This window comes from Nycticebus coucang, chromosome 17 (genome assembly GCF_027406575.1).
Source record: "Nycticebus coucang isolate mNycCou1 chromosome 17, mNycCou1.pri, whole genome shotgun sequence".
NCBI lineage: Eukaryota > Metazoa > Chordata > Mammalia > Primates > Lorisidae > Nycticebus > Nycticebus coucang.
The window spans coordinates 14944375-15521090 of record NC_069796.1 but is presented as its reverse complement, the minus strand read 5'-3'; the positions used below and the strand labels follow the sequence as shown (position 1 = coordinate 15521090).

The 576716-nt window shown below is 39.2% G+C and overlaps 6 protein-coding genes and 1 long non-coding RNA gene across 14 annotated transcripts; 1 reads left to right on the top strand and 6 right to left on the bottom strand.

The window, feature by feature from the left end:
* Nucleotides 1–19954: 19954 nt before the first annotated feature.
* LOC128568781 (uncharacterized) lies at nt 19955–23629 on the bottom strand. The gene is made up of 3 exons (XR_008375227.1): nt 23045–23629; nt 21731–21773; nt 19955–20572 (listed from the first exon to the last, which is right to left on the bottom strand). It is a non-coding gene; the product is annotated as an uncharacterized LOC128568781 (long non-coding RNA).
* An 81764-nt stretch (nt 23630–105393) lies between these two features.
* On the bottom strand, nt 105394–296433 carry COMMD10 (COMM domain containing 10). Of its 5 annotated transcripts, none has more exons than XM_053566644.1 (7): nt 296313–296433; nt 294284–294374; nt 289917–290027; nt 288428–288583; nt 267672–267782; nt 107028–107087; nt 105394–106223 (listed from the first exon to the last, which is right to left on the bottom strand). In XM_053566644.1, the coding sequence occupies exons 1-7, from the start codon at nt 296351–296353 to the stop codon at nt 106185–106187; spliced, it is 609 nt and encodes a 202-aa protein (XP_053422619.1). In that variant the 5' UTR covers nt 296354–296433; the 3' UTR covers nt 105394–106184. The 5 variants fall into 5 exon arrangements, with proteins under 5 accessions (XP_053422619.1, XP_053422618.1, XP_053422622.1 ...); XM_053566643.1 differs by having other exon boundaries at nt 296218–296382; XM_053566647.1 differs by lacking the exon at nt 296313–296433 and adding an exon at nt 295547–295622.
* A 16160-nt stretch (nt 296434–312593) lies between these two features.
* ARL14EPL (ADP ribosylation factor like GTPase 14 effector protein like) lies at nt 312594–340607 on the bottom strand. The gene is made up of 6 exons (XM_053567144.1): nt 340593–340607; nt 339369–339754; nt 338619–338736; nt 321444–321548; nt 318672–318811; nt 312594–315463 (listed from the first exon to the last, which is right to left on the bottom strand). Exons 3-6 carry the CDS (start codon nt 338724–338726, stop codon nt 315241–315243), a joined length of 576 nt encoding a protein of 191 aa, XP_053423119.1. The 5' UTR covers nt 338727–338736; nt 339369–339754; nt 340593–340607; the 3' UTR covers nt 312594–315240.
* A 13401-nt stretch (nt 340608–354008) lies between these two features.
* On the bottom strand, nt 354009–441242 carry LVRN (laeverin). The gene is made up of 20 exons (XM_053567146.1): nt 440548–441242; nt 411083–411225; nt 409894–410033; nt 406479–406605; nt 399089–399243; nt 397281–397394; nt 392711–392854; nt 392123–392188; nt 391962–392027; nt 391376–391548; nt 389764–389840; nt 389219–389358; nt 386974–387029; nt 382460–382613; nt 380655–380749; nt 378834–378941; nt 377751–377918; nt 377401–377538; nt 365429–365504; nt 354009–355567 (listed from the first exon to the last, which is right to left on the bottom strand). The coding sequence occupies exons 1-20, from the start codon at nt 441240–441242 to the stop codon at nt 355427–355429; spliced, it is 2976 nt and encodes a 991-aa protein (XP_053423121.1). The 3' UTR covers nt 354009–355426.
* Nucleotides 441243–443121: 1879 nt separating this feature from the next.
* On the bottom strand, nt 443122–444832 carry LOC128569063 (putative tRNA (cytidine(32)/guanosine(34)-2'-O)-methyltransferase). Its single transcript, XM_053567143.1, has one exon. The coding sequence runs from the start codon at nt 444549–444551 to the stop codon at nt 443559–443561; it is 993 nt and encodes a 330-aa protein (XP_053423118.1). The 5' UTR covers nt 444552–444832; the 3' UTR covers nt 443122–443558.
* A 44154-nt stretch (nt 444833–488986) lies between these two features.
* AP3S1 (adaptor related protein complex 3 subunit sigma 1) lies at nt 488987–560825 on the bottom strand. 4 transcript variants are annotated; one of them, XR_008375164.1, is made up of 8 exons: nt 560617–560825; nt 545697–545788; nt 541017–541128; nt 507332–507403; nt 499261–499368; nt 495755–495795; nt 490957–491004; nt 489578–489712 (listed from the first exon to the last, which is right to left on the bottom strand). XR_008375164.1 is itself a non-coding variant. In XM_053566117.1 (7 exons), exons 1-7 carry the CDS (start codon nt 560683–560685, stop codon nt 489584–489586), a joined length of 630 nt encoding a protein of 209 aa, XP_053422092.1. In that variant the 5' UTR covers nt 560686–560825; the 3' UTR covers nt 488987–489583. The 4 variants fall into 4 exon arrangements, 3 of the variants coding, with proteins under 3 accessions (XP_053422092.1, XP_053422090.1, XP_053422091.1); XM_053566117.1 differs by lacking the exon at nt 495755–495795 and having other exon boundaries at nt 488987–489712; XM_053566116.1 differs by lacking the exon at nt 490957–491004 and having other exon boundaries at nt 489577–489712.
* A 196-nt stretch (nt 560826–561021) lies between these two features.
* ATG12 (autophagy related 12) lies at nt 561022–572455 on the top strand. The gene is made up of 2 exons (XM_053566113.1): nt 561022–561332; nt 572394–572455. The coding sequence occupies exons 1-2, from the start codon at nt 561170–561172 to the stop codon at nt 572453–572455; spliced, it is 225 nt and encodes a 74-aa protein (XP_053422088.1). The 5' UTR covers nt 561022–561169.
* Nucleotides 572456–576716: the final 4261 nt, after the last annotated feature.

Sequence of the window (576716 nt, the reverse complement as noted above, 5' to 3'; positions counted from 1 at the left end):
CTCCCCCCCACCTGGTGTCCCACCTCCTCCCTCCCTGCCTCGTGTCCCACCTCCTCCCTCTCTGCCAAGTGTCCCATCTCCTCCCCCCCCCCGCTCGGTGTCCCACCTCCTCCCCCCCTGCCCCGTGTCCCACCTCCTCCCCTGCTACCTGGTGTCCCACCTCCTCCCTCCCTGCCTTGTGTCCCACCTCCTCCCTCTCTGCCAAGTGTCCCATCTCCTCCCCCCCCTGCTCGGTGTCCCACCTCCTCCCCCCCTGCCCCGTGTCCCACCTCCTCCCCTGCTACCGGGTGTCTCATCTCCTCCCCCCCTGCCTGGCGTCCCATCTCCTTTCTCCCTGAAATCTGTAGATCCATCAAGAGGCCCAGTGGGTCTGCTGTGAAGACAGGCGCTACAGGTGGTGGATGGCATGAGAAGGCGCCTCTGCCCCAGTGTGGGCGTGTAGTGGGCCCGTCTCCCTGGCCTCTTCATATCTCTGTGACAGCACTCGTATTCCCTTGGCACAGCTTTGTCTCCACCATTACATGCCACCTTGGAGGACTGTAAGTCAGGCTGTACAAACAAGGAGTGGATGCCAGAGCCCACGCTGGTCCAGCGGGCTCTCCTGAGAGAGTGACCAAAGGATAACCAATGGCTGGCACTGGCGGACATCAGACGAGGGCTCTGGAAAAGCCAGGTGCTAATTCTGGATATCCCGCGCTCCTTGCCTGGCCTGGCGCCTTCCTGCGCTTTCTGAATAGCCACGCAGTGAAGGGCCTTCTCCGTTTCATTCTTCCTCACAGTAGCTAGCAGAGCAAAAACCCTAAGTCCACTTCTTAACCTAAGAGAAGGGTAAACTGAGAATGCCTTCAGAAAAGCAAGCCTTGGAAGAGACTATTTTAGACAAAGTAGTCTTTGGGGAGGGTTAAGTGAGCTCCTCGAGAAAGCAGAAAATGCTAGCAGATGCTTCTGGCCTATCCCAGGGTCACCCCTAGTTCCACCAAGGCTCTCCAATCAGGGGGCGTCAGAGGGCTGAGGGAATCATTTGACATGGGCTGACACCTCAGCGTGAGTATTCCACTCCGTTCACAGTCAGCAGGGGACATTCACCAAGCAGTCTGGCCACAGCCTTGCCCGGCAGCCTCCAAGAGGTGACATTGCCAGGCAGAGCTGGCTGCCATGGCAACAGGGTGCCTTGCCTTGCCTGGAAGGCCCAGAAGGAAGGTTCCTCCTTCTCCCCCCAGAGGAAGGCTCTGGCTCCTGGCTACTGCTCTCCGAGATGACAGGTGCGGGTGGGGGTGGAGATTAAATCAAATGTGGTCAGAGGCAAAAGTATGGTGAAGCTAATAAGGCTCAAATTTCAAAGCCCACACTTGTACTAGGCCCTTCCAGTATCCAAATGTAGAAATTATACCTAATTTCTACTGTTATTTTATATACTTTTCATAAAGCAAGCCCTCAAAATTATGTAAGCATTGAGCCCACATAACTTGGATCTCTCCCTGAACGTAGTACAAACAGACAAAAGAGACAAAATTAGGAAACTCAGAGATCAGGGTTCTCTAAACAAAATTAAATACTAAAAATGACTTTTACCTTTGAAATAGAATGAATATAACCTGGGTGTGTTGGGACCCTACCTCTTATTTCTGCCTCATAGGGGATGTCCATCACTACCTAATGGGGGCCGAGGTTGAACACAGAAATAGGCCTGATGGTCCCCAGGGCGTAGAGAATTGTCTCCCGTCTGGAATGGGCTCCTTTCAGCAGTCTGAAGGGGAAGGGCCGGATGCTGCTGCAAGGTGATCAGGAAACAGGTGCTTCCTCTTTGGAAAAACCACAGCCCTCATCTTCCCCAGAAGAAGCCCACTCTGAACTCAACGGGTGGTTTTATGAGGAGTCTAGAAGGTATCCTGAGGCAGACGCAGCAGATGAGCCAGAAGATAGTGCTTTATTTAACTGACATTGTTCCTTCCCCTATGCAAGGCTGGGGTCCGAGAACAAAGCCTTAGAGTTCAGGCCTTCTGGGGAGGCCCCACACTCACAACGCTTTGTTCTCACCCAGACAGCTGCTAGGTTGGGCAGGGCCTCTATGAGAATGAGAAAAATAGCTCCCCCTCTAGATGGCGCTCTACGTGCCTGACACCTTGGTAAGTGGAGCGCACGCTAGATTCTAGCCCTGGGTTCTATTCTGTCTCCCCCTTCTGGTCTGCACCCGTGTGCAGCCTGACAAGAAGGCCCTGAGCCCACCTCCAGCTCGCCTCCATGGCTCTGCTCCACCCCTTCTCTTGTAGCCCCTCTCTACACTCTGATTCCTCCAGCTTCTTGCCCCCAGTCTGTTTGGATATAACCCTTCCATGGGAGACAAGCAGGCAGGGTGGTTTCCTTGTCCTCTGCTTGCTTTTGCTGGCTGCGAAGTGGAGAGAGGCGGGCCCTGTCCCTTGCATGGTGGGGATTCACTTTAGTTTCTCCACCGATGGCTTGGGCTCCCTCACTTCTACCTAAGAGCAAACAATCTCATCCAGTAAAAACTCGTTTTTCTTCTGGAGACATTACACTCTGATTTCACACAAAGTGTGCTTATTTTTTCTATTAACAATAGCTTGGCCCTGCTTTTAGAGAAACAATAATCCCAGCATTATTATCTCAAAGGAAATAGTCCCATCTCCAAACAGATTCATTCTGATATGAAATCCCTTGCAGCTGAATAAAGATGGAGGCGAGGTCTCAGTACATGACACCACAAATGTCAGAAGAATAAGCCCCTCTGTGCACCGCGATTCACTTTGTTCTATGGCTTCCCTGGAACCGTTACTTTCCCTGCTATTTAATATGTGCAGTATTTATTATGGAGTGTGAAAGCAATAAGGCAGTTATCCATTAGCTATTGCAACAATGACACTACATAAACCCAGACACATGCTGCGTGCACTTATTTCCCCCTTATGCACCTGCAGGTCATCTGGGGTTCAGCCGATCCAGGTTGGACTCAGGCGGGGTCCAGGTCTCCTCCACATCCCGCTCCCCCTCTGTGGACCAGCGGCTTCCTGAGGCATGTTGTTCTCACGGCAAGAAGTGGGAGGACAAGAAAACAAGCTCAATCAAGAAAACACCTTTCAAGCCTCTACTTCCGTCATATCTGCTAATATCTCAATGACCAGAGCAAGTCACGTGACCAAGCCCAAAGCAAATGAAGTCACCAAACCCAGTATCCATGGAGCAGAAAAATACAGAAGGTGCCAAAAATGTATATGCATTTTAAGAAAGGAAAACAAAACAAGGTATTAAAATTGTAATACTGAGTCACATTTGACTCCTGCAATTGCAAGGGATATAATATACAAGGTAACAAACATGATCAATACATATTGAGTATTACGATTTTAACATAGTATTAAAATGTGTATATATATTTTTGCACCCTCTGTATATTCTGCCTCTCACAGAAGGAACTTTCAAGTTACATGGCCAGTGGTACATAGGGCCAGGGTGGGGGTGGGGGAAGTAAAGAACTGAGAATAATAAAACCACCTACCGGGCAGCACCTGTGGCTCAGTGAGTAGGGCGCCGCCCCATATACCGACAGTGGGGGGTTCAAACCCGGCCCCGGCCAAACTGCAACAAAAACATAGCCAGGCGTTGTGGCGGGCGCCTGTAGTCCCAGCTACTCAGGAGGCTGAGGCAGGAGAATTGCTTAAGCCCAAGAGTTGGAGGTTGCTGTGAGCCGTGACACCATGGCACTCTACCAAGGGTGACAAAGTGAGACTCTGTCTCTAAAAAAATGAAAAATAAATAAAACCACCTACCATAGGGAGGAAGGAGAAAGGAAAATGTGGCAAAAGAAATAATATTTTTAGGAACCTGCTTTGTACCAGATACTCTTCAATGTGATGCAGGCTCAAAATTTTATTTAATCCTCCCACAGATCTGTGTTGTACATGGAAATTGACATCCGGATGACAAACTGAGCCTGCAAGGGTCTAATGGACTCCAGGCCATGCCACTACATTTACAGCCTAAGATGGGAAACTCTGGAGCTGTTTCTTGATCTTTCATAGCAACAGATGTATACTGAGCCGGAAAAGAGGTAAATTGTGAAATTTCAAATGTAGTCCCCTTCCAATGGGCCTGAAGCAGGGACATATGCTGGAAGTAATGATCTGAGTCCAGCGACCTGCATTCATCACCATTACACCCTGGGGTCCCAGCTCACTTATTCCCAAAGCTCTTTCAGGCATTTAAACCAGTCTTGGGCTGTGTGAGTCACTATGTTCTGATCTGACACCCGTTATAATGGGAGGATCGGGAGCCATTTTCAAGATCTCTCTAACAAGTTTGGGTTTTTACGTTTTTAACCACTTTCCTGCATTTGACTTATTATGTGTTATTGTAGAATGCACGTGTAGGAGAAAGATTGTTGTCAGGCAATTTCCCAGATATGGTGTGACTCTCTTAGCACTGAGGTTTAGACTGACTGGGATGCTGTGAGGAAGAACAAAACAGGACCCAGGCTGTATAAATCAGGCATTAGGTTAGTTGGTGCTGAATAAATATTTGTCGAAAGAATGAATTCATCAACACGGATTTTCCACCTGCACCGAGCAGCTGTCCTGTGTATGGGCTTTGTGGTCCACTCGGGCCTGGAAGGATGATTAGGATTCTTCTAAATACTAACACTTCTCCGTTCAGAGAAAAACACAACCTCTGAGGTTTATTCCTACCTGCTCTCTCTCCCTTCTCCTTTTAGATGTCTCGTGGCTGCCTGATGACTCCCCTAGATTCACTGATGATTTGGACTCATGTATTATAATATTGCTCCCAGCCCCATCCTGGGGACCCTGGATACTGCCCTGCAGTTCCCACCCCCCCTCAGCACCAGCAGGCTTGGTCTGCACCACACTCACGCACCCTGTGGCGTAGACTGTAGCCCTCAGATATCTCCTTGAGCCTTATTTTCAAATAGTGGGTCAGAGCCACTGGTGACTATGGCATTAAAACTTAGTTGCGGCATTTTTAAAAAATAAAATAGAAAAGTAAATATCCAAGAGCATTGCACGTATTGAGGGTTTTTTTCACGTGTATAATTGTTTAAATTATACACGTATGTATCAAGAACTATACAAGGCTAGGGTGTCAGATTTTTTTTTTCCCAGAGAGTTAAGGTCAAACAATTTGAAAAATACTTCCCTTGACTTTTCATGTGCAGAACGTTCCATGTTTCCAACATGTACATCTGCTCATGCTCCACTTTTCACACACCCAACGTTATAGCTCTTTTGGTTCCATGTGGGCCCATCAGCACAGCAGTAGAAACCTCAAGAACATGGGTATCGGCACATTACCAATCTCCGACCTCACCCCAGGCCCTCTGATACACACACATGCACCCACAATACTTTGCAGCACACACACACACTGTCTGACATGGGTGGTGTGGGTGAACGAATGGATATTGAGATAGAAGGGGGATTTTACATCTAAGCTCACGTGGAACAAAACAGCGCATCCCTTAATGACCAGAACCTTGGAAATCCAAGATTTTAAAAGGGGTAGGAATCTGGAAATTTGAATTAATCTCATGAGATTAATTCAGGATGCAGAAAGATTTCAGCTGTCATCCGGATTAGAAAATGATAACCCAGAAAGGAAAGCCCAGTATTAAAAACGCAAGCCATAATCTAAAATTCGATTTAACATAGATCGCCAGGTTCAACATTAAGATCTTGGTGTGTTAAGATGTAGCAGGGATTTTCATTCTCGGCAGTACTAATATTTGCGGGTGGATAATTCCTTATTTGGGGGGTGTCAGTGCTGGGCGTTGAAGGATGTTCACCACATCCCTGAGGTCCACCAACTGGATGCCAGTCGCACCCTCCCCCACCTTGTGATAACCATCTAATGTCTCCAGACATTGCCAAATGTCCCCAGCAGGAAAGTTCACCCCAGTTGAGAACCACTGAGATATAGCAAGGACACCAAAAGCAGTGTCCTAAAGGGCCTCATTGTCGCTGAGTTCCTCTCCAGCCATGGCCTCCCTTAGCCCATACGGCAGCCCTGTGAGGTGAGGCAGGCCCCACTGGTGCTGTCTGATTACTGAGTGTGCTTGGGAGCTCAGCCTCAGCTTTTCAACTCTGAAGTATAGCGTCTGTGTCTTCAGGTTGTTGAACCGGTTACAAAATGACCCCCCCCCATCCTCAGCCCTCTGGTAGTGCCAAGTCAGGAATCAAAACACCAGGAGACAAGGTTCTGAGAATGCTTTAGCGTTTGTGCTGTGTCTGGGAGGGGGCGTAATGCAACAAGTTTACGCATTTTTGATTTGCGTTGAATCACGAGAACGTCCACTGTGAGGGTTATTTATCTCCTCATGTACAGGCAGCTAAGGCCCTGAGAAAAGAAATAACTTCTGCACATGGAGCAGCTGTCAGTGGTGGCCCATGCTCTGGGCCCTAAGATTCCTGACCCCAGCCAACCAAGTGCCAGTCTGTCTGCCTCCCAATCCCAAATTCTGGGAGCAAGTCCCTGTCAGGCTCTCAGGATGACAGCATTTCTTTTCTCCTTCCTTCCTTCCTTCCTTCCTTCCTTCCTTCCTTCCTTCCTTCCTTCCTTCCTTCCTTCCTTCCTTCCTTCCTTCCTTCCTTCCTTCCTTCCTTCCTTCCTTCCTTCCTTCCTTCCTTCCTTCCTTCCTTCCTTCCTTCCTTCCTTCCTTCCTTCCTTCCTTCCTTCCTTCCTTCCTTCCTTCCTTCCTTCCTTCCTTCCTTCCTTCCTTCCTTCCTTCCTTCCTTCCTTCCTTCCTTCCTTCCTTCCTTCCTTCCTTCCTTCCTTCCTTCCTTCCTTCTCCCTTCCTTCCTTCCTTCCTTCCTTCCTTCCTTCCTTCCTTCCTTCCTTCCTTCCTTCCTTCCTTCCTATTTTGAGACAGAGTCTCACTATGTCGCCCTCGGTATAGTGCCGTGGCATCATAGCTCACAGCAACCTCAAACTCTTGGACTTAAGCAATTCTCTTGCCTCAGCCTCCTGAGTAGCTGGGACTCCAGGCACCCACCACAATGCTGGGCTATTTTTTGGTTGCAGTTGTTTAGTTGGCCCCAGCCTGGTTTGAATGCGCCACCCTCGGGACGTATATGGCTGACGCCATAACCACTATGCTATGGGCACCGAGCTGAGATGACAGCATTTCTAAATCCCAGGGGCACCATTCACACAGAACACAGAAATCCCCTGGCACCAAGACCCAGCGAACGAACAGGGCTTCAGAGACCACCCCATGGGCAGGCAGCAAATCTCAGAGAAGTTGGAAGGAACTGGGCAGGCGTCTCAAAAGGGTCTACTGACACGATCACAGGCAAGTCACGAAACTTCTTGGACTTTCAGCTCCCTCAGCTCAATTTGCTAGTTTTAAAACCTGGCCCCTGATTCTTTGACTTATCTCTCAGTGAGAAGTACAGGTCTTTGTGCCTTCCCCTTGAATCTGGGCTGTGGGACAGCATGAGCTGTAGAATATGGCGCAGACGCTGCTACACGAGTGTCCAGACCCAGGTCTTTAAGAACTCCGAAATTTTTACTTTACCGTCCTTGAAATGCTCACTCTTGGGAGCCAGCCGCCATGCTGTGAGGACCCGAGTGGCCCCGGGAGAAGCTCCAGTGGACAGCAGCACCAACTTGCCAGCCAGGTGAGTGAACCATCTTGGATAGCAACTTGGTTGTCTATCGTAATGACAAATGTCATCTTTCAGCCCCCAAATGACCTCAGCTTACTCCTAATGAAGCAGAGATGAGCTTCTCAGGAAGCACTTAGCAAACTCCTAACCCACAAGGTAAATAAATGATTGTCTACGTTTTCAAGTACTGTGTCACACAACAACAACCAGAAATACTCATATTCTTGGCCTTCATCATGGAAGTATTACAGCTGTCTAAATCAGAGAGAGGGCGTGAAAAGTGAAAGTTCTCAGTAAACCAGAGACAGCCCGACAGCTTTATTTTGTATTATTCCAGGGTAAACAGGCAGCAAAGCCATGGTTCTCCCAGCCAAGTCAGCAGCTGGCCTGCGTTCAGGGGGGAGGAGGTGCTTGCTAAAGGCAGAGCCCAGAGGAGCCCAATTGGAGAAGAGGACGATAAAGGTGACCGGGTGAGGTTGTCTGAGACCCTTCCTCCAGACAGATACATGGAGACTATTGATTTTATTTTAAAGGTTCTAGGGGAAAACAAATGTCAGTGTCTAGCAGTAAATTTGAATTATTCCATATTCTCTATCAGGAAATTCTAAACCAAGTCCCTCTGGTTTCCTATTTGGTCTGTGTCTTTAGGTTATGCTGTCAGATATATTAGGGGACAAAAGTAGAAAGTCTACAGATCAAACAATTTAGGAGAGTTGGGTAGAAATGAGCTGCCAAACAAAGTTGTGGAGTGCAGAATGGGGCAACAGCCAGGGCGGGGCCAGGGGACCCACCAGGCACCTGTCGGTGCGCCCTTGGCCGAGATGCATCTGGCTCAGGAGTGTTTCCAAAATTCTCAATCACTGCAAAGGGCTGTAACTTGGTTGTCATTTTAAAAATATTTTCCCCATTTTTTGATACATGTTTTATAAACTGAGTAGAAATCTGGCAGATCCAGGCCCAGTTTGGTGATGGAAATTCACAAATTACTTTGCACACCAGGATGCAAACACCACCAAAGGATCTTTCTGAACCAAGTTCCATGCCTGGTCGTTCTCCTGCAGGAGTTTCCTCCTCTGCAACACAGAGCTAGCTCTGAACTTGGTGGAAATTGGCTTTGACCTTGCTGCTTCACTGGATCTGCCAAAAAGCTGATGGGAGGCACACTGGAGCTGAATGTGTCTTGGAAACTAAAGACAGTGTAGGCGCTGGTGATACGGTCAGCGTATCAACACTGTATAAAGTCAAGACACACTTCAAGTCACCAAAAATCAGAGAGAAAATGAGTCCCAAGGACATGATCCAAGCCCCAAATCCAGGGGTGCTAAAGCCAGGCCTGCTCCTGGGCACTGTGGTGGCTGTGAATGAATACACTCTGCTTTATCTGGAGACAATTTGTGCTGGCTCTTTTGTCACTTGCAACCAAGAGTCTCACTTGACCATACTAGGTAGAGAAAATGTCCTGAGGTGGCCGAGTCAGGAAAAGCACGTGATTGCTCCTACTGTTGGCATAAGTATTACAAAGACCTCCATCCCCGTGGGAGCTCTTGTCTTCTCTTCCAGCCACCCAGCAGCCTTCTTTCAGGCAAAAAAAGGACACTGGGAGACAACTCCTGACCCTTCTGACCATCCCTCTCTCTGCAGAGCCTCAAGGCATCAATTCCTCTCTCGCTCTCTCTGCCCCTCTCTCAATCTCTCCTTTCTCTGATTAGTTTTCACCACACTAGTGCAAGTTTGTGAAACAGGCTCAGGACGTCAAGGCCAATCAGTCAAAAGAAGGAATTAAAATTTTGGACAACGTAGAGCCAACCCACAAGAACTAGCATCAAATGGCTCAATCTGTCCCCAGGTGGATTCACTTTACTCCTAAGACCACAGCCCATGAGGGGCAGGAGAAGACCCTCCACTCAGAAGCTATTTGAGTACAATCATCATTCCCTGTGTTTTTTTGAACAGTCTCATTTTCGAATATGCTATCCTGTGACCACAGCATATATTCCGGTTTGGGATTCTAAAAAGATGGCTGCCTTCAGCTCCCAGGTGTACACAGGGCCTGTCTGCACTGCCCTTTCCCAGCACGGGGCTGCGGGCGGGGCTGGGGCCGGGCCTCCAGTTCTCCCTGACACAGGGGTCTCAGGCAATAGACCCTCAGGCATTGATTACCAAAGTGTGACATTTCAGATGATTTTCCAGTGCTACACTTGTTAAATTTCAATTGTCATGTCCTAATTTAAGGACTTCTTTAAAAAGATAAAATTAGTAAGTAATTTCATGGGTGGTATTGCCTTACATGAGACCAAAATGCTTTACAAACAAGTCTATCTAAATGAAAATATTAAATAGATAATAGCTCGGTTGTCTATGGTAATGACCAAAAAAGTCATAAAGATGACAGGGAAAGAAGGGAAATTTGGTTAACTCTGTCCCCAGTTATCACTCTTAGGTCTTCGAAGGTGTCTTCTTTGACCCCACCTCACACCCACCTGCTAGCTGAGCCCAGAATGTCACCGCTGGCTTTGTAAAAATAGTGATGAGGCCATTGGGTTTGGGATAACTTCCCAAACTATGCTAAGAAGAACAATTAGTCATCTTATAAATGTGCCACAATGCTGTGTAAGTGTTATGTGATTCTAATACACACTTCACGTGTAGACTTCACAGTAGAGCATGTACTAAAAGGTCACTCTGTTCACAACCTTATTTTGACCACAGTCCAAGATGTGTTTCACTTCTATTAAAAGGAATGGCAGAACTAGGAGCCATGGTGGGGAGGGTCAAGACGGGTCAGTCCACGTCCAAGCCACACCTCCCATTGCAGCCACATTCTCTAGCCCTGGCCCGGACACCCTCAGTTCCTCCTGTACAATGACTCTCTACCCCCAAGTGAGACATCAATCTCAAAGCCAGGCAAAAGGGACTCTTAGACATAGAAGTACATTTTAGAAAAATAATACTTAGACTCTTAGAACCAGTTGTAACCCTGAAGTAACACCAGAAGTAACATCACAGGCTGTACTTTAAAGTCAAGGAACCTGGATTCAAATTTCACTGTCTCCCTGTTGGCTATACGATGTGATGTGAGTTTACTTATTTACGTCTTTGGCCGTTGTTTCCTCATTTTCAAAAGTAGATTGTCACATCAATCTGCTAGAGTTCTTGTGATGCTTCAGACAGATTACTGTATGTGGAGCATTTGGCTCGCAGTTAACAAATCCTGACTGTTCATTCCCTAGCTTCCTCTCCTTCCTCCTTCAAATGCACCAGCCAGCAGGAGGCTGCCAGGAAGGGGCCGGCAGAGGCTTAGCTGTGGTTTTGCAGGCAGAGCGCGGCCGCCATGCTCTTCACCTCTGCCCTCCAGGCCTTGGAGACAGGAACACTTTGTGGAGCTCTCAGGGCAGCCAGGCAGGAGGAATAGACCTCCCAGACACACACTGGGTCAGACAAGGGCAGAGAAAGTTGGGCTGAGACAGGCTTCCTGGCCAGAGGATGTATTTCAGATTTTCCCTCCTATGGACGCTCTCTCCAACTCACAGGCCTGTTTGGCAACTGGACTGCAAGTGATGGGCTTTGGCAGGTCGTGTGGCTTGGATGCCATCCCAGACTCCAAGCCGTCTCGATGGTCGACTACAGCTACCGCGCAGGGCAAGAAAGGAAACATTGATATGCTTTGTCTTCTATTATTATTAGAAAATGAATCTATGCCTAGACTAAGAAAGGGGTAGAAAACAGAGAAGTTACCAATCATCTTGCCTCCTGGAGACGATCGCTGTAACTGAGTCTTATCTGTAAACATTTTCTTTCTCCCTTGTTAAAAATGGAATTTCTCTGCCACTCATTTCTTATTAAACAGCTTCTTTTGATACAACAAGACTTTTGGCGAGCGATTTCTACAAGGAATGTTCCGAGACGATCCAAGGTTCTGCATGAGCCCTGGTTACGGAGGTGAAGGTGGAGCCTCTCTGGCGAGGACTGCTGGGCACATCCACACAGGTCACATGCCCAGATGTCCCCTTCAGTGGCCAGTGCTGGGGAGGGCAGTCACATGCTATTGGGAGCCAAACCAGCTGGCCCTTCTTTGGACTCAGAAACTCAGCAGAGAGGAGAAATGGGGTTTGCTGCATCCAGATTTCCGCAACCACAGGATAGGCAGAGAGAGACAGGTGTAGAGAAGGACTAAAAAGCTCAAGTATTTCTCACCTCTCAGCTGCCTGCCATTTCTCTGTACTCTGGGCATTTTCCCAGACTGCAAGGCCTCTCAAGGGCAAATCATTCTGCTCATCTCTGCATTTCAAAAGGGGGTGGGTGGGGATGGTTGTAATTACTCCATATTACTAGGAATTAAAATGATATTCAATTAGTACATTGTGCATTTAAATGACTTCTTTATGATGCGTAATTGATAAAGTTTTGTGTACATGGCTTTGCTGAGTCACTTTAAAAGTTTCAAGGCCTCAGATGACAACTAAACTTGGCACTTGGCTTCCTTCCTTGCCACCTGCTCTTTTGGGCCTATTCCACCAAAAAGGTGGTAGTTGTTGCAACTCCCGGGTTTCTGACTTTCAAAGCAAAGAAGGCTGCATCTCAGTTACTGAGAAGCCAGGGGAGTCCTTGTATTCTAGCTGCCAACTCAGAAGGGAAAGACGGAATAAACAGCAGGTGTGAAGGCTGGAGGCATCCTCCAGGAGCTAACGGAGCGCGCCGAAGTTGCTCCACAGCAAGGTGATGGGAGAACTCCCGGCACAGCCTGTGCCTTCAGGGAGACTGAACACCTGGGTAGTAGGTTCACTTGTCTTCCTGTCTTGGAAGCTCATGGGCTGCCTTCATCAATCACAAGTTTGCAGCCCAGGCAGCTGAGCAGGCAGAAAAATTGGACCTGGGGCAAGTTCGTCTTTGGGAGTAGTATTCATTTACAAGGGCTGTCAGAATGAAGTGCCGCAGATGGGGTGACTTACACAACAGAACACTTTTCTCTCACAATTCTGGAGGCTGGAAGTCTGAGATGAAGGCTTTAGCAGGGCTGGTTTCTTCTCCGGCCTTCTCCTTGGCTTGTGGGCGGCCGTCTTCTCCCTGAGTGGTACCCGGCCTCCCCCGTGTCTCAGTGTCCTAGTCTCCCTTTCCTATAAGACCCCAGTCACATTACATTAGGAGCCACCCTAGGACCTTAACTTTAACTTAATGACCTCTTTAAAGACTCTATCTCCAAATATAGTCACATTCCAAAGTACTGGTGTTTAGAACTTCAACATTCAAATTTTAGAAAAGATACAATTCAGTCCCTAACAAGGGCCCTCTCTGCAGCGGTGTAATTTTCACTCATTCTGAAAAAGTCTCACCCAGGCTCCTCTCAGCACCACTTTGTCCAGAATCCAAAAGCAGTTGGATGCAAGTGGGAAGAGAGCTGAGGGAGGTTAGATTCAGTACATGATCTCCAAGGCATCGCTCTATCCTCCTTCATCCCCACTCCACATGTAAACGACTTATTTATGATGCTCCAGGCCACTTTTCACTATCAGACCTAGAAACTGGTCTCAATTAACTGGGTTTAATTTAACAAGTATTCTAAAAGCACTGACTGTATTAGACAAGGCATCAGGGGCTGGTCCCTGTCACGGTCACTGAGGAGGAATGTACCCAGGCACTTCTTTGACCACAGGTGGCTGATCTGAATCTCACAGCTGATATTTTCCCATACAAGCATGGCTGACTGGCTAAAAGCCATTTGCCTGACCAGAGACAGGCAATTTTTTTGACTGGTGGAAAAGTTTTCCTAAATGACAATCTGATCCCACCCCCAATATAAACAGGAAACAAGGAGAGAGGCTGGTCACTGGTCATGGCAAGAGGAAGAAGACTCAGGAAAGGACTTTCTGAGCCCCCTGCCCAAGGTCTTTGAGTCACCATGGGCCCAGGAACACCTTCCAAGTCCAGTCACCCTGAGCTGCCTCTACCCTGAGGTTGGCATTCTGATGTTTCCCAACGTCTGCAATATTATTGTTTTAACCTATGATCGATATAAAAATGTTCAATGAGTTATGTAGAAGTCGTCAAAATCTGGTGTGTGTCCCTTACAGACATCTCAGTTTGGACTGGCCAGACTTCCAGCGCTCAACAGCCCAGGAGTTGCCCTTTGGGACTGCATGACTCCGGGGTCTCTCCCGAGGGAAGCCTTCAGGTACACAAGGACACAGTTAAAATCATCAACTAGATCACTCACGTCCTAAGCTCATCTTTTTGTTTATTGCCTAGAGTGATTTCTTTCTCTAGAATCCCAACTTTCATCGTCCAAAGCACAAGGATATATTTACCTGGGAGCTTATAGAGCAAACTTCCCTTTTGGATTTGGAAATAAGGGAACAAATGGAATAATTTTCCACCTTAGGAAAGTGTAAGCCAAGTGACGCAGCATCCTGTGAAGCTGGCCAGCTTGTGCTGTGGAGGTAGGGAAACGCTCCAGGCTCACAAGTGTCCAGCCTGGTGCCAGGCAGAGTCACAAATATTATGTTTAACTGTCAAGACAGCTACTGCAGGATGGGGCATCATTATCCACCTGAACCTTTCTGGTGAGGAAGCTGAGACTGGGAAGTGAGGGAACTTGCAGAGGCCATTCACTCAGCAACTGGTAGAACCAAGATTCAAATCTGGGTCCTTCTAACTCCAAAATCGGTGGTTTTCATAACATCCTAAGGTTCCAGGGACTTAGGCTTAAAAATAACTGCTCTAGAAAATAAAACCTAAGGTGACGTGGGAAGTGTTGTTATAAATGTTTTAGCAGATTATTCAGATCCCAGCCTCAAGGGCTTTGCACATGAAGACTCCCATGGCTGAGCAAGCAGACAGGCCCTGCGCTGGAAGAGACTGCTTCCTTCAGGATCCTGCTCTGCTAAGAAGCTGGAGGGCAAGTTGATGTGGACCTTGCCAGCCATGGTGTTAAATAGAAAGTAAAAACACCTGTCCTTTTGGTGGGTGGAGAAAGATGAATAAGACGATGTCTGTTACTCACACAGAGCGTCATGGAATGATGGAGCGCAAGCTTTACCTACAAACTCTCTGGTCCGCCCTTAGTATGCTAGGCTGCCTGCAGAAGAATCATTCTCTCCCTCCAATCTCTGGAATTGCTTTTCCCTCAGACCCAGCCCAGGCCTCCTGATCTCCAGCATGCAATAAAAGACTCACCTGTGTAAGTCTGAGTTTAATTACACTCGTCAGGCAAGGGATTTGGGGAGCTTTAATTTAAGGCTGGTGTTGAAATCTTTTAAATTATTTTAAATTTTTGGAGGCACCCAGGTGTAACACACATCTCTTATAAATTACAGAGCAAATGCTGTGGAGGTTGGGTGTACAGAAGGGCTAAGGATTGGAACAGATTCCCAAAGGATGAAATATATTTCTGGCAACAAGGAAGAGCTCAGTGCACACCTATCATTACTGTTAATGGGGCTGGAGTGTTTGGCTTGCTCGGGAGGTGCTGCACAATGCAAATTTGGCTCTTGGAATACAATTCAGTTCTTACCGCTCCCTGCCTGCTCAGTAGCACTGAGCCCTGGTGAAATGTGTGTCAAGTTCTTCAAAACAATTATTGCCGCTGGAGGAAAAATGATCAGTGAGGTACTCTGAAGTTAACACCTCCTCAGAGCTGGAAATGGAAATGGAAATGAATTCGGGAAATGTTTGCATTCTGTTTAATATGAATCCACAGACATCTCGGCTGCTGTGTGCAAAATGAGAGATGGGATGCATTTTAACAGATAATAATGAACTGAGGAAGGAGCTTGCAAGGTGTAGAGCAATGGACTGGTGGCCACACTCCAAGTTTTGGCCATGGTTTTGCTGTGTGACGTTGGATGAGCTACTTAACCTTTCTGAGATCCTTCTGTGAGCCTGAGTTCAAAGGTGTTTGGACCAATAATTTATGTTAAAATATAAACAACCATTCAAGATCCCGGCAAGAGTGGCTTGAAGTCCCATCAGATGTGTTTGAAATCCACCAAATGGACACAGGAGCAAGGCATGTGAATGAAGACTTTTGTAGAAGGGCAAGTGACTTTTATTCCCAGCCCACAGTGGATGGTAGAGGCCTCCACCAAGAACATTCCACTTACCATGGAAGTAGAACTAGAAAATTCTGACATAGACCACAAGGCATGGACTAGGATGTTAAATGGGAATTATTAAGTATCAGTGAACAAGGAAGCCAAGGAAGCCCCCATCCAAAGGGAAGTGCTAGAGCACTGTGCCAGCCACTGTGAAGGTTTGTCCTCTGCCACTGTCTGCCTGGAGGGTGTAAAAGGATGAGGGTTGAGGGCTCTCGTGACTTTCTTTGGAGAGTGTTGGGCATGTGCTCTGAGGTGCGCTCTCCCTGCACTGGGGCTGGGAAGGAGGGGTGACTGCCCTCCATTTGATGCAGCTGAGAGGGGCTTCAAAGGAATCACTTGAAGTTGGACCTGTGGCCCTGGAATACGTGGGATCAAACTCATACCTGCAGGAGGGAACAGGCCACAGGCCTATGAAGCAGCCTGGGAGGCAGGGTCAAGAGAGCAGGCTGAGGGCTCATTACACATCTACAACGGTAGATGTGGGGGCATGGGAAGGGATCTGGCTTAGCCAAATCTTGGCATTTGGGGGGTGTTTTGAGACAGAGTCTTACTTTTTCACCCTTGGTATAATGCCGTGGTGTCATAGCTCACAGCAACCTCAAACTCCTGGGCTCAAGAGGTTCTCTTGCCTCAGCCTCCTAGTAGCTGGGAGTACAGGCGCCCACCACAAAGCCTGGCCATTTTTAGAGACGGGGGAGTGGGAGTCGGGTGGTGGGTGGTCTCACTATTGCTCAGGCTGGTCTCAAACTCCTGAGCTCAGGCAATCCACTTGTCTTGGCCTCCCAGGATTACAGGTGTGAGCCACTGTGCCCAGCTGGCTTAGCAAAATCTTTTTTTTTTTTTTTTTTGAGACAGAGTCTCAAGCTGTTGCCCTGTGTAGAGAGCTGTGGCATCATAGCTCACAGCAACCTCCAACTCCTGAGCTCAAATGATTCTCCTGCCTCCGCCTCCCAAGTAGCTGAGACTACAGGTGCCTGCCACAATGCTTGACTATTTTTTGGTTGCAGCCTTCATTGTTGTGTGTTGGCCCGGGCTGGATTTGAACCCGCCAGCTCAGGTGTACGTGGCTGGCTCCTTAGCCACTTGAGCCACAGGTGCCAAGCCAGCAAAATCTTAAACATGACTCACATGGACCATTGGGAGGGGAAATGGGACCCAGGAGGACCAAGGGGACTGCTGAGTGTTCAGCGACTGGAGGGGTGAAGGTGATGTCCATTACAGTGAAAGTTCCTCAGGAAGAGAATGTCCTCCATAGAGACCAACCATAAAGTCTCTGTTGGAAATGGGACCAACCAAATAGGTAGCGATGAAATGCAGCAACATTTCCTACTCCTTCCCCACTCCCCAACCATCTCAAAGCCCTGCTGGAGCCAGCAGCAGCCTGATAAAGGGGGAGGAGGAGGGGAGGGCAAGGCAGGGTGAGAACCAGGAAGAAGCCAGCCATTCTTCCTACCCTATTGCTCAGGCCCAAGCTGGGAGGAGGAAGAAGACTTAACTTTTGGATTAAGTTTCAAGTTTTAATTATTAGGGCAGACTAGATATTTTCATTATTGAAATAAAACTATTCTTATAACTTAAAGTGACCAGAGAACTTTTCATTATCTAAGAATGCCAAGAAAAGCCCTGGGATTTGCCTGATCATTCATCCCATGAGTGAGGAAAAATGGTCCACATGAGAAAGAATAAAACTGCTTTCTGCCTGTGCTCCACCAAGTTCAGGCCAATCAAGGTGCCAGTTACAGACTCTTCAGGAACTGCAGTGTGTTAGCAATGACTGAGATACCCTCTGGAGTAAGTCTGACTTGGCCAAAGCAGTGAGTCGACTCACTAATCCAGCTGAACACTTGAGACAGCCCGTGATGGCAATGAGAAAGGTTTGGAGAAGTGTGGTCTCTTCCCTGTCCTTGACCACTGAGTTGGTGTTCCAGAACAAATACACTTCTAAAAGTGTATTTATTTCCTTTTATCAGTTATATACTAAAGCTCAGAGAGGTTAAGGCATTTGCAAAGTCCACTGTTCTTTGAGTTGCAAATGACAAAGCTAAGCCAGAAACAGAAAATAGGAAGGTCAGAATGAAGGGAGGGACAGAGAGAAGAAAAAAGAAAAAACGTGAAGAGGGGGGACATTGATTAACTCATATGTTTGAAAAGTCCAAGAATCTAAATTTTGTCTCACTCATTCAAAACCAACATTTCTTTGTAATCCTGAATCATGAGTTGCTCAAATTAGAGCTTTGAAAAACTGGCAACTGTATCCAGGTGCTCAATTAATGTCTCCAAAGTGTCTTTCTTCATTCCCTGGCGACGTATTTGCCTTTCTAATAGGTGACAAAAAATGGCCATCGGAAGCTTTATAGTCCAGACACTGGGCAGCCCCAGAAAAAATGACTGAGCCGCCTCTCAGTAATCCCGAAGAAGTCACAGACTGAATTTCACTGGCCTAGTTTAAGTTGCATTGTCCAGGGCTGAACTAATCACCATGACTCCTAATGTCCCCAGGGCTAGAGGAAAGATCAGCTTCAAGGGAATTGAAGATTGTGAGCAGGAAAGAGCTGTTGCTCCTTAAAGATAGGAAGGGTGGTGGCAGATGAATAGCAACAACAAATGTCCATTCTGGACAAAGGACCAGTAAGGAAATGGCAAAGCCGGGTTTAGGAATTACAACTTTTAGTTTAAGTAATTTCATTCATAGATACCTTTTAAAATTTTTATTAGCCAGTATAAATATGATAAATTTGGGATTCAAACACTAAATTTATCTTGCACTCCTAGATAAAGAGCTTGCTAAAAATAAACTCGTGTAAACAATATCATTTCATACACAAGACAGCAAATGGAACCATCAGCCTCATTTTATTAGTATTATTCAAAAAAATCATGTGTGCTCTAATTTACTCTGACACTAGAGAAAGCTCTAATTTGATAAACTCCTGATTCAGGATTACAAAGTAACGTTGCTTTCAAATGAGTGAGACAAAATTTAGAACAAGCTGGCAACAGACTCAAATGTATTCTTCAATGCTCTCTGGAGTTCTGACAGCCTATCACAATTAATCCAAAAGTGAAGAGCTTAATATGGCTTGTGGAAGTGACGAAGATATTAATTTGTCAGACAAGAGATCAAGAGCATTAATAGAATGTCTAGTGTGAAGTTTGAGGGTTTTCTTTTGTTTATTTACTCATACATAAGAAAAGATTTATTTTTCCCCCCCAGGGAAATGGCAACAAGACTTTTAAAAATCTGTAACCCTGCTCCACAAAACTTTGAAGCTTCAATGACACATGAGTTGGTTCATCCTGGAGGTTGGCCAGTCCCGGGTGGAATCACCTCATCACTGTCTTACCTGAAGGGCAAAAGCACAGCGGGGGAGGCAGGTGGACTCTGACATAAATGGAGGGATTGTGTAGTGGTATGAAACTCAGGACTGGACGTCCACACGCTGCTTTGCCAGGCCCTGGGAGGGAGGGAGAGGGACTTGGGAGCTGGAGGCCCCGGAAAACACTGGCTGAGGGCGATTTGTGCCATCTTGAGTTGGGCAGGGTTACTAGTCTAATGATAGGGCTAGGACTAGGTCCAAGTTTACCAATTACTAGTGCTAGCTCTAGAGGTCTGGCCTAGGACCAAGCATTCAATGAAGGCCTCTTTCAAGTCTGATAAACTTCCTTCTACCCAGCCTTCCACCAGTCTGTCCATCCATCCATTCACCCAACAAATTCCTCCAAGCTCCCACTGTGCGAATGAGACACAATCTCTGACACGTTGATGCACACAGCATCGGGAAGCATCCATGGGACAAATCATTTCAAGAGCGCTGAGTATTGTTTGTGCATCACAAGGGCTTGACCTAGTCTCTGGGGTCCCGCTTTCAGGAAACATGACTGCCCCAGGTGTGAATCTCTGAGAGTGTCACAGCCAACGTGGGCCAACAGCCGGAAGGATGAGGCTGCTCAGGGCGCCATGCACAGAAGGAAGGCTTTGTGCTAGCTCAGTGTGGAAACTCTAAGTTGGGGACTTGCGGGCTTTCAGATGGATTTCCTATCATTTATCTTCTTATCAAAAGGTTTAATCACTTTCCTCTCTCCTGACCGTACGGGAATAATGAGCTTATTCTACCCCACCAATACAGTGCACAATAGGAACCGTTCAGGGACTATTTGGTCCTCTAAAATGAATGTTTTTATTGTATAAACATCATTGAAACCACAGTTAAAGGAATGTTTAAAGAAGAAAAATCCATCTTGGTAATCCCACACACAGCTCCTTTGTCAATGAATGTTGCCCACTGGTCTTTATGTGAAGACCAGGATGAATTCGAGGCGAAAATTAGTTGTCATCTCATTTCCCCAAGAAGCTGAAGATATTCTGACAGGTAATGGACCTGTGGTTTTTGGAAAAGAAAGCCTACTCCCTCATGATTTTCAACTTCTCTGTCCAGAGTAAAAAAGTACTTAAAAACAGAAAACTAACTGCTGTGGTTTCTGAACAGGGTTCAGAGTTGCTGGAGTCTTGTTCTGGAAACAGTTAAAAATTACATTACATTCCTTGAGGGCAAGGTTTATATCATATACCTTGATGCTCAATTAGCTCACCCCCCTAAACAAAGCTTCTTTATATGAAGTCAGACATATTGAATAACGAAGGCAGCGTGAAACCCGAGACCTTCTGAGCGGCAGTGTCGCTCGGCTGGCCCTGCAAAGAATGGTTGAGTCTTCCAGAGTGATCCGGGCTTACCCAGATTCCTTTTTCTGCCCTGTCTCCCACGTCAAAGTCAGGGTCCTCATCCATCAAAAGGGGAGAGTTCTCCACCATCAAAAAGGGAGAGTTCTTTGCAATTCATCCGTCATTTTGTCCTGTGGAAAGATTCAGCACTGACACTGTTGCTTAGTCTGTGTTAAAGTTTTTATTTAATTGTCCAATAAAGTGGATTTAGACACTTGCAAGTAAAGAGGCAGTGGCAGGTGGGGGGGATGAGATGGGCCCTCAAAGCACCCCACAGCCGTGCTACTCAAAGTGTGGCTCCTGGGCTGGTGGTGTGTGTGGCCCCTGGGAGCTTTTCAGGAAGGCAGCAACCCGGGACCCCGTGCAGCAGTAGGGGATGGGAGCTGCCTGCAACAAGACCCACAGGGGTACTGACCTTGCTGGCCAGGGAACACTTTGAGCACGCACCCCTTCCCTAGCACTATTCAGGGAATACACAGCCTAGAGTCATCCTCCCGGTGGGGGGGTGGGGGGGTGGTTAGGGCTGAAGAGGCAGTTTGGTGGGTTCACTGCATTGCTGGCAGAGGAGACCCCCCGCCAGTGGTTCCCTAGCTCCAACCTCCCCTGCAGCCCTGCCCCTGCTCCTCCTCCCCCTGCAGAGTCTCCAGTGCCAGTTATCAGGCCTGTGGGACCCCCGTTAGTTATCACAGCATGGCCACGTACCAGAAAAATCTTCACTGTGCAAACCTGAAGCCATGCCAGATAAAATAGTATTGGTAAAGTCTCGTGTATATACAAAACCGGAATTAATGTCAGTTCTCCAATTTTTTTTTTTAAATCCATCAAAAAAATCTCATAATTCCAAGACTGGCAGAGATCTTTGGAAATGGTTTGCCCTTTTTCCACATATGAGGCCACAGAAACGCCGCCGTCCTTTCTCAGGATCTGCAGTCTGCGAACCTTATTATTGTTCACACCTACCAAAGAGTTTGTTAGTATCTGGGAGACTACATTGTTGTTATTTTAACCCTTACCGATATAATTTATTGTCTTTCAAAAGTCTCTGAGAGCAACATCATCCAAAAAGCCCCCGAGCAGGAATGCTCATGCTAAGGTTGGTTTAAAAGTTCCCCAAAATCAAAATCTTAGCTAGGGAAGTGAGATGTGCCAAATGCCCCAACAAAGCCTGTCCACACACTCTGATGTACTGTTAATGTGGAGAAAGGCTCTGCAAAATATTAAAAATAACCTGAAGAAAATAAAAAGCAGCTTTAAAGCAAAACAACAACAAAAAAACACATAGTACTTACAGATTTACGTTCTCCTGGAATACATCCGACTTCACATTTATTGCTATGGAAAAATTAGTCTTGAATTATGCAGTATCTTCAGAAAAGCATCCGTTGCATAAAATGTGTTCACCACATCTATGAGAATATTTTATTCTTCTCATAACTGAAGCCAGAAATATAGCTTGCTGTGTCCAATGGGACTTCTTCACTTGGTTATGGAACCCATCCCCCACCCCCAGCCCACCCCCACGCCCCGGGCAAGGCCTCGCATTCTTCCTTTGTCTCCCAGGGCCCCACACATCATGTTGTATGCGGTGGACACCCTAATTCCATGACAATTACGCCATTACCAACAAGAAAGCTGGCTGTTAACTCATTTTTCTTTTTTCATCCAAGCTGATAATTTTTTTTTTTTTTTTAAGAGACAGTGTCTTGCTCTGTCACCCAGGCTGGAGTACAGTAGCACGGTCATAACTCACTGCAGCCTGGAACTCCTGGGCTCAAGCAATCCCCCCACCTCATCCTTCCAAGTAGCTGGGATGACAGACATGCACCACCACACCTAGATAATTTTTAAACATTTTTTGTAGAGATAGAGTCTCCCTATGTTGTCCAGGCTGGTCTTGAGTTCCTAGTCTCAAGTGATTCTCCTGTCCTGGCCTCACAAAGTGCTGGGATTATAGGTGTGAACCATCACACGTGGCCTTAATCCAGGCTGACCACACTTTTCGAGCACTGGTATTGAATAGAGCTCTTGTCTGCTCTGCTTAATAGGTGTTTGATTTACTGGTTCTTCAGTTTCCCATCGGTACAAAGAGATTTGCTCTCTGCCTGACAGTCACTGATGAAAGGAGTTGCATGAAGAACACAGAGACATTGGAACCATGATGCCCTTCAGAAGAGAGGAGGGGCAGGGGCCTCAGCCATGTCTGCAGCAGAAGGGGGTCGGAGGAGATGGGGCTTAGAGGCTGCTGGTTCATCCAGCCCTCGCCCTGGGGCATGGGGGCTATCATAGGGTGGAGCACATCCACATTCTTTTCCCTTTTGCATGATCTATGGCAAGACCTCCTTGGCAGAGGGAGATGTGGGGCCATGTCCTGGAAGAGAGGCCGGGTCGGCTCTGGGCTCTCTGTGAAGTGGCAGGTTGAAACCATGGGTGGCTGAGCTCTGAGTATTAGCAGGTAAGGACCAAGTGAGGTGGAGCCTTGGGGACTCTCCTACCTGACGGGGCAGCTTGCAAAGAACTGTGGAAGATTATCAGAGATAGAATGCCGGAGCCCAAGGAGGGTGGGTCTCTCATCCCCTCTCTGCAAACTCCTCGTGGGCCCTTACCTCGTGGGAAATATCACCGAAGCCAAGGAAGAAGCTCTCAGCTGAACTTTTTGAAATTGCTGTTGTTGGAGAAAAATGGTTGACTATTGGCAATTTCATGTGGTTTAACCTAAAATTACCCAGTGGGAAGGCCTGAAAGAGAAGATGGAAGGTCTGCAATTAGTCTGTGGTGGGAGGTGGCAGTGAGTGGAGCTGCTCAGCCAGGGGCAGGGACTGGGCTCTCTGTCCCCCGTGGGAAGGCAGTGGGGAGGGAGCTTCAGAAATGGAGCCACCTCTCTGAGTGGTGCCAGTGTATGACAGAGGGGATTATTCCCATGAGCTGCCTCCACACCAATGGGGCCCTGTCACCCTGCCTTGTCATGCTTTGTTTTCAGGTATATTCTGGGGGCAAGGACAATGTCTGAGCCTCCTTGTCTTATATCCCTAGTACCAGGCCTGAGATGCGTCACCCTCAGCAGAGGCTCCATAGATGGTGACTAAATTGAAGCAGAAGCCTGTTTTTATTGACAAAATGTCGATAAAAAGGAAAACCTTCTACTGTGCAATCCAATAATACAACCATTCCTGGAAAAACCAGTATCTTACAATCTCCAAGAGTAAGGGACTAGAATACAGTATCTCTTAAAATTATTTAACCATAAAATGTGTTGTTTTTATGGAGCTTCTCCCTGGACTGGTGTTCCCCAGAATGGATGTTGGTCATTCAGACAAGAGTTGGTCTGAAATATCTATGCACTGTCTATGAACAAGAAACTAATAGTGTAAAATAGATTTCTACTTTTTAATATTAAAATACTTAGCAGGGGAAAGGGCACTATTTCCAAAGAACTGGGAAGTATTTCAGGAGCACCAAGTATGTATGAATAATTGATATAATATTAATAATAAATGAATTATTCATTAGACTAGGTTCCCTAAAGATATGAACAAGGCAAGACTAGATCAGCCTCATTGAAGTATCTGAAAGTAATGTGACCGCCTTGCTTCAGATAGAGTCAAGTTTCTCAATAATTCCAACTAGTTTCACCATTTTATTCCGCACATTAAAGATTTTAATCTATTCCTTTAATTCACTAATTCATTTGAGACTACGTGAAGGATATACTGTGCTTGGTGTCGTGAGGTTGCACAGATGGATTAGGCAGGGAATTTGCCTCGAGATTTCCAGAAGAAGAGATGCCAAACCAGGTAGGGTAGACTGAAAGAATGTTCTATGAAGTCCAAAGTGATTAAATGGTATCTGAAAGACACAGCTAAGTCCCAGAGGCTTCTGAGAGGGGAAGGCTGCTTCCAGCTGTGCGGTGTGAGATGATTTCAGGAAGGGAGTTCTACCTGGGAGCCAGGCCAGGAAGGGCTTTGCAGGCGGCGTGATGGGTGGGAGGAAAGAGCGTCCTTCAGTGGGCACCATGGTTTCTGTTTGGGCCCTTGAACACAATATTTCTCCAGTTGAATAGCCAAGTTATGGTTTGGGACTTGATTCTGTAGGGGACAAGGAGCCACCAACTGTACAATAAAGGACTGTGACAGTGGGTGTGTGGGAGGTGCAACTGCCAATGGCAAACTCAGAGAACAGGGGGTTATGAGAGGCTTTAATGGACCAGGTGTGGTGGCTCACGCCTGTAATCCTAGTGCTCTGGGAGGCCAAAGTGGGTGGATTGCTTAAGCTCAGGAATTCGAGACCAGCCTGAGCAAAAGTGAGAGCCTGTCTCTACTAAAAATAGAAAAACTGAGGCAAGAGGATCAATTGAGCCCAAGAGTTGGAAGTTGCTGTGAGCTATGATGCCACACCATTCTACCCAGGGTGAGAGCTTGAGATTCTGTCTCAAAAAAAAAAAAAAATTGTTAAAAATAAATAATAATAAGAGGCTTTAATGGAGAGTTCTGTGTTAAAAGAAAAAAACCCAGATATTTTGAAAATATGAAGTCCTCAGCTCGGCTCTGTCTGTCTGCCTTGCTATTACCATATTCCACCAATACATATCTGAGGGTGACCAAGGGGGTTCCCGCAATGTGTGCCAAGTGATTTGCCGAATGAATGAGAATGGACAGAGCCCTTTGGGGTCATGCTATTTAAAATAGTGAGGAACAAAATGAATGAGGCCGGCCATTCAGTGTGAGGACACTGGGAAATGTCTTGACAATATCGCGTCGGCCTCACACTGGGGCACCATTAATGGCATATGGCTCTGAAAAGACACTACATGTGAATGGCAAAGGAGCAAGAGCAGAATAAAACAACACAGTGCTCGGGCTGTTGACAGATTACAGCCCCACGACCACCAGGATCAGAACCCAACCATGTGTTTTCATTTAATTTTTATATCAGGCCTGGGCATTATATTATTCCCATAATATAGATAAGGAAACTTATGTTCAGAATAGTTAAAAAAAAAAAAAGTAAAAGATACAACTTCATAAACCAAGGGCAATTTGAACACAACCCCCTTTGACCCCAAACCTAGGGCTCTACAGAAGTCACACCTTTGCCTAATAAACTCCAACTCCCTGCCTTTTATCTGTGAAATAAGGTTGGCAGGTCCTAAGCCTGCTGACTTAACAGGGCCATTCTGAAGCTCAGACGTGGAGGTGTTGACTAACCTGACTCTCGTTCAGGGGATGCAGCACTGCAGGGGCTGTGCAAGGCACAGACTCTTCCAAAAAACAGCAGAGTTGGCACAGCTGGGCCATCAAGGGAGGGACATGTGTTTAAGGGGGTGGTCAAAAGAAGTGGCCTCGAGATGTATTCATGATCTATGTATATATGACTTAAAAAAAAGAAGTGGCCCTGAGAGCAGCTGGAAGAGTTAAGAACAAACTCCTTGGGCCCTCCAACTTTGCCTAAGGCCAACTCTGGTCCCAGCTAAGTGGCAATGGAACCCCCTCCTTCTGTCCTTGAGGTTTTGAGCTATAAACCCCGCAGGCAAGAGCTGTGCTGCAGAAACCCTCAGTCCCCCACAGTGTGCTCCCCTGGCTGGCCTGGCCCCAGCCCCTGGCCAGGTGCTGGTGCTGATAGACAGGCCCGAGCCAAGGCCACCAGCAGCAAGACTGTCAAGGGATTTGGTCTGGGTCCATGAAGCTTGTCCTGCCACTGAGAGAGAAATGTATTCAAATGTAGCCAGGAAGCCTTCCTTTCTCCACTAGCACAGGGGGCCGCGGCTCCCCACCAGCTGCACGATAAATCAGTTCAAAGACACCAGCTTCGAGACCATAAGGGGCCCTTATTATCACAGGCCAAGCGCAAAGTCAGTGCTGCAGCATTTATTTTCCTGGTCGTAAATCTCGGTTGATTGGAGCTCGTCCTTGGGCTTTGCTGAGCCCTAATAGCAGGAGCAGTGCTCGAAGCCAGAAGCCACGGGCATGGTTCTCAGCCTTTGCGTCCTGTACCCAGCCCAAGATCCTGCGGCCAGCAAAGAAGGTGCCACTGACCTAGCAAACAACAGACTCTGGGTTTGAATTTCTAGTATGAAGAAATATTGGAGGCAGGGGGGAAAGAGGAAGGGAAGAAAGGAGAGGGGAAGGAAAGAAATTACCTAAATTTCTGAGAATAAGGCCTTTCCTGTTTAACCTAGTGGGTGGAGTATTGTTCTTTGGGGTTTTGGGTCAACCAGAAATTTTTCCTGGGCTCCAAACTCCCAGTAGGCCTTTGGCTGAATGTGAGCTGGTCCATGAACTTTCTGCAACTGTCGGGGACATGTCTGCATCTTGTGTGTACCAATGAGGATTTCCTTTGAGACCCTATAGGTTCATACCTTTCTTATTTCTTGAGGGAACTGTGATTTAAAAATAGTTGTGCGCTGTGCTCTAAGATAAACTACTCTGTTCTTCCTCTCTGAGAAGGGGGGCTCTTTGCTTACAGACTTCCATGAGCTCTTTTCACCTGCTCATAGCTAATAGAACTCATAGCTGCATATGAGTTCTATAGCCTGGTTCTGGAATCAGTATTTCTCTTTTCAGACATTGGCAGCACTTTCTCCCTGACTCTTGCAAGGACACTATGCCTCGCCCTTCCCGGCCAGTCTTCCTTATAAAGCTGGGTTCTAAAAGACTGGAAACGACACTCTGATACCCCCTGGAGTAAGCACCAACCAGATGTCTGCAGGGGCCTTCTGGGGACAGAGTGCAATCTTCAAGGAGACTCAGGAGGCTCTTTGCTTTCTGAGGCCTTGCAAATTGGAGGAGCCGCTGACTAGCCTCAGGAAAAGAATGTAACAGCTTGCACAGAGCTGAGGGTGCTACATAATCCTGTCTTAAAAGAAAGAATACCCCCTAGAGGTAAACAAGAGCTATCAGAAGGCCTCAGAGCACAGCAGCCACCCTAGCCAGGGAGACGTGACAACAGCAGAACCATAAAGAGCCAGCTGAAAACAATGCAAGGATGTGTCTAGATGCAAAATATTTCCAGCGCAAAAAAGAAAAAAAAAAAAAGCCAATTTCAGAAGCCAGGGGAATTCAGGCAATAGAAGTGCCTCTCCTCCAGTCTCCTTCTGGAAGAGGTGTCCTAGGGGTCCTGAAAGCTGGTAGTGCACCCTAGAGAGGCAGGGGGGGACTGAATGCCTGGCGCCAGTGAGAGCCCAGGAAGTCTGCAGCAGCCAAGCTGTGCTGCTGCTGAATGTGGGAACACGGCCCTGGCACTGCTGTGCCATTTGGGAAAGCTTTGTGTCCATGGGGTGCCCGTGGTGCTTGTGTGTGAGAGAGAACACCAAACCTTCCAGATCCACTCCTCTGAGCAGCTCAGAGCATCTCCGCTGCTGTCGCCTGCTTCTTCAGAGAGAGAGGGGACGGTGCGGAAAACAACTTTTCCCGACAGCTCCCCTATCTCTTTTTTAGCAGTGTGCTCTGCTCCCAGCTCTGTTTCTCAGCGGGGTGGGGACGGGGCAGCAGTGGGCACCCCTGATCTTGGAGACCCACTGTTATCACCTCTTCAGCCTTTAGCAAGCTCGAGTGGGGCTGAAGCAAACGTGCAGCAACCTCAGCCCCAGGGGCCTGGTGCCAGGGCAGAGGGTGCACCCAGGGTCTTTAGACAGGCCAGTCCTTCGTGGGAAGCAGGAAATCCATGTTTGTAAGTGGAATGTGTCATTTATAATGATTGGTTCAAATTTTTTAAAAGAGTTGTCTTGTAGGACAGACTTGGCCAGGGCTCCGTTCTCTGTTCCCCTGCCCTGCAGGGAGGAGCCCCCCCTGGGGTCCTGGCTGCACACCCCCAGCCGGCTGCCTTCCCTCCTTGCCCACGGGAGCAACATGCCCTCACAGGATACAGCTTCTGCCACTATGCAGAACTGCTAGCTTTAGGAATTCTTTTTTGCTTATATTTGTTTTTTCGTCACTTTGTCACCCTGGGTAAAGTACTGTGGCATTATAGCGCACAGCAACCCCAAACTCTTGGACTCAAGTGATCCTCTTGCCTCGGCCTCCCAAGTAGCTGGGACTACAGGCACCCACCACAACACCAAGCTATTTTTAGACATGGGGTCTTTCTCTTGCTCAGGCTGGTCTCAAACTCCTGAGCTCAGGCAATCCACCCACCTTGGCCTTCCAGACTATCAGGATTACAGGAGGGAGCCATCGCTTTTGGACTAGCTTTAGGAATTCTTGAGGCCAAAAAAAACAAGTCCTTTTCCTCTAATACACAGAATCCACGGAGGCATAGATCCACTGATCCCAGCAATAGTTCTGGCCCCTCCATGATCACTGTTTCTGGTCTGGAACAAGGTACCACATCCTCATCAGCTGTAGAATCTGAGACAAGAAATGATGGGATGACTCCCACTTTTGCCTTCCATCAGCCATGATGGAAGGATAATAGTCTTTAGGTGTTCAAAGTTGCTATAAAAATAAATAATTACAATAGCTTCATCATAGCATAATAAAATAATAGTTATTGGTATAATCATAAAATCTTAATACTCTCTCCATGTCTTTGTGAAGTACAAGAGACATCCACCGTTTTCCCTATTTCATCGTACTGGTTGAAATCAAGGAATGAAAAGGTCAAGGCTGCTTGAAGCACCCACCTGCAGTCAGGCTTAGGATTTCGACCTTAAGGGTCTCCTCTTAATTTCACTAGATGAAATTTCTTCTAATCCCCCATAGCTTGCAGACATTCCTTCTTCATTCTGTGGCAGGAAAGGACTTTCCTTCTCCCTCCTTCCCTTCCTTTCTTCCTCCATTCATCCCTTCTTAGGAAATTAGAGCAAATATTCAAAGGCTCCATCATCAGAATAACCTATTAAAGTTTTACTCCTGACAGGAGATCAATACGAATTAGCAAGATGACTTCACAAAGCGGCCAAGGAAAAAAAACTTTCCCTTTGCCCTCAGCAGGTTTGCTGAAAAATCAACCAAAGGCAGATTAATAAAAGAAATGGCATACAAATTTATTAATGTGTACATCAAGAGAATTACAGTGATTACCCAATATCCCAATGTGGTATAGATGCTTATACACTTCTTAAAGGAAAGGGAGATGGAGAAATATGGATGATTTTAGGGGTATAGTAAATGATCTTAGGAGAATTTAATGGGCTTGATGATCATATAATGGCCTGAGACAAAGTCTATCGGGCTTACAGAGCAGACAATGGTTTATGACAAAATATCTCTGTTTGTGGCAGACTTTCGTCTTTCTTCTTGCATGTAAGTTCAGTTAATAAAAACTCAGAGAAGGCACCAGAGGTAATTGTTTCTTTTTTTGACAGGTTTGGATCTCAGGCAGATAAAAAAACTTTAGAGAACAACTTTATTCTGCACTTTGAGAGATAGAAGAAGCAAGGAGAAGGTCAGAGAGCCCTTACGACTTCTTCAGTTCAGTAAGTCAAAGTGACATATTTTGGGGTATGGATTTCTGAGCTAATAGATGACTTACTATGACTAAGATGAGCCTGATACTCCCTTCTCCAACGACATGCTTATGGCCTCACTGACCTGGTTCTTGGATATTCAATCTCCTCCTGCCCCTAGTCCTTTGGGCCCCATGAGTACTCATAACTGTTGAATGGATAGACTTCCTTTCCAGCAACAGACTGACAATATCTACATCTCCTTCCAGGTATTACAAACAAAAACAAGGAGTTACCCACTTTCATATGTTTCTTTGTGAAGTATCTATAATACAGAGCTGAACCAGATACAACTAGGAGAGTTCTTTCAACTTCCTTTTAAATACATTTCTCTCTACATTTCTATTTCATAAGAAAAAATGGGAAAAATCAGTCATTGATAATTACTTTATATATTCTTTTTTTTTTTTTTTTGTAGAGAAAGAGTCTCACTTTGTCGCCCTTGGTAGAGTGCCGTGGCATCACCCAGCTCACAGCAATCTTCAACTTCTGGGCTTAGGCGATTCTCTTGCCTCAGCCTCCCAAGTTGCTGGGACTACAGGCACTGGCCACAATGCCCGGCTACTTTATGTTGTTGTTGTTACAGTTTGGCCAGGGCTGGGTTTGAACCTGCCAGCCTCTGTATATGGGGCCGGCCCCTACCCACTGAGTTACAGGTGCCGTCCTACTTTCTTTTTTTTTTTTTTTTTTTTTTTCTTTTTTTTTTTTATTGTTGGGGATTCATTGAGGGTACAATAAGCCAGTTACACTGATTGCAATTGTTAGGTAAAGTCCCTCTTGCAATCATGTCTTGCCCCCATAAAGTGTGACACACACTAAGGCCCCACCCCCCTCCCTCCATCCCTCTTTCTGCACCCCCCCATAACCTTAATTCTCATTAATTGTCCTCATATCAAGATTGAGTACATAGGATTCATGCTTCTCCATTCTTGTGATGCTTTACTAAGAATAATGTCTTCCACTTCCATCCAGGTTAATACGAAGGATGTAAAGTCTCCATTTTTTTTTAATGGCTGAATAGTATTCCATGGTATACATATACCACAGCTTGTTAATCCATTCCTGGGTTGGTGGGCATTTAGGCTGTTTCCACATTTTGGCGATTGTAAATTGAGCTGCAATAAACAGTCTAGTACAAGTGTCCTTATGATAAAAGGATTTTTTTCCTTCTGGGTAGATGCCCAGTAATGGGATTGCAGGATCGAATGGGAGGTCTAGGTTGAGTGCTTTGAGGTTTCTCCATACTTCCTTCCAGAAAGGTTGTACTAGTTTGCAGTCCCACCAGCAGTGTAAAAGTGTTCCCTTCTCTCCACATCCACGCCAGCATCTGCAGTTTTGAGATTTTGTGATGTGGGCCATTCTCTCTGGGGTTAGATGGTATCTCAGGGATGTTTTGATTTGCATTTCTCTAATATATAGAGATGATGAACATTTTTTCATGTGTTTGTTAGCCATTCGTCTGTCGTCTTTAGAGAAAGTTCTATTCATGTCTCTTGCCCATTGATATAAGGGATTGTTGGCTTTTTTCATGTGGATTAATTTGAGTTCTCTATAGATCCTGGTTATCAAGCTTTTGTCTGATTGAAAATATGCAAATATCCTTTCCCATTGTGTGGGTTGTCTCTTTGCTTTGGTTATCGTCACCTTAGCTGTACAGAAGCTTTTCAGTTTAATGAAGTCCCATTTGTTTATTTTTGTTGTTGTTGCAATTGCCATGGCAGTCTTCTTCATGAAGTCTTCCCCCAGGCCAATATCTTCCAGTGTTTTTCCTATGCTTTCTTTGAGGATTTTTATTGTTTCGTGCCTTAAATTTAAGTCCTTTATCCATCTTGAATCAATTTTTGTGAGTGGGGAAAGGTGTGGGTCCAGTTTCAGTCTTTTACACGCAGACATCCAGTTCTCCCAACACCATTTATTGAATAGGGAGTCTTTCCCCCAAGGTAAGTTCTTGTTTGGTTTATCGAAGATTAGGTGGTTGTAAGATGTTAGTTTCATTTCTTGGTGTTCAATTCGATTCCAAGAGTCTATGTCTCTGTTTTTGTGCCAGTACCATGCTGTCTTGAGCACTATGGCTTTGTAGTACAGACTAAAATCTGGTATGCTGATGCCCCCAGCTTTATTTTTGTTACTAAGAACTGCCTTAGCTATACGGGGTTTTTTCCGGTTCCATACAAAACGCAGAATCATTTTTTCCAAATCTTGAAAGTACGATGTAGGTACTTTGATAGGAATGGCATTGAATAGGTAGATTGCTTTGGGAAGTATAGACATTTTAACAATGTTGATTCTTCCAAGCCATGAGCATGGTATGTTCTTCCATTTGTTAATATCCTCTGCTATTTCCTTTCTGAGGAGTTCATAGTTTTCTTTATAGAGGTCCTTCACCTCCTTCGTTAGGTATATTCCTAGGTATTTCATTTTCTTTGAAACTATGGTGAAGGGAGTTGTGTCCTTAATTAGCTTCTCCTCTTGACTGTTATTGGTGTATACAAAGGCTACTGACTTGTGGACATTGATTTTATATCCTGAAACATTACTGTATTTTTTGATGACTTCTAGGAGTCTTGTGGTTGAGTCTTTGGGGTTCTCTAAGTATAAGATCATGTCGTCAGCAAAGAGGGAGAGTTTGACCTCCTCTGCTCCCATTTGGATTCCCTTTATTCCTTGTCTTGCCTAATTGTATTGGCTAGAACTTCCAGCACTATGTTGAATAGTAAAGGTGACAGAGGACAACCTTGTCTGGTTCCAGTTCTAAGAGGAAAAGCTTTCAGTTTTACTCCATTCAGTAAAATATTGGCTGTGGGTTTGTCATAGATAGCTTCAATCAGTTTTAGAAATGTGCCACCTATGCCTATACTCTTCAGTGTTCTAATTAGAAAAGGATGCTGGATTTTATCAAATGCTTTTTCTGCATCTATTGAGAGGATCATGTGATCTTTATTTTTGCCTCTGTTAATATGGTGGATAACGTTTATAGACTTGCGTATGTTGAACCAGCCTTGCATCCCTGGGATGAAGCCTGCTTGATCATGATGAATGACTTTTTTGATGATAAGCTGTAATCTATTGGCTAGGATTTTGTTGAGAATTTTTCCATCTATATTCATGAGTGAGATTGGTCTGAAATTCTCCTTTTTGTTTGGGTCTTTTCCTGGTTTTGGTATCAGGGTGATGTTTGCTTCATAGAATGTGTTGGGGAAGATTCCTTCTTCCTCAATTTTTTGGAATAATTTCTGCAGTACAGGAATAAGCTCTTCCTTGAAGGTTTGATAGAATTCTGGAGTGAAGCCATCTGGACCAGGGCATTTTTTAGTTGGAAGCTTTTTTATTGTTTCTTTGATCTCAGTGCTTGAAATTGGTCTGTTCAGGAGGTCTATTTCTTCCTGGCCAAGTCTAGGGAGAGGGTGTGATTCCAAATATTGATCCATTTCCTTCACATTGTCAAATTTCTGGGCATACAGTTTCTGGTAGTATTCAGAGATGATCTCTTGTATCTCTGTGGGATCAGTTGTTATTTCCCCTTTATCATTTCTGATTGAGGTTACTAGAGATTTTACTTTTCTATTTCTAGTTAGTCTGGCCAATGGTTTATCTATTTTATTTATTTTTTCAAAAAACCAACTCCTTGTTTCATTAATTTTCTGAATGATTCTTTTGTTTTCAATTTCATTGATCTCTGATTTGATTTTGGAGATTTCTTTTCTTCTACTGAGTTTAGGCTTAGATTGTTCTTCTTTTTCCAATTCCATAAGGTCTCTTGTGAGATTGTTGATGTGCTCTCTGTCTGTTTTTCGAATGTAGGCATCTAAAGCGATGAATTTTCCTCTCAAAACTGCTTTTGCAGTATCCCACAGGTTTTGGTAGCTTGTGTCTTCATTGTTGTTATGCTTAAGGAAGTTAGTGATTTCCTGTTTGATTTCTTCCTGCACCCATCTGTTATTCAACAGAAGATTGTTTAATTTCCATGCCTTTGGATGGGGTCGAGCATTTTTGTTAGAGTTGAGTTCCACCTTTAGTGCCTTATGGTCTGAAAAGATACAAGGTAAAATTTCAATTCTTTTGATTCTGTTGATATTTGTTTTGTGTCCCAGGATATGATCAATTTTGGAGAATGTTCCATGGGGTGATGAGAAGAATGTATATTCTTTATCTTTGGGGTGGAGTGTTCTATATGCGTCTATCAAGCATAATTGTTCTAGGGTCTCATTTAAATCTCTTATATCTTTGTTTAATTTCTGTTTAGAGGATCTGTCCAGCTCTGTAAGAGGTGTGTTAAAGTCCCCTGTTATGATGGTATTATCAGATATCATATTGCTCAGACTGAGTAAGGTCTGTTTCAAGAATCTGGGAGCATTTAAATTTGGTGCATAGATATTTAGAATTGAAATGTCTTCTTGTTGTAGTTTTCCCTTGACCAATATAAAGTGACCATCTTTGTCTTTTTTGACTTTAGTTGCTTTAAATCCACATGTATCTGAAAATAAGATTGCAACTCCTCTTTTCTTCTGAATTCCATTTGCCTGAAAAATTGTCTTCCAACCCTTGACTCGGAGCTTTAATTTGTCTTTTGAAGCCAGGTGTGTTTCCTGCAGACAGCAAATGGATGGCTTGTGTTTTTTAATCCAGTCAGCCAATCTATGTCTCTTCAGTGGGGAATTCAAACCATTAACATTTATGGAGATAATTGATAAGTGTGGTAGTATTCTATTCGTCTTATTTGGTGAGAGTCCATTGCTTAGTTTTATCTTTTGCATCAGTGTGGAGGTTAGGTTCTGTCCTTTGATTTCTGAGTTCTTACTTTGCTGCTGATCCATTGTGGTGGTCAGTGTGCAGAACAGGTTGAAGTATTCCCTGTAGAGCTGGTCTTGTTGTGGTGAATTTTCTCAATGTTTGTATATCCGTAAATGATTTGATTTCTCCATCAATTTTGAAGCTTAGCTTAGCAGGGTACAGAATTCTGGGCTGAAAATTGTTCTGTTTAAGTAGATTAAAGGTAGATGACCATTGTCTTCTTGCTTGGAAAGTTTCATTAGAGAAGTCTGAGGTCACTCTGATGGATTTGCCCCTGTAGGTCAACTGGCGCTTACTCCTGGCAGCTTGCAGAATCTTTTCTTTTGTCTTAACTTTGGACAGGTTCATCACAATGTGTCTTGGAGAAGCTCGGTTAGAGTTGAGGCGACCTGGGGTCCGATATCCCTCTGAAAGCAGTGTGTCAGAATCTTTGGTGATATTTGGGAAATTTTCTTTTATAATATTCTCTAGTATGGCTTCCATTCCTCTGGGGCATTCTTCTTCCCCTTCTGGAATTCCTATAACTCGTATGTTGGAACGTTTCATAAAGTCCCATAATTCTGACAGTGAACGTTCTGCTTTCTCTCTCTTCTTTTCTGCCTCTTTTACTATCTGAGTTATCTCAAAAACTTTGTCTTCTACCTCTGAAATTCTTTCTTCTGCATGGTCTAACCTGTTGCTGATACTTTCCATTGCATCTTTAAGTTCCCTGATTGACTGTTTCATTTCCTTCAGCTCTGCTATATCCTTTTTATATTCTTCATATCGTTCATCTCTGATTTGATTCTGTTTTTGGATTTCCTTTTGGTTATTTTCCACTTTATTAGCAGTTTCCTTCATTGTTTCCATCATTTCTTTCATTGTTTTCAACATGTGTATTCTAAATTCCCTTTCTGTCATTCCTAACATTTCTGTATAGGTGGAATCCTCTGCAGTAGCTACCTCATGGTCCCTTGGCGGGGTTGTTCTGGACTGGTTCTTCATGTTGCCTGGAGTTTTCTGCTGATTCTTCCTCATGAGTGATTTCTTTTATCTGTTTCCTTGCCCTAATTTTCCTTTCACTTCCTCTTGCTCTTTAAGTTCTCGTGCCTGTGGACTAAGGGTTACAGGACCAGAAAGGTGAGAAGGTTGAAGAGCAAAAAAGGGATGAAAGAAAGGAGGACCGAGTGATAAGAAAAAAAAGAAAGATAGAGAAAGGAGAGGGGGTAGGGACAAGGAATATTGACAAAAAGAAGAGAGGCACAGAAAGAGGGAGACAGGGCAATATAGGTGTACAGTAGGGTACTTTGACACAACCTTAAAAAACCCCACCTTCTGGGGGTTGGGTGCCCAGTTGGGTGGTTCCCCTGAGGTCAGCAGCTCTTTGCTAACCTGGTCAGACACAGTACCCCACCTCCACCAAGTAGAGAGGAAAAACAAAAATGCTATAACTCAAACCAAAACAAGCAAACAGAAAACTTTATGGCGATAAAATTGGGTGAAAAACCAAGTGATAGCGGTAGAAACACTAGCAAAAATGAAGTTGTAGTTATTAAAAAAGGCAGCAATGGGAAATTATAATTAAACTAGAAAAATTGAGAAAGAAAAAGGGATCTGTATGGAAAAGATTGAAATTAAGAAACAAAAGAACATCAACAACGTCAAAATAAACAAACAAAAAAACCCAACCAAACAAAAAAAAAAAAAAAAAGAAAAAAAATACACAACCAAAAACAAAGCAGTTTGTATATGTTGTTGAATATTGTCTGGGCAACACGTGGTCTTTTGGGGTATGGGATGTTAGTCACAGTTCCAATACGACTGGAGGCTGCTGATTTCTCAAACCCCAGCAGGTAGACACCCTAAATCTCTCTTCAGCCCACTTAAAAGGCACTTTGAACTTGTAAACTTGCTGAGCAGAAGCTTTCCCAGCTTTCTCGCTGGAATCGCTGCTGAAGTGGCTATCCACTTACTCAGTGTGCCAAAACCAGTCTCACTCTGCCCCTGAGGGTTAGGGCTGCAAGGCGGCTCAGACCCCACCCTTAGGCTACTTGGTTGCTGGGTTACCAGCTCCCACCCGTTTCTAGCTCTGTGACCCTGAGGGCGGAGCTTGCCGGGGCAGATCACTGACAATGGATCCGTGTGACCCACCACCAAACACTATTAGCTCCGTCTGGCTCAGCGGCTCAGACTGGGGCCCTAGACAACGGCCAAAGTTCTCCGCACTCCCACTCAGGCCTTCCCCAAGGCAGTTCAACTCAGTGCCAAGTCCAAGGACATCAAAAGAGTTCACAGGTAAGGCCTTTCTGGTTTGCAGTCTCGCTGCTACTGAACTTACAGTTGTGGGCGGGTTTAGACGGGTTGAACACACGCGACCACTTGCCGGTTTTCCACTGTTTTAGTCCTCCTCTTGGGGTCCAGAAGTCTCTCGCTGACTCCCTGTATCCTCATAGGAGTGATGATAGGCAGTTCCCACCAGCCAGAGATGCCTGGAGTCCTATCTCCCCAGACTCACGGTGCCCAGATGCAAGGAAGCTGTTACTCGGCTGCCATCTTGCTCCGCCCCTCGGTGCCGTCCTACTTTCTATATTCTTATGTATTCTAACTTTACTTTTGAGCACAAAAATGTTGTTCATGGCCTTTCTTTCTCAATCAGTTTTTTTAGCCATCAATTAGTAACTGATCATCTCTACCCTAATCTCTAAAATATATTTAAAAGGAGTTTTAGAAATACATGTATATGGAACCTGAAATTTGTTGTACAACATAATGACTATAGTTAATAACAATGTGTGGTTCAATGGAGAAACAGCAGGCTTTCAAATTCAGCATCTTTTTGATAAGGTTTAAAGAAAATTAGTCTGGTAGTTGTACCTAGAACAACTAGGCAGTTGTTCATTGAACACTCAGGGGCCTGAAAGGGTAGCCAATATCATGCATGTAAGTCCTGGATTGGGCAACTGCTGTAACCTGAATGCTGGTGTCCCCCTAAGTTTCATATGTTGAAATTATAACTCCCAATGTAATGATATTATGAAGTGGGGCCATTAGAAGATAATTAGGTCATGCAGGTGGAGTCCTCATGAATGAGATTAGTGCCCTTATAAAAGCAGCCCCAAGAGAGTTCCCTCACCTTTTCTACCATGTGTGGACATAGTGAGAAGATAGCTATCTATGAACCAAAAAGTGGGCCTTCACTGGACACCAAATCTTCAAGTGTCTTGATCTTGTACTTTCCAGAACTATGAAAAATATATATGTTCTATGGTTTACAAGCCATCCAGTCTATAGTACAGGCAGTCCTGGGTTATGAATGAGATATGTTCTATAAGTTTGTTCTTAAGTTAAATTTGTGTGTAAGCTGGAATAGGTACATTTACCTATTACTTGCAATAACACCCTTTCATAAGTGCAAGTCATATGTAAGCCAGATATTTGTAACTCAGGGATTGCCTGTATTCTGTTACAACAGTCTGAACAGACTAAGAAAGCAACTAACTAATATCTGTTAAGAATAAAGAAATCTACAAATCAACAAGAAAATAACAAATACCCTCCTTGAAAAAATTGGCAAAGTATAATGTTAAGCATGTTGCCAAAAAGAAAAAAAGAGAAAGCATACAACTTCTCTTTATCTTATATACACATGCAATTTAAAAATACAAGTTGGCAAGATTAAATAAAAAGATAAAAGCCAATGTTAATTTGTAAAGAGGAACCCTCATATACTGCTGGTAAGTATATGAATTGGCATAGGTCTGTATTTGGTATAAACTGCAAACCTTCAACCCAGCAAGTAAGTCCACCTTTCAGAACTTATCCTAAAGAGAGAATTAAGAGTCTGTGCAAAGATTTTGTGCAAGGATATTCATTATATTAGGCTTATGATGTTCAAACGCTAAAATAACTTTTAAGATTTGGAGGTCAAAAGCACTGGATAAGAAATATGTTTATTGACAAAAGGTTATTTGCAATATTTTAAGATGTTTTGAAAAGGGCATAGAGCAGGTACCATAACACTATGTGCAGTATGATCCCATTTGATAAAAGTGAAATGAACAAACAAAACTATATCAACATAAATAGAGATGCATATAAATAAATGCAGCAGAACCTCTGTGAGTAGACCACCCAAGGGACTGTCACAAACCGGTCAACATAAGGAATTAGGCCTACTGTACTGATATGTACATGTGGTGCATGTCCATTCTATGAAAATTAGGTCAACTTAAGGAGGTTGTCAATGAAGGGAGTTGGTCAATTATGGAGATTCTACCATAAATATAGACATTATATATATCTATATGTATTTCTCTCTCTGTATGCATATAAATACATATAATATATGCACATATATAAATAAATATTTATATACATCACTTAAGGAAGGAGGTATGCTCTGAGAAATGTATTTTTGTTGTTGTTGTTCAAACATCATAGAGTGTACAGTTGATCCTTGATCAAGGGAATTCAGGTTAGGGGTACTGACCCCCATGCAATCAAAAATTCATGAATAACTTTTGATTTTCCCCCCAAAAAACTTAACTACTAATAGACTACTGTTGGCCAGAAGTCTTACTAATTACATAAACAGGAGATGAACAGCATATTTTGTAAGTTATATTATGTTGTTACAATAAGGTAATCTAGAGAAGAAATATTATTCAGAAAATCATAAGGAAGAGAAAATATATTTTTATTCTATTAAATGAAAGTGTATCATCATGAAGATCTTCATCCTTCCTTCTCATATTGAGTAGGTTGAAGAGGAGAAAGAGAAGGGAAGGGTTGGTTTTGCTGAAGTGGGAGGGGAGGCAGGAGAAATTTGTTGAAAAACATCCATCAAACTCAAGTTTGTTCACGGGTCATATTCAGGTGGTTTAGCCTACTACACCCAGGCCATATGGTATAGCCTGCCGCTCCTGGGCTGCAAACTTGCACAGGAGGTTACTGTACTGAATACCATAGGCAACCGTATCTGTGTGTTTGAGCAGATTTACACACAGACAAGGGGCAGTTAGAACACAGCATTATAATCTTAGGAGACCACCAGAGCCTTCGTGGCCATCACTGACCTAAATGTCATTATGCAGCTTATGACTACACATAGATGCCTGTACACTTGGAAGTTGTATGTCTCCAAGTAGTAGGATTATGAGTGATGCCTATTTCCTTCTTCTGTTTACATTTATTTTATATCAATTGTACAACTTCTTTTTATAATGAGCATATGACTTTTTTCCTTTAATTTGGGTTTCTGTTAGGAACCCCTGGGATTAGGGTGAGCAGGTTTGATGATAATTTACCAATATCAAAGGACAAGGGAATTCTAAAAGGAGCACCCCAGTGTTTACAGTCTGGAACTCAGGCTTGGTGTGGCCTGGCAGGAAAAAGATACTTTGTTTCCTAGACATGTTGCATTTCCTAGTGTGTACTTCAAAAAGCAACCCTTAGGGAGGTGAAAAGAAGAGAAAACAGAACATTTAAGCTTCAAACCAGGGACCTAACAAGGGGAATAGTGGCAACAAGGCATAAAATCCAGCACTAAAAGCAAAGCTGTTTTCCACACAATACACTGCATAGCAAACCATCCACAAGGACACCCATGTATCTGTGGCTATCTAAACTAGTGGCTTCCACCTTCTGAAAAGTTGAGAAACAAATTCATGTTACTAAAGAAGGTATGATTGTTCTAGAATCTACCCCAATGGAGTAGAGACATTTCAATTCAGCTCAATATGTTTGCTGAGTTCTAGAATGCAAGATACCCACCCTTTCCTAGAAATGACAAATATAAACGATGACAATATCTAACTCTATGAAACGTTTCTTTATATCAAATCATTCACTCTTTACAATAGTATTATCCTGTACAGTCATCCCTGGGTTTCTGGGAGGGACTGAGTACAGGTCCCCAAGTCCACAGATACTCAAGTCCCACATAGTATTTGCATATAACCTACAGACAGCCTCTTGTAACTTTAAATCCTCTGTAGATTACTGCTAATACTAATACATTGGGAATGCTAGGTAAATAGTTATTATACTGTATCGTTTAGGGAATCATGACAAGGAAAAAGTCACAACCATCCCTTTTTTCTTTTCCAAATACTTTTTGATTTGCAGCTGGATGAACCTACGGATGGATGTAGACCCCACAGATATAGAAAATCTACTATAATCACAGTGAGTCATCTTATACCCATTCTACAAATGAGGGAATTGAAGTTTAGGGAGATGATCAGGATTTTACTTAAACATACTGACTTTCTTCTCTCTAGGTAACTTTTTGGACCATTTTAAAAACAAAACTCATTTCAAAGACAGCCATTTACTCCAAATATGTACTGAAGCTTTCAATCTTTAAGCAAAGAAAGAGTTCGATCATGCATATCTTATTATTTTGCCTCATTACACAATCAAATTAAAGTTGCTGATACATTGAAGTATAAACCCAGTGTTTTGTTTTGTTTTGTTGTTTTGTTAATCCCACAATGGAGTTTCTGGTCTACTAATCAACCTTAAACCCAGCCTTTCCTCTTCCCGAGGGCTCTCTCAGGAAGGAGGAAACACTCTCTGCTGGAGGAAGCCCACCTGGCCAGCTCTGGGGGATGGGGCATCTGCGCAGACCCAAGATCCCTGCTCTTCTTGCTCTCACTACTAGGTCTGCACTGCCCCATCCCAGTCCCTCACTGATGAGAAACTGTGCCCCAGAGGAAGAGAGGCTGGGAACTTCCCTCCCTAGTTCACTCTCAGAAGGGGTGTGGCCGGCTTCCTCAGCCTCCTCTGCTGCCTCTTCCTCCTGCTTTGAAGCACCCTGATGATTTGAAACTTGAGGCTGTGATCTTCAAAATGAGCCCACACCAGGATAGCCCTGCCAAGGGTGCAGAATATACTCCCAGTTTCCTTTTATGTTGAAAAACAAACTTGGGAGGACAAAAGAGTCTTTTGGGAAGGGAGGTTCCCTGGTGTGGTTGGGCATAATGCATTGCTTTGAGCACAGGGAAGACTCCAAGCTGGAGAGGGCCCTGCTTGGTTTCAAGAAAACCATTAACAGGCTGGGATTTGCTTGCTTGTTTCTTTTTTCTTTTTTTTTTTTTTGGCAGTTCCTCAGATGTCCTATTTGTTTTTTTTTTGGGGGGGGGTGGAGTTTCTATGTCTTTTAATCGAATATAATGTTTTGAGTAGGTAATACATTTTGCATAGCTTAAAAACCAAAATAATATAAAAAATGAAAACATGGAGGAATCTTTCTCGCACCCATCCCCTCATCTTTGCATTCTCTCCCTTCCTTATAGGAAACCATTTTTATTAGTTTCTTTTGTGGCATTCCATTTTTGTTATGTAATATACTTATTTTCCCCTTTTCTTCTTGAATAGACAATCTCAATAGGGGTGATGTCACCCCCAAGGGGATGATAATTAGCTTTTGGATGTGAAAAATTCTCACCCTTTTTTTGTATAAATCACAGATATACATTGTATATATAGTATATAAACATATATGCATGGTATTAAAATTTTATAGGAGGGTGGAGATAAAGAAAAAATGTCTTAAAAAGGCTTCTTAGGGAAGTGATAATGAAAAAAAAAAGTTGAGAAATATTGCTATAAAAGTAGCACACTATATGCACCGTTTTGAACCTTGCTTTTTTCACTTTACGATACAGCAAAACCTCCATAGCTGACCACCTCCCTGCATTAACCACCTCCTTATGTTGAGCTGATTTTCATAGACCAGACAGGCACCACATGTACATATCAGTACGGTGGGCCTAATTCCTTGTGTTGATCATCTCTGTAAGTTGACCAGTTTGTTACAGTCCCTTGGGTGGTCAACTTACAGAGGATCTAAGGTATATTCTAGAGATCTTTCCATATAAATTCATACAGATTTAGCTCATGCATAACAAGTATTCCATTCTGTAGATGTACCATTATTTATTTGACCAGCTCCTTATTAGTGAGTACTTGTGTTGATTCTAATCTTTGGCTATTACAATATCACAGTGAATAGACTTATACATATACTGAATACATGCTCAGGTGTACCTGCGTACAGATCCCCAGAAATGGGGTTGCTAGGTCCAAGGGCAAATTCCTCTAAAATGCAGAAAGACCTTGCCAGAGTTGCCTCTGTTTTGCACTCCTTTGTCTCTCATCCAATAAATAAGAAACAGCTCAGACACCTCTTAAAATGGCATTGTCTGAGTCTTCCTGAAGGCCATGTTAGTCATTGCTGGGCTAGGGGCAAGGTGGTCACTGGGCTTCTGGGGTCTTCTATGGCCTGTGCTGTGACTGGGGTTTTGTGGCCCTGAAGAAGGGCAGGTGGGCCCTTGGCTAAGCAGAGAGGGGACCCTTTGTGGCAGTGCCTCTGGCAGGAAAGGGGACCCTGCATCTTGGATGAGGAGCTTTCAGGCTATTAGAAAGGGTATTACTTGAGAAGACCCCAGGCCATGGTGTGAGACTTTGCCTGCCATCCCATAATCTGGAACTTCCAACTTTGGAGGTAGCAGCCCTCTAGAGGAGCTGAATGTAACCCATCCTTGACTTTCTGAGGCCTGGGAGCAGAGAGCTGGGCCAGGGAGGTTACTACCACATGGAATATTCAGGCTGCCACAGAGCTCCACTCCTGGCACCATTTCCTTCTCACTAGCCTCCCACTGCTGCGGCTGTGCAGGAAAGGAGTCATGTCTGCAGCAGCCTCACCCTCCCCAGAAACCTGCTGGACTGGATGGCACAGGGAGGCAGGGCCACAGCAGGTGGGTGCCCTCGGTGCAACCCCCCCAACCTGGGTGACAATTAACTACCAGCTCTCAAGACATTTGTGCTTACCACCTAAACTGACTCTGCAAAGGTTTTATTTGGTGCTTTATTTATTTAAAACAATGTAATGACATTTGTTTTCAACAGAAATCTGCTGTAGTCACAAGTTTGAAAGGGGACCAAATGAAACCTCTGAGCTAGCACGGGGCTGCTTGGGGTTCTGCGCCTCCTCCCGGACAGTCACCTCAGCAGGAAGGGTGCTCATTTTCCTTTCCCTGGTGCTTCTTAACTGAGGTCAAATAAATCACAAAATACAGAAATTTTATGCTGCACTTCAATCATGTTGAAGCTATTGCTGGGCAGGATTGTGACTCAGAACTTACTCAAGACAGCCTCTCCTTTCGTGTCTTCCATTCAGCAACCTGCATTTGCATCTTTCCTGCCTAGTTCTGTGAGCAACTCTCGACTCCTATCCTGCTCTAAGGAAGCTCTTTGGTTGAATGAATGAATTTAAATACACAAACATCTGCCATAAACACGATTTCAGAAATGGCACGGTTCCTCCCCTTGCCGCTGCAGCCTCTTAGAGTGCAATACAGCTCTGTGCTCTCAAGAAACATGCTAGAAGTGTCAGACTACATAAATTGCGAATCATAAGTCATAGTTCCATTTGCTCTGCCACGGTGAAAAAATTGCAAATTTGTCATCAAGAAAAGAAAAAGAGTGATGAGTCGGTTGGTGTAACTCAGCTGCTGTGACACCACCGTCACCCACACCCACCCAGCGGGTGCTCTGCCCTGCACACCGCCTGTCTGACCAGCACCCACACAGCTCGTCTTCTCTGAGTGCACACCGTCTTCACTTCCTGCCATTGATCAATATTTCAGGCAGGTTCCATAGTCCTGACACTCACGGTGGCAACAGTGGGAATAGATGTCAAAACTGAAATCTTCTTTTTCTCCCTGTGGTTGTTACTCTCCAGCACTCTAACAGCTGCTCGTACTTGCCCTGCTTTCTCTCCCTGTCCTCACTATCCTTTTTCTTTCTCATCACCATATTTTCTCCCACCTGCCCTGGAATTCCAAAGACAGATGGGACGGAAACCAGCAGGATCCCAGGCTTAAGAGAAATAATCAGGGGTGGCGCCTGTGGCTCAAGGAGTAGGGCGCCAGTCCCACATGCCGGAGGTGGTGGGTTCAAACCCAGCCCCGGCCAAAAAAAAAAAAAAAAAACGAATGAGAAATAATCAGGTTCTTTTTCAAAATGACCCTTAGTCCTTGTGCGGGGCACCCCCAATACTCGTGAAGTGTCACACTTTGTCTATGACAAAAAATTCCACAGCCTCCTCAAGCCCATTCCTAGATACCCATCCTAGAAAATGTGCTCTGAAGGGTGGACTAGGTGCTGGCATCGGTGCACAGCTTCCCAAGGGGAGTGTTTCCAAGATGACCATAGTGATACTCAGCAATGAGGAAGGAAGCACTTTGTCTAGGATGAGTTCATGAACTTAATTGTATGAGGGGCACGTGAATCTTGAACTTCCATTTCCACAGTCTGCCGCTGTCTGGCCTAACTGGCCAACCCACACTGCCAGGTGCCGAGCACTGCCAGACAGGCCTGGGCCTGGCAGTGATTTACCTCTTACTGGGTTGCAGTTAGAAGGCTGTTTCGGGCTACTGACTCTCAGAAGGCCAGAACAGGCTTTATGTCACCTCTTCATGGTGCCACCTAGAAGGTCTTAATATTGCCTCTGGGCAGTGATAGTGTGAGATGACATTTTGAGATGCAGAGTGCAGGACAGTTTTCCAGGCGACCTTGGGACAATTTAGTTCTCTCCCCTTTCTCACCTGTAGTTCTCAGGAATAACTGTAGAGTGTGCTGGGAATGTAAAATCCAGAGATTCCCGTGTGCTCCATTCTAGTCACCCCTAGAAACAGGTTGACCATTAACTTTTTAACCCAGAGCATAACACCAGTGTGGACTGCTTTCCCAAGTCCCCCAGCTGTGATGCAAGTGGGACACTCAGCACTTCTGAGCCTTGGGAACTGACCCTCAGGGAATCTCAGCTTGTTCTTATTGTTCCTTGCTATCTGTAAGTAATAAACCTACGTCATCAAACTTGCTGTGTGGGGAAGTGTTTTGTCTTACTGGACTCAGATGAGTTGGTAGCCAATGCACAGTGAACTTGCTTGGAAGAAAGGATGATCATCTGATGTTCTGTATCTTGGAAAATGTGTTAATAGTGTTACCTGACAAAACCCAATTGTCAGGTAACACTATTAACACATTTTCCACCCTTGAAGAAATCGGTCTGGGTGAGTATTTTATGAAGAGGAACCCCCCCCCCCCCGGGCAATTGAAGCAGCTTCAAAAATACACTACTGGGACCTGATCAAACTAAAAAGCTTCTGCACAGCCAAGAACACAGTAAGTAAAGCAAGCAGACAGCCCTCAGAATGGGAGAAGATATTTGCAGGTTATGTCTCCGACAAAGGTTTAATAACCAGAATCCACAGAGAACTCAAACGTATAAGCAAGAGAAGAACAAGTGATCCCATCGCAGGCTGGGCAAGGGACTTGAAGAGAAACTTCTCTGAAGAAGACAGGCACACAGCCTACAGACATATGAAAAAATGCTCATCATCTTTACTCATCAGAGAAATGCAAATCAAAACTACCTTGAGATACCATCTAACTCCAGTAAGATTAGCCCATATCACAAAATCCCAAGACCAGAGATGTTGGCGTGGATGTGGAGAAAAGGGAACACTTCTACACTGCTGGTGGGAATGCAAATTAATACATTCCTTTTGGAAAGATGTTTGGAGAACACTTAGAGATCTAAAAATAGACCTGCCATTCAATTCTATAATTCCTCTACTAGGTATATACCCAGAAGACCAAAAATCACATTACAACAAAGATATTTGCACCAGAATGTTTATTGCAGCCCAATTCACAATTCCTAAGTCATAGAAAAAGCCCAAGTGCCCATCGATCCACGAATGGATTAATAAATTGTGGTATATGTACACGATGGAATATTATGCAGCCTTAAAGAAAGATGGTGACTTTACCTCGTTCATGCTTACATGGATGGAGCTGGAACATATTCTTCTTAGTAAAGTATCTCAAGAATGGAAGAAAAAGTATTGAATGTACTCAGCCCTACTATGAAACTAATTTTTGGCTTTCATATGAAAGCTATAACCCAGTTATAACCTAAGCATTTGGGGAATGGGGAGAGGAAGGGGAGGTAGGGGGGAGGATGGGAGGAGGGAGAGTGATAGGTGGGATTACACCTGCAGTGCATCTTACAAGGGTACATGTGAAACTTAGTAAATGTAGAATATAACTGTCTTAACACAATAACTAAGAAATGCCAGGAAGGCTATATTAACCAGTGTGATGAAAATGTGTCAAACTGTTTATAAAACCAATGTATGGTGCCCCATGATTGCATTAATGTACATAGCTATGATTTAAAATTAATAAAAAAAGAAAAAAGTATATAGTGTTACCCGAAATCTCAATCAGTTTCCTAATGGAGGAAAACTAGATTGACTTGGAAAGAATAGAAATCTTATTTATTCTTCAGCCATTCAATTATTGGTTTTATAAACATGTATCAGTCTGCAAGGTGCCATGTGGTGGAATGGAAAGATAGACGAGATGAGCCCCTGACATCTTAAAGCTTAAAGGAGCAGCTATAACAACAGCAGTAATAATAATTGCAGAATAGTAACTGCAGCTAACGTCGCTGGGCATTGCTGGTCACTGTTCTGCACACTCAGCCTGGATTTGCTTATTCGATTTGGACAGAAGTCCCATGTGGTAGTTTCTCATTATTTTTCATCTTGCAGATGAGGAAACTGATGCACAGAGAAGCTACATCATTTACCCAAGGTCACATAAATAAAGTGTAAGCCAAGGTTTGCACCTAGAAAATCTGCCTCCAGAGTCCACATACTTAACCACTATCTTGCAAAGGTCTATGTCCCTTAAACTTTAAGGTGGTTCTCAACCTTCCTAATGCCATGACCCTTTAATACAGTTCCTCATGTTGTGGTGACCCCCAACCATAAAATTATTGTTGTTGCTACTTCATAACTGTAATTTTTGCTACTGTTATAAATTGTAATGTAAATACCTGATATTAGGCGACCCCTGTGAAAGGGTCGCTCGATCCCCAAAGGGGTTGCGAGCCACAGGTTGAGAACCACTGCAATGATCCAGCAATGAATGAGCGCCTCCAGCTAGGCTCAAATGGATAGCTATGGGAATCCAGAGGAGAAGGTGGTCAGCTTTGGGGTAGGGAACCGGCCAGTGCAGTCTCAGCCAAGGCTTCATGGAGGATGAGGTGTTTGTGTTCACCTTTGAGAACAGGCAGGTTTGGGAAACTGGAACTGTCAGAAGAACTTCCCAGGTCAAGACGATGTGGTCTCAAAACCAACAAAGAAGCATGGGGCTTGCATAGGAACAGTGAAATGTCCAGCAGAAAGAGTTTGAGGGAACTTGTGAGGTAGGATTGAAAATGAATGGAGAGGGGAGTTTGCACGTTTTATATTGTAAAGTTAATCTTCCAAGCATTATAGGTTGGGTCTGCCTCCCTCACAGAGAAGCACAGAGATGGCAGGTTGTAAGGACCTCTGGGGTGCTAGGAAAAGTGGGGTGGGAGCTGGGGGTGGCCCACAGTATGACAAACTCTGGCAGTCACCCCTTTGCTGTGGCTTCAAAGCTCTCCCAGGGAAAACTAAGTTTTTATTGTCATAGTCAGAACAGACTCAAGCCCATGACTCTGAGTGGTTCAGTTCCCTTTTAAAGGTGAAGTGTCATCAAGTTGTAAAGAGAAATGACTCGATCTTAGCAGACGGCCACTCAAGCTGACTGGGACAGTCTGAGCTCTGCTCTATCATTTTGCCCTGAGTCTCAGTGAATGTGTGCCCTGATGGGGACAGCTGGAAACTTCTTTCCTCAAGTTGAATGGCTTGTCTCATTTCTGAAAATACCATTCTTACAACTGTGTGGCCTTGGATGCTCCATTCAGGGCTGTCCCAGCCCCTGGGTTACAAGCAGAGCGATGCCCAAGAGCTGGCACCTTGCAAACCTGGACAACACAGGTGGAGAGGTGGTGCCGGAACCGAGCCTGCAGCTGTGGCCTTGACAACAGTGGGACGTGTCACACCAGATGAAGTTTTCAGTGGTCCTGAAACAGAGGAGGCCTGGCCAGAAAGCAGAGTGAGGAGCAGGCTACAGAAGGACGATCCTCAGACCGCTGGTTTACACAGCCTCTGAGTTGTTCATTTGATTGAATATCAAACTTAGGGGAACAGATGGTAATAAGATAAAAATCAAATGATGCCGCCTCCTCTGGCTTCTCCTTCCTTGTCCTCAAGAGAGTTCCAAGGTTTTTTTTGTTTTGTTTTGCTTTTGTTTTTTGATAAAGGAAACTAGACAAAGCAGAACACAGAAGCCTTTGGCACACTGAGGGTAAGGGAGGGGAGTATGCTGTCTTTGCAGAGGGGCAGCTGGCATTCTCCTCTGTTCTGTTTGGATCGGCACGAAGGGAAGGAATCATACAGCAAAGAGCCACAGGGCTTCCATTCCTGGGCACAAGACCATCCAGGGCAAGTCCATTGGCCTTTTGCTCTCAGCTGAAATCTATTGCAGGGCCGGGTATGATGACACGGGGGAGGCAGCACGCTCTGAGATACGAATCCATAATAAATTCTCCATCCACGCTGGGGAAAATAAAGCCGTTTCTTACACGTTCGTTTGTCAGACATCTTGGGCTTACCGAGGTGAGAGAGCGAGAAAAAAATAACAGACCTCAAAATAGCACAGCATTGCGTGGGAAGGATGATAAAATTATGGCACTTTGAATGGTGACAGACTCTGAGGCTTCATTTTATCACTCTATAAAAGTGCATCTTGGGAGGTTCACTGTTTCCATTCCTTTTCTTTCTCCCTGTCCCCATGTTTTCCTCACATGAATATGTACATTGTGGAATGTTTTACTTCGCCTTTGGCTGTTTCTTCCTCATCCCTCCCGCCTCTCATCGCGCAGCCTTGCTGCTCAGTGCTGGCTCCGTGTGTGCCCCTGTGCCACGTGGAAACGTTCTCCAGCGCTGCATTGCAAGGAGCCAGGGGACCTGCTGGCAGCCCCTGGCTCGCCTCTGGGCCACATCATTCAGAGACCAAGTAGGCTGCTGCTCCTTAGAAGGGAAATGCATCTCCTCAATCCGGGATGCAGACTCCTGGTATTTCTCCCCACCACCAGTTCATAGAAGCCAGGCAGGAAAAATCTGCCCAGCTGCGAGGCAACTGCAGCACACCCTGTCACTTCCAGCCCGTGGCGGTCTGAAGCGGCATCTGTATCTTTACCATGCAGCCTTGTTCTGAATAGTTTGTTCTGCCGGTTACAGTCATGTGCACACAGCCTACCCCTACCACATCCACATCCACTGCGATCCTGACCTGAGTGGCCGAGGGGTGACAGGGCATGGCAGGTATCCCAGTCCCTTGCCTTGGAAATGGGACCGTATGGGTTACCACCGCACTCATTTGCATGTAAACGCTCTTAGAAGAAGTGTGATGGTAGAGCCTGCACATAACAAGGACTCCAGAGCTGTTATCTGGTGGGTCAGGCAGAGCTGGATCAGAAAAGCACAAGATGTGATGTCCAACCAGGACCCTTCAGCCTGCACGGGTCAGGCCTCTGCAAGGCGGCGGCAGAACCACAGTGGTGATGCTTTGCAGGCTTCGCCTCTGCACCTGCTGTTGAAGTCACCTAAAGTCACCATGTGTCAGCCAGCACATCAGTTAAGAAGCAACTGGCACCCACAAAGATGAACTGAGACACGCATGACAACCGGGACCCGCAAAGATGAACTGAGACATGCATGACAACCGGGACCTGCAAAGATGAACTGAGACATGCATGACAACTGGGACCCGCAAAGATGAACTGAGACACGCATGACAACCGGGACCCACAAAGATGAACTGAGACATGCATGACAACCGGGACCCGCAATGATGAACTGAGACACGCATGACAACAGGGACCCGCAAAGATGAACTGAGACAAGCATGACAACCGGGACCCTCAAAGATGAACTGAGACACGCATGACAACCGGGACCCGCAAATATGAACTGAGACACGCATGACAACCGGGACCCGCAAAGATGAACTGAGACATGCATGACAACGGGGACCCGCAAAGATGAACTGAGACACGCATGAAAAGCGGGACCCGCAAAGAAGAACTGAGACACGCATGACAACTGGGACCCGCAAAGAAGAACTGAGACACGCATGACAACTGGGACCTGCAAAGATGAACTGACACGCATGACAACGGGGACCTGCAAAGATGAACTGAGACACGGATGACAACCGGGACCCTCAAAGATGAACTGAGACACGGATGACAACCGGGACCCTCAAAGATGAACTGAGACACGCATGACAACGGGGACCTGCAAAGATGAACTGAGACACGCATGACAACGGGGACCCGCAAAGATGAACTGAGACATGCATGACAACCGGGACCCGCAAAGATGAACTGAGACATGCATGACAACTGGGACCCGCAAAGATGAACTGAGACACAGATGACAACTGGGACCCTCAAAGATGAACTGATACACGGATGACAACCAGGACCCGCAAAGATGAATTGAGACACTCATGACAACTGTCACCCTCAAAGATGAACTGAGACACGCCTGACAACTGGGACCCGCAAAGATGAACTGTGACACGCATGACAACTGGGACCCGCAAGGATGAACTGAGACACGCATGACAACTGGCACCCTCAAAGATGAACTGAGATATGCATGACAACTGGGACCCGCAAAGATGAACTGTGACACGCATGACAACTGGGACCCGCAAGGATGAACTGAGACACGCATGACAACTGGGACCCGGCGGGACAACTAGAACTTGTTTCCATCTGTCACCGTCTCATTGCCACAGAAGACCTGCAGGAGAAGCTGGTACCCACTGCCACAGAGTGCCCTAGCCACCTGCCGTAGGACTCAGGTAAGCTGCAAGAAAAGACCTGGTGGGAGCCCACACCACCAAGGTGGGCAGGCAGATCAGCACCCGGGTGCTTGGCGCCCTGTACCCACATGGAAACTGCGGGTCCTGCTTCACCTTCCAAACTGCATTCAGAATGTCTCGTGTGGCCAGCGCTCACCAGGAACCAAATAGGGTAGGGAATTTGGGGGACCATAGCTCTGATTCAGCAAAGTTTATGCAGTGCAAACACTGTGATACTTATTAAGAGAGCTGTGACCTTCCACCTCCACCTCCCTCACCCCACCTGTTGAAGAAATACTGATCCAAATATGATTCATTCCCTTCAACAGCCATTCTGAGACTGTCAGGCCCCGGAAGCAGGAATTATGTGTGTTTTGTTCAATGCTGTGTCCCTGTGCTCCATACATTTTGGTTGAATGAGTCAATGCCAGAGACAATCAGAACAAACTCTGATCTTTGCTCCAGACATCAGCCTGCTCTGCCTTTCACATCAGTCTATGGTTTAAGGAACACTTACTTAAGAGCACCTATTTTGGCCCAAACACTGGGCTAGCTTCTCAGATGAATGCAAAGAAGTTAGAAAAGCCACTCATGTCTATAAGTATATCCATCTTGCATAAGAGGTGATTCATCTAGAGCTAATTAACATCACGGCGTTATATTTGGTAAGTGGCAGAGGGTGGGGATAAGTGGTACAGGAATTCCAAGGGAGGAGAGATCCTTCCAGGTGGCTTCAGGGAAGGCTTCCCAGAGAAGGTGTGCCTCCAGCCAGCTCCTGCAGACAGGGAGAAAGAGAAAGACACCAGAAGTCAGAGTTCAAAAGGCCCCAGGGGGACAGCAGGAAGGCCTATGCTGGCTAGCTTTGGAACTTTGCACAGAGGCTGAAAGGACAAAGTCACAGTTCACAGATAAGGATGACACCAGGACAGCCTGAGCTCTCCCAGCATTGTGAACGGAAATGAGCGTGTGTACATCTTCAGTAGTGATTAAACATAGCTGACATCACTAAGCATGTACCATACGCCGGTGCTATTACATCCATCACTTAATCCCAAACTAACCATCAGAGAGTTATCATCCCCATAGATGGATGAGGAACTTGAGGCTCAGAAAGATCAAGTTCCGGGCCCAAGGTCACAGCTTCTGATCCCAGCATCTGAATCTGTGCTAGCCAGAGTCATGCCTGCACCTACAGCTCCATCCCTCGCTCCCTGTTGCAGATATGAGTCTCCTGTTAATGACCTTTCCTCCTTACCTTGCTTGAGAAGGAATGGCCTAGTCAGGGCTGCGGTACAAAAGTCTAGTGACAAAAATGCTGCTGCAGATGCGAAGCAATTGGTCATATGTTCAACTCATGAGAGCCTTCCCTCTTTTAATTTCAATTTGGATTAGGAAGGAAACACCCTAGAATTTAAACCAGCTAAATTATAAGAGAATTCTGCCTAAAACAGTGGTTTTCTCTACCCTAGAGAGCCTGGAGTATTTATTTTGAAGAGAGCACTCAGTACCTTTTTACTTTTTATGTTTCAGAGTTTTCCCTTGTAGATTACAGTTTTCTATTGTGAAAAAGGTTTTCAGTTTATAAGGTTGAAACATATTTGTTAATGCCGGTAATGAAAGTGTGCATGCACACAGAATTCGTCCCCTAAATGTCCAGCTTGTGATTGACCCCCAGACAGGTCAGAGCCTCATCCTGTCCCTGGTGGGGGAGCGCACCCCACCCGCTGAGAACCGCTACAGCAAGGAGAGGCCCAGCTGAGGCGATGAAACTAGAATGGGAAAGGAGCTCAGGCTAGTAAATGTGTCAATTTATTTGGATTCCCTGCAATTTAGAAGCTGATTTCAAAGAAAAATTGCTTCAGGCTTCAGACTCCTTCTGTTGTTGCCAACTGTGGCCCATTTTTCCAGCTGACTGACCACCATCTAAGAAGGGTCCCTGGTAGTCAGGCAGGACTTGATCGCTGCCCCTAGCAGAAGTCAGAAGCATAATTACAGCTAATGGAGGCAGGTTGGGGCAGGCCAGCCCCTGAGTCACCACCACCTGCTTCCCTAGGGATGAGGCCCTGGCTTGCACACAGCTGTTTGTTGTGAATCCCAAGTCAACAGCTGACATAATTCATTAAAACTTCATAGCCCTCCACTGTGGTCCCCACACCTCGCACACATCCTAGAGCTGGGCTCATGTCCCTGCTTCCCCTCTCCCTCCACAATCTCCAAGGTTAAATATGCCCCCTTGAGGCCTCCACCCAGAAGGAGGAAGTCCGCCCCCAACACGCATAAATCATAGCATGGTCCTTTTCTTAGCAGCCTAAATCTGAGTGTGTCTCGTTTAAAATCCATCTCTTTCCCGTTGCCAGCCTGAGACTGGGGATAAGGGGTTATCAGACAGCTCTATGGTAATAAGGAACACATTAATCTCAACCTAGTTTCCAGGGAGATTTTTCTTTTGGTTCAGAAGGGCAGTTATTTAAAAAGGGTTGTTTGGAGGGGGAACCATTAATACGTTGTCCCCTCAACAAACCCTTTAAGAGCCTATTAACAGAGCCTCAGTTGTTCAGAGGGGTGATTCCTCTGCAAAGCTTATCTCAGGGCAATTGTGGGGTGCCTGACTCCTGCTGAAAGAGAGCCTGTTCTGAGGAAACAGGCGCTCTAGGGACGCTCTGAGATGGTGCCTCGGCCAGCGGGGTTATTCTAGGCCAAGGTGAAATGCGGGAGGCCAGAAGCAGAGCAAGCGGGCAGCAGCCGGTGGGGCCCAGAGGACGAGGGTGGTGGACCCTCACAACCTCACTCCTCTGCTGCCACCAGCCCTGGGGTTCCTGGCCTGCACTTTCTCCTTTTGTGAAGAGCCTAGTCTAGACAATGGAGATAACCTTTCCAGACCAAGACATTTGCATGCCATTCTCACAGAAAGGTCACCCAGAAAACTCCATGGTCAAAGAGCATCCTTCCAAAAAACAAATGTGACAATTAAAACAAAGCACCCTTCTCATTTGACGGTGGTAAGGAAGCAGCTGGGTTTCAGGGCAGCTTGGCTGGCCCAGGCCTGTGGCATTTGTTACCTGGGGGAAACAATAGCAGCTCTGTAGGCACTTTTGCCTAAAAGGCCAGGAGCTGTGCGCCTGCTTCTCGGGTTTAGGCCGACAAAAAAGGAGCATCAGCAGACTTCCCACCAAGGCTGCAGGCCAGTGTCACGTTGTCCGTGGTCCCCAGGATCCCCCCTCCCGGCCCCTGCAGTGTGTGAGCATGGGAAGACATTCTGTTTTGATTCCAGAACGGGACTTGAAGTTGCAGCGCAGGGCAGGCCCAGAAACTGCGAGTGTGTCTTTTTCATTCCACTCGGTAACAGCCGACGACTCAGCGTGGCTGTGCCCTTGAATTGAAGATGTGTGTTGGACTGCTATTTCTTACCTTCTCCCTGATTTTCCAGTCCCCTGTGGAACCAGGTCTTCTGTGGAAATGACTTCCCGTGCCCACATGTGCTGGTCATCTTGGCGGATGTTCAGTGCCTGCTCAGACCACACTTTACTGGCAGGAAAGGTGGCCCACATAAAGACCTTGCAGTATAGATGTTCTGATTTTGGCCCAATCCTTCCCATCCACGCCCCACCCAATCGGCTGATTGAGCCAGGGATTAGAGGCCTAACCCACAAAGAACCTACTGAAACTTTTCCATTGACCCACAACCCACATGTTTAAAAAGAAATAAAAGGAGGATGAAGAATGGAACCAGTTAAATTCTCTCTCATGTGAACCAAGAATCAGAGAAGAATTTCCTATTGACAGCAGCAAACTTAGAACCCAAGAGGCCAAAATTAAGGGCGAGCTGGGGCAGTGGGCAAGCACAGAGGGTGGGTGGTTGGGCGTGAGAGAGAGAGGCCGTGGCACACAACCTGTTTCATCTCAGTGGGGGAGCAAGTGGGTGAGGACCCCCAAGCATCTGTGGCAATAGCTGTACAGCCACCACCCCTGCCCCCCTAAATCCTTGTGCTCGAGTTCCAGGTCCTGTTCCTGGCCCTAGGATTCTCGGGAGCCCATGGCCTTCCTCATTGCTCCACACACCCGGTGACATCCATTCCCCTTTACTTAACCCAGGTCAAAGAGGTCCGCGTTCCTTCTCTGAAAAAAAGCCTGGAAAAACAATAACGAACATCATGGGGAGCCGTGTTTCCCAGGGCCCAACAAGAAGCAGTGATTACATTAAGAATACATTTAGGCACCTGTGGCTCAAGGAGTAGGGCGCCGGTCCCATATGCCGGAGGTGTAAAACCTAGCCCCGGCCAAAAACCAAAAAAAAAAAAAAAAGAATACATTTAATTGTTGCCATTCTATTTGATTAAAGGAAGGAAGACAAAAGCCCTGATTTATGAGGCAATCACCAGAGCCAGACAGGAGAATCCAGGCAGCCAGAGGCAGTGCCATTTCTACAGATTGAGTAACCTGATTGCCTCCTAGGGAGAAAGACAGGTGTCTGATCCCTCCTGCCAGAACAGCTGCCTGTTTGAGAACTTGAGAAACTGAAGTAATGCCAGGCAGCTCTCAGGTTTCTCTCTGGGCAGGGCTGGCAACACCAGACACAACAGCAGACCTGGCCGGGGAAAAGGTCAAAATCCTGCTCCATCTCATTCCGTCAGCCTCTCAGAGCTTGATGGAAAATAAGAGGGTCCAGGAACATTAGATAGATTCATGTTCTAGGCTGGGTGTCAGTCACTTAGGTATTTTATCTTTTTCCTGTTTGATTTACATTGGATGTGTCCTAGGCTAGGGAGATACACAGTATTTTTATAAATATCAAGAAGTTTCTATGTCATATTCTTCACAACTTATTTGAGGAGGCTAGTTAGAATAAAGAGCAGGCCATATAGCGTGAAAAGACCTCAACTAACTGGAATTTAACGTTCAAATGTTTCAGTTAACCAGATATTTTACTTTCTACTTTCATAAACACAAAAGATAAAATGACCCAAAGAAATCAATTTAAAAAATGTCAAACTAGATTATGTCTTATAAGATGCACACAGAGATTTCTAGGGTGATGACCTTAAAGTATTATAGCCTTGAATAATGCAAAAATATCTGTTATGCTCATTAAACTCTACTTACTAAGGCATGGAAGTGACCACAAAAAGTTTGGAAAGATGTGCAGGTGTCTGTTTTGCTTTCATGGCAGCAGAGAATTGGATATTTAAATGCCCACCCGTGAGATTCTAATCACCATTCCTTAACACTACACAATAGACTGAATATCACATTTTCTTCTGAGAAGGATTATGAGGAGAGATTTGCCCAAGTGCTCTTGAGCCAGACAAGGGCCTCAAGGACTCAATGGCATGAATGAGTCATTGGACTCAAGCAACTCATGGATTTGGAAGAGGGAGTCAAGAAACAGGGGTTCAAATCCCAGCCCTGTCATTCAAGGAATGACCTTGGAAAAGCCCCCACGTCTTAGTTTTCTCAGCTATAAAATGAATAAAATGATGAGATTGCATTGTATTCCAAAGATTAGCTCATTTCCAAAATTCCGCACCACTATTTGAAGAGATAATTCAGAGGCTGCTTGTCATCATGTCTAACCCTGACCTCCAGGCCACGTGTAGACGTGGATCTCTTTGACTGAATCCCATGCTTTTTATTCTAATTTTGCCTTTTGAGGGAAACTTCACCTGGCGTAATATTCCTGCTTGGATAATTCTAGCTCTCAAAGTCCTTTTCTGGCTGCAGAAAGATCTTGGAGTTTCCATGAGATTAAAAAAGCCTAGATTTGGGCGGCACCTGTGGCTCAGTGAGTAGGGCGCCGGCTCCATATACCGAGGGTTGCGGGTTCAAACCCAGCCCCGGCCAAACTGCAACAAAAAAATAGCCGGGCGTTGTGGTGGGCGCCTGTAGTCCCAGCTGCTCGGGAGGCTGAGGCAAGAGAATCGCGTAAGCCCAAGAGTTAGAGGTTGCTGTGAGCCATGTGACGCCACGGCACTCTACCCGAGGGCGGTACAGTGAGACTCTGTCTCTACAAAAAAAAAAAAAAAAAAAAAAAAAAAAAGCCTAGATTTGCCATTTACAAATATATTCCACCCCCAGAGGGGTCTCGTGGCCAGACCTGAAATTGTGTAGCCAAACGACTCCTTTCTATCCTCCCAGGCCCTTAATCTCAGGCCAAACCCAAGAGTGCTTCCAAATCCACCTGGAGGTGAGGAAGTGGGAGGCTAGCTTCGGGGAAATGATGAAAAGCTTCCTTCCTCCTGGGGCTGAGTGAGCTCCCTCTTCGGGACTCCCATGGCCATAGAGGCCAAGGTTCTGGGACCACAAACAACAGGTCTGATTCCAAACTCACCCGTTGCAACAGATGCAGGTCATGTAATGAAAGTGCAAGAGAGCAGTGTGTCTAACGATTACACTCTGAGACTCTAGAGCAGTGGTTCTCAACCTTCCTAATGCCACCCAATGCTGCGACCCTTTAATACAGTTCCTCGTGTTGTGGTGACCCCCAACCATAACATTATTTCTGTTGCTACTTCATAACTATAATTTTGCTACTGTTATGAATTGTAATGTAAAATCTGATATGCAGGATATATTTTCATTGTTACAAAGGGGTCGTGACCCACAGGTTAAGAACCGCTGCTCTAGAGTCACAGAACTTAAATAAGTGACTTTATCTGCTTAAGTTTGTGTCTCCTCATTTTTGAAATGGGTCTAGTAAAAGTCTTACTCTGTAAGGTTGATGTACAAATTCAATGAGATCATTTATGCCAAGTTCTAGGATGCAGAAAGTATAGTTCTTACTTAACGTTGTGTCACAGGATCCTGAAACCCATTCTTTGTGCCCTCAAAACTTCTCCTGAAGAAAAGGTAATACTGGAGCTAAATGTAATATGACCTATAGATCTCATCTGTAAGAGAGAGGGATAGAGGCTGCAGAAACTTCTAGTTCAGGGCGGGCATAAACCAGTTCACTGGTGTGAGCCAGAGCTCTGATTTTTGCACCTGTGATTTCACTTTGCTCCAAAGCCCCAAAGTACTACCTCTGCCATTTGTAGATAGAGGTGAGAAATGAAATCATTTTTGCCACCCTCCTTAAAGCCCTAATCACTTTGATCACATCCGTGAAACATAAAATAACTTTCAGTTGAGGTCTGGGCATTCAAAGGCACCCGAGCTTAAACAGAAAAGAAGAGGTGGTATAATTTCACAGAAGGAACAGCCAGCCAGTGGATGAACCAGTGGGATCAAAGATGCAGTCATGGTTCACACAACTTGGCTTTGTCACTTGCCAGCTGCAGAGCTGTGGGCAAATTGTCCAATGAGAGGCGAGCCCACATTTCCCTTTTTATGAAGGGGAGAAGCAAAAAAACCTATGGTGAAGGCCTTCCTAGGGTCATGGCAGAAACAGTATTCTGCAGTTAAGTACTTGTTGCTACAGGCTGAGTATCCCTTATTCAAAATACTCAGGACCAGTTGGGTTTCAGATTGCAGATATTTTCCAGGTCTTGAAGTATTTGCATTATGCTGGTTGAGCATCCCTAATCCAAAATTCAGAAACCTGAAATGCTTCAATGAGCATTTCCTTTGAGTGTCACGTTAGCTTTCCAAAAGTTACAGATTTGGGAGCATTTCAAATTTCAGATTTTTGGACTAGTGAATCTCCACCTGTACCAAGTGCACTGAGCTTCTCTCCCAGACCCCTGATGTCTGATTAGGTGCGCATGTTAACTGTCTGGTATGGCCCCATCAGTGGTAACCGCAAGCAGGCCTCTCCTCCTCCCCTTGGACCATTTCCAACTTGCACCGTGGGCAGTACCGGAGAACTCCAAATCCAACCCCAGCATTTCCCAGTCACCTGCATGTCATCAGTCTAGGAATGAGTTGGAACCAACAGAGCAGGAACACTTTCACTTGCCTCCCATTGGTCATCTCTTGCCCCTAGAGAGAGCTCACACCCAGCTGGAATCTAGTGGAAAGGGCTTAGTGGGGATTCCAGCTCCAACAGCATACAGAAAAAGCCTCTTTCCCTCCCTCCCTTGACTACCTTTAGGTCCTCCCATAGGACTTCCTCTGATGTCTTTTGAGTCTTGGTCACAGCCCTTCCCACCTTGACTCACTGTTTACTTAATGTTTTCTTACTATGAAACTTTTAGTCATTAGTACCATGGATTATGATCTTACACTACCTGAGTTTAAATGCTGCTCTTCCACTTACTATCTACAGGACTTTAGGTAAATTATTTGACCCCTCTATGGTTCAGTTTCTACATCTGTAAAATGGGGGTAATAACTGCGCCTTGGTGATAGGGTTCCTGTGAGGGTTAAATTGGTTTGTGCAGGTAAAGCATGCAGCATGGTGTCTGGAACACGGTGGGTGCTCATGTGTTCACTACACGATTCTTGCTTTCTTATGCCTCAGTGATATCTCATAATGAGCAGGGCTCCTCTGAGGTTTCACCTCTCAGGAGAGAGAGGACAGAGACTGCCCAGTCAGCTCTTCCCTCGGGACACTGGGTTAATCCATCATCTGGTAACACACAGCTGGACTCTCTTTCTGCCTGTTTATTGTGATCCCTGAGTGACTCTGTCCTTCCTGTTCTAGTGACAGTTCCTCTTTTTCCGGAACTATGTGTTTACTCACATTTCTGTGTAACCTTCTCCACTTTAAAACAGAGAGAAATACAAAACTGTATTTTACAAACAGATTTAAAAACTTAGTTATAAAAAAATCTGAATACCCAAATGTATCAACCCACCACCATGAACCATGCTCAACCCTATACCATGACCCAAGAAAAAGGACATCTCTGCTATGTCCCTAAAGTTCCCCAAAGGCATCAGGGACATAGGAGACCACTGTTTAAGCCACAACAGAGGATTTGAATTAAGAGTTCTCTAAGATAAATTTGTCTTTTTTGCCATTTGAGTAAAACTTACAGCAATAATATTCCAAAGCATCACACAAACCCTCTCCCTACACAGACCCCACTCCTCAGGGCCTACATGGCTCCTTGGCAGCAAAGTCTATCTTCACGTAAAACACCACTGCAAGACATGGGCGGAGAGAGGTGCCTGGGCCAAGACCATGTTCCTGTCCCCCACAGGTGACGGCGTAAGCGCTCCTCATGCTTTTCCCAGCCCGTGTGGGTTAAGATACTCCAGACATTTCCCAGAAATTACCCATCAGCTTCCCAGTACAACAAAAGGCCGTAAATTGGCACTTTCTTTTCTCTCTCCACCCAAACTGTTCATGCAGAAAAAAAAAAAAATTAAGTCTACAAGTTGAAAAAAGCTTTTTTTTTTCTTTAAAAGCAGCTACCCACATTAAAGGAAGTCTGTTTAATTCCAGATCTACAGCTAGAAGATCAAAAATAGGAATAATTAAAGCCTGAGATGTAACTGTTAAGAAAGGCATTTTTGTATCCTCTTTGCCAGCTCCTTAAACAGGTAAACCACACATTTAATGAAAGCATGAAGATCTGAAAATCCCAAAGGGAATTATTTTTATGTTTAAGATGTAATGAATTCAGTCGTCCGAGACCACGAAGTTTGTGAAGCTTTCTGAACTGTCAGCTGAATAATTATCTAGCAAAGCCCAAGTGGAGGTGACTCCCTGTGATTCAGCTTCTTTCCTGTTTTGACACAGAAGGTTACTAACCTCTGGAACAAAATTTGGCAAAGTCAGGGAATGTCAGTTTTATGCAAACAGTATTTCCTTTTTGTGGCCTTTCCTTTTATCCTATGATATTTGATTTTTAAAAGTCCTGCAGATATACTAGATTCTACTCAAAGGCCCTTTCCAAATGCCCCCGTGAGCATGTAGAACTTGTAGAACTTAAAAGAAAAAGGGAAAGAAAAAAGAACAAAACAAACTTCCCTTTTCTTGCGTGGCCGGAGCCAAATGAACTTTATGTCAAATTCCAAGAACAGTCAGTCTGACAATTTATATTCCAAAGAGAAGGTGAGACAGGCACATTAAGGGTCTTATGCAAAATAAGAAGTCTGAAATAAAAATCTCATTACTGCCAAACCTGTTGGTTTTTAATATGATTATACTTTTAAATTTTGGCTTTAAACCCTGTCTGAGGGTTTGGATGTTATAGCTTTAATGTCTCCACTTGAGAGGTTGTGGCTGTGGTTTCCTTTCTACCTAAGAGTAATCCGGACAGCTGAATAATGGGCTGAGCCTTTTGCAGCATGGACATGTTCATCATATTTTGCAACTAACTTATTCAGCCTCCTTCCCCACAGGATGCAAAGCACTTTCAAGCAAAGACAATGCAAGGCATTATCCTAACCTGACAGAAGGGAAAGCCCAGCAGTGAACTTGGGATCAGATGTAAAACACAAGGTGGAGCAGAGACTGGCTTGCAGGTGTGCCCAAAGAATCCTTCCTGACTGTCAGACGAGGCCATTGACTATATCTGACCAGGCAGAAGACGTGGGATTTACAGAACACAGCACAAAAACTCAGTTCATTGAGTGTAAAAAAGGGAAATTAACAGCCCACCTCTTCCAGAGCTTGCCAGCCTCCCCCAAGATTAGTCAGACAGGATGTTTTGTTCTCTGCTCTAAAAACAGAAAACTGCCTACTACTATTGCTACTGCTGCTGTCAGTGGCATCTGCCACATGTCAAAATGAGCCGGGAGTAGGCAGGTGATTTCCTGCTTTGCTCTCAGGGTAGGGTGGAGTTGGGAGAAGAACAATGAACAGGAATGGTATCTAGGTGTCCTATCCCCAGCTAAAGTCACCTTCGCTGTACAGTCTCCATTGCCTATGTAGAAACAGGTGGTTTGCAGAAATGGATAAATCACCCAACCCATCGTAACTATTCCTGATAGGACCTTATTTCAGCCTGGGCTGTGCTTTAGGGACTGGAACCCAGCATGTTCACCATCAACAGTCATTGGACAGGCTGGGTGTGGTGGCTCACGCCTGCAGTCCTAGCACTCTGAGAAGCTGGAAGGACTGCTTGAGCTCAGGAGTTCAAGACCAGCCTGAGCAAGAGTGAGACCCCTGTCTCTTCTAAAAATAGAAAAATTAGCTGGGTGTGGGAGGGCATGCCTGTAGTCTCGGCTACTGAGGAGGCTGAGGCAAGAGGATCGCTTGAACCCAAGAGTTTGAGGTTGCTGTGAGCTAGGCTGACGCATCTCACTTAAGCCTGGGTAACAGAGCAAGGCTGTGACTCAAAAACAGAAACAAACAAAAGTCATTAGACAAACTAGCAAATGAAGAAACAAGCATAAAGAAGCAATTTCTCAGCCACGTGTTGGTATAATAGTTTCCTCCTGGAAATCAGCAGTTGAATTGTTAGAGTGCTCTATTTTACCCTGACATTTCTGCAGGTCCCCCAGCCCTGGAAAGCACATTTCTTTGTAGCTTCCTTCCACCTCAAGACAAGTTTCTTGGGAAATTTCTCTATCCTGACACCTGTACTTGAAAGTCTGGGACAGGCATTCATCTCCTCTCTTTATTCTTGGTGTTCCAAGCACCCTAAACATCAAAGTCTCTTTGACTGTTTCTGCCCCCAAATTTCAAAGCTCTCATGAAAACTGACTCCCGAGGAGACTGACTCCAGAGGAAGTCTCCTGTCCTGATGTCTTGGAGTTCCCAGATCAGACAGGATGATGAGGCCCTGATTAGCCTGTAAGGACAATTTCCGAGGTGGGGCAGACATACATACCCCCATCAGAGCTGGCAGGCTGCATCCTGCATGCTGGCTTGCCTTTGTAAGGAGGGAAATGCCCACTCAGTGCATGAGAGACTGGCGACGCTGAGGCGGTTTCTCAGCACAACCAGAGAGTGAAGGCTCTTTTACCGGCTCGTAGTTTTCTATAGCATTAACTCCATGGCTCCCGTGATCACAGCACTGTTACCAAATCATACTGCAGGTGATCTGGCTTTCCCTGAAGACCAGCTGAGAGCTGTCTCCAACCCACTGGTCTACTTTCTTTCTTTCTAGAAACTGGAAAAATTGTATGACATGCTTAAACTGACCAGTGAATATCTGGTCATTTGGAGGTACACATTTCAGTTCAGCAAAACCTATCAGATCAAATCAAAACAAAAAAACAATAGCTCAGCATCATCAGGTAAGGGACTAAAATAATAAGTATTTGATTCTGACAGGTAAATGAATTTTTTTTTATATTTTGACAAACCTGAGAAAAAGTAAACTCATAGATAGCCTTGATAGAAAGTTGTAGGTCAAATATGATGCAGAATGATTTCACTCAGACAGATTCCATCTGAATCCTAGATACACTGATACCTAAGTAATTCTTCATTAGGTTTCCTTAATTCTTTAGAAAAAACTTTAAAATTCAATTTCTCCTTTTCTTTCTTTCTTTCTTTTTTTTTTTTTTTTGAGACAAGAGTCTCAAGCTGTCACCTGGGTAGAGTGCATCACAGCTCACAGCAACCTCCAACTCCGGGGCTTAAGCAATTCTCTTGCCTTCACCTCCTAAATAGCTGGGACTACAGGCACCCGCCACAACGCCTGGCTATTTTTTGGTTGTAGTTGGCATTGTTTGGCAGGCCTGGGCTGGGTTTGAACCAGCCAGCTCCCGTGTATGTGGTTGGCACCCTAGCTGCTTGAGCCACAGGTGCTGAGCATATTCCATTTTTTCCATATAGATCTCACACATTTTTTATTAAGTTTATTCCTAGGTAGCTTGGAGTTTTATAAATGTCATCTCCTTTTTTTTTCTCATGACATTTCATAATTGCTTATTAATGAAGTATAGTATCTGGCCAACTTGCTGGATTCCCTTATTAGTTCAAATGATTTTTCAGTTGATTTGTATGGATTTTCTAAGTGAACAATGATCTTGTCTGCAAGTAAAAACAGAGTCATCTCTGTCTTTTCATTATTGAGGTTTTATTTCTTTTTATTGATTTATCCCATGAGCTAAGATGTTAAATAAATAGTGTCAGTATCTTATTTTCTTTGTTGCTGATCTCACTACTGAGATTGAGGTTTGGGTAGGGTTTCTTTTCTTCATTAAAATGAATCTGTTTTCATTTTGATTTCTATTTTAAGTTTTTCTTCAATTATAAATGAGTCCTAATTGAATTCATTAAAATTTCTCCTAAATCCATGAAGATAATGTTATGATTTTTCCCTCTTCATTCTTGATCAAATGAATTACACTGATAGACTTCCTAAGTTGAACTATGCTGCCATTCTAAGGATAAGCCCTATTTAATTAAGACGTACTATTCTGTTAAAAGATTTAATCTGCTAATGTTTTATTTGGGATTTGTGTACCTTTGTTTGTAAATGTGATTGAGCTATATTTTCCTTTTCTTATGCTATCCTTGTTTAGTCTTGGTACATGGTTATACAATACTCATAGATGAATTAAGAAGCCTCTGATTTTATTCTATGTCTGAAAGAAGCCATATAGCCCCAAATTATCTGTCCTCAGAGCTTTATGACTAACTTTGACCAACTTTAAATGATGCTATGATTTCTCTTTTTAGTGAACGTTGGAATTTATATTTACCTAGAAAATGATTCATTTTTTTGTTTGTTTGTTTTAGAGACAGTCTCACTTTGTCGCCCTCAGTAGAGTGCCATGGCGTCACACAGCTCACAGCAACCTCCAACTCCTGGGCTTAGGCGATTCTCTTGCCTCAGCCTCCTGAGTAGTGGGACTACAGGTGCCCGCCACAATGCCCAGCTATTTTTTTGTTGCAGTTTGGCCAGGGCCGGGTTTGAACCCGCCACCCTTGTTATATGGGGCTGGCGCCCTACTCACTGAGCCACAGGCACCGCCCAAAAATGATCTATTTTTTAATCTAGGTTCTCAAATTTATTGTAATGAAGTTGAACACTGTATATTTTAAATCTCCCACCAGGATATTGGTCTCCTTTATTATTTCTATGTTGTTTCGTGAATTTCCTTCTTTATCATAATTGTAGCCTTGGTCAATTTTTCTTTTTTGCTTTTATTCCATTAACCCCTGCATTTTCATGTTTATTCTTTCCTTCTACTTTTTTATGGTTTACCTTATTATGTTTCATCTAGTTTCTGATCCATCTGTTTAGTTTATTCTTAAAAATGTTTTTAATTGTCTAATTTAAAGATTTAAAGCTATAAAATGTCCTCTAAGTATAATTTAGTGCACATTGTCTAAGTTCTTTTTAAAGCTGTGCTCACGTTTTCATTTATTCCCAAGTTGCTCGTAATTTTAGTAAGTTTTCTCCTTTAACTTACTGAAAGTTGTTTAGAAATTAGTGTTAAAATTTCCTGGTAGATATATATAGAGTATAGTAAAAATTCCTACAAATTAATCCTGAAAAGACATACAACCCATTATAAAATGAAACTAAATTTAAACAAGCACATCACAAAAGAAATTATTTAAATGGCCAATAAACTTGCAAAATGGTGTTGAACATTACTAGTCATCAGAGAAATGCAAATCAAAACCATACTGAGATACACAGTCTGACAGTTAAATTCACGAACTCGTTCTAGAAAAAGTGCTATGGACCTCATTGCTAAATATCACTACAGTTACCTTCAAAGCATTCCTTATGGGAAGCTACGCACTGATGCCAGTGTCTAGTCTACCCTTCAAAGCAATTTTGGAATTCTTTTTTTGGAATGGCCATCAGACTGTCATTGTATTACTCTTGAGGTCCTAAATGTCATCAAAATGTCTTCCTTTCAATATTTCCTTTATCTTTGGATAAAGAAAAAAGTTATCGGGGGCCAGATCAAGTGAGTAGGGAGAGTGTTTCATTCTAGTTATTTGTTTACTGGCTAAAATCTCCCTCACGGATAGTGCCAGGTAGAGTGGTGCTTTGTTGTGATGCGAGAGTCATGAGTTGTTGGTGAAAATTTCACTTCATTTTTTTCTAATTTTTTCATGCAGCCTTTTCAGCACTTCCAAATAGTAAACTCAATTTGAATGGATGCAACTTTTTGGGTCATGGATCACTGGATGACTTCCATCGTGCACTTTGAAGCTTTGTTTCAGGTTGTACTAGTATACCCAGGTTTCGTCACCAGCTATAACACAGCCCAAAACATCATCTTGCCTCTCTAGAAGGTCTTGGCAAACATCGACTCTCCTTTGCTTTTGTTCATCGGCGAGCTCCCTCAGGACCATTTTTGTACACACCTTTTTCATGCCAATATTTTCAGTTAAGGCTTCCTGTTTCTCTATCAATGTTTCCTTGGTCTGCTACGCTTCTCATCGTTAATTATTCTGATGCACGATTTGATGACGTTGTGTAATCTTTTCATCAGTTCTGCTTGTTACTGGCTGCCCTGACCTCTTTCATCAGTGATGCTTTCTCTCCCCTCAGAGAAATATTTAATCCATTTGTACACTGCCATATTCTTCAGGGCATTATCCCCATAAACTTGGACTAACATGTCCCTGATTTCACTTCCACTCTTGCCAAGTTTAACAAGAAATTTAATAGTTGTGCCTTGCTCTAATTCAAGGTCTAACATTCTCAGGACAGCACGCAAAAACATCCAACAACAATAATAGATGCCACTCAGCAAGACACAGCCACACATTGACACCACGATGGCTGTGAGACGCTGACCAAGGTTATGAAACCTTACCAAGTTGTATACCAAGTGCTGCCAAAAAAAACGCACGGTGGCAATTAAATAGACTTAATTGTCAGACCTTATATGTCTTACATTCTCTCTCTCACCATTATGACATATGATGTAATGATACGTGGATAAGGAAGAAGCCTAAATTTTATCAAATAATCACACAACTTTAACTCCTTTACATATATTACAATTACTCATGATTGATTGTATTTCTACAGTCTTCCCTTCTGTTTTCCATATAACCTAGTTTTTAAAAAAATTATTAGTTTTCCCTGTTTGTTTGGTTTTAAATGCTTTGAATTTGTTTCCCTAGTAGGCTGGACATTATACGTCCTATTTTTATTATTTTTTTTTTCTGGTGACCATCCTTAAATATTTACACACATTTAAGCACATATTTTTCTAGCAATATCTAGTACTAGTCAGTATCTCTATTCTTTGCCTGAAAAGTTGTCTATCGATTTGACACAATTCTAAATTAGGCTGCTTCCATGTTTTCCAAATCTTCCCCATCCCAAAGCCATGGGATGTTCAAGATATGTTGAAATCATTGGGACTTTAGTTCTGGTTTAGTTCTATTAATTATCTTTTATATTATATTATCAAGAACTTTTTAGATTTAACTTCTAATTTCACAGTTTTATCTATTTACCACTTTCTTTTTACCTATTTACTACTCTGTTGGTTTCATCATTCTCCTTGCTAGAAATGCTTGAGTATATCTGCTCAGAGAAGGTCTGCATGTGGTTACCTGCATATCAGTGATCTTATTTTGCCCTTCACCTTTAATGCTAGATTGGCTCAGCCCAAATAGTAGTTTTCTTCCAGCTGTTCTCTTTTCTGCAGTAGCTGTCCTCTTCTGCTGTTGAAACCAATGAATTCCCCTAAATCACTGTCATTCTGTTCTACTGCTGCTTTTCTTTAGATCTTGTTTCAACAAATATTTTTTTGAGTCCCTAATATGTGCTGGCCACATGCCTAGGCACTAGGGATATAGGGATAATTAAGACACAGGCCTGTACTCAGTAGGCTGGGCTCACTCCTCACTACTACCCCTGTTCCTCCTGTGTTTCTCCAGTGACCACGTCTCTCCAAGGGGCCGCCTTGCTCAAGGGAAGCCGATGGTGAGGCCGAGCAACAGCCAATGGTGTGGTCTGACATGAAACAAGCACAACTACTGAGCTGTGCTCAGTTCTCATTCTCACACATCTGAATGGGGAAGTGCCCAAAGAATAAAGCTGTGAAAAATAATGCTGCCTGTTCTTTGGCCATCTGCCCACTGAGGGCTGAGCTCAGGGCATCTGGTCTCTTCTGATAAACGCTCTGACCCAGCTCTGACTGACAAACCACAACTTCCTCACTATCACTTTCTGAGCAGTGATATTTGGTAGTGGGAAGACTAGCTTCTTGGCAAAGTAACTCCCTGAGAAAAGAAAATAGGGCTGAGAAAGGAGGGAGCATTTATGAACTGGGGAGATTTTTCAAATGCACATTTTGGGGCCTTACTCCTCCAAAATGAGATTTGACCTCTTGGGGGAGCCCTCAATAGATACGTTTTTAAAAAGTGCTTTGGGAAATTATCATATGTAGTTTATGCATGACCAACCTGCCACTTCCTTTTTTTTTTTTTGAGACAGAGTCTTACTATGTCGCCCTCAGTAGAGTGCTGCAGTATCACAGCTCACAGCAACCTCAACTTGAGCGTAAGCAATTCTCTTGCCTCAGCCTCTCAAGTAGCTAGGACTACAGGCACCCGCCACAAGGCCCGGCTATTTTTTGGTTGCATTTATCATGATTGTTGTTTAAAGGCCTGGGCCAGGTTCGAACCCACCTGCCTTGGTGTAGGTGGCCAGTGCCCTAACCACTCAGCTACAGACGCCAAGCCCAACCTGCCACTTCCAAGTGGACAACCAGTGATGTTATCTAGCCCTTTCTTCTATGGCCCACAGAAGAAAGAAGACTAATTTGTCTAAGGCTACAGAGCTGGTTGACAGCAGTGCAAGAATGAGACTTGAAGACATTTTTACACCTAGACCAGTGCTTCTTTTGACATCATTTATATTTCCCTTTAACTCTTGCTTTTCTAGCAACGACCACCGCCACCGTCATCATCATCATCATCCTGTCATCATCTTCACTAGATGCTCTATTGGACACATGACATAAAATTATCTCTCAAGTTTGTAATAATCCTACAAGGCATGTATTATCTCCATTTCTCATTCCCAGTCCATGTTCCCAATCTTTACATACTACGTATCCTGAGACTAAGGATCTGTCATCAGCAAGTTCCCCTGCATCTTTTGTTCTTTTTCGTAAGGTCTCTTCATGGCTTGCCTTAATGGCAATTTGGCAGTCCCTTGCAAATATCCCTTCATCTGTAACCTCTTCAGTGAGGCATTCATGCTCCATAACGCTTCTCTTTATATTGGAGGCCCTGAAAGTGGGGTAGATGACTCATTGTACTTTCAATTCCATTCTCTTATGTCCTCCTTCAAAACCCCCAGATCCTTTTAATTTCATGCCCCCAATTTTACATCTGCCATCCACACTTGCCATTGTCACCTCCCATACTACTCCCCTTCATTTATTAATAACTTTAGCACCTACTGCTCCACCCCCATTCCTATTACCACTCTTGGTACCTTCAAGAAACTTGTAGAACAGTGATTCATTCAATATCTTGAACTCTGAGTTTCCTGTCCTCCTCCCCTTCAACCATTGATCTCTACTTCATCTCAGCCCCATTCTCACGCCTGTGTCCCTAACCCTATCATTACCAACTAATGTACCAACTCCAAAACCTGTATTTCAATACACCCTGTTCTAGGAAATCAATCAATTAGCCCTATATCTGTATCTCTTTATAGAAACACAAAAAATACACTATATATACACAAAACACACACACATATATACTTATACATATGTAGTATATGTTCTTCCCCTTATGTCCCCATTTGCCTTCCTATTCTGCTTAATTCTGTGGCTCAGCATTGTAACTACTGCTTAGTAAATTCTCTTATTTACTTTGCCTTTTTCTTTCTGTCAAACTCATCTGGCAAAAGTTCATTCAAGATTAAACCCATATTCATGTATCTTGTGACTATACCTCAAAGTTGTGGCAGAAACACATTACTGAGGTACATTGCTGCACACCCCAAAGAGGCACCAGCACCCTGGCAGTTTTACGCCACTTCTTTTAACGTGCCCACTTTTCCACTCTGTGACAAGATTTTTTCACATCTTCCCCTCTTGTCTCATTAAAATTTATACATGGTGATCTTAAAAGCCATACCTGAGACATAGGCCTACCTGAAGGTAGTCTTTATGGGAAATGATCCCAGGGATCCAGAGAGAAGACCTAAACAGTGAAACAAGAAAAGTGGAAAGGCAAAGATACGTGGCTGAGTTGGCTGCTCCCATGAAAAACTAATGATCTATCTATCCCATGGGACATTCTGAGGCCCCCGGTAGGATACAACTCAGATTTCTCTGCCCAGAGAATGAAATGGTTGAGCATTTATCCATAGGCTCCTGTCTCCCAATGGTCAGAGGTGGCCCCTCAGCACTAACTCTTCCAGGCTGGCTGTGGATGAGTGCCCAGTGGATGCTGTGGGCATTCAGCACAGCAGCTTGGGAGAAGTCCTAGGGCAGATACTACCTCATTGCTGCTGAGCAAAGCTGTTTTGAAGCCTATACAGAACTGGTCACTCCAACGGTCAGTAGAGTAGGAAGTGACAGGATTTGAAATGGCCCTTGCAATTCTCATATTTGTCATGGATCATTTAAGCCCAACCTGAGTCTTTTTCAAAGCTGGAGCCTCTGCCAAGACTTAGTGCAAGAACATGAGTGACACAAGCTCTGAGTCCCCTGTCCCAGCTAATCTGAAGGCCCCTTTAAAATCCGTCCAGTAAACGCAACTTTCTCCTTCCTCACGTCACCGTCTCCTCTCTGTCCATCCTCACGAATCTGAATCTGACACTCAAGCAGGTCACCTTTCTGCAGGGTTGGGGCAGGTGGCCGGATGACTCGGGCTGGGGCTGTCCTGGGACCAGCGGGAACCGCGGTTCCCTCCTCTCTGTCCAGCCGCCACCCCGTGACAGCACGGGCAGGGGTGGGGCATGCAGGGAGGACCCCAAATTCCAGACATGGGCTCTGGGTAGGGGTTCACAGGAAGGCCTAGTTGGTGGGGCACCAGGACCACCTGCGCAGTGGGCACGCTGCCAGAGGGGCAGCCGGGTAGCCTGGAGACAGGAAGATTCACAGGGCGCCAGCCTCATTTCCCGCGGCCGTCCCCACCCTCCGGGCTATCCCCCTAGCTTCTCGTGTGAGCGCCTCTGCCCCCACTCAGCCTCCTTTCCTGTGTCTCTTTTACTCCGCTTGTTGGTCCCCAGTGCCAGTGCCCTCCCAGATGACAATCAGAATGCCACGAGGGCTACTGGTCAGCGTGTGCCACCCTGGCAGGCCTAGCACCAGGAGCACCCCTCAAAAGGCTAAGAGCACAGGCTCCCTGCGCAGGCGCGCCGGACTGCCTGCCTGGATTCCCGCCAGTTCTGCTACTTAGAGTAGGCTGTGAGACCAGACACATGGCTTACCTTCTCTCTGCCTCGGTTTCTCCTCCATGAAACAGGGACGGCGCCGTGATGATGCTACTTTCTTTCTAGGGTGGTGGGGATGAACCATGTGCCGAGTCCCTTGACAGGTGCAGAGCTGATGTGTGCTCTGAATTGTTCCATTTACTTCTTGGAACAAGGTAGGAATTGTCACATTTTGTAGATGGGGAAGTTGAGGCTCCAAACTGCATAGGCACTTGCCAGATGGAATACCTGGAGCAGGACTGAGATCTGAAACCCAGACTTGGTGACTCTAAAGGCCCATGCTCTTTCTGGTCTCTCAAAGTCAGAAGCACAGAAAGACAAGTAGACAGAAGGAAAGAGCCCTTGACATGCCTAGGCTGGCCCTGGTCCCCTGTCAGAAGCAGGGATTCCAAGTAGTGTTGCTTTACTTTTACTTCTACTCAGAACCTTGGAACCAGACCAGGGTCTGGAGCCAAAACTCTTCCTGCAGAAGGAGAGTTCTGACTCAAATTAGATAGATACAAGAATAGACACAGGTAGCCTTTCCCAGCTCTTTTCTTCTCCCCTCCCCACAATTAGGGCCTCCTGGCACCCTGGCCACCTGCTGAGAACCCACAGGCTCTGTGGGAGAAAGATGGGGTACTATGGGGCTGCTACTAAGGTAGGAGTTGCAATATAGCTTCAGATTCACATCAAAGTCCTTCCCTCAGCACTTTTGAGGTTCTGTTTCTGGATAGAAACCAAGTGGAGAACAGAGAGGAGTTTCACTGTGTGAAGTTTAACCAACCACATTCTTTAAGCTCTCCCGGTCACGGCCTTCCTCTTCAGCTTACTTCTTGCAGTTCTGTGCCAAGCATTCAATTAACCACCCTTCTGCTCTCTCCCCAGTCAAATGGGTACCAGGTGCACTGTGTAGACCTCAGACAAAGTGGAGAAGAAAAACTTCACTTAGATAAATCAGCAGAGAAAACACAATTAGACAAAGCAAACAGAGCTGAAGAGGCAGTGGATAAACCAAGTGCCCGAGAGCCCACCTGCAACACATTTCCAGGAGCCCCTCGGAAACCGTCTCCTTCTAATGGGGGCCATATGGGCACCCCACCCAGCACAGGTACACTCTACACATAGCAAATCAGGACAGCCACCATGCCAGGGGCTGGGGAAGTGGACAGAGGCGAATTTGTTTGTGTTCCACCCTGGAGTCTCCAGGAAGGATGTTGGGCCTGTAGCTGCTGTAAAAACACAAGAGCTCAGTGCCAAGAAGTAACCAGAAAATTGGCCCACCTCCTTCCTTATCTTGCGATCTAGACCTCCAGCCAGAGCAGGGAGTCGCAATCACTGGAAGAGGGAGCTGTAAAGGCCAGGTCTGTAATGACTTTCCATGGGAGGCCAGCTCAGGTCCCCGGGCTGGAACTGAGAAATAACAGCTGTGACCTGGGGGCTCCCTGCTGGCCTGCTTGGAGGGTTAGGCAGTGCAGGAGGAGACCCAGAGTCTGAGGCGGTTTGGTCCTGCCCCTTCCTGGGAGCAGCAGCTGAGACACAGTACTCCTTTATCCTCCACGAACATCACAGATACCAAGATGAGATTTCCAGAGCCGTTTCTTAACCTTTTGGGATCAGACAAATAAAACCTCAAACTCCAGTTCCACCCTTTACAAACTGTGCTATGTTGAGCAATTTGCTAAACCTCTCTGGGATTATTTCCTCATTTGCAACCTGGAGATAATGTGCATATGGTACACCTAAAGCTGTGGGGAAGGTTAGGGGAGACATGCAGATGTGTGGTGCAGGACACATACCTGGAACACAGTGGGTGCTCAATAATGGCACAGCTTCATGCTGAGCTCATTAGAAAGACCAGAACACCTATAGAAAATGGGAGGTGAAAAAGAAAGGAAATTATTATGAAGAATGATCTGCAGCCAAGAGGTGTGAGGAGATAAAAGACCTACAGTTGGAAAAAACATAGCAAGTGTCAATAGAACTACAACATCCACACCCTCTTACAAAAAGAGGAACAGAGCTGCTAGCTTATTAGCAGGGGAAAGGTTCTATTTTAAAAACCAAACCAGCCCAAAGAGGACATTAGTTGTATTACATCCATAGGGAGAAGGGATTACTCAGCTTTTCCCCCCAGCACCCTTCCCTTCCCTGGCTGCAGAAAATCTGAGGAGGCTTATCCTGCTCAGAAGCTTGGATGTGGGGCAGTGCAAGGTGGGGTAAGAGCCCCCAGCTGCCTGGACATCAAGGTTGCCTCTTACCTCTTGTGGCCAAACCCACTGTTATCCCTTGAAATCCGATGGTGCTTAGCTGAGTGACAAACTGTCAGGCTGGGAATTGAGGAGGGAGGACCCTGGGCTCAGCCTGCCATCCCCTCTGACTTTTGAATGTGGGACTGAGGTTTCATTTTCTCCCTCCCCAGAGCTCCAACATCTTTCAGTCAAGAGAAAAATTTCTCCCTCTCCTCATTCATTTCCACTTAGGCTATTTAGTGGCTGAATGGTATTCCCCCAAAAGGTATGTCTACTTGGGACCTCAGAAGGTGACTTTATTTAGAGTAAGAAGTTTGTTCCAGATGGAACTCATGTAAGGATTTAGGGTGGGCCCTACATCCCATGATAAGCATCCTCATAAGAGACAGAAAACACAGGCTAGAAACTTGGATGCCACCTGAGCCATCTCTAGTCCCCTGTGGTGGCAGCAGTGGTCTGAGTTGCCTATTTTTAGGTCCCAGAGCAGTGTATTTGTGGGTCCTAGAAGGCAAATTTGGGGGCCTATAAGAGGCTTGTTCAGAAGCTAACAGTGGGAGGAGCAGGGTGGATGTACGGACAGGTTCTCAGGCCCCAAGCCAGCTGGTCTGATATGGGTGATGGCAGTAACAGAGGTGAAGCAACCCGCTGGGACAAAAAGGGTTTGTATTAGCATTGCAGATACCTGCGGTGGGCTGGGCAGTCCCAGTCCTCAGGCCAAACATAGCAGGGTAGTGGGTATGGTCCTAGATGAGCTTAAGAGAGCTTCCTCTTCCCTGTTTCTCCCCAGCTGGGTGGCAGCTACATCTGTGTTACCTCATACTCAGCCTGAGGGTGGGGTGCAGCCAGCATTAAATGCTCAAAATGGTGCTTTGGGCCTGTGATCTACAAGGGCAGGGCTCCTCCCAGACAAGCAGCAGGGGCAAGAAGCTGCGGGGAGTGCAGCCCACTTGCATCTCAGTCTCACAGGAGCCACAGAAGGGTGGTAGGTGTGGTATGTGTTACCTTAGGTATGTGTTGGAAAGCCTAGTTTCCTAGGGACAGCGGCTATAACCTAGTTGGCCTGAACTCAGCTCAAGGGCAGAATGCATTCCAGCATTAAACTCTCAAAGTTGTGCTGGCTGTGGGCCTGTGACCAGAAAGTAGGGGACCTGCTCAGGCAAGCAGCATGGGCAAGGAGCTCTAGCAGCTGCAGGCAGTGCAGTCCACTTAAGTCTTGATCCCACACCAGCCAGTTGCAGGGCAGTGGGTATTGTCCTAAATATTCCTAGAATAGCCTGTGTCCTCCTTGGTCAGATGAGGGCTGCAGCCATATTGGCCCAAACTTGGCCTGAGGATGGGGCAGAGCCCAGTGCTAAACTCTCAAAATAGCATTTTGAGGCTACAACTAGAGAGGGTGGGGCTCCTTGCAGACTGGCCACATAGGCAAGAAGTTGTGGAGAGTGATATCCACTCCTGTCACAGTCTCAACAGTAGCCTCAATAGGGTGACGGGGACTTTCTTAGTGTTACATTGCAGCCACAGGTCTCCCCTGTCTCTTCTTGGGGCAGCACAGTGGCAGCGGCCCTTGTCTATAGGTCCCCAGTACCTAGGCTCTCAGAATGGCACCAGCTGAAGGTGCTCTAGGTTCAGATGTCTGAGATTCTATGTAGGTTCCTTTCTGGAGCAATATCTCTGTACAATCTTTACGCAGCTCCCTATGTTAGGTCCAAGGCCCAAGTGAGTCAAAGGGTTCTCCCATAGCCAAGACTGTAAACACTTATTTCAGAGTATGAAGCTTGGGGACATCTCTTACTGTTTACCCACGTCCATGAGCTTCTGCTGGCTCTCAGACAATCTTTGGCCAGGCATGCTGCCTTGAACATCCTATTTACTTACTTTGGTGCTTCTCATCACTTTTCTGGTAAATCCTAACATTCTCTCCTAGATGATCTGTTTGAAATATATCTACTTATTATTCTTCTTAAAACTTTTTTTTGTTTTTGAGACAGGATCTTGCTTTGTCAACATAAAATATAGGTTTAGTGGCACAGTCATAGTTCTCTGCAGCCCCAAACTCCTTGGTTCTTATGATCCTCCTGCCTCAGCCTTCCAATTAGTTAGGACTATAGACACACCTCACCATACCCAGTTATTTTTATTTATTTTTTATAGCAATGGGGTCTTACTATGTTGCCCAGGCTGATCTCAAATTCCTAACCTCAAGCAATCTTCCTGCCTCATCCTTATGATTTTCTTATTTACATTTTCCTTTCTCTAGCTTACATTAAGAATACAGTGTACAATACATATACAAAATACTTGTTAATTGATTATTTGTTACCAATAAGGCTTCCAGTTAACAGTAGGGTATTAGTAGTTAAGTTTAAGGAGAGTCAAAAGTTCTATGTAGATTTTTTACTGCACTGGGATTGGTCCCCATAATCTTCAAGTTGTTCAGTGGTCAACTGCACTCATATCTAACACTTACTAAGAGCATATATTTTTTATTTATTAACTCATAATTTTTCTATGTTTGAAATAGATTTTACAGGTTATGAAGCTACTTTATAGAGTTTATAAGAGTGAAACATTTTATAGATTAAAAAATTTAGCGAAGAAATTAAATAATGTGATCAAAATGATACAACTAGTAAGAAGTGGGGCTGTATTTAAACTCAGACAGTCTGATTCAAACCTCTGCTTATAAGAACTATACCATATTAAACTACTATATGGATGTATTTAATTTACTAAACAAAACTTCATACTAATGAATAATTGTCCACAGTTTGTGGCTATTATTAAAAAGCTTTGAAAAAGTTTGATCTATGGGTGGTGCCTGTGGCTCAAAGGGGAAGGGCACCGGCCCCATATGCCAGAGGTGGCGGGTTCAAACCCAGCCCTAGCCAAAAAAAACTGCAAAAAAAAAAGTTTGATATACATCTTTATGTACTTTTTACTTTTATTTATCTCTTCAGAGAAAATTCCAACAGAGAGAACTGCCACATCAACGGTGTGTATGTGCGCTAGCGTGTGTGTGTGCTTAAAATTATAAATTTTGGTACATACTGCCAATCTAACCTTCAAAAATATTTACCAATTCACAGTCCCTTCATGAGTTTCTAAAGTGCCCATGCACTGACATTCTCTTTAGCACAATGAATTTTGTCAATATTTTCTTTCTCTGATGCTCTGAGCATTGAAACACCAGGTTCTCATTATTTGCATTTCTTTTCAAACTGTGTTTATTGAACTGTTACTGTCTAATGAGCTATCTGGATTCCCATTTGCTGCATTTCCTCTGTTGAGCCTTGGCTTTGACTCTGCTTTTTTCTCTTCATCAGTTTGTCCCAAAGAGAGTTCGGCTTTTTAGTTATGCTTCTTTCAGAACAGAAGCAGCCTTCAGGATACAAGATCATTCAGAATCTCTCCTAAATTTCAAGTTCTGTTAGGATGTGGTTACCTGAGTGACTAAGAAACTAATTTCAGAGCTGCTATTCTTTCCCCTTTTTATGCTCCAGAATCTGCTCATTTCCCCTCTCCTTTCTAATCAATGAGGCTTCTAACAAAGCAGCTGCCGGATTGGCAGCATCCCAACAGTTTTTCCAAGGCTATATAATCTCAACTTAGAGTATGTGGGCTTTTAAACCTGTTACTCTGTTAAAAGTGACTCACATACTCCATCTATAAGCTGTAGTCAAAAACTTCAGTCTGGCAACCAGAACAGAATTTTCAATATAATACTAATGCATTAAAGAATGTTCCTTTCCTTTGGGTATAGAAAGACAAAGAATTCTTTTTTGCCCTGCCTCCATGAAGAATCAAGGGAAGAGTTATTTTCAACTCTGCTTATTTTCTCAGGATAGATAACAAACATGCATTTGCTTGATTAAAGAGTAAAAACTACTTAAAGATTAATGTTTCATATTATCTAATTGCTTTTGAGAATAATCATTCCAACTCAAAGAATCATCAATAATTTGTAAAACTGTCTATCTCACAACACACTGATATTTCTATGACAATTAAATTTAAATTGCATTTATTTGTTAAATAAGTAATACTAGATATAGTGCAAAATTTTAAAAATTTTTATATGCAATGAAACTTTCCTTTTCACTCTTGTCCTCCAGGCAAAATTCTCTCCAGAGGCAACTGATACTTCTTGTGAATACATTCAAAGACATTTTGTGCATATGTTAGCAAATATATGTAAATGTATTCTCCCCCTCACAATCTTGCTTATTTCGGTTAACAATATTGAATGGATCTCATTCCATATTGGTGCATAAAGGATGTTCTCATATATTTTTGTTTTGTTTTAAAACCATGTGCAGTTGAAAAGAATGTGTATTCTGCAGCTGTTGGATGGAATGTTATGTAAATGTCTGTTAGGTGCATGTGGTGCATGATGTATTTTAAGGCTGATGTTTGTTGATTTTCTGTCTAGATGATCTCTCCACTGTTAAAAGTGCTGTGTTGAAGTCTTCTGCTATTATTGTACTGCAGTTTATTTCTCCCTTAGATCTAATGATATTTGCCTTACATGTTTGGGTACTCTGACGTTGAGTGCCTATATGTTTAGCATTGTTATCATCCTCCTGTTGAATTGACTTCCTTATTATTATATAATGACTGCTTTTGTCATTTTAAAAGATATTTTTTTTAATATAAAGTCTTATCTGAGTAGACTGTTCCTGCTCCATTTTGGTTTTCACATGTATGAAATTTCTTTTTTCATTACTTCACTTTCAGTTTGTCTTTAACAGTGAGATGAGTCTCTCATAGGCAGCATATAGTTAAGTTTTTTGTTGTTAAGAGATTGTGTCTCCCTATATTGCCCAGGTCAGAGCAAATTGGCTATCACAGGTGTGATCATAGGGCCCTACAACCTCAAACTCCTGACCTCAAGTGATCCTCCCACCTTAGCCTCAGGAGTAGCTAGGACTACAGACACACACACCTACACCCAGCTGGGTTTTGCTTTTAATCTATCCACCACTATCTTGTATTTAAAAAATTTAATATATTTATATTCAAGATTATTGACAGGTAAGAATTTAATCCTGACATTTTCTTAATCGTTTTGTTTGTTTTATAGATCATTTCTTCCTTTCTTCTTCTCTTGTTTACCTCTGTAGTTTAGTGATTTTCTGTGGTGCTAAGCTTTATTTTCCTTCCATTTACCATTTTTGTATCTGTTCCATTACTTTCTTTGTAATTAGGGGCTAAAATAGTTGTGTGGTTACTATTTTAACTATTAGTTAAAAATAGACTATTAGTTAAAAATAGACTATTTTAAACTGATAAAAAATTTTGATTGCATAAAAAGTACACAACAAACCCCCTTGGCCATTTGTATTTTGGGTGCCTTAATTTAAATCTTTACCTTTTGTGTATTTCTTAGCTACTGATTATAGCATTATTATTGATGTTCTTAAACTTTTTTACTTTAGACTTTCATATTAGAGGACTGAAAGATTTACCTAGTGCCATTACAGCACTGGAGTATTCTGAGTACGATTATGGATTTATGAAAGTGATATGCTTTCATGTGTTTTTATGATAGTAATTGTCATCCTTTCATTTCTACTTGTAGTGCTCTGTTAAGCATTTCTTGTAGGCCAGTCTAATAATGAATTTTCTTAGTTTTTGCTTGTTGGGGAAGTTCTTTATTTCTCTTCCATTTCTGAAGTATAGCTTTCCCAGATACAGTATTTTGGTTGACAGGTTCCTCCCTACCCCCAGTATTTTGAATATATTATCCCATTCTCTCCCAGTCTACAAAGTTTCTGCTGAGAAATTTGCTGATAGTCTAATGGAGATCCCCTTATATGTGATTTGATGTTTTTCTCTTGTAGCTTTTAGAATTCTCTGTGGCTTTTGACAGTTTGATTATATGCCTTGGTGGTAATTTGGGGGAGGAGGGGGTTGAATCACATTGAGGACCTTTGAGCTTCCTGGATCCAGATGTCCATATCTCTGCCAAGACTTGAAAACTTTCTAATTATTATTTCATTATGTAAGTCTTCTGAGCCTTTCTCCATTGTTCTTTTTTTTTTTTTAACATTTTTATTTATTTATTTATTTTTATAGAGACAGAGTCTTATTTTGTCACCCTCAGTAGAATGCTGTGGCATCACATAGCTCACAGCAACTTCCCAATTCCTGGGCTTAGGCGATCCTCTTGTCTCAGCCTCCCGAGTAGCTGGGACTACAGGTGCCTGCTACAATGCCCGGCTATTTTTTTTGTTGCAGTTTGGCTGAGGCCGAGTTTGAACCCGCCACCCTCGGTATATGGGGCTGGTGCCCTGCTCACTGAGCCACAGGAACTGCCTTTTTTTTTTTTTTTTTTTTTTTTTGAGACAGAGTCTCACAATGTCATCCTCAATAAAGTGCAGTGGCATCATAGCTCACAGCAACTTCAAATTCTTAGGCTCAGTTGATACTCTTGCCTCAGCCTCCTGAGTAGCTGGGACTACAGGCACCCAACACTACACCTGGCTAGCTTTTCTATTTTTAGTAGAGATGAGGTCTTGCTCTTGTTCAGGCTGGTCTGGAACCTGTAAGCTAAGCAATCCACCCACCTTAGCCTCTGAGAGTGCTAGGATTGTAGATGTGAGACACTGCGCTTGGCCCCCTTTCTCCATTTCTTTTCCCTTTCTCTTTCTCCCCATAATTCAAACATTTATTCACTAATGATGTCCTGTAAGTTCTCTAGGTGTTCTTCATTCTTTTTTCTTTTTATCCCCCCTCCTTCTTTTTGAGTGGGTTATTTCAAAAGACCAGTCTTCAAGTTCAGAAATTCTTTCTTCTTGATCTAGTCCATTGTTGAAGTTCTCAATTGTATTTTTTATTTCATTAATGGTATTCTTTAGCTCCAAGATTTCTGTCTGGTTCATTAAGATATCTATAACTTTTTTGAATTTCCCATTAATATTATGAACTGGTTCCCTCATTTCTGTGAATTGTTTATCTGTATACTTTTCTATCTTGCTAAGTTTCCTTAGGATCATTATTTTGAATTCCTTTTGAGGCATTTAATAAATATACATTTCTTTGGGGACTTACTGGAGATTTATTGTGTTCCTTAGGAGATATCATGCTTCCTTAATTTTCATGTTTATTGGGTCCCTACATTGGTATCTGCATATGTAGGTTACTTTTTTCAAATTTATGGAGTAGCTTTTGTAGGAAAAGATCTTTATTTGGGAAATGGATCCTAGAGTGTCAGTTAGGAATGGTGTATTGACTTTGGTTCTAGGTGGACTCAGTAGTGTGGTCTCTGTATAGATTCTTTCTGTGATTGTCTCTGTGACCTGCTGTGGGAGTTTGTAATAGTGGTAGTACAGCTTTGCTGGAAGCAGAGGTGCTAAGCTGATTGTTGGGCTAGGTATGTGTGAGTGTGGTGGGCCAGCGGGCTGTATTGTGGGCTGAGAAAGGACTGCCTCTGAGCTGGCTGTTGGGCTGGGCATGGGTATGTGTCAGCCTGGAAACTGTAGGGCTCTATTTAGTGGAGCAAATCTACCTCTGGGTTGAACTGAGGGTGGGTTAGCAGCTGCATGTGACGCCCTCTGGTAAGGCAGAACCACTTTCTAGGCAGCTGTTTTGGGCAGACAGTCGTGTGGGGCTTCTCCACTGTGCAGATCTGCTCATTGTCCTGGAGTATAGATCAGCTCATGGGTTTGGACATCAGGATCTTAGTCATTTCTTCAGGTGTAAATTAGTGAATTAGTGCTGTAGTCCCTTGGGAATATAGTGAAATGATGGCAGAATCTCAGGGATGGGTGGTCTAATTGCTGCTATCCCAAGGACAGTACATACTAGAACTGTGGTTTCAGTTTCAAGACAGTGCCATGCCATAGCAGCTTATAACCAAGGGGTGTGGCATGTCAAAAAAAATATCCAGGGCAATTCAGCCATTTGGAATACCAGCAACTGTCCACACTTGACTCAAGGTAAGGACTTGGGAATCATCCTGGCAATTACTGCTGGCATCTGTGGTGGCAGATGGGGATGGCCAATGGGTCTTTTGCTTACCTTCTTACCATAGCAAGAAGTACCTCCCAGCAGAAGAGACAGTGGCAGAGGCAAGATGCCTTGCTTTCTTCTCTATTATGCTATCCTGGGCTTCCATGCTCTACAAGGATTTTCCTACTCCCCTGGTGCTCTCTTGGTGTACTTTCTCAGTAGCCCCAATTGAAATATAGCTGTTTATTTGTTGTTTTTGTCCTTTTTGATGGGTAGGGACAAACACCAGGCAACTCTAATCAGCTATCTTGCTGCTGTCACCTTGTCCTCATATATTTTAACAGCTACTTGGCATTCCACTGTGTAAAATGTACTATAATTTTTAAGCCAATCCTCTATTTATAGACATTTGTGCTATTACAAAACAAAAATCACGTCATTTCACGTATGTGTAAGAATATCAAGGCCATGTTCCTAGAAGTATAATTATTGCTGCAAATTATGTATGTAGATATTTAAAAAATACTTTGGAGATTGTGTTACTTTATATTCAGAAGAACGCCTGTTAACTCTAGCATTTTTGGAGGCTGAGATAAGAGATTGCTTGAGATCAGGGCTTGAGAACAGCTGGAGTAAGAGTGAGACCCCATCTCTACTATAGATAGAAAAAATTAGGCAAGTGTGGTGGCATTCACCTGTAATCCCAGCTGAGGCAGGGATTCACCTGAGGTGGCATTCACCTGTAATCCCAGCCCCTTAGGGGGCTGAGGCAGGAAGATTGCCTGAGCCCAAGAGTGTGAGTTTTAGCAAGCTAAGATGACACCACTGCACCCTAGCTGGAGCAACAGAGCAAAACTATGTTTTAAAAACACACACAAAAAAACAAAATAATAGTAGCATGAGTGGCTATTTCTCAATACTCTCCCCTGCTATATTGGTAAATAATAAACTGGCTTTCAGAGGTGAGGGGCACAGGACTTGATCTATGGCATTTACCAGTTTCCACGTTATAAATACCTTTATTATGACTGATTTTAAGCTATCAACATGAAGTTATTATATGGGGAGTTGAAAAAAGAGGTCCACAACCAGCTATTACACTGTCCTTGCCTATATAGTGTGTTAGAAACCAGATTAATCTTCATTAACCTGACAGGTGAAAAATAATATTATGCTTGAGACTGAGTATCTTTTCATATATTTAAAACATTTCCTTTCCAGAAGCTGTTATTTTTTTATTATCATTTTGGTTAGGGATCCATTTGTTGTTATTTGCAGAATCACTTTATATAATAAGATTGTGTTTTTCTTATATGATTAAAGTAGAAGGTATTTCCCTTGGTTTATTTATATTTTCACTTTACTTATAATAATTTTTGCCATGAAGGAATTTTTGCTTTCATATAGTTACATTTACATTCTTTTCTTTATATTCTTTATTACAGTTAGGTCTTCTCTAAGATTAATAAAACAATAATTCTCATATTTTATCCTTTTGTACTTTTATCATTTCATTTTTTTTTTACACAAAAATCTCTGAAAAATTTACCCCCTCTTTGTTTTATTTTGGGGGCACATTCTCTAAGTCAAATAGATCAAGTTGGTTGAGAATCAAGTCTCCTATATACTTACTAAACTTTATGGTCTACTAGTTCTGTCAATTGAAATCTTCAACTATATCTTTGAGTTTGTCTTTTTTCTTTTCCATTGTATCAGTTTTTACATCATGCCTTTTGAAAATCTGTATTTGGGTAAAAACATATGTTAAGTCTTTATTTTTGTTGATATTTTGACCTCTTTATTATTATGTAGTGTTTCCTTTATTTCTGGAAATATTTATTTGAAACCTACTTTGTTACATATTAATGTAGCCACCCTAAATTTCTTTTAGTTAGTGTTTATATAGGATATATTTTCTCTTCATTACTTTTTTTTTTTTGCAGTTTTTGGCTGGGGCTGGGTTTGAACCCACCACCTCTGGCATATGGGGCTGGCGCCCTACCCTTTGGGCCACAGGTGCCACCCCCTTCTTTACTTTTAATCTGTATCTGTCTTTACATTTGAAATGTGCTTCTTGTAAATTACTGCAAAATTGGTTTTCATTTTTTATGTTATAATCTCTGTCTTTTAATTGGAATGATTAGACCATTTATATTTAATGTAATTATCAATGACTGAGTTTGTATCTATTATATCTCTATTTTCTATTCATCATATTTGCTCTTTGTTTCTTCATCCTTTCTCATGTGTATTAATTGAACACTTTCAGTATACTATTTTATCTCTATTATTATGTATTAGTAATATCTCTATATTCATTAATAGTTGCTCTAAACTTTACCATATATACCTATTATTGATCAATTTTCACATAATATTGTACATTTGTACAATATTTGTACAATATTATGTGGAAATAATACTAAGGTTAGAGAATTATAATACTTAATAAGGTTAATTATAATACTTAATAAGGTTAGAGAATTATAGAACAGTATACTTCTATTTACTGCTTCCCATCTTTTGTGCTATTGTTTTCATGTTTATTACTTACCTATATTGCAAGCCCCACCAAACAGTTACTATTTTTATCTTAAATGGTCAATTACATTTACATGACAGTAAAAATTAGAAAGAGTATGTTTGTATTTATACACATATTCACCGATACCAGGTCTCTTCATTATTTTGTGAGTGTTTGTGATTTCAAATTTCTATCAGAACCATTTTGCTTCAGCCTAAAAAGCTTTCTTTAACATTGATTTCATACAGATCAGGTAGCAATGAATTTCCTTAGCTTTTCTTTGTCTGAAAGTCTTTATTGTGCCTTCATCTTTTAGTGATGTTTTCATTGGGCTTAGAATTCTAGGCTGACAGCTCTCTCACTCCTCCTTCCACACACTTTAAAGGTGTAATTTAAGTGTGTTCTCAAGAAGTCTGCTGTCATATTTATCTTTCTCTCTCTGAATATAATGTGTATTTTTGCACCGGATGCTTTTTATCTTCACTTGTTCCTCTCTAATGCACTTTCTTTATAAGATTTAAGTTTTTGACCTATATAATTTTCCTTCTCTCTGAAAAACTTTTTAAAGCATTTCTTGCAAAACAAGTATATGAGCAGTAAATTTCCCCTATTTTTATTTGCCTAAGGAAGTCTTTATTTCTCCTTCACTGTTTGTTATGGTCTAAATGTTTGAGTCTCCTCAAAGTTCATAAGTTGAAACCCTAATCCCAATGTGATATTTGGAGGTGATGACTTTGGGAGGTCATGAGGATAAAGCCCTTATGAATGGGATGAGTACCCTTACAAGAAGAAGCTGGAGAGCTAGTTAGCTGTCTTACTGCCATCTGAGAATACAAGACATTCACCATTTGCAACCTAGAAGAGGGCCTTCACCAGAAACTGACCATGCTAGCATTTCACTGCTGGACTTTCAGTCTCCAGAGCTGTGAAAAACAAATTTTGATGTTTGTAAGCCAACTAGTCTATGGTAATTTGTTATATCAGCACACAATGATAAAGACTTTTTTTTTTTTTTTAAGACAGAGTCTAACTCTGTGTTTTGGGGTTGAGTGCCATGGTGTCATAGCTGACAGCAACACCTAACTCCTAGGCTCAAGAGACCCACTTGCCTCAGCCTCCCTAGTAGCTAGGACTATAGGTGCCCACCACAATGCCTGGCTAGTTTTTCTATTTTCAGTAGAGATGGGGGGTCTCACTCTTACTCAAGCTGGTCTCAAACTCCTGAGCTCAGGCAATCCACCTGCCTCAGCCTCCCAGAATGCTAGGATCACAGGCATGAGCCATTGCGCCTTGCCTGATCAAGACATTTTTGAAGGATAATTTCACAGAGTACAGAAATCTAGGCTTTTTTTTTTTTTAATACCTTCATAGCATTTAAATATTACACCTTACTCTCTTCTTGCCTGCATGACTTCTGAGAAGTCAAATGTAATTTTTATTTTTGCTTATCTATACATAAGGTTTTTACGTCTTCTGGCTTTCAATAAGTTTTCTTTATCTTTTATTTCAGCAGTTCAAATATGATTATACCTAGGTGTAGTTTCTTTGTTTAATTTTTGCATTTATCCTGCCTGCTGTTCTCTAAGCTTCCAGGATCTGTACTTTGGTATCAGACATTAATTTGAAAAAGTCCTCAGTCATTATTGCTTCGAATATTTCTTCCATTCTTTTCCTTCTATTCAGTTAGTTGCATTATGCATGTGCTACACAAGAAGATTTAGCTACATTACGTAGTTGAAGTTGTCTCATAGTTCTTGGATATTCTGTTCCAATTTTTTCAGTCTTTTTCAGTTTTAAAACTTTCCATTGACATATCCACAAGCTCAAAGATAACTGTGTCCAGTCAACTAATGAGCCCACAAAAGGCATTCTTCTCTATTACAGTGTTTTTGATTTATGGCATTTTTAATTCTTTCTTAGAATTTCCATCTCTCTGCTTACATTAGCCATCTGTTCTTGTATATTGTCTACTTTTCCCAATACAGCCCTTGGCACATTAATCATATTTGTTTTCAATTCCAAGCCTGATTATTTCAACATTAAGTCTGGTTCTGATGCTGGCTCTGTCTCTTCAAACTGATTTTTTGCCTTATACTATGCCTTGCAATTTTTTTTTTTTTTTAAATTGATTTTTATTTATTCATTTTATTTTTTTTTAATGAAATTCTATTGTTTATTTATATTTTTGTTGTTGTTGCAGTTTGGCCAGGGCTGGGTCCGAACCCGCCACCCTTGGTATATGGGGCCGGCGCCCTATTCACTGAGCCACAGGCGCTGCCCCTGCCTTGTAATTTTTTGTTGAAAGCCAGACATACTGTATTGGTTAAAAGAAACTCTGGTTAATAGGACTTTAGTTATGTGGTGATAAGGCATGAGGAAGCAAGAAGCATTCTTTAGCCCCGTGATTTGGGTCTCAGTCTTTAAGCAAGCCTGGGCTGTGGGCTATGAGCATCCTAGGGGCTTTTCAGTGTTTTTCTCTAGGCTGGCTAGAACAAGCTGGAGTTGGGTATTTTCCCCCTCTGGGTTACCTTGGCTCTAATAAAACCCCAATAGGTTAGGCTCTGAAAAATGGTTTCTCCATATCAAGAATAGAATGCTTTGGCATATTTCAAGATGATTACTTTGCCCCTCCCACTGCCGGAAGCATGAGGCGATTTTTCTTCAAAATTCACTGTGAGGTTCTGGGAAAACTCATGAATTAAAACTTACAAAAGTGAATTTTGTGACTCATTTGTTGAGTCCACTCACTTTTATGACTGGTACCCCTTAGAGTTTTTAACTCTGATACTTGTCCACATTGAGCCTCCAGTGATTTGTTATATGCAATTTAGTTTTTCCTACCCTGGTACTAATTCCCCCAGAGGTTTCTGCTCTGGTAAGTTGTGATTCTGTGTTTGCCTGCCTGTCTCTCCAGTATGGGAGACAGTGGTCTGTCCTAGGCCTCATGACTTTGACAGATCTGAGAACACTTGTTGGTTTTTCCAAACTTTCCAGTAGGTTTAAAGTTTACTTTGTATGTGTTAGGTTGGAAGGGTGACTTCCAAGCTCTTGACATGCTGCACCAGAATTATCAACTGGATACTTTTAAGATTTGTCTCTTTATCAATGGTTTTCAGCAATTTGATTTTGATGTACCTGATGTATTTTTTAATGTTTCTTAGATTTGGGGTTCATTGAGTTTCTTGGGTCTGTAGGTTTAAAGTTTCCGTCATATTAAAAATTTTTTGACCGTTACTTTTTCAACTGTTTTTTCTGATCCCTTGCACTTACTCTCTTTTGAGATCGCATTTACATTTACGTTTAACTGCTAAAGATTGCTCCACACTCACTGATGCTCTGCTCATTTGTGCAAGTCTGTTTTCTCTTTTTCATTTTGGGTAACTTATATTTCTATAACTTCAAGTTCACTGATCTTTTTCTTTTCTGCTTCAATCTGCTCTTAAAATCAGTGTATGTTTCATTTCACCTATTGCATTTTTCATTGCTTGAAGCTCCATTTGATTCTTCTTTATTTCTTCTATTTCCCTCCTTAGTATGCCCATTTTTTAAATTACTTGAACAAACAGAACATATTTATAGTAGGTGTTTTAACATCTTTTCCTGATAATTCTATCACATCTTCTATTTTCAGATTTACCTATAGTAATGGATGTTTCTTCCAACTATGGATTTTTCTAATTCTTTTTATGTATAATGTTTTTTATTGGGTGCTCATATGTGTGAATTTAACATTATAGAGTATTCTATTTGTTGTATTCCTTTAAATAGTGTTGAAGATTTTCTGGCAGATAGTTACTGTCACATGAATTTGGTCCTTTTCAGGTGTTTTTTAAAAAACTCTACATAAAAGGAAGTAGAAGAGGTCTTGTTTTACAGATAACAAAACAACACTAAACATTCTCCTCCCTGTCCTTTTTCACTTTGAACAGAGATGCTCCAAGAAGTGATATTATTACAAAGAACTCTGACGATATCTTCGCATATTCCCTTGCCTATCCAAGACATATATCAACAACCTAACATGCTACTCTTATCTGATCTGTGACCAGTTCTGGGCAGGAGTGGAGCAGGACTTTGGGAAGAGAATTCATTGTCACAGAGACCCCAGCAGCAATTTTTAGAGTTATTTTTTTTCCCAATAAATATTAACAGTACAGAGCTAAATCCTGATAGCACACTCAGTCCTGATTTCTTTTCTACTAAAGACAGAGAAATTAGGAAAACAATTCTTTTTTTGAGATAAAATAGTAGAATGGAAATAGATTATTCATAATCACTTTAAATGTTGGTATCAGCAGAGCTGGAAAAATCCTCTGGCTAAATCCCCTGATAAAAATTTGCTAATTTTGAGGGGATTACATCAAATGAATAATTTTGGATGGGCAGATAATGGAAGTAGCCATTCTGAGAGTTGAACTACTCCAGGGAAAGAAACTTGATTTTCAAGACTCTAAAAATAATTGCAAGTAGAATTTGGTATTTTTAAAGCAATACAATTGGGACTGTTTCTCATGATAAAATTTATACTTATATAATCTCTGCAAGGCAGTAGTGTTAATATTTTATTCAGATACAAATATATAGTTTAACTATTACTGTCTGGAAACCATTAGATAGTAATCTCTCCATTTACCATATCAAAAAAGGACCCCGGCCTGCTTGGATCTGGTTGATGTAACAATCCCCATAAAAGATTTTCTTTCACATTTTCAACATAGTGGTAAAGCTCTGAGAATGATATTAATATATTGAACAGAGGAAAGTGATGTGTGGGGTCAGTTTCAAACTATGAGAAGCATAAAACTTTCCCAATTCTCTTGCTTATAACTTTCTGCCTGGTCAGCACCAACTGCAAAGATACAAAGTTGGCAGAAGTTATAGGCAGGAAAACCTTAGAGCTATGAACAGTACATATGCAAGGACTGAGAGAGTCCAGGGAGAAAAGAGGGTGAGAAAGAAGGGCTTTGTGAAAAACATCAAGCCAGAAAGCGTCTCAGGACTGGCTTTTAGAGCAAGCCCAGGCTGTGAAGTACGTTGCCTAAGTAAGCATTTCCAAATCCTGGCAGTGTCCCTCCTAAACTGATTTCATTGGGCTAGGTAAACAGAATTATCCTCAGTGTAGTAGATTCCCCAGTGAGGGAAATTTTATGTTCCGTGCACCCGCATCTCCCAACGAGACACACCTCCGGCCAGGGCTCACCTGCACAGTGAAGTTCTCATCTCACTGAACTCCTTGCAGAGCATCTGGCCTCTCACAGGGTGCTCATAGGCAGGCACATTTTCTCTGGACCCACGTGTTTCTTGCATTCCAACACAGAGATGTACACACTTCCCAAATCAATTGATCTGCATGGGCTCCTTCCAAATGACAGCCAACAAAACGTGGCTTCACTTAGTTCATAAAGCTCTTGCCACTCCACCTCCTTCCTTGGCTCATATGTGACCCATCTGTTGATTAAAAAATTAACGAAATGCTGTGTCACATAGGCCTATACTTTCATTGTAGGAGTCAAGCTAAAAGTCGTGCTTTGGGAGAAGTTTCAGAAGAGTATGTGAAACATGTTCTGTTGGCTCTCTCCCACCTAATAAAGGATTCCAGGCCTTGGCTCCCTGGAAAACATCTGATCAGAAATAGCAGAATGTCCTGCTAAGTAAACCAACATGATAAAGGAAGATCATTAGCATAATTAAGCTGCAGATGTTGGAAAGGAGTGATCAGAGGCTTACACATGAGGGTGTAAGACCAAATCAGAGAAACAAGTGATGCTTTGAGGTTAAGACAGGGAACATTTGGCTTTGCCTTAAAAGTCTGGGAAGCAGTGGTTTACCTTGAGGGGAGTCAAATTCCAAATTCAACACTTTTGATAGATTGCTAGTTAGCACTGGCAGGGGAGTTTCTCAGGAACACCAAATGGACTCCTTTAGACTACTAGGTAAGAGAGAACCACATTTTGGATATTTTTTTAAACGATTTCCCAAGATAGCAGTTTGCATCACCACCCCTCCTACCCAACTTGGAGACGTGACACTGTGTAATAGCCAGGGTTTGCACTGAGGATAATCAAAACTGCTTTTTATTCCTGAGTTTGCTAAGAAAGGACAACATGACACTTATCTTCTCTGAGCCTCAGTGGTTCTCTGGTTGGTATTTCCCTGGTTCCTTCCAGGTCTATGTTGTTTTCAGTTTTTCCTCCCGAATGTCCCCCTAGCTTGTCCTCTAGTAGCCAACCATTTACTTGACGTCCAGTTGGGACTAACTCTGGTGTATGTCTTGCTGCTGGGATGAATGCTGCTTCTCCCAGTTAGAATTGGTTGATTTTATTGAACAAATGAGTGGTCACATGCATGTACAAATTCTGACTCCTTCTTACATGCTGGTCCTCTCAGTGGGGTTTTAAAGTTAACTTCAATCATGCTTAGCTAATCAGCACTTATTCAAGACTTTCTATGTGTCAGGCATCAAAGCAGGCAGGTGCTTGTAGCGATCAAAAATACACAAGATTTCTGCCCACAAAAAAAGTTAACTCCTTCCTTTACCCTGTGACTTCACACCAGCATTTGGTGAGTGCATCAGTTTTGGTCCAATTAGGAGAGAGGAACCACACAGTGATTTAAATAAGGGAAGCTTAATGTAAAACATTATTAAGACATCATAAAATAGTAAAGTAAGATGAACTTTATGTAGGGCTGAGGGAGAGTGCCCAGGGAGGGCTGAACTTGGAAGGGGATTCCTCCTTAAGGATAAGGCTCATACCTGGCTGGAGAAGGTCCAGTTGCTGTCCACAGGATAGAAATTTGCTGACTTGCCCACTCCACAGTAATCTTCTAGGAAATAAGTGAATCACACAGGTCCAAAACAAATGCCACTGTGGTGTCCATGTTGGGAGGGCAAATCTTAGGGTAGACTGCAAGTCAGGCAGAGGTAGTGGGCCAGGGTATAGGCAAGCCCAGAGGCTGGAGGTACTGCTCTGGACAAGAGGCCTAGAGTACCCAGTGTCTGTGCTGTGCTGGGAGTGCCAGGGAAAGTGAATACAGTCACCAAGGGACTGTGTGCTCTGGGCATGGATGGGGCAGAGCACCACCAGATGCTCTACCTCTCACCACAGCAACTGACGGTGCAGCTGCTGGAACTTGCAAGAAGGAAATCCCCACCTCTTGCATTGTTCCTCCACAGCCTCTACTGACCAAGCTTAGTATGGTGCTCACATAAAGGAGAAGAGTGTGGAGGGATTCCAACAATTATTGCAAAGTAAGTACTGAAGGGAAATTTGGGAGCCAAGAGGCAAAAATTGATAATTGGCACAGTGAGGGATCAAGAAATTGAGGGCCAGAAATTCTCAGATCCTATCTGAGTTCAGCTGTGGGACTTAGGTACCTGACTGACGTGTCTTAGCCTTAGTTTGTTCACTTATGATATGGAAATGATGCTTGTCCAATTTACTAAAGAAAAAACCATGAAGATCAAATACAATCAAGCATATGAAAGGGCTCTGTAAACTGTAAAGTGCTACATCTTTCCAATGAGCCACTGCTCTGGTAGCTGTATTCAGTATGACTCTCACTGCCCCGGTAGCTGTATTCAGTATGACTCTCACTGCCCCAACAAGCTAGGTAATGTTCAGGCTAGTACTAAGGCCACCGAGATGAGACTCAGCCTTATTCTGAATCCACGGTGACTAGCACACTACTCAGAACAAAACATGTCATCAGTCTTTGTTATCAGAAGTGCACTGTTTTACTTATTTATTGATAGGTAGTCTCATTAACTAAGGAGCCGTAGGTAATGCTGTATCTGACCAATCAAGGACCCATACAGCTCCTTAGGGGTGGCCCACACTAAATTTCCCTTACCTTCCTGCCTGCCAGAATGATACTGGAGAAATTGCCCCCTGATGAACTTTTACCTGGGGATCTCAGGTGATAGAGATACTGGAGATATTGATACACAAGTGGAAAAAGAGAATTCCCACAGTACCTCACTTGCAGGCATGTTGAATAAGTAGTAGGTAAATAAATGTGTAACTGAACGGTGTCTGAGCAAACAGAGCTGCCCAGCCAGGGCCTCACCCAGCATCCTATTTGAGTATGATAATCCTAAGGCTACGAAAACACATTTGCCTTATATACAAGGCCTTTAAATACACACATACACATACGTATCCTTGTCCATTTCCCCCCATTCCTCTTTTCCTTTTTCTTTTGTAATAAATGAAGAAATCTGAGCATATATGCAAAACAATGGGATTGACTGATTGCTGAGTTGGTTGTGTTTTTGCAGCAGAAACCTCACAGTAGGACATACTGGGTTCTGTCTGGGCATGTAGGGCCCTGCTACCAGAGATCTGAAGAACCTCTCTCTGCATAAAGGGTTAAGTCCCTGGTGGTCGTGTCCTCCCACTCTGCCTGTCCTTGGGGCTGCTAAGGACTCCTGCAGGGATGAAGATGGGAACAAGCTGTGGCTAGAAGGGGCAAGAATCTGAGGATGCACTGATTGGTCTGGGGGAGGAACCTCCTGCCAGCTGGCTCTTACCCCACAATGGTAGTCCTAAAGGAGAAGCAGAAAGAAGCAAACAAGTTTAATTACTCTGAAACATATCCTGGGACATTTCAAAGACTTAAAATGTTAATGTTCTTTAATGTTAAATGTAATTAATTAGAATTTTTTTTTTTCATACTGCTTGTAACACATTTTGTGGATGAAGTTCAGCCAAAAAACACTTAAATTGATTCTGGCATTGTAGTAGTTAATCGTTTGAGGTAGAAACAACTTGGCATTGCAGAATCACTTTGCTCTGCCTTTGATACACACTGGGATGGATTAAATGCTTTGGGTTAAAATAACATATAGAAGAAGACATTCATTCATTCATTCCCCTACCCCAAGCACATCCTGTGGGTTTCATAGGATGTAAATCAGTCCTACTAACACATGACCAAATACATTTACAAAAGGAGGCACAAAGGTAGCTCTGAAGTGGCTTGGACATCTGCTACCAGAGCACACAAGGTAACTTGATCTGTCACTTAACATCTTGTCCTCTCTTTTGCTTGGTTTCCTACTCAGCTGTGTTGCACTGTAAACACTAAGTTTAGAAAGAGAGAAGCAATGTTTTCTATCATTCTTCTCCTTCCACAAATGAAGCAATGGCCAAAAGACAGAATCATGTCAGGCTATCAAGGGCACATTCCACAGCTTCTTACTTTCCTAGGGAGTTGGATGGAGAGGTTGGAGTTCAAGTTCTCACTCAGAATTAAAGAAGGTGAATTTCGACTTCTCTAAGAATTGCGAGTAAAGCCTCTCACTAGCCTGCTGTGGCTCGCTGAGCCTTTGAAACTGACCCAGCAACATCTCCCCTCTACTTTTACAGAAGTGGAAAGTTTTGCTTATTTATTTACTTATTTATTTTTCATTGAATCATAACTGTAAACATTGATATGATCATGGGGCATCATACACTCGCTTCATAGACCATTTGACACATTTTTATCACAATGGTTAACATAGCCTTTCCGGCGTTATCTCAGTTACTGTGCCAAAACATTTACATTCTACATTTACCAAGTTTTGCAAATACACCTGTAAGATGCACCACAGGTATGATCCCACCGATCCCCCTCCCTCTACCCACCACCCCCCATCCCCTCCCTTTCCCACTTCCCCCTATTGTTAGGTTGTAACTGGGTTATAGCTTTCATGTGAGAGCCCCAAATTAGTTTCATAGTAGGGCTGAGTACATTGGGTACTTTTTCTTCCATTCTTGAGATACTCTACTAAGAAGAATATGTCCCAGCTCCATCCATGTAAACATGAAAGAGGTAAAGTCTCCATCTTTCTTTAAGGCTGCATAGTATTCCATGGTGTACATATACCACAATTTATTAATCCATTCGTGGATCGATGGGCACTTGGGCTTTTCCCATGACTTAGCAATTATGAATTGGGCTGCAATAAACATTCTGGTACAAATATCTTTGTTGTGATTTTTGGTCTTCTGGGTATATGCCCAGCAGAGGAATTACAGGATTGAATGGCAGATCTATTTTTAGATCTCTGAGTGTTCTCCATATATCTTTCCAAAAGGAATGTATTAATTTGCATTCCCACTAGCAGTGCAGAAGTGTTCCCTTTTCTCCACATCCACGCCAACATCTCTGGTCTTGAGATTTTGTGATATAGGCTAGTCTCACTGGAGTCAGATGATATCTCAAAGTAGTTTTGATTTGCATTTCTCTGATGATTAAAGATGATGAGCATTTTTTCATATGTCTGAAGGCCATGCGCCTGTCTTCTTCAGAGAAGTTTCTCTTCAAATCCCTTGCCCAGCCTGTGATGGGATCCCTTGACTCTCATTGGATTAAAGATTTAAACTTAAGACATGAAACTATAAAAATACTAGAGGAGAATGCAGGGAAAACCCTTGAAGAAATTGGTCTGGGTGAGTATTTCATGAGGAGAACCCCCCGGGCAATTGAAGCAGCTTCAAAAATACACTACTGGGACTTGATCAAACTAAAAAGCTTCTGCACAGCTAAGGACACTGTAAGTAAAGCAAACAAACAGCCCTCAGAATGGGAGAAGATATTTGCAGGGTATATCTCTGACAAAGGTTTAATAACCAGAATCCACAGAGAACTCAAAAGCATTAGCAAGGAAAAAAACAAGTTTTGCTTATTTAGAATGGAGGGTTAGAAGTGTCAAGCTAGTCTTCTGTGGAAGGAGTCAGAGTCATTGATTTCAAAACTTTCTTCTCTTACTCAATGCCCACTTGAGAGGTGAAAGGTCTGAATGACACCTTTGATATTTTTGTCCATAGCACTCTGTACATGTTTATCACTGAAAAATAAAACAGATCTGCTAAGAAGAGCTATAAGTGATAGAGGCTGAAATTGCGATCATATTAATGGCACTTGAGTAGAGAACATCCAAATGGCCAAGTCTTGTCCTGAAATTCACCTCACCCAAGAGAGCTGCATAGAGGAAGATGGATAGCAAATGAGAAACACAGTAACACAGGAAGACACTTTATTACTACCATTCACATCTTGGCAATGCTGGGTTAGGGCACATGGTTCACTCCTACAACCTGAGAACATCCTCTACCCTGCACCAGCCTCTCTATCCCACATGCCTCAGCTTCCCCTAAAATTTTGGACTATGTCTACTCCCTGCCGGATAGGTTGCATGAAACTAAAGCAATGACAATTTGCTGAGGCAGGGAAAAACAGCCAGACCCTGAGGGATCCATGGCATTAGCAATTACAATACATGGTGTCAGACTCTTTGTCCGAGCTTTGGTGCTTCTTATTGCAAAGTATGTTCTATCTTTCACTTATGTGACCTAAAGTAACTAGAGTAGTAAAAAGAAAGCCATCGAGTTTGGAAGCATCAGCTTTCTGGACTTGCAAATTACACAGTGTGGGCCCTCCTCACATGACAGGCTTGCACTCTGGGGGTGGCCACTTTTGCTAGATAATGCTATTATCCTCCCTCACATGTTTGGGTCAGCATTCTTGCAAAATTCTGCATGGCATTCTCAGATGTGATGATAGGTGCCCTAAGCTGATGGACCAGTAGAGTGTGACCACCATCTGTAAGGTTATCCCTTCAGGGTCTCAATGAGCATTTGCCCAAAGGTACTGATTTTATGGTGCTGTGGTTCGCCTATGGTGGCTCCCATGAACCACTCCTCCCCATCTTTGATTTTCCTTGTTCATTTTCCTGGGGTAAATGCCAGTCCCCTAAATGCATTTCCTATAAATTAATTTCTATTTTTGGACCCCCTTTCTTTAGTTTTTATACCTTCAGTTAAATTTTTAATGACTATAATCTCAAAAATTCTTATATTTTGCTTCATATTTTATGCAGTGGGATCAGGGTTATGAGAGTCTGTTTGAAAAGAAAAGAGCCATGACAAATCAAATTTTCTTTCCATAGAATCAATTTTTGAGGTGTAAAAAATTCTCCCATAATTAAAATAACTCCTTATTTCAATAGCTTTCTAAGACTACATATGTACTTGAGGGTTTACTAAAGGAAGCCACCTCATTTTCACCAAATGAGGACCCTATTTCTCTAATAGAGTTTCAAACAGAACACTTTTTATGAGAAGGTAAACGTTTTTTGGTGAAGAACGCTTCTGCATCTCCACCTAATTCCCTATTGTCCCTCTTTCCAGCTCTCCCCACCCCCATCCTCCAGGGGAGAATAATTTGCCATTCTGTTTGGTCAATGAAAAGTGCTGGTTGGTTCTGCTTACTGACAGGCAGAGCAACTACAGAAAGGCTGCATCCACCTGGGGTGCTCCTCTCCACAGGGAAATTTCAAATTAAAATGTCACTGAACAGCCTTCTGCATGGCCTTCAGCATCCTGCCTGCATTCTGCATTATCTATGTGAACTTTTTCAGATTTTTGTCCAGTCAGTACTATTGTGATAATTTGGAACAATCTACGCCATGTAAAGGGAAATTTCTTTTTGAAACTGTCAGAATTGTCTCCCATCAGTGAGGAAAGCCCTTGTGCAGGCAGTGTGGCTATGTGGGTCTACGTATGCCTGTCTTTAATCAAGACACAGTCTTTTAGCAGGAAATTAAAATCTTCTGGGTAATGAACTCACAAAATCTATACAACTGACATATATCTCAATATAAGAATACTGCTGATGTCTCTCTGGAGCACTTCATTTGACCCTGTCATATAAATCACCTCTGAATTTGGTAAGAATATAATTGTTTTTCAGTCTTTGCATCACTGGTACTCAGAAGTATGTCTAGGTCAACTTCATGATTACCATAAATCTCTTCACAACAATGAGAGAACTTGCGTCTAGCTCTCTGGATGACAAAAGTCTGGGTCACTAGCTGGCTGTAAGGCTTTTATTCTCTTCATGTACCTCCTGGTCAATGCATAAATGGATTGGTGACTTCAGGCGATCCTCCCAAGAAGAGATGTGGCTATTCCCAATGGAATCACCAAAGTACATGGCTAAAGCAGTTGGAAAACCACTCTTACACAACTTGAGGTTTACAATGATTTTGTTTTAAGAGTTCAGATGGTATTGTGCAAATAAAGGGAAGCACAAGGAGAAAAACTAAGTACACCATTAATCCATTCAGCCAGTATTTCTTAAGTCCCCCTGTTCACAGAACTACTTACATCAGCATGCAATAAAGTGAGAGGCTGGAGCGCAAAGCAGTCCGGGACTCTTGAGTCAATGTTTCTCTAATCGTTTGGAAAATTACTGTGTTCTTCTGCCAAAGTATAATCACATTCCTGGATGGGGAGGGATGCAAGGGCAGCCTTTTTCTGGGGACAGCTTTTTGCTTTGTCCCTTTAGGAAGTAGCCTGGTTGAACTTGTGGGAAGAATCTGAAATGTGGACTAGATATAGAGCACAAAGGAAACTTAGAACTCTCAGAAGCAAGGAGACAAGAGAAAAGACCCTGTAAAATCACTGAGCTCCATGCCTCACAGCAAACCCACTGTTCTTTAAGCAATTTAGGTAGAATGTATTGTGCCCTTTAAAACTCAATTTCAAAAATAAATATGTATATAATTTTTGTCATTAAAACAAAAAAACACAAATCAGAAAAAAGAATAAATGCAACTATTAAATTTGCTATCAACTACTTTCCCCTGCTTTTCTTTACCTACATTTCATTGAAGAAAAATTGTTTTTGAATAATCTCAAGTCATCTAAAAAAATAAGATTCGTAGATTCTCATTAAAATATGCTAAAAATGGCTGAACTCTGGTTTTACTAAAGGAACATTATTGTATATTCATTCTCTCTAAACCAGTAGCAACCTCTTTCTTATAGATTTATAGATTGGACCTGTTTCATCTTTCTTGTCTTTGCAGACAATCTCTTTTGAAACATAAACTAATAACTTTCCATTTCAAATATAATAAAGCAGGCTATGAAAACAGCCATCACTTAGATTTAAATTGTAGGCCTCCATATCAGCTAGTACCATGTTACACTTGAGAGATAAGCAAAAGAACGTTTCAAAAAGATTTCAAGAAGGCATATATGTGGGGAGGGGAGAGTGATTATAAAAAATCCTCAAAATTCTCCAAAATTATAAATTCCATTAAGCTTTACCATAAAATCCCTTAAATTAATGTGTTCCTAATTTTAGCATTAAATAAGGCTGGTCTATTGAGTAGAACTATTTGCATAATGATGGGAAAAAAATCAGTCTTAGGGAAGCAAAATTGATCTGAAACTTAAATTCTAATTCCTGAGCTGCTTCTGAATAATGAGCCTGAACAGGTCAAAACCGTCCCAGGTCTCATCTTCAAAAGTAGAAAAGGAATTATTGAAAGACTTTGGGGGATAAATTTACAACATATACCTATGGTTTCTGAAACTTTTCTTTCAAAGTAGCTGCACTGGGGAGACAGGTGAATATATGTTCCTAGTAGCTCATAGAATTTCGCTTAAAGTTCTAGGCTGCATTTGTTTCCCATTTTCTCTTTAACATTCATGTGTATTTTAAATTATATGCTATAAAATATTCATCTCTCTTTAAAAATGTTTTAAATTACTAGCCAATTAAAATCATGTTGCTACCACATTAGTTGGGCTACAGGTTAACCTGTTGCTTCTACTGACCCCAAACAGAATTGCCAAAACAAGATCTTTTATTTCTCATGTAGCAGTCTGGATGTCTTCAGGTGAATGAGGACCAAAGATCCTATTCTAGACAAGAGAAAACACCCCCAGAAAACGGGAAAATAAAAAAATAAGCTGAGCAAGGTGGAACAAAGAGAAGTCAGCGAGTTTACCTTTAAACCAGCCACTGCTTATCTGAGCAGTTTCCTGGAAGCCTGGTTTGTAGAGAATACAGCTTACAATCACCCCTGCTGGGTCTGTTAACTCTCTGAAGAAACAATGGCCAAAGAAGATGCTGTGTGCAAGGCCTAGTAAGAAACATTAACTAGGCTGTCCCCTGCCTAATCAATAGCCACAGCAAATACCCATTGTGGAGATTTGTATTTGGCCAGGGCAGAGATCAAGGGAACAGCTCAAGCCCCGAAATATGGGTAGAAGGGCTTATATCCCTTATCACAAAGGAAGATGCCTCTGGGGTGGTGATGAGAGGAAAATTCCTCTTTCCCACTGATTCTTCAGAGGAGACTGACACCAGTGGTGTTTTACTACACAGTGAACTAGCAGGGATTAACTCTCCCATAGAAATCTGTGTGTGTGACCACAGACAGGAGGTTGCCCACACACAAGGCTCAGATTCTGGATTTCTCAAGGCTGCTCAGACCCTTAAAATTAATGATTATAGAAACAATAGGAGCTGAAATGCTCGCTCAGAGCAACTGCTTATGTCTCTGTTCCCTTCCTCAGCTTACCCTCTGGGCTAATGAGCAAATAGCCTTCAATAAAGCCGAGTGGAACAAACACTCGGGGCCACTGATAGGAATGTCACAAACAGGTGGTGGTCCCCTAAAATCCCACCATTGAAAATTCTATTCTGTCTTGTCTCTCTGTCTCTCATCATTTCTAACTTTATATTTCTTCAGTTGACCACGCCAGATCCACAGGTCTTAATGGACCCTGCCCCCAGGTCGGGACCCCAGCAGATTATCAAGGACAGGTAGCCAGTAGTGCCCCATGAGGATATTTAGGAACCCAAGCTTTTTTCATCTTGTTGTTCCCTACCTCTCAAGGCATTATTTGTTTTTGTCTACTCAGTCAAAGCTTACACAACTCCAACTCTGTTTCAGTCACAGAAAGGGTTTAAGAAAGTAGAGATACATATCATTTTAACTCACAATTCATTGATTAAGACTTAGTTATATGGCTGCAGTAGCTGCAAAAGAGGACAGAAAATGTAACTTGTACTTGGATGGCCAGGTGCCTGACAAAAATTACAGTGATATTAGAAAAATACATACTACGTCCATCGTAGGACTTTCTGTTTTCCCCACTAACTGCCACACTCCTCTAGGGATGCCCCAGTTTAGGAAGCACAGTACAAAGCAGGGCTCTGCATGTATTTTTCTGTAAAGGGTCAGGTAGTAAATATTTCAGGCTTGTGGATCTTATGGTCTCTCTTTCAACTAATTAACTCTAATTGTTCTAATACAAAACAAAGAGTGTGGCTGTTGTTTTAGTTATCTGTTGCTGCATTAAAAATTACTACAGAGAGGTTTACAGTAACACACAGTTATCACCTCACAATTACGGTGGTTCACATATTCAAGCATGGCTTCGCTGGACCCTTTGTTTAGACTCTTACAAGGCTACAAATCAAGGAGTCAGTTGGCGTGTTCTCATCTGAAAGTTTGACTAGAAAAAACATCTACTTCCCAACTCAACTGGATTGTATTCCCAACTCATCTGGATATATTGCAGAATATATTTCCTTGAGGCTGTAGGGCTAAGAACTTCAACTCCTTGCTGGCTGTTGCTGTCCACTCAGCTCCTTGAGGTCAGCCACAGTTCCTTGACATGTGGCCCTGTCCATAGCCTCTTTCATGTAGTGGCAGATTGCTTCCCCTGAGTGAAAATGGGAAAAAGTCTCTAGAGCAGCAATTCTCAACCTGTGGGTTGTGACCCACAGGAATTGTACTAAAGGGCCACGGCTTTAGGAAGGTTCTAGAGTGAGTTTGGTAGCAAGACAGCTAGCTGTGTTTCAATAACATATTATTTATGAAAACAAGTAGCAGGCCACAGCCATCATTTGTTGTGCCTTGGTATAATAAATAAAATGTAGAAGACATTAATTAGGGCAAGAAGAAATCAAAATTCCTTGAGTCAAATTATAGAAAAAGTTAGATTTCTGAGAGCCAGAAGAATCATGTGGAAAAGGGACTCAAAGAAAAAGAATTTTTTCATTCTGATCTTACCATATACCCATAACCTCATTTTGTTACCAACAATAACAATAAAAAAAGTGAGACTGGGATTACATTAGAATCCAGTAATTATAAGATGAAGATGTCATTAGAATTATAAATATACTCAAAGTGAAGGGGCTTCATAGCAAGCTTTCTGCAATTTTGACTTTATTTAGATTATAATTATTCCTATTAAAAAGACAAGAAAAGCAAATTTTAGCAAATTAAGTAATCTGTTCAATATGTATACATCAAGTAGTAGAACTTGGTATGCTCTTGCGTTTTCTAATGGGCCAGATCATTAAATTTTATTTGATGAGTAATGGGATCCTTTAAAGGGTTTTAAGCAGAGAGAAGGTATAGTAGGATTAATGTTTAAAAATAAATAGCTATGCATGAAGACTAGACTAGAGGAGGGCTAAATTGGAAGCAGTATAGTCCAAGGCAAAGATGGTTAGCTTGGACAGAGCAGTCCCTGGAGATATATTTCAATGTATTTTGCTGTTAGAAATGATAAAATTTGGTGAGAGGATGGCTCCTTGTCTACTTCTAATTGCAGCACACACCCCTATGACACTTGTTTACTTCACTTAGTGATCTAAAGTATAGTGATCTTCTTTTGGTCCCCAAAATATGCTAAGCCTTTTTCAACCTCTGGATATATTGCATGGGCTATTTGGTCTGGAATGCCTATCACTCTATTCTTCTATTGTGTCATCCTAAGTCATCCTATTTGAGGACTCAGCACAAAAAGACTCCTCAGCGAATTATTCTTTGATGCCCCAATATAAGTTGGATTTCATCTTCAGTTTTCTTATAATGGAATTCAATTATATTTTGTCCTATACTTATCAATTTATCCTATACTTATTTGCTTTTTTTATTGACTAACACATTACATTTCAAGAGGGCAAAAACTATGTTTATTTTGTTCATCACTGTGAACATGGTGCCTAGCATACACAGTTCCTGACACCATGGCCATGCAGTGAGTATTTGTTGAGGAAATAAAGGTGTGACTTCAAAGCCCTTCCACTTAAATATCATGCTATTGCCTCTCACATTTATTAACTTTTGAAGAGATTTCCTTTTTAATGTTTTTGGAATTATCAACATGACATATCCCAATTGATAAGCGATGTTCCCATCTCCAACTCACTCTCACTCGACACTGTTCCCAAACCCTGATCCCAGGTTAAAAAGAACGTTGAGGGTGAAATGTAAGCAGGAAGAAGGGGCTGATGAAGATGGCTCGAGCATGTGAATTCTCACGCATATTTGGTGGGAATACAAGGTGATATGATTCTTTGGGGAAACAGCTTATCAATACATATCGAAAGTCTGAAATAAATGTAAATAAAACTTAAGAAGTTCACAAGATGTGTGTATACTGTATTTGTGTTATGTAAGATGTTTGACAACGTATAAACTACAATGTTTATAGTATTAGGTAGGTTCTTCCAGGGAATGAGATGGCAAAATAGAGCTACTTTATATTTTTAAATGAGCAACTATTCTTTTCATAATAAAAAATTCTATTAAAGAATAGAAAATAAATCCCCATACTCTTGACACAGTAACTCAGCATCTAGGAATCTATATAAATAAAATCAGAGATGTGGTCTAGGGTTTATGTATAATAGTATTTACTAGGCCAGGAGCAATGACTCACGCCTGTAATCCTAGCACTCTGGGAGGCTGAGGCGGGCAGATGCTCGAGCCCAGGAGTTTGAGACCAGCCTGAGCAAGAGCAAAACCCCATCTCTAAAAACTAGCAGGTGCCTATACTCCCAGCTAGTTGGGAGTCTGAGGTCAAAGGACTGCTTGAGTTTAGGAGTTCAAGACCAGCCTCAGCAACAGCAAAACACCATCTCTAAAAACTCACTGGGCATTGTGGCGGGTGCCTATAGTCCCAGCTAGTTGGGAGTCTGAGGCCAGAGGATTGCTTGAGCCCAAAAGTTTGAGGTTGCTATGAGCTATGACATTATAGCACTCTACTGGGGCAAGAAAGTGAGACTCTGTCTCAAAAAAAAAAAAAACAAAACCAAAAAAACCCAACTAAACAGTATTTACTAGTGAGTTCCTTATCATGTTCAAAATTAGAAATAATCTAAATGTCCAATAACAGAGGTATAATCAAAATAAAGCTCTCAAATGATGAACTAGTTAATATATATTCAAATAATATTTTGGCAATCTTTAAAGATATAAAAATGCTCATGTTACAAATGCCACATAAAGCAAAGTATGAAACCACATTTATGTTATTACCTCAATTTGTTAGAAAAGAAAAAAAAATAGAAAGATACTCGAATAGATTAAAAACTGCCATAAAATATACCCAAAGATCATTAATGGCTATTTGTGGATAATGGGACCCTGTAAGTATAGATTAGTTCTTTATGATTTTTGTTATTTCCTAATGAAAAATAATCATATAATTATTTATTATTCAGAGAATAAGTGTAGGTATAAAACTAGTACATTGGTCCCTTTTCGTAACAAGTAATTCTGTTTCTATCCATTCCTCAGGTCAAGCACTCACAGAAGACATACCACATACTTAACTGCCAAGATGGTAGGTTCCAGTCCCTACTAATCCCCCCACCAATCTTACTTTATGAAAAAGTAACATGTATTTAATATTTTCCAGAAATGTCACATTTTCTTTTGACTTGTGCACCATAACAATGGTAATGTCTAAAGGAATAAAGTTACCTTCAACTAAATATATTTCAGGAATAATTATGTTTGTAGTTGGGATTATACCTTTTATTTGCCCCTTCTTCAGTGTCCTTGAGTCAGAATTTGTTGAACTAGGAGAGAATACACTTATCGTGTTTTCGCATAGGTTTAGATATACTCTTAGTATAAAACCAGCTCTTTTAGAGAGCATAAAACAAATTACTTTTAGAAAACTTCATCTTTTTTTTTAAGGAAAACTTCATTTCTAACCATCATAATTTAACTTAGATACCTACATTAAGAATTTATTTTGGGCCAGGCATGGTGGCTCACGCCTGTAATCCTAGCACTCTGGGAGGCCAAGGAGGTGGATTGCTTGAGCTCAGGAGTTCGAGACCAGCCTGAGCAAGAGTGGGATCCCATCTCTACTAAAAATAGAAAAAACTAGCCGGGCATGGTGGTGTACGCCAGTACTCCCAGCTATTTGGAAGGCTGAGACAAGAGGATGGTTCAAGCCCAAGAGTTTGAGGTTGCTATGAGCTATGATGCCACAGCACTCTACCCAGGACAACAGAGTGAGACTCTTGTCTCAAAAAAAAAAAAAAAAAAAAAAAAATTCATTTTGTCCTTTAAACCAAAGAAAACTTCTACTTATATACATGGCCACTGTCAAGAAGTGCCAAATTCAACTTGGGATGATTTATATTTATATGTTCATAATGAAAAGTCTGAAGAGGGTGGCGCCTATGACTCAAAGGAGTAGGGCACCAGCCCCATATGCTGGAGGTGGCAGGTTCAAACCCAGCCCCGGCCATAAACTGCAAAAAAAAAAAAAAAAAAAAGAAAAGTCTGACCAATATTCTTGGTCAAGAATATTGACCAAATGTTTACAGTACTTCTGGAATCTCAGACACTTACCTCCGGGAACTGGCAAACAGGGCATAAAAAAGTAAGAGAGATCCTACAAGCTACATATAGAAACAAATCCCATTGTATTACAAACATGCCTTCCAGATAGTTTACCAACAGAAGTTTGAATCTAAAAAATTTTAAATCAATCAATTATGGGCAACAAATATAATATTTTCTTTCTGAAATAATCTAAACTTTCAATTCTCTTAAGCAACAACACACAAATACATATATGGACAAAATGGGCATAAATTCCATATACTGAACATGTCAGAGACATTTAGCACTAATATTACCCAGATACCTCAAATGAGAAATGTGCTTCAATTTCAATGGCTTTGCTTGATCATATTTCTGAAATAAAATTTCAGAAATTTGAAGAATGAAGAATCTTTGAAGAATGAAAACGAAGAATCGATTGATTCACAATCCCTCTCTTATCTTTCTCTCTCTCTCTCTCTCTGGAAACAATGTAGATATTTTATTCATAAAAAATTCAATTTTTTTATAGGCAACCATATTCACATTTACTTACATTCATAGCATAAAATATACTATGAAACACATAAAGTAAAAGAATACTGTACACTTAAGTCCAACTAACCCTAAAAAACCACATTTTATTGGCTGAAATCAATTAACATATTTACAGAAAGTGTAAAAGTTACCAATTTAAATAAAGGTGCCCATTTAGAACTGATTACAATTATTTTTATTCATGATCTGAATCTGTCTCCTACACTATGAATCACTATTAATTTGAAGTATAAAGAATAACACATAAAACCATTAATTAATCAATCATTGGACTTACAGAAAAAATTAACAGAGAAGCTCACCCTGGAACTAAGTGATACATTGTTACTATTAACTTTAATTTAAATTTATTTCCTATATTATTTCCCAGGCAAAATATCACATTCAAGGAAAAATATCATAACATATTTGATTGCATATGGCTATTTTCTTAATTTTATTAACGTAATTACCAAAGCTCTGTATTCTGCTAGGTACACGTTACACTTTGTATCCATGGATCCTCCTTGATATATAAAGTTGTCATCAAGCATGTAAAAATAAGCAGGTTAGGTAATAAAGCAACAGTATGACAGCAAAAACAGTATGATGTTCACTTTTGTTCCCTGTAAAGCAAAAGTTTTCTTAACAATTGCTGTTGCCTCACAGAACTGGAGAAAGTATATTAGAACCTCAGTACTGCTAACAATGATCTCCCTTGGCTGATATTTGTCTAAGACATGATAAGCCATATAATTTACAGAAAGAAAAGCCACTGAATCCTTCAGAAAACACAACCTGGCAATCTATCTTCAATGCAAAATAATGAAGTGGCAGGAGTGTGATGGAAAAACCAGTCTTCAAAAACATCATGTAAGGGAATCCAGCTGTGCTTGTATGGTCTCTAGCTATTTACAAAGACAAAAAAAGAAAAAAAGGCAGAAAGTTAGTGAAGGGAACAAGATCCACATGAAGTGTTTAGAAACATGCAAATGGAAGGGAAGAATGGCGCTGTGACCATGCACATTAAATCCATTCAAATAGCAATAAAAATACCACTTAGAATATTTTTCTTTTTATGTGAAAAATTAGAATTCATGCTTACAATTTAAGTTTTCAAATTTGTAAAGAAAGAGGATTACTTAATATTGCTGTTTTAAATTAAAGCTATTTCATTTTAAATTATCACTACATGATAAGATTTTAAAGTTAGGGTGCAGAGGACAGAACATTTTCCAGGATTATAAAATCAGTATTTAGAAAGAAATATGAAATGTACTCAAAGATAAATCTTCTAAAGGCAGTTTCCCTTCATGTTTGCACCCAGAAATTAAAGTACTTAACATTATTTATATTTAAAGTGTATCTCATGGGTTATTACTTAATGCTTTACATTAAAGCAACACTCCTATTGCTTTAATTAAAATCCTTCCCATTTTCTTCCTGATTTAGTTTTCAGATTCCCTTCATTTTGGCTCTGCTTCCTACTGTGGAACACAAGGTGCTGAGAAGGGAAGTCTAAAGAACTTAGTTCCATAACAGGACATTTAAAAATAAGAAGGAGTAGGGCGCCGGTCCCATAAGCCGGAGGTGGTGGGTTCAAACCCAGCCTTGGCCAAAAACCAAAAAAAAAAAAAAAAAAAAAGAATTCATAAAATGAAGGGAACAATATGAAAACCCCACAGGTCAGAAAATTATTTTAAAAATTAGACCTTGTTGTAGAAATCAAACAACTCCTTGTGACTGAATTCCACAAGAACTTTCTCCAGGTTCTGTAAAGAAGAAAAACAAAAGAGAATTTTGTTGCATGTAATTTACATTTTTTTCTTCTCAGCAAGCTTCAGAATATGCCATAATACGTATTATTTCCTGAGTGATTAAAAAAAAAATACTCCCCTGCTCTACTCAACCCCACAATCTCCAGAACTCACAAATGCACTTAATAACACTCTACTTTAGCAAAAGGTTTCAACCCTACAGGGACATCTGTTCTTTAAGTTGACTCTACAAAGGTTAATAAAATATATGCCAGCAAAAGAACAATTTCATTATCTATTTTTTTCAAGATAGAGAGATAATACATGAGATTATATTTCATCTTTCTCAGCAGTCCATTTGAAATCAAGTAAATACCATTACACACAGACACTGGAGGCAGCATATCTGATTGAACTTACCCAGCCATTAATGCCTCACATCATAGCTATTGCCTCCGAGCGCTAATCTAGCAGTTATGATCTTAACATGCTGAGACTGTTACCTTCTTTAATGTACAGACTCAGCAAAAGTTCACAAGTCACACAACAGTATTAAAGCCAGGACTTAAAATACTCCCTTCCCTTCATTTCACATGCATTAAAGAAACCTTCATGTGCTATAGATGCCAAATAATATTCTGTATGTATGTCTGATGGTGTAGTGAAGGGTGACATTAAACTAAACCCAGCCCAACTCAACCCTACCCACTTTAGGGTGATTCTGTATACTGAGGAAACAATTCAAACAGTCAAGATTGTTCACAGGTGTTGATTTTATTCAAGGTCCCTTTGGAGAAGTGAAAGCTGCTGAGGACAGAATGCCAATAATGTGCTACCTGCTCTGATCTCACTGCCGTGCTTACACGACATAAAAAGGACACCGTGCACTAGATTAGTGGGAGACTGCTGCCAACAGCCCTTGATTTAATGCACTTAACTGCCATGGTCATTTCCAACATGCTATTAATTCTAGTTCTCAGATTCTACATTCACTTTGTTTTATGTGTTTTAATGATTTCCATTTCCCTTAATAAGCCAACTGTTTTTTTAAATCTGAGAATATTTTGGGGGTACAGATGTCTTGGTTACATGAATTGCTTCTGTACTGCTTGAGTCCAAGTTAGAAGTCTGTCCATCACCCAGATAGTGTACACTGTACCCATTAGGTATTATTTCACCCATCCTCCCCCACCTATTTTATTTCTGTTGATTTTACTTCCATCTCTGCACATGTGTGCTGATCAGTTAGTTGCATTTAATAGTGAGTTTGTGTGGTGCTTGTTTTTCCATTTTGTATTACTTTTCACTTAGGAGAATGGTCTCCAGTTCTATCTGGATTACTGTAAAAGGTATTAATTCATTTTTTATGGCTGATTAGTACTCCATGGTATACATATACCACATTTTATTAATCCACTCATGAACTAATGGACACATCAAAGCCAACATTTTTACCCTAAGTTCTAGGAGAGTCAATGGGACTATGTTCAGAAACAGCATCTCCCTCTTCATAAAGCTAAGCACACAGGATCAAATCTCACACTTCTTCATTTACTCTCACACACATAAGTACTTTGGCTTTAAAATGAATGAAAAAGCATATCTGCTTTAAAGCTTCTTCCTTTAGGAACTGTCACAGGAAAATAATCTCAATGCTGGGAATCACTTCAAGTTCAAGTGGGTCCTCGGCTTCATGCAAAAAAGAATTCATGAGCAAGCTGAAAGTATAAGTAAGTTTTATTTAGAAAGTACAGAAAATCTACTCCACAGAGTAGAAGTGAGTTCTCCCTGTGGAGGAGACCAGGATTCTGGCAAAAGAAGCTAACTGGATGAAATTGAGATTAGAAACACCAGAGCAGAAGACATGCAGAAGAAGGGAAGGACCCGAAGTACAGTTTCAGATACAATTAGCTTAATAGGTCTGTAAAGGTTCCCTGAAAACATAATGAAATAAATCTGAAAAGCCAGAAAAGAGATTTAGGTAAGAGGTAATAAATATTATCAGCGACTCCCAAATGCATGACACTTAAAACAAGTTTTCTTTGCCCAGGAAAAGAATGTAGAATTAGAAGACAGTAGCCTACAGGTAAGTCCTGAGGAACTCCAACACGGAGGGTAGGCAGGTGTTCCATTAATGCTGAGCATCACCTGTTTCACAAATGTCTTCTATACGGTATTCTGAAATGTACAGTGGACATTACATGAACCAAAATAAATCAGTTAGTTAGTATAGAGGCAATAAAACTGGGTGGCTCATTTTTAAATGTACCTTCAATCTTCCCTCTTCCTGTAAATCACTGACATCACTAATATTGTTTACTGAATAACACACACTGGAAGATTTACCCTCTTTCTTCCCCCTTATGTATATGAGATTACAATCAGGGATCCACTTAGGAAATTCATTACATCTATTTTCTAGGCTTATCTCATGCATTAATACCAAACTCACATTGAAAAATGAAAGCACAAAGATTAATATTCTGCCAATTTCTTAGCAGAAAGATGTATTTGTTCACCCATTCCTCTTTATTTTTAATTTGTAATCCCTTCTACAAGCACCTGGATGATGTTGCACATACCATTAGAAAAATTCTCATGGAAACAGAATTTAGTAAGGTCTTCAGAAAGGTCTGACTTGATGAAAGCTGACATGAAAAATATCCTCTGCATGCCCATTAGTTAGGAGTTAGGAACACATATACATTTTTCAAGAAAGAAATGCATTAACTTTCTTACAAATTATCCAAGCAGAAATAGCCTCTAAATAATACAGATATAAAGTAGATAAGAATTAAAACTAAATTGACATTCCTTAGCTTTTAAATTTGAACTGGGTATCAGAATTAGAAAATAGAATGATTCTTTAACCTAGAAAAGCAGAAGGTAGAACATTCTAGTACAAGAAATACTGCTAATCTCTTGTACAAGTTAAATCTAAAAATACACTGCTAGGAACTTAAAGAGGAACTTTTCTTTTTAGTTACAGAAATGAAATGCTGAGATAAAATTTAAATATTTCAAGTCCTACTGAATGAGTTTATAAAACAAAAATCATTAGGTACCATTTACTAAATAAATATATCTATCTATAGATAATATTCTATATAACTATATATAATTATAAATATATTCTATATCTCTATTATTTGTTAACTATCTTTACTATTATTGCTGCAAGAACTATAGATACAATGTCCGCTCCCACTATGGACTGAAAAAATAATGTCTACCCACATGCGCAACTATTAGTCATTTCTGTCATCCATAACATTCAGTCATCCAATGAGCACGTGAAGAACACCAGGTACTATGCAAGGAAGGTGCTCAAGATACAAAGACGAGTAAGCCACAGGAAGGAATACACTCCTGACCAAAGAAAGGTCCTTCTCTATGTTAGCAGGTTCCCTCTACAATGAAGCTCCCAAATATGAGAGGAATGTACACAGGGCAATGAAAGAAAAAGGGATCCTCTTCCCATTCTTGGATCAATGGAATCAATCTGGGCAACCAAAGGGGTAATAGATGTCACAAGCAGCCCTGATTCAAAGGGTGCCAGCTTGAGAAGGTGCCAGCAAAGCATCACAAGCAGAGGGAACGAAAAAATTCCTTCCTCGTTTCTTTGAGACAACTCGACTACAATGATCTCCCAAGCTTCTTTTCAATTCTATGATTCAAGGATACTAAAAAGTACACCTATATTTCCAAATTAAACTAGTGAACTGGCATAGTTACGAAATGTCAGTAAGAACAAGCCTTAGAAAAAACCTGGCTCAATCCTCTTATTTAATTGAGAAGGACACCAGTGTCCACAAAGGTAAAATAACTTATATAGGATATAGAAATGGGATGAGTCATTTTTCTTTTAACTGCATTACTTAAGAGTGTTACAGCACTTTCAGCTGCATATCAAGATCATACATAGAACCCCTCATCATAAATTTTAATAATTACTTCCATTCAGTAACTCATTCTACACAGAAGTATTTAAAAGCCACGCTGAGGGTAAATATTTTGATAAATACAGCTGATGAGATGTCAAACTGTGTTAAGCAGTAAATGTAAGGCAAAGCTAAAATCTTTAATTTCTCAAATATGTTTTGAAAAAAATATAATTAAATCTCTCTGGCTTGGCCACAGTAATCAAAAACAACAACTACAACTACAACAACAAAAACTAGCCACTATGAAAAATTCATAAACACTAATATAATCTCATTGCAAAGATTAAAATTCTTATTTCAAACAACTAAGAAAAATATTAGCTGCATGAATATACTATACAACATAGAAACAGGGTATGAAAAATGATCACGTCCATCAGAATTTCAGCTGATTTCTCTTGCTGCCTCAGGCCCCCTGATTCCAAAGGCTCTTCATTAAAATATCACCTAGTCCAGCAGGTTCTAATCTAATCCAGACAGGCCTGGCCCTGCTCATCGACAGCAGTGGGCAAACTGAAAATTGTGTATTACATCACAAGTCTGGTAAGTTACAGGACAACTGAAACAAATACACGGAACAGAAGCCACAAAGGGCATCGTCCCAAGGTTCAATCAACCAAATTATAGATTTTTGAAAAATATTTGAAAAGAACAGTTTGACAAAATGCTTATCTATTTAAGACAATAAGCAGCATACAAACAGTAAAAGCAAATTCCAAGATTATTATCATGGAATTCAAGACTTCCAAAGTCTGGCTCGTGACTTCGCTGTGGACTTCCCTTCTAGCACCTTCTGACTGTGCCATTGGGCAGCAGTTCTGAGGTGTCCTGCCAGTGCCCCTGGGCTCTTTGTTCTGTCTCCTGCGTCCTCCCAGCGCCGCTCCCACTGCACGTACAGATGCTCTTGCACACACATAACACGCATATATACCAGCCATTTATTTTATCTGGCTAGATCCTTTAGTACACAGTTAATCGGACATCCTATCATTTTTCCCTTAAGAAAAAAACATAGTATATGGAGAACATCAAAATATTGTCTGAATTATGAGAGTGTTTTCCTATTATACTGTAGTATTTGACTCTAATGATAACAGTAGCCTTGTAGGTCTCACAACTATTGTTCACTCAGAAAAGATAAGGGCTAAATACTGTGGTACAGTAAAAGTTTGAAAAATGGCTCTTACATTTGAGGATCCATGCCTCAAGCTAGTTAAAGCAGAAGATTTGGGCTTTTATACATATTTGGCTCAAATATATAATAGTTTTGGCTGTCAAAATGACAATAAACCATTTATGGCCAGAAATATTTATTCAGTATAAAAATTGTATAAGAGTGTGCATTAAATATTTTCACCAAATGTTAATCAGATATATCTGTTTGGCTGTTAGGACGTTTTACCTGTTATCTGTGTATTCCCTTTTAATTCTGACTGGAGTATTACTCTGCTCCTGGGTTTAGATAAAATACAGGTTCAGCGGTCATCACTGCCATGTTACTTTGCTCTTAGAAATACCACGCGCTATGCATGAGCAGATCACAAACTTTGAGCCAATCAAAATACACTTCCTACAGTATTCATTCACTGCAATTTATTATGTGTGTGCTGAATGTCATTATGATTTTCATCTTCAGTACTGAAATATTTAGTTATGGTTGCTGAATATAATCAGTAAGATAAGAGGTTATGAATATGAGAACATGAAGATTCTTAAACAGTGAGAAATTATGTTAAGAAGAATACTGACAGCTAAAATAAATGGAGATTTTTCTGTACTAAATACTATGGGGGATGCTCTATTTTTCCAGAAATTATAATTTATTCTAATTACAAATACTTATCCGATTACTTACACATTATCATTTGGAATAGATGCATTACTTAACTTCTTAAAACATGTGTTAATATCTTAGCTGAGGGACTGTGGGTAAATTAAAAACATCAACTCAAAATCCTGTTATGTTTCTGGCGTGTAATTTTAAAGACTATGAGCTCAACACCCAAAATTAGATTTCTCCTTTCTGCACAAAATCACTTTATTGTATTCGTAAGATAGAATTTAAATGATATGTGTGTACTTTCGGGAGCTACCAAGTATTTGGCATCCTAAATTAAAGGAACTAGTGGAATTCACAGTGTAAGAAAAAGGTAATTAAAAACATATGTTGTTTAATATTTTTGTACCTCGTGCTGTCACATCAGTCAATCTTCAAGGAAAAGAGGACCAATGTATGCACCTAAATAAGTGTTAATTTCAGAATTTAGTTAAATTAACATCTCTTATCAACACTAATTGGAAGCTATGTTTCAGCAAAATAAAAGGGCAAATTCAGCATCTGCTTATCAAATAATGGGCAGCTGAAGAGCCATTGTTAACTGCAGCATAATAATAGAAAACACCAATTTTACCCCAACACTTGCAAACCCAAATTCTTAAAGACAGCCAGGTACAATAACTAATTTGATAGGGTATGTGCTTAATTTAAGGCAGTAACTGTCCAGAGGAAATATTTCACCTGTAATGGTGTTGTTTGAAATATATGACGGATAAAACTGAGCTCCTTTTCCTATCTACATGGTAACCTAATTATCTGATATTATTGCAAAATCTTCTTGGAATCATCAAGAATAATTTATGTTCTAAAAACCAACTGGTTTAAACAAATTTCTATATTTCTATAACCCTTAGCATGTCTAGTACTCAAAAATAAGTTTTTCATTTTATGTTTGAAATACGGTATCGGTGACATACTACTATGAATTCAACATACCAACAGGAGATAGTTTGGTTTGTACTATGATACTTGAGTAAAAGATGGAATATGGTTTTACTTTTAACTTAGTAAAAATTACGACACGGAAGAATTTAACTTTTTCTGTGACAGCTTTATGGAAATATTCACATAACCACACAATTCACACATTTAAATGTGTAATTAAATGATGTTTAGCATATTCATAGAGTTGCACAACCAGAACCACATTTAAATTTAGAATGGAAGAGTATGCATCATTCCAAAAGAAACCCCATACCCTTCAGTTATCATCCACCAACCTTTCTGGCCCACTCCTCACCCTCCTTCCCAGCCCCACACAACCCATAATCTACTTTTGTCCTTATACATTTGCCTATTAAGGAAACCATACAGATTTTAAATGGAAACATGGAACCATAATACAATGTGGTCTTTTGCAATCAGTTTAATTCATTGAGCATAATGTTTTATTTTGTTTTGAGACAGAATCTTACTCTGTCACACCGGGTAGAGTGTCCTGGTGACACAGCCCCTCACAACAACATCAAACTCTTGGGCGGTCCTCTTGCCTCACCCTCCCAAGTAGCTGGGACCACAGGCATCAACCACGATGCCTGGCTAGTTTTGTTTTGTTTTTTTCTATTTTTGCTCTTGGACACCAGAGCTCAAGCAATCCACCTGCCTGGACCTCCAGAGTGCTAGGAATAATCCTAGCATAATGTTTTTAAGGTTTACTCCTGTTGTAGCATGTATCATACATCTCTGAAAATGTATTTCAATTTAAGCAACTGAATTGTTATGGTTATATTTTAAAACTTAGAATTAAAAAAAAATCACGACAGGTTTAAATGTAATAGTATGTTTATGATAAACAATGCACTAACACATTTTGATTTTCCCTTGACAATTAGGAAACTATTTCTGGATCATGTTTCATATGCTTTTATATATTTTATTTATCTGAAATTAATTTCTTTCCTTTTTTTCCCTGGTAACCTCTTACTCATACCTAAGATTCTTGAAATGTTATCTCCTCTGTGAAACTTCACCTGCTTTCCTGCATCTTCTTGTCCACCAATTGCCTACTTTAGTGCTCTATAACACCAGTGAGAAGACCTCTGTTAGTACTTATCATGATACTTTACCATGGAGGCCTCTAAAACATCGTATGTTTCTTAAGGTCAAGGGCAGTACCGTGTGTGTGTGTGTGTGTGTGTGTATGTATGTTTTAGACAGGGTCTCATTCTGTTGCCCAGGCTAGAGTGCTATGGCATCATCATAGCTCAATGCAACTTCAAATTTCTAGGTTGGAGTGAGCTTTCTGCCTCAGCCTCCTGAATAGTCATGACTATAGTTACAGGCCACCATGCCTAGCTAATTTTTATACTTTTTGTAGAGAAGGGGTCTCACAATATTGCTCAGGCTGGTCTCAAAGGTTCCTCCTACCTCTGTATTCCAAAGTCATGGGACTATATATATATTACATGTATAGATATAGATATATGTGTGTGTGTGTATTTTAAATCCCAGTACCTAAGATAGAGCATGAACATAAGTTTTTTAATATACAGTTCTTAAATGAAATTTGCTAAATTTTAGACACATTTTAGTTTTATTAGGCAGTCTTGAGAATTTTTAATAGCCATTTCTGAAATTTATTATCATTTCAATGATGAAAGAAAAAATAAAGAACACAAAGTTAGAAATAATTTGAACAATAATAGCAAATTACTTATCAGTTATGTGCCAAATACTATTGTACTATATACCTATTAATGAATTTAATTCTTTTTTTTTTTTTTTTTTTTTTTTTTTTTATTGTTGGGGATTCATTGAGGGTACAATAAGTCAGTTACACTGATTGCAATTGTTAGGTAAAGTCCCTCTTGCAATCATGTCTTGCCCCCATAAAGTGTGACACACACTAAGGCCCCACCCTCCTCCCTCCATCCCTCTTTCTGCTTCCCCCCCCCATAAACTTAATTGTCATTAATTGTCCTCATATCAAGATTGAGTACATAGGATTCATGCTTCTCCATTCCTGTGATGCTTTACTAAGAATAATGTCTTCCACTTCCATCCAGGTTAATACGAAGGATGTAAAGTCTCCATTTTTTTTAATAGCTGAATAGTATTCCATGGTATACATATACCACAGCTTGTTAATCCATTCCTGGGTTGGTGGGCATTTAGGCTGTTTCCACATTTTGGCAATGGTAAATTGAGCTGCCATAAACAGTCTAGTACAAGTGTCCTTATGATAAAAGGATTTTTTTCCTTCTGGGTAGATGCCCAGTAATGGGATTGCAGGATCGAATGGGAGGTCTAGGTTGAGTGCTTTGAGGTTTCTCCATACTTCCTTCCAGAAAGGTTGTACTAGTTTGCAGTCCCACCAGCAGTGTAAAAGTGTTCCCTTCTCTCCACATCCACGCCAGCATCTGCAGTTTTGAGATTTTGTGATGTGGGCCATTCTCACTGGGGTTAGATGATATCTGAGGGTTGTTTTGATTTGCATTTCTCTAATATATAGAGATGATGAACATTTTTTCATATGTTTGTTAGCCATTCGTCTGTCATCTTTAGAGAAAGTTCTATTCATGTCTCTTGCCCATTGATATAAGGGATTGTTGGCTTTTTTCATGTGGATTAATTTGAGTTCTCTATAGATCCTGGTTATCAAGCTTTTGTCTGATTGAAAATATGCAAATATCCTTTCCCATTGTGTAGGTTGTCTCTTTGCTTTGGTTATTGTGTCCTTAGCTGTACAGAAGCTTTTCAGTTTAATGAAGTCCCATTTGTTTATTTTTGATGTTGTTGCAATTGCCATGGCAGTCTTCTTCATGAAGTCTTCCCCCAGGCCAATATCTTCCAGTGTTTTTCCTATGCTTTCTTTGAGGATTTTTATTGTTTCATGCCTTAAATTTAAGTCCTTTATCCATCTTGAATCAATTTTTGTGAGTGGGGAAAGGTGTGGGTCCAGTTTCAGTCTTTTACATGTAGACATCCAGTTCTCCCAACACCATTTATTGAATAGGGAGTCTTTCCCCCAAGGTAAGTTCTTGTTTGGTTTATCAAAGATTAGGTGGTTGTAAGATGTTAGTTTCATTTCTTGGTGTTCAATTCGATTCCAAGTGTCTATGTCTCTGTTTTTGTGCCAGTACCATGCTGTCTTGAGCACTATGGCTTTGTAGTACAGACTAAAATCTGGTATGCTGACGCCCCCAGCTTTATTTTTGTTACTAAGAACTGCCTTAGCTATACGGGGTTTTTTCCGGTTCCATACAAAACGCAGAATCATTTTTTCCAAATCTTGAAAGTACGATGTAGGTACTTTGATAGGAATGGCATTGAATAGGTAGATAGCTTTGGGAAGTATAGACATTTTAACAATGTTGATTCTTCCCATCCATGAGCATGGTATGTTCTTCCATTTGTTAATATCCTCTGCTATTTCCTTTCTGAGGATTTCATAGTTTTCTTTATAGAGGTCCTTCACCTCCTTCGTTAGGTATATTCCTAGGTATTTCATTTTCTTTGAAACTATGGTGAAGGGAGTTGTGTCCTTAATTAGCTTCTCATCTTGACTGTTATTGGTGTATACAAAGGCTACTGACTTGTGGACATTGATTTTATATCCTGAAACATTACTGTATTTTTTGATGACTTCTAGGAGTCTTGTGGTTGAGTCTTTGGGGTTCTCTAAGTATAAGATCATGTCGTCAGCAAAGAGGGAGAGTTTGACCTCCTCTGCTCCCATTTGGATTCCCTTTATTTCCTTGTCTTGCCTAATTGTATTGGCTAGAACTTCCAGCACTACGTTGAATAGTAAAGGTGACAGAGGACAACCTTGTCTGGTTCCAGTTCTAAGAGGAAAAGCTTTCAGTTTTACTCCATTCAGTAAAATATTGGCTGTGGGTTTGTCATAGATAGCTTCAATCAGTTTTAGAAATGTGCCACCTATGCCTATACTCTTCAGAGTTCTAATTAGAAAAGGATGCTGGATTTTATCAAATGCTTTTTCTGCATCTATTGAGAGGATCATGTGATCTTTATTTTTGCCTCTGTTAATATGGTGGATAACGTTTATAGACTTGCGTATGTTAAACCAGCCTTGCATCCCTGGGATGAAGCCTACTTGATCATGATGAATGACTTTTTTGATGATAAGCTGTAATCTATTGGCTAGGATTTTGTTGAGAATTTTTGCGTCTATGTTCATGAGTGAGATTGGTCTGAAATTCTCCTTTTTGTTTGGGTCTTTTCCTGGTTTTGGTATCAGGGTGATGTTTGCTTCATAGAATGTGTTGGGGAAGATTCCTTCTTCCTCAGTTTTTTGGAATAATTTCTGCAGTACAGGAATAAGCTCTTCCTTGAAGGTTTGATAGAATTCTGGAGTGAAGCCATCTGGACCAGGGCATTTTTTAGTTGGAAGCTTTTTTATTGTTTCTTTGATCTCAGTGCTTGAAATTGGTCTGTTCAGGAGGTCTATTTCTTCCTGGCTAAGTCTAGGGAGAGGGTGTGATTCCAGATATTGATCCATTTCCTTCACATTGTCAAATTTCTGGGCATAGAGTTTCTGGTAGTATTCAGAGATGATCTCTTGTATCTCTGTGGGATCAGTTGTTATTTCCCCTTTATCGTTTCTGATTGAGGTTATTAGAGATTTTACTTTTCTATTTCTAGTTAGTCTGGCTAATGGTTTATCTATTTTATTTATTTTTTCAAAAAACCAACTCCTTGTTTCATTAATTTTCTGAATGATTCTTTTGTTTTCAATTTCATTGATCTCTGATTTGATTTTGGATATTTCTTTTCTTCTACTGAGTTTAGGCTTAGATTGTTCTTCTTTTTCCAATTCCATAAGATCTCTTGTGAGATTGTTGATGTGCTCTCTTTCTGTTTTTCGAATGTAGGCATCTAAAGCGATGAATTTTCCTCTCAAAACTGCTTTTGCAGTATCCCACAGGTTTTGGTAGCTTGTGTCTTCATTGTTGTTATTCTCAAGGAAGTTAATGATTTCCTGTTTTATTTCTTCCTTCACCCATCTGTTATTCAACAGAAGATTGTTTAATTTCCATGCCTTTGGGTGGGCTTGAGCATTTTTGTTAGAGTTGAGTTCCACCTTTAGTGCCTTATGGTCTGAAAAGATACAAGGTAAAATTTCAATTCTTCTGATTCTGTTGATATTTGTTTTGTGTCCCAGGATATGATCAATTTTGGAGAATGTTCCATGGGGTGATGAGAAGAATGTATATTCTTTATCTTTGGGGTGGAGTGTTCTATATGCATCTATCAAGCATAGTTGTTCTAGGGTCTCATTTAAATCTCTTACATCTTTGTTTAATTTCTGTTTAGAGGATCTGTCCAGCTCTGTAAGAGGTGTGTTAAAGTCCCCTGTTATGATGGTATTATCAGATATCATATTGCTCAGACTGAGTAAGGTCTGCTTCAGGAATCTGGGAGCATTTAAATTGGGTGCATAAATATTTAGAATTGAAATGTCTTCTTGTTGTAGTTTTCCCTTGACCAATATAAAGTGACCATCTTTGTCTTTTTTGACTTTAGTTGCTTTAAATCCACATGTATCTGAAAATAAGATTGCAACTCCTCTTTTCTTCTGAATTCCGTTTGCCTGAAAAATTGTCTTCCAACCCTTGACTCGGAGCTTTAATTTGTCTTTTGAGGCCAGGTGTGTTTCTTGCAGACAGCAAATGGATGGCTTGTGTTTTTTAATCCAGTCAGCCAATCTATGTCTCTTCAGTGGGGAATTCAAGCCATTAACATTTATTGAGATAATTGATAAGTGTGGTAGTATTCTATTCGTCTTATTTGGTGAGAGTCCATTGCTTAATTTTATCTTTTGCATCAGTGTGGAGGTTAGGTTTTGTCCTTTGATTTCTGAGTTCTTACTTTGCTGCTGATCCATTGTGGTGGTCAGTGTGCAGAACAGGTTGAAGTATTTCCTGTAGAGCTGGTCTTGTTGTGGCGAATTTCCTCAATGTTTGTATATCCGTAAATGATTTGATTTCTCCGTCAATTCTGAAGCTTAGCTTAGCAGGGTACAGAATTCTGGGCTGAAAATTGTTCTGTTTAAGTAGATTAAAGGTAGATGACCATTGTCTTCTTGCTTGGAAAGTTTCATTAGAGAAGTCTGCGGTAACTCTGATGGATTTGCCCCTGTAGGTCAACTGGCGCTTACTCCTGGCAGCTTGCAGAATCTTTTCTTTTGTCTTGACTTTGGACAGGTTCATCACAATGTGTCTTGGAGAAGCTCGGTTAGAGTTGAGGCGACCTGGGGTCCGATATCCCTCTGAAAGCAGTGTGTCAGACTCTTTGGTGATGTTTGGGAAATTTTCTTTTATAATATTCTCTAGTATGGCTTCCATTCCTCTGGGGCATTCTTCTTCCCCTTCTGGAATTCCTATAACTCGTATGTTGGAGCGCTTCATAAAGTCCCATAATTCTGACAGTGAACGTTCTGCTTTCTCTCTCTTCTTTTCTGCCTCTTTTACTGTCTGAGTTATCTCAAGAACTTTGTCTTCTACCTCTGAAATTCTTTCTTCTGCATGGTCTAACCTGTTGCTGATACTTTCCATTGTATCTTTAAGTTCCCTAATTGACTGTTTCAGTTCCTTCAGGTCTGCTATATCCTTTTTATATTCTTCATATCGTTCATCTCTTATTTGATTCTGTTTTTGGATTTCCTTTTGGTTATTTTCCACTTTATTAGCAATTTCCTTCATTGTTTCCATCATTTCTTTCATTGTTTTCAACATGTGTATTCTAAATTCCCTTTCTGTCATTCCTAACATTTCTATACTGGTGGAATCATCTGCAGTAGCTACCTCATGGTCCCTTGGTGGGGTTGTTCTAGACTGGTTCTTCATGTTGCCTGGAGTTTTCTGCTGATTCTTCCTCATGAGTGATTTCTTTTATCTGTTTCCTTGCCCTAATTTTCCTTTCACTTCCTCTTGCTCTTTAAGTTCTTATGCCTGTGGACTAAGGGTTATAGGACCAGAAGGGTGAGAAGGTTGAAGAGCAAAAAAAGGGGATGAAAGAAAGGAGGACCGAGTGATAAGAAAAAAAGAAAGATAGAGAAAGGAGAGGGGGTGGGTATAAGGAATATTGACAAAAAGAAGAGAGGCACAGAAAGAGGGAGACAGGGCAATATAGGTGTACAGTAGGGTACTTTGACACAACCTTAAAAAAACCCCACCTTCTGGGGGTGCCCAGTTGCGTGGTTCCCTTGAAGTCAGCAGCTCTTGGCTAACCTGATCAGACCCAGTACCCCACCTCCACCAAGTAGAGAGGAAAGACAAAAATGCTATAAATCAAACCAAAAGAAGCAAACAGAAAACTTTACGGGGATAAAATTGGGTGAAAAACCAAATTATATCGGTAGAAACACTAGCAAAAATGAAGTTGAAGTTATTAAAAAAGGCAGCAATGGGAAATTATAATTAAACTAGGAAAATTGAGAAAGAAAAAGGGATCTGTGTGGAAAAGATTGAAATTAAAAAAACAAAAGAACATCAGCAACGTCAAAATAAACAAACAAAAAAAACAACCAAACCAAAAAAAAAAAGAAGAAAAAAATACACAACCAAAAACAAAGCAGTTTGTATATGTTATTGAATATTGTCTGGGCAACACGTGGTCTTCTGGGGTATGAGATGTTAGTCACAGTTCTGATACGACTGGAGGCTGCTGATTTCTCAAACCCCAGCAGGTAGACACCCTAAATCTCTCTTCAGCCTACTTAAAAGGCACTTTGAACTTGTAAACTTGCTGAGCAGAAGCTTTCCCAGCTTTCTCGCTGGAATCGCTGCTGAAGTGGCTATGCACTTACTCAGTGTGCCAAAACCGATCTCACTCTGCCCCTGAGGGTTAGGGCTGCAAGGCGGCTCAGACCCCACCCTTAGGCTACTTGGTTGCTGGGTTACCAGCTCCCACCCGTTTCTAGCTCTGCGACCCTGAGGGCAGAGCTTGCCGGGGCAGATCACTGACAATGGATCCGTGTGACCCACCACCAAACACTATCAGCTCCGTCTGGCTCAGCGGCTCAGACTGGGGCCCTAGACAACGGCCAAAGTTCTCCGCACTCCCGCTCAGGCCTTCCCCAAGGCAGTTCAACTCAGTGCCAAGTCCAAGGACATCAAAACAGTTCACAGGTAAGGCCTTTCTGGTTTGCAGTCTCGCTGCTACTGAACTTACAGTTGTGGGCGGGTTTAGACGGATTGAACACACGCGACCACTTGCCGGCTTTCCACTGTTTTAGTCCTCCTCTTGGGGTCCAGAAGTCTCTCGCTGACTCCCTGTATTTTCATAGGAGTGATGATAGGCAGTTCCCACCAGCCAGAGATGCCTGGAGTCCTATCTCCCCAGACTCACGGTGCCCAGATGCAAGGAAGCTGTTACTCGGCTGCCATCTTGCTCCGCCGATCAATGAATTTAATTCTTATACTAATCTCAAGAAATGTTATTATTTCCATTAATGATAAGGATTCTGAAGCACAGGGAGACTGGATAACCTGACAAAGTTCTCACAGGCAGTAAGTGGCAGAGCCAGAATTCTAATCAGGCAGTGAGGCCCCAGAAACCTAAGCTCTTACCTGGGTCTCTGACTCATTTTAGATTTTAGAGGCACTACGGTAAAGAAGAAAGAGTCTGTCTGGAACAGAACAGAGAACCAAGAGATGAATCCAGCTACTTACCGTTACTTGATCTTTGACAAGCCAATTAAAAACATTCAGTGGGGAAAGGATTCCCTATTTAACAAATGGTGCTGCGTGAACTGGCTGGCGATCTGTAAAAGAGTAAAACTGGACCCACACCTTTCACCATTAACTAAGATAGACTCTCACTGGATAAAAAATTTAAACTTAAGACATGAAACTATAAAAATACTTGAAGTAAGTGCAGGGAAAACCCTTGAAGGAATCGGCCTGGGTGAATATTTTATGAGGAGCACTCCCCAGGCAATTGAAGCAATATCAAAAATACATAACTGGGACCTAATCAAACTAAAAAGCTTCTGCACAGGCAAGAACATAGTAAGTAAAGCAAGCAGACAGCCCTCAGAATGGGAGAAAGTATTTGCAGGTTATACCTCTGATAAAGGTTTAATAACCAGAATCCACAGAGAACTCAAACGTATTAGCAAGCAAAGAACAAGTGATCCCATCTCAGGGTGGGCAAAGGACTTGAAGAGAAACTTCTCTGAAGAAGACAGACTCACGATCTACAAACACATGAAAAAAGGCTCATCATCCTTAATCATCAGAGAAATTCAAATCAAAACTATGAGATATCACCTAACCCCAGTAAGAGTAGCCCACATAACAAAATCCCAAAACCAGAGATGTTGGTGTGGATGTGGAGAAAAGGGCACACTTCTACACTGCTGGGGGGAATGCACACTAATATGTTCCTTCTGGAAGGATGTTTGGAGAATACTTAGAGATCTAAAAATAAACCTGCCATTCGATCCTATAATTCCTTTACTAGGTAACCCAGAAGACCAAAAATCACAATATAACAAAGATATCTGTACCAGAATGTTTATTGCAGCCCAATTCATAATTGCCAAGTCATGGAAGAAGCCCAAGTGCCCATCGACCCACGAATGAACTAGCAAATTGTGGTACATGTATACCATGGAATATTATGCAGCCTTAAAGAAAGATGGAGACTTTACCTCTTTCATGTTTACATGGACGGAGCTGGAACATATTCTTCTTAGCAAAGTATCTCAAGAATGGGGAAAAAAGCATCCAATGTACTCAGCCCTACTATGAAGCTAATTTATAGCTTTCATATGAAGGCTATAACCCAACTATAGCACAAGAATATGGGGAGAGGGCCAAGGGAGGGGAAGGGAGGGGGGAGGTTAGGGTAGAGGGAGGGTAATGGGTGGGACCACACCTACGGTGCATCTTAGAATGGGTACAGGCGAAACCTACTAAATGCAGAATACAAATGTCTATATACAATAACTAAGAAAATGCCATGAAGGCTATGCTGAACAGTTTAATGAGAATATTTCAGATTGTATATGAAACCAGCACATTGTACCCCTTGATTGCACTAAGGTACATAGCTATGATCTAACAATTAAAAAAAATTATTATATCAAATAATAGTATCAAAATTTTATCTAGTCAGTTAGCTTAAATGTTTTATAGGAAACCCTTAAGCCATTATTTCACCTCACATTAAATAATATTGCTCCATAGATGCATTTTGTTTTTGAAAAATCATTGACTTTTTCTTGAAAAAAAAAATGAGTTTTTGTTTTTTTTTATAACCACTCAGCCCTCAATTTTATAGTTTATAACTTAAATCTGACATGAAAGTAAAAATTACTAATAACCACTTTGGGACTTAAAAGATTGAGCCTGTTCCCATATTGGATTCCAGTCATCTGTAGAATATGTAGTATGAGGAGACTTTGAAAAGTTAGTGGAAAATGGAATTAAAAGATACAAATAAAAAGTATTAACTTTATTTCTCAACATAAACTCTTACCAAATTCAAGATACTTTTATAACTGATGATACTTGTAATAGCCATTTAGTCCATCCCCAAAGAACTGAGGGTCCTGGAAACTTAACCATATCAATGAAGTCATATATATATATATATATATATATATATATATATATATATATATATATATATATATATATATATAAAATTGACTGAATATCCTTTACAGAAGTTTTTAAGGTTAGGAAACAAAAAGTCAGAAGGAGCCAAATCAGGACTGTCAGGTGGATGCCTAATGATTTCCCATTGAAACTCTCACAAAACTGCCCTTGTTAAATGAGAGGACTGAGAAGGAGCATTGCCATGGTGGAGAACTCTCTGGGGAAGCTTTCCTAGGCATTTCTCTGCTAAAGCTTTGGTAAACTTTCTCTAAACACTTCCATAATAAGCAGATGTTATCATTCTTTGGCCCGGAGAAAGTCAACAAGGAAAATGCCTTGAATATTCAAAAAAACTGTCACCATGACCTTGGCTCTTGACAAGTCCACTTTGCTTTCACTGGACCACTTCCACCTCTTGGTACCCATTGCTTTGACTGTGCTTTGTGTTCAGGATCACATAAGTAAAGCCACATTTACTCTTACTCAACTCTTTGAAGAAATGCTTCAGGATCTTGATCTCACCTGTTTAAAATTTCCACTGAAAGCTCTCTTCTTGTCCTCAGCTGATCGGGATGCAAAAGTTTTGGCACCCATCAAGTGGAAAGTTTGCTCAACTTTAATTTTTCAGTCAGAATTGTGCAAGCTAAACTATAGACATCTCAGTTGGTTCAGTTCACATCATTGTTTCTGCTATTAATCTAGTAATCTCATGTTTCTGCTATTAATTGCCAGTCCTCTTAAACTAGGACACAGATAAGACTAATTTTTTCCTTGCAAATAAATGTGAATGGTTTGCTTTAGAGGGCTTCATCTTCAACATCATTTCATCCTTTCTAAAAAGAATTATCCATTTGTAAACTGCTGACTTCTTTGGAACACAGTTCCCATAAAAGTTTCATAAAGCATTCTTCCACTCAAGCTTCACCATAAATTTGATGTTTATTCCTGCTTCAATTTTTGCAGAATTCATGTTGCTCTGATTAAGGGCTCTTTTCAAACAGATGTCTTGCACTTCTTAGTGTCTCAAACTAGATCCTGTTCAGACATGTTATAACAAGTTAGTGCAAGTATATTTTGGTGCAAAAAACTTTTGAAATCTATGCAATGTTTTTTTATAATACATATTTTCCATGACCTTTTTGAAGATCCCTTGCAATCTATGTCTTAATTCTTTATTCCATTTATCTGTGATTTTAAAGCAGCAATATGTGACCTATGATCAGAAAGTGATATGTTTGATAGATATTCTCACCATTCTGTCATTATTTTTCCTTGTCAAGGATAAGAAATGCCTTTGAAACCTTTGCTTATTTTCCAACACTACAAAAGAAGTCTTTAAAACAATTCCAAGTTCAAAATTATTACTGAGAACTTCTAAATAGGATATTTAAAAGTTTGTTTTATTAGCTTGACCTAGGTCACAAAACTCATTAATAAGTAGAATACAGAGACATTTAGCCTCTTTAATCATTAACAGATACAAAACATTAAATTGTGAAGCTTTGTTATGCTATGAGTTATTCCAGGCAAAGACCGTGTATCAGAAGCAACAGCTGAATAATGCAGTTATAATGTTTCTGATCACCAAGCCTTTGACTTCTTACTTCTAAGCAGTAAGTATGTAGATAACTGGCATTTTTAAAATGGCACTCAAATTTTTTATTGACTTCATATGAATACATGACTCATTAAAGTACTTGGAACTACTGAGGGAGAGGAAAAGAAGAAAAAAAAAGAACAAGAAAAGAAAAGAAAATGGTGACTAATTTTCACATAAATTGATTTTAATTTTGACAAAAGTATATTATTTAAACATTAATTTTTAACTCAACATGTTAATATGTTGTTTAGGATATTGTACCCTCATTTATAAGTGACATATGTTTGCAATTTCTCCTTTATAATAATATATCTTCTCCAACTTCATTTTTTTTTCTTCTCCAACTTTAATATCAGGTGTACCCAGATCAAGTAGAATGATTTTGATGTATTTCTTCTTTTTCTATTGTCTATAAGATTTAGCATGATCTGTTTTTTGAAATGATCTTTTACTTTTATTTATAAATATTAGTTGTCTATTTTTTGATACTTAAAAAAAAATAAGAAGTTAAATGATGACTCCATACTGAATCTCAGAGTCAAAGCATTCTATAATAGACATACTCTCATTTGACAATGTGAGTGTTCCTTTCTTTGCATTATTATTATTACTGCTTAATATTTCGATGAAACAATTGATTCCTTTTCTGAATGTATTTATGTTTATTCGTTCTTTACAAGGTTTTTGTTTCTAATTCTTATCTTAAACATTGTTATTGTTATTAAATTTTAAGCCTTTTTAATTTTGTGAAGGCAAAAAAATGGAAACCTAATTAACACATGTATATGTAAAAATAAAAAAAAAGTACTTGGAACTAACTATATCATCATTCAAAAAATGCAGTTATTGTTAATAAGAAATAAAACTTGAGGACACAATTTAGTTTTTGAAGAGTATCAATCTTAGAAGTGCATGAGTTTTCTCTTACATGACATAGGTCATTACTAATGTAGATATATATAAATATGAGCTGTTAAGTAATGTATTTAGTTTTTCACAAAGATATGATCTAACAGACTCTGCAGCTGTCACCAATCTTCCCTGTAAAACAGCAATACTAGATAGTAGTGAAGAGGGCCTGAAATTTCAACCTGGAGATGAGCAATTATAGTGTTCAGTACAGCTGACTTTCATTCACTTGCTTATAGACAACAGGTCTTCTTAACTGACAATGGTGAACATGATGAGGAGAAGGGATTATTGTTGGGTCACTTTTGTTAACCAGGACTAATAGTTTCAGACTTTTGTCTACAATAGAGGTTTACAAACTTCCTTCTGTAAAGTACCTAAGAGTGATTATTTTAAGCTTGCAGACAATACAACTCTACAAAAGCAGCCATAGACAATACATGAAAGAAAGCTTGTCTATTGGAAAATAAACCTATGTTTACATTACAGTCAGGTCTGGCCAGTGAACTATAGTCTGCCAACCCTTAGCCTTCATTCACTTGACTTCCTTACTCTGTGTTCACCGCTCTAATCAACTTATCTTCCTTATTCCCTGTCACTCCACCAAAAATACTTTTTCTGATATCAGTAACATGTACCATCTTGTCATTGAATCTAAAATAAAAACTTACCAATCCTTGTCTCAGTTGACTTCTTGGGAGCCGTTGACTTTCCAATAGTTCCTTCCTTCTTAAAACTCTCTTTTTCTTTAGAGTCCATGACAGCATTTTTCTAGTTTTTAACCTTTTAAGGCAGTCTCTTAATTATTGGTGTGCCTTAGGGATGTATTTTTTTATCTTCTTGTCACATTCACCTTAGGGTGTACTTTGTGTTCCTATAGCTGAATTTCTGTTTTTTTCCCTTCCTAAGGACTGTCAAGTATTATTCTATAGCCCAGATCTCTAACTTGAATACTGAATTTGTGTATATAATGGCCTCCTAGTCTTTTCCAGTTAGTTATCAAAAGATACTTCCAAATCACATGGCTTAACTGGACTCATAATTCCCACCTACTTCTGTCAACCCCATCCTATCTCAGTAAACGGCTCTACCCAGTTTTCAGTTGCCCAAGTTAGATACCTAAGCTTCATCTTTGATTCCCAACTACTTTTATCTTACCCATTTCTCTTATTGAAAGAAGCATGGAGTTTGTGGATCCTGCCTCCTAAGTTGCTCTTAAATCCATGTATTTCTGTTAATTCTCTACTACTTCTACCCTAGTTCAGGCCACCCATCTCTGATTTTGACTCCTGTTATACTGATCTACTTTTCCCTCTCATGTTCTCTTTCGCTGGTTGGAATATCCCCCTACCCTGCTTCATTGCCAATACTATATCTTTCAGGTCTCAGATTAAATATCACTTCTACTAGGAATCTTCTATTGATTCCAGAATCTGCATTTAGTGTTTACTCTTCATTCTCTAACCTTTGCCAGTTTTTTTTTTGTTTGTTTGTTTTGAGACAGAATCTCACTCTATAGCCCTCAGTGGAATGCTGTGTTGTCATAGCTACAGCAACCTTAAACTCTTGGACTCAAGTTGATCCTCTTGCCTCAGCCTCCCAGGTGGCTGGGACCACAGGTGCCCATCACAGTACCTGGCTAGTTTTTCTACTTTTAGTAGAGATAGGGTCTTGCTCTTCCTCAGGCTGGTCTCAAACTCCTGAGTTCAAGTGATCCACCTTCCTCAGTTTCCTGAAGTGCTAGGCGTATAGGTGTGGGCCGCTGAGCCCATCTGTACTTTGCCTATTATAGCACTTGTATTGTTTTATAATCTTTGCTTGTTGTCTCTGTTGGATTCTTAAGCATAAGGAAAGCCAAGGTCATATGCATTGTCTTTATCACTGCGATAACTCCAGAAGCCTATCATGTTGCTTATAAATACACGTGAGAAAAAAGAAATGAAATTAGTCTCAATATCCATTAAATACATAATGTTCTATACGTATTAAAGCACCAGAACATATTGTATCTTACGGATATAATAAAGTGATGTTGTGAGCTTAATTTGCAGGGTCAGTTAAAAAAGTATATAATCAGAAAGTTATTAAATAAATGAACGACATAAAAATGTCATGCTTTTCATAGGTGTTTTACATGGAACATTAGACCCCAAAGCACCAACCCACACACTGCTAATGGCCAGACATGCTCTGCTATATGTTAATGCACATACACATAATCACTGAGCTTATAAGTAATATAAGTATCCCCTATTTTTATTAAGTTCTGGATTTTAGAGGGTAAACTGAATTTGATTTACACAATATATTAAAGCTACCTTTTAGAGATTTTTTTGATTATCAGAAATTAATTCTAGAGGTACATTTTGCAGAAACAAAATAAGAGCCATCTCCTTTCCAGCTGATCTTATTAAAAAAAAAAACCTTGTTTTTATTCTTTAATGCAGGTTATTTTTAGTATGGATCAATACTATATCTGAGTTTATTCTTTAAAAGGTAGTTTTAAAAATACATTGTCAGTTTGCATGTATTTTATTAAAAGCGGAATACAATTTTAGTAATGAGAATCATAAAAACATCCATTGGCATTAATCTGATAAACTTAAATATATTCTACAATTCTCTATAACTTCATATGTAGAATAAATTAAAGGGCAGTAATTACATTATATACCTCAGTTCTCCTAGATTTATCACTTTGAAAATGTATGGTATGGTAAAAATGCATAGCATTACATATTTTTTGCTGGCAATTGAGAATTTCTAATGTCATTGAAAAGTATATTTATTCTAAAGAACCTGAAGGGAAAACATCCTAAATGTGATTAAGGTGAAAAGTATTTAAACTAAAAAGTAGTTCCACGTCTTCAGCCTTATAGTTCTTAAAATACAAGTTTAGCACCTTAATTGTTTTTAGTAGGGTACATGTACTGCTGAATATACATTTATCTTCCTTGCAGGCTCTGTGCTAAATACAGAAACATTTTCACTAAGCTTGGCAGAGTAGGTATTATTATTGCTATAAGTGGTCTCTCTGGCTCCAGAACCTTTATTCTTTTTCTTTAAAAAAAAAATATTTTTTATTGTTAAATCATAGCTGTGTACATTAGTGCAATCAAGGGGTACAATGTGCTGGTTTCATATACAATCTGAAATATTCTCGTCAAACTGTTCAGCGTAGCGTTCATGGCATTTTCTTAGTTATTGTATGTAGACATTTGTATTCTGTAGGTTTTACAGAATAGGTAGGTTTTACCTATATCCATTCTAAGATGCACCATAGGTGTGGCCCCACAATGGAGCTTTGATAGGAATTGCATTAAAATTATATATTGCTTTGAGTAGTACAGACATTTTAACAATGTTGATTCTTCCCAGCCATGAGCATATGTTTTTCCATTTGTTAACATCTTCAGCTATTTCTTTACTTAAAGTTTCATAGTTCTCTTCATAGAGATCTTTCACTATGAAGTTGGATTTGTTAGATAAACTCCCAAATATTTCATCTTGTTTGGCACTACCGTGAAAGGAATAGAGTCCTTGACTATTTTTTCAGCTTGGCTATTGTTGTTATATACAAAGGCTACAGATTTATGGGTGTTGATTTTGTAGCCTGAGACATTACTGTATTCCTTGATCACTTCTAAAAGTTTTGTAGTAGAATCACTAGTGTTTTCCAGATATACGATCATGTCATCTGCAAAGAGTGAAAGTTTGATCTCCTCCGACCCTGTGTGGATACCCTTGATCACCTTTTCTTCCAATTGCAATGGCTAAAACTTTCATTACAATGTTAAAGAGCAATGGAAACAATGGGCAACCCTGCCTGGTTCCTGATCTAAGTGGAAATGATTTCAATTTTACACCATTCAATACGATGTTGGCTGTGGGTTTGCTATAGATGGCCTCTATTAGTTCAAGAAATGTCCCTTCTATACCAATTTTCTTAAGTGTTCTGATCATGAAGGGATGCTGGATATTGTCAAAAGCTTTTTCTGCATCAATTGAGAGAATCATATGGTCCTTCTTTTTTACTTTGTTTATGTGCTGAATACAGAACCATTTTCACTAAGGTTGGCAGAGTAGAAAATCTAAATATAGATTTACGTATGTTGAACCAGCCTTGAGAGCCTGGGATAAATCCCACTTGGTGATGGTGTATAATTTTTTTGATGTGTTGTTGGATTCTGTTTGTTAGGATCTTATTGAGTATTTTAGCATCAATATTCATTAGTGAGATTGGTCTATAATTTTCTTTTCTTGTTGGGTCTTTCCCTGGTTTAGGGATCAAGGTGATGTTTGCTTCACAGAATGTGTTGGGTAGTATTCCTTCTTTTTCTATACTTTGGAAGATGTTTAGTAATATAGGTACTAGTTCTTCTTTAAAGGTTTGGTAGAATTCTGACGTAAAGCCATCTGGTCCTGGGCTTTTCTTTTTAGGGAGATTTTGTATAGTTGATGCTATTTCAGAACTTGATCTAGGCCTGTTCAACATTTCCACTTCGTTCTGGCTAAGTCTTGGTAGGTGGCGTACTTCCAAGTATTGGTCGATTTCTTTCAGATTTTCATATTTCTGAGAGTAAAGTTTCTTGTAATATTTGTTAAGGATTTTTTGAATTTCTGAGGGGTCTGTTGTTATTTCATCATTACCATTTCTGATTGATGAAATTAGAGATTTTACTCTTTTTTTCCTGGTTAGGTTGGCCAAAGGTTTATCTAGTTCATTGATCTTTTCAAAAAACCAACTTTTGGATTTATTGATCTGTTGTATAATTCTTTTGTTTTCAATTTCATATAATTCTGCTCTGATTTTGGTTCTTTTCTTCTGCTGGGTTTGGGGTTGGAGTATTCTTCCTTCTCTAGTTGCTTGAGATGTCCCATTAAGTTATTAACTTTCTCTCTTTCCATTTTCTTGAGGAAGGCTTGCAGTGCTATAAATTTCCCTCTTAGACAGCCTTTGCAATATCCCAGAGGTTCTGATAGTTCGTGTCTTCATTGTTGTTTTGTTCCAAAAATTTGGTGATTTCCTTCTTAATCTCGTCTATAACCCCTCTATCCTTCAGCATAAGGCTATTTAGCGTCCATGTTTTTGTGTGGGTATGCAGATTCCTGTTGTTATTGAGTTCAACTTTTATTCCATGATGATCTGAGAAGATACAAGAAATAATTTTCTATTTTTTTAAATTTGCTGAGGTTAGATTTGTGGCCTAGGATGTGGTCGATATTGGAGTATGTTCCGTGGGCTGATGAGAAGAATGTGTATTTAGTTTTGCTGGGATGAAATGTTCTGTAGATGTCTGTTAAGTCCAGATGTTGAATGGCTAAGTTTAAATCTAAAATTTCTTTGCTTAGCTTCTTTTTGGAGCATCTATCCAGCACTGCTAAAGGGGTGTTAAAATCTCTAACTACTATGGAACTGGAGGAAATTGAGTTGCTCATGTCTGTTAAGAGTTTCTCTTATAAATTGAAGTGCATTCTGGTTGGGTGCATAAATATTAATAATTGAAATCTCATCATATAGTGAGTATTACCTTTAACAAATATGAAGTGTCCATCCTTATCCTTCCTTATTTTGGTTGGTTTAAAGCCCACTGCATCTGCGAATAGGATTGCAATCCCTGCTCTTTGGTGCTTTCCATTTGCCTGGAGTATAGATGACCATCCCTTCACCTTGAGTCTACATTTGTCTTTTAATGTAAGGTGAGATTCTTGTATGCAGCAGATATCTGGCTTGAGTTTTTGTAAACAGTCAGCCAACCTGTGCCTCTTTAGAGGACAATTTAAACCATTCACATTTATTGAGAATATTGATAAGCCTTTCGAGAGTCTGGTGGACATTTTTAATCCTTTTGTGGCTGTGGAAGTTGGAATTTGATCAAAATTTTCTGGGTGGGTTTACTTTTGTGGTGGAGGATTACGCTGGTCTTTATGGAGGATAGGTCTGAGAATATCCTGGAGAGCTGGTTTAGTTATGGCAAATTTCTTCAACATGTGAATATCATTAAAGTATTTAATTTCTCCATCATAAATGAAACTCAGTTTAGCTGGCTACAGGATCCTGGGTTGAAAGTTATTTCGTTTTGGGAGATTAAAAGTCGATAACCATCCTCTTCTAGCTTGAAGGGTTTCAGCAGAGAGAGCAGCAGTTATTCTAATGTTCTTCTCCTTGTAGGTAATAGTTTTCTTTCATCTGGCTGCTTTCAGAATTTTCTCCTTCATATTAACTTTAGTGAAACTCATTATGATGTGTCTGGGGGATGTCTTATTTGGGTTGAGTCGTGCTGGAGTTCTGAAACTGTCTGCTACCTGAATTTCAGAATCTCTTGGCATGTTTGTAAAGTTCTCTTTCATAATCTCATGGAGAAGAGATTCTGTGCCTTGTGAAGCCACTTCATCGCTTTCGGGGATCCCTGTAAGACGAATATTAGTTTTCTTCAAATTATCCCAGAGCTCTTGAGAGAGTGATCTGTTTTTGCCCTCCATTTCTCTTGTTCTTTGAGAGTTTGGGAGCATTCGAAAGCTTTGTCCTCAATGTCAGAAATCCTTTCTTTTGCTTGCTCCATTCTGTTACTGAGGGATTGTACTGTGTTTCTGAGATATTTGAGGGCTGCAACTTCTTGTCTCAATGTGTCAAAATCTTTGGTCATTTGGTCTTTGAATTCGTTGAATTCTTGAGACGTCTTTTGCGTTACTGCTTGGAATTCTAATTTGATCTTTTTTTCTATCCAGATTCTGAATTCGATTTCTGACATCTCAGCTATTTGTTTGTGCATGGAATCTTGTGCTATGTCTGCCCCACTGTTCCTTGAGGGAGTTGATCTACTCTGATTATTCATATTTCTGTTGATTTCACCTCATGATTGTTTTTCACCATTGCCTCTGGCTGTCCTCCGAGCTGGGGAGGTTTCTCTCCAAGATCAGACCCCAGAGGGATCACTCTTGTTGCTGGCTCTCTATAGGGAGTGACGCTGTGTAGCTCCTCTGGGGCTGCCCCAGCCAGGGAGTTCTGGTTGTGGGAGCAGCTCCGGAGTGTGACACACCCAGATCCAACAACAGGGTGGGGGGTGGTGCACACGGTTCTGGGAGTGTCTGGCGCCCAGTGACTTTGGTCAAAGAGCCCAAAGCTCCAGCATTCTCTGGCCAGGAGGAGGGCTCCGCGCAGAGGCAGGGAGGGCTCCGGAGGGCATGCAGCTACCAGAGTCCCTGGCCAGACGAGTAGGCTGGTGTGGAGGCAAGGAGGGTACAGGAGGGAGGATGCGGGGTTGCGCAGTTCCCGGAGTTCCTGGTCAGGGCGTGTGGAGGCCCAGCAGGCATGGGTCGCAGGTGGTGGTGCAGCTCTTACCAGGGTCTAGGCAGGTGCCAATTGCAGGTCATGGATCGCAGCGCAGCTCTCCCAGAGGTCCATTGGGCACAGATTGTGGGTCGCGGCACAGCCCCTCTGGGGGTCCTACGGGCACCGATCACTTGTCACAGCGCAGCTCTTACCAGTATCGTGCACTGGCCCTTCGGCTGAGAGTTGCCTGACTAGCCACTAGGCGACTGCGTTACCATCGAGCAGAGCAGAAACTCACATAATAAAATTTTAAACTTGTAGAAGCAGCCAAAGACTAAGTTGCAAATTAGAACTCTTCCAAGTAGACATAAGCGTCTTTTAACTTGTCCAGGCTAATGAGAAATGAATATTACTGGTAAGAGAGATGACTGATGCCTTCTTAGAAGATGATCTTCCACACTGGTGGCTTAGGAGTAAAAACCATATTACTGGTCATGCTCCCAATGTTTTCTTGGTTTAGAATGATAGTCGAGTTCATAAAGAACACTTGTATTTTATAGTGGGAATTAGATTTGAGATAGGTTCTAAAGTATACAAAATGCATTATGCAGAATTAGTAATATAGTTCCTTATTTGAGAATGTTTACCAAGATAATTATAAAGAGGTAGTATCCCTTTACATTACCTTTTCTTTCTATTCCCTGTAACACTACCTCATCTAATCACTTGTTTTTCAAAAATTAGAATGCTTAAATTCCAAGCCAGGTGTGGGAGCAAGGCAGGGGAATCACTTAGGGCCAGAAGTTTGAGACCAGCCTTGGCAACTTAGCAAGACCCTGACTCTACAAAAATACTTACAAACTTACAAATGAGCTATGCCTGGTGGTGTGCAACTGTCGTCCCAATTATGTGAGAGGCAGAAGCAGGATGCTTGAGCCCAGGAGTTCAAGGGTATAGTGAGCTATGATTAGGCCACTAATCAAAATGCTACTTTCTATTAATAATAATCTCCATTATCAAAAGTAAAGTTCTACCTCTTTTGTCCAGAAGTTAAAGCTTTTTATAACCTGGTCCAGTCCAATTTTTCTGTTTCAATTATGAAATTAAATGAAAATTACAGAAATAAACTAATGTAATAGTCATGTAACCAAATACCCAGACACAGTATGTAACTTTTTGCCTTTGAAATGAATAAATAAGGCATCTAGTTAAAGTATGTCATTCCCCCATCTCTTTTCCTTTAGTAGAAGGATAAAGACTTGCTGTGTCTTCATCTATTTTGCATTGCTATAAAGGAATAGCTGAAGCTGAGTAATTTATAAAGAAAAAAGGTTTATTTGGCTCATGGATCTGCAGACTGGACAAGAAACATGGCACAAGCATCTGCCTGTGCGAGGGCCTCAGACGGGAACAGGTGAGAGGAAGGACACAGAGGGACAAAAGGGAGGGAGGTGCCAGGTTCTTTTCAACAATCAGTTCTCCTGCAAATTAAGGAACTAAGGTGTGAGAACTCACTTATAACTCAGCAGCAAGGGCGCCAGCCACCTACACCGGAGCTAGCAGGTTCGAATCCAGCCTGGGCCTGCCAAACAAAAGGAACAACTACAACCAAAAATTAGCTGGGTGTTGTGGTGGGCACCTGTAGTCCCAGCTACATGGGAGGCTGAGGCAAGAGAATCACTTAAGCCCAAGATTTTGAGGTTGCTGTGAGCTGTGATGCCACAGCACTCTACCCAGGGCAACAGCTTGAGACTCTGTCTCAAAATAAAAAAAAAAAAATAGATAGATTGATAGATAGATAGAGAGAGAGAGATAAATAACATGAGGAAGGAAGCAAACCATCTGTCAGGGATCCACTGTCCATGATCCAAACCCCTCCCACCAGGCTCCATCTCTAACAGTGGAGACCAGATTTCAACATGAGATCTGGGGAGGACAAACATCTAGATGATGTCAAGATTAGAAGAATGATTTTTTAAGATGCTATCTATTAACTGTAGATAAGAAAGCTGAAAATAAGTCAGAAAATAAACAATAAAATTGGCAATTAATACATCTTTTATCTTCCTTTCAAGTTTGTGACAGAAGTAAAATTAGACCTACTTTTTGAAGATAGAATTTAAATATACAGACATGGGATAAAAAGTAAACACCAATTTTCTCATCCCTATCTGGTATTCTTCTAACAAAAGTTAGAGAAGTAAGCCTGGTAAGTCATAGATCAGAAAAAGTGGAAGACAATTACTTTCTTTAACCGAGAAAGCTTACAACCTAAGGAACCCAAATAATTGGCAAAAATCAATGCTTAGTACATTTATGAAAAAGTTGATGGAAATAGGAGGCTTAGGAGGTTAAAATACCTAATATGAATCAGCATGGTATTTTTAGAAAAAGATAAGGGAAACTCCTAAAAATTAAAATATGTAATTATATAAAAATTATAAAAATGAACACAAAAATGCCTGAAAAAAGATACCAGGTAAAAACATGGCTTAGACTAATGCAATTTTTCTAACTCAAACTAGGAAGATTTTTTTGTTTTACTTAACTGCCTAAAATCTAAAACTCAATATAACCTATGAAGTAAAATATAAAAGTCCTAAGGAGATATCACAGACTGTATAGTGACCTCAGTCTAACACGGTTCACAAATTGGGTCAGGAAATCACAGGTTGGTGGGTGCCCAAGATTTCTAAGTGTTATTAACTTTCCCTTCACAGGCTTCGCAGAAAATCTTTCTCTAGAAATACTGTGCTCAGAGAAAATTATTTCAGTACTTTGAAATATGATATTCACGTGTAGCGCTATTCATGTGACAATAAAAATGAACTTTTGTTGTGAGTGCAATTCTCTGCAGTTGTACTTTAAATATTGATGTCATAGAAAGAGATTTAAATTAAAGTGTTAAGAAAAGTAATTTCTATAGAAGGTTGGTTTATTTCTATTTCATCAACTCAGACCTATTAGTTCAGCTACAGACAATGTCCTCTAAGATTAGATATAAAACCACATTGAAATCTGTAAAATAATTTATATTTTTATATAACATTTTTATAAGAAAGAAATGCTAGTCCCTAGCCCCTTGGCCAGATTTCAATTTGGATAACTCCATCCCATTGAAATATACCAATGTAACAATTCAATCTTTTAAAAATCTATAATTTGGATCTGTAATTTATTAATACCTCCAAAAATTTATATAAAGTTTCTAATTTTAAATGAAAACACACACATTATTTGCAAGAAACTGTAAGTATAAAGATTTTTCTTTTCCATATAGTCAAATTAACTGTGGCCACTGCATTTTTCTCAAAACAATGCTTTTGTTTCCATTGCCCTCTTCAGTGAGAACATATTCCTCTGATTTCCCCTTGGCAAAATCCTGCCTATCCTTTAAGGTCAGCTAACACACTTCTTCCAGAAGTCTTCCCCACCTCCTAATTAAATGCATCTCTCCTTCTGAGCTCCCATGTCTTCCATGTTTGAGTTAGCAGTGCAGCACCTAACCTGCATTGAGAAAATATATATATATTATCACTTTTCCAGTAGCATTAAAACATCTTCAGGGTAAGATCTTGTCTTCTTTTTAGTATAGCACAATGGTTAAAAGTGTGATCTCTGATCAAACTGCTGTGTTTTAAGGCAGTCTTCCCCAGTGACTAGGTGTGTAACCTGGAATAAATTATGAAATGTTCCATGCTTCAGTTGCCTCATCTGTAACATGGGAAACAGTAGCTCCTACCTGACAGGGATATGAGGATTAAATATGTGCAGAATCACTTAGGTCAGTGGCCTGGTCTGCTACTTAGGAATTACTTAGTGACTGCAAGCGTTTGCAATCATTATCATCATCATCATTTTCTATGTTCCACATGTATCTAGCCTGGGGCTTTGAATATAAATAAATGCTTGTTAACTTGATTTTTTTTTTTTGAATTTTCAAATTCAATGGAAAATAATGAGTAGGGATAACAAAAACTCTCTCAAATGTAATGTTTTAAATAAGCATTAAGTAGATAAATTTTAGTACACAATGTTATATAAATGTCCCAATAAATTACTTTTTGGAAGGGGTGTAACACCACTGCCTGGATACAACCTAAATATAATTCCGAAATTATATTCTATTCTCATACCAATAGGTTCTCTGACAGGCCCTTTATTTATATAGCCAAGGTCAATTTCAGTAGTACTACCCTGTTTCCCTGTCTTATTTTCTAACCCTAACCCTAATAAGACAGTGTCTTATTTTAAGGTGTGCTGCCAAAGATGCACTAGGTCTTATTTTCAGGGGACGTCTTATCTTTCCTGTAAGTAGGTCTTATTTTCGAAGGATATCTTATTTTCGGGGAAACAGGGTATCAGAACTTCATGAAAAATCCTGACTTTGGGGGACAGTGAAAGAGAGCCAATGTATGGAATATTATGCTCTAGGCAGAAAGCATGTGTTAAGTTGGGTCTCCTTTCTCACGTAACATTGTTTCATATTGAAACTGCAATTTCTAGTTATTTTTAGATGTAATGTTTCTTGAAAACAAAAAACTTTTTAAGAAACAGATGAAAACAAAATGAAATGTCAGCAACTCTGAATATGGGCAGTACCTGAGATTTTCAGGACATGAACTTATTTATGGTAAGCTATGACTGTATGTTATTTACATAAATGGACTTATTTTAAAAATCAAATGATTGTCTTAGACTGAAAGAACTGACCACACTTTTACATTTAGATGACACCAATTTTTCAAGGATTTCAAGACATTCGACAGAAATTTTATCTTTCTCCATCAAGATCCTAACTAGGAAAAATGTATGTTAAGAAAGAAAGAGAGAAATTAGCAATCTGGGGCAGTGCTTAGCCCTACACGCTGGGTCCGCTACGACCACAAGCCTCAGAACTGCAGGCTCCTGCTTTCCAGTTCAGCCCTCACTTATCCTTTACGTGGTATTGCAGTTAATGCTCTCTCATCTTCTACTACGATCTGATAAGAATACATCCACATCACTCATGCTTTCCAAAAAATACGGACTATCACTACCACCTGCAATATGAAAATCCTTCAAATACATGTAGAACTACTCAGTGTTATCCTAGCAAGATTAGCAAAACCTTAAAAGGAAATAGCAATTGTCACATTAAGATTTTCAGATTCAGAATCTCCCTGGGTACACCTCTGATTTCTGATTGCATCCAGCTTTTCTGTTCAATAAACAGTTTTGAACATTATAATCAACTTCTCTTTAATCAAAACTAGTCATATTGGCAAATTAGACAGTACTGAGAAATGTAATGCACTATGGTTGTTTTCTTGTTAAAGTATGTTTTTAATCAGTTTTGGATGCAGGTGTACTTTTAAAAGAAAAGCACTACATTTCTATGGGCTACTGACGTCTCTGAAGTAGGAACATTCTGGCTTTGCTACAAAAAAGGAGAAGGGAAAAATGAAATCAAATGTTTTGAGTTTCCACAAGACGGTACACGTACAAAAGCAGTAGTACAAAAGCAGTCTCACTGGTTTATTAATAATTTCCAACATTCACAAAGAGAACATGTTGTTTCACTTGTTTCTATTTTTGAATACTCTAATGACAAACATATAATACTCACTCCATAAATAAACCTGAAAATCTCTTCTTATTCTCTTCTAAATATCTATTAGCAAACTATTTCAACATAAAATTATGAAAAATATGACAAATTCAAGCCTGGGCTCTAGTTTTAAGTTGAATTTATTTCCGAATAGTGTAAATGATTGAAATGAAGTTAGAAACCAATCTCTGTCTATTCCGTCACACACTTAATTCACTAGTGCAGAGTAGGTATTGCTTGTCATGACCATTAACGTAACAGCTAACTTTCTCTTTTTACCAAATCTTGTCTGGAGCAAGACAGTGAATCCCCATTAAAGTACATCAAGGTTTACGTCTTTATTATACATAAATTAAAATTTACCAAATGGAAATACTGACATGTCATGCTATTTTTGAGAATAACATGCCTATTTTTAAAAATGGGTCAATATTGAGAATTGATTATATCAAAACAATCTATTTGTTATCATAACATAAAAACACCACCTTAAGCAAAGAAAGTTCTTCTTAAACAGGATGACTAAAAGTAAATACTGCCCAAGAAATTTCTCCAAAGTCAATAGTTTCAATTTGTTTTCTTGGGAAAAAAATAATGAAGTCATGATGGAGGCCAGTACTAAATAAATGGCCTCTATAAATTCATTATACACATTTTTCTCCTTTTAAAATCTGTTGATAAGCCTCCATTAATATGGTTTCACAATCTTTCTAATTTATCTTAAATTCAATATGTGTACTTCTATATTTTACTTTAAAAGGGAATAGATCATAATGGCAAATGAGGACACATTTACTTTTTCCCCTTCCCTTCAAATGCCACATAGACATATTTTTTAAAAGAAGAAATATTAATAGCGCAAGAAAATAAGAAAGAATTTCATTGCCGACTAGAAAAATCTGATAAAGTTCTATAAACTAAAAAATCTGAAGAGATTTGATTATTGGCAAAATCAGAAGAGAGAAAGCTGCAGCTACAACAAGCAAATGAGGGTGTGCTATAGAGGCCTAGAGAAATTAAAGCTCATGATCTATCAATAAATAACCAAGCAGAGCATATCTTCCCGAATGTGATTTCCGACAGTGGACAATAGGATTAGAGAAACAGAACGAGGGGGCAGAAAACTGAAAGGCGAGGGAGTTCCGAATCCAGAGGTCAAATGCCTGCACCAAGTCACATCCTGTCCAACCATACTCCTCCTGCTGCCCTGTGGTCATTCTTCTGCAATGATAATTCACATACAGAAGTAAAGAGGGATTTTCATCTGGATTGAGGAGTAAATACTCTCCACCGCTGACCAGCACTGCTCCATCTTTTGAAGAAAAATTAGCCAGAAAGTCATCAAACATAACAAATTAAAGAAGTAACATTCAGTAGAGTAAAAGAAACAGAAAAATATTTAAATGACGGTCATTCTTGGTGAGATTTGAAAAGATAGCACATTAACAAAAACGAAAAAGCTATATAAAAATGAGAGCTACAAAATTAAAAACATGACTAACAAAATAATGATGAAACAAAACCTAAAAAACTGACCAGAAATTTAAAGAATCCAGCTAAAAATCAAATTATTGAGCTAGAAGGTCAGGACAAAAGATTATTCACAACTTCAGGTTCTTCAGGTAGATTTAGAAGTTTTCGTAGCTACCTAATCTAATGAAAGGATAACACTGAGAGAACTACATGGAAAAATTAACCACGGAAAGAAAAGAAGAAAATTTCCCTTAGCTAAAGCCAGATTCAGGCTTTCAGACAATAGTTGAGGGATACATGCCTGAGGCAGAACATTAAAAATAATAACACAACAATCACATCCTAATTTAATATCAGAACTCTAAAATCTTCCAGAAAAAAAGAGAGATGGCAGAGGGTGAAATAGTTTATCTACAATGGTATCAAATCACATTGTTATAAAAGTCCTTTCTAGCAATATCAAATAAAAGTCAATAGAATAGTATCTTCAAAGATCTAAATTCTAGACTTTGTTAGAAAAGAGTAAGAGAAAGAGCTTTTGGATGTCCTCAAAATATTCCTTTTTTTCAGTTATACAAAGGGATGCCTGTGAATGGAGAAGAGAGTCGATGTATGTGTTCTTCTCCAAATACACCCACATTTGTAGATCCACACTGCTGTGTAAACCTCATTCACCATTAATTACATCATTCCTGGAGCTGCTGAATCCCCTTTAAAACGAATTAGACAAAATTATTATATATGGCCCTGAATGTCCTATGTGAAATAGAACCAAATATCAAAATTAAGAATATAAAATTGTGGGCGGCGCCTGTGGCTCAAGGAGTAGGGCGCCGGTCCCATATGCCAGAGGTGGTGGGTTCAAACCCAGCCCCAGCCAAAAAAAAAAAAAAAAAAAAAAAGAATATAAAATTGTGATTCAAAAACTTCAGTATTCATTCTTAGAAAATTACTTCCCCCCAAATTCAGATGATCACAAAATCTTCCCTTTGGAGCTACATTACATGAAAGCTGTCCATAGATGAGAATCCTAAAGTTTTCTGTTGCTGTTCCAACTAAAATTGACTCAAACCCACCACAACATTCTTCCTTTTAAATAGTACATAGTTTGATATATTTTTTCTTTCTGAAAAATTTACCTGATTTTGAAAAAGAACCTGAAGTCCCAAACTAGTACCATGATTTCAATAAGACGAGCCCTTGCTAATAAACTTCTGAAGGTCTAAATGAGCCTTGCACTTACCATGTACTCACATACGTAGTATTACTCATAAAGAGCAAACCAACGGTCAAAAGTTGTTTTGTCTTACTGTTTTGCTAAATGCCTTCCTGTACATTTTCCTTCCATAAATTTCAGATGAAAATAAATAAATGTTTTTATAGTACAGAGCATCTAGAAGTGGGTAATACAGAAGTTGAAAATATTGTCAACAGAAAAACAGAAGAGGACAGTAGACAACAAGCTATATATTTAAAATACCGATAAATACTCTTTGCAACACTCGTTTGTACAGGTTGAGTGTCCCTAACCTGAAAACATAAAATCCAAATGCCCCCAAATCTGAAACTTTTTGAATTTTTTGATACCACACAGTGAAAACTCCACACCTGACCTCTCATGATTGGTCAAAATGCAGGTGCACAAACACACAATTTAGTCAGAATGCCTCCTCATCTCTAGGGCATTTTTTGGACCCTCAACTGCTTCTGATTTTTTTCACCTAAAAAACATTTAAGTGTAGTATATACAGTAACTTCATAATCAACACACAGAATTGCAGGTGGAGACTGAAACCTGCCATTTGTTGTTGCTGTTGTTAGCCAGCTGACATTTAACAGGATTTTCATGAGACTACTGTGCTGCTTAATTACTCTGAACATACTATTTTTTCATTGGTATGTCCTATTTTTACTACTAAGCACTTATGTGTAAATAAGTATAAGAAAATGGTTGCTTATTGATAGCCATAAATTCAGTCAGGAACGATGGTGATGCCAAATAATCAGAGACTGTTAATACAGATGGCTGAGATAGTGATGCCTTTTGCCTTCTGATAGTTAAATGTATATAAACTTGGTTTCATGCACAAAATTATTAAAAATATTGTATAAACTACCTTCAACCTGTGTATATAAAACATAAGTAAATTTTCTGTTTAGACTTCCATGCCATCCCCAAGATATCTCATTATGTACTAAGTATATCCAAATATTCCAAAATCCAAAAAAATCCACAATCCCAAACACTTTTGTGTCTTGTTTGAAATATCAGAAAGAGGGGAGAAAAATGCTGAGCCTTTGATTTATTTAAACATAAATCCAAGGACCATTTAACCAAGATTCTTCGTATCTTAATCGTCATATACATGCATAGATAAAGGTAATTTTTATATCATCCAAAGTACAAAACATTAAAGCCATTAAAGTACAAAAAACATTACAAATCAATACTCAAATTATATTTCAGCATAATCATGTCAATGCTACTGACTTTCAGAAACAGAAAAATAATAATCTTCATCTACTCAATAACCCCCAATGAACAGATGTTGCCACTCGTCTCCAAGGTCAGTCTCATTCAGTGATTCATTTTTGACATTACAATAGTATTGTTAACTTGCATTACATTTTAGATTCTCTTCTTCTGATCATGTATCTATTCTAGAAGCCAGGCACAGCATTTTAATAAGGTAAAATATTATGAACTTGCACTCCTGGGATATTTTTCAAATGCTTTTGGAAAATTTATAGAAGGTAATTTCAGTCTTGCATATTTGGGCTAATTTATTTAGTTGAGAGTGAATACAAAAATAGCCTAATATGCATATCCATAAAAATTTAAGGAAATGAGAAAAATGAAGAGTGGATCTAACTGCAATGTTTCTGAAGACTACATTCAATTTACATTACTAAATGTTTTAAAGACAAGAAATATGTTCTTGTCTTTCATTTAATATTTCTCAATGCTTTAATAAAGCTTTCTATATCTCTTATAGGCAAAAAGATCCAATTCAAAAGAGTTAATAAATACGAATTTACAGCTTGCATATATGTAACTGGTGTTGTATTAAATATTGGTGTTAGTTTATGCTATTATTAAACTTATACTAAGACTATGAAATGTAAAGACTATGGAACTGTTCCTAAATTATATCCCATCAATACATAAGCATTTGAAAATGTCTTCAGAAGAAAAAGTCATTTCTGGTAGATTCTTGATACTGGGTTACAAAAGTAAGATATTCTTGAAAACAGAATCTGCTTCAATTTCTAAGAAGTCTTTATAATGGGGAACAAATACTTAATGAACAATAAAACAAGATGAGAACATAACGAAGTCTACCATCTGAAATGAGACCTACAGAAAACAATGGGCATGCATAATAATGAAAACAGATTTCATCTGTCTTCTTGCCACTACTTGGTAGCATTAACTAGGAGCTCTGTGTACACGGGTGCCCTTGGAGACTGGCAAGCTTCAGTGTACGCAGGAACTTAAGTGAGCAGGTAAAAAAAACAAGCTGTCAGCCTGCAATTCCCAAAGCCAGGGTAATGTAGGCTTAGTTGTGGAGTAACAAAAGATGCAACAGAAACCTCACCCCTTCCCATATGGCTCACTACCTTTCTTCTAAGATCAGACTGATTTCCAATCTGGGGTTGTCCATAGAAATGGGGTAGGGGAGTCAATAGTTCAGATACAGATTTTTACTATTTCCCCTCTTTACAGCTCCAAATCTTCTTTCTGCCCTTCTTCATATCTGTAGAGTCTCAGTACTGAGATTCTCCAGGGTCCAATGCCCCTCACCCCCCACGACCTTCTTCCAGCTCATTTTCTCAGTTTAGTTCACTTCATCTTTCCTTCTCCCAGTAATTTCTTAAAAACTTAGAAGTGCCAGTGAGTCTCTCTACTTCTCTCTGCTGATGGATCTGTTCCTTTACCTGCTTCTGTGCTTTCATTTCAGTAACGTCTCAATGCTTTAATAAAGCTTTTTTTTTTTTAACCATTTCAGTTATTTTTATTTGGGCAAGTATGTGTGTATTCTGTAACTTATTTCACTGCAAACAAACAGTAAGGTGAAGTCACCAAGCACGCTCAGTCCTCCCTTCTAAATCCTCAGATGACTTCCATTTAGTACCTTCAATTATGCATAAAAATTTTATCTGCTAACCTATAGAACAGCTTTCTAAGATCTAACCAAATAAATAAAAACTCCAAAGCATTTCAATTTAACACAAATTGTGCATGTATTAGAAACCACTGGTTATTTTCATAACTGAAGGAGAACATATTATTATTACTATACCCAATGCATAATTTTAAAAAACCTAATTCATCTGGTGAATCTTAAAGAGATTCAGTTTTTGCTTTGGGTTCAAAGGTTTCTTTATAAGTTAGAAGATAAAAAATGTAATTTTTCTGGGCAGCGCCTGTGGCTCAAAGGGGTAGGGCGCCGGCCCGATATACCGGAGGTGGTGGGTTCAAACCCAGCCCTGGCCAAAAACTGTAAAAAAAAAAAAAAAAAAAAGTAATTTTTCCAATTATCACAGCAAATTAAATTAGCTGCAAGATAATGAAAAGCAGATGTTTGAAAGTAAGAATTTAGATTTTTTTCAAAGAAGGCAATGAATAAAAATGATCAACATAAGAGGGACTTTACCAAACAATTGTAATCAGTGTAACTGGCTTATTGTACCCTCAATGAATCCCCAACAATAAAAAAAAAGAAGAAAAAAAAATGATCAGCATTAATAGTATGTGGAAGTTTGAGGGAATATAAATTATCATTATTTATAAATCAAAATTTAAAAATTAATAATATAAACTTTAAAAATTCTGGAAACAGATATTAACTTTATGACAAACATACCACTGACCACACATGACTCTTAAGTGACTTATGTGCATCATAGCTAACTGGAATCATTATATTCACTTATTATTTTATTGTCACTGTCTCATTGTCGGTTATATTTCATAAAATCAGATGGGAACCTAATCTCTTGCCAAGAATTCCTCCCAGAACAGAATTTTAATAAGAAGCATAAGCCCTATAAAGGCAGCTTGAAATCTGTACTATATTAAATACTCTATATTTAAGATTTTAATTGGCTATAGAAAGAGAAAGACATTTATAAAATTATAAAGTAGTTTATTTAACATAAATCCACTGATTATCATAATGTGCCAGCATTATCTTTTAGAATTCAAATTTTATGTAGACGAAAAGGGTTAGGGGTTAAGTGTAGGAGAAGTGACCTTGACTTGTCTCTTCTGATACCTTAAATTCTCCAGTCAATTTCATATTCCAACTACTTCACTTATTAATACTTTAATATTGTATTACCATTACAAATAAGAGTTACTATTTATTTACTATCATAGTTACTTCAAAATCCTTTTGATGCAACAATGTGTTTAGAATTAAAATCCTTTGCTGAAACAAATGAGTGCTACAAAACCAAACTTTGCAGTTTGCCATGGCCAGGCTATTTGATTTGTCCAGATGTCTGACAGATGAGAGATCTAAATACTAATCCACAATAATCACGGGAATAATGTCTGAGAACCTACCTGCTATCATAAAACAACAAAATAAAAAATTATTCAATAGAAAGTAAACATTTATTTGTAACTATTTACTTACTTAAAATAGCCCCAACCACAGTGGTCTTAAATATACCAAGGTAAAGAAAATAAGTGGTGAAAATCTTGATTTTAAGGAAGGAATATGACCAGAAATCATACTCTAATGTTGGACTAATAAATATTACAGTAAATATTTTTTATTTCACTTAAAAAACTAAAAGTGGGCTGGGCCCAGTGGCTCATGTCTGTAATCTTAGTACTTTGGGAGGTCAAAGCGCAAGGGTCGCTTGGGCTCAGGAGTTTCAGACTAACTTGAGCAAAAGCAAGACTCCGTCTCTATTAAAAATAGAAAAACAGGTAATAGAACTGTGTAATGGGTGCCTGTAATCCTAGCTACTCAGGAGAATTGCTTGCATCAGGAGTTTGAGGTTAGCCATGGCATTCTAGCCCAGGCAACAGAGGGAGACTCTTTGATAACAAATAAATAAATAAATAAATAAATAAATATACAAATATACAATACATAAATAAAACTAGAAGTGGTTAAATAAGATAATATCAATGGCATTTAATGAAGCTTCAAATTATTACAATGAGTATTGCTATTAATTACTCCTTGATTTTAGAAATCTCCAGGATGTTCAAACAAGTTGTCAATAAGTTAATTTTGTTTTATTTCAAATAAAATGCATGCTGAGAAATTACTTTTTCTTCCCCTTGTAGTCTTCCATTTCAATTTTGTTTTGGTCCACTTCAGGATCCAAGAAGTAGTGACATACATGGATTATCTCAAACGAAAGATTTTTGGTTTTCATTTTAATGCTATTTTTTAAGTTGGTAGAAAAGTAAAGAAAAACAAGATTATTTGCACATCCAGGCTATAGTAATTCTCAACTTTGGCACTAAAAGAACCAGCAGAGACTTCTCTTAAAAATTTTCTATGTAGAGGGTCACTCCAGAGATTGTGGAAGTCTACATCATCAGTTGTTGCAGCAGCTCTGTTGTAGCAGGTGTGCATGGTACCCCTCTTGTGCATTTAAATAGATGATGTGGCCTAGGAATAGTTACACGTATCATGGTTTAGTTTCAAATTCATGTCTCTAATCTCTTTGTCTTTTACTTTCTTTGTACAACATTTTTGAAAATGTTTATATCTTTCTCACAAACTGATTTTGCTTTAATATTTTCTAAACTCTTACTTATTCTTTAATTACTAAGCTTGTACGAATATCACAAAAATAACTACTGGTCTTGCGTCACTACCACAGACGATTTACTAACCTTCAGATTACATACACATATTAATAAAATATGAAATTAGACAATTAAGTTTGCAAACTCATACTAGAAAAAGTGCTACATACCTCATTGCTGAATATCATTTTTTTTTTTTTATTGTTGGGGATTCATTGAGGGTACAATAAGCCAGGTTACACTGATTGCAATTGTTAGGTAAAGTTCCTCTTGCAATCATGTCTTGCCCCCATAAAGTGTGACACACACCAAGGTCCCAACCCCCTCCCTCCTTCCCTCTTTCTGTTCCCCACCCATAACCATAATTGTCATTAATTGTCCTCATATCAAAATTGAGTACATAGGATTCATGCTTCTCCATTCTTGTGATGCTTTACTAAGAATAATGTCTTCCACGTCCATCCAGGTTAATACGAAGGATGTAAAGTCTCCATTTTTTTTAATGGTTGAATAGTATTCCATGGTATACATATACCACAGCTTGTTAATCCATTCCTGGGTTGGTGGGCATTTAGGCTGTTTCCACACTTTGGCGATTGTAAATTGAGCTGCAATAAACAGTATAGTACAAGCGTCCTTATGATAAAAGGATTTTTTTCCTTCTGGGTAGATGCCCAGTAATGGGATTGGAGGATCAAATGGGAGGTCTAGCTTGAGTGCTTTGAGGTTTCTCCATACTTCCTTCCAGAAAGGTTGTACTAGTTTGCAGTCCCACTAGCAGTGTAAAAGTGTTCCCTTCTCTCCACATCCACGCCAGCATCTGCAGAGATTTTGTGGTGTGGGCCACTCTCACCGGGGTTAGATGATATCTCAGGGTTGTTTTGATTTGCATTTCTCTAATATATAGAGATGATGAACATTTTTTCATGTGTTTGTTAGCCATTCGTCTGTCATCTTTAGAGAAAGTTCTATTCATGTCTCTTGCCCATTGATATATGGGATTGTTGGCTTTTTTCATGTGGATTAATTTGAGTTCTCTATAGATCCTAGTTATCAAGCTTTTGTCTGATTGAAAATATGCAAATATCCTTTCCCATTGTGTAGGTTGTCTCTTTGCTTTGGTTATTGTCTCCTTAGCTGTACAGAAGCTTTTCAGTTTAATGAAGTCCCATTTGTTTATTTTTGTTGTTGTTGCAATTGCCATGGCAGTCTTCTTCATGAAGTCTTTCCCCAGGCCAATATCTTCCAGTGTTTTTCCTATGCTTTCTTGGAGGATTTTTATTGTTTCATGCCTTAAATTTAAGTCCTTTATCCATCTTGAATCAATTTTGTGAGTGGGGAAAGGTGTGGGTCCAGTTTCAGTCTTTTACATGTAGACATCCAGTACTCCCAACACCATTTATTGAATAGGGAGTCTTTCCCCCAAGGTATGTTCTTGTTTGGTTTATCGAAGATTAGGTGGTTGTAAAATGTTAGTTTCATTTCTTGGTTTTCAATTCGATTCCAAGTGTCTATGTCTCTGTTTTTGTGCCAGTACCATGCTGTCTTGAGCACTATGGCTTTGTAGTACAGACTAAAATCTGGTATGCTGATGCCCCCAGCTTTATTTTTGTTACAGAGAACTGCCTTAGCTATACGGGGTTTTTTCCGGTTCCATACAAAACGCAGAATCATTTTTTCCAAATCTTGAAAGTACGATGTTGGTATTTTGATAGGAATGGCATTGAATAGGTAGATTGCTTTGGGAAGTATAGACATTTTAACAATGTTGATTCTTCCCATCCATGAGCATGGTATGTTCTTCCATTTGTTAATATCCTCTGCTATTTCCTTTCTGAGGATTTCATAGTTTTCTTTATAGAGGTCCTTCACCTCCTTCCTTAGGTATATTCCTAGGTATTTCATTTTCTTTGAAACTATGGTGAAGGGAGTTGTGTCCTTAATTAGCTTCTCATCTTGACTGTTATTGGTGTACACAAAGGCTACTGACTTGTGGACATTGATTTTATATCCTGAAACATGACTGTATTTTTTGATGACTTCTAGGAGTCTTGTGGTTGAGTCTTCGGGGTTCTCTAAGTGTAAGATCATGTCATCAGCAAAGAGGGAGAGTTTGACCTCCTCTGCTCCCATTTGGATTCCCTTTATTTCCTTGTCTTGCCTAATTGTATTAGCTAGAACTTCAGCACTACGTTGAATAGTAAAGGTGACAGAGGACAACCTTGTCTGGTTCCAATTCTAAGAGGAAAAGCTTTCAGTTTTACTCCATTCAGTAAAATATTGGCTGTGGGTTTGTCATAGATAGCTTCAATCAGTTTTAGAAATGTGCCACCTATGCCTATACTCTTCAGTGTTCTAATTAGAAAAGGATGCTGGATTTTATCAAATGCTTTTTCTGCATCTATTGAGAGGATCATGTGATCTTTATTTTTGCCTCTGTTAATGTGGTGGATAATGTTTATAGACTTGCGTATGTTAAACCAGCCTTGCATCCCTGGGATGAAGCCTACTTGGTCATGATGAATGACTTTTTTGATGATAAGCTGTAATCTATTGGCTAGGATTTTGTTGAGAATTTTCGCATCTATATTCATGAGTGAGATTGGTCTGAAATTCTCCTTTTTGTTTGGGTCTTTTCCTGGTTTTGGTATCAGGGTGATGTTTGCTTCATAGAATGTGTTGGGGAAGATTCCTTCTTCCTCAATTTTTTGGAATAATTTCTGCAGTACAGGAATAAGCTCTTCCTTGAAGGTTTGATAGAATTCTGGAGTGAAGCCATCTGGACCAGGGCATTTTTTGGTTGGAAGATTTTTTATTGTTTCTTTGATCTCAGTGCTTGAAATTGGTCTCTTCAGGAGCTCTATTTCTTCCCGGCTGAGTCTAGGGAGAGGGTGTGATTCCAAATATTGATCCATTTCTTTCACATTGTCAAATTTCTGGGCATAGAGTTTCTGGTAGTATTCAGAGATGATCTCTTGTATCTCTGTGGGATCAGTTGTTATTTCCCCTTTATCATTTCTGATTGAGGTTACTAGAGATTTTACTTTTCTATTCCTCGTTAGTCTGGCCAATGGTTTATCTATTTTATTTATTTTTTCAAAAAACCAACTTCTTGTTTCATTAATTTTCTGAATGATTCTTTTGTTTTCAATTTCATTGATCTCTGATTTGATGTTGGAGATTCCTTTTCTTCTACTGAGTTTAGGCTTAGATTGTTCTTCTTTTTCCAATTCCATAAGATCTCTTGTGAGATTGTTGATGTGCTCTCTTTCTGTTTTTCGAATGTAGGCATCTAAAGCGATGAATTTTCCTCTCAAAACTGCTTTTGCAGTATCCCACAGGTTTTAGTAGTTTGTGTCTTCATTGTTGTTATACTCAAGGAAGTTAATGATTTCCTGTTTTATGTCTTCCTTCACCCATCTGTTATTCAACAGAAGATTGTTTAGTTTCCATCCCTTTGGGTGGGGTTGAGCGTTTTTGTTAGAGTTGAGTTCCACCTTTAGTGCCTTATGGTCTGAGAAGATACAAGGTAAAATTTCAATTCTTTTGATTCTGTTGATATTTGTTTTGTGTCCCAGGATATGATCAATTTTGGAGAATGTTCCATGGGGTGATGAGAAGAATGTATATTCTTTACCTCTGGGATGGAGTGTTCTATATGCGTCTATCAAGCACAGTTGTTCTAGGGTCTCATTTAAATCTCTTATATTCTTATTTAATTTCTGTTTAGAGGATCTGTCCAGCTCTGTAAGAGGAGTGTTAAGGTCCCCTGTTATTATGGTATTATCAGATATCATATTGCTCAGACTGAGTAAGGTCTGTTTCAAGAATCTGGGAGCATTTAAATTGGGTGCATAGATATTTAGAATTGAAATGTCTTCTTGTTGTATTTTTCCCTTGACCAATATAAAGTGACCATCTTTGTCTTTTTTGACTTTAGTTGCTTTAAATCCACATGTATCTGAAAATAAGATTGCAACTCCTCTTTTCTTCTGAATTCCATTTGCCTGAAAAATTGTCTTCCAACCCTTGACTCGGAGCTTTAATTTGTCTTTTGAAGCCAGGTGTGTTTCTTGCAGATAGCAAATGGATGGCTTGTGTTTTTTAATCCAGTCAGCCAATCTATGTCTTTTCAGTGGGGAATTCAAGCCATTAACATTTATTGAGATAATTGATAAGTGTGGTAGTATTCTATTCGTCTTATTTTGTGAGAGTCTATTGCTTAGTTTTATCTTTTGCATCAGTGTGGAGGTTAGGTTCTGTCCTTTAATTTCTGAGTTCTTACTTTGCTGTTGATCCATTGTGGTGGTCAGTGTGCAGAACAGGTTGAAGTATTTCCTGTAGAGCTGGTCTTGTTGTGGCGAATTTCCTCCATGTTTGTATATCCGTAAATGATTTGATTTCTCCGTCAATTTTGAAGCTTAGCTTAGCAGGGTACAGAATTCTGGGCTGGAAATTGTTCTGTTTAAGTAGATTAAAGGTAGATGACCATTGTCTCCTTGCTTGGAAAGTTTCATTAGAGAAGTCTGCGGTCACTCTGATGGATTTACCCCTGTAGGTCAACTGGCGCTTACTCCTGGCAGCTTGCAGAATCTTTTCTTTGGTCTTAACTTTGGACAGGTTCAGCACAATGTGTCTTGGAGAAGCTCGGTTAGAGTTGAGGCGACCTGGGGTCCGATAGCCCTCTGAAAGCAGTGTGTCAGAATCTTTGGTGATATTTGGGAAATTTTCTTTTATAATATTCTCTAGTATGGCTTCCATTCCTCTGGGGCATTCTTCATCCCCTTCTGGAATTCCTATAACTCGTATGTTGGAACACTTCATAAAGTCCCATAATTCTGACAGTGAACGTTCTGCTTTCTCTCTCTTCTTTTCTGCCTCTTTTACTATCTGAGTTATCTCAAAAACTTTGTCTTCTACCTCTGAAATTCTTTCTTCTGCATGGTCTAACCTGTTGCTGATACTTTCCATTGCATCTTTAAATTCCCTAACTGACTGTTTCAGTTCCTTCAGCTCTGCTATATCCTTTTTATATTCTTCATATCGTTCATCTCTTATATGATTCTGTTTTTGGATTTCCTTTTGGTTATTTTCCACTTTATTAGCAGTTTCCTTCATTGTTTCCATCATTTCTTTCATTGTTTTCAACATGTGTATTCTAAATTCCCTTTCTGTCATTCCTAACATCTGTTTATAGGTGGAATCCTCTGCAGTAGCTACCTCATGGTCCCTTGGCGGGGTTGTTCTGGACTGGTTCTTCATGTTGCCTGGAGTTTTCTGCTGATTCTTCCTCATGAGTGATTTCTTTTATCTGTTTCCTTGCCCTAATTTTCCTTTCACTTCCTCTTGCTCTTTAAGTTCTCGTGCCTGTGTACTAAGGGTTACAGGACCAGAAGGGTGAGAAGGTTGAAGAGCAAAAAAGGGATGAAAGAAAGGAGGACCAAGTGAGAAGAAAAATAGAGAAAGGAGAGGGGGTGGGTAAAAGGAATATTGACAAAAAGAAGAGAGGCACGGAAAGAGGGAGACAGAGCAATATAGGTGTACAGTAGAGTACTTTGATACAACCTTAAAAAAAACCCACCTTCTGGAGGTGCCCAGTTGGGTGGTTCCCTTGAGGTCAGCAGCTCTTTGCTAACCTGATCAGACACAGTACCCCACCTCCACCAAGTAGAGAGGAAAGACAAAAATGCTATAAATCAAACCAAAACAAGCAAACAGAAAACTTTAAGGGATAAAATTGGGTGGAAAACCAAATAATAGCGGTAGAAACACTAACAAAAATGAAGTTCTAATTATTGAAACAGGCAGCAATGGGAAATTATAATTCAACTAGAAAAATTGAGAAAGAAAAAGGATCTGTATGGAAAAGGTTGAACTTAAAAAACAAAACAACAATCAACATCATAAAAATAAACAAAAAAAACAACCAAACCAAAAAAAAGAAAAAAAAAAAAACCACAACCAAAAACAAAGCAGTATGTATATGTCATTGAATATTGTCTGGGCAACACGTGGTCTTCTGGGGTATGAGATGTTAATCACAGTTCTGATACAACTGGAGGCTGCTAGTTTCTCAAACCCCAGCAGGTAGACACCCTAAATCTCTCTTCAGCCCACTTAAAAGGCACTTTGAACTTGTTCACTTGCTGAGCAGAAGCTTTCCCAGGGAAGTGCTTGTCGCTGGAATCACTGCTGAAGTGGCTATCCACTTACCCTGTGTGCCAAAACTGGTCTCCCTCTGCCCCCGAGGGTTAGGGCTGCAAGGTGGCTCAAACCCCGTCCTTAGGCTACTTGGTTGCTGGGTTACCAGCTTCCACCCAATTCTAGCTCTGCGACCCTGAGGGCGGAGCTTGCCGGGCAGATAGCTCACAATGGCTGCCTGTTACCCAGAGCCAAACACTATTAGCTCCGTCTGGCTCAGTGGCTCAGACTGGGGCCCTAGACAAAGGCCAAAGTTCTCCGCACTCCCGCTCAGGCTCTCCCCAAGGCAGTTCAGCTGAGTGCCAAGTCCAAAGACACCAAAACAGTTCACAGGTAAAGTCTTTCTGGTTTGCAGTCTCGCTGCTACTGAACTTACAGTTGCGGGCGGGTTTAGACGGATTGAACACACGCCACCACTTGCCGGTTTTCCACTGTTTTAGTCCTCCTCTTGGGGTCCAGAAGTCTCTCGCTGACTCCCTGTATCCTCTCAGGGGTGATGATAGGCAGATCCCACCAGCCAGAGATGCCTGGAGTCCTATCTCCCCAGACTCATGGTGCCCAGATGCAAGGAAGCTGTTACTCGGCTGCCATCTTGCTCTGCCAACCCATTGCTGAATATCATTATGGTCACCTTCAAAGTACTCTCTTGGGCCATCTGGTAACTGTGTAATGACAGCTCTGAGGGCCATTCCAGAAAAAGAATTCCAAAATTGCTTTGAAGAATGGACTAGGCACAGGCATTTGTGCATAGCTTCCCAAGAAGGAGTACCTCAAAGGTGATGGTAGTGACATTCAGCAACAGAGTATATAGTACTTTTTCTAGGATGAGTTCATGAACTTAACTGTCCAAGCTCATACATTACACTTCAGAAGTTACCCTGAATACATTAATTTTAACCATATCAGACTTTTGTTTTTGTTTTTTACTCTATATCCAAACTTAAAACTTTTAATTCTGGCTTAAGGGCATTAAAGTTGCATCTCATTTGGAATCAATTTCTCTGATAACTACGTAATCACCTTCAAAAACTAATGACTACATAGTTGAGGTTACTGGGAAACTATATGCTTAAATAATTCCCAGAAACCTATCCATTCCTTGGTTGCTCAAAATCTAATTAATACTACTATATTCTTTATATCGTTTTCCTTTTGACCTTAAAGATTAAAGAACAAGTTCATAGGTTTTATTTTTGAGGCAGGAAAAAACTCTAACATTAAAAGGATAATTAATTAAGAACCAAAAATAACTCATTCCTTTCCTTTTTCCCTCCCTTCCTTCCTTTTTCTTTCTTCCCTTTGTTCTTTCTTTCCTTGCTAAAGATCTCAAATTAAGTTGTCCAAGATATGAACAGACAAATCAAAGTCTGAGTTGAGAGAAGATTTCTCCTAATTTTTGTAAAGCAACACACTACAAACCTACATTTCATTTACAATATGCCATTCCTATAGAAAGCAGGTAATACAAATGTGCTCATTCCAAAATAACACTTGCAATCAGTCTGAAATGAGGACTACTGAATCCACATACAAGAAGCTTTCTGATGGGGAAAGAGTTGGAGCACATTTACTGGAGTTAGTGCCAAAAGTCAACACAAACCACAAACTTATGTATTGGTAAATGGGACAATTTTTTTTAAAAAGTATCTGCCCAGTTATTTAATAACAACAATAAGCCCTCCCAACCTCTACCACCCTCATCCCTCCCCGCCCCCTTCCCCCCCAAAAAAACCCCCAAAAATAAACTGGGCAATTTTCTTTCTTATGTCATCATGGTTATTCTAAATGTTATAAAAATTTTATATAAATAAGAAATTACATAAATATGTAACATAAGGAACTATTTAGTGAATGATTTAAGAATTTAACATAGAGAAATAAAATGATTATATTTTGGAAAACCCAATAATTTACTGAATATCTATCATATGCTTAACTAATGAGAGACCCTGGTACTTCCTAAATTATAATTTATTAAAGTTTAGAGAATAACTTCTACCTTATAGATGAAATATTTTTCTCAAATTGAAATTGGGAAAATTTCCAAATAAAACCTTTCTGGGTAGAGTATCAATGAGTTAAGTTTCTAACTTAGTAGTCTAAATAATATACTTAATATTATTTGACTCTAAAAAGGGTGATATGAAGTCTAGTATGTATAAATCAGGAAATGGATAATATGATACCAGGGTATGAAGAATATCAGAACATATATGTATTTACCTAATTCTTTTCTATTTTCTGAGCTTTTATGTATACATGAGGACACTGTATATAAATGATCCATGTAAATTACATATACAATATAGATGGTACATAGTCTAAATTTGTATTTATAGGTTATATAATAATGGGAGGCTAGAATAAAATAAAAATTTTCAGAAAGTAACAATGGAGACTATTTCCTGGCCCTGGAATGAAGTCATTTATTTAAAAGGGCACAGAAAAAAGGAACAATGAAGAGCAACTTAGAAATAAATCACATTAAAATTGAGAATTTAACCTTATCCAAAGACACCTTAAGAGTTAAAAGGTAAGCCATGGAGTAGGAAAAGATAACTACAACACATACTTTCAACAAAAGACTTATATAATTTCTACAAAATCGGAAGAAGAAAAGAAATAACGGTCACAGTAGAACTAAATGAAATGGAAAATAAACACATACAAAAGACAAACAAAAAGTTGGTTCTTTGAAAAGATAAACAAAATTAACAGACCTCTTAATATATTTACCATGAATAGAGAAACAGGACCAAAAATAAGCTCAATCAGAGATGAAAATGGAGATATTACAACTGATACCACAGAAATACAAAACATCATCTGTCAATTGTATGACAATCTCTAGGCACATAAATTAGAAAATGCAGAGGAAATGGACAAGTTCCTGGAAAACACACAATCACTCCAGACTCAATCAGGAAGAAACAGAACTCCAGAACAGATCAATAACAAGTAGCAAGATCAAAACAGTAACAAAAATCTTCCAACAAAAAAGGTCCTAGACAATATGGATTCACAGCCAAATTCTATCAGACCTACAAAGAAGAGCTTTTACCCATACTATAGAAATTAATCTGTAACACTGAAACAAAGAAAAATCTCCCAACTCATTCTTATGAAGACAGTATCACCTTGATACAAAATCCAGGAAACGACACAACAAAAAAAGAAAACTACAAACCAATAACCTTATGAATACAGAAGCAAAAATCTTCAATGAAATACTAGCAAACCAAATTCAACAGCACATTAAAAAAAAATAATCCACCATGACCAACTGGGCTTGGATGCAAGGATGGTTTAACAAATGTAAATCAATAAATGTGATTCACCACATAAACAAAAGCAAAAACAAATTCATAGGATCATCTCAATAGATGCAGAAAAAGCATTTGACAAAATCTAGTTCCTTTTCATGATAAAAACCTGAAACAAACTAGGCAGAAAGACAATATCTCAAAATTATAAAAGCCACATATGATAAACCTACAGCCAACATCATGTTGAATAGGGAAAAGTTAAAAACATTCTCACTAAGAACTGGAACAAGACAAGGTTGCCCACTGTTGCCATTTCTACTCAACATAGTGGAAGTTCTAGCCAGAGCAATTAGGCAAAAGATAGAAATAAATATGGTGGGCGCCTGTAGTCCCAGCTACTCGGGAGGCTGAGGCAAGAGAATCGCTTAAGCCCAGGAGTTGGAGATTGCTGTGAGCTGTGTGATGCCATGGCACTCTACCGAGGGCCATAAAGTGAAACTCTGTCTCTACAAAAAAAAAAAAAAAAAGATAGAAATAAATAAAGAGTATCCAAATTGTAAAAGACGAAGTCCAACTACCCCTTTTTGTTGACAATATGATCTTGTATCTAGAAAACCTGGAGACTCTACCAAGAGACTCCTGGAATTAATAAATAATTTTAGCAACCTGTCAGGTTATAAAACCAATGTATACAAATCAGGGGCATTTCTATATGCGAATAATAGTAAAGCTGCAAGTCAAATCAAAGACTCAATACCATTCACAATAGCTACAAAGAAAATAAAATACCCAGGAATATAGATAACAAAGGAAGTGAAAGATCTCTACAAGGAGAACTATAAAAGACTGAGGAAAGAAATCACAGATGACATAAACAACTGGAAAAGCATATCAAATATCCATAGCTACCTAAAGTGATATACAGAACCAATGCAATCTCCATCAAAATACCCGTGCCTTCTTCCACAGGTATAGTGTAAATAACTATATGGTTTGTTTGGAACCACAAAAAAAGTCAGAATAGTCAAAGTAATCTTAGGCATAAAGAACAAATTTGGAGTCATCACATTAACAGCCTTCAAGCTATACTATAAGGCAATAGTAACCAAAACAAAAAGATATTGGTATAAAAATAGAGACGCAGAGCAATACAAAAGAATAGAGAACCCAGATATAAAACCATCTAACTACAGCCAACTGATCTTTGACAAAGCAGACTATAATATCCACTAGGGAAAAGAAACTCTACTCAATAAATGATTCTGGGAAACTTTGATAGGCACATATAGAAGATTGAAACAGGACTGCTATCTCTCACGACTCACAAAAAATTAATTCTAATGAATAAAAGACTTTTCTAGAATTCTTATGAAATCATAAGAATCATAAGAATTCTAGCAAAATCATAGAATCATAAGAATTCTAGAAAAAATCATAGGAAAAACTCTTCTAGATGCCTAGAATTTCTAACACCTCTATGGAAGTTATAGCAACAATAAAAATAGATATATGAGATTTGATTAAATCAAAAAGCTTCTGCACAGCTAAGGAAATAATCAACAAAGTGAATAGACAACCCACAGAATGGGAGAAAATTTTCATTAACTATACATTCAATAAAGGGCTAATATCCAGAATCTACACAGAACTTAAGGAAATCAGCAAGAAAAAACCAAGTAGCCCAACTACAAAGTGGGTGAAAGACATGAACAGAAATTTTTTAAAAGAAGGTAGACAAATGGCAACAAAAATATTTGTTAAGAAAAAAATGGTCAACATCACCAATCAGAAAAATGCAAATTAAAACTAGAAACTAAAACTCCCTGTTAGAATTTATTAAATTCTTTTATTCTTCTTTTATTAAAAAGTCACAAAACAATAGATGCTAGCGTGGATGCCAAGAGAAAGGAATAATTATTCACTGTTGGTAGAATTATCAATTAGTACAACCTCTATGAAAAACAGAATGAAGATTCCTCAAAGAACTAAAAGTATACCTACCACTTGATCAAGTAATCCCTCCACTGAATATCTACCCAAAGAAAAAGAAGTCATTTTATCAAAAAGACACCTGCACTCAAATGTTTATGGCAGCACAATTCACAATGCAAACACATGGAATCAACATAAGTACCCATCAGTTCATGAGAAGATTAACCAAACTGTGGTCAATATATACCATGGAATACTTTTGGACATAAAAAAGGATGAATCAATGTTTTTTGCAAGAATTTGGAGAGAACTAGAGACTATTATACTAAGTGAAGTAGCTCAAGAATGGAAAAACAAATGCCATATGTACTCTATTAAATTGGAATGAATCAATGGGTGTATGTGTGCACAGAGGAACTAAAGGTCACTGGAAATCAAGCAGGAGGAAAGGAGGGGATAAAAACCCACCTAAGAGATACAGTGAACACTATTTGGGTTCACTGTTTGGGTTCACTATTTGGCTGTCACAGGCACACTGACAGCCACGACTCAAACTCACAAAAGTAATCCATGTAACAAGAAGAGCTGTACTCCTTTAATATTCTAGAAAAATCAAATAAAATATTTGGACAAAAATCAATACTAAAAGGAGACAACTTGATGAATAAATATACAAAATACTTGAAAAGGCATTTTTCAGAATAGTCAATAAACACGTTAAAGGTTGCTCAACTCATTAGCAGTTAGAAAAGGGTTAACTAAAAGCTCAACGTGATACCTTTATACTAACTTATCAGAATGACTGCAATTAAAAACACTGCTAATACCAAAGGTGGGGAAGATGTGTACCAACCACAACTCTCATACACATCTGGTAGGAAGCAAATTGATAGGACCACAATAGAAAACTGTTTGGCATTATCTGCTGAGGCTGAACCTGTGATCCAGCAATTCCTATCTAAGTAAGTACTTAACAGAAATGTATACATATGCAACAACCATATTACCAACTCAAACTTCCATCATTAAAAGTGATTAAATACACTATGTTATGATCCTATAAAAGAATATTTACTACTAGGAACATAACGTATTACTACACACTATGGAGCAAAAGAATCCAGAGATAAAAGAGTACATTCCGACTGACACTACTTATTCAGAAGGTATGAAAGAGCAAAACTAATCTATCATATTAGAATAGTTGAGAGAGCAGCTAACATTAGAAAGCAGAAAAGGGATCCTGGTTAGTTAAAAGGGTTTCTGGGGATGCCAAAAATGTTTTCTACCTTCAGTGAGAGACGGTTATTTGGATGTGTTCATTTTATGATAACTCGCTGAACTATATATAAGTTATACTGCACAGAAAATCAAAACCTCAAAGTACTCCAGGCTTTAAGAATTCTAGAAGACTTCTTGGTAACTAGAAAAGAGGTTTGATATTAACAGGAGATGTGAAGAGTAATGAATAAAACAGAAAAATTGTAATCAGTGATGCTAACAAGTCTGAAAGATCAGGGTCTCTACTGGTGACCTAGTGGGCAAAAGAACAGTGAGAAAGGAAATGAACAAAGGCTAAAATTTTCACTAGCATTGTGACTTGGAAGGAGTGGTGGTCTGGTAGGACACCTCCTACAAAAGCCAAGTGGAAGTGGAGGCAGAGATAATGAAGGTAGAGAAACTCTCAGCAGCCTCAGAGTAATGTAGTGAGATTTCTCATAGAAAGACAGAGAACGCCACTGGACAGCTAGGGCAGCTTTCCCAGCTAACAACACTCTTAAATCTGACATTTGAAAGATTGCCTGTTTTAAAAACAAACAAAAAATGTACTAGATAGTACTGAAAGGAAAACACTTTCAATTTTATAATAATTTATAATTATTACTAACACAAGGTCACATAGACTGAAAAAAAAAATACCCATACTTCACATATAAATTCTGATGGTAGCAATAATCTAATGCACACGGCTTATGCAAATACACTGGAAATAAAGTAAAATTTCGTGTTCAAATGGAGAAACCACTGAAGTGTCCAGTAATTGTGCACTTAAATAAGGCAATTTGGCTGAAACTGCATTCATCTGTAAATAATTTATATACAGATCTAGTTATAAACTACCTAAAATAGTATGAATTCTAAAAAATACCCAATTGGGTAATTTATCTCTAAGTTTAAAGAGTGCGGATTTTAAAAGAGTCTGAGAGTACCCTTTATGAAGAGATCGTTTATAGTATAAATGGTTGACAGAGCACAGGCAACAGCTGACGCGGAGCCTCAGGAGTGCTAGGGGAAAAGGGCACCAGCTCCACTAACCAACCTCTTAGCAGAAGTGAGTCAGAGCAGTTTCCGCGGGGCCTGAGACTTCCGCTTTCACTGGAAAACCCTCACCGGTCTCTGTTTATATCCTACCAATGAACTTTTTCAAATGTACACGTATTTGTAAGAGGACATACAAATCAATCCTTTCTCTAATATAATATCAGATCTATGCCTTTTATACATAGTTTTACCATTATTTTTAATTTGTGAAGTGTGCCAGCAACTACTTTTAAACAAACAAACAACAAAAAGAACACTGCTGCATTTAAGAAGAGAAAGGGTGGGCTACTAGTAAGAAGTTAAGCAGTCAAAAAACATGAATTGAACAGAGAACGATAATACTTTTTAACTCATTGAAGAGTGTTTTTGGTTCTTCAGTATTCATTACTATAAAAGACATAATTATCTTGGCTATTAATTGTGGGACTGTTACTTGCTTATTGGATTTTGAGTTCAACTGAATCACTTGCTTTCTTGGACAGCTGCAAAATGGTCACTCTAGCATTTCAGATATTTTGCTTTCCTATTATAATCCTGAGTTAGATTTCTGTTTCTTGGCTCTCACATGTTCATCTATTATAATTTTTCCCTTCATTTAATTGGCATATATCCTCAGTGCTCTTCCACAGAAAAGGCACATGGAGACCCACTTTCAGAGTTCTTGCACACTTGAACTATCTTGGTTTGCTTTTACATTTAATGGATAGTTTGGGTGGGTATACAGAGTTCCAGTTTCAAAATCATTCTCCCATGGAACCCTAAAGACATTTCCTCCATTGCATCCTAAAATTCAGGATAGCTGGTGAGAAATGGAATACCAATTTAATTCATATTCTTTTTTTGGTAACTTCTTTGGAATATCTTAGGATTTTCTTCTTTACCTTTGGTAGAGGAAAACTTTATAAAAATGTATTTGGATACAATTATTTTACTTATTTATTCCCCTTTATACTTGTTCTGTCCTTCCACCTAAAGATTAATAGCTTTCTCCAGGCCTAGTAATTTAAAAAAATTATTTCTTTAATTTCCTTCTATAATACACATAAATTATTTTGCCCATTCATTAGTTTTGTTTTGTTTTTTGAGACAGAGTCTCACTTTGTTACTCCTGGTAGAGTGCCATGGTATAACAATAGCTCACAGCAACCTCAAACTCTTGGGTTCAGTGATTCTTTTGCCTCAGCCTCCCAAGTAGCTGGGACTACAGGTGACTTCTACAATGCCTGGTTAGTTTTTTTTGTTTTAGACTAATTCTTACTTTGTCACCCTCAGTAGAGTGCTATGGCAATATAGCTCACAGCAACCTCAAACTCTTGGGATCAAGCAATACTCTTGCCTCAGCCTCCTAAGTAACTGGGACTATAGGTGCCCGCCACAAGGCCTGGCTATTTTTAGAGATGGGTTCTCACTCTGGCACAGGCTGGTCTCAAACTCCTGAGCTCAAGCAATCCACCCTCCTCGACCTCTCAAGAGTGCTAGGATTGCAGGCATGAGCCACCATACCTGACACCACTTATTACTTTTGAATATTGTTTTACCTGTTTTATTTCCCATATTATTTTCTTAAAAATGAGAATGTTATATAGCTTGTTGGACAATGATGCATGCTATTGAAAAAGAAAAAGTAAGCCCTGACCAAAAACCGAAAAAAAAAAAAAAAAAAGAAAAAGAAAAAGTAGAGGAGAAAAGCTAGATGACCCTGAGTACTGTGATGATTTTTTAATACATCACCAAAAAGCACAATTTGTGGAAGAAATATTGACAAACTGAACTGCATTAAAATTAAAACTTTCTGCTCTTTGAAAGATAATGTCAAGAGAATTAATATACAAATCCTAGACAATAGACAAATAATTGCAAAATACGCATCTGAGAAAGAGACTGCTGAAACCAGACAAAGAATTCTCAAAAGTAAATGATCAAACAATCCATTTAAAAAATGGGCCAAAGACCTTAATATACGCCTCACCAAAAAAGATATACAGATGGTGTATCTTTTCAAAGGTATTTGTAAGAGGATATACAAATCAATCATTTGTCTAATATCACTTCTTTTCATGAAAAGATGCTACACATTGTATATCATCAGGGTAATACAAATTAAAACGAGAAACCACCATATAACCTATCAGAATGGCTGAAATCTAGAACAGTAACTCCAAAATCGGGTGTGGATATAGAACAGGAACCTGCATTCAATGCATGTGGGAATGCAAAATTGTAAGTCCACTTTGGACAATGATTTGGCAGTTTCTACTACACCAAACTTTTATTCTAAAATGTACATAAATGTTGAAGACAAAAATTCAAGATTTATAAGCTGAAATATCTTTGAAAATATTTAGTCAAGATTTGTAAGCTGAAATACTCTTGAAAATATTTAGATTATATGAGCAAGAATTGCCTTTAATCTGCTTTTTATTATATGGTTAATTTATGAAAGGCTCATAAATACAGTAAACCCATTTTTCATTTTTTTTTTTTTAAGAGACAGAATCTAACTTTATCGCCCTCAGTAGAGTACTGTGGCATCACAGTTCATAGCAACCTCCAACTCCTGGGCTAGGTGATTCTCTTGCCTCAGCCTCCCAAGTAGCTGGGACTACAGGCGCCCGCTACAATGCCCAGCTATTTTTTTGTTGCAGTTTGGCCAGGGCCAGGTTCGAACCAGCCACCCTCAGTATATGGGGCCAGTGTCCTACCCACTGAGCCACAGGCATTTTGCATTTTTTAAAAGTTAACAATGTTGTTAAATCTTACATACCCTGATTTGTACTAACACCATCAACCCCTACTTAGAATAATTAGAATATAGGAGAAACTTTGGGAAAGATATTAAATGATAGTTAAGTTAGGGGTCAGAATACAATATCATTGTTTCAAAGCAATATTCTTAGTTCTGATCAAGATACATTTTACAAAACTAAAACCAGTCTGCTCCCAGAATGTTACATCTCCTGTTCTGAATAAATTTATGTTATCTGGAAATCAATATGGTTTCTGTTACACACAAAGTCTGAAAACAGTAACAGTTCCAACAGGATGCCAAACAGTAGAACTTTTTAAACAGTAACAGTTCCAACAGGATGCTATACCCCTGAACTTTTTAAACCAATATGAAAGCCCATTTCCTGGAAGAAATGATGCTTTTGAGCAAGATATTTCTTAAAATACCATTTCCAGAACTGTTTGCAACCATCATGATAAAACATTATCAGGAAATTTTCAGTCAGTTTATTCACAGCATTGATGAGAGATAAAATGCTCATATTCACTGGACTGTATGACAAGAGGAAAATTTCTTCATGATTAATAGATTTAAAAGACAGTAATTTTCAATAAAGCTAGGTTGGGCGACTTTCAACTCTTTGCTGATTCTATTATATATCATCCTGACTACTTTTAATTGGTTTAATACAATTTTAAATGTTTCCTTAAATGTTACATCTGTTAACTAGCTTAAATTCCCATTAAGTTTTATTCCATAAACTTCAAGCTTCTGTTTTGAGAACCTCATATGCAAGTACCCTCTATGCTGTAACAGGATTGGTAGTTTATTCCAACATTAATTTTACCATTGGTTTTGAAAATAAAGAAAAGCATAGGCTCCCCAGGAGTTCACATTCAGCTGAACAAAGTTCTAATTAAGCCACACAAAACCATTTCTGTTGGCTGCAATAAGAACAACCCAAGCTCGGACGCCTTAGATGGGACAAAGTCCCTGGGAATGAGTTCAGCAAATCACAGAATCAGGCCCATGGAGTCTGACATATTACTACTGGGTAACACATAAACCACTAATTACTTCTGTCATTTACAAATACGATCCGTTTAATGTCTTCAGTTGTTTAACCATTAGGATGATCTTAAACTGCTTTGAAGACTATGATTTTAGCTTTCCAAGCATTTATTTTTCTCTAAGCTTAAAGTGATTCTAGCATCCTAGTAGCTAGATTTTGTAGCAACAAGTTAATGTTTTTTGAAGTTAATGTGATCAATAATGTTCTTAACTATTGCCTGTTTAAGCAGACTACGAAACAGGGAAGCTTGTTTTTCAAAGTCAATCACAAATAAATATGAAATCAATTTTAAATTATGACTTGCTACCAGAATGGCTATACTAAAAAAAACTCTATACACAAGAATAACAATACATTTTATAAACTGTTAATCAACAATCCTTGCAAGATTTGTTGTCATTAGTACAGTAACAAATATTTTTTAAAAATGAGTTCTATTTCTCCCATCCAAACTCTCATATCCCTTCTAAAAGCCTTTTATTATAAATTTATTTCACCAATTTATAAGTCATCAGAATCACCATAATCAATGGATACTGCAAAAAAAGGGGAGATTAGAGGATTTAAAAAAAAAATTTTTTTAACTCATATGTTGCTGGAGCTAAAAGCAGGTCACATGGGTAGCAGAGCACTTAAATAAGCTTTATTTCTATTTAAGCCATACATTTCAAAACCAGGAGGACAACAAAAAGCTGACCATTGAAACATTTGGATTTATGTTGGAGTGCCCTTTGTTGGTATTACCAACTTACAAGGAACTTAGAAGACTCATGAAGGGCTAGTCAAAACAATGGAAACAATAGCAGCTGTCATCCAAATCTTTGTGCAAACCAATCCAAGAGCCCTGTCACAACTATCTAAATACACAGTGCATAAAGTGATGGGTCTCTATGACAGCCTTTCATAAGTTAATTCTACCAACATGAGCAGCGCAGCAGTGTGCCACATTAGGTGCCCTGTTCTCACAGGGTTTCTGCCTCTACACAACACAAGAACTGCACAAGGTTTGCTTCATTGAAATGATTCCTAAGGCAGGAACTTTGACTCTTCTCTAAATAACGACTTCAGTGGTACTACCTACTAAAACCAGTTCCACATGCTTTTCACTCCTCTAGAAGAGAGCAGAGTCCAGAATGGCCAGTGGTGTTAACAGAGCCAGAGAGCTGACCTATGAGAAGATCACAGTAGCCTAAATTTTGCTCTGCTCTAGTTTGCTTCATAAAAATGTACATAAGGAAGGACAGGTAGAAAATAAGAGGTCGCTGTATGAGGACATGGCAAGTCCTCTTTTAGGTTTAATAAAGGAAAAGTAGATTGGCAAGTGAATAAGGCATACAAATATAAGAACATTAAGTATATGCAAGTGAATGCAGAAAAACAGAAGAGGTAATAGGAAAAAGATGGGAAAATAAGGAAAGAGAAAAGAGGAGTTAGGAGGGCTAAAGAAAACAAAATTGAAAACAGAGAAAAGGATGAAGGCAAAATAAGAATGAGGGGGAGAACAGCACATTCTCCCCCTCTGAAATCTGTCTATCCCAAGCATAAAGATAAATTGAAATACTTTAATTACAAATTAGCTTTTCCTGAGGAAACTATTCATAGATATAATCACTATAGTTGTGATAGCTAGAATATTTAAAATTTTTCTAGCCAAACATTTAGGGGGTCATCATGCTCCAAAACTAGCTGGCCTGAAGCAGCTGTTAGGAATCCTTCTCTCCAACTGCTCCTTAAGCCAGCCGAGTCGCATGGAGATCTTCATACAGAACTTGAGAAGTTCCAGTTTAAGAGTTTCTCCCCCTTCCACCTCCTAGGCAAGAAATCAAAGAAATCAGGAGAGAGGACTGAGAAAGAAGAATCACTGGTAAGAAATAAGGCATACAGCACCAGTAAATCTGGGTTTTATGTAGTCCAACTCAAGTAATTCAACATAAAGAGAAAATGTTGGTTATAATTTTAAGAGCCAACATGTTGATTTCAAATCTGTAGCTATTTGTTCTAATATGATAAGTAATCACTTTATGCATAGTGAAATATTTATAAACTGCTGATTCTTCAGAATGTAGATTAAAAAGTAATCCACACTATTAATTTTTCTCTCAATGTTTAACCTGAGATAGTCACTTTGTGTTAAAAACAGACCTTTTACATTATTTACTTAAATTCCTTAGGTTGAGAATGAGGAATGTGAGGTCCAGTCAGGTAAGTGACTCACCCAACGTCCCTGGGTTGGAAAAGAGTAAAGCAGAAGTTTCCATACTAGGCCACCTCAACTACTACTTGAAATTAATCAGAAATGATACAGAAAGACATTAGTCAAAGAAACCAGAAGATGAAGTTGAGTATAATAGTCTTCTCTTCCTTGTAACAGTGAAAAATAATCATAGGTAGACTTTTCAAAATATACATGGTTTCTACCACTAAAAATAAAGCTGAAGACACCTGGGAGTAGGTTAGAGCCTGGAACAAAATCAAAACAGATGATTTCAACCTGAAAATCCATTAACAGCAAACTGCAGATTCCCACATATTTTTAATTTTGTAAGACATCATAAACTTTACAAATACTTTTCCAAAGTAAAAGACTTTACTTGTTATTGCCACAACCTTTATTAACAGTGCCACATACCACATTTAGGGAAGAAATAAAATACAAGATGTATAGTTCTTAACATGGTAAAACTCTCTCTCCCCTCATACTCTGCTTTAATTTAGTTAGTCCCTAAGTAAGCTTGGGTAAATTTAATCTCCCAGAGCAATCCTCAACCATGTGAGAAGATTCTTCCTAGATACTGTTTAACTGAAAACAAATACACCCCCCACCCCCCCCAAAAAAACAAACCCAGACCTATGGCACCTGATGTCAAATGGCTCTGACTTATCTCCTAGGGCAACCCTAACATCTGGAGACGTACACCAACAGTGAAGATGATAATAGCTATGAAAGTGAATGCTGAGAGTTGCTGCAAGATTCTGACCATATCCAATAATAGACAACAGTTAACTGTCAGAAGATTTAGGGGAAAAAAGTCATTTAAAAGTTTTAAGTTTTATTCAGGTACACAAATACATATCTGTAGTCGATCTGTATAGTTATATGGTAGACAAATTGCCCTGGGCTGCTCGGTCCTGGTTCTGCCTCTTACTACTATGTGGTTTTGGGAAGTCCAACCACTTCAACAAATATTTATTGAAAGTCTCTACACCAGACACTGTGCAGGTCATTTTAACAGTTATCTTAGTAAATCCTCTCAGTACATTTATAAGGGTTTTGACACTTTTATTATTATCTTGCAGGTGAGGGGACTGGGATTTATATTGAGTTCTTTTCTCAAGGTTAAACAGCTAATGTCCTGATACCAAAGTCTGTATTCTTTTGAACAATAGCCAGTTTCTGGAACTGTATTCCCAACAGGTACTTCTGGGCCAACAGTAGCGAAAGACAACACAGAAAGAAGCAGATAAGGTCCTGGCCCTCCTAACTCGGCTTCAACAGACAAGTTGCCTTGTTTTCATTTTTATCTTTTATTGCAATAAAATATGCATATAAATTTACCATTTATCATTCTTAAATGTACAGTTCAGTGGTAATAAATACATTTATGTTCTTTTTATTTTCCTTCACCCCCTTTCCAGCTTCTGTACCCACCAGCCTACTCTATCTTCAGACCACATTTAGGGAAGAAATGAAATACAAGATGTATAGTTCTTAACACAGTAAAACTCTCTCTCCCCTCATACTCATGAGATGCCCTGGTTAAGCTGCCACATGTGGGTGAGAACATGTGATATTTGTGTTTTTGTGCTTGGCTGATTTCACCTGGCATAATGGTCTCTAGTTCCATCCATGTTGCTGCAAATGACAGGACTTCACGCTTTTTTGACGGCTCTTTAATATTTCACTCATTTTCTTTAACCACTCATGTATTGTGGGGCACTTAGGTTGGTTCCACGTTTTGTCCATCGTGAATAGTGCTTCAATAAACAAGACAGTGCAGATATTTCTTGGATATAATGATTTCCTTTCTTTTGGATATATACCCAGTAGTGAAATTTCTGGATCTTATGGTAGTTCTATTTTAAGTTTTTTAAGGAACCTTCATGTTCCCCACAGTGGTTGTGCTAATTTACTTTCCCACCTACAGTGTATGAGGATTCTCTTTTCTCCACAACCTTGCTGTCTTTTTGATACAAGCCACTTTAACTGCGGTGAAATGACGCTACACTGTGGTTTGATTGGCCCTTCTGTGATTAGTGATCATTTGCATATTTTCTGTTGACAATTTGTTCAGACATTTTGACCATCTTTTAATTTGAGTACTTGTTTTTTGCTACTTAGTTATATGAACTCTTTATACATTCTGGTTATCAATCCCTTGTCAGATGAATAGTTTGCAAATATTTCCTTCTATTTTGTGGGTTGACTCTTAACTCTGTTGACTGTTTCTTTTGCTGTGCAGAAGTTAATAATCTCAACTGTCTATTTTTGCTTTAGATGCCTGTGCTTTTGAGTGTTCTCCATTGTGGGGAACAATATGACGGTTCTTTAAAAAACTAAATTAGAATTACTGTAAGATCTAGCAATTCCACTACTGGGCATATAATCAAAAGAAAGAAACTCATTATATCCAGGAGATAGCTGCACTCTAATGTCTGCTGCAGGAGTATTCACAATGGACAAAATAGGGAATCAATCTAGGTGCCCAACGAAAAAAATCTTTACCCAGATCAAGATCCTAGAGCATTTCCCTGCTGTTTTCTTCTAGAAGTTTCACAGTTTATGGTTTTAGACTTATCTTTAATCCAGTATGATTACGTTTTTTGTGGACGACGAGAGATTGGGGTCTAATTTCCTTCTTCTACATGCGGTTTGCCAGTTTTCCTAGCACCATTTATTGAAGATGCTAGAGTGGGAGAACAGGAGATGGGGCTGAGGCTGGATGCAGGGGCTGGCAGGTGGGTGCAGGTGTCATAGGCTAACTAAGGGGGGTGGATAACCACAGACAAGGACCAGCTTCAACTGGCTGGTCACCTATCTAAGGTACCTTACGAGAACTTTGGCTAATTATAATATCATTTTTACATTGTAGTTTAAAAATTTCTCTGTCTTTAAAATTGCCATGACAGTTCTAAAACAACAATATAAAAATGGCAGGGAACCCAATTCAGGGAATTACTACACAAATTCTAAGTAAAAAACGAATCCTTTAGCCTTGAATATTCCTTTCCTTAATTAGCAAGACTTCCAAAGACTGAAACCCATATCCTTTCTGGGTTTTTTCAGAGCCTGTCCACTCTCTTTTCTTAGAAGTGTACTTTCATTTTCAATCTTAATTTTCAACAATAAAAAACTGTTACTTTTGCATCCTGAAATTTTTTTCCTGATCATCACTAAGAATGTGGGAAAAAACTTCACTTTGTTACTTGGAGGACACTACCAAAGAGACTACCTTTTCCGCATTGTACCTTTGTGGTGCCTTTGTTGAAAATTAGTTGGCTGTAATGTACAGATTTATATCTGGGCCACTTCTTCTGGTCCACTGGTCTGTGTGTCTGCTTTTATGCCAAACCATGCTGATTTGGTTACTATAGCTTTGTAGTATATTTTGAAGTCAGATAGTATGATGGTATCTCCAGCTTTGTTCTTTTTGCGTAAGATGGCTATGGCTATTTGAGTTTTTTTGTGGCTACATATAAATTTTAGGATTTTTTTTTTTTCCTATTTCTGTGAAGACTGCCATTGGCATTTTGACAGGAATTGCACTGAAGCTGGAAATTGCTTTGGGTAGTACCATAATCATAACAATGTTATTTCTTTCAGTCCATAAGCATGAGATGTCTTTCCATTCGTTTCTGTCCTCTTCTATTCCTTTCATCCGACTTTCACAGTTTTTCCTCCTTAGGCCTTTTGCTTCTTTGGTTATATTGACCCCTAGGTATTTGATATTTTTGGTAGCTGCTGTAAAAGGAATTTGATTTCTTGACTTGTTTTTCAGATCACAAGTGTGTTCAACATTGGCATACATAAATGCTACTGATTTTTGTATGCTGATTTTGTCTCCTACAACGTTACTGAATTTTTTTATCAGTTCTAACAGTTTTTTTGGTGGAGTCTTTGGGTTTTTCTAAGATCATGTCAACTGTGAACAAGGATAATTTGATTTCTTCCTTTCTAATTTAGATGCCCTTTATTTCTTGCTTTTGCCTAACTGCTCAGATCAGGACTTCCAGGATTATGTTGAATTAATAGAGGTAAGAATGGGCATCCTTCTCTGGTTCTAGTCTTTAGAGGAAAGGCCTTTGATTTTTTTCCTATTTAGTACCAATGCTAGCTGTGGGTTTCTCATATACAGCCTTCATTGTTTTAAGTATGTTCCTTGTATCTATTTTCATGAGGAATTTTATCATAAAGAGATGTTGAATTTTATCAAATGCTCTTCTGACATCTATTGAAATAATCATATGGTTTTTGTTCTTGATTTCATTATTATGATGTATCATGTTTATTGATTTCTATATGTATAACCATCCTTGTATCCCTAGGATGAATCACACTTGATCATGGTAAATGATCTTCTTAACATGTTATTGAATTTGGTTTGCCAGTATTTTTCTAAGGACTTTTGTATCAGTGATCTAGTCTGTAGTTTTCTTTTTTATTGTTTGTCTTGTTCTGGTATCAGGGCAATGCTGGCCTTGTAGAATGAGTTTAAATGTATTTTTTGAAGAGTCTAAGTAGAACTTGTATTAGTTCTTCTGTGTTAGTTATTTTATAACATACAAACAGCTTTTTGGGTAATATTTTTCTGTAGCATAAAATTCCTAACCTCACAATATTATGTTTACTATAATAAAGGAATAAAAATGATATTCAGAGACTAAAAGAGCAGCAAAGAGTAATTCTCATTGGAAAGCTTCAAAAAAGAAATGCATTTGAGAAGCAGATAAAATTTTGACTTAGTTGAGGGAATCCACCTGGGGACACATTAATAAAAGGGCTTGAATTTTCAAATGCTAATTAAAATGTTTATTTTAAAATGTTTCTTTTAATCTTTCCATGTTTGTTCATTAAATAATATCCCAGAAAGGAATTAAGGGCACAGCCTGAAGTGATCGTGATGTCCAAGAGTAATACTAGCGTAACAAAGTCATATTTTAAAATTACAATACCTACTACAATATGAATACAGAAAAGTACAATTTGTAATCACTATATTCTGCAGTATGGTCCCATAAATGGGGGACTTTAGTTCTTTCAGTTCTTTTTAAGACCACCAAACTATAGTTAGAAGAAGGCCAAGGTCATATTGACTCAATTTGCACTAGAAACATGTTCAGGGAAAACCCAGTTAACAAAAACAAAAACTTCAAATTTCACTATTCTAAAGTGAATTAGAGAATGGCTTCTATTCACTGCCAGAAAATACTACCCATAGATGTGAAAATTTTGATATCTGAATTTCTGAAATCATGATCTTGAGAAAAAGGTTAAAAATAATAAGACATATAAATTCCTATTTGTCAGATAAAGAATGATTCTCCAAATATCTGGGTGTTTAAACAATTAAATGATAAATATAATTTGGCCAGAAATAAGCTAAATGACATTAAAAAAACACGTTATCAAAAACTGTAATATCAAAAATTCAAGTGGGTAGTTGTAGTCAATAAATTTATTAACAAGGTATCCTGGATTAAAATGATTCTAAGTCAAGTAGAAAACATTTAGTCAAAGTGATTTGTGCTAATATCTACCACCCGTAGGTTATGGAATCCATTTGACCTTATTTAAAACATCTGAGAAGCTCCAAGAGCTGGCAAAACTACCTAAGAGTATGGACTTACACGGAGTAAACTGCGTTTATTCTGTTTTTGAATCACTCTAAGCCAGCCTCAGAAATAACCTTAAAAAAGAGAAGCCAGAGATGAAATACATCTATCCCCTAAGATTAAAAATTCAATTGGGGGTGGCTCAAGGAGTAGGGCACCAGTCCCATATGCCGGAGGTGGCAGGTTCAAACCCAGCCCCGGCCAAAAACCACAAAAAAAAAAAAAAAAAAAAAAAAATTCAATTGGAAGCTATTATCTGAAATCATTAAGTCACTGGAACACTGGAAGGAAGATAATTATCAAAAAAGCTTTATGTCTACGTATCATATGTAGTTGTACTGATTCAAGGTGTGCTTCCCAAGTACAAAAACTGTTGATGGCACAGGGAAATGGATAGCATTGTTTGTCGTAACACTTTTCTTAAAATATATGGTAGAGGTAGGGACTGATAAAAGAAGAGACTGCTTTTCCTTTTCTTTTCTTTTTCTTAATAACTTGTCCACATCATTGGATTATCAAAAGATTTCTTCCCAGTAGACACATCTACAGGATGTACTCCCTGTTTACTACGAGAACTAAATATAGTAACAAACTGTCTACCATCATGAAGTATAATAAAAATTTATGTTTTATTCATTCAATTCAGTAATGATTAAAATCTTTGATGTACTGATAACAATATAAGGTCCTGATGACAGGGCAAAGAAGCCAGTCTAGAATCAGACAAATACATTTATTAAAATAAATTAAAATACAATAATGTATGTCATGAGACATGCAAGAAGGATGAAGGGACAGTGTAGAAATGCGTAAGGAAGGATAAAGAAGAGGAGACTGCTTCCTAGTTAAAACTGAATCTTTAAAGTAAGATATTTAAAAAGCCTACTAGACCATTCCATTTAAGTAATGGAGAACAAAATAACAAAAACATAACGTACAAGGCTGCTTTGCTACATGACCTCCTCACACAAAGCTAAAGAGATTGCTATACTTTTTAAGGATGATACATGGAAAAATACAATTCAGAATACCTGGACATTAAAAAAACTGTATTTAAAATACTGCAAAATAGAGTGAATAAAGTTTTATGATATGAGGCAAAGAAAGAATAGTGAATAAAATCTAACAAAATTTATATTCAATGGATTGAATAGGTAGTAAGTTATTCTTGAAATTATTTTGTGTCTCGAGTTTGAAATGATAATATAATTAATTGATGTTTACACTGGGATAAAAAGATACTTTAAATAGGTATCTTTTCAATTACTAGTTAAAAAAAATTTAAATAACCAAAGATCTCAATTAACCCAGGCTATGTTACTTTATGTTGTCATTTAAAATTTTACATCACAAAAATAGTTCTTTTCACTTGACAAATAAACGGTGCTTGTATTCTGTTGCATGAACAATTCTACACTCGATTATATACCGCCATATTTTGCTCTCCAGTTGTTTCATATATGAATCATTTATCACCCAAATTAGATGATAAATTTCCTTAGGGCAAGATCATACTGCCTTATCCTTTTGTATCCTTTACCAGAAGCTAATCCTGTTCAGCTATAGAACTGTTCAATAAATGCTTGTTGAATTGAACAGAACCCTTAATCACTGCTGTTTCTTTTCTCTGATGTATAGTTAAATAGATTTAATGTTGTGGTGCTGTCATTTTTTATACTTTATCCTGGTTTTGTGCCCACCTTACCACAAGAAGACAAATTCAATCAATGTTGCTCCTGCTAGGATTATCGACAATGACAATCAATGCCAGTTAAAGTGGTGAGTTTTATTACACATGACTACCTGTCACCTAGAGATTCAATCCAAAATGCCTGCATCGGACTTAGTCATTACTGTATTAGTCTTCCCTTAACTTGAAACAAATGACCAATCTTAAATACAAGTTCAGTGCTTCTTTCACTCTGTAAGTGAGAATAAAAAAGATAGTGTAAAGGAAAATAATAAAAATAAATTTCTGAAATACATATGCCGTCTACACCTTGACTTTTTTATGTCTAAATGTGTTTTATGTCAGATTTTTCTAACATAAAACACCTCTACTCTAAATTATAATGCCAACAGGCAGATATGTATTTTCTACTATTTTAGAAGAAGATATAATAATCTACCTCAATCAAAGCTACGAGTAAAAATTCAAAAATATAATTCTCACAATAAGTTTCCAAATACAAGAATGTGTCTCGATACTTATTTACTGAAATGAAGTAATTTTTTTTACCAATGCTAAAAGATTAAATTGGATTAAGAAATAGTTAAAGCTTGTTTATAATCAAGGTTAAATTATTGCATGAAACTAATAAGGAATAGTTGCAGTGATTCTAAAAGGTCTTATTTTATAAGCTAGAGAGAAAAAGGACCAGAATCCAGACTTGTCATTTACAATCCTGTAATTCATGAAAAAAAACACAATTTATGCAACCATACAAGTACTCATTTAAAAATCACAGGACCCTATTATCTCTTGAGGTTTAATCAAAACTTTGAAAAGGAAAAAAAAAAAAAAAAACAGTGGCCCACAGACAGAAACTTGTACAAACCTACTTCATTATTGAAAAAAAATTTTCAAACATTAAAAAAAAATCTGTAATTCAAGGCCAGGTATGGTGGTTCACACCTATAATCCTATTATTTTGAGAGACTAAGGTGGAAGGATCATTTGAGACCAGTCTGGACAGCACAGTAAAAGCCTGTCTCTACAAAAAAAAAATTTTTCTTTAATTACCTGAGTGGGAGTCAGAGCAAGATGGTAGCCAAGTAACAGCTTCCCTTGCAACTGGGCACCGTGAATCTGGAGAGATAAGACTCCAGGCATCTCTGGCTGTTGGGATCTGCCTATAATCATCCCTTTGAGGATACAGGGGGTCAGCAAGGGACTTCTGGACCCCAAGAGGAGGACAAAAACAGTGGAAATCTGGCAAGTGGTTGCGTGTGTTTGATGGGTCTAATCCCGCCGGCAGCTGTAAGTATAGCAGCAGTGCGACTCTAAACCAGAAAAGCCTTACCTGTGAACTGTTTCAGTGTTCTTGGACTTGGCACTCAGTTGAACTGCCTTGGGGAGAGCTTGAGCAGGAGTGCAGAGAACACTGGGCATTGTCAAGGGCCCCAGACTGAACCGCTGAGCCCGACAGAGCTCATAGGGTTCAGCTGTGGGCCACAGGAAGGCATTGTGAGAGAACTGACCCAGCAAGCTCCGCCCTCAGGGTCCCAGAGCAAGGATCAGGCAGAAGCTAGTAACCTAGTGACTGAGCAGCCGAAAGGTAGGGACTGAGCTGCCTTACAGCCTTAATCATCAGGGGCAGAGTGAGACAGGTGCTGGCACACTGGGTAAGTGGATAGCCACTTCAGCAGTGATCCCAGCGACAAGCATTTTCCTGGGAAAGCTTCTGCTTAGCCAAGTTTAGAAGTTTAAAGTGCCTTTTAAGAGGGCTGAAGAGAGATTTAGGGTCTCCACCTTGCAGGAATTGAGAAATCAGTGGATGCTGCCAGTAGTATCAGCATTGTGAGTAACATCTCATACTCCCAGAAGACCACCTGTTGCCCAGACAACATTCAACAAGATATATATATACTGATTTGTTTTTGGTTGTTAGTTTTTTGTTTATTTTGCTGTTGCTTTGTTTTTTAATTTCAACCTTTTCTGTACAGATTTTTTCTTTTCTTTTTTTTTCTTTCTTTTCCTTCTCCATTTTTCTAGTTTAAATACAATTTGCCATTGCTGCCTTTTTCGATAATTAGAACTTCATTTTTGCTAGTGTTTATACCCCTATTATTTGTTTTTTCACCAAATTTTATCCTGTAAAGTTTTCGGTTTGCTTGTTTTGGTTTGATATATAGCATTTTTGTCTTTCTTCTCTACTTGGTGGAGGTGGGGTACTGAGTCCAATCAGGTTAGCAAAGAACTGCTGACTCAAGGGAACCACCCAACCGGGCACCCCCAGTGGTTGGGTTTTTTTAAGGTTGTGTCAAAGTACCCTACTGAACACCTATATTGTGCTGTCTCCTTCTTTCTGTGCCTCTCTTCTCTCTGTCGAGATTCCCTTTTACCCACCCCCTCTCCTTTCTCTATTTTCCTTTCTTTTTCTTTCTTTTATCCTTTCTTGCTCTTCAACCTTCTCATCCTTCTGGTCCTGTACCAAAAGGACTCACTGAAACCTTACTCCACAGGCATGGGACTTAAAGAGCAAGAGGAAGTGAAAGGAAAATTAGGGCAAGGAAACAAATACAAAAAATCACTCATCAGAAAGAATCAGCAGAAAACTGCTGGCAACATAAAGAACCAGTCCAAACCAACCCCTTCAAAGGACCATGAGGTAGCTACTACAGAGGATTCCACCTACAAAGAAATGTTAGGAATGACAGAAAGGGAATTTAGAATACAGATAATGAAAACAATGAAGAAAATGATAGAAACAATGAAGGAAACTTCTCACAAACTGGAAAATAACCAAAAGGAAATCCAAAAACAGAATCAAATAAGAAATTAACAATATGAAGAATATAGAAAGCATATAGCAGAGCTGAAGGAACTGAAACAGTCAATTAGGGAACTTAAAGATGCAATGGAAAGTATCAGCAACAGGTTAGACCATGCAGAAGAAAGAATTTCAGAGGTAGAAGACAAAGTCCTTGAGATAACTCAGATAGTTAAAGAGGCAAAAAAGAAGAGAGAGAAAGCAGAACGTTCACTGTCAGAATTATGGGACTTTATGATGTGTTCTAATATATGAGTTATAGGAATCCCAGAAGGGGAAGAAGAATGCCCCAGAGGAATGGAAGCCATACTAAACATTATAAACGAAAATTTCCCAAATATCATCAAAGACTCTGACACACTGCTTTCAGAGGGATATCGGACCCCAGGTCGCCTCAACTCTAACCAAGCTTCTCCGAGACACATTGTTATGAACCTGTCCAAACTCAAGACAAAAGAAAAGATTCTGCAAGCTGCCAGGAGTAAGCGCCAGTTGACCTACACGAGCAAATCCGTAAGAGTGACTGCAGACTTCTCTAATGAAATTTCCCAAGCAAGAAAATAATGGCCACCTACCTTTAATCTGCTTAAACAGAACAATCTCCAGCCCAGAATTCTATGCCCTGCTAAGCTAAGCTTTAAAATTGATGGAGAAATCAAATAATTTATGGATATACAAACCTTGAGAATATTTGCCACAACCAGACCAGCTCAATAGGAAATACTTCAACCTATTCTACACACTGACCATCACAATGGATCAGCAGCAAAGTAACAACTCAGAAATTAAAGGAACCTAACTTCCACACTGATGCAAAAGATAAAACTAAGCAATGGACTCTCACAAAATAAGATGAATAGAATACTACCACACTTATCAATTATCTCAATAAATATTAATGGCATGAATTCCCCACTGAAGAGACATAGATTGGCTGGCTGGATTAAAAAACACAAGCCATCCATTTGCTATCTGCAAGAAACACACCTGGCTTCAAAAGACAAATTAAAACTCCAAGTCAAGGGTTCAAAGACAATCTTTCAAGCAAATGGAATTCAGAAGAAAAGAGGAGTTGCAATCTTATTTTCAGATACATGTGGATTTAAAGCAACTAAAGTCAAAAAAGACAAAGATGGTCACTTTATATTGGTCAAGGGAAAAATACAACAAGAAGATGTTTCAATTCTAAATATGCACCCAATTTAAATGCTCCCAGATTCTTAAAACAGACCTTACTCAGTCTGAGCAATATGATATCTGATAATACCATCATAACAGGGGACTTTAACACTCCTCTTACAGAGCTGGACAGATCTTCTAATCAAAAATCAGACAAAGATATAAGAGATATAAATGAGACCCTAGAACAACTGTGCTTGATAGACGCATATAGAACACTCCATCCCCAAAATAAATATATACATTCTTCTCATAACCCCATGGAACATTCTCCAAAATTGATCATATCCTGGGACACAAAACAAATATCAACAAAATAAAAAGAACTGAAATTTTATCTTGTATCTTCTCAGACCATAAGGCACTAAATGTGGAACTCATCTCTAACAAAAACGTTCGACCCCACACAAAGGCATGGAAATTAAACAACCTTTTGTTGAATGACAGATAAGTGCAGGAAGAAATAAAACAGGAAATCATTAACTTCCTTGAGCATAACAACAATGAAGACACAAGCTACCAAAACCTGTGGGATACTGCAAAAGCAGTTTTGAGAGGAACATTTATCACTTTAGATGCCTATATTTGAAAAAGAGAGTGTGTCAATAAACTCAAAAGCCATCTCATGGAATTGGAAAAAGAAGAGCAATCTAAGCCTAAACCCAGTAAAAGAAAAGAAATACCCAGAATCAAATCAGAGATCAATGAAATTGAAAACAAAAGAATCATTCAGAAAATTAATGAAACAAGGAGTTTGTTTTTGAATAAATAAAATAGATAAACCATTGGCCAGACTAACTAAAAATACAGAAGTAAAATCTCTAGTAACCTCAATCAGAAAAGATAAAGGGGAAATAACAACTGATCCCACAGAGATACAAGAGATCATCTCTGAATACTATCAGAAACTCTATGCCCAGAAATTTGACAATGTGAAGGAAATGGATCAATATCTGGAATCACACCCTCTCCCTAGACTTACCCAGGAAGACACAGAGCTTCTGAACGGACCAATTTCAAGCACTGAGATTAAAGAAACAATAAAAAAGCTTCCAACCAAAAAATGCCCTACTCCAGATGGCTTCAGACCAGAATTCTATCAAACCTTCAAGGAAGAGCTTATTCTTGTACTGCAGAAATTATTCCAAAAAATTGAGGAGGAAAGAATCGTCCCCAACACACTCTATGAAGCAAACATCACCCAGATACCAAAACCAGGAAAAGACCCAAACAAAAAGGAGAATTTCAGACCAATTTCACTCATGAATATAGATGCGAAAATTCTCAACAAAATCCTAGCCAACAGATTACAGCTTATCATCAAAAAAGTCATACATCATGATCAAGTAGGTTTCATCCCAGGGATGCAAGGCTGGTTTAACATACACAAGTCCATAAACGTTATCCACCATATTAACAGAGGCAAAAATAAAGATCATAGGATCCTCTCAATAGATGCAGAAAAAGCATTTGATAAAATCCAGCATCCTTTTCTAATTAGAACACTGAAGATTATAGGCATAGGTGGCACTTTTCTGAAACTGATTAAAACTATCTATCACAAACCCACAGTTAATATTTTACTGAATGGAGTAAAACTGAAAGCTTTTCCTCTTAGAACTGGAACCAGACAAGGTTGTCCTCTGTCACCCTTACTATTCAACATAGTGCTGGAAGTTCCAATACAATTAGGCAAGACAAGGAAATAAAGGGCATCCAAATGGGAGCAGAGAAGGTCAAACTCTCCCTCTTTGCTGATGACATGATCTTATACTTAGAGAATCCCAAAGACTCAACCAGAAGACTCTTAGAAGTCATCAAAAAATACAGTAATGTTTCAGGATATAAAATCAATGTCCCCAAGTCAGTAGCCTTTGTATACGCCAATAACAGTCAAGATGAGAAGCTAATTAAGGACACAACTCCCTTCACCATAGTTCCAAAGAAAATGAAATACCTAGGAATATACCTAACAAAGGAGGTGAAGGACCTCTATAAAGAAAATTATGAAATCCTCAGAAAGGAAATAGCAGAGGATATTAACAAATGGAAGAACATATCATGCTCATGGATGAGAAAAATCAACATTTTTAAAATGTATATACTTTCTAAAGCAATCTACCTATTCAATGCCATTCCTATTAAAATACCAACATTGTACTTTCAAGATTTGGAAAAAATGATTCTGCATTTTGTACAGAACGAGAAGAAACCCTGTATAGCTAAGGCAGTTCTTAGTAATAAAAATAAAGCTGGGGGCATCACCATACCAGATTTTAGGCTGTACTACAAAGCCATAGTGCTCAAGACAGCATGGTACTGGCACAAAAATAGAGACATAGACACTTGGAATCGAATAGAAAACCAGGAAATGAAACTAACATCTTACAACCACCTAATCTTTGATAAACCAAACAAGAATATACCTCGGGGGAAAGACTCCCTATTCAATGAATGGTGTTGGACGAACTTGATATCCACATGTAAAAGACTGAAACTGGACCCACACCTTGACCCACTCATAAAAATTGATTCGAGATGGATAAAGGACTTAAACTTAAGGCATGAAACAATAAAAATCCTCATAGAAAGCATAGGAAAAACGCTGGAAGATATTGGTCTGGGGAAAGACTTCATGAAGAAGACTGCCATAGCAATTGCAACAACAACAAAAATAAACAAATGGGACTTCATTAAAATGAAAAGCTTCTGTACAGCTAAGGAAACAACAATCAAAGCAAATAATCAACCTACACAATGGGAAAGGACATTTTCTTATTTTGAATCAGACAAAAGCTTGGTAACTAGGATCCAAAGAGAACTCAAATTACTCCATATGAAAAAAGCCAACAATCCCATATATCAATGGGCAAGAGACATGAATAGAACCTTGAAGACAGACGAAAGGCTAACAAACACATGAAAAAATGTTCATCATCCCTATCTATTAGAGAAATGCAAATCAAAACCACCCTGAGATACCATCTAACCCCAGCGAGAATGGCCCACATCACAAAATCTCAAAACTGCAGATGCTGGCGTGGATGTGGAGAGAAGGGAACACTTTTACACTACTGGTGGGACTGCAAACTAGTACAACCTTTTTGGAAGGAAGTATGGAGAAACCTCAAAGCACTCAAGCTAGACCTCCCATTTGATCCTGCAATCCCATTACTGGGCATCTACTCAGAAGGGAAAAAATCCTTTTATCATAAGGACACTTGTACTACACTGTTTATTGCAGCTCAATTTACAATCGCCAAAATGTGGAAACAGCCTAAATGCCCACCAACCCAGGAATGGATTAACAAGCTGTGATACATGTATACCATGGAATACTATTCAGCCATTAAAAAAATGGAGACTTTACATCTTTTGTATTAACCTGGTTGGAAATGGAAGACATTATTCTTAGTAAAGCATCACAAGAATGGAGAAGCATGAATCCTATGTACTCTATTTTGATATGAGGGCAATTAATGACAATTAATGTCATGGTGGGGGTGGAGGAAGGGGAGAACAGAGAGAGAAAGAAGGAGAGAGGGGTAGGGGAAGGAAGAGCAGAGAGAGGGAAGGAGGGCAGGAGTGGGGCCTTGGTATGTGCCACACCTTTTGAGGGCAAGTCAGGATTGCAAGAGGGACTTTACCTAACAAATGCAATCAGTGTAACCTGGCTTATTGTACCCTCAATGAATCCCCAACAATAAAAAAAAAAAAGATACAATAATAAACAAAACAGATAAAAAATAAATTACCTGAGTGTGGTGCGCATGTATAGTCCCAGCTACATGGGAGGCTGCAGCAGGCGGATCACTTGATATGATCATGCCACTGCACTCCAACCTGAGCAACAATAAGACTGCCTCAAAATCAAAACAAAAACCTCAAAACCCACAAAACCTATCATTTATTTTTTGTAATAAAAATAATTGTAATACATGAAAGTAATAAATAATTTCCTTACTTTGCTTAAATTAATTCAAATTAATATTAATATCTAGTTTTATGTGATTGTGCATAATTAACAATGTAAACAAAACATTATTTTTTTTAATTTAAAAATTTTTAAACTTGGGCGGCACCTGTGGCTCAGTTGGTAAGGTGCCGGCCCCATATACCAAGGGTGGCAGGTTCAAACCCGGCCCCGGCTGAACTGCAACCAAAAAATAGCTGGGCGTTGTGGCAGGCGCCTGTAGTCCCAGCTACTCGGGAGGCTGAGGCAAGAGAATCGCTTAAGCCCAGGAGTTGGAGGTTGCTGTGAGCTGTGTGATGCCATGACACTCTACCAAGGGCCATAAAGTGAGACTCTGTCTCTACAAAAAGAAAAAAAAATTTTTAAACTCCAGCCTTGAAAATAAAATGGTGGTAACTATCAAAATGGTGATTTCCTGGCTGACATTATACTATATTTCATTCTCTTTAATCAGTTTTTTTAAAAGTAAATTAGAAACATATTTTTCAATAAAACCACTACAATGACTGTTAAAATATTTGGTAGAAAAACTCCTATCTCTAAACAAAATTGAGATTTATTTTTTTCTAATTTAGGGAAAGCATGGATGAGGCCAAAGTAAACATTTCAGAAAGAGCCATAAAAAGAATAAATAAATAAATAAAAGAAAAAGAAAGAGCCATGGTGACAGTATCTGTATTCACATTTATGACTACAAGGAAAAAACCCTTCCTAATATTGTTTCCTACAAAAGATTTTAAGCTCTATTGAAATGTAAGCATGTGTGCATTATTCTGATGACATTTTATTCCCTTTCTCGCCTTGTTGACATTTATAACATGACCTAGTTCAGCTGAAATTACCATAGTGAAAAAGTAGCTCCAGTGTGATAAGTGATTTTACCTAGACATGATGTCTGGTTCCCACTGGTATACACACACACTGACATCTCTGGGTGAGAGAACTAATTCTTTCTACTTGTCTTTTTCATGATAAAAGACACTGATAGTGACTTTTTAAAATTCCTTGCTTCTAAGCTGAGAAACGAAAAAGCTGAGAATGCTCAGCATCACCAATCAAGTCAGAAAAGTAGGCCCTATAATCACATAGGAAAAAAAATATCCTGAAGCCAATACCTTGGGAAATGAAGATAACAGGAATGAAATCACCTAAGAGGGTGGCCTTAGTTATTTCTGGCCATCTTCCGTAACCCCTGCAGGTAATAGTAGAGGTAACAGTAGACCAGCAGCTGGGAGGCATATGAGACAAAATATAAATGTGTAATACCACGGTCAGTGGTATTCTATCTTAAAGTGGCAGGAAGTATGAACTGAATAAAAATTTTTTGCAGGCTGTATCAGATTAAAGATGTAAGGAAAAGGGAACAAAGATCTGTGAAAGCCAAAAGGAGGAAATAAAAAAATACCTAAAATGAATTGGTAGAGAACAAAGAGGATGGGTAATCATAATTAATTTATAAGACAGTTATTAGAATTTGATATGGATAATTATATTTGCTCAAAGGAACCCAAGCCATGTTGATTGAGAATGGGAATGTTACATTAAGGAGGAAATAGGTAAGAGGCTTAGTTTTCTTTTCTTCCCCTTTTTTTTTGAGACAGAGTCTTACTATGTCACCCTTAGTAGAGTGCTATAGCATCACAGCTCACAGCAACCTCTAACTCTTGGGCTTAAGTGATTCTCTTGCCTCAGCCTCCCAAGTAGCTGGACTACAGGTGCCTGCCACAATGCCTGGCTATTTTTTTGTTGCAGTTGTCATGGTTGTTTGGCAGGCCCAGGCTGGGTTCAAACCCGCCAGCTCTGGTGTATGTGGCTGGCACTCTAGCCACTAAGCAACAGGGGCCGAGCCTAGAGGCTTAGTTTTCTAACTTCATTGGTGTCTTTTAATTCTAGGTTTCCTAAGAGCACTACCAAGTACAATTCCAAAGTATTTTCCAAGTAAAAGTCTACATATCTGAAGCAATGACAAATAAACAGTGAGTTTAAATGCACTACTAAAAACACAATCACACAAAATTAACATATCTGAGTAAAGTCATAAAATATAAATTTGTTGTTCCTTAAAAAAAAGAGAGAGAAGTACAAACTGTAAACATGAACTCAAGAACTTGGAAGAGTTGAGGTCCAAGTTTATGTCTAAAACTCTACTTAAATTTTATTCAAAGTTTAGAAGTCCTTTTAAAAAATATACTATTTCAGGGGTGGCACCTATGGCTCAATGGGTAGGGTGTGGACTCCATATTCCGAGGGTGGCAGGTTCAAACCTGGCCCTGGCCAAACTGCAAAAATAAATAGCCAGGCCAACGTTGTGGTGGGCACCTATAGTCCCAGCTACTCGGGAGGCTGAGGTGGGAGAATTGCCTAAGCCCAGGAGTTGGAGGTTGCTGTGAACTGTGATGCCACAGCACTGTACTGAGGGCAATAAGAGACTCTGTCCCTTAAAAAAAAAAAAAAAAAGTAATATTTCAAATCAATAGGGATGAAGTTCAACTTCTGGTCATGTCGAAGTAGTGAAGTGGTCACATAAAACCTCAGAAATGACAATGATAAAATAATAGATTAAACCAACCAACCAACCAAATTACTCAAAGTTATTTTAAAGCTTTCAAAATCAGGTATAAGGCTGAAAAGAGTTTAATTTTGAAAACTGAAAGAGGGAGAGGTAAGAATTGATAGGTCATGGCTTACTGACCCCAGGCTCCACAGCTATAGATAGAAAAATCTGAAGAGGAAAAAAGTCATACTGGGTAAAGGTGCTAAGAATTAGAATCTAGAGCTGGAAAAGCAGCTAAAAATGTGAAGGAGAAATCTTGACATCAAACCAGATTCAGAAAATGTGAAGGGGAAATCTTGACAGCAAGCCAGCCTCAGACCCAAATACAGAGCTACACAAATTCCCAACTGACAGTAAAATTATACACAAGCAAGAGAAAGCTATGAAGTCTAAGGAAAAAGCAGGAAGAGGAAAATACCAGATTTTTGAATTTATGATTCTTTTATTAACTGAATACATTGATCAGTCATTTGCGGCTTGAGTGGGAGAAAGATGAATCTGTACAGTCTTGATTTGTCAGACTACAGCACTCAGAGCGCCAGCATAGCCACTGTTGACAATAAGGGAAACCTGGGAAGCAAAGAAACCATAGAGAGGGCAAGCACCATCTTTGCCAAGATCTTTGGGCTGACTGCCAAACTGTGCATGTACTAGGGAGATCCATAAGGGTTCAGGCTAAAATGCAGCAATGGGAAGGTATAAGCTGTATATTTCACAGGAGACTAAAGTTTACAGTTTTAACCATAGCAAGTTAAATGCCTACTAGAGCAAAAAGCCAAGGTCCTCAAAAGAATATGACAGAAGCTAGAGTCACTTCACTATATATCCCATAATGTCCAGTTTTCAACCAGAAATTCCTAGACATGCAAAGAAACAGAGAAATGTTCATAGACTTAGGAAAAAAACACATACAGTAAAAATGACTCTGAATGGGGCTCAAACGCTGAATTTAGCAAAAAGAGTAATTCAAAGACACTGTTATGAATATGCTCAAAGAAGTGAAGGAAAATACACTATCAGTGAACAAACCCAGAAAAAATCTCAAGAGAAAGAATAGTGCCTGAATTATTCTATCTGCTAAACTAAAAATGGAAATTCTATATCTAAAAAATATAACAGCTAAACTAAAACTTTGACCAAATGGGCATAGCAACAAATGGGAGATGGCAGAAGCAGCAATAAAATTGAAGATGGATTAATAGAAATCACCTGGTCTAAAAACAAAAGAGAAAAAGAATAAGTAAAATAATCAGAACATAAAAGACCTGTAAAAGGATGGGAAAGAATCCAACATATGTATAATTGGAATTTTTAGCAGGACAGGTGACGGAGGAAAAAAAAAATTCATAGACGCAATGGAGGAAAATTCCCCAAATATGACAGAAAACAGTAAGTTACAAGTCCAGGAAATTCAATAAAATCTAACCAGTATAAATACAAGGAAAAATTCTCCTAGAAAAAAAAACAGTAAAACTGCTGAAAGCCAAATCTTCAAAGTGGCTAGGGAAAAATGGCACACTTTCTATAAAAGTAAGAAAGAAAAGACTGACAGTTGAATTTTCATCAGGACCTATAGGAGTCAAAGGAATTAGAACATATTCACCATGCAGAAACTGAAAGTTCTATTGCCAGGAAGGCCATCCTTCAATGATAAAAGTAAAATAAGGACATATTAAGAAAAATAAAAACTGAGAGAGTATGTTACCAGTAGATCTGAATTACAAGAAATGCTAAAAGAAATTATCTTTAGTCTGAGAAAAATATGTCACTAGATGGCAACTCAGAACTACAGGAAAGATGGGTATGGGTAAATACAGAGTATATAATTTTCTTTTTTTTTTTTAACTTAAAACATTACATATACATAAGTAAAAGTATAACACTATATGAACTTTATTTTAAAAATAATGTATTACTATTGATTTATCCACTGTAACAAATGTGTCACACTAACGCAAAGTGTTAATAATAGTAGAAACTCTGGGGAGGTGGGAAAGGATAGATGGTTAATTCTGTACATGCTGTTCAATTTTTTTGTAAACCTAAAATTGCTCTGAAAGTTAAGTCTATAAAAATTTAATTACTAATATAAAGTAATAGTAATTGTATCATAATTCCAATTTTTGAAGAATTACTTGATATAATGGCAACCAAGCATTAAACAAAATCTTCAAAACGAGTTCAGCTTAAGGAGGTGGTCAAGGTAGGGACATGATCAACTTTGGAGGTTCTATTATACTATGAAACTGTTTCTAAAAGAATATCAGATTTCTCTTATATTTCTACTGAAAGTACAAGAACAAACCTTCCAGTCCATAGGGGTCCTCAAACTATGGCCCACGGCCACATGAGGTGGTGTGATTGTATTTGTTCCCATTTTGTTTTTTTACTTCAAAATAAGATATGTGCAGTGTGCACAGGAATTTGTTCATAGTTTGTTTTTTTTTTAACTATAGTCTGGTCCTCCAACAGTCTAAGGGACAGTAAACTGGCCCCCTGTTTAAAAAGTTTGAGGACCTCTGTTATGTGATCAGTTTTTCCTTTGTTTAATATATATACATAATTGAGAAGTATGTAAAATAATCTTCTGAATCAACAAATACACAACAGGTAATATTACTAATCAAAACTGAAAAAATTTAAACTGTTTTCTTGAGGTGAAGTCTTCTAATCAGTTTGATACCTATTCTTTTTCCAATAATAAAATTTTTTTGTAATGATTAAAAATATAAATCAAGGGAAAAAATTTTCTTAATGTTACAAATCTTTTATATGCAAAACACCATAATCCACAATATTGAATATTGAGTTCTCTGAGGAGATAACCTCAGAGAACTCAATATTAATCTGTCTAACTGAAGAAAAGTATCAGTGTGGTAACAGTTTACAGTCTGGACTGTTTTATTTCAGAACAACTACCCTCTTGATATCAAATCTATAAATGATAAGACTTTTCCATTTCCAGAAAGGGCAACTTCAAAAACAGCTCTTCTAGTCTGACCTCAAAATTAAGAAGGAAAAAAAAATTTATTTTCCTTCCAAGCACTCATTATATTGTCCAATATTTATCTCAAAATTTTCTTCACAAAGGAAACCTTTATTAAAAAAAATAGACTCTACACTGAGTATAAAGAGATACAAAACAATAAAATGGTGAGTATAAACAAATGAGAATAAGGGAAAATGCATTTATTTTTAAATTAAGTGCAACACTTACATAAATAAAATATTTAATATAATCTTCATGAATTTTTAAAAATTCTTCCATTTTATAAAGGTTGAATGTAGCAAGATATGACTTAATATTATTTTCCATCAACTCCCTCAACTAAATGAATTGGACCATAATGCATCATTACAATCTGTAACACTTACAATAGTGAGGTATTTCCTTTAATATAAATGAACTCTCTCTGTATACTTACATCTTTCTAAAATGCTGATTACACAGTATAATTTTTCATTTCTTTTTTCATATACCATAATACACAAATTTGATATCTATTTGCAGAATTAAGAACTATTTAAGAATGAGGCTAATACTTTTAACATTTAACATGAGAGATAGCAAACTTCTGTTGTCATATATCCTTACAATAAATAGCTTATAAAAATAAAGTAAACCAGGGTGGTGCCTGTAGCTCAAAGGGGTAGGGCGCCGGCCCCATATGCTGGAGGTGATGGGTTCAAACCCAGCCCCGGCCAAAAACTGCAAAAAATAAATAAATAAAAATTAAAAATTAAAAAAAAATAATAAAGTAAACCAACATAAAAAATATATTAAGAATTACTTTTTCGAGAAAACAGTACAAACTATTAAGAAAAATGAAGATCCTTCTCCAATCCCCAGCTCACTAACTGGTAAGAATGGAGGTATAAAAAAAAATCTGCTTCACTTAGTTTTTACTTAGGATTATAAAATAGATCATCTTACTCTGAAATGTTATGATAAAAACTTGCTACACATGGCTTTGATTATAAAAAGAATAAACACTGGCATATATTCCATGTACTATTGCTATTGAATCCTGGGGTCATAAGGCCATAATTTAACCACAGAAAAATGGGGAAATAAAAATGGTTACAAAGGTAAGGATCAGAGATTCACAGATTTAAATGCAATTCAATTTAACAAATTCTGATCACTTATTATTGCCTCGTTTTGAAGGTCAGACAGATAATCTTGAACAAGCTACTATGTTTTTCAGCTTCCTCATCAAAAGAGCAATGTTACTCCTTATTTCTTAATCTGGTGAAGATCAAATGAAGTAGACAGCCAGTGAATGACTGTTAATTCTAGTATTTTTATTTATTAACAAAACTAACCTGCTTCCTTTCTTTGGTGTAATTCAGGAGCCCATGTTCTTACCTGCTGTCTGTACTAAACTGTAACTCCATAAGAGCACGGACTATTAAGGTCTCTTATTTCCAGAGCTTTACACAATGTCTGGCTTATTGTAGTAACTTCTTAAATAACGGCCAAAACGAAGAATGGGAAACATTGCTAAAGGTTGAGACAGTGCTATAGAAAAAAGTATTGATGATTTTTCCCCCGTTTCTTATACTCCAATGCCTTAAAACCAATTGAGAAAGCCTGATGAATAGGAGAGAACACCTGCGAATCTTTAGCAGTGGTTCTCAACATTCCTAATGCCATGATGTACTTTCATTGTTACAAATACATTGATGTATTTTCATTGTTACAAAGGGGTCATGACCCATAGGTTGAGAACTGCTGTCAGCCTCCTGAAGGACCAAAAAGAAGGGTCCAGGAAGTTAAATGATCTCTAGAGGACCCTACTCGTGTTCTTCTCTAATACAGGAAATTATTCAGTTCAGTGGTTCACTGCTTAGATATACACAGATTCATCTAAACTGTTAGTAATAAAACATAATGAAATTCCTATCAACTCAAAACACAGCTATCAGAAATTTTTAACACCTAAAAACTAAATATTCACATACTTATTTCAAGACCATGAGAGTAAAAAAATCTAAATATTCTAGATTAAATATAAGACACATGGTAATGTAATTTTTATAATTATTAATAGAGAAATTTTCCCAACTCAGTTGAAGAGCACAGACCTTTGAGAAGTCCTTCAGATTCTCCCTAGGCTCAACAGTCTTACTCTTTAAACTTGAAAAGCCCAAGAAAAAGCAACAGAAGATAAAGCTGGATTGTATATTTGTAGTTGTTTTTCACACAGTATTTCTTTTCTTTCTTTCTTTCTTTTTTTTTTTTTTGAGATAGAATCTCACTCTGTTGCCCAGTCTAAAGTGCTGTAATATCACAGCTCACAGCAACCTAAATTCCTGCGCTCAAGCGACACTCCTGCTTTAGCCTCCCAAGTACCTGGGACTACAGGCGTATACCACAATGTCCAGCTAATTTTTGTATTTTTTGTAGACAGGGTGTTGCTCCTGTTCAGGCTGGTCTTGAACTCCTGAGCTCATGTGATCCCCCCACCTTGGTATCCCAGAGTAGGATTATAGGTGTGAGCCATCACACCCAGCCTCTCATACTGTATTTCTATTTATAATTTTTAGGTGAAGGGAGAAAAAAGAGCTGAATGTTTCATGCCTACCAGCACAATAGTGTGGGTTGTCCTTGCATCTTAAAGGAGGTTAGACTGAATGCTCTACATTGATTGCAATATATTTCTGACTTAAAAATTTGCCAAAGATGTTTGGTTATTGCAGTTTGTCTTCCATAGAGTAAATATAAATTTTATTTTTATTTTACCAATTCTGTTTTAAGGAGAATTCCCCAAGAATATTCTCCCTCTAAATTTATGAGCAAAAACATCCATTTCTGTGTTTTTAAGTGATAGAAATCAATAATAAATGTATACATGAGTTAGCCTATCTTTTAAACATAGAAACTGCTATTTCTCCTGTAAGGCTACTCAATGGAACAAGCAGATTAGAAAGTACAAATTTTGCACAATAAACAATCATTATCCCCCCCGCCCCCGCCTCCAATAAAGTAGACATGAAGCTCCTGGTAGCTGATATCCTTAAGCGAAGATATTTCAGCAACGAACTAGTTATTTCAGAAAACAAATTTTAGAATTAAGTATGGGGGAATTATAGGATTATGCCCGACTGGTAGCAACCCTCAGGAGAAGCTCCTGAGCACAGGAAGAAAAATTAAACAGACTCGGACTCAAGAAAAATTAAACAGACTCGGACTCTATGAAGCCAAAAGTGGGGAGTGAGCCAAGAAAGAAGTTCGGCAAGCTGTAGCCCCAAGGAAGAGCATTCAAGAAAACAAATTACAGGTACAAAAGCTATCAACTAGAGGATGAGAAACCCCTCCCCCAAGCAGGAGGCCTGCTGCAGGCAATCTGCAAATGAGCAGGGAACAAAAGACCTCTCATTTTACCTTGCTGGAAAGAGCCGCTAAACTCCCCATGTCTTTCTCCAGGGAGGTCCCACTTATAAACGGAGACACCACCCCACCAGGCATAAAATTGAACAGATATTTTCCCCCACAAGTCCAAACTCCCAGTCCACCCTTTCCCCTTTGCATGGCGGTCTGAAGTTCTGCCCCCTGCAGAGCACAGTGTGTTTGGTCTTGTCCTGAGAGATCTGGGCATAGTTTGGACCACTAACCATCAGGATGGAATCTGTGACTAAGGAGGAATAAAGAGGGTATGAGAGGAAAGGGACACTCGGCGGGAAAACGAGCAGTCCCCTGATTATGACTATGCCTGGCCAGTGGTGGTGTTGACCCTCAGTACGGGTTGTGTCTGGCAGGATGGGGTGCAGAGCCCCTGGCTCTGACGGTACCCACAGCAGGAGAGTGGTTGTCCCGTGTGGACTGAGTTCAGCAGACAGGGCTGGTTCCCAGCTGCTACTGGGCCTGCGAGCAGAGGCTTACTAGGTGTGGACTGAGACCTGAGAGCAAGGGCGTGGTCCCCTGATTCCAACAGAACCCTTGAGCAGTGGCTTACTGGGTCTGAACCAAGACCTGAGGGCCATGGCAAGGTCGCCTGTCTCTAGTGGGGCTAGTGAGCAGAGGCTTACCAGGTGAGGACTGAGACCTGCTGGCAGAGTGTGGTGCCCTGACTCTAACAGAGCCTGCAAAAAGAGGCTTGCCAAGAAATGGACTGAGACTGGCAGGTGGGGGTGGGCTTCCCTGATTCCAACTGATATAGCAAGCAGAGGCTAGCTGGGTGTGGACTGAGACTGGTAGGTGGGTGGGAGGGTAGCCCCTGGCTCCACTGGGCCTGTGAGCAGAGAATTGGACAACATTGTGGACTGAGTCTGGCAGGCATGAGTGTGGATCCCTGGCTCCAATTGTGCTGTGGGAGACCTGTGAATCCCTCTATGTTGAGCAGGGTTTGCACTGCCTGAGACAATTTAATTGGAACCTGTGTTTGGGGCTGTCCACTCAGGGACATTCTGAGGCTGACCTTCAAAGTTCTATACCATAAAAGAACTGAAGAGTGGGGTCTGGGCGCTGCAGCTGTTTGTATCTCTTCACAGTTGAGATTTAAACCTAATACTGTGGTTTCTTAGGATAGGGTAGAGGTTGGGTGATATCAAAACATGGCTAGTCCTCAGCGTCTCCAGCCAAAACGCCAAAACTTTGTAAGGTTGTAGGAGATAAGCCTCAATTACAAAGCTTAGCACTTTGGTAAGGGGCTATGTCTACTACCTGGGAACCCCAATCCAATCTCTGACTACCAGTTCTAATAACCAAAATGGAAAATAAACATGGTGCAGACCCAACAGAAGAACTCTGGCAACATGAATAACCAGAGTTGATCAACACCACCCCCCTCCGCAAGAAATGACAAAGGAGGTACAACTGAAGATGCCATGCATAGACAAATAGCAGCAATGTCAGAAATCAAATTCAGAATATGAATTGCAAATAAGATACATACAATGGAAGAAAACACAGAAATTGAATTCCAAAGAGTAGTTCTAAAGTTGTCTCAAAAAATTAATGAATTCAAAGCCAAACTCACCAAAGATACAGATATAATGAGAAAAGATAGCAGAGCTCAAAGAAATGAAAAAGTTAGTTGAGTAGCTCCAAAATGCAATAGAATGCTTCGGTAATAGAGTTGACCAGGCAGAAGAAAGGATCTCTGAAACTGAAGACAAAGCTTTTGAATGTTCCCAAACACTCAAAGAGGCAGACAAATGGAGAGCAAAAACTGATCATCTCCTGATCAGAGGTGTGGGATCACTCCAAAGGATCAAATATTCATCTTACAGGAATTCCAGCAGAGGATGGTCCTAAAGGTACAGATGCTCTACTCCAAGAGATTTTGGAGGAGAATTTCCCAAACATTGCAAGAGATACAGAACATCAGATTGCAGACAGCTTCAGAACCCCAGCAAGACTCAATCCAAATAAAGCATCTCCTAGACACACTGTGATTAACTTTGCCAAAGGTAAAACAAAGGAGAAAATTCTGCAAGCAGCCAGACATAAGACAAGCATCACCTACAAAGGGAGAAGTTATCAGAATGACTGCAGATCATTGAAATGGTTCGAGCCAGAAGATGGTCATTGAGGGTGGAGACAAGATGGCTGACTGAAACCAGCTTTCCACAGAGGCTCCCGTCCAGAAGGAGAGTTAAATGACAGAAATTTACCAAGTAACCTGGTGGACTGGAGCTGCACCAAGAGAGAAGGTTGAAGAATGCACATCTACCCCGCTGAGGTGAGCTGCGACCCAGGGATACAAAAGGTACAAAATCATCACCAAGCGGATAGGAGTCCCCTCCTGCATGACAATGGCTCAGAGTGACCCACAAACCAATGAGCAGAGTGAAAAGGTATTCCCACTACACTCCATAGGAGAGCCCCTCTAAAAACTGGACCTACCTCCCCTACTAGGGTACCACAGCATTCTCCTGTCAGGCATAAAACTGTATAAAACTCTATATATACTCTACTTGCAATGCTGAGCTCCCAGCACTGCCCTCGACTCTCACTCTAAGGTCTGGAGGCCTGTCCCCCAGGAGTACAGATTCTTGGGTAATTTCTCGAAGGGTGTGGACAGGGCCTTGACTGCAGCTGGTCAGTGCTGATTCTGCGGCACGGGAGTAAGGAGAGGATGGTCGGCTGACAGGGAAACACACCGGAGCGGCGGTTCCCCGAGGCACAGAGCAGCAGCCATTTTGGTCAACACTAGGGCTCACTCCCAGATATTCCGAAGCCACACCCCCTGTCTCCCCAGGCAACCAGAGGTGGTGGGGAATCTTCTCAGGTGGAAACCAACGCAGAACAGATCTGGCATGGAAATGCAGGCCCTGTGAGTAAAGGGTTTGCCTGAGGTGGTACTGGCCTGGGTGGCGCGCGGGGACTAGAAAACGCCCGCACAGAGCCCGGATATTCCCAGGGTGGGGCTGACCCAGAGGACCGCTCTCCTGAGCCTAAAACGCAACCCGCCCTCAGGGGCTCATCAGCCTATAGACAAAGGAAGGGAGGAGGCTAGAACTGACAGCTAAAAGAATACAAACCTGCAGGAGCAAAGACAGGGCCTGAGGTGCAGGATCTGGGAATTCAAAACAGCTTCTCTTCTGCAGGGGAATTTGTCTGGGACAGAAACAAATTCCCACAAAGTTGTTCAGTTCTGTTCTGTCAGTAACATCAATAGGGGGCGGGGCTGCAACTGAGTGAATATCCCTGAGCCTCCATCAAGCGCCCAAGGCTGTCAGGCCTCACCTCCCCCTACTGCACAGAGGCAGAGCGCAGCGACCTGGCTGAGCAGATATAGATTTCCTTGTGATTCAGGCAGGTACAAACCCCTGGAGTATCTATTCACTAGAGGCAACTGGGTCACAACCCTGCAGGGCTATCAGTGACAGGGTGTGAAAGAGGTGAAAGGTGGGGAAGGAGGCATCAACCTTCCTAATCTATTTCCTGGGTGGGTCCTCCTGACTTCACAAAGCACCGGAGCCACTGATATCTGAGTTGTCACCAGACCTTTGTGATCTAGTTGCCAGAGACTTTTTCAACTCTCCCACCTGAAACAGGTGCTGACTGAGACAATTGATTTGGACATTTTGAACTGAGCCAATTGTCCAAGGACTATTCAAGTGGTGCCCTGGGTGTGTGGTTGTAGGAAGGTTTGATTTTCCTTTTCCAATTGTTTCCTGTGGGGGACAGGGTGACTTAATTGCTGGTATTTCTCCACAGCTGAGACTTCAACCCAAAATAACTGTTTCACTAGGGTAGGACAGAGAACAGCTGAAAACCAGACAGAACGACTTAGCCCCACCACACCAAACAGATTCCCAGATTCTCAGGCCGTACCACTGTACAGGTCCTTGACAAAGCTCCAGGGGAAAAAATCAAACAGTGTAAAATAATCAGGGGGCGGAATCAGCAGAAAAACTCTGTTAACATGAATAACCAGAATAGATCAACCCCCCACCCCAAGGAAAGATATGGCAGATGTAACTGAAGATCCCATTCATAAACAGCTGGCTGAGATGTCAGAAATAGAATTCAGAATTTGGATTGCAAACAAGATTAATAGAATTGAGGAAAATTTGGAATTAGAAATTCAAGGAGCAATTAAAAAGTCAGAATTAGAAATTTGAGGAGAAATTTAAAAGTTGTCTCAAGAACTTAACGAATTTAAACACAAAACCACCAAAGATTTTGATGCACTGAAGCAAGAATTTGCAGCCCTCAGAGATTTGAAAAATACAGTAGAATCCCTCAATAACAGAGTCAAGTAAGCAGAAGAAAGGATTTCTGACAATGAAGACAAAGTCTTTGAACTCTCCCAAACAGTCAAAGATGAAGAGAAATGGAGAGCAAAAATGGATCATTCTCTCAGAGAGCTCTGGGATAATTCAAAGAAGGCTAATATCCACCTCATTGGAATACCTGAAAGTGATGAGGTGGCCTTGCAAGGCACTGAGGCCCTTCTCCATGAAATTATAAAAGAGAATTTTCCAAACATGACAAGAGACTCTGAAATTCAGATAGCAGACAGTTTGAGAACAACAGCACAACTCAATCCAAATAAGACACACTCCAGTTATACCATAATTAGCTTCACTAAAGTTAATATGAAGGAGAAAATTCTGAAAACAGCCAGATGTAAGAAATCCATTATCTACAAAGGGAAGAATATTAGAAAGATTGCAGATCTCTCTGCTGAAACTTTTCAAGCCAGAAGAGGGTGGTCATTGAGTTTTAATCTCATAAAGCAAAATAACTTTCAACCAACCCCAAATCCTGTATCCAGCTAAACTGAGTTTCATTTATGATGGAGAAATTAAATACTTTAATTAAATTCATATGTTGAAGAAAATTTTCATAACCAAAACAGCTCTTCAGGATATTCTCAGACCTATGCTCCATAATGACCAGCCCAATCCTATACCACAAAAGTAAACTCACTCAGAAACTTTTGAACAAATTCCAACTTCCACAGTGGCAAAAGGATTAAAAATCTCCACTGGACTATCGAAAACTCGATACCCAAAATTTTACCAGACTTATCAAGATTCTCCATTAATGTGAACGGCTTAAACTGTCCTCTGAAGAGGCACAGGTTGGCTAACTGGATACAAAAACTCAGGCCAGATATTTGTTGCATACAAGAGTCACATCTTACCTTAAAAGACAAACACAGACTCAGGGTGAAAGGATGGTCATTCATCAGGCAAATGGTAATAAGAAAAAACAGGTGTTGCGATTTTATTTGCAGACAGAATAGGCTTTAAACCAACAAAAGTAAGGAAGGATAAGAATGGTTACTTCATATTTGTTAAGGGTAATACTCAATATGATGAGATTTCAATTATTAATATTTATGCACCCAACCAGACTGCACCTCAATTTATAAGAAAAACTCTAACAGACATGAGGAACTTGATTTCCTTAAGCTCCATAATAGTCGGAGATTTCAACACTCCTTTGGCAGTGTTGGATAGATCCTCCAATAAGAAGCTGAGCAAAAAAATTTTAGATTTAAACCTAACCATCAAACATTTGAATTTAGCAGACATCTGCAGAACATTTCATCCCAACAGAACTGAATACACATACTTCTCAAAAGCCCACAGAACTTACTCCAAAATTGATCACATCTTAGGTCACAAGTCTAACCTCAGTAAATTTCAAGGAATAGAAATTATTCCTTGCATCTTCTCGGACTACCACAGAATAAAAGGTGAACTCAGTAACAACAGGAATCTGCATACGCATACAAAAAACATGGAAGTTAAAAACCTTATGCTGAATGATAGCTGGGTCAGAGATGAGATTAAGAAGGAAATTGCCAAATTTTTGGAACAAAACAACAATGAATACACGAATTATAAGAACCTATGGGATAACGCAAAGGCAGTCCTAGGAGGGAAATTTATAGCACTGCAAGCCTTCCTCAAGAGAACAGAAAGAGAGGAAGTTAACAACTTAATGGGACATCTCAAGCAACTGGAAAAGAAAGAATATTCCAACCTCAAACCCAGTAGAAGAAAAGAAATAATCAATTTTAGAGCAGAATTAAATAAAATGGAAAACAAAAGAATTATACAACAGATGAATAAATCAAAAAGTAGGTTATTTGAAAAGGTCAATAAAACAGATAAACCTTAGCCTAACCTAACCAGGAAGAAAAGAGTAAAATCTCTAATCTCATCAATCAGAAACGACAAAGATGAAATAACAGCAGACTCCTCAGAAATTAAAAAAATCAGTGGTGAATATTACAAGAAACTTTATTCTTAGTAATACGAAAATATGAAGGAAATTGACAAATACTTGGAAGCATGTCACCTTCCAAGACTTAGCCAGAATCAAGTGGAAATGTTGAACAGGGCAATATCAAGTTCTGAAATAGCATCAACCATACAAAATCTCCCTAAAAAGAAAAGCCCGGGACCAGATGGCTTCATGTCAGAATTCTACCATACCTTTAAAAAGGAATTAGTACCTATATTACTCAACCTGTTCCAAAATGTAGAAAAAGAAGGAAGACTACCCAACACGTTCTATGAAGCAAACATCACCCTGATCCCCAAACCAGGGAAAGACCCAACAAGAAAAGAAAACTATAGACCAATATCACTAATGAATATAGATGCAAAAATATTCAACAAGATTCTAACAAACAGAATCCAGCAACACATCAAACAAATTATACATCATGACCAAATCGGTTTTATCCCAGGGTCTCAAGGCTGGTTTAATATATGTAAATCTATAAGTATAATTCAACACATAAACAAATTAAAAAACAAAGACCATATGATTCTCTCAATTGCAGAAAAAGCTTTTGATTATATCCAGCATCTGTTCATGATCAGAACACTTAAGAAAATTGGTATCGAAGGGACATTTCTTAAACTAATAGAGGTCATCTACAGCAAACCCACAGCCAATATCGTATTGAATGGAGTTAAATTGAAATTATTTCCACTCAGATCAGGAACCAGACAAGGCTGCCCATTGTCTCCATTGCACTTTAACATTGTAATGAAAGTTTTAGCCATCACAATTAGGGAAGAAAAGGCGATCAAGGATATCCAGATAGGGTCAGAAGAAATCAAACTTTCGCTCTTCGCAGATGATATGATTGTATGTCTGGAAAACACTGGGGATTCTACTATAAAACTCTTAGAAGTAATCAAGGAATACAGCAGTGTCTCAGGTTACAAAATTCACATTCATAAATCAGTAGCCTTTATAAATACCAACAATAGTCAAGCTGAAAAAACAGTTAAGGACTCTATTCCATTCACAGTAGTGACAAAGAAGATGAAATATCTGGGAGTTTAACAAAAAATAGCTGAAAATGTTAACAAATGGAAAAACATACCATGCTCATGGCTGGGAAGAATCAACATTGTTAAAATGTCCATACTACCCAAAGCAATATGTACCTTCAACGCAATCCCTATTAAAGTTCCACTGTCATACTTAAAAGATCTTGAAAAAACAATACTTCATTTTATATGGAATCAGAAAAAAACTCGAATAGCCAAGACATTACTCAGAAATAAAAACAAAGCAGAGGAATCACGCTACCAGACCTCAGACTATACTACAAATCAATATTGATCAAAACAGCATGGTACTGGCACAAAAACAGAGAAGTAGATATCTGGAACAGAATAGAGAACCAAGAGATGAATCCAGGTACTTACCGTTATTTGATCTTTGACAAGCCAATTAAAAACATGCCCTATTTAACAAATGGTGCTGGGTGAACTGGCTAGCAACCTGTAGAAGACTGAAACTGGATCCACACCTTTCACCATTAACTAAGACAGACTCTCACTGGATTAAAGATTTAAACTTAAGACATGAAACTATAAAAATAGTAGAAGAGAGTGCAGGGTAAACCCTTGAAGAAATCAGTCTGGGCGAGTTATTTTATGAGGTGGACCCCTCGGGCAATTGAAGCAGCTTCAAAAATACACTACTGGGACCTGATGAAACTAAAAAGCTTCTGCACAGCCAAGAACACAGTAAGTAAAGCAAGCAGACAGCCCTCAGAATGGGAGAAGGTATTTGCAGGTTATGTCTCCGACAAAGATTTAATAAACAGAATCCACAGAGAACTCAAACGTATAAGTAAGAAAAGAACAAGGGATCCCATCACAGGCTAGGCAAGGGGCTTGAAGAGAAACTTTTCGGAAGAAGACAGGTGCACAGCCTACAGACATATGAAAAAATGCTCATCATCTTTAATCATCAGAGAAATGCAAATCAAAACTACTTTGAGATATCATCTAACTCCAGTAAGATTACAAAATCCCAAGAGCAGAGATGTTGGCGTGGACAGGGAGAAAAGGGAACTCTTCTACACTGCTGGTGGGAGTTCAAATTAATACATTCCTTTTGGAATGATGTTTGGAGAACACTTACAGATCTAAAAATAGATCTGCCATTCAATCCTATAATTCCTCTACTAGGTATATACCCAGAAGACTAAAAATCACATTATAGCAAAGCTATATGACCCAGAACGCTTATTGCAGCCCAATTCATAATTGCTAAGTAATGGAAAAAGCCCATGTGCCCATCGATCCAGGAATGGATAATAAATTGTGGTATGTATACACCATGGAATATTATGCAGCCTTAAAGAATGATGGAGACTTTACCTCTTTCATGTTTACATGGATAGAGCTGGAACATATTCTTCTTAGTAAAGTATCTCAAGAATGGAATAAAAAGTACCCAATGTACTCAGCCCTACTATGAAACTAATTTAGGGCTTACACATGAAAGCTATATCCCAGTTTAATCTAAGAATAGCCAGAAGGAGGAGAGGGAGGGTAGGGAGGGGGGAGGATGGGCAGAGGGAGGTTGATTGGTGGGATTACACCTGCGGTGCATCTTACAAGGGTACATGTGAAACTTAGTAAATGTAGAATATAAATGTCTTAACACAAAAAGTAAGAAAATGCCAGGAAGGCTATATTAACCAGCATGATGAAAATGTGTCAAACGGTCTATAAAACCAGTGTATGGTGCCCCATGTTTACATTAATGTACACAGCTATGATTTAATAAAAAATAAATAAATAAAAAGAAGATGGTCATTGACCTTTAATCTCCTAAAACAAAACAACTTCCAGCCCAGGATCCTGTATCCAGGTAACCTGAGTTTCTTTTGTGATGGAGAAATCAAATACTTTAATGACATAGACATGTTGAAGAAATTTGCCATAACTAATCTAGCTCTCTAGGAAATTCTCAGATCCATCCTCCACAATGGTCAGCACAATGCTCTACCTCCAAAGTAAACTCACTCAGAAAGTTTTTAACAAAACCCAACTTCCACAGTGCTGAAAGGATTAAAAATGTCCACTGGGTATCTGAAAATCATGACACCCAAAACACAACCAGCCTAACAATTCTCTCAATTAATATGAATGATTTAAATTGTCCTAAAAAGAGGCACAGCCTGGTTGACTGGATACATAAATTCAAATCAGATATCTGCTCTATTCAAGAATCTCACTTTACCTTAAAGTAGGGGTCCTCAAACTTTTTAAATATGGGGCCAGTTCACTGTCTCTCAGACCGTTTTTATAGTTTAAAAAAAAAAAAACTCTTAACAAATTTCTATGCACACCGCACATATCTTATCTTGAAGTAAACAAACAAAATGAGAAAAAATACAATCACACTGGCACATGTGGCCTGCAGGCCATAGTTTGAGGACCCCTGCCTTAAAGGATAAAACTAGATTCAGGATGGACTTGAACAGGCAAAAGGAAACCAGAAAAAAGCAGGGGTTGCAATTTTAGTACAGATACAATTGGCTTTAAACCAACAAAGATAAAGATAGATAAGGAAGGTTACTACATATTTGTCAAGGGTAACACCCAACATGAAGAGATTTCAATAATGAACATTTATGCACCTTACCAGAATGCTCCTCAATTCATAAAGCAGACCCTAATGGATATGAACAATTTGATATCTTCCTGCACTATTATAGTTGGAGATTTTAACACACCTTTGACAGTTTTGGATAGATCCTCCATGAAGAAACTAAACAAAGAAATATTAGACTTAAACCTGACTCTAGAACAAATGGACTTTACAGACCACTACAGAACATTTCACCCTAATTAAAGTGAATATACATTTTTCTTATCAGCCCATGGAAATCCTCCAAAATTGATCATATACTGAGACATAAGTCTAACCTCAGCAAATTTAAAAGTATAGAAATTATTTCTTATATCTTCTCGGACCACCATGGAATAAAAATGAACTCAACAGAAACAGGAATCTTCATACTAAAACAAAGTCATGGAAACTAAATAATCTTAGGCTGAATGATAGCTGGGTCAAAGACAAGATTAAGAAGGAAATCACCAGGCGGCGCCTGTGGCTCAGTCGGTAAGGCGTCGGCCCCATATACTAAGGGTGGCTGGTTCAAACCCGGCCCCGGCCAAAACTCCAACCAAAAAAATAGCTGGGCGTTGTGGCAGGTGCCTGTAGTCCCAGCTACTCGGGAGGCCGGGGCAAGAGAATCACTTAAGCCCAGGAGTTGGAGTGCTGTGAGCTGTGTGAGGCCACGGCACTCTACCAAGGGCCATAAAGTGAGACTCTGTCTCTACAAAAAAAAAAAGAAGGAAATCACCAAATTTGGGGAATAAAATGATAACGAAGACACAAATGATCAAAACTTATGGCATACTGCAAAGGCAGTCCTAAAAGGGAAATTTATAGTATTGGAAGCCTTCATCAAGAAAATAGGAAGAGAGAAAGCCAACAACTTAATGGATTATCTCACGCAACTGGAAAAGGAAGAACATTCCAACCCTAAACCCAGGAGAAGAAAAGAAATAACCAAAATTAGGGCAGAATTAAATGAAATTGAAAAGAAAAGAATCATTCAGAAGATCAACGAAACAAAAAGTTGTTTTTTTCAAAAGATTAACAAAATTGATAGGGCGGTGTCTATGGCTCAAAGGGGTAGGACACCGGCCCCATATGCCAGAGGTGGTGGGTTCAAACCCAGCCCTGGCCAAAAATTGCAAAAAACATAAAATAATAAAATAAAATAAATTGATAAACCTTTGGCCAACCTAACCAGAAATAGAAAAGTAAAATCTCTCATACTGTCTATCAGAAATGATAAAGGAGAAATAACAACAGACACTTCAGAAACTCAAAAAATCCTCAAAGATTACTACAAAAATCTCTATTCCCAGAAATATGAAAATCTGAAGGAAATGAACCAATACCTGAAAGCACACCACCTTCCTAGACTCAACCAGAAAGGATTAGAAATCTTGAATAGATCTATGTCAATCACTGAAACAACAACAACAATACAAAATCTCCCAAAAAAAAAAAGTCCGGGACCAGACGGCTTCACATCCGAATTCTATCAAACGTTTCAAGAGGAACTACCCTGTTTCCCTGAAAATAAGACAGTGTTTAGTATTTATTGTGATGGCCGCTTTGTGAACAAGTGGTTCCCACACAGAAGCAGCTATTCTACCAAGAAACCAGCAGATCATGCCCTGGGCCCCCCAGTACTTGGTCTTTATTTTATTTTGCCGTGTGAAAGAAGAAACAGAAAACAGAAAACATGACCCTTTCTCAAACTGGCTCACTTGCACTTTGGGACAAACCCTGGACAGCCACACCAGAGAGAGGCCTTAGACCGGCCCCAGAGCTAAAAGCACCAGAGAAAATCAAATGCTTCTTACTCCATGTAACCTAACTTTTCTAGCATGCTATGGCCCCACCACCTACCGTAGTACCCACATCATTACCACTGCTTTCTCTTAGTTTATTTTCTTTTGATTGATATGACACTATATAAAATTTTCATTTGAGAAAAAAATAAAAAAGTGTCTTATTTTAAGGTGTGCTCCCAAAGATGCACTAGGTCTTATTTTCAGGGGACATCTTATCTTTCCTGTACGTAGGTCTTATTTTCGGAGGATGTCTTATTTGGGGGGAAACAGGGTAGTACCTATATTATACAACATTTTCCAAAGCATCAGGGTGATACCCAAACCAGGAAAAGATCCAACAAAGAAAGAAAATTATGGACCAATATCATTAATAAATATTGATGCAAAAATATTCAATAAGATCTTAGTAAATAGCATTCGACAACACATCAAAAAAATTATACACCATGATCAAGTTGGTTTTATTCCAGCATTACAAGGTTGGTTCAAAATATACAAATCTATAAATATAATACATCACATGAATAAAATAAAAGACCATATAATTTTCTCAATTGACACAGAAAAAGCCTTTGATAATATCCAGCATCCTTTCATGATCAGAACACTTAAGAAAATAGGCATAGAAGGGACATTTCTTAAATTGATAGAGGCCATCTACAGCAAACCCACAGCCCGTATCATATTGAATGGTTCCAATATCATATTGAAAACATTTCCACTCAGATCAGGAATGAGGCAAGGATGCCCACATAGTAATGGAAATCTTAGCCATCACAATCAGGCAAGAGAACATGATCAGGGGTATCCAAAAGGATCAGAGGAGATCAAACTCTCACTCTTAGCTGATGGTATGATCCTATACCTGGAAAATCCCAGGGACTCAACTTCAAAACTCTTAGAAGTGATCAAGGAATACAGCAGTGTCTCAGGATACAAAATCAATACTTACCAGTCAGTAGCTTTTATGTATGCCAACAACAGTCAAGCTGAAAATATAGTCAAGGACTCTATTCCTTTTACACTAGTGCCAAAGAAGATGAACTATCTGGGAATTTACCTAACAAAGGATCCGAAAGATCTCTATAAAGAGAACTATGAAACTCTGAGTAAAGAAATAGCTGAAAATGTTAACAAATGGAAACATACCATGCTCATGGCTGGGAAGACTCAACATTGTTAAAATGTCCATACTACCCAAAGCAATCTACAGATTTAATGCAATCCCTATTAAAGCACCATTGTCATACTTTAAAGAACTTGAAAAAATAGTGCTTTGTTTTATATGGAATCAGAAAAAACCTCAAACAGCAAATACATTACTCAGAGATAAGAACAAATCAGAAGATATCACATTACTAGACTTTAGGCTATACTATAAATCTATAGTGATCAAAACAGCATGGCAATGACACAAAAAGAGAGTAGTAGATTTATGGAAAAGAATAGAGAACCAAGAGATGAACCCAGCTAGTAATCATCATTTGATTTGCAACAAGCCTATCAAAAATATTCAGCGGGGGAAAGACTCCCTATTTAACAAATGGTGCTGGGCAAACTGGCTGGCAACCTGTATAAGACTGAAACTAGACCCACACCTTGCACCATTAACAAAAATTGATTCTCACTGGATAAAAGATTTAAACTTAAGACATGAAACTATAAAAATACTAGAAGAGAGTGAAGGGAAAACACTTGAAGAAACTGCCCTGGGGGAATATTTTATGAGGAGGACTCCCCCACCCCCCACCGGGCAATTGAAGCAACACCAAAAATACATTATTGGGATCTGATCAAACTAAAAAGCTTTTGCACAGCCAAGAGCACAGTAAGTAAAGCAAACAGACAACCTTCAGAATGGGAGACTTTGCAGGTTATGTTTTCGAGAAAGGTCTGATAACTAGAATCTATAGTGAACTCAAAGTAATCAATAAGGAAAGAATAAATAACCCCATTTCTATGTGGGCAAGAGACTTGAACAGACACTTCTCTGATGAAGACAGGCGCATGGCCTCAAACACATGAAGAAATGCTCATCATCCTTAATCATCAGAGAAATGCAAATCAAAACCACTTTGAGATATCTTCTAACTCCAGTAAGATTAGCCCACATCACAAAATCCCAAAACCATAGATGTTGGTGTGGCTGCAGAGAGAAGGGAACACTTCTACACTGCTGGTGGGAATGCAAGCTAATACAACCTTTTTTGGAAAGAAGTTTGGAGAACACTCAAGGAACTAAAAGTAGACCTACTGTTAGATCCTGCAATTCCTCTACTAGGTATATACCCAGATGATCAAAAATTATTTTACAACAAAGACATTTGCACCAGAATGTTTATTACAGCCCAATTCAAAATCGGCAAGACATGGAAACAGCCCAAGTGCCCATCGACCCATGAAAGGATTAACAAATTGTGGTATGTGTACACCATGGAATACTATGCAGCCATAAAAAAGATGGAGACTTCACATCTTTTATGTTTACCATCAACATCTTTTATGTTTACCATCTGGATGGAGCTGGATGGAGCTGGAACATATTCTTCTTAGTAAAGTATCTCAATAATGGGGGAAAAAAATATCCAATGTACTCAATACTACTATGAAAATAATATATAATCACCTACACACTCATATGAATAGCAAAACATAACTATAGTCCAGAAAGTAGAAGGGAAGAAGAGAGAGTGGAAAGGGGAGAGGGGATATGGGAGGACAGAGGGTATTTGGGAGACCTCACCTGATCGGCATGATGTAATGGTACATTTCAAAACTATTAAGAAGTGAGTATAATTGTGATGGATGTGTTATTTAGTTCAATGTAAGCATTTCACATTGTATATTGAAGCAGTACCCTGAACCCCATAAATCCATCAATGTACACAGTTATGATTTAATAAAAAATAATTAAAAATAGAATTCTGTATGATAAATTTTATTCAACTGTCTTTCTAAACGGCTTCCTTACTTTACCAAAGAAGGAAAAAGACCGAGTGAAGGTAGAATTCAAAATGTTTTAGTAAAATAAAATAAACACCAAGAATGATTGATATGAGGGCGGCACCTGTGGCTCAATGAGTAGGGCGCCGGTCCCATATGCCGGAGGTGGCGGGTTCAAACCTAGCCCCGGCAAAAAAAAAAAAAAAAAAAAAAAGAATGATATGCATCAAATATATAACTGAGGAGTATAAAAAAAAGTAGAAATCAAATAGATGCTAAAATACATCTAAACTAAATTAAAAATACTCAAGTATTTTTAGTATCTATGACATGAAGGTGAAAAAAACTTTTAACAGCTTAATTTCATAAAAGGAGTCATCTTGATCTCACTTTTTATTATTTTATATTTTGCCAAAGTGTGAAATAGCATATTACTTAGAAAATAACCTACAGATATACATAGAGATACACACACAGATACACATACAGACATATATACATAGATGTGCATGAGGCAATTTCAACAAATCCTGTAATTGAAAGGAAGACTGGAAAAGTTAGCTAATGAAACAATGCTGGAATCTTTTCCTCCAAGTAAAGAATGATAACTATATTGCTTTTAGATGCCAGTAAAAATTCAGTAACACCTGACGCTACTATAGATAGTATGGCTAATTAAGATTTAATGTACTTTTCTGCTTCAACAATTAAATGGGGAGGGACTACAGGGAATTGCTTTATATTACTAGGAAAATGATATAATGGTCAGAAAAGTGAAAATAAATTCCAGGAAAAATTATTTGCTTTCATTTGCTTAAGGTACATTTTCACATAAGAAAATTCTCTTTCATTTGGAATTTAAAATTTATGTTGTAGATTTTAGTGTTTTCAGAGTAAGAAGATTCTGGACAAGCCAGATGTCAAGACCATCTAGGAAATCTACATTTACTGGAATAAACAGAAAAGGTACTAGAGCTTGGCAGCCATTTTCTTACAGTTTGATTTAGCAGCATTGGAGATGGCAAGTTCTATCACGCACCTTTAACTACCAAATTCACAGAACAAACAGAAGGTTTACCATGGGAGGCAGAGAACGATCAGACTACATCTTCTAGTTAACTCTTCCAGTAAAACAGCATGTGTTGTCTAAAATTGCTATGGGAACCTGGGAGCTCAGCAGAAAAATTGAGCTTTTGTTGAATATCTTCTTTAATATCCTATGCCACAACCTCCACAGTAAACAAAAGGTTTATGTGCAAACATCTATTCTAACTACAATCAAACATTAACATTAAAATGAAGCATAATGACATTAAAGTTTATAATTTAATTATGGGACTGAATTCATATTAAGCTTGTAAGTAGTTTCAATGCATGCTTTTTTGTTTGCATATTCTATTGATTTTAACATATTCTGTAAATTAAAATGAATAAAAGGACAGATAGATTTGTATTCCAGTTCTCTTCTGCTTGTAACATAAAACACAAAGGATTATGCTTTTAGATATTTCTTTCTCAAAAATGGCAGCTTTTGGGGCGGTGCCTGTGGTTCAAAAGAGTAGGGTGCCGGCCCCCTATACCAGAGGTAACGGGTTCAAACCCGGCCCCTGCCAAAAAACAACAATAAAAAACCTCAGTTAAAAAATGGCAGCTTTCCTCTAAACATTCAGCACCATCAGCCATCAAAACTAAAACTACTAAAGAAGGTAGTAAGAGAAGGGGAGGTGGACACCTCAATGAACATGAAATTGGAAACAATAACTTAAGCCTCATTGTAATATTTCCTTCTATGAAACATTTATATTACCTTTCAGAAATGTAGGATTTGATTGAGAATTTGATTTAGGTTCTTCTAAATCTTCTCTCTCATTTACAGGTTGTGTAACTTTGGCGTAAATCAAAAACATTCCTGGCCTTTGTTTCACAGACTTAACACCGAGCCACAACTTCTTATTTTCTTCAACTAATGCTACAGTGCAGTCAGTATTCATTCATGGCAATAAACTGATTGAAATAGTAGCAGATACTTGATCAGAGAAGACATAAAAATGGCAAGTAAATATACAAAAAGATATCCTACATCTTATGTCAGCAGGGAAGTGCAAATTACAACAAAAATGAGAAACCACTACATAATTATTAAAATTGCTAAAATCCAGAACACTAACAACACCAAACGCTGGTGAGGATATGAAGAAACAAGAACTCCCATTCATTGCTAGTGGAAATGCAAAATGGAACCACCACTTGGGAAGACAATTTGGCCATTTCTTATAAAACTAAACATATTCTTAACATACAATCCAGCAACTGTGCTCCTAGGTACTGACCCAAAGGAGCTAAAAACTTAAATACCCACAAAAAACCTGCACATGGAAGGTATAGTGACCTTACTTATACTTATCAAAGCTTGAAAGGAATCAAGATGACTTATAGGAGGAAAATAGATAAATAAACTGCAGTACATTATAGAATCTGTGTATTAGTCAATGCTAAAAAGAACTGAGCTATCTAGAAATGAAAAGGCATAGAGGAACATTAAATTTATATTACTTAAGTAGAAGAAGCCAATGTGAAAAGACTACAAATGTATGATTCCAACTAGAAGATATTCTGGAAAAGTAAAACAGGAGAACAGAGGATTTTTAGGGAAATGAAAATACTCTATAAAACAATGTAGATACATGCAACCTGTGAAATGTACAAGAGTGAACTCTCATATAAACTATGGTCCTGGTTGATAGTGATGTGTCTTTGTAGGTTCATCTTTGTAGACACATCACTTTGACAAATACACCACCCTGGTGGTGGATGTGGATAAGAGGGTGCACTATGCAATGTAAAGTCCATTAAGAAAATAAATAAAGTATGGTCATCCTATTTAAAAATGATTTCTACAACAACCAATTATGTCAATATACTATTAGGAATTCTTTCTAATATTAGACAAAATTAAAAGATTGGCTTCTAAAGGTGAACATCTATTAAAAGCATCTCTAAAACACAACAAGAGGAAAACCAAAATGTATTTAAAACTTTAACTGTTCCTTTTAGCTTCTCTTCTGTCTCTTCAGCTATGCCTAATATTAAGTCTTTCATCTTAAGGGCAGCAATGAACATTTCTGGGGATAACATAAAGCTATAAGCTAATAAAAGTTTTGTGTAGATATGTGTATACACGGTACAGAAAATAATCAAAATAATCAAGATTGTGTATTGGGGGAAAAAAGGAGAGGAGAGATGCCGTTTTTCAACTTTGGTCGTCAAGCCTTCCAGGTAACCACAAGGACTGCATCCACAGTGCTGGGCTGAACTGACCTGTGAATCAGGGCTTCACGCTTCAGTTCTCCCTCTCCTACTGACTCAATATATCATCCAGGCAGGGATGTAATCTCTCTCTGCTTCATATCTGAACTGGACTCTAGCTGACTGTTCACATGGAGAACCATACAACCATACCGTAATCTGCATTTTGTTGCATTTTCTGAGAGGTAGAGAAAATGGCAGAGTCCTTCCATGAATTTGATATTTTAATAAAAGTAAAATTTTGTTTTCAATTCTGCTTATAATTGTTATTGCCAAAAATACAGAGAAAGTACTTTAAATTCATGTAATTATTATGTGAAATATAAGACATTTTGGAAAGTAAAACTCTTGTACTAAGTGTTAGTTTCTTAGTAAGTCTTCAAAGCACAGTGCCATCAGATGGATGGGGAATGAATTCAATGAACTTTATGGTCTCTTCCCAAACTAAAGATTCTGTAACTATAAACTAGACTATACAAAATGTAAAAGACAAACCCACACTAAAAAATGCCAAGAATGTATACTGCAAAAAAAAATACTAAAAAAGGATATTTGACTGAAACATTGTATTTTCTTGATTGTATACTTCTGATTTAAGTTACTGAAAATCTATAAAGAGAAAATACTTACCAAGTTGCTACTTTTATGGAAACACATAACTAAAGATAGGAATATAGATACAGCAATGCTACTAAGCTTTATTTAATAAATCATGTCATATTAAAACAATATCCATTTATTTAAGTTTTTGTTCTATGTCTTGTTAAACTTGAAATCAGTAATATGATATTCTTTATATATGAAGATAAAAATTAATCATTTAAAATGTTAATACTATATTAACTAAGTATTTTCCCAATGATCACATTAGACTGACAAGCTACTTGCATAAACATACTTAGTATTTCTGTGACTGAAAGCATGAAGGATGTCTGAATGTAAGCATGCACTGTCTATAGCCCTAAACAGTAAAATTTTATTAGAAGTAAACCAGTACAATTCCATAACCTCTTCAATGTCATGTGATAATCACCTACACTCCCTAAAGCAGGAATAGCAGTGCTAACAGATTATCCATTAACTTTTTAATACTATAAAGTCCTATTATAGTTCAGGGTATCTAGATTTTCCCTCATCAACTTATTGTAACAGTTGAAAGTGGCAAATAACTTTTCCAAATATATACCAATATAATTACTCTAAACTCTCTCAATATGAACAGCCCTTAAAATATTCATCTGTATTGTCTATTTTTTTTTTTTTTTTTTTTTTGAGACAGAGTCTCACTTTGCCGCTCTGGATAGTGTCCATGGTGCCATGGTGTCACAGCTCACAGCAACCTCAAACTCTTGGACTTAAGTGATTCTCTTGCCTCAGTCACCCAAGTGGCTAGGATTACAGGTGCACCACAGTATCAGCTTTTTTTTTTTAAGAGAGAGGTCTCACTCTGGCTCAGGCTGGTCTCAAACTCCTGAGCTCAGGCAATCCACCTGCCTCAGCCCCACAAAGTGCTAGGATTACAGGTGTGAGCCACTGCACCCAGCCCCATATTGTCCATTATTAATAAAACTTGCCCACCCTCTAGTGGCTGTGTATGTTTATCCTTGAATATCTGCATAATTGTCATTGACATCAGTTTTCATAATGAATAGTCTCAAATTCAGAAGAATTCTTAACTGCTTACTATAATAACATTTCCTAGTATTGAGTCAGTTACCCACTACTCTAAAAGGCTGGAAGACATGACAGGAGTTTTAAAGAAAAATGTTAAATATTAGAATACAAAAGCAAAATGAAGAATCTTGAAATTTCATTTGCAACTTAATTAGTCCAAGTCAAGCTACTCCCAAAGAAAGCCACATGATCATGATATAACTTTATAAAGCAGTCAGCAGCCTCTGTAAACATACTTCCTTCTGCTAGATTATACTTTAATTCTGCCATTTTATTAAACAGATTCTGACCCTTATTTACTGAACTGCCTGCCTCTCATAAAAAGAACTAGATGGAAATAAAAAACACAGCAAAAAAGAGGCAAGTCTCACTGAAGAATGAGCTATGTTACAAAAATATATTTTCTTCAGGTTGAGAAAAAACTTGAAGCCCATTTCCCCACAGGACCAAAGTTATAGTTATAAACAGTATTAAGACTTCTAGACTAGTTATATAAAATTTAATATGAGCCTTAATTTAATGTGTTCTTAGTTGAACAACAGAACACTGCTGAATTCTTTCTTTTTTTTTTGAGACAGTTTCACTTTGTAGCCCTTAGTAATGGTGTTGTAGCTCAGCGTCTCAAACTCTTGGGCTCAAGTAATTCTCTTGCTTCAGCCTCTCCCAAGTAGCTGGGACTACAGGTGCCTGCCACAATGCCCAGCTATTTTTAGAGATAGGGTCTCACTCTTGCTCAGGCTGGTCTTGAACTGCTGAGCTCAAGCAATCCACCCGCCTTGGCCTCCCAAGTGCTAGGATTACAGGTATGAGCCACTGTGTCGGCTTTGAATTCTTTTTTTTTTTTGGTATATTAATATGCTTTATTGAAACTAAGTCAAACATGCTACACTTCAAAGAGGTGCCTTCCCTCCCATGATAACAGATGGCCTTCTGTCATTGTGAGTGTGTGTATGCAAGCATAACTTTACAGAACTTAAGTTTATTCACCCAGTCATTTATTTATTCCATAAATAGTAATCTCTTACTTTGGTTTTTTTTTTTTCCTTTGAATTCTTAATTCTAGGTAATTGGGGGTCACTGGGAACAGGAGTAGAAAAGGGCAGTGATTACTATTACTGTGACTAGTAGGAGTAATAATAACAGCTATCAAATAAAGGCTTTACATAGTTTGCTTCATTTTCATAATTACTTTATGAAATAGGAATTGTTATTTACATTCTACAAGTTAAAAACTGAACTTTGAAAAATTAAGCGACTTGCCTAAGGTCATACAGATGAAAAGTGGCAGAGTCCCTGCACCCAAGTCCACTTAACTTTCACAGTCCACTGGGTGGCGCCTATGGCTCAACAGAGTAGGGTGCCAGCCCCATATGCCAGAGGTGGTGAGTTCAAACCCAGTCCCGGTCAAAAACTGCAAAAAAAAAAAAGAGGACACCTACACTTGTCTGACTGGCATCTTTGCTTTTGTTGAAATACATCTCTACTTCATTTAATGTGATTCTGATAGGGTCATCAATCATGTACCCTCTTTCCCCAACACATTTTTCCCTTAGAGATTACTAATTGCCTCTGAGGAAAACATCAGTAACTCATAATGGTATAAAATCTGGAGCTAAGGAATGAAATGACAGCACATACTTAGTCCATAGAGAGATCCTGTCAGAGAACAAAGCCAATACCCAGGAAAGCAGAACCAAAAGGTGCCCAGACAGAACCCCTGGATCCTTGAACCCCTGTATCCTGCCATTGTTGAGGCTACAGATTCACTTTTCCATAAATCTTGTAGGTAAGTTGCTGGAAAGTCTTCTTTTTACATTAATAAAGCACTGTGAAAATGTCATTTCACTCCCTCCTGGCCTGTGTGGTTTCCATTTGAGAAGTCTGCTGCTAGCTGAATTGGAGTTCTTTTGTGTGTTATTTATTTCTGTTCTATTGCATTGTTTTAGGATCCTCTCTTTGTCCTTGACCTTTAAGCGTTTTATTATTATATGCCTTAAGATAGTTTTATTTGGGTCAAATCTGTTTGGTGTTCACTGACCTTCCTGTGCCTGGGTATTTCTATCTTTAGCAAGTTTTAGAAACGTTTTACTATCTTTTTTCTGTTTTATTTCTTTGAATAAGTATTTTACCTCTTGTTCTCCTTCAGCTCTCTTTGAATACCAATAATTTTTAGATTTGGTCTTTGAGGTAATTTTCCATATATTTTAGGTGATCTTAGTTGCTTTTCATTCTTTTTTCTCCTCTGAGTAATTTTAAATAGCTTGCCTTCAAACTCACTGATTCCTTCCTCAGCTTGATATATTCTGTTGTTGAGAAATCTCCAGTAAAGTTTTCAGTATTTCTCAGTTCTAAGATTTCTGTTTGATGTGTTTTTATTTTAATCTCTAATATTTCTCTGATAAATTTCTGAATGCTTTTCTGTATTATCTTGGTGATCACTGAGTTTCCTTAAACCTGCTCTTTTGTATTCTTGGTCGTGGAGATCACATGCCCATCTTTTAGGGCAGTCCCTGGTTTTTTGCTTAGTCCATGGGGGGAGGTCATGGTTCCCTGTTTGTGGTTGTTTCTTGTGGATGTCTATTTGTGTCTTTTCATTTACTTATTCTAGTCTTCTCTATCTGGCTTTTTAGATTTTTATTGGTTATGTTTGCTCATTTAAAACCTGTCCCCATTGCTTTCTATTCCCTTTCTAAGAATATTTTATACAGCAAAGCTATCTTTTCACTTGAAGAGGTAGTATTTTCCCAAACAAACAAAAGCTAAGACAATCACTACCACCAGATCTGTCTGATAAGAAATGCTAAAGGAAATTCTTCACTCTGAAAGAAAAAAAACTTTACGATGCAAAATTTAAGTACAAAGACAACCCCAGAATCCTCTAATATAGTAACTTTGGTATATAATCTACTCACAATTCTACTGTTAAGCCTAAAAGACAAATCTATCAAAAATGATAAAAGCTACAACAACCTGTTAAGAGATAGGCAATATAAAAATATATGAATTAAAACAAAAAGTCAAAATGTTGAAAGGATGGAGTTAAAGTGCAGAGATTGTTTTTTTTTCTTGGTTTTCACTCTATATAGACCATGATATAATTTTTTATGTGATCTAAGGTAAACTGTCATCTCTTTAAAATATCTTGTTAAATTTATGATGTTTTTGTATGCTTCACGGTAACCACAATGCAAAAACCTACAAGGCCAGACAATTAAGTTCACAAACTTGTCCTAGAAAAAAATGCTACATAACTCATTGCTGAATATCACTACAGTCACCTTTAAAATGCTTCCCTGGGGAAGCTATGCACTAATGTCAATACCTAGTTCACCCTTAAAAGCAATTTTGGAACTCTTTTCTGAAATGGTTATCAGATCTGTCACTGTATGTGGTCTGATAATTAAGCTTGTGAACACATCCTTCCAATGACCATAGTCTTATTCAGCAATGAAGTATGTAGCACTTTTTCTGGGAGTAGGTTGTGAACTTAATTGTCCTACCTCATACAATAGATACATTAAAAAAATCAACTAATTAAACCTTACAACAAGAGAAAATAACTTAACCACATAAGGTGATAGTGAACAGAAGGAAGAGAGAAGCTACAAAACCACCAGAAAGCAAGCAACAAAATGGCAACACTAAGTCCTTAGTTATCAATAAAAACACTGGTTAAAAATACTCAATTCTAATTAAAAGGTAGACAGTGACTGGATAAAGACCCAAGACCTAACTATGTGCTGCCTACAAGAAATCCACCTCACCTATAAAGACATACACAGGCTGGAAGTGAAGGAATGGAAAAAATATTCCATATAGAAACCAAAAAAGAACAGGAAAACTTATGCCTATATTATGTAAAACATATTATAAGTCAAAGACTATAAAAACACAAAAACGAGGTCACTAAATCATGATGAAAAGGTCAGTACAGGAAGAGATTATGACAACTATAAATATCTATGCTCCCAACACTAGAGCTCCCAAGTTAATAAAGCACACATTAATATAATCTAAAGAGAGAAAAAGAAACACAATATAATAACAGCAGAGGACTTAACTTCCCATTTTCAGTAAGGGACAGATCACCTAGACAGAAAATCAACACAGAAACATTAGCTATAATCTACACACTAGACAAATTAGGCCAAACTGACATTTACAGAACCTTTCACACAACTGTGAAAGAACACACACTTTTTATTAACACATGAAACATTCTCTATTATAGACCATATTTTGGTCAACACAAATCTAAACAAATGTCTGTTCACAAAAGTAGAAATCATATCAAGTAATTTTTCTGACCACAATGGAATAAAACAACCTCAAGGAACTAGAAAAGAATAGCCAAACCCCAAATTAGTAGAAGAGAAGAAATAATAAAGATCAGAGCAGAAAAAAAATGAATTTATAATTAAAAAGCAATACAGAGCATCAACAAAACAAAAAGTTGGTTTTACAAAAAGATAAAAATGAACAAACTTTAGTTAGACTAAGTAAAAAAGAAAGAAGACCCAAATAAAATCAGAAATGAAAAAAGAGACATAGAAATACAAAAAAATCATTAGAGATTATCAACACCTACTGCTAACGAATTGACAAACCTGGAAGAAATGAATAAATTCTAGGACATATACAACCTGACAATGTTGAACTATAAAGAAACAGAAAACCAGCTGGGCTCAGTGGTTCAGGCACATAATACAAGCATTCTAGGAGGCCAAGGTGAGAGGATTCCTTAAGCAAGAGCCAGACTCTACCTCTACAAAAACCAGAAAAAGCAGCCAGGTATTGTGGTGTGTGCCTGTAATCCCAGGTATCAAGAAGCTGAGGCAAGGGGATCCCTTGAGCCCAAAAGTTTGAGGTTGCAGTGAACTACAATGACACCCACTACACTCTACCCAAGATGACAGAGCAAGGCTCTATCTCAAAAAAAAAGAAAGAAAAGAAATGCTCAACAAACAATGAATAATAAGATCTGAGCTTTAATAAAACGTCTCCCATTAAAGAAAGCAGATGATGGCCTCACTGCTGAATTCCACCAGACATTTAAAGAAAAACAAATACCAATTGTACTCAAACTCTTAAAAAACAATTGAAGAGGGCGGCGCCTGTGGCTCAGTCGGTAAGGCGCCGGCCCTATATACCGAGGGTGACGGGTTCAAACCCGGCCCCGGCCAAACTGCAACCAAAAAATAGCCGGGCGTTGTGGCGGGCGCCTGTAGTCCCAGCTGCTTGGGAGGCTGAGGCAAGAGAATCGCTTAAGCCCAGGAGTTGGAGGTTGCTGTGAGCTGTGTGAGGCCACAGCACACTCTACCGAGGGCCATAAAGTGAGACTCTGTCTCTACAGAAAAAAAAAAAAAAAAACAATTGAAGAGAGAATACCGCCAAACTCGTTATATGAGGCTAGTATTATTTTGATAATAAAACTAGAAAAAGAGACAACAAAAAAGAATACTATAGGCCAATATCAATCAGTTCATCAATGATGAATATAGATACAAAAATCCTCAACAAAATACAAACAAAATTCAACAACACATTAACAGACAATTACATTATGATCAAGTGGGATTCACTCTAAGTATGCAAGGAGGGTTCAATATATGCAAATAAACTGATACATCACATTAACAAAACCAGTAACAGAAAGTATCTGAGTTCAATAGACAGTGAAAAAGTATTCAATAAACTTCCATATCCTTTAATGATAAAAATTCTCAACTAGGTATAGAAGAAACATACCTCCTCATAATAAATAGGCTATATATGACAAACCCACAGTCAGCATCATACTGAACAGAGAAATACTGAAAGCCTTTACTGTAAGATCCAGGACAAGAAGAAAAAAAAATATAGGGTATCCAAATTAGAAAAGAAAAAGTCTAAAATTAGCCTTGTTTGCAGAAAAGCCTTATTTCCATGTCTGGAAAAACCTGAAGACTCTACCACAAAACTGTTGAACAGATAAACAAATAAAATAGCAGAATACAAAATCAACATACGAAAATTGGTGGCTTTTTTACATGCATATGCCAATAGTGAACAATCTGAAAAAGAAATCAAGAAAGCAATCCTGGGGACTTTACTTCTTTCATGATTAGATGGACGGAGCTGGAACATATACTTCTTAATAAAGTATCTCAAGAATGCAGGAAAAAGTATCCAATGTAACACAGCCCTACTATGAAACTAATTTATGGCTTTCATATGAAAGCTATAACCCAGTTATAACCTAAGAATAGTGGGTAGGGGGAAAGGGAAGGGGGGGAGGGGGGTGATTGGTGGAATTACACCTGTGGTGTATCTTACAAGGGTATATGTGAAACTTAGTAAATGTAGAATGTAAATGTCTTAACACAATAACTAAGAAAATGCCAGGAAGGCTATGTTAACCAGTGTGATGAAAATGTGTCAAACGGTCTATAAACCAGAATATGGTGCCCCATGATCGCATTAATGTACACGGCTATGATTTAATAGAAAAAAAAAAAAGAAAACAGGTCACAACAGCACTAACATCAGGCAGAATTAGAAGCAAGTTACTGAGGCCGGAACTTGGCCTGAGGATCAGCAGAAAACTTGCCTTCCACTTGAGACATAAAATAATGTGATTTTTTTGTGGTGGTAAAAATCTTGTAGATGATGGATAAATATATTTTATTAATATTGAAAAAAAAACCAGTGTATGGTGCCCCATGATCGCATTAATGTACACAGCTATTATTTAATAAAAAAAAAGAAAGCAATCCCATTTACAACAGCCACAGAGAACACAAAATACCTTAGAATCAATTTAACCAAAGATGTGAAAGATCTATAATAAGGAAAACTATATGATGCTGATGAAAGAAATTGAAGACAACACACAGAAAATGGAAAGATATCCCATGGATCTTTCCATGGTCATGGATTAGAAGAATTAATGTTGTTAAAATGACAACAGTACTCAAAACAATTTACAGATGCAATTCAGTCTCTATCAAAATACCAATGAAATTCTTCACAGAAATAGAAAAAAAGATACTTAAATTTATAAGGAACCACAACAAAACCCCAAAGAGCCAAAGCCATCCTGAGCAAAAAGAACAAAGCTAGAGCCAACACACACCTGACTTCAAAACAAGTACATGTACTACTATGCTATTCATAACCAAATCAGCATGGTATTGGCATAAAAATAGGCACACAGACCAACGGAACAGAACAGAGGACACGAATATAAATCCACACATTTATAGCCAACTTACCATGAGGAGAGGACAGTCTCTTCAATAAATTCTCCTAGGAAAACTGGATAACCACATGCAGAAGAATGAAAGGTGGCCCCCATTTCTCACTGTATATGAAGGAGAGGCTTTAGGGAAGTGAAGGAAATAGCTCTAAGAGACCAAAGTCAGCAAAACAGATTTGTTCCCCAGGAAACTGGTTCTCCCTAAGCAGTATTACATCATATCTTCTATATGGTGCACTTATTTAAAAGAAGAAAAAAGTTAATCCACTATTTTAAATTGTTCAAAAGAATTTCAAATTTTTAGTAGACATTTAAAAGTTAATAATTTCTTTAAAGAAAAATTAAAACGGGACATTAACAAATGTAAAGGACAATTGCTGGCTCTGATTTGAAGTGGCTACTAGCCGGGGGGAACTCAGAATGGTTAGAAAAAGGTTTCTGTAAACACAACCATAGGCAAGTAAAAGAGACATCAGTTACCCAACTAAACTTTAGAGTTAATGACTCACTTTCTTTCATACTTTGTATCTAACTAACAAATTCTCCTGTCTTTACTTTCAAAGTATTCCAGAATCCCCCTTTCACAACTTCTACACCACCAATCTGGTCTACACCACTATCATCTCTTGACTGAATTACTGTAATAACCTGCCAACTGCTTATCCATTAGTTATACCATTGCTCCCTGCAATCTATTTTCTGTACAGTAACCATAGTGATTCTTAGAGACTATAATTCAGATCATGTATCTCTTCTGCTCAAAATCCTCTACTCAGGGTAAAATCCAAAGTCTTTATCAAGGTCTATAAGGCAGTACAGGACTCATGAACCCACACTCCTATTATTACTCACTCTTTATCATCTCAAGCTCTCTTTCTACACATACTTCTTGCTATTTTGAGAATATTGCAAGCACACTTCCATCTCAGAGCCTTGCACTTGTTCCTGTTTACGGGGTTGTTTTTCCTCAAGATAGGCACAACTCTTTTAGGTTTCCAGGTATAAATCATCTTATCAGAGAGAAAGGCCCGCCCTGATGACCCAGTCTAAAATAGTACTCTGTTATTATCACTGTCTCCATATACCAATGTTTTCCTTCAGAGCACCTACGAAGAGCATACACTTACTCTGTCTGTTTACGTCCTTCTTCTACCTAGTAGAATGAATGTTCTAAGAGGACAGGGACTTTTCTTTGATTACTACTATATCCCTAACACCTAAGAGTGCCTGGCACATGGTATGCTTTCGATAGATATTTGCTGAATGAAGAAATGAACGATTGAATCCATATTACTAATGTTCTGTCTTTGTGCTGGAGGAAAAAAAGTTACAAAATGCATCAACAAAGAAGCTATTATCTAGTGCTTTGGCTTCTTGGTTAGCACCTGAAATTCCGTTTGTCTTTCTTCCTTTTTTTTTTTTTTTTTGCAGTTTTAGCCGGGGCCGGGCTTGAACCTGCCACCCCTGGTATATGGGGCCGGCACCCTACTCCCTGAGCCACAGGCATTGCCCAATTCTGTTTGTATTTCTATAACATATCTGAAGAAGGCAGATGATTTATGAAACTATAACTCCTCTACTGAAAACTAAGAACTGACCAGAACTTTTGGAATGACTTCTGACTGTAGTCAGAGAGATGGAAATTGAAAACTACCAAAAGTGAAGGGCAAACACCAAGTATTTTGCCCTGTAGACAGGATGAAAATTAAACTTTTTCTACAAGCTATTTATAACGTGAAGGCTGAAAATAACCACTACTTCCTTGAATATAAATATATTTATACTAACTATATAAATTAAATTGTATGATCCAGTCCACCAAAGCAAAGTAGGCATTTAAATTGTTAAAAGTCAGGAAATTCCTAAGTTTATACTCCCACTCTAATATTAACTTGCTTAACTTGGCTTATATAAATTTTAAAGGTATAACAGGAAAACTGAAAATTACTATGCTCAAAGAAATGATGTTGAAATATGATTGCTAGAGGAAGCATAACTTAGGAATTTCCTGATTTCTAAGAAATGGAGTTTAATGCCAAGGTAGTCACATTGATTTTTTAATTTGTAAACTACTTTAAAATGGAATGGGGACCAAGAGGCAGCCATTAGATGAATTAAGATTATGTGACTTTGTCTTGACCTTAACATTTACTACCTAAAATGTTTTCATCATATATTATAAATATGCATACAAATCACAGGGTTACACGTATTAATTTACATTATTATAATCCTAAATGAATACTATACTACCATAATTTTAGGTAGTTTAAATTTTACAAACTTTACAAGAACCAAAGTCAAAGATCTGATTATATTATATAAAATTATTAAAGATGTCCTCTCATATTAAATCTAGCCTTGTATTACTCCAATTTTTACAATAACAACACTGAAATATCATTAATTTTTTTAAAAAGTTATAAAGCATGGAGAGTTTAAGCTTCACATAAGCTCATTATTGCAGATGAGTAACAGATTAGTAAATATTTTTTAAATTTTAACCTACATATATGCACAGACGGGACTCCAGGGCCCTGTGCCCCTCTTCTCCAGAGTTCTAGCCTAGTGATGGGCCTTGGTGTGTCATACAGACACACCACACGTATGACTTGGCAACACAAAACACTGTAAATGATATTTTTCAAATGGGAACTCAGCACTGTTTTCCAAGATATCAGACTTAACTCTGTAGGCTTGAATATTTCCTATTTAGAGCAGACACCACAAGGCAATGGTCAGTCTGAGCAAATGCTCCAAATCTGAGGGTATTCTCATGCTTTTTTTTTTTTTTTAATTTGGAACTAAAAAAAGAATTATGTTTATTGAGGGCAAGCGGATGCAAACAATGTAAAAAACAAAAGCTCATCTGGCATTTAATTAACTTTTTCTTCTCTGCTTGACAAATGGGAGTTGGACTTTATTTGTATATATTCTAAGGATCCTGATCTGCCCATGAAATCCTTCTATAGGGAGAAACTGTGGGGCAGATGTTTGAAGCAATGCTTTGAGAGAACACTTTTCAGGGCAGAGTAATTGCTCGGTGCTGCCTACTTCTTTCCCTTTTGCTTCACCTGTACTACAAAATAGTCGATTGCACTCGATGGTGAGGCCTGCAATCAGGGAAAAGCAGCTCTGGAAGCCCACTTTGCCATCTTGGCACTGGTCCAGGTCCTTCATTATTTTGTCTAAGGCCAGAGGGTCTTTTTGATTTTCCAAAAATCCCGGAAACTCCTTTTCCGTGAGCACGCTGAGGTCCTCCTTTTGTTAAGTAGCCTTTATCCCCGGCAAATTTGTGAAATGTGAACATCATGGTTTCCTTGGCGTGCTCCATCTGAGATGGCATTTTGGTGAGATCTGGACCGAGAGGTGCGGCGGATGCTAGCTGGCTGGGGCACGGGGTGGCGAACCTCTCATGCTTTTATAGAACTAAAAAAGCTAAAGGTCCCCGCTAATTTGAGGTAGCACATTTATGGAAGAAAAAGTATCCAATGTACTCAGCCCTTCTATGAAACTAATTTATGGCTTTCACATGAAAGCTATAACCCAGTTATAACCTAAGAATAGGGGGAAGGGGGAGAAGGGGGGAAGGGGGAGAGGGAGGGAAGGAAGAGTGGAGGCTGGGTGGAGGGAGGATGATTGGTGGGATTACACCTGCGGTGCATCTTACAAGGGTACATGTGAAACTTAGTAAATGTAGAATATAAATGTCTTAACACAATAAGTAAGAAAATGCCAGGAAGGCTGTATTAACCACTGTGATGAAAATGTGTCAAACAGTCTATAAAACCAGTGTATGGTGCCCCATGATCGCATTAATATACACAGCTATGATTTAATAATAAAATAAATAAATAAATAAAAAAGAAGAAGAGGTGAAAGAGGCAACATCAATATTCCTACAAAAACAACTAGCATCATGATGGTATATTTTCCTTTAATCTCTTTCACTGTCCTTCTACCTACCTCTTATTGTCCCTGAGGCAGGGAAAATCATATCTTTCTTATTCCTTTCAAAATCCAAAGCTTTTCTCTACTTTCCTCCCCATCTCCATTTAGTCTTAGATGTTAACTTAAATCAAATTTTTTTCCTCTATAAAAATACCAGCTGGTAAACCAATATGGGATGTTTCCTTAACATTTTACAGACTTCTCAATATGTAAAACATGAAGTTGCTGGGCTGAGATACATATTTTTCCAGCCTTAGATATTCTTCATGAGTTCTAGACATACCACTAAACAAAATCTCTTATTTTCAGCACCAACCACCAGCAGCTGAGTTTAAATATGATAATTCACAAACAAAGCACAGCATTTTGATGTATTTGCATGAGATAGTGCAAATAAAACTTTGCTAAAATTTTCCCCAGGTGCTTGCCTACACAGAATTACAATTATCTTTGGAAAACAGGCATGTTTGGCTACTTACAGAGTCTTAAACTCGGAATTAGAAGATCTGGGTTCAAGTCCTGAAAATTTGCAAACAATGACAAAATAGCACTGTATATTTTTATAAAAAAACTACTAAGCTTTGTACCTTTATGATTCAAAACCTATTTCTCCCTAAACAATTATGACCCGTAACAACTTTGTGGAACAACCATTATTTCTACCATTTTACCAAGAAATAGACTCAAGTCCATAGATCTCTAAGTAACAGAGTAAAGGACTAAAAACCATGGAAGTATTTAAATGTGTATTAAGTATTTTAACTCTTTCAGCCATACAGCATCCAGGTATGCCACAAGTCATGCAGGATAGTTCCCAATTAACTTAGGATGACATTCTGAGTGAGTTTGCCACCATCGCTGAAATATCACAATACATGTCCTCAAAATGAGATTTGACCAAGATAAGGGTAAGGGAGACTACATCTCAGAGGCAGATACAGGATAAACAAGTATTATGAACTGAATGCTTCTGTACTCCAAAATTTATATGCTGAAGCCTTAATATCAGTGTGGTTATATTTGGAGATAGGGCCTCTAAGAAGGTAATTAAGCTTAATAGATGTCATGGGGTGGGGAGGGTCTGATTTGATAGGATTAGTGCCCTTGTAAGAGACACCAAAGATGCTCAGCGCCCACAGCACAGTGGTTATGGTGCCGGCCACATACACTGGGGCTAGTGAGTTGGAACCCAGCCTGGGCCAGCTAAAATAACAATGACAACTGCCACAAAAAAAAATATCTGGGCGTTGTGGCAGGCACCTGTAGTCCTAGCTACTTGGGAGGCTGAAGCAAGAGACGCTGAAGCCCAAGAGTTTAAGGTTGCTGTGACTCTGTCTCAAAAAAAAAAAAAAAAAGACACCAAAGAGCTCACTTTCTCCCCTCACAGGCACATACTAAGGAAAGACCAGTGTGAGGACAGAGTAAGACGCTAATCACCTACAAGTGAAGAAGACAGTCCTCACCAGAAACAGAATTCCTAGCACTTTTTGAACTTTCCAGCCCTCAGAACTGTTAGAAATAAGTATCTATTTTTCAAGCCACTCACTCTGTAGTATTTGCTATGGCAGCATTAGCAAACTAATACACCAAGTACATAAGATGTTTAAGAGTAGCTAATTTACAATAAGTACAATTAACAAAAACATGATAAGGTCAGCAGTACTCCTTGTCAGAGCTGTGCTTGAAGTCAAGAACCAAAACCGGGAGAACTAGCTAAAGAGGATATTTTATTTTATCATTATTATTATTATTATTTTTTGAGACAGTCTTACTATGATGTCACTTGGTACAGTGCTGTGTTGTCACAGCTCACAGCAACCTCAAACTCTTGGGCTTAACTGATTCTCTTGACTTAGACTCTCAAGTAGCTGGGACTACAGGTGTCTGCCACAGTGCCCGGCTATTTTTTGGTTGTAACTGCCATTGTTGTTTTAGTTGGCCCAGGCCGGGTTCGAACCCTCCAGCCCCCATGTATATGGCCAACACCTTAACCACTGAGCTACAGGCGCCAGGCCACAGAGGGTATTTTAAATGGCCTCAAGTATTCTTCTCATTATTGGTACTCTGTCAACAATGGAACCAGATTATTTAGACTTTTCTGATTTAAATTCCCTTTCTTCATGCATTGCCAACTCTAATCCTAGGCTCAGAGGCCACCATTGGGCTTCAATAGCACAAGCCTACTTCAGCAACTTCAAAGAGACACACACTTTCTTTAGCCATGCTAAAAAATTAGAAAAGCTGTAAGTATAGACTGAGATTAATACTAGCTTTATTAGTACCTTTTTAATTTGGTCATGATTCATTCCATGTAGAACATACAATACAATTCTCTGAGCAAAAAGCATTTTCTTCACTTCCAGGTCTTTAGGGGGTGCTTTACTTTAGCCTCCAAGGACTTCAAATTCTAAGACTTGGACCGTAACCCCATAGTTAATGCTACTTTACCAAGAGGACATTATAGCCAATTAAGTGGCTATATGTAAAATACCATATTTGACAGGTACAACACAATCTCCCTGAGAAAAATACAAACTTTTCCCCTCAAAATTATGAAGCTAATTCCAGATCCACACTTTTTACTACTTCACATATTATTATGAGTCAATAAATGAAGTACCCTAGAAATCCCTTGAAATAAAGATATATGTGGTCTGGATAGCACCTGTGGCTCAAAGGAGTAAGGCGCTGGCCTCATATACAGGAGGTGGCGGGTTCAAACCCAGCCCCTGCCAAAAAAAAAAAAAAAAAAAGATATATGTGGTCATTCATAAACCACAAGTTAGCTTTTATAATTTGTGTTTTAAAAGTTAGACAGGTACTATTTTTGCTTAAAATTTGTACTTTATTAGCAGTAATAGCATAAACATTTGACAAGATAGTCATGTGAGAACTTACTCTAAGTTGATGAAAATTTCGTTATAGAACTATCCAAAGCTTTGTACAAATAGCTGTCAATTTCCTGCACTTATTTGTTGGTGAGGTAAAACTTAACTAATAATTCAAAATAGAGGATAATTAGAGTTTGGTTATACACTTAATTGGTTAAAGTTATAAAAAGTACTTCAATCACCCCTTTGTAGCCAAACCCATAACTTTAACAAGGAAAGAAAATAAATTATGTTTATTTACTCATATATAAGATATAAACAAAAATATATATACACATTTCATTCAAATGAAAATTGTGTGGGTTTTTCTTTGCCTATCATTTAATTTTTAAAAACTAAAATAGAAACATTATTTTATCTTTTTTAAGAAAGCACAGAAAGTATTCTAAACAAAAATGATTTTAAGAGTAAAATACACTTTGGTGCTTCATATTATAAAAATCGAAGAGTATAGCCAGGCATTTTGGCAGGCGCTATAGTCCCAGCTATTTGGGAGGCTGAGGCAAAAGAATCACTTACTCCCAAGAGTTTGAGGTTGCTGTGAGCTGTGACGCTACAGCACTCTACCGAGGGTGACATAATGAGACTCTGTCTCAAAAAAAAAAAATAAAAAAACAAAGAGTATAATCTCTTATTAATTCAAGATTATCATGCCATAAAATAAATCCAACCATAGACTATGTACTATTCACAAAATCATCAGGACAATTTCCTTGTGTTTGTTTTTAAGTTTATCTTTTTTTTTTTTTTACCTATAAGATCTTTCTAAGAAGAAAAGCTAGTATTTTAAAATTAATTTTATGAAGATGTTTTAAAAACATCTAAGAAGATTTAGACAGTACAACAAGTATGTTTTATCTTTTCATATTGGAAGTATTTGTATGCATCTATTTAATCACTGTATTATGTAAGAAACGCTCACTAAGGTAAAATAATTATTATTTCCCTTTACCTTATTCGTTAAGATGAGACTCCCTTCTTCTTATTTGAACCTCTAGAGAAGTGGCAAGGAGCCCTTAAGGAGGTAGAGGTTTCTGGAAATTGAGGGGGAAGAATGAGGAGGGAAAATCATTAACAATGCCTGCCTCTCTCACTCCATTTACCCAACAACACTTAATCTATTTTTGTCGATATATACATGTAATGGGACTCTGACTATCTGATATATTTTTTAAAGGGCACTGTATCAAAAATAGTTCACAAATTACTGCTCCAAAGTAGATCCTATAAAAATTCCTCTATATGATAATCAAATACTGATGGAGACATTTACCAGTATCTCTCTAAAAGACTTCTATTTCTCAACTTAATCTCACAAAACTGACAGAACAATGTACAAACTGTCCTTTCAGACAGCAAGGCACACACCTTTGTAACTCATTATAGTGTTGTGCTACATATAATTTAAAGTCTTCAATCAAAATTAGTTCTAAATTAGCAAGTTCAATTATGGGGAATGATGAATGTACATAATCCATCCAGCTAGGCTGGGGCTTGGTTACTCTTCACTCCCACAACATACATTTTTTTCTTGCAGCATAGAAATTTATCAAAAGCTACTGGGTTGTATCACAACCTAGCCTGGTGACTTAGTAGCTAACAGTTACTACAGGTACAGTCCATGCCTAATTAAAATTTTATACACACTATACATACAGTCTATCTATGTCGATTTATGTTAATAGATATCACTAAATGAAAGCTGATTTGCATATGTTTTGTCTAGTTGAATTACTAGAAAGCTCTAAGTGTTTAAAGCAATTTGAAAAAGGTCCTCTAAAATAAATAAATCAAAAAAACTTTGTTGCTCATCAACCTGAAGGAAAGTATCTGGGCCTATTCCAACTGTCTACACCAAGAAACATTTCCTTTGGCTGATTTTATCCAACTGCCAGGGCAACAATTCTTGTCATTGCATTTCAGAACGAGCCAGGGAGTTTAGTGATTAGATATATTCTGCTTCAGAACCATAAGATTATTAATGTTATAATGTTGGGGCAATTTTTTTTCATAAAACTCCTATATGAAAATAAGAATTAAAATGTTTCAGAGGAGGAGAGATTAAAGATGGCGGCCGAGTAACAGCTTCCTTGCAACTGGGAACAGCGAGTCCGGGGAGACAAGACTCCAGGCATCTCTGGCCGGTGGGATCTGCCTATAATCATCCCTTTGAGGATAGAGGGAGCCTACAAGGGACTTCTGGACCCAAGAGGAGGACAAAAACAGTGAAAAACTGGCAAGTGGTTGCGTGTGTTCGATCGACCTAATCACGCTGGCAACTGTAAGTACAAGCAGCAGTGAGACTACAAACCAGAAAGGCCTTACCTGTGAACTGTTTCGGTGTTCTTGGACTTGGCACTCAGTTGAACTGCCTAGGGGAGAGCTTGAGCAGGAGTGTGGAGAACTTTGGGCATTGTCTGGGGCCCCAGACTGAGCCACTGAGCTGGGCGCAGGAAGCCATTGTGAAAGAACTGCCCCGGCAAGCTCCGCCCTCAGGGACTCAGAGCAAGGATTGGGCGGGTCAAAGTAATCTACTGACTGAGCAGCCTAAAGGTGGGGACTGAGCTGCCTTACAGCCTTAATCCTTAGGGGCAGAGTGAGACGGTTTTGGCACATGGGAGCCTTGGGCTATTGCCCTGGGTAGAGTGCCGGAACTTCACAGCTCATAGCAACCTCAAACTCCTGGGCTAGGCACCGCCCAGACCTCCATATGCCTGTGCAGCGACCCCCGACCCGTGACCCGTACCCACCAGGCCTCTGCATTCCCTGACCAGGAACTGCGGGAGCCCCGCAACCCTGTGTCCTCCCTCCTGTGTCCTCCCAGCTTCCACACTAGCCCGTTCATCTGGACAGGGACTCTGGTAGCCACGTGCCCTTTGGAGCCCTTCCTGCCTCTGTGCAGAGCTCTTCTCCTGGCCAGAGACTGCTGGAGCCTTGGGCTCTCTGTGCCAAAGTCACTGGGCGCCTGGCACTCCCAGAACCGTGTGCACCACCCCCAGCCCTGTTGCTGGAACCGGGTGTGTCACAAACCGGAGCTGCTTCCACAACCATAACTCCCTAGCTAGAGCAGCCCCAGAGGAGCTACCCAGGGTCACTCCCTACAAAGATCCAGCAACAATAGAGTGATCCCGCTGGGGTCTAATCTTGGAGAGACACCTCCCCAACTCTGAGGATGGCCAGAGGCAACGGTGAAAAACAACCATGAGGTGAAATCAACAGAAAAACTCTGGAAATATGAATAATCAGAGTATATCAACTCCCCCAAGGATCAATGGGGCAGAAACAGCACAAGACCCCATGCACAAATAGCTGAGATGTCAGAAATTGAATTCAGGATCTGGATAGCAAATAAGATCAAATTAGAATTCCAAAAGTTATCTCAAGAATTCAATGGATTAAAAGACAAAATGACCAAAGATTTCGACACACTGAGACAAGAAGTTGCATCACTCAAAGATCTGAGAAACACAGTAGAATCCCTCAGTAGCAGAAGAAAGGATTTCTGACATTGAAGACAAAGCTTTCGAATGCTCCCAAACTCTCAAAGAAGAATAGAAACGGAGAGCAAAAACAGACCACTCTCTCAGAGAGCTCTCGGATAATTTGAAGAAAACCAATGTTCATCTTAGAGGGATCCCCGAAAGTGACGAAGTGGCTGCTCACAAGGCACAGAATCTCTTGTCCATGAGATTATAGAGGAGAACTTTCCAGACATGCCAAGAGATTCTGAAATTCAGATAGCAGACAGTTTCAGAACTCCAGCACGACGCAACCCAAATAAGACATCCCCCAGAAACATCATAATCAATTTCACTAAAGTTAATATGAAGGAGAAAATTCTGAAAGCTGCCAGACAAAAGAAAACCATTACCTACAAGGGGAAGAATATCAGAATAACTGCAGATCTCTCTGCTGAAACCTTTCAAGATAGAAGAGGATGGTCATCGACTTTCAATCTCCTAAAACAAAGTAACTTTCAACCTAGGATCCTGTACCCAGCTAAACTGAGCTTCATTTATGACAGAGAAATGAAATACTTCAACGACATTCACATGTTGAAGAAATTTGCCACAACTAAACCAGCTCTCAAGGACATTCTCAGACCTATCCTCCATAAAGACCAGCGTAATTCTCCACCACAAAAGTAAACGCACCCAAAAAATTTTTCATCAAATTCCAACTTCTACAGTCGCAAAAGGATTAAAAATGTCCACTGGTCTCTCAAAAGGCTTATCAATACTCTCAATTAATGTGAATGGTTTAAATTGTCCTCTAAAGAGGCATAGGTTGGCGGACTGGATACAAAAACTCAAGCCAGATATCTGCTGCATCCAAGAATTGCATCTTACATTAAAAGACAGATATAGACTCAAGGTGAAGGGATGGTCATCTATATTACAGGCAAATGGAAAGCAGAAAAAAGCAGGCGTTGCAATCCTGTTCGCAGATACAATAGGCTTTAAACCAACCAAAATAATTAAGGATAAGGATGGATACTTCATATTTGTTAAAGGTAATACTCAATATGATGAGATCTCAATTATTACTATTTATGCACCCAACCACAACGCACCTCAATTTATAAGAGAAAAACTAACACACATGAGCAATTCGATTTCCTCCACTTCCATAGTAGTTGGAGATTTTAACACCCCTTTAGCAGTCCTGGATAGATCCTCCAAAAAAGCTAAGCAAAGAAATTTTAGGTTTAAACTCAACCATTCAACATCTGGACTTAACAGACATCTACAGAACATTTCATCCCAAAAAAACTGAATACACATTCTTCTCATCAGCCCACGGAACATACTCCAAAATCGACCACATCCTAGGCCACAAATCTAACCTCAGCAAATTTAAAAAAATAGAAATTATTCCTTGCATCTTCTCAGACCATCATGGAATAAAAGTTGAACTAAATAACAACAGGAACCTGCATACCCATACAAAAACATGGAAGCTAAACAACCTTATGCTGAAGGATACATGGGTTATAGACAAGATTAAGAACGAAATCACCATATTTTTGGAACAAAACAATGATCAAAACATGAATTACCAGAACCTCTGGGATACTGCTGAAAATTTATAGCACTGCAAGCCTTCCTCAAGAAAACAGAAAGAGAGGAAGTCAATAACTTAATGGAACATCTCAAGCAACTGGAGAAAGAAGAACACTTCAACCCCCAAATGCAGCAGAAGACAAGAAATAACCACAATCAGAGCAAAATTAAATGAAATTGAAAACAAAAGAATTAAACAACAGATCAATAAATCCAAAAGTTGGTTTTTTGAAAAGATCAATAAAATAAATAAACCTCTGGCCAACCTAACCAGGAAAAAAAGAGTAAAATCTCTAATTTCAATGATCAGAAATGGTAATGATGAAATAACAACAGACCCCTCAGAAATTCAAAAAATCCTTAACGAATACTACAAGAAACTCTACTCTCACAAATTTGAAAATCTGAAAGAAATCGACCAATACCTGGAAGCATGCCACCTACCAAGACTTAGCCAGAACGAAGTGGAAATGTTGAACAGGCCTATATCAAGTTCTGAAATAGCATCAACTATACAAAATCTCCCTAAAAAGAAAAGCCCAGGACCAGATGGCTTTACGTCAGAATTCTACCAAACATTTAAAGAAGAACTAGTACCTATAATACTAAACCTCTTCCAAAATATAGAAAAAGAAGGAATATTACCCAACGAAGCAAACATCACCTTGATCCCCAAACCAGGGAAAGACCCAACAAGAAAAGAAAATTATAGACCAATATCACTAATGAATATAGATGCTAAAATACTCAATAAGATCCTAACAAACAGAATCCAACAACACATCAAAAAAATTATACACCATGACCAAGTCGGATTTATCCCAGGGTCTCAAGTCTGGTTCAATATACGTAAATCTATAAATGTAATTCAACACATAAACAAACTTAAAAATAAAGACCATATGATTCTCTCAATTAATGCAGAAAAAGCTTTTGATAATATCCAGCATCCCTTCATGATCAGAGCACTTAAGAAAATTGGTATAGAAGGGACATTTCTTAAACTAACAGAGGCCATCTACAGCAAACCCACAGCCAATATCGTACTGAATGCAGTTAAATTGAAATCATTTCCACTTAGATCAGGAACCAGGCAAGGTTGCCCATTGTCTCCATTGCTCTTTAACATTGTAATGGAAGTTTTAGCCATTGCAATTAGGGAAGAAAAGGAGATCAAGGGTATCCACATAGGGTCAGAAGAGATCAAACTTTCACTCTTCGCAGATGATATGATCGTATATCTGGAAAACACTAGGGATTCTACTACAAAACTTTTAGAAGTGATCAAGGAATATAGCCATGTCTCAGGCTACAAAATCAACACCCATAAATAGGTAGCCTTTATATATACCAACAATAACCAAGCCGAACAAACAGTCAAGGACTCTATTCCTTTCACAGTAGTGCCAAAGAAGATGAAATATTTGGGAGTATACCTAACAAAGGACATGGAAGAGCTCTACAAAGAGAACTATGAAACTCTAAGAAAAGAAATAGCCAAAGATGTTAACAGATAGAAAAATATACCATGCTCATGGCTGGGAAGAATCAACATTGTTAAAATGTCCATACTGCCCAAAGCTATATGTAATTTTAATGCAATTCCTATTAAAGCTCCATTGTCATACTTTAAAGATCTTGAAAAAATAATACCTCGTTTTATATGGAATCAGAAAAAACCTTGAAAAGCCAAAACATTACTGAGCAATAAAAACAAAGCAGGAGGAATCACGCTACCAGATCTGAGACTGTACTATAAATCCATAGTGATCAAAACAGCATAGTACTGGCACAAAAACAGAGAAGTAGATGTCTGGAACAGAATAGAGAACCAAGAGATGGATCCAGCTACTTACCGTTATCTGATCTTTGACAAGCCAATTAAAAACATTCAGTGGGGAAAAGATTCCCTATTTAACAAATGGTGCTGGGTAAACTGGCTGGCAACCTGTAGAAGATTGAAACTGGACCCACACCTTTCACCATTAACTAAGATAGACTCTCACTGGATAAAAGATTTAAACGTAAGACATGAAACTATAAAAATACTTGAAGAAAGTGCAGGGAAAACTCTTGTAGAAATCTGCCTGGGTGAATATTTTATGAGGAGGACTCCCGAGGCAATTGAAGCAGTATCAAAAATACACTACTGGGACCTGATCAAACTAAAAAGCTTCTGCACAGCCAAGAACATAGTGAGTAAAGCAAGCAGACAGTCCTCAGAATGGGAGAAAATATTTGCAGGTTATACCTCCGATAAAGGTCTAATAACCAGAATCCACAGAGAACTCAAATTTATTAGCAAGAAAAGAACACGTTACCCCATTTCAGGGTGGGCAAGGGACTTGAAGAGAAACTTCTCTAAAGAAGACCAACGGAAGATCTATAAACACATGAAAAAAAACTCATCATCCTTAATCATCAGAGAAATGCAAATCAAAACTACTCTGAGATATCACCTAACCCCAGTAAGGGTAGCCCACATAACAAAATCCCAAAACCAGAAATGTTGGCATGGATGTGGAGGAAAGGGCACACTTCTACACTGCTGGTGGGAATGCCCACTAATATGTTCCTTCTGGAAGGATGTTTGGAGAATACTTAGAGACCTAAAAATAGACCTGCCATTTGATCCTATAATTCCTTGACTAGGTTTATACCCAGAAGACCAAAAGTCACAATATAACAAAGACATCTGTACCAGAATGTTTATTGCAGCCCAATTCATAATTGCTAAGTCATGGAAGAAGCCCAAGTGCCCATCGACCCACGAATGGACTAGCAAATTGTGGTACATGTTTACCATGGAATACTATGCAGCCTTAAAGAAAGATGGAGACTTTACCTCTTTCATGTTTAAATGGATGGAGCTGGAACATATTCTTCTTAGCAAAGTATCTCAGGAATGGAAGAAAAAGTATCCAATGTACTCAGCCCTACTATGAAGCTAAATTATAGCTTTCACATGAAGACTATAACCCAACTATAGCACAAGACTATGGGGAAAGGGTCAAGGAAGGGGAAGGGAGGGGGGAGGTTTTGGTGGAGGCAGGGTAATGGGTGGGGCCACATCTATAGAGCATCTTAGAATGGGTACAGGCGATTGCACTAATGTACACAGCTATGATTTAACAATAAAAAAAAGAGGAAAAAAAATGTTTCAGAGAAAGCAAGAAAGAAATGCTTAAAAAGCACTGTCCTAATAAAGCTGTCCTCATCTTAAATTGCAGCCAAAAAAAAAAAACAAACAAAAAAACCCAGCTGTACTAGTTATCTTAATATCTGGCTCTGATTATCACTCATTAACTGTGACTAACTATGCTAGTCACTTGCCATCATAGCTACAGTAGCCTCTTATCTCCAAAATGGAAATAGGAATATGCATAGTACACACCATACCTACTCAGATGCATTAATAGCAATATTTGAAAATACTTTAGAGAAATAAAAATCATAATTGATAATTAGAAATTATAGTTATTAAGTATAAAAAACAAGACTGGGAATAGTACATCTAATAGTTTGCTAACATGATTACGTAAAACAGTGGGTTCATTACCACAGTATTTTGTCCCATGCTTGATTCATTTTACCACAACAATAAAATTTAAAATTTTTTAATTTCTCTCTCAATTTATTTTTCTTTCTTAAATGACTCAAACATTATATAAAACTCCCTTATTCCATATTTTCAAATAATTTAAAATCAATACGCATTTATTAAATTCCAAATCTGGACAAGGAACTATGTCATGTCACTTTACTAAGAAGTTCGAAATGTGGCTTGCCAAAGCCTGTCCTTTCTTCATTTTCTTCTCTTGCATTTATATTAAACTTATATTGACCTCTGAACAACACTGGTTTGAACTATGTTGGTCTACTTATAAGCAGGTTTTTCTTAATAAAGGTTACACTTTATTAAAGCAGGAGACTGTGCTTGCCTTCCCCTCCCCCGAACCCCCACCCACCCAGAGATAGCAAGACCAACCTCTTCTCCTCTTCCTCCTGGGTCTCTTCAGTGTGAAGGCAACAAGGATGAAGTCACTGATGATGATCTAGTCCAACTTAGTGAACAATAAATATATTTTCTCTTCCTTATGATTTTCTTAATTACATTTCATTTTCTCATTTTATTTTATTGTAAGAATATGGAATATAATACACATAATATACAAATTCTGTGTCCATCAACTGTTTGTTACCACTAAGGCTTTTTGCTCAACAGCAGGCTACTGGCAGTTAAGTTTTGGGGGACTTATATGTGGATTTTCGACTGGGGGGAGTCAATGCCCCTGGTGCCTGTGTTGTTCAAGGGTAAACTGTACTTGCAACTTCACTTGAGATTCCTTTTACCCACAACTACTTATAAGGAAAAAGAAGAAAGGAAAGTAGATGTATTCAGGTCCTATTATGGATCTGGCATTACAACATCATACGTAACACTACTTCAATCAGTTCTCACAACTACCCCAGGAAATAAGTATTCACATCTTTATCTTAGAGAAGAGAAAGAACCACAGCAGGGAAAAAATTTAAACCAGGGTGCGGAATCCAACACCCATCATCTTTCTATTCAATTGGTAGTTCCTAGACATTTAGATTGTACAGGCTAGTACAACACACACACACACACACACAACTGATGAACTTGATGGGACTGTTAGAACATTTTGTTTTCTAAGAAAGGACCTGTTTTTTTCAAAGCCCCACAACTTATCTTTTTTTTTTTTTTATAAAATAAAATGATATTAACAGGAAAAAAACCAGAAAGACATAATATCAAAAGAAGAAACAAGCCTTCCAAACAAAGCCTTTTACTAATATTTCCACTGCAGAGGGGCCCACGTTCTCCAACTGGCAAGTGAGAATAACTGCACTCACTCACACTCTTCCCCAGAAGAGAAAAGCAGAACACAGAACCTGACGTTCCTCCTCACAGTCTTCCTAATTTCAGTACAAAGGTTATGAGAATGCATGCTGCCTTGATGAAAGCCAAGGCTATTTTTTGAAAGTTTTTGATGTCAAGGTTCTGAGGACAAAGAATATTATAGACACTTTAAAAATAAGTTAAAGAAGCTTCTGCTATCAAAGGATACGTTCATTTTCAATACACATATTATTTTATCTTTTTACAAACAACAGTTCTTCCTTATGTTTTTCCTTCAAATAAAATCTTTAAATCCGATGCAATCAAAACAGCTGTTAAAGAGTAAAGATCTATTACCTCATCCCTAAGGGACTCATCCGTTTTCTGGTGCTTTCCTGCCTTTACAGCTTTATCTATCACATTTAATTAAAAAGAGCAAGGATCTTTTCTTCCTCATGTTTTGGTGCAGCATCTGATATTAGGATGCTAAGTTACTATTTGAGGATCAATATTAGTTCATTGCCAATGCCAGAACAAATGTTAAATATCAATATATGAATTTGAGCAAAATGTTTAAAATTTACATTTAAAAAATCATAGTTTGTTATCAAAGGAGTAACCAACAGCATAGTCATAACAATTCTGAAATAGTGACACATATCTGAACATTCACTAGTCTCTCCCATATCTCTGTTTCTAGTTTCATCTACTTAACAAGCTGAGAAGGGGATCAAGGGTCCAGGGAAAGAAAATAATCTGCTGTTTGGTGTACAGTGGACACCAGCCTCTAAAATTCATTATCATTTATGAATTTTCAGTGTATTAAGCACTACATTAGGTACTTTACATCTCCAATCCCTGGTCCATCACTATTTCATCCTAAATTATCCTTAAATATCTTAAGGATAAAGCAGACTCACTAGATACTTAAAGTTTCTAAATGATCACTTGGAAAGAAAGTTTACAATTTTATGAAATAACATTCAGGTAAACATTCTTGACAATTTATATCTTTTAAAGATTAAACAATATTCTGATTAATCAATGCTACTTTATATGGTACAGTTAATAATATCATGATTGATCTGCTACTATACTTCACTGGTTCAGTATACTGACTAATCTTTGCATGGTATAGTTATCTACCTTTTTCAAAGATTTAAAAATTTAAAATAAATACCTGCTTTTGTCATTGACTACCTTTAAGGTTATGTAACATTACTGGAACAATCTATTCAAATTGCAACCTGAAAGGTTATTAAATAAAGCCACAAAGGACGTGAATTAAGCATTTTGCTGGTGAATACATTTAAGTTTTGATCTTTCTGAAATCAGGCATTGTGTATACTCTTCCCCCTTTACCCAGACCATTCATTCCTTTTTCCCTCACTTATTAAGGCCTAATTTAAATTTATTTTCCACTGTGGATCCTTTCCTATGGATCTAGACAAGATCAATCTGTGCCTCTGCACACTCACACTGCACTCTGAATCTTCCATAACCCATTATGACTCATAAGCATCTAATGTTTAGGGCAGCATTTTAACACTTATAATATTTCCCAATTAACTGCATTGCATTTAAGCCTTTTTCTCTCACATCACTGTGAGTCTGACCAAAGCAAGAACTTTAACATCTACTTACATCCATTTATGGCCTACCACAGACTTTGGATAAAGAGGACTAGAAGGAATGCTACAATTATTTGCAAATGTGTGTTCAGGGAAGGCCTCTCTCTGACAAGATGATATACTTAAGCAGGATGAAAGAGGTATACCAATCTAAGTGGATTTGTAGGGAAGAATCACTCTACAAGAGTAAAGCAAAACATACACAGGCCATGAGACAGGAGCATTTTGGAGTGTCAGAAAAACAAGGCATCTTCTACACCAGGATAGATGAGGGGCAAGGTACAACATGAAGTCAAACAGGCAGTGTGGGTTTAGATCACATAAGCTCTTACAGGCTATAGTGAAGGCCTGTGGGTTTTACTTTGAGTTATAAGGAAAGCCTTTAAAATATACAGAGAAAAGAAAAAACATAATCTGAATTATATTTACAAATTATGACGTGAGAAAAATACATTATAGGGGACAAAGGTGGAAGCAAGGAAACTAGAGGCACAGATGACAGATTTGTGACAAATGTAAATGATTAGCCACAGGAGAAATAAAATTTCCTGGACTTAATTAATGAACATGGTGACCTGGACCCTTTATTCCCTGTGACAAGACTATAAAAGATGTTAGCACCTATTACTTGTCAAGAACAACAAAATTGTTTGTCAACAAATTAGTCTGGATCACAGGAAAAAAACAATGCAGGGCAAATGGCCCTTTTTTACAATGGTCTTTATAAAATGTACATTAATCTTTAAATGACTAAAGCAAATTAATCCTAAACTAAATAACCTGGCAAAATCACCAACAAAAATTTTAAAAATTTGTTTGAAGGCATTAGAAAGGTAAAAACAAGAATAAAACAAAGCAATGATTTCTGGGCCAGGATCTAAAAGAAATGACAGCCCAAGAAGGTAAACTCAGACCTCACAAGCACTCCTCCCCTTCTTCACCAAAGTATGTATCAAATGGCCAATTAAAAGGGGGAGGGGCAAAGATAAGCCATCTGACTAGCAATAAAGAGAATAAATATTAAAACCACAATGAAATACCATTAGGTATCATTAGGTACTATCAGAACAATCACTTTTTTTTGCAGTTTCTGGCCAGGCTTAAACCCGCCACCTCCAGTATATGGGGCTGGCGCCCTACTCCTTTGAGCCACAGGTGCTGCCCCAACAATCACAATTTTTATACATTGTTGGTGGAAGTGTAGACTATATAACCACTATGAAATTAAAGATACATGTATATATACACATACATACACACATATGCATACAATATTGGAAAATTGCAAATATGATCCCAATTCTTCACTCCTTGCTACAGACATGACCTTTGAAGTGTGACTTTGCCACATAGGCCATCAACAATTAGAATCTACTGTCCTTTTGATTGACTTAGGCTAAAAGAATAAGACGGAAATAACACTATGTCAGTTCTGCACCTTGACCTCAAGTCAATACCAGGCATTGACTTCTCCTCAGCAACCAAAGTCCCAGGTGGCATCCTCTTCCAATGGAAGGTTCTTACACCTGCACTGAAAATCTGTTCTTTAGTGTAACCACCTTCATCAATGATCTTGGCTAAATCTTCTGCATAACTTGCCACAGCTTCTATATCAGCACTTGCTGCTTCACCCTGCACTTTTAATGTTACGGAAATGGATTCTTTCCTTAAATCTCATGAACCAACCTCTGCTAACTTCTAACTTTTCTTCTATAGCTTCCTCACCTCTCTCAGTCTTCATAGAATTAAAGAGAGCTAGGGCATTGCTCTGGATTAGGCTTTGACTTAAAGGAATATTGTGGATAATTTGATCTTCTATGTGGACCACTAAAGCTTTTTCCATATCAGCAGTATGGCTATTTCTCTCTCTTATTTCTGTGTTCACTGCAATTTCCTTCAAGACCTTTTCCTTTGCATCCAAAATCTGGCTGTTTGGCACATGAGGCCTAGTCTATCTCAGCTTTCAGCATGCCTTCCTCACTAAGCGTAATCATTTCTAGCTTTTGATTTAAAGTGAGAGCCATGCAACTCTTCCATTCACTTGAACACTTAGAGGCCACTGTAAGATTATTAATTGGCCTAATTTCTACACCATTGTGTCTCAGTGAGGGAAAAAGGAGGCTCAAGGAGGACAGGGAAAGAGACCAGGGAATAGCTGACCAACAGAGCACTCAGAACACACATACCTATTAAGTTTGATGTCTTACACAGATGGCTGTGGTGTACAGTGCCCCAAAACAATTACTCTAGTAACATCAAAGATTACTGATGACACATCACCATAAAAGATATAATAACAATGTAAAAGTCTGAGAAATTATGAACATTACCACAATTTGACACACAGACATAAAGTGAGCTCATATTGTTGGGGAAATGGCACTAACAAACTTGATCAATGCAGGGTTGCCACAAACGTTCAATTTGCAAAAAATACGCTATCTGTGAAGCACAATAAAGTGAAGTGCAATGCAATGTACCTGTACGATGAAACAGTCAGCCTTGAAAAGGAAGGAAGGAAATTCTGACCTATGCTACAAAAATAACTTGCCGATAGTATTTTTAACATCTTCCTTTTTGCTTATTTTCAATTGGGAGCATTGCATACTACACAATTTTGACTGATGAAGTGATGATCTTAAATAATTCCCTCATGAGGTTCAGTTTTCAGAAACTTCATTCCCAGAACATGACTGTTACTGGAAATAGTTTTTAAACAAAATATCAAAGTCACTTATACTTACACTTAGTGAGTAAGACTACACTAAGCAAATTTCATGAACCAGTGTTAGAAGATCCAAACATCTTACTGCATGTTGCTCAAAAGTGTTACAGGTAAAATTTTTATAGGACTTAAATAGTATGAATATTTAAGAACCAAGTCAGTGGTTGCATTTTTGTAGACATAAAGCAGGTTTCTCTGATAAAAAGTTCAAAATCTGAGGCTCCCGTCCAGAAGGAGAGTTAAAGGACAAAAATTCAGCAAGTAACCTGGTGGATTTGAGCTGCACTAAGAGAGAAGGTAGAAGAACGCACATCAACCCCTCTGAGGCGAGCTGCGACCACAAGGATACAAACAAAAGGTATAAAATCCATCACAAAGCGCACAGGAGGCCCCTCCCCTATGGGGCTTGAAGTGCCCCACAAACAATCGGGCAGAGTTCAAAGGTCCTCCCACTACACTCCATGGGAGAGACCCTCTAAAAACTGGACCTACCTCCAATACTAGGGTGCCACGGCGTCCTCCTGCCAGGCACAAAACTGTATAAAACTGTATATAGTCTCTACCTGGAATTCTGAGCTGCTAGTGCTCCCCTCCACTCACACTGAGGTCTGGAGGCCAGTCCCCCAGGAGTTCAGAGTCTCGGGTGATTTCTTGATGGGTGTGGACGGTGCCTGGACTGCAGCTGGTCAGCGCCAGCTCCAGGGCACGGGAGTAAGGGGAGGACGGTCGGCGGAGAGGGGACCGCACCGGAGCGGCGGTTCCCTGAGGCACAGTGCAACAGCCGTCTTTTGGCGACAATGCAGCCAGGCATGAAACTGTGTAAAACTGTGTGTGTTCTCTGTCCACAACCCTGGGCTCCCAGTGCTCCCCTCTGCTCTCGTTCCAAGGTCTGGAGGCCTGTCCCCCAGGAGTCCGGACTCTTGGGTGATTGCTCGAGGAGTATGGACAGTGCCGGGGCTGCAGCCAGTCGGTGCAGACTCTGGGGCGTGGGAGTGGAGAGAGGACGGTTTGCTGGAAGGGAGCTGCCCCAGAGCAGCGGTTCCCTGAGGCATAAAACAGCAGCCATCTTTTGCTAGCAATACGGCTCACTACTGAATATTCTGAATCCACACCCCCTGTCTCCCTGGGCAACCAGAGACCGTGAGTATAGGATTTGCCTGAGGCAACACCAACTTGCAAACCAGGGAAACTCCCAGGGCAGGGCTGACCCAGAGGTCCGCTTTACTGAACCTAAGACACACCTGGCCCTTAGGGGATCATCAGCCTATAGACTATACAAGAGCAAAGACAAGCTGATTTGGAACTCAATTCAGCTTCTCTTCTGCAGGGGAACCTCGAAGTTGTTCTGTTCTGTTCTGTTCTGTCAGTAACATTAATCAGGGGCAAGACTGGACCTGAGTGAAAACCACCCAACCTTCACCAAGCGCCCGAGGTTGTCAGGCCTCACCTCCTCCTGCTAAAGAGAGACAGAGCGCAGCGGCCTGGCAGACTTCCTTGTGATTCAGGCAGCTGCAAACTCCTGGAGTACCGGTTCACTACAGGCAACTGGGTCAGCCAACTGCAGGGCTATCAGTGACTGGTTGTGACAGTGGTGCAAGGTGGGGAAGGAGGCAGCAACCTTCCCAGACCGATCTATTGGCTGGGTGGCTCCTCCTGACTCCAAGCAGCACTGGAGCAAGCCACTCCAGAGTAGTCACCAGACCCCTGTGATCCAATTCCCAGAGACCTCTTAAACTCTCTCACCTGAGACAGGTGCAGACTGAGACAATTGATTTGGACCTTTTGAACTGAACCAATAGCCTGAGGACAAATCAGGTGGTGCCCTGGGTGCATGGTGGTAGGAAGGTTTGATTTTCCTTTTCCAATTGCTTGCCTGTAGGGGGCGGGGTGACTTAATTGCTGATATTTCTCCACAGCTGAGACTTCAATCCAGAGTATCTGTTTCACTAGGGTGGAACAGAAACCAGCTGAAAACAAGACAGAACCACTTAGCCCTAACACACCAGACAGGGCCCCAGTTTCTCAGGCCACAACACTGTACAGGCCCTTGACAAAGTCCCAGGGGAAAAAAAATCAAAGGGAGTAAAACAACAATGGGGCGGAATCAGCAGAAAAACTCTGGTAACATGAATAACCAGAATAGATCAATCCTCCCAAGGAAACATACGGCAGATGTAACTGAAGATCCTATTCATAAACAACTGGCTGAGATGTCAGAAATTGAATTCAGAATTTGGATTGCAGACAAGATTAATGAAGTGGAATTAGGAATTCACGGAGGAATTCAAAAGTTGTCTCAAGAATTTAACGAATTTAAGGACAAAACCACCAAAGACTTAGACACACTGAAGCAAGAATTTGCAGCCCTCAAAGATATGAAAAATACAGTAGAATCCCTCAGTAACAGAATGGAGCAAGCAGAAGAAGGGATTTCTCACATTGAAGATAAAGCCTTTGAAGAACGCTCCCAAACTCTCAAAGAGGAAGAGAAATGGAGAGCAAAAACGGATCATTCTCTCAGAGAGCTCTGGGATAATTCGAAGAAGGTCAATATCCGAATCATTGGAGTTCCTGAAACAGATGAAGTGGCCTGGCTGGGAACAGAGATCCTTCTGCATGAAATTATGAAAGAGAATTTTCCAGACATGCCTAGAGATTCTGAAATTCAGATAGCAGACAGCTTCAGAACTCTAGCACGACTCAACCGCAATAAGACATCCCCCAGGCATATCATAATTAACTTCACTAAAGTTAATATGAAGGAGAAAATTCTCAAAGTTGCCAGGAGAAAGAAAACCATTACCTTCAAAGGGAAGAATATTAGAATGACTGCAGATCTCTCTGCTGAAACTTTTCAAGCCAGAATAGGGTGGTCACCGACTTTTAATCTCCTAAAGCAAAATAACTTTCAACCCCGGATCTTGTATCCAGCTAAACTGAGTTTCATTTATGATGGAGAAATTAAATACTTTAATGACATTCATACGGTGAAGAAATTTGCCACAACTGAAGCAGCTCTTCAGGATATTCTCAGACCTATCCTCCTTAATCACCAACCCAATCCTATACTACAAAAGTAAACTCACTCAGAAACTTCGGATCAAACTCCAATTTCCACACTGGCGAAAGGATTAAAAATGTCCAGGGAACTTTTGAAAAACTCGATACCCAAAATTTCACCAGACTTATCAATATTCTCTATTAATGTGAGCGGCTTAAACTGTCCTCTAAAGAGGCATAGGTTAGCTGACTGGATACAAAAACTCAGGCCAGATATTTGTTGCATACAAGAGTCACAGCTTAACTTAAAACACAAATATAGACTCAGGGTGAATGGATGGTCATCCATATTTCAGGCAAATGGTAATCAGAAAAAAGCAGGTGTTGCAATTTTATTTGCAGATACAATAGGCTTTAAACCAACAAAAGTAAGGAAGGACAAGAATAGTCACTTCATATTTGTTAAGCGTAATACTCAATATGATGAGATCTCAATTATTAATATCTATGCACCCAACCAGAATGCACCTCAATTTATAAGAGAAACTCTAACAGACATGAGTAACTTGATTGCCTCCAGCTCCATAATAGTTGGAGATTTCAACACTCCTTTGGCAGTGTGGATCGATCCTCCAACAAGAAGCTGAGCAAAGAAATCTTAGATTTAAACCTAACCATCCAACATTTGCATTTAGCAGACATCTGCAGAACATTTCATCCCAACAAAACTGAATACACATACTTCTCATCAGGCCACGGAACTTACTCCAAAATCGATCACATCTTAGATCACAAGTCTAACCTCAGTAAATTTAAAAGAATAGAAATTCTTCCATGCATCTTCTCGGACCACCATGGAATAAAATTTGAGCTGAGTAACAACAGGAATCTGCATACTCATACAAAAACATGGAAGTTAAATAACCTTATGCTGAATGATAGCTGGGTCAGAGATGAGATTAAGAAAGAAATTCCCAATTTTTTGGAACAAAACGACAATGAAGACACGAACTATCAGAACCTCGGGGACACGGCAAAGGCAGTTCTAAGAGGGAACTTTGTACCACTGCAAGCCTTCCTCAAGAGAACGGAAAGAGAGGAAGTTAACAACTTAATGGGAAATCTCAAGCAACTGGAAAAGAAAGAACATTCCAACCCCAAACCCAGTAGAAGAAAAGAAATAACCAAAATTAGAGCAGAATTAAATGAAATTGAAAACAAAACAATAATACAACAGATCAATAAATCAAAAAGCTGGTTTTTCGAAAAGGTCAAAAAAATAGATAAACCTTTGGCCAACCTAATCTGGAAAAAAAGAGTAAAATCTCCAATCTCATCATTCAGAAACGACAAAGACGAAATAACAACAGACTCCTCAGAAATCCAAAAAATCCTTAATGAATATTACAAGAAACTTTATTCTCAGAAATATGAAAATCTGAAGGAAATTGACTGATACTTGGAAGTACGTCACCTTCCTAGACTTAACCAGAATCAATATTGGAAATATTGAACAGGCCCATATCAAGTTCAGAAATAGCATCAACCATACAAAACCTCCCTAAAAAGAAAAGCCCGGGACCAGATGGTTTCACGTCCAGAATTCTACCAAACCTTTAAAGAAGAATTAGTACCTATATTACTCAACCTGTTCCAAAAGGTAGAAAAAGAAGGAAGACTACCCAACATGTTCTATGAAGAAAACATCACCCTGATCCCCAAACCAAGAAAAGAAAATTATAGACCCATATCACTAATGAATATAGATGCAAAAATATTCAACAAGATCCTAACAAACAGAATCCAGCAACACATCAAACAAATTATACATCATGACCAAGTCAGTTTTATCCCAGGGTCTCAAGGCTGGTTCAATATACGTAAATCTATAAATGTAATCCAGCACATAAACAAATTAAAAAACAAAGACCGTATGATTCTCTCAATCGATGCAGAAAAAGCTTTTGATAATATCCAGCATCCCTTCATGATCAGAACACTTAAGAAAATCGGTATAAAAGGGACATTTCTTAAACTGACAGAGACCATCTACAGCAAACCCACAGCCAATATCATATTGAATGGAGTTAAATTGGAATCATTTCCACTCAGATCAGAAACTAGACAAGGCTGCCCATTGTCTCCATTGCTTTTTAACACTGTAATGGAAGTTTTAGCCACCGCAATTAGGGAAGAAAAGGTGATCAAGGGTATCCATATAGGGTAGAAGAGATCAAACTTTCGCTCTTCGCAGATGATATGACTGTATATCTGGAAAACACTAGGGAACTCTACTACAAAACTCTTAGAAGTGATCAAGGAATACAGCAGCGTCTCAGGTTACAAAATCAACATTCATAAGTCAGTAGCCTTTATATATACCAACAATAGTCAAGTTGAAAAAACAGTTAAGGACTCTATCCCATTCACAGTAGTGCCAAAGAAAATGAAATATTTGGGAATTTATCTAACAAAGGACATGAAAGATCTCTATAAAGAGAACTATGAAACTCTAAGAAAAGAAATAGCTGAAAATGTTAACAAATGGAAAAACATACCATGCTCATGGCTGGGAAGAATCAACATTGTTAAAACGTCCATACTATCCAAAGTAATATATAATTTCAATGCAATCCCTATTAAAGCTCCACTGTCATACTTAAAAGATCTTAAAAAAAAAATACTTCATTTTATATGGAATCAGAAAAAACCTCGAATAGCCAAGACATTACTCAGAAATAAAAACAAAGCAGGAGGAATTACGCTACTAGACCTCAGACTATACTACAAATTGATAGTGATCAAAATAGCATGGTATTGGCACAAAAACAGAGAAGTAGATGTCTGGAACAGAATAGAGAACCAAGAGATGAATCCAGCTACTTACCATTATTTAATCTTTGACAAGCCAATTAAAAATATTCAGTGGGGAAAAGATTCCCTATTTAACAAATGGTGCTGGATGAACTGGCTGGCAACCTGCAGAAGACTGAAACTGGACCCACACCTTTCACCATTAACTAAGATAGACTCTCACTGGATTAAAGATTTGAACTGAAGACATGAAACTATAAAAATACTAGAGGAGAGTGCAGGGAAAACCCTTGAAGAAATCGGTCTGGGCGAGTATTTTATGAGGAGGACCCCTCGGGCAATTGAAGCAGCTTCAAAAATACACTACTGGGACTTGATCAAACTAAAAAGCTTCTGCACAGCCAAGAACACAGAAAGTAAAGCAAGCAAACAGACCTTAGAATGGGAGAAGGTTATGTTTCCGACAAAGGTGTGATAACCAGAATCCACAGAGAACTCAAACGCATAGCAAGAATAGAACAAGGGATCCCATCGCAGGTTGGGCAAGGGATTTGAAGAGAAACTTCTCTGAAGAAGACAGGTGCGTGGCCTTCAGACATATGAAAAAATGCTCATCATCTTTAATCATCAGAGAAATGCAAATCAAAACTACTTTGAGATATCATCTAACTCCAGTGAGACTAGCCTATATCACAAAATCCCAAGACCAGAGATGTTGGCGCGGATGTGGAGAAAAGGGAACACTTTTGCACTGCTGGTGGGAATGCAAATTAATACATTCCTTTTGGAAAGAGATATGGAGAAGATCTAAAAATAGATCTGCCATTCAATCCTGTAACCCCTCTACTGGGCATATACCCAGAAGACCAAAAATCACATCATAACAAAGATATTTGTACCAGAATGTTTATTGCAGCCCTATTCATAATTGCTAAGTCATGGAAAAAGCCCAAGTGCCCATTGATCCACAAATGGATTAATAAATTGTGGTATATGTACACCATGGAATATTATACAGCCTTAAAGAAAGATGGTGACTTTATCTCTTTCATGTTTACATGGATGGAGCTGGAACATAGTAGTAAAGTATCTCAAGAATGGAAGAAAAAGTACCCAATGTATTCAGCCCTACTATGAAACTAATTTAGGGTTTTCACATGAAAGCTATAACCCAGTTACAACCTAAGAATAGGGGGAAGGGGCAAAGGGAGGGGAGGAAGGGGGGAGGTGGGTAGAGGGAAGGCAGTGCCTCTTACAAGGGTATATGTGAAATGTGGTAAATGTGGAATGTAAGTGTCTTGGCACAGTAACTGAGAGAATGCCAGGAAGGCTATGTTAACCAGTGTGATGAAAGTGTGTCAAACGGTCTGTGAAGCTAGTGAATGATGCCCCATGATCATATCAAATGTACACAGCTATGATTCAATAAAAAATAAAAAAAAGTTCAAAATCTGACAATACTTCATTTAATTTTTCATATGTCCATCAATGTGGATTGGGATATCTATAATCTCCCTAATTTCTATACAATATGCACTTCTCCCATAGTAATGAAATGATTTGTACACTTCTGTTTTTATTTTCAAATTAAGGAAGTATAATTCATATCTCTTTCTAAAGTTTTATATTCATCAAACATTTAAAATTACAGTCTCATATTTTTATACACAAGGACTATACTTTCTATTAAGCAGACAGCTTTATATATAATATTTTTAATTGTAGAGCCTTATTAACCATATCTACTTAGATCAGTCACAATAACAGGCCCAATTTTTTACTCCAACCTCAATTAAAAAAGTTAAAATTTGCTATCCTAGCAGAAAATAACCAAATACATCCTAAGTTCAAACACCACTACTTCTAATCCACCAGGAATATTCAACAAGGGCGGCGCCTGTGGCTCAGTGGGTAGGGTGCCGGCCCCATATACGAGGGGTAGCAGGTTCGAACCCGGCCCTAGCCAAACTACAACAAAAAATAGCTGGGCATTGTGGCAGGCAGTCCCAGCTACTCGGGAGGCTGAGGCAAGAGAGTCGCCTAAGCCCAGTAGTTGGAGGTTGCTGTGAGCTGTGACACTATGTCACTCTACTGAGGGTGATAAAGTGAGACTCTGTCTCAAAAAAAAAAAAAGAATATTTAACAAATCAGTACCTAAGAGAACCATACAATTACCAAAACACTGAGTTCAAGTCCACATGCAAACCAGATTATAATTTAAAACCCAGTAAGTTAAAAAGATAGCAACATAAAAACAAGAGAACATCCACAAATTAAAAAGAAAGTCTACTGTATTTCAATTTCCTCACATAAAGATTTTAATAGAAAATATTGACAAATTAGAGGCCTTTATTATTGTGTTTCTAAGTGAGTCATTTCCTCCACAATGTTCTGATAGAACCTATTCTTTGATTTTATATTTCTAAGTATAAAAAGTTTTCTTTAAATGTTCAAGACATTGCATATATTCTAGTACTCTTAAAATGGGCATTATTTCTAAAGAAGTTGACAGCTTTGAGCAATTCATCCAAATTCCTTCAAAAAGTAATAGAACTGGAACCAGGCACAGTGGCACATGTAGTCTCAGCTACTCAAGAGGCAGAAGGATCACAGAGTTCAGGAGTTTGAGACCAGTCTGAGCAGGACAGTGAGATTCTATGACCACCACCAACCCTGCTGTCTTAAAAAATAAAAATAAAAAAGTAACAGAATTGGATCTGATTTTTTGCCTCAGGCCTTACTGAGTATTCTTTCCTGTTTTTTTAATTTAGTATTCTTTTCTGATTTGAGTTGAGTAAGTTCTTAATGAAAAGGTTACTAGAACCAACGAACAAAATTCAGCAAATCCTTTGAACAGACCTAATATTGCCTTAAATATTGCCATCAAATACCAATTTATTTATTCTAAAGATATTAAAGATACTATTAAAAAAACTAGAGGGGACAGCTTGGCGCTCATACTCAGTGGTTAGGGCACCAACCACATACACCAGCACTGGCGGGTTCGAACCTGGCCCGGGCCTGCTAAACAACGACAACAACAACAACAAAAAGTAGCAGGGCCTTGTGGTGGGTGCCTGTATTCCCAGCTCCTTGGGAGGCTGAGGCAAGAGAATTGCTCAAAAGGTTGAGGTTACTGTGAGCTGTGATGCCACTGCACTCGAAAGCAACACACTAAGACTCTATCTCAAAAAAAGAAAAAAATAGAGGGGAAATGGCAGACTGGAGGAAGCTTGCCAGCACCCCACTGCCAAGGAGAGAAGAGAAAGGCATAGCTGCCCACACATGGATAGCTCTTCTCTGAAGCAGCATTGGGAAATGACAGAGAAGCAACATAGGACTCAGTGTGGAGAAAACGGTGACAGGGTGATACATATAACAACATCAGAGGACGTGGGGGTGAGGAAGAAACTAGACCACTGGAATCCAGCCCTCACCCTGCTGGCACAGGAAGAACCCAACTGCAAGACAACTCCCACCACCCCCATAGACCTCCTACCTGGTTGGACTGAGGACCTTCCTGGAGCCTGTGCAGATCCATGGCACCAGACAACAGAAGTGCTGGGGATCAGGGAACAGCTACTAAAGCCATCCTGAACTCTCGGGTGCACTGCGCCAGGTCTACAGCAGGCACAAGAGGGAGTGGGCTTATGGCTTTCCTGACATGTACCCCAGAACTTGAAGCCAAGCACTTTGCCCCGAGAGCACAAAGGGATCTTGGCACAAGAACTGACCAGAGTGCAGCAGGCTCTGACCTCAGAGGCTTTGGACAATGACTTCAACAGGTCCTGGGTAGGGAGAGCTACCCCCTCTGCCCGTTGGACCAGGCACCTGTACAAACCCTGTGCTTGCAGAGCAGCCTGCTGCTGACTTGGCCTTGAATCCACCTCCTAAGGCCTCAGCTGCCTCCTGCCTGCTTGGCCTTGGCCCTCATCTCCAGGTCAGATCAGCCTGCCCTCTGAACAGCCCCACTTCTGGATCAGAGGCCCTGCTTCGATTCTGGTTCTACCCCAGTCCCTGCTTAGATGCTCTCATGCAGGCGCACAGAAGGCTCTGACCCAAGAGGTGTTGGGTGGCCAATTTCAGCAGGCGCTGAGTGGCACATGGAGAGCCCCGAGATCCCTGGGCCACTGAGCAGCCTCTCCCAGCCTGACCTGGCATCCACAGGACCCCTGTGCCGGAGAAGCAGCCTGTAATTTGCTTACCCCAAGTCCACCCCCCAGGTCCCATTTGCTTCCTGCCTGAACTTGTCCTACAGGTCAGATCAACCCCACCATCTTACACAGCCTTGGCTCTGGCTCATAGGCTCCACTCTGAAGCTGTTTCTGGTTCCTCCCGGTCACAACTCTGAGGCTCTCACACCAAGTGTGAGGCTCTACCTCTGTGCCTCCAGCAACCCCACCAGTACCAAGACAGCACCCCTGAGTTTCCAGCACTGCACATAGACCCCAGGATACCACCCCAGAACCTTCACCACCAAAGCAGAATCAAAATGTCTATAGAAAAAGACATGACATAAGGAATGAATCTTCTTCATTATATTCTGAAATTTAAATAAAATAGAAGGAATTATGTTATGTCTTCTACTTTCATAGCTAGTTTTACTTTTGTCAAGCTCAAATAATGGCCTTACAGAGAGCTGGGCATTTTAATTCTCCAGCCCTAACCTAGAAAGACCTCTTAAAGGAATGAAGATTCAATGAACTAACCCATTCTGTAACAGACACTTTTACATTTGCTATCATATTTAATTGTCAGAAAACAACTTCATGAGGTAGCTATTATTATCCCCATTTTCAGATCAGAATTTAAACCTCAATCAGATAAGTAAGTAACCTGCCTGAGCTCCTCCCACTACGTCCTAAGTGGCAGACAGTCATTCCAGAGCGTGTGCTCTTCTTACTACCAGGGCCACCCTGAATCCACCTTATCCTCTTACCTGTCAAACTATATTACAGAGTTGTTTTTGAGCTGGATGGTAGAGATCACTTAATTTAAACCCTTTATTTTGTACATGAATGCACTATGATCAGGAGGTAAAAATGCTTTGTCTCAGGACAACCAGCTATTTAGCAACAAAGTCTAATCCCTCTCTAAGAGCTCTCTACCTTATTATTAACATGAAAAAAAAGAAACCACAAGTGCTAATCTTCAGCTAGACCTTTTTGAATATAATAAATCAAATGTTACAGTTCTTCTAAAAAATTTTAGGACCCTAATTTGTTAAGACAATTGATTTCTATAACTTCTACTAATGAATGTAATATGTTTTAATGTTCTAAAATGAAGAAAAATTAATGGATAATTAATGATACTAATAAAAATAATATAAATATAGGCAAACCCCTACTGTCTGAAGTACATAAGTAAAGCCTACAAGAGTAGATACCATAGGAAACGGTCATGTCTGAATCAGTTAAATTAACTTGGCTGAAAACAACAGAATCTGACTTGGGAGAGTAAAAAAGAATTATGCATGCATTAGAATTCTTCAAATTAGATACTCACTAAGTCAACATGCTCACATTTTACCTCTGGTCAATTTAAAAATTAGCACCTGCCACCTATACTATCTTATCCTCTCCTTTTTTCTGTAGGACACCAGATGTTTGTTTATCTGCAAAATTTTCATAAGTATATACTTATCTAACAATATTGAATACCAGTAAGTTTATATTTAAGAACATTTTGCTCTCCTAACAGGCTCTGATGCTTTAAATTGATATAAGATTACTAACAGGTAGGAGACTTTCTCATGAACACAGTAATACTTTTAAATTCTAAGAAATAAGAGAGAACCTGAGAATTCTGGAGGCATCAATAAGGAAAACACAAGAACAACAAAACACAAACAATATATGTCAGTTAATAGGGTAACTTGACATTTATGTGAATTTTACTATGAAATCACCTGTTATGAATTCACCTGAAAATTTTGCAACAAGAAATACAATATGCAACAATTAAGTCCACAATTCTCCCCAAGTAAATGGAAGCCCTGGAGTGAGCATGGGACAGAAAATGTGAATCTGCTGTCTCCTCGATCAACATACAACAAGGTCTCATGTGTTCCCAGGGTTTCTTGTGTGCCAAAGATGATTCTAATATTAAAAGATACACCCATGTAGTCTACATTCTTAACTAAAGAAATAGCAAAATATTCCAAAAAACTGCTGAAGAACAACAGTCTGGCTTCATGGACCTTATTTAGAAAAGCTATGCTAGGATCCCTCTCAAGAACAGGGTATTCTCTATGAGATTATCACCTCTGCCCTGAAATTAGACCCTGAATCCCATCCCTTCAAAAACATTCCACCATATGTTTCAAAAAAAAAAAAAGTCGTTTATCTTTTAAAAATTAATGTGCATATAGAATAAGGACTTTTGTTTTGTGGCAGAGGGTGGCAGAGTTAAGGATTAGGGAAAACTGTGTAAGACTACTAAGGGCCGTTTTTGTATGTAAATTTGGTCCAACTTGCTATATAAATCAGTCAGTTATAAACATGATCTATAAACTATAAATTATAGAAGTTATAAACTAAGTCTTACCTAAGCTATTTGAAAAGATTTTTTTATATCAAAGCTTCAAAATTACCTGAAGCTACTAGCAACCCAAAGTTTCCTAAAAGGTATACTGGAGGTGAAAAGCACCCAGGTGAAGAGCACTCTCCGAAAACAGGTCACATCTGCCCTCTGTCAGTTAACATGGTAGAGACATGGTGGCCAGCAAGTCATTGCTGTTAACTTTTCAGACACTTTTATGCAAGTCATTGCTGTTAACTTTTGAAATAATTATAATAAGATCACTAACAATAAGCTACCAAGTATAAATTTTAAGCTATACATTCAAATGAATGTTTTCTACATCCCATCAGAGAGAATTAGGTTAAAAAAAATTAGAAACCAGTATTTTACAGTTTCTACTTCTTTCCATTTCTGAGTAAAATTCTGCTTCCCAAGTCTAACTCAACATCCTGGCAATGAAAGAAAATGATAGTGTTTATAGTCTAAACTGCAGCTAACCATCAAGGCAGTTTGAGGCGAGGTGGACTGGCTAGAAACTCCAGGTCCCCATAGATTCTACCTGGCTGCTCCAAGGACCTAAGAGATCAATCAGTATCTCAGCTGACCTCCTGTCTACCTGTACTTTGGTTAAGTAGTTATTTTCCTTTATTTTTTTATTTTTATTTATTTATTTTTTTGAGACAGACCTCAAGCTGTTGCCCGGGGTAGAGTGCCATTGCATCACAGCTCACAGCAACCTCCAACTCCTGGCCTCAAGCCTCCCAAGTAGCTGGGATTACATGCACCCGCCACAACACCCGGCTATTTTTTGATTGCAACCATCATTGTTGTTTGGTGGGCCAGGGCTGGATTCAAACCCGCCAGTTAGGTGTATGTGGCTGATGCCTTAGCCGCTTGAGCCACAGGCGCTGAGCCACTAAGTAGTTATTTTCTAAATAAATCTAGTATAGACGCTACTTTATTCACCCCAATTCTCCAATTCTCTAGTACAGTAAGTATTCTAATGGAAGAAAGCCCGGCCAGAAAAAAAGCAAGAACAATTTTCAGCCTAAACCTTTACCAAGGCCATTCTCTGACTCCTCAAACTTCACAAATGGAAATAAATCAGCTACCCTCAGGAGTTTTATGGCTATCAAAAGAAAATGTTTTGCATTTTGTGAGAATAGTTTACCAGACAAGCCAAGGACCTCACTTAAAACTGGGAGTAAAGTAATTCCTGTGAAAGCACAGGGGCTATATAATTAAACTGTAAATTATTTTCAGCCCTTTGAAGCCTATAAAAGAAGTGATACACTACTTATTAATTTCAAAGGTCAAATAAGACAAAACACAAAAGCACACAGAATACCAGCTAGCACCATGAATGTTGGGTATTATCATTATCTTCTCAATCATTTGAATGTGGTAGTATCGGGAAGAGTGGCTACTGTTTGTTCATTGCTTCTCCTCAGACACAGCCTTGCCCAGTCCATCTACTCAGGCTGACTAGAATTCAAGGCAGCAGCCCTTACTCACAGGAGAAACAATGAGGTGCTCAGCCATTCAAAAATTTTATACCAGCCTGAGCAAAAGCAAGACCCTGCCTCTACTAAAAATAGAAAAATTAGCCAGGCATTATGGCAGGTGCCTGTAGTTCCAGCTACATGGAAGGCTGAGACAGGATGATCATTTGAGCCCAGAAGTTTGAGGAGGCCATGAGCTAGACTGACAACATGGCACTCTAGCCCAGGTGACAGAATGAGATGTTATCTTGGGAAAAAAATTTATATAATACTGTGAAAAAATCAGATGTCCCTTCAGCCTCCAATTGAGGCCTGCCTTCCACTAATTGGGGCAAGGCAATTTATGAGTTTACTTTTTCACATGAAGCTTTTTCATGAAAAGTTTACCTTTCTTTAGGAATTACTATTAATAAGGCCCATTTTAACTTATATTTTTAAACTTGTTCTGTATCTTAACCTATTTATTCTCTCTCCATTTTCAAAGATTACCACTCTGAAAAAACATCCAGCCAAAATACACGTGATTAGGTAGCACTATTTTATTCATAAAGGATATGTATATCATCAAAAAGCGCAAATATGCTATTATGTGGCAGCAGTCTTATTATTAAATAGTCATTACCATGCTAATCTAAAATATCTGAGTAGGTGACTATTATGTAACAATATCTACCTGCACAGCTAAGCCATCTATGAATTATTATGCTTACCTCTATGGCAAAAAAAAATTGATAAATTTAAATAGCTCGATAAAACTACTTTTGATACATGCATATAATTTTCATATTTTCTTTTACTTTATTATTGAATGTGGGGGTGGCGCCTGTGGCTCAGTGAGTAGGGCACTGGCCCCATATGCCGAGGGTGGCAGGTTTGGACCCAGCCCCGGCCAAACTGCAACAGAAAAATAGCCGGGCGTTGTGGCGCGCACCTGTAGTCCCAGCTGCTCGGGAGGCTGAGGCAAGAGAATCGCGTAAGCCCAAGAGTTAGAGGTTGCTGTGAGCCATGTGACGCCACGGTACTCTACCTGAGGGCAGTACAGTGAGACTCTGTCTCTACAAAAAAAAAAAAAAAAAAGAATTGAATGTGGTCAACATACACCATGATCAGTCAAAAAGTAGGAAAATTACCCAAATAAAAATGAAATGAAATGGGATGAAATTCTGGCCATCATTCACATGAGGCAGAGGAATTGTGGTTTATCATTTCAAAATTAGACCACACCATAACCAGCAGCATGTTTTCATTAGACATTTATTCTCTTATTTTACTCTCAACAAAAAAGAGTGATTACTGTATGCCTGCCTGAGTGGAGTGTTTTGACTCAATATTTTTAAGAGTTTTGAACCCTGTAGCTGAAAGCTACTAAGTAAATACAAAGTTATAATTGAAGATGATAATATAAAAGCAAAAATGGTTTAATATAATAGAAAACTACATTTATAGATGGCATACTGCCACACTACCGTTGTGTATTTCTTGAGAGCTCATACTCTATAAAAGGTCACTGTGAGTGAAAAAAAAATTCCATGGAGAGTTCAAGTAGCCTACAATACAATATTAGTAATTAAGGAAGTGGTTTTCTTCCTCTATACTCATCTGGGAATCATTTCTACTAATTAGGAGTAAAGAAACAGTGATTTGTTAAAAATGATGGCTATATACAACTCAGTTTCAATTCTAATAGCTAGGTTACAAAGCAGAATAGTGTACCACACAATAATTTTGTTTTTCAAAGAGCAAACTATTATATAAGCCACCAAGGCAGTATCAAACTATTTTCCTAGATAATATATTCCAAGATAACATATTCCTAAAAAATATCTTCCAGGGTAATACATGTTTCTAACACAATAGTAAACTATAGCACTGCAAATTCAAATTCAATTAACATAAACATCAGATGCCTACCATGTAAAAGCCACCGAAAGCAGGCATTCCACAGACATTATTTCATTTCTCTGTGAGTAACACTATGAGGCAAGTGTTACTAGCCACATTTTCAAATTGGGAAATTTGCCAAAGAAAGATTCAGATTCTTGCTCCCTGTAGTCTAACAATTTAAATACAGTCTTCACACTTTAAGTCCAATGTTCTACCATGTCAGACTAGGTTCTGGTCTGGCTGTGCCAATAACCAACTGACAAATGATTTAACTTTCCGGGCCTATGTTTTCTCATCAGCCAACTCAGAGGGTTGATGTATTTCTAAGGGTGTGTGGATATGTGTGTGGGGGGGTGGTGGTGCATGCATGAACACACATGTGTCTCTTTATAAAATTTATCATTTTAATCATTTTAAAGTGTACAGTGCAGTGGCTTCCACCATGATCATGACGTTGTGTAACGATCACCACTATCTAACTCTGGAACATTTTCATCATCCCAAAAGAAACCTATACCCAGTAAGGGCTCACTCTCTTTTCTTCCCTGCTCCTAGGCCCTGGTAACTGCTAATCGGTTTTCTATTTCATGGGTTTGCCTAACCTAGATATTTTATATCAGTGGAATTACACAGTGTGTGACATCTATGTCTGGCTTCTTTTACTTAGCATAATGTTTTCAAGGTTTATCCACAATATAGCACATACTGGAACTTCATTCCCTTTGACTCAATAATACTCCATTTTATGTATATGCCATAAATTGTTTATCCATTGATACATATGTGGGTTTTCTATGGTCTAAATGTATTCCCCAAAATTCATATGTTAAAATTTAATTGCCAACAGAATAGTATTTAGAGGTGGGGACATCAAGAGATGAGTGGGTTTGCTCTTTTCTGTTCTTCTTCCAGGTGCGAATATGGCAAGAAGGCCCTCCCCAAACACCAAATGCTGGCACCTAACCTTGGACTTCTGAACCTCCTCATAAATTACCCAGTCTCAGATATTTTGTTATAGCAGCACAAATAAACTGAGACTGGGCAGTTTCCACCTTTTGGCTACTATGACTAGTACGTCTATAAATATTCCAGTACATACTCATGTTTGAGTCCTTGTTTTTAATTCTTTTGGGTATACACTTAGGCATGGAATTGCAGAGTCTTGTGGTAATTCTATGTTTAAATTTCTGAGGAACCATGAAACTGTCTTCCACAACAGACGCACCATTTTACATTCCCACCAGCAATGCGTGAGGGTCTCAATTTCTCCACATCCTCACCAACATATTTTCCTATTTTAAAAAAAGAAATATGAAATGCTACCTAATTGAGGCTTTAGTTCTCATTTCCTTAATGACTAATGACGCTGAGTATCTCTGCATATGCTTCTTGGCCATTTGTATATCTTCTTTGAAAAAAAGACTATTCAAGTCCTTTGCACATTTTTAAATTGGGTTGTCTTTTTGTTGTTGAGTTGTAAGAGTTTTTCTTATATTCTAGATACAAATCTCTTATCAGATATATGATTTAAAAATATCTTCTCTCATTTTGTAGGTTGTTTTTTCACTTTCTTGGTAATGTTCTTTGAGATACAAAAGTTTTGAATTTTGATGAAGTCCAAAGTTTTCAATCTCATATTAGAAATCTATTACCAAATCCATCTAAGATCTATTTTAGCCAGAAAATTCCATAACCCTTTGCTAATTCCATAAATATAGTTGTACCTGGACAATTCTGGCCTTTTATTATTGAGAATTACAGAGGGGTCATATTGAAGTATTTGTTATAATGCCATCACCAAGGAAGGAGCAACATTTTAAATTTGGGCAAAATTATTCTTTTAAAATGGATAAATGGAACTCAAGATAAAATGGAATGTGTCTGAAAGAAAATGCATTTCTACTTTATTATAAAGAAGAGACGAACAGGTAGTAAGATAAAGAAGGAGAAAGTGAGGGAGCAAAATCTCTTGGTCTGAGAATCTCATGAATTAATAAACACTCACACACAATGTCAAAAGACCATTCCAAACTAAATGCTCAAACATGTTAATCCCTGGAAAAGGCAGTTTACCCAATAATAAAAATCTAATACTCTGGCAATTATTAGAATTCTCTCTAACAAGATTTACATTAGCAGCATTTCTAAAATCTACTTCCATCACTTTAATCAACATGTTAACACATACTAGATGGTTTAAATAGAAGTTTTAAAAGCAAATGTATGCTGAAGAATTACTTGAAGAAATAAAAAATATTTATCAAAAAAGAAGTAAGAAAATGGGACACACAACAAAATACTACAGTCATTTAAAATGATGCTGCTGAGTATAAGGTCATTTACTGGCAATGAAAGACGTGCACAATATGATGCTCTGTGGGGAAATGAAGCCAATTACTATAGATTTAGAAAGAAATATACCAATTAAATGTTTCTCAAAACATTGTGATTATCTGTAGGTAGGATTGTAAGTGAGTTGCATTTTCTTACATTTTCTGATTCTTCTACACTGTAAATCATTTGTGTAATTTTAGAAAAATATACAAGAATTTTTAAAAAGATAAAACCAAGACGCCTCAAAAATGAAATTTATGGGCGGTGCCTGTGGCTCAGTCGGTAAGGCATCGGCCCCATATACCGAGGGTGGCGGGTTCAAACCCGGCCCCGGCCAAACTGCAACCAAAAAATAGCTGGGCATTGTGGCGGGTGCCTGTGGTCCCAGCTACTCGGGAGGCTGAGGCAGGAGAATCGCTTGGGCCCAGGAGTTGGAGGTTGCTGTGAGCTGTGTGAGGCCACGGCACTCTACCGAGGGCCAGAAAGTGAGACTCTGTCTCTACAAAAAAAAAATGAAATTTATAAACAAGAATTTCTCTCTACACATTCATTTACTCTTACATTTCATTTTCACCCAGTACATGAATTTGTCAGTTATGTTTTAGTTAACTAACCACAATAATCACAAGAAATACAGATTCACTGATGACGTAAAAGGACAGTTATTGACTGTAAGAAAAATGTATATAAATTCTAGACAACGCAACCAGTTTTTTAGCTCATTTTTAGTTCACTTAGGAAACAAAACTTTTATGAAATAAGCAAGTAGTTAGGGTTTATAAAAATTATATTAATTCTGTCTCTTCTCTTTGTTGGTATCTAATCAGTAAGATAAAGGAAAAAACAGCTTCCTCCTTTGTTCCACTATGGCCCTAATGCTGATATATTCCCACTGTCTTAAGAATATCATTCTCCTGGATGTACAGTAACTAAAATCGACTGCTCTGTGCACTGAGCAGCTGCCTTCAGACCCTCAAACACAACACGCAGATACAAAACAAAAATGTAGAACTGATGATGTTGAACTGACACAAAATATAAACAAGAAAACACTCAAACCAGACTCATAAATAATCATTATGAACCTTGAGATGGCCAAATACCCAAATAAGAAGTCTAGTGATGCAAGATTTGAAGATCGAATTAAGCTCCTAAAGCATAAGCATTAGTTTTGTGATATATGGCAAAATATTTTTGAAAAGGTTGCAGAGTTTTGGATCATAAGTATTAAAGATAATTGGAAACTTTAAAAAACAAAAACAAAGAGAAGATCTGATATATCAACTTACTATAAAAATCTTCACTTCTCTCAATACTATGAAAACAGCCAATACCCAATAATTTGTTCTGAAAAGTGAAATATATTGTACAGTAAAGGTTACTCCTCCTCTTCATGTAAGTGTGATTTCTGCTAAATAATTTTTATATTAAAAAAAGGTATCTGGAAAAAAACACATAGTTAGCATAATCCATTAAAGATATATTTAAGCTTTCATATGGTACCTCACACTGTAAACATGCTTAAAATCTCATGTAAACAATGCCCCAGAAAAGAAAGTGTTTGCCAACTCCTATTTTGTTAAATCATTAGGATTGTATTAAATATTCAACAATGCAATTTACTCATATGAAAACTTAATCTAGCCACCTTTGTCTTAAATGTAAAATTTATAATGCTACCCCAAAATCAGAATACTAGATTCAGAAAAGCAATTCCGAAAATCACAATTGATGTTCAAAAGCTAATATAATTTAACTGTTATACAAAATTCTCACATTTTGATTTAACTCTGACTAGAGGATCACTGGTACAATGGACTCGTTAGGAAATACTCTACTATTTCCAGCAGATCCTAGGTGTGTAATCAACCAAGGAAGCAACAGATCAAGGAGAGGCCATACGCCGCATATGGAGAACTCCCAGGATGTAGAACGAGTCTTCATATACTTAGATCACTTCAGTTTCCAAACTAATACAAGGGTAAAAGTACTATCTTTCATGCTCATGACTGAAATTCAAAACCTCAATGATTTCAAAATCTCAATTTCCAGTGAGTAATTTTCAGCCTATGATCAGACAATCTCCACCTGAACATCTGCGGTACTGCATATACTCAATATACTCAAAAGATAAACCTGTACCCGTTTTATGGATTCTTTCCTCTCTCCTCTGCCGGCCACAGTCTCTAACTCCTTGCTGATGGTTTCCATGTACTTGCTCTTTAGTAATGCCCACTGAACTTATGTTTATTGGCTTAAATAATGTGAGGTCTGACAATTAACTTCATGAACTTGCCACTTTGTGCTTATGTTGGCAACACAGTACAAACAAACTAGGTAAGGTTTCATAACCTTGGTGCGTCAGTGTCTCACAGCTGTGTTCATGCTGACGTGTGGCAGTGCCTTGCTGAGTGGCGTTCATTATCATTGTTACATGTTTTTGTGCCATCACAAGAATGTGGGAGCTTAAATTAGAGCAATAAACATTCATAAATTTCTTGTTAAACTTGGCAACAGTAGAAGTGAAATCAAGGACGTGGTAGTCCAAGTTTATGGAGATAATACCATGAAGAAAACAGCAGCATACAAATGGATTAAATGTTTTTCTGATGGGAGAAAAAGCATCATTGATGAAGAGAGGTCAGGGCGGCCAGTGACAAGCAGAACCGACAAAACACTGTAAAAACTGACTGAATTAGCTGAAACACATTCTTCTTAGTAAAGAATCTCAAGAATGGGAAAAAAAGTATCCAATGTACCAATATTAATATGAAACCAATATATAAACAACTACACACTCATGTGAAAGAAAAAACACAAATATAGGTAAATTGTGGTATACATATGTGTATATATAAATATGTACATATGATACACATATATGTTATATAAATACACAAACACTGGAATATTCTCTAGCTTTAAAAAAGGGGCTATTGCCATTTCAACAACATGAAAGAAACTATGGAGGGAAAAAAATACTGCATCATCTCACATGCAGAACATAAGAAAACCAGCCTCACATAAAGAAACAGAGAGGAGAATGGTGGTTACCGGGAAGGGAGAGGTAGGAAATAGGGTAAAGCAGGTCACAGAGTACAAACGTAAGAGTTCTGGAGGATAAATAAGCCAGAGGTCTAATGCACAGCATGAGGACTACAGTTAACGGTATTATACTGTATACTGAAAATTTCCTAACAAAATATATTTTAGGTGCTTTAATCACAAAAAAAGGTAATTATGGAAGGTGATGGGTAGGTTAATTTTGCTTAACTGAAGTAATCATTTTACTATGTATATTTATACCAAAACAGCATGGTGCACACCGTAAATATATACCATAAACAAGCCATCCAGAAATGGCAGATATGTGAGAGGTTGCCTTTTTTGATATTTAACTTATATCTTAACAGTTGGATTATCTTTTTTGTATGTATAACTAAGGATGAGAAAGTATCCTTTGTGTCATTTATGCTAGCGAACATGGGATATAATATGAGATACCTAAAAAAAATACAACATTTGGAAAATTCAGACCTGTTCATGGTAACAGCTCAGAAAAATCTGAAGGTCCTTCCAAATCAGTCAACATAAATACTATCTTCAAGAAGATCAAAATATTTTAAATTTCTATAACACCATTCATGATTTGAATAGCAAATATATTTTTCCCTGAGAAATTTGTCCTAAATAGAGCTAATATGTTTTCTTTTTCAATGATATAGTCTATTTGTCCATAACACATACACATTAATATTACGTAACCCTTATAATAAGATTTGTTAATAAATGCAAACTCTTTTGAACTGATATCATATATGACTTTACTTACTACATAAAGTAAACACTGTTTCTCATTGACTAAAAGGATAAAATTGTTTCAATTTACTCAAATAAAAAGAAAAGAAGTAAATTAAATTTGCAATCCATATAACTACAATCTTATAAAAGAAAAACACACCAACAAAATCTTGCATTTTGGAATAGCTTTCAACACATTGAAACATACACATTTAGTAGGACCAACTGCTAGTTATTATATAAGCAAAACGATATAGTTTTCAACTGATGAATATGGGACAGACCTCAAGTAAAATTGCCTGGTTTCAAATCCTAGGTGTGCTGTTTACTAGTTATATGACCTGGGAAAATTATTTAACCACTCTTCTATTTTTCCATCTATTTATAAAATAAGGATAAGCATACCTGAAAGAGAAGTTCTAAAAATTAAAAAGGTAATACCAAGTCTAGTTCAGAGCAAATTCTAAAAAATTCCTTTTCCGCTCTTTTCTCACACTAAATAGAACTGTCACATGTTTTGGAAATAAGAATGAAGATCTGTAACTCAGAAAACTACTCTTAAAAGTTCTAAATTCACTGACCTTATACGTAGCTTCTACAATCTGACTACAATTTAATTTATCATTAACATAAATGGAAGTTCTCTTGTCAAGGTGATTTTATCCTACTTGAATGAAACACAGGGATTCTTTCTCAAAAGATATACGAATAAAATTTAGAATCCTTGTATTAACAAAACATGATTATTGTGAACAGCAATTTTATAGGAAAAATGCACTAAGAGCAAAATTTAAGCATTTCAGTGTTTTTAAGATTCAAAATTATCAGCATTTGTTACCTATGACGTTGCTATTCTCCATAAATAAAGAAAATTCAACTGACTATAATTGGCCTGGAACTAGTTACACTATAACTTAATGGAGCCATTCAATTATTTTGAGAAGTATTTCATTTTCTTTTATCATAATGAAGTTAATACAAGTGACAGAATGCAACAAAAGGTCAATAGTGTAGAGGCTTTTTACTAAATTTCATTTTGCAAATGATCATATATACAAACTAAAAGCTGAATCATGATGATTTCATGTATTTGTCCTATACATTATCTGATTAATAGGCCTTAATTTTGTTTATGGGAACAAAAGAACTCTATTGTTATATACAGATTAGAAATGTAAACACTTAGCATTTCCCACAACTACTGACTTCACAAATTATTTCAAATAACACTGTGACTGCCAGAAAAAGTTAGGCAAGCAAAGCACTCTACTGCCCCCTAATGAAATACACTTAAAAAAAAAGAAAAACCAAGAAAACAGGAAAATAATCTTACTTTGCTAAATGCAGTAGACAAACACTAAGATAATTAAATGAAAACAACTAGAGTAAATATCAAAATACTGTAGGAAAGCTACAGTCACCCAGTTTTCTTGATAAAATTAGTAGCAAAACAGGAAAGCCTTGAGACAAAAATGTTCTAAGAGAAAGGAGACCACAGTCAAACAATGTTATCTAGTGTGATAGCAATTAAAACTTCACTGCAGGCTACGTTTTTCATGTGTATGTTGGAAGTGGAAAAGAAGAACAAGAGCTCCTTAGAAACCACACTCTTGGTGAATTACAGTTAAGTTTTCAGTTCAATAATTCAAAAGTAAACACCATCAAAATATTCTCCCATAATTTAGAATGACTCTAATCTTCTCAGAAGTATTTTAATGCATATGTGTGTGTGGGGGGGGGTAGGTGTGTATATATATAATGAGATAACCATCCTATAAAATACACATTTAAAAGAATTTTACCTCATGCTTTCTGTTTTGAGCTAACACCAATTTGATATGTAAGACACCTTTGTGCTTTATGGTACTTTATATTATAAACTGAGCAGTGGTAACTTTTAATCTTCCCTTTAATAATAGCTCTCCCTTCCTTTAACAAACTTAGTTTTAAAGCATACTTCATATTCCTACTCTTTTTACTTAATATTCTAACCTGTCGAGAATTTCTTAAATCTCATTTTAGAACAGCAAATATTTGGCTGAAAAGTGGCTTATGCTCATTAATAATAGCAGTTACATAAAAATTAGCATCAAATTAATATTAAGAGTAAAAAGAATAGATTACCAAATCATAGAAACAGGGAGAATGTAAACAAAATAAAAAGCAATAAATGCAGGCAGCAGTTCCCCGAAGCAGGGAGTCCTCCGAGTTAACTCTGCCTTTAGACCAGGGCACATCCCATCACTGGGGAGCATGTTTCAGTCCAGGCTGACGGTGCTGGTGCTTCATTACGTGTCCACTGTTCAGGAGACACAGGAAGTAGGGCTGGGTATGGTGGCTCACACCTGTAATCCTAACACTCCGAGAGGCGGAGGTGGATGGATTGTTTGACCTCACGAGTTCAAGACCAGCCTAAGCAAGAGCAAGACCTCATCTCTAAAAATAGCTGGACATTGTGGCAGGCGCCGATAGTCCCAGCTTATCACTTAAGCCCAAGAGTTTGAGATTGTTGTGAGCTGTGACGTCACAGCACTTTACAAGGACAAGAAAGGGAGACTTTGTCTCAAAAAAAAATAATAAATAAAAAGGAATAGGGACCAAATCCCCCCAATGTCACAGGAGAGAAAGGCAATACAGAGACAGAAGTCACTTCAGTCTTTATACAAGACGAAAAGGAAATGTCCTTTACATTTGTCTGTTAATGAAACTAATCTAATGAAACTGTCTGTTAATGAAAATAATGCTCTAGTTCTGCAAATTAAAAGGCTAACAATATGTATTAGTGTATGTATTTAAAATCTCAAAATAGTAACAAATAAAAACATGGATTCAAGCCCACATCTCCTTTTTTTTTTTTTGCAGTTTCTGGCCGGGGCTGGGTTTAAAGCTACCACCTCTGGCATATGGGGCTGGCACCCTATTCCTCTCAGCCACAGGCACCTCCCTCAAGCCCATATATCAAATGAGCTGGATTTCACATCTATTTGACTTCCTGAATAATGTAAATTAAAACATGGCTATATTACCAGAGCACTACCCTTTCATTCCTACTGCCTAAAAATACTATATAACAGATACACAGGTGCATATTTTAAAGCTGTAGAGAAGCTAGGGGTTCTTAAGAAACCCAAAGTCAAGCACTGCCAAACTTGTGATGCTTAAAGCATACTCATATCCAATACAGTAGAACCTCCCTAGTTGCCACCTCCCTACATTGACCACCTCCTTAAGTTGACCTAATTTTCATAGACTGGACATGCACCATATGTACATATCAATACAGTAGGCCCAGTTCCTATACTGACTACCTCCATATGTTGACGAATTTGTTACAGTCCCTTGGGCGGTCTGCTTACAAAACTTTTACTGTATATGATCAGAACAGTATTATTCCAACCTATAAAATACTTTTAGCTACTCAGACTTAACACACAGTAGTCATAAGAAAAAAACACAGAAGACATATACCTACCTAGATTATACACATATGCACATATTATATTTTTTCTCTCAAGGAGTAAGTCTAGGAGTCTGTCTACATTACTGAGTTACAGATCCTTAACCTACAGGAATGCCTTCCCCAATTCCTGGGGACTTTCTATGATCTCCTTCTCCTACTTTCTGATAAATATACACACAAGCACACACACAGAGTGTCCCTAAATTCACCATACATGGGGAAAGTGGGAGATTTTAACTAAATTTACCTTTATTTGCAAAACATTCATTATAAAATTTTACAAAGAGATGGCCAACACGTAGAGTATTCTGTAAATATTCTATAAAATGTATGAATACACAGAGGGTGCAAAAAATGTACACACATTAAGAGAGGAAAAACTGTATTAAGATTGTAATATTTAGTATATAACGATAACAAAACATGAATACAAGTCACATTGAGCCCCTCTTATATGGGCATAATTGCAGAAGTCAAGCACGACTTGACTATTACAGATTTACACAAATTTTTCCTTCTGAAAATATTTACACAATATTTTTGGCACCCTCTGCATACATAAAATGTAATCAAGAAAAAAGGGAGGGAGAATGTAAGGAATGGGAGGTAATCATTTCATCAGGAAATAAATTAAGAACTCCGGCTTAAAACAAAGGGATTTACTTATACTAGCACAAAAAAAAGTTTTATTAATGATGATAGTAGCAGATAGCATTTATTGAACATTTAAACCATAACACTAAGCATTGGACTAACCACTTTCCCTACTCTAGGTATTTAATCTTCATAAAAATCCTGTGAGATAGATACTACTACTCCTATTTTACAGACGAAGAAACGGAGACTTAAAGATTAAATAGATGACACCACTACTAAACTTCAGAGCATACAATAATGCGTTTATATGCAGGGATATATTCCAAAACCTCCAATGGATGCCTAAAACCACAGATAATACCAAACCCTATATATACTATGTTTTTTCTTATACATGCATACCTAAAACAAAGTTTAATTTATACATTAGGCACAGTAAGAGATTAACAAAAATAACTAATACTGAAATAGAACGATTATAATATGCTATAATAAGAGTTATGAGAATGTGATCTCTCTTTCTCTCTCTCACACACTCCCACACATACATAGACAGTATACTACACTGTACTCATCTCTTTGGAATGGCAGTTGAGCGAAATATTGTACATAATATACCCGTCAGTTTGACTCTCAACCACTAAGTTTACATTACTTTGCAGTGAAAATGCATGAAATAAAATACTTTTGAGATGCTATAATAAACTAAAAATTATATACAAAATACAAGTCAATTCTATAGAATTTTGTTGTTGTGTAACCTGGACTAGGCACTGGTCTAAGTTCTTGCAGAAGACATGTAAGTGACATAATAAATAACAGTGAAAACGCTAATAAAAAAGTAATAATATTTCCATTCCTTAATGCTCATTATAAATACTAACATTTCTTCCATTTTTCTCTTATCACATTCATCCATTGTAATCTCTCCTTCCTCAGATATCCCATAAAACCTCATTTTTACTTTTGTGTTAAAATGAGATAAAGTTTTATCTATTGAGGGGAAATAAGTCGCTCCCTCTTTTCTATATTAAAAATATAATCAATTACAACACAAAAGATGATAAACAGCTCTCAATAAGTCTGAAATGTGTTATTTCTCTGTATGTCATAGTAAGAAAAAACTATTCCATACCACATCTTTGACCTTTGATAATCACGTTCAAGCTGTTCTGAAATTAATGCTAAAGGAGAAGTCACCATATAGTATAAAACTAACCAAAAATTCTATTTTGCAAGATCTAGGATTTAAATACATACCCATACAATACACACAAATACAATTCAGGTCATCATCGTATTAGTGTAGGCATTTGGTTACACAACAAACAATATTCCCTCTATTGTATGTATGCAGCTTAAAACACAAAATATCCAGGAATATCCAGAAATATCTAAAATATCAAAATCATAATGTTATATTGTCTCCAACAATTTTTTTCATTGCGTAATTTAAAGGAAGACATTATGAAATGTCTGGTAAGAAAGGCACCTTGCAAGATAAGCTATTTCTTCAAATAAATAACAGTGATATTTAAATCCATCATCAAAATCTTTCCCAAATAAAAACCTATGAATTTATTAATCATTTTAAAATTTTAACTGAAATATTAAATCCAGAGAGCAAAGACCCTGCTAACAATAAAGTGGGAAGCCAAACAGACAAAATGCATCATGGCAGCAACATACCATCTCTTACCTTTGAATCTTCACTGCTCACTCCTAGTTGTAACACAGCTTGAGGAGATTTCAGTTTTGCTTGAGCAGAGTGAGCCATTTGAAGGTTAAGCTGCCATCCAACAGTCTCCAGCTATAAAAGACAAGTGCACATTGGAATCAGATGGTACAGAAGGAAGAAAACAGTCAACTTTAAGCAAATCTCCACTCAACAGGAATGAACAGAGATAGCCTGGGCTTCATGGAAAGTCAGCTCCAAGCCTCCTCTAACCTGCACACTCTGCAAATTCTCCCTGCGGGCTCATGAGATTGGCCTCTTGCCATGCCTGTCAAATTCAACAGCATAAGTGATCTTTAAATACACTCTATTCTAAAAATAAAAATTCTAAGATTAGGCAATGAAATATACTAAAAAAGCCAACAGATTTTTACATAGTAAATTACTATTTTAAAACAGTAATTTTTAAAACCAATGAGTTTTTAATTACAAATTTTAACTAGTAAATAGCATAAATTGGTGAAAAGCATTTTAATGACCTCCTGTTATCTTTCAAAAATCTTTGCATTAGGTAGTATACAGATAAGACTTGCTTTTTTTTTTTTTCCCCCCAATTTATGGGGAAACTGAAGCACTTACATGGTAAGTGGTTCACACTTTTAGTCACAGTTAGCAAGACTGGAATAGGGCCAGGCAAAGAATTAATAATCTGCTAGTCAGCATTTGCTATCCAAACTACTCTTACTTTGGTTCCCAGTTATGACAGAAGTGTAGTACTAATTAGAATTTCCTTTGAATTTATTAATTAACACAATTTAATCAGGTAAGACAAAAATAGTAAAGAAAGATGAAAGCAGTGTAATTGTTTTAAGCATTAAACAGTACAAATATGGCTTTACTGATCTTGACAGCTTATTGGTGCTTCCAACATTAGGAGTATGAATCTAAAGTTTTAGATTTAATTCCTATAAATCTCGAGTATCAATATTTAGGGATATTATATGAATTACAACTGTCATATGCCTCTGACAGCCTAACCCTAATAACGGATTTAGTAAAACTACCTTCGCTGTACTGGGCAAGAAGTGCAGCCTCACAACAATTTTTACTTGACCAGAATGCTAATAACTTAACTTGAAAGACTGTTCAACAACTATAATCACAGCAGTGACTCAAAGCCAAGTTGGAAAGAGAGCAATGAAAGTATTATCTATTCGAGAGAGGATGTGATGAGAAAATAAAGATACAGTTCTATTCTTTCTGACACTGACCCTTTTAGAGATTATGGGTAAAAGGGGGTAAGATACTGTAGAGGCATAATCCATAACATCTAATAAGTAAGAAATTAACAGTGCATGTTAAATAAGGATCCTTGAAATATTCATCTTTATTTAACACTGAGTACAGTAAGCGTAGTATCTGATACCATCCTGCCACTATTTTCAAAAGACCCTCCAATAAAAAAGGAATAAATATGTCATAGCCATACTCATATATCCAAAGTATTCTGACACATGTCCTGTCTTCATTGAAAAGCACCGTCTAGATAGAAACTTCACAGCACTGCACTGACATTACTTAAACAATCTTATCTATGTGTCTTAGGCACTTAACGTTAAGTGATGAAGACAAATATTAAGTGACCAAATGAAAACACATACACCACTGTGCTGAAGCTATTGACATTAATGTGCACTTAGGCACTGCTTGAAGATGGTGTAAGGAAATTAAAAAAGAGCCCTGAACTCAAAGATTATGCTTTGATTCATGCTCAAACTATCACTCACTAGCTATGTAACCCTGGCTAAGTTACAATCTTTCAAGATCTCAGTTTCTTCATATAATGTGGAGATAAAGCTACCTGAACTACCTTCTTTTCTGAGTTATTGATAATATCAAATAAGAAAATACATATTCAAAGGGTTTTGTTAACTGCAAAGTATTACAAATATTTCTTTCTATAGTATCTTTCAAATATTTTTCAAATATTTTCCAAAATTCATGACCCATTCAGACCCTTATCATCCATCTCTTCCCAGACTGCCATTAACAGTCTTCTAAGAGGGCCACCTATGTCCCATTGAACCCAATCCCATCATTTCATTCCCTTTCTAAAAATTCTCCAACAGCTCCTTACTACCCACAAAATAAAATCCAAGCTATTATTAGCATTCAAACCACTCAGGATGTGATACCTAATTACCTTTCTAGTCCTATGTTCTAATACAACTTACTAGTTATCTACAATTTAGCCATGTAGAACCAAATGTCATTCCTAGAATAAACTATGCTCTTTCAGTGTCTATTCTTTTGCTTCAATATCACCTCCTGGTTTCCCTCCCTCTTGTAGTTTGGCACTTGGTTCCCTCTGCACCAACGTATCCTGCTCTATTAACATTTAGAACAATATATAGTAAATAATCTGCCTACACATCTATCTCCTCAGAGTAAACTGTAATCGCCATTAGGAGAAGGCAGGAGTTCTACTCACCCTTATATCCCTGTGACCTGTAACAGTCTCTGACAGAGTCAACACTAAAAGATTCTTCTCAAACAAGTGATCTATCACAAAATACATGGGAGCTTTCAAGAGGGAGTATTTACATGAAAATGAATATCAGAAAGGAGAAGGAAAGAGAGTTATATTCCCACCTGAATATGGCTTCATAGAACGCAAGATTGCAATCTATAGAACAAACATGTGTTCAGTTCATTACACACATGCACACACGCGAGAAGTTTTGGTACCTACAGACCAAAGCATGTCCAGAAATCCATTTTATAATGTGTAAACATTATGCTTGCTTTAATTCAGTTGACTGAATAGCAGTAAAGAGTGTGGGCTGTGACGTTCCATATAGTAGCAGCTCCGTAAGTTAACCACCCAAGGGACTACAACAAAGTGGTCAACATACGGAGGTGGTCAACATGAGGAAGTAGGACTACTGAACCCACAATGTGCATGTCCTTTGCTTTCTTGTGCAGCTTTTGTTATATAATATCTTATGAAATCAGACAGAATCAAAACAGTACAATCATATATAATCACACAAAACCAATATATTTATTGTTTTCTCGTGGTTTAATCATTCTTTCTGGAAAAAGAGTCAATCTTGATCTGTTTCTTATTCTTACTACAGATGTAAGTGGAGAAAGCACTCTCAACTCTAACTACACCACTCACCATACCTGGGCATTTTTCCACAGCAAATGACTTCAACTGCATTATCAGATGCCTGACATCCTCTTCTATTAGGTTCTTTGCAATTTCTGTGTCATCCTCACTTGCTTCTTCCACTTCATCAGCTACTTCATGCATTTTTACACTGGTCTATACTTCAGTCAGTATCACTTGGAGAATTACTTCTAGGTCAGGTTCATTACAGGTTGCCACCTCATCATCTACTGCAACAAAACCTCCAAAATCTACTCCTTCAAATTCTGCCACAGGAGATGGGACTGTTTGATGCGGCCAAAATATCATGCTCTTGAGTTGTGACAAATCCAATTTTCTTATAATGCTTTTCTATCATTTCTGCCTGAACTTCATTCCAAGCAGAAGGCTCCAGAGGACAGCACCCACAGCATTAACTGCTGCAACAGATGAAGTTGCTTCCACAGGTGGACCACAGGTTTGTGTTTTTGTAATGATCCAATGCAGGAGGTGGGCTCAGTAGTGCATTTTACATGTTTTGACGATGCTTTGGTCAAGAGGTTGGATTTTTGAGGTTGTTTTTGGAGGCAGAAATGTCAGTGCCATGTTTGTGACTTGTGAGAGGCCAGGAAAGTTGTCTATTCCCAGGAGACGAAACTCTTTTCTTCTTCTGCATTTCTTAGTTGAGATCCCTTACCCAGTCCTGAAATACAGCACCAGTCATCCATGAGCATTTGTTTGATTTCCAAGTGATGGGGAGGTCTTCAGGCTTCAGATTCTTGAACATGAGTAGCTCTGCCAATTTACCAATAACCAAGGACTTTAGTTTCTCTCCAGCTGAGCTAGCACAAAGCAGAACTGTGAAACGTTCTTTGGAAAGTTTTCTGCTCTTACACTTGTCACCTCTCATGGCAAGGCTCCTGTCAGGCATCCCTTTGAAAAAGAGTCCACACTTGTCATTGTTAAGGATATTCTCCATCATCTTTGAAGCCTCTGGTGAAGTCCACAAGAACTCTTTGATGAACTGTTCCACAACTTCTACTGGAATTTCATTGGATTCACCACATAAGACTTTCTGGGAGATTTTGTTTCACAGTTTAGATGTTTTGAGCCAACCACTTGATGCTTAGAAATCTGCCACCCTGAAATCCTGTGTGAATTTTTTAGCAACTTCTTGGCCCAGAGATTCCAGCATTAACTGCCCTCATTTGTTTGAACCAGTTTAGGTGGCTTCATTGACTTCATTAAGAAAAGCTTTCCTTCTTCTTTTTTTTTTTTGAGAGTCTCACTCTATTGCCGTGCCGTGGCTCACAGCAACCTCAAACTCCTAGGTTCAAGTGATACCTTGCCTCAGCCTCCCAAGTAAGTAGACTACAGGCGCATCCCACAATACCCAGCTAGTTTTTCTATTTTTAGTGGAGACAGGGTCTCACTTTTGCTCATGCTGGTCTCCAACTCTTGAGCTCAGGCAATCCACCTGCTTCTGCCTCCCAAAGTACTAGGATTATAGGCATGAGCTACCATGCTCAGCCAAAGCTTTCCTCCTTTTCTGTTGCTGGTCCCTTCTTTCCTCACCATACCTCTCCAAGTACTCATGTTTATGCTTTTGGATGTTGCTAACTATTGTCCAAAATGTTCTGCTGTCTTTGACTGTTGCTTTCCAGAAAATGTAGAAGATCCTAACCTTTCCCTTCAATGAGGTTTTTCCTTTGGGCCATATGTCTCAATTAATTGTAAAATGTTTCAGTAATTGTAGGATGCACAATTGAGATTGAGACCAGTCCTTCCTGTTGAAAATATCTTCCATAACATATGATAAACAATAGGACATTAGGTCAAATCCAACATATGGTAATAATAAAACATGAAAAAAAAAAACTTATGCTAAAGAAAAAATAATATAACTAAAGGGAAAACCCACACCCTCTCCCCCTTCGTTTAGAATGGACTCAACTGGTGAAGATACAGAGGTTAAATTAATTTTGCATATCACAGTCCAAATGGTCAAGATACAACTTACAAAGGTGGTCAGTCCTCCACTGAGTATATATGGTGCATGTTTGGTCTGTGAAAATTAGATCAACTTAAGGAGGTGGTCAATGTAGGGAGGAGGTCAACTACGCTGTATTAGCTGACCTTAAGCAAATTAAATATTCATCTTTTTTTTTATTAAATCATAGCTGTGTACAATAATGCAATCATGAGGTACAATATGCTGGTTCCATATACAGTCTGAAATATTTTCACAGAACTGGTTAACATAGACTTCATGGCATTTTCTTAATTATTGTGTTCAAACCCTTATACTCTACACTTAATAAATTTTACCTGCACCCTTCCAAGATGCACCCTAGGTGTGGACCCACCAATCACCCTCCCTCCATCCTACCTCCCCCTCCCTTCCCCCCTTCCCCATATTCTTGTACTGAGATTGGGTTCTAGCCTTCGTATGAAAGCCATAAACTAGTTTCATATTAGGGCTGAGTACATTGGGTACTTTTTCTTCCATTCTTTGGATACCTTGCTAAGAAGAATATTTTCCGGCCCCATCCATGTAAACATGAAAGAGATATAGTCTCCATTTTTCTTTACGGCTCCATGGTGTACAAATAGCACAATTTATTAATCCATTCATGAGTCGATGGGCACTTGGGTTTTTTCCATGACTTAGCAATTATGAATTGGGCTGCAATAAACATTCTGGTACAAATATCTTTGTTATAGTGCTATTTTTGTTCTTCTGGATATATACCTAGTAGAGGAATTATAGGATCGAATGGCAGATCTACTTTTAGATCTCTAAGTGTTCTCCAAACATCTTTCCAAAAGCCCCAATATCCTCAACTATGAAACAGACACAATAAAACCCACCCCATAAAGCTCTGTAAGGCATTAAAAGCTATATTTTCATATATTAAATTAGTGGCACCTCCTTTCCTGACTTCTCCCATTCAGTATTTTTTTCTAATCTGTCTATTCTTTCCCCCAATAGATATCTGTGTATATACATTTATAATAAGAATATCAGTGATCCTTCTTTGTTCACATTATATGTTATCTTTTTAAGAACACAACTGAGAATCTGTATCTTCAGTGCAAGAAACAATGGGAAAAGATATTTGCAGGTTATGTCTCTGACAAAGGTTTAATTACCAGAATCCACAGAGAACAACTCAACGTATTAGCAAGAAAAGAACAAGTGATCTCATCTCAGTGTGGGCAATGGACTTGAAGAGAAACTTCTCTGAAGAAGACAGGTGCACAGACTACAGACACATGAAAAAACACTCATCATCCTTAATCATCAAAGAAATGCAAATCTTTACCTCTTTCATTTTACATGGATGGAGCTGGAACATATTCTTCTTAGTGAAGTATTGCAAGAATGGAAGAAAAAGTATCCAATGTACTCAGCCCTTCTATGAAACTAATTTATAGCTTTCATATGAAAGCTATAACCCAATTATAACCTAAGAATATGGGGAAAGGAGAAAGGAAGGGGAGAGGAGGGGGAGGATGGGCGGAGGGAGGGTAATTGGTGGGACCACACCTGCGGTGCATCTTATAAGGGTACATGCGAAACTTACTAAATGTAGAATATAAACGTCTTAACACAATAACCAGGAAAATTCCCGAAAGGCTATTGTTAACCAGTGTGATGAAAATATGTCAAACAGTCTATTAAAAAAAAAAAAAACTCACTGAGATATCATCTAACTCCAATAAAATTAGCCCACATCACAAAATCCCAAAACCACAGATGTTGGCGTGGATGTGGAGAAAAGGGAACACTTCTGCACTGCTGGTGGGAATGCATCTTTTGGAAAGATGTTTGGAGATCGCTTGGGGATCTAAAAATAGACCTGCCATTCGATCCTACAATTCGTCTACTGGGTATATATCCAGAAGACCAAAAATCACTTTATAACAAAGATATTTACACCAGAACGTTTATTGCAGCCCAATTCATAATGGCTAAGTCATGGAAGAAGCCCAAGTGCCCATCGATCCACGAATGGATTAAAAAATTGTGGTGTATGTACACCATGGAATATTACCCAGCCTTAAAGAAAGATGGAGACTTTACCTCTTTCATGTTAACAAGGATGGAGCTGGAACATATTCTTCTTAGCAGAGTATCTCAGGAATGGAAGAAAAAGCATCCAATGTACTCAGCCCTACCATGAAACCAATTTATAGCTTTCATATGAAAGCTATACCCAACTATAGCCCAAAAAGAGGGGGAGGGAGGAATGGGAGGGGAGGGAAGGGGGGAGGATGGGTGAAGGGAGGGTAATTGGTGGGACCACACCTACGGTTCATTCTACAAGGGTACATGTTAAATCTACTAAGTGTAGAATATAAATGTCTTAACACAATAACTAAGAAAATGCGATGATGGCTATGTTAACCAGTTTGATGAAAGTATTTCAAATTGTATATAAAACCAGCACATTGTACTCCAAATTGCATTAATGTACACAGCTATGATTTAATAAAAAAAAGAAACTATCAAGTATTTTCATTTAAAACTATAATCAAGAGCTATGTATGTTAAACTTATATTCATATTAGAAAATTATTACAATATAACAAATCATTTGATAAGAGATAATGTTACTAATTGGGGATAGGTACAGAATGGGTAGTCTGCAAACCTGATGTTAATCATGACTTTGTTACTCATTCACAAAACTACTTAGCCATACGGCTAGAAGAAATAACAAATCAGAGTCATCATTGGGCTGCGCCTGTGGCTCAGTCGGTAGGGCGCCGGCCCCATATACCAAGGGTGGTGGGTTCAAACCCGGCCAAACTGCAACCAAAAAATAGCCGGGCGTTGTGGCGGGCGCCTGTAGTCCCAGCTACTCGGGAGGCTGAGGCAAGAGAATCGCTTAAGCCCAGGAGTTGGAGGTTGCTGTGAGCTGTGTGAAGCCACGGCACTCTACTGAGGGCCATAAAGTGAGACTCTGTCTCTACAAAAAAAAAAAAAAAAACAAATCAGAGTCATCATTTAAGTCATTTGGGTCACAGACCATTTGATAACTAAATGAAAAGTACAGAATATTACTTCAGAAAAATGCACACACAATTCATAACAGCATCCAATTTTGAAAGACTAATGCACTACCTACTCCCCAAGTTGAACCAAGTTAAGAACTCCCAGATTAGAACTTTTCTGATCTCAGCTAACAGTGAGAATAACTGATATAAGAAATGTCCAGAAGACAGAGAAGCGGGGTCAACAAATTCATAAAGTGTGTTCTCAGTCCCTAGATGACAGAAAACTAGTAAGTGCATATGTATGTATGTGTGTCACTACTTGTTCTGCTTTATTTCCTTAAGGCTATCACAATATAGAAAATATTTAGTCTGTTTCCTTTTTCTTAGTGCCATCTCCAGAGCACTTAGAATAATGCCCAGAATATAGTAGGCATTCTATATCTATCTCTTAAATTGAATTGAATAAATCAAAGAATATACACAAGGAAAGGTAATTTTTAAAAGAGTCATGACTAAAAAGTATTTATGGGCTGAAATTTTTAATTGCTAGAACCGTTTCTATTGAATTTTGTGATTTAAAAATATTTGTCCTTTGTCCATATAACAGAGCAATAAATTTTTTTTTAAAAAAACTCTTAAATTTGTATGTTTATTTGTGCATAAACATCCATACAAACTTTCACAGAAGATCACTTAAATAGTAGTCTAACAAAAAAATCATAAACTAGATGATAAGAAACAACGGAAGAATTAAAATTGAGGAATATCCTATAATATAAATGGCATGTATACTTCCGAAATATCGATATCCCAAAGTCTACACTTTCAGGGATCATTCCTATTGTTCACTACCAGAGACGTTTCTAATGGCAAATTTGAAATATCAATGTCCTAAAAGACAAAGATAAGCCAAGGAAAAGAAGTCATTCCTTACTTTGCTTAGAACGTATTATTAATATCAATTGCAAGGTATATAATAGGCATTGATGATATAATTATGAACAAAACACAGTTCCTCTGCCAAGGTGAAAGTCTCACAGTATACCTCTGAGACTCGTAACTGAGAAACAAGTAAGATAGTAATTAGTATTTTAATTACATTGAAGCAACAAAATCTAGCACAGAGTTTTGTCTTAAGTGAACCAAATGACATTCACTTCTATTTAAAATAAAGTCCTGTATAAGTATTCATACATTAATGCCAAGGAATTATTTAAATGTCACTTATTTTATTATTTCATATTCAAATTTAAGTCTGAGGGCCTTTATATCTTTATTAACATCCTAGGTTTAAACTGATGTCAAAATATAATAAAATGAAAAAATAAGCCATTAATGTTCTTAAAAGTTTTCAACCCATGACAAAACTATTAATATAATAGTTCTCAGGCATCTCACTCACATTACTTCTTACCTCAGAATATTACTAAAATGTCATTTTAGTAATAAAATGACATTTTAAAATATTACTTCATCCTCCCTCTAATTTTCATGTAACAACTTCAAAATAATCTCAATTTGTCATAATTGCTTGTAAACTACAATATTAAGCACACCCAAAATTAGTCAAAATCATAATATTAACTCTTTAAAACTGAAAATGTAAAGTTATCACCTGAACTACAACTCTCTAAAAACAGTAACATTGAAGGTTTTTAGGTCATGTCCCACAGTAAGAAATACTTTGTGTGTGTCAAACTTTCACACATACACAAAAGCTTCATGAAACATTTTTCACACACAGCAGTGTTTTCTGATAATCCCTATTACGTTTCTTTTTAAAAATAGTATTTCAGAACCTTCTAAATGTATTTCATTACCCACTAAACCACTAATACTTAAATCATCTATAGTTTGAAAAACACTGCTCAAAAATAAGTAAGATTTAGGCACTCTGTGTAATAAAAATTTATTTTTATTATAGTAAATCATTAAAACATAATCTTAAAGACAAAACTACCAAAATTGAGAATACCATAAGTTCTGTTGTTACAATCCATCATTCATTTTATATCTAGCAAATAACATAAGCAAAAATTCTATATATGTATGGCTTATTACAAAATACTATGAAAATATCTACACACCCAAACTCAAAAACATAGAGGAAATGGACTAATTCCTGGAAACACACAACCTCTCAAGACTCACTCAGAAAGAATCAGAACTCTCAAACAGACTAATAATGAACAAGATCAGAGTAGTAAAGACAAAAATCAAAAAAATAAAACCCCCTCCCATTAAAAAAAAAAAAAGAAACCCAGACCAGATGGATTCATGGATTCACCTGTGAATTCTACCAGACCCACAAAGAGTTGGTGTTCATATTACACAAGTAATTCCAAAACAAGCAGCAAATCCTCCACAACCTGCGAAGCCAATACCACCTGATACCAAAGCCAACACAACAAAACAGAAAACTGCAGACCAATATCCTCAATAAAATACTGGCAAACTGAATTCGACATCACATCTAAGAAATAATTCACCATGACCAAGTGGACTTCATTCCAAGGACACAAGAATGGTAACATATGTAAATTAACAAACGTGATGCACCACATAAAGAGAAGCAAAAATAAAGACCATATGATCATCACAATACATGCAGAAAAAGCATTTGACAAAATCCAGCATTCTTTCACACTAAAACCCTCAACAAACTAGACATAGAAGGAACATAACTCAAAATTATAAAAGCCACATATGACAAACCCAGAGCCAACATCATACTAAATGGGGAAAAGGTAAAAGCATTCTCACTAAGAACTGGAACAAGACAAGGGTCTCCACTGTCACCACTTCTACTCAACACAGTGCTAGAAGTCCTAGCCAGAGCAATGAGGCAAGAGAAAGAAATGAAGGGCATCTAAATCAGGGAAAAGGAGGGTACACTATTGTTTTTCTCTGACAACATGATCTTCTATCTAGAAATCCCAAGACTCCACCAAAAGATTCCTGTAATTGGAAAAGAAAGTCAGCCTGGTACACTCAGGCTATAAAATCAGTGTACCATTTCTATATCCTAAACTGAGGGTCAAATCAAAGACTCAATACCATTTACAATGACTACAGAGAAAGTAAAATACTTCGGAACATACATAGGAATATACCAAGGAGGTGAAAGACCTCTACAAGGAAAACTATGAAACACTGATGAAAGAAATCGCAGATGACACAAACAAATAGGAAACAACACAGTCTTGGATTAGTAGAATTGATACTGATAAAATGTCCATACTGCTCAAAGTGATTTAAAGATTCAATACAATACACATCAAAATACCAATGTTATAGTTCACAGACCTAGAAAAAATAATTCTATAATTCATCTGAAATAAAAAAAGAGCCTCAATAGCCAAAGCATCACCTTACCAGGCTTCAAATTATACTACAAGGTCACAGTCATTGAAACAGCATGGTATTGGCACAAAAACAGAGACACAGACAAATGCAAAAGAAAAGAGAACCCAGACATCAAACCATCTACCTCCAATCAGCTGATCTTCACAGGGCAGATAAAAACATGCATTGGAGGAACGAAACCCTATTCAATAATTGTTGCTAGAAAAATTAGATAGTCAGAAGCAGAAGAATGAAACAGAATCCCTATCTCTCACCACTTAACAAAAATTAATTGAAAAGGAATAAAAGACTTAAATATAAAGCATGAAACCAAAAGAAAAAAAGACTCTAGAAGAAAATCTAGGTGAAAGTGTTCTAGACATCAGCCTCAGCAAAGAATTTATGACTAAGATCCCAAAGGCAATTAGAGCAGTCGCAAAAAACATAAATGGGACTTGATTAAATTATAAGCTTCTGCACAGCCAAGGAAATAATGAGCAGAGCAAATAGACAGCCTACAGAATGGGAGAAAAAAATTGCAAACTCTACATCAGATAAAGGGCTAATATCCAGAATCTGCAAAGAACCTAAACAAATCAGCAAGAAAAAAAAATTTTAAGTGCAACAAAAAACATGAACAAAGGCTTTTCAAAAGAAGACAGGCAAATGGCCAACAAACATGAAAAAATGCTCGTCAGTAATTATCAGGGAAATATAAATTTAAACCACAATGAGATACCACCTTACCCCTGTCAGAAGGTCTAATTATTTAAAAGTCCAAAAATAACAGATGCTGGCATGGATGCAGGGAGAAAAGAGCACTTACCCACTGCTGGCAGGACTGCCTATCAGTACAACCACTATGGAAACAGTATGGAGATTCCTCAAAGAACTAGCAAGTGACCTACCATCCAATCCAGAAATCCCACTACGGAGTATCTACCCAAGGACAAGAGGTCATTTTTATCAATGACTTCAATTTTTATCACTTTTGTAATGTTTATTATAGCATAATTCACAATTGCAAAAATGTGGCATTGACCTAAGTAGCCATCAATTCCTGAGTGGATTAAAAGAATGTAGGGTATTTATACCATGGAGTTATAGTCAGCTATAAAAAAAAGTGACTTAAGTCCTTTTGCAGAAATTTGGATAGAACCTAGAGACCATTATCCTAAGTCAAGTATCTCAGAAATGTCAGGAATGGATAAGAAACACATGGGCTCTCCAATAATTTAGACTAATCAATGGGCACACTTAGGTGCAGAGAGAGGTAAAAGTCATTGGAAATCAAGAATGAGGAGGAGAAGGAAGGCAGGGGTAAAAACCTACTGAACAGGTACAATAAATATTATTCAAGTAACAGGTACACTAGTATCCCTGACTTAAGCATTATAAAAACAGAGATAAGAAGTAGTGGAAAGAATTTGTAATTTAAAATAGCAGTCCCCAACCTTTTTGGCACCAAGGACCAGTTTCATGGAAAGCAATTTTTCCACTGATAGGGTCAGATCTGACAGGAGGTGGAGCTCTGGTAGTGATGCAAAAGGCAAGGAGCAGCTGTACGTACAGAGGAACTTCGCTGGCTCACCTGCCACTGACCGCTGCTGTGTAGCCTGGTTCCTAACACCCCACGGATCAGTACCAGTTCAGCATCTAGGGGTTAGGGATTGCAAATTTAAAATAATGTGACCAAGAAAGATTTCACTGAGAAGGCAGCAATTGAATAAAAACCTAGAGACGATGAGAACAAAACCAGAGTGAGACTATTCCGGTCAGAGGGAACAGCAAGCACATAGGCCTTGAATCAGGCTGCTATGAGGAGAAGAGAGGAGCCAGACTAGAAGAAAGTGATCAGGAGGCAGACTAGTGACAGACAAATGAGTAACACTTTATAGGCAGTGTAGGCCAGTGTAAGAACCTGGACAGGATTAGTATCCCTACGCTGATGAGAATAAACTAAAAGGAGGCAAGGGGAGAAACAAGAGACGAGCTGGGAAATGGCTACGATAATCCATGGGAGAAAGTGGAAGTGCTAAGAAATTGTGAGATTTTCTCAATATATTTTAAGGAGATCAGAATTTGCTGTTGCACTGGATAAAGGATGTGACTGAAAAGAGCATCAAGAATAACTGCAGCAGTGCAAGATCAGCTTGAGCAAGAACAAGACCCTATCACTACTGAAGATAGAAAAACTTAGCCAGGAGTGGTGGTGCACCTGTAGTCCCAGCTACTCGAGAAGCTGAGACAGGAGGATTGCTTGAACTCAAAAGTTTGAGGTTTGAGTGAACTACAACACCACTGCACTTTAGCCTAGGGCAACAGAGAGAGACCCTGTCTTAAAAAAGAGAGAGAGAGAAAGAAAAAAAAATAGGAAGAACTAACTGTAAAGGCTTTTGGCCTGTGGAAATGAAGAAACAAATTAATAAATACAGGAATTGCCATCAATTGTGCTAAAAAATCTACAAGAACAGTTTTAAAGGAAATAATAGACAGTTTACTCTACTTTTCATGTGTTAGTTTAAGATGCCTATTAGACGTCCAATGAAGTTATCAAGCAGGTAGGCCCAGGATAGAAAAAATTATAATTTTAAGTCTGAAGGAAGCCTATGTATTATCACCTAGGACATGCAGATAGACAGAAAAAAAGAAAAAGGACCGGAGATTAACTTCTGGCATACTGCAAAATGTAGAGATTATGAAAATGAAAATTTAGCAAATGTGACTAAAAGAATTTCTCAGAAAGGAGAAAAATCATTAAAGTGTGGGCCTGACTTTTACACTATCTTAGACACTGGAGACATAAAAATGAATAAACCTACAAACTCAGCCCAAAAACCTTCAAGTCCAGTCGCAAACACAAACATGTAAGAAAATGATTCTGGATATATGCAACAAATCCTAAATAATATAATAGAAGCTACTGAAACTGGCAGAAAATTTTAGGAAGATTATGGCAAATAAGACTAACATGAAAAAACCCATAGTATTTCAATATACTAGAAACAAAATGGAAAATATCAAAAACGCAATTCCATTTATACTAGCAAAACACAGGGATAAATTTAACAAAATCTATACAAATGTTGGTCATTAAAAAACTAGAAATATTACCAGAATAAATAAAATAAGTCATCAGTAAATCAAGGGATATACCATGCTCATGAATTTAAAGGCTCAACTGGTATAATGTAAGATGTCTGTTCTCCCTAAAGTGATCTACAAATTTAGGGCAATACCATTTAAATTCCCAGTAGGCATTTTTAAAATAGAAACTAACAAGATCATTCTAAAATTTAAATAGAAATGCAGATGACCCAAAGAGCTAACGCAATTAAAAAAAAAAGAAATTGGAGGAGTCAAGACATTCAGCATTGGCAAAAGGAAACATATATAGCCCTACCAGTTACCTTCTTACAAAGGTACTAAGGGAAACAATGCTGGAACAACTGTAAATCTGTATAGAAAAAAATGAATATTGCCTACCTCACACCAAACAAAAATTAAGTCAAAAGGCATCACAGACATAAATGTGAACAACTATCACATTTATGTGACAACACATAACTAACACAACTATCTAACTTCTATACCAAAGAAAATCTCTTTGATTTTAGGATAGACAGGGATTTTACTAATAGATAAAACAGGCTATTAAATTCATAACCCATAAAAAAAATAGAATTCATCAAAATTAAAAAATTCTGTCCTTCAAAAGTCATTATTGAGAAAAAGAAAAGGCATACCATAGACTGATAAAATATTCGCAGTGCATATATCTGATGAAAAATGACTTGTATACAAAATATATTAAGAATTCTTACCACTCAGTAATAATCAAAGAAATATATGCCATAATGGCAAAAATGTGAAAGGTCATTCACAAAAGAAGACATACTTGTGGCCAGGAAAACACATAAAAAGATGTTCAACATCCTCAGTTATAAGGAAAATGAAAATGAAAAACAAAAATCATGACATATGCTATACAGCCATTAGAATGAATAAAATGAAAAAGACTGGCAACACCAAGTGCTAGCCAGGATGTAGAACTGTAGGTTAGAAGGTACAATGGTATACGGACTTTTGAAAATTATTTGGCAGTTTCTTACAAAGTTAAACTTACAACTACCCTACAACTCAGGCAATTCACTCATAAGTATTTACTGAAGAGAAATGAAAATACAAAGCCATATAAAAAATATACATACATGTTCATAGCAGATTTATTCATAATAGTCAAAACCTAGAAGCAGCCCAAATTCCTATCAACAGGTGAATGAATAAACAAATCCATATAGCAGTATAGTACTCTCTAATAACAAAGAACTACAAGTATGTGTAACACAATGGATGAGTCTTATCAGTGGATGAAACCAGATACAAAAAGTGTAACTGCATGATTCCATTTATATAAAATTCTAGAAAATGCCATCGATAGTGAAGGCGGCTGCCTGAAGCCAGACTGGGGAAGGCAGGGATGCAAAGAGGCGAGATGAAACTCTCAAGAGTAATGAGAATGTGTTGTATCTTGATTATAATGGTGAGCTCCTAGGCGCATACTAAAACTCATGGAATTCTACAATCGAAAAGGACACTCATACTCTGCAAATTATAACTTTAAAAGATTAATTTTTAAGATGCAATATACTAAATGCTGAACTAAAAGAATGTATAAAGGAAATAAGAGAACACCTTCAGCTGCCTATTGTCACTCTCTCTGCACCTTCTATTCCTTGGCAAGAACAGGACACAATAAGCCACGGAGGACCAACCACACTACTACTTGGCTCCCACAGAAATAACCCTCTAGTGGGACATCTGTAAGTACAAAAACAATGTTAGGGTCTCAGATCTGAATATATAATTTTATATTATAGATGCAAAAAACTTTTGAACTTATCTGAGAGTTACCCAGCATCCAAGTGACTGCCTACACTGCACAAATATCCAATAGGGCTATCTCTTAGGCAGTCAACAGAAGACATGAGGGATCTGCTGCTCTGCAAAAGTCCAGAAGTGACTAAGTCAGTGCCCTCCTTTTGACATTCTATGCTAATAATTTTGCTACTACATTAAATCATAATAAAATGTTTTATTACAAACAACATAACTTAGGGATACTTCCTAGCCAATATCCTCAAGTTTGGACACCACATATGTACCATAAGTCTTACTGCCAGGGTGACAAGGAACTTAATCATACCTCTTGACCTTCATGAGACTGGTCTTCATATCCAACTTTTTTTTGATTGTTTGTTTTTTCATATCCAACTTTTGAGGAGTTGAGGGGAAACATCAATGAATTATCTTTCATATTGTCACCTTTGCATACCAAGAATATATGAAAATATAGTAATAGCACAAGTTTGAGGACATGAAGTGTCATTCAACTAATGCTCTCACAGTTGGCAGAATCTGAAAATGTACGTTAACACAATTTAGCAAGTGCACATTTTTGAATACTATGACATCAGAGTAATTTTGCTAACAGCACATTGGCATTCACAAAATCTTTACTCAATCTGTTAATGGTCTGGTTTCGGCCAATTACTTAAGAAGCACAGAGTATATTTCTGTTTCAAATAAGACTGATTAAGGGTCTCTTAGATCTAAAGCTCTTTAAATTGATTGCTCCATCCACAGCTAAGTCCATTACCTTTTTTTTTCTGGAGCATTTCCATCTGTTTCAAGCTAAAGCAATTCTTTCTATACACCCACTTTAAAAAAGGAAAATTAAGTGACTGGAATCAAGCATCCCATCAAAATTCCAAAGTCATAAAATAAACCACAAAAAAGCTTAAAGCAAAACCAAAATGAAAACACAAAATAACATTAGGGAATTACAAAATACAATTTATATCTTCTTCTCTTGGCTGTTCTTTTCTTTACTAATAAATAGAAATATCTCTCTTTATAAGAAAACTGAAGAGACTGAACTCTTTACAATTGTAAAGCAGGGATATTGTGCATTTATTAATTAAACAACTACTTATTGAGTCTCCACTATCTCCCAAGGGCCATTATTGTAGTGAAAATAGAGCAATGAGCCAAATACGCAAAAATTCCTACCCTTGTGGAGCTTGTATTCTAGCAACAGAGACAGAAAATAAAACAGTAAACAGGTAAAGTACATAGTGAACCAGATAAAAATAAATATCATGGAGCAAAATGAGGTAAAAAAAAAAGTTAGATGGGGGTGGGGGTACTTTTAACTGTGATGATCAAATTAAAAGCTCACAGATAAAAGTCATATTTAAACAAAGATCTGGCTGGGTGCAGGGGCTCACACCTGTAATCCTAGCCATTCAGGAGGCAAAAACAGGAGGATCTCTTGAAGCCAGCAGTTAAAGACCAGTGTGGGCAACATAGCAAGACTTCACCTTTAAAATACAAAATATTGAATGAAATACAATAAAGATCTGAAGAAGCTAAGAAAGCCAGCCCTTTAAACATCCAAGACAAAAACTTTTGAGATAAAGAGATTAGAGATATTCAGAATGAGCCAGATGGAAGATTTAAGAAGTGAAAATCAAGATATGTAGTGGGCCAAGGGGGAAATAACTCGTGTAGGCCCTTAGAGAGTTGTAAGAATACTGACTTCTATCATAAGCAATATAGAAAGACTTTAGTGGATTTGAAACGAAGGAAAGAAAAAACAAGACTTACAGTTTAAAAGATCACTTTCAGGGTTCCTAATCTAGTAACAGCTGAAAAGTACTTTATATCACACTACTTACCAAGAAAAAAATTATAATCTCTAAAAAAAATTTTAAAAAACAATTTGAAAGCACTGAAGAATGACTCAAAGTAAGCAAAAGTTAAAGAGAATTCAACTCTTAAAAGAAGGGAATCACCACAATACACAAAGAAGGACTGTAAATGGCACATTAAATAATAGATTTTAATGAATAAATTGCTCTGGAAAGCAAAAAAAAAAAAAAACAAAACAAAACAAAAATAGAAGGAACTCACACAAGATGAGACATTCACATGTATATGACTTTCCCAATCCATGTCGTGTGCAAAGGCTAAAACTCAAATACAAAGCCTCAGACTTTTTGAATTGAAGGGTCAGCAATTCCATATTTACCACGAAGAAATGCAAACATATATCCATAAAATAACTTATACACAAATGTTCATACCAATTTTGCACATAATAACCAGAAACTGGAAACAACCCAGATGTCCACAAACAGAAATATGGCTAAAAACGTTATGATATTGTCCTATAATGCAATACCACTCAGCAATAAAAGAATTATTGATACATACAATAATATCAATGATCTAAAAAATTATACTGAGGTATATTAGTCAGTACAAATGATATGAATGCATTTATACTAAATCCAAAAGCAGACAAAAGTTAACTTAGGGTGACAGAAATCAAAAAGTGAGGATGAAGGTAGAGGAAACGACAAAAACTGGGCACTTCCCAGATGATTAAATTTTTCTATATTGTGTCTTATACATTTCATTATAGAATATATCTTTTGTTTAGTTGTGTATTTCATGTAAATGGGGGTATATAATTTCTGAAACCAAACTGAACACCTAAACTCTGAAGGTAAATTATATTTCAATAAAAAGTAGTTAAAAAAAAAAAAAAAGTCTCATTCTGTTGCCCAGGCGAGAGTGGCCATCAGTTTTTAAACATAGGGTTCTCAAGAACTGTAAGATAAAAAATTCACAAGGACAGCCTATCCTCAGGACACGTGCAAATGCACAGCAGTCCTTTGCTGGCAGGGCACAGCTGCTGTCAATGATAGCAGCTCCAGGCAGGCAGATGGAGGCTTTGAGGAGCCCAAGCTTCAGCTCCCTTTGTCTTGGGGACAGTCTCCCCAGTGTGTTACATCACCCTTTCCTTGGTGTACAGGACTCTGTATGGACCAGATTGCCGGGGACTCTGCTGCTCTGCTGGCTCCAACCAGCCTATTGCTGCTGCAGCCTTCAGGGTGACATGGGATGTCAGTGGGGCTCTCAGTGCATGAAGATACAGGGGTCCCTGAGGCATGATGCAGTCTGGTGGGGGCTGGGCTATCTGCCTTACCTCTCTCCCTTTGGTGCCTCTTGTATTTCTTGTCACTTGTCCACTGAATTCCAGGCTTTTCTCTTAGACGTTCTTTTTTTTTTTTTTTTTTTTTTTTTTTTGGCCAGGGCTGGGTTTGAACCCGCCACCTCCGGCATATGGGACCGGCGCCCTACTCCTTGAGCCACAGGCACCGCCCACTCTTAGACGTTCTACTTGAAGTGTGATTATCTACTCATTATTTCAGTTGTTCTTTGTGGAGGAGTCGAGTACCCCATGCTCTAGTCAGCCATCTTGAAAAACTTCCCCCAAAGCCCATCTTATAGTGTTGAATACCACACTTACCACATGTTATTAGCCCAAGAGAAGATCAAAATACTAAGTACATCAAAACTGCACTGATTTCACGTCACCATAAAATCAACAAATTATACACTGAACCATCTTAATTCAGGGACTATCAATTTTCAATTTTTTTTTTTTTTTTTTTTTTTTTTTTGTGGTTTTTGGCCGGGGCTGTGTTTGAACCCGCCACCTCCGGCATATGGGACCGGTGCCCTACTCCTTGAGCCACAGGCACCGCCCTCAATTTTCAATTTTATGATGGCATAAAAGCAATACATATTCAGTAGAAATCATACTTCAAATTTTGATCTTTTCCTGTGCTAGTGATATGCAGTTCAATACTCTCTGGTGATACTGGGACATGAGGGAGAGCTGCACACTCAGTCAGCTACATAATCACAAGGGTAAATGAACAACGCTCTACGGTCCACTGGGTTGTCGGCATTTTTTGGATATCGTGTGTTGTGTTTTCACATCCTATATCAAGAAAATGTCCATTTTTGACTCAGAATATTTTTAATAATGTTGAATTTGTCAGAATATAATTCCATCATGTTGTGCCATCCTATTCTACGACCCTTTTCCTTTGTTGAAAAACTAAGGGTTAGACCCACAGTTTTCTTTAGGATCTATAACTTGTCGAAGGCTGGCAGCTTGTCCTCCAAATAGTATCTGTTTACTGGCATGCTCACAAAGCTCCAGACTATTTAAACTTTTATTTAAACTTTCATCATGGAATTCCATCATAGTTCCATGTAAGTCAAATGGAACTCCACCTGACTCCACCTGACTTACCTGACTCCACCTCTCAACAAAGTATCACATTAAAAACTCTTCATATATAATACTTATGCTGTATGTTACTGAAAAATATCTTTGCAGTAGAATATGCTATACCTTGTGGGGAGCAAGAATCCTCTGCCTGAACTTCTCGACTGTTTCTTGACCCATGGAAGACCAAGCATTCACAAAGGCTTCTGCTTTGTCTTGTGTAAGGTGGATGTTTTCTAACTGCTGCTGCAAAGCTGCTGGCTTCACATTGTGATACACTGCCTATTAATGAGAAAAAAAATGCATGTATCTTTCATATGCACACAGAAACCACACATTGTAATCAACACAAAATTATTTTTAAATTATTTAAATCAAAAGAATATTTCACATTCCTATTCCAGACATTTGTGGTTATTTTACAAATAATGAAATATAAAACAAAGAACTAGAAGGTTCAGAATAAAATGGCCTAAATTGTTCAGGCTAAATTTTTTTCATTTTTGCCTATCCTAACTCCACTTAATCATCAAAATGCTCTTTGGTGTTGGTTATGTAAATGGTACCCTATTTAAAATTATGTTTTCTCACTTTGCTTAATTATTTCAAAGAAGTGTACAATGGTTTTATTCTCAACTAACAAATTTTTCCCCCAAAAGCACTATCTCAAAAGTACCTCATCTCCCAATTTTCTTAGTAGTATGTTTAAAAAATTGTACAATTTTTTAACAATGATACCTGTTCTGTTTCCTACAATATTCTGGAACAACTTTCCCATCAACCTCATGTTGTGCCATCCTATTCTAGGACCCTTTTCCTCAGTTGAAAAACTATGACGGGTTAGAACCACAGTTTTCGTTAGGATCTGTAATCTGTCGAAGGCTGACAGCTTATCCTCCTAATAGTATCTGTTTACTGGAAGGCTCACCAAGCTCCAGACTATTTAAACTTTTATTTCAGAAATATTCCTATTTGATCAACCAACAGGAATTTATTGAGGATCTATTTTAAGCACCAGCAATGTGACAGGCTTACACAAGATACACAAAAAACATAATTCTTGCTCCCCATAAATTCAAAATCTGGTGAAGGAGACATAACTGACACATGCAAACTAATACAAGACTAACCGTACTCTACTATGATAAGCCAAGGACAAAGAAATCCAAATAGGGGCAAGTGTTAAGGGGCCACAGCTGAAGTCCAAAGGTATGACTTGAACAGGAGCTTATATAATGAATGAATTTAGCTGAGAAGAAAAGATGCAGAATGGCAGCTCAGTGGGAAGAACAATCAGTATCCACTTCTTTTTTTAAATGCCCTATTTATCATCCTAGTCAGATGTATGCCCCAAATCATTTGTTTCCAAATTATATCAAGTAGCAATGAATTCAAATATTTTATAACTATCTCAAATCAATGAGTCTCAACTCATATTGTCAAATACGTTATAAATCTTCAAATGTTTTTACTACATTGCATTTGTTGAGCAAAATATATTCACAGCTTTCACCTTAGAAACTTTTTTATAAAAACACAGACTGTTACAGATATCATAGCAATACAAATATATAATGAACAAACCACAGTCAGGAAACCTGAGGCAATAAAATACCTGTTCTAAAATAAATGATATTGTTTCAAGAACCAGGTGGAGATCTTGTTTCTCTAGAGAAAATGCAGCTTGAAGTTTTTCTTCCTCTTCTTCACTGAAACTGCTCTCAGCCTACAACATGGAAATCTATTAGCACACATTCAGGCACTTGAAAAACTTACACTTAACAAAAGATTCATTTATTCATATATAAGATGAGAACTTTAAGGAAAAGTGAATACATGGTGAAAAGGAAGTGATATGCTTGTAAATTCCTAAAATGTATGGTGCCCATTGTAGATTTTTATGAACAAAAAAAAACTGAATTAAAAGTCATAGTTATGAGCTTCAAAGTTCTGTACTGCATGCAGTAGCCTAAAGAACTGCTGAGATAAATGGAAAATGTGTAAGTTCAGTTAAGAAAGAAAAAGCGGCTGGGCGCAGTGGATCACTCCTATAACCCTAGCACTCTGGAAGACTGAGGTGGGTGGATGGCCTGAGCTCAGGGGTTCAAGACCAGCCTGAGCAAGAGTGAGACCCTGTCTGTATTAGAAACAGAAAAGCTAGCCAAGTGTTGTGGTGACCTGTAGTCACAGCTGCTTGGGAGGCTGAGGCAAGAGGATCTCTTGAGACCAAGAGTTTGAGGTTGATATGAGCCATGATGCCACAGCACTCTACCCCCAACCCACCCACAGCACTCTACCCCCAAAAGAAAGAAAAGAAACCTGCCTTCTGTGCTTTTATAGTTCTTGTGTCTGATTTTCATAATTCTTCCATTTCAGTTCATGGTCAGCAGTCACTTCCTGAAGCTGCCTACATCCCTGTGACAACAGCACCTTCATCCCCCAGTTTGCTGTTTCTAGTATGCTATGGTGAAGAAGCCAAATGACCTCCCAGAATATACAGCACAGTTACTTCAGTAGGCTTTGTGCGAGGGTCTAAAAGTCTCTCCTATGGACCCGAGTATATGAAATTTTTTTCCTGCATGAGTTGTGACAGCTACTTTTGAAGCTGGGAAGCCAAAAATGTTTATATCTGAATTCCCAGCTCTAGAGTCCATCTGACTCCCATCAGTGTTTCCCAATGCAGAGTGCGGGCATGCTGGATTGGACAAGTCTTTGTGCAGGACTATCCTACACGTGGCATTATGTTTAAAAGGCCACGGCTATTAAATGCCATCGGTGCCTCCACACACATTATACCAAGACAAAACAAAACAAATGGAAAAAACCCCACATATTTGTGTATGCTAGGATAAACCAGGAAGACGACTAGTTCAATGAAGGACCCCCAGACAAGTCACAATAACTCTGCTGCCTATATCTCAGCTTTCTGGAAGGCCAGGGGTTTAAGACCAACCTGGGTTGGCAAGTTGTAGAGACCCTGTCTCTACAAAAAAAATTTAAAAAATAGGCAGATGTAGTGGCAGGTACTTAGTCCTAGCTTCTCAATAGGCTTGAGACGAGAGGACTGCTTGACCCCAGGAGTTAAGATTCTAGTAAGCTATGATTGTGCCACTATACTCCAACCCAGGTGACAGAACAAGACCTTGTCTCACAAAAAAAGGGAAAAAAGAACCCCCAGATCCATGTTCAAGCATGCCCATATTGTATGCCTAAGATGCCTTAGTTTCCTCATGTTGATTCCTACTAGGAATTCCAAGAAACCAGTCTGTATTAAAAAAGATATCTTCTGCTCATAATCAGAACTTGACAAAATTAAAATTCTACAATGATGGCATTTAGAATGGCAACCAAATCCCTAAAACTCTTCACCAATTTACCTATCTTTTCTGGTTCTACTATTGTAAGGGCTCTCTGCTTGTCTCAAAGCCAAGGCCAACTTGACAGACCTGGAGTACATAAAGGAAAATTAGTAGGTCTTGAAATTCATTGCCAACTTGACTCAAGAGCCCTATTACAATAGCAGTCCCTCTAAAAGATCATCCCCTAATACTGCCAGGGGGGGAAAAAAAACTAACACCTTTCCTGGTATTTTCTTGGAAGGCAAGTATTACATGCATACATTTCCATCCTTGGTAGCTTCGGTTCTCAACAAGTACATCCCCTCTCATCTCCACTCCCCTACTCTGAAGACATGGCGTTCAGCACCTCCACGGAATACTTCAATCACTCAGTTAACTGTAAAATTTATTCTCAACTCCAGATGTGACCGAAAGGGTCAAAAGCAAACTACACATCACAATTGTCCTGAAAAGTGACTCAGTATGAAGAACAAAAAGTGTGTACAAGACTTTCTTGTCCCATATTGTTTTATATATTAAGAAGGCAGCCATCCACTCTAGAAATAAAGGACTTCTATTATCTATTGCCTATACCATTCACTTTTGGGCTGATTCAGAAAATGTTTCATATTCTTTTCTGAGATTTAATGTAATGGGTTAAGTGATGGATTCTGGAGATAGCTAAAATAACTGTCTTTTTAGCTAGCCATGTGACCTTGGGCACGTTACTTAATTGGTTTTACCTCAGTTTTTTCATTTAAAAAATGAGCATGACAATAGTGCCGATTTCTTCAAGTTGATGTAAGGGTTAGAAGAGTTCATAATACAGAGCTATTAGAACAAGACTGGTCATGGAGCAAAGAATGAACTTTATGAATAGCAAACATCAAATAATGTTTTAATTGTTGTCTCTCCATCTACATCACAAATTCCTGATAGGCAGGAATACAAAGGACCTACTTTTTATTTATTTATTATTATTTTTTTTTTTTTTGCCTTTCCCCTGGTAAGAAAAAGAACCCCAAGAATACCTACTGAAAGCCAACTGTGTAAGTAGCCATGTATTGGTCTGAGCCATGTATTGGTCTGAGAAAGATGAGTAGACACCCTGAAGACATTTAAGGGCAGAGGAAGGTTAAGTCAGTAAAAACGTTTAGGGATTTGGTTGCCTTCTCCTCATGAAACAAATACTTAGACAGTTACTGAAGTGCAGTAAGAGTAAACCAAGTGTTTTAGAAGCACAGAGGAGAGAACAACAAACTGCCGAAAAGGATACTGCAAAATGCTTGAAGGATGAATATGCAGTTTACTCAGTAAATAAGGGAAGAAGGACAGGTAGGAATGAAAAAGAGTATATGCACACACACACAGCTGGAAAGTTCACAACAAGTTGTAATAAAAGGGTACTACTGTCCAGTGTGACTGCAGCCCTGACAAAGTGGGGAGAATATGGGTTGCAGCCATGTATAATGTGTCTTGTGCTCAAGGTTAAGGATTTTGAACTCTTCCCCATAGGGCAATGGACAGTCACTGATGGCTCTGAACAGTATAAAAATATAATAGATCCTTTTTTAGGAAAACAAATTTGACAAAGATAACTGAGATAACATTATGAAGACAGGCAAGGATACCTGTCATCCAAGGGAGAGATAATAAGGATCTAACTAGGACTGTGAGAACTTGGATTTAAAGGACACTGCAGAAGAAAAAAGGACATGACATTGGGGCCAGCTCCTGGGCAAGAAAAAGAAGAGGAGAAAGTCCCAGTTCTCACTGATGGTGATAACTGGCACTAGGAGAGCTGTCAGCAGAGCCTCCATAAACATGGGTAAGATGGAATTAAATTCTTTTTTTTTTTTTTTGAGACAGAATCTCAATTTGTCATAGCTCAACAGCAAACTCTTGGGCTCAAGTGATCCTTGCCTCAGCCTCCCAAGTAGCTGGGACTACAAGTGCTTGCTGCAACACCTGGCTATTTTTTGAGCTGGGGTCTTGCTCTACCTCAAACTGGTCTGAAACTCATGAGCTCAGGCAATCTACCTGCCTCAGCCTCCCAGAGTGCGAGGATTATAGGCATGAGTCACTGCATCAGGCCCGGAATTACATTCTTATATCCTGACAAAGAAATTAACTTACATTAGTACCAGGAGATATATTACTAAATATCCACATGTCTAAAAATAACCACACTCTTGAAACAAAAGTAAAAGAGGAGCCAAATTAAATGAAGGATCAAATACTGTCCAATAGCAAATACCACAGAATTACTGAGAAAAACAATGAAACCATTAAATCAGAATTTTTCCAACTCATATTCCACTGACCATTAGTCCCTGAATGTATACCATAATGAAACAGTCCCAAGATCAAACACATTTGGAAAATGTTACATAGCCTATTCACCCTTAAATACTTACCACAAATACTAGAATATAAATAGACTGAAAAAGTTCCATAATAAAATAAAATTAACTTTATTGAAAACTGAATTTCCCAAATTTTTAACCATGAAATATTATAAAATCTTCCATAGACCCAGTGTCCCTGTGAACATTATACTTTGCAAAAAAATTCTCCAAATAATAATAGATTTTCATGAAATCGAAGGAAGTATTACAATCCACAGAAATATAAAAATACAAACCTTCAAGTGAAGTTTTTGAAGAATCCGAGTGAGCAATCGTGGAAATCTTCCTATATCTATCACATTTATCAGTGACACTGCTTTTTTCATGCTAAATAAATTTGTAAAACAAAGTTTTAAAGTGAGTTTTCCAAGTTGAATTGTACTTGCTATAAATAATTGTCTGTAAGTTTTCATTTCAACAACTCTGATTGGTTTATGCTAGGTCTGAGTGAAATAAAGAAAAACAGAGAGAGAGGCAGCAAAAGAGGCAGGGCAAACAAAAATATGCCCCCAAAATGAAAGTGTCCGTGCGGCAAATTTTCTTTTCTTTTGGGCAAAACAAACTACTAGAGGAAGCTTTACTAGGAGGGGTACTCTGTGGGGGAAGGGCATTAATTTAGCAGTGGTTGTTTATATAACCACTTACCCCAAACTGAGACTCACCCCAAACTGGGACTCCAAAAGGAGTGGGAGGAGGGGCGCAGCAACTAAGGCAACTACTAAAAACGTATAAAATACTGTACAGCCAATAACAGAACTGAAAAAAATGCATACAAAATCATTGGGACTCACTGAGCATACAGTTGTTTTAAAACCCTGTTTCAATTGTAATAATCAACTTTAAATGAGAGAATGAGAAAAATTCTACTGCATCATGTTGGATGGGTTTACTGATGAAGTGTGTGCTCTCCAGGACACTGGTATTAGACTATGGAAACCAAAGGAATTTAAGAAGGAACTTAAGATGACAATTCTCTTCTTCAGAAGATTTTTGCCCAATCCAGCCAGGGACGAACTTCCATTATTCCTCTACATACTTCAGTACTTTTTCTGTATCCACACACCACCTGTACTATTACTTATTTTTCATTAAATTTTATTTAAATGGAGGACTTTGCATTACTACCGTGGGCAGCTAACTTTACCTAACATACACTGAAATTAACCAAATATAAATGACATGGAATGTTACCAAAAGCAAGTTTACCAAAGTCTAGCAAAATAAGATCACCAGCAAAAAACTCCTAACCGAGGCCCATCTGATCTTAGGGCGCCCGCCCCATATACCGCAGGTGGCAGGTTCAAACCTGGCCCGGGCCAAAAATTGCAAAAAAAAAAAAAAATTAACTCCCTTGGGTGGCGCCTGTGGCTCAGTGAGTAGAGCGCCGGCCCCATATACCGAGGGTGGCAGCTTCAAACCCGGCCCCGGCCAAACTGTAAAAAAATATAGCCGGGCGCCTGTGGTCCCAGCTACTTGGGAGGCTGAGGCAAGAGAATCACCTGAGCCCAGGAGCGGGAGGTTGCTGTGAGCTGCGACGTCATCGCACTCTAGCAAGGGCAACAGAGTGAGACTCTCTCTCTTAAAAAACAAACAAAAAAAAAAATAGCCAGGCATTGGGGTGGCACCTGTGGCTCAGTGGGTAGGGCGCCGGCCCCACATACGGAGGGTGGTGGGTTCAAACCCGGCCCTGGCCAAAGTGCAACAAAAAAATAGCTGGGCATTGTGGTGGGCGCCTGTGGTCCCAGCTACTTGGGAGGCTGAGGCAAGAGAATCTCCTAAGCCCAAGAGCTGGAGGTAGCTGTGAGCTGTGACGCCGAAGCACTCTACTGAGGGCGACAAAGTGAGACTCTGTCTCTAAAGAAAAAAAAGGGGTTATTAACACGTGTTTGGTATGAAAGACCCTCCAGTACCAGGGCGACTCACTCTCAGCACCAGAAAAGTCTGACAAAGAATTGAAAACGGAAACGCAACGCCGCGCCTTGTGACTTCGCAGGACCCAGTGCCGCGCCCAGGAAGGTTCCTACCGCCCAGCTGCCCGGCGTGCCGTGAGCCCAGCGCAGGGGACAGCCCCGCGCAGGTGACCACCGCAGGCAGAGGCGCCACCGGCCCCGCGCGCACTTCCGCCCAGCAGCCGGGCCGCGTCGGGACGCGGCAGCCCAGCCCTCCCTACCCGGCCCGCCCCGGCGCCCAGGCAGCAGGGACATCCTCGCGCGGGCCTGTCGGCGCCATCACAACGTTACCACGCGTGCTCGGCGGCTCGGCTACCTGGGGCTCTCCCTCAGGATCGGCGCCGCCGACGCCGCCATCCTCCGCGCCCCCCGCCGGCCGCCGCCCGTCAGCTGCGCCGAGCCCAGCCAATGGCGGCCGCGGCCGACGGAGACCCGGAAGGTCCAAGCCGCGCTGCGGCCGCCGGGGCCGGTACCCGCCCTGCGGTGCTGGGGGGCCGAGCGGCAGCACTCGGGCCTTCCCGCGGGTCTCGTCTCCCCGTGTCGGGGAGAGGGCTGTGCCGATGACTTTATGTATTGATTGATTGATCTATATATTTGCTCATGTGGTAAGTGTGTACAGCCTTGGATGGGGTGTGCGTGTGTGTGTGTGTTAGACCCCCCACACACACCTTTTTTTTTAAATAGAGCAAATTTAAGCAAGTCCGACAGCAGTAGCCTGCGACAGGTGGACGGCGCGCTCCCTGGAGCGTGCCCGGGACGCCGGGCATCACCGGGCTGGACGGGTAGGGCCTCCAGTTCCATACCGGGCGCTGTGTCACCAGCGCTCCTGTGTCTGCATCCCCGGGTGCAACCCGGAGCTTGTAGCATAGACGCTCAATTCCTTCAACATTCACGGAGGTCCTACTGTGTGCCAGGCACTGGGGAAGACCTCCATTCCTGCCCGCAGGGGTTGCCAGCAGTTTAAATGGACCAGCATTTGTTGCGACCCTCTTTTGAGTCTGACACGGCGTAATCGAGAAAATGAATCGCCACACAGCGGGCCATCAGGGATTTCACCGGTGAGCACCGGGCGTTCGCACTAATACCTTGGTAAGGACATTGAGAGGTGGGAACAGTGAAAGGCAGGGGAGGTAGATCCGGAAGAGCTCGCTGGGCAGGTGGCCTCGGGGTGGGTGGGCAGAGACAGCAGGGTGAGGCTGTGCACTTCAGGGAGAAGCGTGTACAAAGAGGAACAGAAGAGCAGTTTGAACGTTAAAATAGTCAGGAATTTAGGCTCGAGGAATCGTTAGTGACAGGTTGTGACATATGCATTTCATCTGGTAAGCGGTGGGTACCCATTAACTGTTGGGTTTTCAAGTACAGAAAGTTGGTGCTTGACCTCTGGGTGCTCTTTTTTTGATGAATGGATTGGAACGAGGTAAGCAGGAAAGCTACCTAGGAAAGTATTGTAATAATTGCTGGAATCCTGTGGTACTAACAAGGCATCGGAGAATGAAAAGATAACTGGGTGCATCAGCGGTAGAATCTTAAAGAGCAGGCAAAAGATTGAATTTAATTTTCCTTTCTAATTATGTTTTACTTAAATTATTATTTAAATTAGTTGGCATTCTTGGAGCAGCCCAAAAACATCTTAACTGAAAAGAGAAGCCAGATTGCAAATTAAAAGTGAATAATCTCCACGTGGATAATTGAGTCAATTATACAGTGTGTTTAACACATACAAATACATTTAGTTTCACAACACTCCACATACTCCCCAATGTATTCACATCTGAAAAAGACTTATGTGAATCTACATAAATTATAAGTCTCAGATCCAAACATAGATTACTTTACCTGCAACTATAAAAGGTCCCAGTCCCTTAATCATTTCACTTTCATTTTGACACATTGCCTGAAGTAGAGCCACTCAAATGTTTAGTGAAGTTCACCTCCTCCTGAACTATTTACAAAACATAGCATAATATTTATGTTTCCCCACCCTTAGCCAAATGGACGGTGGGGAAGGGGATAAGAAGGGACTTTTATTAAAATGTGGCAAAAATACACCTTGGGACTGATGAACAAATCCAATTCTAATCTATTCTCAAAGTTGTAAAGCATCTCAAATTATCACCCTTCCATTTTCATTTGCACCTATTTCCTGCATTCTGCTTCTCAGGGGCCTGTGCTATTAAAAGAACTGGTATTTACACGCAGGATGTGTGAAAGGCGGGTTTCTTCAGTAAAGTTCACCAGTGAACGCTGTCTGAAAAGAATCAGATGGTGCTTTCCCTACGGACACATTCCAGTAAGGGAAGAATACAGATTGGCTTTTACCCGGTGAGTAGTAAAGGAAATAAAAATTAGTAACACCACAAATAGACAACAGGAAAAAGAAATCCACTCATCATTAGCAAACACAGAAAGAAACATAACTGAATAATATACTTGAAAACAAAATATCTGACCGAAAAAGAAAGAGCTCTGCCTTAGCTAAGCTAGATCTTAAAGGTGGTCCCCAACTGGCTGAATCAGTGATAGGAAAAGAAACTTCCCACAGAATCATGAATATCTTCTTTCTATTCCCCAATTTGGAGAGGGAATTAAAGATTTCAGCCAAGAAAAAGTCATGGGAAATCCCTGGAGAATTAAGTCCCTGCAGGTCAATGCAGGATGGCAGAGGCCAGAGGAAGCTCCAAGGATCACTCTCTTGATGCATGTGAGTCAGGGGAAAAGGAATGCAGTAAGGCAGAAAAATTACATTACATCTAATTATCCCAAACGGTAAATAGGGAGCTAGCATATTTGAAGAGAAAAGAGAAAATAAGAATAAATGATACACTTGGGAGAAGGGAGTAGAAAAGGTTACAGTGCAGCTGCGGTGAAAAGTCTTCCCTTAACAGCCTTGCCTCATTGTTAACACTGAAACCCACAATCCTTTCCCTGTGCTAAATGGAAATGAAAGAAGGAAATAAGGACGTGAACAAGTAGGGCTGACTCAAGAGGAATCAGAGCTCTGGGGGCTCCCCAAATAAAGAAGGGCTGATCTGAAGCCTGCGGGTACATACACCCTCATGGACTAGACTCGCCCCTGCAAAGTAGAGTCAATCCTGACACAGAACAGAAAACTAAACCCACTAACAAATGCTACCCTCAGCCCCAGCTTTCTTTTAAGCTTTTATTAAAAAGTTGATAGAGTGCAATATGGAGCTGGAATTGTAGATGGAAAGATAAACAGCTCTCCCATGAGTCAGCAGAAGAACCAAGAAGCCAGAACACAGAGAAAACAGAGGTCTGGGTAGAGGTTTCCATGCTAAACACAGTAGGAAAGGAAGAAGTGGCACAACTATGCACTGAGCCTTTAGAAAAATATTTGAAGGAACGTTAGACAACATGCAAAACGGATGAAAGTTTCAAAAACCTTAAGCAAAAACTCCCTAAGGAAATTAGTTCAGTGGAATAAGAGCTAAAACACAATAAAACAACCCAGCACAAAACCAAAGAAAGAAGTTTAGCACTAAAAACATACACCCTCATGTCATATAAAATAGAAACTGCAAGAAAATAGATACAATTTCCAATCAAATTATTGACAGAGAGGATGGGTTATTTGTAGTAAAAGCAAAGGAATAAGCACCAACAAAGTAGATTCTGAGAACAAAAGCCAATGTAAGAATCCCTTTGTCCCTGTGGCAAAAAACCTAACGAACAGATGCAAAAATGCATTCAATTATTGCATAAAGAGTCTCGCTCCATTTTTGAGGTTTGACTGCTGACAGTTTTTAAGCCCCACTACGCCCTCTTCCCCTTCTGCCTGACATCTGGGCAAAGTGTTGAGTTAAGGAAGCCCAGTGCTCCCCCCTTTGGCACTAGAAAGAAACTCAAACCACAAAGCCCCACGCTACAGGCAGCGGCCCTCACCCTGGCCCTGACCCTTAGCCACGATGAACCCCATGCCAGTTGCTCTTCCTTGCTCTCTCAACCAATTTTCGGATCTGCATGGGAGTCTCCTCTGCTCTCCTTAGAAGCCTCATTATGCAAGTAATAGATATTTTTATAACTCCCAGCTGCATGCACAGCCTCATCAGTCTTAGACACCAAGCCAGATTTGGGGTGGAGAGTCCATTTTGCCTAGATAATGAAAACAAATATTTAATAGAAGACATTTTCCCATTAATGTTGGAAAAAAGGAATCTGCAGTTTAATGCAAGAACGCATTGTTTTCCAGAAGGACTGATAGAGAATGATGAGTGGGACAAACACCAGTAAAATGATCAAACTTAAAGAAAAATTCCTTCAGGCAGCCAAGTGGAAAGAAAATCATTTACAAGAGCAAAATAATAACTCTCAGACTTCTCTATAGAAAATGTCTACAAAGTTTTGAGAAAAGTGTATTATGTCCAGGCAACATGCTATAAGATTATAAAGATATCATCAAACATGATTACATTTATAGCCTTCAAGAGTTCTTTTTGGAAAAATTGATAGTAGAAAACAAGCCAATCAAGACATTAATAAAAATAAAGAATTCAGGAATAAAAATTGTATGGCCTGTAGTGAACTTTAAAACTAAAATTTAGTTCATTTTGAAATTGAATATAAATGTTATAATGTTTGGTAATAGCTTAGAGGACTAATTTTTAAATGGATAAAATAGGTAGAATAAAGTTTTAAAAGTACTAATTTCTTTTTTTCTTTGAGACAGAGTTTTATTTTGTCATCCTCGGTGGAGTTCTCTGGCATCACAGCTCACAGCAACCTCAAACTCTTTGGCTCAAGTGATCCTCCTGCCCCAACCTCCCAAGTAGCTAGGACTACAGGCACCTGCCACAATGCCCAGCTAGTTTTCAAGATGGGGTCTTGCTCTGGCTCAGTCTGGTCTTGAATTCCTGAGCTCAAGCAATCCACCCTCTTCAGCTTCCCAGAGTGCCGGGATTACAGGCATGAGCCACTGCACCTGGCCCAAGAGTACTTATTTCTTTAATAGCAAGGAATCCATAAATTTTGTCCTAAATGAAATATATCCCTTAAAAATATAAATTTATAGGTGGTGCCTGTGGCTCAGTGAGTAGGGCGCCGGCCCCATATACCGAGGGTCAAACCCGACCCCGGCCAAACTGCAACAACAAAAAAATAGCCGGGCGTTGTGGCAGGTGCCTGTAGTCCCAGCTGCTCTGGAGGCTGAGGCAGAATCGCAGAAGCCCAAGAGCTGGAGGTTGCTGTGAGTCCTGTGACATCATGGCACTCTACTGAGGGCAGTAAAGTGAGACTCTGTCTCTACAAAAAAAAAAAAAAAATATATATATATATATATATTTACTTAAAGTTTCTTATAATCTTTTTAAAAACTTTGCAAAGTAGCAAATCTGGAGAAGTACAGTCTGACCATGACTCATGCATGGACCGTGGATAAATGTTGCCTGCTCGTTTTGTTTCAGCTACTCAGTAATAACTTAGGCAATGTAACCAGAGAGATTTTTATTTTGAAAACAGTACAAGCAATTTAATATCTGTAGCTTGCTTCATGAATCACATTGTCACTATACCTAAAGGCATTGGAGTTTATGACCCAGGGGAAAATTTTAGGAACAAACATCTCTTTGTTAAAGAAACAATGCCGTAAAATGCAGCTACTTCTTCAGTTTATTTCCCTTCTCTTATCTGCCTTAATAAAATCATTTCCATTTATCTACATCATGTGCATTATATATACAGCATGTAGACTGAGAGTTAGATACAAATATGTATACAGCAATCCCCAGAATTAGGTTTACTTAATGTGCACGATTTTTTCTGGCTAGTGAGATTTTTTTGTAACTTTTTACCTTCTACTTTGTACTTCTCAGTATTACTTGAATTTCCAATAAGAGAATGAATTATTTTTATAAAAACAGTAAAGTCATTATTCAAAAACTAATGAAAAAAATTAGTTATGTATTTAGGATTTTTTTATATATTAGGTACTAAAATAGGTTACATGCCAATAGAAATATTTTGGGAGACCTAAACATTAACATCATTCTAAATAATTTTCTAAATATTATTAATTCATTAATCATTATCAAAATTAAGTTGTGTGCATGCACATGAAAGTAAAGAAACATTCAAAGTAAATTATTAATATTACTGCATTTGGAAAAAAATGCAAACATATTAATATAGTTCCTCAATATAACTGCCTTTCACTTGTTTGCTCAGGATTTTAAAAGGTTTTCTCTTTTCTGTTTGCTTAGATTAGAAAATTAACAAGATGAAGCAGTTTCTTTCCTTCAGGATGAAGGTCAGTGCAGCATTGCTAAAGATAACAAGCTCCTGAACAAGCCAGAGAGCTAGATAGGTTCTGATCTGCCTCCTTAGAGCCCCAGGTCACCCAGCCTCCTCCTTGTTCCAGCATGCCACGCCCATACTCCTCTAGAGGCCTACAGTTTCTCCTTTGTGATACACTTCCAATGGTTCCCATCTCTCCAGAGGTATTTCAGTTGTTACAAAGCCCTAGGAACATGGCTGATACATAAATGGGTAGAAACCAAAGTCTCCCTTAATCACCCATTGTTCACCCAAAGTGCCAATAGCATCTGTCTTCAAGACTTCCGGATTCAATTCAGTTCATGCTCTCTACTGTACAAACTACCGAGTCACCTTCTTCTCTGCACTTTAAGAGAATTTGTTATACGAAGCAAACATTTTAGCAAAGAAGCATATGTGATTGTATTTCATCATTAACCAACTGTGGTAAAGGCATGGGTCCATCCTTATCATACTCCCTGGTAGACCTCGAAATGCCCAGTATCCTGCTAGTATCTGACAGAAAAAGTTAAAGTAAATCAAATCCTTTTACACTGAAGACTTTTAATATCTCAGTTGGGAAGCCAGTTTAGTTAAACGGTATATCTAAGGGCATAAAAATCTTTAAACACTACACTCAAAGAAAAATAGGACTTGTCCCTGAACATGACTTTCTTTTGATTCCTTGGCTTATTCCATTATAAAATGAATAAGTTTTATTGGGACCTTGAAAGATGAGTGAAAAAACTGCACTTTCATAATTGCTGTCTTACCTGAACTCTAGATGCTTCACAATGTTTTCACACCATCGCCAAATAATATTAAAATACTCTGTTCCAAATGTGTCTATGAAATATTCTTTTGATTCCCCCATGACCATGACCTTTTCTTTATTTTTGTATGAAAGAATTTGTTACATCAAGGTGAAAGTTGGTAAATAGGTAATTGCAGAGCATCCGATCTAAGGTTTAACTTTAATTTTGAAATCTATTCACTTGATCACACCTAGTACTAGAATGGTTTCAAATACCATTCTCCAATAATTAAAAAAAAAACAAAAACAAAAAAACCTGGGCTCCTTGGAGAAATGGCTGATGCTAGGACTGCAGCAGTAAATACAAAACAAGCCTGGAAAATCTTGCAGTGCAGAAAGTAAGGAAGCAAGAAAAAATTAAAACAAATTTTAAAAGTCCACAATGATTCAGATCTTTTAAAGGGACATAAACTTCAACTGAAAAAATTCCCAATAAAAGCCAAAGCTGGGATAATTTGAGCTACAAAATAAACTAAGTAGTACAGGATTATAAACCAAAGTATAAAATAAATATCCACAGTCCATAAACAAAGTATTGAAACATAATTATTCAATAAATAAATAAATGAGAGAAGAGGAAAACACCTCTTGTAAAGAGCTGCAAATAATTTATATAAGTTCCCTGCCCTGAGGAGGAGGAAGCCTAGCTCTCTAATCCTCAATTACGGGCTGTACACAGTGACTTCTTCCTAAAGGACAGCCCGTAAAGGAGGTTGGAGAATAATTTTGTGGCAAAGAACCCCATAAACGCTACCTCAGGTAATCAAGGTCAACATCAACAATGTAAATCATGTTGAGAGTAAGCAGTCTTGGGAAGGTGTCATAAAAATGCCAATCAAGCTCTCCAGGCTTCCTTCCGAAAACCCATAACTCCAATTTAGTCATGAGCAAAACATCAGACAAGTCTCATTTCCAGGACAGTCTACAAGAGACCTGACCGGTGCTCCTTGACACTACCAAGGTCATCAGAAACGAGGGAAGCCTGAGAAACTGTCACAGTCTGGAAGAGTCTGGATGTAATGTCATATTCTGGATGGGATCCTGGAACAGAAAAGGGACATTGGGTAAAAACTAAGAAATCTGGATAAAAAAAAAAAAAAATCTGGTTAAAAAAAAAAAAGAAATCTGGATAAAGGGTGGACTTTAATAATTTATCAGTGTTGGCTCCTTAATTGTAACAAATATAACATACTGGTCTTAATAATAAGGGAAATTGGGTATAGGGTATAACAGAACTTTTTGCACCATCTTTGCAATTCTTCACAATTTATCTGTTTTCTAAAACTGTTCTAAAAGTTAATTTTTTACAACATATTAACTAACTTCAACTTTTTGAATTATAAAGGGAATAGTGCTGTCAAAATGTGCTAAATAAAACTTGGAAATATCATCTCTGGGCTTCCTCATGGCATTACCAATGGAGCATGGGGACCACAGTTAATGCCGTGCTGAAGCCTCCCTTTGGGGGGCAGGTGTGTCCCCATGGACAAAGGACACAAGGCTGCCTCTAACATGGTGGAGTGGTCAGGCCTCTTCAGGAATTGCCTCCACCAAAGAGCACCACCTGGCCCAGGGTCACATCCACTTCTCAGGGCAGCCTGAATCTGAGGACTGGTTATATTTAACAACCAGATCTCTGAAAAAAGTAAATGTGCTAATTTGTGTGCTTGCCAACTCCTAGAGTGTAAAATAAATGTTTCTACCCTGGCACATATCAAGTTACCGGTATGTGGTCAATGGATGCACCTAGGGAGGCCATGTGTAAGGTCACTGCCCCAGCCAGAATGAGTCAGTTTTAGCACACCACTGTGTCCCCTGAGTGGCCAGCCAAGTGCTTATTGTGACCGCATGGCAGCTCACCCTCTTCCCTACCCAACCCTGCTTCCCAGCCATCCCTAAGTGTGAACCTCAAAAGCATCTAACTTCCTGCATAGGAATCTCTCCTCAAATTTGGCTTCCCAAGGAACCCAACTTACAACAGGGATTTCTTTTCAGACAAACTGACTGAGGAGATTATTATTCAATGGTCACCTAAACAAAATTCTTGAAGACAATCATGATGGTGATGACGATGTTAGTAGTGGTGGAGATGAAGGAAAGGAAAAGTTCTTGTCTGATAGACTCTTGAATTTCATTTGAACAAGCATTCAGAATATTCATCAAGTAGAGCTGAAAAAGGAAAAATGAAAATATTTTTTGTTATTTTCTAGGAAACCCAGAGGACCTTTCATAACCTTTCCCATTTTACTTTCATATCCCATAATATGTACTTTTCTTTATCCTGCAGGCACTTATTAAATATCTACCTTGGGCAAGGTCTGTGCTAGGGACTTTGTATTTAAAAAAGTGTCTTCTCTTACAGAACTTACAAACCATTGTGAGGCCAAAATAACAACAATGAAGAAAAAATGCAGCCATTGATGTAGGCACAGGCCACTGTGCGTGCTCTGAATACATCAGGATAGCCACTGTTTATCAAGTTATTTATGCTGTGTGCCCAGGATTGTTTTAATGCTTTATAAGCATTACGTCATTAAATCTTGTAACAGTCTGATTTCAGACTGTTGCATACACATTGCAGCAAGTGATTAAGGGCTTTCCTCTTTCATCTCTGGCTTGTTGTTTTAGTTAGTCTGAGGCCGGATGTAGCAGTTCATGCCTGTAATCCTAGCACTCAGGAACGCCAAAGTGGACAGCCCCGTGAACTCAGAAGTTTGAGACCAGCCTAAGCAAGAGCAAGACCTTGTCTCTTGTAAAAATAGAAAACTAGCCAGGCACTGTGGTGGGTGCCTGTAGTCCCCTACTCAGGAGGCTGAGGCAAGACGATTGCTCAAGTCCAAGAATTTGAGGTTGCTGTGAACTATGATGATGCCATGACATTCCTTTCTTGTCTTTTTATTTTTTAATAGGAAGGTTTAAAATACAGTAGAACTTTGTACAGTAAAATCAGGGCAACAGAATGAGACTCTGACTCAAAAAAAAATTAATTGGTCTGACACCTCGGATCTCTGTCCCAGCTGGGCTGAGCTCCTAACAATTGGTCCTTAAGGACACTGCCAATGGTGTGTTGCTACCGGGCTCATAGCCCTGCTCTGGTACCACTTCCCCAGGCCAAGTTCTTCTGCATTTCCTTAGATTTGGTAGGATCTTTTCTAGCTTAAGTTAGCCACAGCTTTCTGCAGTTGAAAGACCCTCCCTGACACAAGGAATAAGCATATGCTGACCATGAAAAGCCAGCAAAGAATAATAGTGCAAAGCTATAGAGAAGAAAGGGAAGAAGTGGTGATGATTGTTACAGTACCATTCCTGAAGAATCCAGGGACATGAAATCCATTCCAAATGACTGTTTTTTAACAGGAGACCAATTGGATTCACTGAAACTAGAAGAATGGAGACAAGAAAGTCATATAGAGAGATTTTTGCCATGTTTGGAGTAGGAGAGAGAATCAGGATATTAAGGTTATGTATTGGATGACCTCTGTCATTTCCAAGAAGGAGGCAACATTGCCGAGAGGATAAATAGGTGATGAATTAAAGAGGTATAAATAGCTGCTGTGAGGATGGCTGAGGAGCTGACCGGACCGTGGAAGCCACTGAGGTGGAAATATGAAGTGGCGCCAGTCTGCACAGCAGGGCACCTGCACCACCATCTAGCAGAGAGACAGAGTGGGAGTCAGACATCTTAATCAAAATATCTTTTAAACTTTAATTTTTTTCTAAGTCTATTCTTTAAGTTATAATTTTGAGGTTAAGAAAAGTTACCAAAATAAAAATATATTTACTAAGTTGAAGTCTATCACGAATTTGAAAACATTAAATAAAAAATGAAATAAACTTTTTGAGAAAATAATCTATTGTCACAAAGAAGAGAGAAAAATCTCAAAACCCTCAAATAGTATTATGTTTTTTGAAATCTCAAATCCATTTGAAAAACAGTTGTCTTGGTTTTGTTCACTGTGCTAGCATTACGACGACATCAACCTAAAGTACATACGAACGGCCAGCAGAGGGCACCAAAACCACGCGTGTATTTGTCTCTATATTTTAGGAAAGTGGATTATTAACAATCACAAAATGCAAATAAGCCTCATCTTTCAAGAATATGTGCAAAAATAATAGAAACAATATCATTTAATGCTATCCTGATGCCAAGTACTGTATGTAAAAATTCAAAGCTGGAAAGAGATTGTGAATCTGAAGCGGTTCAAACAAAAAGCATCACTCCTTCCCTATCTCCCTCTCTCTCTTTCCTTTCTCTGGGATTCACTTCTGGTAGCTCACCCAGAGCACGATGATCTCCATTCATGTCAGTTGAAACACTGCATGAGTCGTATCACCCCTGTCTGTCCCGATTACAGGGAACATATTGGTTACTGGTGGGCCTTCACCCAGACCTCTTAAATCAGACCTTAGCTATATCTCAGGAAAGAGAAGGAAAAACTTTCCATGGGAATTTATTAAAAAGCAGTTTTCTGCAACAACCTGTAAGTGTCTCTCCATTTGCTGGATAATACCCGCATTAGCTAGGGTGTTTTGTTTATAAGTAAGAGAATCCAACTCTAAGGGAGCAAAGGAATTTAGTCAAAAGACAATGGTTTACACTATTTTGTCAATAACTCATAATTAAAATTTGGGGGAAATAGTTGATAATTAAAAGTGATAAGGAATATACTCTGTAGAGCTTTATGTTCACAAATTTTAAAATTGAGATAAAATTTATAATTTCTATTAAAAACATATTATAAATATATAATATGTAAGAAAAATAAAAGAATATAACTATTTTAAAAAATGTATTACAATAGAACTTCCATAGTAGGCCATTTCCTTACATTGACCACCTCCTTAAGTTGACTTAATTTCCATAGACCAGACTTGCACCACACGTACGCAGCAGTACAGCAGGCCTCATTCCTTATGTTGACTACCTCTGTATGTTGACCAGTTTGTTACAGTCTCTTAGGGTTCTAGTGTATTTAAAACCTTCCTATTAAAAAAAAAAGAAAAGAAGACAAACATACAAAAAAAACCCCTCCAGGCCCAAATGGCTTCACTGGAAAGTTCCAAAAAAAATTGAAGATTGAGAAATTCATGCAAATCAAAGCCTTCCAGAGAAAAGAGAAGGAGAAAGTGGTCCCCAACTCCTTCTATGAGGCTGGTATTACCTTGTTATCAGAGTCCAACAATGGACTTCTCTTTCCAGAAAAATGAAGTAGAAAAGCTTTTTTCTATTCTTCTTGCTAAGCGCAGCTACAAACTCCACACATTATGAGTACAACAGAAAGGTGAAGAGCAGCAGCAGACCGGGGAGCACCTCAGACGTGAGGAATGGAACAGCAGCAAGTAAACTCTGGCATTTCTTTACACCTCACTTATCCTGCGTGTGTGAAGACGGGAAGGGAGAAGCCGGCCATCGAGAAACGTTAATGGGCACAGATGAAAAAAGTCCTCAAAAGCCTTGTCTCTGTAGCAAAAGGACCAAAAAAGTGGCAACCAGCAAAACAGAAATCTTTAGACACTTATCCCTCTCCTCCAGCCAAGGACCACAGAAAAACTCTGTGCCCTCCCTCCCACTGGCAGCGGCTAAATAAGGGCACTTTGGCTTCCACCCTGGCCAGGCTGTGATGAGATACCCAACAACAGGATAAATCCACACCAAGGTACATCATGACTCAACTTCTAAAAGCTAAAAACAAAGAAAAAGATTTTTAAACATCCAGATAGAAACAGTGCATTCTTTGCATTGAAAAATAATTCAAATGACAGCAGGTTTCCCTTCAGAAACCATGGAGGCTAGAAGGAAGTAGCAAAACATATTTTAAGAGAGATATCAAGAACAAGGCAAGGCTGTCTGCTCCCACCACTGCTCTCTAACACTTTAATGGAAGGTCTAACCAGAGTAATAATGAAAGAAAAGGACAGAAGAGGCATACAGATTAGAAAAGAAGATATAAAACTATCCCTATTTGCAGGTGACAAATTCCATCTACATAGAAAATTTCAAAAAAGTATACAAGGATTTTATTTCTCACAATCTACATAAAGCTTTCTGAAACTTAGGAGTTCAGCACAGTTGTAGAATGTAAGATCAACATGTGAAAATCAATTATTTTTCTATAGGTGATCAGTCAACAGTGAAATTAAAAATATAATACTGTTTACAGTTGCTCAGAATAATGAAATGTGTAGTCATAAATCTAACAAGGACTTGTGCGTCCTAAACAGGACTTGTGTGTCAAAAACTACAAAATGATGATGGAGGAAATCAAAGAAGATCAAAATGAACAAAGATACATGCTGGTGTTCGTGAGTTGGAAGATTCAAGGTAGTAGACATGTCAATTCTTTCCTCATTGCTATACAGATTTAATACAATTCCTATTAAAATCCCAGTAAGAATATTTTTGCAGCTATAGGCAAAATTAATCTAAAGTGTATATGGAAAGGCAAATGAAGGAATAATAGTTAATAATTTTCAGAAAGAAAAATAAAATAGGAGAAAGTCTATCTAATGGTAAGACTTACAGTTGAACAACACAGGTTCAAACTGCTTGGGTCCACACAGTGGTTCTCAACCTTCCTAATGCCACGACCCTTTAATATGGTTCCTCAGGTTGTGATGACCCCCCAACCATAAAATTATTTTCATTGCTACTTCATAACTGTAATTTTGCTACTGTTATGAATCTTAATGTAAATATCTGATGTGCAGGATGTATTTTCATTGTTACAAAGGGGTCTTGACCCACAGGTTGAGAACCGCTGTCTAATAGACAGATTTTCTTCCATCTCTGCCATCTCTAAGAAAGCAAGATCAGCCCCACCTCTTCGTCCTCCTCCTCAGTCTACTCAACCTGAAGATGGGGAGGACAGACCTTATTAGGAGATCTGTGAAAGACCTTATTAGGAGGATGAAAAGAGAAGCTACAAAGAGAAAAATATTTGTAAATCACATACCTGACAAAGAACTTGTAACCAGAATTGTAGAGAACTCTCAGGACACAACAGTAAAAACTCAGATAATCTGATTAGAAAACGGGCGAAGGACATAAAGAGCTATTTCACTGGGGATAACATACAGATGGCAAAAAAATACAGGAAAAGATATTCAATATTTTCAGCTATTAAGGTAAATCCAAATTAAGGCAACAATGAGATTTCACTACACACCCATCAGAATGGTTAAAATAAAAAATAGTAACACCACCGAATGCTGGCCAGAATAAGAAAGTGGATTTCTCATACGTTGCTGGTGAGAATGCCAAATGCTGCAGCCACTCTGGAAAGCATTTTGGAAGTTTCTGACATGACTAACCACACGACTACCATAAGACCCAGCGACTGCACTCGCACTCCTGGACATGCCGCGGCCTGGTCCTTTTCCAGAGCTCCTGGGCTCGGAAACTGGCCAGAGCATCTTAGTCCACCATGGAAACCAGAAATCACCTGTGGCTTCTCCGTCTTCCTCACGTCAAAGTCTCCACATGTATTTTCCTCACTGTAGCCAGAATGGTCTTTTATAAATGCGAGTATGATTGTGTCAGCTACCTTACTCTCCACCTTAGAGCACTTCAGTCATTCCTCCTCCTCCTCCACTTCTTCCGCTTCCTTCTTTTCCCTCCTCCTCCTCCTTTCACTCCTTCTTTCTCTTCTTCCTCCTCTTCCTCTTCTTCTTCTGTCTAGACTTAAGTAGCAAATAGCTTGCATGGCCAAACACCAAAGCCTCGCTCATGTCAACACTCAAGTTTCCAAGGCATTACAGAACTACAAGCTGTGATTATCCCAGACAGCATTTCCAGCTCATTGTTCATTTTCCAGAAAAGCATCAAATAAATATATTAAAAGAGAGGCTAAATTACTTTTCATTTGAGTTAGTACCCCAAGGTCTATCCTTGCCATCCATCCAGGATATTATATTTAGGGGGGCAGCATCAGAAGGAGAGGTACAGAAGGATTGTCTCAGACTCCGTATAGATGGTCTTTAACTCCTACAAATGAGACTCAAAGTTGCCATGCAAATTCATGTAATATGGCATTCCTAGTTCAAAATCCTTACATAAACGAGTAAGGGGTGACTTGTCTAAATCCTTTACTATGTGTGCACCAGTTTATATTTAAATAACCTTCTGGAAAATAGCTTTCCTTCAATTTCTATACATATTCATGAAGACACACCGTCAGCATTGAAAGATAGCCAAAAAGAAAAGAGAAAAATCCTATCACACTGACAAGACAATTTCCATGGTTAATGTAATCACATAGCACAGCTACATTTTTTTGTTCATCTGAATTTAGTTCAAATAGCTAAAGAGCTAAATTCATTTTGTGATAAAAATTAGACACTTGCAAAATAAGTTTCTGACAACTCACATAAATTTATTTCTGCAATAATCGTTTAGGGCAGGAGGCTTTTTAAAAATGCATTAAATTGACATCAAATCAAGATGAAATAACCTGATTTCTGAAACTGCACATCAAATGCTTTCCCGGGCTTCCATCAAAGCAGCACAAGGTGCCAGATTAGTAACTATGCAATTTTTTACATTTTTATTTTTTGCTTTACTTGGAAAACTTAGCTGACGTAATTTGCTAACATACTTTTGAAGCGGATCATTTTAAACCAGATTACTTTATCTAATGCTCAAGACCAAATGACAAGTGAGACAGAAGGGAAGGAGAATTTAATGCTAATTTGCCTAAGATTTGGTTTTAGTATGAAAATAGGACCACTAATGATAGAAGGGGGTGCTTTCGAATGGATCTGATCATGAGACTTATCTGGGAGCTTGTTTAAAAGTATGGATTCCCAGGTCTCATCCCTTGAGGTTCTAATTCCTAAGATGTGGGATGGAATTCAGCAGTGTGTATTATTATTACTAAAAGCACCAGATGAGCTTTAGGATTGGGCCAAATGTGGTATTACGGAAAGAACACAGACCCAGTTGTAGAGTTCAAAACACCAGGTTGCCAGTTCTTCTGCACATCTTTACCCAATCCATTTAATCCCACTAGGTCTAAATTTCTTCAGTTGTCAAAGTAAAAAATGTTCTTACCTAATACGCACAATGTAAGGGTACACAGCACACCCCCTGGTGAAGGGCACAACTACAACTTGAACTTTACCTTTAAAACAAAAACAGTGTCACCTAAATATTTGTACCCTCTTATCAATCTGGGGAAAAAAACGTTTCAGTTTTAGTCCACAAACCCTGTGAAGATGGGACGCTCACTGCTCCCTCCCCAGCGCGTAGCCTGCTGCCTCCCCAGTACTGCTAATCCACTATTCACACGAGCTGTAGGAATACCAGACATGTTGGTGTGCATGTGGAGAAAAGGGAACAATTCTACACTGCTGGTGAGAATGCAAACTAATACATTTCTTTGGGAAAGATGTCTGGAGATCACTTAGGGATCTAAAAATAGATCTGCCATTCAATCCTACAATTCCTCTGCTAGGTATATATCCAGAAGACCAAAAATCACATTATAACAAAGATGTTTGCACCAGAATGTTTATTGCAGCCCAATTCATAATTGCTAAGTCATGGAAGAAGCCCAAGTACCAATGGACCCATGAATGGATTAATAAACTGTGGATTAATTAATATGTACACCATGGAATATTAATTAATATGTACACCATGGAATATTATGCAGCCTTAAAGAAAGATGGAGACTTTACCTCTTTCATGTTTACATGGATGGAGCTGGAACATATTCTTCTTAGCAAAGTATCTCAAGAATGGAAGAAAAAAATATCCAATGTACTCAGCCCTACTATGAAACCAATTTATAGCTTTCTTATGAAAGCTATAATCTAATTATAGCCCAAGAAGAAGGGAAAAAGGGAGAGGGAGGCAAGGGGAGGGGGAGGATGGGAGGAGGGAGGGTGATTGGTGGGATTACACCTGCAGTGCATCTTACAAGGGTACATGTGTAATTTACTAAAAGTAGAATAGGAATGTCTTAACACAATAACTAAGAAAATGCCAGGAAGGCCGTGTTAACCAGTTTGATGAAAATATTTCAAATTGTATATAAAATCAGCACATTGTACGCCATAATTGCATTAATGTACACAGCTATGATTTCATTTTAAAAATTATGTAATTCTAAAGTAAATAAGTAATAAAACAATGCATTTACTCCACCAATTACAAAATAATAATTATTCTCAAAATATAAACTGACGAAGGCCCCCCCCCCATGCACGCCTTCCTGGTTGCAAGTCTGGTGAGGATTTCAAAGGGTTGTGCCTTGGTTTGATTTCACATCTTCACTGGGCTGTGATGGTTAAGGCAACAAATTGGAAACACTTAGCACAATGTTTGGCTCATTGTAAATGTTCAGTATAAGTGAGATGAATCAGGAAAATCCAGGCAATTCTATGGAAAGGGACGCAAAAGGATACAAGCCCTTTTCCTACACAGACAGGAGTAGCAAACTCACAGCATGATTTTTAGGACTTTGGTTACATACCAGGGGTCCTCAAACTACAGCCCGTGGGCCACATGAGGTGTTATGATTGTATTTGTTCCCGTTTTGTTTTTTTTTTTAACTTCAAAATAAGATATGTGCAGTGTGCATAGGAATTTGTTCATAGTCTTTTTTTTAAACTATAGTCCGGCCCTCCAACGGTCTGAGGAACAGTGAACTGGCCCCCTGTTTAAAAAGTTTGAGGACCCCTGCTAGTCCTAAAACATACTGTCAGCTAACAAATCCAAAACAGTCAGAAACCTTCCCTGGCACATGTAGTATATACAGAAACAAGCATTTTTGAAACCAATTATGAAGGAAACATAAATCGAGAAAAGTCTGCTTATGTGCTCTTCTTTTTCTAAAATGTACAAAATTATTCTATTTAAATACTTCCTTATATTATGTATCTAATATAACTTACAAAAGTAGTTCTCAAAGTGCAGTCCCCATACCTGTAATCCTAACACTCTAAGAGGCTGAGGCAGGTGGATTGCTTGAGTTCAGGAGTTTGACACCAGCCTGAGCAAGAGCCAGACCCCATCTCTACTTAAAAAAAAAAAAAAAGTAAAACTAGCCTGGAATTGTGGCAGATGCCTGTAGCCCCAGCCACCCAGGAGGCCGAGGCAAGAGGATCACTCGCGTCCAAGAGTTTGAGGTCGATGTGAGCTGGGACACCATGGCACTCTACCTAGGGCGACAGAGTGGGACTGTCTCAAATTTAAAGAAAAAAAGTGTAGTCCTTACACTAGTGGCATCAACATTACGTGGAAAAGTGTTATCAATGCAAATTTTTAAGCTCTATTCTGACATACTGAGTCAGAAACTCTGGGGGTGGGGCTGAATCTTAGGTTTTAACAAGTTCTTCAGGTGATTCTCTGCACACTAATGAATGAGAACCACTGACCCAGTATTACCAAGACCCATCATCAAAGTGAAGTCAAAGAAGGCTGAATTCCCTTTCCATCCGCCTCCTACAACATATCGGAAACGCAAAGACTACATTGGCTCAACTGCTTATCATACACTAAACTAGCAAACACACAACAAACCATTTTTGTGTAATAATTTAAGTTTCCTCCCTTTGAAAAAAAAAATCCTGAAATACTGATCTTGAAATGAAAAGAAAATGTAAACCTCTGGCTTTTCGGATATTCAAATCCTAATTGCTCCATTTTATAAGTAAAATACAAAACCAGCACATTGTACCCGATGATTGCATTAATGTACACAGCTATGATTTAATTTTTTAAAAAAGAAAGAAAAATACAAATTTTTAATAATAAAAATATTACCAAGCATTGACAAATCTAATTTTAACATTATTAAAACACAAACATTAGAAAATGTGGCTGTGGATATAGATATACAGTGCAAAGTCACAAGAGCTTGTGTTTTGAATGCAGATGACAATTGATTTAGAACTCATGACATATAAAATCTAAGGAAAACTAGATCTTACAAATTTATGATTCTACCTTCTACGTAAGAAAAGCTCTTGGTTGCGAGTTCTGAATATGGTACAGCCACATTCTCTCAAATCTTATTAGCAAAGTGGGAAGAGGCGCTTTTTAACACAAAGGCGCAGTTGACTCGGGGTGCTGGCGAGAGATACCGGCCATTCATTGTCACATCACATGTAGTCACAGATTAAGGAACTTAAGCCCCAGCGGGGGATACAATCTGTCCTAGTCGGGCACGCTGAAGGGCAGGGAGCTGACGACCTCTCCGGACTCGGTGACCAGGGCGTCGTAGACCCAGCGGCGGTTGCAGCGGCACTCGGGCCCGCACTTGGTGGAGTTGCACTTGGGGCAGGGATAGAAGCAGCCCAGGCAGTTCCGATCCAAGCAGTCGCACAGGTCGGCCTGGTTGCAGACCAACCTGCCACTCTTGTCGTACTTCCTCAGAACCCTGCAAGGGAAGGCGTGACGCTGACACGACAGTGCAACTGTCCTGACACTGAGAATCGATTATTACACAGCAACCCTCGTGCACGTGGCCCTTTCACTAAGGGATCAGCGCCTTGGAGACCACCCAGAAGCGCTCTCGGATATTCTAGGGCAGTGATGTCCCGGGAAACTCAATCAACATGCAGTTTCCAGCACAGCCAGGCTTGGTATTGAGCGAATACATCATTGTTCCAGCATTGCTGGAAAATGTAATGAGCCACCTAAGAAAATTACAGGGCGTAGCTGACTAAAGCTTCCTCCTACAAAGTTTCCAAATTTTTCTTTAAAATCTTAACGGTTCTTGATAGGTTTTTTTCCCCTCATAAATTATACTTTTTCTTTTCTTTCTTAAACGCAATGTACTGAATACAGCTACTACTTTTTTTCTTTATTTTTTTTATTTTTTTTTTATTGTTGGGGATTCATTGAGGGTACAGTAAGCCAGGTTACACTGATTGCAATTGTTAGGTAAAGTCCCTCTTGCAATCATGTCTTGCCCCCATAAAGTGTGACACACACTACTTTTTTTTTTTGAGACAGAGCCTCAAGCTGTCACCCTGGGTAGAGAGTGGTGGCATCATAGCTCACAGCAACCTCCAACTCCTGGGCTTAAGCTATTCTCCTTGCTTCAGCCTCCCAAGTAGCTGGGACTACAGGCACCCACCACAAGGCCCAGCTAGCTACTACATTTTTTTAATGACTCAAGATGAGAACTGTCAGTTACCATGCTACAATCATTTAAAGAAAAAAAAAAAAAACCCTCCTTTGCTAACAGTCTCCAGGTGCCATTCTGGTTCTGTTTTTCACCCAGCATGGTGTGAAAAAGCGGTAAGATCTTTCCTCATCTATGTTCTGTGTTCATCTATGTTCTTCCGGAGCTCTGACCCAAGGGGAGATGTTTTGTGCTGGGGGAGGGGGAAGGAACCACAGCCAAGACCTCCCCTTGGACTCCCAAATGCTGTCAGCCTCTGTAAATAACATGTACGAATGACTTCCACAAGAATTCCGCCACCCTCTGAAAACCAAATCATTTCGGAGTAAATCCTTCAAAACTGAGCTGTTTTATAGCCTTAGAATAACAAAAATCTCTCCGTACAACTTGTAACCCTTATTAATAGGTGAAGTCCAAAAGGCTGCCCCTAAACTAGTGTGGTAAACGTAGTGCTTCTGCACTCCTCCTTTGTCCCCAAGAGGGCATCTATCTGCTATCCTCGTGTGCAGTTAAGTTACGCTGTTCTGTCCTTTTTCCTGATAAAGCAGGAAAGAGGAGGATCCGTCATGATCTGTACTTGCTGCCTGAGATTCATACTTCAACAGGAGTGCCTTATCATGAGCATTTACATTTAAATTGCTTCACCTATAGAATGAGACCTCAAGATCCCAGGAAACTCAGCAAAAGAGGAGATTTAAAATCCATTACAGGGAGGCCCTGCCTGTGGCTCAAGGAGTAGGGCGCCCCCTTATACCGGAGGTGGTGGGTTCAAACCTGACCCCAGCCACCAAAAAAAAAAAAAAAATCTATTATAGGAACGATGGGGGTGAATGGCCCTGAAGCCAGTCTAAAGCACAGGTAGAGTCTACCCTACTGTCTTTGATTTCACTCCCCTGCCATGACTCAGACATGGAGACACAGATTTAATGGTTTCCCATCATCTGATGCAATCTGTTGTGAAATTCAGCACTATCACACACAGAAAAGTGCACAAATATACATACGCATACACAAAGAAGATTAAAACACACTTCTGTGTGCCCCTGCCCAGCTTCTAAGAGTACTAAGCTTCTCTTTTCATGCCCCACCCATTGCACCCCTCTACTCACCCCTCCATAACAACCACACCATGATATTACAAAGATCACTTCCTTGGTTGACTTTCGGTTATGCACATATGTGTGTATCACCAAGTACATTGTAATTTTTCTTTCATATCTTGATTTTTTTATTTTTCATCATGATTTGCTTTTTTTCCATGATAGTACATGTAGCTGTATTCAAATATTTTCACTTCTATATGTGTATGTATTGCCCTGTATGAATATATCACGGTAATTTATCTTTTCCATTATTATGGGCATTTGTATTACTAACACCTTGTTTTTTGCTATTACAGCAATGCCATGAAACTTCTTAAACATGTCTCTCCTCATATATGTACAAAACTCTTCCCAGGATATATATACCCGGGAATGAAGATGTTAGGTCCTAAGATACACAGGTAATGCCAGCTGCTTTTAAATAGTGCTTGTACCGTTTTACACTCAATTCATGTCCCATAGCTTCATCAGCATTGATGTCATCAGACGAAACTTTTTGCCTACCTGGGGAGCATGGCACTTCTCCATGGCATACTGATGAGGTTCAGTATCCCCAATTTTTTTTTTTTTTTGACAGAGTCTCACTATGTCGCCCACAGTAGAGTACCATGGTGTCACAGCTCACAGCAACCTCAAACTCTTGGGCCTAAAGCCATTCTCTTGCTTCAGCTTCCCAAGTAGGGGGGACTACAGGCGCCCACCACAATACCTGGCTATTTTTTTGTTGTAGTTATTGTTGTTTGGCAGGCCCAGGCCAGCTGAGCTACAGGTGCCAAGCCACTATCCTGAATATTTCTTAGCTGTTTTTTTTCCATGAAATGCCTGTTTATTATTCTATTAATTTTTCTATTAAGGATGATTATATTTTTCTTGTTAACTTATAAGATTCTTTGTTATTTCAGATACTTATTTTTTATATTATAAATAACTTCTCCCACTTTGCAATGTGCCTTTCAGTATTGTTAGGTTGTCTTTTAATGGCTCTAAGTTATTGATTTGATATATGATTGGCTCATTTTATAATTCCCAAACACTTAACAATCATTGTTCTTCATGATAGCCCTGAACAGGTCGGATGCCCTGAATTCATGCTGATACACCTTTGTTACTTTAAATCATCTTTCCTACTAAACCTATTACTATAGTATGGGACCATCGGCCATTGACTCCTTATCTTAAAATTGACTTTCTGTTTCTTGATGTTGCTGATTTCCAGACACATGGGGGTACTATTGTACTTTAAAAGAGATACTTTTAAACCACAAAAAAAGAGGCAGCCTTTAATTACTTTGCTTCATCAAGGAGAATGCATGCATTTTATAATCTCACCAATCGAATATTAGTCATGATCTTACTTGTATTTTGCAGAAAAATACTCATTCATCTTTGACATCCGTGCTTTCTTTTTCTGCTGCCTTGTTTCAGGATTAAAGTCTGCTACCTGTGGTCCAGGGTTTTGAAATGCCAAGCATCTTAACTGCCGCTCTATTTGTTGCTAAGAAGCAAATAAAATGTATTAATAGTAAGAACTGGATAGTTTTATCTGTTTTATGTTGTCTCCGAATGAACTATCTATAACTTTCTTCACAAAGGCACGAAAGTATATGTTTTACACAGTAACCTTCAAAGATGTTGTAAGTTTTCTCAAATATGTCATTCTTTCTGAATAAAGAAATACAGAGTAGTGTGAACAAGTCAATTAAAAAAAGAAATTCATAATATAACATTCATATAATTAAAATGTGAAAAATAATCAAGGGGGAACAGAAGAACTCTTTTTATACCTGCAAAACAGCAGTCAGCTTTCCAAATTTGATGGGGCTGAACATGAGAATTAGCATTTCATGGTGGATAAGGATAAGGGAGTAAAAGCCCTTCCAGCCGTTAGCTAAACAAGCCTGGGGGAAGTGTTTCGAACCACAGTGAGAACCTGGAGTACATACCGCTCTCCTCTGGGGGGTTCTGCAACATGCTTCAGACCTACTCCCTGTGCTGGGAGAGTGAACTCCATCCAGAGCTCAGTTCAGAACAAGCCACCTGAAGAAGATCCACTCTCAGTGTGTTGTTAGAATGACTTTCTGGAAAGAGTTAGGGGAAACTCTCTCCGTGGAAGCTGTTATCATTACAAATTACATAGGCTGGGTAAAGGGCTCAACTATAACTTGAACTTTACCTTAAAATTGAAAATAATGTAACCTCTGGTGCAGACGTGGAGAGAGGAGAAACACTTTTACACTGCTTAGAAAGAAGTATGGAGAATCCTCAAAGAATTCAAATTAGACCTCCCATTTGATCCTGCAATCCCACTACTAAGCATTTACCCAGAAGAAAAAAATCATTTTATCATTCAGACACTTGCACTAGATTGTTTATCGTGGCTCAATTTACAATCTGCAAGATGTGGACACAACCTAAATGCCCATCAACTCAGGAATGGATTAACAAATTGTGGTACATGCACACCGTGGAATACTATTTAGCCATAAAAAGATGGTGACTTCACATCTTTGTAATATCCTTGAATATTAGAATAAGTTGAAACACATTCTTCTTAGTAAAGTATCACAAGAATGGTGAAGCAATTTTGCAATGTACTCACTACTCATATGAAGCCAGTAGATGAGCTAATGTATGCCCACATAGGAGAAAAACTCATTTCAATTCAAATCGGGGGGAGGGGTAATGAGGAAGGGAGAGAAGTCAGAGAAGGGCTTGGCACACCTTTGGAATGCGGGACATAACCACAAGAGGGATTCTACCTAACAAAATCAAATATTTTGACCTGGTTGTTTGTAACCTCACATCAACCTGAAATAAATTTACTTTTTAATTATAAAAATAAATAAATAACTTAATTTTTTTTAATTTTTTGTTTTTATAAAAAAAAATGATGTAACCTAAAAATCTGTAGCCTCGTGTTAATTTGAAATAAAAAAAGAAAGAAATTAAATAGTGCCTGATGTAGAAGATAAGCAACAAACTGTTCTGATCAAATACTGCCCTGATAACTTATTTTGAACATTTAGCACATGTCACGAGGAAAGGGAAGGTGCTTTTAAAGGATTTTAGAAGAAAATAATCTGAGTAGCCCAAAAACATATAGGCAGACACATATGTGAAATACTACACTTGGGAACAAAAGGGAAACTTTTAATTTGTGAATATCTAGGCAACAAAGTAATTAACAGAATCTTGATAATAATCTAAAACAGTGGTTCTCCATCTTCCTAAGGCCATGACCCTTTAATACAGTTCCTCATGTTGTGGTGACCCCCAACCATGAAATTATTTTCGTTGCTACTTCATAACTGTAATTTTGCTACTGTTATGAATTGTAATGTAAATATCTGATATGCAGGATCGTCTTAGGCGACCCCTGTGAAAGGGTCATTCGACCCCCAAAGGGGTCATGACCATAGGTTGAGATCCGCTGGTCTAAAATATTACTAATGTATTTCCTTAAATTTTCATCTTGGTGTGTATATATGGGTTTGTTTTATAAACTTGACCTTATGAAACTACACTAAGATGGCTCTGAAATAAGTACAACTTAGTAACATTTGCTCCTGTTCTCAGCAGTGTAGCAGCAGGGTCAGAGCAGAGATACCAGGTAAGGCCACCTGGGCTCAAGCCTTGGCTCCATCACTTGTTAGTAGCTGTCACTTGAGCAAGTTCCTACTTCTCTAAGCCTCAGTTTCTCTATCTGTAAAACAGATAGCAATAATATCTTGTGATGAGAATGAGATGAATATTTTATATGAGACGAATATAATATTTACCAAGTTTCAGGATCACCACATGATATAATAAGAACAAAACAGGAATTTAGTAAATAACACTTGAATATATCCTCCACAAATATTCTATTCTGAGATCAGGATTTTATTGCTCAGAAAACTGGGCTAAAAATCAGAGGACATGAGAGGCGGGGAGAGGGGTGAGGTGAGCCCAGCCCGGCAGAGACAAGAGGGAAGACGGGGGGACAGGTCCACCAGGGTGGGGGAGAAGACACTCTCCTGGGGAGTCCTGGCTGGGCCCCCCTTCCTGCCCAGGTCCATGGGCATCTCAGAGCTCCTCAGGTAGGGACACCCCAAGTAACATGGGCTCATAGATTCTGTGTATCATACCAGTTGTTTCTGTCCAATTTGACAGCTTTTCTCAGGAAAACTGTGATCTCCTTGTCCTTCTTGAATGGAATTGTTTTTTTCTGATTGTTCACTCATTTCTGATTGCTAAAAAGGAATTGGAAAAAAGAAAACCACATTAATATCATACCTCCCCAGTAACTTCTTCTTATGACTCTTTTCTGCTCTTCCTCCACATCTCACTCTTTTTCAAAGCCAGATTTCTTGAAACAGCTATCTGCACCCTGGCTCCTGTTTCTCCACTCACCCTTAAGCCCTGCATCTGAGTCCACACCCGGTCACCTGCCCCAATCTCCAGCCCACTCTCCTGATGCTCTTCTCTGTCAAGAGTTCCATGAACAACTCAACTGTACCCCTGACAGTCCTTAGTATCATAGACTGCTCTGAAACAGGCAACACTGGGGAGCTTCCTCTCCTGCTTAAGAAGACCATGAATCTTGTATCTCCCTTCTCCCCTCTTTCCACTTATTTCCTTGAATAAAAAGGAAGGTACATTAATGTCATACATCCCTGTAACGGTGAAACCATGGCACCACGGTTTCAGCTGCCACCTGACTCAATACCATTCCCAAGTCTACTTCTAAAGCCCTACCTGCCTCACTGAAATTTTCTGACAAATTTCAAATGCAATTTGTGCTAAACAGAAATCATCAGTTTTCCACAAAACCTTGCCGCTAAAATGTCTGTAACTTACCTCAAAATGCTTCAGTAATATATATAGTGTGAGAGAGAGAGAGACTGAGGTGGGGCCAACACACGATGCTAGTTGTGAATGCACAGTCCAGGGCTGATCTGATCTGTGATGTCCTATTGGAAAAGACCACTTTCTAATGTGGATTCCACAAACTCGCTACTGTCCATATTTCTCATCAGCTATCAGTGCTGACTATAGGATGCCATCTTTACCAAAGAACCCTAATGTTAGGCTTCACCAAGTTGGTTTGGGTCATTTGGCACCAAATCCTTGCCAGCCCACTAGAAATTTCATTTCTATCGTGGGATCTTCATTCTCCTAAATTCCAGGGTAAATATCTTTGGATTTCCCATTCTTCTGTATTTCACTTTCCAATTCCCAACATTAGGTTTAAAAGTAATATTGATTTCTTTTCTTACATTCCTAACTCTTCCTTTTTGTTCTCAGTTGAGCAGTCTACGCTAATGATAATAGTGGTGGTAGTAATAACAGTCATAATGGTAATAATAGTAATACCTTCCCCTTCCCCAAGCCATCCTCACTGCGAATAGACTTTAGACAGGTTTCTTCCTCTTTCCTTAGAGCATTCTCTTTAAAAACCTTGTAATTATAAATCATTTCTCTTCCTCTTTCAGATGCAAATCTTCTCACATATTCATGTATTTTATAAGGTAGGACTGCCTTCTGGGGCCCTGGAGTCATTCCTTTGACATGTAGTTATCAAGGAACTTAGCACCCCCATTTCCAGTGCCTATGGCAGAATGGGAGCCTAACTTCGATAAGACACCTATTAGCAAACACAGGTGGCCTAATCACAGAAGAAAAGCAAATTTCCCTTTATAATAATATATTTTTTCCAAAAAAAAAAAAGCATTCGTGAATTCAAATAACTCAATGTACAACACACCCGATTGACCAATTGCTCGCCATCATCCTCCAGTACATTTTCAGTATCGAATCACAACCCATTAGAACCCTTCCACTCTGTCTCAGTGGAGTTGAATTCAGACTAAGTTCTGGTCTCTCTCCCCAATTGCAAGAGCCTGAAGAGACTTCATTGCTTGGTTAAAAAATGCACTTTGTCCAGAGCAATTTTACTTTGATATCCTCACATGTGATTTAAGATCTGATCAACCAGACGTGCCTGTGAAATGTCTTTCAACTTGTAAAAAGATAAAAATTATAAATTCCCTGCTAAATCCTAAACCTGCTGGGGTTATAATTTGCAGGGGAGAGGCTCGGCGCCTGTAGCTCAGCAGCTAGGGCACCAGCCACATACACCAGAGCTGGTGGGTTTGAATCCAGCCTGGGCCTGCCAAACAATAATGACAACTACAGCCAAAAAATAGCTGGGCATTGTGGTGGGCGCCTGTAGTCCCGCTGCTTGGGAGGCTGAGGCAAGAGAATTGCTTAAACCCAAGAGTTTGAAGTTGCTGTGAGCTCTGATTCTGAGGGTGACATTATAGTAAGACTCTGTCTCAAAAAAAAAAAATGCATTTTATTAATTTGCAGGGGAGATTGTTGCTAATCTGTATAGTTAATAAACAATCCAGGTGAATTCTCTCACTAGGTAATCATGGGATTAGGGTAGGGAATCAGGTATACTTCTCTCTATTCCATTTTTCCATCTGGTCATAAAACTATTGTCCACACAGATGGCCCCCAACTTAAGATGGTTTGGCTTACAACTTTCAACTTGGTTCAAAAGCGATATGAAACAATAATCTATTCCAATGCTAGAGAAATAGCTGGCTGTGTAGGCTATTTCAATGTAGCATTATCTGAAGAAATTTTCAAGGCTAATTTTGTCTATATGTGACTGCTATGGACTAAACTGTCCCATCCACCTTTGCAAATTTGTAAGTTGAAGCCTTAATTCCAGTATGGTTATATTTAAAGATCTATATTTTCAGAGGTAATTAAGGTTAAATGACCATAAAGGGTGACATCCTAATCTGATAGGATTGGTGACCTTAGAAGAAAAAGAAGACGGAGGGAGCTCTCTCTTTCTCATATACACATAGCAAGAAAAGGCCATATAAGGACTTAACAAGAAGGTGGCTGTCCGCAAGCTAGGAAGAGAGCCCTTACCAAAACCTGAATTAGTCAGCCCTTGACCTTGGACTTGCCAGTCTCCCAAACTGAGAGAAATAAATGCCTGCTGTTTAAGCTAACCTGTGATGTTTATGTGGCAGCCTGAGCAGACTAATGTAGTGACTTTCTTCTGTTACGCTGACTTCAGAATCCAATATTGATGTCAGGTATGGCTCAGGTACCTCAAATGTGAGCCTTTCTCCAGCACACCCTTTGAGCTGTGTGTTACTACAATACAGCCACAGGAGGCAAACTTGAGTTATTCAAAGTGCATCCTCCCCTATTCCCCAGACTACTGTGCAGAGATAGTGATTGCCATTAAAATAAATCTTGAGCAGTGTAATGTCCTGGAAATGGCATAGTATTTGTAGTGAGACAAATCTGGGTTCCAAACTGATACAGCCTACTAGTAACTATGTAACTCAAATGATCTCTCTGGGCTTCAATTTTCTCATTACAGAATAGAGAAAATAATAGTATCTAATTCACAGTGTTGTGGGAATTCAATGAAGTAATATATGTAGACAGTTAAGCAAAGTCCTTAGCACAGACTAGGCACCTAATAATAGGTAGCCATAAGCACAATATTCACAAGGCATTTATTGAGCACTGGTTATGCACTACTCCTGGGTTTGCTGCAGGTAAAGTGTAAGACTGCTCCTAGAAAGCTGAAGACTTAACAGACTAGGAACTTGCATGTAAATATTGAACTCACTATTGAAGGAAGAGGAGGTCATTCTAAGCAAGGTTATCACTTAACACTTATCCTTGGAGCAGTAGTGCTCAACCTTCCTAATGCTGCGATGTATTTTCATTGTTACAAAGGAGTTGCCACCCACAGGTTGAGAACTGCTGCCTTAGAGAGCCCCTGGCAGGTATAGTTGCATTTACACAAGCAGTTTGTGTGTTGCACAGGTAGAAAGAGTATTTTTCCACCATCTTGTAAAATATGAAAACAAGAAAAGTATTCAGTTTACATTCTAGCCACAAAGTTTTATTCAGTGGCAGAAATGCCATAAATTCAGAGACACTATAGACATCCCTTGAAATGTATCTGGAAGTAAAAGACACACACATTTATACAAGAGAGTCAAGCCATTTTCTTTCCTTTTTTTTTTTTTTTTTAGAGATAGAGTCTCACTTTATCACCCTCAATAGAGGGCAGTGGCATCACAGCTCACAGCAATCTCCAACTCCTGGGTTTAGGTGACTCTTTTTTTTTTTTTTATTTAATCATAGCTGTGTACATTAGTGCAATCATGGGGCACCATACACTGGTGTTATAGACCATTTGACATATTTGCATCACACTGGTTAACATGGCCTTCCTGGCATTTTCTTAGTTATTGTGTTAAGACATTTATATTCTACATTTACTAAGTTTCACATGTACCCTTGTAAGATGCACCATAGGTGTAATCCCACCAATCCTCCTCCCTGCTTAGGTGATTCTCTTGCCATAGCTTCCTGCATAGCTGGGACTACGGGTGCCTGCCACAATGCCCGGCTATTTTTTATTGCGGTTTGGCCAGGAATGGGTTCGAACCCGCCACCCTCAGTAAATGGGGCCAGTGCCCTACCTACTGAGCCACAGGTGCTGCCCGAGTCAAGCTATTTTGATCTCATTCTGTCTTGAGTCTTAGTTCCTGTACATGCTAAAAATAATGGGTCACTGAGATAATTGACAGGTGAGTCAAATCCCACCAGGGAATATTTGGTAAAGAGGAATAATTATCCTGCAGGTGGTCAATTAAGTCACCCCTTGTTGCGCTCTTCTGTCTGGTTCAGCTGTTTTCAAAACCACAAAACTGTTCAATAACCTCTAAAAAAAATCCCCATTGCCATTTGTCTGTAAGAATTAAAAGGCATTTTGATCTAAACAAACAATGTTAATAATGCTCCAGAAGCGACTTTATTTATAGCATCTACAGATTCCTCGAGATACTTTTAGAGCTGTATTTTCCTGTACACAACACACATACACTTCTGTGGCTCAACACACGTATAAAATAATGTGAAAACACATAGTAGTTAAAAATAATTTGGAAGTGCACTCAGCAGGGAATGTGATCACCTGTGGGACATAATGCAACCAAATCGTTGCTATTGCTAGTGCTGTTGCTTTGAATCCAGCATTGCTTTAAAACCAAGCCCCTGGAAGGGCCGTCTGGTCACTTACAGATCAACATCCATCCACAGTGGCCTCCCTAGCTATACCTTATTGGTCATATAGATCTTGTGAATTATACATTCAAATTCATCCTTGCAAGGCGGAGTAAAAACATAACATCAGATTAATTGTTAATTAATTAATTTACAATCTTTAATTGTAAAGAACAGAAGCCTCTCAGTTTACCATGCTTGACTAAAGGAGAACTGAAAGGGAGGAAAACGTTTTTAGGACACCAAAACACTGGTCATTTTCCTCACTTTCCTGATCAATACCCTTCCAAAGCAATCATCTCAAATCTTTAGGAGTGGAGGTTCTTTTCCTCAGATCTGTCCGGCCCTGCCATGCTTATTTTTAACTTTTCATTTGTGTATCAGTCCATCCTGTGCCCCAGTTGTCTTTCACTATTAACCCTGACACATTGACACACAGCAAGATACAGAGTCAACATGATGTGGCTCGTTGTGCTGCTTCTTCCTCTGCTAACCTCAGAGGGCATCAGGCTTCAAAACACATCGTGTGGAAAGCAGTATCTGTCTCCTGATGGAGCTCCACAGCTCTGGGATCCCCTACTTCTTCAGGAGAGTTGCCTTGGGAAGCCAAAGCAGCAGGGTGGTAAAGAGAAAGTTCACATACCTTTAAGTTGGATGAAAAAGAAGGAAAGGATACTGGAAAGAACGAGAAACTGTACTGCCTTGTCTCCTTTGTTTTGCTGAGAAACCATAGAACCCTCAAGGGAAAATTCAGAAGGCCTCAAAGGTGCTTCTATAATTTATTGCTTCTATCATAATGGCTGGGAGGAGGAGAGAAGGGAAGGGGGTGGGTGTAAGTGTTAACTCGCTCTGCCACCGTAAGTCTATCTTAAAATCACGTGAAATCAAATAATGAGAGTTCACCTTCTCTCCCATTTTCCATTTGCAATAAGCAATTAATCTAATGTTAAGTGTTTACTCTGCTCCTCAGTTTCATATCTTCATTCAAATGTGTAACTAATATGAACACCAAATTGTCCCTTTGGATATTTTTGTACTTCAATGGAACAGCACATCATAAATACATATATTTACAGTAAAACCGTTTAAGAAAAAAAGTGTGCTGTCCCAAGAGAAAACTAAACCATGTTTATAAGCTGCATCTAAGAAATATATTAACCTCTAAATTACAGCTCCCTAAACATTGTCCTCTGCCACCAGGAGTCATTAAAATCACCTCACTGGCAGGTTAATACTCGCTTTATTCATTTGTGAATTATAGGGTAAAAACTGTCATTTCATTACTAATTACTTCTATTGCAAAGAACAATGAATAGAAACAAAATCTTGTCACTAAAGATTTTAAAGAAAAACCTTTAAGGTGGTTCCAGAGTGAATATATTTAACCTGAAACTCATATTTATTAAGCTACTGCTATATTTTTCAGATCACACAGTAGTAAATTTTGTAAAATTGAACATGTGTTCCATCTTGGTAGTTCCAGAATGATAAAACTCAAAACAAATGAAAATCCTACCAAACTTGTCCACGGTCACCCCCTACAAAACTATATTCTTTGGCCAATGTTTGGCTTTGTTCTTACACAGTCAGTAGGAGAAGGTACTATTTGTTGACCTTAGCACATAAAATGCTACACCAACACCAAAAAACAACAAACATATCAAAAGCCAAGTGCAAAGTAGTAACACTCTTAACACCAGATGGGAAAAGTTTGTAACCAATGGAGAAAAATCCCAACAAAAACTTAAAAAAATTAAAATGCCAAGAAGTGACAGTGTGCCTCAGGATCAAAAGTTGTTACTTCCTCCTATTTCTTCCATTTAAATAAGAAAATAAGTCAAAAAAATCTTATTTTGTATCATTTATGAGTTTCTCAAGCAAAAATTAAGAGAGTTTTTGGAATAATGGTTTAACTAGTAAATCTTCAGGAGAACTTTATATCACTTTTTAGAAATATTGTTGGTAGCTATCTATACATTCATTTATAATATGCATTGTACTTAAAAATAACAAAGTCATTAGCTTATTTATTGTGGCATTGTTTATAATCACAGAACACTAGAAAGCCCATGTAGAGGGGAATGGTGGCTAAACTATGGTACGTCCACATGTACTGTGAACATGAAGCACTGCGCAGCCATTCGAACAGATTAAAGAAGATTTTTCTATGCAGTAATACAGAAAAATTTCTAAAATAAACTATTAAATGAGAAAAGTAGAGGACAAAGATTATTTATAGAACACTATCCTTCATGTAAGAAAAAAAAGGGTACAGAAATTTATACTATAACACAGCAAATTTAATACATTTAATACAATGTAGGGTTATGAAATAATTAGAAAGACACTCTCAGACCTTGAGAGTCATGAGCATCTAGATATGGACTACAGTAGGAAACTGTTTAGCTTTGTCTCCCTGAAGTTGTATTTTCCTCAGCAGCTACTGAATAAGCTCTCATCTGGCTTATCTAACTCTCTGATAGAAAGACCCCAATTCCAATAACCTTTTTTTTTTTTTACTATCATTGCAGGTTTACTGTGGCTATTGTTTGATTAAGGCACTGTTCTACTGTGAAGCTGTAACAAGCTGTTTTTGAAAAGGCACGCTTCCTAATGGGGACCACTCTGGAGGTGTGAAGGTGGATGGAGCTGAAAACTTGTGGCTCCATTGTTGGGTATACTCAAGGGTATCTACTCCCACTGCCTTTTAAGTCATTCACTCAGTGAGCATTTATTAAATACCTTTCATCAGGCACTGTGCAAAAGATAAAAGACAAAGAAGACATGGTTCCTCTCTCCAAAGAGCTCACAGGTGTAGTAAAAGATTTGTAATCAAACAAGCACAAGGTACGTATCGCATGTGCCCAAGGCACTGCCAAGCCAGTGTGGAAGGCCTGGTGTGCTTTCCCTGGGAATGGAGATGTCAGGAAGGACTCACTAGAAGAGGTACCAATTAATGAATCTTGAAAATTGCATTAGGAAAACTTAAGTAGAGAGGGAATGGGAAGGACATTCTTAGAGGATGGGGCTGCTCAAAGCAAGAGCTTGATGTCTACGTATTTCAGAAAGCTCTAGCAAGAGTTGTCTAGGCTATAATGTGGCTGAACCCCAAAGTGCATTGCATTAGCCTTTGTGTATTTATATAGACTCTAATGGGTATCATTCCCAATAATAAAAACAGAGCAACCAGCAGGCAGATCAAACAAGTCAACAGGGGAGAAAGTAAGCAGTTATACAATTTCAGGCAGCTCAGTTTCAGAAAATTGTTAAAATGATTTTACACCATTACTCACTTGAATAGAAAGTGGTGTGAATGTGATGTGCAGTTAATACTTTTATATTAAAAGAATTGGATTATTTTTCTATTATTACTATTATATTTGCTGTCTACTGTTACTGTATATTTACTCTTAGTATTACCATAACTATTTTGCTAATATTGAATTACCAACTTGATATACTAAATCAAGTAAATTTATTACATTCAAATCTCAGGACATATTTTGCACTTACTGTACCTAAATTTTTTCCTCTTACTTTTTTCCAGAAATACCTTTCCTTCACTCCTTTAATGAAAATTATAGCCTTTTGGTATATAACAAAAGCTTTAACATAGGAATCTTCTTTGACTCAGAAATTCCTCTTTGGGTAATTTATTCTGAGCTAAGATAAACAACTTTGTAAAAGTTCAGCTAGGAGAGTAAATCCTTTTTAAAAAGTCAATCTTGGTTTGAGTGGAATAAGACGGCAGACCATAAGGACCACTCAGCTGACCTCTTCTAGAATGACTAGGGAAAAAGAGAGAATCCAGCCATACCTGGTGCAAGACCTTACCCAGAGTTGTAGCTCAGGGAGCACAGTGAGGAGGTGGTGAGCTGGATACAGCATGTGATCCAGAGTGGTAGAAATCTGATGAATTAGGCAAGTGATTGTGACATTCTGGGATCAGCTGACACCCCACAGAGGTCCAGAATGGGAGGAAGACTTTCCTGAGTTTTCAGTTGTTAAGGGAAGCTGCACATTGAGTGGAAAGCTTGGAAGAGTGAGCAGACTCGAACAGTATACAGGAACAAGATTTGAATGCAGGTTCAAGTGGATTTGCCATAGTTTTGGTGGCTGGTGAGGCAGCCATACAGAGAAGGTCTTGGCAGCCAGGGGGGCTGTTATTGTGGGAAGGCTGTGAGAAGTTCTTAGCAGGGGCCTAAAGCATGGGCATCTTAATTCCACATGCTGGAATCATAACTCCACTGTTGGTATAGGCTGAGGGACTCCCACACCCCACGGGAACTGGAGTCAGGAGGCACTGTGAGACCTGCCCTTGAAGGATTCTTATGAGCTTTAAGATCCCAACCCAGCAGGGTCTGAATGCTGAGGTGATTACTGGAGGCAACTAAGTATGGAATAAGGAACACAGAGGTTGCTGGCTATGCTCTCTGTCTACCAAAAAAATCCACAGCAACATCTGGTGTCCCAGCAACATATTGTCATCAAAAGCAAAGACTTTTGTTTATTTGGCTTTGTTCAGGCTGAGGCCCCTTCAAGACCTAAACTCTGAGACAAGGTAATTTGAAGCAAAGGAGATAGTAAGAAGGAAAAAGGAGAGCAAGGAGGTGGAACAAGAAGAAAAAATACAGGAGTAGAAACCAACAGAAAAATTCAGGCAACATGAAAAAACAAAACAGAGGAGTTCCCCCCAAGGGATATCGAACCCTGGGTCATCTCAACTCAAACAGAGTCTCTCCAATACACATTGTAATGAACTTGTCCAAAGTCAAGATGAAAGATATACTTCTTCAAGCAGCCAAGACTAAGCACCAACTGACCTACAGAGGCAGAGCCATTAGGATGACAGCAGACTTCTTTTTTTTTTTTTTTTGTAGAGATGGAGTCTCACTTTATGGCTCTCGGTAGAGTGCCATGGCATCACACAGCTCACAGCAACCTCCAACTCCTGGGCTTAAGCGATTCTCTTGCCTCAGCCTCCCAAGTAGCTGGGAGTACAGGCACCCGCCACAACGTCCAGCTATTTTTTGGTTGCAGTTCAGCCGGGGCCGGGTTTGAACCCACCACCCTCAGTATATGGGGCCGGCACCTTACCAACTGAGCCACAGGCGCCGCCCGACAGCAGACTTTTCAACTGAAACTTCCTAAGCCAGGAGAGAATTGTCATCCAACTTCAACATTCTTAAACAAAACAATTTTCAGCCCAGAATTCTGTATCCTGCTAAACTAAGCTTCATAATTGATGGAGAAGTCAAATCTTTTGCAGATATACAAGCATTGTGGAAATTCATAACAGGACTAGCTCTACAAGAATTACTTAGACCTGTTCTCAACACTGACCATCACAATGGACCACCATCAAAGTAAACACCCAGAAGCTAAAGGTCAAAACTTAGCTTCCATAATGGTTCAAAGGATAAGACTACATAACAGACTTTCACAAAATAAGATAAATATAACTCCACCACACTTACCAATTCTCTCAATAAATGTCAATGAACTGAATTCCCCACTGAAGAGAACTAACCTGGATGATTGGGTAGAAAAACACAAGCCATCCATATGCTGTCTCTAGGAGATACACCTAGCCTTGAAGGACAAATCAAGACTCAGGGGTAAGGGATAGAAAACAGTATTTCAAGCAAATGGGAATCAGAAGAAAGGAATGGTTGCAATCTTATTTTCAGATACAAGCAGATTTAAAGCAACTAAAGTTAAGAAAGACAAAGAGGGACTTAGTGGTCAAAGGAACAACACAACAAGAAGACATTTCAATTTTAAATACTTATGCATCCAACTTAAATGCTCCCAGATTTATGAAACAGACTTTGATGGATCTGAGCAATATGATATCCCATAACAACATAATAGTTGGAAACTTAAACACTCCTCTGATAGAACTGGACAGAGCCTCTAAACAGAAACTAAACAAAGATACAAAGGAATTAAATGTGACCCTGGAAAAAATGGAATTAATAGACATCTACAGAACACACCATCCCAAAGCTAAGGAATATACATCTTTCTCGTCAGCCCATGGTACCTACTCCAAAATTGATCACATCCTAGGATACAAATCAGACTTCAGCAAAATTAAAAGAATAGAAATTATACCTTGTATCTTCTCAGACCACAGGCAACAAAGGTGGAACTCAACTCCAACAAAAATGTTCATCCCCACACAAAGACTTGGAAATTAAACAACCTTATGCTGAATGACAGCAAGGTTCAGGAAGAGATAAAAGAGGAAATCATTAACTTCCTCAAACATAACAACAATGAGGATACAAGTTACCAAAACCTGTGGGATACAGCAAAAGCAGTCTTAAGAAGGATATTTATCACATTAGATACCTACATTTGAAAAACAGAAAGAGAGCACATCAACAAACTCATAAACCATCTTATGGAACTGGAAAAAGAAGAAAATCTAATCCCAAACCCAGCAAAAGAAAAGAAATAACCAAAATTAAATCAGAGATTTTTTTTTTGAGACAGTCTCATTTTGTCACCCTTGGTAGAGTGCCATAGTGTCTTATCTCACGGCAACCTCAAACTGTTGGGTTCAAGTGATCCTCTTGCCTCAGCCTCCCAAAGTAGCTGAGACTACAGGTGCCTGCCATAGTGCTCAGCTATTTTTTAGAGACAAGGTCTCACTTTGGCTCAGGCTGGTCCGAACCTGTGAGCTCAGGCAATTCACACACCTTAGCCTCCCAAGTGCTGAGATTACAGGTCTGAGCCACCATACCTGGCCTCCATCAGAGATTAATGAAATTGAAAACTAAAGAACCATTCAGAAAATTAACAAAACAAAAAGTTGTTTTTTCAAAAATAAAAATAAAATTGATAAACCTTTGGCCAGATTAACTAGAATCTAGATTAACTAGAAACTAGATTAACTAGAAAAGTAAAATCTCTAATAACATTAATCAGAAACAATAAAGGGGAAATAACAATAGATGCCACAGAGAGATAAGAGATAATCTCAGAGCACTACAAGAAACTCTATGCGCAGAAATTGGACAATGTGGAGGAAATGGATCAATACCTGGAATCACACCCTCTCCTTATACTTAAGAAGAAATAGACCTCTCGAACAGGCTAATTTCAAGAACTGAGATCAAAGAAATAATAAAAAATCTCTCCCCCACTCCAAAATGCCATGACCCAGATAGTTTCACACCAGAATTCTATCAAACTTTCAAAGAAGAGCTTCAACCCATACTGTAGAAATTATTTCAAAAAATTGAGAAGGAAGGAATCTTCCCCAATACATTCTATGAAGCAAACATCACACTGATACCAAAACCAGGAAAAGACCCAACATAAAAGGAGAATTTTAGACCAATTTTACTAATGAATATAGATGCGAAAATTCTCAATAAAATCTTATCCAATAGATTACATCTAAACATTAAAAAAATCATTCATCACGATCAAGTAGGTTTCATCCCAGGGATGCAAGGATGGTTTAACATACACAAGTCTATAAACGTAATTCACCATATCAACAGAAGAAAAAACAAAGACCATATGATCTTCTCTATAGATGCAGAAAAATCATTCAATAAAATTCAGCATCCTTTTCTAATTAGAACACTTAAGAATATAGGCATAGGTGGAACATTTCTTAATCTGATTGAAGCCATCTATAACAAACCCACAGCTAATATTATACTAAATGGAGTAAAACTAAAAGCTTTTCCACTTAGCACTGGAACCAGACAAGGTTGTCCTCTATCACCACTACTATTAAACATAGTGCTGGAAGTTCTAGCCAATACAATCAGGCAACAGAAGGAACTAAAGGGCACCAAAGTGGGGGCAGAGGAGGTCAAACTCTCACTCTTCACTGACAATATGATCTTATACTTAGAGAACCCCAAAGACTCAACCATAATAGTCCTGGAAGTGATCAAAAAACTACAGCAATATCTCAGGATATATATAATCAATATCCACAAATCAGTAGCCTTTGTATATGCCAATAACAGCCAAGATGAGAAGCTAATCAAGGACACAATTCCTTTCACAGTAGCTTCAAAAAAATGAAATACCTAGGAATGTACATAAAAAAGAGGTGAAGGACCTGTATAATGAAAATTATGAAACCCTAAGAAAAGAAACAGCAGAAGATATTAACAAATGGAAGGATCATGCTCATGGCTGGGAAGAATCAACATTGTTAAAATGTCTATACTTCCCAAAGAAATCTATAGATTCAATGCCACCCCATTAAAATACCAACAGCATACTTTCAAGACTCAGAAAAAATAATTCTTCATTTTGTATGGAAACAGAAAAAACACCATATAGCTAAGGCAATTCTTAGCAATAAAAACAAAGCCGAGGGGTGGCGCCTGTGGCTCAGTGGGTAAGGCGCCGGCCCCATATACCGAGGCTGGTGGGTTCAAACCCGGCCCTGGCCAAACTGCAACCAAAAAATAGCCGGGCGTTGTGGCGGACGCCTGTAGTCCCAGCTACTTGGGAGGCTGAGGCAAGAGAATCGCTTAAGCCCAGGGGTTGGAGGTTGCTGTGAGCTGTGTGAGGCCACGGCACTCTACCGAGGGCCATAAAGTGAGACTCTGTCTCTACAAAAAAAAAAAAAAAAAAAGCCAAGGGCATCAGCCTACCAGATTTTAGGCTGTACTACAAGGCCATAGTGATTAAAGCAGCATGGTACTGGCACAAAAATAGAGACATAGACCTCTGGAACTGAACAGAAAACCATCTTTGATAAACCAAACAAGAACATACACTGGGGGAGAAGAATTCCTATTCAATAAATGGTGCTGGGAGAAATGGATATCTACATGTAAAAGACTGAAACTGGACCCACACCTTTCTCCACTCACAAAAATTGATTCAAGATGGATAAAAGATCTAAATCTAAGGTATGACAATAAACTTCTCAAAGAAAGTACGGGAAAAACACCTGAAGATATTGGCCTAGGGAAAGCCTTTTTGAAGAGGACTTCCATGGCAATTGCAACAACAACAAAAATAAACAAATGGGACTTAAACTGAAAAGCTTCTGTACAGCTAAGAAGACAATAACCAAAGCAAATAAACAACCTACACAATGGGAAAGGATATTTGCATATTATGAATCAGACAAAAGCTTGATAATTAGGATCTATAGAGAATTCAAATTAATCAACAACAACAAAAAAAAAAGACTGAACAATCCCATACATCACTGGGCAAAAGATATGAATAGAACCTTCTCAAAGGAGACAGATGAATGGCTAACAAACATGACAATATGCTCATCATCCCTAGTCATTAGAGAAATGCAAATCAAAACTACCCTGAGGTGGGCAGCACCTGTGGCTCAGTCGGTAGGGCGCCAGCCCCATATACCGAGGGTGGCGGGTTCAAACCCGGCCCCGGCTGAACTGCAACCAAAAAATAGCTGGGCGTTGTGGCAGGCACCTGTAGTCCCAGCTACTTGGGAGGCTGAGGCAAGAGAATCACTTAAGCCCAGGAGTTGGAGGTTGCTGTGAGCTGTGTGATGCCATGGCACTCTACTGAGGGCAGTAAAGTGAGACTCTGTCTCTACAAACAAACAAACAAACAAAAAAAAAAACAAAAAACTACCCTGAGGTATCACTTAACCCCGGTGAGAATAGCCTATATCACAAAGTCTCAAAACTGCAGATTCTGGCACGGATATGGAGAGAAAGGAACACTTTGACACTGCTGGTGAAACTGCAAACTAATACAACCTTTTTGGAAGGAAGTATGGAAAGTCCTCAAAGCACTCAAATTAGACCTCCCACTTGATCCTGCAATCCCCTTAACTAGGCATATACCCAGAAGGAAAAAAATCCTTTCATCATAAGGACATTTGCACTACACTGTTTATCACAGCTCAATTTATAATTGCCAAAATGTGGAAACAGCCTAAATGCCCACAACCCAGGAATGGATTAATGAACTGTGGTGTATGTATACCACAGAATACTATTCAGCCATGAAAAAGATGGAGACTTTACATCTTTTGTATTAACCTGGATGGAGGTGGAACACATTCTTCTTAGTAAAGCATCACAAGAATGGAGAAGCAAGAATCAAATGTTCTCAATTCTAATATGAATGTGGTAGATAAGCTAATACAAGGGGCGGGTAGGGGAATAAGCAAGTAGGGAGAGGGGAGAAGGAGGGGGTTGTGTGGTCACAGTGTATGGCACATAATCACAAACCTTTCTGGTGCTGTGGTCCTCTTGGAGACAGGACACAATTATAAGAGGGACTTTATCTAACAAATGCGCTCAGTGTAACCTAATTCTTTGTACCCTCAACGAATCCCAAGCAATAAAAAAAAAAGGTAAACCTTGTATTGATTGCTTAAAGAGTTGCTAATGTTGGAAATTAAAAAAATCAGCAACAATTTAATCATCCCAGAAAAATAATAGAATCTGATACAGTTATTAAAATGATATTGTATAAATATATTTGTTCACAAGAAGAAAAATCTACACACTTCATTGTTAAGGAAGCAGACCTGAGAATACAGAACGTTTTTAGAAATTTCTTTGTCAGGCAGTTTTGGTAAATCATATTTTTCTAGGAACTTAACCGTTTCTTTCAAGTGTTCAAACTTACTGGCATAAATTTTTCACACTGCCATCATGTTATCATTGATGGCTGCAGCCTCTGTAGTTACCTACTTTATTCAAAATACTGTTTATTTGTACTTTCTTTCTCAGAGATTCATCTTTTCAAGAAATTTGCATATATTTTAATATTTTGTTGTCCTAAGATGTATGCTTAGCTCATAGGTTTTCATTTCCTCCCTGTAATTAAGCATGTAAGGACATAAATCTCATTAGATTCTGTATCTGCTTTTTTTTTTTTTTTTTTTGCAGTTTTAGGCCAGGGCTGGGTTTGAACCCGCCACCTCCCGCATATGGGGTGGATGCCCTACTGCTTTGAGCCACAGGCGCTGCCCTGTCTTCTCTGCTTTTAACATAGTCCTATCTTTGATTAATCTCTTGTTTTAAAGAAGATGTTTTCTTAATGTTTTGGTTCCATGGTAACACTTGCTCAGTATTTTCTTCTGCTTTATGGTGTATTTGTTCTTCTATGTGTTCTTTACCAACTATTTGTTTTTCCTGGTACCTTTGCAGAGGTCTTGTTCTGGTCTTTTCAGATTACTGTGATCTTTGCACAAAGGCTGTTCTTCCTGAGGCAGCTGTTGGGTGATGAGTGATGGGAGGAGGCGGGGTCAGAGCTGCATGAGCTTGGGAGACCAAGTAGTTAGCTATGCTGACTTAGGAGTTTTCCTGCCAGCTCCCAGGCTCACACTCCTTCCTAGGACACATTTGATTCTGAAATATCTCCAGTTCTCTTATGAATGGAGACCAGTTACTGCAGAGCTCACTGCCACCCACCTTCTCCCCCCACTCTGCCACCCTGGCAGCAGGGCGGATTGTCTGTGCCTCTCCTCACTCTGCTCCTGTTCCTCTGCCACTCCATGATGCGTCTCAGAAGCTGGTCTGTGGCTTGCAATTCCAAAGGGTGGAAGGTGTGGCTCCTGGGGTATGCTACTGAATTTTGTAAGATTCTGCATACTGTTAAAGATGCAAAAAACCCAATGTTTTCACTCAGATTTCTTTCACAACAGGACCCAGATTTTAATTCATTTAGAAGTAATTAGTCTTACGTTTTTCAGAATGTGGTCTGTTTCCTAGAATTGCATTTTCATTTATTTCACAGGCCACTTCTAACCCTAACCTGGTTTCAGTTCCTCACATCGTCACATATCACTGCTGCAGTTACCCTCCTTAAAATTCTTGTTACAGAGTGTCACCTTAGTTCTCCAAACCTTTCTGGTGCTTTGTGGTCCTCAGCATGATGGACCAGGCCTTCCTGAGATGAACTCATTCTCCTTGCCAGCCTCATTTTCAGCGCATCCTTCCGTTAACCTGGCGCCAAATGCTAGAATGTTCCTACTTCCAGGACCCACGCAGGCTTTCCTCACTCTATACGCCAAACATCACCACTGTGGAGCCCTCCTCGTGGCCCTGCTTCTCTGTTTCCAAGCCTGTTTGTAGTTAGTTATGCACATACTTGTCCCCCTGTCCCCCGCCCGCGAATCCTTCCACTTAGAGACAAGATCTGCGTGACCTCTTCGTTTCTGTGGCACGAGTAACTGGCATCAGTGCCAACGCGTATCCCCTACTAGAAAAGGTACATACCGGGCATTGTAACTTGGTGGTCCGCTTCCGTGAGTGAGCAACTTGAGGCCCTTTCTGCAGGCTCCAGCTGGCTCCCCGCCGCCACGTCACCCTGCTGGATTGGAGCATGAGATGCCTGCTTTGTGGGACAGGCAGAGCAAGACTTGAGGTTCACAAGCACAACAGTAACGAGAGCAGCACCTATCCGGGGCCTCCTATCTGCAGTGGGTCCCCTCTACTCACTGGTGCCATAACCTGAATTAAGGCAGTGTTCATCTCAGATCGGTATTTTAAAAACCCACAAACTAAAATTGACCAAAAACCTATTCTTGTGTGTGGGAAAGGAAATACTGTTAAGTGTCTATGGATTTTTGTTTTATACTTCATTATTTCCTGTATTTGCTCATTTACTATACCAGACATATTTCACGCTTTTTAAAAGTTGAATAAATACTTCTGAGAATAATGTGGAACTCTTTCCGATGTGTAAAAACATACGTCCAGCAGATGGCGCAACCCCCACATCGGGAATTAAAACAGCTCTGAAAACATCAAAAAGCCCTTCGTCTGTCAAGAACGCGGGTGGAGGGCATGTTTCTTAGCACCAGGCATTAGTCAAAACGGATGTTGCTTCCAGAATCTTCTTTGTCTCTACTTAATATGAATTATCTCTTCTCCAGTCAAAAATGAGGCATTCCAGAGGTAAGTAAGGGGCCTCTGGGATGAGAGCCATTGCTGCCCCTGTGTTAAAATCAGAGCATTCTTACCGACCTGAGTTGGTTGTCAAGCCCTCGTAGGGCCAGAGGCTGCAGAGCATTGTGGCCAGTGCAGAATGTTCTTGAAGAGCAGACGAAGTACGTGTCCACGTGGTGTTGCACCTGGAAAGGCTTTTGGAGATCATGTATTCCATCTGTGTTCAAGCATTGCTTTGAAGAGCTTTCTTTAAATAAACTCCAATATAGGAAACCAATAAAAGTAGGGCTACCCTAATTAAGGCAGGGGATTTGGGGGTGGCCTTTGCCCTAGCCCAGCCTACCCCATTTGGTGCTGACACAATTGAGAACTGGCTGTACTTAATCAACATTTATGGGGTCCATGAGGTGGTTCTAGCAAGTCCCTGGAGAAAAGCTCTAATGCAGTGCACTGCTTTCGTCTTGCTCAGAGAAGAGGTGAAAATTAAAAATGAAAAAAATATAAAAAGGAAAAAAGTCATTAATTGCTTTTAAAGGAAAACATCAATAAGAACATTCAAGATGCATCAATAAATGTAACACTGATATATTCACAAATTTGACTTCTGAAACCGGAATTTATGATGCATTACATTTCTGATGTTTTTAACTTTGGATTCACTTAAATCCATGTAAATACACTTACATGGAAACTATAGGAAATTCATCATTTCAGATAAACTAGTTTTCATAAATAGTATAAGCATATTCCTGGGTTACATTTTATATCAAGAAAGCTTATCTGTATCAATAAAATATCCTTAGGCTGTACTTCCGGTTAGTCTAATTTCTCAATGCAATTCTAAACCATAAGAATGGTGATTTGACAACACGAAGCCTGTCATTGTAGAGCTTCTGCAATTCTACAAAAATATGTCTAAATGTTTACAAAGTAGATGCAATAGTCTATTTAAGTGCATCTGCCTAAAGTTTCCTTGTTCAGAACAAGTCCAGATTCAACTATTCTTATACAAATTATTCTGAGAAAGTTTTCCTTTGTTTTGAATGCTCATGTCTATACAAAGCATTGCCCATGGTTTCCAGGAGGTTCCTATTTAACACTCTGTATTGCTGGTCTAATAGAAGATATGTGTGGATTAAAGCTTTCAGAGAAGTTTCTGCACATATAATAGTATCTTAACCATGTTAGATAACAGATAAAAGGAAAACCCAAAGGTAAATGGGATTTGGCAGTAGAGGAGTGGCTTCTATGATCCTAAGCCCCTGCTTCCGTGTATGTTAAAATCAGAACAATCATACTGACCTGGGTTGGTTGTTAAGCCATCATTTTCAGTGAAAAAGCCACCTTTTTATTCTCTACTTCTTAATGTTATGATGGGGACTCTGCAAACCGCATTTCAGCTTTGCCAGCTCTGCACATGGGGGCATTGAGAGACATAGGCAGGAGGAGGAGGAAAGGGCTTGCTCGCTCCTTCCTGTTTGCTTCTGGCTTCTGTCAGCATCACCCAGCAATGATTTTTTTCTTTCAGCAGTGGCTTTTGGATTTCAGTTCACAGATTTTTTTTTCCCCCAGTCTAGGAAACCCACCCTTGTGTGTCCCCCATAGAGCTCCCAGCACCAGCTGGCCAGCACCTCCTCCCCAGGGGACCTGGGTCTAGCTCCCAGGGACCCTCTTCTGAATTTCTGAGTCATCAGCACCGGTCAAGCTGACCTCTCCTCAAGGCCTGGATCCCAGCTCTGCGAGCCCTTTCTCTGAGCTTCTGAGGTAACCACATCATCTGCTAGGTTCTAATAACTCCACCCCATCCTGCTGCCCCGCCCACGAGTGCTGGCTGGCCTTGCGGTTCCTACCCGGATGTTCCATCCCTGTTACTCTTCGGTCTTTTCAGTTCTCCAGTACCAATTCCTCACAGTCAATTCTCCCAGTCAAAAAGCAGCTGATTTCGTTTCTGATCTTGATTGGATCTTGACTAATATTAGAGAATCCCAGGAAATAGATACTCAAGATGGGATTCTCAATTTAAGGTTGGTCACGCCTTTGGCCTTGAACCTCGTGCTGACTCCTAGTGCCACCATAGTTAATCATTAACACCTGTGGTTGGTTACAATGCAGCATCTACTGAAGTGCGTGCCTTCCACGACCAAGTGGCTGCTATGTTTAACCACTGGGACTACAAGGATCAGGGAAGGGGATGGCCAATTCTCCATGCACTGGGGTGCTTACGGGACAAAAATGACCAGCTCAAGACATTGTCAGAGAATTCTTAAGGCAGTTCTAAAAGAATCCAATGCAGCATGCATCCTTGCAAGTGGAATTCGCAGCCTTGCTAAGTCTCTGATGTGAGAGTTAGGACAGTGGCTGGGGAGGAGCAAGAGCACCTGAGATGCAGAATAAGGACAAATGAGTGACTTCCAACAAAACAGAAAATCTCTTCTCACTCAAGCTTCTACATGCTAATAATTCCAAACTTGGCTCTTTATAAACTACTTCCTGAACTATAACTTGGGGTTCATCTTTTGCTTCACTAATACTTGTTTAACAAACTCTAAAATCTGTTAAAACAACCAAGCAAAGAACCTGGTCTGGTTTCTGTTATTTCACTTAACTCTGTGGACACACTGCCTCACAGGAATATTTTGAGGCTGAGACAAAATGTCTGTAGCACAGAGGTCAGGACAGTGCACCACACCCCAGGGCACTGGGCGACGGTAAGTAGCGTTTTCCTGCTGACCACATCTCTGCTCTGCTCCCTTATGCTACTTCTGACTGGGAGGTCATGACTTCTCTCTAAACTTGTTTATAAAAAGAAGAACAATTTCTCTAAAATTGGGGGTATGTGTGTGGGGGGGAGGATGTGAAGAACATCAATCAACTTTATGAAGAAATGAATTATGGGGCCAGGACTAACCTCTCACAGGATACTGTGAATACTGAAGCCACCATCTGGTGCGAGGTGCTTAGAAAGGCCTCCTGCCCATTATTGTTAAGTCGTAGGAACTCTTTCTGGAAGAAATCACAGCTATTCTCTGTTATGAGGTATTCTTAGGCCAATCTCCTAAATGAAACCCTAGACTTCTGGCATCACTAAGGACTGTTCCTGCTCACATGAACTAACATAACAGCCTGTGTTGATCTCATGTAAGTATGCTAAGGTTGAGGAATCATTTTCGATGATAAGGTAATTCTTGCACAGAGAATAGAAAAATCCCAAACTCCTGCAAAGCCCATGTTTAGGGCTTTACTACTCCTCTGACATACATCTGTGAATTCCAGGGTCTAGGTCCTGTTGGTGTGTGTTCCTCCATTAAATCAAGATATGAACAGTTATGAATATATAATTATATATCAAGCATTGTTTACAGTAGTCCCCCCTTATCCTCAGAGGATTTAAAATCCCTTAGTCGATGCCCGAAACCAAGGAGAGGATTTTAAATCTCTTAGTTGATGCCTGAAACCAAGGATAGTATGAAGCCCTATATATATATAGTAGATAGGAAGGATATACATATAGGGACGTATATATATAATGTTTCCTTCTATCCACATACACACATAGCTATAATGTTTAATTATAAATTATATCCAGCAAGAGATTAATAACAAAAACTAATAATAACATAGAACAATTATAGCAATATATTTTAATGAAAGTTATGTGAATTTGGTCTTTTTCTTTCTCAAAATATCTTATTGTACTGGACTCACCCTTCTTGTGACAATGTGAGATAAAGTGACTACATGACAAGATGAAGCAGGGGAAATGGGCATTATGGCATAAATGGAAAATTCCAGAAATAACAATTAATAAGTTTTAAATTGCATGCTGTTCTGAGAAGCATGATGAAATCTCGTGCTGTCTCACTCTGTCCAGACTAATTTGCCATTAGTAAACTCAGTAGCTACCTCGATTATCAGATCAACTGTCCTGGTATCACAGTGCTTATGTTCAGATAACCCTTATTTTACTGAATAATGGCCCTATGCATAAGAGTATGTAATATTTGGGGGCCACAGTTGACCATGGGTTAAACTGTGGAAAACAAACTTTGAATAAGGGAAGATTACTGTACTAAACTTCTAGACTCATATACCATTTATCACTGGTTACATGAAATATATTATCTAGCCATGATTCTAACATGGAGTAAGTCAAGTTGTTGCCATAGTAACTTAAAAGTTGCCTCATTCATCCATGTATATGCAAAGGTTTACCTAAAACTCCTAGTGAAATTTTAAGTTCGAATAACTTTAGGAATATAAATTCTTACAAACTTACATGAGTTTCTAATGAACTTTTTAAATAAGTGTAATGATTTACATTTATCTTACATTTAAACATGAATTTATTTATTTTGAATAATACACACTTTAAATGTTTTTTAGTCCTTCTGGTTAAAGATGAAAAATGTTGATTGAAACAAGTTTTGGGGGACAACTTGTATTTCCAATTTGGGCTTATTAAAATGTTAACTAGACTGGGCGCAGTAGCTTACATGTATAATCCTAACACTCTGGGAGGCTGAGGGAGGTGAATTGCTCGAGCTCAGGAGTTTGAGACCAGTCTGAGCAAGAGTGAGACCCCATCTCTACTAAAAATAGAAAAATTAGCCCCCTGTTGTGGGTGTCTTTAGTCCCAGCTACTCAGGAGGCTGAGACAACAGGATCCCTTGAGCCCAACAGTTCAGGTTGCTGTGAGCTATGACGTCATGATACTTTAGCCTGGGAGACAAAGTGAGACTCTGTTTCAAAAAAAAGTGTTATCAATACTCATAAATCAGTAGCATTCATATATACCAACAATAGTTAAGCTGAAAAAACAGTCATGGACTCTATTCCCTTTACAGTAGTGCCAAAGAAAATTAAATATCTGGGAGTGTACCTAACAAAGGATGTGAAAGATCTCTATAAAGAGAACTATGAAACTCTGAGAAAAGAAATAGCTGAAGATGTCAACAAATGGAAAAACATACCATGCTCCTGGCTGGGAAGAATCAACATTGTTAAAATGTCCATACTACCCAAAGCAACCTACAGATTGAATGCAATCCCCATTAAAGCACCTCTGTCATACTTTAAAGATCTGGAAAAACTAGTCCTTCATTTCATATGGAAACAGAAAAAACCTTGAATAGCCAAGACATTACTCAGAAATAAAAACAAATCAGGTGGAATCATGCTACCGGACTTCAGACTATACTATAAATCTATAGTGATCAAAACAGCATGGTATTGGCACAAAAATTGAGAGGTAGATGTATGGAACAGAATTGAGAACCAAGAGATGAATCCAGACACTTGTCATCATTTGATCTTTGATAATCCTATCAAAAACTTAAATTGGGGGAAAGACTCCCTATTTAACGAATAGTGCTGGGTGAATTGTCTGGCAACTTGTAGAATAATGAAACTGTACCCACACCTTTCACCTCTAACAAAAATTGACTCTCACTGGATAAAAGACTTAAACCTAAGACATGAAACCATAAAGATTCTTGGAAAAAGTGCAAGGGAAACACTTGAAATTGGCCTGGGAGAAAACTCTATAAGGAGGACCCCCTGGGCAATTGAAGCAATACCAAAAATACATTACTGGGATCTGATCAAACTAAAAAGATTCTGCACTGCCAAGAACACAGTAAGTAAAGCAAGTAGACTGCCCTCAGAATATGAGAGGATATTTGCAGGTTACATTTCCGACAAAGGTCTGATAACCAGAATCCACAGACAACTCAAACTTATTAATAAGAAAAGAGTAAGTGTTCCCATTTCACTATGGGCAAGAGACCTGAACAGAAGCTTCTCAGAAGAAGACAGACGCATGATCTCAGATACATGAAAAAATGCTCATTGTCTTTAATCATCAGAGAAATGCAAATCAAAGCCACTTTGAGATACGATCTAACTCCAGTAAGAGTAGCCCACATAACAAAATCCCAAAACTATAGATGTTGGCATGGATGTGGAGAAAAGGGAACACTTCTCCACTGCTGGTGGGAATGCAAACTAATACATTCCTTTTGGAAAGAAGTTTGGAAAACACTCAAGGATCCAAATTTCTGTTGGATCCTGCAATTCCTCTACTAGGAGTATATCCAAAAGACCAAAAATCACTTTGTAAAAAAGATATTTGCACCAGATTATTCATTGCAGCTCAATTTCTAATAAGCCAAGTCATGGAAGAAGCCCAAGTGCCCATCGACCCATGAATAGATTAATAAGTTGTGGTATATATATGTATACCATGGAATTCTATGCAGCCATAAAAAAGATAGAGCCTTTACCTCTTTTGTGTTTACATGGAGGGACCTGGAACATATTCTCCTGAGTAAAGTACCTCAACAATGGAGGAAAAAGTATCCAGTGTACTCAGTACTTCTATCAAACTAACTTATATTTACTCACACTTTCTTATGAAAGATAGAATACAGCTGTAGCCCAGGATGAAGGAGAGAAATGGAGTGGGAGGGGACAGGAGGATAAAAGGTGGGACCACACCTATGGAGCATATTGCAAGGGTACAAGTCAAATCTGTTAAGTGTAGAACATAAATGTCTTAACACAATAATCAAGCAAATGAGGCGAAAGCTATGTTGATTGGTTTGATGTAACAATGTCAGATTCTATAAAAAAGAAACACATTGCACCCCACATATGCATAAATGTATTCATGATCTATGTGTATATGACTTAATTTAAAAAATGGGGAAAAAAGTGTTAACTAGGTAACTACAGAACTATGGCTATGGCCACTTGCAAATTTGAAAGAAAAAATGTCCAGAAATAAAAGTGTACTTAACTTCTCCTAACAATTAACTCTTACTTATTTTTAAGTTTATTTAATCACAAACTTTACATAAAAGTCAGAATTATCATAAAAAGTATTTTTTTCCTGAACCACTCGGTAATTTGCCCATCTGATGCCCCACCGTTCCTTGATAAGTATTTCTAATGAGCCAGGATATTTTCTACATAAATACAAAGCAATTACCAAAGTTAGGAAATTATCAGTGATACATTTCGGGTATGTGATCCTCAGGATCCGTACAGGTTTTCCACCTGTCTCGATAACATCCTTTATAGCAGAAGGCCCAGTTCAGAATCACATGTCATATTCTGTTGTCACATCTCTTTAATATCCTTGTCTAGAACAGACCCTCCATTTTCTCTTGACCATCATGACCTTGACAATTTGGAAAGTGATTTTGTGGCATGTCCCTCAGTTTGATGTTTCCTTATTATTAGATTCATGCTACACAGCTTTGTTAGAAATATAAAACAAGTGACATGGTAGTTTTTTCATTTTATCTTATCAAATGGAACAAAATTTTTATTTATCCCATGGTTAGGATGTTCAAATTGATCCTCTGATTAAGGTGATGCCTGCCAGGCTTTTCCACAATAAAGTATTCATTTTACTTTCATAATTTAGCAGTATTTTGTGGCAAGGTATTTCAAAATTATGTAAAAATCCTTTTCCTTATGAACATTTCAATTTATTCATTATTCTTATATGTATGTATAAACTCATGATTTCCCATTTTATTCCCTTACTATCTTTATTATTATGAATCTCAAAAAAAAAACAGATCTGGCCACTGGGGTTCCCTTTAAGCTGGCTCTCTGTGCCCTCTTGATGTGTTCCCCTCATTTATGGAGCACTGCTTGCTTTTTGGTACAAAAAACATTCCATTTCTAACTGTCCTTTTCCTGCCCTGGCACTGAATTTAGCCCTTTCTTTAAGGAGTCCTGGTTCTTTTAGTGCAGAATGGCATTTAGAAGCCAAGATCTGCCTAATGTTGTTAGGGTTGTCTTAGCTCATGCTGTTGCAACAAAATACTATAGACTAGGTGTCTTAAGCAACACACATTTATTTCTCACAGTTCTGGAGGCTGGGAAGTCCATTTTAAAGGAGCCAGGAGATTTGGATCCTGGTGAGAACTCTCTTCCTGGCTTACAGACAGCCATCGCCTCTCTGTGCTCAATGGCCTTATTTTGGTGTGTACACATACATGGAGAGAAAGAGAATGCTCTGGTGTCTCTTCCTGTACTTATAAGGGCACTAATCACATCATGGGCTCCAACCTCATGACCCCATCTAATTACCTCCTCAAGTCTCTCCAAAGTTTCCACCTCTAAAACCTATCACCTTGGGCATCATAGTGTTAACGTGTAAATCTTGGGGGCACACATTCAGTTCATTACAAAAGTGTTGCTGCTTCTAGACCCTCTCAGTGGAATAGCTAGAGTAGTCTATGTCTACATCTGTCTATTAATACAGTAGAACCTCTGTAAGCTGACCACCCAAGGGACTGTAACAAACTGATCAACATACAGAGGTGGTCAACATAAGGAACTAGGCCTACTGTACTGAGTGGAATAGCTAGAGTAGTCTATGTCTACATCTGTCTATTAATACAGTGGAACCTCTGTAAGCTGGCCACCCAAGGGACTGTAACAAACTGATCAACATACAGAGGTGGTCAACATAAGGAACTAGGCCTACTGTACTGATATGTACATGTGGTGCATGTCTGGTCTATGAAAATAAGGTCATCCTAAGGAGGTTGTTAATGTAGGGAGGTTCTACTGCATATAGAGATAGATGGAAAAAAAGAAAATATATCTATATATTTCTATATAGGTTCTACTGTATATAGAGATGAAAAAAAGAAAATATATCTATACACATTTACAAGTATTTAGCACACTCTTATAGATGTTTATACATTTATCTATATATTGAAAACCATGAGTCCACACCAATACCTCCAATTCCTTTTCAAAAAAACAGTTCATTCTGGTTCCCTCCTTTTGAATATCTGTAATGCCCTTTTCCAAAAGTGAGGTGTCTGAATCTTATTATCGTGTGTATACTTTCTTGTTAGAGAGGTAACTAACCACCCATATCTGTCTTCCCCCACCCCAAATGAATGCCCTCTTTACCCTCTTTAGACTCCATTACTTCATGCTAGAATATGGGCATCTTCCTTCCCCAACAGAACTTGAACTGCCCATTCTGAATATGGGCAGCTTCCTTACCCCAATAGAACTTGAACTGCCCATTCTGGGTGACCCACGCCCTGTTAGATGCCCTTCTCATCGGGTTTGGCTCTGACAAACCCTGCAGAGCTACCCCCTGCCTAGATGTTCTCCTTAACCTGTTTGTCTCTGACTTATCTTGTCATAAACCCCTTCCCCATGGTGGGGTCACCCTACTCAGCCTGCCTGGGTTCTGACATCTCACTTGGACTCCTCCCTCTGTATGGACTCTCTTCACCCCACTGAAGCTCTGATCCCCCACTTCAGGTCATGGGCCACCATAGTCCTTTGGTTTCCACTCATGCTGGTGCCTGTCTTATTCTATTGCATACTTAGGACTGGCATTTATGAAGAGAAAAAAGGGGTGAGTCCAAGTTACTACTACATATGTGTGTTGTAAAGATTATCTTTGCTAGAGAGAATAGTAAGCTAGAGGCAATATACATACAGTTTCAATTACTGCTAACTTTGTTACATAATTCTTTCTGGGAAAGATAGTTATATTTACTTGTAATCTCCTCTTAAGACTTTGGAAATATTAATCCTGCTAGAGTTTGAATGGGAGAAGGATAGTACTAGTTGGATTCAAGAGTGGGTCAATAAAATTGATAAAACTTTGGCCAGATTAACTAGAAACAGAAAAGTAAAATCTCTAATAACCTCAACACAAATGAAAAAAGGGGAAATAACAAATATCGCAGAGATATAAGAGATTATCTCTTACTACTACAAGAAAATCTATGCACAGAAATTGGACAATTTAGAGGAAATGGACCAATACCTGGAATCATACCCTCTCTTTAGACTTAACTGTGGGAGGCAAATAGGCTAATCTCTGTGTGGGCCACCTGGCCTCAATCCAGGGCAAAGCATGCAGATGGGCTATCTCTGGGGGCTCATCAAGACCACCAAAGACAAAAGGAGCCCAGAGGTACCCCAGACAAGACAAAGTGTTAAGACCATCCCTGCAGAGAATTGGGAGGCAGGTGGGGGCTGAGCCCTTTGAACTCCTGATTGCCAGCTATGTTAAGGAAGCTATTTTGTCTGCCCTGAAGAGATGATTGTTTTCCTCTCTCTCTTTCTAAATATGTTATTGGTCATTGTTAACCATTACCCTAAGTTCCTGATTAAATTGAGAAGGAAGGAATCTTCCCCCAACACATCCTATGAAGCAAATATCACCTTGATTCCAAAAGCAGGAAAGGACCCAACTAAAAAAGAGAACTACAGATCAATTTCACTAATAAATACAAATATAAAAATACTCAATAAAATCTTACCCAATAGATTATAGCTACACATTGAAAAAATTATACATCATGCTCAGGCAGGCTTCATTCCGGGGATGTGAGGTTGGTTTAATATATGCAAATCCATAAACATCATTCACCATATCAATAGAAGCAAAACAAAGACCATATGATCCTCTCAATAGATGCAGAAAAAGCATTTGATAAGATTTAGCATTCTTTTCTAATTAGAACTCTTAAGAATACAGGCATAGGAGGCAAATTTCTTAAACTCATAGAAGCCATTTATGACAAATCCACAGCTAATATCATACTGAATGGAGTAAAACTGAAAGCTTTCCACTTAGAACTAGAACCAGACAAGGATGTCCTCTCTCACACTACTATTCAACATAGTGGTGGAAGTTCCAGCCAATGCAATCAGGCAATAGAAGGATATAAATGGCATCCGAATGGGATCGGGGAAGTCAGACTCTCACTCTTTGTCAGCCATATGATCTTATGCTTACAGAACCCCAGAGACGTAACCACAAGACTCCTGGAAGTGATCAAGAAATATGGTAACATCTCTGGGCATAAAAATCAATCTCCACAAATCAGTAGCCATTGTATATGCCAACAACAGCCAAATTGAGAAGCTAATCAAAGATACAATTCCCTTCACAGTATCTTCAAAGAAAATGAAATATCTAGAAATATACCTAACAAAAGAGGTGAAGGACTTCTACAAAGAGAATTATGAAACCCTAAGAAATAGCAAAAGACATTAGCAAATGGAAGAGCATACCATGCTCCTGGCTTGGAAGAATCAACATTGTTAAAATGTGTATACTTCCCAAAGAAGCCCATTAGAATACCAACATCATATTTTGAAGAACTGGAAAAAATAGTTCTTCATTTTGTATAGAACCAGTAAAAAACTGTATAGCCAATGCAATTTTTAGTAATCAAAACAAAGCTGGAGGCATCGCTCTACCAGACTTGAAGCTATATTACAAGTCCATAGTACAAAACAGCATGGTATTGGCACAAAAACAGAGACACAGACATTTGGAACTGAAAGAAAACCAAGATGTGAAACCAGTCTCTTATAGCCATCTGATCTTTGATAAACAAAATCATACAGTGGGGAAAATAATCCCTATTCAATAAATGGTGCTGGGATAACTGGATAACCACATATTAAAAGACTGAAACTGGACCTGTACCTTTCACTACTTACAAAAATTGATTAAAGATGGATAAATACTTAAATCTAAGGCCTAAGAGTACATTTAAATCTAAGGCCTAATTGTAAATTTTGTTAACTGCTTTCAGGATGAAAGGTATAAAGTAACCTGATAGGTCAGTGAAATCCTAGATGACTTAGGATCTTCTAGGATGATAAAAATCCTAGAAGAAAGTGTGGGAAAAACTCTTGAGGATGTTAGCCTGGGGAAAGATTTTATGAAGAAGACTTCCATGGCAATTGCAACAACAACAAAAAATAAACAAATGGGACTTAACTTAAAAACTTCTGCACAGCCAAGGACACAACAATTAAAGCAAATAGACAACATTCAGAATTGGAACAGATATCATGTTATGATTCTGACAAAGGCTTAATAACTAAGATCTATGGAGACCTCAAATTAATCAACAAAAAGAACAATCCCATCTATCACTGGACAAGAGACATGAACATAATCTTCTCTGAAGAAGACAGAGAAATGGCTAAAAAACATATGAAAAAAATTCTCATTGTCCCTAATCATCAGAGAAATGCAAATCAAAACCACCCTGAGGTATCACCTAACCCTAGTATGATTAGTCCACATCATAAAGTCCCAAAGTTGCTGATGCTGAACACTTTTACACAGTTGGTGGGACTGCAAACCAATACAGCCTCTTCGGAAAAAAGTATGGAGAATCCTCAAAGAATTCAAATTAGACCTTCCATTTGACCCTGCAATCCCACTCCTGGGCATCTACCCAGAAGAAAAAAAAATCATTTTATCATAAGGACACTGCACCAGATTGTTTATTGAAGCTCAATTTATAATTTCCAAGATGTGGAAACAACCTAAATGCCCATCAGCTCAGGAATGGATTAACAAACTGTGGTATATGCACACCATGGAATACTATTCAGCCTTTAAAAAGATGGTGACTTCACATCTTTTGTATTATGCTGGATGGAGTTGAAACTCATTCTTCTTAGTAAGGTATCACGAGAATGGAAAAGCAAGTATCCAGTGTACTCAATACCAATATGAAGCCAGTAGATGATCTAATTCACAACCACAGAGGATAAAAACTCATTTCAATTCAAGTTGGAGGAGGGGGAATGAGGGAAGGTAAGAGGACAGAAGAGGGGTTGGGGATGCTCCCATGTACCGGGCACCATGTAGGGATGTACGGCACACCTTGTGGGCGTGGGACACAACTACAGGAGGGACTCTACCTAACGAAGTCAAATATTATAACCTGGTTATTTGTACCCTCACATTAACCTGAAATTAAAAAAAAAAAGAGTGGGTGAAGTGGGAAAAGTAACCAAGAAGAGCTGCCTTTTAAGCCTCATCTCCCTTTTTTTCATTCTTCAGAATAAACTGCTATACAGATTGACCCCAGAGATCTAAATTACAAAACACCTTAAACATCAGACTATGGCTTTAGTCCTTTCATTTAAAGCCAACAATGGAGGGTCACCGAAATGGGTTTGGGCAAGAAAGCAGCAGAAGACTGTGAGGAAAACTTAAATATCTAATTATAAAATTGGAAAGCCATGATTACATTGCACATTTTGTTAACTGTTTTTAGGATGAAAGGTATAAAGTAACCTGGTAGGTCAGTGAAATTGTTTTATAATTGGAGTGCTAATAGATAAGCCAGCTTTATTGGTTAATAAAGTATTTATGCCACTGGGACAAATCTGCCTCAGTACCATTCTTGGACTTAATACTATTGCCTTATTTCTATCACAGTAACTAATCAACAATTACTTGTTTTAATAGTACACTTAAGGTAAAGTATAAAAAAATGTAATGCTTGAGTAACTAACTTCCTCCAAGTTAAAAAAAAAAGTGCATTATTCTAAATTTATTTTTGTATTAGGAGGAAAGACTATTTGAGTATTTGAAATATTTGAGTATTTCATTTTGGAGAAACGCTTTCAATCCTGTTTAGTTACTACAGAAGCTAAGATGTAAGAATTTATTTGATTTTAAGTAGTCTGAGAGATCTGCTCACATGCTCTTTTGGCAAGATCGAGAGTGCCTGACCTCACCTGATACCAAGTGTCACAGCCCTCTTGGCTCCAAGTGTCAGCCTTAAAATGTACTTGGGACCAAGAGCAGAGTAGGGTTGGAAGATGAAGGAGAAATGATAAGGACAACCAGGAAGAATGATGGCAGATATTGCTGGAAAGAGGATAAGAGGAGAAAGGAGAGAGGGGAATACACAGGAGCCTGAGGAGAAACGGAGGGCAGGGGAAATGAAGGAACATGCTGCGGCTTGAATGAATCTCCTAGGTCCTGTGTGGGAAACTCAACCCCCTATGCAACAGTGTTGAGAGATAAGACCTTCCAGAGGTAACTAACCACTTCTTAACGGATGAACCCCTTTATCACAGGAGGGGTTAGTTATCTCAGAAGGGGGCTCCTGATACAAAGCCTGAGTGTAGGCTCTCTCGCCCTCTCACCTTCACTGAGGGATGACACAGCAATGTTACTGAAAGTTCATTTGGTGAGGACAAGCAGTTTGAGGAAAAGGAAAGGGAAGTGTATTAATTTTCTGGCAAATGAGGAGGACAGCAGACTAGAAGCATCCCATGTACTCATTCTAAGTTGAAACTAGTAAATTAACAACTACAGCCCCACACAAGAGAAAATACACATGTCATGACTTCAGGCTATTGTTGCTTAACTATAGTTGGTGGTTTTGGTCAACCTCATCACTAGTTAAGAAGATGACCTCTGAAAAATCCTGTTGAGGTGTCTCCTGTAGTTTTAGGTACTAGAAAACAAAGAGCAAAGAACACTTTTCTGCCCCTTGGATGACTGGCTTTAGGTAGGAATGCAGGTTTTCACTTCCAAAAAGGGTGGGGGGGGGGGTTTAAAAAGACAACTCATAGTACATTTTGCCCTTATTCAGACCTTTACCTGTTACAACAGCAGGGCCCTCACCAGATGTGAGCCCCTTAACCCAGCCTCCAGAACTGTAAGAAATAAGTTTCTGTTCTTTATAAATTACTCTGTCTCAGGTATTCTGTTATTGCAGCACAAAACAGACTAAAACAGAGAGGAAGAGGAGGAAGAGAGGAGTGGAAAGGACGTGTGAAGCCAAGGCAAGACTCATTATCAAAGGAAACACGGGAATAGTGAATGAATGCCTTAAAAACAGGAAAAATATCTCACACATGCTAATTTGAAGGTATGGAGATGTTTTATTGCTTACAATTTACATTTCTAAATCTAAAGAAAAAAGTTCTCTGGCCTAGGACACTCATAGTCAAGTTTGATCAGACTGGGCTTTTGTCTGTCCAGTGGTGAAGATCAGCCTCCCACTGACCCTAAGGCAGTAGCTCTTGCAAAGCAAGTACAAAACCAAACTTTGTATTGTATTTTAATTTGTGGCTGCCTTAATGCACACAAGAAATAGGAAAAAATCCTTAGGTCATATTGTTTTTAGTTTATATAACATCGTTAAAGACTTTTAACTGACATCATATTCTGTAATCTTTACAATATGACCCTGAGGTAGATGAGAGGTTGGTAGTTTTACCTCCATTCCATGAAAACAAAAATAAAATGTAAAAAATAAAAAAAGGCTTAAATGAGATATACACAAAGTTTAAGAATGATTTTTCCTTAGTTGTTCTCTTTTAATGAAGTGTAACAAAATTAAGCTAATCCCATACATCGTGACAGATGAAAATGCTGGTCCACTATTACAAGTGGGTTCAATTTGACCAAAAGAAAGCATGTTGCAAACTTAGTTCCCTGAGTGTAAAACTGGAAGGGTTATGCTCTGGTTAGCCCTTCCGTTCTCCTTCCTTTCACTTGAAGATTCCCCTTTATCCACGTTTGCTGTCTTTTGACATCGTTGTTTTCACTCATAAGCTTTCGCTGAAAGAGCATCCATCCCACAGGTGAATACGCAGTCAGGAGCTTCAGAGCAGCTGAAGCTCTATTTTGACCTTTATAACAGTGATCCTAAGGACACTTCATAGATCCTACCATTATTTGTCTTTTTGTAATACCATAAATCTCAGTAGCCAGCCAAGTGTGGTTCAGTGCAGTAGAGAAGGAAAGTGGGCAGGAAAAGACACAGCTCTTGCCTTTATGGCTTATTAAACAATCTATTTTTTTCTTTTCCAAACCCACCTTTCTTTGGCTTTCCTATTTTCTAGATTTCTGTTTCTTTATACTGTCACGTTATTTTTCATTACTCTTTTTAATATTGAACTAAACACACCCTCGCACATGGCAAATCTGTTTCCCTCGGAGAAGAATGAGTTCTTCAATAAGGCCAGTGCTTTAATATTCCACTGGCCTTCACAAGAGAATAAACAAGAATTAGGTAAAATTTGTTTTTACAAGGCACTTAAAGTAAATTCTGTGGGTTTATAGCCCAAATGAAGCGAAATCTTCCCCAGAAATTCAGCAGTGTTGGCAAAATCCTTAGCTATCACCAAGCCTCAGGCCCACACGTGGCAGTTGGGAAGACCAGGACTTGGAGTACCGAATGTGACTGAAATACGAATAACAAAACATGTGGTTTTCCAGCCTCACAGTATATTATAAAACAAAACTGCATATAAACAACATTACAATACTCGACAGGAGTGCTGAAGGTAGCCAGGAGCTACGTGTTTCTCCGCAGCCACTCAGCTATCCTGGCACTTCGCTTTTTGGTTTTCAGATTTTGGTTCTTTATTGTCCGTAATTTGGCGTGTACTGTGGTCCTCTGGTGCTCCCCCAGCATGTTATTGAAGAACTGCTGTAGCTGGAAGGACAGAGAGACAGCGGTCAGTGCCATCCAACTTTTCATTGGACAAACGAAACGTCTGAATGCCAAGTTAGTAACCTGATTTTGCACATGGGAGATGATGGTTGGAATCAGTAGAGAGGCTTGTGTGTGGCTGGGGAGAGCGGCTGCAACAATGTCATGGACACCACACCTACTCTGAAGAAGTGGATGTACCTTGTGAGAACACAAAAGACTTCTATCTGAAGAAGGAAAGCCTTCTTAAATTATTGGGCCCCGAGAGATAATCAAATATGATAACAATCACCCCTGTCCTTCTCCCCTCTACCAGCTGCGTATCCACCTCTTGAAACTGCTTGCTTTTGCCACAAGTAGCAATAAACTGAACAAGTAAGCCGTACTGGAGACTTTAATTCATGCCCTATAGCTTAACAATGTATAGCCAATCACTAACCAATGTTTTTTCTGTAAACCAATGAGAATTCCTGACAAGCCACTTGGTATCAGCCCATCCCTTGTCTCCCTTTCTTGCCTTTAAAAACCTACTTATAACCAAGACCATACAGATGTCATACCCAAGGTTATTTGGGTCTAACTCTTCCAAGCAGCTGTCCTCACTTTGGTTCAAGTAAATTCTTAAATTATATTTTGTACCTCAGCCTTTCTTTTAGGTTAACAACTAGAAGGTCTACAAAGCAGAAATTTTGTCTTATTCATTGCTATATTCCCAAAGCACACAGAAGGGCTCAGTAAATATCTTCTGAATGCATATTGAATATTACATAAGATTTATGGAACAAGATACAGTAAAGTACTATATTTTATCTCAACAGAACCTTTGCAACTTTCAAAGCTCAAAATTAGTATATAATTTTTACATAAAATTGGTATATAATTTAACAAATGATATTCTTTATTTGAGAGTAGTTAGTGGATTCATCCCTTGGCTAAATTACCTCATTGAGTTAGGTCAAGCATTCTGTTATGGAAACATTCATCACACTATTACATATAAATGAGACTCCAATTGAATAACAGATTGTATTCCAAAATCTATTTCTGTGTCAGTAGATTAGAACTCGGGACATATATCATCATAAAATGGTAGTATCTATTCCAGCTTACAAAAGCTCACTTAAACCCTGATGCACTTGAAATTGAGTAGTAATAGAGTCATCAAGCATAACTATAATGTAAAACAAGAGTAAAGTTCTAGAGAAAAGTAGGTTAAGGAGCCAGGAACAAGCCTCCCACTCTTTCCTTCCATGTACACACCTGCTAGCAGGTGGGAGTCACCTCCCATGGCTCCAAATCACTAAAGTTCCTGCATTGGTGGGAGTGGGGGGCTCTGTGCAAATGTAGGTGGGTTTCATGTGTACTTGAGAGCAGGAGAGAGACCAGGCTTCTTGCAGGGTGCAGCATAAAGATAAAGGCCAGAAATGCGGAGGGTATATGAAAACTGTGCCTGCAAGAAGGGACAAAGAACTCAGCTTCTTTTTCACTTTCCTTTTCAGTAATTATTTTGGATATTATCAAGGGAACTGACGTGATAGAGTAGAACTGCTAGACATTACTATATTAATGACAAGGACAGTCATCATAGCTAATGTGTTTGTTTTCAAAATTGTAATAATTTAACTACTATGAAGTTCATTTTTGCATTTTTAAAAATATCAATGACTATTGACATTTTTAGTTTGGGAACTCTGTGGATTACTAAATTTACACAAATTTCATTCACTCATTCATTAAGCAACAACAAAACTTCTCTACCTTCAAGAGAGGCAAAGATGAACAACTGCACTTTAGAAGATACTAACACATTCTCAGTCTTGACGGTGGGAACTTTCCTTCCAGCATGCTGTGGGTGTGGTGCACTTTTCTCTGTCTTCTTGGGTTGGGGAGTCCTGACAGCTCAGCCTCAGGCCAAACCCCGGAAGATAATTTCTTTAGGAATCAGTGGTTCTCCCTCTCTCATGACAACAGCTACATGACTGCTTCTCCTTTGTTTGCATAGGATCAAATTTCAGGCCTCTATGGCCTACACATTTATTCGTTTATTTGCCTGGGGAGGGTTGATTGTTCTTTCTTATTTACACAGACCCTCCTGTTTTCTTTTTTTATTATTAAATCATAGCTGTGTACATTTGTGCAATCAAGGGGTACAATGTGCTGGTTTCATATACAATCTGAAATATTCTCATCAAACCATTCAATGTAGCCTTCATGGCATTTTCTTAGTTATTATACGTAGACATTTGTATTCTGCATTTAGTATGTTTTGCCTGAACCCATTCTAAGATGCACAGTAGGTGTGGCCCCACCCATTACCCTCCCTCCACCCTAACATCCCCCCTCCTTTCCCCTCCCTTCGCCCATTCTCCATATTCTTGTGCTGTAGTTGGGTTATAGCCTTCATATGAAAGCTATAAATTAGCTTCATAGTAGGGCTGAGTACATTGGATACTTTTTCTTCCATTCTTGAGATACTTTGCTAAGAAGAATATGTTCCAGCTCTATCCATGTAAACATGAAAAAGGTAAAGTCTCCATCTTTCTTTAAGGCTGCATAATATTCCATGGTATACATGTACCACAATCGATGAGCACTTGGGCTTCTTCCATGACTTAGCAATTATGAGTTGGGCAGCAATAAGGATTCTGGTACAGATGTTTTTGTTCTATTGTGATTTTTGGTCTTCTGGGTATATACCTAGTAAAGGAATTATAGGATTGAATGGCAGGTCTGTTTTTAGATCTCTAAGTATTCTCCAAACATCCTTCTAAAAGAAACGTATTAGTGTGCATTCCCACCAGCAGTGTAGAAGTGTGCCCTTTTCTCCGCATCCATGCCAACATCTCTGGTTTTGGGATTTTGTTATGTGGCTACTCTTACTGGGGTTAGGTGATATCTCAAAGTAGTTTTGATTTGCATTTCTCTGATGATTAAGGATGATGAGCTTTTTTACATGTGTCTGTAGATCGTGCGTCTATCTTCTTTAGAGAAGTTTCTCTTCAAGTCCTTTGCCCACCCTGAGATGGGATCACTTGTTCTTTTCTTGCTAATACGTTTGAGTTCTCTGTGGATTCTGGTTATTAAACCTTTATTGGAGGTATAAACTGCAAATATTTTCTCCCATTCTGAGAGCTGCCTGTTTATTTTACTTATTATGTTCTTGGCAGTGCACAAGCTTTTTAGCTTGATCATGTCCCAGTAATGTATTTTTGATACGGATTCAATTGCCTGGGGAGTCCTCCTCATAAAATATTCACCCAGGCCGATTCCTTCAAGAGTTTCCCCTGCACTTTCTTCAAATATTTTTATAGTTTCATGTCTTAAGTTTAAATCTTTTATCCAGTAAGAGTCTATCTTAGTTAATGGTGAAAGGTGTGGGTCCACTTTCAGTCTTTTACTGATCACCAGCCAGTTCACACAGCACCAATTGTTACATACGGAATCTTTTCCCCACTGAATGTTTTTAATTGCTAGTCAAAGATCAAATAACGGTAAGTAGCTGGATTCATCTCTTGGTTCTCTATTCTGTTCCAGACACCTAATTCTCTGTTTTTGTGCCAGTACCATGCTGTTTTGATCACTATCGATTTATAGTACAGGTCTGGTAGTGTGATTCTTCCTGCTTTGTTTTTATTTCTAAGTAATGTTTTGGCTATACAAGTTTTTTTTCTGATTCCATATAAAACAAAGTATTATTTTTTCAAGATCTTTAAAATATGACAATGGGGCTTTTATAGGAATTGCATTAAAATTATATATTTCTTTGGGTAGTATAGACATTTTAATGATGTTGATTCTTCCCAGCCATGAGCATGGTATATTTTTCCATTTCTTAACATCTTCAGCTATTTCTTTTCTTAAAGTTTCATAGTTCTCTTTATAGAGATCTTTCACATCCTCTGTTAGATTAAACTCCCAAATATTTCATCCTCTTTGGCACTACTGTGAAAGGACTAGAGTCCTTGACTGTTTTTTTCAGCTTGGCTATTGTTGGTATACATAATAAAGGCTACAGATTTATGGGTGTTGCTTTTGTAGCCGGAGACATTGCTGTATTCCTTGATCACTTCTAAAAGTTTTGTAGTAGAATCTCTAGTGTTTTCCAGATATACAATCATGTCATCTGCGAAGAGTGAAAGTTTGATCTGTTCTAACCCTATGTGGATACCCTTGATCGCCTTTTCTTCCCTAATTGCAATGGCTAAAGCTTCCATTACAATATTAAAGAGCAATGAAGACAATGGGCAACCTTGCCTGATTCTTGATCTAAGTGGAAATGATTTCAATTTAACGCCATTCAATATGATATTGGCTGTGGCTTTACTGTAGATGGTCTATATTAGTTCAAGAAATGTCCCTTCTATACTTATTTTCTTAAGTGTTCTAATCATGAAGGGATGCTGGATACTGTCAAAAGCTTTTTCTGCATCAATTGAGAGAATCATATGGTCTTTATTTTTTAGTTTGTTTATGTGCTGAATTACATTTATAGATTTACATATGTTGAACCAGCCTTGAGACCCTGGGATAAATCCCACTTGGTCATGGTGTATAATTTTTTTGATGTGTTGTTGGATTCTGTTTGTTAGGATATTATTGAGTATTTTTGCATCAATATTCATTAGTGATATTGGTCTATAATTTTCTTTTCTTGTTGGGTCTTTCCCTGGTTTGGGGATCAAGGTGATGTTTGCTTCATAGAATGTGTTGGTTAGTATTCCTTCTTTTTCTATATTTTGGAAGAAGTTTAGTAATATAGGTACTAGTTCTTCTTTAAAGGTTTGGTAGAATTCTGATGTAAAGCCATCTGGTCCTGGGCTTTTCTTTTTAGGGAGATTTTGTATAGTTGATGCTATTTCAGAACTTGCTATAGGCCTGTTCAACATTTCCACTTCATTCTGGCTAAGTCTTGGTAGGTGGCGTGCTTCCAAGTATTGGTCGATTTCTTTCAGATTTTCATATTTCTGAGAGTAAAGTTTCTTGTAATATTCATTAAGGATTTTTTGAATTTCTGAGGGGTGGGGTCTGTTGTTATTTCATCATTACCATTTCTGATTGATGAAATTAGAGATTTTATTCTTTTTTTCCTGGTTAGGTTGGCCAAAGGTTTATCTATTTCATTGATCTTTTCAAAAAACCAACTTTTGGATTTATTGATCTATTGTATAATTCTTTTGTTTTCAATTTCACTTAATTCTGCTCTGATTTTGGTTATTTCTTTTCTTCTGCTGGGTTTGGGATTGGAATGTTCTTCCTTCTCTAGTGCTTGAGATGTCCCATTAAGTTATTAACTTCATCTCTTTCCGTTTTCTTGAGGAAGGCTTGCAGTGCTGTAAATTTCCCTGTTAGGACTGCCATTGCAGTATCCCAGAGGTTCTGATAATTCATGTCTTCAATGTTGTTTTGTTCCAAAAATTTGGTGATTTCCTTCTTAATCCCATCTATAACCCATCTATCCTTCAGCATAAGGTTATTTAGCTTCCTAGTTCTTGTATGGGTATGCAGATACCTGTTGTCATTGAATTCAACTTTTATTCCATGATGGTCTGAGAAGATGCAAGGAATAATTTCTATTTTTTTAAATTTGCTGAGGTTATATTTGTGGTCTAGGATGTGGTTGATTTTGGAGTATGTTCCATGGGCTGATGAGAAGAATGTATATTCAGTTTTGTTGGGATGAAATGTTCTGTAGATGTCTGTTAAGTCCGGATGTTGAATGGTTAAGTTTAAATCTAAGATTTCTTTGCTTAGCTTCTTTTTGGAGGATCTATCTAGCACTGCTATAGGGGTGTTAAAATCTCCAACTACTATGGAACTGGAGGAAATCAAGTTGCTCATGTCAGAGTGTCTCTTATAAATTGAGATACATTCTGGTTGGGTGCATAAATATTAATAATTGAAATCTCATCATATTGAGTATTACCTTTAACAAATATGAAGTGTCCATCCTTATCCTTCCTTATTTTGGTTGGTTTAAAGCCTATTGCATCTGCGAATAGAATTGCAACGCCTGCTTTTTTCTGCTTTCCATTTGCCTGGAGTATAGATGACCATCCCTTCACCTTGAGTCTATATTTGTCTTTTAATATGAGATTCTCGTATGCAGCAGATATCTGGCTTGGGTTTTTGTATCCAATCAGCCAACCTGTGCCTCTTTAGAGGACAATTTAAACCATTCACATTAATTGAGAATATTGATAAGCCTTTTGAGAGTTCGGTGGACATTTCTGATCCTTTTGCAGCTGCGGAAGTTGGAATTTGATCAAAATTTTTGGGTGGGTTTACTTTTGTGGTGGAGGATTATGCTGGTCTTTATGGAAGATAGGTCTGAGAATATCCTGGAGAGCTGGTTTAGTTATGGCAAATTTCTTCAATATGTGAATGTCATTAAAGTATTTAATTTCTCCATCATAAATGAAACTCAGTTTAGCTGGGTACCGGATCCTGGGTTGAAAGTTATTTTGTTTTAGGAGATTGAAAGTCGATGACCATCCTCTTCTAGCTTGAAAGGTTTCAGCAGAGAGATCTGCAGTTATTCTAATATTCTTCCCCTTGTAGGTAATGGTTTTCTTTTGTCTGGCTGCTTTCAGAATTTTTCTCCTTCATATTAACTTTAGTGAAATTGATTATGAATTGTCTGAGGGATGTCTTATTTGGGTTGAGTCATGCTGGAATTCTGAAACTGTCAGCTATCTGAAATTCAGAATCTCTTGGCATGTCTGGAAAGTTCTCTTTCATAATCTCATAGAGATGAGACTCTGTGCCTTGTGAAACCACTTCATCGCTTTTGGGGATCCCTATAAGACGAATATTGGTTTTGTTAGAATTATCCCAGAGCTCTCTGAGAGAGTGATCCATTTTTGCCCTCCATTTCTCTTCCTCTCTGAGAGTTTGGGAGTTTTGAAAGCTTTGTCTTCAATGTGAGAAATCCCTTCTTCTGCTTGTCCATTCTGTTACTGAGGGATTCTACTGTGTTTCTCAGATCTTTGAGGGCTGCAACTTCTTGTCTCAATGTGTCAAAATCTTTGGTCATTTGGTCTTTGAATTTGTTGGATTCTTGAGACATCTTTTGGGTTACTGCTTGGAATTCTAATTCTATCTTATTTCCTATCCAGATTGTGAATTCAATTTCTGACATCTCAGCTATTTGTTTGTGCATGGGATCTTGTGCTGTGTCTGCCCCATTGTTCCTTGGGGGCGTTGATCTACTCTGATTATTCATATTGCCAGTGTTTTTCCTTTGATTTCATCTCATGATTGTTTTTCACCTTTCCTCTGGCCTTCCTCAGAGTTAGGGTGGTGTCTCTCTGAGATTATACCCTGAGGGGAATCACTCTATTGTTGCTGGATCTTTGTAGGGAGTGACCCTGTGTAACTCTTCTGGGACTGCCCCAGCCAGGGAGTTCTGGTTGTGGGAGCAGCTCCAGAGTGTGACACCCCCGGATCCAGCAACAGGGTGGGGGGATGGTGCACAGGGTTCTGGGAGTGCCTGGCGCCCAGTGACTTTGGCACAGAGGGCCCAAGGCTCCAGCAGTCTCTGGCCAGGAGAAGGGCTCCATGCAGAGGCAGGCAACCAGAGTCCCTGGCCAGATGAGCGGGCTGTGTGGAGGCAGGGAGGGTACTGGAGGGAGGACATGGGGTTGCGTGGCTGCCGGAGTTCCTTGTCAGGGCCTGGGGAGGCCAGGCGGGTGGGGTAGCAGGCTGGTGAAGCTCTTACTGGGTCTGGGCGGGTCCAGCTCTTCCAGAGGTCCAGGAGGGTGCCCATCAGGGGTCCCGGCACAGCTGTTACCAGGGTCCGGGAGGGTGATGTTGCGGGTCCCGGTGCAGCTTTTACTGGGTCCGGGAGGGTACCAATCACGGTTCCCGGAGCAGCTCTTACTGGGTCTGGGAGGGTGACGATTGTGGGTCCTGGCGCAGCTCTTCCAGAGGTCCGGGAGGGTCAGACCCTCCTGTTCTTATTAATATAGTTCCAGTTCCCGGCCCTGGTGTTTAATTTGAATTATTTTTTATTGGCATATAATTTATGTACAATAAACTCCATCTATTTAACCTATACAAGTCAATGAATTTTGACCAGTGTAAACACTTTTGAAACTACAACCACAATCAAGATACACTACAGTTCCATTGCCAAAAAAAAGTTTCCTTGGGCCCTGTTATAGTCCATACCCACCCCCATCCCAGGCAACCACAACCTACCTTTTGTCACCCTAGATTAGTTTGCATTTTCTAGAATATGACTGCTTTCTTTTACTCAGCATAACACCTTGACATTCATCCATGTTCCTCTAGAAATTTATTCTTCTTTATTTTAGGATAGCATTCCATTGTGTGGAAATACTCTATTTTGCTTATTCACTCACTATTTATGGATATTTAGATGGCTTCCAGGTTTGGGCTAATGTGAATAAAGGTGCCATGAATATTTATGTACAAGTCTATGTGTACACACAGGTTTCTATTTCTAAAACACCTAAAAATGGAAGTGTTAGGTCATAAGTCTCTGATAAGCATTATAAAAACATGCCTTTTTTCCAGAGTGGTTGTACCATGTTACATTCTCCCCAGAAGGTAAAAGAGTTCCAATTGTTCTACATCTTTCCCAACCTGTAGTACTATAAATCATCCTATTAATAATTTTACCTATGCTACTGGGAGTGTGAAGGTTATATGTATATTTTATTCTTGTTTCATTTTGTATGTATGTATCTTCCTGTAGACATCTGCTTTTGTCCCCCTTTTTATTTTCTGCTTATAGTATCCATTTTTTCCTTAAAGGAAAACTCATTTCCTACTCCCAGTGCCTGTGGTTTGGGAGAGGGGCTGACTCCTGTGGGCACATGACCCAGGAAGGACTATTCAGAATATTTCATCTCCCCTGGACACAGTGATTGGTGTATGTGACCCAAGTAGGACCAACCAAAGTCTTTCTCCGGTGGAAAACTTGAAGCTGAGTGAGAAAGGATCCTCCTTGTGCCACTAAGAAAGTTCATCTAATAAGAAATTTAGTCCAAAGGAAAGCAAAGCCCAAAATGACTAAGATAGGAGTTCACTGTAGCCTTTTGGGGTAGGCATATCTACACACTGATTATAGTATAACGCAGTAGTAAGCTCTGTGATAAATATATTCATAGCATGACTGGGGAGCATAGAGCAGGACAGGGTGTAAATTAGTTCTTTAAAAAAATTCCCAAAATTTTATATCCTCTCCTCCTCCATGCTCCCCAGTCATCCTAGGAATCATCTTAAAAGATGAATAGGAATTATCCAGCCAACAACAGGGATAGGTAGGAGTCCACAGACAGAAGAGAGAGTGTTTCTGAAGTCCAGAAAATGTGAAATAACATGATAATTCAAGAAAATCAACAAGTGGTACAATATAACCAGAGGGGAAGTGTTTGAAGTGTCTGTTTGTCTCTCCTGCTTTCTAGCACTCCATGGTAAGGTGGGTAAAAATGCAGCCCAGACAGTAAGGTGGGGTCAAGTCATGAAAGGCCCATCTCTTGTGCTATTCAAAAGACTTTAAAATTTCTTCTAAAGACTACTCTAGCTTTGGGAACAGGGCACTGCCTGGCAGCAATGGGAAGGATAGAATGGAGGGAAGACCAGTCTGGGATAGGGACCCCAGGGCAGTGCCTACTGCAGTGATTCAGGTGAGAAAGGATGGAGTCCAAACCTCCATTAACAGGTGTTCTCTATTTCAGGGTCAGGATACAATTCAAATACACTTTCTTCACAGTGACATAACACCAATAGAAGCATAGAAGGTAAGAATTCAGATAACCATATTTTTAATTTTAGGAAGTCCAAATTACATAAAAAGTGGTTTCCAAGTTACCATTATATTTCACAATATTTACTTACCTCCATGATCTGTGAATCTGTACTTATGGTTCTCCCTATTATGTATGCTAAAGTAACCAACGATTGTGTTCCATACCTACAGAGCAAAAAGATACTAATCAGGAGTGGAAAACATTTTGCAAGATTATGCGATAGTTTATACAGCAGATCAATGCTAAGCCCCTATTAATTCCTATCTCTCAAATCTATGCCAAAGACATATATGAACTAGTTTAGCTTCATCTTTTAATAAAAAATTCTATTACTGATAAATATTTAAACACTGATTTGTGTAACACATAGTTTTAAAAGTTTTATTTAATGTACAAAGTTCTTAAAATGATTATACTTATATTTTTAAATGAAGTAGTTAGAATATAAGTTGCATGTCTTAAATTAAGAAAAATGTCTAAGGGAGTAAATAAATACGAAAATTATACTTCTTAAAAAAAATAATTAATAACAGATCAATTTCAGAGCTGCTGACTAAAGCACCCTGAAAGTGTATTTAAAATTGTGTATTTGTGCATGTTTTTCAGAGAAAGGATGCACATTTTCTAATATCCTCAAAATGCTGGTGATCACTGCAGGCTAAGTGCCATGGTGCTACGTGAGCTCCTTCCAAGGAGGATGGTAATTGAAACTTTCTCTTTAGTGACCTTGAACATCCAACAAAAACCATCTAAGAAAAAAAACCATGAGATGTTGCTATGAAAAACCAGCAGATACTTACCTGATCAAAGAGCTGCTGAGTTAAAAAAGGAAATAAAGGACATTTGGATGCATTAAAAAGGAAATAAAGAATTAAGATTTTTGTGGAGGCGGAGCAAGATGGCAGCCGAGTAACAGCTTCCTTGCATCTGGGCACCGTGAGTCTGGGGAGATAGGACTCCAGGCATCTCTGGCTGGTGGGATCTGCCTATCATCACCCCTGAGAGGATACAGGGAGTCAGCGAGAGACTTCTGGACCCCAAGAGGAGGACTAAAACAGTGGAAAACCGGCAAGTGGTCGCGTGTGTTCAATCCGTCTAAACCCGCCCGCAACTGTAAGTTCAGTAGCAGTGAGACTGCAAACCAGAAAGGCCTTACCTGTGAACTGTTTTGGTGTCTTTGGACTTGGCACTCAGCTGAACTGCCTTGGGGAGAGACTGAGCGGGAGTGCGGAGAACTTTGGCCTTTGTCTAGGGCCCCAGTCTGAGCCGCTGAGCCAGACGGAGCTAATAGTGTTTGGCTCTGGGTCACAGGCAGCCATTGTGAGCAATCTGCCCCGGCAAGCTCCGCCCTCAGGGTCGCAGAGCTAGAATTGGGTGGGAGCTGGTAACCCAGCGACCAAGTAGCCTAAGGGCAGGGTCTGGGCTGCCTTGCAGCCCTAACCCTCGGGGGCAGAGGGAGACCAGTTTTGGCACACAGGGTAAGTGGATAGCCACTTCAGCAGTAATTCCAGCGACAAGCACTTCCCTGGGAAAGATTCTGCTCAGCAAGTGAACAAGTTCAAAGTCCCTTTTAAGTGGGCTGAAGAGAGATTTAGGGTGTCTACCTGCTGGGTTTGAGAAACTAGCAGCCTCCAGTCATATCAGAACTGTGATTAACATCTCATACCCCAGAAGACCACGTGTTGCCCAGACAATATTCAATAACATATACATACTGCTTTGTTTTTGGTTGTGTTTTTTTTTTTGTTTGTTTGGTTGGGGTTTTTTTTTGTTTATTTTGATGTTGTGGATTGTTGTTTCCTTTTTTAAGTTCAACCTTTTCCATACAGATCCTTTTTCTTTCTCAATTTTTCTAGTTTAATTATAATTTCCCATTGCTGCCTATTTCAATAATTAGAACTTCATTTTTGTTAGTGTTTCTACCGCTATTATTTGGTTTTCCACCCAATTTTATCCCATAAAGTTTTCTGTTTGCTTGTTTGGTTTGATTTATAGCATTTTTGTCTTTCCTCTCTACTTGGTGGAGGTGGGGTACTGTGTCTGATCAGGTTAGCAAAGAGCTGCTGACCTCAAGGGAACCACCCAACTGGGCACCCCCAGAAGGTGGTTTTTTTTTAAGGTTGTATCAAAGTACCCAACTGTAAACCTATATTGCTCTGTCTCCCTCTTTCTGTGCCTCTCTTCTTTTTGTCAATATTCCTTTTACCCACCCCCTCTCCTTTCTCTATTTTTCTTTTTTTTTCTTATCACACGGTCCCCCTTTCTTTCATCCCTTTTTTGCTCTTCAACCTTCTCACCCTTCTGGTCCTGTAACCCTTACTCCACAGGCTCAAGAACTTAAAGAGCAAGAGGAAGTGAAAGGAAAATTAGGGCAAGGAAACAGATAAAAGAAATCACTCATGAGGAAGAATCAGCAGAAAACTCCAGGCAACATGAAGAACCAGTCCAGAACAACCCTGCCAAGGGACCATGAGGTAGCTACTGCTGAAGATTCCACCTATAAAGAAATGTTAGGAATGACAGAAAGGGAATTTAGAATACACATGTTGAAAACAATGAAAGAAATGATGGAAACAATGAAGGAAACTGCTAATAAAGTGGAAAATAACCAAAAGGAAATTAAAAAACAGAATCAAATAAGAGATGAACGATACGAAGAATATAAAAAGGATATAGCAGAGCTGAAGGAACTGAAACAGTCAATTAGGGAACTTAAAGATGCAATGGAAAGTATCAGCAACAGGCTAGACCATGCAGAAGAAAGAATTTCAGAGGTAGAAGACAAAGTTTTTGAGATAACTCAGATAGTAAAAGAGGCAGAAAAGAAGAGAGAGAAAGCAGAACGTTCACTGTCAGAATTATGGGACTTTATGAAGCGTTCCAACATACGAGTTATTGGAATCCCAGAAGGGGAAGAAGAATGCCCCAGAGGAATGGAAGCCATACTAGAGAATATTATAAAAGAAAATTTCCCAAATATCACCAAAGATTCTGACACACTGCTTTCAGAGGGCTATCGGACCCCAGGTCGCCTCAACTCTAACCCAGCTTCCCCAAGACACATTGTGATGAATCTGTCCAAAGTCAAGACAAAAGAAAAGATTCTGCAAGCTGCCAGGAGTAAGCGCCAGTTGACCTACAGGGGCAAATCCATCAGAGTGACCGCAGACTTCTCTAATGAAACTTTCCAAGCAAGAAGACAATGGTCATCTACCTTTAATCTACTTAAACAGAACAATTTCCAGCCCAGAATTCTGTACCCTGCTAAGCTAAGCTTCAAAATTGACGGAGAAATCAAATCATTTACGGATATACAAACATTGAGGAAATTCGCCACAAGACCAGCTCTACAGGAAATACTTCAACCTGTTCTGCACACTGACCACCACAATGGATCAGCAGCAAAGTAAGAACTCAGAAATTAAAGGACAGAACCAAACCTCCACACTGATGCAAAAGATAAACTAAGCAATGGACTCTCACAAAATAAGACGAGTAGAATACTACCACACTTATCAATTATCTCAATAAATGTTAATGGATTGAATTCCCCACTGAAGAGACATAGATTGGTTGACTGGATTAAAAAACACAAGCCATCCATTTGCTGTCTGCAAGAAACACACCTGGCTTCAAAAGACAAATTAAAGCTCCGAGTCAAGGGTTGGAAGACAATGTTTCAGGCAAATGGAATTCAGAAGAAAAGAGGAGCTGCAATCTTATTTTCAGATACATGTGGATTTAAAGCAACTAAAGTCAAAAAAGACAAAGATGGTCACTTTATATTGGTCAAGGGAAAAATACAACAAGAAGACATTTCAATTCTAAATATTTATGCACCCAATTTAAATGCACCCAAATTCTTGAAACAGACCTTACTCAGTCTGAGCAATATGATATCTGATAATACCATAATAACAGGGGACCTTAACACTCCTCTTACAGAGCTGGACAGATCCTCTAAACAGAAATTAAACAAGGATATAAGAGATTTAAATGAGACCCTAGAACAACTGTGCTTGATAGACACATATAGAACACTCCATCCCAAAGATAAAGAATATACATTCTTCTCATCACCCCATGGAACATTCTACAAAATTGATCATATCCTGGGACACAAAACAAATATCAACAGAATCAAAAGAATTGAAATTTTACCTTGTATCTTCTCAGACCATAAGGCACTAAAGGTGGAACTCAACTCTAACAAAAATGCTCGACCCCATCCAAAGGCATGGAAATTAAACAATCTTCTTTTGAATAACAGATGGGTGAAGGAAGAAATCAAACAGGAAATCATTAACTTCCTTGAGTATAACAACAATGAAGACACAAGCTACCAAAACCTGTGGGATACTGCAAAAGCAGTTTTGAGAGGAAAATTCATCGCTTTAGATGCCTACATTCGAAAAACAGAAAGAGAGCACATCAACAATCTCACAAGAGATTTTATGGAATTGGAAAAAGAAGAACAATCTAAGCCTAAACTCAGTAGAAGAAAAGAAATATCCAAAATCAAATCAGAGATCAATGAAATTGAAAACAAAACAATCATTCAGAAAATTAATGAAACAAGGAGTTGGTTTTTTGAAAAAATAAATAAAATAGATAAACCATTGGCCAGACTAACGAGGAATAGAAAAGTAAAATCTCTAGTAACCTCAATCAGAAATGATAAAGGGGAAATAACAACTGATCCCACAGAGATACAAGAGATCATCTCTGAATACTACCAGAAACTCTATGTCCAGAAATTTGACAATGTAAAAGAAATGGATCAATATTTGGAATCACACCCTCTCCCTAGACTCAGCCAGGAAGAAATAGAGCTCCTGAACAGACCAATTTCAAGCACTGAGATCAAAGAAACAATAAAAAAGCTTCCAACCAAAAAATGCCCTGGCCCAGATGGCTTCACTCCAGAATTCTATCAAACCTTCAAGGAAGAGCTTATTCCTGTACTGCAGAAATTATTACAAAAAATTGAGGAAGAAGGAATCTTCCCCAACACATTCTATGAAGCAAACATCACCCTGATACCAAAACCAGGAAAAGACCCAAACAAAAAGGAGAATTTCAGACCAATCTCACTCATGAATATATGCAAAAATTCTCAACAAAATCCTAGCCAATAGATTACAGCTTATCATCAAAAAAGTCATTCATCATGATCAAGTAGGCTTCATCCCAGGGATGCAAGGCTGGTTTAACATACCCAAGTCTATAAACGTTATCCACCATATTAACAGAGGCAAAAATAAAGATCACATGATCCTCTCAATAGATGCAGAAAAAGCATTTGATAAAATCCAGCATCCTTTTCTAATTAGAACACTGAAGAGTATAGGCATAGGTGGCACATTTCTAAAACTGATTGAAGCTATCTATGACAAACCCACAGCCAATATTTTACTGAATGGAGTAAAGCTGAAAGCTTTTCCTCTTAGAACTGGAACCAGACAAGGTTGTCCTCTGTCACCTTTACTATTCAACGTAGTGCTGAAAGTTCTAGCCAATACAATTAGGGAAGACAAGGAAATAAAGGGAATCCAAATGGGAGCAGAGGAGGTCAAACTCTCCCTCTTTGCTGATGACATGATCTTATACTTAGAGAACCCCAAAGACTCAACCACAAGACTCCTAGAAGTCATCAAAAAATACAGTAATGTTTCAGGATATAAAATCAATGTCCACAAGTCAGTAGCCTTTGTGTACACCAATAACAGTCAAGATGAGAAGCTAATTAAGGATACAACTCCCTTCACCATAGTCTCAAGGAAAATGAAATACCTAGGAATATACCTAATGAAGGAGGTGAAGGACCTCTATAAAGAAAACTATGAAATCCTCAGAAAGGAAATAGCAGAGGATATTAACAAATGGAAGAACATACCATGCTCATGGATGGGAAGAATCAACATTGTTAAAATGTCTATACTTCCCAAAGCAATCTGCCTATTCAATGCCATTCCTATCAAAATACCAACATCGTACTTTCAAGATTTGGAAAAAATGATTCTGCGTTTTGTATGGAACCAGAAAAAAACCCGTATAGCTAAGGCAGTTCTCTGTAACAAAAATAAAGCTGGGGGCATCAGCATACCAGATTTTAATCTGTACTACAAAGCCATACTGCTCAAGACAGCATGGTACTGGCACAAAAACAGAGACATAGACACTTGGAATCGAATTGAAAACCAAGAAATGAAACTAACATCTTACAACCACCTAATCTTCGATAAACCAAACAAGAACATACCTTGGGGGAAAGACTCCCTACTCAATAAATGGTGTTGGGAGAACTGGATGTCTACATGTAAAAGACTGAAACTGGACCCACACCTTTCCCCACTCACAAAAATTGATTCAAGATGGATAAAGGACTTAAATTTAAGGCATGAAACAATAAAAATCCTCAAAGAAAGCATAGGAAAAACACTGGAAGATATTGGCCTGGGGAAAGACTTCATGAAGAAGACTGCCATGGCAATTGCAACAACAACAAAAATAAACAAATGGGACTTCATTAAACTGAAAAGCTTCTGTACAGCTAAGGAGACAATACCCAAAGCAAAGAGACAACCTACACAATGGGAAAGGATATTTGCATATTTTCAATCAGACAAAAGCTCGATAACTAGGATCTGTAGAGAACTCAAATTAATCCACATGAAAAAAGCCAACAATCCCATATATCAATGGGCAAGAGACATGAATAGAACTTTCTCTAAAGACGACAGACGAATGGCTAACAAACACATGAAAAAATGTTCAATATCTCTATATATTAGAGAAATGCAAATCAAAACAACCCTGAGATATCATCTAACCCCAGTGAGAATGGCCCACATCACAAAATCTCAAAACTGCAGATGCTGGCGTGGATGTGGAGAGAAGGGAACACTTTTACACTGCTGGTGGGACTGCAAACTAGTACAACCTTTCTGGAAGGAAGTATGGAGAAACCTCAAAGCACTCAAGCTAGACCTCCCATTTGATCCTGCAGTCCCATTACTGGGCATCTTCCCAGAAGGAAAAAAATCCTTTTATCATAAGGACACTTGTACTAGACTGTTTATTGCAGCTCAATTTACAATCGCCAAAATGTGGAAACAGCCTAAATGCCCACCAACCCAGGAATGGATTAACAAGCTGTGGTATATGTATACCATGGAATACTATTCAGCCATTAAAAAAAATGGAGACTTTACATCCTTTGTATTAACCTGGATGGACGTGGAAGACATTATTCTTAGTAAAGCATCACAAGAATGGAGAAGCATGAATCCTATGTACTCAATCTTGATATGAGGACAATTAATGACAATTATGGTTATGGGGGGGGAAGCAGAAAGAGGGAAGGAGGGAGGGGGGTGGGGCCTGGGTGTGTGTCACACTTTATTGGGGGCAAGACATGATTGCAAGAGGGACTTTACCTAACAATTGCAATTAGTGTAACCTGGCTTATTGTACCCTCAATGAATCCCCAACAATAAAAACATAAAATAAAATAAAATAAAGAAAGGAAATAAAAATTGAAATGCAGTTATTATAATGGACCAAACAAGAAAAAGTTGAACAGCCTTGATAATTAATATTATACAATTGATTTACTTCAAAAATACATACTTGAAATGAAAAATTATAAGAGTTAACTTTGGCATAATATACAAATAAGAGCAAGAGAAAAATGGCCCTTTTGTTTTTTTTAAGTTCTCAGTGGTAACTTAAGCTGTGTGAACTTGACCAAAGTGAAGGACAACAGACAGTCAGCATTTAATTCAGGTGAGAAAACCTGTTTCTATGGAGCAGGGGAGATATTTCACAGGAGATATTTCTTAGTTCTACATTTTAATTGGTCAGGTAGAAAAAGCCTGTAAGATGACTTAAGAAATTTGAATTTCAAAGAAACCAAGTTCCAACCTAAAAAAGAAAAGCAGAAAAACAGAGGAAACCTACCTCTGTTACTAACCGTGTGAATTTCCACCAAACCCAGAAGGGTTACTCCAGGAGGGAGGGCTGGGTTTGATGTCACCTTGAGCAATTTATAAATTGTAAAAATGGAGAATAACATACATCTAGAAGCATCGGTCTGGAGATCAAGTGAGATGATGCATTTGGAAACACCTGTTAGAGTACCTGGCACGCTTCCTGCCTTCTTGTTTGTGTCAAATTCAAAAGGAGTTATTTTCGAGATATGTTTTGGCCTTCTTACTTGAAAGCAATCTCTTTGAAATGTTACTGAAAAAAATATATCTGTTACAAATAGTTCATCCTTACCAGTTTATAAATAGCTTATTAATGTTTTAAAGAATCCAACTGGAAGTCTACCTCATTTATTTAAAAATTTTTCTGAAATTCAGATAAATAAGTCACATATGTTATCTTTCTAAGCAATACAAATTTCAAACCTCTAAACAAATCTTGGCATCTCGGGCAGCAGCTATGGCTCAGTGAGTAGTGTGCCAGCCCCATATACCAAGGGTGGCGGGTTTGAACCCGGCCCCAGACAAACTGCAACAAAAAATAGCCAGGCGTTGTGGCAGGCACCTGTAGTCCTAGCTACTCGGGAGGCTGAGGCAAGAGAATCACCTAAGCCCAGTAGCCTGAGGGTGCTGTGAGCTGTGATGCCACAGCATTCAACTAAGGGCAACAAAGTGAGACTCTGTCTCTTAAAAAAAAAAAAAAAAAACTTGGCATCTCAAAATGTTTAAAAGACATAACATTATTAAAAATGTGTCAGGAACATATTAAAAAATTAGTAATTTTCAGTAGTACTCTCATTAAATCGGTAACTAAAAAGTTAGCATGGCAGGAAGTAAGAGAGAGCTGGGAAGCCCAGCCAGAGACATGAGCTCTCTCTCAGGTCCTCCTATTCTATAAAGGCACTGACTTTAGGTAAGTTATTTAACTTCCGAATCTTGCTTATTAATTGGTAATTATTTTACAGATGGTTGTGAAAACTATTGCATATGTAAACATGTTATTTTAAAACTTTAAGGCAAGTTTTGTCATTCTAATCATGGCATTCCAACACTGTTGAGAATTGTTATCAATATCATAAAATAGAAAATCACATACTGAGAAAAAGAAATAAACTGATTAACATAAGGACTCCTGTAATGAAACAGATTATATTTCATATCAACCCAGTAAGATTATATTAATTATAACGAATATTAAGCATTTATTGTATGCAAAGCATTACAAATAGCACATTATCGAATCATCCTAAAACCTAATTATTATCATCCTCATTGCTGAATAAGGAAACTGAAGCTTAGGTTAAAAATCTTGTTTAAGGTCACGCATTTAGCAGGCTCCTCAACCTAAGAATGATCTGATTCTAGATTTCGTGGTCTTAACTCTGTGACACAACATGTCTCCAATGGATAAATAAAAAGCTAAAAACACAATAAATAAAAAGACTAAGGAAAATAATGAAGACTCATTTTCCATAATTCTCGGAGGAAGAAACCACACTTTACTGTACTGTTCTCTGTATCTGCTCTGTCCTCTCAATTCTAGAAGTGTCCCAATGGCTTCAACACACTGTCACCATCAGACATGACTGCTCTGTGCCTTGCATACTATGCCAGTTAGAAACAGGAGATCACCAATGAAGGATACACAAAATAAAACTTCTTGGCATGATATTCAAGCCCTGTTATCACCTGTCCTTCTGTCTGACCCCCAATTATCTTCCTATCTCTAGCTCCTCCTATCCAGGGCTCTACATTCCACTCAGTTATTGCCACCAGGCCTAAGTCAGCCTCCCAGTCCTGCCTCCAGGTATTTCCCAGTGTCCTCCTCTGTATAGACAGAAGTAGTTTTCCAGGGCTGCATGTTCAAATCACACTCACATTTCTTGCCCCTAAATCTCCAAAGCCCTTGCCATCTTTCTTTGATAGCATTTACCAGACGGCAGATCCTAATCACTTTACAGCCCCCATAACAGCTTGAACTGAACTTAAAGTTTTCTTTTTTCTAATCAGAAAGAACCTTAGAATTTATCAAATACAACATCTGTCATTTTACAGAAGAAACCAAGGCTTGCCTGTTAACTAATAAGCAAACAATAAATAGATGTTTTAGTTCCAGTTCCAGATAAGAGAGCTGGAAATTTTTATTTCTCTTCACTGTATTTCTTTTGGAACGACTGGTCTGCTGGCAAACACCACTTTGTTTATATCAGCACATCCCAAGCTGGAGCTCAGAAGAACTGCTTCTGTAAGATGCTAGGTGTTCAAAATATGTGGAAAAACTCCAAGTTTCCTTCTGCGGGGCTTTGTGTTAGAGCATTTGTAATGCTAAAATATACTGTGAGTTTGCAAACGTGAAGGTTAAAACCGTTTTGAACGTGAGTGAACTATAGTCTTGCTTGTTCCCAGAAGGCTCATCATCCTCATCTTTCGGGAGTAACGTTCAGCAGAACACACTTAAGAAAATCTAAGCGCTCTCTTCCTGGTCCTCAGTCCGATTTTAGGAAATTCTGTATAAGTACTTCTCACATAGTTAATATAAAATTTATTTTTTACTTACACTTTTACACTATCTTTATCATTACAAGAGGACCAGTGACATATAAATAATTGTGTCAAACAGAACTATTTAATAAATGATAATTAAATATTCTGCTATACAAAGAACTACGTAACTAGTCAGGAGTTGGGTCCTCTGGCAAATCATGACCTATTTGTTAAAGAAGCTGTTCTCTCTACATTCTAATCCCAAAATTGCTGCTAGTGAGATCAGCAGGAGGTTCTGGAAGAAAAGTCAAGGACTATGGGTGAAGGTAGTGACTTTGGGCAAGATCAGTATGCAGCAAGGGAACAGGTGGCTTCACAGACCATGGTGACAGAGCTTTTGTTATAAGATCCAGGGCAAGAGAACAAAAACCAACAGACAATCTTATGAGGTTTGAGTCCCTGAAACCTCATGGAATAAGGGGACCTGTGTAAATAATTCTGCTTTAAAACCCAACTTCCAAATTCCCAGTGGAAGGTAGGGCTAAGGCAGGATAGAATTATCTTTAATGACTTAAACAAATATGGAAGACATAATTTACCCTCCAGGTGTTAGGGATTCATTGAAAAGTAAGGAGTTTATAGAGTCCTCTGAGGCAATGAACCAGGGGGCAATGATCTCTGCATGGCTCTGCCATGTGTGTTCCACAATGAGCCACAGAAACGGTCTGGTACATATTAACTTTCACCTACACATTTTTAATTTCTGATTTAAAAACATAACTTTTGGTGTTGTAAAAGGGCTTAATGTTTATAAAAGGATTACTTTCTCTATAAGAAAACCATATCCACATTCTTAAACATTTATGTTCTAAATGTACTTTTGTTCTAAAGGGATAAACTTATTTACAGAAAGTATTTTCTTACTTTTCAGTGTTTTCAGGTGATAGGAACTGTTGGCTACTGCTGTCTCTGCCTAATCTATGTGCGTGGATACAACTATGTATGCATGTGTAGGACACACTAATTTGGGGCTCTTGAGAATGTATGGTCAAGTAATGTTCTAGATTCAAAGACCAGCTATCAGGGTGTGCTATCTGATATCTGTATGGGAATGTAGATCTTACCAATAGAGGGCCTACAGAGTGAGCTTATTTAATCTTAAAAGGTGTCAATGCAGACATGTAAAGGGAATCTGACAAACGAAAGATGTCAGCAATAGTCAGACCAGTACCCTAAACGAGCACTATTTCTTGATGACATTGGGATAAAATAAATGAACAGCTGATACACATTCATACCAGAAAATATGACTCGCTGTAATCTCTTAAGACAAATATTTTAGTGGGCACAATGGGGAAACAGAAGTAACTAGTGTCCCACACATATCCATTTTCGTTCAGAAAGTGAAAACTAAATAAAGATAAGTGACTTACTCTTCCATAACAGAGCTAGTGCATGGTGAGACTAAAAACAGGAAAAACCTTACTTTCCCAGTCAAAGTACTTTGCTGACCTAGCCAGAATAAAGCTGAGCCTCTAGCACCAAACCAGTGACCTAAATAAAAGAGACCTCATAGTCTTCTTCTTACCTTTCACTCACAGCTTGCCAGTTGTTGACTAAAAAGTCTTTTGCAATGTACCGGCCAACTTCAGATGTTGCCACAATTTCAATTACGTTTGTTTCATTGAAAGCGAACAGAGATGTGGTGATGGCATACTCCAAATATCTGCAAAAGTGCATTTGCAAAAATTAAGTTTCTAACCTCCAATATAAAGAGTTAATTTAAATAACCAGGATTAAAACTCCATGGTCCCAAGTTAGGGAGGTACAGATAGGCACTGCTTTAATTCTTACACGAGCCCGTTTCTGTTTTTCTCCCTGTCATTTGTTAATTGTATTCCTCCATCAGGAACTTGAGGGTGAGCTGACCATGGTCACCTGTTTAGAATCCAGGGGTCTTTGCTGCAGCTCATTGCATAAGCAAGTTGAATCCTTTCTTCTTCCTCAGTTGTGTTAGTGTACACATCTAACAAAAAGTCCCATTCTTTATCACTCCCCAAGGCAATGCCGTAACATAAAATCACACTTTGAATCGGATAAGGTATTCTGTAAGATATAACATGCAATTATTTTTCCTAGTAGTTAAGTTGTATGTTTATCCAGGTTGTCATATATTACAAGTATAAATCTAGAAAAAAAATTTGAGATCTTAGATATAGAAGTCAAAAGCAGGGATCTAGAGACACAATTGTGGGAGCTGTCATTTGCATTAATTCTATGGGAAAAGATCATCAAATTAGCTCAGAAACTAAAAAAGTAAATTAGTACAGGGTATGTTCAGGATCATCAAATTAGCTTAGAAACTAAAAAATCAAATTAGTACAGGGTATGTTCAGGATCATCAAATTAGCTTAGAAACTAAAAAATCAAATTAGTACAGGGTATGTTCAGGATCATCAGATTAGCTTAGAAACTAAAAAAGTAAATTAGTACAGGGTATGTTCAGGATACAAGTCTGGTGTTGTAGCTCATTATCACATTTCCTAAGAGTCCATCTGAAGCAGGATGGTAGAGGTAATACAATCAAATGGCAGAGTCACAGTGTGACCTCTCAGTGACACTGCAAACTCAGGAAGAGAGAGACGAGCTGTCACGCACCCACAGACAGAATGGTAATAAACAATTGTAAAGAACAACCTACTAAGATTCTCAGTAAGCACGGAGAGTTAAAAGTAAATGCTTTGGGGGAGAAAGCCCTGACAATGACAGCTGCTGGATGAGGGTGATGATTCACCGTGTAAGCTCTAAGCTTCTGTTGTTATGCACAGACCTATATGAAGCAAGCGTTTTAAAAATATTTGAAAAAATAAAAAATAATAAAGATATTTGAAAAGAATAGTAGGAGAGGGAAATTAACAAGGTGAAAGCAAAACGATCTTTCCCACAGAGAAAACATCAAAAAGAGAAATTTTTAGTGCAAAAATAGGAGAGAAACAGGGAAGATGACGGTACCACTCTTACTCATACTGCGGATCGTTCCCCCATTTTCTGAAGAGTTCTCTCGACTGCTGAAGACAATCTTCAAGGCCCAACCAACATGCAGTTTCAAAAAATTTTTCCAGGGATATTCTTGATGGAAAAGTCAAACAAAAACAGTTTATTTTGCAAAACCACCTTCATTTTCTCTGCCTCCAAGAATACGTTTCACAAAAGGATGGATATTATAAAGCATCCTTTTAATAGCATCAAGTTTGTTTGTAAAAAATTGCTTTTTTAGATAACAAATATATTTTAGATTTAGAGAAATATTTTCTGAGAGGCTCACAGCCACCAAAAAAGCTCCTGAACTAGTAGTTTTTGAAAGTTAGAAATAAATTACTACCGTGCTTCATCTCCCTCCAACACACAGGGTGCGTGTAGACATGTCCACATCTATTGTCAATTTATTATTCCTCCATTTTATAATAATGTTCCTATTGATACAAAGTGACTTTACAATATCTGACTTAATAGTCTTAAAAATCAAGTTCTTTCTCTGTGCAAGAAATGAAAAGGGAATCACTTATTTCTCCCCTTCAACCCTTTACTTTCCCTTGATTAAGTGTCTTTTTCTTGTCCTACTAAATCTGGCTGGTTTACTTTGTTCTCATAGCTGAGCAGGCATACATATTATGGCTTAAAACAAAATGAGTTCAAAAGGAAACAGAAAAGAAGAAGAATAAATCTTGGTAAGGAAGGCCTTGCAGTGCAGCTCCCTGCCCTCTCCAAGTTTGGGGTCAAGAGTGAAGAAACCCAAACTGCTCATAAATTTCCAGAAAATGCAAAAGCCAAATCTCTGTTGCCTCACCCTCCAGTTTCAATCCAGCCTGGCCTGACCTTCTGATAAGCAGAAATGAACGTCCAAGGGCGGGTGACAGTTCTGGGCGTTCATTTACATCCTCGCTGCCTGTCCCCACCCATCCTGACCCCAGGCTGGCTACAGCAAGAACAAGAGTCCTGTGATGTGCAATTTAACTCCCCAGGGCTGCTCTGAAGAGAACTGGCCCCACAAAAAGCAGTTACTTCAGTCCAATTTAGGACAGAGGAGGATCCACATGGTTAACCTCCCTGTCATCCATTTACTTGTCTATTCAGTTCTGCAACCTTCCAGTCACACCTTATACACTAAAATTTCTACTCTCACTTGAGAGTTACCACACTTTGTATGTTTTGCATTTCTTTCTTGGTTAAATTGATTTGAGCCGATGTTGACTAGAAGTAGTAGGTATCTCCCTTGTATTATGTTGGCTACAATTTCTCTCCCCACATCTAGAAACCCAGCCTACATCCACAAACTCGGGTCACAGGAAGGTCACAGGTGCCATAGCCCATTTGGCCTTCTGGGACCCTCGTGACAATGTGCTTACTCCTCTCACCAAAGCATTGACCTGAAAATAGCTAGTGATACTCACCCATGCTCACATGGAGGTAACTGGTATCTATCACTGTCAACCTATCTTTTCTAGTTTGCATAGTTGCAGATATTCCTATTAACAATAATAATACACAGAGAGGACTTTCCCCTGTGGCTTTCCCATGCCCTTCAACTCACTGGTGGAGATTAGCTTTGCCTAGTACAACCCTTCTTCAATAGCAGGACACACTATTGAGTTTTGAGAATACAGAGCTGTAAGCTCCTGGGTGCACACACATGTGCTTCTCCACACAGTACATGGGGCCCACGAATCCCTGAGCTATTGTTTTCAAATAGCATACAAAATCTCTCAGTGAATAAAGGGTGTTAAGATTTTATGTAAATATGAATCCCTGTTATTCAGTTATCACTGCTTAGAACATACTCACAGAGCTAAATAGTCATCTTGCAAGGCCGCCACATTTTCAATAATTATAGTTGAATAAATATTCCACGTGGAGTTAAGTCTTGTCAGTAGATACTTCTGTAAACAATAAAGGAGATACACTGTTAATTCTGGCTCACAATGCGGAGTTTTCACTGTATTTGTATTTACCTAAAATGACATGAATAGAAAAATGGCAGATACTTCTTCAGAAATTATCTGTTACTAAATGTGCAACTGTTTTATTTTTAACCTCTCCAAGTTCAGTACCTTATTTGTAAAGTGTGGTTTACAATAATACCAATGTTATAGTGTTACTGAAGATAAATAGTTACAATGTATGTAAGCACACTGCCTGGCATTTAATAAGAACTCAAAAAATATTAGCAATTATTAACATTGAATATCACTCCAACATTTTTAGTTGTCTTCAAAATAGAGAAGAAAATGTAAAAATATCAAATAGCCTCTCTACATTCAAAAAAGAAAAAAAAAGAAGAACTGGTTTATGTGCTATGTAAATGGAAGTGCATAAAATAACCTTTCTTCAACTGAGCTACCTGCTGGTAAATATAAGATTATAAAAGTTAGACAAGTTAGACATTTACTAATATACCTCTAAGAAAACACTAGATGTTATTCATGGAAATTCTTTAAAAACAAATATTAGGTATTTTTGGTTTTGTTTTGTACTTTTGAGACAGGTCTGTACCTGGGGTACAGCAGCTGGATCATAGCTCACTGCAGCCTCGAATAACTAGGCTGAAGAAATCTTCCTGCCTCAGCCTCCTGAGGAGGTGGCTAATTTTTAAATTTTCTGTAGAGACAGGCTCCTGCTATTGCACAGGCTGGTCTAGAACTCTTGGCCTCCAGGGATCCTCCCACCTCAGCCTCCCAATCCTCCCTCACAGGCTTGAGCCACCAGGCCAGTTGTTACTTCTTTTCCCAGAACCAGTCATCGGACATTATCAATTAGGCAACTCAATCCCTCAAACATTTAAGTGACTTCTTCTACTGGTCCCATCCTGTGCTCAACTAAGTTCCCATCAGGACTTTGGACATTAGGAAAAAACAAAGTCTAGAATCCAGAGATATTTGTGATCTCTCCCTCAGAGTGACCCAGAAACTCACTTGAAATCATCCCCTAAAATACTTTCTGGTTTGCTGGTGGCCCCTAACTGTCTGTAGAGGGCTTCCTAACTTATGCTTTGATTTTGACTGTGCCATTTTTCTTATGATTACTGTCTGATATCTAATAATGGAACTTCCCCCCTTTTATAATTTTTCATTTATGATGGCATCTTATTTCTTCATTCATGAATTCTAATTTTCCTCTTTCTCTTCCTAACATCAAGATCAGCACAAAACTTTTACTTTTTCTAGAATATATCTGTAGGCTGGTCCTAGAGATCGGAGTATTGTAATTATGAAAACAAGATTGTTAGAATCATTTTATTTACCTAAAAATCTCTTACGGAAATAATTTCTACTAAATACTATCCTTTTCTTAAAAAAAAGAAAGAAAGAAAGAAAAGAAAGGCATACCACTTCCATCTGCTACTTCTGGTTTCTTAGGACATACTCCTGTTTCACCAAGAATTTAGTACCTTTCCAAACTCTACTCATACGCATTTTCTAAACTCCTAGGCCAGGTTTATGATTAAGGTATTTTCTTCCAAGAATAACCAGCCTTTGCTAAGAAAACTCATATATATTTTTATATATATGGGAAAGACCTGTCTTATAGATGCCAGCTAGGATATGAAAAGAGAAATAAAGAAAAAACTACATAACAAAGAATGAAATTACCTTTAATAATGGGTATATATTATAGTTGTTCACATCAGAAACAAGATCCCTGGTTACCAAGTTTACCAAGACAGCATGCCATACTATGATTTCATCTTCTTCAGCAAGGTACTTGGTTAAATCAAGTGCTGTTTCAATCTCAACATAATTGTTTCTGTTTGGTTAAAAAAAACCACAGACTCAAAAAACCTTTACCTACTAAAGGATTTACACACATTTGATGGTTGTTCCATGCTAAAATGCCTGACTACAATAAGGTATGTAAATAAATTAAAAAGATACAGGGTAAAAATCCCATCTTATTGATAAGAAGAACCTAAGCAATGTTGACAGACCTTCCATTTCAGTTTGGTACCTTCAAGTGGCCAAAGTCTTGAGGACTATAGAAAATCCATGCTAATTATTAGGAAGTAGAATAATTGTGCATTTAGTATGAAGTATTATGAGACTATAATTTCCATTCAGCAAGTATTAATTAAAAGTCATTATCTAATGCTCTGCCAGCTACTAGTGGGCATAGCAACTGTAGGCATACCTCAGAGATATTGTGGGTCGGGTGGTTACAGACTGTCACAATACAGCAAACATCGTAATACTGAGGAAGTCACAGGAAGTTTTTGATTTCTCAGTGCATAAAAGTTATGTTTACTATATTGTAAAATTTAAATATGTAATATGTATGTCTAAAAAACAATGTACATACCTTAATTAAAAAATATTTTATTGCTAAAAACTGCTAATGATCATCTGAGCCCTTAGAGAGCCATAATCTTTTTGTTGGTGGAAAGTGTTGCCTTGACGATGACTAACTGATCAGAGTGGTGGCTGTGTAAGGGTGGCGGTGACAATTTCTGAAAATAAGACTACGATGATGTTTCCTATAGCTACTGACTTTTCCTTTCATGAAAGATTTCTCTGTAGCATGCGATGCTATTTGATAGCATTCTACCCGTAGTAGAATATTTTTTAAAATCGAAGTCAATCCTCTCAAACCCTGCCACCACTTTACCAAGTAAGTTTACGTACTATTCCTAATTCTTTGCTGCCACAGCATTTTAAACAAGAGGAGTTTCCATCTCAATCAACCAAACATCTTTGCCCATCCATAAGAAGCAACTTCTCATCCATTCAAGTTTTAGCATGAAATTGCAGCAATTCAGTCCCATCTTCGAGCTCCACTTCTAATCCTAGTTCTGCTGCTATTTCTACCACATCTTCAGGTACTTCCTCCACTGAAGTCTTGAACCTCTCAAAGTCTTCCATGAAGGTTGGAATCAACTTCTTACAAACTCTTGTTCCTGTTGCTATTTTGATCTCTTGCCATGAGTCACAAATGTTCTTAATGGTATCTAGAATGGTGACTCTTTTATAGAAGGTTTTCAATTTATTTTGCCCAGATCCATCAGAGGACTCGCTATTTATGGCAGCTATAGCCTCACAAAATGTATTTCTTAAATAATAAGGTTTAAAAGTAGAAATTACCCCATAATCTGTGGACTGCAAAATGGATACCAAGTTAGAAGACATGAAAACAACTTTATTCTCTTGTCCATCTCCACCAGAGCTCTTGGTAACCAAATACATTGTCAATGAGCAGTTATATTTGGAAGGAATCTTTTTATTTTTTTTCCAGAACAGTAGGTCTTAAGAATGGGATTGCAATGTTCAGCAAACAATGTTACAAACAGATGTATTGTCATCCAGGCTTTGTTATTTCATTTATATAGCACATGCAAAGGAGATTTAGCATCATTCTTAAGAGCTCTAAAAGTTCTGAAATGATAAATGAGCACTGACTTCACCTTAAGGTTACCAGCTGCACTGGCCCCTGACAAGACAAGCAGCCTGCTCTCTGAAGCTTTGATGCCAGGCATTGACTTCTTCTCTCTAGCTGTGAAAATCCTACATGACTTCTTTCAATGGAAAGCTGTTTCACCTACATTGAAACAGTCATCTTCATCAATTATCTTAATTTGACCTTCTAGATAATTTGCAACAACTTTTAGATCAGCAGTTGCCCTTTCACCTTATACTTTTATGTTATGGAGAAGGCTTCTTTCCTTAATCCTCATGAATTGACGTCTGCTAGTTTCAAACTTTTTTCTACACCTTCCTTGCCTCTGTCAGTCTTCATTAGGATTTGGCTTAAGAAAATTTTATGACTGGTTTGTTCTTCTATCCAAACAACTCAACTTTCTCCATATCAGCAATAAAGATGTCTTCCTTTCTTATCATTTGCGTGTTGACTGGAGTAGCATTCTTAATTTCCTTCAAGAACTTTTCCCTTATGTTCACAACTTGGCTAACTGTTAGGCACAAGAGGCTTAGCTTTTTGGCTCATCTCAGTTTTGATGTTCCTTCCTCACTAAACTCAATCACTTCTAGCTTTTGAGTTAAGGTGAGAGATATGGTACTCCTCATTTCACTTGAACACTTAGAGGCCACTGTAGGATTATTAATTGGCACAATTTCAATATTGTTGTTACTTAGGCAAAAGAGAGGCCCAACAAGAGGGAGAGAGCGAGAATAATGGTCAGTGGAGCAGTCAGAACACACACAGCCTTTCTTGATTAAGTTTGCTGTCTTATATGGGTGTAGCTCACAGCACTCACAAGTACAACAGTTACATCAAAGATTACTGGTGGCAGACCACAATAACAGATTAACAACAATGAAAAAATTTGAGATACTGTAAGAATTACAAAACTGTGATAGAGACACAACGTGAGCACATGCTGCTGGAAAATGACACCAACAGATTTGCTTGACTTAGAGTTGCCACAAACTTTCAGTCTATAAAAAACAATTTATCTGCAAAGTACATTAAAGCAAAGCACAATAACATAAGGTATGCCTGTAGTAGCATGACACCACACTTGCCTACCGTTGAGGAAATTTAGTGAGGAGTTGGGATTTATGCATAAGAAGCTGTTAATGAAAAGTCCCAGAAAAGGCAATGAATAAAGTAATGTAGCAAAGAAGGAAAACGTACACTTGAAAAAGAAGAAATAGTCAGGGAAGTCCTCATGGAAGAGGAACTTGAGAAAAGCAATGAAGGATGGGTAGGATTAAAATGGATAGAGAAGGAGGACCCCAACCCAGGACAAAGGAGATAAGATGGAAATCAGTGTGATGAGCAGACCAACCTAACAGAGGTAGGGGATTTCTTTTGTGTACAGTGAGAGATAGGGGCTAACAGGTAAAGTGACGCAAACCTGTAGAGATCCTTGAATGTCAGGATGAAGAGTTTAAATTGGTGAGAAGGCATTCTAGACATTTAAACAACTGCAATAACATGATAAAATTGATGCCTAACAATTTTTTTGCAGTAGTGCTAAAGAAGACAGAATAGAACTCAAAAGAACTGAAGGCTGAAGGCCGATTTAATAGGGCAGTAAAAGAGGACAAAAGCTTGGCTTAGTGTGGACCAGTGAAACTAGTAAGGTGAGAATCCAAGAGACTTCGCAAGAATGAACAGATAAAACATGGTGACTGGGTGTGCATGAGAGACAGAGCAAGCGGAGGGATCAAGGTGGCCTCTGAGGCTTCAGGTTTGGTGACAGGAAGAACAGCGGTGCCTTCACACAGGGAGAAATTGATGGCAATAGCAATGTAGGGACAGAAAAAAAGTTCAGTGTTTAAGGTACTGAACTTCAACAACCACAGGATGAACCTAAGATAGGAGGAAAGGTAAGAACAGATGTAGAGTTGCGAGTCATGCACATGTTCTGTCCCAAACATCTATTGAGCATCTTATATTTGCTGGCCACTCTACAGATACATAATAAAATGGTCACTGGAACCTAAGAATGAAGGAGTTATCAAAGGAAAGACAGAAGAAAATGATATAATCATAATTGGTCTTAAGGATGCTCACAGAAGTAGGAAGAAGAGAAGTGAGGCACATAAAGAGAACTAGGATTGCATATCAGTCTCAGCAGCCAAAAGGGATGTTTCCAGAAGATGTCATCAATAGTATCAAAGTCATGGTGATCTTAGAGAGGAGTTTCGGCACAATATTGGGCAAGGCCATGTGCTCCAGGAGACAGAGGGAAAAAGTAGTAAAGAAATGAAGGATAAAGTATGTAGACATTTATTCAAGAAATATGACAGGCCAAAGAAAGAAAAGAGACACTAGACAATTCATTATATATACTTCTTAATTTTACTGCCTGAAAATTTCAATCCTGAACATTTTAGTAATTTCTCTGGTTAATACTTAGCGGCATAACTTACACTGAGTAAATACACATAAAATCAATAATTCTGCAACATATTAAAATATAGACTGGATCTCATTAAGATGATACTTACAGCCCTCACCCTTGGGTAATAGAAATCATTGCAAAATCTCAATTGATAGTCCATTTATTTCTAGCAACTCCTTACGTTAGAAAATCCCTTTATGACTACAGAATTTAACTCTAATCGTAATCAGGTAAAGAACCAAATTTATAGTGATAAGGCTATTATTTTTATAAAGTTCTCAAAAAAAGTGAAGAAAATATACTCACTTAGACAAGTAAAACGCATCATCAATCAGCTGCAGTCTGTGAATAACGGGAATAGCCTGCAGAATTGGATCCAAATATTTGCAAAAACAGATGAGAACATTTTTTAGTAAGAAAGCTTTCAAAATAATAATTTAAAGATCACTGTTCCCTACAAACCACATTCATGTGAATTATCTCATCTATAGAGAAATAATAATTACTGAGGGTAGTTCCCATAATTTAATGATTATACATCTGTTTTTTATAAATGGTCCCTCTGGACATCAATCATAATGTTCCAAAATGGCAGAGAGTTTTGCCAAATACTCCCTGAAACATACCATGTTAAAAATAATAAAAGAGGCAAGCAAATTTAAGGCCTCTCCAAAACAAAAATATATTAAATTATATTACAATATCCCAATTATTTTCAGGGAGTTTGGTGCATAGAAGGCCTTAAACAAATATTATTTAACACTGTTCTGGCAATATTGAGTTACTTTACTCTTTTAAATGATACGATAGCTGTCATCTCAAGATTTTACTAATACGACATAATACTGTATAATAGAACCCTTAATATCCATAGAAAGGCAGAGGGCAATTGTAAACCTAACTGTTCCTGGCATTGCTAGGCCAAGGGACTCTGATCTCATCCCAGTTCCCTGAGGGTGCCCAAAGCCTACATCATTCCTTTAACACCTCCCAGCACGTTGATATATTTGGTCCTAGTAAATTCATCTTCACAACATTCCTTTGAACATCTGAGCAAGTCAAGTTTAATTCTTCTGTTGGTGGTAGTGTCATTCTTTTCTGACAGGAATAGTTATATTTTCTAGACTAATATTAATTTCATTTGCTCACCAATTATGTTGTAGAAATAATTTACCTCAGTTTTTCAATAAGTAAATCTATCATAGTTACAAGAAAACATGACTATAATGGCATGTACTAGTGCTTCCATGGCTTAGAGTGTCCTTAGAAACTGGTGAGAATTTAGCTATTCTGAAAAAGACTTGCAAAGAAAATAGTATTATAAGTGATTTTTGTAGCTTTATTCAAAATCTTAATAATACGTATTTTCTTAATAATTACCATCAATAACCAAATGTGTTCTGAGCACCCAGATTATCTCTGGCTTCTGTCGAACTTAATACATGTATCGTCTTATTTAACCTTCACAACACCCCTTTAAGGTGAGTCTATTACAACCATTGTGATACAGAGAAGAAATTGAGGTACAGCTGGTCAAATGAGAGGTTCATGGTCACACATCTGCTAAATGATGAGCAAAATATGAACACAAGACTTGACCTAGAACCAAGCTCTAGACCAAGGTTCTGTCCTGCCTCCTCTCCTAGAGAGACTGCTGCATATCTCAGAGAACTTTTAAACACAGAGGCATGTGACATATCTTTTCAACATTCCAATCTTACGAATGGTGTCTGAATGAACCACCCAAGGGTACACAGCAAATCAGAGCAGGGCTAACTGTGCAGACTCCTAAGCCAGAGTCCATCTCCACCAATGGAGATTTAGTTTAATTCCACTGATTAAAATCTGCTGGCCAACATTTTATTTTTATTTTTATTTATTTATTTATTTTTTTGCCAGGGCTGGGTTTGAACCCACCACCTCTGGCATATGGGGCTGGCGCCCTACTCCTTTGAGCCATAGGCACCGCCATGGCCAACATTTTATTATTTAGACTTTGCAAAATGATTTACAGTTGTTTCATAATAGAAAGTGACATTGGACCATTACTAATATTTTGTGAATTAAAATCTCTCTTCTGAGATAGGGTGGAAGTGTAACATATTTAGGAGTAAAATTAATATTTTCTAGCATGTACTGAGTACCTATTACAAGTTTAGGAATTTTAATTTTACTCGTACAAACATCATCTCTAATCCTTATGATGAATACACTAGGATACTATTTCCATTTTAAAATGAAGAAATGGAACCAGAATATTTAAGTAACTTGTCAAAGATCACAAATCTAATGATTAATAGGAAAATGTATCCTGATTCTTATCTAGGAAAGTAAAATGGTTTAGGAAAAGCAAAATGAATGCTCCAAAACACAACACATTCAATCAAAATCTCCCCTTTCTGAGAATAAGGAAAAAATTCTCCCCAGTATGACTGGGTGTCAGGGGCAGGAATAAGGGTGAAATCTCTTCCCACCGGAAAGCTAAACCTCTAAAAGGCTAGAGAAGGCACTGTGAATTATATTTAATTAAAAGTGTCAAAAATAACCTTACCTTATGATCCTCTTCAAGCTGTTGATTTAATTTCTTCCAACCTAATTTATCGTAATTAACTCTATAATATCCAGTCATATTTAAATTCAAAATCACCCAGTCATGGTCAGAATCTGAGACTTGCATTTCAGGGAATACTTCTAAAAAGGAATATGGGAATAGTTTTAAATGATACAATTTTTAAAAATTTCAACACATATTTATTCTATATACTCTTAATTCTAAACAATAAACCAATATAACAAAAAATACATATTATCTAAAACATATATTGATCTTACTATGTAATTATATTTTTTCACATGTAATGGCTTTTGATTTGATGCTTATCTTTAAAGCTCTGTGTTCAACAAAAATGATATTTTAGTTTTAGCTATTTCAACATTTTATCATTATCCCATGCCTTTCTGTTTTTGCAGTTTCTGGCCAGGCCACCTCCAGCATATGGGGCCGGCATCCTACCCCTTTGAGCCACAGGCACCGCCCTTATCCCATGCCTTTCTATGTGTACATATACGAAGATGTTTTTAAAATTTGTTACTTACTGCTGTTTTTATCTAGCCAGACTAAAGACTGTGCTGCTCCATTCTTTATCCAAAGAATAGGGACAATCCATGTGTCACTTATTGGAAGAAAACCAAAAATTGGTTAACTTTCACACATAATATGAAAGAGATGATGACACAGCAGACGGAATTCAAGTTCTTTGCTCATTCCCTCTGGATAGGGAGGATGTGGCTCTCAGGATTATTTGCTGCTGTTTTTATAAGCCAGTTTTGCTTAGGCTATTTGTTTATTCCTTTTTTCTTCGTCTCCTGAATTTACTTCTTCTTATAACTTAGGTAGCTACTAAGACTGTCTTGTAAGTGAAATCTTTAAGGCCTGTTTATGTTAAAGTACAGTCACCTGGCTTCACTCAAGGGCCGTTCAAATATGGCAGACAAATCCAAATCTGTCTGTGCCCAGAGAAGTGAAGAGTTATTTAAGAAGAATAGGCTTGACAAATACTTCAAAATACTTTTCAGCCTTGAGCTTTCTCTCCCCTCTGAAAAGTATCCACTGGAATCAGCCAGGACATTTATATTTATTGAATGTCTTCGTTTTTCCCACTTTGGTGGACATGACCTGGATGAAGGAGCCGACCACAGGGTACACGCTAGTCATCCAAAGAAACATACTAGTCAGAGCTTGGGCGGCATTACAAATCTTGCTCAAATTCTCCCACAAGCCTGGTTTCTCAAAGGCTTTCAACTGCGGGTCTGTGTTTATCTGCATAACTAAGGTGCGCACCTCTTCTCAAAGATCACAGAATACGACAGAGAGAAGGAAACTTTGGGCCTCCTGTTTCTCTCTCCTGGGGTTTTAAAGAAAGAGTAAAACCACCTGAAAACTTTGATGGTAATATTTGAAAACTTAAATTACTCATTTGTGCTGCTACTGCACTGAAATGTGAGGATCAAAACTATGAAAAACAGTTGAAAATTGCCTAAGAAATCAAGAAAAGGAAAGAAAAAACAAAGTGATGAAGGCTAGGCTATTTTCTACTAATCATTTCATTTTTTACACAATCCTCTGGGATTCATGCTATCACATTTACTTTACAGAGAAGCCACCTGAAACTCAGAGAGTTTAAATGAGACCCAAGGTTTGAATTTTGGTGAAGTCAGAATTTCAACCCATGTCTAACTGACTCTAAAGGCCTTAATTCTAACGTAGTAGGTATGGCAATAATACACACAGAGCTATTCCTTAAGAATATAGTTACCACTCAGTTGTTTCTAGGGAAGAGAAGACTATCCTCCAACAGGACTCTTTTCTCTTAACAACATGTGGCCACGTGTGGCTCTACCTTACTGCCTCCCACACAGAATCCTGAGTAATTCATTATCTCTGTCTGAAGTACAAAGAGGTATACACAACACCTCAAAGCTCTGGTTGCTGGTGTGGCCTTAAATCCCATGGCAGGGATACTGTCTGGAGTCCCTGCTGCAGGTCTCTGGCCTTGCTCAGGACTCAGCGGCCCTGCCTCCCCTCAGCAGACATCACTCTGGAAAAAGGTAGAACCCAGGCAGGGGTTGTACTTCTTCTCCACTGGTTCCCACTGGATCAGAGGTCAACCCCGGGAAGATGAAGACAAAGGAGAGCAGAGCCACCTACTTGTGGGTGAGAAGAGTCTGATTTTTGACCTTTCCAAGATAAAATGGCTCCTGCCTCATGACGCCTGTAGAAACGTTTAAAGTGATGACTGGAAAACCACTCCGGTGTGTCCAGCTGTCCATTATGGTTTTTACTGTTGCTGGCAAAAGAATTTTACTTTGGTCATCTATGGCCTGTTTTGAAAAATCATCACAAAAGCAGATACAATCATCAGAAAATCCTTTTCAAGTAGCATTCTCCTAAAATAAAATAAACTAGGTGGTTATTCTATTCCTCATTTATGTGGTACGCCCCAGTGGTGGCATTCTGGGTCACATCCAGAACTTTGTTTACCTCTATACGGGGATGGTTCTTTAGGTCATTCATCATTCCCTGAACACATACTTATGGATCTAATATGCGCCACGCTCTGTTCTGGACTCTGGGAATACAGTGAAGACTGCGGACTCCCTAACCTGAGGGAGTTTCACAACAAGGAAAAATGGTTTTCCTGGGGAACTGCCATTCACCCAGGAGCTCCCTATCTCACTGGACCGTACAATACGAAACAACTCAGCAAGAATGTGTCAGAAAGTAGGACAATTACCATTTGAAAATGCCTCCATAGATCATCTTGCTCAGCATTTGAATAGGAAAATGTCTTCAAGTATGACTGTAAAAATAGAAAAGTTAAGGTTAAAATAAATTAATATGCCATAGCAATTTATGCTTACTGCTGTCCAGGTAACAACTATTTTGTACACTCACCTTGAGTGCGCTGATAAATAAATGCTCATTCAAGAAAGCAGAAAGCATCCGGGCAATAGAAGCTCCCTAGGACACAAGAAGCTGTTCGTTATTTGAACAAAATTTAATACCTACATACTGACACATTCCATTTTTATAAGTAATATTCTGGATTGTGCTCCTAATTGCATTTTGCACTTTAGTTGAACATTTGAATTATACCAAAGTATGCTAAAAAAATAATTGACTGTCATTAAGTAAACAGATAAAAGTGAGCAAATGTCCTACATATAAAGACTTTGGGGTACACAGAATTTTTTGAAATGGAAATATTTACAAATTCCATCACACAGAAGGGCTCACCTTAAAAGCTAGTTGTTTAAGGCTATTTATAATGTTAGATGGTATCAAGCATCTAATATGGTCTTGATTAAAATATGCAAGGTGAGAAATTTTAATGATCTTTTCTGAAACCCATTTATTAACTAAAATTAAAGGCATTTGCATCAAAAGTTTTAAGTTGCATGTTAATCTATAACACTTAGAATTCATTTCATGCAGCTTTCTACAAGAGAACAGAACAAAAGGACATTTGTAAATGCTTTTTACCTTGTGGTAAGTAAATAAGTCAAAGAGTTTATTTATTTCACTTGTTGCTGTGAAATTTTCCACCTTCGTGGACACAGCTCTAGGCACCAGGGCGTGATCTTCTCTGAGGATACTATGTAATATGTTAGAAAAAAAGACCTCATTCTATAAAGGAAAAGATTGAGCCATGTTAACTTCTGAGGTGTCACAGAAAACATAATCATCCTAAAATACTTCCAAGAACTAAAAGGGGGAAAAAAATCAATGATAAGTGTCTGAATCACAGTATGCCAAATAAGTGAGGATTACAACACTGTAGGAGACTTTCCTGTTTTATAGCCTTTTTTAATTTCAATTTTTAAAAAACCAATTATGAAAGTTAATGTATCTTCCACAAGGCACCTACATTGCCCCTGAAGAAGTCTGTGGCCAGCCTGATGGGGCCTTCCATAGAACAGCATCTCTAGGTGTTTTTAATCCTCTAGAATACTATTGGTAATTTTTTCAGAAACTTTAAAATTAGTCAGAGTCTCTTATATGGACATTTATAAACCAAAAGCATGCCAGATTTACAAAGATGCTGATGTAATAATTTAAAATTAGAAATAAATCCATAGACTGGAATCTGTAGTTTATGACTCATGCATTAAGAGAAGGTAATTTATTATATTTTAATGAGAACCACAGAACTCTCCAAAAGATTAGATCTCTCTCAATGACAAGGGCAATTTCTCCCTGAAATAAAGCTAGAAGGAAAACCAATTTATAGCCTAAGAGGGGTTTGGCATGAAGAGCCAGAGCAAAGAAATGGAGAAGTGGTACATACATCTGTTCACAGCCCTCAAGATCCACATGAAGCCTCACGTCCTAGGGACTATCTTTGGTACCTCTAGGTTGACTCTCTCACCCCTCAGTAGTGTCAGATTTTCAAATTCTGTTGCACATTGCTTTGCCAATGTTCTAGTCAACCCTTTACTATTAGCATATTATTTTTAGATCAGTAATACCATTGATTAGACTGTTATCAATCTTTGCCTTTCTAGAAATAAGAAAGTAGTCAGGCACAGTGGCTCATGCCTATAATTCTAGCACTCTGGGAGACCGAGGCAGGAAGATCACTTGAGCTCAGGAGTTCGAGACCAGTCTGAACAAGAGCAAGATACCATCTCTATTTAAAAAAAAAAAAATTAGCCAGGTGTGGTGGTGGGCACCTGTAGTCCCAGCTACTCAGGCATCTGAGGCAAGAGGATCACCTGATGCCACAGCATTATAGCCTGGGCAACAGAGGGAGACTCCATGAGATGAGATGAGAAAGCAATGTCTTAGACTTTGTTGTGAATAAGGATCCCTGGGACTTTTGTCAAAAATCATGTTCTCATTCAGGTGGTCTGGATTGGAGCCTGCCTTTCTAATAAACTACCTGATAATGCTGATATTGCTAGTTTGAGAACACTTCCAATAGCAAGGATTTGGAGCAGTCACCTACATAGATCTTATTCATTAAGCCAGGATTTTATTAGTTTAACACTGAAGAGTTCTTGAGAGAGTCTCACTGCTGACCTCTGTGTCATATCAGCATAATATAAAAAACAGACAAAATAAAAACACCCATAATCTCTCACCCCCAAATACCTATCATTACAATGTTAGTATAGGTCTTTCAAATATTATTTATTTATTCCCATAGTTGTAAAAACTTTTTATCCTGATTATTTACTTCTTTTATCATTTTAAAAATTTTGCTACTTCAGGTGGCGCCTGTGGCTCAGTGAGTAGGGCGCCAGCCCCATATACCAAGGGTGGCGGGTTTGAACCCAGCCCTGGACAAACTGCAGTAAAAAAAAAAAAAATAGCCGGGCATTGTGGCGGGGGCCCGTAGTCCCACCTGCTCGGGAGGCTGAGGCAGGAGAATCGCCTAAGCCCAAGAACTGGAGGTTGCTGTGAGCTGTGATGCCACAGGACTCTACTGAGGGTGACAAAGTGGACTGTGTCTTTAAAAAAAAAAATTGCTACTTTGTCTTTATAACTATCCTTTATAAAGGCTTGTGCATGATTTTTTTAAAAAATCCAGAAATATAAATCAAAAGGACATAAGTCAAAACTTCATAGTAATTACACAGAGTGGTCAAATCATGGTGATTTTCTTCTTTTCAAAATATAGCAGATAAAACTTTTGCAAAAGCAAAACATGAAAATTAAGAAATACATAGCTGCATAATATCCTATTGGGTCAATGGACCACAATGGACTTAATCATTTCTCTATTATTAGTTAGACATTTGACTTGCTCCCAACTTTTTACTGTTATATCTACTTTTAATGAATATTTTTGCCCATATTGCCTCTTCCGTATTTTATGATTTTGTGTCCCCCCCCCACCCTTCATGGATCTCCTGTCCCTCTCTTCTCTGCCTGGCATAAGGTTTACACAGCTTCTTGGTGTCACTGTAACCAAACAAGGTAACAGCTCTTCCTCTACACCAGCGGTTCTCAACCTGTGGGTTGCAACCTCTTTTTAACAATGAAAATACATGGTGGCATTAGGAAGGTTGAGAACCACTGCTCTACACCCTAAGGAGCTTTCTACTCTAGGCTTTCCATAAGGTGGAGGTGTTCCAGTCCTACTGGAGGGAAATAGTATGTAAAAGTGACATCAGCTTTAAAATAATAACAATAATAATGATATTTAACTACTGCCTATGGTAATTATGTAAAATGGATCTGTGCACTCACTATTATTTCATCCTGCAACTTGTGATATCCCAGAGATCTATTTCTACTAAAACCTATTCTTAGAAATAATGTGTATAGAATAATAATAATGTGTATAGAATGTCGTAGTGGTTAAAAACACAGGGCTGGAGTCAAGCTGCCTATATCTGAATCCTACTTCAGCCCCTAAGGAGTTGTGAGACTCATAAAAGTCGACCCACTTTCTCTCTCTGAAACTCAGTTTCACCAACTGAAAATCTGTCCTCATCAGACAATAAGAGGACAGAGAATTCAATTAACTGACATAAAGTACCTAGCACAATCCCCAGCAAACAGTACATGCTCAATAAGGGTTAACCACTGCCGTGATTGCCTATCATGTTTTTTTATTATTATTTCTTCAGAATTGTTCTAAGGATTAAATGAGATAACATAGATGATATTCTGTGAGTATGTAACTAGAGCTTAGCCAATGGTAGTTCTCTCAACTGTACATAGTAGATGTTCAAAGATCTGTTGAATGGCTGTATGAAACCCACTTTACAAATGAGGAACTAAAGATCAGGATGGTTCAGATGGGAAAGGGAGGGCAATATCTGACTTGCCGCGGTGTCCCTTCCCTTCCCCAAGTCTGCTTCTTCCTTAGATGAGGCAGAAGAGAGGTGGAAAAAAGTCAGTGAGCAGCGATGTCAGGGCTGGAGCTTTAGAGACCATGGAGCCCTTGGTCCTCAATGTTCTAACCATGACCCATTTATGTCATGCTTTAACGACTTTCAGCTGAAATTGGACCAAGAAAAAGGAAAAAAAACTGGAAATCTGTTCTGCGTATGGTTCTGTGACTCCCTTACTCAATTTCAGTCAAATTACTAGATTAAAAAGAAGCCAAAAGTCTTCATCTCTAGGGATCACTGAAGCAAGAGCTAACACTTTTTAAAAAACAAAGCTTGTGGCAACCTCTGTAAGCATCACAATCTGATGCTCTCTGGCAAGGGTCTATTCACTCACTTTCACAAGCAAAGCAACTGAGTAATGCAGACTCAGAAAGCAGTGATTAAGGAACCAATGATAAAAGTAAATAACAGTTCAAAAAGAAACTAATCTTATAATCTTAGCTTCAAAAATCCTAGTAAATGTTTTCATCAAATTTTGCCAGATACTATCTTAGCCATTGTGGTTGTTGTAAGGAGGTAACTGAGAGTGATATTAATGATATATTCTATCTAATTAATTATTTTAATTTAATTAAAAAGGTAAGGTCTATATTGAAGGACAACATTAAGTATAATCATTTAAATGTCTAAATCAAATCACATCAGTTTGGCTAAAAGTACCACCTAATTACTCCAAATAAATTAAATATCAGAAACATAACCTATAGTTGAGATAATCAAATTGGCATCTCCATCTCCATGAATTTATTTTTCAATGTTACTATTTACTCAAATTAGCCCAACCGTGTCAGCAATAGTATTAAATATGAGTAACTAAAGTAGCATATTACTTATCATTAAAGTCATAGACAACTGATTACAACTGCATAAGTAAAAATAATCTAAAATCCAACATGGGGAAAAGTATATACAAACATCTTACAAGGGGATATGATAAAATATTAGGCAGCCATTAAAATCTTTTCAGAGAAGATTTAATGATTTGTAGAAATGTTCATAATACAATATGAAGTATACAAAGCATTACAAATTTTTATGTAATTCCTGCTTTCATAATCCTGTAATAAAAGAAATCAAAAAGACAACATACATCATCTCTGGTATTATAGATCATTTCATATTCCTTGTATTTTATACGTTTTCAACAACAAATATGCATTACTTTTATAATTAGGAGAAAATATGTTAAATAAACTTAACATACTTACTCTTGGGAGTTTAGGATTGAAGTAGTTAATTATTCCAAATTCAAAATAAGATGCAAAACCCTCTTTGAGCCAGATATTATTCCACCAATTCATGGTAACCAAGTTTCCAAACCACTTTTGGAGACAAAAGAAAAAAAGAGCTTTCTTTAAAGTTATCTTTATAGTAATGCAGGTTAAACAAATGTAAGGTCAAAAGACATAATAAACTTTATTCACCGTCAATAATAAAACTTTAAAACAGTATTCCAAAAGCTTGTTTTCACCCCTGAGGAGGTTACAGGGTATACATTTCATTGAAACAATTATGTTCAATGATTGAAAGCATTTTTGTTTTAAAACTGCAATTTACAAAGTCAGCTACAGGCTCAGCGCCTGTAGCTCAGCAGCTAGGGTGCCAGCCACATACTCCAGGGCTGGCGGGTTCGAACCCAGCCTGGCCCGGGCCTGCCAAACAACAATGACAACTACAACAACAACAAAAAAAATAGCTGAGCTACTTGGGAGGCTGAGGCAAGAGAATTGCTTAAACCCAAGGGTTGGAGGTTGCTGTGAGCTATGACACCATGACACTCTACTGAGGGTGACATAGTGAGACTCTGTCTCAAAAAAAAAAGAAAAAAAGAAAAAAAACAAAGTCAGCTAGAGTACAACATTTCTTAAACTATCTGCTTTGTCTAAAAGTTGTGTTTCATTAAGTAAAGCAGAAGCACCGAATGCTGAATTACCACCTACTAACTCGAGCACCTTATACTCTCAATAGGCTACAACAGGATTTTGCCACAAGCAGTTGCTTAGGTTTTAAGAACATGATATGTGCCATGTGTAAATCACTCAAGCAATCATATATTTTGCAACCATGTCCAATTGCAATTATTTTCTATTTGAGCTGAACAGGGGGAGAAAAGTTCAAAAGGATGATGAACAGAATTAGGAAAGAAAAACAGAATAATTTTGAAAATCAACTAACCCATGCTCTGGTATTTAACCAAATTCTTCTAACAGCTGTGATGTAACAACCTGTATTCCAAAATCATGTGTGACTTAGGCTGTAATAAAACATGATACTTAGGGTGAAGGATCAAAATGTGTGAAAGTGTGTGTTGAGTGTGCACTAGGGTGTGCCACAATCCCAGTAAGTTGGCTTTTCCAAAACTTCTTATGGAGCCACATAGTGGAGATGATTTCTTTCTTGATGCACTGGTATTAATGAATTGGAGAACAAGATACAGATGTGAAAATCTTCATCAAATTGAACACTTAAACTTTGAACGTTGCAATGTGAAAGTACGTAGATCTAACGAAATGAATCACTGTTGACACTACCCTTGGAAATGTGGCTTGAGGATTAATTATTGCTCACTTCACTAACATATTACCTGCGTCCATTTGACCTCTCTCCAACAACAAATAAGTTTCTAACAACCTACTGATGAAACGCAAGTATATTTCAGTGATCTTTTTGAATATCTCTTATTTTAAGGTAGAAGGAAAAGTGAACACTCCTAGCTCTGTATGGATTACCTTTCCCAAAGAGGACTTTGTGGAGCTAAGTTAATCTTTAAACATAAACACACAACCCTCAATAACCATAAGGTCTCATTTCTGTAATCCACCACCAATAGCTCAGATCTACCCAAATCTCATTATGTAGATCCTTCCTTATTCCTACTCACTGCCACACTTTTTAGATAATGTTTCTCTTTTTTAAAATTTAGTATATGGCAGAGTATCTTCATTTCTTTCTATTTTGGTTAGAGCAGCTGGATAATATCTTCATGAGAAATAAGAAAAAACATTTTACCACATGCCTGATGTCCAATCTCGTGGGAGACAATGTAGGAGATCAAAGCCTTTTTTTCGGTCAGTTGATCATCTGGTTGCAGCAACAATACTGATTCATCAAACATCAATAGTCCCCAGTTTTCCATTGCATGGTTGTCAAAAATAGGCAAGGCAATTATATCTAAGTGGATTTAAAAGGAGGAAAAAATAAAACCATCCCTTCTCCAAAATTTGGGATTTCTAAATATAAATATCTCAAAATGAAATACTACTACTAAAAAATACAAGTGAAGATTTATAACTTGAGGGGAGAGAAGGGATTTTTGAAGATTATTATCAAAGATGGAAGCCAGAGAATAGATTGTTTTGACTATATTAAAATAAAATACTTTCTTTTTTTTCTGACTTTATTTATTTTTTAATTAAATCATAGCTACATACATTAATGCATTTATGGGGTATAATGTGCTGATTTTATATACAATTTGGAATGCTTACATCAAACTGGTTAACATAGCCTTCACCTCACTTTCTTAATTATTATGCTAAGACATTTATACTCTACACTTAATGGATTTGACATGTAGCCTTACAAAATGCACCATAGGTGTGGTCCCACCAACTACCCTCCCGACATCCTACCTCCCCCTCCTCTTCTCCCCTTCATCTTGGGCTGTTTTGTTTTATCTTTCATATGGAAGTGTGGGTGATTATATATTGGTTTCATAATAGTACAGAGTACACTGGATACTTTTTCTTCCATTCTTGAGATACTTTACTAAGAAGAATATGTTCCAGCTCCGTCCATGTAAACATAAAAGAAGTAAAGTCTCCATCTTTTTTAAGGCTGCATAATATTCCATGGTATACATTTAAGACAATTTATTAATTAATTCATAAAATACTTTCAATAAAAGACTTATATCCAAAATACACAGAGGGGAGGGGGGAGGTAGGAGAAGGGAGGGCATTTGGGGGCAACCTCACCTAATGTGCATGATACAATGGTACATTTCAAAACTATTAAAAAAAAGAGAGTAATTGTGATGGATATGTTACTTAATTCAAAATATGCAAATAACTCTTTAAAACGCAACAATAAAAAAACAAAAAATCCAATTATAAAATGAGCAAAATATATGAACAGACAACTACTAAAGAAGATATGCAAATAACAAATAAATATGTGAGAAGATGCTCAACGTTATTTGTCATTAGAGAATTGCAAATAAAAACAATGAGATGCATACCTCCTACAATGGCTAAATTACAAATCTCAGATAACACCCAATGCTGAGAAAGATTTGGAGCAACAGGAACTCTCATAAACTGCTGGTGGGAATGCAAAATGGTAGATCCATTTTGGAAGACTATCTGACAGCTTGTTTCAAAACTAAGCGTAGGCTATCTGTTATCATAACAGCTAACAACTGTACTCCTTGGTGTTAACCCAACTGAGCTGAAAATGTATGTCCACAAAAAACCCACACACAAGGTTTATAGCAGCTTTGTTCACAATTGCTAAAACTTGGAAGCAACCCCACTGCCATTCAATACATGGATGGATAAACAAACTGTGGTACATCCATACAATACAGTACTTTTCAGAAACGAAAAGAAATGAGCTATCAAGCTATGAAAAGAAATAGAGGAACCTTAAATCTATATTGCTAACTCCAAGAAGGCAGTCTTAAAAATTATATACTGTGTGATTCCAATTATGTGACATTCTGGAATAGGCAAAACTATAAAGATAATTTAAAAAAATTAGTAGTTGTCATGGATTCAGGAGAAACGATGAACAAGGAAAGCACCAGCGATTTTTTGGCAGTGAAACTGTGTGATAACTGTATGGTAAGATAAACTACAGATGTTAGTTAATAATAATGTATCAGAGTTGGTTCTTCAGTGTAACAAATGTACCACACTAAGCCAAGATGTCAACAGCAGAAGAAAGGCACCAGGGGAACAAATGAGAACTCTGTACTTTCTGCACAACTTTCCTGTAAACCTGAAACTGCTCTAAAGTATTGCCTATTTAAATCGAATACTTTAGTTCACCAAAGACATTATAAACAAATTAGAAAGGCAAACACAATCAAGCAAAAATATTTGAAGCACATACCACAGGCAATTAGACAATTATTTTTAATATTTAGAGAACTCTGACCAATCAAAAGGGGAAAAAAGGTGAATAATTCACCAAGGAAATAATTCAAACAGCCAAAAGTCTTAATTTAAAATGTTCAATTTCATTAGTTATCAAAAAATAAAATTAAAATGATATAACTTAATCTTTAAAGTAAGTAAGATTAATAATTAGAATAAGTGTAGGAAAACTGTCACATAGCCTGCTGATGAGGGTGGTAACTGGTACAATAATCTTGGAGCAATATAGCAAAAGCTTCATGATCTTTAAAAATCTTCATACATTTTGACTAAATCATTCTACTTTTGGAACTTAGACTAAGGTAAATAGTATATATGTCTTTAGTGTTTTAGAAATTAAGCAAAAATGATGGAATCAATCCAAATGATCAGCAACAGAGGACTAAATATTTTGTCAAATAGCTATTTTGGCATTTGGTGTCTTAAAAACATTAACACAAAAGGATAGTTATCCAGATCAGACAACTGAACAGACAACTACTAAAGAAGATACACAAATAACAAATAAATATGTGAGAAGATGCTGTATACTGTTAATAAAAAACATTCAAAGAACAGCGTCGAATCTATGGTACCATTTTTGTCAAAAACAAGAAGTAAATACAGAGACTGAGATTGGCAGACTTTGAAGGTACACACCAAAATGTCAGTTGTAATTATCACTTCGTGGTAGCATTATAGGTGATTTTTTTCTTCTTTTTTGTGCTTTTCTTCCTGTTTTTCCAAATTTATAAATAGAAGAATAGTAACAGTTTTTTTATTTTCCTAATGAAAGAAATATCACTCCTCTAATCCATGCTACCTTTGCCTGATGAACGTTCTCTGCTGTACTAAGTATTTAAGTTGACTTTCCACGTGGCCGAAGCTGACAGTGTATAGTGAAGTGTACCCCGGTCATGACACAGCCTCCACAATTGGTGCTCTGTTACCTTGGGGCTGCTTACTTGCCTTAGTCTAGGGTACCCATCCCTTTAACCTTCCTCTTCCTCTCCACCCACCCCACTTGCCAGGCCACCCACATTCCTCACAAAGACTGCTCTGTTCCACTCAAACCAGCTCCTTTGGTTCTCTGTAACCATTGACACTTCTGCTCAAGCTGTTTGCTATCCACGAAGTCCTCTGCTCTGCATATGAATGCTACCAGTACTTATGGGCCAATCTTACCAGCTATAAAAAGGCATTTCTTACTAATCCTGATGACTATTTTCAAAATTACTTTTTTAACACCAGATGTATAGAATTAGATTAAGCAAAATCCTTGTTTCTTAATAAACTACCTTTGGTCCATACATAACCTGTTTTATTTTACTGTAATGATTAACTCATTATTTGAAAATAATAATAGAAACACACATAAATCTACCACTTAGATTTGGAACAGGAGTTGGCAAATTTTTCTGTAAAAGACCAAACAGTAAATATTTTCAGCTTCTTGGGATATGTGTTTTCTTTCACACACTCAACTTTGGCATCTCAATGCACAAAAGCAGCCATAGACACTAAGCAAGCAAATTAGCAAGCTATGTTTCAATAAAACGTTACTTTTGGATGTTGAAATTTGATTTCATATAATTTTCATGTGTCACAAAGTATTATTCTTCTTTTGATATTTTTCAGTCATTTAAAAATGTAAAAACCATTCTTAGCCCATGGGCCACACAAAAACAGGCAGTGTTCCAGATCTCATAGTTTACCAATATCTAATTTAGAACAATACCAATAAACTGTCTTGGTTCCCAGACCAGCAAAATCAGTACCACCTGGGAATTTGTGGGAACAACCCCAGAACTACTGGATCAGAAACGCCAGGTGGGCTGTAGCAGTCTGTGCTTTAACAAGCATTCCAGTTGGTTCTGACCCTGCGGAAGGTGGACACCCGCTGATCTATGCCTCCCTGGGTGCTCCTTCTCAACTCATCTTTAGTGTATTCTCCCAGAGGTTAACCACTACCTTACATTTTAGGTTTGTTGTTCCTTTGCTTTGCTTAAAAATAATATATGTAAATATATTGTTTACTTTTTATGGTTTTAAACTTTAGAAATAGTGTTCCATTTTCATTGCTATACTACAGCTTTCCATGGTGTGAATGTACCACAATTTATTTAACCATTCTTCTATCAAAGATCATATTGGTTGTTTTCAGTTTGGGGCTATCATAAAAAAGTACAGCTATGAACATGTCTTCTGGTACATTTGTGCTCAAATTTCATCTTGAGGATATACCTAAAAGTGACATTATTGGGTTTTAAGGTATTTTAATGGTCAGTACTACAAGGTAACACCTATGTTTCAAAGTGGTTATAATAATCAACACTCCCATCAAAGCATTGTTAAAATGCTTACTTTGACAACTGAATGAGTACAAAATGGTGCCTCACTGTGGCCTTGGATATTCCTTTCTCAGATCACTTATGAGGTTAAGTATCTCTTCGTGAATTTATTAGCCACATATGTTCCTTTTTCTGTAAAACTTCTATTTACATATCTCTTACATTCTTTTTCTGTTGGTTGTATTTTTCTTATTTATTTATAGATGATCTTTATATATGTGGAATACTTTAATTACCACTTCTTCATCCTCTTTTCTAAAGACTTTTGCTTAGCCAGAACTTTATCTCTTGCTAATGTAACTTGTTGTTTATGTTTCTAACATACAGAAGCAATCTTCCCAACTCAGTTACTTGAAAAGAGCCCTGGACACCTACTTCTTCTATATTCACACAGCATCTAGAAAAGTTGTAGGTACCCAATATTTCCTCAGTAAATTCTCATTAATTGTGGTCATTATTTTATGATTTTATGACTGACCTTGTACTTAAATTTAAATGCTTCAAAAACACATACCACGCTGGGATATATAAAACATGTGGTTAGTCCACTATTGTTACAAATAAAGAACATAACCAACATATAAAAGGGAAGTTACTGTTTCAAAAACTTGCAAGTTTTAAATGCTCATATTTACCCCTAAAAGTAATACCCCACTTTTTCTTTCAAAACTTATAAGAACCCCAAACACCTTACTCTACCAGTCTCTATACTATTTTGATATTTCAGCCCACTTTTGATTTAAACACATTGGACTAGAATGATAATAGCACCAGAAAAAAAAAATGCTGTTCTTTATAATGAACATATGAAAACAGTTTATATGACCTTAAATTCTAAGGCTTAGAATTCGTTGAGCTAGACGCAAGAAGATAAACTAAAAAAACAACACAGTAAAAATAAACAAATGGCTTTGGCATGTGTAGGAAATGTTGGTAGGAAAGGGATTTGTCGTTTTTTGTTTTGTTTTGTTTTATTAGTGACTCGACCAAGAGTTAAATTAATTAAGAAATATTAGTTTATCATTTTCCTAAAGATCCTTATTTTATAGAGAAACTTCTTATTTTAATCACCTATCAATCAAAATAAAGTTTTGGGTGCATACAACCTAAGGGTAAAATTGGTAAGATGATATAAAAGATATTTTTTAAAGTGTCAGATATTCAGGAGTTGATAATCTGGTCAGAATTTAAATGGAATTTCTAAACCAATTGCATGTGTTTATTCCCCCACACTAAAAAGTTTACTGTTGACCATCTGAGAGAAAAACTTCATGGGCCCTGAAGATACAAAAAGACATCCAGATCCTGACCCCAAGTTACTCTTGATCTAGTGAGGGTGACTGTTAGGGTGCAGTCAGTCAAGGGGCCAGCAGAAGGGACTTCCATGAAGTCAGGGAAGACTTCAGGGAGGAGGGTGCACTGAGCCTAGAAATACAAGACTTGAATTAGCCAGTTGGATAGAAGGCATTCCAGAACGTGCAAACTGCACGTGTGAGGGTCTGAAGGAGAGGAGAGGAAGACAATGTGTAAGAGGGACCAAGAACAGTGCCAGAGCACCCTTCCCGTTCTGAGGAACTGCCAAAGCCCCAACAGTACAAGATGAACAACCACAAAGACATGGTACGGGATTTGGACTTTATCCTCTGGGCAACGGGAAGCCACAGAGAGGTTTCAAAGAGCACAGTGTGTAACTGGATTTTGCCCTGGAAAGATCCTTAAAGGATGGCCTGGAGGGAACAAGCAGGAAGGTAGTGAAACCAGATGAGAACTGCTGTGGTGGAGATGCCGATGGAATAAACAAGAGAGAACTGGGGGTGGGAAGAAGTGAGTGACAGATGTGGGAGTAATACGGTGGAAACCTGGACAGAAGGGGTGCTTTGAGGGAACAGGGTATCAAGGACAACTCTGGATTTCTTCTCATCTGAACAAACACAAATGCAACTTTTCTTGCCCAGACAAGGGTTATCTTGGGAGCCTCCAACCTGAAGTTCGGTCTCCAATCTGAGCTCCTGCTGCATCCAGCCGCTTAAGTGGGGGGGTCGCCCCCAGGATTCTTGAGGGAGCTGAGGTTGGTTTCCATCCTTTTGCTCCCCATCCCTCTTTGGCCAGAAACCTCAAGCTACAGAGCCCCTGGTGTCCGAGTGGGAGGCTTGCCATCCCAGTAGTGTGCTTCCTCCCGTCTTCCTCCACCATCTGCCAGTACAGGCAGAGCACACTTTTCCCAAGATCACACTTAGCATGTCAGGGGAGCAAAGTACATTTCCATGATACTCTCAATTGAGAAAGAAAAAGCATTGAACCACTTTCTGAGCTGACTGGCTCATACAATTTTAAAGATATACTGCACAGATCTACGAGAGGTTAAATATTTACATATTTCCTCTAGGATCCCACTATATTCACACATGATTCCAATTTTATATAATGAAAGATTCACATATGGGACCTCTAACTCCTAATCCAATGACTCACAGCTATACAATATTAAAAAAAAAAAAAAACCTTACCAAAGGTTTTGAATTGGAGTAACTCATGCAAGCCCACTAGCTAAAAAGATCCAGAACACAGCATTGCATACTTGCATTGTGAGAGAAAAGGCAAGAACACAAGAGAGAAAGTAGAATCTGGGGAGGTGAGGCTGCCATCAAAACCTAAGACAGGTCTAAAATCTCAGAGATGTTCTACTTGCTGGGCACATAGCACCTAACAGAGAAAGAGGGGAAAACTTCAATGTGTTTTGGAAGGTTTAAAACATAATTATGGATGGTCAAAAATGATGGATGGTCAAGAGGCTAACTGCAAAATAGCAGCTAAGTGGTGGCTGTGGGTCCTCAAAGGGTCACCCGTGTATGCTGTGATCTCAACCCAGGACCCACATAACAGAAAACCAATTGCATTGAAAGGGAAGGTGCCTCACCTGTCTTTGGAAGAGGGTAACTGATATTAAATAAATCCTCCAGGAAAGAGAAGATGGGACCTGTGATGTTCAAAGCAAAGTCTGCATGTCCACTTGCAATGGCATCTTTCCGGGCCCAGATGCGTATCTAAATTAAAACAATTAGCAGTAATTAGGAAAGGCAGTAGTGATTTTGGAAATCACTACTGGAAGCCTTGCTAGCTCCAATTCCCTGCCGCTCTAGAGCCAAAGTCTTACCTTTTTAGAAGAAGCTATGTAATAAAATGTTTAAATGCATACAGGTGCTGAGACAACCCCAGAAGGCTGATCACCAAGTTATAAATGCTCCAGAAAGTGTGTTATTTCAATCTCTGACAGTAACATGTATAACTCTGAAATTACAAAACAATCCTTGGAATGGTTCACACCATCATCTACCCCATAGTAAATGTAGATTCTGTGTACATTTTAGGCACCCTGGACTCTTGCTTTCCTTCTTGGGACATTTTTCTAAGACACAAAACAGAATTGTACTGTTGGGGATATATAGTATGAGACACACCAAGCAAATCTGAATCATGCAAATTTAAAATAGTTTGATAAATAAAACATTAATTATCCTACCTTATTTTCTTTTTATTTATTTATTTATTTATTTATTTATTTATTTATTTATTGTTGGGGATTCATTGAGGGTACAATAAGCCAGGTTACACTGATTCCTACCTTATTTTCAAAAATTGAAATAAAGTTCCCTAATTTTAAAAAGCTCATCAAAAGCCTTATGATTTTAAAGCTGAAGCAAATAAATTATATTCAATGACTATTTATTCTCTTACAAATGCCACTTCCAGGTCAGCAAGTAAAAGAAAATCTCTGCCATATTTTGTCAGTTTTAGGTAACCCCACTATTGTTTGGGTACTTGGAACTTATCTGTGAGATTTTGGTGACTAATATACTATTGTTTTAACACTATTATTGTAATATGAAAGGATTTTATACTCTATAATATCACTTAAACAATTTTTAATAGAATTACCAGTTTTCATGGCAAAAAAAATGCATATTGCATACAACTCAAAAACCTTAGAACAAAAGTTAGCAGTGAGACAATTCAGATATCTCTCCTGATGTGAGTATAGTTAAAAAAGAGCTCCCTGCAAAACACTGGAGAAAATGCTAAGAAAAGGAAAAGCAGAGCAACATTTGCAGATTTGTGCACTCCAAAAGCACAGTCACCTTACTTTGCTTTTATTTCTTCTGGGAAATTTGTCTTGAATTATGTGAATTCTAAATTATGTGAGGATTCAGGAATGTTGCTTGTTCACAAAATGCAACCACCTGTTTCTGAGGCGCTGCCTGGACCCCTTTGTGTCTTTTGGCCTCCCCCTTGCTGCAGAGGCCTCACTCTGCTAACAGAGATGGCCCCACACTTGGCCCTGCTCCTATGCTGAACTCACCCTTCCCTGTTCCAGTTCTGGCTTCTGAAGCAACAGTCTACTCAAGGGCCACCCTCTGGAAGTCATCTCTGCCCCCACTGCTGAGATGGTGTGTATATTTTAAATGTGAGCCTTTTGGAAAATAATAGCAACAACAATGACTGTATATGTATATTAACTTTCAGTTTACAAAGCTCCTTTTGTAAATTGCTATTCTATAAGCTGAATGTGAGGCAAATGATTAGATGATTTCAAAATGGAGGAAAGGGTGAGTGGCTCCTGGCAGAGCAGTGAGGGACACAGGCCAACAAAGGCCACTGTCCAGATGCATCCATAAAGTTCCTTCAAAATCACATCTGCTTCAACCAGTGTGTTCTGGTGGAGCTCCCTACACACAGCAGATCATGACGCGCAAGACAGGAACATCTCTGCAAACGCCCACACGCACCAAATTCTACTCTATGTCTGTGATTTCCTCTGTTTAGCCTCATACCACGCATTTACCACATTCTCAGTTTCAGTGAATCCTGATCTCTGAATGAACAACTTTCTGTAGGCTGGACACTATTTCAAACATACATTTTTGTTTCCTATAGAGTGCATGGTAGACTCATTCACTTCGTAGAACTGAGCCACAGCCAAATGCAGCATTCCACTGATAAGCTCACCCCAAACTTCAGTTTTCTGGCGAAGAACATGACTTTCTTGGGCATGCTGCACTTCCTCTTTGTGGAAGCTGGCTATCTTTTCAGGGTGGTCATTCACAAAGAGATAGATTGTATCCCTCTATAAGAATTCTTAACTATGCAACAGTGCTGACAAGACACTTGAGACCTGGACACTGAGAGGCCACCTGTAGTCTCCCACTAGCTATGAGAACCCTGAGGCCCACCTCCACATGCTTCCAGTCCACGCCTGAGCAGATTTAACAATGTATGTCATGAATGTTTGCCTTGGCCAGTGTTATATCTGTGAATGTCAAGGCTTTACTAATAATTATTCAAGGAGGAAGATAAGGCTGGAGCCAATAGCTCAGGCAGATAACAAGCTTTAATTAATAATAACACAGTATTCTCAAGTTCTTACTGGGTATGAGGAGTGTGGGAGGAGCAGCCCTGAGTGATTCTGCTGCTGATGAAGGGCTTGGCTCACCACAGCCTCCTTGTCTTTACGTGTTAATGGTGTGAGTCTGGAAGGTCTAGGACCCAGGAGAGCATCTCCACCAGCTTCAGAGCTTGATGTTTCTCAACCTCATGAAGGGGATGTGATTAAAACGACCTGGGCCTATGGCACTGGCTTTACTTTCCTCCAGACTCGATGGGGAGTGAGCCACCATACAAAAGCTTGCCACAATAAGCTCAGTATTTTCCTAAAGGGTTGTTATATAATAAGGGTATAACTAAGTGAAAACTAGGCATTTCAAGACAGGTGTGTGTACTACACAATCCTGGGGAAGGCCTGCACACCCCAGAGCTAAGGAACAGGGCAACCTGGTTTCTGCCGAGAGATGACATTTAACCTGCATGCACCATTTCAGCCACAGCAGCGGCTTTTGCGTGGTGTCTGTTTTGACAGCTTGGTGCCCAGGCCACACTGGTTGCCAAACATTTTGAGCACCACCTTGGCTTACTACATTAACGCTGTAGACGGAGTCACAACACACACTCAACCTGGGCGTCAGTGTGCCACGCGGCGGCTCTCTCAGTTCCCTCCTGTCTTCTGCAAAAAGTAGCAACAGGCCAGAAAGAGGGAACTCTGATCCTGCCTTGATGAGTGGGATTAATTTGCGATCTTTCCAAGGAAACTCTTCAACAGAACTGATGTAGGAAACATTATTCCAATTTTGCAAAGTCATACTATGAGCTTTGACAGGGCTCGGGAGAGAAAACCAGAAGTGACAATGGCTATGTAGCCACAACCCCTGGGTGCAGACGGAGCAGATGAACAACCTGCAGGCAGTGTGTTCTCCTCCACCCAGTGCATCTTCCTTACTCACCTCCTTGCCCCTTTCTGTTCTGCTGACGTGGTCACAGTCACAGATAGCAAGCGCTACTAAGTAAGTTGGCATGCGGGGCGTGGTGTGAAAGGTTGTCACGATCCATTTGCTTCCATTTGTGCCTTCTTTTTCAGTCTGACCTAGAGAAATGTATTGCAGTGCAAATCACTGTAAGCCTCAGCAATAATATCTATCTTTCAAATAATTAGTCAGTTGTCACCCAGCTACTCCCTTCCAACCACTCCCCATTGTCTGTCTAGCAGTTTGGATTTCTCTACCCACCCTCTTGAAAATCTACATCAGGAAGGTCTAAGGACGCCATCCTACACCTGACTCAGCACCTTGAGTAACACGGGCTTCATGGAGGGCCAAGTCCATGGGCACCGTGAGTTCAGCCGCTGACCACCCTTCTCTGTCCCACCCACTTCTATTATTTTCCATTCCAGCCCATTTCTCACGACACTTAATCTAGAGCTGCCCAGGCCCATGGAAGGTCAACAAGGTACAGTTCTAGTGTTCTCGGGTTTCAGTTAGGTCTTTAGTGGAAGGAATCTGGGGCCTTTATAGCTGAAATCACAGCTTTACTGAGGCATGTGATGAGAAATGGGGTACACTAGTAGGACGTGGTGGGGACAGTAGCAGGTTGGGGGCAAAGGCCCAGTCTGAAGGAGGCAGCCTCCTCTTGTCCTCTTGGCGCTATCACTGTCACATAAGCATTATAGGTTCAGTGTTTTTAGACCTTCTGAGTTTTCAAAGAAGTAAAAGTTTAGACTTTTATATACAATCTCTGGACTTCTTTAAAGTTGGAAACTAATTTCTAATTTATCAAAAGGAAAAAGTCACGTGAGTTAAATAAAACACATCTGTGCACCAGATTCAGACTAAGTCCACCAGCTTGTTATCACAAATGATCAATAGCTGCCTGGGCATATGTATAATGTCCCCAGATTCTAATCCAAAAGAACCAGGATTTTCCATCTCTGACGTGTGGGTGCTGAAACATTCCCCAGGTGACTGCTCTCCCTAATTATGACAGACTGCAATATAAGACAGCCCTAACACACTGCTTAGAAAAGCTATTGATATAAAAGATACATATATATTATATATCTATATGTCGAATATATGGATATTATGTATCTCTATGTAGAAAATATGTAGATAGATGTAGGAAAGAAGCATTACATACCTAGCTGTGGCATGTTGGAAAGGGCCACATACATTGGATGATGAATAATTGTAATATTGAAAGTTGCCTTCAGGGCCGGCTCGTCCAAACAAGGGAAAACATTCCTGGCAAATGTCGGTTCCATCTGAGATGCTAGCAGAGCCCTGAAATACATTAGGGAGGAAAATTCATTTATTTTTATCACAAATCAATGGAATAAAAAAGAATTTGACAGAGATTCTCAAATTCTTCCAGGTAAGCCTGGTGTGCAAGAAAGAGCTTCCCCAGACCTTCCTCACTGCCCTCCCGTAACACGCACCCTCCACTTCCCACTGCACCTTAGAATTCTGAAAAGAGCTTCCCCGGACCTTCCTCACTGCCCTCCCGTAACACGCACCCTCCACTTCCCACTGCACCTTAGAATTCTGAAAAGAGCTTCCCCGGACCTTCCTCACTGCCCTCCCGTAACACGCACCCTCCACTTCCCACTGCACCTAGAATTCTGAAAAGAGCTTCCCCGGACCTTCCTCACTGCCCTTCCGTAACACGCACCCTCCACTTCCCACTGCACCTTAGAATTCTGAAAAGAGCTTCCCCGGACCTTCCTCACTGCCCTCCCGTAACACGCACCCTCCACTTCCCACTGCACCTAGAATTCTGGTAAGACCAAAAACTCAAAACAAGCTGGATTTTCAACCACAAAATCATATTTGCTTTATGACATCATAAACATATAAAAACTTGTACAAACAAAATAGGCACAAATATAGCAAAAATGCAATACCAGTCTTCTGAGAACCAGGTCTTTTTAAAATTAGGATTACTTGGAATTGGCCTATTATTGCTTTCATCCTCCCCTAAAGTGCAAGTCAGTTGAATGCCCATGTTTTTCTTTTCTTTTTTCACATGTTCTTTCTCCCTCCTAGTGGAAAACATAAACAATAAATTTTATTTTGGACACCCTTGTGGTAAAAGGAAGAAATATGGGTACATACCAATGGAACAGAACACTTTCAATTATATATGGGTACATTTATCAAATCCCCACTGTGCTTCCTCCTTCTCTATGGAAAAATACAAAGAGTGTCATTATCCCACAGCGCATAGAGGATTGTATGGACAAACTGAAGGGTAAGAATACCCTGAGCAAACAAGAAGATGCCAGGTCCCCTCTACAAACACTGTCCGAGTCTGACAAAGGAAAGCATGGGCCCCAGCATATGACTTTCTCCTCAAATAAACCTTTACTCTCAGGGTCCCATTTGCAAGGCTCACTGACCTGGGAACCTGACTGCAGGTGACAATCGTAGATGCTAAATTCCTATTTCAACTAAAGTCCTAGGATGAAAAGACTCTGATACATTTGCCTTTGCTTCGGGCCTAATTCTTAGAAAAATAAAAGGTGAATTTAAGAACTATTTCTTTTATTATTATTATTATTAAATCATAGCTGTGTTAAGAACTATTTCTTGAGAGAGTATACTCCATCCATTATATACTTCTGTGAATCCTTCTTCCGTGATAAGGCCCCCGCTCACACAAAAATTAACACAGCTTTAAGAAGGACACACGGGTAGTCAGCACTTTCAGAAACCTCTCACAGTCAGCTCATGGGAGGTACCTGAAAGCCTGTTTCACTCTATTTTCTTTTCTCTATTCACTGCCCTCTTGCTTGCATAGACTAGAGAGACACCTGTGGGCTCTGACACCAGCCAGTTGTGCTTCCAGACCCTGTTCCACCTACTACTATCAACCAGGGACTCCTGGACAAGTCATGTAATCAGACTAAGCCTCAGTTTCCCCCTGGAAAATACTGACACCATTTCCTTTGCATTGCTGTTAGAATTTTTATATTATTGGTAACTAAATTTACCACAAATCACCTTTGAATTCTCTTATGTTCCTCAAAAATTATTCCTGACACAGATGAACTATAGAAGAAATCAAAGAGGGATAAGTTACAGGATGGGGTGGAGAGTTGGAATAATTAATTAGATGTGTTAACCAAGGTCCCAGAGGTCACGGCTGAGCACAAACTGAATATGAATCATGTCTGTCTCCCCAATAAGTTTTAAACTACTACCCTGTTTCCCCGAAAATAAGACAGTGTCTTATTTTAAGGTGTGCTCCCAAAGATGCGCGAGGTCTTATTTTCAGGGGACGTCTTATCTTTCCCATAAGTAGGTCTGATTTTTGGAGGATGTCTTATTTTCGGGAAAATGGGGTAGAAGTTAGGGCTGATATTTTTTTTTTCTTCTGTATGATTTATAATACTTGGCAGAAATAGTGGTTCATAACAATTGAATATTTGTTCAGGCTTGGAGCTACTATAAAATTAGGCAGCTTGCTATTAGCAGATAGGCGCACAAAAGCATATGCAGCACTTGGAAAATAGGTTACAATGGCATTTGCTATTTTGTAGTTTTGATTGCAGTCTTTAAGGGGAACATGACAACATAAAAAGATTCAAGCAGTTGACAATACTGTAGGAAGAATCTTGAACAGGAAATTCAGTTCCCTAAGTTTGTGTTCAGGATCTGTTGTGTAAACACAGTCACGTAACTCTGGGAAAGTTGCTTAAACATTCTAAACATCCATTTCTATAAAATGCAGCGATAGGACTAGCTTTCGCAGGCCACTTAAAGTTCTAAAACTGTGATTCTACAAGGGATACAGACATCCGACAGCGTGGAAAACAAGCCCCTGAAGCGACCATGACTGGGTCATCTAGAGTTGGGAGCCCCTGGGGGGTTCATGCATGGCCTTTGGGAGGTCTTTGAGCCTTCTGAAATTGTAGGACATTTTGTAAAAATGGTGGTATATTAGCATGAAAAAGTGTCATACAGAGTGAAAAAGCACATCCAATTATATAATACATGCTTATACATTTGGAAAGCTAACAAACGCCTATTGTTTTTGTAACAGAAAACTGTAGATAATAAAGCTTGAGCATTCTTCTCTGCTGCCATAACTTCACGAGGTTTATAAATCTCAAGGACACGGCAAAGTGGGGAACAGGGAGAAAAGTAGACTCTTCAAGGAAGTGGAAAGTTTATGAGTTCAAAAAGGCTAAGACATCCCAGCTTAGAGGGCCATCACTTTAGCAAATCAAACTTCAAGCAAGTGCTTCCAATTCCATGATTCCGGTCTGAAAGGCCCTTGTATTTTATTCAACTATTTCCCTCCCTGGTTTTACACAAAGAAACAAAAGGTTAGGGAAAAATCCCTACAACACACAGCCTTTTTGCTCTCCATCTCAATTGCAAAGGTCAAAGCCAACCAGCAGCACAGAGGATCTGGTTATGCCACATCTGGGGACCTCCAGGTAGCATTTCTTTCTCTTCCTTCTCTGCTTTGGACTCAAGCAATCCTGTAAGGATATTCTGACCTCAGAAAATAGAAACATCCAACCCCCTCCTCCCTTCACAACTCATTGAAACATGCTATTATGCTGCCTCTTAAGTCTGTGTTTAGAATAGTCAGCTGGTGAGGGAGTTAATTTGGGAAAATTTGTCTCCTTGGGGCTCAGTATTTCAGAACCACTTTCTTGCCCTCTTGTCTAGAAAGAGAATAGTGGACTTACCATTTTCTTGTGCTAGAAAAGATCTTTGTGGTCGAGAACCACATGATGCCCTTGGGAAATCAATCTATTACCATCCAAACACTCTCTATTATAGCTACTTAGTAAGGCATTTCATTCCAAAGTATTTTATGAACTCCACATGCTCAGAGCTCCAGTTAACAACTGTTAAATAGCATAGCTGGTCAAGGATTAAATAAAACTCTTAGGAAAGCTGTCCCTCCCCTCCAGATTTTTACACAATACACTCAGAAATCAAAATGTTTAGTAGGGCCAGATGTTACACCACTGGACTGTGGTTCAAGGACTGGCTCATGAATAATGTTTGTTTATTACTTGTGTAATAGGATCTGAAAACTGAAGTTTCCACCAGGCAACAGAACATACCAGATGTAAAATTCCAAAGAAAGGTGCCAAACCATGTTATGAAAATTTTCAAAATAAATGGCCTTGAGATCCTTCTCAACTAGATTAAGGACAGGGAAGGAGGATCAGGGAATGGAGACAAAAGAGATCAGAGAAGATATCTCTGGGTGGGTGGAGGAGGAGGGACACACATTATTTTGCCAAGCCTTCCGTGCTCTCAGATGCCTGAGAGGAGGTACAACCCTCATACCCTGGGCTAAGAGGAGGAGATCCCTCAGAGAGCAGTGCAAGAGTTTCCTGAGGCAGAGAAGCTTAGAAGCCCAGGCTCATTTTTAAGAAAGCTGAAATTGACAGGGTTACCAGTGTCTAACTCCTACCAGGCGGGGTCAAAAAGGCAGAAGCATGGCTGATTGCTTTGCAGGCAGAGCCAGAAGAGTGCTACTTCCTTGGGGTTCACGTCAGTCCCAGGCAAGGGATTTGTGGGTGTTCCTTGGAAGAGCTGTTGGCTCTGAGACAGAGTGAGCTGGTATGAGGACTGTCTTGGGTCCACCCATGGAGCCACCTGGAGGAGGCTAAGGAGCTCCATGATGTACCACTCTATGTGAGGGATGAGGACAAAGTCACAGTGACTATGAGAACACAGAAATAAGATCCTGTAGGGTGAAGGGAATCACAGGAGAAAATTGAAAAACTGTGAAGTCCAGGAAAATGGCATCATGTCCAGGGGGAAAGGTGAGGGTAAGACTAAATGGCAAGGTATCAATAAAAATAAGTTCAATAAGAAGTGTCCCATGTGTCGCCTCTCCCTGGCACCCCAGCCCCACTGAATCCTTGTGGGATCAAAACAGCAGCCATCAAGATGGCCATGGAGGACTAGAAATAGGAGGTGGAGAAATGGAAAAGGACCACCTGCCTCACTGCAGGGTTCCAGCCTAAAGCCAGCCCGAGAGTTGGAGAGTGAGGAAGAAAGTAATGAAGAGAGAGATTTAACAGTAAATTAAGTTGAGGATCCACACCTGGACCATCTAAGTTTTATATTTAACTGTGTTTGACTTAGACTGGGGCTCATCTGTCACTGCATACTAAGCTGGAAATTGTGGACTGCTGGAGTACTCTTACAGGTACAGGGAAGATTCCCCCACAGGCTAAATTTCCCACTGCAAAACAAGAATGGAAAAAACAAAATTGCATTTCTACTAAATTATGAGGTGTGCTTTCTCAATATGTTAGTTATACTTGTTTTCAAAAGATACAGAATCTCAGTCTTTGGTGAGCAAAACCAGAGACAACTGCTCAGCCATGTGAAATATATGGGTCTTACACCTTCATAGGATAACGCAAGGAGCTCTTCCCTCTGTGACACCAATAACATCGTGTGCCTGGCACTTGAGTCCCCTGACCTTGTTTTGAGACTTCCAAATTCTTGCCTAATATTGCTCAAATTTCTGTCTTGTGTGTCATAAGCTAAACACCACGCCAGATTTCCTAGCATAAACAGCAACTGCAAGAAAGTCTTTTCCAATTCCCTGTTCACGTAGTCTATACCCATACAAGTTGATTAATTTTGACTGTGCTGTTCCCACCTTTATTTCTCCCCACAAAAAAAAATCTAATTTTATCAAAATACTTCCCATATTCCTCTCTCGATCATCCTATTTTCATTTTTCTAAATACCTTCCAATGCTTTCTTCTCTTTATATAGGGGAATTCCAGGGTCAAAAATGCAAAAAGTATTCCTAAAGGAATCTTTGGACAGGATGACCTTGGAGAGTCCCACCATCATAGTACACAGATGTATTTTTTAGGGATTTATGCAGCTGATCAGACGACTGACCAGTGGCAGGGGTGGTACCAGAACCCGCGCTCCAGCTCCCAAGTCTGGGTTTCTTCCCAGTGTGCTGTTTGCTCTGAAATACATAATGTAATCAATACCAAAAGCAAGCTATAATGTCATGAGGTTGACCAAAGATTAACTTTATAATTCATAGCTTTCCCATATCTACAGATGATGAGACTTCTTTCTTCTATCATGAGGGAATAACACAGGCTAGAATTAGCCTTCTGTTGAAAACAACTATAAAACCTGACAAAATATTTGAAACAACTATTTTCAAGCATTAGATAACCAGAAGCCCAGGACTGTGATCCCCAAGAGAAGAGAAACAGACAAGGTAAACTCCACAATCACTTGTCTCTTTACCTGGAAGCAATTTCTAAACTGCAGCACAGGAAAGGGGAACAGAAACAAAGCCCAGTAGTCTCACTAAGTTGAGGAGATAGACATGAGGGTCCGGGAGGCCTAAACAGCTAGAATTTACACAGTAGAGTATAAGGAAGAGAGAGAAAGACCACCAGAAATCTGCAGAGGATTCCCTTTAATTAACATTTAGTCAAATATTAATTTTCTGTTCCTGAGGTCAGTAAAAAAAAAAAGCTATTGGGGAGAGAATAAGTACCAGGACAGGGTAAGCTGAGCAATTTCCACAACTCACATAATGCTAGGAATTGTTTGAATTCCCTCAAACCAGAGTGCTTAAAATGTCCAGAGCATATGGATTACTCAACAGAGGGAGACCAGAGGGTAATGCCAGAGAAATGAGCTAAAGTAGCCCTAAAGGCTGCTGTAGAGCCCAAAGAGCTACAAAATAAGGCCCAAGGGGAGCAAACAAGGATGAAGAGGACCAGCGAGTCACTGAAGTTGCTATCCAAAAAATGCCAGCGTTCTTTACGCAATAACAAAATCTAGCACTCAATAATGTACAAATGTAAATGTCAGGCACTCAATAAAAAATGAGAAAATGCCCAAATATTTGGAAATGAGATAGCACAGTTCTAAATAATCCATGAGTTGAAGAAGAAATCAAAAATGAATTTAATGAAAATGAAAAGAGAAAATGACATCATTTGTGGCACACCACTAAAGCAATAGTGGGGAAATTTATAATACTAAGGAAAAGAAGGATCTTAAAAACCTCGTGTCAACCTTAAGAGTACAATAAAAATAAATGAAATGAAGCCCAATGTAAGAAGAAAGGAAACAATAAAGATCAAAACATAAATCACTGAAATAAGAAACAGAAAAATAATTGACAAAATCAGTGAGGCAAAAACTGGTTCTACAAGATTAACAGAGCAGCTAAATCTCTAAGCAGACTGATAAAATTTACTGAATATTAGAAGCCGAAGACACATATCAGAGTCCCTCCCTCTGGATTTTCATATGTAAAAGCTGAAGCAACTGGTTAGACAATTAGTAAATGGTCCCACCCTCTGGATTTTCAAATATAAAAGTTGAAGCAACTGGTTAGACAATTAGCAAATGGTGAAGAGGTACCAGACTAGGCCTCCAGGTCCCAAAGAGAAAAGACACAAATTATCAATATCAAGAATAAAAGATGATACTACAGAGTTTACAAGTGTTAAGAGAATAATAAAGAAATAATTGTGAACAACATTATACTTAAAACTTTGACAGCTTTGCTTAAATAGACAAATTTCTTGAAAGATACAAACTACTAAAGCTCTTTTATGAAGAAATAGGAAACCTAGGGCAGCGCCTGTGGCTCAGTGAGTAGGGCGCCGGCCCCATATACCGAGGGTGGTGGGTTCAAGCCCAGCCCTGGCCAAACTGCAACAAAAAAATAGCCGGGCGTTGTGGCGGGCGCCTGTAGTCCCAGCTGCTCGGGAGGCTGAGGCAGGAGAATCGCGTAAGCCCAAGAGCTGGAGGTTGCTGTGAGCTGTGTGACGTCATGGCACTCTACCGAGGGCGGTACAGTGAGACTGTCTCTACAAAAAAAGAGAAAATAAATAGGAAACCTAAATAGTTCCATAGCTATTAAATCAATTTAACTTGTAGTTAAAAAACATTCCACAAAGAATTTCCAGGCATAGGTGGCTTCGTTAGTGAAATTCAACCAATCATTTAAGGAAAAATAGTACTTGTTTTATATGGGTTCTTTCTGAAAATTAAAAAAGAGGGAATACTTCTGAACTCATTCTTTGAAGCTGGTGTTACTCTGATGCCAAAACCAGACAAAGATATTGCAAGAAAACAAGTCAATATCTCTCATGAACAGAATAAAACAAAATTTTAGCAAATCAAATCCAACAATATTTAAAAAGACTAATATATGAAGACCAAGTAGGATTTACCCCAGAAATTCAAGATAGTTTACCATTAGAAAGACAATATAATTTGCATTAATAAACTAAAGAAGAAAAACCATATGATCACCTCAATATATGCAGAATAAGCACTTGAAAAAAAGTCTGACCTATATCCCTGATAAAAGGTCTCAGAATATAAGAAATAGAAGAGAAAGGTTGGTCTCAGTGTTAGCTCAAGCCCATAATCCCAACACTCTGGGAAGCCAAGGCGAGTGGGTGGATCACTTGAGCTCAGGAGTTCCAGACCAGCTTGAGCAAGAGCAAGACCCCACTTATACCAAAAAAAAAAAAAAAAAGCCAGGCATTGTGGCAGGAACCTATAGCCCCATCTACTAGGGAGGCTAAGGCAAGAGGATCATTTAAGCACAAGTGTTTGTGGTCGCTGTGAGCTATGAAGCTACAACCCATGGCAACAGAGTAAGACTCTGTCTCAGAAAAAACAGAAATAGAAGATAACTTCCTCACCCTAATAAAAGGAATCTGCAAACAAACAAACAAAACCTACACGGAAAATCGTAATTAATGGGGCAAGACGGAATGCTTCATCCTAAAATAAGGTATGAGCCTATGATTTTTGCACTTATTTCTTCTATCTATTCAGCATTGTTCTAGAGGCTCTAGACATTGGAATAAGCTAAGAAAAAGAAAAAAGTTATCTCAATTAAAAAAGAAATAAAATTGTCTTTATTCAAGACAGTATAATCACCTATGTAGAAAATTTAATGGAAAATTAAATTTTTTTGACAAAAAGCTGCTGATGCTAAGGAGTTAAATAAACTCACAGCATTATGAGATCAATATGCAAAAATGAACTAGCAGCAAACAATTAGAAATTGGAATTTTGAGATTGAGGAGATTAAAGATGGCAGTTGAGTAACAGCTTCCCTGCAACTGGGAACAGCGAGTCTGGGGAGACAAGACTCCAGGCATCTCTGGCCAGTGGGATCTGCCTATAATCATCCCTTTGAGGATACAGGGAGCCAGCAAGGGACTTCTGGACCCCAAGAGGAGGACAAAAACAGTGCAAAACTGGCAAGTGGTTGCGTGTGTTCCATCGACCTAATCACGCCGGCAACCATAAGTACAAGCAGCAGTGAGACTGCAAACTGGAAAGGCCTTACCTGTGAACTGTTTCGGTGTTCTTGGACTTGGCACTCAGTTGAACTGCCTTGGGGAGAGCTTGAGCAGGAGTGTGGAGAACTTTGGGCATTGTCTGGGGCCCCAGACTGAGCCACTGAGCTGGGCGCAGGAAGCCATTGTGAAAGAACTGCCCCGGCAAGCTCCGCCCTCAGGGTCTCAGAGCAAGGATTGGGTGGGTCAAAGTAACCTACTGACTGAGCAGCCTAAAGGTGGGGACTGAGCTGCCTTACAGCCTTAATCCTTAGGGGCAGAGTGAGATGGTTTTGGCACACTGGAGCCTTGGGCTGTTGCCCTGGGTAGAGTGCTGTGACGTCATAGCTCATAGCAACTTCAAACTCCTGGGCTTGGCACCGCCCACACCTCCATAAGAGCTGTGCAGCGACCATCGACATTGACCCGCACCCACCGGCCCTCCACATTCCCTGACCAGGAACTGCGGGAGCCACGCAACCCTGCATCCTCCCAGCTTCCACATTAGCCCGTTAATCTGGACAGGGACTCTGGTAGCTGCGTGCGCTCTGGAGCCCTCCCTGCCTCTGCGCAGAGCTCTTCTCCTGGCCAGAGACTGCTGGAGCCTTGGGCTCTCTGTGCCAAAGTCACTGGGTGCCTGGCACTCCCAGAACCGTGTGCGCCACCCCCAGCACTGTTGCTGGATCCGGGTGTGTCACAAACCAGAGCTGCTTCCACAACCAGAACTCCCTAGCTAGAGCAGCCCCAGAGGAGCTACACAGGGTCACTCCCTACAAAGATCCAGCAACAATAGAGTGATCCCGCTGGGGTCTAATCTTGGAGAGACACCTCCCCAACTCTGAGGACAGCCAGAGGCAATGATGAAAAACAATCATGAGGCGAAATCAACAGAAAAACTCTGGCAATATGAATAATCAGAGTAGATCAACTCCCCCAAGGATCAATGGGGCAGAAACAGCACAAGACCCCATGCACAAACAAATAGCTGATATGTCAGAAATTGAATTCAGGATCTGGATAGCAAATAAGATCAAATTAGAATTCCAAAAGTTATTTCAAGAATTCAATGGATTCAAAGACCAAATGACCAAAGATTTCGACACATTGAGACAAGAAGTTGCATCCCTCAAAGATCTGAGAAACATAGTAGAATCCCTCAGTAACAGAATGGAGCAAGCAGAAGAAAGGATTTCTGACATTGAAGACAAAGCTTTCGAATGCTCCCAAACCCTCAAAGAAGAAGAGAAATGGAGAGCAAAAACAGACCACTCTCTCAGAGAGCTCTCAGATAATTTGAAGAAAACCAATATTCGTCTTATAGGGATCCCCGAAAGTGACGAAGTGGCTTCATAAGGCACAGAGTATCTTCTTCATGAGATTATGAAGGAGAACTTTCCAGACATGCCAAGAGATTCTGAAATTCAGATAGCAGATGTTTCAGAACTCCAGCACGACTCAACCCAAATAAGACATCCCCCAGACACATCATAATCAATTTTACTAAAGTTAATATGAAGGAGAAAATTCTGAAAGCTGCCAGACAAAAGAAAACCATTACCTACAAGGGGAAGAATATCAGAATAACTGCAGATCTCTCTGCTGAAATCTTTCAAGCTAGAAGAGGATGGTCATCGACTTTCAATCTCCTAAAACAAAATAACTTTCAACCCAGGATCCTGTACCCAGCTAAACTGAGCTTCATTTACGATGGAGAAATTAAATACTTCAACAACATTCACATGTTGAAGAAATTTGCCACAACCAAATCAGCTCTCCGGGACATTCTTAGACTTATCCTCCAGAAAGACCAGCGTAATCCTCCACCACAAAAGTAAACCCACCCAAAAAATTTTTTATCAAACTCCAACATTCACAGTCGCAAAAGGATTAAAAATGTCCACCGGTCTCTTGAAAGGCTTATCAATACTCTCAATTAATGTGAATGGTTTAAATTGTCCTCTAAAGAGGCATAGGTTGGTGGACTGGATACAAAAACTCAAGCCAGATATCTGCTGCATACAATAATTGCATCTTACATTAAAAGACAGATATAGACTCAAAGTGAAGGGATGGTCATGTATATTCCAGGCAAATGGAAAGCAGAAAAAAGCAGGCATTGCAATCCTGTTTGCAGACGCAATAGGCTTTAAACCAACCAAAATAATTAAGGATAAGGATGGACACTTCATATTTGTTAAAGGTAATACTCAATATGATGAGATCTCAATCATTAATATTTATGCACCCAACCACAACGCACCTCAATTTATAAGAGAAACTCTAACAGACATGAGCAACTCGATTTCCTCCACTTCCATAGTAGTTGGAGATTTTAACACCCCTTTAGCAGTCCTGGATAGATCCTCCAAAAAGAAGCTAAGCAAAGAAATTTTAGATTTAAACTCAACCATTCAACATCTGGACTTAACAGACATCTACAGAACATTTCATCCCCCAAAAAACTGAATACGCATTCTTCTCATCAGCCCACAGAACATACTCCAAAATCAACCACATCCTAGGCCACAAATCTAACCACAGCAAATTTAAAAAAATAGAAATTATTCCTTGCATCTTCTCAGACCATCATGGAATAAAAGTTGAACTAAATAACAACAGGAACCTGCGTACCCATACAAAAACATGGAAGCTAAACAACCTTATGCTGAAGGATACATGGGTTATAGACGAGATTAAGAAGGAAATCACCATATTTTTGGAACAAAACAACAATCAAGACATGAATTACCAGAACCTCTGGGATACTGCAAAGGCAGTCCGAAGAGGGAAATTTATAACATTGCAAGCCTTCCTCAAGAAAACAGGAAGAGAGGAAGTCAATAACTTAATGGAACATCTCAAGCAACTGGAGAAAGAAGAACACTTCAACCCCCAAACGCAGCAGAAGAAAAGAAATAACCAAAATCAGAGCAGAATTAAATGAAATTGAAAACAAAAGAATTATACAACAGATCAATAAATCAAAAAGCTGGTTTTTTGAAAAGATCAATAAAATAGATAAACCTTTGGCCAACCTAACCAGGAAAAAAAGAGTAACATCTCTAATTTCACCAATCAGAAATGGTAATGATGAAATAACAACAGACCCCTCAGAAATTCAAAAAATCCTTAACGAATACTACAAGAAACTCTACTCGCACAAATTTGAAAATCTGAAAGAAATCGACCAATACCTGGAAGCATGCCACCTACCAAGACTTAGCCAGAAGGAAGTGGAAATGTTGAACAGGCCTATATCAAGTTCTGATATAGGCCTATATCAAGTTCTGTATAGCATCAACTATACAAAATCTCCCTAAAAGAAAAGCCCAGGACCAGATGGCTTTATGTCAGAATTCTACCAAACATTTAAAGAAGAACTAGTACCTATAATACTAAACCTCTTCCAAAATATAGAAAAAGAAGGAATATTACCCAGCACATTCTACGAAGCAAACATCACCTTGATCCCCAAACCAGGGAAAGACCCAACAAGAAAAGAAAATTATAGACCAATATCACTAATGAATATAGATGCTAAAATACTCAATAAGATCCTAACAAACAGAATCCAACAACACATCAAAAAAATTATACGCCATGACCAAATCGGTCTCAAGGCTGGTTCAATATACGTAAATCTATAAATGTAATTCAACACATAAACAAACTTAAAAATAAAGATCATATGATTCTTTCAATTGATGCAGAAAAAGCTTTTGATAATATCCAGCATCCTTCATGATCAGAACACTTAAGAAAATTGGTATAGAAGGGACATTTCTTAATCTAATAGAGGCCATCTACACCAAACCCACAGCCAATATCATATTGAATGGAGTTAAATTGAAATCATTTCCACTTAGATCAGGAACCAGGCAAGGTTGCCCATTGTCTCCATTGCTCTTTAACATTGTAATGGAAGTTTTAGCCATTGCAATTAGGGAAGAAAAGGTGATCAAGGGTATCCACATAGTGTCAGAAGAGATCAAACTTTCACTCTTCGCAGATGACATGATCGTATATCTGGAAAACACTAGGGATTCTACTACAAAACTTTTAGAAGTGATCAAGGAATATAGCAATGTCTCAGGCTATAAAATCAACACCCATAAATTAGTAGCCTTTATATATACCAACAATAACCAAGCCGAACAAACAGTCAAGGACTCTAGTCCTTTCACAGTAGTGCCAAAGAAGATGAAATATTTGGGAGTATACCTTACAAAGGACATGAAAGATCTCTACAAAGAGAACTATGAAACTCTAAGAAAATAAATAGCTGAAGATGTTAACAGATGGAAAAACATACCATGCTCATGGCTGGGAAGAATCAACATTGTTAAAATGTCCATACTGCCCAAAGCAATATATAACTTTAATGCAATTCCTATTAAAGCTCCATTGTCATACTTTAAAGATCTTGAAAAAATAATACTTCATTTTATATGGAATCAGAAAAAACCTTGAATAGCCAAAACATTACTGAGCAATAAAAACAAAGCCGGAGGAATCACGCTACCAGACCTGAGACTGTACTATAAATCCATAGTGATCAAAACAGCATGGTACTGGCACAAAAGCAGAGAAGTAGATGTCTGGAACAGAATAGAGAACCAAGGGATAGATCCAGCTACTTACCATTATTTGATCTTTGACAAGCAAATTAAAAACATTCAGTGGGGAAAAGATTCCCTATTTAACAAATGGTGCTTGGTAAACTGGCTGGCAACCTGTAGAAGACTGAAACTGGACCCACACCTTTCACCATTAACTAAGATAGACTCTCACTGGATTAAAGATTTAAACTTAAGACATGAAACTATAAAAATACTTGAAGAAAGGGCAGGGAAAACTCTTGAAGGAATCCGCCTGGATGAATATTTTATGAGGAGTACTCCCCAGGCAATTGAAGCAGTATCAAAAATACACTACTGGGACCTGATCAAACTAAAAAGCTTCTGCACAGCCAAGAACATAGTGAGTAAAGCAAGCAGACAGCCCTCAGAATGGGAGAAAATATTTGCAGGTTATACCTCTGATAAAGGTCTAATAACCAGAATCCACAGAGAACTCAAACCTATTAACAAGAAAAGAACATGTGACCCCATCACAGGGTGGGCAAGGGACTTAAAGAGAAACTTCTCTAAAGAAGACCGATGCAAAATCTACAAACACATGATAAAAAGCTCATCATCCTTAATCATCAGAGAAATGCAAATCAAAACTACTCTGAGATATCACCTAACCCCAGTAAGAGTAGCCCACATAACAAAATCCCAAAACCAGAAATGTTGGCGTGGATGTGGAGGAAAGGGCACACTTCTACACTGCCGGTGGGAATGCCCACTAATACGTTCCTTCTGGAAGGATGTTTGGAGAATACTTAGAGACCTAAAAATAGACCTGCCATTCGATCCTATAATTCCTTTACTAGGTTTATACCCAGAAGACCAAAAGTCACAATATAACAAAGACATCTGTACCAGAATGTTTATTGCAACCCAATTCATAATTGCTAAGTCATGGAAGAAGCCCAAGTGCCCATCGACCCACGAATGGACTAGCAAATTGTGGTACATGTATACCATGGAATACTATGCAGCCTTAAATAAAGATGGAGACTTTACCTCTTTCATGTTTACATGGATGGAGCTGGAACATATTCTTCTTAGGAAAGTATCTCAGGAATGGAAGAAAAAGTATCCAATGTACTCAGCCCTACTATGAAGCTAAATTATAGTTTTCACATGAAGGCTATAACCCAACTATAGCACAAGACTATGGGGAAAGGGCCAAGGAAGGGGAAGGGAGGGGGGAGGTTTTGGTGAAGGGAGGGTAATGGGTGGGGCCACATCTATGGTGCATCTTAGAATGGGTACAGGCGATTTCACTAATATACAGAGCTATGATTTAACAATAAAATAAATTAAAAAAAAGAAATTGGAATTTTAAAAAATACCATTAGCAATATAATAAAAAATGTGAAATAACTTAGAAGTAACCCTGACAAAACAAGTGTGAAATATGTACAGTGAAAACTATAAAACCTTGCTGAGAGTAAAGAAGATCTAAATAAGAAGAGAGGCTCAGCATCCATAGCTCAGTGGTTAGGGCACCAGCCACATAAACTGGGGCTGGCGGGTTTGAATCTGGCCTGGGCCTGATAAACAATAACAAAATAGTCGGGTGTTGTGGCAGGTGCCTGTAGTCCTAGCTACTCAGGAGGCTGAAGCAAGAGAATCGCTTAAGCGCAAGAGTTTAAGGTTGCTGTGAGCTGTGATGCCACGGCACCCTACCGAAGATGACATAGTGAGGCTCTGTCTCAAAAAATAATAATAATAAATAAATAAGTAGAGAGATATACCATGTTCACAGGTTGGAAGATTCAATACTTTTAGAATTTGAATTCTCCCCCAATTTTTCTAGAGTCAACACAATTTCAGTCAAAATTCCAGAAGCCTTTTTTTGTAGAAATTAACAAGCTAATTCTAAAATTCATATGGAAATGTAAAGAACCTAGAATAACTTAAATAATTTTGAAAAAGAGGAAAGTTAATGGACAAATATTTCTTGATTTCAAGATTTACTATAAAGTTACAGTAATCAAAACAGTATGGAATTGGCTTAAAGATATACAAATAGAGCAGTGGAACAAAACAGACAATCTTAAAATATATCCACATATATATATAAGCTGATTTTTTTTTAAAGCACAAAGAAAATTCAGTGGAGAAAGAATATACTTTTCAACAAATGGGGTGGGACAGTTTAATTTCCCTCTGCAAAAAAATGAACTTTAATCCATACTCCACACCGCATGCAAAAATTACCTCGAAATAGATCATAGATCTAACCAAAAACCTAAAACTCCAAAACTTCTAGAGGAAGGCATAGAAGAAAATTTGTATGAGCCTGGGCTGGACAATGTTTCCTGAGATACAACACCAAAACCCTAGTAACATAAAAGGACAAGCTGATAAATTATACATCATCAAAATATAAAATTTTTATTCTTTGAAAGACATAATTAAGAGAACATAAAGAATATTTTCTCACAGCTGAGAAGTCACATATTTGAGAAATGACCTTCTCTAAATTCCATAGTAAGAAAACAGATAACCTCAGGAAAAAAATGAACTAAAGAGTTTAACAAACACTTTGCTAAAAAGATACATGGATTGCAAATAAGTACAGGAAATGATGCCCAACATTCGCAGTCATTAGGAAAGTACAAATTAAAACTCAACAAAAGCTACTATACACCTATCCCAATAGCTAAACTGAAAAAGCCTGGCAGTACCAAGTATTGACGAGGATGTGGAACAGCTACTGTCGCCGTCACTGCTGATGAAAATTTCGAATAATCAAACTCCTTGGAAAACAGTTTTGCAGTTTTCTTTAAAAATTAAACATTCGCCTATCATATGATCCAATGATTCCACTCCTTGTTATTTACTCAGGAAGAATGAATTCATATAAAGACTTGTATATGAATATTCCTGGAAGCTTTATTTGTAATCATTCAGAACTGGAAACTACCCGAATATCTTGGTAACTTTTTAATGAAGTAAACTGTGGTAGAAATTGAATGCTATAGATAATCGAAAAATCAATACACACAAAACAAATAAATCTCAAAGTAATTCTACGGAGGGAAAGAAGTCTGACATGGAAAAGTCCGTGCTGTATGTTTCTGTTCATATGAACACTAGAAAATGAAAATTAATCTGTAGTCACAGAAAGCATATCCAAGGTTGCCTGGGGATATAGGTGTTAGGGTAGTGTAGAAAGGAGAGATGATAAAGACCACCAGAGACATTATTTTGTTTATTTCATGTTTATTATCTAGATTGTAGCAATGTTTTCACCACTACATATGAATACATCTTATCAAGTTATACACTTTAAATACACTTCAATAAATCTGCTGAAAAATTACTTAAAATACAAATATGCAAGAAAATGCACATGACAGATGGGGTACAGTGGCTCATGCCTGTAATCCTAGCACTCTACGAGGCCAAGGCAGGAGGACTGCTAGAATTCAGGAGTTCAAGAGCAGCTTGAGCGAGGGCAAGGCCCTATCTCTACTAAAAATTAAAAAATGAGTTAAGCATTATTGTAGGAACAATCCAAAATCAAACATGCCCAGAAAAAAAATACTAAGAAATAATAAAGAACCTCAATGACCTGTTAGGTAATGGTAGGTGGCCTAATAGGTAACTGAAGCCCTAGAATAAGAGGAGGAAAAAAAGAAAGGAAAAAAAAATTAGATAATAGCTAAAAGTTTTTCCAAATTTGACAAAAACAAGAAGCTCAATGAACCCCAAAGAGGTTAAACCCATGTTAACCACACTAAAGCAAATCACAATCAAACTGCTAAAAAACAAGAAATACAGAGAAACTAAAAAGCAGCTAGAGAAAAAAAGGTAAATCACATATATAGGCATAAAAATTAAAAGCTAAAAACTGCAGAAACTATTTGATAGAGAAGGCAATGAGATAACATCTTTGAACTGCTGAAATTAACAACAGAAACATATATGTTAATCCAGAATACTATAACCAAAAAATTATCGTTTGAAAACGAAGGAAAAATAAAACTTTTTCAGACTAACAAAAGCCAATAGAATTTATGACCAGTAGACCTGATTTTGAAGAAAACTTTTTGGAAGTTCTTCAGGTGGAAGCAAAATAATATAATTGTAAATTCAGCTGTACACAAAGGAATAAAGAGCACTGGAGATGGTACACATGAAAGTAAATACAAGGGCTTTTCTTTTCTTAAAAATTTATTGAATAGTAATTGATAGTTTAAAGTAAAAACAATAATAATACATTGTGGGATTTATAACCCAGGAAGAAGTAAAATGTATATACAGTAACTATAGCACAAAAGATGAGCGAAAATAGCAGTACATAGTTCTAAGATTCACACATTTTTGTCAAGTGGAATACTATCATTTGGTTATAATCTGGTAAATGCAAATTGTAACCCTAGAACAACCCCCTTACCCATCTCCCCTCTAGCTAATCAGCCAAGTGTTAAGATTAAATGGAATATTAATAAAACACTCCATCCCAAATGGGAAAAAAAAGAAAGAAAAATAGAGCAAAGAAGAGATGGAACAATATGAAACAAATAGCAAGATAGTAGATGTAAGACCAATCAAGTTAATAATTACATCAAATGTAAATGGTCTACATACCTTCAATTAAGAGAGATTGTCAGACTGTATAAAAAGTAAGACCCAACACTATGCTTTCAATTAAAACAATCACTTTTAATATCAAGCCACATAGAGGTTCAAAGCAAAAGGATATATAAAAGATATATCATGTAAACACTCACTAATCGTCAGAAAGCTGGAACAGGAAAAACAGATGACCACTTCTCTCAGAAAGTGCTGTGGTCGATTTAGGAAGGACTGCCACTTCTAATGAAGATCTTAACCTCAGATTTCTCAACCAAAGGAAGGCATTTCCTCCATGTTAAACAAACCTTCTCAATCCAGTTACCAACAAGAAAAGGAAGTAACTCTATTATTTTTCCATTGCTTTGAAATTATTTTTCATGGAATTAGATACCATGCTTCTTACGTCCATCCACAGCTTATATAAGTTTTGCATACAGTAAATGAAGATGTGGATGCAAATAAACATTCATAACCAGTAATGGTACAATATCACCTTATTGATGGGATCTCCATGACTTCTTTTAATACAGTGGGATTAGTGCTATATATAATAAGAGTCTCATCTTCAAGGGGTACAAATGAAACATGGTCTTCAATATTCTCAGGACTAGTATAACCAATTTTACCGAGTAAGGGCCTCCTTAATTCTGAAAATGGTCAAAGATGACCTGGTAGTCATTCTGTAACCCAAGATCATTTCAGTAATTGTTACTTACTAAGAAAGAAAATAATACAGATTTTTTTTTAACTTTTCCAGTGCATTTGTTATCAGATAAATAAGCAACTCCCAAGAAGCTGAATAGCTTCCATTAGCATAACAGTGCTCTCTGCAATGGGGTCCAAAGGTCAGGACTAACTGGTACAAAGTATAGTTTCATAACACAATGTTTGGGATGAATCAGAATGTTATAATTCCAGTCATTTGTACTGGATAAGACATTTACTTTATATAGATATTAGGATATTGTTAAATTTTACTTACCAGAACTCAGATATATAAGATAAACTGTCATATAACTAATCTCTTCATACTCTGAAACCCATGTTTTCACTGATGGTGCAGAAAAAAAAAAAAAGGCAAGTTTGGCAATTGAAGATGATGCATTGTTAACAAGTTTAAAATAGTCTTGTTCATGGGAATAGCGAATTCAAACTAAATTCTCTTTGGGGGCTACTTTATTTCCTTAGGACATGAGAACTAAGAGGCTTCCTTCCACCCAGATGCCCTGAATTCACCAGACTGGTGGCTGCATTTGCTGGACTGGTGTGACTTGTGAACCATGTCTTCATAATATTCAAGGCTCAGTTATTCCCACTGAGGTTGTGGCCCTCACTGGCTTCAGCTGACATGGCCAGTCCTCTGAGCCTGGCCACAGCTCCTTCCAGAGCCACTTCTACAGCATTCCCCATGACATAGTTACTTTGATCCTTGGCATGGCAGCCCCTTTACAGCTCTCCAGTCAATAGCCTCAGCCCATATGGGAAATTCCAGACTCCTTTAGGCTTCAAATGGATTACTGATGCCACATTCACTATCCAGGGCCTACTGGCCTAACCCACTTCTATTCTACGAATTAGAAACCACACTGGCTTCAGAGGCTGATCATAAAGAAAAGAACAAGGGCAACAATAACAAAAATAAATAAATGGAATTTAATTAAACTGAAAACCTTCTGCATAGCTAAGGAGACAACAACCAAAGCAAATAGACAACCTACCCAATGGGAAAGGATATTAGCATATTTTGAATCAGACAAAAACTTAATAACTAGGATCTATAGAGAACTTAAATTAATCCACATGAAAAAAACCAACAATCCCATCACAATGGGGAAGAGAGATGAACAGAACCTTCTCTAAAGAATATAGAGGAATGGCTAGCTAACATATGAAAAAATGCTCATCATCCCGAATTACTAGTGAAATGCAAATTAAAACCACCCTGAGATATCATCTAATCCCAGCGAGAATAGCCCATATCACAAAATCTCAAAACTGCAGTTGCTGGCATGGATGTGGTGAGAAAGGAACACTTTTACACTGCTGGTGGGACTGCAAACTAATACAACCTTTTTGGAAGGAAGTATGGAGAAACCTCAAAGAACTCAACCTAGACCTCCTGTTTGATCCTGCAATCCCATTACTGGGCATCTGTCCAGAAGGAAAAAAAAACTTTTATTATAAAGACACTTGTATTAGACTGTTTATCACAGCTCAATTTACCAATTGCTAAAATGTGGAAACAGCCTAAATGCCCCTCAACCCAGGAATGGGATTGGCGTATGTATACCATAGAACACTATTCAGCCGTTAAAAAGAAAAATGGAGATTTTGCAGCATTTGTATTAACTTGAAGTGGAAGTGGAACACATTATTCTTAGTGAAGCACCACAGGAATGGAGAAACATGAATCCTATGTATTCAACTTTGATATGAGGACAATTAATGATAATTAATGATTCAGTAGGGGGTGGAGGAAGGGGAGAAAAGAAAAAAAAGAAAAGAAAAGAACAAGGCTCCCCATGGAATCGGTTTGCCCGTGTCTCTAAAGGGCAGAGTGCCAGGGAATTAACTTTGCAGCAGGACCAGCCTAACCCACTGTGGAGGGCAGAAACGTTCTTGCTCCCATGCTCCCAGCAGGGATGATTCCTAGGTGCGGCTCACAGAATGTTCCTCCATGAGACTTTGCATATCCCAGCTTGGCCTCCTTTCTTTGCTGGTCACAATTTCCCGTTCTCCAGATGATGTTCCTGGAGACACTTCCTAGTGAATTACTTTCATAGGAAAATTTGTTTGAGGGGCACACCCTGTCAGAGGACGAGTAAACACACTTGCTCTCTCCACTGGTGCTTCTCTCTCTCTTCTCTGCCCTCCTCTCTGCCTTCTCTGCTTTCCTGGAAAGGGCTGCCCACTCTCCCTTCCTTTACAGCAATTGCTCTTATTAAAAAGGGTAGGGACACTAATTGAGATTGACTCAATATACAAAAATCTATCAATATAATATACCATATTAACAGGCTGACGAAGAAAAATCACATGATCTTATAAATTGATGCAGAAAAGTATTTGACAAAATTCAGTGCCTATTTCATGCAAAAACTCTTATAGAAATATGAATACAGAACAGCTTCCTCAACGTGATAAATAACATTTCCAAAACTTATACCTAACTTCATACTTAATCATAAAAGGCTAAAAAGTTCCCTTCTGAATCAAAAGAAAAAAGCAAAAATGTTCACTGTTGCTGCTCTTGTTCAACATAGTGTTGGGAGTTGTAGCCACCATGGTAAGACAATAAAAGAAATAAATGGAAGAAATAAAGCTGTCTCCAGTTGCAGTTGATATGATAATCTATGCCAGTGGTTCTCAACCTTTCTAATGCCGTGATGTATTTTCATTGCTACAGAGGGGTCATGACCCACAGGTTGAGAACTGCTGATCTAGGCAGACAATTCCAAAGACAGAAGGAGAAGGAGAAGGAGGGAGGAAGGGAGGGAGGGAGGGAGGGAGTGAGGGAAGGAAGGGAGGAAGGGAGGGAGGGAGGAAGGAAGGGAGGGAGGGAGGGAAGGAAAGAAGAAAGGAAGGGAGTGAGGGAGGAAGGGAGGGAGGGAGGAAGGAAGGGAGGGAGGGAGGAATGAAGGGAAGGAGTGAGGGAGGAAGGGAGGGAGGGAGGGAGGAAGGAAGGGAGAGAGTGAGGGAGGGAGTGAGGGAGGAAGGAAGGGAGGGAGGGAGGAAGGAAGGAAGGGAGGGAGTGAGGGAAGGAAGGGAGGGAAGGAAGGAAGGGAGGGAGGAAGGGAGGGAGGGAGGGAGGAAGGAAGGAAGTGAGGGAGGAAGGGAGGGAGGGAGGGAGGAAGGAAGGGAGGGAGGAAGGAAGGAAGGGAGTGAGGGAGGAAGGGAGGGAGGGAGGGAGGAAGGGAGGGAGTGAGGGAGGGAGGGAGGGAAGGAAGGGAGGGAAGGAAGGAAGGAAGGGAGGGAGGGAGGGAGGAAGGAAGGAAGGGAGGGAGGGAGGGAAGGAAGGGAGGGAAGGAAGGAAGGAAGGGAGGGAGTGAGGGAAGGAAGGGAGGGAAGGAGGAAGGGAGGGAGGGAGGAAGGAGGAAGGGAGTGAGGGAGGGAGGGAGGGAAGGAAGGGAGGGAGGAAGGAAGGAAGGGAGGGAGTGAGGGAAGGAAGGGAGGGAGGGAGGGAAGGAAGGGAGGGAAGGAAGGAAGGAAGGGAGGGAGTGAGGGAGGAAGGAAGGGAGGGAGTGAGGAAGGAAGGAAGGGAGGGAGGGAGGGAAGGAAGGGAGGGAGGGAGGGAAGGAAGGAAGGAAGGGAGGGAGTGAGGGAGGAAGGGAGGGAGGGAGGGAGGAAGGAAGGGAGGGAGTGAGGGAGGAAGGGAGGGAGGGAGGAAGGAAGGGAGGGAGGGAGGGAGGGAGGAAGGAAGGGAGGGAGTGAGGGAGGAAAGGAGGGAGGGAGGGAGGAAGGAAGGGAGGGAGTGAGGGAGGAAGGCAGGGGGGAAGGAAGGGAGGGAGGGAGGGAGGGAGGAAGGGAGGGAGGAAGGAAGGAAGGGAGTGAGGGAGGGAGGAAGGGAGGGAGGGAGTGAGGGAGGAAGGGAGGGAGGGAGGGAGGGAGGAAGGAAGGGAGGGAGTGAGGGAGGAAGGGTGGGAGGGAGGGAGGAAGGAAGGGAGGGAGTGAGGGAGGAAGGGAGGGAGGGAGGGAGGAAGGAAGGGAGGGAGGGAGGGAGGGAGGAAGGAAGGGAGGGAGTGAGGGAGGAAAGGAGGGAGGGAGGGAGGAAGGAAGGGAGGGAGTGAGGGAGGAAGGCAGGGGGGAAGGAAGGGAGGGAGGGAGGGAGGGAGGGAGGGAGGAAGGAAGGAAGGGAGGGAGTGAGGGAGGAAGGGAGGGAGGGAGTGAGGGAGGAAGGGAGGGAGGGAGGGAGGGAGGAAGGAAGGGAGGGAGTGAGGGAGGAAGGGTGGGAGGGAGGGAGGAAGGAAGGGAGGGAGTGAGGGAGGAAGGGAGGGAGGGAGGGAGGAAGGAAGGGAGGGAGGGAGGGAGGGAGGAAGGAAGGGAGGGAGTGAGGGAGGAAAGGAGGGAGGGAGGGAGGAAGGAAGGGAGGGAGTGAGGGAGGAAGGCAGGGGGGAAGGAAGGGAGGGAGGGAGGGAGGGAGGAAGGGAGGGAGGGAGGGAGGGAGGAAGGGAGGGAGGAAGGAAGGAAGGGAGGGAGTGAGGGAGGAAGGGAGGGAGGGAGGGAGGAAGGAAGGGAGGGAGGGAGTGAGGGAAGGAAGGAAGAAAGGAAAGGAGGGAGGAAGGGAGTGAGGGAGGGAAGGAAGAAGGAGGGAGGGAGGGAAGGAACCCCTAGATCTAGTAAGTTCAGCAAGGGGCACAGCATACATGATCAACATATAAAACTCTGTATTTCTATCTAGTAGCAACAGACATGAGAAAACCAAAATTAAAAATATAATACCATTTACAATTGCTCAAATAAAATGAAATACTTAGGTGTAAAGCTATTAAAAGGTATATAGGACTTGCATGCTAAAAGTAATATAAATTAAAGATCTAAACAAATTAACATTACATGTTCATGGATTAGCTGACTCAGCATAGTTAAGGTGTTAATTCTCTCTGAATTTCTGCAAAGCTATGACATAATTGCTCTCAAAATCCCAACAAGAGTTTTGGTACGTATAGACAAGAATATTGTAACATATATATGCAAAGGCAAAGGAATTAAAATAGTTAAAATAATTCTTAAAAAGAAGATGATCGTAAGATACATATTACACAGCTCTAGTAATCAAGACTATATGGTACTACTGGTAGAAGTATAGACACAGATTGATGGAACGGAATAGAGAACCTAGTAACAGCCCCACAGAAATACGGCCGATTCATTTTGACAAAGGTATAAAAGTCATCCATTTATACTTGGGAGTATTTTTGTTGAAGGACAGTGTTCAACAAATGGTGCAGGAACAATTGGACATTCATAAGGAAAAAAAAGAAGATCCTTGACCTAAACATCATATCCTATATAAAAATTAACTCAAAGTGTTTCATTGGCATAGATTTGAATGTAAATCATAAAAATATAAGACTTTCAGAAGATAAAATAGAAAATCTACAGAACCTAGGGCTTAGTGAAGAGTTCGTTTTTTTTTTTTTTTTTTGGCTGGGGCTGGGTTTGAACCCGCCACCTCCAGTATATGGGGCCAGCATCCTACTCCTTTGAGCCACAGGCGCTGCCCCAAAGAGCTCTTTTTTTAGACATGACATCCACTTAAAAATTGGATAAATTGGACTTGAACAAAATTCAGAACTTTTGTTCTGTGAAAGACCTTATCAAGAGGATGAAAATAAAAGCTACAGACTGTAAGAATATATTTTTAAACCATATACTCAAATATCTGATAAAGGACTCTGAGAATTTAATAGTTTTTTCAATTAAAAAATGGGAAAAAGACATGAAGAGACATTTCACTGAAGATGATATACGAGTAGAAAATACACACATGAAAAGAAGTTTAATATCATTAGCCTTTAGAAAATGCAATGTAAAACCACAATGAGATATTACTATTCACCTATCAGGACAGCTAAAATAAAAATCAATACCAAATGGTGGCTGGATAGAGAAACTCTATCACTCGTACACTGCTGGTGGGAGTATAAAATGGTACAGTCACTTTGGGAAATAGTTTGGTAGTTACTTAAAAATTAAATACACAGTTTCCACATAACCCAGCAATTGTTTGGTGGGGGGGGCAGGCATTCATCCCACAGAAATAAAAACTATGTTCACACAAAATCTTGTACACAATTACCTGGAGAAGTTTTATTCGTAATAGCCCCAAACTGGAAACAATCAAAACATCCTTCAAAGAGTGGTGAATGACTCAACAAACTGTGGAACATCTAACCCACAGAATACTACTTAGCACTAAAAAGATATGTTCCTTTTGAAAAGATGTTTGAAGATCACTTAGGAATCTAAAAATAGACCTGCCATTTGATTCTTCAATTCCTCTACTGGGTATATATCCAGAACCAAAAATCACTTTATAACAAAGATATTTGCACCAGAATGTCTATTGCAGCCCAATTCATAATTGCTAAGTCATGGAAGAAGCCCAAGTGCCCCTCGACCCATGAATGGATTAATAAATTGTGGTAAATGTATGCCACGGAGTATTATGCAGCCTTAAAAAAGGATGGAGGCTTTACCTCTTTCATGTTTACATAGATGGAGCTTGAAGATATTCTTCTTAGCAAAGTATCTCAAGAATGGAAGAAAAGTATCCAATGTACTCAGAACTACTATGAAATCACACCCATACTTATAAACACCCACACTTCCATATGAATGCTATAACCCAATTACAACCTAAGATGAAGGGGAAAGAGGAGAGGGAGGGGCGGGGAGGGGGGAAGATGGGTGAAGAGAGGGTAATTGGTGGGACCACACCTATGGTGCATTTTACAAGGGTACATGTTAAATCTACTAAGTGTAGAATATAAATGTCTTAACACAGTAACTAAGAAAATGTCATGAAGTCTATGTTAACCAGTTTCATGAAAGTATTTCAAACTGTATATAAAACCAGCACATTGTACCCCATAACTGCATTGTTGTACACAGCTATGATTTAATAAAAATAAAATAAAATAAAAAGAATCAAACTACTGACACACAAACACTACTTGGGTGGATCCCAAGGGCATTATGCTAAGTGAGAAAAGCTGATTATCCAAAGGTCATATACTTGTGAATATTATGTAACATTCTCAGAATGGGGCGGTGCCCCTAGCGCAGTGGTTACGGCACCAACCACATGCACCGAGGGTGGCTGGTTTGAGCCTGGCCTGGGCCAGCTAAACATCAATGACAACTGCAACAAAAAAATAGCCAGGCATTGTGGAGGGCACCTGTAGTCTCAGCTACTTGGGAGGCTGAGGCAAGAGAATCGCTTAAGCCCAAAAGAGTTTGAGGTTGCTGTGAGCTGTGACAGCACCGCACTCTATCGAGGGTGACACAGTGAGACATCTGTCTAAAAAAAAAAACAAAAATACAAACAAAATTCTCAGAAAGAAAAAATTATAGAGATGGAGAACAGATTAGTGGTTGCCAAGGGTTAGGGAAGGTGGGGGAGCAGTGTAAAGGGGTACAAAGCAGAAGTATGAGGGTGATCTTTGAAGTGATCGAACAGTTGAATATCTTGATTTTGGTAGTGGTTACACAAATCTACCCATGTGATAAAACAAAACCACATACACACATAGCACTCATGTCAAATTCCTGCTGTCGATACTGTACTGTAGTTATGTAAGATATAACTTACATTTGGGGAAACTGGATGAAGGTACCCAGGACCTTTTTTATATTATTTTGCAACTGTTGATGAATCTATAATTATTTCAGAATAAAAAATTAGAAAAATGTGTGAAGCACAGATTACTGGAATAATTATCTGTGGCAATTATTAAAATATGTAAGTTTCTGAACCCCATTCTACATTCACTGGTTTAGAATTATTTTTGCTCTTTTTAAAGTTTTTAATTATAGTAAAATACACATAACATGGGCGGCGCCTGTGGCTCAGTTGGTAAGGCGCCGGCCCCATATACCGAGGGTGGCGGGTTCAAACCCGGCCCCGGCTGAACTGCAACCAAAAAATAGCCTGGCATTGTGGCGGGCGCCTGTAGTCCCAGCTACTCAGGAGGCTGAGGCAAGAGAATCGCTTAAGCCCAGGAGTTGGAGGTTGCTGTGAGCTGTATGATGCCATGGCACTCTACCAAGGGCCATAAAGTGAAACTCTGTCTCTACAAAAAAAAAAAAAAAAAAAATACACATAACATAAAAGTTATCATTTAAAAATTTTTAAGTGTATCGTTCATTAGTGTTAAGTACACTCATGTTGTTGTCAACCAATGTCCAGAACTTGTTTTATCTCAAAAAACAAAAATATATACCATTAATAAACAAGTCCCCACTCTCCCATCCCCTGGCTTCTTCCCACACCCATCTTTTTAGACTCAACTCTACCATGAACTTGGAAGGTTCCATGTTTAGATAACAAGGAGGCTGCTCCCAGCAATGATAATCCGACCAAATGACAGCCACTGCCACTGCCCAGGCTGTCTGCCAATCACCGAGGGCCCCCATTCTCATTTCATTTTCACAATACTCTAAAAGTTGACAGTTTTTCTATCTATTCCATGAGGAGGGAACAGACATAGTGAGGTTAAGTGATTCCCTCAATCCACACAGCTCAGGTTCAAACTCAGGTCTGCTGGGTTCCCTAAGTCGGCCAAATCATAAGCCATCATTCTGTCCAGGTTCTTTGTGACTTTGGCTTGAATATTAACCACAGGTGTCTTTTCCCTATGGCTTCAGAAGCAGAGACCCGAGGGACAACTTCCTAGTAAAAACTCCCCCTGCCCCAAACATCACAATTCTGGAGCTCTGCCTTGATAGATGAATAAGGACTTTATTAAGATTTCTTCAGAAAATATGGTTTGCAGTTAATGTTAGAGCAGGTGGCACAACAGAAAAATGCAAAGGGATTTTCCTCTCTGGTCTTTTGTAGTTTGGGTCATAGTCCCACTAAGACAGGAAGAGGGAAAAGATGAGTGAACACATCAAGATTTACTGACTGACAGCAAAAAACACAGTCAGATATGCATGCCAAGAGCTTCCACTTTTCCTCTGAAGGATCTTGCACCCTCAGTTGCACTCAGCAATTCAAAATGTTCCTGGGGCACATAAGTTAGATAACACCTCATCTAAATGAGGACATTTCAAAACTATTTTCAAGCATTTTTTGAGAGAGCAAACCAAGCATACTGTCCATAGAAACAAAAGTTACAGATAACATATCCACTAATGTAGATCATTAAACTTATTTTAAAACCCTTGAAATGTTCAAAGTAGTGCAGGGGATGGTTCAGAGGGTGATTCAGTTGGTTTCTTTCCCGCTGAGAACATCTGATAACATTTTCTCTAATAATAAAGGGCAAAGCACATGCAGTTGTGTAAACCTCAAATGCTCCCCCAGTTTGTGAGCGAGGGAAGACATCCCTGGTTTGAAAAAAAAAACTTTTTGTTATCTTCCACTGAAGCCATTTCCCTTGTGTTCTCAACGTGGTAGCAAAGGGTGGAAAGAGGCTATTCTTGTGCAGGGGCAGGAAACAGTCGGTGTGGGAGACATAATCTCAAATAAGTGTAGAAAAACCTCATGTAAGTTACATGGGCTTTCAAACTCAAAGGGGAGGTCTCTGATCTTCACTTTTACCGTCTTTTCCATCACAGTGATCCCAAGAGTGCTGGGCTCAGAGGCTTTGCAGAGCTTGACAAAGAGCCGAGAGCAGGTAGGGGACGCCACTGTTCGCCAGTAAAACCAGATGAGAGCCCCAGGCGGGGGTGAGGGGGGTATAAATTAAAGGCAATTCCAAAGTTTCAAAGAACCTCAGCAAAAATCAAAAAATATGAGAACCAATATCCCCGACGAGGGTGTATTTGCTGAGAGGCAGAGCAGGGAGCCGAGCGCCGCGAGCTCAGGAAGGGAAAAACGGACCCGGGAAGGATGCTCCTCCAGAGTCAAGGCCCAAGAGGCCCCTGAGTATCTAGTTAAAACGCACATCTCGATCGCTTTGGTAGGGAGTGGAGTCTGAGAGTGCATTTCTAACAAGCCCCCACGTATTACCGCTGCTGCTAGTCCAAGGACTCACCTTTGAGTAGCCAGCTAGAGGAGAAAGGGGTTTTCTGAAGAGACCAATAAACTTCTGGGTAGAAGAAACTTCAAGAGAGGCAACGATAAAAACCATCTGGATGGGCAAGGATAGGGCCGAAAACTGGCCAGAGCAAGGGTCTCCAAGCCTTTTTTCCGAGAGCAGGGTCTCAGGACGAAAAGTAAGGTGGCTCCTGCCCTCCAGCTTTGGAAGAAAACGTCACCGAGGATGAGCTAGAGGGGCTCTTTGGGAAGGAGGGAGACGCACACCTGGACACTGTAGGCGGCTGGACGTCCAGCCTGCCAGGTGCAGTGGCAGGGACCGGGGACAGGGGAGGACCGGGGCGGGGCCCGCTCTTACCTGCGCTCGCCCTGGTCGGTGTAGACGTTGAGGAAGAGCCCCTCCCTCGTGTCCTGGTACACCACACCTGAGAAGCTGAGCTGCAGCTCGTAGCGGCTACCAGACTGCAAGGCCTCACCGAGTTCCAGCACCATGTATTGCGTCTCCAGCGGGAACCACACGTCGTCCACCGGCACGCGGCCCACAGTGGCGTCCCCAGTGCCCGCAGACAAGGGCCCCCGCACTTCCGCGCGCTCGCAGTCTAGAAAAACGCTGTGCAGGAGCAATCGCGCGGTGGCCACCCTGCAGTGCACCGTGATGTTCACGCGGCCGGTGAAGTCCAACCACTTGGAGAGTTCGTCGGGCCTCAGCCGGGGCCATATTTCCAGCTCGTAGTGCAGGGGCACGAGCCAGCGCGGAAGGCGCAGATGGTCCCAGGGTCCCGGGGGTCGCCAGTCGCCATGGGTAGTAGTCACCGACGGCTTACGAGCCGGGCCAGGTTTCGGGGTCCCGGTCGACTCCTCTTGCCTGTCGGGAGGGGAGGACGCGGCGTCCGGAACCCAGGGGCCACCCAGCTCCGACGGCGGGACGCGCGCGCAGTAGCCGTACAGAGATGCGAGCGCGGCCAGCGCCAGCAGGAGGGTGGCTGCCAGACCAGCCAGCAGCAGGGCCACCGAGCGGCTCACATAGAAGCCGGAGCTGGAAGCGGGTCCCATTGGGGCCGGGGAAGGGCGCGAGGAGGAAGGTCAGAGACAGAGGCACGGTTCTGATCCCTTGGCGGGATGCTCAATGGTGGGACCCCCACCCCTCCTGTCCTGTACAGTCCCTCTGCCTGCTCGAGGAGCCTGGGAGGACAGGGAAGCAGGAGAGAGCGGCTGGGAACACGGCTTGCTTCCCCCTCCCAGCTAATCAGATCCAGGTCCCTGCCCGCCCACTCCCGCCTGCGCCAGAGCCGGGGAAGAGGCGGACCTGGCACACCCAGACGTGCGCCCTTTGGGGTCTGAAGGGAAAGACCGCGCAGAAGAGGCCTGTAGGGGCCGCGCGGGGAGGCGGCGGTCGGACCGAACTCGAATCTAGTCACTTCTGATGAGGATATTTGAATTACTGGGATTTGCTGGAGTGTGACCCGGTCCGGCTTCAGGTGTTGTCGGGAAAGGGGCAGGTACCCAGCACCCGCATCTCCTTGACCGTAGCGTTGAGCGGTCAGCAACACAACTGCCCAACTACCACCTAGGACTTCGTGTGCTGGGGGGTGGGAGGAGAGCTTGAGAAGCGGGACATTGGCGAACTCACTTTGAAGTGACTCTCCGAGGACGACCGTACAGTCAGAACAAACTTGTGGAGCCAAGTCCGTAGGCTCTAAATCGCCCCTGAATAAGCCGGCAGGCAAGTGGTCCAGGCAACTAGTGGGAAGTTGGGAACCAAGTCTCGAGTCCCGGAGCCCTTCCGCAGTTTACAAGGCCGGGCTGGAGGAAGGGGTGACAAAATCCTAGGGGAGCGTGGTGTCTGCCCGCGGTCTCCCGGCGAAGGGGCTGGGCAAGACCCTTCAACTTCGGAGGGAGCCAACGCGAAGCCTCCACTCAGCTCCGCCGCTGCGCGGGGTGCAGCTTTCCAGTCCTGGTGCTGGGTCCGTTCTCCGCATCCCCGCCGGGGGAAAGGAGGTGCCTACTTTCAGAACCGGCTCGTTTCCAGCAAAAACAATAATCCGGCGACTCAGAAACCTCGGGGCTGGAAGGTTTTCCAGGCGGTGCCCCAGTCGGCGAGCTCCCTGGCCTGTAGGGCATCTGTTTGCTATTTAGCCGGGACGCCCGGGCGGGCTCCTGGCCGGTGCGTGGTCCGGAGTTGCACGCATACCCGGGAGGGAAGAGGGAAAGGGATGGCAAACTTGAGGAGGCGCTGGGGAAGACGCAGGGGAAGGCAGCTAAGATCCTACTGCAGGCTGAAGATTGAGTTCAGCGTGTCCCGTCTTTAGAGTCCAATTTTTTCAGAGCGAAAATAAGTTTTCTGTGGCAGCTATAAAACTATCTCCACGTTCCTGCTGGAGTTCAGAGACACTGGATCTCGGTGACCTTCCTGGGAAATGTGCGCTTTGTCGCTCCTGGAAGTGGAATCAATGACCAACAGCTTGGAGGGAGATATGACATGAAGTTCATGCAGGTGGTTATGCTGTAATCTGTGGACCAGTCTCCAAATTCCAGGTTAAATTTGCTTCCTTGAAACACGGAAAAATTCTATTAAAAAAAACTATGACCACATGCATCACTCCCAGATGATGAGTAGAGCGGAGAGAGCAGCAGATCTTTCTGTGAATGTTTCTATGTACCTGCCACAGGTCATGCTGCGGTGCTGGCAGGGTCTCAAGGGTCAGGTCACTGTCAGGCTGACACTGTGACAGAGGGGTTAACCAACTAATTACTGGCCTTACCACCCCCTGAATGATTTTTTTCTTTTTTTTTTTTTTGTAATACAATATGGGTTAATTTGTTAGTACATCAAATTATAATATCTGCTATCACTTGATGTGATGAATGTGAACAGTATTTCAAGATGCCTGCAACAATTGTAATGTAGCATAAAAAGGAACAGTATAGGTGGGAAAATTGCAGGTACCACTTTTACTATTGTAATTAGTTGCCAGCATTTGTAACTGGGAGTAAGTTACATTTCTGTTGCATTAGTTAAAATAAAGATGCAACATTTTTCCTTCATCAAGTTCATGGATCCCCCTGATTTCTATCCAGGTTAAGAACCTCTGCTTTCAGGGGAAATTCTGGACATAATCAGGACATCACTGATGAGGCTTAGAGAAGAGGTAAGACCTCACTCAAGAATTCCTGTTGCAGCACAGACAGATTTCTGTGGTGTGTTTCTTTCCTCATTGTCTTCATGATGATTGATGCAGATTCCTACTCAGGGCTTGTTCATTCAGGCCCCATTGATGAGATATTTGAAAACAAGTTCATCAACCCGAGTTCTGGTTTTCCTGATAGTGAGCAGTTTCTGAGTTGTATCAGCATGCCAGCTTAATGGATTTAAGGTGAACAATTCATTTCATTGTCTTCCATCTCAGGGGCCTGCAGGGTGTGGGACTCATGGGCAGCCAGGAGTTGGGGCAATGTGTTCACTCTGCTGATGGGGTGGTCCTGGGGGCGGATTTCCTTGACCAGCCACCCCTTCTTCTTCAACCTGCAAGCCTCCTGGTATGATGGCGAGATGGGAGGCTGTGTGGGTGGAGTGTACTTGTACTCTGAGCCATCCTCTAGATCCAATGGGTAGCTGCGATCTGAATCATAAGAGCTCAGGTCTCCACAGGTAACAAAAGGCACAATGATGCGGTTGGGACCATCCAGCTGGTTGAAATCTGGGTCATAAGAGTGGTCCAGCAAGGGTCTGCTCAAGTCTGGAGTGAAGCCCTTGGGAGGGTCATAACTCTGACAGACAGCAAAGGCCTCAATGCTGGAGTTCCGGCTGCTCCTGGGCTTGGCACAGAGAACGCTGGAGAAGAAGACACGCAACTGGCTGTAGAGCAGCGTCACATCCCGGCCTCGGAATATCTTGGCCACAAAGCAGCCCCCTGGCTTCAAGACATGTGTAGCAATGTTCAGAGCGGCTAGAAGGAGCTGGGCCTGCATATACTCATCAACATCATGGAGGCCAGTTACATCGGGAGCCCCATCACACACTACTAGGTCCGCAGGGCAGCCCTCAAAATGCTGGATGATCTCCTTGGCAGTGGATAGCTGGGTGATATCTCCCTGGATCTGTAACACACCTGGTATTGGAGCCATAGCCTGCAGGTCCACAGCCACCACCATGTGGCCACAACCCTGGCCTCCAATCTTCTGGCTCAGCACCTGGCTCCAGCTGCCTGGGGCTGCACACAGGTCAACTGCCCGTGTCACACCTTGAAAAAGCTGGAATTGTTCATCAAGTTGTAGCAGTTTGAAGGCACTGCGGGCACGCCAGCCATTCTCCTTGGCCAGGCGGTAGTAGACATCTCGCTTGTCCTTCGATGTCCGTCCCATCTCACACACAGTTTGCCCAAGGACCACCAACAGTCAGCTGATACTGCCCAGTGTCCGTCACCAGGTGAGTGGGATACCACCTAGCTCCTAGCTTTTGGAACCAAGGGAGCCAGAGGAAGGAGGTTGGTCTGCTAGCAGCCTGAGCCTGGGTGAAAGGGCAAACACCGGAGAACTCTCAGGGCTTCTGTATGCATTGGCAGCTGACCGGAATGCGTGTCATGCATGCCTAAGGGTTACGGCTGTGCGGCACCCTTTGCATGTCAAAGGGCTGAGGCTCTAGTGAGGCCCAGGCCCTAAATTAATGTACAATGTGTATCCTCCCCTAGATGATTTCTTGAAGGCTTTTGAAAGATTCCAGAGTCCCAGGGAAAATAAAAAAAAAAAAAAAAAAAGAAGAAGAATAAGTCAGTATTAGGATTACTTCAAACACATTAAAGTTATTCTTCCACTCAATTATATATAAAACTCTATGAAATAAACATCCATGGACTCCAGTATCTAATTCCATTTCTCTAATATAATTAAAGAAATAAAGATTGGCTCCCATACAACAAGTTTCCAGTTAATAAAATCATACCGAATGATTCAGCAATTTAAATATCCTATTAAAAGGAAAATATTTCTGATAAATCAATAATGTCACTCAAAAGAAATTGCAAAATAGCATACTGGCTGAGTCAGGATTATGGTAACAATAGAAAGGAATGGGAAAATGTTATATGAAATATTTGATATCTCAATAAAAAGTAATTCTGAAATATAGACCAGTTGCCAGGAAAACATTCACTAGACAATTTTTGAAATATTTTTAATGAGCTTTTCAGAAAATCTTTTTATTCATATAAATGAAAGCAACTGGGAGTGGTTTTTGTGCCTGCCTGACCATTTGAGAACGTCCAGAGACATAATTTTGGCTGTCACAACTGGGGGGAAGGTGGGCCACTGTTGTCTAGTGGATAAAGCCCACTAAACACTGGATATTTCACAGTATAGTCCCCTACAACAGAGAAGTATCCTGCTCAAAATATCATTAGTGCCACTGTTGAAAATCCTGGAGCTAAGGCAACAACCCAAACCTCTTATATGCTGGCCAGGTGAAACCTCAGCTTTATATCTTGTGTTGGCATTCACTTTTGTTCATGTTTCTGCTTTGCCATGTCTATTATTTTTCCATCTTTATTTATGATGGAACTTATCGTGAACCCCTATGATATTTTATTATACCTCTTGGACCACATGACTTAATTTTTCTTTTCTTGTCCTCATTTGTTTTGAAATTTTAATTTTTTCAGTGAATAACATATTCACAAGTTTCAAAAATCAAAACTATGAAATTTATGTTAAGGTATCTTGTTTCTACCACTCGTGTGGTTAATAATTTTTAATAATTCCTTGTGCATCTTCTCAGTATTTCCCATGCAAATTAAACACATACAGTTATATGTCCTTCTGTGTCTATACTGCAGTTCTGCACCTGCATTTTCTTTTAATAATATATCCTGGGTATCTTTCCATATCAGTCCACAGATATATTCCACATAATTTTCCACCAGTGCATAGCATTTTAAACTCTTTTAAATTTTTAATTATTATGGGCACTTAATAGCTGTATATATTGGGCGGCACCTGTGGCTCAGTGAGTAGGGCACTGGCCCCATATACGGAGGGTGGCAGGTTTGAACCCGGCCCCGGCCAAACTGTGACAAAAAGATAGCCGGGTGTTGTGGTAGGCGCCTGTAGTCCCAGCTACTTGGGAGGCTGAGACAAGAGAATCACTCAAGCCCAAGAGTTAGAGGTTGCTGTGAGCTGTAATGCAACAGCACTCTACCGAGGGCCATATGGTGAGACTCTGTCTCAAAAAAACAAAACAAAAAAAAAACAGTTGTATATATTTTATAGGGTACATATAATGTTGTTATGCAGGTACACAGTGTGAATTAAACAAATCAGGGTAATTAAGATATCCATCACTTCAGGCATTTATCATTTCTTTGCGTAAGGAATGTTGCAATTCCATTCTTAAAGTATAACCATATCATTGATTATGTCAGTTTGTTATGTTATCAAATATTGTTCATTCTATTGGACTATCTAACTATATTTTTGTACCCATCCTCACTTTATTCCTCCTTTTCTCTACTCTTCCCAGCCTCTGGTAACCATTGTTCTATTCTCTGTCTCCATGAGATCAATTGTTTTTAATATTCAACTCCTCTATATGAGTAAGAACATGTGAGTTTTATCTTTTTCTGTTTGGCTTATTCCACTTATCATAATGTTCTCCCATTTCATCCATGTTGCAAATGGCAGAATTTCATTTCTTTTTGTGGCTCTATAATACTCCGCTGTGTATATGTACCACAATTTTTAGCCATTCATCTGTGATGGACCCTTAGGTTGATGACAAATTTTGGCTTTTGTGAGTAGTGCTGCAATAAACATGGGGTGCAGATATACTTCCAATATGGTGAATTCTCTTCTTTTGGATATATCTAGCAGTGGGATTGCAGGGTCATATGGTAGTTCTATATTTAGTTTTTTGAGGAGCCTCCAGACTGTACCCAATAATGGTTACACTAATTTATACTCCCACTAAGAATGTTCAGGGGTCCATTTTCTCCACATCCTCGCTAGCATTTATTACTCGTCTTTTTGATAAAAGCCATTTTAACTGGGGTGACATGACATCTCATTGTAGTTTTGATTTGCATTTCTCTGATGACTAAAATGTTGAGCATTTTTTCATATACTTCTTAACCATTTGTGTATCTTCTTTTGAGAAATGGCTATTCAGATTCTTTGCCCATTTTTTAATCAGATTGATTTTTTTCCTCTTGAGTGGTTAGAGCTCCTTATATGTTTAGTTTTAATCCCTTGTCAAATGGGTAGTTTGCAAATACTTGCTCCCATTCTCTCTCTTCACTTTGTTGATTGTTTCCTTTCTATGCAGAAGCTTTTAGCTTGATATAATCTCATTTGCCCAATTTTGCTTTGGTTGCCTGTCCTGAATTATTTCCCCAGTGTTTTCTTGGAGTAGTTTCACATTTTCAGGTCTTAGACTTAAGACTCTACTCCATTTTGATTTGATTTTTGTGCAGGGTGAGAGGTAAGAGTCTGGTTCCATTCTTCTGTATATGGATATACAGGATTCCAAGCACCATTTATTGAACAGATCCTTTCGCCACTGGAAGTTCTTGGCAACTTTGTTAAAGCTAAGTTCACTATAGTTGTTTGGATTTATATGTGGGTTCTCTATTCTGCTCCATTGATCTATGTGTCTGTTTTTATACCAGTATCATGCTGATTTGGTTACTACTGTTCTGGAGTATCATTTGAAATTAGGTAAGGTGTTTTCTTCAGTTTTGTCCTTTTTGCTCAGGATGGATTTGGCTATTTGTGGTCTTTGTGGTTCCATATAAATTTCAGGATTATTTTTTCTATTTTAGTGAAGAATGTCATTGGTATTTTGACAAGGATTGCATTCAACTGTACATTGCTTCAGGCAGGATGGACATTTTGACAATATTGATTCTTTCGATCTGTGACCATGGAATATTTTTCCATTATTTTGTGTCTACTTCAATCTCTTTCATCAAGGTTTTGTAGTTTTCACTATGGAGATCTTTTACTTCTTTGGTTAAGTTTATTTCTAGGTATTTTATTTTATTTCTACGTATTATAAATGTGATTACTTTCTTGTTTTCTTTTTCAGATTGTTTACTGGTGGCCTGTAAAAATGCTACTGATATTTGTATGTTGATTTTGTATCCTGCAACTTTACTGAATTTGTTTATCAGTTCTAATAGTTCTTTGTGAAGTCTTCTGGTTTCTTTAGATATAAGGTCATATCATCTGCAAATAAGGATAATTTGACTTCTTCCCTTCCAATTTGGATGCCCTTTGTTTCTTCCTCTCATCTGACTGCATTTGCTAGAACTTCCCATACTCTGTTGACTAACAGTGGTGAATGTGAGCATCCTGTCTTGTTGCACATCTCCAAGGAAAGGCTTTCAGTTTTTCCCCATTCAGTATCATGCTAGTTGTGAGTCTGTCATATCAGTCATATATGTTGAGGCAAATTCCTTCTATTTATCATGTTGAGGCAAATTTCTTCTATTCCTACTTTTTGGGGAGTTTTTATCATGAAGGGATGTTGAATTTTATCAAATGCTTTTCCAGCACCAATCAAAATGATCTTTTGGTATTTGTCCTTCATTCTGTTGATATGATGTATCTCATTGACTGATTTGGTTATGTTGAATTATTCTTGCATCCCTGGATGAATCCCACGTGATGATGATGAATAATCTTTTTAATGTGTTGTTGTATTCAGTCTGCTAGTATTTTGTGGAAGGTTTTGCATCTGTGTTCATCAGAGATAATGGCTTGTAGTTTTCTTTTCTTATTGCGTTTTTATCTGGTTTTGGTATCAAGGTGGTATATGCCTCAGAAATTGAGTTTGGGAGTATTCCCTCCTCCTCAACTTTTTGAGCATGCTTTAAGAACTGGTGTAAATTCCTCTATCACTGCTTGGTAGAATACAGCAGTGAAGTCATTGGGTCCTGGGATTTCCTTTAATGGAATATTTTTAATTGCTGCCTCTATCTTGTTACTTGTTATTGGTTTATTCAGGTTTTATTGGTTCACTCTTAGCAGGTTGTATGTATCTAGGAATCTAACCATTTCTTCTAGGTTGTCCAACTTATTGGCATATAGTTGCTTATAGTAGTCTTTAATGATCCTTGAATTTCTGTGATATCAATTGTAATACGTTTCTTCTCATTTTAATTTTATTTATTTGGGTCTTCTTTTTTTTCTTAGTCTGGCTAAAGATGTGTCAATTTTGTTTATCTTTAAAAAACCCAAATTTTTGGCTCATTGATCTTTTGTTTATTTTTGTATCAATTTCATTTATTACCATTCTGATCTTTATTATTTGTTCTGTTTGGGGTTGGTTTGTTCTTCCCTTTCTAGTTCTTTGAGATGTATCATTAGGTTGTTTATTTGAAGCTTTTCTATATTTTTGATGTAGGCACTTATTCTATAAACTTTCCCCTTATTACTACTTTTGCTATATCCCCTAGGTTTTGATATGTTGTATTTTTTCTTTCTTTCTTTTTTTTTTTTTTTTTTTTTGTAGAAACAGAGTCTCACTTCACTTTATCAACCTCGGTAGAGTGCCGGGGCATCACACGGCTCACAGCAACCTCCAACTCCTGGGTTTAGGCAATTCTCTTGCCTCAGTCTCCCAAGTAGCTGGGACTACAGGCGCCTACCACAACGCTCAGCTATTTTTTTGTTGCCTAGGGCTGGGTTTGAACCCGCCATCCCTGGTATATGGGGCCGGTGCCCTACCCACTGAGCCACAGGCACTGCCCGATGTTGTATTTTTATTTTCATTTATTTTGAGAATTTTAAAAATTTCCATCTTAATCTCTTCACTGTCCCACTGTTCAGTCAGGAGCATATTGTATAATTTCCATGTATTTATAGAATTTCTGGTCTTCTTGTTATTGATTTTTAGTTTTCTTTCTTATCCTCAAAGAAAATACTTGACACGATTTCAATGTTTTTGAATTTTTAGAATTTGTTTTCTGGCATAAGATATGGTCTATCCTTGAGAGTGATCCATGAGCTAAAAGAGAAGAATATGTATTCTGCAGCTGTTGGATGAAGTGTTCTGTAAATATCTATTAGATTAGATCCATCCACTTAGTCTATATTTTAGATTAAGTCCAATATTTCTTTGGTAATTGTCTGAATGATCTGTCCAATGCTGAAAGAGACTGTAGTCAGGGGACCGATGCAACAGTTCAGAGGAGGGAAGAGCAGGGCCTGCACCAGGAGAGAGAATTCATGCGCTGCTTGGACGGCCTGTGGAGACCCACTACAGAGAACTGAGACAACTGCAACAACAACAACAAAAAAATAGCCGAGTGTTGTGGTGGGCACCTATAGTCCCAGCTACTGGGGAGGCTAAGGCGATTAAGAGAATCACTTAAGCCTAAGAGTTTGAGGTTGCCATGAGCTGTGACGCCATGGCATTCTTTGGAGGGCAACATAGTGAAACTCTGTCTCAAAAAAAAAAAAAAAAAAAAGACTGCTACTTTGAATTCATTGTCACATATTTCCATCACTCTGGGATTGGCCACTGGTACCTTATTTATTTAGATCATTTGGTGAGGTCATTTGTTTTCCTGGATATTCTTGAGATTTGTGAATGTTTGTCTATGTCTGGGGCCTGACTACCTTACAAACTTATTCCAGGCCCCAGGATACTTTTTGTCAGCCAGAGGTGAGGCTAGCCAAAACTTGGGTTTCAGGGTAGAGGATTTTCCTCTAGCCAGGCTGGTCTAAATGTTCCCACTGTGGACACTAGCAGAACTGTGCCCTATCCTGTGGTCCCTGGTTGACAGGGCAGGTCTGAGAGCCGATGGAAGTCCCACCATTACTTCACTCTCTCCCTTTCCTGAGCATACAGATTCTTTCTCTACTAGGTGCACTGGTACATTGCTGGGGGATGGAGGAGGGGTGGGATAGGCAATGCAAGACTGTATTTTCTGCCCTTTTCAGTGTCTCTGCCTTTGACATAATGTTAAAAACTGGTACTGTGACCACTCACCTGATTTTTTTTTTTTTTTCAGCAAGTCTCACTTTGTCGCCCTCAGTAGAATGCCATGGCGTCACAGCACACAGCCACCTCCAGCTCTTGGGCTTAGGCAATTCTCTTGCCTCAGCCTCCCGAGTAGCTGGAACTACAGGTGCCCCCCACAAGGCCTAGCTATTTTTTGTTGCAGTTTGGCTGGGGCAGGGTTCGAACCTGCCACCCTTAGCATATGGGGCCAGTGCCCTACTCACTGAGCCACAGGTGCCACCCTCACCTGATTTTTGGTTCTTCTGAAAATGTTCCCTTGTGTAGACAGTTACTGAATTTTGGAGTTCACATGGAGGAAAAATAGCTGGAGTTTTCTATTTGGCCATCTTGCTCTGCCCTCAAACAGCTAAATAGTGATACATTATATAGGTACACCTTTGCAAAGATTTCCCTAGTTTGGTTATTTGAAAAGATTCACTAGACTTCACAGAGTACATCACATAGGCTTTTTTTTTTTTTTCCAGATAGTCGCACTCTGCTGCCCAGGCTAGTGTGCTGTAGCATCATAGCTCACGGCAACCTCAAACTCCTGGGTTCAAGTAATCCTCCTGCCTCAGCCTCCAGAGTAGCTGGGACTACAGGTGCCCACCACAATGCCTAGCTAATTTTTTAAAAAAAAATTTTTAGTAGACATGAGGTCTCACTCTTGCTCAAGCTACTCTCAAACTCCTAAGCTCAATATATCCTCCACCTCAGCCTCCCAAGGTGCTAGAATGACATTCAAAGGCAAAAGATATGGTACATGGAGAGAAAGAAGTTACGGGCAAGCACTGGAGTCTCAAGAGACATCTCGTGTGAAATCTCACCAGGAGCCCTGTTGAACTATGCTGTGTCACCAGTTTGAACCACTAAATCCTATGAGATAAATCTTGTCTACAGATGCCTTAAATGGGAAATTCTTAGGCCCTTTAAATAATGAAGCTAAGTTCTTCAAACCAAAAGCTTTGGTAGCAAACCATCAATAAAAAAATCCAACCATGGTGGTCTCCAGGGAATATTTTAGACTTTAATCACCACATCATAAATTGGCCAAGAGTAAAAAGCCATATATCCAGAATTTAAGGCATAATAATGTCAATGGAAAAGGCACCATACTCTGTAAAATAATTTAAAGAGGTTTTATTCTGAGCCAAATTTGAGGACCATGACACAGACCCACATTCAGGCAACCTTGAGTAAGTGGACTCGTGGTTGTGGAGTTGTGATTTGGTTTTTCACATTTCAGCAAGACAGGAATTACAGGTAAAAATCATAAATCAATATATGGAAGGCATATATTGATTTGGCCTAAAAAGTGGGGACATCTCAAAGTGGGGACACTATTATTTTTCTTTTTTATGGCACTTATCACCTACTAAAATACTATTTAATTTGTTTATTTCTTACATATATGATTGTCTTTCTCAAGGTTGATAGCTATAAGATCCTTGAGGGCAGGGATCGTCCCACATTTTATTTACTGATAGATCCTAAATGCATAAAATAGGGCCTGACACATAATAGGTACTCAAGAAATATTTCCTAATGAAACACTGAACTCCTTAGTGAAAGTCTACACACTGAATGAAAGGGTGCCATTTCTTGCCCTGCCTTGCTCCCCAAATTCTAGCAGCCTATCATATATCCCAGAAATGAGTTTAGAGGAATTTCTCTTAAGAAACTAAACAGTACAGAGAAAAGACCTCTCACAGGAAACATTTGAGAGAAAGAGTGGCTCTTGTCCTGATGACCATTCACTGAAGGACACTAGTCACCTAGTCCCTCCAAGACTTCCTCCCCCACTACACACAAAACTTCTAACTAGCAAAATAGAGCTGTGAATGATAGCTTAAATATGAATAGTAGCTCATAGGTCATTTGAGAAAAACCTCCAATATAAAAGAAAAAAATGCAAATAGAACAGCAAAGAACAAGTGGAAACAGAAAATGCAAAAAGCAGATTTTTTTTTCTAAATTCTGCAATTAATATTGCTATTGAGAATAAGAAATAATATTGGGAACATAAAACAAGAATGAAAATAGAAAACAAAGATGAAGCTCTTGGAAATTAAACATACAGTATCTGAAATAAAATATTTAATATAAAGATTTGGACATTAAAATCAAAAGAATCTTGGGTGGCACCCATAGCTCAGTGGGTAGGGCGCTGGCCACATACATTGGGGCTGGCGGGTTCAAACCTGACCCGGGCCTGCTAAAAACAACAATAACAACTGCAACAAAAGAAAATAGCCAGGAGCTGTGGCAAGCACCCATAATCCCAGCTACTTGGGAAGCTGCAGCAAGAGAATCACTGAAGCCCAAGTGTTTGAGGTTGCTGTGAGCTGTGATGCCGAGGGCAACATAGCGAGACTGTCTCAAAAAAAAAAAAAGGAATCTCCTAAAAGAGGAACAAAATAAAGAGGTGGAAAATTGAAGGGAAAAAAAGCTAAGAAAATTAGAGGACTAGAGAGAATTGAAAAAACAAAGAAAATTATTGATGAATTAATATAAATCTAGATTAAAAGGGCATACTGTATGAGCAGCATAATTTATTGGAAAACAACGACAAAACTCAATGCCCATAGCATATAGGGTATTCATTGTGAATTTCAGAGCATCAAAATCAGACCATCCTAAAAATGGTACAGAGAGAATAAAATAAATGAACAGGAATCAGAATGGCATCAGATTTCTCACAGTATTACCAGAAGAAGATAGAATAAGATGCAGCAGTTCTTTCAAAATCCTCAGTGAAAATTATTTTTAAGCTAGAATTCTATATCCAACCAAAGAATCAAGTATGAGAATAACCTAAATATCTGAAATTTTCAGATATGCAAGGACTAAAAGAAAATGCCTTCTATGCACTCTTTCTTAGAAAGCCAGTGAAAGACATGCTTCCCCACACATAGTGGAGATAGAGGAAGAAATGAGGCTCAGGAAACAATGCAGCCAGTATCTTGGCGGTGAGGCTGTGCAGCATAACTGGAGAGAAACCAGCCCAAGAGCAAGGAGGGCTGTGTTAGCTCCAGCCTGATGTGAGGCATGTGGTGATGGCAGGATTGTCTGATACGTTCTACCCTTTGACAAACATGGCTGCAAATTTGACAGTTCCATTGGCCCCTCTTAAGGAAATTGCAGTGAGTAGTTGGAAATTAATGCAAACAAGCAATTTTTAAAAGGCAATTATTAACTCTAGGAAAAAGAAAAAAGACATCAAAGAATAGAAATATATTCATGGCTATATTATTGGCTTAGCAGTGAACAATGGGCACACAATTACTACAGATTACACTGAAACTGCAGCATAACCATATCAGGAGAATGGGAGGAAGGAATTAAATGGGGATGGTGCAGAAGAGAATTTAATTCCTCATTTTATGTAACAGAATCCCAAAAGATACTAATAAGTCAAAAATACTAATAGAAGTTTAAGCAGAGTATTTTGAAATAAGGAGGTATATAGACAGAAGAACAGTCTAGAATAGGATGGAAGAAGTAGGTAGGAAGGGCTGGTATGGGATTTCTGGATTTTGGTATAAGCTTTTGGGTATTTGATTTTTTAAAAAACATGTTGCACACATTACTTTGGTAAAAATATGAATTAATTTTAAAATTAAATAAGCACATAAATACATAAAAGTGGTGCATGCTCATTAGGAAAAATGCAGAAAATGTAGAGGTGGCAAAATCAACCATAGTCTCATAACCCAAAACAATCACTGCAAGATTTTGTTGTATGTACTTCATCTTTTATAAAAACACACTGTAACTAGATTTTATATATAATTTAAATCTTTTTTTTTTTTAATTTATCTTCATTCCAAAACAATTTTTCTCAATCATTTTAGCAGCTGTACAACATTTCTCTGCTGTCCATTCTGAGCTCAGCAAGGAGACATGATCATCTTCATGGAATCTCAGCTCTCACATGGACAGCAAAGGCATCTCTAAAAATGAGATGACCAAGAGATGGGGGCTCCTTTTTAAAAATTAAAGTCTTGCATCAGGTAAAAACCCTTTTGAACGGTCGGCGCCTGTAGCTCAGTGGCTAGGGCATCAGCCACATACACCGCAGCTGGCGAGTTCGAACCCAGCCCAGGACTGCCAAACAACGACAACTACAACAACAAAAAATAGCCGAGAGTTGTGGCGGGCGCCTGTAGTCCCAGCTACTTGGGAGGCTGAGGCAAGAGAATCGTTTAAGCCCAAGAGTTTGAGGTCGCTGTGAGCTGTAACGACACAGCACTCTACTGAGGGCGACAAAGTGAGACTCTGTCTCAAAAAAAAAAAAAAAAAAGAAAAAACCTCTTTTGAAAAGCAAACACAAATTAGCTCAAGTAAAAAGAGAAACTCACTGGCTTACGGACCTGAAAAGTCCAGTGTATTACTTCAGGCATTGCTGAGTCCAGAACCCGATTTCTCTCTCTCCATCCTCAACAACACTTGCTTTTTCAGTCAATATCAGTTCTTAGTGACTTTTCCGCACCACAAGATGACTGTAGCGGTTTCAGCCTCACCTCTTCCGCAAAGGGTCTCTTTTTCCTACCTCCTGGAAAGCCTCCATTGTCATTCTGAACGCGCCTACGTGGGACATCAGCCAATAGGAACACCTGTTTCACGGGCCAGGAAATGTAGTACTTTGATTGGCCAGGATAGGTCACATGCTCCACTGCTCCTCTTCCTGGAGCCCCGCCCGGACGGTAAGGACTGAGAACGGGTGGGAGAGGAGTTTCAAGTAAAAATTTACAACTATTTCTGGAGGAAGGGGGATGGATGCTGGGTAAACGAAAGACAAATACCTACCGCAGACTTGTTTGTTTTGTTTTCTTGTAAAAGTCAAATAGAGAAAAGAATGAAGAAGCTAAAAAAAAAATCTGCCAAAATAACCCGGAGCTCAGTGCCCTAGCACTGTGGTTATGGCGCCAGCCACAAGCACCCAAACTGCAGGGTTTGAGCCTGGCCAGGCCAGCTAAAAAACAATAACAACTGCAAAAAAGAAAAAAAAATCAGCCATAATGTTTTGGGCTATTTCTCCAACTGCCTTCCACCCACTGCACTTTTCCTTCCTTGTGTGCGGCTTGTCCCACTTGGCAAGTCCGCAAAGCACCGTGAATCCAACTAACCAGCTGTCTCCATGCCTGCCCAGGGCTCCAGAAGATACCATGACTGGGCATGTTGGTAACACTCTATATTCACGGTGACCAGCCTCTGCTGGATTTTTCAGTCCTACCATTTTTCTGTAATTATCTTGGCTTTTCACTATCTGCCACAACTGTTTTCACTAAATTCTCCACCCTCCTTACTTATAACCCTCCCCCTCCCTGCTTTCCTCCTGTACCACGGAGAAAACAGAAGTCAGTAGCTGGGAACCACTTCAACTTTCCGTGCCAGATCTATCTGTGTCCACACCCATCTTTTCCTTTTCCCTCCGGACATAACAAGTAACATGTGCTTCTGATCTCAGGTCAGTCCATCCACTTAGGCTCTAAATCTTACTCTCTCACATTTTCTTGGAAATCTTACGCTAGCCATTAATCTCATTCTTTCTCACTCCCACTCTCTTTCCTCTCTCTCTCTGCTCTATCTTTTCTCTTCCCATTTAAACATGCTGAAGTCTGTGTTTTTAAAGAAAGAAGAATAGTTCCTTGACCTTCCAGGCCTGTCCATCTTTTATTCTATCTCCTCTATAGCAAAAACTTCTTTAAAGAGTATATACTTTTAGGCCAGGCACAATGGCTCATGCCTGTAATCCTGGCACTATGGGAGATGGAGGTGGGAAGATCCCTTGAGCGCAGGAGTTCAAGACCAGACTGAGCAAAAGTGAGACCTTGTCTCTTCAAAAAATAGAAAACTTAGCTGAGCATGGTGGCCCCTATCTATAATCCTAGCTACTTGGGAGGCTGAGGCAGGAGGATCACTTGAGCCTTGGAGTTTGGAGTTACAGTAAGCTATGGTGATGCCACTGTACTCTAACCTAGGCAACAGAGCAAATCCCTCTATCAAAAAAAAAAAAAGGGTATATACTTTTGTTGTGCCTATTTTTTTACCTGTCACTCTTCAAATTACCCCAACAGAACTTCCAACCTCATCAACTCCTAAAACTGCACATTCCTTGGCCTCTCTGCAGCATTCATAACAGCGGGTCACTCCCTTCTGTTTGACCTGTGGACCCAGCTCTCTGTGGTTTTTTCCTTCCTCCCTGGCCCATCTTTTCAGACACCTTTGCTTGACCTCCTCTTCTATTCAGACATTAGCTATAGGAGTTCTTCAAGACTTGGCTTTGGTCCTCTTCTTCTGTGACTCTGTGATCTTTCGTTCTTTTCTTTTTCTCTTTCTTTTCTTTTTTCTTTTTCTTTTCTTTTTTTTTTTTTTTTGAGACAGAGTCTCACTATGTCACCCTCTGTAGAGTGTTGTGGCATCACAGATCACAGCAACCTCAAAGTCTTGGGCTTAAATGATTCTCTTGCCTCAGCCTCCCAAGTAGCTGGGACTACAGGCGCTCGCCACAATGTCCGGCTATTTTTTTGTTGTAGTAGTAGTTGTCATTGTTGTCTAGCAGGCCTGGGCCAGGTTTGAACCCACCAGCCCTGGTGTATGTGGCCGGCGCCCTCACCACTGAGCTACAGGCACGGAGCCGACTCTGTGCTGTTTCCTGGAGTGACGCCATTTCATCCACAGGTTCAAGTACCACACATATGCTGATGAATCCAACATTTATGTCCGCAGCCTCAGCTCATGCATCCACTGGCTTCTTGGCATTTTCACCAACCATGTCACAAGTTCCTTAGCCTGAACTGGCCTCAATTCTTTCTCCTGACCTCTCACCTCATAATATCTGCTGCTCTTCCAGTGTTTCCTTTCTTGGGAAATGGCATCTCCACTCCCACTCCTAGTTGCTCAAGCTGTTTTTCCTCCTCTTCTTCATTCTTCACATCAAATCAATTGCCAAGTTTATCAGTTTTGCCTTTGAAATATCTCTGATATTGTCTCTCTTCAGTGCCTCCGCACAGCCCCAGGCCAGGCTAACAGCATCACTGACTTAGAGCACCACAAAGCCTCTTAACTCTTCTGACAGTCACTTATTTGAGTCTTGTCTTATCCACTGGACCGTATTCTCCATAAAGACAAAGATAAGGGCTATCTCATTCACTCATTTATTTACTACTGCTTGGCAGTAGTCACTCTGCTTGGCATAGTCTATGCCTCATAAATATTTACTGAAATTAATAGAGGAATACAAGATTCCTAAATTCCTATCAACTAGCATATTATATCCCCTCAAGCAAGCACATCATTTACTTATCCCCAAATCCAAAAGCAAGAAAAAAATCTTTCCAGTAGTGATAGAAAAAGGTGTCAGAAATGTATGTACTGTGCCCCGCAGAGTTCATATGAAGATACCTTTAGGACCTTGGAGCAGAGAAGACAATGTCTGTACGCAGAGATGGGGAAATCGTGTGACTTGCCCCATCACACAGCTGGCTGGCGGAAGAGTAATAACTAGAACTCCAAGTTTCTAGTTATTACTAGTTTCTCCAAGCTCTCATTCTAGGCCCTGTCATCAGTTGCCACAGATAGGACCTATTAATGCAAAAGTATACACAAAATTAATCTTACTGTCCTAACAAGTTTATTTATGCAGCATCCCTCAGAAACCTTGAAATTCTGCCTGGGTTATAATCATGGCTCACTAGGTGCTGCAGACCATGAATGGATCGAAGTGGGAGAAGAAACTAGTATACTGAGAAGTAAGGAAATTACAGAGCCATCCAACACTCAAACATTCTCAAATAGTCCCATACTTCATAATTCAATACTTCATAATTCAACAAATACTTATTGAGCTCCTACTAAAGACCAGGCTCTGTTGTAGTTGCTGGGAAGTAGCAGGGAACAAAACAGCCAGAGTCCCTGCCCTTAAGAAGATGAAATTCCAATCAGGGGAAACAGACAGTAAACACACACACACCAGCAAATAACATTGGGTAGAAATAAATGCTTTGTAAGAAATATGAAATCAGTAAAGAAAGAGAGTTAGTGAAGGGGATGGCTGCTTTGCTGGACAGGACGACTACAGGAGATCTCTTTGAAGAAGTGTCATTTGAACAATTGAGGGAGCAAATTGTGCAAACATCTGGGAATAGTAAGGCCACACTCAGGGTGCTTACTGAGTGAGACTTAGCAGTGAGTGCGACTTGAGTGGAGAACAAGGGGAGGGGAGGAGATAGAGCAGAGTGGGGCCAGGGCCCACTAAGGACTTGGGGTTTTCTCTGTGATGAGAGGCCATCAGAAGGTTGTGAGTAGACATAATCAGGTTTGTTACAGAAGGAGCACTGTGCTCCTGATCCTTTTGATGCTGGCCTTTTAATGGTCAAAAGTGGAAACCAGTTAGGAGACCATCTCTAGGCAACACCTGCTGATCTCTTGGACCAGGGTGGGATCAGTTGAAGTGGTAGGAAGTGGTGGATTTGGAATATATTCTGAAAGTGGAGTCAGTGATATCGGCTTATGGAGGACATGTAGGAGCAGAGGAGTCAAGATGATGCCAAGGCTTTAACCTGAGAAACAGAATAAAGGGAAAGGTGCATGTACTGACATGTAGAAGTTTTGAAAAGGAGTAGACTCATTGGGGGAAACTCAAGAGTTCTGTTAAGATTCTTGATTCTGATATGCCTATTGGATAGTCAAATGGCGATGTTGAATGGGTTGTCTGGAATTAAGGGGACTATACGTTTAAAGCTGGGATGTATCAACAGTTGGGATTTTTTATGCCTTTAGTCGAAGAATAGTAATAATATAGGAATGTGTGTAATGTGGTGCACTACAACGTGTAGACCCTGGGAAGATAAGAAGGCCTCAACAAAGGATACAGAGAAGGAGAAGCCAGTGAAGTAAGAAGAAAACCAGTGAGCGTAGTGTCCTGAAACCCAAATGGAGGAAGTGGGATTTTTTGGAGGGGGCAGTTGTGTTCAGTGCCACTGAAGGATTGAATGACATGAGAATGTGGATTTAGCCCAACATACAGCCTCAGAAACATAGACTCATAATTGAGCTCAGAAGTATAGGATTTCAGTTCTTAAAGAACCTTAGAAATCAACCCCCTAATTTTAAAATTGAGACTCAGATAAAGTGATTTGTCCAAGTTTACAAAAAGCAAGTGAGTTATAACTAGTCCTCCTAATCCTGTGTTTGTGCTGTTGCTGATATATTACCTCTCTATCTTCTAAGTATCCAAATGATTACCCCAAGACATCCAGGAGAAAGTCAAAAGAGGCTTGAATATACAGTGTGTTCTGTCTACTGCTGTTTCTACTGTTGTAGGGGACTAAAAAATAACAGAGTTTCTCACAGAAATTGGTATAAACAATTGGGGATGTTTCCTGGCTATAATATTTATTTAGGTAGAGAAGCTCATCCCCTGGAAATACCTGATATATTACAAGTTATTGTTTAAAGGATAAAGTTGCAAATTCAATGCACAATTTTAAACAGTTCTTTCTCCTTTTTTCACCTCTATTTATTATCATGGAAGTTACATCCACTAACACAGAATCAGCTTCAAGTATGTTATCACTAAGGCCAAGAATCATTTTCAAAGAGTGGATGGCTGGGGAAGATAAAATTATTGCATAGAATTAAAATGTTCAAATACAAATCAAATCTGTGTTTTGAGATAAAATAAAAATGTCTGTGATTTCCAGTAAGATTCATTGTACCCTGAACCTTTTATTTTCACCATTGCTTCAAACATTTTTTTTTTCTTCCTGGGGCTCAGGCTGGCCTCTCTAAGTGTTCAGAGAGACTTGAGTTATGAAAAATTAAAATCGTTAGAACTATATTGAGGTTGTAAAGTATCTACAAACTAGGTGGCCTCCACTTGGGTTACCTGCTTTGTCTGCAGTTCTGTTTGAAGGGGTCAGTTGCGTCAGATCTTACAAAAGAGAGGTATGGATACTTTTGCGGTGCCATGAACACTTTACACTACAAAAATGTTATCTTTGTTACAGAAGCTTTCCTACCTAATGTTTTGACTTCCTTCCTCTCTTTGCATCAGACATAGTAAATCTACATGCTCACTTCACTGGACTGTGGAAAGAGGCTGGTGATCAGTTGGGCAAATTGAAACCGATTTGCTGGTTCTACCAATGCATGTGCTGTTCCCTGTTGAGCTGCTCCCGCCTGAGCGTATACAGTGTACTGCCGTCCCACGTTGAGCTGCTGCAACCTGAGCGTGTACAGTGCACTGCCGTCCCGCGTTGAGCTCCTCCCGCCTGAGTGTGTACAGTGCACTGCCATCCCGCGTTGAGCTCCTCCTGCCTGAGCGTGTACAGTGCACTGCCGTCCCGCGTTGAGCTGCTCCAACCTGAGCGTATACAGTGTACTGCCGTCCCGCGTTGAGCTGCTCCAACCTGAGCGTGTACAGTGCACTGCCATCCGGCGTTGAGCTCCTCCCGCCTGAGCGTATACAGTGTACTGCCGTCCCGCGTTGAACTCCTCCCGCCTGAGCGTGTACAGTGCACTGCCGTCCCGCGTTGAGCTGCTCCAACCTGAGCGTATACAGTGTACTGCTGTCTCGCGTTGAGCTGCTGCAACCTGAGCGTATACAGTGTACTGCCGTCCGCGTTGAGCTCCTCCCGCCTGAGCGTGTACAGTGCACTGCCGTCCCGCGTTGAGCTGCTCCAACCTGAGCGTATACAGTGCACTGCCGTCCCGCATTGAGCTGCTCCAACCTGAGCGTATACAGTGTACTGCCGTCCCCCGTTGAGCTGCTCCAACCTGAGCGTATACAGTGCACTGCCGTCCCGCGTTGAGCTGCTCCAACCTGAGCGTATACAGTGTACTGCCGTCCCGCGTTGAGCTGCTCCAACCTGAGCGTGTACAGTGTACTGCCGTCCCGCGTTGACCTGCTCCAACCTGAGCGTGTACAGTGTACTGCCGTCCCGCGTTGAGCTGCTCCAACCTGAGCGTGTACAGTGCACTGCCGTCCGGCGTTGAGCTGCTCCAACCTGAGCGTGTACAGTGCACTGCCGTCCCGCGTTGAGCTGCTCCAACCTGAGCGTGTACAGTGCACTGCCGTCCCGCGTTGAGCTGCTCCAACCTGAGCGTATACAGTGTACTGCTGTCCCGCGTTGAGCTGCTCCAACCTGAGCGTATACAGTGCACTGCCGTCCCGCGTTGAGCTGCTCCCGCCTGAGCGTGTACAGTGCACTGCCGTCCCGCGTTGAGCTGGTCCAACCTGAGCGTATACAGTGCACTGCCGTCCCGCGTTGAGCTGCTCCAACCTGAGCGTATACAGTGCACTGCCGTCCTGCGTTGAGCTGCTCCAACCTGAGCGTGTACAGTGCACTGCCGTCCCGCGTTAAGCTCCTCCCGCCTGGGCGTATACAGTGTACTGCCGTCCCGCGTTGAGCTGCTCCAACCTGAGCGTGTACAGTGTACTGCCGTCCCGCGTTGAGCTGCTCCAACCTGAGCGTGTACAGTGTACTGTCGTCCCACGTTGAGCTGCTCCAACCTGAGCGTATACAGTGTACTGCCGTCCCACGTTGAGCTGCTCCCGCCTGAGCGTGTACAGTGTACTGCCGTCCCACGTTGAGCTGCTCCAACCTGAGCGTATACAGTGTACTGCCGTCCCGCGTTGACCTGCTCCCGCCTGAGCGTATACAGTGCACTGCCGTCCCGCGTTGAGCTGCTCCCGCCTGAGCGTGTACAGTGTACTGCCGTCCCACGTTGAGCTGCTCCAACCTGAGCGTATACAGTGTACTGCCGTCCCACGTTGACCTGCTCCCGCCTGAGCGTATACAGTGCACTGCCGTCCCGCGTTGAGCTGCTCCCCGCCTGAGCGTGTACAGTGCACTGCCGTCCCGCGTTGAGCTGCTCCAACCTGAGCGTATACAGTGTACTGCCGTCCCACGTTGAGCTGCTCCAACCTGAGCGTATACAGTGTACTGCTGTCCCACGTTGAGCTGCTCCAACCTGAGCGTGTACAGTGTACTGCTGTCCCACGTTGAGCTGCTCCAACCTGAGCGTATACAGTGTACTGCCGTCCCGCGTTGAGCTGCTCCCGCCTGAGCGTATACAGTGTACTGCCGTCCCGCGTTGAGCTGCTCCAACCTGAGCGTGTACAGTGTACTGCCGTCCCGCGTTGAGCTGCTCCAACCTGAGCGTATACAGTGTACTGCCGTCCCGCGTTGAGCTGCTCCAACCTGAGCGTGTACAGTGCACTGCCGTCCAGCGTTGAGCTGCTCCAACCTGAGCGTGTACAGTGTACTGCCGTCCCACGTTGAGCTGCTCCAACCTGAGCGTATACAGTGTACTGCCGTCCCGCGTTGAGCTGCTCCCGCCTGAGCGTGTACAGTGTACTGCCGTCCCACGTTGAGCTGCTCCAACCTGAGCGTATACAGTGTACTGCCGTCCCACGTTGAGCTGCTCCCGCCTGAGCGTATACAGTGCACTGCCGTCCCGCGTTGAGCTGCTCCAACCTGAGCGTGTACAGTGTACTGCCGTCCCGCGTTGAGCTGCTCCAACCTGAGCGTGTACAGTGTACTGCCGTCCCGCGTTGAGCTGCTCCAACCTGAGCGTGTACAGTGCACTGCCGTCCCGCGTTGAGCTCCTCCCGCCTGAGCGTATACAGTGTACTGCCGTCCCGCGTTGAGCTGCTCCAACCTGAGCGTATACAGTGCACTGCCGTCCCGCGTTGAGCTGCTCCAACCTGAGCGTGTACAGTGCACTGCCGTCCTGCGTTGAGCTCCTCCCGCCTGAGCGTATACAGTATACTGCCGTCCCGCGTTGAGCTCCTCCTGCCTGAGCGTGTACAGTGTACTGCGGTCCCGCATTGAGCTCCTCCCGCCTGAGCGTACACAGTGTACTGCCGTCCCGCGTTGAGCTCCTCCCGCGTGCCATTCCTATAGCAAGCACTTCACATGCACACAGCCTAATGGCAGTCAAGGGTTGTTCGTATCTCCCCTGGATAAGCATGGAAACTGAGGCTCAGGGAGCTTCAGCAATTTGCTCAAGAATACAGAGTGAGCAGAGGCAGAGTGAGGATTCAAAGCCAGCTTGGTGTGCCCTGCCTGGAGTCCATGCTATTCCCGTCATTTGGCATGCCTCTCTTAGGAACTGGTCTGTTTATTTATTTATGAATTTATGTTAGGAAATAACATTTTAATGAAGCAAAAAGAAAGAATTTAAAGTGTGTATAAGATATTCATTTTTTGATATGACTCATCTTTTCCTCATTTTGATATGAAATGAAACAGGCTGTTTGCTCTCTTTAATTCTTTCATTCTCCCTACTGACCTCCTTAGAAACTGATCTCCTCCTTCATTGAAGTCACTTGATTCCAGGGTCTGCCTCAGCTTTTCCCCTGTCTCTAGTTAAGGTACTAGTTCAGCTTTCCCACATCTAGGTTAGGTTTCTATCATACCGTTAATCTGATAGGGCGGTTTAAAACATTCTATATTACAGACAGGGACATGACAAATGTGTGTTCCATGGTGCTAAATAAGAGGGACAGAAAACCTTTAACCCCCAACTCCTGGAGAGTAAGCAGCAGCAGCTGGGAATATTTAAAAGGAAAAGTTAGGTTTTGCATCTTTTCCATGGAAGTTTCAAAAAATTGCCTCAATTAGACAACTCATATAGTTTGTGGGAACATAACAGTGTTATTGCTGACATCACTTATGCTGGCTTATGACACCCTACTTAATTCTACCAGGACCAGCCAGCCAGTCTGGCATCAGCACCAGCCCATCCCAACAGGGCTGCCCCCTGCTTTTCTCTTACCCTCTCCATTGGTCACTACTTGGGGGTCTGTTTCTCCTTCAATCCCTGCAGGGCGTAACATTATTTTGAGGAGAGAAGCAGCAAGTTCAGCTGGGCCATGATTAAAGTCCAGGAGAAGAAAGTCCAGATGAAAAAAAGAAATTAGTAAAGAGGAAGAAGAAAATCTAACAGCAGAGAGACCCTGGTAAAAAGCAGTACGCTCCACAATGATGTAATTAGGGGGAGATCTGCCTCAAATATTTGCTAACTATTGAATTTAATCAAAGTAACCTTGGCAACCAAAACCACAATCCACTATTAAAGGTTTGTGTGTAAAGTACTGGAAAGGAGATCAGTATTTTGTAGTAACCATGGCAAGCTTTTTAAAGATGAAATTATAAATACATTCATGGGGAAAGGGCGGTGGCCGCCATCTTGCTCTGCCAAAGCAGTTTACTTCCATTAGAGTTGGAATTTCATTTGGTCTTCTGTAGACACAACCAGCCATTCATTTATCTATTCAGAAATATTTATTGGTCACCTGTATGTGTGCTAGATTCTGGGTCAGGGAAGTTAAGTTATATATATATGCAAATTATAATACAAGAAAAATACCAATTGTCATTAGAGAGTAATGTGCACTATATTCAATATCAAATAAGGTCAAGGCAGTCTGTGGAGGAGAACCTTCACTGGTGCTGCCAGAGGCCATGAGACGCCTGACTACATACTAGCTAAGGGCATATCCTTGAGAACCAGGCAGACCTGGTTTCAGCCTGTCCTTATCATTAATCAGCTTTGTCACTTGGAACAGGTTCCTTGCCTTCTCAAAGATCCAATTCCTTCATACGTATAAGGGAGACAAAATGCTACTTAACTTCACAGGGTGCTTATGGAGATTAACTGAAATAATCCCACTGAAGAGTTCTGCAGTGCCTTGTCCACACCAGTGCTGAAGAAATATTCATACTGGTATTATCATGCTCAAAGTATGTTAGGATTATGGGTTTAATAAATAGAAGACAACCTTGGTTAAAAAAACTAAACAAACAAACAGAAAGGAATTGATTGGTATTGTCAACGTAAATAACAAACAGAGAGAGATTCCTTAAAAGAAAAGATCTTGCCTCAGTGCCCATAGTTCAGTGGTTAGGGCACCAGCCACATACACCAGGGCTGGCAGGTTAAAACTCAGCCCTGGCCCGCTAAACAACAATGACAACAACAAATACCCAGGCATTGTGGCGGGTGCCTGTAGTCCCAGCTACTTGGGAGGCCGAGGCAAGAGAATTGCTTAAGTCCAAGAGTTTGAAGCTGCTGTGAGCTGTGATGCCATGGCACTCTACCAAGAGTGACATAGTGAGACTCTGTCTCAAAAAAAATAAATAAATAAAAAATAAAATAAAATCATTGTAATGGGAATACACATATCACAGTAAACTATGTGCATATTGGAGGAGGTAAAGGAAGACCAAAGTTTTTAAAAGAAAAAATGAAGAGGATTACATAATTGTTTTGAAATAACTATCCTTGGCTACAGACATCAATAAAGAGGGTAACACCAGTCTGAATTTGGACAGCAGTTGGTAGGCAGATGTCCTTAAAGAAGAAGAGGAGAACCTCTATAACCTGACCACCTAAGGGACTGTAACAAACTGGTCAACATATGGAGGTGATCAACCTAAGGAATTAGGCCTGCTGTACTGATAGGTACATGTGGCGCATGTCTGGTCTATGAAAAATAGGTCAACTTGAGGAGGTGGTCAGTGCAGGGAGGTGGGCACCTGTGGAGGTTGTACTGTATATAAAATTAACAAGGAGTCTCTTTAGGAGACCACTGTCTCCATTTTCTCTCTCTTTTTTTTTTAAATTAAATTTTTTTTGTTGCAGTTTTTGGCCAGGGCCAGGTTTGAACCCTCCACCTCTGGTATATGGAGCCAGTGCCCTACTCCTTGTGCCACAAGTGCCGCCCCACTGTCTCCATTTTCAATCCTAATATCACTCGGCTCAGATGTATAATCCAGAGAGAACATATGATTAGCATACCCACCCCTTGGACATGGGAAGTCAGAGAAATCTGGGAGTTGTGATTTTTTTAGTTAAGTGAAAGAGAAAAGGGGCATTCACAGTTGAGTCTAAGGCTGAGGAGGCGAAATGAATGGGCAGCATCATTGCTGGCAGGGGGGTAAGTGCAGCCAGGGGGTCTGCTCAGAGAAAAGGAAGATGTGCGCTGAGGTGGATGACTAGGGTCAGTCTCCAGGGATACCTGGAAAGCCAACAAGACATCAGAGATGGTGTGATAGGAATTTAGAAGCCACCGAAGGGACCCAAGGAAGACAAATGAATCAAAAGTAGATTAGACTCCAGAGTTCTGGGTGAGCTGACAAAATTCTAGACCAGGGTGGCTGCATTGGACAAAATGATCTAGGCAAGGAAGATACTGCCTTTTTTCAGAGGAAAATAATTTTTCAAAAATCAACAGGATGGCTAGAATCAAAATGTCAGATAATTACAAGTGCTAGAGAAGATGTGGAGAAATTGGAGCCCTCATACCCTGCTAGTGGGGATGTAAAATGGTACGGCCACTTTGGAAGCAGTTCCTCAAATGATTAGAGTTATCATATGACCCAGCAATTCCACTCCTAGATGTATGTCCAAGAAAAATGAAAGCATATGGCCACACAAAAATTTGTCCATGAATGTTTGTAGCAGAATCATTCATGATGGCCAAAAAGTGCAAACATTCCAAATGTCCATTAACTGATGCATGAAAAAACAAAATGTAGTGTGTCCTCACAATGGAATATTCCTTGTTCATAATAAGGATGAGCACTGCCTCATGCTATAACATGAACAACCTCAAAAACAGTAAGCTACGTGAAGGAAGCCAGTTACAGAAGACCATGTATTGCATAATTACTTTTTTTTTTTGAGACAGAGTCTCACTATGTTGCCCTGGGTAGAGTGCTGTGGTGTCATAGCTCACAGCAACCTCAAACTCTTGGGCTCAAGTAATTCTCTTGCCTCAGCCTCCCAAGTAGCTGGGACTACAGGCACCTGCCACAACACCCGGCTATCTTTTTGTTGCAGTTGTCATTGTTGTTTAGCTGGCCTGGGCCGGGTTCGAACCTGCCAGCCTCACTGTATGTGGCTGGTGCCGTAACCACTGTGCTACGGGCGCTGAGCCTGCATAATTATATTTACATGAAAGCTAATAATAGGAAAATCTATAAAGATAGAAGAGAGATCAGCGATTGTTTAGAGGTGGGATAAGGGATGGGAGAGTATAGAGCTAAAGGGCACAGAGTTTACTTTTGACATGATGAAACTGTTCTAAAATTGACTATAGTGATGGTTGCTCTTATCTGTGATTATACTAAAAACCTTGAATGGGTGAATTGTAGGCTTTGTGAATTATATCTTAATAAAGCTGTTTGTTGTTTTTTTTTATAAAATCAAGACGTTGGCTTTAGTGTAAGTATAAAAGAGGTAGGAAAATGAGTCTGAGGTAGTTCCAAGGCAGCCTGCTTGGGTCTTCAGGGAGAGCAGCCTGACGACAGAGGAGACAGGAGAGGGAAGCAGGTTAAATCATTCATTCCCTATTACATGACTTTGAAGGAGCCATGTGGGTTAGTATAGTGACCAGGAAACAATGAGGTGAGAATGCTCTTCTCGCAGAAACCCAGCTGTGGGACCTGGGCTTATTTTTAAATGACAGAAGAAGACGTTGGGACCTGGTTTCAAAGAGGTGGCCAACTCCACACAAGTTTAGAAATAGAGGGAAGATTTTCATTTCCCTCCCCAGGTTAGATAACAGGTTTCTTATACTATCACGGTATTAGTACAGGACTTTCTTGAATTCTGTCTGTTCTTGCAGGTCCTGGCTGACTTATCTCACTGTCTAGACTCCCCAACCCAACTAACTCACTGTGTTGCACAAAAGTGCTGCTCAATAATTTATCTCACAGGGATTTCGAATTCAGATCTTCACTTTCACTAATTCACCAAATGCTGGAAATAGACAGGCAGCCCGGACCATCAGCCTGTCCCCACCCCCACCCCGTCTGCGCATCCCCACAGCTCTGCACAGACATCCAGGTGGCCTTGCTATCACGTGTGTGCTCTGTAAGATTGTTCTTGTTGATTCTGACATATCTGTGTCTGTGGAGCAGGTCTCACACCAGGTGGATGACTTCATCCTCTCTGGATTCTGGCATTTCTGGCTGGCTTCTTCCTGGTTTTCCTTCTTTGTGAAAAAAAATCCAAGGAAACACAATCCCTGATGCTGCCTGAAGATAGCACAGCAGTGATAAGACCCACTTGATGATTTGAAGATGCTTCTTAAGAGAAATCACTGACCAGTCACTACATGTTGTGTAAACTTTGGAGAAACACACCTGTGTCTGATGAGGTCTGATACAAGAAAAGCTGCATTCTTCCTACTATAGTTGTGCTCCTTGACCAAAAAAAGAAAATCACTTTTCCCTTTCGTGAGGAATCAAGTAAATCTGCAGAGGGTCTGAACCTGGCACTTCATAAAGACTGTCTTACTTAATACAGCAGTTTTTAAGGGTTGGGGAGATGGACAGAAATATAGGTAGAGCACAGAAGGGCAGTAAATCTACTCTGTCTGATGCTGTAACAGTGGGCACATTTCATTATCCATGTCTCCAACCCATGAAACATAAAACATCAAGTATGAACCCTAATGTAAACTATGGGCTTGGGATAATTAGGATGTGTCAATGTAGCTTCGTCAGTTGTGACACATGCACCACTCTGGTAGGGGATGTATAAATGGGGAAGGATCTAACTGTGCGGGAGCAGAACGGTATGGGAGGCTCCGCGCCTGTAGCACAGTGGTTACAGTGCCAGCCACACGGACCAGGGCTTGCGGGTTCAACCCCGCCCAGGCCTGCTGATCAACAATGACAACTGCGACAAAAAATAGCTGGATGTTGTAGTGGGCGCCTGTAGTCCCAGCTGCTTGGGAGGCTGAGGCAAGAGAATTGCTTGAGCCCAAGAGTTTGAGGTTGCTGTGGGCTGTGACACCACGGCACTCCACCAAGGGCAACATAGTGAGACTGTGTCTCAAAAAAAGAACTGTATGGGAAATCTCTGTGCCTTCTGCTTATTTTTGCTATGAACATAAAACTGCTCTAAAAAAACTGTTCTTTAAAAATAAAGACCAGGCTGGTAGCTGATACATTACAATGGTCTCAACTGTTTAATACTCCCATGAGAGTTATTTAGGAGTGTTAAGAGCATTTGAGTGATGAACCATCGCCTAATAATGCCCTTGGACAGCGGAAGTCCCCCAGTCTGTGCCAGCTGCCCACAGCACAGCATGACAGTTTTCACAGCTGGAAGTGGCCTCAACAGAACACAGTATAGCAGCTCCCTGAAGCCCAAGGTGGGAGTATCCTGAAAGCAGGCCTGTTTGTGCCCTACTTTTCCAATACTTCATTATTGACCAGCTCCATACTGGATATTGCCAAATAATTCATTGACCATATTCATTTAAAAGGAAATGTAATCCATATGTTTCTGGTTCCCTTACACTTCAATCACCAACAATATGTTATTTTGCAATAACTACTAAGATGTCCAAATGTTTCTGGAGTCATTTTTTTTTTCATGAGGGCAGGAAGCTGCATTTGAACAAAAGTAATCACCAAAAGTCTTAAGTTCACAACTTCAAAATTCAAACCCCTAAGGTTTAATTTGCAAATGTGCCCAATCCTTGTCCTGAAAAGGTTCCACAGAGCAGTAATAACAAGGAACTGGCCAAGTATTCATACATGAACATCTGGAAGAGGGGGGTGGAGGTGGAAGGAGAGGAGAGGACAGTGACCAAGGTGGGCACTGTAGGGAAGCCAGGCCTGGGCAGGGTCCCTTGACAAAGCCAGGAGACAGAATGTCCTGGGAGTCCTGATGTTCTTGTTGTGGAGTCAGCAATGGAAGCAGCCAGAAGAACATACCAGGTGCCCTGAGGGAATTCAAGGTTGGAAATGGAGCCAGACAGATGCATAGTTTACATAACACTGAAAACTTGCAGCTGGGCCCTGCGGCTCTCATCTGTCCAAATGTTAAGGCCTCCACTTCTGTGAAGCTATGGCGGGATCCTAGTCTGGGATATAGGTGAAAAAAGTATAGAAAGCTAATTTCTCACATTAGATTAAATAATAACTTTGGAGGAGACCTCTAAAGTGTAACATCATATTATGTTTATTTTGATCTCGATTTAGAAAGGATTAAGGATGTGTTCAGTTGTAAAAAATATCACCAAGTGGAAATAAAATTTGATTAGCTTGAAAAAAAGTAACTTACTCTTAAAATTGTTGAAATATAAACAGCCTCTGTCAGTCTCTCTCTACATAATGGAGAATAAAGCAGGTGGGCATTCTCCTGGAGAAAAGTAAAAACTATCTGATTCCTATGTTAAAGAAATCTTGTGCAAGTTAAAGGAGAGATTGCAGAAGCAACAATAAAAAGTACATGATGGGTCCCCTGTGACCTCACGGGCCTCACGGAGACCAAAGCACATAGGTGAGCATGAAATGATTGTCTCCTAAACAAGCCCCACGTTGGTTGGTATATCTCTGAGTCCCGTATTACTCACACACGTATCTCTGTTGGGTGACACTCTTAGCTCTTTACCAAGGAAAGATGTGATGTGAGGAAGGGGTATAGGAGGGCAGGAAAAACGGAACGCGTGGGGAGGCCTGGGAAGCACGGAGGACAGGAAAAGAGGCTTGAGTGGTCTTTATCCATTTTGTCCCTTCCTCAGTTGAACTGGGGTCTCCAGGGAAGTAGGAGAGGGGAGGTTGTGGAGAGTCCCACCTGCTGTTGACTGCCTCAGCCCAGAAGCGCCATCCGCGGCTTCTGTTCGTAGTCTGTGGGCCAGAACTAGCCTCATGCCCCATCGTACCTACAAAGGAGACTGGGGGGAACGTGGAGTTCACGGACAGCTGGGGAGCCCTGTTTCTGCCATCAGCGTCCCCTTGGCCCTGCCTGTTCTGCTACTCCCTTTGCCTCATTTCTCTGAGTTTGCTTCTGACTCGAGTGTCTTCCCTACTGAGAGTGGGCTTTGACCTCACACTCTCCGTGGCTGCAGCTTCCTTGGCCTCGTTTCTTACTAACTCACTGAATTTTGTCTGCTATCTCCCAACAATCCCCAACCCCACAGAATGACCAACGATTAGGGGAAGACAGGGAAGGACTTTCCTTCCTGGAAGTCCACCACACACCCACATCAGGCTTGAGCTATAATACGGAGCAAACAGCAGCCTTCCTGTTAGCGTCTCTGCGTCCATCACACTAACTCTGTGTCAAGTAACATGGAAGAGGAGATGGTTCTCAATTACTTTTTCCATTTTCCTTTTAAAGAAGGGTTTATTCTTACTGGAAGAGAAGTCTGGCCAAAAAGACTCCAGGTGCAACTTAAGGGAAGGAAGGATGGCGCCTCTCAGGGGGGTGTGCGGGAATGTGCGGCTGTGAGAGCAGATAAGCACGTGCCACATGTTCTGAGTGGGCCTCGCTCCTGGACGGTGGGCTGCCATGTTGCACAGGGCATGGCCCCTTCCATGCTGTCCAGTGTTGTGAACAGAATTAGAGATCAGTAAGAAAAATATCGCAGCCTGTCACTCTAACCTCCGCCACACAAATGCCCTGCTGCTCCCTAAGCTACGGTAATGCTAAGTGGGGCCACCCTGGAGGAGCGGAGAGCGGGAGGTAAGAAGAAGAATGGGGCTCTGTGCTTCCCCCCTGTTCTAACAAGCGCTGGGCGGCCAGGGGAAGTGGTGAGTAACCCGGAGCGGAAGCCTGAGTGTTCAGGGAGTCTTCCACCACCAAATGCCAGATGTGTAACACAGCGAGCCAGATGCACAGATGGAGTTTGGTGAGCAAGATGTTTATTAGAGGTAAACACCTGAGCCAGGAAGAGGGCCGAGGCAGAAGCAGGCGGAGAAGTCAGACAACAAACAGCCCAAGTCCCGGCCCAGCGGGAGCTCTCGGGTGAACGCTGCCATTCAGAAGTGTCCCAAAACAAATGTCTGGGACTTTATGTTCCTGAAATAAGTGGACAGGTCTTGTTCAGTTAGCAGATTCAGACTGCTCCGGGCTGGGCACGATTCCCTGCAGCTGAGGCAGCCCATAAAGAAGGAGACAGTGGGAGGCTGCTGCTGATTGCACTTCCCAGCACTAGTCACCATAGCCTTCCTTGGAGAGGGGTCTCGGTGGTACAAATCCCTGTCTACCACCCTGAGAGATGAGTCCAAACCAAGGAGAGGGGAGAAAGAGGAGAACATTCAGATGTGCCAAGGGGACAAGGAATGAAGAAGCTGGAGCCACCTAGAGTGTGAGGTCAAATCCCACTCTCAGTAGGGAAGACATTCAAGTCAGAAGCAAACTCAGAGACCAAGGGGAATAGCAGGTCAGGAGCCAGAGGGTGCATGGTGACCACGGTCAAATGCAGCAAGTCAGAGTCACAGCTGTGAGAGGCTCACAGCTGAAGCAGAGAGCCGGTTTACTACTAACAGCCATCGCTTCATTCAGCAAGGAAGCACTTTTGGATCACCTGCTTTGTGCCCAGCACTGTGCCAAGTGGTAAGAAGTGAGACGTGAGTAAGTGAGGTCAAGGCTACCGTCTGCTGAGCAGACACCTCACGGAAGGGCCGCAGTCACATGCATTCCTTCTTTGTGGGTGCAGCTTTCATGCACAGTGGGACCCTTGGTCATGCTTAATTGATTCAGTGTTCAAACTCCACCCAAGCTGATGCAATGCCAATTTCCTAGTCTGGAATTTGTAAATTATAGTGGAAACATCCCTGGATGGAGAGTGTCAGAACAGGGAGAGGTCAGTGGCAGAGCCCCGGTGAAAAGGTCCCTGCATACCCCATTGCATTGTTTTAATATCAAAAAATGAAAATAACTCATGTGCCCATTAATGAGAGATTAATGAAATAACTGACCATGCAGCTACTTAATACAACACAAGTCGCCATTAAAACAATGGTGGAAAGCTCTATTTCTGTGCTCAGAATGTATCCACACCAGATTGTTTGAAAAAGCAGCATTTAAATGTGTTCAACTGAAAAGATCCAATGCCCACAAAACAACTGCTTATCTCTGAGGGACAGTGGTTAAACATGTCTTTCATTTTCTCCTTAAAATCTTTTCTTACCTTCTGAATCATCTCCAACAAATATATGACTATTTTTATAAAGGCAGCATAATTTCACTTGCAGAGGAGGAAAAGAAAGCTCAATGATGTGTCCATCAGACCCTTCTGGCCTTCAGCTTCATGTGGCTCAGGGCCCCTGGCCACTTGCTCCCTTCCAGCCTCACTGCAAAGACCAATTAATTTCATGGCCTTCTGGCAACCTGGCAGACCTCGCCTCTTCCTGCAGCTCTAGACTCTTGGCTTAGGCCCCACTTCCTCATTGCTGATGAAACATGGAACCACTCAGTGCCTGGAGATGTGCAACCCACAATGGGTAGGTAAAGGAACTGGACAGTTAATTTAGGAGCTATTGAAACAAGGGAGGCAAAATTTAAATTCTCCTCCTTGTTCTCTATGAGACTGAGCAATCAGCTGTGAATGAGATTGCCTTGGTGATACACCATCGTGTTGACTCTCCAACCACCCTTTCTCAATTCTTCCCTCCTCCCCTTCCCTGGGATTGCCCTCTCCAGTCAGGCACTGTCACCTAAGCTCCTGCCTTGGGCTCTGCTCTGGGGAAGCCAGGCTAAGAATGTTTCCTAGGTTAGGCCAAAAGGTTTCAGGGTCAAAATTCCCCATACAGCAAAACAACCAGCCGTATGCAAAATATCTGGGCTGGTCCAGGGGGACCTCAAGATTTCTGCTGTGTGGAAAGAAACTCCCTACCCCAAACCCCCACCTCTTACCCTTCCTACTTTCCCCAATGCATGCAAATTTGCCCTAATCCCTGGGGCCTTTCACTCCAACCAAGAAAAAAAGCACTTATGTCATTTTTTCCCCCACAACTCAGGATGCTGGAATTAGGAAATGTGTTTGCGTTTCTTCTTTTAAGGTGCAAAACTTGGAAGATAAAAGAGCAAGAAATGTTTCCATGCCCTTAACCATCCATGCAGAAACTTGCTCTCATCGTTCAGTCAAACTTGCAGCCTCTGGACACCAGAAGAGCGCTTTCACACGTCCTTTAAAATAAAGGATTCCTGGGGCCATGGCAGCACCCGGCCAAATGAAAACTGAAGTCTACAAAGGGTGCAGTTTACTATTCCAAATGCATTGTTACCAGACCAATGTGATGCACCAACAGAGCCTCTTGCAATGGGGCTTGTTTTTATGTGTCACCGTAAGACAGCAATTGCTTTGTGCCTAAAAATCCGATGATGTCGCTGAATCACCTGCTAGAGATCCTGCAATGTTTTCCCTCTTTAAGATACTGAACGCAGTTCCTTCTGAAAGGGGAGTTGTTGGGGTAAGAGTCCCTGGCACAGGACGAGGGCCCCTATTTGCAAAAGACAGTAGGATCAGCCCTTAAATGTTCACGGTTTTTCCAGTCCCAGAACACCACCAGATCCCATGACTCTTTGGGGAACTTGGGGGTTCTTTAGTACCGATTGCTACCCTCAGCCAGAAGGTGAGGAAGCCATAATCTAGGAATGAACTGAGACCCAAGGGACAGTGGGCAGGATTTATCAGGACTGCCTAAGCCTTAAGCTCTGTTATCTCCTTGTCTCCTCTGCCTTCTTCCCAATCTTCTAACATTACAGAAACAGAAGCCTCCCACAAGGAATCTGGCATGAGGCTCAGAGGAAATAATAGATCAAGAGACCTCTGCTGTGTCCAACTGCAGGCAGCCATTGTGTGGACCAGCGTCCGGGTGGCTGCCCTTCTATGCTCCTCTCCCATGTGTGGTCGCCTTCTGCAGTCACAGCTCCTGTCAGGGGCCTGTGAGTAGGGCCTGTCCTTTGAAAGGACATGTTCTCCAAACTGGTAAGAGAAATAAAACAAGAGTGAGATTTGCTCCACTTGAGTGAAACATCCAGGGCAGACACAGCGGTACGGACACCAGAGCACTGGGCTGGGAGAAAGGCTGCTAGAGTCCAGCTTGGCCTCTGCAGGCAGAGAGGTCTGTGCATGTCCCAGTGACTCCCGCACTCGTCCAAGTGCACAGTTCTCACCGGTGAGGAGGAAGGCATTAGGCCCTGTCGGAGGCTTCCAAATTTGTTTGTTGTAAAGCACAACACCCTTTATTCAAAACAGATTTTTTTAAAAAGAGAGGAAGAAGAAAATGAGATGGTCTTGTTAGACAAGGAAACAATTGAAAACTACCAGTCTAAAGGATGGTAAAAGTGCCAACTAAAAATGTCCAGACAAAAGGCATGGCCCGAGGACTCTCTCACAGCCCCTGCACCCTGTCCCCACAGATGACATCTCATCCACCAGGAACAGGCAGCCTGAATCCAAGCCTGGTGAATGTTCAAGTTGTAAAGTGATATTTAAATACCAAAACAGTTATTCTGTTCTATCCGAAAAGATGGTGAAAAGTGGCCTGTGGTACAGGTTGTTTTGTCATTGTGGTAGCTGGCTGTAAATGTAGACATAATGCCAGTGACCCTTGATAAACAGGAGAAAGTAGGTTGAGGAATCTTGTCCTAGTTGGTGCAGCCTAAATTTTCATGACAGGACACGGGAATGCTGTGTATGACTCCAGAGCTGGGGACGTTAGTTTGCACAAGGTTTAGAGGATGGGCGAAATCTCCTCCCCTAGCTCTTCAGGCCCTGTGCATCTTCTTTCTACCATCAGACAGCTTCATTCTACCTGGCCTCAGACTGACAGGTGGAGAGTTCAGTGGCCTCCTCGCTGACGGTCAGCAGGCTTGGCCCCTGAGACTCTCCGTCAGCATGCTGCTACTGGCTGCTGAGGGTCTGGCTTTCCCTGGACCCTGGGGAGGGGTTAGGGAGATCCATGTGGTGCATCCCGAGTCAGTAGATGGTGAGACATGAAAAGGGAACTCTAAGAATGCTGCTGGCTCAGAACCACAAATGTACTGTGGCATTGCTGGGATTACCCAAATGTGGAACAATAGGTCTTCTACATATTTCTTGGGAAGTCAGTCAATTTGTCAGCAATGAATGAAATTTTCGAGAACTATATTCAAAATAGTTACCAATTACTACGTCATGCATACTGACAAATTAGAATGGATAAGGGACTGAAGCGGATTCTAGAGAACTGTTGTGTCAAGTGTTGACTCTTAGTCATCCAGTGGTATTATGGGTTGACTTTTGTCCTCTCCAAATTCATATGCTGAAGTCCTAACCCCCAGCACCTCACAATGTAAACTTCCTTGGAAACAGGGATACTGTGGATGTAATCAGTGCTGGAGACAGGCCCTGAATCCAGGATAACTGGTGTCCTGAGAGGAGGGGGGAGTCTGGGCACAGACACACACACAGGAAGAGGGCCCCGTGAGCATGGAAGCAGAGATCCGGGTGATGGCGGGGCGGTCACACACGGCCAGTTATCAAACCTGCCTGAAAGATCGGGGAGTATCACAGTCTCTCCCTTCCAGGAAAGCACAAGAAGGAGATATAACAATACCTTTTTCAAAGAGTTAAAGAATGTACCTTTAATAGAGGGTTGGAAGAGAAGGTTTTTATTTCTGGTTATTTCCGTTGTGAGGAACTTGTGCACCGTGCTGTACCCCCCTGACCGGCCGCTTTGCTGGCGGAGGCTGTGACAGCGGAGGCAGCTCTAAGAATGTGTCTGATCTCCCAGACTCCCAGTCTAATGTGAAAGACAAGATCGAGCCACTTGAAAGAAAAGCTCAGACAAAGCAATTGAAACTTAAATATACTATGATTCATATCAATTATTATTATTCCTATGATTATTAAGCACCAGGTCAGATGAAGATTCCTATCAGTGCAGACGTGCAAGTTCACATATCTCCTCCTCCTGCCCCTCATCCCAGCCCCCAGTGTGCAAGTTGCTCAGAACATTCAGATGTAAGCATGTCCCTCCGCTGAGAGCTGACTGTCCCGAAAACAACTGGAACAGATTCTATGGTTCCCACATGAGGTGTCAACGTTCCTTTCATGACTTTATTTTTTAAAGTCAGAATCTCAGTATTTTAATTTATTTTCCATTTGGTTTCTGTAAGTCCTTCCTGGTTGTGAAATGTTAGGGTGGTCAGTTTCACTAACTTCCCCTTGAGCCCATCAAGATTTTTAGTTTGTTTAGGGCATATGGACCAGGGCCAAACCCTTAAATGTTAGCTGTGCTTTCTAGCAAAAGCTGAGGGGAATGCTCTGTGTGGTGAGGAAGGCAGGAAGAGGGAGGGAGAGACTGAAGCTGAAACACAAGCAGCAGCAGGTCTTCCCAGAAGTGGCAGAATTTGCCAAGGGACACGTTAGGAAACAGGGCTGCCCGGAACACTATGCTTTTTTTAACCCCATAGGAGGATGCACAGCCTCAGAATTGTCACCTCTGAATGAGAATGTGCTGCAAGAATTGCGAGGCCAGGGACAAGTTCCAATTTCTTAGAGGATCAAGTTAGGAAATTCTAAGGGAAACGAGTCTGGTAATAAATACAATTCCAGGAAAAAGCTCCGACGTCTGTTCCATCTGCGTCTGGGCCCAGACTGGGATACCATGAAGCCAATTGGCAAAATGTGTTCTTTCCCCTGACCAGAGACATCACATCTCTAGAAATCTAAATTCACCTTGACTTTCCTCCCACTTTCCTAAGTTGTTTTTGTTTTTCTTCTAGTCAGATTTTCTTCCTAACTACTTCAAATCTTGAATACGTATTCAAAAAGAAAAATTGTAGATTCTGTGAGCCTGGAAGGAAGTGGCTTCGGGATGTGAAGAGAGCAAGTTTCATCGAACTTCGTCTCATGAAAGCCTTGTTGGATTTCCCTGCATCCTTCCTTCCACTGCCAGAAACGTCTCAGGGGTAACACTGATGAGGGGAGGAGCGCTGTACGTAGATCATCTCCTTTGCTTCTAGAAATTAAGAATTAAATTGTGTTTCCTTTTCATTTTACTCCTTTGTCCTGGAGTTGATCTATTGATCATCTATTGATCTAGAAGGGTGGAGCCTTCGAGAGAGTGCAGACTGACACTGAAGTTAGCTTTCACATCCTCCTGCTGGTAAAATCTTCACATGCTCCTTTCAAGAGAAACCCCAGAGTCACATTCATCCCAGAATGGACAATTTTCTGAAAACTCCAAGCTGGTCATCTGGGCTACTAAACCATTGTAAGACAAATGCCCACCATCTAACAGAAATCCAAACTGAAGGCCAGTGAGAGGTTAGGGGCCCAAAGATGAGGGATCATTCAGAGAAGTGAGATGAAGGGAAACGGAGTCTGGGTTCTGTGTGGGCAATGTGGTCTTTATTCCATGTAGGCACAGGTGGGGTGAAATCAGAAAGGAATTCCACAGGTGGGTTATGGCGGCTGGGGATTTAAAGGGTCAGAGGGGCAGGGATTGGTACATTCATTATTTCCTAGGTGGGACATGCGCTCCATTCTTCCTGGGAGGGTCAGTTCTACCCGGGAGGGTCAGTACATTTGACCCTGTCAGCCAGTTGAAGAATAGAGGAGTTACAAGAATTTTAACATTTTCTCTTTTTAGTTCATTTCTGCATGGATTGGTTTGTTTTCTCGGAAATTTGGGTACGTGATCTCTGACTTGTTTTAATCAGCCATTTGTGGGCTTTTGGCTTTATGCACAAGGAAAGCAGTGATGGGAGAGAGATGGGGAGTGGGCTGAAGGCACTAAGAAATGGCAATGAGGCTCCGAGAGTGAGGTCTTTGCTGCTTGACACTGGGCTGGGATGATTTTTGAAAACCATTGCACGCTGTTTTGCATATTGACAGAGGAGCATCAATTTACAGGATAAATGAGGTTTTCTTCAAGGTCATTTATCACAGTGCAGCTGCCATCCCTGTAGTGCCTATATAGAGCTTTGTACAGAAGATATTCCAAGAATGTGTATTGACTAACTTTACATGAATTCCTAAAAGTTGTGTGTGAATTCAATTTTCATAAGTTGAATCATACTTTAAGAAAACATATGGGGTGCACATTTAAAGGAATACTGCATTGGATCATTTGGTAAAATGAATACACCTTCTGATTTAGCCTTTCTGCAAGCAGAATTGGGTTTATCAGGTATCCTAAAAACCTCACATGAAGATTTTCTCTTCCTTATCTGCAGTATGAAGGAGTTACACTCTTGGGTTGATCTTGGATATTTCTTCCAGTGCTAAAATTCTGACATTTTAAAATCTACCTCCAATTAACATTAAATTTTGCAAGTTGAAAGATTAGGCCACTTTTTCTGCTTTGAGGGATGGGGAAGAAAAATAATTGTTTATTCAACCCTCATAGGTTCTTAGAACAGACCCCTATAACAAAAGACAGATTAACAAGAGAAAAGCAGAAATTTATCAACATGTACGTTTTGTATATACGTGGGAGACACCCAAGAAATGAGTGATTCTCAAAAAGGTGGTTTGGAATTCCAGCTTCCACAGCATCTTCAACAAAGAACAGTAAATTTTTAGAGAAACTACAAAACAAAGAAAAAAACTTTGATTCTCTAGGGGTGGCAATTTGTGGAAGACAAACAAATGGCAGATAAGGGCTAGAAAATCTGTCCTCACAGATGCCTCTGGGGCCATGTCCAGGTCCGCTGGGTCTAAAGTAGCCTTCAGTGGTTAATCTTTGTTCTCCCTGGTACAGAGGGAGGGAGGATACCTTTGTCTTTACAGAATCTACTTTCTGCTTCTCAGCACAGAGGGAGGGCAGCGAGCCTTCCTACATGTGCTTCTTGTTAATTGCCTTCAGGTCAACAATCCTCCTTCATGCTTTAGGGAGCCATCCTGGTCTCCCATACAGGGACAGGGAGGAAAGGTAGAGTGATTCTTCTCAAGATTTGTCTTCTTTTGATTTATCCCCAACCAATCCCTTATTGCAATTATATTATCCTGAAATAACAAATATTTGTATCAAGTCAGATCCACGTCTGACATCAGAGCTCTACTATGAATTCAAAGTGTTGTTTGTTTTTAGATATTTACTTCTAGACTACAAAATAACTAAGCTCTGCTGGATTGGGATGGGAATAATTAAGCATCCTTCCTCCCTGTGGGGATGGACTGTTAGAGACATGATGTTATCTTTTTTTTTTTAATTGGGGGTTCATTGGGGGTACAAGAAACCAGGTTACACTGATTGCATTCATTAGGTAAAGTCTCTCTGACAATCGTGTCTTGCCCCCAAGAGGTGTGTCACACACCCCACCCCCTCCCTCCTTCCCTCTCTCTGCTCTTCTTTTCTCCCACTCCCCTCCCTCCTCTCTCTCTGCTCTCCCCTTCCCCCAACCCCCACCATGTACTAGGTCATTAATTGTCCTCATATCAAAATTGAATACATAGGATTCATGCTTCTCCATTCTTGGGATGCTTTACTAAGAATAATGTCTTCCACTTCCATCCAGGTTAATACAAAGGATGTAAAGTCTCCATCTTTTTTAATGGCTGAATAGTGTTCCATGGTGTACAAATACCACGGCTTATTAATCCATTCCTAGGTTGGGCATTTAGGCTGTTTCCACATTTTGGCGACTGTAAATTGAGCTGTGATAAACAGTCTAGTCCAACGTCCTTACGATAAAAGGATTTTTTCCCTTCTGGGTAGATGCCCAGTAATGGGATTGCAGGATCAAATGGGAGGTCTAGCTTGAGTTCTTTGAGGGTTCTCTAAACTTCCTTCCAAAAAGGTTGTACTAGTTTGCAGTCCCACCAGCAGTGTAAAAGTGTTCCTTTCTCTCCGCATCCACGCCAGCATCTCCAGTTTTGAGATTTTGTGATGTGGGCCATTGACGTGATATATTTTTAACAGCAACATCTCACAATTAAGGCATTCAGTACATGTGTGTGTGTTCCCACATGGAAAAAAAAATAAGAACATGCTTGTTTTGTTTTTAGTTATATAACTAACTGCATTCGAATGTGCTGATGGTCATTCAGCAAACCCTCTCTTGGACCATGTGCCCCACATACCTTTGTAAAATGAAAGAGTATGTTGATTCCTCCATTAACTAAAACATTGCCAAGACAAAAAGTTCTTGATGACTGGCACCTATCGCCGACTCTCATTTAAAGAAACATAAGAGACTTTAATAGAAACAGGTTGATTCTTAAAAATAATTCAAGCAGTTCAGAAAGTCACCACAAAGTCCACTACTTAGGTACAGTGATTCTTAAAATGTGGTGGCCAGTGTTACAGCCATTTCTCTCTGTATGTGCAGAGAAAAATGGATGGAAGGAGAGCTAGAGGAATGGATGGATGGAAGGACAGAAGGAAGGAAGAAAATTCATACTATATATTTTCTGGGCTTTTTGAATTTGTTTTAAAATATTTTCTAATTTTAAAATAGTTTTAGATGATTGACAGTAAAGTTTCAAAGATAGTACAGAAGTTTCTCTTATATCTAATACCCATTTCTCCTATTGTTAATATTTCACATTAGTGTATTGTCAAACTAATGAATAAATATTAATATATTATATTTTACAAATAAAACTCATATTTTATTTGAATTTCTCTAATTTCTACCTGATGTCCTCTTTCTGATCCAGGATCCCACCCAGGATGCAGGGCCACATTAAGCCATCGTGTCTCCCTCAGCCTCCCTGGACTGACAGTATCTGAAACTTGATTTTACAGCCTTGACGGTTTTGAGCAGTACAGGTCAGGGTGCTTTGTGGATTGGCCCTCCGTTTGTCTTGACGTTGTTCTCATGATTACATTGGGGTTCTAGGCTCTAGGGAGGAAGGCCACAGTGGTAAAGTGTCATTCTTATCACATCGTGTCAGGGTATGCGCGATCAACACCACTTACCCCCATGCTAAGCTTGACCACACGGCTGAATCAGTGTCTGCCAGGCTTCTCCACTCTTTTCTCTCCCTTTCCATACTGTATTCTTTGGATAGAAGTACTGTACGCAGCCTGTACCTACGGGACAAGGAGTTACACTTTGCCTACTTGAGAGGGGCAGCATCTACATAAGTTATTTGGAATGCTTTTGTACAGAGTTGCCTATTCTTATTTAAGTATTTATTTACTCAACAATTTATTTGCATCAGTATGGACTCAAGAATATTTTATTCTTTGCGTTATAATCCAATATGATGCTATCTACTTTGTTGCTCAAATTGTTCCAGCTTTGGCCCCTGGGAATTCTTTCTGTTGGCGCCTGAGTCCCTCTGGCATGTACTCACTGTTTTGTTTGCACACTCCTTCACTTTCTGGCCCAACATGCTCCAGGCTCGTCTTGTACATCCCTGTCCCTGCCCTAGAATCAGCCTTTGTCTCCCTTTATTGTAGAAGGGTGTTTAGAATCCCAGATCTGAGTTCTGGTGTCCTCATTACAGCCCAAAGTTGAAGCCCAGGTCCTCTGTGCAGGTATCAAAAGCAGTAGGTCTTCCCCTGTGGACTGTGAGGGTCTCTCCAGACCAGAGGCTTGAGGGAGATGAGAGTGGCGCCTCAGTAAAGCTTTCCTACCACCCCCCTCCCTCCCCTCCCTTTCCCACTTCCCCCTATTGTTAGGTTGTAACTGGGTTATAGCTTTCATGTGAAAGCCCCAAATTAGTTTCATAGTAGGGCTGAGTACATTGGGTACTTTTTCTTCCATTCTTGAGATACTTTACTAAGAAGAAAATGTTGCAGCTCCATCCATGTAAACATGAAAGAGGTAGAGTCTCCATCTTTCTTTAAGGCTGCATAATGTTCCATGGTGTACATATACCACAATTTATTAATCCATTCATGGATCAATGGGCCCTTGGGCTTTTTCCATGACTTAGAAGGGTAAAGGGAGGGGGTTTGGTGGGATTATACCTGCGGTGCATCTTACAGGGGTATTTGCAAAACTTGGTAAATGTAGAATGTAAATGTCTTGGCACAGTAACTGAGATAATGCCAGGAAGGCTATGTTAACCATTGTGATGAAAATGTGTCAAATGGTCTATGAAGCGAGTGTATGATGCCCCATGATCATATCAATGTACACAGCTATGATTTAATAAAAATAAATAAATTAATTAAAAAAAAAAGTAAAGCTTTCCTTCAGCCCCACTGTCGAGGGGCTCTGTGGCTACTGACCTGTCTCTAGGAACATTCCTACTTCTCCCCTGGGCCACCTACATACTATGGCTTACTGCACTGATCAGAGAGGTTTTTTTTAGACAGACCTTTCTAACCGCATAACATTGCCCATCAGGGAAATGTTTCCAACCAAAGATCCTACAGGGTAGGTTTAATTTCCACTTTTCTTCCTCACTTTGATTTCACAGTATTTCCTGTATGCTTTAGGGTTTATGGTCTGAATTTGTAAACTTCCCTTTATTTCACTGAAGATAAGGGGTTTTATTGCTTTCTGTTTATGAGGGCAGGTGGTGGTGGTGTCTTTTGCTAATTTTTTTTTTTTTCAGTGACTTTTGAGACTAGAGGACTAAAAGTGCTTATTCATTTATGTTTATCTAGAACATCTGATGATTTCTTAAGTGTTTCTTTTCTACACCATTTCCCAAAAGGATGAAGCCAAATATTTCAAACACTGGTTGTGTCTGCATTTATCAGCTATTCAATGCAAGAAACTGTCTATGTACTCAAAAGCTTCCAAAGAATAATATCAGAATTCCTCAGCCTGAATTTCAAAGGTTAGATTTCTTTTCCAATATCACACCCGCTACTTCCTCTATGCAGCTGTCATTCCTGAAGCCTGGGTTTTCTTTCTTTCACAGGCGGGCTCCTCCAAACTCCTGTACTTCTGCGCCCATAGTACCAGGTGAGCTAATATATAAAGAGCCCTAAGAAAGGTACAGTTATTTCACTTTTTAATTATTTCAAATATTTCACTTCATAAAAGTGAATTAAACAGGAAAAAAAGGTTATTGTAAAGATTACTGCAAAATTGTTTCTGTTTAGCTGCAAATTCTGTGATTCCTGGGTCGAAAATTTTGATGATCATTAAACCAGACATTGGTAGGGAAGCATCCTGCCTGCTCTGCACATGCAAATTGTATCCCCAGATTTTTAATTTTCCTGGCTGTTAATCTGCAGGGAACTCTCATGAATAAGTCTGTATTCTGTATACATTAATAAATCCTTTATTGAGATACTTTCATCTTCACAGAGGCAGCCCACGGAATATAATACATCATTTCATTTTTATTTGGTAATGCAATCTTTATTGAGCAATGAATCCTTTGTGCCTAAGTCAAAAGTTTACCAAGTAAAATAGAAATGTCTTAATAGTATGCTCTTGTATCGCTGTGGCATAAGTAAACTTTGAAGTTTCACATTAAGAACTTCATTCTGCTTTATATAGTGGCACTAAAAAGTAACAAAGGGCTCTATCTATACAGCAAACAAGCTTTAGGAATACATTTTAAGCCTTGCAGAATAACTGAACAAAAGATGGAATTTTTTTTTTTTTTGAGGCAGAGTTTCACTTATTAACCCTCGATAGAGTGCTGTGCTGTCACAGCTCACAGCAACCTCCAAATCTTGGACTTAGGCGATTCTCTTGCCTCAACCTCCCAAGTAGCTGGGATTACAGGCGCCTGCCATGACATCCAGCTATTTTTTTTGTTGTTGTAATTTGGCCGAGGCTGGGTTTGAACCCACCACCCTCGGTATATTGGGCCAGTGCCCTACTCACTGAGCAACAGGGGCCACCCAAAAGATGGAATTTTTATGGAATTTTTTTTATTAGGGTGGATAAAATCTGGCACGCAAGTGCCAGGTCAAAACACGTGACATTTAGAGAGACCTGAGATATGGCTTAGAGAGTAAGTACTGCTGCTTTACGGGCCAAAGACAAGCTCTAGGCCTAAGCAGTGAAGAACCTGGACCTTTCTAGCTCACAGATCGCAACTGCCACATTTTTCTCATCCCATCTCAAAAGAACAACCCCCCATCATTTCAGCGACAGCTCTTAGGAATGACTAAAGCAATTTTTCCTGTTCATATACCCTCTTGGGTCGTATCGTCCTGCACATTTCAAGGATGGCACTGGATAACTGTGTGTAATGCTAGCAGATCCTTGGCCATCGGTGGAGCACTGTTGGCCTAAACCTGCGCGTGTGCGTGCCACGTGGGTGTTCCCCACCCGCAGCTTTGACACCAACCAGGACGACGTGTTTCCAATCTGCCTCTATGAGATCATGAACGCAGCTTGGGAGTCTGGGCTTTGTTTTATGTTTGTTTTGTCTTGTTTTTTTAAATCAGTTGTCTCTCAGCTTCAAATCTTCCATTCTACACCCTGCTCTATAATCTGGAACTAGGCCTCTGCAAGCTACATTTCCAGGGGTCCATTGTCAGCTAGACTCCAGTTATACCAGGCCAAAGAGACTGGAGGGTGGGAGAAGGAATTTCTTCCCACTCTTTTCATCAAAGTCAGTTGAGTGACAATTGGCTTCTCTGGGCTTGCCTAGAAAAGGCCATCATGCTCCTTTAGAGATGCTGGCAGTGGCACCTCCCTGAGTCTGAGACTGAACATGAGAACCTCAGGGCTCCACCCTTGGGTCCCTAGACCTAGTTTTCTTTCCTACAACTATCATTTCTGAGTTACTCTGATATTTCTGAGTTACTCTGAGGTTCCTCTTCACAGTTTCAGGCCTCCTCTACCAACTGCCTGTACTAAATCCCATCTTCTTGAAATATCTAGTGTGGTTACTGTTTTCCTGGCTGGACTCTGACAGAAGTGTTCAGCGGACAAGGCTAGGAAATCACCTTCTCCAGAACTCTCAGAGTCCAAATAAACAATTTGATTTGTTATTTCTTTTAAAATAATGTAATTTAAAATTTATGCTTAAATTCATGCAGAGTTTTTAAAACTTACTCTGTGTGATGGAGTGCACGGATCTTGACAAATGCGCTTCCACAACCCTAATACAGAACAGTCTGCTGACCTCTGATTCCCTCCCACTGCCCTTTGCAGTCCTCCCTTCCGCTACCCTCAACCTTTATAACCACTGTTCTGTTGTTCATGCCTACAGTTTTGTCCTGTCCGGAATGTCATAGAAATGGAATCATGTAGTATGCAGCCTTTTGGGTTTGGCATATCACAATTAGCAAAAATGCATTTGGGATTGCTCCATGTTGTTGCATAAAAATCACTTAATTTTAATATTAATATCTATCTGATTCTTTTTAATGTTTTTAGAGGCAGAGTCTTGCTATGTTGCCCAGGCTGGACTCAAACTCCTGGGCTTGAGGGGGCACATCTCCTATTCTTTTTGTCCATTTGAGTCCATACCTTCTACAAATAAGTCTTTACTATTACTTTAGTGTGGTTTGAATTAGCACAAACGTGAATGAGTATATTCAATAATCTATGTTTAACTGGAACTTTCTGCTTTATTACTTTGCGAAGTATCATCAACTTTAAAATTTGTACCCAGTAACTGACTGTGAAGCTCCCATGAAGACAGCAGGAGGGGCTGACAATAGGGACATTAAGGAACTCACTCCCCCTCCTGCCCACCCCACTGTGGCCCCTTGCTGTCTCTCACATATGCCCGCATGCCCTTGCCTCTGGGCCCACCCTTTACTACTTCTTGTCTGGATTACTCTCACCCCACAAATTCCCACGATGTCCTCCCTAATTCCCTCTGCTCAAGTGTTACTTCAGCAGAGATGCCTTGTCCTACCCACTCTATATAATCACAACGGCCCGACCCAACCCTTTGGTCTGCTACTCCCTAACCCTTTTACCAGCCTTATTTTCCTCCCCAGTGCTTATCGCCTCTGACGGATCACATATTTATTGTTTGTTCTGCCTATTTGAATTTATGCTTTAATAGGCACCTTTCTGTTCCCTACTCTATCCCAGCACCTGGGGCAATGCCTGGCCCAAGGCTGATGCTCAGTAGTTACCGAAGGAATGAAAAAAGGTAGGAAAGGGAGAGCGAAGAAAGGGAGAAGGAAGGAGGAGGGAGGAAATAAGGGAGAAGAGAGGGGAAGGAGGGAGTAGGGAGCGGAAGGAGGAAGGATGCCTGGTAGCTCAGGCATCGTATTTGACAGAATACCATGGGAAATAAAATACTTTTGACTGTTTCCTGAGGTTAAAGTATAGTCTACTCCAGAAGTTTCTCTAATTTTGGCATATCCTAACCAAACTAACACTGAACTTTCACACAAGTTTCCCCCACACCTCCCAAAAAAGAGAAAAGGGAGAAAAAAAAGAGTGTGGCTACTGCCAGGCACTTTGTGTCACTGTATACAGCTTCATGAGGACAGGGGCTCGTTCAGCTGGCACAGCGGGCACTTAGTAAACATTACCAAAGGACTGAAGACTAGGGCCCTCCCCGAATGTTCTCCTTTGGAAACTCCCTCGAGGACTTTCACACATCTCTGAGCTGACGGCAATTCTAATCATCATAGGCTGACTTTCCTGTTGCATTAACAAAATGAGGCATTAGAGTCAGATTAACTTTATTAAGAAAAAATAAAGTGACTTTTCTTACATTCCAGAGTTCTTAGAGTAAAATTCACAAATGCCACAAATCTACAGTAATATTTCAAAGAGAACATCTGGGGAAGGAGAACATCTGGTCTAACTGGAAAAGGAACCTCACTCACAGTTCACAAGACCAAATTTTAAAAATGTAGTCTGATTGAACAGGACTTAAGAAAACATTACTTTAACTTTGACTTTGGAATGAAATTGTCAGGTGTAGCCCGAAGGTTTTTTGTGTTTAAAATCAACTAGATGTCTGCTGAAATTATTTTTCATCAGATGGGCAAGAAAGGGTAAGATGCAAGATCTGTATAAAAAAGAATTTACAATTTCTCAGTATGAATTTTAGAAAAAGATTGTCACTTCCCACTCCAAATACACAATATGCTGAGACACATTACTCTTGATTTGTGAAATAATTGAGTTTCAGAATAATTTAGTAAAGTTTCTGAATATTAAGAACATGAGTATAGAATAAATTGACATTAACAGCTGCTTAACAGTGATAAAATATAGTTTTATTTACTTTGTTGAGTCAGAGGGTTGTAAGAAAAATTATTGCTAAGTAGATATGAAGCAAACAGAAAGGTGCTTTAGAAGTCCAGTTACCTTAGAGTTTATTTAAACTAAGAGAAAAGGGTCATAACGTTTTCATGCAATACATACTTGGTTTTTTTAAATAACAATTGTGTAACAAATAGCTGAATGAATTAAGGAAAGCTGCACTTGTGATCTATATAAAACACCAACATTTAGGGTTGTACATAATTAAAGAAATATCTCAAACACTTTTTGAAACACTGTAGAAGCCAATACATACAGGCATGCCTTAGGTGGCCATAGGAATGCAGTTTAGAAAAGGAAAAAAAAAAACACACACACACACAGGAACTACTCAACGTCTTTAAAATCACTGAGCAAGAAAAGCGACATTGAACTTCCATACTGATTTTACATAATTTCTATACAGTACCTTGACTTTAATCCAAGAGCAAAAGTTAAGACTCTCCTTCTCTATTTTTGGTAAACGACTGCATGGTAAACTTAGATGACTTCCCCCTGGATTTTACCTGGGAGTGGCCTTTTGAATTTTTTATTTAAAAGAGGGCAGGTTTGGCACTTTTATACTGATGTCACCAATGTTAATATTTCTTGGGATCTCAGGAAGATTCATATTCTTTACAGCTGAAACAGCACGGGCTGGAGCTCCTGCTAAGCCAGCCTGTATACAGAAGCAAATAAAAGAAAAAGAAAATGTACAACTCAGGTGTAGCTCATCAAAAAACACTTATCATGGAAGACAATGATAAAAGATTTTCATATAACAACTTCAGAGACCAGATGGTGGTTTGAATTTGTATGGGATGGTTACTTTAAATACTAAACTAGAAAGAGAAAACTGTGACACATTTAAAAAATACAGTGAACACATGCGATGATAACAACGTGAAGATTTAAATACAACTAAATGTATACTACCACACAATATTCACATGACAGGACCTAAATCTTCGGCTACATCTTGATTTAACTGACATATGACATAAGCATAAAGCAGCATTTACATTAGTCTCCTGATTGAACAACTCTTGCAACAATCATGATAGATTTCTTTTTTGCTTTTAAAATGGCATTTATTATCAATGTATACTGTGAAATAAAACTGAAAGTAATAGATGATGCTTGTTTATTTTCTTTACTCAGGGCTAAACCCTTAAAACATTTCAAAACAATAAAATTTGTTTTTAAAATCGTGGGGACTTGTCTAAACTTTTCTAAGATAGTTTTAGAAAGTTAAAAAAAATTAGGCTTTTACGGAAAGCCTCAACCCAAACAGAATAGCTCTGCTTAAAGATGTAACTATAAGATCATGACAACCCATCCATGCACTAAAATATAATGGTTAAAAATGTTTGGTCATTTGAAGTAGATTCAACATATGTTCAGCTAAATATGTGTAGAAAGTTGTAGAAATTTAGAGAAAGAAAGTATAATTGCAAGAGGTATAACAATATATATAAATAAATTGATTCTAAAATTTTTAGTAAGTACTACTAGGGTACAATATTTGGCTTTCTTAGTAGGAAAATTTATAACTTATGAAATAATTTCAAAATAAGTACACTTAAAAATAAAAGTACGTATATCATTTTTCTCAAATAGCTACATCAACAGCCTTCATATTTAAGATTTAGTTTATATAACGAATTAGATTTCATTAATTTTTCTTCAGGCAATATAATAAAGCAAAGCCAACAAACACATCTGAGTCTGGTGGCATCATTTTATACAAAAGTAGACAAGTAACAAAAACAAAACTTCCATGTTGCTTAGGTTTTATATATAAAAGACAATGTGATGTTAGAAACACTAATTTTACAGTCCCTTTTCATAATTTTAGTTTTTCCTCTTATGTAATCCTACCTCTTTTGTTAATTAAAATAAAAATAATAATAAAGCTGTTACCTGAGTAAAATCTTGACTGATACAAAATAGGCCAGTGTAAACTATTTGCTGAATAAAGGATACAAACATTGTTAAACAATGAAATAAAGGCATGGATTATCAATTCAGAATTGGAAATAATAGAAAAATTAGTAAAATAGTAATAATAGATAGGGTCCCCACAGGCAATGATAAGGGTGATATGGATGAATAACTCCATACCCAATTAAAGAGTGAACAAGGCTGGAAAATTAAATTTTTATAATTTAATGGAGGTTAGTTGGTTTTGATGTAAACTAAAAATTTGACCTCAACAGTATACCTACCTGAAATAATGAAGTTTTTTTAACACCCCTTCTCCCCATAAAAAATGGTGCAGATACAACTAAATATATTTAGGGCAGCATCTATCATATTTAAAGGGGTATTCAATTTGATCATTTCAAGTTAAAGGTCTAGCTACTGAAATTTAGAATGGTTTAGGATCAAAGAAGAATACAGTTCAATGAAGTTTACCATCGTGTACACTTGCTGCTAAGGGAACAAAACTTATTTCACAAAATCGCAGAAGTCCTGGAAGTAGTATCATTTTTCCAGGTAGACGGATTTTATAATGATTCAAATTAAAAGACCAATGCGTTCCTCTTTTATTTTGGAATTTCCATAGAGGATACAAATATAGAGAAGTATTGATAAAATATTTGAATATAAATATTTTAAAAATCATGAATTATTAAAGAATTTTATTATTGCAAAAGTGAAACAGAATGTGAGTGTATGCCTGTCTGTATATTTTAATGGATGCTGTTTCACAATTTATAGATAAACATAATTTTTTCAGTATTGTTATAGCCTTTTTTTATAATACTCTGTACCATGAACAACTAAATTAAACTAAAGCAAAGAAAATTAATAAAAAAGGTATCCTGTGAAGTTTCAGTAAATTTTCTTTGTGACCAAAGATGGTGTCGACTGTATGCTGCTAATGAGAATACATAAAGTCAATATATAATTGATTTAAATCGCATCTTTGGTCTTATTACTATGTAACACCAAAAGAAGTTTCTAAGTACAACAAACTACAATTCTTCTAAACATAAGCGGCAAGCCATAGACATGCAAAGGATGGGAACTATCCAGAACACGCAAATGAATTAGGAAAATCAAATTATTTCTCAAGCATGTTCAATATTTTTGTGTAGTATGTCATGAATTTAAATAGTAGGAAATTAAACAACTGTAATGTGCACTTTAAGTTTTAATTAAACTAATAGTTTAAGAAATCAGGTTCTGCAGAATATAAAATGTGAAGAAACTATAATAAGAGCTATTGATTGGTAAGCAGATGCTTAAATGTGCTATCAATGTTTATATATTTAGTCCATAAAAAAAAGTCTTTATGTTACTCAGGCAGTCAACACCAGAAAAGTTATAAAACAAACCTCACTTTGAGACTTTCATGAAAGTAAAGTCTGAAACATTTTTATTGAAACAAGATGTAAAGAAGTAATTTGCCATCAGGAAATCAGTTTGCTGACACAGAAGTATAAAATAATTTTCACCTTGGTTAAGATTTCTTTTCCGGTAATATATTCTCAAAGCAACAAATAACTTTTAGTAATTTTTAACTTTTTCAACACTAAAAGTTACAGAAATTAAGTTTACCGGGCCTGTTAGTAATACAGTAGTCCCCCCTTATCTGTGGTTCTGCTTTTCTTGGTTTCATGTGCCTGTGGTCAACCACAGTCCGAGAACAGGTGAGCAGAGTACAAGACACATTGAGAGAGACCACGTTCACACAAGTCTTAGTATAATATTTGTTAGAATTGGTCTATTTTATTATTAGTCACTGTTGTTAGTAGTCTCTCACTGTGCCTAATTTATGAATTAAATCTTATCAAAGGTATGTATGTATAGGAAAAAACATGGTGTATATAAGGTTTGGTACCATCTGTGGTTTTAGGTGTCCATTGGGGGTCTTGGAATCTATCCCCCAGGGATGGGGGGAGACTACTGTGTATATATAAATAAATATACATGTATGTTATAAAACGTAAAAATAAGGTATTTCTGATACTCCAACACAGTTCTTAAAGATTTAAGATCACATGGTTCACACAAAGTAGAAATAAAGAGAATGAAGTTCTACTAGAGAAATAACTTGTTTCCATCTATGTTACACTACTCAAGCACCACCACGGCAGGTAAACTGCAGCAACTATACTCATAAAAACAAATATATGAATCCAAAGCAGTTAAGAGTATGAACTGGATGAAAGAATGAAGTACAGTATATAAAAGAATGGTCATGTTTTCTCTCCCATGAAATTAAATAAATTAACAGAATTAAGAGAAAGAAAACAAAATGAAGTCTGCAAGTATACCAAAATGAGGCCAAACAGATAGAAGACTTATACAGACATACTCTTGGAAATTTCAAGCACTTGAATCACAAAGATAGTAATGGATGGGTATGATTTGTTTTTGATTTTGTTTTTAAATTGCCAGACCCAAAAATAAACAAAGTATGTGCAAGCGAAACTTAAAAAGCAGCATTACTAAAATACATTTCAAAGAACCTGAAAGCTCCCTTTTCCTCATGCAATAAGCAAATAACTTTTTTGAAGGGAAAAGGAAAATCATAACCTAGTTATTTATTTCATCTAAGACACAAAATATCATCCTACCATCTTAAAATATTTTTTTCCCAGCTTGAAATATAGCATAGTAAGATGGTAGTTGGAATGATCTGTACACACTAAAATCTTTACCCACCCTTCCTGCTGGAAGTTGCTATGCGCACATTCATAATTTTGACCTAACAGCAAAGTGAAAGAACAGCAACATTAATAAACATGATATTAAATGGTTTCAGACTCAAAATCATTAACAAAACAATGGCAGGTTTTGAAGGCATGTTTTTGAGCAAAACAAAATTTTAATATTTTAATTCCTGTATATGAGACAGAATAACTTTTAATCTGGGTGTTTACAATAGGCTAGTTTTTTGCTTTAAAGATAGTGCTTTAGTATTGCAATTATAAACAGATGGGAGATGCTGATGTCAATCTTCTAGTGAGCAACAGCTATGACACTATAATTTTATCAAAATTAGAATGTTCAAAAATTTAAAAACCTTCTAAATTACTAGTCACTTTATCTGGATTATCTTTCATTTTAATTTCTAATATAGGATTTCCCCATCTGAAGGAAATAATAGCAGACTAATGACATTCATGGATTTACTATTACGAGTTTCGACCATTACTCACGGGTCCTCATCCTCGTGCATGCTGGGGCAGAGGAGTACAATCAACTCATGAATTTACTTTCCAGTATCTGTATCTTAGGGCCACTTTTCTTATTCTCTACTCTTTGAAAATAGGTATTAGTTTTTTTTATAAAGCCAATTACTAGTTCTAGACATTGAAGTTACCAGACCCTAGTGATCAGTGGTTCTTTGCTAGAAAACAGTAGTTTAATATAAATACTTGAACACAGAAATTGGCAGAGATTTCAATTATTCAATATTTTCATACCAGAGATAGTGTAACACAGATACAAGGACAAAAAGTGGTACACCCAGCTTCATACTATAGCCCACAGTCTCAAAATAAGGTACTACAAAGCCACTTATATGTTGTGATTTGTCAAACGTGTCCAGAGAATAATAATTTAGTGGCTAAAGAGTAATGACAAATTCTCAGGGATATTTTTCTAATGAGCAACATAGGTAATCAAAGTTTATAGATTTTTTTTCCTCCATAGGACTCAATGATTTATTTTCATTTTAAAATTTTAAATTGGAAGCCATAAACATTTTTCTTTTTCCTGAAACGGTGCTGTACATAAGAGTTGCTCTTCATCATCTACATGAAACTTGTAAAAAATTTAGTGAATTTATGATGTGAAAAAATGTACAGGAACTATCAGAAGAAAAAATTAGTTTTGTAAAGCTATGACTCTATTAAAAACATTTCCAATATTTGCCAATATGCTTTGCAAAACATCCAGGGTTTTTATTCAATGTGGAAGAAAATATTATTCAACATTTTACTGAATCTGATTATGACATGTTTGGATGTCAGGTTTATTACAATGGAAACCCACTATATTTTCGTCAGTATATTTAATTCCATTTTAAAAACATTTAATTCTAGTTTTAGAAGATTTCTGATGTTACTTTATTTGGGCACTGTTAATACGCACTTGCAGATCAAAAATGTGAAAGCAATTCTGTTCAGATTTTGAAACTGAAAACCATTTATGGGAGGAAAAGTACTGTTTAGCAGTCACTATTCTAAGCCTTCACTCTTTCCCACTTTGTATGCAAAACTCCAAAGGTTCAACTTTTGGGTTTTTAAAGTCACATTTTGTAAAACCCAGCAGGCAATTTTAATTAGAATCCTAATTTAGAGACAGAAAAAAATTTCTATGAGAGTTAAATTAAGATTGGTTCTGCTATATGATGCTCAAAATAAACTCTTAAGTTTTTATATACAAAGTAAATTGTCATTTCTACAAATGCAATTTGTCAGTCACATGACAATGTTTTTAAAAAAAAAATTGAAACTTTCCTCTTATAATGCAGACAGACAAAACAGAGCAAACATGACATCAATGATATACTAGTAAAATACACTAAGTCCAATAAAAGATGAAGAAACTACAAGGAGAAACTAGAATGGAAATAGGCTACAGGGACTATATGGGTTCAGTAACACAAAGAATTTTTGAGTCTGGCCTAAATAATTAATTGCCTTCGACATCATTTTGCTTTCCCTTTGTTAAAGTACATTTTTCTCAAAGTCAGCAATACCTTGTCTACCTGTCCTGTCTGGGAGACTGAAAGATAAAGGTCTGTAAGAGAGAAGAATGGAAAGAGCTAGAAAGATCAGGATGTTCGGAAAAAAAGAGGACTGACTTTTAAAAAGTAGTGACTAAATTCAGACTCATTTATCCATCTTAAGAATAACATGAAATGCATTAAAGCTAACAAGTCTCCCCAACCCCACCCCTCTACCTCCACCCCCAAGGAGCCCTTTTATTCTTAGGCAGATTCCTGGGTGCCTCTTAAACTTTCCCCAAATCCCGCCAGCCTCCCAGCTTAAACTCTCCTCTCCCAAGACCCCAGTGTTACAGTAAACCATTTTTCCATCACAATAATAGGTGCCGATACATTCAGAGGATATCTTTTCTTCTCTTCTCTTTAAGGATGGGGAGATTGGGCGGCGCCTGTGGCTCAAGGAGTAGGGCACCAGTCCCATATGCCGGAGGTGGTGGGTTCAAACCCAGCCCTGGCCAAAAACCACAAAAAAAAAAAAAAAAAGGATGGGGAGATTTTTGCTTCTACCTAAGTATTGGCATTAAACTGGTTTGTTTTTTCTATTATCAGAAATGTTCTACCTTTAAGCCAAAAATAATAAAATCTGTGTTTTCTGACAAAGCACCTAGATAAATCCTTATTATATTTTAAAACCTGTATTTTAATTATGCCCAAGCTGATTTTTGAAAGATAAATGGTATTTCTAAAATACTATGTATATGAATTGCTAAAACGTGCTAATTAGATCATCAATCATGAAATTCTGGATTCTAATTAAGTCTTTCTTGGATTTTTTTGTTTATATAATAAATTTTAATAGAAATTTAATAAGAGATTAATAAAAAGTTTGTACTTTGCTTTCAAATAATTTTGAATTATTCTGCAGAGTTGTATCTCTGGTAGATAGAACCAGTTGAAATAACATGAAATGAAAAATGTATGAAAACCTCTGACATTTCATAGCATCTGCAACAAAGCTGGCAGCCTTCCCAACACACTAAAACTGTATGAAAATTGCTGAAAAATTACAGAGTCGATGTAATTTTCAACAATGTTCTTAAAATACGATCAGGACTAAATGACCTTACTTTTACTTGAAATCCTATTTAATATATTAGTAGATATCACACATAGAAAAACACTTGATAGATGTGTAATTCTGTGGTTTATCCTCAACTAGATTTAAAACATACTTTCTTGTAAAGGACAAAAAGGAAAACTAATTTGGCAGCTGAGAACAAATGATTATACATGTTACCAGATGATCAGTGGAGAATAATAGAAGTCTTCACCCCTATTCTAAACCATTTTAAATAGCGTTGTTTCTATAAAACGACTTTAAGTTTTTGTATTCTTAGAATAATTTCTTTTAAAAATGCCAATGCTGCATTTTACTGCTCTTTGTAGGTTAGAAAAATTACTTCATTAATAAAGTATTATTGGACAATTAAAAAGCAAATACTCATTATGCAATTATTATAGGCCTTTCATGACTTTTTAAGCATTATATGTAGCACACTAAGGAGTAAAAGAAAAAGAAGGGACACCACTGATGGAACAAGGTAAGAAGCTGGAAATGTGAAAATTCCAGTCAAGTGGTCAATATATTTTTACAAGTGATTACACAGAACTCACAAACTACCCATATAGCCATTCATTTTAGATCTACTATCAATGAACTGTGTCACTGGTTGCTCCTTGACATTTAAAATCTATAACCACACAGTTTTGTAAAGCTACGTTTAACATATCACTTACATTTTAAGTTATCATTTTAAGACTTTAAAGACTATAATTAAGTATTTATAGTAAATTTTTTTTTTTTTAGAGGCAGAGTTTCACTTTGCCAGGGCATCACAGCTCACAGCAACCTCCATCTCTCTGGCTTAGATGATTCCCTTGCCTCAGCCTTCCAAGTAGCTGGGACTACAGGCGCCTGTCACAACGCCCGGCTATTTTTTGTTGCAGTTTGGCGGGGGCTGGGTTTGAACCCGCCATCCTCGGGATAGGGCCAGTGCCCCACTCACTGAGCCACAGGTGCTGCCCTATGGTAAATTTTTTCTGTACTACGTAACATATTGCGAGTCAGCTATACTAAAATAATATTGAGTCCTTTTCCTTGTCCTAAAATAAAATTTTCTCTATTAACCTAGTTTAAGTTCCTTTTCTCCTTTAGAAAACCAGTATTTAAAAAATGGGCTACAGAACACCCAAAATATATACAGTTACTTAAGAGAGTCACAGCTCTTCATCACCATTACAAGCATCTCCTTTGGGAAACCAATAGGGATGGCCAGTTGAGGTAAGGAGAAATGCAAGACCATTTTTAATTTAAAATAGCACATTAGAAAATGTTTTTACAGAAATTTTCAACTGTTTCAAACCCTCAGATTTCAGATTTCCTTCAATCCAAATGAGTACTGAATTATGTTAAACTGATCCTTTAACATACCAACAATATAAATTTTTCAGAACTCACCTGTTGTAAATTAATGCCAGTATATTTTTAATACCTTGCTGCTTTCATAGTAATATTTACTTTAAATCAACGAAACATCTGCGCTTACACTAATAATTATAAATAAAATTTGTCTTTTCCGATCTTAATTATGACTGTAAATATTAAATTAAGAGTATCCTCAAACAAGTACAGTGCTGAATAAGATAACAAGACTATTCACATTTGATGGTAATAAACAACCAAAGCAATGCGAATTTGAGGGGCTCAGCTATAGCACCTACTGCTGATATTCAGCCTAGTGCTTCAGGGCAGAGTTGCTAAAATTCTAAAGTTGGGTTTTACGTAGTGCTTAAGTGCTGTTTGGCCTCAATCACCCAATTTAAGGTCAAATCTAAATAGCACAAAGTTAGCCAAGTATAACAACTCAAATAGTGCCCTCATTGAATGCAATAAACACCATGAATATATTTGTACCCAAGTATAAAATATGACTTAACTTGTCAGTGACCTTTGAGAAAGAGCCAGTGTTAAATGATTAAGGTATTGTTATTTCTTTTTTGAATGTACATTCAGACTTCTTAAGCTTTTAACTTAAAACACTGCTTCCTCATCAGAATTCCATTTTTTCTGCTTTCTCCTTCCAGAAATAGTTTTCTAACACTAAATTTACTTATGTTTAAAGTATCGGTTGTATACAGGGTTTCTCTGACAATTACTTACTGAAGTTTTACAAAGCAAGTATTAGGTTCCATTATTCAAATACATAATTTTTTTTTTAAGCAATAAGAATTCAGAAGTTTATTATCCAAAGCAGCTAGAACTGTCTCTAAAAGAAGCATACACAAAGCTATTTGGTAAGTAGTAGTCACAAAACATTGAACACGCTAAAATGTATACATTCCATTTCTTTTAAAACTGAATAAGCATATTGGTTATACCTAAAGGGTGATACTGAAGGACAAACAGTGAAAGCTACAAGTCATGTGTATTTATGATCATGCTTAGAGCCTTCCTTAACTAGAGCATCTTCCATTCTTACCTCAGATTTCTCCAGTTTATTTTGTGCATCAATTTGCGTAACAATCTCATTCATGTTGGTCTCCAGTACCATTCCCCCCATCACCATTTCTGCAAGAATATTGTGAACCTATAGGAAAAAATAATATACACTCATAAGGAAAATTCACTATAAAAAAGTTCTGTAATTCCAGTACTTCTAGTTTCAAATTCTGCTCTTCTATGAGAGGTGAAAATAACATGGAGGTGGGTTCATAATCCACTTTCATCACTACTGTGAAGACCTAGATAGTTACATAACCTTGTCTTAGATTAATCAGCTATAAAATGAAGATAATAATAGGACTACCTTTTAGGACTGTTGAAAGGATTAAACAAGGTAATTCATGAAAGTACCCAAAACAAAGTAAATGATCAATAAATATTAACTACCATCATCATTATTATATCAAGATTAATATTTAAAAAATGATCCACAGAGGACTTTCATACCACATTCCTACCCAACAATTTAATAATTGTTACTTTGTACTCATGGTATTTAATGAATCCAAGTAGTAAGTACTACTTATGAATAAGCTCTAGGTTAGAAAAATAGTAGAATTTTCTTTTTATTGCAGGTACTTTGTACTTACCAAACCCTCTATCCATGTAATACTCAGATTCCTTCCACTGGGAGTAAACCCCAGGTGTAATAACCCGATTTTTTTTTTGCAGTGTTTGGTCCAGGCTGGGTTTGAACCTGCCACCTCCGGCATATGGGGCCGGAGCCCTACTGCTTTGAGCCACAGGCGCTGCCCAATAACGCAGATGTTTTTTCATAATATATTGACTGGATCAAAAATCGACAATTTGGAGCTGAATTAGGTTCCGCAGAACAGTATACACTATAGTCTGTTATAACTTTTTGAAAATAATTTCATGGAGGGAGGGTAAATGTGCGACTACATCTATGGTGCATATTGCAAGGGTACTGTTGTGCCCAGATCTTCAAATCCCCCATCTATTAAGTATAGAGTATAAATGTCTTAACACAATAAGGAAATGAGGTGACTAGTTTGATGTAAGCATTCCAAATTGTATATAAAATCAGCGCACTGTACCCCATAAATACATTAAAGTATACATGAGCTATGTGTTTATGACAATAAAAAAATAAAAATAAAAAAGCAGATGCTTAAAAAAAATAATAATCAGGTTAAGTTAGGAGTGGAGACACTGAAATTAGATAGGTCTGAATACTGCCTCTATCACTTATTAGCTGCATGCCCTAAGCAGTTACTTCACCAGAAACAGAAGTAGTATAGGTACCTCCCTTACAGGGTTAGCTTAAGAATTAAAAAAAAGAATTCATATAGGTACTTCACATAGTACCACTAGTTATTATAAGGTATCTCCCACCCCCAAAACTTTTTTTTTTTTTTTTTGTGAGACAGTCTCAAGCTATCGCCCTGGGTAGAGTGCCATGGCATCACAGCTCACAGCAACCTCCAACTCCTGGGCTCAAGCGAGTCTGCTGCCTCCGCCTCCCAAGTAGCTAGAACTACAGGCACCCGCCACAATGCCCGGCTATTTTTTTGTTGTTGTTGTTGCAGCTGTCATTGTTGTTTGGCAAGCCCTGGGCTGGATTCGAACCCGCCAGCTCAGGTGTATGTGGCTGGTGCCTTAGCCACTTGAGCCACAGGCGCCAAGCCCCCCAAAACTTTTTTAAAGTATATAATTATTCAATTTTCATTCCTTTATAAGATTTTATACAAACATATCCATAAATTTAAGAATATCTTCATTATTATTTACAAATTTTTCATTCTGGAAAGTTGGACACCTCATGAACAAACCTTAAAGGAAGATCTATATTAATTACTTTTCCTAGCAAACACAAAACTAGAAATCAGTTGTTTTGAAAACTAGTGCTAAAAATAATAACTTCTACTACTATCATTATTGCAACTAGATATTATTTATTACAACTATGTTTTGATGCTGTACTTAGGGTATATAATTTAATTCTCATGTTAATGTTGGTAATTCAAAACACGTAAGCTATAATAGCATGTGGAAAACCAACAATTCAAACCTAATCTGATTGACCCAAGTTCATTTCCTTGTTTTCTTCCAAACAATAATGAATGAAATTGATACAGCTAATTAACTTTTAGTCATACTTTATGAAAACTCACCTAAAGGGCAAGAAGGTGATTAGGAGATAAAATTATCACCTTACAATATGGTTAATAGGTGTTGCATGCAGGAAGAGTGCTCAGAAAGAGCATAGCTAGAGGACAGAGATTTTTCTAAACTTCTAAAGCAGAAGTTTACTTCGTTTCAAAACAAATTCTCATAAGAAAGCACAATTTATAAGACATATAAAAAAACTCCCCCTCAGCCACTCAACTTTGCTCAGCCACTCTTAGGGGCTCAGAACTTCCTTCCCCCTACTCGAATTACACTATTTCCTTTCCAGAAACATCTCAGAACATAAGCACTGGATCAGTGAAAACCATAAACTTCAGTATGGTAGAAAAGTCTACAAGATTCAGAGGTTTTACAGTATGAGTGACCTGCCCGTGGGGGCTGTAACCAAGAAATTGTAAGAACGTGGTCAATTTAGGAGTTAAGAACTAATATGTAAATTTGTCCTCAATGCAAAAATAATTCCTATGAAAGCAAATTCACAAGAGACAGAAAATAGAAAAGGGTCCTATGAGCTAAATCCTTATAGAAATATAATCCTACTTATAGAAATATAATCCTACTTAAGATAAAAAATGCTTAAAGATTCTATTTCTTGATGGAGAGATACTATATAATATATGGAAAATTCTGAAAGATAAATATGCAAAGGAATGAGAATTATTAACTGTAAGGCTACTCCAGTATTACCAAGGACATGGTGTCCAAAATAAGGTACATCGCATGAACAGGGGAAATTTAAAGTTGAATATAACATGTCCAAGGATAAAGAATTTATGTTTCCAGAATTGGTAAGAATTTTTGTAAACTTAATAAATGAAAGAGAATCACAGAAGATCTGTTTTTAGCTCAATCCAAACTCATATGGTTGACATAGTTTAGTACTTTTTTTCATATATTTTATTTAAAACAGATTTTTATGGGAATAAAAGAAAGGGTGACAACATGTTTATAAGACAACTGATCTATTAAACTGCTTTGATGTTCACCTGAAATAAGAATTCAGGTAGTTTTTATCTTCTTTTTCTAAATTTTTATAGTTACTTAAATGTTTAAGAAAATAGCAAATACCACATTAACAATGTTTGTTTTTTAATATTTGCCCTATCTACTCAACTGCACAGCTTCTTCTGGACATAGAGCAGATCTTCTAAATTTCATTTTTATTTATTTATTTATTTTTTGGCGGAGAGACAAATTCTCATTCTCTTGCTTGGCCTACAGCAGTGCAGTAGCATAGTCATAGCTCACTGCAACCTACAGCTCCTGGGCTCCAGCAAGCCTCCCACCTCAGGCTTCTGAGTAGCTGGGATTACAGGTGTGTGTCATCATGCCTGTGTTTGTATTTGTTGGTGGTAAGAAAAGGCAGGAACAGTACATTTCACATGTGCTTAAATGGTAAGAACTCTAATTTACATATGTAGCTATGCAGACCCTGGGCGCCTTTGCTGAAAAGAAATATTAAGAGTTGTGGCTCACGCCTGTAGTCCTAGCACACTGGAGGCCAGGGCAGGTAAATTGCTTGAGCTCAGGAGTTTGAGACTGGCCTGAGCAAGAGTGAAATCCAATCTCTACTAAAAATAGAAAAATTAGCCAGGAGTGGTGGTGTAGGAGGAGTAGGCCGAGCTACTGGGGAAGCTGAGGCAAGAAAATCACTTGAGCCCAGGAATTTCAGATTACTCTGAGCTATGATGCCACAGCATTCTACTCAGGGCTACTACTGAGTGAGACTCTGTCAAAAAAAAAAAAAAAAAAAAAATTATAAAGCACACTATGGGTATCTAATAAATATTGAATATACTTTTTCCTTCAAAATAATGCATATCAATTAGGTTAAAATTCAAAAATTAAAGAACAAAGCATTTATTTGTATTCAACAGCTTTTACTACCTTGCTATCAGTAAATCATTAAATATATTATATACAGTGCTTACAGACAGCCAAATCTTAACTTGAAAAAAGCTTATTTAGGGCAGCACCTGTGGCTCAAGGAGTAGGGCGCCGGTCCCATATGCCGGAGGCAGCAGGTTCAAACCCAGCCCCAGCCAAAAACCACAAAAAAAGAAAAAAAGAAAAAAGCTTATTTAGTCATTGAAAAAACAGGATGAGGATTAAATCAGATATATTTAACTTTTTAATAGTTACAAGCCCTCTATTAGACTGAACTAAGATCTAAAAAAGAATTAAAAATGGAAAATAGGTCAAATACTGTAAACTCCTTTCTATAGACTGTCACCTTGCTATAGTTCATTTCAGAAAGATGCTCCACACAAAACATTTTTGAATTTGATTACATTGGCACCTGCCTATAGAGGTGATCGAGTAAAATACAGCGTATCCATACTATTTAATAATCAAGAATCAAGCTAATATGTATACATTGGCATAGAAGGATCTGAAGACAGGCTTCCATTCAGATCTTTATTTACCCTGATCATTTTGGGAGGTGAATAAGGCAAGGCAGGTGAGTGGACAGACTATATTCACAGCTGTCATTGTCAAAGTCATATAGTCTCCAAACCAAGCTCTCTCATTTCACCCTGGCTTTGGGGGCATTGGTCCAATAGGGACAAGAGCCCAAGGATGCCCTATTAGAGACACACTGTTCAGGAAATGGGTAGGTAACTCAGCTGGAAAAATAAGCAGACCCTCCCAGCAAACCCACAGTGAGTATATGGTGTAACTGGGAAATACTTCAAAATCAGATCTGCTCTATGTCCACCTATTTTAAAAATTTAGGTGTTATTACCACAGCATAAGTTAGCTGCACATAATAAAGTGTCTGCCTCCATTTTTGATGTTTAACTGCTGACAGCCTTCAAGCCCCACTAGTCCCTTTTCTTCTGCCCCACATCTGGACAAGCTGATAGGGAAAGTCCTGGTATCTTTCCCTTACACAGGTGGAAAATTCAAACCACGTAAGACCTGTCCTGCATGTAGAAATCCTTATCCCAATCTACCATGTAACCACCAAAAACCCTAAGTGAGTTGTTTCCTGCTCTCCCCAGAAAGTGTCAAAATGTGAGCAAACTTTCCATATCCTCCTGGTGCATACGTGGCATGACCAGTCTCTACAACCAAGCCAATTCTGTGTATGTGGGGGGTGTCTATCCCACTGCTTCAGGGTGACAACATTAGTCTACGTGAGTGACACAGAATGTAGGACTTAAAATTTTATATTAAGAAACAGGTAAGAACCGCAATAAAAGAAATGTGGCAGTGGTTTAGGTATTGGGCAGTAGGGCCACACAGAAACTTTCATCTTGGAGGCTATAAAGTTAATGACCCACATTTGTAGTAACAAAACATCTGGCAAAGCTATCATCTATGACACCTTTAAAAGCAGATAAATTTGCTCAATGACAATTTTTTTCTCTCTGACATATAAACTAATAATGTTCCAGATAGAGGCAGTTTTGTCACCATGGACACCAAAGTGAGAGCACAGGGAACATGATAAACTGTGTGAAGAAGAAATAAACCTGTCTTAAGCAGCTAATATTTTGACATTTGCTAGAGCAGCATCAACTAGCCCATACTGACTAACAACACAAGGAGCATTCTTTACAACTTTCACCTACCCAGAAGCAGTCTAGGGCTGTGTGTAAAACTCTGTGTCTGCTCCTCAGAAAATATAAACTGAACTATTTAGAATATACCTGACTGTTAGAAGGTTCAGAGCTGCTTGAAAGTCAAAATAATCTACTCTCATCAGAGGGGTGAAAGCAAGGCTAACACTGTTTTGGAGAATGGATAGGAAATGTCTATTTGACTAGTCTTTGAGTCTTGGTATCCTAAAATGTTTGCCTCACTGCCCTGAAAAAATAAATAAAACAAGATCTTAGACTGTCTCAAACAAACAAACAAAACAAAGAAAACAACAAACAAACAAAAAAAAGAGCTTAGCCCAGAAGGAAAAGAGACAGCTAATTTTGGCAAGTTCTAAAATGCCAGGATAATGTTATATAAAATGAAAAGATTATATATACACAATACATATTGTATTATCCCATCTTTATTTGTTTAAGAATATATTTGTTTCTGTATATAACGTGTACAAAAAGCACTAGAATTATACAAATGCTAAAATGTTAACACACTAGGCAATCTCTGGGATCAAAATGGTTAATTTTTCTCTTATATGTATCTTCTAATTTTTCTAAAATGAATCCATATTAATGTAAAATAGAAGTTTGTTTTTTTTTTAAGAGACAGAGTATCATTTTGTCACCCTCGGTAGAGTTTTGTGGCATCACAGCTCACAGCAACATCCAGGTCTTGGGCTTAGGTGATTCTCTTGCCTCAGCCTCCCGAGTAGCTGGGAATACAGGTGCCTGCCACAACGCCTGGCTATAAAATATAAGTTTTAAAAACATTTTGCACCATGTATGAAAGTTGTAGATGAGTATAGCTTAATTTCCTTAAGGAAAACTTTTATTCTCTATCAATAAATGTCAGAACCTCACTTTTATTACATTTCACAAAAGAATCCTCAATTTTCTCAAAAAATGTCAAATGTATTGTATAAATTAATGACTTCTGGGCAGCCATTTTAAAATAGAGCTTTTTAAAATACTACAATATAATTTTTAATATTGTAAACCCTAATGCTTAAAAGATCCAAGAGTCTTTTTAAGTGTGAAAACGTGTAAGACATATTAGAGAAAATCAGGAGACCACTAAAATCAGACTCCTATGAACATCAAGTTCAAGTTCCCTGTCCAAAGTGAGTTAATAAATGAAATCCAATCCCACTCCGAAATATGATCAAATAAGACAGGATGAAGAGAAACTTACTTTTGTTGTTCACAAATAATAAAATACATTCCTTTTGCTGTATTTTGATTACAAAGGTATGCATGAAATTGCTGACTTTTAATGCATATAAATTATGCCTCGATAAAACTGATTTTTTAAAACTACAATTATAGTTTCTGCTGCTACAATTGCCCTATTATTTTCAGACTGTCTCATTCAATGGTTTAATCATTCGTAAATAATCTCTTAGATTATCCAAATTTAATAGAGAAAAAGATAAGCCCAGAATAGAAAAAGAATCTCTCCCTCCTCATTCCATAATGACCAGTAAGACGGGTGAGAAACCTCAGTCATGTAGCCCTTCTCTCACCTTCAGCTTTCAACGAGCCATGAAGTCCTTTCAATCCTACTTTCTTTCATCCCTATCTTAGCACCTTAGTTCATTTTTCTGGATTACTGTCACAGATTTTAATTGATTTCCATCTTAGTATCTCCTTGTTTACCAATCCAACTTCCCTAACACAGGACAAAATTATCTTGCCAAAAATGCACATACAAACAAAGCAACAATGGCAACAAAACCTTCTCTGAAAACATTAGTTACTTTAGAATAAAGTGCAAAGGGCGGCACCTGTGGCTCAAGGAGTAGGGTGCCAGTCCCATATACCAGAAGTAGCGGGTTCGAACCGACCCCGGCCAAAAACTGCAACAACAAAAAAAGAATAAAGTGCAAGGTCGATGGTACTAATGGTTCTTCAAAATCAGGCCTCTTGTTCAATACCAATCCCTCCTCATAATAAAGCCTGTATTTTATACATCTGCTAGTAAGGCCACCCACCCTCTCCTTTTCTATCTGTGAAATATCTACTAATCCTTTAAAAGTCCAGTTAAATGTAATTTCCTCCATTACTCTCATAGGCAAGAAGGTAAGTTCATTTGTGGTCCCGTTAGCATGCTGTACGTGCTGTTATCCGTTAATGCCATTGTTTCTTCTAGACGTGATTCCTGTAGCACAGGAGCTCAATCTTCTCCACCAAGCAAAGCTCAGGGTAAAAATAACTTATGAACTGAATAAATGACAAATACAAATTAATGTTTTTCTTAAGTAAAACTTAGAAGATTTGACATTATAAAAATATTACCTTGTCTACATGGAAAATCAAATCCAGTTCACAGACATTTTCAAAACATTTGTCTAATGTTTCCACAAATACCTATGGAAAAAGAAAAGAAAAAAGGAAAAGAGCTTTTGAGAACTGTTTTAGTTCATTCAAATCTATTATCTACAAAGCAGACAATTCTTAATTGTAAACTAAAACTATTGTCAAATTTTTGTCTTTAAAATTAAAAGTTGTATTAAATAAATGCAAGAGGTGTAAAAATAGACTATTTTTCAGTAAACTATTTCTCAATACTTATGTATATAAAACAAAATAAACTTTTTTTGACAATGACCAAAACTAGAAAGCACCATTACTTACAAAAGTTCTTAAAAATACTAAACTCTATTTTTCTTTAAGAAAAACAAACAAAAAAAAAAAACAAGTGATTGTGAAATGGGGGCAGGAATTTAATACTTAACTCAGGCTTCCTATCTTTTTTATAAGGAAGAAAAGAAGCTTGTTAAGATACTTAACAAGATGATTGGAAAAGTCCAAGTCCTTACCATATCTAATGTAGCCAGTAATTTTTAATCAGCAAACCAGTATAAAAGACCACTAAAAATGACTTATACAAAGAGTGCAGACTTTGGAATCAGACTTACCTGAGTTCAAACTCTGGCCTGAATAACTTAAGACTCAATTAAACAGGCCTGGGTTGTTCAAGCCCTGCATATTCCCCCAAATGTCGTTTTTTAGGACTAGCCCTTGGCCAGCTCCCGAGGACTCAGCTCTGACCATTTGAAACATGCTGTCTGGGCGGCACCTGTGGCTCAAGGAGTAGGGCGCCGGTCCCATATGCCAGAGGTGGCGGGTTCAAACCTAGCCCCAGCCAAAAACCAAAAAAAAAAAGAAAAGAAACATGCTGTCTGATTAGTGTATGTTCATCTACCTGTGGTCTTGGGCCATGCTGTACCAGTCTGAGCAGATAGTTTATGCTAACAAAGTGACTCATGGAAAACACCTGCTTTTTCTCTGAAGCTTAAGTAACCAAGGTCAGTCACGCAAGCACCACATGTCTACATGACTGACCCCCAATAGAAATCTTGGACACTCAACGTAGCACAAAGCTTCCTTGGTTGATAACAATTTGTATATGACATCACATATGTCTGGGGGAGTTAGGCATGTCCCATGTGACTCCAGTGGGAAGGGACACCTGAAAGCTTGCAACTGGTTTCCTCCAGACTCCTTGCTACGTGCCTTTGCTGATATTACTCTGTAGGCTTTTACTATAATGAACCATAAATATAGCAACTTCTGAGTTCTGTGAAACCTAGCAGATCCTCCAGATGCCTGTAAGAACCCCTAACACAAGCCTTCAAAAATTAATCTCTTAAATTCCACCTTACATAGTTGTCACTGACTACTCTATTCCCATTTCTATTTCTACCACCCCTCTCGGTGGTAACCTTTAGTTAAGTGCCTTGATAGTGTATCATTCAAACTGGGGCAGTTTTAAGAGTTAAGAGGGAACAGCTGTTCATAATTATTTAATAGTATGTAATGTTATTATAAGTAATAATAGCCTGGAAAAACAGATGTAACCTAGGACTATCCCAAGCAAACTGAAATGTATGGTCACACTATTCACAGGTGATCTATTGGGCAAGGAGTAAAATCTACAAGGTTCTTGCCTGATCCAACCTTAGACCAGTTTACACTGATTCACAATGGAAGGTTCATTCCCAGCATCAGTGTAAATGGGTAAGAAACACGAGACTATGTAGATATGCAACTACAGCTGAGCTCTGTACAACGCAGGGGTTGGGACACCAACCCCTTCACAAAGTAGAAAATCCACATCTAACTTCTGACTCCCCTAAATGTGACTAATAGCCTACAGGAAGCCTTACTGATAACATAAAAAGCTGATTAACACACATTTTGTATTTCACATTAAAAAAATACAAAGTTTTCATGCCTGCTGGCATGGCTGCAGCAAGAGCTTCACAAATTTCCTTTTTTATAATGGTCCTACACTGTATTCATTTGTCTTGAAATAGTGGGCATTTGGAGCTGCAGACCTCAATCTATGATACCTATTAGCAATTCAACTTCTGGTAATGTTATGACTCTTTTCTGTTTCCTGACAGTACTTCCAGCATCGCTAGTGGCACTTTGTATAGGTCTCATGTTGTTATATATAAGAACTGCGACAGAGCCCTTTTTACTGGACACACAATTTACTTCAAACTGTTCAAGAGATGATTAGCATTTTAAGCAGATATTCCCACTTGTCACCAAAATATCGACAGAAGGTGGCCATGAAATTATTATAATACCATGTGTACAACCATTAGTTTTATGCAGACATGATTTAATGCTGCATCTTTGCATTTATTTAACATTTCTTTCAACTGCAAATGGTGCCATGTCTGGTCTGTAAATGTATGCATATGTTTTAATAAATTCTAACTGTTTATAATAGATTTGTATATGTATATCTGATGGTGGTAAATTATAAAATGGACTAGTATCTACATATAAGTTATGCATTCATGACATACCTGGCTTCTTAAGTTTTTCAACATTTCTAGGTCATGTGCTTCCTCTGCGAGTTTTTTCAAATTATTGAATATCTCCCCCCAATTTTTCTAATGTTTGTTGAAAAAAATCAGTGGGTAAGTTACCCATGCAATTCAATCCCATGTTGTTCAAGGGTCCACTGTATATAATTACAATCACTTCTGTCTTAGACCAAAGGCTGACAAACTTTATTTTGCAAAGAGCTAGACAGTAAATATTTTAGGTTGTGATGGGCTATATAGTTTAGCATAAAAATAGCCATGGACAACATGCAAACAAATAAGCATAGTTCTGTTTCAATAAGTTTATTTACAAAAAACAGGCCAGAGTGTGGACTTGACTTTCAAGTAGTAGGTCAAGTTGTTGATGCCTGACTTAGACCAATTTTACCAGGAGAAAGAATAGGTCAGTAGTAACCAAGAATATATAATACAGATTTAAGTCATCATCTCATCTGTGAGAAGACAGCAAGTTATTAAGACGACTAAAAGTAGGGCATACAAAGATGTGATATTGTGAAATACATATTTGGTCTTCATCCTGTTTCTGTCACATAACTCTTAGGACCCTTGGAATCTCCTAATGATGAGTGTGTTCTTGAGATCACTGATGGTTGGGGGATCCCAAAAGGCCTGGGGATAGGGGACTGTTGCCTAGGGAATCAACCACATGATTAGATTAGAACTTTCAGTCCTATCCCCCAACCTCCAGGGAGGGGAGAGGGACTGAAATGTTAGGTTGATTGCCAATGGCGAATGATCTTATCAATCATGTCTACAGTAAGAGGCTTCCATAAAAATCCAAAAACATAGGGTTCAGAAGGCTTCCAGACAGCTGTACACCTGGAGGTGCCTGGAGTGTGGTACACTGAGAGGGGCACAGGAGCTCTGCGGACCCTTCCCACGTTACTTTGCCTTATGCATCTCCTAGTCTGACTGTTGGCATTGGAAATAGGGGGGCAGTCTTATGGGACCCGCAATCTGTGGGTTCTTATATTATCTCTAGGTCATGTCAGAATTAAATTACAGGACACACAGCTGGAGAACCCCCACACAATCTGGTGTCAAAAACACTGTATCGGGTGATTGTGGAAGTAAAGAGAAATAACTGTTTTGTTATTTTACAACAGGTCAACCTCAATTGAGTTTTAGTTTAATTTTATGGTAAACAGAAAAGAAATACCATCGAGTATTCACCCAAACTACCAACTAATTCAGATACATTTTCCCTCTCTAATACAACAGATTTATGGGGTAAAGCTGCTTCAATGGAGTGTGAGTTGACAAATATTAACTTCATAGGAAGAGTAAAAATAGGGGTGCAAAGGAAATAACTCTTCTTGTTGAGAAAGAAGAATATATTTACTTTGGAAAGAGTAATTTAGAAATTGTCTGAATACCAATAAATACAATCATAGTCAAAAGTTATAGGAGATAAAGCCATTTACGTTCCCTCTCTTAGTAAGTTTTTACTTAAGTATCACATATAGAAAAGTACAAAAAACATATAACATGATAGATTTGTGTAACCAACACCCAAACCGAGTTTTAACATTACCAGCACTACTGGAGCCCCACAAGTCCATCAGTCACTAGCACCCCCAAAAGTAACCAATACCTGGCTTTCCAACACTGTAGCGATGTTTTGACCCTTTCTGAACCACATTTAAATGGGATCATAAAATATATACTCCTTTGTAAGTGGCTTCTTATGTTCACTGTTATTTTTGTGAGATTCATTCACAATAGCTCATTCATTCTCATCACACGGCTTGTCACTGAGTTAATATACCACAGTGCATTGTATTTGTCCATTCTACTATTAATAGAAATTTGAGTTTAATTATAATAGGGACCATTCTAATTAGTGCTGCTAAGAACATCCCTTACACATGTCTTTTAGTGAATGTGTGTACACATATTTAGTGAATGTATACGTAGAGCAGAAATGCTGGGTCCTGGAATAGCTTATGTTAAGCTTCCAAATAAATTTTCAAAACGACAGTACAAACTTAAGACTCTAAACAGCAGAGCTCCCATAGTTCCATACTCTTGTCAGCACTTTACATTATCTTTTAATTTTAGCCATATTCATGAGTGTGTGGTGGTATATGGTGATATTAATTTATACTTCCCTGACAACTAATGAGATTGTGTATCAGTCATTTTTATTAGCCACTTACATATCCTTTCTCATAATACCTGTTCAGAACTTGCTTCTTTTTCTACTGGTCTTTTTCTTATCAATATGGAAGAATGTTTTACATATTTTAGGTACTCTCTCATATGTATATATTACAAGCATCTTCTTTTGCTCTGTGCTTTGCCGTTTCATTATACTAATAGTGCTTTTGGAAGAACATAAATTTTACACTCCACTATAATGTTTCAGTTTTTTTCCTATATGGTTGCTATTTTTTTATGTCTAATTTTAGGAATTTTTGCCTACATCAAGGTCAGGAAAGATATTCTACAAGAAAACAAAAGCTTTATTGTTTTACTTTTCAAGTTTGGACTGAATCTATCTGGAATTGACTTTTGTGTATGATGTGAAGTGGTCTTCCTTAATTTTAAGCCATTATTAAACTCATAAATTAGAACAGAATTTCCACTATCTTTATTTTTTCTTGCTTACTTTTTCCAGTTCCAGTGGTTTGATTACTTACATGTTGCAGCTATGCTTCTGAATCATTAGAAGATGACGATCCTGGAAAAAATGCTGTCTAGTTTCCCTTCACCTATGTGTATGTACAAAAGATCAATAGAACCCTCTACATGTGCAAATTATATTGGACAAAAAAGGAAAAAAACATTCTTAAAGCATTAAGGGTGCCACAGGTAAACTAAACTTACACGCATCCTGTGGAGGCAGCATGGTGCAAAGATAAGGACATGCGCTTTGAAACCAGGAAGATTTGGTTGGCTTCAAATTCCTGCTCTGCAGCCCTGAACATCATTTAATTCCTTTAAATTTCAGAACTATAAAATAGTGATAAAACTCTCTACCTTTCTGGCTTATCAAAAAGATTGAGTTAAACAACTCAGAGTGCCCACCCAGTTCCCAACACATATCTAATAAATTTCAGCCAGAACTATTTGTCTGGCTGTTCAAAATGTGGTAACTATAGGATTAAAATAGAAATAGAAAAATCCTAATTCTGTTGATAAATACTGATATAACAGCAAGGTAACTACATACTCCAATTCCTAAGACATTTTGATTTGCTTGTTTACTTAAAAAGAAAAAAAATGCTACCCATATTTAAACCAGAACAATACTGCTTATAAAAAATAAGAATACGGGCGGCGCCAGCCCCATATGCCAGAGGTGGGCTCAAACCCAATCCCGGCCAGAAACTGCAAAAAAAAAAAAAAAGAAAAGAAAAACATTATACTGGCAGCACCTGTAGCTCAGTGGGTAGGGCGCCAGCCACATACACCAAGGCTGGCAGGTTCAAACCCAGCCTGGGCTAGCTGAAAAACAACAATGACAACTGCAACAAAAAAATATAGCTGGGGCAGCACCTGTGGCTCACAGAAGTAGGGCGCCAGCCCCATATGCCAGAGGTGGTGGGTTCAAACCCAGCCCTGGCCAGAAACTGTAAAAAAAAAAAAAAAAAAAATATATATATATATATATATATATAGAGAGAGAGAGAGAGAGAGAGCGGGCGCACGCTGGGCATTGTGGTGTGCACCTGTAGCCCCAGCTACTTGGAAGGCCAAGGCAAGAGAATCGCTTAAGCCCAAGAGTTTGAGGTTGCTATGAGCTGTGATGCCACAGCATTCTACCCAGGGCGACAGCTTAAGACTGTCTCAAAAAAAAAAAAAAAAAAAAGTACCCTGTGCAAAATGTCATTATAGTTACACCTTTTTTAATTATGAAAAGGAGTCTTGAGATTTAAAGCACTCAAGTGCTTTAAATCCACAGTTGACCACCTCCTTAAGGTGACCTAATTTTCATAGATCAGACATGTATCACATGTACGTATCAGTACAGTAGACCTAGTTCCTTATGTAACCACCTCCATATATTGACCAGTTTGTTACTGTCTCTTGTGTAGTCAATTTACAGAGGTTGTACTGTACTGTTTCATTTAAAAAACAAATCAAAGACCTTCTTCAACTGACTTCCATTTTTTCCTCTTAACAAAAATGATTTAATATAATTAGAAATCCACCGTGAATACACACTGAAGATCTCTTACATGGACAAGTCTAATACAAAACAAATAAGGTACACAAAATTAATAAAAAACATTTAAAGGGTCTTGAGGGTTCTAACTGTATCAAACAATAACAAAATTGCTGTTTAATTATTTCATAGGGAGAAAGATAAAGTGACAGATAAAGACCCAGAGATAAAGACCCAGAAGTGACATGGTAAATAGCGCCCTCTTGTGTTTCATTTAAGAAAAAGATACAAAGTTTAAAGCCAATTGAAAAGCAAACGATACCTAGACTAAGCAGCTACTCAGGTGACAGGGATATAAAACTACTTAATCTCTGGCCTCGTGGAATTGAAAGGCTAGTGGAAGAGAAATTACCTTTAATTTACTAAAAAAACAAAAAAAATCACATACCAAGTTTTCTTTTACTTTAATGATGTAGTAGTCCAAAAATAAATATGAAAGAGATATTCAGGAAAATGCTACATCTCCATGTAACTATAGCCCCTCCCTCCCCCGCCTTCCCAGGTTCTTCTACCAACAGAACTTCCTTGATTCCTTTATCTTGATTCAAAAACCTGTATGTCCAGGCCACAAAGGGGAACAGAAATCTATTATGAGGTAGCTTAGTACCTACAAGTACTTAGTAGTCAAGAGCACAAGCTATATGTAGCAGCAGGTCTGCACTCAAATTCCAGCTTTGCCTCTAACTCTGCAATCTAGGGCAAGTTATTTAACTCTGAGTCTCAATTTCTTATCTAATGGTACCTACAGTCTAGAGTTGTTTTAGTGATTAAATATACAGTAAAGAACTTAGAACAATGTCTCACAAAAGAAAACACTCAATGCATATTAGCTAGCGTAATATCATACACGTGGAGAGATAAAAATGTGTACACAGTAAAATAAAATAGGTGTCATAAAATTCCCTTAAGCAATACCACTTAGTTAGAAGATCACCATTAGAGTTTCTAAATTAAGAAGGAATAGATACTGGTGTTTGGAATCCATAATAATAAATAAAATACAAAAGGGGTTAAACTGACAGGCAGGAAAAGTGTTCACTGCAAGAGTAGGAGGCATAAATTCAAGAACACAAATAAAATGCCAAGAAATCTCAAAAACAATTTTTTTTAGTCACTGCCAGATGTTCTAGAGAGATATGTTTTGGTTTAGCTCAAAAATAATTTTTAAAAAACCCACTAATAATAAAGCTGGGGAAGATAAACTAGACTTAAAATCAGATCAATTACCTATGAAGAACAATTATTAATGTAGCCTAATGTATTAATGTAACAATTATTAATTAATATGCTCTCCAATATACACTATTCATATCTTTCAAATATGGTGTTTAAGGTACGTCAGGTGCTGTAGACAGTACTTGACTCAGCATATGACAGGATTCTGGGCTGGATTTCCACTAAACCTGACCCTGGACACTCATGTGTTAATGATAATAATGTTAATAAAACCAGAGAGACATTTACTGTGCACTTACTAATTACCATGCACTTGACACATATTCAACTCTCGATGTCACTATAAAGAAATTAAGAGTTGATGAAAGGACCATCTATTTTCTATATCATCTCATAATAATTATGAAAGAGTTTAATGATTCGTGTTATAGAACAAGGTTAATGACGACAATAGTACTTACTGGGTTCAGTTGACCTTTGAACAACAGGGGTTAGGGACACTGCCCCTCCCTTCCCACATTTGAAAATCCATATAAAACCTGGGCAGTGACTGTGGCTCAGTGGGTAGGGCGCTGGCCCCATATACCACGGTGGTAGGTTCGAACCTGGCCCCAGCCAAACTGCAACAACAAAAATAATAGCCAGGCGTTGTGGCAGGTGCCTGTAGTCCTAGTTACTCGGGAGGCTGAGGCAAGAGAATCACCTAAGCCCAGGAGTATGAGGTTGCTGTGAGCTGTGATGCTACAGCACTCTACTGAGGGTGATAAAGTGAGACTCTGTCTGGAAAAAAAAAAAGAAAAAAAAGAAAATCCACATAAAACTTTTGTCTTCACCCAAAACTTAACTACTAATAGCTTACTGGTGACCAGAAGCCTTACCAATAACATAAATAGTTGATTAATACATATTTTGTAGTTAAGGTATTATATATTATATTCTTTTTTTTTTTTGAGACAGAGTCTCAAGCTGTTGCCCTGGATAGAGTGCCATAGTGTCATACATCACAGCAACCTCCGACTCTTGGGCTCAAGTAAGCCTCTTGCCTCAGTTTTTCTACTTTTAGTAGACGGGGTATTGCTTTGCTCAGGCTGGTCTCGAACCTGTGAGCCCAAGCAATCGTCCTACTTTGGTCTCCTAGAGTGCTAGGATTACAGGCATGAGCCACCACACGCAGCACTATATACTGTATTCTAGAGAAAAGAAGGTTATAAATAAAATCATAAGGAAAAGAAAATATATTTGCTGTTCATTAAGTGGAAGTCAATCATCGTACAGGTCTTCATCCTCATCACCTTCTCATTGAGTAGGCTGAGAAGGGGGAGGAAGAAAGGGGGTTCGTCTTGCTGTCTCAGAGTGGCAGAGGCAGAAGAAGTGAAGGAGGTGGAAGGGAAGGCAGGAGAGCCACGCTAACTTATTCAAAAAAATCCACACATAAGTGGACCCACACAGTTCAAATTCGTTGTTCAAGGATCAACTGTACACATTATTATGGCAATGCTACCACTGCTATTGTTCCAAGTGTTTTAAATAGATTATTATATTTGATCCACCACAGTAATCCCCTAAGGTAAGTTTTTTGTTTGTTTTTTTTGTAGAGACAGAGTCTCACTTTATCACCCTTGGTAGAGTGCTTTGGCGTCACAGCTCACAGCAACCTCCAACTCCTGGGCTTAGGCGATTCTCTTGCCTCAGCCTCCCAAGTAGCTGGGACTACAGGCGCCCGCCACAATGCCCGGCTATTTTTTGGTTGCAGTTCAGCCGGGGCTGGGTTTGAACCCGCCACCCTTGGTATATGGGGCCGGCGCCCTACCCACTGAGCCACAAGCGCTGCCCAAAGTAAGTATTTTTATTATCAATCATTGGCAAAAGCATAATCTAAAGAAAAAGGTTAACTATTAACAATTAAGTGGTAGAGTCCTAACTCAAATCCAAAAAGTCTTACTGCAGAACCCACATTCTTATTCACTATTCATACCCTTCCAACAACAAAGAGTACTTTATGAAGTGATTATTTAAAAATTTGGAAAATACAAAAAAGTATGAAGCAAAAATTTAGACTGTCCATACTTCTAGTACTAACAAATATCTACCATTAACTGTTACAATCCGATTCATAACTTCCTTTTAGATGAAGAAACAGAAAAAGAAATAAACAAAAATGCAAGCTTTTCAAAGCATTCTTGAAATGTTTCATCCACCTAAATCAGATAATAAAATTCAAAGACAAAAAAAAAGAATACAGGATCTAATATAAAGTCATTAATGTGTCTTTGAAACCAGGAAGAAAACATTTAAATACCTCAAGAAAGCAGAAGAAATTAAAAATAGAGCTGAACCAGTCAATGATGCTAGCCACAATGTTAGTGTAAACTTCTAGAAAGTAGAAAGAAGTCGTATTGTTTAAGTACATATTATTAAGTCATATTACTATGCATCCAATCAAGGAAGGAGGGCGTCCCGACCAACCCACTGCCTAAGTGACAGACTGCCTACCATCAGTATTCCTATCAATGTGTTAGCAAACAATCAAGCTCTCAGGTCCTCTCAAGTCAACAGAAAATCTCAGAAACTAAAACACGAAAATGGTTGTCTTACCAATTAAGTGATTTTTAACCCACAAAAACATAAAGTAACAGAAATTATGAAGTAGGCTCGGGTCCCATAGCTTAGTGGTTAGGGCGCAGGCCAGATGCACCAGGGTTGGTGGGTTCAAACCCAGGCCCGGAGGCTAAACAACAATGACAACTACAACACCACCAACAACAAAAAATGGCCAGCTACTTGGGAGACTGAAGCAAGAGAATCGCTTTAAGCCCAAGAGTTGGAGGTTGCTGTGAGCTGTGATGCCATAGCACTCTACCAAGGGCCATATACCGAGACTCAAAAAAAATAAAAAAGAAAAAAAGAAAGAAAAGAAATTATGAAGTGAACTAATAGTAGTATTTTCATGTTAAGTTAGAAATAATTTCTATAATTGGTTTTTAAATGCTTAAGCCTTAAAAAATTTAGCATAGTGAGACATTAGGCTGAACTTCTATAAATCCACATTCAAATGTATACCTGGATAATTAATGAAAATATGATTTTTTAAGCTGAACAATAAAGGAGAATTTGACTACATTGGTGGGCATGTTAGAATATTTAAGATAACTTATGAGTCACTATTAAACATAAACTATTTTGTTTGTTTTTGAGACAGAGTCTCACTATGTTGCCCTGGGTAGAGTGCCATGGCGTCACAGCTCACAGCAACCTCAAACTCTTGGGCTTAAGCAATTCTCTTGCCTCAACCTCCCAACTAGCTGGGACTACAGGCGCCTGCTACAACGCCTGGCTACTTTTGTTGTTGTTGTTACCACTGTTGGTTAGCAGGCCTGGGCTGGGTTTGAATCCACCAATGCCAGTGCATGTGGCTGGCACCCTAACCTCTGAGGTATGGGTGCCAAGTCACAAACGTTTATTAGTTTGTTTTAGAGATATTTAGGGACTTACATTGCCAATTTAGGTACTTAAAATAACATAAATATTAAATATATAAATTCATTTTGAATAACAGGCACTCCTCACTTTATAGGGTACCATGTAAATGGATCTCAGTCCCCAGTGAACCATGCAAAGTAAGGACTGCTTGTACGATAAGAAATTTAATTCTGTTGTAGCCCTTCTACTGAAGTGACCTAATGTGATTTGTCTTCTGAATTTAGAAGCTTACAGAAGAACTAGTTTTTTGAATTTGTACGGTCAATGAATCAAATAATAATTTTTAAAATGCTGGCTCGGCACCTGTAGCTCAAGTGGCTAAGGTGCCAGCCACATACACCAGAGCTGGCAGGTTTGAATCCGGCCTGGGCCTGCCAAACAATGACAACTACACCCAAAAAATAGCTGGGTGTTGTGGCGGGCGCCTGTATTCCCAGCTACTTGGGAGGCTGAGGCAAGAGAATCGCTTAAGCCCAGAAGTTGGAGGTTGCTACGAGCTGTGATGCCATGGCACTCTACCCGGGGCAATATTTGAGGCTCTGTCTCAAAAAATATAATAATATTTTTTAAAATGCAAGTAGCTTCTGAGTAATTTCTTTCTGGCTTTCTGAGCACAATAGCTACTCATGAGCACATTAAAAAACATATTAGCACAAATTGTTAAAATTATTACTTAAACTTCTAAGCAAAAGCTGATTTTTGGAACGATATTTGGCTTTGAATGTTCTTCTACCTATAGATGAATATAGTAGAATTAATATTTTCCGCATCACCTTAAAATAAAATGAGTATTACAGAGCTTTTCCAACTAATAAATATAGAAGGCATGATGGAAAAGCCACCATTTAGTAAATACCACAGCTGCTGTTTCAGGAAGAATCATCAAGACATGCCCAAATTAATAAATACACGATTACAAAAAGACATTTATATAATCTCGAATACTCCCCATAAAATACTTACTTGAAGAAAGAGAAAATGGAACTTTACAGAGTGTCAACCCAGCAGGACCCCCCTTAGCCAAGTGAGCAGAGTAAATATCACAAGTTATGGAGCAAATGGACATCATGTACCTCTTGGTACCAAGGATTGAGGACATAACATCATTTCTGTGGTATTCTTGCCCAAAATGCATAACCTGAATCATTAAAAAACATCAAAAAAACTCAAATGAAAAAATGTTCCCAAACTGGCCAGTACTTTCCAGAGGATCCATGTATAAAAAACATGAAATGAATGAAGAAAAAGAAAAAATTTTTTTTTGAGACAGAGTCTCATTTTGTTGCCCTCAGTAGAGTGCAGTGCTGTCATAGCTCACTGCAACGTCCAATTCTTGGCCTTAGGAGATTCTTTTGTCTCAGCCTCCCAAGTAGCTGGGACTACAAGCGCCCACCACAACACCCAGCTATTCTTTGTTGCAGTTTGGTTGGGGCGGGGTTCGAACACACCACCCTCAGTATATGGGGCTGGCGCTCTACCCACTGAGCCACAGGCACTGCCCAAAAGAATTCTTAAAGAGTAAAGGAGACCAGAAAAGAACAAGTGATCCCCTTGCAGACTGGGCAAGGGATTTGAAGAGAAACTTATCTGAAGAGAAGACAGGTGCACGGCCTACAGACATATGAAAAAAATGCTCATCCTCCTTAATCACCAGAGAAATTCAAATCAAAACTACTTGGAGATAGCATCTAACTCCAGTAAGATTAGCCCATATCACAAAATCCTAAAACCAGACATGTTGGCGTGGATGTGGAGAAACGGGAACACTTCTACACTGCTGGTGGGAATGCAAATTAATACATTCCTTTTGGAAAGATGTTTGGAGAACACTTAAGAGATCTAAAAATAGATCTGCCATTCAAGCCTATAATTCCTCTACTAGGCATACACCCAGAAGACCAAAAATCACATCATAACAAAGATATTTATACCAGAATGTTTATTGCAGCCCAATTCATAATTGCTAAGTCATGGAAAAAGCCCAAGTGCCCATCGATCCACAAATAGATTAATAAATTGTGGTATATGTACACCATGGAATATTACGCAGTCATAAAGAAAGATGGAGACTTTACCTCTTTCATGTTTACATGGATGGAGCTGGAACATATTCTTCTTAGTAAAGTATCTCAAGAATGTAAGAAAAAGTATCCAATGTACTCAGCCCTACTATGAAACTAATTTATCGCTTTCACATGAAAGTTATAACCCGGTTCCCTGGCTGCCTCCATTCATCTACACCGGTCTCACCTCCACCCCCATCTTGGGACGTGAACCTTTCTGAAAGTTTGAAGGGAGTTTGCTGTAGGATTGCTGGCGGAGCAAGATGGCAGCCGAGTAACAGCTTCCTTGCATCTGGGCACCGTGAGTCTGGGGAGATAGGACTCCAGGCATCTCTGCCTGGTGGGAACTGCCTATCATCACCCCTGTGAGGACACAGGGACTCAGCGAGAGACTTCTGGACCCCAAGAGGAGGACTAAAACAGTGGAAAACCGGCAAGTGGTTGCGTGTGTTCAATCCGTCTAAACCCGCCCGCAACTGTAAGTTCAGTAGCAGCGAGACTGCAAACCAGAAAGGCCTTACCTGTGAACTGTTTTGATGTCCTTGGACTTGGCACTGAGTTGAACTGCCTTGGGGAAGGCCTGAGCGGGAGTGCGGAGAACTTTGGCCGTTGTCAAGGGCCCCAGTCTGAGCCGCTGAGCCAGACGAGCTAATAGTGTTTGGCGGTGGGTCACACGGAACCATTGTCAGTGATCTGCCCCGGCAAGCTCCGCCCTCAGGGTCGCAGAGCTAGAAACGGGTGGGAGCTGGTAACCCAGCAACCAAGTAGCCTAAGGGTGGGGTCTGAGCCGCCTTGCAGCCCTAACCCTCAGGGGCAGAGTGAGACCGGTTTTGGCACACTGGGTAAGTGGATAGCCACTTCAGCAGTGATTCCAGCCAGAAAGCTGGGAAAGCTTCTGCTCAGCAAGTTTACAAGTTCAAAGTGCCTTTTAACTGGGCTGAAGAGAGATTTAGGGTGTCTACCTGCTGGGGTTTGAGAAATCAGCAGCCTCCAGTCGTATCAGAACTGTGACTAACATCTCATACCCCAGAAGACCACGTGTTGCCCAGACAATATTCAATAACATATACAAACTGCTTTGTATTTGGTTGTGTATTTTTTTCATTTTTTTTGTTTGGTTGGTTTTTTTTGTTTGTTTATTTTGACGTTGTTGATGTTCTTTTGTTTTTTAATATCAATCTTTTCCATACAGATCCCTTTTTCTTTCTCAATTTTTCTAGTTTAATTATAATTTCCCATTGCTGCCTTTTTTAATAACACAACTTCATTTTTGCTAGTGTTTCTACCGCTATCATTTGGTTTTTCACCCAATTTTATCCCCGTAAAGTTTTCTGTTTGCTTGTTTTGGTTTGATTTATAGCATTTTTGTCTTTCCTCTCTACTTGGTGGAGGTGGGGTACTGCCTCCTCCCTTAGCAAAGAGCTGCTGACCTCAAGGGAACCACCCAACTGGGCATCCCCAGAAGGTGGGGTTTTTTAAGGTTGTGTCAAAGTACCCTACTGTACACCTATATTGCCCTGTCTCCCTCTTTCTGTGCCTCTCTTCTTTTTGTCAATATTCCTTATCCCCACCCACTCTCCTTTCTCTATCTTTCTTTTTTTTCTTATCACTCGGTCTTCCTTTCTTTCATCCCTTTTTTGCTCTTCAACCTTCTCACCCTTCTAGTCCTGTAACCCTTAGTCCACAGGCACAAGAACTTAAAGAGCAAGAGGAAGTGAAAGGAAAATTAGGGCAAGGAAACAGATAAAAGAAATCACTCATGAGGAAGAATCAGCAGAAAACTCCAGGCAACATGAAGAACCAGTCCAGAACAACCCCGCCAAGGGACCATGAGGTAGCTAACGCAGAGGATTCCACCTATACAGAAATGTTAGGAATGACAGAAAGGGAATTTAGAATACACATGTTGAAAACAATGAAAGAAATGATGGAAACAATGAAGGAAACTGCTAAAAAAGTGGAAATTAACCAAAAGGAAATCCAAAAACAGAATCAAATCAGAGATGAACGATATGAAGAATATAAAAAGGATATAGCAGAGCTGAAGGAAATGAAACAGTCAATCAGGGAACTTAAAGATGCAATGAAAAGTATCAGCAACAGGTTAGACCATGCAGAAGAAAGAATTTCAGAGGTAGAAGACAAAGTTTTTGAGATAACTCAAATAGTAAAAGAGGCAGGAAAGAAGAGACAGAAAGCAGAACGTTCACTGTCAGAATTATGCGACTTTATGAAGCGTTCCAACATACGAGTTATAGGAATTCCAGAAGGGGAAGAAGAATGCCCCAGAGGAATGGAAGCCATACTAGAGAATATTATAAAAGAAAATTTCCCAAACATCACCAAAGATTCTGACACACTGCTTTCAGAGGGCTATCGGACCCCAGGTCGCCTCAACTCTAACCCAGCTTCTCCAAGACACATTGTGATGAACCTGTCCAAAGTGAAGACAAAAGAAAAGATTCTGCAAGCTGCCAGGAGTAAGCGCCAGTTGACCTACAGGGGCAAATCCATCAGCGTGACCGCAGACTTCTCTAATGAAACTTTCCAAGCAAGAAGACAATGGTCATCTACCTTTAATCTACTTAAACAGAACAATTTCCAGCCCAGAATTCTGTACCCTGCTAAGCTAAGCTTCAAAATTGACGGAGAAATCAAATCATTTACAGATATACAAACATTGAGGAAATTTGCCACAACAAGACCAGCTCTACAGGAAATACTTCAACCTGTTCTGCACACTGACCACCAAAATGGATCAGCAGCAAAGTAAGAACTCAGAAATCAAAGGACAGAACCTAACCTCCACACTGATGCAAAAGACAAAACTAAGCAATGGACTCTCGCCAAATACGACGAATAGAATACTACCACACTTATCAATTATCTCAATAAATGTTAATGGCTTGAATTCCCCACTGAAGAGACATAGATTGGTTGACTGGATTAAAAAACACAAGCCATCCATTTGCTGTCTGCAAGAAACACACCTGGCTTCAAAAGACAAATTAAAGCTCCGAGTCAAGGGTTGGAAGACAATTTTTCAGGCAAATGGAATTCAGAAGAAAAGAGGAGCTGCAATCTTATTTTCAGATACATGTGGATTTAAAGCAACTAAAGTCAAAAAAGACAAAGATGGTCACTTTATATTGGTCAAGGGAAAAATACAACAAGAAGACATTTCAATTCTAAATATTTATGCACCCAATTTAAATGCTCCCAGATTCTTGAAGCAGACCTTACTCAGTCTGAGCAATATGATATATGATAATACCATCATAACAGGGGACTTTAACACACCTCTTACAGAGCTGGACAGATCCTCTAAACAGAAATTAAACAAAGATATAAGAGATTTAAATGAGACCCTAGAACAACTATGCTTGATAGACGCATATAGAACACTCCACCCCAAAGATAAAGAATATACATTCTTCTCATCATCCCATGGAACATTCTCCAAAATTGATCATATCCTGGGACACAAAACAAATATCAACAGAATCAAAAGAATTGAAAATTTACCTTGTATCTTTTCAGACCATAAGGCACTAAAGGTGGAACTCAACTCTAACAAAAATGCTCCACCCCACCCAAAGGCATGGAAATTAAACAATCTTCTGTTGAATAACAGATGGGTGAAGGAAGAAATAAAACAGGAAATCATTAACTTCCTTGAGCATAACAACAATGAAGACACAAGCTACCAAAACCTGTGGGATACCGCAAAAGCACTTTTGAGAGGAAAATTCATCGCTTTAGATGCCTACATTCGAAAAACAGAAAGAGAGCACATAAACAATCTCACAAGAGATCTTATGGAATTGGAAAAAGAAGAACAATCTAAGCTTAAACTCAGTAGAAGAAAAGAAATATCCAAAATCAAATCAGAGATCAATGAAATTGAAAACAAAAGAATCATTCAGAAAATTAATGAAACAAGGAGTTGGTTTTTTGAAAAAATAAATAAAATAGATAAACCATTGGCCAGACTAACTAGAAATAGAAAAGTAAAATCTCTAGTAACCTCAATCAGAAATGATAAAGGGGAAATAACAACTGATCCCACAGAGATACAAGAGATCATCTCTGAATACTACCAGAAACTCTATGCCCAGAAATTTGACAATGTGAAGGAAATGGATCAATATTTGGAATCACACCCTCTCCCTAGACTTAGCCAGGAAGAAATAGAGCTCCTGAACACACCAATTTCAAGCACTGAGATCAAAGAAACAATAAAAAAGCTTCCAACTAAAAAATGCCCTGGCCCAGATGGCTTCACTCCAGAATTCTATCAAACCTTTAAGGAAGAGCTTATTCCTGTACTGCAGAAATTATTCCAAAAAACTGAGGAAGAAGGAATCCTCCCCAACACATTCTATGAAGCAAACATCACCCTGATACCAAAACCAGGAAAAGACCCAAACAAAAAGGAGAATTTCAGACCAATCTCACTCATGAACATAGACGGAAAAATTCTCAACAAAATCCTAGCCAATAGATTACAGCTTATCATCAAAAAAGTCATTCATCATGATCAAGTAGGCTTCATCCCAGGGATGCAAGGCTGGTTTAACATACGCAAGTCCATAAACGTTATCCACCATATTAACAGAGGCAAAAATAAAGATCACATGATCCTCTCAATAGATGCTGAAAAAGCATTTGATAAAATCCAGCATCCTTTTCTAATTAGAACACGGAAGAGTATAGGCATAGGTGGCACATTTCTTTTTTTTTTTTTTTTTTTCCCAGTGGAAGTTTTGTGCATCTTTTGTGCATTTATTTCTTTTTTTTCTTTTTTTTTTTTTTTTTTATTGTTGGGGATTCATTGAGGGTACAATAAGCCAGGTTACACTGATTGCAATTGTTAGGTAAAGTCCCTCTTGCAATCATGTCTTGCCCCCATAAAGTGTGACACACACCAAGGCCCCACCCACCTCCCTCCTTCCCTCTTTCTGTTCCCCCCCCATAACCATAATTGTCATTAATTGTCCTCATATCAAAATTGAGTACATAGGATTCATGCTTCTCCATTCTTGTGATGCTTTACTAAGAATAATATCTTCCACGTCCATCCAGGTTAATACGAAGGATGTAAAGTCTCCATTTTTTTTAATGGCTGAATAGTATTCCATGGTATACATATACCACAGCTTGTTAATCCATTCCTGGGTTGGTGGGCATTTAGGCTGTTTCCACATTTTGGCGACTGTAAATTGAGCTGCAATAAACAGTCTAGTACAAGTGTCCTTATGATAAAAGGATTTCTTTCCTTCTGGGTAGATGCCCAGTAATGGGATTGCAGGATCAAATGGGAGGTCTAGCTTGAGTGCTTTGAGGTTTCTCCATACTTCCTTCCAGAAAGGTTGTACTAGTTTGCAGTCCCACCAGCAGTGTAAAAGTGTTCCCTTCTCTCCACATCCACGCCAGCATCTGCAGTTTTGAGATTTTGTGATGTGGGCCATTCTCACTGGGGTTAGATGATATCTCAGGGTTGTTTTGATTTGCATTTCTCTAATATATAGAGATGATGAACATTTTTTCATGTGTTTGTTAGCCATTCGTCTGTCGTCTTTAGAGAAAGTTCTATTCATGTCTCTTGCCCATTGATATAAGGGATTGTTGGCTTTTTTCATGTGGATTAATTTGAGTTCTCTATAGATCCTAGTTATCAAGCTTTTGTCTGATTGAAAATATGCAAATATCCTTTCCCATTGTGTAGGTTGTCTCTTTGCTTTGGTTATTGTCTCCTTAGCTGTACAGAAGCTTTTCAGTTTAATGAAGTCCCATTTGTTTATTTTTGTTGTTGTTGCAATTGCCATGGCAGTCTTCTTCATGAAGTCTTTCCCCAGGCCAATATCTTCCAGTGTTTTTCCTATGCTTTCTTGGAGGGTTTTTATTGTTTCATGCCTTAAGTTTAAGTCCTTTATCCATCTTGAATCAATTTTTGTGAGTGGGGAAAGGTGTGGGTCCAGTTTCAGTCTTTTACATGTAGACATCCAGTTCTCCCAACACCATTTATTGAATAGGGAGTCTTTCCCCCAAGGTATGTTCGAGGTGGCACATTTCTAAAACTGATTGAAGCTATCTATGACAAACCCACAGCCAATATTTTACTGAATGGAGTAAAACTGAACGCTTTTCCTCTTAGAACTGGAACCAGACAAGGTTGTCCTCTGTCACCTTTACTATTCAACATAGTGCTGGAAGTTCTAGCCAATACAATTAGGCAAGACAAGGAAATAAAGGGAATCCAAATGGGAGCAGAGGAGGTCAAACTCTCCCTCTTTGCTGACGACATGATCTTCTACTTAGAGAACCCCAAAGACTCAACAACAAGACTCCTAGAAGTCATCAAAAAATACAGTAATGTTTCAGGATATAAAATCAATGTCCACAAGTCAGTAGCCTTTGCATACACCAATAACAGTCAAGATGAGAAGCTAATTAAGGACACAACTCCCTTCACCATAGTTTCAAAGAAAATGAAATACCTAGGAATATACCTAACGAAGGAGGTGAAGGACCTCTATAAAGAAAACTATGAAATCCTCAGAAAGGAAATAGCAGAGGATATTAACAAATGGAAGAACATACCATGCTCATGGACGGGAAGAATCAACATTGTTAAAATGTCTATACTTCCCAAAGCAATCTACCTATTCAATGCCATTCCTATCAAAGTACCTACATCGTACTTTCAAGATTTGGAAAAAATGATTCTGCGTTTTGTATGGAACCGGAAAAAACCCCGTATAGCTAAGGCAGTTCTTAGTAACAAAAATAAAGCTGGGGGCATCAGCATACCAGATTTTAGTCTGTACTACAAAGCCATAGTGGTCAAGACAGCATGGTACTGGCACAAAAACAGAGACATAGACACTTGGAATCGAATTGAACACCAAGAAATGAAACTAACATCTTACAACCACCTAATCTTCGATAAACCAAACAAGAACTTACCTTGGGGGAAAGACTCCCTATTCAATAAATGGTGCTGGGAGAATTGGATGTCTACATGTAAAAGACTGAAACTGGACCCACACCTTTCCCCACTCACAAAAATTGATTCAAGATGGATAAAGGACTTAAATTTAAGGCATGAAACAATAAAAATCCTCCAAGAAAGCATAGGAAAAACACTGGAAGATATTGGCCTAGGGGAAGACTTCATGAAGAAGACTGCCATGGCAATTGCAACAACAACAAAAATAAACAAATGGGACTTCATTAAACTGAAAAGCTTCTGTACAGCTAAGGAGACAATAACCAAAGCAAAGAGACAACCTACACAATGGGAAAGGATATTTGCATATTTTCAATCAGACAAAAGCTTGATAACCAGGATCTATAGAGAACTCAAATTAATCCACATGAAAAAAGCCAACAATCCCATATATCAATGGGCAAGAGACATGAATAGAACTTTCTCTAAAGACGACAGACGAATGGCTAACAAACACATGAAAAAATGTTCATCATCTCTATATATTAGAGAAATGCAAATCAAAACATCCCTGAGATATCATCTAACCCCAGTGAGAATGGCCCACATCACAAAATCTCAAAACTGCAGATGCTGGCATGGATGTGGAGAGAAGGGAACACTTTTACACTGCTGGTGGGACTGCAAACTAATACAACCTTTCTGGAAGGAAGTATGGAGAAACCTCAAAGCACTCAACCTAGACCTCCCATTTGATCCTGCAATCCCATTACTGGGCATCTACCCAGAAGGAAAAAAATCCTTTTATCGTAAGGACACTTGTACTAGACTGTTTATTGCAGCTCAATTTACAATCGCCAAAATGTAGAAACAGCCTAAATGCCCACCAACCCAGGAATGGATTAACAAGCTGTGGTATATGTATACCATGGAATACTATTCAGCCATTAAAAAAAATGGAGACTTTACATCCTTCATATTAACCTGGATGGAAGTGGAAGACATTATTCTTAGTAAAGCATCACAAGAATGGAGAAGCATGAATCCTATGTACTCAATCTTGATATGAGGACAATTAATAACAATTAAGGTTATGGGGGGGGGAGCAGAAAGAGGGATGGAGGGAGGGGGGTGGGGCCTTAGTGTGTGTCACACTTTATGGGGGCAAGACATGATTGCAAGAGGGACTTTACCTAACAATTACAATCAGTGTAACTGGCTTATTGTACCCTCAATGAATCCCCAACAATAAAAAAAAATAAAAATAAAAAAAAAAAAAGAAAGTTATAACCCAGTTATAACCCAAGAATGGGGGGGAGGTGGGGGAAGGGTATATGTGAAACTTAGTAAATGCAGAATGTAAATGTCTTAACACAATAACCAAGAAAATGCCAGGAAGGCTATGTTAACCAGTGTGATGAAAATGTGTCAAACGGTCTATAAAACCAGTGTATGGTGCCCCATGATCGCATTAATGTACACAGCTATGATTTAATAATAAAAAAAAAAAGAGTAAAGGAGACCAAGCAGACATGAAAACTAAATGTTATGTGTGAATTAAATAATGAATGAGAAAAACAACAGTAATGGGATAAGTAGCAAATCATAAGATCTGCAGATTACATAATAGCATTCTATCCATGTTAAATTTCTTGATTTTAATAGTTGTACTGTGGTTACAGAAGGTGTTAAATTTGAGGAGTCTAGGTGAATAAATAGTATGCAAGAATTCTTTATACTATATGTTCTTATAAGTGAGAAAGAGTTTCAACATGAAAAGTTGAAAATTTTTTTCTTTAAATTTTTTTTTTACTAAGCTCAAAGGGGATTCTAATTATACCCAATTCTACCCTGAAAACCAACCATTCTATACTAGGAAATGACAGATCTACCTTAAATCAAGGGGAAAAAAACAACATAAGCTAAGTTATTCCCTCCCTAAACAAAGCTAATTTAGAATGCCTATTTTTATATAATAGGAACAGGGAAAAGGATTATTTTTACTTGAAAAGTAAAGTTTCCATAACAAATCTCTTTATATTACATACATTTTAGGAAATCTCTTACTGAAGGAAGTGATTTAAATCATTTAAAAAACAGATTTATGGCTTGGCACCCATAGCACAGTGTTTACAGCGCCAGCCACACCCTGGGTTCGAATGCAGCCCAGGCCAGCTAAACAACAATTATGACTGCAACAAAAAAAAAATAGCTAGGTGTTGTGGCAGGTGCCTGTAGTCCCAGGTGCTTCAAAGGCTGAGGCAAGAGAATCGCTTAAGTCCAAGAGTATGAGGTTGGTGGGAGCTGTGATGCTACAGCACTCTACACAAGGTGACATGGTAAGACTGTGTCTCAAAATTAAAAAATAAATAAATAACAGATTTCCATTAAGTCAAAGGGAAACACCAACATTAAGTTTTTCCCTCTCAAACCAACATAATAATCTCCTGTATATTTCAAAACAGCTAGAAGAAAATAATTTGAATGTTTCTGATACAAAGAAAAGACAAATATTTAAGGTGATGGATATATTGAGTACACTGATTATCACTGATCTCTACAACTTAATTCCACATGTGAATGTATTAAATTATCACATGTACTCCAAAACTCTGTACATCCATTATGCATCAATAAAACAAAATTTGTTATATATACACCCACACCTACATTAAAGGGGAGAAAGTAAATTCCAGCTCCAAAATTCTGACTTTAATCATTTTTAAGTTTCAAAATTCTTCCTTCACTACTGTGATGTAAATAATCATGTGTCTACTATGTTCTAGGCACTATGCTGGCTGCTTAGCTCTAATTCTTATAATAATGCTATTATGAAATATCAGCACTTACAGAAAATTGGAGGAAAATGAGGCTAAGTAATTTGCCCAAAGTTATACAGTTGTCAGGTGACAGAGCCAAGATTCAAACCACATCATGTGACTCTCAACACCACCTTGACACCATGGAGCTTCCCAAGAGGACTGCTGAGAAGGCAATAAACATGCAAATTAGAAAAATAAGTATCACTGAATTTAATGCCAGGATTCATCCCTAACAAGTAGCAATGTAAAGAACTGGTAAGTGATCATTATAATTCCAATTATGGGAAATTAGACTTCTCAACCACAGAAATAAGATAGGACAAAAATTTCAGGAGTCCTAGACAATTTTAACAGTGTCTAATTCAAACTATTTAGAGAATTGTTTGTCCTACAAATATGAAAAAGAAATCTTATTGAAAATGGACAGTTTTAAATATTCAAGTAACATAGCAGTACGGTGTAAGAAGCAGAATTTTCCTAAAATGCTCTTGGGCATTCACTATGGATTCCCTGGAAAAGAGGCCTGCTGGGCCAGGGCTCCCTTTTCTCCAGCTGGAAGAACTGCACCATTGTATATCTCATAAAACCCTGAGCTTTACTTCACCCCAATAGGGGTGCTGCAACTTCCTACAATCCCCAAGTACTGAACAGCTGGTTTTCCCCAGACAAATCTTAAAAATGAGGGGTACCCAAACCTAGATAGCCCAACGCTATTTAAATAGCCTTTCTGTTACCTGAGAGAGTGCTTTCAAACCTACCCTCAGACTAAAAGAGAGCCATGACTGGGGCAGACCTTCACTGGCACACCACTGTACGCCTCAGTACACCAGTAGCATCTACGGCATCATAATTTGTTATGTGGTAATGGGAAGATCAGCAGATCTTTCTTCACTTGTAAGTTTCTCCAATTAGGCCTATTTCTTATCAAATAAACGTGTCACCATATAAAAGTCACCCCAAGCCATTACACAACATGTAAAAGGATTCACTGTGCTTCTAAAAATGAGAAAGAAAAATAAAACAATTTCTTTAATTCAGTTTATATATGAAATAATACTATATATGCCTTTCTTATAAACATATGCTTGAATGATGTTAGCTAAGAACCACTGACTTCTATAATGTGAATCATTTAGCCACGGGTTTCATGCACAGTATCTCTCGTTAATGCTGTTACCTACTGAGTTGCTATTATTATTACCACCATTTTGCAGATGAAAAAATTACGGTCTAAGAAGTTAAATAATTTGCCCAAAGTTTTAAAGCTAGATTACAGCAGAGCTGGAAAGGTCTTAACCACTAAGAGATACTACAGTGTGTCCCAAATGGTGCCATACACAGGGAAACTGGGAAATTGTAGCTAAATGTACCTTTTTTTTTTTTGGACAGTCTCACTTTGTCGCCCTTGGTAGAGTACTATGACGTCATAGCTCACAGCAACCTCAAACTCTTGGGCTCAAGCAATTGTTGTGCCTCAGGCTCCCAGGTAGCTGGGAGTACAGGGGCCCGCCATAATGTCTGGTTATTTTTTGTTTGTTTGTTCGTTTAGCAGGCCCAGGCTGTGTTCGAAGCCACCAGCTCCAGGGCCTGTGGCTGGCACCCTAACCACTGAGCTACAGGCGCCCAGCCACAAAATATTCTTTACAAAACGTTATGAAATATTCTGTATGTGTTTATTTCTTTGTAAAATTTTGTAACACCATGGTCAAAACACATCTTTCTAAACCTAAGAAAAAATTTAGCTGTTAGTTCTCAAGTTTTTCTACTAACTACAATGGAACAAAACTGATGCTGTGATAATTGTTACATGTGGTACAGAAAATCATAGCAAGAACTTGGAATTATTCAGTGAACTTTCAATGCCTTCATTATCAGCCTGGCATAATAAACTAATTGAGGACAATATGTCTGATTATAAATAACCCAAACAACCTAACACTAATATTTAATGAACTTCTTTTCTCACCCTGTAAATATTTTAACACTTCTAAGAAAGAGAAGCTCCAAGAGAAAGGATTCTTTAAAAAGCCAATTTACATTAATTCTGACAGTTAATATCACGCTAACATAGTACATATTAAGAACAAAAAGTATTCACCCTTTTCCCCCCAACTTACAAGGAATTAAAAAGAGAAAAGAAAACAAAAGCTGATTATTTATTGGGTGGCATACTGGCATAAATTCCACACAGCATTTACTAACAATGCCTTCTCCCAGATTTTATGTAAAATATAAAGTCAAATCTGGGACAATATTTGCATACCTTAGAAATACTTACATGCATAATACATACATACTTCCAATTATCACTTGAATCATATTATTTTTAACATTTCAGACATCAAAATTATAAATGCATATTTAGTAGCTACATGTCAATGTTTTCTTGATCTGTTCTCTAAAGAATACAGAAGACCCAAGAAGTTTTGATATAAGTCTCATGGTCTATAATTTTTTTTTTAGGTTTTGCTTCTGGCATTTCAATATTTTATTAATTTTTTTTATTGTTGGAGAATCATTGAGGGCACAATAAGCCAGGTTATCCTGCTTGCGTTTATTGGGTGAAGTCCCTCTATTAATAGTGTCCCACACGCATCTTGGTCTATAATTTCTGACTTTTACTTTTTAAAGTTGTGAGCCAGGTGCAATGGTTCATGCCCATAATCCTAGCTTGCACTCTGGGAGACGAAGGCAAGAGATAAGTCTGAGCAAGAGCCAGACCCCAACTCTACTTAAAAAGAAAAAAAAAAAGAGAGAAGAAAAATTAGCCAGCATTGTGGTGGGCACCTGTATATTTGTAATACCTGTAGTCCCAGCTACTCAGGAGGCTGGGGCAGGAGGATTGTTTGAACTAAGGAGTTTAAGGTTGCTGTGGGCTAAACTAATGCCCCAGGGCACTCTAGATGGGGGCAACAGAATGAAACTCTGTGTGGAGGGAGGGAAGGAGAAAGGGAGGAGAGAGGGGGTGAGAAAGAAAAAGAGAAAGGGAGGGAAAGAAAGGAGAAAAAGAGGAAGGGAGGGAGGAAGGGAAGAAAGTTGCATTTGTCAAAATCAGAGGACGAACAAATTAAGAAAGTAATTTCTCCATAAGCTCTGAATAGAGCTTTGATGAAATAGAGGCAGAAACAATAAGCTATTCACTTCAATCTTTCAACTACTGTTCATTCAAACAATGTTTTTAAAGTGACTGACCCACGCACTACTCAGCTCTCCCTCTTTAGTACTTAATGAACCATAGTAACAGAAGGCAAAAGACGGCAACTACAGAACTTCCAACATGTTCACAAAAGGGACAGACTTAGTACCTACAAGGTAAATTACAGAACTTTTCTGTTTTGTAACACAACAGATCAGCATGTGATAACTCAACAGGGTCTTATAAAAACAGCTCTAGCCTACATTAGTAAGGGGAAAAATAACACAATCTTACTGAAATCCACTTTTCTGTATCTTATCTAATAGCAAGATAAATTATCAACTTTTGAACAATAATGGCCAAAAAATTTTGCAAAATACAAGAGGTAATTTCCACTTTCCATGAGCACATGATAGAATTTACTTCAGACACAATGTGAGATTTTTGTTCTTTGAAAACCCCCCACCTAATTCCTTTCTAAGACATAAAAACTTTTTCTCATAATAATTAAGACCAGCCACAGCATCAAAATAATAATCAATGATTATGATTTAATCTCAGGACACAAGTGCAAAATACTTAAGATGGACCTCTAGGAAAATACACATTTACTTTACTCTTTCTTAATTACAACACTGCTCTTCAGTAAAGCATGGTAGACTGAATTTGAAAAGGTTCACTGCCTCCTGCTTTTCCTCTGGTAACTCTAGTGGCTGGCACAGGTGAATAAAAAACAGTTTTAAAATGCAGTGTGAATGTTGACCCCTCTCTTCAGTCATGGATAACTGAGAGAAATAGCACAGTTCCATAGTAAAAATTTTTTTTCTATAAAAATACAAAGCTTTGGCTTGGCGCCTGTGGCTCAAGCAGCTAAGATGCCAGTCACATACATCTGAGGTGGCGGGTTCGAATCCAGCCGGGGCCCGCCAAACAACAACGATGGCTGCAACCAAAAAATAGCCGGGCGTTGTGGTGGGAGCCTGTAGTCCCAGCTACTTAGGAAGCGGAGGCAGGAGAATCCCTTAAGCCCAGGAGTTGGAGGTTGCTGTGAGCTGTGATGCCACGGCACTCTACTCAGGGCGACAGCTTGAGGGTCTGTCTCAAAAAAAAAAAAATACAAAGCTTCCTTCACATAACAATATGATAAATTAACTACTGCCCTATTTGATGGGATAAATCAAGAAATGTAATAATGAACTAAGTTAGAAGGCAATGCAATCAATATACAGTACTGGTCAACCCTTAATTGCTATTAAAAGTAAAACTTGGCTTCTCTTCTTTACTTGCAAAGCCTTTGGGAAAACAAAGCAAAACTTAAAAGTGTTTCTCAAATAGTTCCCAGGAGGAAAGTGAACACACAGCCAAGGGAACTTGAGGCATGCTTACCTCAAATTCAAAATGCCTTTGAAATCTCCTCTCAGTGCTTTAAATGTTATAAAAAATCCGTTCTACCTCATATTATACACACGTTTATCTTCATTTCTTCATCACCAAAGAAAACAAAGAAAAAAAAACATACCAGCACTGTTTGCCATAATGACACTGTGGTTTCACATAACTGATATCTAGCTCCCCTTGAAAACATGGTTTAAGAGTTATAGATTTAGCCATTGTAAAAATCTAAGGTAGAAAAAAAAAAAAAAAAGAGTTATAGATTTAGAAGTCCTGTGGCGTATCAGTAGCTCCATGATCACTTAGATCTCTTTTTTTTTACTTCATTAACAATTCTTATTTCTGGGCGGCGCCTGTGGCTCAGTGAGTAGGGCGCCAGCCCCATATGCCGAGGGTGGCGGGTTCAAACCCAGCCCCGGCCAAACTGCAACCAAAAAATAGCCGGGCGTTGTGGCGGGCGCCTGTAGTCCCAGCTGCTCGGGAGGCTGAGGCAAGAGAATCGCTTAAGCCCAGGAGTTGGAGGTTGCTGTGAGCTGTGTGAGGCCACGGCACTCTACCTGAGGGCGGTACAGTGAGACTCGGTCTCTACAAAAAAAAAAAAAAAAAAAAAAAAAAAACAATTCTTATTTCTAAATCCTTAATCTAACCATAGTACTCAGATACTATTACTTAAATTTTCTGCTTGGGTCAATTTCTCATCTATTGTGTAACATTAGAGCTCAAACCATGCCTCTTCCCTGCCAATTTCAAAAACACGAAACTTGTTCCACCAAAAAAACTTCTTTTTTACATGTAGCTTTCGCCAATTTACAACTTACCCACATCATGACCCTATGTTTTTGCACTGTCCAGAAAGAGAAAGAAAACATAAATTCAGCATATTCGCTCATGATAATCTTAATCCAATATAATTATTTATAGCAACTACATTTTTATTGCAAGTAAACCTTTGCATTTTCTATAGAAGTACTGCATACAAACAGAAAGTATAAAAAGCATGTACACAGAGCTTAATGATTTTCACAAATTAAGCAAACCAATGTAACTAGTACTCAGGAAAAAAATGTTATATCATGTAATAACTATTTTATTCTTCGAGCTAACTCTTCTTCTAATCAGTTATTTTGCTGTCAGTTATTTTACAAAGAATGATAAATATGAGGCATTAAATTCATTCATTCATTCAACAATTATCTGAGGAAGACCTACTACTGCGTCAGGTGTCGGGCCATGCCATGCTATGCATTAGGAAAAAATAACTGAATAAAATAAACAAAAATCCTGGCTGTCTTGTAAGGGTAAACAACAATAAACAAGTCAAATATATACTATATTAGTGATAACCCCTAAGAAGAAAATAATCAAACAGAAAGGAAGTTAGAAAAAGTCAAAGAGAATTTTAGAAAGAATGACCAGAGAGAACCATAATGAGAAGTTAACATCTCAAGATGTGAAAAAGGGGTAAGCCAGCCATGGGAATATCAAATGGAAGAAAATTCTAAGGGCAAAGTTAAGAAAGCACAAAGGCTCTAAGGTGGAGGCACGCCTAGAAAGCAAGGAGGCCAAGCAAAGGGGAAAGAGTAGAAGATGAAGATAAGTGCATGGGTGGGGTAGGGAAGTCAGATCACGTGGGGTTCATGGGTCACTGTACACAATGTGGCTGTTAACTCTGTGAAAAGTGAAACCACTGAAGAGCAGAATGGAAGAGTGAAGGATATGAAATATTTCAACAGTATCACTCTGCTTGATACCCCAAGAAAAAGACTAAAGGGAAAGAACAGTAGAAGCAGGGAGACTGCCAGGAAACTACTGGAACAATCCAGGCAAGCGTTGATGGTGGCCTGGCAATGTGGTTCCAGTGGAGCGGGTAATAAGCAGTCAAACGCATATATGAAAGAGGATTTGCTGGAGCCTATGTGGGGATCAGGAAATGAGGGTCAAGGAAAAATAACCAGGTTTTGCTGGTTCAGTTGGAAAAATGAAGTCATCATTAATTGACATGGGCAATACTTAAGGAAATACAGATTTTGATGGAATATCCAGATCTCAATTTGGGCATTAAGTTTGAAGTCTTTACTAGGAAAGCAAGTACAAATGTCCAGCAGGCAGTTGGGTAATCAAGTCAGGAATTAAAAGAAAAGGTCTGGGCTGAAAATTTGGAGTCATCATTACATAGATAACATTTGGTTAAGACTGCCTAGCAAATGAAGATAGAGTCAAAAGGAGAAGACATCCAAGGACTGAACCCTATGGCATCAGCAACATGTAGAGATAGGAGAGATCAGAAAAACCAAATGAAGACTCAGTGCCTACTTGCAGCTCAGTGGTTAGGGTGCCGGCCACATACACGGAGGCCGGAGGATTCGAACCCAGGCCAGGCCTGCTAAATGACAACTGCAACAAAAAAATAGCCGGCATTGTGGTGGGTGCCTGTAGTCCCAGCTACTTGGGAGGCTGAGGCAAGAGAATCACTTAAGCCCAAGAGTTAGAGGTTGCTGTGAGCTGTGACTTCACAGTACTCTACCGAGGGTGATGTAGTAAAACTGTCTCAAAAAAACAAACAAAAAAAGTAACTGATGAAAACCAGGCAAGTAAGTTGTTCTAGAAGCCAAATGAAGAAAGTATTTCAAGGAGAAGAGTAATCAACAACCAATAATCAAAGACGGCGGATGAGAATCCCTAGATTTAGCAACAGTAAAGCTGAAAGCCTGATTGGCATGGGTTTAAGAGAGAAAGGGAGAAGAGAAATCTGTGACAGTCTGTACGCTTATTTTAAAAAAAAAAAAAGTGAGGGAAAGAAATGAGGCAGTGGAAAGGAAAAGAGGGACTGGACATTTTTTTAAAGATAAGAGAAATAATGTAGGGTGGTAAGAACGATCTAGAAGACAAGAAAAAATAATGATAGTGAAGAAAGGAGGAGAATTGCTAAAGAAATAAGGAGGTAGAAACTAGCATATAAGTGGATGGGTTGGTCTTAGCCAGGAGAATAGTGCGCTCATTCCTCCTAGAAGACAAAGGACAGCACGTGGGCACAGCTCCTACAGCTAGGTAGATGATGGGGAGTCTGCAAGTTCTCCTCTGATCGCTTTAATTAGCTCTGTGCACTAGGGAACAACGTGCTGTAAGTGCTAGAGGTTTGAGGAGGATAGAGAATATATCAATAGTCATCTAAGAGAACAGAAGAGTAAATGGACCAGGGAAATAGAAAATAATTACTGGGTAGCATTAAGGACTCGCTGAGTTAAGGGATCATGAATTTAAAGTAAGACCAATAAACATGGTTACATTCTCCTCTAGGTATGTTCAAATGTATGGGTACAGGCAAGGAGCTGAGTGTATACAAGGCTATGAATATCATGATTGGCCATGGGACTTACACTGGATAAGGAAAGCAACTCATCAGTAAGACTAAGTGATAGTGAAAAAAACTGAGAGTTCCAATAGGATGAAAGACTTTTTAGGATAACAGAAATAGTGATATGGAAAAAATAACAAGTGGTACACAGAGAAAGGAAACCGTGAAAGTGAGATTATGGGGGGATTTGCAATTCTGATAAACATAGGTCTAGAAATAGGTAGGTAGTGGGGTGAGGTAGAAGGTAGAATTTATTGGAGAGGAGTTTTAGATTTGAAGACACCAGATACTCGATGAATTATACAAGTGAACGATGAAGTCATTAAGAATTATAAAACAAGCAGTATTAGCGAGAATGTCACTGAACTAAGAATCAAAATCTATTAGGAGACAATTCTCCATGGATCTCATGCTTCTGATTATACTATGAGTCTGAGCAGAGGCAATGACTGTCTTTCCTGGACTACCTTTTTAGGCATGCCAGTATAACAAATAGCCCTGAAAAATACGGCCTTCCTTTAGACAGAGGTATCCAACCTTTCAACCTTTTTTTTTTTTCTGCCACACATTGGAAGAGTTGTCTTGGGCCGCACATTAAATACACAAACTACACAAACACTAATGAAAGCTGATTCACATACACACAAAAAGGTCTGTACATACTTTTTGTGATATCTGATACCACAGATAAGTAAAATAGTCCTCAAATAATCTGCATGTGGCCCATGAACTGCAGGTTGGACACCCTTGAAGAGCAAATAGTAGGTTTACTTATAACCTTGGAAGAAAGAGACAGTCTCTTCTTCCAAGGTAAGGGTGGACAGACTTAATATCTAGTATAGAAGATTCGGCTCAGTGCCCATAGCTTAGTGGTTATGGTGCCGGCCACATGCACCAAAGCTGGCGGGTTCAAATCTGCCCAGGGCCTGCTAAACCACAATGACAACTGCAACAAAAAAATAGCTGGGCATTGCGGCTGTTGCCTATAGTCCCAGATACATGGGCGGCTGAGGCAAGAGAATCGCTTAAGCCCAAGAGTTTGAGGTTGCTATGAGCTGTGATGCCATAGCACTCTATTGAGGGCAACATAGTGAGACTCTGTCTCAAAAAAAAAAAAAAAGAAAAGAAAAAAAGAAGATTCTAGTTCCCTAAGCTTGGGTTTCTTCATCCATAATTCAATTCACTGTCTGTAGAGGTATTACCTGGTCCTCGTCACATCACCCTTTGGGAACTAGAGAACGAGTGTAAGCAAATACTGTTACTCTGGCTAATATTTTTGCTTTAGCAATAAAGGTCTTTTGTCTCTGGCCCAGAAATCTCCTATCTTTATCCAGCACACATGAACTGAGGCAAGTTACCTTATTAGCTTGGAAGGTAGAGTCAATAAATTCTCCAACCCTTCATAGTTCTTGAAAATATACCCAGGGAGGCTCGGTGCCTGTAGCTCAAGCAGCTAAGGCGCCAGCCACATACACCAGAACTAGGGGGTTGGAATTCAGCCTGGGCCTGCCAAACAATGACAACTACAACCAAAAAATAGCCGGGCATTGTAGTGGGCGCCTGTTTTCCCAGCTACTTGGGAGGCTGAGGCAAGAGAATCCCTTAAGCCCAGGAGTTGGAGGTTGCTGTGAGCTGTGATGCCACGGCACTCTACCCTGGGTGACAACTTGAGGCTCTGTCTCAAAAAAAAAGTGAATGGGTAGGATCAGAGATGACAATAACTAGATGTGTAGGAAGTGTTATAGTTTGATAACTATATGAAAGATTTTGGAGGAGTTTTAGAAGACAGAATGGTCTGGAAAAAAAAAGCAAGGAAAAGCCAGCTCAATGATATGAAGAAGCAGGAGGGACAATGCCCACTACTGGAGTGGGTTACAGGTAGTACCATCAGGGATACAAAATTTAACTTAGAGCAAAAAAAGTGAAACGATATTAACAAAAAGGGTTGAAAATGAAAAGGAATTTGCTGGTGGCTGACCTTTAGTTCCAGGGACATTATGAAAGATATTTAGAAAATAGAGAGAGCTTGGGGCGGCGCCTGTGGCTCAGCGGGTGGGGCGCCGGCCCCATATGCCGAGGGTGGTGGGTTCAAGCCCAGCCCCGGCCAAACTGCAACAAAAAAATAGCCGGGCGTTGTGGCGGGCGCCTGTGGTCCCAGCTGCTCGGGAGGCTGAGGCAGGAGAATCGCCTAAGCCCAAGAGTTGGAGGTTGCTGTGAGCTGTGTGATGCCATGGAACTCTACTGAGGGCGATAAGGTGAGACTCTGTCTCTACAAAAAAAAAAAAAGAAAATAGGGAGAGCTGGGTTTTAGGGCTGGAGTTGTATACATGTAGTAAGACACTCACGAATCTTAGCTCCATCAACAGGAAAAAGGGCATAATATAATTAGTTTTATTCTTAAGTAGGTCAATGGACTTATTCCTATCTTCCTTGTTCCTCTTTTAGCCACCCAATATCTACTAGGAAACACTTTCTTACCAAACAAAGCATCATTTTAGAAAATTCACATGTAAGTTCTAAAAAATATAAACACCGTACTTTAAGATATTGTAAGAAGTGTTAACTTACTTGAATTAGATCTAAAATGCCAAGTTCACTTTCTGAAGAATCCACACAGAAGACAAAATATAACGTTGCATAATGCCTATAAATCAGTTTGTTGTCAGATCCTCCAATTAATCTAAATGACAAAACAAAACAATTGAAATGTTATGGTAAACAAAATGCAAAGCATTTTCATTAGCTCAAGCAAACTAACAATTTATTTAAAAAGCTTTTTATAAAAGAAAAGGTGTTACTTAATGGCATAGCATTCAAATGAACTGATTTCAGAGACTAAGTAAATTAAGATGATTGTTTTCCCCAGAAATGTTAAGTAAAAAGCATTGCTTAATATTAGTTTATTCACTCATTAAACTATATTCTGAGTAACTACTATGTGCCACACACTGACAGTAGGAAGATAAGTAAGAAAATTACCAGATAGTGGAAGGTGCTACATAGAAAATCAAAATATGATGATGCTATTTTGACGGGTTTACTATTTCAGACTGGATATTAAGAAAGAGAGCCATTTTTGGCTGAGATCTAGCCATGAAAAAATTAAAATACGAGCATTTCAGGCTAAAGTAACAACTAATAAAAAGGCCATTTCATCAAAACAACTACGCATGGTCAAGGAAGAAAAAGGCGGCAAGTGGACAAGAAAAGATTAGTAAATGATGTCAGAGAAGTAGGCAGAAGTTAAGTCATAGTGCATTTGTAAGTGCTTACTAGATTTAACTCCTTAGGTCACAGTAAGTTACACAGCTTAAGATTATCAACTAGGAAAAAAAAAGAATGACATTTCTTAAGTTTTGAACAGATTTACCATCAAGATCTCAAAAAATACATTGTTTTGAAATATAAATCCAAGAAAACTAAGCTAAATGATACTCATTTCTTCCATCAAATACTTTTATTTATATTGACTGGAATTTCAGCATTTTTAGAATAATAATTTAAGAATTCTGATAAATATCTTATATTTTTCAAAACATAGTTTACCTACCAATTTTGCCATGCATAATGTATTATACTTTTGCCCACATTTTTGAGGGGAAAACAGGGATGTGCATTTCATGGAGTATTAATTCCATATCTACATAAATGCTTTTAATTATTTTATTTAGGGGCCAGGCGCAGTGGCTTACACCTATAATCCCAGTACTTGGGAGGCTGAGGTGGATTGCCTGAGCTCACAGGTTCAAGACCAGCTTGAGCCAGAGTGAGACCTTGTCTCTAAAAATGGCCAGGCATTGTGGTGGGCACCTATAGTCCCAGCTACTTGAGAGGCTAAGGCAAGAGGATCACTTGAACCCAAGAGTTTGAGGTTGCTGTGAGCTATGATGCCACAGAGCTCTATGAAGGGCAACATCGTGAGACTCTGTCTCCAAAAAAAAAAAATTATTTTATTTATGCTTATGTATTGAATGTGTAACTCTATAGTGGCACTAAAATTTCCTAATAATATATCAAACAAGTACCCAAATATAAACAAATAATTTGAATTAAAAAATTAAAATGAAGGGTGGCGCCTCTGTGGCTCATTGAGTAGGGCACTGGCCCACCAAATACTGAGGGTGGTGGGTTCAAACCTGGCCCCGGCCAAACTGCAACAAAAAAATAGCCAGGCATCGTGGCCGGCACCTGTAGTCCCAGCTACTCGGGAGGCTGAGGCAAGAGAATCGCCTAAGCCCAGGAGCTGGAGGTTGCTGTGAGCTGAGACATCACAGCACTCTATCGAGGGCGACAGAGTGAGACTCTGTCTCTAAAAAAAAAAAAAAAAATTTAAATGAAAGACTTTTTTCCTGAAAGTTTGGGCCAGAAATGCAGGTACACATTATTCACATACATGGGAGTGTAGTTATGCATGACAAAATGCAGTATTTCATTGTAAAGTATACAATAATGAGTTCACCTTCTCAGGAGACTCCAAGCGCGAACATTATTTAAAATCAAGGCTAACTGTAACCAAATTCAAACCGAATCTACTTCTTACTCAATAAAAGTAACACTAAACTTACAAGTCTTATGGGAACAACTTATATAAGCATACACTACTTCCATGTTTTCTAATGGCAGAAGTAGAAATGATCTTTGAAAAGAATTAAAAATTCCTACTGTGTCAGAAACTTTTAAAAAAGAATTAATTTAAAAATATGTGCTTGCAATTGAACGATTCTGGGATTCTATTTATAGACTATGATTCCCACTGTTACCTAGAAGAGACAAGAAGAAAAGACACAGCAGGCTTTACTTCATCCTGAATCAGCAATTTGGTGATTGTCTTAAACTTTTCCTTCTTTGCTTAAAAGAAGACAACCAAACTTCTGAAAACTGTTTCAAAAAGGCCATTAATGTTATTTTTAAAAAGTAAAGATACTAATGTGAGAAGTATGTATTTTGCCTTTAAAAATATAATTTCATGTGGGCGGCGCCTGTGGCTCAAAGGAGTAGGGCGCCAGCCCCATATGCCGGAGGTGGCAGGTTCAAACTCAGCCCCAGCCAAAAACTGCAAAAAAAAAAAAAGAAAGAAATACATAATTTCATCCTCAAACTACAGTACAATACTGATATGAATTCTTGTATGGAATGAAAGGCACCAGTGGTCCCCAACCTTTTTTGGTACCAGGGACCAGTTTTATGGAAGGTAATTTTTCCACAACAGACAGCAAGTGGGGGAAATGGCAAATGGGTGGTCTTAGTGGGGTGGTGGGACAAGAAGTGAGCTCAGGTAATGATACCAGCGGGTAGCAGCTGTAAATATACATGAAGTTTTGCTGGCTCCCCCACCACTCACCTCCTGCTGTACAGCCCAGTTCCTAACAAGCCAACAAGACATGACTGGAACCTTTAGCACCAGGAACCAGTTTCATGGAAGATAATTTCTCCATGGGAGTGGGAAGAGGCAGGATGGGAGGCGGCAGTCAGGCTGTAATGCTGTGTAGCCCAATCCCTAGCAAATCATGGTCTGAGGCTCAGGGGATGGAGACCATAGCAACACACCACATAATATCACAGACATTTAGAAATCCTCTTAGTCCAAATATATCATTCTACAGAGGAGAAAACTGAGGTCTGAGAATGTACATGACTTCACTAAGGAAACCAGCTTGTGAGAGACAAAACCAGGACTAAACTAGATGTGTAGCCTCATCAAATACAACATTTGCTTTCTACTTTTTATAAGGTTAGAAAGGAACAATCACAATTTAACCCCTAATTTCCAGTCCAAGTATCCTACTTATGACTAGATCAATCAGATTCTTCACATGTACTACATGCAGTGTACTAAGCTACATAGTAAGTTTCAAAGGAGATAAGAAATTAAGGACCTGGGATGAGAGAAAGTGATAGTAATGGCAAAATTAAGCTAAATAAGTACAAAGAAAATTCAGAAACAGAAACAGGTACATTGTCTCTTTTATTAAATACGGAGCCCTAAGTAAATAGAAGAATTTACTAAGTGTGTACTGCACATTTAAGTGCAGCATGATATAAGAAATGCAAGTAAGCATGGTGTAAGAGAAAAAGTAACTTACAACCATGGTCCCTGTTATCCAAACTATTTCTCATACTAGGGATCATACACATTAAAATACAGAAAAGTCAGGCTTGGTGCCTGTAGGTCAAGCGGCTAAGGCGCCAGCCACATACACCAGATCTGGCGGGTTCAAATCCAGCCCAGGTCTGCCAAACAACACCACCACAACCAAAAAATAGCCAGCGTTATGGCAGGAGAATCGCTTAAGCCCAGGAGTTAGAGGTTGCTGTGAGCTGTGATGTCACAGCACTCTACCCAGGGTGACAGCCTGAGGCTCTTGTCTCAAAAAAAAAAAAAAAAACAGAAAAGTCTAGGTTTTTATGACTAATCTGTGATTACTGTAAGTCTCAGTTGAAGTCTCAGTTGAAGTTCACTTTTGCATACTCAATGAAGAAATAAGTATATTAATTATATAAAATGAGGAAGAAACATCTTTGAAAACATTTGAGAGCAAACTCTCTTAACAGAACCCATTAATTTAAAAGTATTTAATATAATATTTGGCAAGCTAATTATAAGTAATTTTTATTTATTCATTTTAAATATAGAAAAATTGATTGGATGAATTCTATCTCTATAAAAATGTATAGGATATATTTGAAAAACAGACTCCCATTTTGTCTGAGACGATATAAAAAATATAATTTAAATTTTTATAAACATTCACACAGCAAAATACTTTGTAGTCATTAAAAAGAATGAGGTTGCACTGGATATGTTTATAAACAAAGCTTTTCATGATATTAAATGAAAACTAGCAACATGCAAATAAGTATACATGGTATAATCGCATACGTAAAATTTTTTTAACATTTTACATTAACGTTAATCAATGCAAAATTAATTTTCTAGAAAGATACACAAGAAACTGGGAAGAAGGACTAAGGTTGGAAGATTTTTATTTTACATTTTATATTTTCCTGTGATGTTTTAATTTGTACCATATGAATATAATGCCTTTATGTAAAATGCCCTTACAAATTGCTTAAAAAAATTGCATATCTTCTACAAATTCTTTAAGTTAGATTTATAGGTAACATAAATGACAATTTACATAATCTAATTAATCAAAATTAGAAAGCTTTTGCCACAAACTGATACAATCGTATATATTTTAATAATATAGTCAAAACTTAGGAATGTCTATAAAATGCTTTACTTACAATCCTCCTTCTAGGAAATTACAAACATTTTCGTCTCTCTTAGATACCAAATGGAAAGTCTCCCTGATGATTTGCTGTTGTGTATCTTCACTCTGAGAAAGAATAATTCAAATGCATTAGGTAGGCTTAACAAATTTTTATTTTTAAAATTCTAAAAAAATAAAAGGTAGTAATATCTGTCTGGGAAATCCCTCTAGTAGAGGGGTCCTTGGAGAAATGACTTAAACCATACCTCCCTGAAGCAAAATCTAACATTTTTTGATGGAAGAAAAATCAAAACAATGCTTTATAGTTTACCACTACAATAGAAATAACATGTTTTTTAAGTGTCAAAAAACAAGAAAAAGTAGATGAATTACATACACCAAAAGAAGGTAAACTACATTAAAAGGAAACTAGATAGTCAAAGTCCATTGTTTTACAAATGAGTAAACTGAAACAGAGAGGTAAAGTTATAAATAATTAATACAGCTAATCTATATTTGAATAGACAAAAAAGAAATTTGGAGCTTCCAATTAAGTTTAACCTTTACTAAATGCAGATTAAGAGTCCATCCGTCTGTCTTACTTATCTTCATATAATTATGACCTAAAACCAAGAAATTACTCAATAAATACTTATTGAACTTAACTAAACAATTCATATCCCAGTAAAACAGTCAGCTTCCCTAACACTACAAAAGAAAACTGAGAAAAATACTGAACCAGAATTATTTCACAACAAAAGAAAAATGATGACCCATAAACAAATGAAAAGACACTAAACCTCAACAGGAATTAAGTGAAACATACATTAAATGAGATAGCTCCACATTTACTATATTAGCAAAAGTATAAAAATATGACAGTATCAAATATTGACAAGGATGTGCGGCCACAGAAACTCTTATCCCACCAGTGGGAAGGTAAACGGTACAACTGAGACAGAGCAAGGACCTCTCTTAAGGGTTTCACTTCCTTAACCCTCAGCACAGAAATAAAGGAAAAATCTTGAGTCTCTTCAAGGGAAATGTCAGATACTCAGCTAGCTTTGAGAAGTAAATGAGCAACCTGGAAAGAAGACAGTAGTCTCCCCAGCAAATCAGTGTCACGTGGCAAGTTTTGGTTTCCCTACAGAAACTAAACATGTATCTTAATACATGTCTTTGATTTGTATTTCAGAAAGCTGGACCCCCATGAAATGGAAAATGCTGAATGCTATCACAAAAACCTCAGATTAGGGGGAACTGAGGACTGAACTTGGACCACCTTTCTTTACTCTAATCTAAATTTCTTCCTGAAGGGCCTGACAAGTCACTCACAGGCCAAACCTTAACATTCTTTCTGATGATCTCAAGTTTTTAGACAAAGCCTTGTTTCCTTAACCAATCATAAATCAAAGAATCTCTGAATTCTATGACCTATAGCCTCCCCTTTATGATATCCTGCCTTATGGGGCCAAACCAATGTACAAACTCCATGTATTGTTTTACAATTTTGCCAGTAACTTCTGCTTCCCTGAAATGTGCCCCTGCCTTAAAAACCCTTACTTGTAAGCCATAGGGGAGTTTCAGGTCTTAAGCATTAGCTGCCTGTTCTCCTTGCTTGGTGGCATGCAAATCTCTCACTGCAAATCTTGGTGTCAGTGTTTGGCTTTGCTGTGATAGGTGAGCAGACCCAAGTTTGGGGAAAGAATAATCGTTAACAGATAGGGCTAAAACAATTAGATAACCACAAGTAAAAAAATGAAGTTGGATCTCTCCCTCACACCAAACATAAATATGAATCATAAGACCGGGCGCAGTGGCCCATGCCTGTAATCCTAGCACTCCGGAGGCCAAGTTGAGTGGATTGCCTGAGCTCACGAGTTTGAGACCAGCCTGAGCTACAGAGAGACACCGTCTCTAAAAATAACTGAGCGTTGTGGCGCCTATAGTCCTAGCTACTTGGGAGATTGAAGCAAAAGGATCGCTTGGGCCCAAGAGTTTGAGGTTGCTGTGAGCTAAAGACATCACCGCACTCTACTAAGGCTGACCAAGTGAGATTGTCTCAAAATGAATAAATAAATAAAATCATAAACCTACATGTAAAAAGTAAGGTTACTAAACTCCCGAAAGGAATTATAAGTGTAATTTTTTATGACCCTGGATCAAGCAAAGCTTTTTTAGATATAACACCAAAAGCACAAGCAATAAATAAATAAACTAGATGAAATAAAAAATCAAAACCACTGTATTGCAAATGGACAGCCCATGGAATAGGAAGACATATTTGCAAATCATCTATCTAACAAGAAACCCCATCCAGAATGTACAAAGAACTCTTAAAACTCAATAATAAAAAGACAAATAACCCAAGTTAACAATGGGTGAAGGACTTGAATAAATCTGTTTTAAAAAGTATGCAAATGGCCAATAATCACAGGAAAAACTGTTCAACATCATCTATCATTAGGAAAATACAAATCAAAATCACAATGAGATAACATTTGACATCCCCCTAGGATGGCTAAAATCAAAACAACAAACATTGCTTACTGGTGGGAATGTAAAATGGTACAGTCACTATGTACAGCAGTCTGGCAGTTCTTCAAACAATTATTGCCATTTGATCTAGCTATTCTATTCCTAATACTATACATAAGAGAAATGAGAACGTATGTCCACACAATAACTTGTACACAAATGTTCACACAGCATTATTCATAGTAGCCAAAAAGTGAAAAACACCCAAATGTCTATCAACTGATAAAGGAATAAACAAAATAATTTGTGGAATACTGGAATAGTGCTTACCCATAATAAATAATGCAGTACTGATATGTACTACAACATGGTTAAATCTTGAAAGCATTATGCCAAGTGAAAGAAGCCAATCACAAAACAACTAGGATATTTTTCTAAAAATCTAAAACTGCTAAAAAACAAAAGACTTTCATAATTTCCTTTATGCAGAATGTCTGCAATAAACAAATCTATAGAAACAGAAACTAAATTAGTGGTTGCCAGGGGCCAAGGAGGGTGGTCATTGGAGAGTAATAGTTAATGGATACTGGGTTTAATTTGGTTTGATGAAAATGTTCTAAACTTAGATTGTGGTGGTATGATTTTTTAAAACTACTGAAGTGGGATTGGCGCCTGAGGCACAGTGGTTACAGCGCCAGCCACATACACCAAAAGGGTGGCTGTTTTGAGCCCAGCCCAGGCCAGCTAAACAACAAGGACAACTGCAACAAAAAGAAAAATAGCCAGGCATTGCGGCGGGTGCCTGTAGTCCCATGTACTTGGGAGGCAGAGGTAAGAGAATTGCTCACGCCCAAGAGTTGGAAGTTGCTATGAGCTGTGACGCCACAGCACTCTATCAAAGGTAACACAATGAGTCTGTCTCAAAAAAAAAAAAAAAAAAAAAACACTGAACTGTACACATTAAATGGTGAAGCTTATAGTATGTAAATTATGTCTTAATTAAGTAGTTTTTTTTTTTTTTTTTTTTATTCAGGGTCTTACTCTGTTGCCCAGCCTGGAGGGCAGTAGCATCATCTGAGTTCACTACAAATTCAGACTCTTAGACTCAACATCCTCTTGCTTCAGCCTCACCAGTGGCTGGAATTACTGGTGTGCACCACCATGTCTGGCTAAATTATTATTTTTTGTAGAGCAGAGTCTCAATATGTTGCTCAGGCTGGTCTTGAACTCCTGGGCTCAAGCAATCCTCCCCTTGGTCCCCACAAAGTGTTGGGATTATAGGCATGAGACACCATGCCCAGCCAATAAAGATGTCTTTTAATAAGGTTAACTAATTCCTAAAATAAAAAAAGAAAAAGCTAGGGCAAGTTTTATAGCTATACTTTCTCCTAATAAGAGTCTCTTTATAGAACACATAATTTAAACATCGGAGCCTTTAAGAAGAAAAATACCAGACAATTCATTCTAAGGAAATACAAAGAGTGTTTCAGAACAAGCTCTGGACTATTCTATAGTCCACTGGCTATGTGCTCTTCCAAGAAGGGATAGGAAGTAGTAAGTGTGGTAATAATAGAAGTAACTTATTAATTTAGGTAACAATTACTGAGTCTTTATTATGTGTCAAATTTTACACATATTTTCTTATTTAATCTTCACCAAGAAAACCTTACACAAAATAAAAGCCCATAGTAGAAGACTGATTAAATTATGATATACTACACAATTACCTACTATGTATTAAAAAACTGATTTCTGGATATGACATCAAATGCACAGGCAACAAAAGAAAAAATGAGTATGTTAAACCTCATTAAAATTAAAAAAACATTGTGCATCACAGGGCCTATCAACAAAGTTGAAAAGGCAACTCATGGAATGGGAGAAAATATTTGCAAATTACATAACAAACACAAGATTAATATTCAGAATATATTTAAAAAACTCCTACAACTTACCAACAAAACCAACTGTATTAAAAAATGAGCAAAAGACTTGAAAAGACATTTTCCACGTATTATCAAAAATGGCCAATAAGCACAGAGAAAGACGCACTACATCACTAGTCATTAAAGAAATGCAAACCAAAATCACACTGAGATATCACTTTATACCATTAGAATGGATATTACCAAAAACCAGAAACTAACAATTGTTGACAAGGCTAGAGAAACTAGAACCCTTGTGCATTGCTAGAGGTAATGTAAAATAGTACAACTGCTATGAAAAAATGGCATGGCAGTTCTTCAAAAAAAAAAGTAAACAGTGAATTACCACATGATCTAGCAATTCTACTTGTGGGTATATACCCCAAAGTAAAAGCAGGAACTTGAACAGATACTTGTACATCTATGTTCATAGCAGCATTATTCACAAAAAGCCAAGCATCCACTGACAATGAATGAACAAAAAAAAAATGTGGCATTTACATATATACAATGGAACATTATTCAGCCTTAACAAGGAAGGAAATTTTGGCACATACTACAACACGGGTGAACCTTGAAAACATTATACTAAGTGAAATAAGCCCTTCACAAAAGGACAAATATTCCATGATTCCTCCTATAGTAGGTTCCTTGAGCAGTCAAATTCACAAAGACAGAAAGTGTAATGATGGTTGCCAATAAAGAAGAGGAGAAAGGACTTAGTATTTACATATACAGAGTTTCTGTTGGGGAAGATGAAAAGGTTCTGGATATAGATGATGGCAATAGTGGCACAAGAAAGTGATGAGACTTTTCAGCCCTCTGCTTCTCCTGGGAGGAGGCGCCAAGGTGATGCAGGCAGTGGCAGCCAACCCAGGATCCCAGGTGTGACTACGGGACCTCAGGAGGGTTGGGCCTTTCCCACTAGCGCATGGCCTCAGCCAGTAAGTTTCTGGTGACCCACAAAGAGACTCTCACAATGCCTGAGGTCCTCTGAGGTCCACAGATAAGGCATCCATGACTTACTCCTTTTGCAGTATCCTGTCTTTGTCACAGAAACCCAAGGGTAGTCACAGATTTGTGAGAAAATTGAAGAGTGTGGGTTACAACTAGTGCTCCCCTGCTGTGATGTGGCCCTAGTCTTGAAGCACAAAGATCAAAAGCTGATTTCACACATCTGATAGATAAACGAAGAATTCAGAACCTCATTATAAGCTCAAGACAAGCTGCAAAAAAGAGATGAAAAACTCAAAGATCTTTGAGCAGAATTAATGCTACCCTCAAACCCAGAAACACAGACCCACAGTTTGGTCATGAATTCCAGGACCTCCTTCACTACATCCAAAGACAAGTGGACAGCCATCCCCATCACCGTCTCTACCAGCACTACCTCTACCCAGAGTTTTCCCTTTACCTATATAAATAATAACCCACCTCCATCACTTTCATTGGGGAGATGACTTGCTATATAACTTAAGAAATGAAGCAGAAATAAATGCATATGCCTGAAAAATAAAATGATAGACTTAATGCCACAGAACTGTACACTTAAAAATAGTTAAAAAATCTCATGTTATATATTTTTTATTATGATAAGAAAATTTTATGACCCTTTTATATGGCACTACAATGTATTAATGACAGGAAATAGCAGGATACAAAGGTAGTTAGGATAAACTGGCACTCTTTCCCACTTAGCAAATAGGAATTGAAACAATTCAATGTGTCTGGAATATTGAAAAAGAGCCCTTTCCTCCTGGGTAACAAAGAAAAAAATGAATGACAGCAAGTGAGTCTTGTAACTACATCAGGCTGAGTCAGGAAAGATGTGAATGCTTCTCAGCACAATATAGGTGTGTCTAGCAGGCTTCACATAAATTCTATTCACATATAATTAAGAAAACGAGCTAAGAAAAGTAAATGCTTTTCTTCTTAAGTTGTGTTACTTACATGTGACTTAGGACCTGGAACCAGCTTGATCACAGGTCTCACAGACACAGAGACACACAAAATTGGAGCACTCTTTATTCTTATTTATTTATTTATTTATTTTTACGAGACAGTCTCACTCTGTCGCTCAGGCTACTGTGCAAAGACACTATCATAGCTCACTGCAGCACTGAACTCCTAAGCTCAAGCCATCCTTCTGCTTCAGCTTCCCAATGTGCTGGGACTATAGACACCACGCCTGGCACTCACTTCCACCTTCATTCATGCTAGCACCCCATCTCTCCCTAAGTCTAATGAAAACTGGGTGGAGAAGAAAGTAACTAGGCAGAAGATAGTATCACTGTCTCTTCATAAGAAGTTATTGTTCAATTGTGCAAAATACAAGCAGGAGTCAAAGAGAAGTATCTCTTTCTGTGAAGAGCATGTGGAGGACGATGTCATCAGAAGGAGCATGATGTTTCGCATATGCATGATCTGGCCCTATTCTCTTTAACCCCATCTCCTGCCACTCTTCCCTGTGATGATTCAGTTTGCCTTCTTGCTATTCCTGAATACATCAAGTTTGGTCCCATTTGAGAGGCTGTGAACCTCTTTCTGCTTGAAACATTTCCTCTGCTTTTCTCATAACTCTCCCTTACCCCATTCAGCTCTCCTCTCAAATGCCAGGTCCTCAAAGAGGCTTTCCCTGACGATCCTGTCTAATACAGCCTCTTCCCCATCGCTGTTTATCCCCTTACACTGTTTTGTTTTTCTTCAGAGATTAATCACAATCTTCTACAATTTGTTTATTGTCTATTTCCTATCACTAGAATGTAAATTCATAGGATAGGGGTGACATCTGTCTTCCTCATCACTATAACAAGGCCACATAAACAAAAAATAAATACTTGTTGAAAGAACACGGTCAGAGAAAAAGAGAAGCAGCAGAAAAGAGAGGCAAGTCAAGTAGGATCAGAAAGGCTACTCTCTTCTCAGAGACCTATGTTTAAAAAAAGTGCCTCCTCGGGCAGCACCTATGGCTCAACGGAGTAGGGCGCTGGCCCCATATGCTGGAGGTGGCAGGTTCAAACCCAGCCCTGGCCAAAAACTGCAAAAAAAAAAAAAAAGTGCCTCCTTGGTCCTGGAAAGGGGCCTATTTGTGCCTAGAGATGGGCCTGTGACGAGACTGATTTTCTGAGTTCACCCAGGCCTAGAAAATGGGAGGGATGGGGAGGTCCCTATCCAGCCCCCAACGAGCAAACCTGTATCAATATGACTTATGTTGTAAAAAGATCACTTTGTCTACTTTGATGTGGATCAGACTGCAGAGAGATCAGAGTGGGAGCAGAGAGACCATTAAAGAGACAATTACAGAGAGACTGCAAGACTGCTGTAGAAGAGGAAAAGGATTTTGATGGGACAGACCTGGATGGGCTCAGATCTGTTCTGCCTTCATGCCACTATCTAGAATTTAGTCAGGTGGCCATCCTATTTATATGAAAAGCTGAAGATATAGCATCTATCTAACTGCATACCTAAAAGGAGAAGAGAAAATACGTTTGGTAAATATTGAACCAGATTCTGCCAAGTCTAGCCTTCAAATCATCAAAATATCTCTTTCATTCTTCTTCCTACACATAAAACACAATTAACATCAAAACCAGGCTGTCACCCAGTCACCTCATCCAGCTCAAAGTCTATGTGGCAAGATGTACACCTGGCTGCGTTGTGTAAAAGTAAGAGACTAAGATATCAGCCCTTGTCCCCTTCCTTCAACAGTGGGTGGAACAGGTGTCATTTTTATACTTGAAATAAAAATGATCATTCCTCCCCCCAAAAACTAAAAGTGCCTCCTCCGTTTGGAGTTTTAAGAAGTGGCCTTTCTTCCTCTTCCACTGTAATACTCTTCGAAGAGTTGCGTGGTCCTTCAGTAAAGAAACTTGTTTATAGTTCAAAGGATGTCATAAGGGAAATCTAACAATGCAGAATGGGTGAGGAAAGAAAGTGAAATTTATTCTAACACTTAATGACAAGAATGAACTCTGAATTTCTAACAAAAATTAGCAGATTTCCGTTTGGAATCAGAAAACAGAAGGACCCTAATAGGTTAAACAGGAATGTTTAATTTTGTAGAAAAGAGAATCATATATAGAGAAAAAAAATATATATATATATGTATATGCAAATTGTTAGTGTGATACTGTTGTATATTATTTTTTTAATTTTTAATTTAATTTTTTTTTTTGGAGATAGAGTCTCACTATGTTGCCCTCAGTAGAGTGCCGTGGTGTCACAGTAACAGCAACCTCCAACTCTTGGACTTGAGTGATTCTCTTGCCTCAGCCTCCCAAATAGCTGGGACTACAGGGCCTGCCACAACACCCCGCCACTTTTTCTTGCAGTTGTCATTGTTTATCAGGCCCAGGCTGGGGTCAAACCTGCCAGCCTCAGTTTATGTGACCGACACCGTAGCCACTGTGCTACAGGCTCTGAGCCTATTTAATAAAATAAATAAAAATAAGTAAAATTTATTTTTAAAAAATTTTATAGAGTGGCCAGACATTAACATTTGGTTATCTTAAAGCCACAAATGCTTGCTAAATCAACCCACCACAGCTTCAAAGAATTCATTCTGTGTTACTAATGTTTAAAAGGTACATATTCTTCTTTGGGACATTCTGAAAGAAAAAACAAAAGACTGGAGGAAACATACCAAATGTGAACAGTTATCTGAGTGTGGTAGAATCTAGAATGGCCTGAGTGATATTAATACTTAAATATTTTCCACATAATCACAAAAAAAAACTTATTTAAAAGTTAAAATAAATAATTTAACCATCAGCAACTCTGCTAAAGAACATAATACAGCCACTTTACACAAGCCTTCTTCCTGTTTAGAAAACCCAGGGAATGACATATAACATTATGCTACATATCACACTTACTCCCAAACCAAATATCACTGTAATTTTGAACATTTCATTTCCTCTTTACAATTTAAAGCGAGCTCAAAAGGTTTAATTTTTTTATTTTTAAGAAGTAAGTCTTCAGGTGTACTCCACATAAAAACTGTGACCATATTAGAATTTGAGTTTTTCAATGATCCTCTGATATAAGGAATACCTTGAACTAAGATCTATTGTGGCACATGGTCAAGACTGTACATTTCTTTTCTTTCCTTTTTTTTTTTTTTTGAGACAGAGTCTCAAGCTGTTGCCCTGGGTAGAGTGCCATTGTGCCACAGCTCACAGATCACAGCAACCTCAAACTCTTGGGCTTACACGATTCTCTTGCCTCAGCCTCCCAAGTAGCTGGGACTATAGGTACCCGCCACACGCCCAGCTATTTTTTGTTGCAGTTGTAATTGTTGTTTAGCTGGCCAGGGCTGGGTTCGAACCTGCCAGCCTCAGTGTATGTGGCTGGCACCCTATCCACTAAACTATGGACGCTGCCCAAGACTGTACATTTCAAAGAACCATTCCTGACCTCAATTACCTCAGAAGCAATCTAAAATTATAGAGAAAAAAATTATATCTATTGAAAGTTAATAAAAAGGGAGTAGGGTGATAGCTACATTAATTGGCTTCCTTACCCATTTCACAAGGTATACATATGGGAAAACACCACATTGTACACTGTAAATATAGACAATTTTTATTTGTCAACTATACCTTCATAATAAAATTTTTAAAAATGCTTAAAATATGAAATACTAGACCATTGTTTGCCTACCCAACATCTACCCCTCTCTTCCATCTTTCCAACAGGGGATACATTTTATTCTTGTTTCTAGCCACGTCTTCAGCCCCATGGTTGGATTCTGATTAGGGTAAGCTATTAATGGTCTTCGGTTAAGTCAAACAGGCTGAAAAAAAGGGACATATTCCGGGATTGCAGGAACAGATCACCGACCCCTTCTGGATTGAATTGATTACCACAAATTCAAGGAGAATGACCAGCCTTTGGATAATAGTAATTTTGTTAACACTAAAGCAGAAAAAGAGAAATTGGATCTATAACAAAACCATTGATATCCTGAATCAAATAATTTTGGAACAACCTGTCTACTATTTTGCACTTCCTATCATGTACCCTAACGTAGCTCTTTTTAAGCATTTGAGTCAGGCTACATAAAATTTTTAAGTTATCTGGAATTTTCTTCTTATCAAAAAACCTAAAACACTGTGTGTTAATATGTATTAACACCTCAATACTCAGAACTGCTGATAATTACACCCTGATCACAAAAATAAATTTACAATCCCATCTGCCACACTGTCTTAAAAGTCACTAAAAAAAGACATCGGTTGGATGGCGCCTGTGGCTCAGTAGGTGGGGTGCAGGCCCCATATATCCAGGTTGGTGAGTTCAAACCTGGCCCAGACCAAACTGAAACAAAAAGTAGCCAGGTGTTGTGGCAGGCACCTGAACCAGCTACTTGGGAGGCTGAGGCAAGAGAATTGTGTAAGCCCATTAGTTGGAGGTTGCTGTGAGCTGTGACGCCACAGCAACCAAGGGCAATAAAATGACACATCAGTAAGCACAGATGCATCTTTCTTAAGAACTTTTCAAAAAGAAGAGAGTTACATATACTTTTAATACTCTATTTTCTATGGTAAAAAATTCCAAAAAAGAAAGAATAATCTTAGAGTTCCTCCTGGTGATGTCTGCATTTGGTTGACAAAAAACTTAATCAGATACAGTTTATAAGGAAACTGAAAAAATTCATGTATGTTACAGTTTAAAAATTTTCTGACATGCATAAATAACATAATTGTTTACACATGAGAACAATTAAGACAATTCATATAAAAGAAAAACCACTTCAGGCTGGGCGTGGTGGCTCATACCTATAATCCTAGCACTCTGGGAGGCCGAGGCAGGTGGATTGCCTGAGCTCGGGAGTTCAAAACCAGCCTAAGCAAGAGTGAGATCCCATCTCTAAAAATAGTTAGGCATTGTGGCAAGCACTTATAGTCCCAGCTACTTGGGAAGCTGAAGCATGAGGATCCCGTGAGCCCAAGAGTTTAAGGTTGCTGTGAGCTATGATGCCACCGCATTCTACCAAGGGTGACAAAGTAAGAGTTTTCAAACTCTGGATTAAAAAAACAAACAACCTCCCCCCACACTTTGTTAAAGTCATTCACGACAGGATATGCCATGGTACATTAACGCACAGAAATCACAACTCAAAATTGGATTTTTTGTTCTTGTTGATAGCTATATAAAAATGTATCTGGTTTGTAAAAATGTAAGTCTCAGTTATTTACAGTAATACACAAATATACTGTCAGGAAAATGTTAGAAGACTAAAGGTTATTGCTGCCAAGCAGCTATGGCTAAGCATCAATATAAAAAGACAAACCAAGAAAAATATTTGAACTTAGGTAGTCACAGTCCAAGGATATAGAAAGCAAAAACACAAGGGGATACATTCTGAGTCCATCCTTGAATTAATGGTTGACTCTGGTGGAAGTCAACCATTAATTCAAGGCTCAGTTTAGCAAAATAGGTACACGACTTCATGTCTCACACATAACAGCCTGGAGGCACAATCAAATCTAAAAATCTAGAGTATGAAATGGAAATCCACACCATTAAGAGGTAGAGATGAGGGCGGCGCCTGTGGCTCAGTCGGTAGGGCGCCGGCCCCATATACCGAGGGTGACGGGTTCAAACCCGACCCAGCCAAACTGCAACCAAAAAATAGCCAGGCGTTGTGGTGGGCGCCTGAGGCAAGAGAATTGCTGAAGCCCAGGAGTTGGAGGTTGCTGTGAGCTGTGTGAGGCCACGGCACTCTACCGAGGGCCATAAAGTGAGACTCTGTCTCTACAAAAAAAAAAAAAAAGAGGTAGAGATGAACATACTAGGTACAAGGTGTTATATCCTGAGGGAGGATAAACTAGGAAGGAAAATTCAGGGCAAGAGGGGAAACTAACTGGCAAATGATTAAACAATTTTCAAACTACTCAATGTTAAACCGTTTCTGTTAGACTCAAACCTCAGCATCCTGTCAGAGTCTGGAACTGTTAAGCCCACTCACACCGTTAGATATTGCTTAATAAATTAAACTCACAATTGCCAATCTTACTGGAAATATGCTTCTTGGAGACTTCTTTCAACTTAAAACAGAAATAGCACACCATTTTGTGCTAAACACATGAGTTTCTAAAACCTCTATTTCATGAAGGACTAAAGTTTAAGAGTTGGAAGGAAATTTGGTAAGTCAATTCTAATCCACACTCTATTTCAAGCTAGCAAATTCTAAGTGAATGCATTTAGAAAGTTTATATCCAAGACTTAGTGTTGACTGCTGGAGGTGACACAAATATGATCTTTCCCCAGATTATCTGCAAGGTTGGCTTTCTTACCTCATTTCAAACCTCTACTCAAATGCCACTTTCTCAGTGAGAACTCACCTGACCACCCTATTTTACATTTTCATCCTCATACTCCCTATTATTCTTACTTGCCTCATGTTTCCCACAGCATTCATTATGATCTAGCATGCTAAAATATTTAGCTTACTTCTTATTAACTGTCTATGCCCCTCCCACAGGAGTAGAAAGAAGTTATGTATGTTTGTTCACCTCCAGATTTTAAAACAGTGCCTGCACTGGTAGACATGAAATAAATATCTATTGCCATATTAAAGAATAAATGAATGAAAAAGAAAAGCTACCCTCAAACAGGTTATGGACTAATGGAAGAAGCAAATACATAAATAAATTAAATTATTCCTGAAAGACGAAAATACATACAGTCGGCAAAACCCAATTTATAAAAGACTAATACACAGAAACAACTTCTAGCACCCCACTTTACTTTCTTCTCTTATACCCTCTAGCTCCTCGTCCCCAGGAGCACTGTCTCTCACGCAATGGCCAAAAATGCCACCAGGGCTGCCACTACTGCCAGAACTTGCCTCTTCCCCTACTAACCTTCACTGCTACCTGAGTGAAGGTAAAGAATATTTCTGTTCCCATTGATGGACAAGAGAAAGATATATTTCTGGATTTCCACATTTTATGCACATAGTTAAATTCTACTACAATAGTGGTTACATTGATACTATAGATTAGCCAAGCGTCCTACTATTTTGAGTATTGTTTAGGTTTAGGCAATTTTTAAATTCTATTTCACTATTGCAACATGCTTTATTACACTGTGAATAAGGATCACTGGCAAAATGGTTAAAAGAAAAACTCCTTCAATAAAGCCTAGTATTACTGTATCATAAGCCAAGGGATATAAAGGAAAATTAACGGCATTTTTTTCATACACAAAGATCAACTAGAATTGTATCCTAGATTAAAGAATTAAGCAGAATCATTAGTATGTGAGTTAAACAAAATTAAAACCATACAAGAGAAGAAGAAAATATTCTTTAAGGCTAGCAAAAGCGAAAGGAGGAAATGAAGAGTAAGCTCAAGATTTCTCACTTCAACTAACACTTCCACAGATTGCATTATCATTTTAGGCAAATTGACATGTTCACATTTAATTTTTAATGGCAAGAATGACTTCCATCTGGGAGTCATATGCTTAAAAGTGTTGGTCTTGGCACAATTTCAAAAGCAAAATGAAGTTCATTTCTGGCTATAAGCAGAATGCCTCAATAAAACACAAGTTACACCTCACATTAATCCTACCACTGAAAGCCCAATTTTATGGGTTTCACCTCTGGTGAAGCTGCCCTCAGATAAGCAAAAGTGAGTGAGTCTATAGAACCCCTTCTAGATCATCAATAAACTATTATTATCTTTATGAGTTTAAAGCCTCCTGCACTTACCCATCTTACCAGTCAATATTTACACGTCTAAAAGAGCAGTTTTACAAACATTAAGTAGAAGGAAAGCTACATATTAGGGCAAATTCCCTTATATAGAAAATGCCAAACGTGAAACTGAAATCCTAACTTCCAAGTACAGAAATCATAGATCTAATTGGTCAACTACAAATGTGGCCAATTACTTAGACAGTAAATAATTTATAGCCAGCAGGTAAAAAGTCCCATAAAAACATCCGGTCCTCACTTCTCTCTCTTTAATAGAGACATCTGAAAGTCACAGAAGCAGGCAGGTGATCACGTGTGGAAACACACAGAACTGTACAAAGCGTGCATTTAGCTCGAGGCAGGAAGCCAAAGTTCCGGCGCTACGAGAGGATTACAGTGGAAAACGGCAGCCCCTCTGCTCGTAGGAGAGCAGAGCGGGGTCCACCTGGAAAAGGCTGGGAGTCAGGGAGGTGGGGCGGCGAGAACCAGCTCTGCACTGTCCTCCCGGGCTCCCGAGGGCACAGGCGCCAGGTGGGCTCGCGGGACATGGGTGGGCTGAGGCTGCTGGACCGGCGAGGGCCTCGCCCGCGCAGCCAGGAAACCACCCAGCCCACAGACCGGCGGAGGTGCCACCCGGCCAGAGCCACGTCGGAGGCTGAGAGCGCGACAGAAGGTGGACACCTCGCTCACACCCACCGGGAGGCTGACAGCGGAAAGCTCCAGGCGGCCGGGGCGCGGGCAGGGCCGCAACGCGCCAGAGGGGGTCGCTCTGAGGAAGCCGCGCTGGGCGCTGCCCGCTGCCAACGACTACCCCTCGCCCGGATCCGCGGTGGGCGGATACTCACGTAGGGCTGGTAGAACTTCGAAAGCCGCGGCTTCCCGTGGTTATTGAAGATGAGGATAGCCTTGATCATGGCTGGGCCGGGCCGACCGGGTGGGCGCTGGGGGCCAGGGCGGGGGCGGGCGCGCGAGCCTCGCCTCGGGATCTAGCCGGCGATCCTTCCCCACCCGCCCCCTCCCGCACGCGCGCGAGCGCGCTCCACAGCTGAGAGGCGGGGCCTGTGAGGGGCGGGGCCTGGGCGGGCAGGAGCGGAGGGAAGCGGAAACGCCTGTAGGTCCGAGCCCATTTTCCGAGGGGCGTATGAGCCCTTGGTGGAGTACGATGACGTTGCTCTTGGCCCGTTTTCCGAGTTTTTTGCTGAAGGAATGTTTTCAGTGTTATATCAACTTTCAGACGTCTTATACAGGTTCTGCAAGGAGGACTAGGAAGAAACCCCAACTTTCACTGTTGAGTTCCGTTCCCTACTTCAGCTCCTCCTTTGCGACGCTCCCCGGCTGAAAGCCCACCCACTACGCGCGCTCAGCTGCGACTTCCGCTCTCCCTTCCCAGCGAGCAAGATGGCGGAGGAGCAGGACTCGGTGCTGCAGCTACCTCCTTCAAGTGCGGCTGGAGGTGAAGGACTTACGGAGCTTTCCCCAGAAACAGCCACTCCAGATACTCCTTCTTCCGCTGCAGTCTCCCCGGGGACAGAGGAACCTGCTGGCGACACCAGGAAAAAAAGTAATTTTGAGAGCAGTTTCTGGGCAGAGAGGCGGAATGTTCTGATTGCATCGACGAGGGGTGTCGGCCAGGAAAGAAGCAAAATTGAGAAGGGTCCATCCCAAAGGTGCCATTTGACCAGTCCTTAGAAAAGAGGAAGCGCAATTTACGATTTTCCAACTCTGAGTTCCTCTCAAAAAGTCATCTCGGCTTTGTTAGATGCCCTGTAGACATTTGGCTGCCACACCTTTTCACACTGGATTTTACTCTTCCTTTCAGTTGGCCAGACTGCTAGCTCCGAAAGTGGGAACTGAGTGGGATCTCGGTAGTGCCTTATATTAAACACAGGTGGTAATTATTCTAATAATGATTTAAGGTGGTAGGGCAAGGTGGGTTAAAATTCATGCCTTCCGACTAGTTCGCTTCGCCAACCCCACTGAGTGCGATTTACTCCTTAAACCAAAAACCTGAAATCTTAACCGATATGAAGAACGCTAAGGGAAAACCGAAGGCATAGGCATTGCCTTAAGAAAAAAACATTTTGGAATCCTCCTAAGGAAGTTATTTCATTGCTTGAACTAGCTTGTTTGCAAACCTTTATTGCTGGAGAATTAGTGTGCCATTGTAAGATAAAGGAGTTCCTGAAGTTAATTATTCTGAAGCATACCATGTAAAGTTAAGAGTTGCCTTTTCGTGAAACAAAATAAACATCTATTCGAAGAGGAGGTTCTGAGTCCAGAATCTTAAAATTCCAGTGATCTCTGGGCCTTTTCATCAAACTTTAATTTGATGCTGTGGAGGATTTCTCTCCCAGGACTATCCCCCAAGTTTCATCCCCTTTAAATAGGACTGCCATTTAAAGAATGGGGAAAATTACTGTCATTTCCATTCATTGCACTATGATTATTTCTATAGTAGTCACTAGAATCTGTCTTAAAACGAATCCCACGCTTGCACCAATATTTTTTTTGCATTTTCTTCCCAATTTATCATAAGCAGGAGAAGACTTTCAAAGGGTTAGCTGTTTTAAGTTCCAGCAATCTTAGTCAAAAGCTTATTATTTGACCCTGACAATAGCTGTGTAAAACAGGCCAAAAAAAGCAGTGGCTTACAACCCATATATTGTCTGAGGGCATGTTTTCTTTGCACAATATTTTTTGCAGCTTGACCTGGCGTTTAAAATCAGATTTTGATTTTCTGGCTCCTGTTAGCATTTGAGTTCACCTCCCCAATATAAAATTTAGTTTCAGGCTATTGATTTTCTAACCTGAGATTGTCCTCAAAAACGAGGGCGTCTTGGCTGGGCACTGAGGCTGGCAGTTTCCAACCCAGCTGGGGCCAGCCAAACAAACTGTAACAGAAATAGCCGGGCGCTTGTTGTCCCAGCTACTTGGGAGGCTGAAGCAAGAGAATCACTAGGTTGCTATGAGCTGTGACACCACGGTACTCTACTCAGAGAGACATAGTGAGACTGCAAAAAAAAAAAAAAACAGGGCAGTCTGATGAGAGAAACTTAAATTTGTTGAAACAGGCCAAAATTTTGGCCCTAGGACCACATTTGTTCACTTGGGGGAGCTATTGAACATATTAGTGCCAATGCCCTACTTCAGAACGATTTTGCTTTGTGTGGACACCTGTATTTTAAGTATTCCCTCAGTTGATTCTAATGTGTAACCAAAGTTCAGAACTACAAGCAAATTGCCTTTAGAACTTAAGAGAGTGCAGGTATAATTAAAGTACTTTTCCTGCTCAGGCTTCTTGCCCTCTCTCTCTTCTTCAGTATTTTATCTCTTAATATTTCTTCCTTTCTTGAAATGCCTAATTGCATTAACTGAATTAATAATATCCCATAGGGGTTAGGGAGCAGGGAAGAGAGATGTCAAAGGCTAACCAAAATCTCTGTTATCCCCAGATTTATTTCTGTTCCTAAAATAAAGAGTAGTCTACCTAGGGTAATCAAGTAGTTATTTAGCATGGAGATAAACTGTGCAACAGTTGGTTTAGGTGCCTTCATTTTAGGAGTTAATGTGAATAAATAGATATCTGACCCTATAGAGTCCCAACTTTTTAATACCCAGAGGATGGGGCAAGAAGGATGTAAAGAAGAAACTTTAGGGGGCAGCAGTATAGTCTTTTGTTTTCAGTGTTTTTGCTTTTGATTATAGTTCTTTTATTAAGCACAATTACTTAAAGAGACACCCTTAATATTTTGAAATACGTGAAGAGGCAGATGCATAGTGTTTGGGCTTACATAATCTGTATTTTGGATCATTGAAACCTATGGTTTCTCTCTAAAACTTTTTGGCCCTTGGTTATTGTTAATAACTTACTGTTTTAATTTGAAAAGGTGATAGTTACTGAAAGCATAAGTAAAACCAAATAATTCCCTCTAATGTTACTACTGAGAAATAACATTTTGGTACATATACTTTAAAATTTAGGCAAGTATGTTTTTGTTGATGGTTTTAATCACTGTTAATGGCTGCTTAATCTTAAGTTTCAAGAATTGTGAGTTATATGCTAGATACTGTTTTAAGCATTTATTCATTTAATTCTCACAACAACCCTACCAAGTAGGTGCTATTATCCCCATTTTACAAATGGAGAAACTGTAGCATGGGAAGAGCTTATTTAGAAATATTTATACATTAGAACCTCCATAGTTGACCACTTCCCTACATTGACCACCTCCTTTAGTTGACTTAATTTTCATAGACTGGACATGCACCACATGTAATCAGTATAGTAGACTTAGTTCTTTATGTTGACTAGTTTGTTGCAGTCCCTTGGGTGGTCACTTTACAGAGGTTCCACAGCTGTATTGACACATACATGTGATGCATATCTGGTCTGTGAAAATTAGGTCAACTTGAGGTGCTTAGCTATAGAGGTTCTGTTGCATATATATGTATATCCCTAGCAAGTGGCAGACCCAGGATTTCAGGCAATTTAGAGTACGTAGTCTTCACTACATTCTATCTTAAGAGTTTAATATCCTTGTTAGATATTTAGGTTTACTGATTTTTTACTATAAAAATAAAAAATGTCTAAATGGAAGTAAAATCATTCTAATTAAATCTTTATACAGCTTATATTTTCTTAGACTAAATTCCTAAAAGTTTTACTGAATCAAAGTGTATCTTTACATATGGGGATCTGTATTAACATATTGCTTTCCAGGAAGGATATACTGTTTTATTTATATAATCTCAGCAGTAATATGATCTATACAATTATTCTGCTCTTTCTCATTTGGTCAGTGAAAAAGGCCATCACGTTATTTTACTTTGCAGTTTTCTTCATATCTTTATTGATTATTTGTATTCTCTTTGGAACTGCTTATTAGGTTGAAACACATCTTCATGGATTTTCTCCATGAGGAAGGAGAACTTTTTAGAATCAAGAAAAAGAAATAATGAAAAAGACTCTTACAGTTTTTATATCTCTGACATATCTTCAGTATCTTAAGTACATGAAATATATGTAGATTAAAGATTAAGGTTTTCTAAAGCCTTTTATATCACATTCTCCTTAGATGTTTCCATGTAGTTGTCAGTAATTTATTTTTCTTTTGCAGTTGATATTCTACTAAAGGCTGTGGGAGACACCCCTATTATGAAAACAAAGAAATGGGCTGTGGAGCGAACCCGGACCATCCAAGGACTCATTGACTTCATCAAAAAATTCCTTAAACTTGTGGCCTCAGAACAGTTGGTATGAAACCAGTGGCGATCATTTTACTATAGAAATTTGCAGTAGTTCTTATGCAATAGTAAATAACAGTTGTTTATAGAAATATATATGGGGCCACAGATGTTACTTTTTTGTTATACTCTTTATCTTTTTATTGGTAAAATTTACTTTATGAAAAGATTCTCTGGGGAATCCTGAAATAAAATGAGTTTTAGATTTGCTTTATAATGTGAACCCTTTTTTTTTAATCCACTGTATTGATAGGTTTCCTCAGAAAATCATTGAATGCCCATGCAGAAAAATCTATCATAGAACATTACATTATCTGTACCTTAGCACAGAAGTTTGTTTTGTTACCAGCATTGCTTTTTTTCCCTTTTTTCTTGAGATAAGTAGTGAATCTTTGCCACACGTACATATCGTGAAAGAACTAAGAGCTATACTTATTTCATTTTGTAGTATATGTTAGTGAGCACTTCATGATGGTTGGTGTAGTAGGGATTAATACTTTAAATACCACTGGTTTTGAATTTGATATCTCGACTGTAAAAGTACCAGACTATATTATTTACAGATAGATCACATTCTTGATTATCATTAACTCACCATATGAGTTGGTAAGTAATTGAAGAATTACTGTCTTTGAAGTACAAATTAGACATTTGTATGTGTGAGTATGGGGGGGTGACATATTCACCAGTGAGCGCAGGAGTGAAAACAAGTAAGATGGTAAACTAATCAAAGTGGGGCCTGTTAAACTTCTTAGTAAGGAGCAAACAACTGACTTATTTAAAATTTTGGAAAAAAAAATAAATAAAAAGAATTTGGCTTTGAGTTGCTCCAACAAAAAGTATATTGGTTAAAAAATAAATGCAAGAGAGCGGCGCCTGTGGCTCAGTTGATAGGGCGCCGGCCCCATGTTCCGAGGGTGGCGGGTTCAAACCCGGCCCCGGCTGAACTGCAACCAAAAAATAGCTGGGCGTTGTGGCAGGTGCCTGTAGTCCCAGCTACTTGGGAGGCTGAGGCAAGAGAATCGCTTAAGCCCAGGAGTTGCAGGTTGCTGTGAGCTCTGTGATGCCATGGCACTCTACCGAGGGCCATAAAGTGAGACTCTGTCTCTACAAAAAAAAAAAAAAAAAAAAAGTAAATGCAAGAGAGATTAATCACTAGAAATTCTTCGAGGCAAGAGTGGCATAAAGCCAGGGATCCTTCCAGGGAAAGTTGTTTAGGAAAAGTATTGAAAATAATTGGTAAGAATGTCGTATAGAATTTAATGGAAGAGAGAATGTCAAAGATAGGCAATAGATTTTAGTGTTGTCTGCATGCATGTGGTGGCTAAACATTCAGAAAGCAGAGGATGTTGCCTAGAGCTCAAGTCTAAATGGAAAAGTCAGAGGAATGAGAATATACACTTGATAGAAATGAGCAGAGGCTGTATCACTACTAAAGATGTAACTTGAAGACTTGGTAAGGTAAGAAAACAGTAGTACCAAGTAATTTTTTTTCTCTTTTTTATTAAATCATAGCTGTAGTACTAAGTAATTTAAAACATTAGTTTTAGAAATAAAGAAGAACGGCAGCACCTGTGGCTCAGTGAGTAGGGCGCCGGCCCCATATACCGAGGGTGGTGGGTTCAAACGCAGCCTGGCCAAACTGCAACAAAAAAAAAAAATAGCCGGGTATTGTGGCTGTCGCCTGTAGTCCCAGCTACTAGGGAGGCTGAGGCAAGAGAATCACCTACACCCAAAAGCTGGAGGTTGCTGTGAGCTGTGTGACAACATGGCACTCTACCGTGGGCGGATAAAGTAAGACTGTCTCTTGGAAAAAAAAAAAAAAGAAGAAAAGTCTTCTGATGTAGCAACAGTAGACAAAAATAGAAGAAAAGATGAAATGATAGTATGTCTTATATTAGTGTTAGAAGCTTGAAATTTTGTATTGCCTATTTTCAGATAATATCAAGTATATTTACTTTTACGGTGTAAAATTGCCGTCAATCACTAGCTTTAAATTAAAGCTTCCATAATTAATTTGATTATCCTTTTCTATTTAAGCGATCAGAAATATAAGAGTCATTTTGTTACTTTCCTAAATTAAATTAAACTAGAATTTACATTTTCTGACTTATCAAGCAGTCTCTCAATCTTGGCTTGTGTCTAACAAAATGGATGTTAAAGGGAAAAAAGTATTAGAAATTCTGGGAAGATAGCAGTGGTATCAGAAAACATAGTTGAATCTCTCATTTTCCAGAAGAAAAATAAGTCAATTAAATAGCAAACTGAAAACCTATGATTAATATTTATCACAAAACAAGGTGACAAGATATCCTCATAAACCCGAAAACACATGGGTGGGGACAAACCCCCAACAGCCACAGGAAGCAACTGTGGTGGAAAAAAAGCAACCAACAGGGTTAGCATCTGACAACACTGAGAAAAGGAGAACCTCAAAATAGCTGACAGGCCCTCTTGAAAGCAGAGTGAGCAAATTTGAGATACAAGCTAAAACTGAGGGGGAGTTTGCCCTCTGCTGTAGCAGGTGATTACGTTTTTCTGCACTAAGGAGTACTAACAGGCTCAAGGTCTAAAAATCACATAGTATGACTCCCTTCCAGGACAGGACCCCATACTAAGGAAAAATTACGGGAAATGAAATGAAAATTGAAGAGGGTAGAGATGTGAGAAAGGAAAGAGAAAGACCAGATCAAAGTGAAGGGGAACAACTTGGAAAGCCCAGGAAGCAGACCTTTATATTTTTGAACACTGTACATAAAAAAAACAACAGAACAGGGAGTTTTGTGAAGTTGGAAAAAACTACTCATCTTCATTCTGGAAGTTTAAGAAAACTAATTTCACATAAAAATGAGCAACAGGGGCTCGGTGCTTGTAGCACAGTGGTTACCGTGCCAGCCACATGCACTGAGGCCGTCGGGTTCAAACCCAGGCCAGGCCAGCTAAAACAAGGACAATTGCAACAAAAAAACAGCCAGGTGTTGTGGTGGGCACCTGGAGTTTCAGGTAATTGGGAGGCTGAGGCAAGAGAATTGCTTAAGCCCAAAATGGTATAAGACATAAAAGAACAACATAAATCAACATTAGTAAGACAGGAAGTATTAAGGTCAAATCCTGTATGTGTTGCGAGGAAAAAGGTAAAGCCTAACAATATCCCTAAAGACAATGAAATCGTGCCAGAAAAATGGCCTATAAGACCATTCAAAAACTGTAACTTTGAATTTCAAAACAAGCTGAAAGATACTAAGAAAACGGTATAAGACATAAAACAACAACATAAATCAACATTCATTTCTAAGACTTAGAAATGAAGTGACAGCTCAGGGAAAAAAAGTAAAAGAAAAATTATTTTAGAAATGGATGCTTAGGCTGCCCTGCTCCCCAGCCAGCTAGTGTCTGCTACGCCTCTCGGCCCAGACTTCAGTAGACCTCACCAAAATGCCATCTCACATGGAGCACACCATGGAAACTATGATGTTCATGTTTCACAAATTTGCCGGGGATAAAGGCTGCTTAACAAAGGAGGACCGCAGCGTGCTCATGGAGAAGGAGTTCCCGGGATTTTTGGAAAATCAATAAGACCCTCTGGCCTTAGACAAAATAATGAAGGACCTGGACCAGTGCCGAGATGGCAAAGTGGGCTTCCAGAGCTGCTTTTCCCTGATTGCGGGCCTCACCATCGAGTGCAGTCGACTATTTTATAGTACACGTGAAGCAGAAGGGAAAGAAGTAGGCAGCACCCAGCAATAACTCTGCCCTGAAAAGTGTTCTCTCAAAGCATTGCTTCAAACATCTGCCCCACAGCTTCTCCCTATAGAAGGATTTCATGGGCAGATCAGGATCCTTAGAATATATACAAATAAAGTCCAACTCCCATTTGTCAGGCAGAGAAGAAAAAGTTAATTAAATGCCAGATGGGCTTTTGTTTTTTACATTGTTTGCATCTCCTTGCCCTCAATAAACATCCTTTTTTTTTAGTTCCAAATTAAAAAAAAAGGATGCTTAATAGAAGGAACATAAGAACAAATAAACAGCAAATACTGTCTTGAAAAACAGAAGGCAAAAATTTTTTAATTTTAAAAAAATGAAAGGTAAAATAAGTCAAAGAAAAACGACATATTTGGTATGAACAAAGAGTGAACATATGAATAAGAATCCCAAATCAAAGGAACAGAAAAAAATTCTCTAAAACTATAAGGAAATTTTTTTTGAGACAGTCTCACTTTGTCACCCTCAGTAGAGTACTGCGGTGTCACAGCTCACAGCAACCTCCAGCTCAACTAAAATAACTAAAGACATCAATTAAAAGTCAAGTAATTTTAACAGCTGAGGCTCAGTGCCTGTTGTTCAGTGGTTAGGGTGCTGGCCACATGCGCCAAGGCTGGTGGGTTCCAAACAGGCCAGGCCTGCTAAAAACAAATGATGACAAAAACAACAGACAAAATATTCCAGTCTTGGGGCGGGCGCCTGTAGTCCCAGCTACTTGGGAGGCTAAAGCAAGAGAATCACTTCAGCCCAAGAGTTTGAGGTTGCTATGAGCTGTGATGCCACTGCATTCTACTGAGGGCAACATAGGGACACTCTGAAAAAAAAAAAAAAAGCTGAATCATTATTCAGGAAAACTACTTTTATCTGCCCGAGTTCTTGGATTTTTGGAAATTTTACGTTCTGTTTTTTTTTTTTTTTTTTTAAGGGACATAGTCTCACTTTGTCGCCCTCAGTAGAGTACTGTGGCATCACAGCTCACAGCAACCTCCAGCAGTTCTTGGGCTTAGGCGATTCTCTTTCCTCAGCCTCCTGAGTAGCTGGGACTATAGGCACCCACCACAACACCCGGCTATTTTTTGTTGCAGTTTGACCGGGGCTGGATTTGAACCCACCACCCTCGTTATATGGGGCTGGCAACCTACTCACTGAGCCACAGGCGCTGCCCATGGAAATTTTTCATAAACCCAAGGTGACTACATCTACTTTTAAAATAACAAATTATAAGCCCCTTCTCGTTTCAGCAGGATTGGTGATGATGACCTGTTATTTAACACAGAGCTTAATAGTATGCAAACACACTTCCAGCTTTATCTCTTTTAAACTAGTTGAATGGCTCTGAACCCGTAGCACAGTGGTTAAGGTGCTAGCCGCATACACTGAGGGTGGTGGGTTCAAACCCTGCCCAGGCCTGTTAACAACAACTTCAACAAAAAATAGCCGAATGTTGTGGGCACCTGTAGTCCCAGCTACTTGGGAGACTAAGGCAAGAGAATCACTTCAGCCCAAGAGTTGGAGGTTGCTGTGAGCTGTGACGTTACGGTACTCTACCAAAGGTGACATAGTGAGACTCTCCAAAAATAAGTAAATAAACTAGTTGAATTCCTTTGTTTTTAACTATAGTTACTTCAGTTGTGAACTCTTGTCACAAATCAGATTGAATTCCTTTTCTCCACCTGTTCTGTCCATGTGGGCATTCACACTATCTTACTTTGTCTCCTTTGCCTACAAAGTTCTAATTACTACTTTCTTCAACTGATTGATTCTTCTCATTCCTCAGGTATCTCTTCCAGGAAGCCTTTCCTCACTCTTCTGGTAGGCTAGGCAAATGCTCCTTTGCTGTCTGCTGCATACCTCATTCGGTACACATTTCTCGTGTATATTTTTTCCTACTTTTACATGTTTGCCTCTCCAATAGTTCATAAGCTCTTTAAGGGGGGAGATCATGCTACTTTTCATAATTCCACACTTTATATAGTTTTCAGCACATCATAGATGGTTCTTGAATTTTTGCTAGAAAAAACTGTCATTGGGAGTCCTTCCTCTAATTTGTACTGTATCAAAAGAGTAAAATCAGCGTTCACTCATGGTTAAATTGCCAGGAACTATACACAAATTATATCTGTATAATAGGGAATTCATGTTATTACTTTCTGTACAATTTTTAACAATAATTTTTAATTTTGAGTTGTAGTCTGAGTATGTTGCCCCAGCTGATCCTGAACTCATACGCTTAATCAGCCCTCCCACTTCAGCCTCCCAAGTAGCTGGGATTGCAGGTGCAAACAACCACGCGTGGCATATTTCTGAAATTTTTTATGTTAGAACTATAATTAGCCTTAACCATGAATTGATATTTAAGTATAAACTATTTTAAAATAATTTAGTAATGTGTATTAAGTACATATACCAGACACTGATACTTAGTATATATTATTTCATTTTATCATTCCAAGCCAACTCAAAAGTTATAGGTACTGTTATTTTCCAAATCTTACACATTTAAGGAAACAGGATAAAAAAATGTTACATGTATTCCAGGGCAAGACATGATTGCAAGAGGGACTTAACAATGCAATCAGTGTAACCTGGTTAGTTGTACCCTCAATGAATCTCTAACAATAAAAAAAAAAAGGAAAAAAAAGTGTTATATGTAGAGGCAGGATTCAAACTGAGATCCTTCTCAGTAGAACCTGTAAACTTAATGCACTATTTTGCCTAAGGGAGAAATGTTAGCAATATTTGTACCTGTTATAGTTGATCACAAAAGTAGTATCTAGCCAACTGTTCTGAAAGTATTTTTTAAAAACACTGTTAGGTCTAGAATATTTAGTCTCAGTAATTAATTATAGACATAAAAAGAAATTGAATATATTACGTTTGTTACCTACATATGTCTTGTTTTCCAAAAAGAAACTTATAAAAAGGCACTTTGACACTGTGATCTCTTGTTTCAGTATCTTCAGGGATTTTTTTTTTAAGTACTAGAAATAAACTTTCGTAAAAATAAACTGAAACATTGAACAGTGACTCTTTTAAAGAACAAAGTTCTAAACACATTAGGTTTCAATTATGATATATTTTTTTCTGCTTCATCTATCTGCAGGTGACTTTAGTGGAACCCAGCCTGAAGTTCAGTACCTTTGGAAGTTTTCAAAGGTGGTTAAGACCAAAAAGAAAACTCTGTGTGTCATACATATACCCAACAAAAATGAACAGAGTGTCTTAACTATTAGATTTATTGTTTTTTTCTGCGTGAAATTTTGTTAGGAGAAATTCTGTATTTATTGGTGAGACAATTTTATAATAATATAATTTCTTGAATAGCCCTTCAATAGCTATTTGTAAGAAATATTTTAAAGTTTTGTAGTTTTAAAATGTTAGGGACCACTAAGAACATTAGTTCCGTTACTTTATTCCTCTGGAAGAAAGATATGATCTTCATGAAGTTGTATTTCATTCAGCTGTTTCATGAAAATTAGAATGCTTTTAAGGAAGCTTTCTTTAATTCTGAAAACAAAGAATTTAAAATAGCTCACTGATTGGAACCCAGAAAAATGAAGGTTAATCAGTATACTATTAAAAATGAATCTCCTTTTTTTTCCCTTTCTTGTAGTTTATTTATGTGAATCAGTCCTTTGCTCCTTCCCCAGACCAGGAAGTTGGAACCCTCTATGAGGTAAAAAGTTACTGCTTTTACTTTTCTTAATGGAATATGCACATCTGTATAATACGTATACTGATCTAGTATGATCATTAATTCACATCTCTATTTTAAGAAGTAGCATGGCATGTTTGTCTATTTTGGAAAAAAGAAATGACTTTCTTGTTCTCTGTTACATCTCTAACACCTTGAACATAGTAGGATCCTAACTATAGTGATTGAAGAATCAAGGAATAAATTATACTTCAAGGTAATCTTTTATTTGTACTCTTAGAAAATAAGGTTCCCCTCATCTGTACCTTGTTTATTCTACATGATATATATATTTATATATATAGATACATATATATTTTTTTGAGACAGAGTCTTACTATGTTACCCTCAGTAGAGTGCTGTGGCATCACAACTCATAACAACCTCTTGGGCTTAAACGATTCTCTTGCCTCAGCCTCCCAAGTAGCTGGGACTACAGGCACCCACCACAATGCTTGGCTGTTTTTTTTTTTTGTTGTTGTTGTTTAGCTGGCCCAGGCTGGGTTCAAACCCACCTGCCTTGGTGCACGTGGCCAGCACAGTAACCACTGTGCTACTGGTGTCAAGCCTCTATATCATATATTGTTCATATAATTTGTAATCAAGATCTGCCTCCAGGAAAGTGAAGAAACTGTAAGCTCAAGTTTATTCAACATTCTTGGCAGTTTCATGGAAATAATCCGCGTGTACATGCTAATGCCACTTCTAGAAAACAGATGAAATTATATACAGTGTGGTTGGAGATGTGGGGAAAGGGACACAACTGCCCAGCCATACCTATGAGGCTTAAAGGACAGGTTTAATAAACATTTATTATTATTGATATGTATTTGATGTAATAGAAACTGGATCTTAAATAGCCTGCCTATCATAGAAGTAACTGATATATATATGAAAATTTATGATACATATGACTTATTTCTTCTTAGTTTCATCTAAAGATAACAAAAATTGAATTTGATTTGTTAACTTGTTTGGTTTGGTTTTTTTATAGTGTTTTGGCAGTGATGGTAAACTGGTCCTTCATTACTGCAAATCTCAGGCGTGGGGATGAACCATGAGAAAGACAGCTTACTACTTACAATGAATTTTCACGGCAGAGACAGCTCTGAAAAGTTGATACTTGTGGAAAAAGACTTAACAGATAAGATCTCTTCAGTGTGTGTCTACTGTGACCCATTTTATAAGAGAACATCGCATGAATGAACTCACAAAAATGTGATTTGTATTAATATACAAATCATCATAAAAGGTTGACTTTAGAATATATCTGTTGCTCCTATATGTGACTATTGTTATTGCTGCAGATCTGCCTCCACAGTTGAAAAGGAGACCAAGATGGTAAACTTCTTCATTGCTGGTTCTCAGAATTACTGAAATTATTGTTTATAATTAGCACTTAACTGATTTTTTTCTCCAGCAGTAAAATTTAATTTGCCACAGAGTTCTTTTTTTTTTTTATTAAGAGAACTTCAGTTCATTGGAGATATGGGAAATGCACATTTATGTCTACTTGTAAAATTGCATTGGCCTGCTGGCTGAATACCTTAAATAATCCAGTAGAGGGCAGCCCAGCCGGCAGAAAGGATTTGGCAATTTGGTTTTACATCCTTGCCAAGTGATAGTAGGGAAAAAGGCTTTCCTTGTTGCTGCCCAGCCAGGAGAGCAAGCATGTTAGATAGACTTAAAGACTGTCTTAGAGAATATGCATAGTTTTAACTATTTTATTGGGAAACAGAATTTCATAAATTCTAGATAAGTGAATCTTGTCTAGCTTTTTTTAGTTCTATCAATTCATGAATTTTGAGTTCCAGTCACATAACTGGTGTTAACTCTGTCACTTACTTATATAGTGTCAAAAGGACTCATTGAATTAACATGGCAACATCTTATTTCATAATGTATTTTCCAACTTGGAAGCACTCAGTAATTGAAAAATAGTCCTAGTTTTTATGCATATTTCATGCCATGACAAAAAGTACCATTTTCACTAATGCTGTTAGACTAGTGAGATTTAACTTTTTTTTCATTCTCTATTACATTTATAATGCCATTATTTTTTAAATTTTTCCAGTAAATTGAATGTAATCGCTAGTAGACATGTACTAGAAAGGTAATGGTGGGAATGTTACAACTTTATTGACAGACTCAAGCTATGATTATGTCCCTTAAATCCCTGAATTCACTTTATGGCTAGTGATCTGCCACACACTAGCATTTAGGGATGAAGGTTTAGCATTTAGGTTCAATAGTGAACCTCGCAGTAATGAAGTCATCGTTCTCATTTTTTGCCCAAATGTGATTTTTTGATTTCCCTCGTACTGATGTCCCTGTTTAATAAATTAATAGAGCTGGGCGGCGCCTGTGGCTCAGTCGGTAAGGCGCCGGCCCCATATACCGAGGGTGGCGGGTTCAAACCCAGCCCTGGCCAAACTGCAAACCAAAAAATAGCCGGGCGTTGTGGCAGGCGCCTGTAGTCCCAGCTACTCGGGAGGCTGAGGCAGGAGAATCGCTTAAGCCCAGGAGTTGGAGGTTGCTGTGAGCTGTGTGAGGCCACAGCACTCTACCGAGGGCCATAAAGTGAGACTCTGTCTCTACAAAAAAAAAAAAATAAATAAATTAATAGAGCTAATAGCACTAGAATAATACAAGTTGAATTGTAAAATTTTAAGATTAGGGAAGAAATTTGTGTATATATATTGAAGGCTGCAAAGCATGCTATTTTTCAGTCGATTGAGTTGGATATGAAAAATATCTGTTCTTTTAGTTTTATCCATTTACAGTTTAATGAAAGAAGTGATATGTTCATATGCATATATATTTCACAAATAGCAAAAATGTATTAAATTTAATTTGTGTGTTATGTTTGCTACTGAGGTTTCAGATAGCAGACTATTGACTACCTCAACAATCAGAAATTCTGGAGTTTGAATTGGTAACATCAGTTTAATTATTTTGTATCAAAATAACTTGCTTATTAACACCGAGATTAGCTAAATATGCATTATTTTCTTCCCTAATAACCTTTGTGATTATATAGGACTTTACACTTCTCAAACCATATTTGCATTATTATCCCTTTATCCTTATCCAAAGAATTAATCATTCTGTGCTAAATTTTGAACATTTATTTGTAATCCTGGATCCCATAAATTGTTGGATAACTAGAACTTAAAACACAATTGAATCACAAATATTTTTGCAGGCATCTAGTTTAAGCTGTCTAAGTCTAATTAAACTTGCGGGGAGGGGACTAAACTTCTGATAGGTTATATTTAAATTTTTCATGTTTATAACTAGATGTCAGTAATGTCATGCTTTATTTGACTGTGCAAAGAGGACCCACAGCACACAAAATACATATGTATTAGACTATTTTGCTTTTAGTTTTAAAGTATCTATGCCAAAGACCTCCTAATGAGTCCTCATATTTAGGGGATAAGATGATGTTTCATCACAATGAGATTGGATACTTTCTGGACTCTGAGTTCTAGAAGTTTCAGTCCTAAAGGAACCTTAAATATCTAATCAGATTAGAAAACTAAGGAAGTAGAGGATATACCCCAGATTATTCGATTTTAGTTGTGGCTAACACCAAGAAAGAAAGCCTTGGATACTGCAGTGTGAAATTGAGAATTACCTTTCAGGCAGCTTCTGCTTCACTTTCAAAGGGTTATAATATTCTAAGTAAGCTCTTGGCACCATGAAAGCCTCATAAAGACCACATAATAAAAAGTATCCAGAAAACATTTCATCAGGTTTAGTCTTACGACTAATATTTCCTACAGCATTATTCACCCCAAAGTGGATTGTCCACTATTCCCCGAACACATCTCGTCTCTGTTTTCTGCCTCTATTGTATAATTTACTTAACACCTTTACCCCTTTGAAATCCTAACTCCTCTTAGGATGTTCTAATTCAGATATTTTTTACAGGGTGAACAGAGTCTTGCTCTGTTGCCCAGGCTAGAGTGCAATAGCGTCGTCGTAGCTCACTGCACCTTCAAACTCCTGGCCTCACGTAATACTCCTGCCTGATGTACTGAGTAGCTAGGACTGCAGGCACACACCTCCATGCCCAGGTAATTTTTGTATTTTTTGTAGAGACCAGGTTTCACTATGTTGGTCAGGCTGGTCTCAAAGACCTGGCGTCAGGTAGTCTTCCTCCTTTGGGCTCCCAAAAAGCTGGGATTATAGGCATGAGCCACCACACTGGCCCTAATTCAGATTTCAACTCGTTCT

Coding starts and splice junctions, on each gene's coding strand:
- COMMD10 (XM_053566643.1), bottom strand. CDS start 296,276: ATGGCGCCGACAGGCCCGCGCGAGGATGTCCCTGCTGCCTGGGCGCCG. Junction 294,375..296,217: donor TGGGCGCCGGGGCGGGCCGG/GTAGGGAGGGCT, acceptor AAATTTATTTAG/CATGAAAAAAGCAGTGTCAC. Junction 267,783..288,427: donor GGATTCTTGCTCCCCACAAG/GTATAGCATATT, acceptor TGTCTTTTATAG/CTGGAGACTGTTGGATGGCA.
- ARL14EPL (XM_053567144.1), bottom strand. CDS start 338,726: ATGCTCCAATCCAGCAGGGTGACGTGGCGGCGGGGAGCCAGCTGGAGC. Junction 318,812..321,443: donor AAATTGGACAGAAACAACTG/GTATGATACACA, acceptor TTTGCTTCTTAG/CAACAAATAGAGCGGCAGTT. Junction 315,464..318,671: donor TATTTTTCTGCAAAATACAA/GTAAGATCATGA, acceptor CTTCCCTTGCAG/GGTTCTGAGGAAGTACGACA.
- LVRN (XM_053567146.1), bottom strand. CDS start 441,242: ATGGGACCCGCTTCCAGCTCCGGCTTCTATGTGAGCCGCTCGGTGGCC. Junction 380,750..382,459: donor ATATATACCCATTATTAAAG/GTAATTTCATTC, acceptor TATTGTTTACAG/AAGTATCTACTGACAAGACT. Junction 355,568..365,428: donor CAGATTCACAGATCATGGAG/GTAAGTAAATAT, acceptor CTGTCCTTCCAG/CTACAGCAGTTCTTCAATAA.
- LOC128569063 (XM_053567143.1), bottom strand. CDS start 444,551: ATGGGACGGACATCGAAGGACAAGCGAGATGTCTACTACCGCCTGGCC.
- AP3S1 (XM_053566117.1), bottom strand. CDS start 560,685: ATGATCAAGGCTATCCTCATCTTCAATAACCACGGGAAGCCGCGGCTT. Junction 507,404..541,016: donor GCATTTTAGATCTAATTCAA/GTAAGTTAACAC, acceptor CTTTTTCCATAG/GTATTTGTGGAAACATTAGA. Junction 491,005..499,260: donor ATAAACTGGAGAAATCTGAG/GTAAGAATGGAA, acceptor TCCTTTATTCAG/CAAATAGTTTACACTGGCCT.
- ATG12 (XM_053566113.1), top strand. CDS start 561,170: ATGGCGGAGGAGCAGGACTCGGTGCTGCAGCTACCTCCTTCAAGTGCG. Junction 561,333..572,393: donor TGGCGACACCAGGAAAAAAA/GTAATTTTGAGA, acceptor CCTTTCTTGTAG/TTTATTTATGTGAATCAGTC.